The sequence below is a fragment of the Pinus tabuliformis genome, chromosome 3_2, assembly GCF_031772625.1.
Source record: "Pinus tabuliformis cultivar Carrire ecotype Pingquan chromosome 3_2, CPIR1, whole genome shotgun sequence".
Classification (NCBI taxonomy): Eukaryota; Viridiplantae; Streptophyta; class Pinopsida; order Pinales; family Pinaceae; genus Pinus; species Pinus tabuliformis.
In genome coordinates, this window is record NC_142302.1 from 429,727,739 (window position 1) to 430,304,454 (window position 576,716).

The 576,716-nt window shown below is 38.7% G+C and overlaps 3 protein-coding genes and 3 long non-coding RNA genes across 11 annotated transcripts; 3 read left to right on the forward strand and 3 right to left on the reverse strand.

Moving 5' to 3' along the window:
* Positions 1-93,377: 93,377 nt before the first annotated feature.
* LOC149181161 (uncharacterized) lies at positions 93,378-94,626 on the forward strand. 2 transcript variants are annotated; one of them, XR_016257526.1, is made up of 3 exons: positions 93,385-93,688; positions 93,797-94,388; positions 94,493-94,626. It is a non-coding gene; the product is annotated as an uncharacterized LOC149181161 (long non-coding RNA). The 2 variants fall into 2 exon arrangements; XR_016257525.1 differs by having other exon boundaries at positions 93,378-93,688; positions 93,797-94,626.
* A 12,401-nt stretch (positions 94,627-107,027) lies between these two features.
* LOC149181162 (Pseudouridine synthase family protein) lies at positions 107,028-401,490 on the reverse strand. 3 transcript variants are annotated; one of them, XM_089416472.1, is made up of 10 exons: positions 401,130-401,490; positions 329,308-329,364; positions 275,587-275,721; positions 270,301-270,354; positions 161,293-161,375; positions 160,920-161,019; positions 160,776-160,838; positions 159,384-159,725; positions 108,065-108,125; positions 107,028-107,674 (listed from the first exon to the last, which is right to left on the reverse strand). In XM_089416472.1, the coding sequence occupies exons 1-10, from the start codon at positions 401,376-401,378 to the stop codon at positions 107,541-107,543; spliced, it is 1,278 nt and encodes a 425-aa protein (XP_089272598.1). In that variant the 5' UTR covers positions 401,379-401,490; the 3' UTR covers positions 107,028-107,540. The 3 variants fall into 3 exon arrangements, with proteins under 3 accessions (XP_089272598.1, XP_089272599.1, XP_089272600.1); XM_089416473.1 differs by having other exon boundaries at positions 275,644-275,721; positions 401,130-401,485; XM_089416474.1 differs by lacking the exon at positions 275,587-275,721 and having other exon boundaries at positions 401,130-401,489.
* On the reverse strand, positions 151,946-153,392 carry LOC149181163 (uncharacterized). The gene is made up of 3 exons (XM_089418278.1): positions 152,833-153,392; positions 152,608-152,749; positions 151,946-152,503 (listed from the first exon to the last, which is right to left on the reverse strand). The coding sequence occupies exons 1-3, from the start codon at positions 153,386-153,388 to the stop codon at positions 152,020-152,022; spliced, it is 1,182 nt and encodes a 393-aa protein (XP_089274404.1). The 5' UTR covers positions 153,389-153,392; the 3' UTR covers positions 151,946-152,019.
* On the forward strand, positions 261,089-262,191 carry LOC149181164 (uncharacterized). Its single transcript, XM_089417966.1, has 3 exons — positions 261,089-261,206; positions 261,290-261,431; positions 261,536-262,191. The coding sequence occupies exons 1-3, from the start codon at positions 261,089-261,091 to the stop codon at positions 262,017-262,019; spliced, it is 744 nt and encodes a 247-aa protein (XP_089274092.1). The 3' UTR covers positions 262,020-262,191.
* Positions 401,491-418,971: 17,481 nt separating the features above from the next.
* On the reverse strand, positions 418,972-419,835 carry LOC149181165 (uncharacterized). Of its 3 annotated transcripts, none has more exons than XR_016257529.1 (3): positions 419,673-419,835; positions 419,383-419,541; positions 418,972-419,072 (listed from the first exon to the last, which is right to left on the reverse strand). It is a non-coding gene; the product is annotated as an uncharacterized LOC149181165 (long non-coding RNA). The 3 variants fall into 3 exon arrangements; XR_016257528.1 differs by lacking the exon at positions 418,972-419,072 and adding an exon at positions 419,095-419,302 and having other exon boundaries at positions 419,673-419,834; XR_016257527.1 differs by lacking the exon at positions 418,972-419,072 and adding an exon at positions 419,097-419,296 and having other exon boundaries at positions 419,673-419,833.
* Positions 419,836-420,362: 527 nt separating this feature from the next.
* On the forward strand, positions 420,363-420,696 carry LOC149181166 (uncharacterized). The gene is made up of 2 exons (XR_016257530.1): positions 420,363-420,462; positions 420,638-420,696. It is a non-coding gene; the product is annotated as an uncharacterized LOC149181166 (long non-coding RNA).
* The last annotated feature ends 156,020 nt before the right edge of the window (positions 420,697-576,716 follow it).

Below are 576,716 nucleotides of genomic sequence, written 5' to 3' on the forward strand. Positions count from 1 at the left end.
GGTGGCATCAACCTCTGATAGCCATGTTGACAGCACACCGTCAACTAGTGAAAGTGAAGCCACAGGACAGAGAGGGAAAGCTAGATTTCCCTGCAAACTGTGTGAAGGCGACCATGCCATCCACCGTTGTCCCTTCTTAGACGAGGCTAAAAGAGTTTTGGAAGATCGCCCGGTTTTACCAGTGCAACTTCCTCCTGGATATCAAAAACTCCTGCCAAGTCCTTCACCAGTTGAGAACCCGGCTGGCCCGCTCAGGTGGTCAGCCGAAGCACCTATCATTGAGGATGAACCGTCTGAATCCATACCTGACAAAAGTCAAAAGGTTGAGGTGGCAGTTGACCCGGTTTTGCCTTCAGAGGCTCTATCTTCGAATGATACCATCACAGAGGAGAATAAAGACGACACCGTCCAAATTCTCTTCATCAACACAGACTCCGACGAACAAGGGGGCAATTTGCCCATTCCTTTATCGCAGGAAGGAACTTCGTCAAAGTCATACCCGGATGTCTATTCGGTCCCCCACCACCAAGCAACCTAGTTGTATCCTTCGACTGGAACCAACTAGGCAGACCCCGATTGCCAGCAAGCATACCATTCAGAATTATCGTTCAAATATACAGAATGGTAATGGCTGGCACCATCATTGATGAGGGGGCATCTGTGAGTATCCTTTCCTCTATTGCTTGGAAAGTGCTTGGTTCGCCAGCGCTTTTGCCTGAAATGAGAAATCTGACAGGCTTCGATAAAGGAACCAGTCGACCTTTAGGGATTCTTCCCAATGTGCCAATCACATTGAAAGGGAAGACCGTTCAAATGAACGTGATGGTCGTTCAAGGACCCTTGGATTATAACCTACTCCTTGGATGAGACTATATATATTGCATGGGAGCCATCGTCTCCTCACTCTTTAGAGTAATGTGTTTTCCGCATGAAGGAAGAATGGTCAAGCTCGTGGACCAACTTTCATTCCCCGGATCACGCATCGCAAATAGTCATATACCATCCCTAAATGGTCTCTTCACTCAAGAAATGTCTCAACCCACGGTCCGTCCTCCTGATGAGCGCGAGTAATCCGGGAGGATATGACTGGAACCCAGGGGGCATGCGTCCTGGTCTGCTTCGGCAGGAAAACCTTGGGTATAGGGTAGGTTTCCGCGGGAGAATATGACTAGTCTGTACCCCGTCCGTCTAGGAAGAGGGGTTATTCTAGAATAAGATTCTCTTGTCAAAGCTACGTGTTTGGCACTGAGGTCATTCACCTTTGTCTATCTCGGTAGACACCGCCGAAGAAGTGTTTTGTTTGAAAGATTAATGGAACAATCTTTGGGTAGCCTGAAAGAGGTAGGCCTCTCTCGGTAAAACAATTGTTTTGGCGGAAGTGAAGTAGAGGTAACCTTGAAACTCTGTTTTATATCTGGGGGCATGCAAACCTTTTGGAGTGCAAGCAAGGGCGGCTATTTATTTTTTTAAATTTTTAGGTCCTCCCTTTAAACCTGTAGGTCTAACCCTTTAAACTCGTAGGATTAGTCGTTTCCGAACTTGCATAACGAAAGGATCCGGAGCAAAGATTTGTAAGATCTAAGCTCCATAAAAAATAGCATCTTCAATGAGACATTCTTATCATATGACTGGATTAATCGAGCAGTTTTAGCACACAGTTCATGCTCGTTAAAAAATAAACGCAAGATCCGAGCAGTTTTAGCACATAGTTCATGCTCGTTAAAAAATAAACATAAGATCGAGCAAATGTTTCCACCCGTATTTAAGCTCGTTAAAAAATGAACTATTCTGGTAAATAACCACCGTGAATTTAGTGACATCAGCCATTAAAGCCTTGGTCGTGTTTGCCCACCACCTCCACTTTTCCATTGGCCGATCATTCACCTCCATATTGATTGTTTACCCATTTTGAGGAACAGCTGCGAAGAGTGGTTTCACTAGCCATCCTTGTGACACTGCCGTGATTTGCAAATTCCAATCCTTCCCTGGAATCAGCTGCTACCCTTTTTATCACTCGTTCCTCAAAAGACGAGTCTTCTTTAAGCTCTTTTCATCTGACTCGTAAAATATGAAAAGATTGCCGAGTTTTGGCCTTCCAGCTCGTTAAAGTGACCGAAAGAGCTATCCCTCCTCTAGATTTTAATCTTTTTGGACCTGAGGGATTATTGCACAAAAAGATCGAGTGCTTGCTTTATTCGGCTCGTTAAAACTATCGAAAATTCATCCCTTCTATATTGTTTTATACTTTTTCGGACTTAAGGGATTAGATGACGAAAAAGGACTTTTGGAGTTAACTTTATGTACCTTTTTAGACTCTCTAAAAATGAAAAGGGCTGAGTTATCCTTGTCGTTAGACTCGTTAAATGCATTAAATAGCGGCAAACTTGTCTTTAGACGAGAACGAGTTTCCCTATCGCTAGGCTCGTTAAAACATAGCGATGGGCTTGCCCGAAGGGCAAGTTATAGAACAAGCATATGTTATCCTCCTCAAGCTTGACAAAAATAAAGAGGTACTGGTCAGCAATGACTGGGGAAAAATTGGGAGAAACTCAAGAAAACTTTGATGGTAGCAAGTCGCTCTTGAACATGACACTTTTCCTCCGTACCACAATCGGGTTGGGTTGTTTCATTCACCGGTCACATCACCATGGTCTCACCATACCATCCATACTTGGGGTAATGCTACCAATCCATCGCATCAGTGTCGCCATATGTTCGAGAGAAGTTGTTCAGAGAAGTCACCTGTGTCCCATCCACTACCATACATTATACTCTTTCATGACCGCCACCCTGAATCATATGTCATCATATCGTTTTCACCTCCATCAAAATCATTAGCTCCGTTCCGTGTCACTAATGTGGGATTCATTAAGGCCCTCCTTTGACGGATCGCTTCTTGTCGACATCAGCTCATTATCCAAGAAGTTGATCTAGGAACACCCCCTTCAGTACTTTGAAGCTTGCATGCCTCAATGGCAAGTTTCTCACTTCCGGTGACAGGTATACATCAATGACCTTCGACCGAAAGATTTTGCGTGGTGTTCGACGCCAAGTCCTCTATTCACACCACGTGAATTGTATTGCAATACCTTGAGGGTCATCATCATTATCGGTGATTCCTCTCGCGCTTGTTAACAGTTTACATCATTGACTGGTAATCAAGTGATGTCTTTCCATGTTCGACTTCAGAACAATTCTCACATGGATCGACTTGTACTTAGAGTGAAGATCGGACGAGATTGAAGACCCCGGATCTAGTTTCATCCATCCGGGCTGCGATATATATTCAGAAAATAAAGACATGGAAATGTACAGCTTTGCAGCACAGATAATCATCCTACCAAAAGGATGATGGCTCTTTCAAAATCATCAGTGTATCATCAGACGATTGTCTGTTATATGTACATGAAAATGAATTTATAAAGCTGAGCATGGGAATGCCCGCCTCGGCTAGATCATGAAAAAAGTATGAAAATAATGTATTGTATTGTATTGTATTACAGGTCTCCTCCCAGCAATGAAAGAACTTCGGATCCTCCTAATAAAGCATTTCACCCGATAAACGGCCTCATACTTTAGGGGGCAACTGTTATAGACATTTTTGTGCCTTACAGCTATAAGCATGAAATGTCCATAATCCAAGGGATCCAAAGTCCCTAAACATGTTGTTCCTACCCCTAGAGGAACAAGGCTAACAAACCACAGCAATTCATAGAAGTTCTCCACCAGAAACTGCTCAAAAACAAGTCAATTCAGGATCAATTCAGAAGCTCCACTAGCTGCCTGCGTTGAAATGCAGAGGCTACACTGGCTAGTTGCATTGCAACGCAGGTGGAAGCACTACCATGGTGCGCTGAGCGGGAAATGACAAATGTCAGGGTCTCTTGTGAGAGGTGTCAAGACTGTGGAAGCTTCCAGAATCTTCCTCCATGACACTTGCCTTGCTGAGTTCGACTAAGTGATGAGTAAGAGGCTCTTAGTCTCCAAGTGGAAGTAAGAACTGACAGAGAGAGAGGACACTAGTCAGATCACAAGCTGACTCATCCTCACTCCAAACATCTATATATGGATCTCTTCTCCATGAGATCTAGAGGCGAGAATTTTGTTATTGCAAAGAATTGCTGCTGGTTTGAGACTGAGATCATTGGGTGCTTAATGCTTTGAAGGGAGGTGAAGATAGGAATTTCATTTGCTAGGAGGTAGATGCTAGATTGGAACTCTCTTGGTTGTATCTCCTCCTGAACCTTGTTATTTCATCAATAAAGCTATCTTGGTTTCTCCTATATGCTGATGTGTCTTTGACGTATGATTGCATTAGTGTATTTGGTTTATTTCTAATCCTGAACTAGTTATGAATATGAATCTATGTCTTTGTGTAGTGTTCCCTTCTTGTGATATTGCAGGAACCTGTTGAAGCTGGGCGAGTGAGAAGGCAAGTAGCTGGGAACTCCCAAAGAGAAGAGAAACCGGATCGAGGGACAAACGAAAGACACTGGTTAGTCCATCTATCTCTCTTCATTCTCAATTCATAAAGGAAGAATACTAGAATAGCTGTTTCTGTTTGTTGCTAAGGCACTGTCACACCTTAGGTGGATAGGATCGTCCTGCATAGGCATTTTTCCCCACAACACTGCGTGAAGTGGAAAGGTTTACAGGAACAAAGGAAATAAGGGTCCAGAAAATAGCCCCTTGAATTCACCTCTACGAGGGGACAAGGAAGAGCTCGTGAAGGTCTCTCCACGAAGTGTTATTCATCTGATAAGACAAAGAATTCTACAAATCCCACCTCTGCCCACACCACCACCAACTTCACCGCCATCACCTCCATCTTCACTCGTACCACCCCCACCGCCACCGCGATTTACTATGGCAAACACAGTGAAGTTGGCTTTGTTCAAAGGCTTAGGAAACAAGGATTCAGACCAATTCTGGTTCGTAGTGAAGGTTGTATGGGAAGCTCAAGGTGTTACAGATGACCATATAAAGAAAGCAACACTAGTTAGCACCCTACAGGATCATGCACTGACATGGTATATTAAGTACTCCAATGATAACCCGAATATGAGAGTAGCGAACATCGAAGCAACACTAAATAGGGAATCTAGTAGGCCTAAATATGAAGTGCAGTCGATTATTGGATTCAAATAAATCATGATGCTACCAGGTGAGATGCCTTGGGAACTAGATCATAGGTTGAAATGTACGATTTATGAAGCAAACATGAATTTGACAAATGGAAAGTATCGCGAGTGGTTTGTAGCTTCGCTATTACCACACTTAAGGAGTGCATTGTCACAACAAAAAATAAAAACTCTAGCAGAAGCCTTGGAGATTGCCATGAGACTACATGAGACCCCGATGCAAGATCCTAATCTAGGAGTTCAATAGATCCACGTGCAACTGAAGAATTTGTGCCTTGAGATGCAAAGCTTGAAGTAGGATAGGACGGTTCAACCAGAAGCGTGTGAGGAAGTATGGTGCCTGAAATGCAAGAGTCAATGTCATGACAAAGACCACTGTCTGGTCTTTACAAATTACCTTGCAAGAGGGGGATCGATGCCTTTAAGCCCATAAGCTCAAGCAGGAACTAGTACGGCACCTACTTTGTGGTGCGCTATATTTCAAGTAGCTAGAAAGCATGCCACGGATAACTGCCACTTGTTACAGAAGTATACGCAAACTCCTCAATTGTTGTTCTACAAATTTTGTAGGTTGGTGGGATATGATGAGCATACTTGTAGGAGCTATGAATTGACGATGGATAGAACACCTGCCTACAAGGTTCAAGCTGAAATGTGGCCCCTTGATCAGAATGTGGGGATGGCACGGATAGTATTTCAGGGGTGTGGACGAGGCTAAGGCAGAGGAGGACCTAGTAGAGGTTAGGGATAGTTGATTTGCTACAATTGCGGAGGGCCAGAACACTATGACTGTGATTGCACTAATCCAATGTGCCTATCATGCAAGTATTGCAAGTTGTTTGATCATGAGATAGAAGATTGTCTTACGCTGATATCTAGGATACATGACAAAGGATTGCTACCACCTCCCCCAACTCAGAACCTGCAGATGATGAGGTCTGAGCCACGTGAGGAAGATCCAAACATAAACATTGTGCTCTGAAGTGGAATCATGACAGGAGATGACAAGGGAAAACAACCAAAATATAGTACCTGGGTTCGCAAAGCCCCGACGAAATAAGCTAAGTTTGATTTGGAGTGCGCTCAGAAACCTTCAAGGAAGCTAAGAAGAGATTCACTGAGGCCTCCACTTTAGGAAGCAAAGATAAGCCTGAGCTATAGATGGACCCCTCTATGCTCACAACATTTCTAGTAACCTGTATGAAGTTATTGTGCGATAGTAAGGCTGTAAAAGGGTTATAGGAACTCATCAACAGGTGCACTGGGACCATGCCAGGTGAATGTGTGTAGTCCGCAAGATCAGAAAGCATTAGACAAGGACGGGGTGTGAAATGAGACTAACCACGCAAATCGAAGAATACGAGATGGACCAAGTCATTCTCGATTTGGGATCATATGCGAATGTTTTACTAAAATAGACATGTGAGCGAATGGGGATACCTACGCTGCAATGGTCTCCAATTCAGCTGAGAATGGAAAACCAACAGAAAATCATACCCATTGGGCGATTGCAGGGAGTAACCATGGATATTGAGGGAGGGAGCATGCTAGCAGACTTTGAAGTAATAGATATTTTGATGACAACAATCCCTACCCCGCGCTCTTGGGAATTGACTGGGCCACTGATATGAACGAGGTAATCAATCCAAAGAAGCGGAAGATGATCTTTAAGAATAAATCACTGCGCTTAATAATACCCCTGGACCCTGCTGAAGGATTGAGCTATACGGAGTGGGTCCGCGATTATGAGAGTGATGATGATTTGGACTGCATCTACAAGATAACCACATGAGACCAAGACTGGGTGAATCCCACTGCGGATGGATGGATTACATGGGAGGGCGATATTTCCTGCACTTCGGATTCTGACAAAGATGTAGAATGATGGCAGAATTGGTTACACGAGGTAACTACGCTGAATTACAACATGATGACCTGGTCACTGCACTATGTGTTGACAAAAGTAAGAGATCTGCCTACTTATGATGGTCTAAATGAGGTAGATACCTTCTTGGATGCATTTGAAAGGGAGGTTTCGGAAAATCAACGCTTCCAGGCCTTGGACTGGGTGTTGCGTGCTACACCCGCAAGATGGTGGGGTATGCACAAAGGAAGCTTTGATGATTGGCGTGAATGTAGGAGAATGATGCGAACACAATTTGGAAAGCCTAAGGTATGATTGGCAGGCAAGTATGATGGAGAGGATGATCCGGGCATACTTCTTTCCAAGTGGACATAGGCCTATGGAGAAAAGCCCAAACCTAAGCAAATGCACATGTACTCCATGCTAAAATACCTGGTCAATAAGCATGTGTTGGGGGGGAGAATTTGCAGATGGCTCTTAATTTTAGGAGGACATTATGCAAGAAGAGAAACCATGTAGAAGATTCTACGTGCATGGTTGTGGTGGCCAACCCTTCATCACGATTCAACAGCATATTGCAAGGCATGTGATGTACGTCAAAAAATAGGCAAGCCATCGCGAAGGGATGAAATGCCTTTGAATCCACAAATGGAGTTGCAACCTTTCGAAAAATGGACAATAGATTTTATAGGACCCATTAAACCTCAAGGAAAGATAGGCGCGAGGTATATTATCACTGCAATGGAGTACTTGACTCGTTGGGCAGAAGCACAACCAGTGAAGGATTGCACGGGCGTGACTGCCACAAAGTTTATATTTGAACATGTACTAACGCGATTTGGATGTCTGAAGATCTTGATGAGCGATCATGGTACACACTTCCTGAACAAGACGATCAGTGCACTAACGAAGGAATTTCAGGTGTACCATCAAAAGAGCACACCTTATCACCCACATGCTAACGGGACAGTGGAGGCATTCAACTAATTGCTTGAAAATGCGCTGACCAAGGTATGCAATGCTCAACGAAGTGATTGGGACCTATGCATACCTGTAGGGTTATGGGCTTATCGAACAACATGCAAGAAACTGACGGGACAGAAACATTTTAGGCTTGTTTATGGAGTGGAAGCCATAATTCCTATGGAATACATCATACCTAGTCTACGCATAGCAGCGCTCATAGGTATGACAGATTGCGGAACCCTGGAAAAGAGGCTCGTGCAGTTGGATGAGCTGAAAGAAGAACGATTTTTTGCTAGATTTCACCAGTAAGTCCAAAAGCAGCGTCAAAAGGCATGGCACGATCGACATATTAAGCTGCACACCTTTAAGGTGAATGATTTGGTGTTGTTGTATGATAGTAAGTTTGATAAATTCCCTGGAAATTTCAGGATGCACTAGTTAGGGCCATATATTATTAAGGAGATTATCGCCGGAGACGTGGTACAACTGGTCAAGTTCAATGGAGAACCCTTCCTAGGAAAGGTGAATGACAGTCGCTTGAAGCCATACACCGGCGATCCAGCGATGTGACTATATGAAAGTGGCACAGTCTTAGTGCTCTAGATAGTTGAAAGGAGGTGCGGGACTATAAACTACTCTCCCTGGGAACTGCGTGATGTCAGGACTATGCACGGTAGCGAAGTGTGACAGGGTCTGCGACAGCGCTACCGGAAAGTGACTGTTAAAGTCACTATTCATGATTTAATGGTTGGTTTGAGGCCAAATGGAGTGGGCGACATGCATTTAAGGAAAACTTTATGGTCTAGATTCTTGAAAATCTGCTGCCAATCTAGCATTAATGGACCGAATGTGGGGGAACGGTCGAATTCAAATTCAAAAAGTGCTATAAATTACAAGTGGTTGTCCCACAAACAACACTTGGAAATTTGAGAACTGAGTTGTTGCGCGCTCAAGTATTCATGAATCGAGACTTATTCGAGACTCTGAAAGTGAATTCGTTATTTGAGCAACTACCAGAGACACTGAAAGAACTGTGGAGTAGTGCTATGTTAGCACCCAAAGAAGCCATGGACACAGGAGTAGTGATAGCCGAGGAAGCCGCACAGGAAATTATGGGAGTAGAAGCCCCAGAGAGCACCGCAATAATTGTTGAGGTCCCTAAATCGCCATGAACACCGAGACCTAAGAAGAATAAACAGGTCATGATATCGATGCGCGTCTCACCCCGAAATCCACTAAGGACCAAGCTCACATTGCAAGAAAATGGGAAGACCATTAATCTGGAGGCCGATGAGGAGGAAGAGTTTGAAGAAATCCTGGTGGAGGAGGAGGGTGAGGAAATGGAAGTTGAAACCCAGGGTGCAGACCCTATTACCCAGTTACCTGAATATGTTCCTCTATGAAAGGGTAAACCCAAGGTGCCAAAGGATATAAATGACACCAAGAGATCTCTGCAGCCTCCACTACTCCCAAATGATATTATTTTTGAGGCAGCACACTTGGGACGGGTTCCTGTGTTGAAATTTGAAGATTGGGACCTCGCAAACCACGAGAAGTTCCTACATTTAGCGACTGTGAAGCTAATGCACCAGAAGATAGATGCGTCGACTAGAATGATTGAATTGGAGTTGTGAAAATGGCTTAGAGGTGTCGAGAAAGCAAGGTTGCTAAACCTGCTCTGGGTGCCGCATTACCACCACGCCACAGTGACCATTTTCGTCATCAGCCAACTACTCTGCTTGGTGCATGATGGGTGCTTGTGGTTGGAGGAGCCCATCCCCATTAGAGACCATCTAATTCACTTAATTACACAGCTACCTTACTCAGGGGATGATCCATCAAACATTTCAGAGGGAAAAGGTGGCGAGTTGGCCCTCGTGGAGGAAATGAAGAAAAAGTTTAAGCTGGAGAAGAAGAAGCGAAGGTATGCCATCTCCAACATCAACAACATGCAGTCAAGGTTGTGACACAAATATTGGCAGGGAAGGTGATGCAAAAGTGCTGCATGGATGAGGTGCTTGCGCCAGTGGTTGCACTAGTGGCACAATGCGCAGAAGGGGTCCAGTTCAACTGGGTGAACTATCTATGTGGCGAGTTCCTTGCAAACTCCCGTGAGGCACAGGAGTAGGGTAAAACATTTCATTACACATGGCTCTTATTATCGATAGTACTGGTGGCATGGGAGTTTCCCAAAGATAACCAGTTCCCTTCAATCACATAAGACCTTCCAATGGTAGTGAAGTATGCTTCGCTGTGGGCGACCAGGGATGCACAGTGGATCAAAGAGACCAAGATATTTTGGGTGCTCATGGAGATGAATATCAGGATGGAGATCAATCCCAAGCCACTATAATCACCCACATTCTGAAAACGTTTGCAGAGCTTTGTGGAGTTCAAAGTAGATTTCCACCATGTCTTCATCAGGGCGCGAAATGACCCTATGAAGCTGTGGTATGATTTATTGTATTTGGCAACTGACAATGTGATATTCGCAGTCCTTGATTCTTGGTCGCTGGAGTGGCACGCTCCAGCTAGCTCCACGGTGGAGATAGAAAAGTCCTCCATGCAACGCAAGAAGGAAGAGACAAAACTTTAGATGGCTCAACTGGCGGAAAAGCGCAGGAAAGAAGAAGCAGCGGCTAAGGCCCAGGCAGCAGGTGACACTGCGAAGTTGGTAGAATAGTAGTAGAAAACAGGCGAAGAAGAACGCGAAGAACAAAAGTCACCTTCGCCCTAACTAGAGACATACACAGAACAGGGTGGCACAGACCCACAAATAACTTCCACCCAACTCAAGTGTCTGCGACCACGCAAGCAATAGTGTCGCGAAAGAAGTAAAAGGCATCAAAGACGTCGTTTGACCCAATCCCCCTCACTGAGGGGGATTTACATGATATTGGTGAAAAGGTGAGGTATGTCACCACAGAGGCTCTCCAGCAGTTTGAGGAACAACAATAGTTGGTATTGGGAGCTCTCTGGATAGAAATACAAGAGTTGCAAGTTTGCACTTCACAAGCTGGCGTAGTGTCCACCAGCCTCGCAGTCGGCACTTCAGCTGCTGAGGAAATGTTGCGCACCAGGGTGACCAACATGATAGTGCTACCAGATGGAGCACTCACTACATAAACAGAGGCTGATAGGGCCATGGTGAGTAGTTTGAAAGGGGTCGGATTAAATATGGCCGTGCTCCCTCGGGAGACACTCTATCTTTTACAGGATGGAGTCATTGCAGAACTGCGGGCCAAGGAGAGTCGTGCTATACAGGTGATGAGCGAGAAGTGCATCAACATTGAGCAGTTGAGCCTGCAGTGCAACGAGGCACTGAAGCAGAACAAACAAATCATGCAGGTTGTGGATGAAGCTTGCCAGATGGTCCCGGAGTTGGCCATTCAAGCAGAGGAACCAGTGGAGGCGTGCATCCTCAATTTAGCCTCAGGGGTGTGTGATGCAGAGATGGCTAGGGTTCAACTGGAGCTAAACCTGAAGATCACAGAACTGCAATTGAAGGCTCAGCCTTCAAATCCTCCAGAAATTAGGGAACAACGAACCACTGTTGTTACAGTAGCAACAGCGACAGTTGAAAGTGCAGTGGCAGACTACATGCAGTTGTTCGAGCAGTCATTCGAGGTCCTAACTACCATGCAGGAGGACCTAAATGTAGAGCGCCTAGAGACATAGGCATGCGAGATGCAACAGAAATACGATGAGGTAAAAGGGTCCGCGCAGACGGTTTCCCTTACACAGAGGCTTGCAAGGATGCAGCAATCAAAGGCGCTCAAGGAACAAGTGGATGTCGCTTGGCATAAGGAAGCAATCTTAAAAGCGGGCCTACAGTCATGGATCGATGAGGCTTATAAAATTACAACCTCCATTGAAGCAAAGCTCGTGCAATTACAAGCAACTCAGGAGAGGATTCAGGGCAGCAGTTCAACAGCAGTAGTCACCGAATAGCGTGTGGAAGAAGTCCAGCAGACGGTCGCTTAGTGCGCTCCCGAAGTTGCAGGGATCCAAACAGAGCTGGTAGGTCTTTGCGCTAAGATCTTCGCACCTGCAGAGTGACTCGAGGGTGAATCACAATGTTTGTGTTGGGGGACTGTTGGGCACGATATTCCCCAAGGGTATTTTTGGGGCTTAGAGCCTAGATTTTGGTCCAATTTTGTAATTCCAATGTAAAGACTCCGCATTTTGTGGGCGTGGAGCGTGTAGTTGTTAAAAGAGTCATAGGGTTTTCTACCCTTATTTTGATAATGTAATGTCGGTTGTAGAAGATCTACCCATGGTCCGCAGACCATGGGATTGTATAAATAGAGCGAAGCTCTAAGTAGATAGAGACATAAGATAGATCGAATAATGAAGATATGATGTATGTGAGATAGCTCTGAAGTGTAAGTCTAAGTTTTGGGTTGTAGCATAGGTAGAGGCTCTGCAGCTGAGTGCGCATAGACCTAGTAGTCCGCAGCTGAGTGTGTGGACCCCTGCAGCTGAGTGTGTAGGGTGAGTCAAGTCTGTAATCATCTGGAAGTATTAATAAAGAGAAGTTTCTATCATTTTTGTGTCTTTATTTCATGTTTATGCATTTGTTATATTGGGTATGAATTTCACTTCTAATGCTTATATGATGCGCGAATGTGTATAACTATATTGGTTAAGTGAACGCAAGTAAGAAAATTTGTTTATGCGAAGATAATTAAGATCTGTCAATAAGATAAGTAAGATACTTAGCCTAGTTTTGGAAATAGCATGGTTCGTTGGCCTAGCAGCATGAAAGGACTTCAGCCCCTGGTTAGAGTTGTGCAAAAGCCGATTGTAATAGATTGCGAAGGTACTGAAGGATAGACCAGAGCATGAAGCACCCTACACGAAGGCAGGTATAGTTCAAATAAATCGACATCACAACCATCTCAAGGGTACAGAAACTTGGTTCCAGCATCCCCCCATACTGCTTCGGGTGAGACTTCAATCCTCACTCTACAGGCTGATTCCCAAAGGGCCAGTAGTGTAGGGATTTCTTTGGCTAACTAACGATGAACCTGGGTCAAGCCCCCTCAAGCCAACACACATTATGACCTGCAACCCAACCATGACATTATCCCAACAAAGACTCCTATACCTCCCAATAATGCCTTTTTGACTCTATGAATATTGACTCTTTTACAATAATGACTCTTCCAATGATGACTCTTTTACAACTCTATAATGATGACTCTTGGCTTTGACACTTCTTCACAATATACCAATGGTTTTCATGTCTTCAAAGGATGTCCCACTACAATGCTTCCTTTGATTTGATACTTCTACTCTTGAATTCTTGCTTGAAGTTGTACTTGAACCTTCTTCTACCTGCATGTAAAATTTTCTCAGCGAAACCAATCCCAAAACAAAACAAAATACCCTCCAACTTACCTCTCCTGCAAAACACATGTCAGTGCATAATAATGAATAAATACAAATTGAAATTAGAATGCCTACCTAAAGTGTGTTGGTCACTTTTTTTGTTGACTTGTTGGAGTAGTAGATAAGACTCCCACTCTTGATATAAGCTTGGACTCTATGCAAGACTATATCCAAAACTGACCTAAAGATATATACAACAAAAACTATTGACAGATCCTAGCATTGTGATGGACCAAGTTCTAAGTACAAAAAATGAGACCATTCTATCGACTATGACATGACAAGTAACATGAACTTACAAAATCATATAGATTTATTAGACTTGGTGTAGCATCAAGAATATGTAGCATCAAATGTGTAGTATCAAGAATAGGACATCCGAAATGTGGTATCAAAACTAACTGTGACATATAGAGACATACATATATAACTGATACCTTGTATGTACTTACGTTATCCTGCAAAACCATATGTCAGAGATGACACTCATATTTCAAATGTAAAAACTAATCATACATACCTTTCTGTAGGAGACTTACCCTTGACTGTTGATGTGTGGTCCTTACTGTAGTGATCCTTGAATGCATGCTTTTTCTTTCCTTCTAGGAGCGCAATATTGAATCTAAAGGAATTTATGTAATTTAGGATCTCTAGAGTTTGAAATTATGTCCTGTTGTAACCCTCTAAGTCCTCTTTCCAACCCCATAGGTCTGATCAACATTGGATTCTCCGAGAAAGAGTTATGCCCAATCTCCCATGATGACCTGATTATAGACTGGTCCAGTAGAGCTAACTTGTATGAAGTTCCATGTGTCACTGTTGTTACATTCAGCTCTAAAAACTCTACTCAACAAACTACAATCCATCCTCGTTCTATTACTATTTACGAATTTTGAATCCAATTCTCAGAGAGAGAGTTATGACGATTTTCTCAGCATCACATGTTTGACATATTATTCGGGAGCCTGCAAAAACCATAAATTCCTTAGATCATATCTACGAACATATAGTGAACCAAGCTCTGAAATTTGGTCATCAGGTTCATCAAGATTTATTCTCAAATGGATTTTAAGTAAATATTCTAAAGCTTCACAAAAATAAAGTTATATCGAAAATTCCACGATGACCTATTTGAATCCACAAAATCCCTACTAAAGGAGGATATGAGGGTCATTATTTATATGAATGTCTTGAGTTGAGAGGGTCCTCAAAAAGTGAACGTTGGAGGGATTTTAGGAGAAAAATAAAAAATTATTAATTATTGACTATTTAATGACCACAACCAATTATGAGTGCTATGCCACAACCCCATAGGGTTTTAGCCCACTAACTAGGGTTACTAAATTCAAACATCAATCTCTCTCAAACCGTGAAGATTTACTTGGCATGCCATATATCAAAGGAAACATCTCGACAAGTAGAATCCATCTAGAAGATCCTTGACTCATATTAGACTAAGTTTTCAAGTCAAAATGCCCATGCAAGATCAGGGTAGCTCCTGATGCTACTTGGGTTGACATCAATGACAACCATTGATCAACAATCTCCCCCTTTGGCAATGATGGCAACACAAGTACTCCCCCTGCAATCATAAAACATCTTCCTACTACCTTCTCTCCCCCTTTGTCATCAATGGAAAATGGTAACTCCCCCTAATAAATAGCCATCCTGTGGACCTGTACACACTTCCACTCCCCCTTTCTACTCAAGTAGATAAGAGAAAGAGTCTATTGAAAACTTGGGAGAATCCCAAGATTTTAGTGAAGATACTCAAATGCTTCATGAAGTAATGGTTAGGTAAAGATGTCAGCAATTTGTTCCTTTGTGCCAACATATTCAATCTTGATATTCTTTCAACGACCTACTCTCTAATGAAATGACATTTAATCGGAATGTGCTTCATTTTGGAATGCATCACTAGATTATTGGAGATACTGATGGTGTTGGTGTTATCACAAAAGATAGGAATAGGCTCATTGAACTTGACTTGAAGATATTGCAAATTTTTCTTCATCCAAAGAACTTGAGTACAACAAGTTGCTGTCGTGACATATTCTCCTTCTGTTGTGGATAACGAGATTGAAGACTACTTTTTACTTAACCATGAAATAATACAACCACCTAGATAGAATGTTCCTCCATTGGTACTCTTATGATCATCAAAACTTCCTGCCCAATCTGCATCTGTATAAGCTTGGATCACCATATCATTTCCTTTGGGATACCATAGACCATATTCCATTGTTCCCTTCAGATACTGAAGAATTCTTTTGATGGCAATAATATGGGATTCTTTTGTTCCTACTTGGGAACTTGCTACTTGTCCAACTGCCTACATCACATTAGGTTGGGAGGCTATCACATATAAGAGACTACCAATCATGGATCTATACAACCTTTGGTCCACATCCTTTGACGAATTTTCTAAGCTTAACTTGCAACATGTTACCATGGGGGTAAGGACTGGCTTGCAATCTTCCATACAGAATTTCTTAAGCATTTCTTGGATGTACTTGGTTTGATATATGAATATTCCTTTATCTTGCTGACAAATCTAAAGCCCTAAAAGGTATGTCATTTCATCAATCATAGACATTTCAAACTCACTTTTCATTTTTGTGGAAAAGTCTTTACTTAATCTGTCATCACTGCTTCCAAATATTATGTCATACACATATACTTCAATAATTCTTAGGTTATCTCGATCCACTTTCACATAAAGATTGTTGTCAGCACTTCCTTTCTTAAATCCATATTAATGTAGATATCCATCAAGACGAGCATATCAAGACCTAGGAGCTTGCTTGAGACCATATAGAGCCTTCTTTAATCTACAAACGTATTCTTCTTTGTTAGAGAGGAGAAAACCTTTGGGTTCTTCAATGTAAACTTCTTCCTCCAATTCACCATTTAGAAAAGCTAATTTAACATCCATTTGGTAGACCTTGATTTTTCTCGAGCAAGCATAAGCGAGAAAAATTCTGATGGCTTCCATTCTGGCAATGGGAGCAAATGTTTCTTCAAAATCGATTCCTTCAACCTATGCATATCCTTTGCAGACTAATCTTGCTTTATTCCTAGTAACCTGTAATCCTTCAAATATTTTCCCCCCTTGAACCTATAATGAAACTACCATCTTGTTCAAACTACCTTCCTGTCAATTGTAGACTCGTGCCATATACTACTGCATAGACTCCTCCTCTACAAACATTAAGGAGTCAACAAGCCATATTGTTCAAAATAGTGAGTCACCTAATGAGCCATCTTGACTTGAGTCATTATCTTAAGCAACTGCTAATACCTCATGACCTTTTGCTTTTACAAATCTTGAAAGCATAATTTTTGAAACCTTGTTATCTGCTTTATCCTCCTGTACCTATTTCCTTTTCCAGGCCATCTTATTTCTGGAATCTCCAGTAATGTGCCCATAGTTATGACACTTTAAGCATTCAATGTTGTCCATAGGTGATTGCATCTGATAACTGCAACCACGCGCGCTATGGCCATAGTTATGTCATTTGAAACATTCAATGTTTAAACCGTCTAGCACGCATTCTCTTATGAAAAAATCATCGTGGAACCTATCTCGTGATCTTGCAAACATGCTTCTAGGGTTTTGCAGATAATGATTGTACCTGTCTAAAACTTCACAATCCGTAACCTATGTCCATAGTTAGGACATAAAAATAAATAACCACTAAATAAATGTGCGTACCTGAATGCTGCATTCAGATGTGATGGTCCTTGATAGTTGTACCTATCAATAACTTTACAATCCTTGGCCATATGTCCATAGTTAGTGCATGAAAAACAATAACCATTAAATAAATGAACATTCTTGGAAAATTTTCATTCTTATTTGGAGGCAATGTTGGCTTGAGGGGGCTTGACCCAAGTTCAGAGTTAATTAGCCAAACAAATCCCTACACTACTGGCCCTTTCGACAGCATCCCGCAGAGTGCAGACTGAGATCTCACCTGAAGTAGTATGGGGAGATGTTGGAACCAAGTTTCCGCACCCTTGAAATGACTGAGGGGTTAATTTAGTCCAACCGTGAATACCTTCACACAAGTTACTTCGCACACTACCCTGACCTATAAGGCCTTTACGATCTGTTATAATCACCTGCACCCTAACTAGGGGCTAAGGTGCTTTCGCGTTGCTAAGGTAGCGATCTCTGTTATTTTCCCACGTTACCCCATGGATCTTACTTATATTCTTATAACTATTAGTTAACTTCACGTAAACGGATATTTTATCTTATATTCACTTAATCAACACAACCATATAAGTTCGCGCATCATATAAACAGTAGAAATGTAATTTATACCCAATACATTCAATGCAGAAAACAGTAAATAAATACACAAGAATGGTATAAAACTTCTCTTTATTAATGCTTCAATTGGTTATAGACTCATCCTGCCCTGCGCACTCAACTGCAGGGGTCCACGCACTCAGCTGTAGACTACTAGGCCTCTATGCACTCAGCTGCAGAGCCTTCTACTCTACGACCCAAGACTCATCTCTACACTTAGATAAGACTTAATTCTCCATCTATTCCTTTTTTCCTTTACAAATTATAGCCTCGCTCTATTTATACAATCCCATGGTTCGCAAACCATGGGTAGATCTCTAAAGCTGACATTACATTACAAAAATGAGGGCGGACAACCCTACGACTCATTTACAAGCTCGCACTCCACACCCACAAAACGTGGAGTCTTTACATCGGATTTAGACAAAATCTGGGCTTTAAGCCCCAAAACTTCCCTTGGGGGATCCCGTGCCCAACAGGTCCCCAACACAAACATCGTGACTCACCCTCAAGTCACTATTTCAGTGCAACGATCTTCGCACGAAGACCTCCCAACTCTGCCCGGACTGCTACAAGATCAGTAATGCACTGAGCAACTGCCTACTGTACCTCCTACACGCGTTGTTAAGAGACCGTGGTATCTGAACTGCTTCCTTGCATCTGCTCTTGTGTTCCCTACATTTGTACGAGCTTGGATTCAATCGAGGTTGTAATGAAAAATTCCTCATCGATCCAAGGTTGTATGCACGCATTCAAAACCGCTTCCTTATGTCATGCCGCGTCTACCTACTCCTTAAGCACTTTTTCCTGTTGCATCCGCACGAGCCTCTGTGTAAGGGCCACCGTCTGCGTGGTCCCTTTTATATCATCATATCTTTGTTGTAGCTCATGCGCCTCTGTTTCTAAGCGTTGTATGTTCAGGTCCTTCTACAAAGTGGTGAGGACCTCGAACGACTCTTCCAAAAGTTTGGTGCAGTCCTTCACTACACTGTTGATCTCCTTTGTTCCCGTTGTGATGGTGCTAGCGCGTTGTTCCCTCACCTCTAGTGGAGTTGAAGGTTGTGCCTTCAATTACAACTCAACTATCGAAAGGTTTAGTTCCAGCTAAACCTTATCCATTTCTTCTCATGCCTCACGATCTGAAGCTTATCCATTTCTTCTCACGCCTCACGCACCCCTGCTGCTAACCTCTAGATGCACTCCTCTACTGGTGCCTCTGCTGGGATGGCTGTTGAGTTGTGTTATATTCTTTCCACAACTAGCCCACCTAGTTAACCGGGGGGTTAGAGGGGGGGTGGAGGCCCCCTTCGTTGCACCGATTGTGTAGCGGGGGGGGGGGGTCACAGGGGGTTTGAGGTGTACCCGTAACCGCACTTTATGGGGTCCGGGGCAGCACCCCGGGAAATTTTGGTTTTGGACCTTATGTTAGGTTGGCGGACCCACCTATGGTTTTGTGCATAATTTTCGCACATGTTTTTGGACGTGATGGATTTTTGGTCCATGGTTTTGGACGCGATGGTTTTTTAGTCCATGGCATTGGATGCTTCAGCATGTATAAATATGTATTATAACATTGAAAGGAACATAATGAAAAATCAAGTTGGTAGTCCCGATTTTGGGATCCAGGGGAAATCTCTATGTATATGTGTTTTATGTTTTATTCTTTCGCATTGTTTATTTTCTGTGTTTTAGAATTCGTATGCAGGTAATTTTTGTACGGGGTTACAACCTACATTTGGTATTAGAGTTGTTTTGTCTTTAAGGGGACACCTTTGTTGCTAAGGGGTTTCGCTCAGGCCTATGGTAGATCCTGTTCAGTGGGAGATCTATGAGATCGATTCTGGTGGTGAAAGAAGATGGCAAGCAGTGGAAAGATAGAGATCGAGAAATTTAATGGTCAGAGTTTTGAGTTGTGGAAACTCAAGATGGATGATCTGTTGGTGGATAAAGATCAGTGGATCACGATAGATCTGGGTACTAAACCAACGGGAGTGTCCGATGAAGAATGGAAGAAGTTGGATCGGAAGGCAAAGAGCACAATACGATTGTGTCTCATATTCAGTACCGCTGAATGTATCAGGGGAAGCTAAGGGGAAGGCTTTGTGGGACAAGTTAGGGACTTTGTACCAATCTAAGTCTCTGGTGAATAAACTGTTCCTACAGAAAAAGCTGTATACCCTGGGGATGAAAGATGGAGACTCAGTGACAGAGCATCTAAAAGCATTTAACACTGTGGTAAGTCAGTTAGCATCTGTTGATATTAAAATTTCAGATGAAGATAAGTGCATCAATTTTTTGTGTTCTCTACCAGATTCATGGGATAGTCTAGTTATTGCAATAGGTAGCAATGCAACAGCCTTGCAATTTGATGAAATAGTCTCATCCTTGCTGATAGAGGAGATGAGACGGAAAAATATGGAGAGCCAGAATGGTGATGCCTTTTCTATATGAGGACGGTCCCAGAACAGAAACAAAAATAAGTCATCGAGTGGGAAATCTAAATCTAGAGGTAGATCTAAATCTCCAGGAAAACCTATAAAGGTGGTGTGCTGGAAATGTGGAAAGGAAGGGCACTATAAAAGGGACTGTAAATCTAAAGCTCCTGATAAAGGAAAGGGATCTAATGATGCTCCTTCTGCAGAGGCGAAAACCACCTCAGATGAAGGTGGGGATGTGTACTTCGCTTCTTCAAGTACACATGTAGATCATGAGGCATGGTTGATTGACTCAGGTGCATCCTTTCACTTCACTCCCCATAGAGAGTGGTTCTGCGAGTATGAGAAATATGATGGTGGTGATTTATTCTTAGGGGATGATAGGAAGGCTAGAATCATTGGTCGCAGAAAGGTAAAGTTGAAGTTGCAAGGTGGAAGGGTTAGAACACTTCCGGGGGTTCTGCATATTCCTGCATTGGCCAGAAATCTGATTTTTGTAAGCAAGCTGGATGATGCAGGTGTAAAAACACTGTTCAAGAAGGATACCTGCAAAATGATTCAAGGAGCACTGGTATTGATGCAGGGAGTTTGAATTGGAACTCTATACAAGCTTCAAGGTAGCATTGTTATTGATGGGTGCAATAGTTCTATGGTTCCTGAAAGTGGAGCAAAAAATCTAGTGGTCTCTCTAGAGAGGACCATGTTGTGGCATCAAAGGCTTGGACATATTGGAGAGAAGGGTCTTCGAATATTTCATGTTAAAGGTATGGTAGAAGGTATGAGTAATAGCTCTCTAGATTTTGATTTCTATGAAAATTGTGTATATGGGAAGCAGAATCAGGTGAGTTTCCCCTCTGGTAGTAAGAGGGCAAAAAAAACATTAGAACTTGTGCACAATGATGTATTTAGACCTGTGAAGGTTCAGTCACTGGGTAAGTCTGTGTACTATGTATCATTTATAGATGAATTATCAAGGAATACATGGATATATTTCCTTAAGAATAAATTTGAAGCCTTTGATAGGTTTAAAGAATTTAAGGCTCTCGTGGAAAATCAGACAGAGAAGAAGATAAAGGTGCTGAGGATAGATAATGGTGGAGAGTTTTGCAGCAAGGATTTTGAAGAATTTTGTAAGAAGTGTGGTATAGCACGATAGAAGACTACTCCCATATACACTTTAGCAAAATGGAGTTGCAGAAAGAATGAACAAGACATTGATGGAAAGGGCAAGAAGCATGCTCAGTGGTGCCAGGTGAGGACAGGAATTCGGGGCAGAGGTGGTGGATACTGCATGTTACCTGGTCAATAGGTCACCTTCATTAGCGTTGGAGGATAAGACTCCACAAGAGGTATGCACTGGTAAGAAACCCTCTCTTTCACATCTAAGGGTATTTGGATGTGATGCATATGTACAAGTTCCAAAGGAGAAACGAACCAAGTTGGATAGTAAATCTAAAAAGTGCATCTTTATTGGGTATAAGGATGCTTTAAAGGGTTATAAGCTTTGGAACCCAGTCACACAGAAGGTTGTGTATAACTGACATGTGGTGTTCAAAGAGGTAAAAGATGTTATTAAACATGAAGTCCAACCAAAGGAGCCTGAGAAGATAGATTTTGAGCTAAAGGAGGAAGAATCAGACTCTACAACAGAGGAGGAATCAGAAGATGAAGAGCCACAAACTCCGGCTGTGAGAAGATCAGTTCGAAAAAGAAGGCAGCCAGAAAGGTATAGTCCATCTGCTTTCTGTTCAAATTTTTATTTATCTATTACTAACGATGATCCCAGAACTGTGAAGGAAGCAGTAGATTCATAGGATGACAAACTCTGGAAAGAGGCCATGGTTGATGAAATGGCATCCTTACACAAAAATGAGGCTTGGGATCTGGTGGAGTTGCCGGCTGGAAGGAAACCCATTGGCAGCAAATGGGTGTTCAAGAAGAAGACAAATGCAGAAGGAAATGTGGAGAAATACAAAGCTCAGTTGGTAGCAAAAGGTTATTCCCAGGTGTCAGGAATTGATTTTGGTGATATTTTTTCTCCTGTTGCCAAGGTAACTTCTATTAGATTACTTTTATCTGTTTCTGCTACTTTTGATTTTGAGGTAGAACAGATGGATGTGAAGACAGCATTTCTTCATGGGGATCTCGAAGAGGAAATCTACATGAAGCAACCTGAAGGCTTTGCGGTGAAGGCTAAGAAAGAACTAGTATGAAAGTTAAAGAAGTCTCTGTATGGGTTAAAACAATCACCAAGGATGTGGTATCAGAAATTTGATACATTTATACGGGGACTTGGCTTCACCAGAAGCAAAGTAGATCACTGTGTGTATTTTAAATTAATTGGTGACTGTGTTATTTATCTGGTCTTGTATGTGGATGATATGTTGCTGGTTGGAAATGACAAAGAAATTATCCAGGATTTGAAGACCCAATTGTCCTCCAAATTCGACATGAAAGATCTTGGTGCTGCAAACTATATTTTGGGCATGGAAATTAAAAGAGGCCAGGCAAAGAGGAAGCTCTAGTTAAACTAGAGGAAGTATGTTGAGACAATACTGCAAAGGTTTAATATGTAGGATAGTAAACCGATGAAGGTTCCTATTCCTGTAGGTGTGAGGTTATCTGTTGAATAGTTTCCCAAGACACAAGAAGAGGAAGAGGACATGTCCCGTGTTCCATATGCAAGTGCAGTCGGTAGCTTGATGTATGCAATGGTATGTACTAGACCAGACATTGCACATTCAATGGGAGTATTGAGCAGGTTTATGTCAAAACCAAGGAAGGATCACTGGACAGCAATGAAGCGGGTTTTTAGGTATTTGCGTGGCACTAGTGATTATGGTTTGTGCTACCAAGGAAGATTAGGATTGGACAGAAGGTTGGATATTCGTGGCTTTGTTGATGCAGACTGGGCTGGAGATCTGGATCAGAGAAGATCTACAAGTGGGTATGTGTTTAACCTATTTGGAGGTGTAGTCAGTTGGATGAGTAAGAAACAATCTATAGTGGCACTATCAACTACAGAGGCAGAATACATAGTAGCCACTCATGCAAGCAAGGAAGTAGTTTGGTTGCAAAGATTGTGTTCAAGTATGGGGTTGGTACAGGGAGCTATAAGTCAATTTTGTTAGCAAAGAACCCCGCATATCATTCAAAGACAAAGCACATTGATGTTCAGTATCACTTTGTGAGGGATATGATAGAAGACAAAAAGGTGTTGTTGGTAAAGGTGGACACTTTGAAGAATACTGCAGATGCATTGACAAAATCTGTGAGCTCTGAGAAGTTCTCTTGGTGTAGAGAGACAATGGGCATTTCAAGGCTGGAAAAATGACTAAGCTCTCTTGTGGCCCCCTGTGGAAAGAAAACAACAAGTGGGAGAATGTTGGGTTGTGTTATATTCTTTCCACGACTAGCCCACATAGTTAACCGGGGGGTTAGAGGGGGGCGGAGCCCCCCTTTGTTGCACTAATTGTGTAGCAGGGGGGTCATAGGGGGTTTGAGGCTAACTTGTAACAGCATTGCCCCAGAAAATTTTGGTTTTGGACCCTATTTTAGGTTGGGCAGACCCACCTATGGTTTTGTGCATAATTTTCACACATTCTTTTGGATGCAATGGTTTTTCAGTCCATGGTTTTGGACGCGATGGTTTTTCGGTCCATGGTTTTGGACGCAATGGTTTTTCGGTCCATGGTATTGGATGCTTTGGCATGTATAAATATGTATTATAATATTGAAAGGAACATAATGAAAAATCAAGATGGTAGTCCTGGTTTTAGGATCCAGGGGAAATCTCTGTGTATATGTGTTTTATGTGTTATGCTTTCGCATTATTTATTTTCTTTGTTTTAGAATTCGTATGCAGGTAATTTCTGTACAAGCTTAAAACATACAATGGCCAACTCAGGGACCATCTGGTAGGCCTCTTCAGCCACCTGCACTAGCTGCCTATTCTGTGTTACAACCTCATTGCGTTGTAGGCTCAGTTGTTCAATGTTAATTTGTTGTTCACTCATCACCTGGAGTGCGCCGCTCTCCCTAGCCCGCAGTTCTATAGTCACTTTGTCCTGTAGAAAATAGAGCGTCTCTTAAGGAAGCACAACCATGTTGATCCCCACTCCTTTTAGTGCACTAACCATAGGCCTGTTGGCCTCATTTTCTGTAACCAGTGCCCCCTCCGGAAGCACTATAGTATTGGTCATGCGGGCATGCAACATTTCCTCAAATTCGGTCATTCATATTGCGAGTCTGGTCGACAGAGTACCAGCCTAAGGAGTGCGCACTTGCAACTCCTGTATATGTGCCTGGAGGGGCACCAATGCCATCTGATTTTCCTCTGCGAACTACTAGAGGGCCTCCACAGTGACATTGCGCATCGTCTCCCTTATGTCATGCAGATCCCCCTCAGTGAGGGTGATCAGGTCAAAGAAGTCTTAGAGGCTTTTGACTTCTTTTGCAGCCCCACCTGCTCTCTCGGGCATTCGCGCTTCAACTGTGTAGACGTTGTGTTTGGGTCTAAGCCACCTTCCTCTGTCTCGGGCTCTTCCGATGGCAACTTATGGCCCTCACACTCCTTCTCTACTGCCTGTTGCTATTCTGCGGCTACCTTCTACTGTTTTGTTGCTGCCTTCGCAATGTCCCGCGCCTCTTACGCCTTTGCTGTTGCTGCCTTCGCAACGTCCCACGCCTCCTGCACCTTTGCTGCTACTGCCTATTTTCTTCTCTTCTCTGCTAACTACACCATCTATAGTTTTTCCTCTTCCTTCTTCCTCTGTGCAGCCGACTTCTCCATTTCCAACGCGAAGATGGTTGGAGTGCACCACTTCGGTGACCATGACTCAATTATGGTGAATATGACATTGTCCGTGGCCAGGTATGGGAGCTCCTTCTGCTTCTTCGTGGGGTCCTTGCGTGCCCTGATATACACGTGATGGAAGTCCGCCTTGAACTCCATGAAGCTTTGTACACTATTATAGATAGTGGGCGATAATTGCAGCTTGTGGTTAATCCCCATTCTGATGTTCATCTCCATGAACACCCAGAATATCTTACTGTATCAGATCCTCTGCACATATTTAGTGGCCCACAGCGAAGCATACTTCTCTACCTCCAAAAGATCCTGCTCAATTGTGGGGAACTGGCTGTCCTCAAGAAATTCCCAAGCCACCAACACTATGGATAGCAGAATCCATGCATAGTGGAAGGTCTTCCCCTAGTCATGTGCCTCATGGCAACTCTCCAAGAGCTACTTGCACAAGTATTTTGACGAGTTAAACTGGACCCCCTCCACGTACTATGCGGAAAGTGCTACCATCGGCATGGGCACCTCGTTCGCACACGGCACTTCCGCATAACCTTGCTAGCTAATATAGCTGGAAACTTTGAATACCTTATTATTGATACTATATATTGCATACCCTCTCTTCTTTTTCTCCAGCTTGAATTTTTCCTTCATGGCCTCCATGATGGCCAGATCATTACTTTTACCCTCCGAAATATCTACTAGGTCCTCCCCCATACAAGGGAGTTGGGTAATTCTATGAATCAGGTGGTCCGTGATGGGGATGGGCTCCTCTAGCCACAAGCACCCATCATGCACCAGGCAGAGTAGTTGCCTAATGACAAAGATAGTTACTGGGGCACAATGGTAATGCGGCACCCAGAGCAAGTTTAACAGCCCTGCTTTCTCTACTCCTCGCAACCACTTGCGCGGCTCCAACTCTATGACTCTCACCACTGTATTTTTCTTCAGCCGCATTAGTTGTGTGGTTTCTAAGTGTGGGAATTTCTCGTGGTCTGCGAGATCCAAATCTTCAAAATTTAGAGTCGACACCTATCCTAAGTGCGCTCCTTCAAAAATGATATCATCGGGGAGAAGTGAGTATGCAGAGAGCTTTTTCTCTCATCTAGGTCCTTGGGCACCCTTGCTTTCCCTTTCCGCAGAGGAACATACACGGGGAACCTAGTCAGAGGATCTGCACCCTGGCTTTCTTTCTCCATTTCTTCGTCCTCCTCCTCTTCCACCAGGATTTTCTCAAGGTCTTCGTCCTCCTCATCGGTTGCCACATTAACCACTTTCCCCTTTTCTTCCATAGTTAATTTAGTTCCCAGCAGGTTTCTAGGGGACATGCGCACCGGTACCATGGGATGCTTGTCTTTCTTGGGCCTCAGCGTGTGCGGTGATTTAGGGATTTTTGCAACTATCCTGGTGCTTTTTGGGGCATCTCCTATCGTCATGGCCTGCGCGGCCTCTTCAACAGTCATCTTGCCGATATCCATGGCTTCCTCTGGCATGGTCATATTGTTGTTCCACAAATCTCTCAACGGTTCAGGTAGGTGCTCAAATAATGCCTTCAAGTTCAAAGAATCGAATAAATCAAAGTTACTGAATCTCAGGACGTGCAATAGCTCAATTCTCAAATGGCCAAGTGTTGTTTTCTGGGTAGCCCTTTGCAATTTATAACGCCTTTTGAATTCGAATTCAACCATTCCCCCCAAATCCGGTCCATTAATGCTCCCTTAGCGGAAGATTTTCCCAAATCTAGCCCATAAATCCTACCTTAAATGCCTACCACCCACTCCATTTGGTCTCAAACCAAGCATCACATCATGAATAGTGACTATAACGGTCACTTTCCAACCAACCCACGCAGCAGTGCAGCTACCCTTGCGATGTCGTAGACCTTGTGACACTTCGCTCCTGCGTGCAACCCTAACATCACGTAGCTCTTGGGCAGAGTAGTTTATAGTCCTGCGCCTCCTTTCAACTTCTTGGAGCACTAAGACTGTGCTCCCTGTGGCTAGTCAGATGGGAAGAGTTCGCCATTTAACTTCGCTACCAGTTACTTTTCCTGGGAAGAGTCTACCATTTGACTTCACCAACTGCATCATGCCCCTATCCGAGGTCTCCTTAATAACATATGGTCCAATCCAAGGCATCAAGCTGATCAACTCTCGGTGGTAGTCCCCAAGTTCGTCAATGTAAACAAGCTCATTCTGTTCTATCACCATGGTCTTTTTATCAAGAAAGTCCTTCTTTATTCCGTCCTCCAGCTTCTTGACTTCTGCTTCTGCCATGGCACTTTTCTTCCTAAACCGAACGCTTTCATTCATGAGTTCTTGGAGCCTAAGATCACCCTGCTGGATCTCTTCATCAGGTCCCAAGCGTTCTTCTTCAAGCTCTTCCAACTGCACGATCCCTTCTTCCAAGGCTCCGCGATCCATCATATCCACGAGCATTGCTATGCGCGGACTAGGCATGATATACTCCATCAGCATTACAACATTTTCTCCATAGCTCAGCCTAGAAGGCGTCTGTTCCATCAGTTTCTTGTACGTTGTCCTATAAGCCCATAAAATCGCTAGTACACGCAGGTCCCAATCATTTCATTGCACACTACATACCTTGTTTAGTGCTTCACACACTTCGTTAAATGCTTTCGCGTGGATAACCTTCCATGCGATTGTTCTCTCCACACTCTATCATTGCAACTCAAGGGGATGTTTACGCATTTTCCCCCCAAATACATGCTTATTGACAGTATTCCCCAACGTGAAATTCATGTGCATCCACGCAGTTTGTTTTCCACCTGTCTGTACCCACCTAGACAGATGCGTGTGCGGACCATCCCGTCCATTGTATTTATCAGCCAATTGCACCCTAGGCTTTCCAAACCATGTGCACATCATCCTCCTACATTTGCACCAATCCTCAAAGCTCCCTTTGTGTGTACCCCACCACCTCACAGGTGCAGCGCGCAGTACCAATTCAAGGCCTGGAAACGTTACTTTTCTGGAACCTCCCTTTCAAACTTATCTAGGAAATTATCTACCTCACTTAACCCATCATCAATAGGAAAATCACTCACTTCTGTCGATACCTAGCATAGCGATCTTGTCATCATATTACAGTTCAGCTTGGTTACCTCATGTAACCAGTTTTTCCATCACTCTATCTCCTCATCAGAATCCGACGTACAAGAGCTTTCGTCCTCCCATGAGATCCGTTCATCTGTGGTGGGATTTACCCATTCTTGCTCTCATGCAGTTATCTTGTAGATGTAGTCCAAATCGTCATTGCTTTCATAGTCGCACACTGGCTCTGTGTAGCATGATCCCTCGGTAGGGTCTAAGGGTATAACTATGCGCAGAGAATTCTTCTCAAAAATTACCTTGCGCTTCTTCATATTAATCACCCCATTCATGTCAGTGGCCCAATCAATTCTTAAGAGCGTGGCATAGGGATTGTTGTCATCAACAATCTCTATCACTTCAAATTCTACTAGCGCTCTTTCTCCCTCAATAGCCACAGTGATTCCCTACAATCATCTCATGGGTATTATCTTCCGCTGGTTCGCCATTCGTAGCTGAATAGGAGACCATTTCAGTGTAGACCTCCCCATGCGCTCCCATGTTTTCTTCGGTAGAACATTTGCGTCTGATCCTAAATCTAGAATTGCTTGGTCCATTTCATATTCTCCAATCTGCGTGGTTAACTTCATTTCTCTTCCCGTCCTCATCGTATGCTTTTCAATCTTCTGGACTATGTGCAGTTCTCCTGGCATGGTCCCAGCGCATCTATTAATGAGTTCCTGCAATCCTTTTACAGCTTTACTGTCACGCAGTAGCTTCATGCATGTTTCCAGGAACGTCGTAAGCATAGATGGGTCCATTTCCGACTCCGGTCTATCTTTTCTTCCTAAAGTGGAGGCATTAGCGAAGATCTTCTTAGCTTCCATGAAGGTTTCCTTAGCATTTTCCAAATCAAACTCTGCTTCTTTCATCGGAGCCTTGCGAACCCAAGTACTATCTTCAGGTTGTTTACCTTTATCATCTCCCATCATGATTCCACTTTGGAGCACAATGTTCACATTTGGATCTTCCTCGCATAACTCAGACCTCATCATCTGCAGCTTCTGAGTCGGGGGAGACAGTAGCGTTCCCTTGTCGCGTATCCTAGCTATCAACGTAGGACAATCTTCTATCTCATGATCAAACAAGGTACAATACATACATGATGGATGCATTGGGTTCGTACAATCTTGGGAATAATGTCCTGGCCCTTTGCAATTGTAGCATATCAACTATTCGCGACCTCTTCCAGGTCCTCCTCCACCTCGGCATCATCCGCGCCCATAAAATCGGTTCATGCCACTCCTGCATTTGGGTCTAGGGGCCACGTTTCAGCCTGAACCCTGTAAGTGGGAGTTCTATCCATCATCGGCACATAGCTTCTACAATTGCACTTATTGTGTCCCACTGACCTACAAAAGTTACAAAACAATTGCTGTGAATTTTGAGTATACTTCTGTAACAAATTGCAGTTGTCCCTAACGTTTTTTCCTCCTATGTGACAAATCACGCACCACAAAGTAGGTGTTGTGCTAGGTCCTGCTTGTGCCTCCGGTCTTAACGGCATCGGTCCTCCTCCCATGAGGTAATTTGTGAACACTGGACAATGGTCCTTATCATGACCTTGACCCCTTCATTTTACGCACCATACCTCTTCGTGCACTTCTGGGTGAGTTGTCCTATCCTATTTCAGACTCTGCATCTCAAGGCATAAGTTTTTCAACTGCGCATGGATCTACTGAACTCCCAAGTTAGGATCCTGTATAGAGGTCTCATGCAACCTCATCGCAATATCTAAGGCCTCTGCCTGAGTCGTTGACTTCTGCTACGATAGTGCGCTCCTCAAATGTGGCGTTAGCGATGCTACAAACCATTCGCAATGTTTTCCATCCGTTAGATTAATATTAGCTTCGCAAACCATGCAATTCAACCTCTGATCCAACTCCCAAGGAGTATTGCCTGGTAGCATTGTGATCTCTTTGAATCTAATGATTGATTGTGCCTCTGACTTCGGCTTGCTAAATTTTTTGTTTAGCACTGCTTGGATATCTACGATTCCCGCATTCAGATTATCATTAGAATGCTTAATATACCAGGTCAACGCGTGATCCTGCAAAGCACTGATCAGTGTCACTTTCTTTATATTATCATCTGTAACTCCCTGCACTTCCCATACTGCCCTTATCACGAACCAAAACTGGTCCAGATATTCATTTCCTACTCCCTTGAACACTGGCAACTTTATCATGCTTTCCATATTGACTCGCAGTGGTGGCGGAGGTGGTACGGGCGAAGATGGAGGTGAAGTTGGTGAAGTTGGTGGAGGTGTGGGTGGGGGTGGTATGCGTGGAATCCTCTGCCTTATCAAATTGATCACACTTTGTGGCGAGACCTTCGCGAGCTCTTCCTTGTCCCCTCACGTAGGTGAAATAAAAGGGCTATACTATGGTTCCTTACTTCATTTTTGTAGGTTTTTCCGCTTCGCGTAGCTTCGGACATCAAGGTAATTACATAACCCTCTTTTCACACAATAGCATTTTAATCCAAGTATTCAAGACTTTACGTACTTACCTCGCAGTCCTTTGAGAAAGTGTCGCTCTGCCTCGCTATAGCTGACTGAAGTATCTATCGCGAACTCAGTAATGAATCCTCCTATAATCCAATCGATCCAATGATCGACAACACGTGTGATCTGATCCTTTGTTTCTTCCAATCTGCGCACCAGCTCTGGGGTCCACACAATAGGGCCGTCGAGTTTCCACCTTCCTTGGCTATCTGCTAGCTACGCGATCCACTCGTACAGTTCAGTAGGGAAATATGTGAAGAATATTTCATGGATCTCTTTGTATAGGTAGCAGTCTAACCACTTCTTCTTTTGTCAGTCGCGGAGTCCTGTTCTCCTGCACCGCGAACTCATGAATCCTCCTGTCCAACCACCTTTCAATTTCATTCTTAGTTGGATTCCAATGATACGACATTAGACATCTCTATACAGATTCTGGTCCGGGCAACGGAACCATTTATTAGCTTGAGGAGGCCTGACCCAGGTTTGGAGTTAATTAGCCAAACAAATCCCTACACTACTGGCCCTTTTAGCAACAACAAGCGGAGCGCGGACTGAGGTCTCACCCGAAGCAGTATGGGGGGATGCTAGAACCAAGTTTTTGTACCCTTGAGTTGTCTAAGGGATTTATTTAGTCCAACTATGGATCCCTTGTGCAAGTTACTTTGCGCACTACCCTAACCTGCAAGGCCTTCATTATCTATTATAATCACCCTCGCGCAACCCTAACCAGGGGCTAAGGTGCTTTCACGCTGCAAAGGCAACGATCTACACTACTTCCCCAAGTTACCCCACGTATCTTACTTATCTTCTTATAACTATTAGTTAACTTCATGTAAACAGATATTTTATCTTATATTCACTTAATCAACACAACCATATAATTTTGTTCATCATATAAATAGCAAAAATGTAATTTATACCCAATACATTCAATGCAAAAATAGTAAATAAATACACGGGAATGCTATAATACCTCTCTTTATTAATGCTTCAATCGATTACAGACTCAACCTGCCCTGTTCACTTAGCTGCAGGGATCCGCGCACTCAACTGTGGACTACAAGGCCTCTATGCACTCAGCTGGAGAGCCTTCTCCTACTCTACAACCCAAGACTCATCTCTACACTTAGATAAGACTCAATTCTCCATCTATTCCTTTTTTTCTTTAAACTTAAAGCCTCGCTCTATTTATACAATCCTATGGTCTGTGGACCATGGGTATATCTCTATAGCCGACATTACATTACAAAAATGAGGGAGACAACCCTATGGCTCATTTACAAGCTCACGCTCCATGCCCACAAAAAATGGAGTATTTACATCGAATTTAGTCAAAATCTAGGCTTTAAGCCCCAAAACTTCCCTTGGTGGATCCCACGCCCAACAGGCGGTGTTGTAGTTTGTTGTGGTCCTTTTTTCTTGATTTATTTGGTCTTGTTCTTTGGAGTTGCAACATCCTTCTTCAGATTTTAACTTTGAGCAACTTCCTTCTTAGAATCATCCTTCGAAGATGTAGAGCATTACCATCTTTAAGCTTTGAAAAGTTACTTCCAGCAATTAAGTTGTTACTAAAGGAACCAAGCTCTCATTCCAATTATTGGAAATACTGAGGGGGGGGTGAATTAGTATTGCTTAGCAATTATTACTTTTAAATATTTTCAGAGCATCAGTTAATCTTCAATTATTATTATTGTCTATGCAATAATAACAATAAATAAAAGAACACAGTAGACACAAGTATTTTAGGTGGAAAACCCCCTCCGGGTAAAAAACCACAAAACACTTTTCTAATAAATTATTTAATCTTCAGCCCCAACTAAAATGAAAGCAACAACTTCGTTGGATTCTAGAAAATAATTCTTCTCCATCTCCCACTGGAAGGACGCCCCAACACCCTAGTTTATTCAGTAGTCAACTGAATGGATGCCCCAACATCCTAGACCAACCTGCCACCCTGAAGTGTTCATAGGCTCCAACCTATAGGCGACTTCATGCACCACCCTAGCACCTCCCTACCACCCTATAATGACTTAAATGAGACAAGAGTGTGGATTCATGTACCAGGGAAAACGATCCAAGATACAATATGATTTACAATGATTTTTACCGAACACCCAATCACACTATGACATGCAACAAAACCATGACATCATCCCAACAAAAACTCCTATACCTCCCAATAATGCATTTTCCACTCTAGGCAGATTGACTCTTTTACAATAATGACTCTTCCAATGATGACACTTTTACAAATGACTCTTTTACAACTCTACAATGATGACTCTTGGCCTTAACACTTCTTCACAATATATGGATGGTTGTCATGTCTTCAAATGATGTCCCAGTGCAATGCTTCCTTTGATTTGATACTTCTTCTCTTGAATTCTTGCTTGAAGTTGTACTTGAGTCTTCTTCTACCTACAAGCAAAATTTTCCTGGTGAAACCAATCCCAAAACAGAACAAAATACCCTTCAACTTACCCCTACCTGCAAAACACATGTAAGTGCATAATAATGAATAAATACAAATTGAAATTACAATGCATACCTGAAGTGTGCTTGTCACTTTTGTTTTTGACTTGTGGCAGTAGTAGACAAAGACTCCCACTCTTTATATAGGCTTGGACTCTATGTAAGACTATATCCAAAACTGACCTAAATATATATACAATAAAAACTGATGACAAACCCTAGACTTGTGATGGACCAAGTTCTAAGTACAAAAAATTAGACCATTCTGTTGACTATGACATGACAACATTAACTTCCAACATCATATAGATTTAGCAGACTTGGTGTAGCACCAAGAATATATAGCATCAAATGTGTAGTATCAAGAATAGGACATCCGAAATGTGGTATCAAAACTAATTGTGACATATAGAGACATACAGATATAACCAAGACCCTACATGTACTTACATTGTCTTGCAAAAGCATATGTCAGAGATGATACTCATATTTCAAATGTAAACACTAATCATACATACCTTGTTGTAGGAGACTTACCCTTGACTGTTGATTTGTGGTCCTTACTGCAATGATCCTTCAATGCATGTTTTTTCTTGCCTTCTAGGAGCTCGATATTAAATCTATTCTATCTATGTAATTTTGGATCTCCAGGGCCTGAAATTACGTCCTATGGTATCCCTTTGAGTTCTATTTCCAACCCCACAATTCTGGTCAAGATTGGATTCTTCGCAAAAGTGTTATGCCCAATCTCCCACAATGACCTGATTATAGACTGGTTCCATAGAGCCAACGTGTATTAAGTGCCACGTGTCACTGTTGTGACCTTCATCCCTGAAAAATCTGCTCAACAAACTACAGTTTGGCCACTTTCTACGATGATTTACCAAATGTGAATCCAATTCTCCGAGAGAAATTTATGATGATTTTCCCACCGTTACCTGTTTGACATGGAATTTTGGATCCTAGACAAACCCTAACTTCCTCAAATCATCTCTCTGAAAATATAGCGAAACAAGATATGAAAGTGGTCACTAGGTTCATCCATATTTCTGCTAAAATGGGTTTTAATTTCAGCTTCTTAATATTCACAGAAAAAGAATTATAGCGAAAATTCCATGATGACGTGTTTGAAGCCACAAAATCCCTACTAGAGGAGGATATGAGGGTCATAATTTATATGAATGTCTTGAGTGGAGAGGTTCCTCAACAAGTGAATGTTGGAGGGATTTTAGGGAAAAAAAAAATATGAATTATTGATTATTCAATGACCACAACCAATTATGAGTGCCAGGCCACAACCTCATAGGGTTTTAGCCCACTAACTGGGGTTACTAACTTCAAACATGAATATCTCTCAAACCGCGAAGAATTACTTCGCATGCCATATATCAACGGAAACATCTCGACAAATAGAATCCATATAGAAGATCCTTGACTCAAAGTAGAGTAAGTTTTCAAGTCAAAAATTCCACGCAAGATCATAGTAGCCCCGGGTGTTTCTTAGGTTGACATCAATGACAACCACTGATCAACAATCTTCCCCTTTGGCATTGATGGCTACACAAGTACTCCCCCTGCGATCATGACACCTCTTCCTATTTCCTTCTCTCCCCCTTTGTCATCAATGGAAAAGGGTAACTCCCCCTAACAAACAGCCATCCTACGGACTTTTACACACCTCCACTCCCCCTTTCTTCTCAAGCAGATAAGAGAAAGTGTCTAATGAAAACTTGGGAGAATCCCAATCTTTTTGTGAAGATATGAAAATTCTTCACGAGGTAATGGTTAGGTGAAGATGTTAGAAATTTGTTCCTTTGTGTCAACATATTCAAGCTTGATATTCTTTTCAGCAACCTGCTCTCTAATGAAATGATATTTAATTGGAATGTGCTTTGTTTTGGAATGCATCACAAGATTCTTGGAGATACTGATGGCGTTGGTGTTATCGTAAAATATGGGAATAGGCTCATCAAACTTGACTTGAAGATCTTGAAAAATTTGCTTCATCCAAAGAACTTGAGTATAACAAGTTGTTGTCGCGGTATATTCTGCTTTTGTTGTGGATAACGAAATTGAATACTTCTTTTTACTTAACCATGAAACAAGACAACCACCTAGATATAATGTTGCTCCACTTGATACTCTTAAGACCATCAACACTTCCTGCCCAATCTGCATCTGTATAAGCTTGGATGACCATATCATTTCCTTTGGGATACCATAGACCATATTCCGTTGTGCCCTTAAGATACCGAAGAATTCTTTTGATGGAAATAATATGAGATTCTTTTGGTGCTACTTGGAATCTTGCTACTTGTCCAACTGCCTACATCACATTAGGCCGAGAGATTTTCAAATACTACCAATCATGGATCTATATAACCTTTGGTCCACATCCTTTGACGAATTTTCTGAGCTTAACTTGCAACATGTTACCATAGGGGTAAGGACTAGCTTGCAATCTTCCATATGGAATTTCTTGAGCATTTCTTTGATGTACATGGTTTGATATATGAATATTCCTTTATCCTACTGAGAAATCTAAAGCCCTAAAAAGTATGTTAGTTCACCAATCATAGACATTTCAAATTCACTTTGCATTTTTGTGGCAAATTATTTACTTAATCTGTAATCGTTGCTTCCAAATATTATGTCATCCACATATACTGATGTCAAGACAGGCATACCAAGCCCTAGGAGCTTGCTTGAGACCATATAGAGCCTTCTTTAATCTGCAGGAGTAGTCTTCTTTGTCAGAGAGTAGAAAACCTTTAGGCTACTCAATGTAAACTTCTTCCTCCAATTTACAAAAGCTAACTTAACATCCATTTGGTAGACCTTGACTTTTCTCGAGCAAGCATAAGCAAGAAAAATCCTGATAGCTTCCATTATGGCAACAGGAGAAAATGTTTCTTCAAAATTGATTCCTTCAACCTGTGCATATCCTTTGCAAACTAATCTTGCCTTGTTCCTGGTAACCTGTAATCCTTCAATTGCTTTTCTCCCCTTGAACCTGTAATGAAACTTCCATCTTGTTCAAACTAACTTCCCGTCAATCGTAGACTTGTGCCATATACTATTGTATAGACTCCTCCTCTACAAACATTAAGGAGTCAACAAGCCATATTGTTCAAAATAGTGAGTCACCTAACAAGCCATCTTGACTTGAGTCATTATCTGAAGAAACTGCTAATTCCTCATGACCTTTTGCTTTTACAAATCATGAAAGCATAACTGTTCAAACCTTGTTATCTGCTTTGTCTTCCTGTACCTGTTTCATTTTCTAGACCTTCTTATTTCTGCAATCTCGAGCCATGTTCCCATAGTTATGACACTTGAAGCATTCAATGTTGTCCATATGTGATTCCATCTGATATCTACAACCGCGATCGTTATGGCCATAGTTATGGCATTTGAAACATTCAATGTTTCGACCATCTAGCACGTATTCTCTTCTAACAAAATCATCATGGAACTTGTCTCGTGATCTTCCAAAGTTGCTTCTAGGGTTTTGCAAATAATGATTGTACCTCTCAAAAACTTCACAATCCCTAGCCATATGTCCATATTTAGCACATAAAAAGTAATAACCATTAAATAAATGTGCGTACCTAAATACTTCATTTGAATGTGATGGTCCTTGACAGCTGTACCTGTCAATAACTTTACAATCCTTGGCCATATGTCCATAGTTAGTGCATCAAAACCAATAACCACTAAATAAACAAACATACCTGGAAGATTTTTCATTCTTCTTTGGAGGCAGTGTTGTAGTTTTTTGTGGTCCTTTGTTCTTGATTCCTTTGTTCTTGTTCTTTGGAGTTGCAACATTCTCCTTTGGCTTTTCACTTTGATCAACTTCCTTCTTAGAATCGTCCTTCGAAGATCTAGAGCTTGTACCTTCATCAACTGGAGATTTACTATCTTTAAGCTCTGAAACTCACTTCCAGTGGTTAACCTCTTACTGAAGGAACCAAGATCTGATTCCAATTGTTGGAAATACTGAGAGGGGGGTGAATCAGTATTCCTTAGCAATTAGCACTTTTAAATCTTTTCAGAGCATTAATTAATCTTCAATTATTATTAATGTTTATGCAGTAATAATAGTAAATAAAAGAATACAACCGACACAAGAATTTTAGGTGGAAAACCTCCTCCAGGTCAAAAACCATCGAACGCGTTTCTAATAGATTCTTAAATCTTCAGCCCCAACTGAAATGAAAGCAACAACTTCCTATAATTCTAGAAAAGCATTCTTCTCCGGCTCCCACTGGAAGGACGCCCCAATGCCCTAGTTCCTTCAGTTGTCAACTGAATGGATGCCCCAACATCCTAGACCAACCTACCACCCTGAAGTGTTCATAGGCTCCAACCTATAGGCGACTCCATGCACCAACCTAGCACCTCCCTACCACTATAATGACTGAAATGAGACAATAGTGTGGATTCCTGTACCAGGGACAATGATCCCAAATACAATATGATTTATAATGATTTTGACCGAACACCCAATCACACTATGACCTACAACCCAACCATGACATCATCCCAACAGAGACTCCTATACCTCCCAATAATTCCTTTTAGACTCTAGGCAAATTGACTCTTTTACAATAATTACTCTTCCAATGATGACACTTTTACAAATGACTCTTTTACAACTCTACAATGATGAATCTTGGCCTTGAAAATTCTTCACCATATATCAATGGTTGTCATGGCTTCAAAGGATGTCCCGTTGTAATGCTTCCTTTGATTTGATATTTATTCTCTTGAATTCTTGCTTGAAGTTGTACTTGAATCTTCTTCTACCTGCATGTAAAATTTTCCCAACGAAACCAATCACAAAACAAAACAAAATACCCTTCAACTTACCTCTGCCTGCAAAATACAAATTGAAATTACAATGCATACCTGAAGTGTGGTTTTCAATTTTGTAGTTGATTTGTTGTAGTAGTAGACAAAGACTCCCACTCTTGATATAGGCCTGGACTCTATGCAAGACTATATCCAAAACTGACCTAAAGATATATACAATAAAAACTAATGACAGACCCTAGACTTGTGATGGACCAAGTTCTAAGTACAACAAAAGAGACCATTCTATCAACTATGACATGACAAGTAACATGAACTTACAACATCATATATATTCAGAAGACTTGGTGTAGCATTAAGAATATATAGCATCAAATGTGTAGTATTAAGAATAGGACATCTGAAATGTTGTATCAAAACTAATTGTGACATATAGAGACATACAGATATAATCAAGATGATATATTTACTTACATTGTCCTGAAAAAACATATGTCAAAGATGATACTCATATCTCAAATGTAAACACTAAACATACATACCTTGTTATAGGAGGCTTACCCTTGATTGTTTATGTGTGGTCCTTACTGCAGTGATCCTTGAATGCTTGCTTTTTCTTTCCTTCTAGGGGCTTGATATTGAATCTTTTGTATCTATGTAATTGAAGATATCCAGGGTCTGAGATTTTGATCTGTGGTAGCCCTATGAGTCCTCTTTCCAACCCCACGGGTCGTATCAAGATTGGATTCTTCAAGAAAGAGTAATGCCCAATCTCCCATGATGACCTAATTATAGACTAGTTCATCAGAGAAAACTTCTATGAAGTGTCGTGTGTCACTATTCTGACCTTCGGCCCTAAAAATGATACTCAACAAACTACAGTCTGTCCTATTTCTGGGACTATTTATAAATTTTGAATCCAATGCTCAAAGAGAAAGTTATAACGATTTTCCCAACGTCAGTTGTTTAACATGGAATTCGGGAGCCCGCAAAAACCTTAAATTCCTCAGATGATATCTCCGAAAATATAGTGAACCAAGATCTGAAATTCGGTCACGAGGTTCATCAAGATTTCGGCTCAAATGGGTTTTAAGTTCAGCTTCTGCAGCTTTTGAAGCCACAAAATCCCTACTAGAGGAGGATATGAGGGTCATTATTTATGTGAATGTCTTGAGTTGAGAGGGTCCTCAACGAGTGAATGTTGGAGGGATTTTAGGAGAAAAAAAATTAATAATTATTGACTATTCAATGACCAAAACCAAATATGAGTTCCATTCCAAAACCCCATAGGGTTTTAGCCCACTAACTAGGGTTACTAAATTCAAACATGAATATCTCTCAAACCATGAAGAATTACTTGGCGTCCCATATATCAACGAAACCATCTCGACATGTAGAATAATCTAGAAGATCCTTGACTCAGAGTAGAGTAAGTTGTCAAGTCAAAATTCCAATGCAAGATAAGGGTAGCCCTTGGTGCTACTTGGGTTAACATCAATAACAACTACTGATCAACAGGATTTGATTGGCAGAAAATATTGTATATTTCTAGGCCTTAGATATCTTCATGCATTGAGACAGTGCTATTGTATAAGACAAGCTTAGGATTGTGGTTTCTGCCTCCATGAGAGGAAAGATGAATAAGGTATCCTTTTATGACATGTATTTTTCTAGAACATAATATTTGATTTGATGTTTCATATGAATAAGAAAACAAAGGAATGATACTCAAAATATTTGCATAAAGTAGTATGATTGAACCCTTTTGTGAAATATTTGAGTCGGTACAAGATATGAGCACATTGATATGTTTATTATTTATAAATAGAAACATGGATTGTTGGATGTGAAACTCCTAGGAAAGGGTCTGTACTAATCAAGAACATTGAGCATAACTCTTCTCCCTTGGTTGAGATCCCCAAAGAGGGAATGGAGCATCGAGGGCTCCTGGGGTTGAGGGATATCTGGACAATAAGCTATCACCCATAGGGCGGAAGATGTATGTTTCCCTATCTCAGTTTATGTAGAGTATAACCCATTTGGCATCTGTCTTTCCCACTCATCTTGCCAATGGGTGTTGGCTTCTTGAGTTAGGTGTGATACTTACTATTTATGATATGTGGCATCCTGCTCAAGCTAGAGATGCAAGTGTTTTACCACATGAATCTTGAGGGTCATTGTTGGGAAGATCAATAGGAAATATGATGGATGAGATATTGTATCTCACCTATTGCTCGACATAGGGTTGAAGACATATAATACCCTATGAGGTGACTTGGAGTGAGAGTGTCCCATAGGACCTTCCCCACTATCATAGACATGAGGTGAGAGTGTCCCATAGGACCTTCCTTATTTTCAATGGATTTCAAGTTGAAATGATCTCACCGATGTGGTTCTAAGTTTAGTAGGACTCCCTGATTTCATTCCGGATTGAGATAAGCGCTCTGATGTTGTTGATTTGAATTGAGGGTTGTAGCTTAAGATCCCCTCTGATGTCAAATTCCTCTTATTTTAGATTGGAGATTGTTCATCATATGAGCAGAAGACAAGCAGAGATAAGAAGGGATGAGCATATATAAGCGGGGATGAGAATATATGAGCAAAGATGACATTTGATGATGTCAAGACAATTGTGATAAGACATATGTTGCAGTCAGTAATTTCTCCCTAGCTGAGAGGGAGCGTTAATTTGGTAGCTCAGGGATAAATTCCCTCCATTGGAAAACCTTCCTCATCAAAAAATACCCCTTCTAGCCCTTGGAAGAATGTAATTTGGTTAAGGAAAAATATATTTTCAATTTGGAAACCCACATGTGCACAAAAGTACATGTTGGCCCAAAAGAGAAATTTGACACCCTTAGATGGCTATAATACAATTGAAGTGACCCTCATTTGGAAGTCATCAATCATTATTCTTTCCTTGATTTTTCTTGCACAGGTCTGAATTTGGTTCGTGAGAAATTGGTTCACACATGTTCGAAATTGTAAGGTCCAAGATTACATATGTGAATTAGGGTTTTGGGTTTCCAGCGGCAGGGTTGAAACAGAAATTTTTCTGCTACAATCGCACACATACAAGGTTATTCGTGCAGCTGAAAATCTCCAATTGCATTCATGACTCTTCCTCCATGCGGCTGGGACCTAGGGTTTCATTTTGTTAGTTGACCATAGGTTTTTTCAATTGACCGCGGATGTTAACAATTAACTGCAAGCTTCTGAATTATGATTTTGTTTAGAATTATTGTTGGGTTAATATCTAGGATGTAGCTTGGTTAATTTTGTTGGATAGTGTTATGAATAAAGAAATTTATTATTTTACTCTCCCTTTGTTGAACATTTTATGACAATCTAATAAGAAGAAGAATTTGAAATGGTTTTCCCCCTTGTGGGGTTTTCCTGGTCTCCGACCAATCCCGGTGTCTATATGTGTGAATGTTCCACTGCATTGTTGATGATGTTGTTCTTTCTACATAATTGCATATGATGTAATGACATTATAATGTTGTGGGGTGAATTAAATGTGTAAATAATGAAATGCAATTATCTAAACCAAAGAACAATATATCCCTAAGAAAATTAACAGAGGATGAATTGCAGTCTGTCAAGTTGATGATTATGACTAAAAGAGGCTTCTTATTCAAAGGGAGTATATTTTCATGTAACAATCAAGTGAGATGCTATGAGATAAGGAATTTTTGAAAGAAACATTTCCTTCATGAAAGGACCATACTAGATGACAAAAATGAAATAGTGGCAGATGCTTCCATGATAGAAAGTTAAATAATGACAAGGAATATGCTCTCAAAAAAAGAGGACTATGATGAGATCCTAGCTCATGTTGTCATATGCATTATTATCATATCTGTGTGAAGTTGGCTTCCTCCATGATGTACTTAAGGAAGAATAATGCTTGGAACTACCTCAGGGATTTGAGGTACTTGAAAAAGAGACTTGCTATTACATATTGAATAAATACCAATATGGACTCTATCAAGTCCCCTAGGATTGTTAAGCATGGATTGATGGATATTTGATGCAGACCCCAAGATCTCTTCATAGTTGAATTTATGTATTTGATATTTTCTTTTATATGCTAATAAGTTATCTTTGATAGGATCAAATCATCTCATCATTCAGTACTAGGGGGAGTTGATCTTTGAGCCAAAGGTGACCCACTTCTTGAGACTATAAATGTAACAGTGAGATGATGAGGACATCCTTGTCAACGAATTATGTTGTCAGAGACTTTGCATGATGGATTACACTTAATCAATTGAGAGACTCCTCTTCAGATTCAAATTTGGTGGATCCCACAATGAGAAGGAAACTAGATGGATCCTTGCTTTGCAGTGTGCACCCTGAGCCAAATAGAGAATGGACATGTATATTGAGATGTTGCAAATTTGGTATTGAGATACCTAGATGATGCAGTCAATCATGGATTAAGACAGTGATGTGACTAGAGAGTTATGTTGATGGCAAGTGAATTAGGAGTGTTGTGATCAGGAAGAACACATTGAGGTGTTGCTTCAATATGGATTTTTCTTTTCTTCACTATGGAGTTCCATTCCACTTAGTATTGTAGTGGTCAATCATATAACGAGCAATGTGGCTTCAAACACTATCTGCAGGATTTTCATGGTGCCACTTATGGAGTGATGGAGTGATGAGGCTCTTGCATAGAGGGAGCAATGAGGCTTCGATAATGACTTGTTTTCGTATTGAATCAATGAGGCTTCAGTAGATGAGCAATTTCATACATTCATGTTGGCTTGAGGGGGCCTGACCCAAGTTCAGTGTTAGTTAGCCAAACAAATCCCTACACTACTAGCCCCTTCGGCATCAGCCCGCGAAGCGCGGACTGAAGTCTCACCTGAAGCAGTATGGGGGGATGCTGGAACTAAGTTTCCGCACCCTTGAGATGGTTGTGATGTTTTCAGAGAGCAGCAGAGTTTGCAGAGAGCTCTTTCTTTCATCTATATTCTTTGTCACCTTGGCTTTACCCTTTCACAGAGGAACATATTCAGGTAACTGGGTAAAAGGGTCTGCACCCTGGGTTTCAACTTCCATTTCCCCACCCTCATCCTCCACCAAGATTTCTTCAAACTCTTCCTCCTCGTCAGCCTCTAGATTAATGGCCTTCCCCTTTTATTGTAATGTGAGCTTGGTCCTCAGTGGCTTTCGGGTTGAGACATGCACCGATATTGTGGCCTGTTTATCCTTCTTAGGTCTCGGTGTACGTGGTGATTTAGGGACCTCAATGATTATTTCAGCACTCTCTAGGGCTTCCACTTCCACAATTTCCTGCGCGTCTTCCTCAGTTGTCACTACTCCTGTGTTCATGACTTCTTCAGGTGCTAACACAGTGCTACTCCACAGTTCTTTCAGTGTCTCTGGTAGTTGTTCAAACAACAAATTTTCTTTCAAAGTCTCAAATAAGTCTCAATTCATGAATACTTGAGCGCGCAACAACTTAGTTCTCAAATTTCCAAGTGTTGTTTGCTGGACAACCACTTGTAATTTATAGCACCTTTTGAATTTGAATTCGACCATTCCCCCCACATTCGGTCCATTAATGCTAGATTGGCAGCAAATTTTCAAGAATCTAGCCCATAAAGTTCACCTTAAATGCCTGCCGCCCACTCCATTTGGCCTCAAACCAAGCATCAAATCATGAATAGTGACTTTAACGGTCACTTTCTAGCAAACCTGTGTTCCAGCGTAGCTATCCTCGCGTTGTCGCAGACCCTGTGACACTTCGCTACTGCGCATATTCCTAACATTGCGTAGCTCTAGGGCAGTGTAGTTTATAGTCCTGCGCCTCCTTTCAGCTGCCTGGAGCGCTAAGACTATGCCACTTTCATATAGTCACATCGCTGGATCGCTGGTGTATGGCTTCAAGCAACTGCCATTCACCTTTCCTGGGAAGGGTTCTCCATTTAACTTGACCAGCTATAACACGCCTCCGTCAATGATATCCTTAATAATATACGGCCCTAACCAGTGCATCCTAAAATTTCCAGGGAATTTATCAAACTTACTATCATACAACAACACCAAATCATTCACCTTAAAGGTGCGCAGCTTAATATGTTGATCATGCCATGCCTTTTCACGCTGCTTTGGGACATGCTGGTGAAATCCAACCAAAAATTGTTCTTCTTCCAGCTTATCCAACTGCTGTTATACATCAAATTGACCCCCTCATCATCTCAGAGGGGAAAGACATGATAGCTGAAGCAAAGACCAAGATCACATGCCTTGTTTCCACACTAACGTTGGCTATGCACTAACAACCTGCTTTATAAAGCTTCTCTGCAAGCCTAAGGGTGCATTAGTGACCCTACTAACTCTAGTTGCTAGTTCAGGAACAACGTTAGTGGATCCTAATGAAGTTCTAAGGGTCAAAGGAGCGAATTGACTCATAAATATCTAGATATTTGCTCCTAAATCTACTCAAGAAAAGCAAGGAAACATCTCAAGTTTGACCTATTTGGGGGATTTCTAATCCTAATGAAGGAGGAAAATGGGAAAGAGCTGAAAAGCATGGAAAATTCATTGCTTTTACCCTAAGGAAATCATGGAGGAACATGGCAACCCTAATTCAGTTGCTACATAATCAAAGCTAAGGCTATGGTGATAGAGGTCAGATCATTTGAAAGGATAGCATACTTGACTGTTGAGCATTGTTTCAAACCACAAGAAGCTGGTAAGAAGGGAGAGAGAGAGCGAAGCTAGAGGGGTAAGGGAAGGTTGATGCAATAGATGGTTGTAATCACTCTTCTGGCATTAATATAGAACTGCAGTTGTACTGTCTACTCTGTGGTGTTGGTACTATCATTCATTAGCTTGTTTGTCCAATACCTTTTAGCATGAGCAGCTTAGTTATGTGTAAATAGATGTTCCTTTATGTATTCATGTATTAGTTATCAAGGTTGTATGCTATGATTATGCTTGTCTCTTCTATGTGCAGGACTTGATCTGGAGCCGGATCAGGGGACTTCCACCTAGCTACATTGTGCTCTCCAACAAATCTATATGGAGGCTTGAGGTAATCTATTTGTCCTACTTTGATAGTTAGTTATTATTTATGAACATGCATGTAACTTTGTGATAGTTGCAGATAATATTACAGTCTGCCAAAGGTGTTGGGAAGACCTTTGAGGGTATCTCCATTCTCCATACACCATGCATTTTATCCTATAACAACTACATGACCCTCTCTTCCAGGGCTCCGTGATCCATCATACTTGTGAGTGCTGCTATGCGCAAACTAGGAATGATGTATTCCATAGGCATTACAGCTTCCACTCCATAGACAAGCCTAAAAGGTTTATGTCCTATCAGTTTCTTGCATGTCGTTTGATAAGCCCATAAAACTGTAGGTATCTATAGGTCCCAATCACTTCATTGAGCATTGGATACCATGGTCAACATGTTTTCAAGCACTTTGTTGAATGCCTCCACTGTCCCGTTAGCCTGTGGGTGATAAGGTGTGCTCTTTTGATGATACACCTGAAATTCCTTTGTTAGTGCGTTGATCGTCTCATTTAGGAAGTGTGCGCTATGATCGCTCATCAAGATCTTCAGACATCCAAATCGTGTCAGTACATGTTCAAATAGAAACTTCGTGACAGTCGTGCCTATGCAATCCTTCATCGGCTGCGCTTCTACCCAATGAGTCAAATACTCTGTCGCAATGATAATATACCTTGTGCCTATCTTTCCTTGAGTTTTAATGGGTCCTACAAAATATATTTCCCAGTTTTTGAAAATTTGCAACGTCATTTGTTGATTCAAAGGAATTTCATCCCTTCATAATGGCCTTCCTGTTCTTTGACATACATCACATGCCCTGCAATATGCTTTTGAATCTTGATACCAAAACCTTGCGCATAGAATCTTCTACACAGTTTCTCTTCCTACATAATGTCCTCCCAACATAAGAGCCATCTGCAAATTCTCCCCCCCAACACATGCTTATTGACCAGGTATTTTAGCACAGAGTGCAAGTGCATCTGCTCAAGTTGGGGCTTTTCTCCATAAGCCTACGTCCACTTGGCCAAATGCGAGCATGGATCATCCTATCCATCATACTTGTATGTCAATCATACCTTAGGCTTCCCAAATCATGTTCACATCATTCTCCTACATTTGCACCAATCATAAAAGGTTCCTTTGTGCGTACCCCACCATCTTGCAGTTGTAACGCGCAACACCTAGTCCAAATCCTGGAAGCGTTTCTTTTCTGGCACCTCCCTTTCAAATGCATCCAAGAAGGTATCTACCTCATTTAGACCATCATAAGTAGGCAGATCTCGTACTTCTATCAACATGTAGCACAACGACTGGGTCATCATATTGTAATTCAACGTAATTACTTCATGTAACCGATTCTGTTAGCATTCTACTTCTTCATCGGAATCCGAAGTGCAGGAACTCTCGTGCTCCCATGTAATCTGTCCATCCGCAATGGGATTCACCCAGTCTTGGTCTCGTGCGGTTATCTTGTAGATGCAATCCAAATCATCATCATTCTCATAATCGCGGACCGCTCTGTATAGCGCGATCCTTCAGTAGGGTCCAGGGGTACGCGCAGTGATTTCTTCTCAAAGATCATCTTCTGCTTCTTCAGATTGATTACCCCATTCATATCAGTGGCGTAGTCAATTCCTAGGAGCGCGGGGTAGGGATTGATGTCATCAACAATCTCTATTACTTCAAAGTCTACCAGCGCGCTCGCTCCCTCAATATCCATGGTTTGTCCCTGCAATCGCCCCATGGGTACGATTTTCTGTTGGTTCACCATTCTCTTCTAAATAAGAGACCATTGCAACGTAGGTCTCCCCATTCGCTCCCATGTCTGTTTCGGTAAAACATTCGCGTCTGATCCCAAATCTAGAATGACTTGGTCCATCTCGTATTCTCTAATCTGCACGGTTAGTCTCATTTCATGCCCCATCCTTGTCTTATGATTTCCGATCTTGCGGACTACACGCAGTTCACCTGGCATAGTCCCAGCGCATCTGTTGATGAGTTCCTGTAACCCTTTTATAGCCTTACTGTCGCGTAGTAGCTTCATACAGGTTTCCAGGAATGTTGTGAGCATAGAGGGGTCCATCTCTAGCTTAGGCTTATCTTTTCTTCCTGAAGTGGAGGCCTCAATGAAGCTCTTCTTAGCTTCCATGAAGGTTTCCCGAGTGTGCTACAAATAAAACTCAGTTTCTTTCTCCAGGGCTTTATGAACCCAGGTACTATCTTCCGGTTGTTTTCCCTTGTCATCTCCTATCACGATTCCACTTCAAAGCACAATGCTTACGTTTGAATCTTCCTCACATGGCTCAGACCTCATAATCTGCAGGTTCTAAGTCGGGGGAGGTGGTAGCACTCCTTTGTCACGTATCCTAACTATCAGCGTAGGAAAATCTTTTGTCTCATGATCAAACAACGTACAATACTTGCACGATGGGTGCGTTGGATTAGTGCAATCACAAGCATAGTGTCCTGGACCTCCACAATTGTAGGAAATCAATTATCACCAACCTCTACCAGGTCCTCCTCCACCTCGGATTCGTTCGTGCCCCTGAAATCTTGTCCGCGCCATCCCTGCATTCTGATCAAGGGGTCACGTTTCGGCCTGAAACATATAGGCAGGAGTTCTATCCATCATCAATTCATAGCTCCTACAAGTACGCCCATCATGTCCCACTGACCTGCAAAATTTGCACAACAATTGTTGTGGAGTTTGCGTATATTTCTGTAACAAGTGGCAGTTATCCGTGGCATGCTCTCCGGCTACTTGACAGATAGCGCATCACAAAGCAGGCATCGCACTAGGTCCTGATTGAGCTTCTAGCCTTAAAGGCATCAATCCTCCTCCTACAAGGTAATTTGTAAAGACTGGACAGTGGTCTTTGTCATGACCCTGAATCTTGCATTTCAAGCACCATACTTCCTAGCGCACTTTTGGTCGAACATCCTATCCTGCTTCAAGCTTTTCATCTCAAGGCACAGATTCTTCAGCTGTGTGTGGATCTGCTGAACTCTTAGATTAGGATCTTGCATCGAGGTCTCATGCAGTCTCATGGAAAGCTCTAAGGCTTATGCCTGAGTTGTTATTTTCTGTTGCGACAGTGCACTCCTTAAGTGTGGTAGTAGCAAAGCTACAACCACTCACGATGCTGTCCATCTGTCAAATTCATGTTTGCTTCATGAATCATACATTTCAGCCTCTAATCCAATTCCCAAGGTGTCTCACCTGGCAGCATTATGATTTCTTTGAATCCAATAATCGACTACGCTTCAGCTTTAGGCCTACTAAATTCCTTATTCAGTCTGCTTCGATGTCCACTACTCTCAGATTTGGGTTATCGTTGGAGTACTTAATATACCCAGTCAGTGAGCAAACCTGGAGTGTACTAACTACTGTTTTTTTCTTTATATGGTCATTTGTAACACCTTGAGCTTCCCATACAGCCTTCACTACGAACCATAATTGGTCCGGGTCCTCATTTCCCAAGCCTTTGAACAAAGGCAACTTTACTGCGTTTGCCATACTGAATCATGGTGGTGGTGGGGGTGGTATGGGTGAAGATGGAGGTGATGGCGATGAAGCCAGTGGTGGTGTGGGTAGAGGTGGGATTCGCAGAATTCTTTGTTGTATCAGATGAATAGCACTTCGCGGAGAGACCTTCGCGAGCTCTTCATCATCCCCTCGCAAAGGTGAAATCAAGGGGCTATTTTCTGGACCCTTATTTCCTTCGTTCTTGTAAACCTTTCCACTTCACGTAGCCCCTAACATCAAGGTAACTGCATAACCTACTTTTCACACAACAGCATTTTAATCCAAATATTCCAAGACTTTACGTACTTACCTCGCGGTCCTTTGATAAAGCGTCGCTCTGCCTTGTTGTAGCTGACTGAGGTGTCAACCACAAACTCAGTAACAAATCCTCCTAAAGCCAATGACCGACGGCACACGTGATCTTATCCTCCGATGATTCCAACCTTCGTACTAGCTCTGGGGTCCACAGAATAGGACCATCAAGTTTCCACCTTCCTTGGCTATCTGCTAGCTTCACAATCCACTCATATAGCTCAATAGGGAAGGACGTGAAAAAGATTTCATGGATCTCCATATACAAGTAGCTATCTAACCACTGTTCTTTTGACAGTTGTGGGTTTCTGCTTTCCTGTGTTGCGAACTCGTGAATTCTTCTATCCAACCAGCCTTCGATTTCTTTCTTAGTTAGATTCCAATGATACGACATCGCACATCTCTTATGAAGATTCCAGTCCCAACAACAGAACCATTTGTTGGCTTGAGGGGGCCTGACCCATGTTCAACATTAGTTAGCCAAACAAATCCCTACACTACGGGCCCTTTCGGCATCAGCTCACGGAGCACGGACTGAAGTCTCATCCGAAGCAGTATGGGGGGATGTTGGAACCAAGTTTCTGCACCCTTGAGATGGTTGTGATGTCGATTTATTCCAACTATATCTGCCATTGCGTAGGGTGCTTCACGCTCTAGTCTATCCTTCAGTACCTTCGCTATCTGTTACAATTAGCTTTCGCATAGCTCTAACTAGGGGCTGAAGTCCTTTCGCACTACTAGGGCAGTGAACTACGCTATTTCCCAAAATAGGATAAGTATCTTACTTATATTATTGACATATCTTAATTATCTTCACGTAAACAAATGTTCTTACTTGCGTTCACTTAACCAATACAGTTATACACATTCACGCATCATATAAGCATTAGAAGTGAAATTCATACCCAATATAATAGATGCATAAACAGGAAATAAAGATGCAGAAATGATAGAAACTTCTCTTTATTAATACTTCCATATGATTACAAACTCGACTCGCCCTGCGCACTCAGTTGCAGGGGTCCGCGCACTCAGCTACAGACTACTAGGCCTCTGTGCACTCAACTGCAGAGCCTCTACCTACGTTACGACCCAAAACTTAGACTTACACTTCAGAGCTATCTCGCATACATGATATCTTCATTATTCGATCTATATTATGTCTCTATCTACTTAGATTTTTGCTCTATTTATAAAATCCCATGGTCCGCAGACCATGGGTAGATCTTTTACAGCTGACATTACATTGTCAAAATAAGGGCGGACAACCTTATGAATCTTTACAACTACGCGCTCCGTGCCCACAAAATGCGGAGTCTTTACATTGGAATTACAAAATTGGACCAAAATCTAGGCTCTAAGCCCCAAAACTACCCTTGGGGTATCCCGCGCCCAATAATTCCCACCAAGTTGTTAAAATCCATATCCTTCAGATAGAAGTTGGGAGTGCAGGAGAATGTATCCCTCCCTGAGATGGAACACTGCTAATAAATAACATTAAGAATATTCCTCCCCCTATCTTTATGAATAGAAATGGACCTAGTGAAGGGGCATGAGCATCAACTCCTAGGTGTGAGGGTACCCCTTGAATCCATGGACTTGGCTAAGTACATACCCTAGTATGCATCCTACCCTTAAGTCACCTTTGTTTCTTTATCGACCAAGGCCCACAGTGAGGTGGTTAAGCTTACCGAGATTGCCTCCCATATTAGACACACGAGAGAGGAGAATTAAGTGTGTGTGATATTTACCTAATGGTAGACATGCCTTACATAGACTTGGTTATGGTAATTAAGCTCCCTAAGTATTGTATGGAAGTGTATACCAATTGATTGATAAGGATCAAGTTGAGAGATGTTCAGTCAATGGACATAGGGTGTGTGTGGTCTATACCAAGGTCATTTATGATTTCCATAGACTTTGTGTGGTAGATTGATCTCCCCTATTATCATCGTGGATCATTCTCCTTATTCTATGGAATGATTCACCATTTTCCAATTGAGACGAGGTCATGGAGCTTAACTTGGAGACAATTAGGGTGTGTGTTATCTTTACCAAGGTCATTGCAGAATTTCCTATAGATTCACAAGCTCATGAATTTTACTAAAGCACGGGACAAGAATCTACTTCTAGTTTCAACTAGTGGAAGCCAATAGATCAATGAAAACAAAATGAACAAGAAGAAGATAAATCAATGGCACATAACTCAATAAGTATTATTGGGGAAAGCCACAACTCAAAACCTCGCCTATCTGTATTGCATTAAATTAGAAATATGAGTGAAGATACAAGCTTGTTATCACAAAAACAATTCCACACAAGTATACTCTACTCTCTACCTCACAAGCTCACTCTTAGCCAACACTTAGCTGATTTCCACTACCTTCTAAGCCCCAATTCCCTTGTGCAATTCCTAGGATGAATAGCCTGTATTTAAAGGGAAATAATGCTTCCAAAACTATGCAATCCAAACATAGGTCCTTCTCTGATTGCATGCATGATATTTACAACTCAGTAAATCATACAACTAATAGTACATTGTCCCTGTACTCTAGTCTCAACTGGGTATTTCTCTGAACTAACATGTATGAGTTTGTGGTGAGGGAATCTTCAGTTAACTCGAGTAACACTTGTGAATGCACCAGTGCACCAACTGACTGTTAGTCCTCTATTAGTTCCACAAATGGTTAGAACTAATTTAACTTACAATAACTCATTAAGTTGAGTTATCTAATTACAACTGAATTAAACTCATACTGGACCCCTAAAATTTAGGGAGAACATATACATGACTACAGAAATACTTCCAACTCAAAATTCCTAAGCTAATTAAGTTAAATAAACTTAATTAACTATTTACAAGTTGCTATGAGAATAGAATTTGATTTTAATTCTTATTTTAATTCAAGGACAAATTAAACTGGAATTTCTTGTTGTCATTTCTCAACAGTCATGTGTGACTGTCGTGGACTTGCTTGTGGTAAATCTATATCCCTTACCATTGGTTGTGGATTATTCCTCTTCGATGGGATGAGATGAGTTTCTCTTATGTCGAGACATGTACATCCAATATGAGACACATTTTGTAGCAAACAATTCCTCCCTATGAGAGGGAGACTTGAAATTTGGGGCAGCTTCAGGATGAATTTCTCGAAGAAAAATCCAATTACCCCAAAAATCATCCCAACTGCCCCAAGAAGAAAACGTATTTCCCCAAGGAAGAATTCAAATTAGTTAAATGAAAATATTATTATTGATGTGTTCTTGGCACTCCTCTTTGATGTGACAACTTTATTTGGGCAAGCAATCATTAAGGTGTTCAGTAAATATATTTAATATTATATAGGGAAAATTGAAATAGGTTTTTCCTCAAGTAGGCCTTGCAAATGAAGGGTCACATTGAGACCCCTTGACTACTCCGTCATTTAAGTATAAATTAAGAAATCTTGGATTCATTCTCTATCACAATCTAAATGCATCTTTGGAGAAACTTCTAAGGTAGCCACAAGCATTCAAAGCCCTCGCCAAAATGGAGAAGAGAATGTTTTGATGTCTATTTCTTGTGACTGATCTTGGAAAAGAAAAAAAAAATGGTAGGTTGAATTTGTAAGGAAACTTTCTAAACCTAGTTTGATGTCCTTCCTCTAAAGATGTAGTTGAATTATATTTTTGTTGTGGTAGGAGGGTCGATCCCTTGAATAGGATAAGACCTAAGGTTATTTCATATTGAATAATACCTTGAATATGTGTTTAGATTCCTTCTAAAGTAGTGCAAGGGTTAGAGGACTTGAAGGATGGATTTTGTGCAAGTTTTGAAGGTTATTTCTATGTGTTTTAAACATAGGATGGATCTATGTATTACATTGCAATGTAAGACTATTTTAGAACAACCATAAGGCCTAATAGGTTATTGATGCTAGGATGAATTTTTATCAAGGATAATGTAATGGTTTTTAGGAGATTGAACCCTAGAATTAGGGTTGTCTCAATACTTACAAGAAGCCCTAATCAGGGCGGAAAAATGTCAGGTATGTGTGCTCAAGGATAAAGTCTTTTGAGGGTATAAAATAAGTTGTTCAAGAAAAGGTATGCTATCTATCCATGTTAGAAGTCTTGCAATGCGGTATAGGTCTAGTTGGACAATTTTGAATGGAAACTTGATTGCAATGTAAAGGACTATTAGAAGTGGTTTTTGTGCCCTAAAGTATAAGCCTCTTGTGGTGGACTATAGAGGAAGATGGTTTGGAATGTAAGGTTGATGGTAATATGGAGAATATTTTGTACTTATAACAGCGATATGAGGTGATGATCTGATGTACTTATGACATTGAAATATAGCATTGACTCATGTGCATATGACAGTGAAGTATAGTAGTAACTCGTGTGCTTATGGTAGAGATATAAGACAATGATATCTTCAGTATAATGTACAGCACGTGATTAGTGTCCTTATTCATATATTTAGTGATATATATGGCAGTGATATGACACAAATGTATGGAATTCCTTATGACAGTAAGTATGGAAGTCAAACTTGCTCTTATGACAGTGATGCAAGACAATGATACTAACGATGATATGATCATGATAGAGATATATGCTACCTTTAGTAAATATGGAGGCAGCCCTATCATAGGTCTTGTGGAGAACTTATTAACATGTCTGCTACTATCTTAGGAGGATCATGTATGATCGAGGGTTGGCCCTAGGAGGCCTAATTTGTTTAATGTTGAAAGGCTTATGTCTTATTATTAATTGTACTTTGTATCTCAGCTGAAAATTTGATGAACATCTAAGAAGAAGAAGAATTGACTTTTGGGTTTACCCCTTTGTGGGGTTTCTCCCTGGTCTCTAACCAAAAATCCTAGTGTTTATTTTCTATATGCTTTTCTTCTATTGTTCCTTATTGTTGTGCTACGCTATTGACCTTATTTTTATCTTTATATAATTGCTTGTAATGATATGGGGTGGATGTAATGTGTAAATTATTGAATAATTTAAAAATGAAATTATATATAGCAAAGAACTATCTAGCCTTAAAATTAACATGGTATCAGTGTTGGAATGAAGAAAATTCATTGATATCACCCCTGTGTAGATGCCTATGATTGATTTCTTGATCAAGAAAATTGAAAGAGATGAATATGTTGGAGACCTAAAAGAATACTAGGGTTTGGAGGAAGCCCTAAGGAGCCTTTGTCCTTACAATGAAGGTTAGGGTTTGGAAGAAACATTAGGAGTGGCCTTGGATATGATTAAAGGAAATGGTTCTATAACATTGGAACCCTAGTATATTGATCTATTTAAGTGGTAAATTTAGCACTTATGACAGATTCAAAGTAACCCTAGTTGGGTTTGTCTCCCAATAGGAGAGGGTATGATTTAGATCTAGTGGTGATCATATGCATTGATAGTTGGCTTGGGATGTTGATGAAGAAGACTAAGGATTGTGAAATAAAGATACATGTAGTGCTTAAGGGAAAGTATTTCTTCTTTGCAAAGGCAGGATCAAGAGGGGGTTGATAGCTTCCTTCAATCCTCATTATAAATAAGTAATTTTGTGACACTAATTTTGTTTAGATTGATTTATCTTCTTATACTACTATTTATATTTATTGCATGAGTAATTGACTAGCCAAATTCTTCTTTCCCTCGGATTAGGTTATGATCAAGCAAATCAGATCCATCCTGAGGGTCATCAAGATGAAGAGTAATGTAGGAAGAGTTAGCTCCAAGAGGAAGGTGGTGCAAAATAATGGAGCCTGATGATGAAATAAATAAGCTAAAATGTAGAGTATTGTCCTAACAGCAAGATTGGACTATGTTGATTCCTGCCTCATCATCAGGTACACTTTCATTATGTTCAATTACTTTATTGATCTTTCTCTTGTTCTGGGGTCAACAATTACATCTCATGAATGTGAGGACCAAGTCCTCTATATCGATATTGACATGGATGTAGATCCACCCATGTTTAGAGTGGAAATAGACAAGAGCCTAGACCTAGGAGGATGAATTTGAAACTCCCAGGTTAAAGATTATGACTAAAAGAGGCTTCTTATTCGGAGGGAGTAGACTATCATGTAACGATCAAATGAGATGCTCTAAGAGAAGGAATCTCTAAGAGCAACATGTCCTTCATGAAAGGACCATACTAGATGACAAAAATGTTGAATGAAAAATTCTTCCATGATTAAAATTTTAACAACGACAAGGAATATTCTCTCAAAGAAAGAGGACTATGATGATATCCTAGCTCTTGTTTCCAGGCACATTATTATCAAATCTATGTGAAGTTGGATTCCTCCATGATGTTCTTAAGGAAAAAGCATACTTGGAGCTACTTTAGGGCTTTGAGGAAATTGATAAATAGACTCATGATTGTAGATTGAATAAAACCACATATGGGCTCTAGCAAGTCCCCTAGGCTTGGTATGCTTGGATTGATGGACATCTATTGCAGACTCCAACCTCTCTTCAAGGTTGAAGGTAGGTATTTGATATTTTTTTTTGTATGCTAATAATTTATTTTTGATATGATCATATCATCTCATTATTCAGTACTATAGGGAATTGACCTTTGAGCCCATTTTGATCCACTTCTTGAGACTAGAAATGTAAGAGTGAGATGATGAGGACTTCCTCGTCAAGGAAGTATGTTGTCAGAGACTTTTCATGATGGATTAAACTGAAGAATTTGAGAGACTCCTCTTCATATTCATATTTGGTAAATCCCATGATGAGCAGGAATCTAGATAGATCCTTTCTTTGCAGCATGTACCCTGAGCCAAATTGATCCTAGACATGTATATTGGGATGTTGCATAGTTAGTATTGAGATGCCTAGATTATGCACTCAATTAAGTATTGACATAATGTCGTGACTGAATATTTATGTCGATTCCAAGTGAATGTGGAGTTTTGCGATCAATAAAAATGCATTGAGGTGTTCCATTGGTATGGTTATTGCTTTGATTTCATAGATGAGTAGGTAGCAGACTTCCATTACACTCAGTCCTACAGTGGAAAATCATATTTCTAAAAGTGTGGCTTCAAAACCTATCCATAGGATTGTCATGGTACCACTGATGGAGTGATGAGGCTCTTTCACAGAGGGAGTATTGAGGCTCCGATGGTGACTTGTTACCATATTGAAGCATTTATGCTTTAGTAAATGAGCAGTTACAAACATTCCCACCTGGTCGTTAAACTTTATATTCTTCAAAGAGCAACTTGGAGTGTAGGAGAATGTATCCCTTCCTGAGAGGTAACATTTTTTTATCAAGAACACTGAGCATATGCCTTCCCCCTTCTTTATGACTATCCATGGATTTGGTGAAGGGGAATGAGCAGCAGCTCCTCGGTGTGAGTGTACTCCTTGAATTCATGGACTTGGCTGAGTACATGCCCCAGTATGCATCCTACCGGCAAGTCACCTTCGTGTCTTTATTGACCATGGGCCATGGTGAGGTCATTTAAGCCTATTGTGATTGATTCCCATCTTGGCCACATGGGAAAGGAGACTTAGGTGTGTGTGATATTTAACATGGACTGGGTGATGGTAAATTGATCCCCCTAAGTATTGGATGTAGGTGCTATACCACTTGATTGATGATCATCAACTTGGGATAGGGCCAGTCATTGGACATAGGGTGTCTGTGATCTCTACCAAGGTCATCTATGGATGCCATAAACTTGGTTTTTGGTATATTTATCTCCACTATTGTCAGTGTGGATCATTCTTCTTCTTTTGTGGATCAGTTCATCATTGTTCAACTTAGATGAGGTCATGGAGCTTCACCTGGAGACCAGTAGGGTGTCTGTGAGCTTTACTAAGGTCATTTATGATTTCCATGGACTTTATTATGGTAAATAGATCTCCCCTACAATTGGTTGTGGATTATTCTTCTTCTATGAGATGAGATGAGCTTTTCTTATGTCAAGGTACGTACATACAAGATGAGACACATGGTGGAAATTCCTCCCTAGCTGAGAGGAATTTTTGAAATTTGGGGCATTTTTGGATGAATTTCCCCAAGAGAAATCCAATTACCCCAAAAATAATTCCATGTACCCCAAGAAGAAATCATATTTCCCCAAGGAAGAATTCAAATCGGTTAAAGTAAAATATCATCATTGATGTGTTCTTGGAACTCCTCTTTGATGTGACAACTTTATTTGGGCAAGACATCATTATGGTATTTGGTAATATATTTAATATTCTCAAGGGAAAATTGAAAGAGGCTCTTCCTAAAGTCAGCCTCTCAAAAGAAGGGTCATGTTGAGACCCCTTGACTCCTCCATCATCTAGTATAAATTAAGAATTCTTGGAGCTCATTCTCCATCACAAGTTCAATACGTCTTTGGAGAATCTTCTGAGGTAGTCACGGGATTTTAGAGCCCTAGCCAAAACGTAGAAGAGAATTTTTTTATGTCTCTTTCTCCTGACTAATCTTGGAAGAGCAACACAGATGGTAGGCTAAATTTTTAAGGCAACTTTTCATGCCCAGTTTGACTTCCTTTCTAGAGAGATTTAGCTAAATTATATTTTTGTTTTGGTAGGAGGATTGATCCCTTGAATAGGAGAATACCTAAGGTTATTTAATCTTAAATATGTGTCGAGACTCCGTATGAAGCAACATAGGGGTTAGATGACTTGAAGGACATATTTTGTGCAAGTTTTCAAGGCTATTTCTCTGTATATTGGGCACAATATGGATCTGTGTATTATAGTACAATGAAAGTATTTTTAGGAGGGTAGTAAGGCCTAATAGGTTGTTTATTCTAGGCCAAATTTATCTCAAGGAAATTGTAGTGGTTATGAGAATATTGAGCCCCAAAATTAGGGTTGACTCGATACTTACAAGACTCCCTAATTAGGTTCAATAAATTTCAGGTATGTGTGCTCAGGGTTGAAATCTTTTGAGGGTAGAAAAGAAGTCGTTCAAGCAAAGGTATGTTTTCTATCTAGGTTAGAAGTCTTGGAATATGGTATAGATCTGGTTGGACAAATTTTGAATGGCGACTTGAGTACAATGTAGAGGGTTATTAGAAGTTGTTTTTTTTTCCCTAAAGTATAAGTTGCTTGTGATGGACTATAAAGGAAGATGGTCTATAATGTAAGGTTTATGGTAAGAGGAATCATCTCCTATACTTATAACAGTGATATGTAGGAGTGATATGATGTACTTATGACATTGAAATATAGCACTGACTCATGTTCCTACGACAGTGAAGTATAACAACGACTCTTATGTTTTTGACGGAGATATGTGACAATGATATCTTAATTATGATTTATGGAATGTCAGTAGTATCCTTATACATGTCTTTAGTGATGTATATGGCAGTGACATGACACAGATGTATGGCACTCCTTATGACAGTATGTATGGAAGTCAAACGTGCTCTTATGAAAGTGATGCAAGACAGTGATACTTATGTTTGTGATGAAAGTGATATGATCATGACAGAGATATATGCTACCTTTATTAAATATGTAGGAAACCCTATCAGAGGTCTTGTGGAGGACTTCTCGACTAATGTGCTACCATCTTATGAAGATCTTGTATAATCCAAGGTTGGCCTTAGGAGGCCTAATGTGTTTGAATTTAAAATACTTATGCATCATTATTAATTTTACTTTTTATCTTAGCTAAACATTTGACGAATATCTAAGAAGAAGAAGAATTTATTTTTTGGTTTTACCCGCTGTGGGATTTTTCCCTAGTCTTTGACCAAAATGATTGGTGTCCCTATTGTGTATTATTTTCTTCTATTTTTCCTTACTATTTTGTTGCGTTATTGATTTTATTGTTCTCTCTATATAATTTCTAATGATGATATGGGATGAATGTAATTTGTAATTGTTGAAAAGTTTACAAATGCAATTATATATAGCAGGTAATAATATACCCCTAAAATTAATACCTTCAAGTTTTCTACTTCAGCCTTGAATTTTTGGAGCTTGTTAAAAACTTCATCCTTCATCTTCATGAAGTAAATCCACATATTGCAAGAGAATTCATCAATAAATGTTACATGGTACAAGGATCCTCCAAGATATTCATTAGCATTAGACCACATACATTGAAATGTACCAGATCTAGGATTTCCTTAGATATACTTTCATTGCTTGTAAATGGCTTCTTAATGATCCTTCCAAGAAACACCCTTTACATACTTCATCATGTTCTACTTGCAACTTTGGAACACCTACAACCATCTACTCTAAGGTTGCAAGGATCTATAGTGAAGGTGAGCATATCTTCTATGCCAAAGCTCACATGGATTAATATTATTATGTACAAGTGTTTGGGTAGGTTGTTTCAAGAGACTATACAACCTACCTTCACAAACTCCAATGACTCTAATGGAATCTATACTAGATCCTTTAGGAAAAACAATAAATTTTACATTAACAAATGCTACTCTATCTCCTTTATCTTCCAAGCATGAAATAGAAACCAAATTCTTCTTCAAACTTGGTACATATGATATGTTGCTAAGATGAATATTATCACTTGATTCTAGCTCAAGGGATATCTTCCCAATGCCTTTGACTGCATAATTGATGTTATCTCTAAGTTCCACCTTTTGTGATAATCTTTTTTCCATCAAACTTGTGAGGTTGTCTCAATCTCTCGTCACGTGCCTTAAGGCACCACTATCTACTAGCCACAAATATTCACTATATGTAATAGAACTAGTAGGAGAACAAAATTAGAGGAATTATTTATTACCTAGATATTTATTCTTAGGATTCTTTGGAATTTCATCCAAGTTTGTTGTGGTAGCATGTTGGTTTCATTTCCTCTTTCTATCATTCAATATTTCAAGACAAACGCTTCTATAGTGACCAAACTTGTGATAATAATAACATTGAACTTTTGACATGCCACTATTTCCTTGAGGAATATATCTTCTTTCTTCTAGTATCCTTCCTTCATTTCTTCTTCCTCCAATTCTTCTTTGGAAGCTAGACTTCTTTCTTCCTCTACCTTTCTTGAAACGTGTTGCATAATGTTGAGAGTCACCTTCTTCGAATCTTTGAATCTTCCCTCTTGATATGAGCCTTAATTCTTCTTTAGTACAAGCGGTCCATTGTTCATCAAACTTTGGAACATATTTTCAGGCACATATTACTATTGCAAATGAATCCCATGATACAAGTAAACCATTAAGTGTTGTAGTTGCTAGTTCTTTTTTGGGAATGATTTCATCAATCAGTTGAAGTTGATCTCTCAATTAAGAAATCCTCATAAAATATGAGGATATAGTATCATTCCTTATCATTCTAACATCACAAAGCTCATTCTTAAAACTCATTGCTTGACCAATATCATTGCTAGTGTACAAACCAATTAGGGCATCATACATTTTATTTGAAGAGTCAAGATTTGTGATATATGGGATCAAATGGTCCGTGGCGGAATCTACAATGATACTTCTAGTTGTAATATCATATTTCTCAAATTTTAATTTCTCTTAATATTTTTCAGGTCCAATGTCCTTGCCCTTCACAATACCCAAGAGATCCTCTTTTGAAAAAATAAGATCAATCCTTGTTTTCCAAGCCCTAAAGTTTGTAGCTCCTTCTAATTTATTTTTTTCCTTCATATGACAACCCATAGTCCTAAACAAGAAAATAAATTGTAGAGATAGGGATTTATTCAAGAGTGGTCCCTTACCAAGCCTTCTTCAAGAGTGATCTCAACATCCTTTTCATCAACAAATCTCTAATAACATTTTGAGTTTTCAAGTGCAATAAATACAAGAACAATATTTCTGAAATATTGATAATTACTTCTAATTATATATATCTTATTTTGGCAATTCCAACTTATCACTAAGAAATCACACTCCATAAATTCAACAATATAACCACAAGGAAAGTATAGATCACAATGCACATAGAGAACACAATATTTACCCTAGGAAAACCTACTTAGCAAAATAACCAAGAAACCTTTTTCTCAGAGAAATTCTTCAATTCAACAAGAGACACATCTAATTTTGTTAGTAAACTATGAGGTCAAACTAACTAACAGATCTTATGGTCAAACTAGGTTCACGACCCTCAAGTCAAGCCTTCAAACTACCATGCAACTCCACCTTGCAATTCGGCACTGCAACTATCTAGAATTCACATGTGCGAGATAAGAGAGATGCAAACTAGATAGAGAGAAAGGTAATATTCATCCTTTTATTTCTCTTTCTTGTCCTTTGCTTGGAAGCCCATAAACTATATTTTTTTTTGTGTGAGGTCAAATGGTGCCTTTGTGGAGGATATCAAATGCCTTTATATAGCTTTTATCCTTATTGAATGGTTGTGTCTCGTCACTAGGCCGACCTAACTTGAGGGAGGGCCAAATTGACTATCTTGGAGCCAACAAATCAAAATTCAAATTTGGAAATTTTCTCTTCTAAATCCTACATGAGAACATGTTTTACCATAATTCCTTAAAGGTATTTATTATTTAAATGACATGAATAACATGACTGACAAATTCTTTATACATTACAAGGGATAAAATATAAATTATGAAGACTGAACATAGCTACAAAAATTAACCACATATAGGGAGAGAGAGAGAGAGAGAAATAGGAGCAAGACATACAAGGGGACGAGAGAGAGAGAGAGAGATACATAAGGGGGAGAGAAAGAGATGAGAAAGTAAGAGAGAGAAATAAAAAGAGAGGGGGCGAGGGGGAGAGATTAAGATAGAGATGGGGGGAGCAGGAGAGAGAGATGGGGAAAGGAGGAGGGAGATAGAAAGAGGGGAACAAGAGACAGACATGGAGAGAGAGAGAGGGACATAGAGAGGGAGTGGGGAGCATTAGGAAGAGAGGGAGAGAGTAAAATACAAAGGGGAGGATTATGGAAGTAAAGAAATAAAGGGATATAAGGGAAGACATAGAGGAGGGGGGGGAGAGAGAGAAAGTGATAAGAAGAGACAAAGAGGGAGAATGGGGAAGGGAGGAAGAGAGACAAGGGAGAGGGCATAGGGAAGGAAGGAAAGATAGGGGTTATTGACCATGTACATGTCAATAGTTCCAAAATACAATGTACACAACAATGGAAAAACAAAATTGAGTCATTATCATCATTGTAATCCCAAATTCTGCAAAATTACTGTAAAAATGATTCTAGTATAATTATTAATCCATGTAACAATGCCTAGGTAAGCCTTTGATTCTTAACAATGGGTTTTACTCAAGGGATTTTTTTTGACCTCCCTAAATTATTTGTGTTTCTAAACACAAATAACTAGCAGAGTTTTTCTCCAAAGCATCCCCAAAGCTAGAGTGAAATTTGTTGACAAGGTCTTAGGTGATTCCTAGTGTTATCAAGTTTATGTATTTTTCTCATACTAGATCATGTGTTTTGTGTCATGGAATTTGGTTGACTCTCAGAGGTTGTGTCTATTGTAAATTCCCCTTCTATGAGTGATTATTGTAATATCTTGATGTAAAAATATTTTGGTGAATGGTTACTCATAGTTAGACGCCATTTCTAAAAATATTTTACAGGGTGGAAAAAATATGTGTGATCCCTTCTTGAGTCTTTTTATTAATTTTTGGGAAAAAAAATTAAATAGCTAGAAATTGTCAAAAAATAAAATGAGAGAAAAAATTAATTTCTCTCCAAGTGGAAAAATTATCAAAATATTATTGAGGCTATTTTTCAAAGGGAAAAATTCAAGTCAAAATTAAAGAGCCTCATTTCCAAGGTAGAATGTCCCAGTTTAGAAATTGGTTGGACCAGGAAGACTATTTTCCTAGCGAAACAATTTTTTTGGACTAGGTGATTAATTATCTGGCACAAGTTACGAAAATTCTATTTTTGAAGATTCTCCAAAGGGCCAAATGCACCTAGAAGTTCAATTTTCTCAAGGGATCAATTTTTTTGGAGATTTTTGCAGCAATTATCAACGGATAAAATTATTTGGAAAGGATCAAGCTTGGCATCAAGTCATACTAGTTTTTTTTCCACTTAGAGGGTTCTAGAACTCTCACCTTTTCTATATAAGGAAGCCTAAGACTCCTCATAAAAATCACAATGAATTTCTTGGGTCTTGTAACAAAAAATATAAAGAAAGTTGTGAGTCAAGTTGTTGGATGTCAATTTATTTTGCACTAATAAAATCAAAGACTTTGGGGGTTTATGGTGTTCCTTTTTCACTTCTTGTGGTAATGTTGTTCTTAATCGTGCTCTAATTATCTACTGAATATAATTTCTTTAGTTATTATTTCATTTGATAGTGGTTGGATTATCTATTTGCATAAGTATCTTGCATTAGGTACTGGTTTTAGAAAAGTGTTTTATCTCACTCGATCTAACAAGTATCTCTAGATATTGAGGGTTTTAATGTGTATTTAGCCCCTTATGATCTAATAAAGTTATTTCAAGTGTGTAAAAATAATATGATATTTAGATATTGGGCATGAGGGGAAGTCTTCAGTTGGACCAGCCAACTCCTGAGACAAGAGGTTTAAAAGCCCATCGTATTAAATTTTCCAAGTCTTATCTAATAATTTGTGTGTGGCAACTTGGCCATGGCATAAAACCAAATATTATTTCTCCACTCAATTTTTATTCTAATCCAATTGTGCCAATAAAGCTAGATCTGCTTATTAAAGCATGTAATTCTTATTTCTAAATATTGTGATTAATTGTGTTTTATTTTTCTAGTGTAAATAATTAGTAGGGTTTTATTTTCAAATTTGAATTTTATTTATAAATAGTATAGGATAGCTAGCCTTTTGTGACTTTCCAGGTGTCCTATCATTAGATCAAGAGGCTAATTCAAATTTGTGGAAGAGGCAAGCTCTTACCTATCCTAGACAACTAGGGTTTGGGAAATTATTCAGCTTTAAGGGAGTTACCCAGCCTTTTGAAGGAATTCATTCAGTTTTTGAGGGTGGATTTAGCCAATAAAGGCCTTAATCTACAATACCCAAGTCTCTAATCTTCCATATCTAGCTCTTTTGTGGAGGCTACTAGCCGTAAAGGGCTAAATTCACTTCAAAATCAATTTTTTGGCAAAGATTTATTACTCAACAATTTTTCAAGTTATTACTTGAGGATATAATCATATTTTGTGGCTTAAATATAATGTTTTTTCTTATTTGAAGGTGGATGAAGAGATTTTTGAGCTCATTAGGCTTGGTCGCAGGCCTAATAGGCTCCTCTAGCCCTAGCTGTGAGGGTTTGAGGGTCTGATCACATTATTTCAGAGGTTAAATATGTGGTTGTAGGTGTTTGGAGAAGCTACATTTCATTTTTGGAACTTAAACGCCTTCCTTTGGTACCTTAACTTGGCACAGCAGTGATTGGAGGAAGGTTGCAAGGTCTTGTGGGTTTGTTTGATCCTCTCACCTATCCTTGGTTGACTGTCATAACATAATCATATCTTAAGATAAACTTACAGTGACATAATCGATCAAAAATACAATAATAATAAGACTTAAGACACCTTAAATACATCACATGGTAACTACAAATGCTTGAATCATTGTTCTAGCTCTTGTACTCTTGTATTTGTGACTAATTTTGGTTGTTGCAGAGGTTTGATATAAATTTCCAGAGGTCTGAACTAAAGATGCAACGATATTTTCATGACCTAACATAGTTTTATTAACATCTAGAGTGATTTTTTGCATTGTCTCTTCTGTATTTGCATTTGAAAGTTGCATTGATTATCTAAGTTGACAATCATCCACTTAAACTACAAAAATATAATCTTCTGTTGGTAGTAGCATGTTTGAAGGATTTGACAATCATAGTGTGTTTGCATTAGTATTTCCCTTAGCTTGAGGATAACTTTTCTCATCACCAACCCTTTATCTCATTGCATCTCATTTTGCATGATTAGAACTCATTTCGCATAAGTTTTTCTATCTTGCATATTTGAAGTCTTTTGTTGCATATCATTTACTAATATCACTACTAGTAATATCATCTTGTTTCTTGTAATTGTGCTCTTTATATCTTATAATTATCTTGGGATAAAAGTTAAAAATCTAATAAGAATTCCTAATAAGCATACATAAGTGATAAGAGGATATTGCTATCATTGTCATAATCATCTCATTGTGCTTATAAAATCTTGAAGTTTCTCTTGAAATTGCCACATTACAAGTAAGAAGAATTCTAATAAGAACATTAAGTCCATACTAATAGAATTAATTCATTGAATAACATTTAGGATATATCACTAATTGCATTTGGCATTTTTGTAATCTTGTGTTGAAGAGTGACATCTAACGATCTTGGTTACAAGTGATTTGAAACATTGAAGTGTAATTGTATCTCATTGAAGTAAGCTAATCTTGTCATCATTTGCATTCTCATCCTGGAGTATAATTTCAAATTTAAAACTTACCTCTAAGCTTAATCTTGGTTGATAGATATTTAGGACCACCTTCTCTCCCAATTTTTTATGCTTGACCCTTGCACTAAGGTTAAAATAGGTGACCTCATAGTTCTCTTGTGGGCAATCCCTTGTAGGAATAGAGGCATGGGTCATTAGAAATCCAGGGTATGCATCATTAATGAGGCCTTAGACTCCTTCCTATGGACTTCTTTCTACAACCCTATGTGAGACTTGCTTCAAAACAATTGAGGTGAAGGCTCTCACTTAGAATAGGCATCTAACTAAAAATAACTAGGATTTTGCATATCACATCTAGAGTAGGTCTTGCATTTCATTTAGGATAGATTTGACAGATCATTTTTGCGTCATTCAGATATTTTGTAACTTGGTGCATTTAATATTCATTGTGCAAGGATTTCCTAATTCTAAGGCATTGGCCTATCATTGAAATATCTTAAATAATTTGATTGTTTGTTCTTATCACTCTTACTTTCAATCTAATTTAATCAAGCTTCTAGGATATTCATTTGTATCTCCCTTGCTAGTTTCCAACAAGTTCCTCGTGATTTTTCCTTCAAGGACTACCCCCTTAGCCTACCTTAGGAGATAGCTTAAACAAACTGGGCAGGGATGAGAGTGACAGCCCCTACCCTGAACGTTGTTGCATTAGGTGTACAATTCAAGTGACAACATTTACTAGTGTCATTGTTAGGATAGATTTTTTTGTTCCTGGTTTTCACAACATGTTTTCTTTTCATCGTCGTCTCCTTTGACCCATCAAGCAGTACATTTTTAGCATTCTTTTCCTATTTCCATTTTCTTTTTCTAACTAGCATCTGGGTGGTCTAGGGTTAGTTTTTTGTTTGCGTGGTGACCCCACTTATTCGTCCTTTCACAAGAGTGTATACTACATGAAACCCAAGTAGCTTGGTTAATCCTGATTTGAATCCTAAAAATACCTTTAGAGCTTGATTAAACAAGCTACATTCTAATAAACATCTTGTTTTTCTTAGACAAGAATTTCTCTCTGACATCCATTTTTGAGCAAGACATCATGGACTTGTTTTCCCCTTGTAAATTTTCCAATATGCAGGGTTATCCTCATGATCTTCCAGAGAATGGTATGGACAAATTGCCCTCTTTCCAAGGAAATAATGCAATTAATGTCGCTGATCATCTCAAATATTTTTACAACTTTCTTGATTAGATTTTCTAGTAGAGCTTCCTACGAGCATGAAGATGTAAAGATGAAGCTCTTTGTTCTCTCCTTAGAAGAAGATGCATTAGATTGGTTCTTGGAAAAGCATGATAACTCATTTGATTCATTGCAAGGCCAATTAATGCTTTTAAAGATAAATATGGGGATAAGAGAGAAGGAAGGTATTTACTTAGAGCCAACAGTGATATAAAGAAGAAAGAGAATGAGACTGTAGGAGAATTCAATAAAAGGTTTAATGGTATTGTTAAAGAAATGCACCAAGATTATAAACCTACCAATAAGTCTCTTCTTGAATATTACCTCGATGCATTTAATGTTGACACTTCTTATGAGTTGAGGCATGCTAAGCCTGTTGATTTTAAGACTACTTAGACCTTAGTTGAGGAATTAGAAAAGGATAAGAAAGCATCTGGGAAATCTGAGATTCCAAGTTTTGATAGAGGTCCAAGTAAGTCTCGTGAACCTAAAGGAAAAGAAGTCAAAGAAGTTGACCATGATCCCATTAAATAATTAATTCAATTAATTAAAGATATGAAGATTGAACATGCAAGATAAATGAATGTCGTGTAGGTTAGGTTGATACAAATGGAAAGGTCACAAAATCAAAATTTTCAACCTAGAAATGATAACAAGAATAATATTACATGGAAAAAAAGGACCTCTCCAAATGAACAAAGACCACTGAATCCACTTGAGACTACAAATGTTGTTGATGATCTTCTTCCATATTGCAGACCTTGTAAAAGATTCCATGAAGAGAAATATTTTTCTATTTCAAAAAGTATCTTGGATGGTGGACAAGTTAGAACAACTGATAAAATTAATGTAATCAATCACTATCCTCACTTTCTTGTGGAAGAAGATATGGAAATTATCCCTTCATCTTATGCCATAAATAATTTCAGTCATGAAAAGAATCCAATTATATAATTATATGGAGAGAATCCATCTCAAGAACAAATCTTGGAGATTGCAAAAAGTAAGGGATACACTTATTGCAGGAAAAATAAAGATCAAAGCAAAGAGAAAACTGCTTCTAAGACTTATCAGTCAGGTTTGAAGTTTGACTGGGTCACATGGATAAATAATGAAAAAAATTATGTTCCCATTTTGAACTTTTGAATATTCCATCTCAAAAAGCATAATTTTTTAAAGCTATATATGTCAACAAGATAAGGTTAATGTGCACCATAAGGACGAAGAAATTAAGTTAAAGGATCTAAATTGTTACATGGTGAATGAGGACCATCAACCTTTCTTCACGGCTTTAATGGTTAATGATCGTCTATTACACAATTGTATGTTGGACCCAGGGGCTTTAACTAATGTTGTGACTAAGAAGGTCATGGAAAAATGAATTTAAGGATACCAAGGCCCTACAAGAACATATGTTCCATGGATTTGAAAAATATTGAAATTCTTGGCATGATCAAATATTTACAAGTCTGCTTAGTAGCATTCCCATACAGGATGATTAATATGGACATTTCTATTATAGGTGTACCTAACATATGGAGAATTCTCCTATCTCAAAAATTTGCAGCTAATCTTGGAGGTTGCATTCAGTTTAACTTATCTTATGCTACTATCCCTTCAACTAAAAGTGGTATGGTCAGACTGTATAGAGAATTTGAAAGGAGGTATCACATGGAGTATCCAAGGGAGCCCAACAAAGCATATGTTGGTGGATCACTCAAGGACTATAACGTGGTATTGACTGACCATTTTGAGTTTTTGATAGAGAAGTATTCAATGTCATCAATGACAAATAAGAAAAGGAAAAGAAAGAAATTTAAGGAATCTACAAAATGTAGGATTGGAATACTTCGTCAACCTAAGAGAACCAAGATTCAACAGGGTACATCAGAGAAGCAACCAATGGATATTCTTGTGAGCAGGCAATTTCTCCAAATTTAAATTCAAAGATGACATTTAATTCCATAGGGAATCCTTTTTATTATATATCTAACCTTATTCTCCTAGATTCAATTTCATTTTTTTCATTAGAATAGGTTTTATGTCAACATTTATGTTTCATGTTATTAGATTTAAATTTCATTGATAGAGTAGAAATTTATATTCCAAAGCTTGATATTATATGATGATTATGATTTGTATTTGAATAGATATCTACCTGATGTTACTTTCTTGTCTTGGATGAAAATCCCGGAATCTCACATTCCTTCACTAAAGCAACATGTCCCCAATTAGAGCCAAATTTTGACCATGTACATGTCAACAGTGCCAAGATGCAGTGTACACAGCAGTGGACGAGAATTTTATGAGTCATTATCATCATTATAATCCCAAATTCTGAAAATTTATTTTAAAAATGGTTCTAGTAGGACTATTGAGCCATGTAACAACACCTAGGTAAGTCTTTGACTCTTAACAAAGAGTTTCACTCTAGGGAGATTTTTAACCTCCCTAAATTATTTGTGTTTCTAAAAACGAATAATTAGCATAGTTTTACTCCCAAGCATCCCCAAAATCTAGAGTGGAATTCATTGATAAGGTCTTAGGTGAGTCCTAGTGTTATCTAGTTTGTGTATTTTTATTATACTAGATCATATATTTTTTTGTCATAAAATTTTGTCAAGTCTCAGAGGTTGTGTCTATTGTAAATTCCCCTTCTATGGGTGATAATTGTAATATCTTGATGTAAAAAATATTTTGGTGAATGGTTACTCATAGTTAGAAACCATTGTCAAAAATATTTTAGAGAGTGGAAAAATTATGTGTAATCCCCTCTTGGGTCCTTTTATTAATTTTCTGGCAAAAAAAAATTAATAGCCAGAAATTGTCAAAAAATAAAATGAGAGAAAAAAATAATTTCTCTCTAAGTGGAAAAATTATCAAAAAATTATTGAGGCTATTTTTCAAAGGGAAAAATTCAAGTCAAAATTAAAGAGCCTCATTTCCAAGGCAGAATGTCCCAGTTCAGAAATTTGTTGGACCAGGAAGACTATTTTCCCAGAAATTAAATTTTTTTACAAGTTACGACAATTCTATTTTTGAAGATTCTCCAAAGGACCAGATGCACCTAGAAGTTTGATTTTCTCAAGGGGTCAAAATTTTTGGAGATTTGTGCAATAGTTATCAATGGATAAAATTATTTTGGCAAGGATCAAGCCTGGGATCAAGTCAAACTAGTCGTTTTTCCACTTGGAGGGGTCTAGAACTCTCATTTTTTCTATATAAGGAAGCCTAAGGCTCCTCATAAAAATCATGATGAATTGTCTGGGTCTTGTAATGGAAAGTCTGAAGCAAGCTATGAGTCAAGCTGCTAGATGTGATTTTATTTTGCACTAATAAAATCAAAGACTTTGGGGGTTTATCTTGTGATGGTGTTCCTTTTTCGCTTCTAGTGGTAATGCTATTTTGAATCATGGTCTAATTCTATACCGAATATAATTGATTCGATTATATCATTTGTCAGTGGTTGGATTATATATTTGCACAAGTATCTTGCATTAGGTACTAGGTTTAGAAAAGCATTTTAGCTCACTCGACCTAATAGGTATCTCTAGATCTTAAGGGTTTTAATATGTATATATCCCCTTATGATATAATAACGTTACTTCAAGTGTGTAGATATAATTTTATATTCATATCTTGGGTATGAGGGGAAGTCTTCATTTGGACCAGCCAACCCCCAAGACAAGAGGTTTAAAAGCCCCTCGTGTTAGATTTTCCAAGTTTTATCCAACAAAGTGTGCATCGACTTGGCCATGCCATAAAACCAAATATTAATTCTCCACTCGAATTTTCTTCTAATCCATTGCGTGCCAATAAAGTTAGATCTACTTATTAGAGCTTGTAATTCTTATTTGTAAATATTGTGATGATTGTTTTTTAATTATTTTACTAGCCCTCGTGTTTTATTTTTTTAGCATAAATAATTAGAGGTGTTTTATTTTCAAATTTGAATTTTATTTATAAATATTAGAGGATGGATGAACTTTTGTGTTTGTAGGTGTTGTATCATCAGATCAAGAGGCTAATTCAAATTTTTGGAAGAAGCAACCCTTTTCCTAGCCTAGACGGCTAGGGTTTAGGGACCTATTTAGCTTCAAGGGAGTCGTCTAGCCATTTGGAGGAAGTCATTCATTTTTTAAGGGTGGATATAGCCTCTAGAGACCTTGATATACAATACCAAAGTCTCCAATATTCAACGTTTGGATCTTGTATGGAGGTAGCTAGTGTTAAAGAGCTAAATTCACTACAGAATCAACGTTTTCGAAAATATTTATCACTTTAGGGTTTTACAAGCTAGTACTTGAGGATGTAATTGTATTTTGTGGCTTAAATATAATTTGGTTTCTTGTTTGAAGGTAGCCACAAGGTTTTTTTATCTCAATAGGCTTGGTCACAGGCCTAAGAGGCCCCTATAGCCCTATTCATGAGAGTTTGAGCATCTAATCACATTATTTCATATGATAACTTCATGGTTGCAGGTGTTTGGAGAAGCTACATTGAATTTTTGGAACCTAAAATCTTTCCTTTGGTGCTTTAACTTAGCATAGTAGTGATTGGATGATCTAGAATTTTTCCAGGACAAAGAATTAAAGGTACTATAGACTCATGCGCATGGATGTGCCTATGCTATTTTATGCAACGGATCAATAAGATTGCGAAATACATGGACACTGAAGCAGTTTAGAGAAAACATAACATGCAAATATGTAAACACAACAAGTTTAATAAGGAGTTCACCCAATACTCCTAGGTTACGTCTCCCGGTCCAACCTTCAGTGGTGGCCTCTCTATTATGTTTTCAAAGCAGAGTTTCTTTACAACAGTGAGCTCAATTTGAGCCTCACTCAACAGATATGAACCAGTAGGATTTGAGTACATAGACTCTCCTTACGGGTACTTGACCTCTACCGGTCACAGTAGTATGAGCCCAAACTGAAACTCATACATGACAAGCCTATGCCGAGGAGCTCGCTTGAACCTCTCAAGCTTTCTCTGGAGTGCACAGATTCTCTGACTCTCTCTAGCTCTATCTGGCTCGATGTTGGCCTCTATTCAGCTCGGTTTCTTATCTTTGCTCTTAACTAACTCTCTTTCCTACTTTTTTCTTGCTCTATCTCTGTCAGTTCGTGGCTTTAAAGCCAATCTACTTTATGTCGGTTCGTTTCCACTTCCCGGCGCTCTGGTTCTCCTTCCTCTGTCCATTCGAACTCCCCTATTCTACATCATCATCATTGTGTAACGCTTCTCAGGGAGGTGGCCACCTGTTTCATAACGAACTGAGTGTCAGTTCTCTTGAAATTGTTTGAACGGTCATTATTTCCGTTTGCTCCAAGATTGCCCATGAAATACAAATCTTCTGCCAACTCATCGTCCACGTTGGACTTCAAATCCCATGTAATATTGCTTTACAACCTGTCAAATCCGGTCATTTATCAGGACGTGCCTTCGTCGTTGATCTGGGCCCCCCAGATCTTACGATCATCGTTCATATCGAGCAGGTAAGTAACTTGACGTTTACCTATCCGATGTGACCGGTTTTCTCTCTCCTCCGCTGGACGCATGTCACTCAGTGTGTGGTATTGGGAAGGACTCAGTCAAAATTGCTTACCACCTCAAGGCCTTTCGATATCCTACCGATTTCATGGAATCTGTGGAACCGAATTTGTTACCTTTCCGCATTACATAGCCATTTCGGGTCCAGGCACTTCGGGGCTTTCCTTCACTGAGGGGGATGCCCTGCGATATGTGATTAGTGCTTTAGTGTAATCGCATATCAGAAACTACCCCTGTTTCTTGAATTAGCCTCTAGTTTTGCCAATTTGCGCCAGCGCGCGTTACCATGGGCCAACGGTCTGCACGCTCGACCAAGGGTCCTCGTTGCTTCATGTTGATCACAATTGCAACTGTCATGAGGATTCCTTTTGATAGCTTGATCTTTCTAAGACTTGAATCTGTTTGGCATAATTTGAACGAGTTTATGAAAACTTAGAGAGTGTTTAGGATCCAATTTGGATCACGGCCTTCCCACTAAAAAAGCTTTTGGACCACCAAAAGTTTATTTTTAAGCATCAATCAAGTGAGGGTATTGATTCCTCGCTTGCCCAATTTCTATCCATTTCACACTGCTTGGATTTGAACCTTTGAGTCCAATCCTCAGGTACTCAACATCCCCTCTGCACATAGTTCTCACCTTCCTATCTGGAACTGTATCTTCCTAAAATTCATTAAGATAGTCATGTAACAGATCATCAATAAAGGCAACTGACTCTGCTCTTCGGGATCTTCAATCAATGAAGGTTCAATTATTCTCAAGCTGTCTGCATTAATAGCTAGGTAGATGTGCATGTAAGCCGGTAAATCAAGGCGAAAAGCATTCTCACCAATTTTCTCAAGTATCTTGAAAGTTCCATACCTTATTGGCTTTAGCTTCTGTTGTGGTCACCAAAAACCCCCCTTTCTTCATTTGACATTAGCAATAACGTCAAACGAAGAGGGGACCCTGAACGAAAATCCCAAAAAAATACTTTTTCTAAAGTTTTTGTATTTCTCTCCCTAAGGCTCAAATCGCATCGCAAAGAAAGGCCGAAGCATAACTCGAGCGCAAAAAACAAACACTGCGAAATTGCGATGCGAAGTTCATCGCATCGCATACTTCACACGCACCCCTTAAAAGAAAAATCTTTGAGCAATGCGATCGCCGATATGCGATATCGCAAATCGCAAGCATTACGCTATACGACGTAACCATTAAACAAGAACTTGCGATATTTGCGATTTTCGATTTGCGATCTGTGATGGCGGCGATCCGCGATCTGCGACCTGCGATCTGAAAAGACTTACCACACGATAGACCCATGCATTAATCGCGCGCCTTGAAAGAATTTAATGACCGCATGCTTAAGTATCTAGGAATGATTGCGTTACATTTATCGAAGAGTCAAGTGATGATGGATGTCAGAATTATGCGTTCATTAGAGATTAATGCTTTCACGTCAAGTCTTCTCATTTCACTTCTCCTTTGCGTAAACTACAAGACACGCAACTGATATAAGTTTATATGCAGGAAACATCTGAAGGAAAGAGGAAAGCGCCAATCAGCAAAGAGAGAATGCTTTCGCAAAATGGATGCCGCATGCAGCAGAACCGCGGATTCCAGGCTATCAGCCAACCAGCACTGATGAAATTAGACTATCCAGGACTCAGAGTCAAAGGCGCACAAAAGCAGCGTATTCAGAAAAGATCCTGAAGCTAAGACTTAGTGAAGCAGAGAAAGAAGCGCATGAGAAGGAGAACGCTTCAGGGAAACCTGGAACAACGAACAGAAGAAATTCTCGGCACAGGGAGTTGCCCATGCAGCACGACTCTTAACCCACTCAGTCATTCGCACGATCGGAAACCGAAAACGGCAACAGCAAAATCAGTTCGAGAAGAAACTGGGACACGCTAAGTATACACGCGGCGAATACACCCAGCTAGAGAAAGGTTTTCGAAAATATCTTCTGGTCTGCCGGAAGGAAGTGCCAGCTCCTGCTATTTCCACTTTTATCTCCCGAGCGAAACAAGAAGGCGGCTAGCTGACTCTTCCCAGGAAAGCATTACACTGTTGACAGCACTAAAGAGAATATACAGAAACGGTCAGAAATTAGATTTTAAGTTTAGAAATAAAGTTTCTTTTAGTAAAAGGGCGGTCATTTGAGGCCGATTCCCTAATTTCATGTAATTAAGATTGATTAGTTAGTAGTATTTAACCCTTCTCATGGTTTTTGGAGAAGGGTCCGGAAATCTTTCAAAAAACTTATCCTCAGAACATGCACTTCTGCACCCTCAGAGGAGGTTTTTGATGAATGGATGGATCGAGATTTATTTATGTTTGCATTTTAATATCTGTTACTGATGTTGCACTTCTGTACTCTTAGCAGATGTTAGAACAAGTAGAAATAAATCATTGTTACTTGAAGTTTATTAGTGAACTTAGTCATAAATGGTACTTTTATCTCTTGGCTAGATTCTGCTAGTATTCCTAAAGTGATATGTGGCTGAGTTCTTTGTATGTTATTGCATGAATGTCTGTATTACCATTTGGCACTTCTGTACGGTGGGGTCATTTATTTATGTTTAACATATAGAAAACTGATTATGCGATATGTTGTTCACAACTACTCTGCCTAACTTCTTATGCAGAATGGTTTATCTTTATTGATTTATATTCTGATATCAGTTGAATGATCTTTATTACCGGCTGCTGTTAGAAATCTTTCTAGATCGCATAACAAAAGAAAAACACCCCGGTTAGCGTAGATTAGATGTATTTTTCTTCATTAGATTACATTAGCATAGAGTTAATTTAGCAGTTAGAATTAAAACTAGATTAGAAGAATTCCCCCCCCCCCTTCCTTAGATTAATACCATTAGACTCTACGCACACACACACACACCCATCACATTGGGAAACTGGTCCCATTACCCCCAGTCGGACCCGCTACTCCAAACGGGCAAGGAACCGCCAACCAGGTTCTGGACCGGGTGGGTATCCCCCTTGTTGATGACCCGACCTCGGGGCCCTCAACAGCTTCTTACCTTCACCTTGCATTCTGTCTTTGTTGATATACAGCCAGACTTGATCACCAACTTGGAAATTATTCTCAATCCGATGCTTGTCATGCCTTGCCTTGTACTTGGCTTAGCTCTTTTCCAGTTGTTCCTGTACTGCCTGGTGAATCTCTTGGATTTGTTCGATGAACTTGGTTGCCTTGTCCACATCACTGTGTCCATCAACCACTATGTCTTTACCAAAGAAAAAATCCAAGGGAGACCTTGGTGTGAAACCAAAACAGGTCTCAAAAGGAGATCTTTGTGTAGAAGAATGTTTAGCTCGGTTGTAAGCATGCTGCACATAACATAAATGTTCATCCCAAATCTTGGGATGCTTGCTGCAATAGCCTCTGAGCAACTGGATCACTGTCCTGTTGACTACTTTTGTTTGGCCATCTGTTTGTGGATGAAAGGTTGTGCTCTTCTTCAGCCTGGTGTCCATCAATTCCCACAAACTTGACCAAAATTTCCCAACAAATCGGGTATCTCGATCAGATATAATGGAAGTGGGTAATCCAAAATGAACCCATACATGCTGAAAGAACAACTTTGCAGTTTGTTCAGCTGTAATCTGTTTGTTACAAGGTATTAAAATACACATTTTGCTGAACCTATCCACAACAACATATAAATAGTCATGACCTTTTCTAGATTTAGGCAGTCCTCCAACAAATTCCATGGAAACACTTTCCCAAGGATGAGAAGGGACTGGTAGTGGAGTGTACAAGCCTAGTTTTCTATTACTGGGCTTGCTTTTTTCACACATGGTACACCCTCTTACATATCTAGAAACTGTCTCATTCATTTTTGGCCAATAACAAAATCTTTGCAGCTGTGCAACTGTTTTACTTACACCAAAGTGACCTGATATTAGAGAAGTGTGTGCCTCTTGAATTATCTTTACTCTTTCTATTTGATGAATGCATAACTTTCCGAAATGATACAAGAGTTGTTCCTTAACATGATAATCCAATTCTTCTACTTGTTTGCCATGACTTAAAGTTGCATATACATGTTTAAAATCTATATCTTGAGCATATTGTTCAATGTAGATTTCATGAAATACTAAATTATGCTCAAGTATAGTGGATGCATTTATGATTGGTCTGGACAACATATCTGCAACTTTATTGTGTATGCCCTTTTTATATCTAATGACAAGATGAAACTGTTGTAGAAAGCTCATCCACCTATAGTGTCTTGATTGCTGCAACTTAGTTTGTCAGTGCAAATATTGAAGTGACTGATGGTCAGTATGTATAACTATCTCTTTACCCATTAAATAATGTTTCCACTTTTTCACACTCTGTACTAATGCATAAAATTCTTTATCATATGTGGGATAATTAACTACTGCATAATTAAATGTCTCAGAATGATAACATATGGGTTTACCATGTTGCATCAACACTGCTCCCATGGCATAGTCATTGGCATTCGTTTCAATCTCAAATGGTCTTTGAAGATCGGGCAGTGCTAGTACTGGTGTTGTACTAATATTTTCTTTTAAGGTGTCGAAGGCTTTCTACTGTTTGCCTCCCCACTGAAACACCTTGTTCAATCCTGTTAAAGCATGTAAGGGAGCTGCAATTAAGGAAAAGTTAGAAATAAACTTTCTCCAATATTGTGCTGCTCCTAAGAAGCTTATAACTTTTGTAGCAGATTTGGGTTTAGGCTAGTTTACAATGACTGCAACCTTAGAGGGATCTATCTTCAATTCACCACCCCTACAATATGACCCAAATAATTCAAATATGTTTTGCCAAATTCACATTTTGAGAGCTTAACATAAAGATTTTATTTCTTCAAAACATCTAGAGTCTGTTTGACATGCTTTAAATGTTCTTCCCATGTTTTACTAAATATAATAATTTCATCCAAATATGCAATGACAAAATCATCAATAAAAGGTCTGAGTACATCATTCATTATTCTCATGAAAGTAGCAGGAGCATTAGTTAAGCCAAAATGCATAACCAACCACTCATACAATCCCTGCTTTGTTTTGAAAGCAGTCTTCCATGCATCTTGCTCTGCAACTCTGACTTGATGATAGCCACTATGAAAGTCCAACTTGGAAAAATAAACAGCTTCCTTTAATTGATCCAATAGATCATCTATGCAAGGAAGGGGATAACGATTTTGATCATTATCTTATTCAGTGCTCGGTAATCAATGCACATTCTCCATGAGCCATCTTTCTTTCTCACCAAGACAATTGGAGACCCACATGGTGATGTGCTAGGTCTGATGAACCCCTTCTCGAGAAGCTCCTGTACCTGCTTCTTGATTTCTGCATTCTCTAAAGTGGACAACCTATACATTTTGATGTTAGGCAATGGAGCATCTTGCTGCAAATTAATATCATGTACTATTTCCTTTTTGGGTGGCAAACCTTTAGGTTCTTGAAATAGTATATCATATTCTGAAACAACTTTTTCTAAATTAGCTTGCTTTTTATTATCACAGCCCTCAAATACATTGGTTTTATCAGGTTTCTTTTCCTTTACAACCATCAATAAAAATTGTTTGCATGAATTTACAATTCTTTTCATCTGCCCTGAGTTTATGAGAGTATAATTATTCTTGAGTTTGTGAGCTCTTACAATATATTCAATTCCATCTTTAACAAGTTGATACTTGTTCTCAGCTCTATAGAAAATAGCTTTTATATCATACAAGTAAGGACTTCCTAAAACAATTCCACATATATCCAAAGGAACTATATCTAACTCAACCTCATCTACAAGTGTTGACCCAAAAGAAAACCTAAGTTTACATTGTCTAGTCACTTGTAGCTGTGCTTTATAACATAACCAACCTAATGGATATGGCTTTTTGTGAGGTGTGGTTAGTAATCCCAACTTCTTTACAACTACTTCAGAAATTAAATTTACTTGTGAGCCACTATCAAACAAAGTATCAATATTTTGATGCTTGTAAATAACTCGAATATGAAAAAGCTCATGTCTTTTCCTCTCATTTTCTTCATTATCAATAGATTGTGCAGAATTACTAGTAGATGCTTCAGAATTTTTAACTTTTATACCTGTGGCTGCAATTGTTGTTTCATCTCTTGAGTTTGACCCCAAATCCTTTTGAATAGTTGCAGCAGTCTTCTTCTTCTTGCCCTCGTACTTCTTGGGTTTCAGTTCTGGATGTAGAATCCAGTAGTGTTCATCATCATGCCCATCTTTTTTACAGTGATTGCATGAAGATTTGGTCTTTTGTACAGTATTGGCCTTCCTCTCTTTCCATTTTTGTTTTCTCTTTTCCTTGTTCTTACTTGTAGTGGGTTTGGATGATCCCCCAACTTCTGGGTTCACATTCTTTCCTCTAGCCTCTAGATGTGTAGCTTGAATAGATACCTCATCTATGCTAGTGGGATTAAACATGAGAATTGTGTGTCTTAAGTAGCTGTGTAGACCACCTATATACTTCAGCAGAGTTTCAGGTGAGTCTAAAGAAATTCCTAGAATCAGAGCTCTTTTCCTAAATTCTTGAGTGTAACTTTGTACACTTTTCCCTTTCAATTGGAAAAGAGTTTGCCAGCTCATCATGGCTTTCTGCATATAGGCTAGTGGATAGAATTGTTTTTTAATTGCAGAAAAAAAATTCACTCCAGACAGAAAGAATCTTACCATGCTTTTTCAAGTCAGATCGTGTCCTGCCTTCCCACCATACCAAGGTAGTGCTTCCAAGGCATACACTGGCCAACTGAATCTTACTACTGTCTGAATCAATGCTCTACACTCTGTAATAAACATCAATTTGTCTAATCCAATTATCCTGCTTCTCTTCATTCAACTCTCCATCATATATTGGTAAATCAAATTTAACATCTAATTTAATCAAATATGTCTTCTTTTTATTTTCAGGGCTACTAGGAGGTGTGGGAAGTTTTTCTTCTTTCCCTTTGCCTTTAGAGTGGTCATGGAGGAAAGATTCTTCTACTCCTTTATCTTGTTTGGATTTTGATGAATCTTCCTCTCTACCTTTCTTAAATTCTCTATACATTTCCAACTACCATGGCTCTAATGGTCATGAAACTATCCATGAACTAAGGGTCTAATTCCAAGGGAGTTTCTTCTGACATTTTCCTCTTAGGATAGACTCTTCCAATTTCAGGGTTAGTTTCAACCAACTCTTCTTCTCCTAGTTTAAGCTTTGATCTAGTTAGCATTCAACAACAAAATCTAGCACAAGCTTGTCTAACCTTAGTAAACTTGAGCTCTGATACCACTTGATCTGGAATTTATCCAGGACAAAGAATTAAAGGTATTACAGACTCATGTGCATGGATGTGCCTATGTTATTTTATGCAACGGATCAATAAGATTGCAAAATACACAGACACTGAAGCAGTTTAGAGAAAACATAACAGGCAAACATGTAAACACAACAAGTTTAATAAGGAGTTCACCCAATACTCCTGGGCTACATCTCCCGGTCCAACCTTCAGTGGTGGCCTCTCTATTATGTTTTCAAAGCATAGTTTCTTTACAACAGTGAGCTCAATTTTAGTCTCACTCAAAAGATATGAATCAGTAGGATTTGAGTACACAGATTCTCCTTACTAGTACTTGACCTCTACCGATCATAGTAGTATGAGCCCAATTTGAAACTCATACATGACAGGCCTATGCCGAGGAGCTCACTTGAACCTCTCAAGCTTTCTCTAGAGTGCACAAACTCTCTAACTCTCTCTGGCTCTGTCTGGCTCGATGTTGCCCTCTAGTCAACTTGGCTTCTTCTCTTGGCTCTTAACTAACTCCCTTTCCTACTTTTCTGCTTGCTTTATCTCTGTCAGTTCGTGGCTTTAAATCCAGTCTACTTTCTGTCGGTTCGTTTCTGCTTCCCTGTGCTCTGGTTCTCCTTCCTCTATCCATTCAAACTCCCCTATTCTGCGTCATCATCACTGTGTAACGCTTCTCAGGGAGGTGGCCACCTGTTTCATAACGAACTGAGTGTCAGTTCTCTTGAAATTGTTTGAACGGTCATTATTTCCGTTTGCTCCAAGATTGCCCACAAAATATGAATCTTCTGCCAACTCATTGTCCACGTCGGACTTCAAATCCCATGTAATCTTGCTTTACAACCTGTCAAATCCGATCATTTATCGAGACTTGCCTCCGTTGTTGATCTAGCCCCCCCAGATCTTATGGTAATCGTTCATATCGGGCACGTAAGTAGCTTGACATTTACCCGTCCGATGTGAGCGGTTTTCTCTCTCCTACACCGGACGCGTTTCACTCAGTGTGTGGCATCAGGCGGGACTCGGTCAAAACTGCTTACCGCCTCGAGGCCTTCTGATATCCTGCCAGTTTTGCGAAATCCACGGAACCAAATTTGTTAATTTTCCGCATTACATAGCCATTTCGGGTCCGGGCACTTCAGGGCCTTCCTTCACTGAGGGGGACACCCTGTGATATGCGATTAGCGCTTTATCACTAATCGCGTATCAGAAAATACCCCTGTTTCTTGAATTAGCCAATTTGCACCAGCATGCATTACCATGGACCAATGGTCTACATGCTCGACCGAGGGTCCTCGTTGCTCTGCGCTGATCACAATTACAACTATCACAAGGATTCCTTCTGATAGCTTGATCTTTCTAAGACTTGAATCTGTTTGGAATAATTTGAACAAGTTTATGAAAACTTAGAGAGTGTTTAGGATCCAATTCGAATCATTGGAGGAAGGTTGCAAGGCCTTGTGGTTTTGTTTGATCCACTCGCCTATCCTTGGTTGATTGTCATAACATAATCAATTATGAAGCTAAACATACAGTGACATAATCAATCCAAAATACAATAATAATAAGCCTAAAATTCCTTAAAGACATCACTTGTTAATTAAAAAGGATTAAATCATTTTTCTAGCTCTTGTACTCTTTTATTTGTGACTAATTTGGGTTGTTGCAGAGGTATGATATAAATTTCCAAAGGTTTGATCTAAATATGTAGTGATATTTCCATGACCTAACATAGTTTTCTTGGCATCTAGAGTGATCGTTGTGCATTGCCTCTTCTATATTTGCATTTGAGATTTGCATTGATTATCTAATTTGATCATTGATTATTTAAGCTACAACAATCTAATCTTTCATTGGTAGTGGCATGTTTGAGGGATTTTACAATCATAGTGTGTTTTCATTAGTCTTTGTATTAGCTTGAGGATAACTTGTCTCGTCACCAACCCTTTCTCTCATTGCATCTCATTTTGCATAAATGTTTCTATATTGCATATTTGAAGTCTTTTGTTTCATATCACTTACTAATATCATTGTTAGCCATCTCATCTTGTTGCTTGTAATTATGCTCTTTCTATATTATAATTATATTGTGATCAAAGTTACAAATCTAATCAAAATTCCTAATAAGCATATATAAGTGATAAGAGGATATTGCTATCATTTCCATAGTCATCACATTGTGCTTGTAAAATCTTGAAATCTCTCTTGTTCCTAATTGCTACATTATAAGTAGGAGGAATTCTAATAAGCACATTAAGACCATCCTAATAGCATTGTTTCATTGAATAATCTTGAGGGTGTGTCACTAATTGCATTCGGAATTCTTGTAATCTTGTGTTGAAGAGTATCATTTAACGATCTTGGTTATAAGTGGCTTGAAACATTGAGGTGTAATTGTATCTCATTGAAGTAATCTACTCTTGTAATCATTTGAACTCTCATCCCGGAGTAGAATTGAACATTTGAAACTTACCTCCAAGCATAAGCTTGGTTGATAGAGATTTAGGGCCACCTTCTCTCCCAATTTGTGACGCTTGACCCTTTCATTGAAGTTAAAACAGGTGACCTTGCAATTATCTTGCAGGAAATCCCTTGGAGGAACAGAGGCATCTAGGTCGTTAGAACTCTAGGGTAGGTATTGTTAATGAGGCCTTAGCCTCCTTCGCCTAGACTTCTTTCTACAACCTAGTGCGAGACTTGATTCAAAACAATTGAGGTGAAGGATATCACTTAGAATAGGCATCTAACTAAAAATAACTAGGGTTTTGCATTTCACATCTCGATAAGGTCTTGTATTTCATTTGGGAGATTTGGCATCTCATTTTTGTATCATTTGTCTATTTGGTAACATGGTGCATTTATTCCTCATTGTGCAAGTACTTCCTAATTCTAAGGAGCTGGTCTATCACTGAAATATCTTAAATAATCTGATTGTTTGCACTTATCAATTTTACTTGCCATCTAATTTAATGAATTTGCTAGGATATTCATGTGTATCTCCTAAAATTGTTGGTTTCCAACAAGTTCCTCATCATTTTTCCTTCAAGGACCACCCCCCTTAGCCTGCCTTAAGAGATATCTTAAACGAAGTGGGCAGGGATCAGAGCGACAGCCCCTTCCTTTAGCGTTTTTGCATTATGGGTACAATTTAGGCAACAACCGAGGCAAAGAACGGGAGATAGATGGGGAGAGAGAGAGAGAGGTATAAGAGGGATATAAGAGGGAGAGAGAGAGAGGAAGGAAGTGAAAGAGAGAATAATAGAGACAGAGATGGACGAGGAAATAGGGGAATGGGGAGAGAAATATAATTAGGGAGCCATAGGGAGAGAGAGGAGGGGTAGGGGAAAGAGAGAGATATATGGGGAAGGGAAGAGAGAGAGATGAGAGAATACAGAAAGGTAAAGAGAGATAGAAAGAGGGGTATTAATAAGGGAGAGATAGAAATGGGTTGAGAGAAGGGGGCGTTGAAATTTTTACTTAGCCTAAATCTTGATTTCAACCATCAATAAATCACTTAACATGGATTATTAAAAATAAACTAACTAGGATTAAAATTTTAAATTTATGAGCATAAAAACATTGAGCTAACAAATCTAAAAATGCACAGTGAAAATGAGCAGTAGACACAAATTTATTCTGCATATTTGACACATTAGATTTCTAGGAAAAGCCCCTAAAAAGCCCAAAGGGAAAACCAGTCAAGAGAGACATTTTGTTAATTATCTCATAGGAAAAATTCAAAGTTTACAACAACAAAAAACTAGTAATATATGCATTGTACATTCCGTATTTTCTATTCCCACAATTGATTTTCAAGTTTGACACTATGTAGAGCCTATACGGCCCTATACCTTGTTCTAGCAGCTCGAAAAACATGCCCAAAATTGTTATGTGGTATTGTGTGCTATTGTACAACCTTCAAACTATTGCACGACCTATGGAAAGCTCATTTTACAATTTGTCATTAATGTTATCCTCTCCTTCAACTCTCCAGACTCTCTTTTTATATCTCATTAAAACGGTTGTAACTAACCCAAATATCTCCAATGGTCAAGATTTCACTCTTGGTCCATGATATCAATGGACATGACTTAATCTCTCGTTGAGATCATCTGAATCACTTAAGTGACCTAACTTTATAATATATCGTCACTTGCACTTTATAATCATTAACTATAAAATGCACTTTATAAATTCATTAACATAAAAAACACTTTATAGAATAATTTTTAAAGTCACCATGTAAAGAGTGTCTCTCGGATACTCTACATGATAGGCACTGCCAATGCGGAAGTACCTATCTAAGCTACCCCAAAAATCTAACACTCCTTGTTAGTGAGGAAGGCATTTTGAGAAGAACTTCATCTTGAATTTGTCACTTCCTCTGTTGTTGTAGCTACTCCCATTCAACTGAAATATCCTCTTGCTACCTACACTCTACTCAAATATGGTAACCTATCCTCCTCATCCTGCAATATCATTTCATTCCAACTCATTCTGCTAATAAATATAGACGAAGTCTTTCGTCCACTACTCTTTGTCATTGAAACTAAATCCAATATATGCTTGACTCCATCCACAAGTTGTCCCAATGACTTGTAATATTTCCCTTATTTGATGTCAAGCACTAATGTTGCATCCAAGGTTGCACCCTTTAGACATAGAAGCATTTTTTGATCCTGGAATAAACAACATCACTGCCACCTCCAGAAACCCTCTTGATTCTAGCTAGAATCTCACACATCAAACCCCCTTTATTGCATGTGTGGTACTAGTCCCACAAGTCACACTGCAATTTGAGTCTCTCTTTGAAATAGTGTGGAACACTGACCTCATCCCATCATGTTACTGGAGGCTCCACTATCCACTAGCCATAACCGGCTATCCTTATACATAAAAGTACCATTTCCTGAAATGCAAGAAAAAAGAGAAATATCTTTCTCAAATATCTCAACAAAGTCATCAATCTCAATTGATGTTTTTATTGTCATCTAGTCTCTTTCTTCTTCTTCTTGTATGGACACTAGTGACTAGTCTTGTGACATGCAAAGCATTTCACTTTGATCATTTCCTTCTTAAAAGTAGATTTCCTACTTCCCTTAACCCAAAATTTTCCCTTAATAGTAAGAGCGACATTCTCCTCATCATCTCCATCATGTTGGCATGCAATTTTGGAACTTCTCCTTGTTTCTTCATGTATGAAATCGTCTCACAATATTTTCCAAATGGGAATATTTTCCCATGCAACAATCCCATCAACAAAGACATACCATTTCTTGGGAAAACCTCTCAAATCTAATCTCACCAAATCTGAACTTTGAATAGTTTCCCCCACTGCTACCAACTTTGAACTCTAAATAGCTTCCCCCGCTGCTACCAAATCATCTCTAATTTGCATGATCTTGGTGAAGTATGATGAAATTGTGCCAATTTCAAACATCTTGGTACTTCTTATTTTTTCCCATTATACCATCTTCCCATTTTCATTGGAACACTGGTATAACTTAGTGAAGGCTCCCCACGTATCAAATTCATTAGCCTTACCTATAACATGAGAAATGATGTTGTATTTAATGGAATCAAGAAGAATCCTCTTAGCTTTAAAAATCTTCTTCATGTATTCTATTAAAAGTAATGAGTTTGTGGGAACACCTATAGACTTCTCAACAATGTCCCACAACTCTTGTTCCTCCAGCAACAAATCTATCATCTCTTTCCAAGGACTAAAATTAGATATCCCATCCAACCTATCCTCAAATCTCAACCCAATAGACATAACCCGCCCAACTAACCAATATTATTCTTTCTTCACTTTCCAATTAGAACCCTTATAATATCCATGTACCAAAATTTTTCCATTGAACCTCATAGCCCTAGCTTTGATATAGTGTTGAAATCTCTACTTATCCCATATATTGATTTCAAACCTCAATAAATCACCTAACACATTAATGCAAGTAAACTAGCTAGCATTCAAATCTTAGATTTACGACTGGAAATACATTAAGCTAACAAATCTAAAAATGCATAATGGAAATGAACAATAGACATTCATTTATCATACATATTTGACACAATAGATTTATGGGCAAAGCCCTTAGAAAATCCCCCAAGGTAAAATGAATCAACAGAGAGAAATTTTACTAATGAGCTCATAGAAAAAATTATGGGTTTATAACAACAACAAAAAACCAACAATAAATGCACTATAGTTTCCTCGTTTTTCATTCCCACTAGTGATTTCCATGCTCAATGTTGTGTATAGCTTGTATAACCCTATACCTTGTTGTTTCAACACTTCAAAAAACATGCCCAAAATTGTTGTATGGTATTGTATAGCATTCAAAATTGTTGCACGACATGTGGAAAACTCGTACAATCTACCATTAATGTTGTCCCCTCCTTGGAATGTGTGTCCCTTCCTTGCCTTGGGAAATGCACCCTCCCTTTTGTTGCCCCTCTTCTCCTTCAGCTCTCCAAACTCTCCTTCTCTCAAAATGTTCCTCTTCACTCTCCAAAATCTCTTTTTATATCTCTGAAGCAATAATTTATAAGCTATTTTTTATATTATGTATTAGAATGAATAAGGATAATTTTTACAATGGGGTGGGAATGGGGGGGGGGGGGGGGGGGGGGGGGGGGGGGGGGGTGGGGGGGTTGGGCTTAAATACAGCCTCGGGTGCCTTTTCATGAAGGAGTGTGAACATTTTCTCGTGCCCATTATTCCTAAATTAAGCATTAAAACATATTTAATTTTATATGTAACATTGTCTTCCTCTCAAAAAATTCTTTGTCCTCAAAGAATAAGTAATGAAGGATGTTGTTGACGAAATTGTTTTTTCTCCTAAGAGGCTTTTTCTTCTAGTAGGTGCTTCCACTTGATAAGGTATTCTTTAATTACTCGTGATTGCGATTTCTTTTCCCTAGTGGTGATGATTCATTCTGGTTCTAAAACGATGTCCCCTTCATCATCTAATGTTGAAAGTATTGTTTGTGTTGCTTGGTGTTTTCCTAGTGTTATTTTAAGGCAAGATACATGAAAAATGTTGTGAACTCAGCTATTATCAGAAAGGCTTATGTTGTATGCTACCTGTCTAATCTATTTGTTAATCTGATATGGTTCGTAGAGCTTTGGAACAATTTATTTTTTTCCTTTCTTCTTTAAGGTTTACAAGAGATTTTTCGGCAAAGATCACATGAGATACCATTTTTCGACGCGTTTCGAACCAACCAGTGTGGTTCATCGTCAAGACAAGTTGAAGAAACAATACTAAAGGCTAAAATTTGACAAATACACATTCTCCAACCTCAAATTCTCTCTCTATTCTATTTTGGTTAGCTTGTTGCTTGATACGGTATTGTATAACATTCAAAATTGTTGCACGATGTGTGGAAAACTCATATAGTCTGCCATTAATGTTGTCCTCTCCTTGGAATGTGTGCCCCTTCCTTGCCTTGGGAAATGCACCCTCCCTTTTGATGCCCCTCTTATCCTTCAGCTCTCCAAACTCTCCTCTCAAAATGTGCCTCTTCACTCTCCAAAGTCTCTTTTTATATCTATGAAGCAAAAATTTATAAGATATTTTTTATATTATATATTAGAATGAATAAGGATAATTTTTAAAATGAGGGGGGTTGGCTTAAATACAGCCTTGGGTGCCTTTTCATGAAGGAGTGTGAACTTTTTCTGGTGCCCCTTAATCCTAAATTAAACATTAAAACATATTTAATTTTATATGTAACATTGTCTTCCTCTTGAAAAATGCTTTGTCGTCAAAGAATGAGTAGTGAAGGATGTTGTTGATGAAATTGTTTTTTCTCCTAAGAGGCTTTTTCTTCTAGTAGGTGCTTCCACTTGATAAGGTATTCCTTAATTACTCGTGATTGCGATTTCTTTTCCCTAGTGGTGATGATTCACTCTGGTTCTAAAATGATCTTCCCTTCATCATCTAATGTTGAAAGTATTGTTTGTGTTGCTTGGTGTTTTCCTAGTGTTTTTTTAAGGCAAGATACATGGAAAATGTTGTGAACTCGGCTATTATCAGGAAGGCTTAAGTTGTATGCTACTTGGTTAATCTATTTGTTAATCTGATATGGTTTATAGAACTTTGTAACAATTTGTTTTTTCCTTTCTTCTTTAAGGTTATTGCATATAAGGCTGAAGTTTGACAAATACCCATTCTCCAACCTCAAATTCTCTCTCTATTCTATTTTGGTTAGCTTGTTGCTTCATACGGTATTTTATAGCATTCAAAATTATTTCACGACGTGTGGAAAACTCATACAATCTGCCATTAATGTTGTCCTCTCCTTGGATAGTGTGCCCCTTCCTTTCCTTGGGAAATGCACCCTCCCTTTTGCTGCACCCTCTTCTCCTTCAGCTCTCCAAACTCTCCTTCTCTCAAAATGTGCCTCTTCACTCTCCAAAACTCTTTTTTTATCTCTGAAGCAACAATTTATAAGATACTTTTTATATTATATATTAGAATGAACAAGGATAAATTTTACAATGTGGGGGGGGGGGGGGGGGGGGGCTAGCTTAAATACAGCCTTGGGTGCCTTTTCATGAAGGAGTGTGAACTTTTTATCATGCCCCTTATTCCTAAATTAAACATTAAAACATATTTAATTTTATATGTAACATTGTCTTCCTCTCGAAAAATGCTTTGTCCTCAAAGAATAAGTAGTGAATGATGTTGTTTGACGAAATTGTTTTTCCTCCTAAGAAGATTTTTCTTCTAGTAGGTGCTTCCACTTGATAAGGTATTCTTTAATTACTCGTGATTGCAATTTATTTTCCCTAGTGGTGATGATTCATTCTAGTTCTAAAACGATCTTCCCTTCATCATCTAATGTTGAAAGTATTGTTTGTGTTGCTTGTGATTTCCTGGCCTTTTTTAAGGCAAGATAAATGGAAAATGTTGTGAACTCGGCTATTATCATAAAGTCTTAGGTTGTATGCTACTTGGCTAATCTATTTGTTAATCTGATATGGTTCGTAGAACTTTGGAACAATTTGCTTTTTTCCTTTCTTCTTTAAGGTTATTTCTTATAAGGCTAAATTTTAACAAATACCCATTCTCCAACCTCAAATTCTCTCTCTATTCTATTTTGGTTAGCTTGTTGCTTCATATGGTATTGTATAGCATTCAAAATTGTTGCACAACGTGTGGAAAATTCATACATTCTGCCATTAATTTTGTCCTCTCCTTCGCATGTGTGCCCCTTCCTTGCCTTGGGAAATGCACCCTCCCTTTTGTTTCCCCTCTTCTCCTTCATCTCTCCAAACTCTCTTTCTCTCAAAATGTACCTCTTAACTCTCCAAAATCTCTTTTTATATCTCTGAAGCAACAAATTTGATGAAGCAACAATTTATAAGATATTTATTTATAGTATATATTAGAATGAATAAGGATGATTTTTACAATGGGGGGGGTCTAGCTTAAACAAAACCTTGGGTGCCTTTTCATGAAGGAGCATGATCTTTTGCTTGTGCCCCTTATTCCTAAATTAAACATTAAAACATATTTAATTTTATATATAACATTGTCTTCCTGTCGAAAAATGCTTCGTCCTCAAAGAATAAGTAGTGAAGGGTGTTGTTGACGAAATTGTTTTTTCTCCTAAGAGGCTTTTTCTTCTAGTAGGTGCTTTCACTTAATAAGGTATTCTTTAATTACTCGTGATTGCAATTTTTTTTCCCTAGTGGTGATGATTCATTCTGGTTCTAAAACGATCTTCCCTTCAGCATCTAATGTTGAAAGTATTGTTTGTGTTGCTTGGTGTTTTCCTAGTGCTTTTTTAAGGCAAGATACATTGAAAATGTTGTGAACTCGGCTATTATCATAAAGGCTTAGGTTGTGTTAGTGTCGGAGAGCCTTCTCCTGCCCCGTAGGGCTAGCTACGAGGCTAAATGGTTTGATGTAGCCTTGAGGTTTACCTTTCTCAGCCTGAGGTGAAATTTCAAGCGCTAACAGGTTGTATGCTACTTGGCTAATCTATTTGTTAATCCGATATGGTTCGTAGAACTTTGGAACAATTTATTTTTTTCCTTTCTTCTTTAAGGTTATTGCATATAAGCCTGAAGTTTAACAAATACCCATTCTCCAACCTCAAATTATCTCTCTATTCTATTTTGGTCAGCTTGTTGATTCATACGGTTTCTTGCAATATTTAGATTTTATTTTAATGCTTGAAAGACTTTTTGGGTTTCTTCTAGATGATCTTTGACTACTAGAATTTTTGTATTGACAGTGGAAATTTTTTTCTATTTAGAAGGCACATAACCATAGAGAGCATGAAATGGGTTCATTTTTATTGAAGCGTGATAAGTGGAATTATACCACCATTCAGCAAAGTATAACCATTGAACCTACTTAGTTTGCTTGTTTGTTACATAAACACATAGGTAAGCTTCTAAACATTTATTAACAATTTACATTTGACCATCTGTTTGAGGATGGTAAGTTGAACTCATGTTGAGGTATGTTCCAATATTTTTGAAAAGAAAAAAAAAATCCAGAAATTCCCAATAATTTTGGCATCTCTATTTCTAATAATGAATTTGGGAAATCCATGTAATTTGTAGACATTTTTGTAAAATATCTCCACAATTTATTTTGTTGAGTCTGATTTCTCCATTCCTATGAAATGTGCGTACATGATGAGCCTTCTGACGAGTATGAGAATTTTGTCTTTTCCATCCAACACGGGTAGCCCTTCAATAAAGTCCATCAACATCTCTTCCCACTTTTGGTTTGGGATATTTAGGGGATGGAGTTATCCAAGGGTCATAATGTTCTCATTTTTATTTCTCTGGAATTGGTAACACTATGCTACATATTTTTAAATATCATTATTCATTCCCTTCCAAAAAAATGATTGGCGTTCATTATAGCAGGTTTTAAACAAACCTACATTCTTGTTGATAATTAATTATGGGATTATTTTAGAACTTTGGACCTAAGTTTGGAATTTGGGCTTAGATAAATTCTTCCTTTATGCCAAAAAATATCATTTTTCCCTTTGAATTTTCGATTCTGAGCAGGATTACTAATTATAACACATGTTTCTAGATCTTTTGAATACTCACTTTGAATTCCATTAGGCCTTTTTTGGACTACAATCGAAATTGCAAGTAATGACGACTATTCATATTCATATTTTCTAGATAGAGCATCTACTACTACATTGTCTTTCCCTTTTTTATGTATATCTCCACATCAAATGTGGCAATTTTTTCAATCCATTTTTGTTTTTTATGTAGAAATTGTTTTCTATTGGAGAAGGTGTTGAAGACTAATATGTTTGTACTAAAAATGTACTTCCCAAAAGATATTGTCTCCACTTCTATAATGCATGCATGATAGCGAGCATTTCCTTGTTATATGTAGATTTTAGGCATTCCCTTTTATTGAGCTTCCAGCTTTCAAATGTTATTGGATGGCCATCCTACATCAACACTACTCCTAATCCAAAACCTGAGGCATCACATTCAATTACAAAAGGCTTTGAGAAGTTTGGAGTTGATAATACAGGGGCTTTGGAAATAACTTCCTTTAAGGTTTCAAAACACTTTTCTGCCTTATCATCCCTTTGGAATGGTTTCTTTAAAAGGTTTGTCAAGGGTGTAGTTATATGAGCATAATTTCGAATAAACCTTCGATAGTATCCATTCAACCCTAAAATTACTCTTAATTTGGAGATGTTAACAAGTTTAGGCCATTCTTATATTTCCTTGATCTTGTTAGGGTCTAGCTTTACTCCTTTGGATATTATGTGTCCAAGGTACGCTACTTCTTCTCTTCCAAAAGTACATTTGGACATCTTCACATAAAATTATCTTATAATATAGTGAGGACTTGTTCTAGGTGTTGTAGATACTTCTTCCATGTTTTACTATAGACTAGAATGTCATCAAAGAAAACTAGTACAAATTTTCATAAGTATGATCGAAATACCTCATTCATGGTGGCCTAGAAGGTCGTTGGAGCATTAGTTAACCCAAAAGGCATTACCTAAAACTCATAACTACCTCATGAGTTCAAAAAGAAATCTTCACAATTTCCTCTACTCTTATTTTGATTTGGTAGTATCCGAATCTCAAGTCCAAGTTTGAAAAATATTTGGTTCCATGAAGTTCATCTAATATTTCATCTATGAAGGGGATAGGGAACATGTTCTTAATTGTTATTTTGTTCAATCCTATGTAATCTATGCATAATCTAAATGACACATCCTTCTTTCATACTAGAATCATTGGAGCAGCATAAGGGCTTCTACTTTTGTGATGATACCACATTTAAAGAGATATTAGGCTATTCTTTTGATTTCAGTCTTTTGATGATGTGGATATCTATATGGTTTGATGTTGACAAGGTTTGACCTTGACTTAACTTCGATTATGTGCTCAATTTCTCTTTTTATGGAAGATCTTGGAATATCTTACGGCGCTTTTGAATTAACACATGAATCTTAGGGTGTTCTTTAGTTAACTTTGAAGCCATGTAAAGACCCTATAATATTGACAATTTTTTGTATTTTTTTTTATATAAATAATTTCCATTTGATGGTTTAAATAACTAAATATGTTTCTATATCAACAGCTTCTTTAATTACATACATCGATAATTTAAGGTTAATTGTTAACACAATTTTTCAAGTCTCCATTCTTGTCATTTCTCAACCATTAATGAGTGCATTACTGTGGACTTTAAGTTGACACTTTTGTCCAAATGTTAATATTGTTTCTATAAGAATTCCTTGATTTACATTTCCTATCCTATGTATAGAGTCATAAGTTAGGTTCCTTATATAATTATTTATATTGTTTCTATAAAAATTCATTGATTTACATTTCCTATCCTATGTATAGAGTCATAAGTTAGGTTCCTTATACAATTATTCAATAAAAGGGTTATCATTTTTACCAATGTTCGCACTATAAATAATTGTGCAATTATATTATCAAGAATCATATGTTAGGTTCCTTATACAATTATCCATATTGTTTCTATAAGAATTCATTAATTTACATTTCCTATCCTATGTATAGAGTCATAAGTTAGGTTCGTTATACAATTATTCAATAAGTTAGGTTAGTTATACAATTATTCAATAAAAAGGTTATCATTTTTACCAACGTATACAATTATTCAATAAAAGGGTTATCATTTTTACCAACGTATGCAATTATTCAATAAAAGGGTTATCATTTTTACCAACGGTCGCACTATAAATAATTGTGCAATTATATTATTCATGTGTCTACTTTCCAAGGTTCTTTTTCGCTCTATAAATAATTGTGCAATTATATTATTCATGTGTCTACTTTCCAAGGTTCTTTTTCGCTCGTCTTAAAGGGTTATCATTTTTACCAACGGTCGCACTATAAATAATTGTGCAATTATATTATTCATGTGTCTACTTTCCAAGGTTCTTTTTCGCTCGACTTAAAGGGTTATCATTTTTACCAACAGTCGCACTACAAATAATTGCAATTATATTATTCATGTGTCTACTTTCCAATGCAATTATATTATTCATGTGTCTACTTTCCAAGGCTCTTTTTCGCTCTATAAATAATTGTGCAATTATATTATTCATGTGTCTACTTTCCAAGGTTCTTTTTCGCTCTATAAATTTCTTTTTCGCTCTATAAATAATTGTGCAATTATATTATTCATGTGTCTACTTTCCAAGCTTCTTTTTCGCTGTACAGTATATCTTCTTTTTCGCTCTATAAATAATTGTGCAATTATATTATTCATGTGTCTACTTTCCAAGCTTCTTTTTCACTGTACAGTATATCTTTTTCGCTCGACTTAAAATACTTTCCAAGCTTCTTTTTCGCTGTACAGTATATCTTCTTTTTCGTTCTATAAATAATTGTGCAATTATATTATTCATGTGTCTACTTTCCAAGCTTCTTTTTCGCTGTACAGTATATCTTTTTCGCTCGACTTAAAATATTGGACTCTATTCCAATGTACAGTATATATATTTATATTTATGCATTGATATTTTCATAAGCCAATTCTTGGCAACGTGCTCACCAAACTCCACCAACATGATATTTATAACTCTCTCATAATTTGTCAGTGCCACCGATATATTTCTATACCTTTCTCTAATTATGTGAGCAAAACCTTATATAAACAAGAACCTTTATTTTCCTGGTTTCGATATGGGATTAAGTAATTAAACTTCTGGATTGTTCTGAGGGGGAAGGTTTCTTGGTGGTTCCACGTATCCCTTTCCATATTGACCTCATTGACATCATACATTCTTTGTCGCCCAATTAATGGTATACCCTTAATCTAGGGTTACAAAGAGGTTTAATGACTTTCGGATTTTGTTCTCTCTGATTCATTATACTTCGTGAGTTTCTTGGTCATGCCACTCTCTTCCGCTAGATTTTTGTTAGGGTTTTCAATGGAACTTGTCATTCCTTTGAGGGAGTATTGATAGGTGTAATTTGAATTATTCGGCTAGACAAATAGCCTCCAGGTGTTTCAGAATGACAGTTGACTTTGCAACTTGTCGATAGGAAGGATTATTTGACTGTAATTTTTTTATTTAAATGGACCCACACTTGGTTTTGTTCTTTCAATTATCCTTTTTTATTTAGATGCTTGGTATATATACTAATATTTTAAATTTTCTTTTTACAGGTTTACGAAATGGCCATTTAGGTCGATTCAAAGGAGGGAAACTATTGTTACCAACGCTTCTGCAACTGGTCGGTAAGAAATGTATCCATACATATATCTCCATGACATTTACGAAATTTATTCTGAGTACAACAATACTCGTATTAGTTTTTTTATAGTTTGTTTCCACTCGGAGGACCCTCATATTTTCTGCATACTAGGGTTTGCATTTCCCTGTAGGGTTTTTAATAGAAACTCTATAATTTGTGTACCTATATCGGATTACTTATGTGGAAGTTCTTTGCCAGCAATAAATTATTTATACTTGGGTTCCTTTCTATTGGTATTCATATTTGGAAGGTTAGGTCGCCAGAAGTTTTTATCACTAAACCTTATAGGGTTACAAAGATGTTTTCCTTCTTTGTCAAACCCTAGGGTTTATAGTACCATTTTGGAGCTATTATTAATATAGAATTTTAGTCTTCGTAACAGACGTTTACATGTAACTCCATGGAGGTTGTTTGTAAATTTATTATAAATATTTTATTTACTCTACCCCCTTCTATCCTTTCTTTGCCAAATGAGGACCACAGCAACCCAAGGTGTACGCAAGGTAAATAATTTTTTTTAGTTCCTGAGCAAGATTATTACTTCGTCCATTTTCATGTTTTGTGGGTATTCACAATAATCATTGAATATCTTTGTGTTTTTTTTCAGGTACCTTCCCCATTAGTCTCGTTTTTGCTTCACAGCACTAAATAAATTCTGAGATTTTGTCCTGAAACTTCTTGGCGGATAACACATAAAATGTTTGTTTTCCTCACCAGGTTGGGTGCATCCCTGAATGCTTATGGAATACTCCTACACAAATCAGATTTTTTTTTTATGGAGACTCATTATTATTCTATGAATTCTTCTCTGGTTTTATTTACATCATGCACAAAGGAAATCACTATTTCCTGGGGACAATCTCTTCTGTTGGTCGTTATGTATTAATTCTCTTTGAGGATAAACATAAGTAATTTTTGTTTCCAGATCCATATGTAATTGGACTAATATATAGATATGTACATATGACTAATATATAGATATGTGTGTGCGTGTGTTTTTGTGTGTGAGAGAGATTATATATCTTATATTGTTTTCAGGATACTAAACATTTTTATGTGTACAAATTTTCAATGACATATACTCCGCATGCTATTTTGTTGTTTATATATATATATATATATATATATATATTTATATATTTCTTGCTTGTCTTTTATAGGATATACATATTTTCTTCATTCTCTTGTCACTAAAATAAATTTTAGTTCTCTTGTCACTAAAATAAATTTTAGTATTGTTCATTTCATAGGTTAATGTCCCTAATGATTTCGGATCACCGACCCAGATTATCTAATACATATTTCTGCTTTATCTATATATGAAAGAGTAATGAGTCTATTACAATAAACATAATAAAAATAAAAATAAAAATGCATCCCCTTTTATATTATGTATGATTCGTATCATACATATTTACATTTTTGTATGTGTATTTCCTTATCATGTCGCAATATAATTCTATATATTCATTCAAACTCTAATGTTGTTTTTTTTTCAACGTCTATAGATTATATCCAAGTACAACATAAATTACTCACTACTTTGCATTATATCTCTACTACCAGTACCTAAAATAAGAATCCATTCGCTATTCTACAAGAAGTAATTTCTCCTCTCCTTCTTTTAATTTTTCTTCAATAATAACAATCATACCGAAGTGCAGGAATAAAGTATAGAGAAAGATGTCTCATATTTTCCATATTCTACAATTAAATCAGTCGTTCCATTTTTTTGTTTAAAGAATAAAACTTAGGTTCAAAACATAATAGAATAAATAGTTCTATCTACACAAAGATAGAGTTAGAAACACCGCGTTAGAGACAATTGCAGTTTAAAATTACTGATGAAATTTTCACTTACATAATATGTAAACCAATCAAAATCCTTTAAATTTAAAAAAGGTACATGCAAATATTTTGGAGGAAAAATAAATTTTAAAAACTATTTTTTTTAAATGTATTTTGGTTTATCTTTGTAGATTTACTCAAATTTCAAGTGTAGACACTCGTTGGATACGGAATTAAATTCCATGTCCAACAAGAACTGTTTATGCATACTTCTGAGAAGACTCACATTGATAAAAGTTGAAGATACATTAAAAAAATGTGTTGAACATGCTTTTTAATGTATCTTCATTTTTTTATCAATGTGGGTCTTTTCAGACATATGCATAATGGATACTCGTTGGATGTGGAATTTAATTCCGAATCTAATAAGTGTCTACACTTGAAATTTAAGTAAGTGTATAAAGAGATAAACCAAAAATACAATTAAACAAAAAACAAATTTCTTCTTTTTCCTCCAAAACTCATAGCTCTTATTTTAATATTTTCCTATTATTTAATTATTTTTCCTTAGGAGGTCACTTTGAGACTGAAATTTCTTCTAATGACTTGAAAAATTTTCCTATGAAATTAAGAGTCAAGTACTTAGCTCTTTGCAACCTTGACATAGCTCTTACTAGCCCCCCGAGCAACTAAGTCTGCAATTTCTTTTCTCTTTTTTTCTTTTCTTCAATCTCTCTATCTTTTCTCCTTTCTAAGAATTCTGAGACAAAAGCCATAATTTACAAAGATGTTATCCATCTACCACTCTTTGAGTGGTTATTAACTGGCTCGACCTCATCAACAGATGGTAGGGAGTTAGTTGCTCATTAATGAGCTCTTGTTTCCCATTTTTGAGGACAACTCCCTATCTTCTAAGAAACATTAAATTGGTCAACATAATGAATTCAAAAATAAATCTAATCACCCAAATTATATACCTAAGGCTTGTTGATGGATAATCTATTTTCTAAAATAAATTGCAGTGTTTTTCCTCTTTCAATCATCTGTACTTCAACCATTAATTTCCCAGTTTTTTAATTCATAAAATAAAATATAAATACAGCTTTACAAACAACTATACATCCGTTATTATCAACAAAAATTATTGATAATTAAATATTTGTTTGTCTCTTAATGTAGAATGCTAAATCAAAACTAAACTTATACACATGTAATTACAATAAATTCTTTGAGCTGAAGGATATCACAAGCCATCATTTCCATATGTTGACAATTTACCATATATGTTAGAGCTCTTTTTTAAATCATTTTCACCATTTGATGGAATAACACAATCTGACCTTTGGGTGGTTGAAAACCATATAGCTTATACTTTTGTCATTCCCATTTAAACTTTATAAATTGTTTTTGATGGTTGGCAGAGTAAGTGCCTAGGATTTGTAGCCATTGCACACCTAGAACCACATCCGCTCCTCCCAGCGGTACAATGAAAAATGGTGATTCTAAATTGTAATCTTGAATTTGAAATTTAATCTTATGGCATTTACCCACTCCATTTTTTTTTCCATTTGCTACCATCACTTTCATGTTTAACATTAGATATGTGAAAATATTGGACCTTTTTGCAAGATGTGAATCCAAAAAATTGTTAGTGTTTCCTGTATCAATTAGAACCATTACATTGTTCTTTCTTATATGCCCTTTTAACTTCAAGTTTTGGGGTTGGGTTATTCCTGTCACGATTGATACAGATACTTGTGGAACATTTTCATTGTCGAATTTTGGGGAAAGTTGTTGAGAATCATCAACTTCTTTTGTATCTGATTCTTCACTATTTGAATCTTGAGTTGCTTCGCACTTGTATAATTTTTTGGTATCTTTTACCTTAAAACACTTGTGTCTTAGATCCCATTTTTCGCCACAATGTCTGTACTTACTCTCTTTTATTCTTTGCATCTTCATATTAGGTTTTCCTCCTCGCAGATGTGGTGGAACGTACTGTGTATTCTCCATGTCAAAAGTTTGAGGAAACCTTTGTCTTGAATATACTCTTTCAACTTTTGGCAATTATATTCTTTCGAATTTCTTTTCTGCAGCTTTTGCTTTCTGTCTTGCTACTTCTAAAGATGTAATGTCATGAAGCTTAAGTTTATCCTAGAGATATGGTTTAACTCCAATGAGGTATGATTAAATAAGGCCTTATTCTGATAATTCACGTACTCCAATGGTTAGTGTTTCCTATTCTCTAGTAAACTCGTCCACACTTCCTTTCCATTGTAGTCTAGTGAGTTCTGTGAAGAATTCTTCTTCCTTAATACCTTGGAACCGTTTAAAGAAAGCATCTTTGAATTTACTCCAACTGATAAAATATGCCGATTTTTTCCACCACATATACCAATTATACACTTCACATTCAAGTTGCATGGACGCATGCTTGATTTTTTCATCGTCATTGTCAATATTGTAAATCTCAAAATACTCCTCTACTTTATTGAACCATGTGACACTGTGTTTCTCATCGCTGTCAAATTTGGGCAACTCGAGTTTTTCTCTTTGTTGATATGTGGAAATCAATGGATTGAAGAAAGGACTTTGGGTTGAGATTTACATATTTTGAAAATTCGGTATACTGTTTAGTGGATTGGGTAGGAAGATGTGTGTGGAGATTCATAGATGTGATGTGAGTTTGACAGGTTTGATGTATTTGAAGAGTCTAGATGTTGAGTAGCTTCACTATTCTAATGTTGTAGAGTAGTTGTATTATTCATTCCTTGAAAGATCAAGTTCAACATCCCCATTACTTGAATGTGATCATTATCAACCCGATTTGAAAGGTCTGCATGGTATTTTTGAAGGCCATCATAATTTTGCTGGAGTTGACTCTCTATACTCTTTGTTGTATCCTGGAGCTTCTTAATGTTTGTGTTACTCTCAGTAAGTATTTTCTCGAAGTCATCCAATCTTTTACTAAATTCGTTGTCATTGTTCAAGTGTATGGTCGAGCTTATTCTCTATACTCTATTGTACCCTGGAGCTTCTTAATGTTTTTTTCACTCAGTAAGCCTTTTTTCACAGTCATCCAGTCTTTTACTAAATTCGCTTATTGTAATTGCGTAGGTGTATGGTGGTGCATGACATTCCAACTTGACTTCTTTCTTATTCTTCTTTTCCATACTCTTTGTTGTACCCTGGAGCTTCTTAATGTCCATATCACTCTTAGTAAGCCTTTCTCAAAACCATCTAGTGTTTTACTAAATTCGCTCATCGTCATTGCTCGAGTGTATGGTGGTATATGACGTTCCAGCTTGACTTTTTTCTTATTTCTTCTTTCTTCTTCCTCCTTCTTATTCATTTATTATTTACTAATTATATACTATAATTATTTATTAAATATGTATAATTAGTAATTGCTTAATAACTATATAATAATTGTAATTAATAGTTAGTTAATTAATTACTTATATTATTAATTTTATAATAATTAATAGTTAATTAATAACTATATAAAAATTATAAATAATGTCTAATATTTAATGATTAATTAACAATTATATAATTTAATAATTAATTATTCCAATTGTTATGAATCGGTGGGGAACATGATGATGTTAGCAAGGGAATAAGGTGATGTTGGGGGACAAGGGTGTTGGGAAGAATGTATTGCGGGCGGGGAATATGGAACAGGAGCAGATGGCAACTTGTCAGGAATAATAGTAGTGGGGATACTAGTCAGTACACAACGGTGGCAAGGATGAGGGAAAACACAATGCGGACAAGTCAAACAATGGTCTAATACAGCAACAGAAACAACGAACTAGGACATGGGCAGTTGAATGGTTGACTATGGCAGCAAATGTGGACAACAAGGTGCACGTGATAGAATCGAATGTGGCTTGGCTGGGAAATGTAACAGTGCTCAGAGGATGTGTGACACAACTTTGATACTAGATGAAGCAACAAATTTGATGAAGCGGCAACTTATAAGATATTTATTTATATTATATATTAGAATGAACAAGGATAATTTTTACAATGGGGGGTCCATGGCTTAAATACAACGTTGGGTTCCTTTTCATGAAGAGGCATTATCTTTTGATCATGCCCATTATTCCTAAATTAAAAATTAAAATATATTTAAATTTATACATAACAATCTCAATAAAACGGTTGTAACTAACCCTAAGATCTTCAATGGTCAAGATTCACTCTTCCACAAGATCGATAGACGTGACTTAATCTCTCATTGAGATCACTTAAATCACTTAGGTGACCCAACTTTATAATATAAGGTCACTTTCACTTTATAATCATTAATTATAAAAAATATTTTATAAAGTCATAAATATAAAAAGCACTTTATAAAATCATTTTATAAAGTCAACATATAGAGTGGCACTTAGACACTACCACATGTTAGGCATCGCCAATGCGGGAGAACCTGTTTGAGCTACCCCAAAAATATAACAGTGGGTGCTTAGGGGGAGAAAGAGAGAGACATGAAGGACACACACACACACACACACACATATATATATAGAGAGAGAGAGAGATGGGGGAATGGGGGAAAGAGAGGGGGAAAGGGAAAGAGAGAGGGAGAGAGATATGGAAAGAGAGAGAGAGAGAATGAGAGACGAGGAAATAGAGAAAGGGAGAGAGAGATAGAAATAATGAGTCATAGGTCCAAAGAAAGAGAAAGGAACGGGTAGGGAAAGGGCGAAGAGAGGAGGTAAACATGGGGAGAGCGGGAGGGAGAAAGGAATAGGGAAAAAGAGAGAGGGAGAGGGGGGCTTAGTAAAGGAGAGAGAGGGATATAGGAGGAAGACGTAAGCACAAAAGGAGACAAGGATCAAATGAAGAAGGGGGATGTGATGGAAAGTGGGTGAGGAGGGGGAGAAGAGAGAGTGAGAGAGGGAGGGAACAGGAAAATGGGGAGAGAACGGGGGAGGGGGAGGGGGCAGGGCGAGAGAGGGAGGGAGAGAGGGATATGGAAAGGGGGAGAGAGGGGAGGGTGTTGGAAAAAGGGATAGTGGCAGCTTATTAATCCTATTTTCCTTCACCTTAATATTTGCTTGTGAACTTATTAGATTTCATATGTTCTTTTAGTTAGATCTTTCATCAAACAAATATCAAGAACATAAACTGCAACAATAGAGGTCACGAATATTGGGCTCTCAGCCAAGGAAAAACCCCTCCAATGGGAAAACCTGAAAATTCTTCTATTCTTAAAAACTGCTTCAAGTGAAATACAAAGACCCAAACCCTAGACCAATCCTTCTCCTAGTACCAAGTCGGCCCTTCCTCAAGTCCTCCCTTGTTTTTGCACCAACCTGCTTCAATGTTGCAATTTTGATATGCCAGCTTCAATATTGTAACTCATCCTACAACTTTGACCTTGCAATTTTGGCCTTGCAGCTTCTTTGGAAACCCTAATCCAACATCCTCTTAAGACCTTCCTAGAATACAACTCTCCCAAGTCAACGAGATCTATAAAAGGTTTTCTCCCTTCCAACTACAATATTTTGCACTTCGTCCTACTGCAACTCGGACTTGCAACTTTGACCTCTTTTCTAGTAACGGAAACCCTTGATATTTTCACGTGTGAGAGAGATGGAGCCCAAAAACAATAGATTTCGCCCTTCCAACTTCTCCTTGACTTTTTCTCTTCTTCTTCTTGCTTCCCAGCTATAGATCAAACTTGTGAGTGAGTGTCTTCTAAATGAGATCGAATTGTTTCTTTATATAGCCTTCTCAAAGGGTCGAATTCCCTCCTTTAGGCCAACTTGATGATCCCAGGGCAGAGTTGTACTTTGGAGCTTCTAGGACTTTCCAGACAAAAATAATTCTTTTTACAAATATATTTTTGCCCAAAAGGGTCTTATAAACATAATGTTGACTCCTTTGACTCAATACAATAAATCCTAAGACCTAACAAACCCTAGAAGCACGAAGAGCGTGCTTTTACCTAGAAGACCATCAATAATGAGCATGAAACCCATGCCTTAATAATAATAATAATAACTTTTCTTTTATTTTCTTGTTTGTTACATAGGACACATATTGAAACGAGTACAACAATTATGAAAACTGAAACTAGTTACATTTCTCAATAGAAGGAAACAAAAGAGGAGAGAGAGAGAGAGAGAGGGATTGGAAGGAGACAAAAAGGGCATGGAGAGGTGAGGGAGAGAGAAAGAGGAGGTGAGGGGGCTTAGCAATGGGGAGAGTGAGCTCGATATATGAGGGAGACATAAGGATAGAGAGAAAAATGGATAAATAGTGTGAAAATAATGAAGAGGGAGGCAGAGTGAGAGGGGGGAGGGAGAGATAAAGTGAAAGAAATAAAGAGGAAGATGGAAAAGGAGCATGTGCATGTTATATGATGTTTGTGTATTTTATATTTCAAGAAATATTTGAAGGGAGCACATTTTTCAATTACATGATGGATGAGGTCACTACTTTGTTTTTAGGTTCAAATTGTTAAACCTTTTGGTCTAGTGTGTATATATATATATATCTTAAGAGCCTTATAGTGGGGTCTAATGGTCAACCTCATTAAACTCTCTCTCTCTCTCTCTCTCTCTCTCTCTCTCTCTCTCTCTGTATATATATATATATATATATAATGATGCATGACATCCGTTTACTATTTGCAATCATAAAATTTTGTTTCAAAATATTCCATCAGTTACATATCAAACCCGAGACTAACGCAAAAATATGCATTATGTTTTAGAAAAAAAAATATAACATATCAAATTTAAGTTACACCATTTTTCATAAATAAAAGTTATATATTCAAGAAAACAATTTGATTGTCTATGTTTCATTCTTTTACACGATGTCCTAAAAAGTTGTGCAAGTATCTCTAATCATTCTTTTTAGTACTCATATTTATGTTTTTCTAGATTTCCAATACAATAAATCCTAAGACCTAACAAACCCTAGAAGCACGAAGAGCGTGCTTTTACTTAGAAGACCATCAATAATGAGCATGAAACCCATGCTTTAATAATAATAACTTTTCTTTTATTTTCTTGTTTGTTACATAGGACACATATTGAAACGAGTACAACAATTATGAAAACTGAAACTAGTTACATTTCTCAATAGAAGGAAACAAAAGAGGAGAGAGAGAGAGAGAGAGAGGGGTTGGGAAGGAGACAAAAAGGGCATGGAGAGGTAAGGGAGAGAGAAAGAGGAGGTGAGGGGGCTTAGCAATGGGGAGAGTGAGCTCGATATATGAGGGAGACATAAGGATAGAGAGAAAAATGGATAAATAGTGTGAAAATAATGAAGAGGGAGGCAGAGTGAGAGGGGGGAGGGAGAGATAAAGTGAAAGAAATAAAGAGGAAGATGGAAAAGGAGCATGTGCACGTTCTATGATGTTTGTGTATTTTATATTTCAAGAAATATTTGAAGGGAGCACATTTTTCAATTACATGATGGATGAGGTCACTACTTTGTTTTTAGGTTCAAATTGTTAAACCTTTTGGTCTAGTGTATCTATATATATATATATATATATATATATATATATCTTAAGACCCTTATAGTGGGGTCTAATGGTCAACCTCATTAAAGTCTCTCTCTCTCTCTCTCTCTCTCTCTCTCTCTCTCTCTATATATATATATATATATATATATATATATAATGATGCACGACATCCGTTTGCTATTTGCAATATTCCATCAGTTACATATCAAACCCGAGACTAACGCAAAAATATGCATTATGTTTTAGAAAAAAAAAATATAACATGTCAAATTTAAGTTACACCATTTTTCATAAATAAAAGTTATATATTCAAGAAAACAATTTGATTGTCTATGTTTCATTCTTTTACACGATGTCCTAAAAAGTTGTGCAAGTATCTCTAATCATTCTTTTTAGTACTCATATTTATGTTTTTCTATATTTCCATTTCAACTTGTGCCATAATTGGGTAGCATTATCCAGTGTTGAAAATATCGGTATCAACAAAATATCGGCGAGGGTCCAGAAAACATCTTATCAGCAATATCGGCGAAAATATCGGCAAATATCGGCAAACATAAAAAGTGCATGATATATTCATTTTTTTCAGATATTTATAAACATATAAAGCAATAACAATATAAATTAAACACATTGGCACATAAATATGAAGAAAGAATTGATATATATGATGTAGCAGATGTAAAATAAAAATGATACATGAATGGCAATACCAAATCCTGTTGATTCCTGATAATTGTCCAATTAAAGACTCAAATGTGGAGAACCAATATAAAATAACATCACATATATAAAAGTATCTCATCATCATGAGTTATATGTAGGAAAACAAATAAAACTAGCAACTATATATCTAAGATCAGTGTCCTCTCCCTAGCAACTATCTCTCTGTCTTTTTCATCAATTGTTTCAAGAGCTTTTTGTATAAGCTTTGCACTAAAAATCGTATGAAGCATTACATCATGTCCAGGGAGTCTAGCCAGATGGTATTTTAATCATGTAATCTCTCCTACCATCTTGGTCCCACACAATTTGCATGATAGATATTCTCGGTTTGTCCCACCATCAAACTCCCCATACTCCCAAAATGGGTCCAAGGCTTTTGGCATATTTGTAGTGAACTAATTCAAACCTAGGGCACCAAAAAACAAAAAATTGGCATTAAACACCCCAACAACAACAACAAAAATAAGTAATAACCACCTCAGTTTAGAAAATGATTTTTTTACTACATTATTTGCAATGTGAATCAAAAATGGCAATAAGAGGGTGCATAAGAAAGTTTAAAAAAAAATGAAGTTTCTTGTCCGAATATGGAGAAAACCCTTGCATTGGCTCATGGGCATGAAAATCATAGCAAATGGAAAAAAACAAAGAAGAAAAATGTTGGTAGGGAAAGAGGCGAGCAAGCATAACCTTAAACCTATAAAAAAAATCATTAAAATAAGGGTTTTTAAGAACATACTTGTTAATGGAATGAATGAAGTTTGTATTACTGATCTTCAATCTTTGATCTACAAAAAAAAATTAGTTGGCGGTGATAATGGTTGTTTGATCCTCAATCCCTCCTTGAAAACCACCACAAAGCTCTTCCCCTTCCTTCCCCAAGACTAAGAAACCAAAATGAGCAAATAAAACTACCAAAATCGTTTTTCTAGCCGTGGCCCAACCTGCCAAGCGATATTTGATGTTGTAGCGTGATATTTTGCTGACATATCGATGATATTTTGCCGATATTTCGGAAATATTGCAATATTTTTAGGCAAGAAAATATCACGATATTTTATCGGCGATATTTCAGCTTGTCGAAAATATCACGATATTTCCGAATATCGCCAATATTTCGGCAATATTATCAACACTGGGGTTATCTTGCACAAGCCTAGGGGCAAGGTATTTCAGTTCTAATGGCATACTTTTTATATGTTATGTAGTAGAGGTGACAGGCTGAACAACAATGGCCTTGATCTGTTAAACGTGGGATACTGGGTTATTAAAGATTGGATAGGGGACTCTTCTCTATTTCTGCCTAGGGAATTTTGTCAGTTTATAATGGAAGTCAACAACATGCATAACAAGGAGGGAAAAGGAACTCATTGGATGCAGGGGGAAATTCTATAATTACAGCCGAGCTACAATCAACTTGCCTCAATTCAGACATCCACCATGGAAATCTTAATTGACCATCAGTCTCACGTGCAAAGGATGGAGGACAAAATGGAAAATCTGAGAAGGAAGATTAAAGAACTACAACAAGAGATAGCACTAGGTCAACAGGGATCCTTTCCCTCGGGAAAATTTGTGACTGAAGTTAATTTTGTGGTTCCTAATCTCAGTATAACAGTGAATATTGAACATGGGAAAGCTCTAAAGGGCAGTGACAGTCTTTAATCACTATAGTTTCTATGCAAGTTAAATATTGTTGGTATTTATGTTTTTTTAAATTTACACATATAGGCTCTGTAGTTTATTAGTGCCCGGTATAAAGTTTTAGTATGATTCCTGGCTCACGGAGCAGGAAATTTTTGTAATAAATGCTGATGATGTATCATTGTGTCCCCATGAGCAGATTTATAATATCAGAAAGAATTCTGTTAGTGTAAAACAAATATATCAAAAGAAATAATGTCCATTGTCTTTTAATACATGGGATAGTTAATCTGACTATTGCAAGGATATCACCGATTTCCTTGATCCTTAACTTTGTGAAACAATATTCCAATTATCACTTTTTCTAGTTTTATCAAGGGAAAAAAATACTTCATTGCCTAATCCTTCACAAATATAGACTAGAAAATAAAGTTTAAAAGAAACAGACTATTGCATGGATATCACCAATTTCCTCGATCATTAACATTGTGAAACAATATTCCAATTATCGAATTTACTATTTAGACGGTTGTATACATTATGCTTGGAATACCTACATTTTCCTAATATTGCTATATACTATATTCTCAATTTATTGTCTCCACTGTGCATGATGAGTTGTCATCTTATTAAAAGTACATATATGCAACATATAGTATCGTGAACTTGTTAACAACTTAGATACAGATATTTCACAAATGAGGTATTGTCAACTTTGTCTGTGTATACTCGCTTGATTCAATTGGACATGGCCTAGTATATATTAAGGAGAAATTTAAGCTAGAAATGGAGTAACAAACAGTTTTCAATTAGCATCAATAGTTTCTGACACTCAAAGCCTATTTGTTTGAAGGACGCTCAAAACCTGATCCATAATGAATGAGAATTAAAGCAATAAATACTGATTACACCAGTTACATATCTTAATCTAGACCATAGGTACCAAATACATGTATACATTGTATGTGACTACAATACATAGAAAAAATACGTATCTGATACAACCAAATAGGGTTGAAATACAGAAGCATACAACCTTAATATAGCCAGATACTGACAAAATATGGATGAAATACACTCAAGATATGCTCCAAGATTCATTGACTATATTTCCATATATACAACCAAGCATGGTCATGCTTGTAATCGGTTGCATATCTGTATATAAAGGCTAGATACATGGTAACTATGATCTAACAAGATTGCTTTGTGTTTTTATCATACCTAAAACCATTTCATAAAATAACTGCCAAAAACATCATCAGAAAATTAATCACAACACAAACCTTATTAGGCCTATAGGTATTTTGTTTCCATTGAACTATTTTGTCTATGGGTCTTCCAATCAATCTAAAAAGGGGAGAAATGCAAGGCTGTGAACATAATGCTATTTACCATGGTTGGTAAATAGCTTTTGTTCAATTTCACAATCGAGACACATGAAAACTTTGGTTCAAGGAAGACATAAAAGATGCTTTCACTAGTCGTATGATCCATCAAAGAATTGTGTTCTACAGCAACTTTGTGCTCTAATAATTTTGAAAATTTTCTCCACGTTATAAATTGTGACATCGAAAGTATTATAGTGCCTCTCATTCAACTCATAATATTTAGCTTCTTGTCTACACCATAAATCAGTCCCTCGTGTGCTTGGGACTACCAATCTATACAAAACCCAACTTCTAGCCCTATAGCACAAAGAGTCTACATGCATGAATTCTTAGGGTGTCATGCTAATTGCAAAGGCATAAACTGCATCAAGAAGCTTTCAACCTAGAAACTTCCATGAATTCAGAAGGCATCAATAGCAAAATCCTCATGAACCCTACAAGATGCATCCCTATATCGCTACTATTGAAGGTAAAGACCATGCTCTTAGTAGGGGCTCTCAATGACAATGACCCAAAATGAATCGGTCCATGAAGGCATCTAAATCATAGAATATTTTGCATAAATCCAATATGGAATGGGCACTGAACAAAAGAACAAAGGTTCATTTCTGTTACTCGCCATCATCCTCCATCTGGTTCACATCGTTATGACTGAAGTCATACTTAACTGCTGCAAGATACAGACCACAGGCAGGGGCCATAGGTGGTGCTACTGTTATTGTCCGTGCTTTAAGGATTCTTTCAACTGCATGCAATAAAAGCACAAGCTTGAGTTCTCGATAAGGGCATCAGGATTGACCAATTGGAGATGCAGACACTAAAACCCCCACAAACCAATTAAAGTAAGAGAAACTCATAGGACATATGCTTCATTTGTAAACGATGTACTGTAAGATTTACTAAGTTATCACATGTCCTCTTCCACATATTTTACAACGACTGGATGAATTGCCAAAGAATTCTAAATATTAGATGCATAATCAAAAGATAACTGTATATACTATATACTATAAATGCTATCCCAAGAGCTGTTTTTGACAATGATATACTAAAAGACAAACATCATCTACAAATGGTAGAAACTGCTTGCCCCTTGAACAATTAGACATACAGAGGAAGGAATGAGAATACAAACCATCATAAACAGACAGTTTTCCAGCTCCGACACCCTTCAAGGTACCAACAAGTAACCGCACCTGAGATACATTACAGGACTGTGTCAGCATGATATATAACAAGATACAATCTCTCAACGAGATATAGAGAATCACCTACACCGATGATCATCTTCTTCATTTTATTCTCTTCAATTTTTCTTTTACCACTTTGACCAAAATGCCACAATCGCATATGTAGTTTACTATCTCCGAGATTATCTTTGATAACACATCCGCTATGAATTAATATCACTTGAAATGAAATCTCTATATATGGCAGGACTACAAGGTTGTCCAAAGTAGCAAGTACATGAAAGCTTTTCTCCTAACTCCTGAATAATACTTAGAACTCGTTTTCACAACAATGACACGAACTTTTTAACAATTGAATGCATCTAGTTATGTGCATTACTTTCAAACCCTAAAATGAAGGCCCTTTAAATCAGGGGAAGGTTCTTAAACTTGATGCAAACTATACGAACTCCTTTTGACATGCCTATTGAATGGCAGCCATTATATAAAGATAAATTTAGTTACGCTCAATTCTAATATATTACAAATATATGCCTAGTTGCTACAGTACAATAAGCAATGTAGGATAGTTCTACATAGCACCAAATGGAATAGATTAGTATTGAAAATATCGGTATCGGCAAAATATCGGCAAGGGTTCAGAAAACATCTTATTGGCAATATCTGCGAAAATATCAGCAAAATATCGGCAAATATCGGCAAGCATAAAAAATATTTTTTTCAAAATTTTAAACATAGCCAATATTTTGCCGATATTTTGGAAATATCAAGATATTTTCAAAACAGAAAATATCGCGATATTTTCTCGGCGATATATCGTTTTGCCGAAAATATCGCGATATTTTCGAATATTGCCGATATATCAACAGTGGAATAGATATACAAGATCAAGAAAACTGAGATTCCATTTTGTGCCAAGTCATTCCAAAAGCGATCAAAATACCCATATGTCATGCAAAACTAAAAAGTCTAATGATTCTAGCATCATGAAAGTTGTCAAACATCAGTGTATGTATCACCTCATATACTGGTGCTCCCCATAGGTCATGCAAAACTATAAAGTCTAATGATTCTAGCATCATGAAAGTTGTCAAGCATCAGTCTATGTATCACCTCATACACTGGTGCTCTCATTTTGCCAGCAAGCCATATGTCAACTCCCTACCTCACTCTTCCATAAAAGAAAAGAGCGTATTCACAGCTTTGTGATTCCAACATTGTTAAAATTGGCAACTAGGGCCAACTTCCACTTTGGACAGCTCATTTGGATGGAGATAATTATAATATTATTGGATTGAATTCCTCTTTTCGAGAGGACCAAAATCAACCTAAAGATCATCAAATTTGGATAAGGAGAAATGTATTTTTGAATTTATGCCCTCTCATATGCAAATTGTCAAGGTCAGCCTCACATCCATGTAGGTTCATAAAGCCTAAACGACATGTCTCTTGACCCTCACTAATTTGTATATATAGACGTGTCCTCCAACCTCATTTGACACATCCAAAGTGCATCTTATCACAAGAAATCATTTCTGAACTTGTCCACAGGAGAGGAGCTACTCAACCAAGGGTTAGAAGAATTTTTTGGGTTCCCTTTAGGACTGTTGAGGGCCGCAGGCATCCAGCAGCAGGGCCGAGTAGGTGAAGGCTTGTTTGAGGGCTATTTGTGCATGGTTGGAGAGGGTTCTTCCTCATTTTATTGGGCTGCAAGTTCTGTTTTATTGTAGGGTCCAAATTTCATGTTTGAAGCAGCCTACAAGGAGCCGCAGGCCTGTCCAAGAGATTGCAGAGAGGTCCAAGCCCTAGTGCTTCAGATTGGAGGGAGCTGTGAGACCTCAACTTGGGTTAGGACTTAGAACAGCTGCATGTTGGATAGGAGGCTAAGGGAGGAAGGCCGCAGCCTTTCGGAGGACTGTTCTTCAGGATGGGCGGCAGATTTGTTCCAGCCTAGATATGTTAGGATATTCCGACACATAGGAAATAGTTAAGTTCAACTTGGTCTAGTATAGAGTTAGGTATAGAGTTAGGTAAAGTGTGTTTCTTTACCGTTGTACATTTTGTAACTTACAATCTGACGGTCACGATATGTAGTGATCTGACGGTTCACTCTCTCCTCGGTATTACCGACACTTGATCCGTGGCTTGACACCCGATTGGTCCGTGAGTTCTATTTAAAGCGCATGGAGGGTCATTGTTCGGGTAATCCGTGCATGAGAGAAGCTTATGTAAATTTTCATTCTTTGATTAATAAATTGCCTGTAGTAGCCACGTTGGCGCAGGCCGTGGACTGTTTCCCTCTTTGAGGGTTTTAACCACGTCAAAAATACTGGTGTATTGATCTGTGATCTGGTTGTGAGCGGTGTCCTTTTGGTGTTCTTTCTGAGGAACTTACCCTGTATTAAGAAGGCCAAAAAAGTGTTAAATACTTCGCTCTTGAGTTTTAAGAAGTATACCCAAGTGCGTCTGGAGAAATCATCAATGAAAGTTAAGAAATACTTGCAGCCAGAGAATGAAGCAACAGGAAGTGGACCACATAAATCACTGTGCACAAGTTGTAAAGGGGCTGAGGCGTGCCAAGAGGCACGTTTGTCAAAACTGTCCCGATGATGTTTTCCGAGTACACATCCGGAACAAACACCATCTCTGCAAGATACCATAGGAAGACCTGTCACCATATTTTCTTTACATAGATGCTGAAGGGAGCGATAGTTCAAGTGACCAAATCGCTCATGCCAAAGTTTGCTCACTTCATCATTATGAGCAACAAATACTGAGGGAAGATTTGATGACCCAAAGTTGTGAAACTTATACAACCTTGTGGAATCATCAGCAATACCAGTAGCTAGAATCTGTTTAGGATCTCTTAGATCCTTGATTACAACATCATGAGGTGAAAATTCAACAATTTTACCTTCACCTGAATGAGTTATCTGATATACAGATAGAAGGTTGCAGGATAAGGTTGGAACACATAATACATCATTAAACTGACCATTGTCTAGATGAACAGTTCCAGTCCCTACAACATTAAGAGATCTATCATCACCAACATATATATTTTTGGTGTTACAATCATTTAAAGAAGAAAACATGGCTTGGTTTTTGGCCATGTGATAAGAGGCTCCAGAATCAATGAGCCACTCATGAGAATGAGAAGAAGAAGATACATTTAATGCATAACCAGACTGAGATGATTGACAACGACATGCAAAAAGTGCCATTCCTGAAGTTGAAGTTGAAGTATGCTCCACATGGATGTTATGTTTCTTCATTGCGGCTTCCAAGGCTTCCATCTTCTTAAAGCATTTAGATTCTAAGTGGCCATCTCGATTACAAAAGTTACAATGTCTATCAGTCTTCTTCCATTTGTTTTTATTGGTCTTATCATTTTGCTGAAATGATCTTTCATTTTGAGGGTGAGTTTGCTTAAGACCCTTGTTTGGTTTAGGACCATTCTTTTTAGGATATGACTTCTTAGGATTCTTTGAATTTGGTTGCTGCTGGGCGGCTAACGCTTTCTTGGAAGAGTTTCCAAGATTAAGAAGACCAAGGTGTAAGAGTTTTTCTTGTTCTCTTATTAAAGAATCACAAAAAGAGTCAAAGGAAGGGGCCTTGTAGTCTTTTCATTGACAAATGAAAGCTTCCCTTGTAGAATGGAAGGTGGAAACAAATACAGAGTAGGCTGGTCCCAACTTAGTAAGGATGGAATAAATAAGGTTACTATCTTCTTTCTTAACCTTAACACCTTCCAAGAGATATCTAAGGGTCTTGAATTTGGACAAGAAATCTTCAATGCAAGAAAAATTATTAGGATCCAATGTAAGCAACTCATTTTCAAGTTGATGGGCTCTAATTTCATTTTTAATCCCAAAAACTTTAGTGATTTGTTCCAATGCTTCATGAGGAGTCTCAAGTTCTGCAATATGGAATCTAAGATCAGGAGAAATAGACATCCCTATCAAACCACGTGCTTGATCTTGTCTATTTTCCCATTTTGCAGCCTTGTCTTCATCTTTTGGTTTCTTCTCTTGGCCTGTGGCTATTCTGTAGAGACCTTTACTTCTAAGTAAATCTTCCATGTAGGCTATCCATTGGAAGTAGTTAGTGCTGTCAAGAATGACTTGGCATGGACTTTCCATTTTTTTAAAAAAACTAAAGCTGAAGATGCTGAAAGTAAGTGTTCCAATGGATAGATCTCGAAAAATTATGCTGTTTTAAAAAAACGGCTCTGAAAAAGGCTTCCGGATGAAGAAGTTATGGCTTTTTGAAAAAAAAATTGTTGAAGTTGCCGGCAAAGTGCGCGAATGTGCGGAAATGAAAAAGTCCGCCCCCACAAAATGGAAACTTGAACTCAAGACCTCTACTCTCTTAAAATAGCTTTGAACCAATTGATCTATAAAAAAAAATTGAGAGAGAGAGAGAGAGGGGGGGGGCCTTGGTTTGCGTGCTTGCCTTGAGAAAGCTCTTTTTCCCTACAAAACACAAAACACAAAACCCAACACGGACATGTAAAGAAAACGAACCTTATGGCTCGAAGTTAGCTTTAGCCAAAAAAACTAGATATTTTAAAAAATGAACCTTGCAGCTCAAAGTTAGCTTTAGCCGAAAAACTAAATATTTTTCCCAATGTTTCTGATTTTCCGAGATCACACTAAGGTGCAGGGAAAAGAGCATACGCATGAGAAAAATCCTTCCTTTCTGTTTCTGATTTGCCCAGATCGCACAGAGTCGCAGGGCAAAGAGCATACGCAGAAATGAAAGGTATAGATCCGGTTAAAAAAAAAGCTAAATAAACCGAAACCGAAATAAGCAGAGAGAAAATAACAGTAAACTACAAATAAAGACTGTATACCTCCAGATCTTAAAAATGACGCAGACTGGGCTACCGGAAACCTTTTCGCGTGAAACGAAAGGGGTTCCTCACTGGAACAGATGCTCCGAACACAACAGAGCAGTCCTCTCGGCCCGAAAGCAGTCAGAAACAGCAGATCTAGGAAACGGCAGTCGGATGCAGTTCTACCGGCTTCAGATTTGGATCACCAACAGACGCGGCCCTCAAATAGCTCCGATACCATGTAGGCTATCCATTGGAAGTAGCTATGAATGAAGAATATCATTCATTGTTGACAAATGATACATGGGATCTTGTTCCTCTACCAAAGGGACGCAAACTTGTTAGATGTAAATGGGTTTACAGAACCAAGTATGGACCAGATGGGAAAGTTGATAAACATAAAGCTCGTCTTGTTGCTAAGGGCTTTTCACAGGTTGAAGGCATTGACTACACTGAAACCTTCTCCTCTGTTGCCAAAATGAACTCTATCCGCCTTGTTCTTTCCCTTGCTGCCTCTTTAAAATGGGAAGTCCATCAGATGGATGTTAAATCTGCCTTCTTGCATGGGGACTTGCATGAAGAAATCTATATGGAACAACCCATTGGCTTCATCCAAACAGACTCCAGCCTTGTATGTCGACTTAAGAAATCCCTTTATGGTCTCAAGCAAGCTCCTCGGGCTTGGTATGCCAAAATGGATAGCTTTCTTTTAGAATCTGGCTTTTCTAGGTGTTATTCTGACAATACTGTCTACACCAAGAAAGTGGGCAACACTCTTATCATCCTTGTTCTTTATGTTGATGATCTTATTCTTACTGGTAGTGATCCCAACCTCATAAACCATGTGAAGTCCAGCCTTAAAAAGAAATTTGAAATGACAGACTTAGGACACTTACACTATTTTCTCGGTCTTCAAGTCTTGCAATCCAAGGAGGGTATTTCCCTTTCCCAGTCCAAGTATGCTTGTGATATTCTTCGTCATTTTCACATGGAAGACTGTAAGCCAGCCCCTTCTCCCTTTCAGTCTGGAGTCAAACTTTCAGTCTCTTGTACTTCTCCTGAAGTTGATGCTACCTTATACCGTCAACTTGTAGGAAAACTCTTGTATTTAACCCATACTCGTCCTGACCTTTCCTTTGTTGTTGGCCTTGTTGCTCGTTTTATGCAAAACCCCCGTGAAAGTCATTGGAAAGCAGCTAAAAGAATACTTCGTTATGTTCGAGGTACTGTACAGTTTGGGATTCATTACAATGCCAAAGCAGCTCCTTTATTAGTTGGTTTCACTGATTCTGATTGGGCTGGTGACCCTGATGATCGGAAGTCTACTGCCGGTTATGTCTTCACTCTTGGTTCAGGACCTATTACATGGGCATGTAAGAAACAGGTTGCCATTTCTCTTTCGTCAGCAGAAGCAGAGTATCGTGGTGCCGTGGAAGCTAGTAAGGAAGCCTTGTGGCTTCGTCAGAGCCTATCAGAGTTTGGCTTTGAGCAGCAGCATCCAACCACACTTTGGTGTGATAATCAAAGTGCCATTCAGCTATGCAAAGATCCAGTCCAGCATCAGCGCAGCAAACACATTGAACTACACATGCACTTCATCAGAAAGCTCATTCATGACCATGTTCTTGAAGTGCAATATTGTTCAACAGATGATCAGGTTGCAGACATCTTCACAAAGGCTCTCACAGAGGCGAATTTCACTAAACTTCGATATATGCTTGGAGTTCAGGAAGTTGTCACTAAGGGGGGATAGGCTCTAGTGCCTCCTTCCTTCTCCTATTGTGTCATATTTGTAAATCCTTCAATCCTATCCCAAGTTGTTCTTAAGGGGGGATGTTAGGATATTCCGACACATAGGAAATAGTTAAGTTCAACTTGGTCTAGTATAGAGTTAGGTATAGAGTTAGGTAAAGTGTGTTTCTTTACCGTTGTACATTTTGTAACTTACAATCCGACGGTCACGATATGTAGTGATCCGACGGTTCACTCTCTCCTCGGTATTACCGACACTTGATCCGTGGCTTGACACCCGATTGGTCCATGAGTTCTATTTAAAGCGCATGGAGGGTCATTGTTCGGGTAATCCGTGCATGAGAGAAGCTTATGTGAATTTTCATTCTTTGATTAATAAATTGCCTGTAGTAGCCACGTTGGCGCAGGCCGTGGACTGTTTCCCTCTTTGAGGGTTTTAACCACGTCAAAAATACTGGTGTATTGATCTGTGATCTAGTTGTGAGCATTGTCCTTTTGGTGTTCTTTCTGAGGAACTTACCCTGTAAATTCCTACAAGATAAAGTGAACGAGGGACCTAATTTGGTCATAGACCAGCTCTAAGGGCCAGCGAAGGGCAGCACCTTGTTTTCCTTGAAGAGCCGCAGTTGAAAGATGATGTTTTGGAGCTGTTAGGTGAGACAGCAGTGGACTGTAAGCAACCCTAACCTACAACAGGTTGACTCCAGCTGCAAATTAGTCTGCTTCAGAATTGCAATTTTGGGCCATCCATTTATCGTCAATTTGGCAAGTCAATCTTGACTTTATTGTACTCTCTCTGCTGAGCATTTGATATTAATAATAAGGAGAATTGATCAAGGGTTTTACCCATCTTGGGGTTTTTCCATGGCTTGAGCCTTGTGTTCTCTTGTCTTGGCTTGTCTTCTGCATTTATGTTTGATGTTCTTTCATCAGTTACTTTAATATGATTGCTAATGGAAATGAAATGGATCGATAATTGGGCTAATATGGATTAATGAAGTAATTGACCTAAGCAGAGAACATGTTAACTCAAAAATTACCAAACATCCAAGTCATCAACGTGTTCTCAAAATTCTAATTCAGATTACAAGCTTTCTACATGATATAAATTGTTCTACGATTGTATCCATAAAGAAACTGTGGAGGGAAAAGAAGATAAAAAGGAGGGTAATAGAACTCAACCTAGCCTAAAATCACAGAAAACATTTTTGAGACTGCAAAATAAAGATGAATTAAGTCAAATTTCTAGGCAGCTAACCTTGACAAAAGTCTTCCTAACACAAGTTGTACACGTGATAATCATTCCCTTCTCTTAGAAAATCCATGCAGCGCAAAAATGGCTCGCAAGCTATGAAACCGGATTCGTCCAAAACAGGCCACGTGTCCGAATCCCACGAATCCGACACGATTCGATGGGAATTCGAATCCTAAAATGGGACACCACGTGTCCTAACAAGACACCATCGAATCTCGGTCATGTCCTGTTAGGACACTTCGTGTCCCGATTTTGGGATTCGAATCCCAAAAAAGTGAGGGTTTATGAGGTTTATGAGGTTTATGAGGGTTTATGAGGTTTGTGAGGGTTTATGAGGTTTATGAAGTTTTTGAGGGTTTATGAGGTTTGTGAGGGTTTATGTAGATATTTGAATTTTGTATGTACTATGCATGCTATAATGTTACTAACTTACTTTGTAAATAGTAAAACTAACATCTAGATGAAGATCTATGTTTGAAATCAATGAATTTGTATCATTAATGAGAATCTGTGTAAGAAATATCTAATTTTTAATATATATATATATATATATATATAGATATAGATATATAGATATATATAACAAATCCTACGTGCCCTATTCCGGGGGTCAACGTGTCCGAATCTGACACTCGAATCCTTGTATCCTATGAATCCCGAATCCCCGTGTCAGGTGATTTAGCTGGCAAGATTTCATACAATACATAAAAGAAGCTATTATTATATCAGCAACCTTTTCAACAAGCCATATTTCAACTCCCTGCCTCGTTCTTCCATAAATGAGAAGAGCTTATTCACAGCTTTCTAATTCCAACGTCCAGGTGGCCCATGTGTTCTCAAAACTCTAAGTCAGATTCACAAGCTTTTTTCATAATATAAATTGTTCTACAATAATATAGCCCAAAATCACAATAGGAATTTTTGAGACTACAAAAATAGCAATAAATAAAGTCAAATTTCTAGGCAACAAACCTTGACAAAAGTCTTCCTAATACAGCTGTACAAGAGATGGTGGCAAGCTTCCATACAATAGTTTGTGTTGTTGCAGTGTGTGAGAATGCTGTGGAGCTATTCATGCAACTAAACTAATTAAATCTACTAAAAACAAATCACACTACTGAAAGTAAACCATATCATTCTAAAAAGGAAATTTATGCTACTGGAAACAAGAACCACATCTAAAGTCCACTTGACATAATCAATATAACAACTCTTTAGCCAACCAAATGATCATGGTATGTTGGCAAAAGAATCAAACAGTAAGTACAACTATGGAATGAACAACTGTAACTAAACAAGTGACTATTCCTCAACCACCCACATGATCGTAGAATGCCAGAAGAGGAATTGCAATATATGCAGCTAAGGAATGTAAATGGAAAACAAGAACACGGTGCATACAATTGAACTGTTCAAGTGAGCCTTGCTCGCAGAGGGCTAACAAATCATGGTAATAACCCTAATTCAAATCAGTGTTCATGCGTGCTTTCATTGATGGAAATGCTCTGACATTACAATAATACTCTGCAACTCACGATGTATAGCTAAGAAGAATCTAATCCCGAGAATAAGTTTTAAAGGAGAGTATTAACACTAGGGAGTTCTTGGATTCCTCAAAACAGGTATCAGGGTATTATAAGAAGTAGAACCACACCCATTTACCCCTACCCCCTCTCAAAACAAACTGATTTTTCCCTGCTACCCACAAAAAGTGGGTACCCCATAGGAAGAAAAATTATCCTTTGTGGGCAGCTAGCTAGCCAGCAGCGCTATTGATCAGCACATGAAATGACACCATAGATCGTCCACATATTGCTCTAGTCAGATTTCTTACTCCCATCCGACATTCCTTCTTGAAAGAAGGTGGACCATCTGTCAGCAAGTACTTTAACCATTTTGTAATCATGTGATTTTACTTAATGTTTTGGGTGTTGAGAAATGTAAGTAGTTTCGGGCTTCATAATTGTTGTGCTCATTTCAATATGTCCTATGTAACAAACAAGAAAAGAAGAAAGAAAACTATTATTATTAAAGCATGGGTTTCACGCTCATTATTGATGGTCTTCTAAGTAAAAGCATGTTCTTCATGCTTCTATGGTTTGTTAGGTCTCAGGATTTATCGTCACGAGTCAATAGAGCCAACATCATGTTTATAAGACCCTTCTGGGCAATTTGTAATTGTAAAAAAAAATATTTTTGAGTCTAGAAAGTCCTAGAATCTCCAAGAGTATAAGTCCACCTAAAGGAGGGAATTTGACCCCTTGAGAAGACAATATAAAGGAGCAGTTCGACTTCATTTGTGACACACTCACTCACAAGTACGATCTACAAGAAATAGTTCGATATGTAGTTGGGAAGGGCAGAAAAAGGAGTGTGAAGGTCCAGAGGAAGTTGGAAGGACGAAATTTCTTGTTTTTGGGCTCTATCTCTCTCACACGTGAAATTCTAGTGTTTATGGGTTTGCAAAACCAGGCCAAAGTTGCAGGTCTGAGTTGCAATGGGAAGAAGTGCAGAATCTAGTAGCTAGAAGAGGGAAAACTAGGATACCAGAAACGGCTGCCTGAAGGGCCAAAATGCCGTTTTACGTTTTGGATACGTATCCACCCCAGAAACGGCAAAAAAACGGCCAAAAAACGTTTTGGGTGATTTGGAAACGTTTTGTTTTTTTTCTAGCCGTTTTTCAGGCGTTTTCCTGAAAAAACCCTCCCGTTTTAAAAAAACCAATACGTTTCAGCAAATCGTGAACTGCTATGCAATAAAGGACAGGAATTGTTAAGGATGTGCTTTGGTCTTTTAGACGTGAAAATTGGAAAGTACTATGTAAAAACTTAAAAGGCACATGAATTATCGAGAATGAGCTTTGGTCTGTTAGACCCAGAAATTGGAAACGCTTGTAGTTTTAAAAATCTGTTATTAAGATAGGATACTGTACAGTACAAGAACATGATCTGAAAGTAGTTTATGAAATGGCCCTCTGAAGATTTTAATGGACTGGTCACTGAAATGGGAAGAAGAGCTATGAAAGCACCCCAGATATCTTAAAGGTTATTTCAAATTTTTAAATTTTGAGATCAGTGCAGCAATGCTCTGAAATGGCTCAAACATCCATGAAGAGGGAAATAGTTCATTTTGTTTTAATAATAAATACACAGGCAAACCTGGATTAACAATGCTGGAATCAAAGGATTCCATGGCTTCATTCCATTATATCATAAAAGGACAAAGAATCAGAGGTTTTGCCATTTGGCATTATCTTCATCTTGGAAGTTGGAACATAGTTGACATGATACAGGCAGACACAAGCAAGACTGCCTCCCTTGGCTTTTAAGTTTTTGTTGGAACTGTTTTGGTCTAGCACAAGATAGATTCAAAAGACGCAAGACTGATATCAAATATTACCCACAGTTCTTCCAAACAAATCCTCAGCCACCAATAACAGAGGTCTTGGGCAGCTTGAATGGCACAACAAGACGGGACTAAACCCCCTTTTTAGTAGCATCTTGAACTTCAAAAATAGACTGGAACTGGGTCCTCAAAAGGACAAAACTCAGCCCATTTAAAATGGCAGAACTCAGCCCACAAAGCAGCAAACTCGACTAGCAAGTAATAAGAGGTAAACTCGGCCCAGATAACAAGATATATTTAGGCAGCAAAAAAGGAACCCTTGGCTTGATATGAGAAGGTAATCTCTGCCTCTTTGGAGAGTGAACACTGAAAACGTTGCTTCAATATGGCATATGTTGAAACTTGAATTGATGATGATGAATCATGAATCATGATAGATCATAGATGATACAGATAATCTAGATTCTGAAATATGAATGGTAATATGAATTTTTTATTTTTAATATATATATATATATATATATATATATATATATATATATATATATATATATATATATATTATGTGTCGTTTCCTGCCGTATCGTATCCAGATTTTTTGAAAATTTGCCGTATCCGTTTCAAACCCCGTACCCGTATCCGTTCCCGTATCCGTTTTCTGGTAACTTAGAGGGAAAACCCTTATCTTGACCTCATTGACCTTGGGAGAGTTGTCTTGCTCTAAGTAGGTCTCAGAAGGAGGCTATATTAGGGTTTCCAAGAAGTTACAAGGACGAAGTTGTTGGGTCGAAGTTGCAGGTTGAGTAGCAGTGTTGTAGCTGGCAAGTCAAAGTTGCAGGGTGTAGCAGTTTGGTGCAGAATAAAGAAAGGACTTGAGAAAGGGCCAACTTGGTACTGGGAGAAGGACTTGGTCTAGGGATTGGGTCTTTGTATCTCATCTGAAGCAAATTCTACGAAGAGAAATTTTTTTGGATTTTCCCATTAGAGGGGTTTTGCCTAGCTAAGAGCCTATATCTATGTCCTCCTTTTGTTATTGTTATTGTTCTTGATATTGTTTGATGAAAGATCTAACTAAAGAAGAAGATAACTAAATATTCACAAGCACTATCAAGGTTAAGGAAAATAAGATATAATAGTTGTTGATTTACATTTTCTAACATGGTATCAGAGCTAAGGTGAACAAGGAAGGTAGCTAGAAGGACACTAGAAAGAATTGTTGATAAAAAGATAGGAAGCTCTAAAAGCCTGAAAGAAAAAGACTACAAGGAAAATTGTCTTGAAGGGATTTGGTAAAGACTCATTGGTTAAACACCCTTCTAATCTAGGGTTTCTACATTGAAGAAGATCAAGACTACATCAATCTCGCAAGGAGGGTGTTGATCTCGCAAAAAGGAAGTCTATTTGCAAGACATCAATCTTGGAAGTTGTTGGTGGAGGAATCCTAGGGAACATCTTTCAAGGACATCATCAAGAACTCTCCAAACATCTTAAGAGAATCAAGAAGGTTGGAGACATCATCAAGAAGAATCTTGGTTATCAAGTAAGTATTATATTATTACACTATGTCTGAATCTTCAAGTCATATGGGTTCTTTTTGCAAGGAGAGCAATAAGCTCATTGGGCCTGCGAACTATCTAGCATGGAAGAAAAGAATTGACTTGATACTCACAAAACAAGAAGTAATGGGATATGTTATTGGGGAAATTACTGAACCTGAGAAAGATAAGACACAAGAACTAGAAAAGTACAAGAAAGGGGAAGTAAGAGCTCAAAGGATCATAGTTGAATCAATTAAGGATTCTCTTGTTCCATTCGTTGCAAACTTGAAGACTTCCAAGGCTATGTATGATAAGCTAGTGAATTTATATTTGGTAAGTACAACAGGTCAAAAGATGTCGTTGAGGAAAAAGTTGTACAGAATGAAGAAATCAAAGGATGAGGATGTGGCATCCTTCCTCATGAGAGTCTCTCAACTAAGAGACCATCTGCAAGGACTTGGGGAACCAATCATTGATTTTGAAGTAACCATCTGTGTACTGAATGCATTGCCACTAGAATGGAGCAGCTTTGCAACAAGCATCTACTCCAAGAAGGATTCAACTCCCTTTGATGAGTTGTGGGCGCAGTGCATATTGGAAGAATCAAGAATGAAGGTCAAGGATGATATTGGATCAGATGAGCAATCTTGAGTCTTTTTACCTCGAGTCAAGAAGTTGAAGAAGAGAAAGTTTTGGCAAGTCGAAGAAGAAAGACATGTCCAAAGTGCAATGTTTTGGATGCAATGAATTTGGACACTTTAAGAGGGATTGTCCAAACAAGAAGAACAATAAGAGAAAGGAAAGGAGTGAAGCTCATGTAGCCAAAGTCGTGGGAGAACCTGAGAAGAAGGCAAAGAAGGAAGAAGTGAAGGATCTTTACTACTAAAGAAGGCTCATTGATTGTCAAGTTCTTTGAGAAGATTAATCTTTCTTTTAAAATAGCATGTTTTGCATTGCATCATAGAAAGAAGTATATGACAGTAGCATGTCTAGAATTTACATGATTAAGTTGTTGTGTCGAGATCATCTAGATAGATGGATAGATAGACCATTTGCATATTTATCATCCAGGCATTATCTAACATTATGTTAGAGACAGTCATCTTTCTTAGGTGGGTCATCGTGATCCTAGAAGAACCATCATTATGGAAGGTTCTTGGGAAAAGCACTATGACAAGGTTACTAATGCATTCCATGTAATGTGGAGTCAATAATAGTAAAGGGAAGTGTGATGTTCCTTTTTCTTGCATGGATAGGATGGACTTTCAGAGTTGGAGACAGATGGATCACAGGTGCAGGTTGACGTCCTCTGCGGGCCCAAGGGCTTTTGGAGGGGTTTTGAGGAGTTTCTATGAGGTTTGATGGCATTCACTTGGTATATTCCATCATCCGCACAGTTTGCCTTTCGTTCCGGCACATTTCGACAACTTTCAGAAAATTGAGTTATTATTGGGCCTGACTCAATTAATTACGCTTAAGGTGGCATTCCGGGAGGAATACTTGACATAACACCTTAGTGTAATAGCTCGTTGGAACCAGAATGAGAAGATATACATGATGGGATGGTTAGATGTGAGTTTCAGTGACCTGAGGAGACATGGTGGCCAATTTACCCTTTTCTTGCATTAAAAAGAATATTTTAATTAAAATAAAAGAGGGAAAAGTGCTCCATGATTAAAATAATAATAAAATAGGAGATTTTAGAGGGGTCCATCAGATCTATAAAAGAGGAGGAGGCCATTGGAGGACATCTTGGATTTGTGATTTCTTCTTGTGGAGAGGTTTGAGAACTCAGTTCTCTAATTCAGCAGTAGCCCAAGGACAGAAACCCTCAGGTGATTTTGGTGAGAGTGGACGAAAACCCACCTCATCTCCTTGGTGGATTCAGCCAAAATTCACAGGTGCAATAATTGATTTCAGTTCAGTTATTGGAGGGCCAGCACAGCGTGGGAGCAGATTCTTGAGGCCAGTTTCCCATCTCAACTATTCTATTATATCGGCATGTAAACCCCAATTATATTATAATAAAGCTAAGATTTTTTTTGTTTATTGTGTTATGGAATTGCATGCGTTCTATCTGTTATATTTTACATGGTAATCTTCTGTTAATTGAAAGGTTATTTTATGAAGAATTTTTGGTTAAGCTAGATTTCAGCAAAAATTAGCAAAACATCCCATTTGGAACATTACAGTTGTATCAAAGCTGGTGTTCCTGCCATCCTAAGGGTCTTAAGTGCAGATTGCTCGAGGGTTTAAATTGGAAGAGTCAAAGAAGACATATCTGCCAGGGTATTATAGATCGTTGTTGAAGATATCTCCAGGCCATGTTGATCCGAAATTGTAGCTAGGTTTATACTTCCATTATGAATTTGTTTCCAGCGTAATGGAGGTTTGATAAACTGCTTAACAATTTATTGGCCCATGACAAATTGTCTCATGAATAATGATTGTTCGACAATTTAAAAAGGGGAATTTCTTAAAGGCCATTATATTTTGAAGCGTTCCAAGTCTAAAGTTATACAAGGTTGTATTACCTTTAATTTACTGAGTGGATGTGAAAATCATTTTGGCGAGTTGTGGCAGTAAACCTCAAAGGCCATGATATAATGTGACGGAGTCCATTATTTTAATTGCCCTAAGTCGAATTTGTGGCAATATTCAAGGACAAATTTGCGGTAGATGTTGGGTCACATTAAACAGCCAAGTCACATGTCCAAGTGTCAGCATTCGATAATCGTGCGGTCCATGACAAATTTTCCTCCAACAGCTTTGGGCTGAATTACAATGTAGCTCGATTCATTTTAAGAGACAAATTTGTTGCAGGATATTTTTTGTGGGTTTCGTTTTGGAGGGGGTCGCAGTCGAATCCGAAAGGCTGCATTTTGAGTCCGAGCGTAAGGCTACAGTGGATGGTGCAGCTACGCTACAAACATCTCTGGCAGCAGTGGTCCATAGTGGGAAAGTTTGTATTGATAGCCATCAAAGTTTGATGCATGCCTATGCTTGAGACACAAGATGTAGGCACTATGCCAGGGCAAAACCCCCCTCGAGGGGAAAACCTAGTCAAGATAATTCTTCCTTTCAATAGTATTCTTTGAGACTCTTCACCTTAGACAAAGACCAGACCTTCCCTCCACACCAAGTCAACCTCCCAGATCTTCGACCCCTTTCCAGCAACTTCGACTAGGCAACAGCTTCCGGCATCAGGCAGCTTCCGGCAACAGTGAAACTTGGAAGACTTTGATCTCCCAATCTAGGGCATGAAACAGAGAGAGAGGCACCAAAAGTTCAATTTTCTTCTTCTCCTTAGACTTCCCCAAACTCGCACTTCCTTTGGCTTCCCGGCAACAAACTTCGCACTTCCCCAACTACTCTTGAGATATCGAACTAGCTTGAGTTGTGATACTCCAAATGACTTTGACTAGCTTGTATTTATAGGCTCCATGTGAGGTCGAATAAGTGTCCTTAGGCCGACTTGATCTCTTCTAGGCCGACTTGGTGTGGAGGATACATAAATCATATTTGACTCAATAATAAACCTTTTTACATGATTCAAAAGCCCAAGAAGGGTCTCTTTGAATGTACAATGACTCTATAAACTCAATATTAATCTTAAGAGTCCACAATGGAGACTTTGACTAATATAACGATGACCCAAGCATGAAACCCATGCTTTAGTAAGGCATTGTTACAATAATAAAAATTATTTTCTTTATTCTTTTGACAAGTACATTTCATGATGACTCAAATACATTAAATGAAGACCGAACCTAGTTACAATTTCCAACACTCCCTCTTAACTAGGGAGGTATTCATCATATACACATATACTAGAAGATCTCAAACTATATGAACAATGAAGAACTTTAGGCATCGCAATGCCATGGACTAGATTCTTGACCAGAGCAATCTATCCATTGGTCTATCAACAATTTAGGCACCGCAATGCCACGGACTAGATTCCTAACCAAGACAATCTATCCAAGTGGGAATAAGGTGGACTCAAGCTTTCAGCCCCTCTAGGTAACATCAGGCTTACTTGTTAACCACCAACCCAGGGACCTAGGTGTGTATGATGGTCAGAGCTCTACGACCCACGCTACCCTCCCTACTTTGGGACCTAGACATCAACACAAAGTGTCGGCCAGATGTTCTCCTAGGCAATGCTTCACTCGCAAAGCCTCAACAAATCTCTTCCATTTCCTTATCATCAATAGAATCAGCAATGTCTACCAAACCCAACAAGTTTCTCAAATACTCAAACTTCTTATTCGAAAGAGCCTTTGTTAGTATGTTTGCTACCTGTTCATCTATCAAGACATACTCCAACTTCACGATCCCATCCTGCACCAGGTTCCTAATAAAGTGGAGCTTATTATTTATATGCTTCATTCTCAAATGAAACACGGAATCTCCAAACATCTTGATACAACTTTGATTGTCACAATTAATCATAGTAGGACCCAGAGACTTCTCGAACAAATCTATTAGAAGCTTCCTTAACCAAACAACCTCCTTTCCTACTTCACACGCAGCCACATATTCTGCCTCAGCAGTACTTAATGCAACAGAATCTTGCTTCCTACATATCCCTGAGATCATAGCAACTCCCAAACTAAAACATCCTCCAATAGTGCTTCTTCCATCGATCTCACTGCCACCCCAATCAGACTCTGTGAAACCAATTAGCTTGACTTCCTTACTATCATACTTTAGGCATTGATATATAGTGCCACGAAGATACCTCAATATATGTTTATCAGCTATCCAGTGATCGTGACGGGGCTCCAACTGAAACTTACTAAGAATGTTTACTGCAAAACATATATTTGGCCTAGTATTTACTAAATACATTACGGAACCCACCAATTGTCAATAGGAGGTAGGATCCACGAGACTAGAGTCAAAGTCCCTCAACTTCTTGAGATTGGTGATCATAGGAGTAGTCATTGGCTTGGAATCCATCATCCCAAATTTCTACAACAACTTGATGATGTACTTTCCTTGCCCCAAATATATCTCCCCAGGTCTCTGCCATAATTCTAGACCTAGGTAATAGTGCATCAGTCCTAGATCCTTCATTTCAAATTCAACTGCCAACATCTTCTTGCATTCTTGAATTCTTCGCTCCACACCTGTGATGAATAGATCATCCACATATAGCAGAATAATGATAGGCTCATCATTCACAACCTTGATGTAGAGATTTGGATCAGCAGAACTCTTCACGAACCCAATTCTAAGTAGATATGCATCCATCCTTGCATACCATGCCCTAGGTGCTTGCTTCAAACCATATAGGGCCTTCTTAAGTCTGCAAACATGAGAGTCCCTGCTATTAACTTCAAAGCCTTCAGGTTGTTCAATGTACACTTCCTCATCAATGGTCCTGTTGTCGCACAAAGTGTCTAGGCAGCACGACAACGCTCAGAGTAAGGGTTGTCACTCTTAATCCTTACTCACTTCGTTTAGACTCTCCCCTAGGCAAGTCAAGGGGGGTAGTCCCTAAGTGAATAGATGAGGATAGCTTGTGAGAAACAGACTCTAGGAGATTTTAATGATGGATAACTTGATGAATTTAAATAATTAAATCAAATTGATAGATTAAACGCCAAAGTAAACAAGACATGACCACAAGATATAAACAATTTTGGACCAGTTCCTTCGATATTTGAATCAACCATCAATAAAACAAGCTATCCAGATCGATTTTCAATATGTGATGAAAAAGTGACAATAACACTACGACATGCAAAGAATTCCAGATCTAAAATGATTATTGTTAATGACCAACAATTAATCAGTCTTTTCCAAAAGCCAATATGATTTATCGCACTAGACTATAGAAGAATCGTGAGAATTTAAGATTTAGCATTTAACATTAGAAACACCAAGGAATTTAAAACTAATCAACGGGTCAAAAATTGAAATTTTACATTAAAATTTTTAAACGTTTAAGTGAAAAACCCCTTAATTTAAATCCTTAATCACAAAATTTAAAATTTTCAGAATTTTTAGAATTTTTTTAAAGATTTTTAAATGTTTTTAGATTTTTTAAAATTTAAATTATTTTTTTTTAAGGATTTTTTAAAGTTTTTTAATTTTTTTTTTTATTTTTTAACTTATAATATTTTTTTTTTTTTTATGATCTTTTAAATTTAAAATCAAAATCAAAATAAAACAAAGTGAAATAAAAAGGAAAAAGAAATAAGATAAAACCAATTTCTTTTTTATGTTTTTTATTAAAATGAACCCAAACCAATGACCAAAGAAAAAAAAAATTGAATTTGAAAAATGACTAAATTTAGTCGAAAGATCAAACTAAACAAAACTATGCATACACTAACCCTAACTTACCCGTACATGTTAAAAAAAAATAGCGAAATTTATGTTTATTGTGTGCAGGTGAGTCGACGGCAGCGAAGAAAGGAGGAGGACGGATAGGTAAGGAGAACGCAGGCTTGGCACGCAGTGGATAATGTGTGGATGGCGGAAAGGAGTAGCAATTGGATGAGGAGGACGAAGCAGCGAAGTGAGGAAGGAGATACGCCGAAAGGGCAGCGTGTTGGAAACTATGCGCAGGCAGAGGACACTAGATGGTAGCCGCAAAAGGAATGGCAATGGCAGTGTTGAAGGCTGCGTGGAGTTGGCAGCGGGTGCAAATCATAACGAGGGTCTGGAAGGGCTGCAGGCAGTGTGTATTTTGCAGTTGCAGGCTTTGACGCGGACAAGGCTGGAACGCGAGGTGGGAAAGGATAGCACACAGGTAGGGGCGCAGTATGACAAAGGAGGAGGGAATGAGGAGCTGGAAGGGAAGGGTTCAACGCAGCAGCGTGAAGGAGATGGACAATGATGAGGGATGGCAAAAGCAATGGGCAACAAGGAAGGGATGAGATGGGCAGCATGATGTATGGAAATGCAGATGGAAGAAAACGCAGGTACAGCGAGGAGTAGCGTTTGCGGCGGTGAGGATTTTGCTGTGGATGAAAAAAATTGAATCTGCACAACAAACCCTAAAACATGCAGCAAATAAATCTGCAAAAATGGTAGCCCAAAACCCGAGAATCTCACTTAAAATGTTGATTTTTTCTGCTTTAATAATGAAATCCTTAAAAACAATCTAGATTTAATTAAAATACCAAATCCATCTGCTTCAAATTTGACCCTAAAATCCTCACTGAAATTCCAGATCCGAAAACTAAATTAATTCCCTATAAAAATGATGTTGATGGACCCTCAGAGATCTAGATCTTACCCTCCGAGGCCTAGATCTGGACTCTGCACAACCTTTAGCTTCAGATCTGCAACCTGTACCTGAAAACATAAACAACCAAAACCCGAATATGCAAAAATAAATGAAACCCCAGAAACCCTAAGTCAGAAAAATAAAAAAAATTACAGATCTATGTACATAAATGGCAGATCTATCAGATCTAGGGAGTGTGAGTCCGACTCCGCTCCCAGATCTGATGATCTGCGGCTCCCAACAGCTAGATCTAACAATTTAGCACATAATTTTTTTTTTTAAAAATGAATTTTGGAAGAGGTACTAAGCTTGAAACCCTTCATGCATCACCCATAAAAATAATATCTTATGATAAGCCTGGGATCAAATTTCAAACTGGGCTTTTCAGAAAACACAGATCAGGAGTTGGCTGGTTCAACCAAGAACTTCCCCAAACGCCCGATGATCTAATAATCAAGGATTTTCCTGTAAAACTCAATTCAGTCGTCAACATAGAGCGAGAAAACGATAATAAAATTTAGATCTAATAGAGATACCTACTATTATATTCAAAACTTAAATTACCATTCAAACCCCAGCGACTGAGCAAGATACCTGTATTCAGATCGCTCTTAAGAAAGCTATATCAATGGCCAAAAAGAAATATATGCATGAAAATAATATATCTTACAACATTTCTATGAAGAGTAACACCGGCGGAAGTTAACCCCAAAGTCTTTCTTCATTGCTCATAAAAAAGATTACAAGAGAGAGCTTTTCGCTTAGTACACGATCAAAAGATCAAATGATCTCAACTGACCACTGACCCCCTATTTAAAGATAAATTTCCCAACGGCTAGTTCGAGTGATCCTTCTCAAAGTGATCTCGACCATTGGTGAGGATCAAAATTTCTTTTAATCTCATCCATCGAAATTTTAAATATTGAGGAAATTTCGAATTTTTCAATTAAATGTATTTTAATATATTCAAAAATTAAAATTTTGCATTTATTTCTTCAAAACTTTGACTTTGACTTAACCCTAGGGACCTAAGACATAAAATTTAGCAAAATAATCAACTAACCTTAGTCCTTGGACCAGTTAAGATTTAATCTTTTAAAGGACCCACAAATTTTACCTCTAGAAAGTTTAAATTTACCTAGGACCTAGGACCTATGAGGGGATAAATTATTTTTCTAACCCTCAAAAAATTTTACATCGTGATTTTTTACATCTCAAGGGGGAAAACCCATTTGAACAAGACCCTCACAGACTACCCATTTCTGCGACACAAATATAATCTAGCAGATCAAGCAATTTGTAATAAAATAACCTAACCAAATAGTTAGGATTATTCCCAAATCACTTTTACATAGACTCGATCTAGCACACTAGGACTCCTCTAACATTCTGGTGACAAAATCCATTCTTGCTTTGAGGTAACGCTGAAGGAAAACTCTGCCGACCATGGGTTGGTGAGACAAAAAACCTTCGGGAATGTAGATTGTCATCAAAAATTTAGGTTTACCTAGGAAATTACATACACAACACGGATCTGCTGAGATTATTTACAATTTACACATGCAAAAAGGGTTTACAATATAACATGATCAAGCTGATGATGATAGTCGAACGGCAAGGTTCATTTCAATAAAAAACATAAAAAAGAAATTGGCTTTATCTCATTTCTTTTTCCTGTTTATTTCACTTTGTTTTATTTTGATTTTGATTTTAAATTTAAAAGATCATAAAAATTAAAAATAAATAAATAAAAATAAAACTAAAAAATCTTAAAAGTTAAAAAATTAAAAAAAACTTTAAAAAATCCTAAAGAAAAAGATTAAAATTTTAAAAAATCAAAAAACATTTAAAAATCTTTAAAAAAAATTCTAAAAATTCTGAAAATTTTAAATTTTGTGATTAAGGATTTAAATTAAGGGGTTTTTCACTTAAACGTTTAAAAATTTTAATGTGGCCTATGGCCCATTAAAATTTCAATTTTTGACCCGTTGATTAGTTTTAAATTCCTTGGTGTTTCTGATGTTAAACGCTAAATCTTAAATTCTCATGATTCTTCTATATTCTAGTGCGATAAATCATATTGGCTTTTGAAAAAGATTGATTAATTCTTGATCATTAACGAAAATCATTTTAGATCTGGAATTCTTTGCATGCCGTAGTGTTACTGTCACTTTTTCATCACTTATTGAAAATCGATCTGGATAGCTTGTTTTATTGATGGTTGATTCAAATATCGAAGGCACTAGTCTAAAATTGTTTATATCTTGTGGTCATGTCTTGTTTACTTTGGCGTTTAATCTATCAATCTGATTTAATCATTTAAATTCACCAAGTTATCCATCATTAAAATCTCGTAGAGTCTGTTTCTCACAGGGTATCCTCATCTATATACCTAGGGACTACCTCCCTTGACTTGCCCAGGAGAGAGTCTAAACGGAGTGAGTAAGGATTAAGAGTGACAACCCTTACTTTGAGCATTGTCGCGTTGCCTAGACACTTTGTGCGACAACAGGTCCCATTCAAAAACGCGGTCTTCACATCCATTTGGTGGATATTCCACCCCATTGTAGCAGCTAATGAAACCAACAATCTAATGGTAGTGTACCTTGTTGTAGGTGCAAATATTTCTTCATAATCAATGCCTCCCTTTTGAGAGAAACCCTACCAACAAATCTTGCTTTATACTTGTCTATACTTCCATCAACTACATGTTAGATCTTATAGATCCATTTAGATGTGACAACCGATTTGTCACTGGGTCTAGGACCAATTTCCCGAACCCCATTCTTCATGATGTTAATCTAGGTTGTTATTGATTCAATTGTTGATATGGCAGTGACCGAGATGGCAAATATTCTTGAAGATGCCAAAGGATGACTACAACTCTTGTTTAAGTTGTCAAGACACAAATGAAGTGTCAATCATGTATCTTGATCATAATGAAAGAATACCATATCACTGTACTTGATGAAGGCCTAGAAGAAATACACATGATGACATGTCCTGCCTCCAATGATGTGAAGCTTGATGTCCTTACCTCCGGTGATCCTAATAATGAAGACTACATAATGATGGTGACCATATGTTGAAGAAGACAAGGTGATGAAGAAGGCAATCAAGAACATGATGATGGTGACTCTATGAAGAAGAAGGCAAGTACATGATTATGAAGACAATCAATGAAGAAGTCAAACCATGAAGAAGCCCAACACTCAAAGGCATTCTGCCCTACCTCCATTTCTGCACTAAATAACGACCAGTCACATTAAAAATTATTTTTCACCTCCTTAGAGGCAGAATCTCACCATGAGACCTACACCATCTTGAAGAGCATAATTTTCTCTTTCCAACGAGCTATTACTCAACCTAAAACTCCAAGCGATTTAAAAGTTATTGATTTTTTAAGTTAAGAATATAATTCTGGACTGTGAGCCGACCTACACTAGCCTACTCATGTCGGCCTATTTATAAGAGACATGAACACTATATATATGACGTTTAACCTTGTCATTTCTACCATTCAGCTCGGTCAAGATTTCAGAAGTGGAAGAAGAACAAGAATAACACCGAGGAAAACTTTGATTGGGCTATAATAATTCGAATCTGGTCTAAAACGAATTTGTGACTCTGTTTTACTTTAGAACTATTGAGAATTCTTCTCCTCGGGTTGTGATATCTCTTTTGTGCCTCGGATCCCTCAACAGCAGCAGAACTTGGTTAAGAAGACAAATTTTCAGTGCAATCCATAACAGGACCTCGACAACTTACCTGTGGAGAACAGTCCTATTTCTCAGTGCTGTAAGGACAATCATTACTGTCACCCTCGGATCATTTGCTGGAGATAAAAGCACAGTTTTTGTGTATAGGAAATAAAGAGGGCTCAATATATAAACACCAGACTGAAGCTCATTTAAAGCTTGGAACAGTGGACTGTACAGCTGGACAAGAACTCAGATTAGGCACAAACATCTCCTGTGGTTTCCTGAACTGCAATTTGTTGTGGTAGACTCAGACTGGAGCTCGGACTCAAGGATAGATCTCAAGAACTGTGCTAAAACAGTGGTTCAAGACCTTCTCTTGAAACAATGGTATAATTGACTATGGTGTCTCCTCTAACACAGTGGCATAGTTCAGTTGTAGCAGCTCGGATCCTTCATCTTGACTGTGATTACACCTACAGCAGCTCAGATAGAATGTGGATGCAAAAACCTTACAGTGTCTTGGAGCTCATCACATGACTGTGGAATAGCCCTCCTATGGTGAACTCCTGTGGTGATCTATGTGATTGGCAAGAAAGACAATTGGAGTACCTTGAAGTCACCCTTGAAGCAGATCATTGAACATCATTGAAGTGTATGGAGATTTGATAGTTGGAGCCCAGACTAAGTGAATTTGGAAGCTTGTACCAGTGCAGCAGCCTTGGAAGCCCTTAGACAATGAAGTATTAGGACCTTTGGAGCAATGATATACTTAAAACTCTTGAAGAGTGCTTGGAGCACATTGACGACACCTTGGAGCATCTTGTGAAGATATTTCTGGAGATCATGATGCATCACTGATGTCATCATGAGGTAACTTAAAGAAATTGATGGGGATGATGAAGAGCAATGGTGACACCTTCTATATGACAAGGTTGTCATTGATGATGTAGCGTGAAAATTACAGTGAAGCTAAAGATTGACAAGACTCGGTGAAAAAGACCTTGGGAGTCGTGAAGTACAACCAAACACTTGACAAAGTGAAGCTATAGGGTCAGAGCCCTTGGGGTCGGTGCCTCAGAATTGAAAGGGTTGGTGCCTTGGAAAGTCCAAGTTGGTGCTTGGCAAATATAAGATTGGTGTCCTTGGAGTTGGTGCTCATAAACTCAAGGTTGGTGCCTTGGATAAGATAGGGTTGGAGCCCTAGAGGATCGGAGTCCTCAAGAAACCAAATCGGACTCTGTACCAAATAAGGCTTGGTGCCCTAAGGGTTGGAGCCACTAAACACAAGGTCGGTGCCTTGAGAAGATAGGGTCGCTGCCCTAGAGGTTGGAGCCTCACAAAAGTCCAAGTTGGTGCTTGGCAACAGGTTGGAGCCTCGGAAATTGAAGATCGGTGCCTTCATCTAGGGTTGGAGCCCTATATACATTGTACTTGATTTATTGTGAAAAATAACATAATAAAAGAATTTATCCTTATTGTTCATTTTGTGTTCTAAATATAAATGATCTAACTCGTAAAAGTAACAATTGAAAAGAAATATTGATTCACCCCCCTCTCAGTATTTCCAACACATGATGGATTGATATTCGTCCTGCATTGCTTTCTTCCAAACCTCTTGATGTGCAACTTCCTTGAATGTAGATGGTTCGGCTTCAATCAATTTTGTCATATATGCAACATAACCAGAATATCTCTCTGGTCTCTTTCTTTCCCTGAAGGTTACTTTCGCAGCTTTATGTCCTTCAACATCTTTCAATGTAGCTTTCAACCAATTTGGCCTCTTCCATGTGGTTGGGATGACCACCAATTGAATAGGCTCACTTGGTCCTTCTTCGTCGAGATTTGTAGTAGAGTTTTCATGATGAACTTCTTCTTCTTCAAATATGGGAACTTCTTCGTCATCAGAAACAATAGGAATATCCTTTGATATCTTGTATGCTTGATTATCATCAAATATGACATCCTTGCTTAGTTCAATATATCTTCTTCCTTGATGTATATTCTATATGCTTTTGAAGAGAGACTATATCCAACGAATAATCCCTTGATACTTGTACAGTCCAACTTCTTTCGCTTGTCTTTCGAAACATGGATATATGTTGGACTTCCAAAGATTCGGAGGTGATCCACACTCAGCTTCTTTCCTGTGAATACTTCTTCGGGTGTTGTATTATCAAGACTCTTATGAGGACTTCTATTTTGAATGTATACGACTATCATCGTTGCTTCCCCCCATAAGAACTTCGGTAGATCTTGATCGAGGAGCATAGTTCGAATGCCTTCTTCAATTGACCTATTATTCCTTTCGGCCGATCCATTTTGTTCGGGATAATAGGGAACAATGAGCTCCCTCTTAACACCTGCTTCCTGACAATATGCAATCAATTCCTTAGAAGTGTATTCCCCACCATTGTCAGACCTCAGAGTTTTTATCTTTCTTTCAGTTACAGTTTCCACTTCAACCCTAAACTCCTTAAACTTATCAAATACTTCATCTTTTGTTTTGAGAAGGTAGATCCATGTCTTTCAAGCATGGTCATCAATAAATGTCACATAGTAGAGATGACCTCCAAGTGATTTGTTAGACATGGGCCTACACACATCGGAATTGATGAGGTCTAATATCTCTTTAGACCTAGTTTCACTATTATGAAATGGCTTTCTTGTATGTTTTCAAAAAGAGCATCCCTTCTACACACCTTCATGATCCAACTTCACATTACGAATACCATGAACCAGTTGACTAAGAGTAGGGATGACCTTATAATGTAGATGACCATACCTCTTATGCCATAGCTCAATGGGACTTATTTCCATATGAACCAAAGCTTCAAGAGATTGTGTAATGACTCTATAAAGACTTCCTTCATGGACTCCAATAACCCTAGCTTTATCAATGCTAGTGTTTTCCCCAAACCAATACTTTTCCATCAACAAAAGCAATTCTTTCCCCTTTATCTTCTAAACAAGAAATAGAAAGCAAATTCTTTTTCAAACCTGGAACATATAGAATGTTGTTGAGATGCAACGTCGATCCATTACCCAGCTTCAACGATGTTGATCCCAGGCCTCTAACAGCATAGCTTTTGTTGTCACCCAATTCCACTGCATGAGAAGATGGCTCCTTTGATAGTGTATGAAGGTGTCTACTTTCATCTGTCATGTGTCTCGATGCTCCACTATCAATGATCCATGCATTGTCATCATTAAGAGAACCTATAAGAGCAACCAAGAATCCTTGACTTTTGACCTTGTTGAATAAGTAATAGATGACCTTCTTAACCCAGCTTCCAGTAGTGTTGATACCCATTTTTATGTAGTTCATCAAAGAGACAGAATCCATGCCAACAAAGTGATCATCGACTCTTCCTGACCTTAGCTATGAAACCATGTTGGAAAATCAAAGTAGTTATATTAGGGTTTGATTCTCCTTTCTTGACAATTACTTGTGAGAGTGTTGCCTTCTTTTACTTCTTTATTATCTTATTTTTCATCAAGCAATTACCATATTATGTGTGTATGAAAATCACAAAACAAGAGACAAGATGTAGGCACTATGTCAAGGAAAAACCCCCCTCGAGGGGAAAACCCATTCAAGATAATTCTTCCTTTCAATAGTATTCTTTGAGACTCTTCACCCTAGACAAAGACCAGACCTTCCCTCTACACCAAGTCAGCCTCCCAGATCTTCGACCCCTTTCCAGTAACTTTGACTAATTCTTCCTTTCAATAGTATTCTTTGAGACTCTTCACCCTAGACAAAGACCAGACCTTCCCTCTACACCAAGTCAGCCTCCCAGATCTTCGACCCCTTTCCAGTAACTTTGACTAGGCAGTAGCTTCCGGCATCAGACAGCTTCGACAATAGTGAAACTTGGAAGACTTCGATCTCCCAATCTAAGGCACAAAATAGAGAGAGAGAGGCACCAAAAGTTCAATTTTCTTCTCCTTAGACTTCCCCAAACTCGCACTTTCTTTCGCTTCCTGGCAACAGAGTTTGCACTTCCTAAGCTACTCTTGAGATATTGAACGAGCTTGAGATGTGATACTCCAAATGACTTCGACTAGCTTGTATTTATAGGCTCCATATGAGGTCAAATAAGTGTCCTTAGGCCGACTTGGTGTGGAGGATACATAAATCATTCTTGACTCAATAATAAACCTTTTTACATGATTCAAAAGCCCAAGAAGCGTCTCTTTGAATGTACAATGACTCTATAAACTCAATATTAATCCTAGAATTCCACAATGGGGACTGACTAATATAATGATGACCCAAGCATGAAACCCATGCTTTAATAAGTCATTGTTACAATAATAAAAATTCTTTTCTTTATTCTTTTGACAAGTACATTTCATGATGACTCAAATACATTAAATGAAGATCAAGCCTAGTTACAATTTCCAACAGGTAGACTGGAGGAGCATGGAGTTTTCAGCGAGATGAGGGTGGATATTTTTGAGATGGTCGTGCATGCATCTTTGGGTCAACCCACTGATGAGGCGCTGGTACTTCCACAGGTAGCTGGCAGAGGTGCAGTTCTTTCAGGGAGCATCCCTCTCCAGGAATACATAGACAAGGCTTGTACAACATCTTGCCCACTTTTGCCTACTATAGAGCGAGGGTCAGGTTTCCTTAGACAGATCTTGTTGATTGACCAGATAGAGCATCCTAAGTTGAGCAAGGACCCATATCAGCCTAGTCGACTTGTTTCTTACACAGGTTCTCGTGCATTGGATTGGCAAGAGATCATGAGTTGGTACCCTATTGATGGAGTATCATTTTTAGTCAGGAGCATTGCACTGTAGGAGCCCTTAGATGTGAGGGATACTACATACTCCAATTAGCAGTAGGATGTAGGTTGGACACTCATCAGTGTTTCAATACAGCATTAGCAAGTTGAAATTGACCTTGGTCTATGCCAAGGGTTGGATTGGAGAGAGTTGATGAGTTGGTACGAAGTGGATGGAGCAAAACTCATGGTTGGAGTTATAGCACAACAGGAGCCATGGAACATTAATACTTGTTTTGGGTGGCATTGGGATCCAGGAGGATTGGTTGATGACAAGTTCAGTAAGAGATTGGTTTGGGATCTGAGCATTGGGGAGTCCATCCATGGTGGGTTGACACAAGGGCATACCATCACCCAGTGGTTTGTATGGGATCCGGGCATTGGGTCTCAGTTACATTGGGCCACCAAACGGGCCCACAGGTTTCGATTGCTTGAGAGAAAGCAATCTTGGGGCGAGAGGATTTGTGATGTTCCTTTTTCTGTCATGGATAAGATCAGTGAAGCAACCAGCATAAGACCCACGAGTACCTACGGGTCTGCACGGGTCTTATACTGGGTCGGGTCACCTGCATAGAACCCGCAGATAAGACCCAAACCCGGCGGGTTTAGCATAAAACCCGTCTACCCATATACAACCCGTGGGTAGCCTATTAGACCCTCATCGGACCCGTATAGGACCCGTCGAGCCTCAAAAGGCACAAACTCTTCAGAATTTTTATTTTTTTTCTATTTTTTTTTCTTTTTTGGAAATGAGGTGGAGGGAAAGGGAAATTGGAGGGAAAAAATGCTTTATAAGCACCTCTCTCCCTTCCATTTCTCATTCACTTGTCATTTGAGTGTTTGGCTAATTTGTATGAGTGTTGAGCAATGAAGCTAAAGGAGGCTGAAGGAGCTCTTGGAGGAGGCTAAAGGAGGCTTCATCAGATCAGACTCAGCTTCAGGTAGGTTTCATGAACCTTGTTTGAATGTTTTCCATGAATTCAATTTTATAATTTATTTTATTTTTTATTTTTTTTATATGTTTGCAAATTTTTTTTATGTTTGGGGTTCCCTGTGGGTAAGTTTCTCAGCCACACAGCGGCCCTGTGTGGCTGAGAAACTCAGCCACAAGGCCAAAAAAATTTGCAAATTAAAAAAAAATCAAAACCAAAAAAAAAATTCTTTCAAATTTTGTCACCATGCCACCAAAGGGTTCTAGACAGTCTCGTGATCCAGCATGGGCACATGGTCAACGAATCATTGTCGGTAATGACCACCATATCAAGTGCAATTATTGCAATGCCACAATGCATGCAGGCATAAACAGGCTGAAATACCACCTAGCCAGAATTCCTGGGAATGGTGTGGGATGTTGTCAAAGTTGCCCTGATGAAGTCACTACTGAAATGGCAGCTGCTTTGGAATCCATTAAAGAAGAAAGTTCTAAGAGGGCAAGAAGGAAGGATGAGATTGTTGGGATAGGTAGATCTTCATCTCAGAGTGAAACACAGTTTCAAAGTCCAGGTATTGGTAACTCCTCTTCAAGTGTTGTGGCAAACAGGAGTATAACCTCTTCTTTCTTCAGTCCTCATACAACTCCAGGATCTCAACCAACCTTGGAGAGTTTTAATGAAAAGAAGAGGAAGGAGGCAGATATGGCAGTGAGGAGGTTTTGGTACCATAACAGTCTTTCATTCAACTATGCAAAGTCTTATTTTTATCAGCCCATGGTGGATGCCATTGCAAGTGTTGGCCCTAGATACAAAGCCCCATCTTATAATGCACTTAGGGGGAAAGAGCTAGATGAGGAGCTTGAGTGTGTCAAGGAACAATTGGAAAGCATTAAAAGCTCATGGAAATTTACAGGTTGTACAATTATGTCTGATGGGTGGATAGATCAGAGGGGTAGAACAATAATAAATTTTGTTGTAGCTTGCCCTAAAGGAACCATGTTCCTAAAATCCATTGATGCATCTGCAAATGTAAAAGATGCACATTTGATTTTTTCATTGTTGGTTGATGTGGTGGAGGAAGTTGGGGTTGCAAATGTTGTCCAAGTAATCACAGACAATGCAACAAATTATGTGGCAGCTATAAGGTTGCTTTGCGCTGAATATCCCACCATTTTTTGGGCTCCATGCGCTGCCCATTGCATAGACTTGATGCTAGAGGACATTGGGAAGTTGGAGTTGGTGCAAGATGTTGTGCAAGAATGCAAGCAAATTACCAAGTATATTTATAATCATGCTTGGGTCTTGAACCTTATGAGGGAATTCACACAAGATGAACTTAGTCGCCCAACTGTCACATGGTTTGCTACAATCTTTCTTTCCCTCCAAAGCCTTTTATATGAGTACCAAGCTTTGAGAACAATGTTTTGTAGCCAGCAATGGGTATTTTGGAAAGATAGCACAAAACCAGAAGCATTGTTTGTGAAAGCATTTGTCGTTGGTGATAGTTTGTGGGACAAAGTCACTGAGATTGTCAGTGTCACTGAGCCCCTTGTGAAAGCCTTGAGATTGATGGATGGAGAGAAACCTGCAATGGGATATATTTATGAGGGCATGGACAGGGCCAAAGAGGCCATCAAGACTTTTTGTAAGGGAAATGAATCTAAATATCTACCTATATGGAAAATTATTGATTCTAGGTGGGACAGGCAACTACATTCACCATTGCATGCAACAAGAGCACATCTCAATCTGAGCTTATTCTATAATGAGGGTTCTAGCCTAGGTTGCACGAAACGGGGAAATGGGTACGAGTTTCCGAAACGGGAACCAATACGAAACGCAACCTCCCCAAATTTTGGAAACGGGGAAACGCGAATATATATATATATATATATATATATTAGGACATTTAAGAAATATGTGCAATCATAAAGCATATATGATACATTCTAATTTATTACATTATGATAAAATTGTCAATTGTCAATGCATAAACTATAAGTCTCTAAATTTACATCACATTTACTCATGAATGATCACATAATGAAAATAGAAATATCCAAAATCAGCCACAAGAAATTTCTAATTTCTTGTCTCGTGCTTGATTGGGAGTCTCCTCCTACATAGTCGAACGACCTTAGTGCTCTTGATAAAATACAAGTTTCATACCCTAGTACCCTACATGCTCTTCATTATTGGGAGTCTCCCCTGCATAGAGGGCTTGGTTCTCTTGATTAAATATAAGTTCCATACCCTAGTACATGATAAAATCCAATGGAAACATTGCAATCCCCCCAATCCTGAAATCCTGAATAACAGATAAGTCTGATGGATTTTGAGTGAGATCTAAAATTCTATTTTCTCCATATGAAATCCAATGAGGACGAAACCACTCTCAAACATCCTGAGCCATTTCATGGTAATGTTAAAAATTTAAGTAAAAGGATGAAAATGAAAAATAAAGGAGAATATCGCTTTTACTTTAAGAATTTAACATTATCATGAACTGCATATGCCTCAAACTTCCTGATGAACTCCATATCAACCCTAGGGCAAAAGTTCACTTTTATAATTTTAGACAGGCATCTAGAAGCAACTAGAAGTCACTAGGATAACCTAAAAATAAATTAGAAAACAAATTAAAAATAAAAAATAAAAAAAACACAAGTAAAAAGCTGAAACGTGAGTCGTATGGCCTTGAAACGTGTTTCAGACCGTACTAGCCATGTTTCAGTTTCATGAAACGTGGCAGTACGGCCTGAAACGCGTTTCAGGGCCGTACCACACGCGTTTCAGCATTTCGTACACATTTCCGTACGGAAACGCCTCCTTGCCCTACGTTTCCTGCAACATAGGTTCTTGCATTCAACGAGATCTCAAGGTGATGAGAAGTGTTATGATATGCATTGAGAAGATGTTCCCAGATCAAGATATTCAGGACAAAATCAATATATAACAAGATAGGTACAAGGAAGCATCTGGCATGTCTCGATTCAGCTCAAGCCAACGTCTCAAGGACAAGAAAATGCCTTGTAAGTGAAAATTGTTAGAACTTAGCTTGTAATTTTGCCAATTCTCTTTTATATGTTTGGAATTGCAAACTGATAATCTTTGTTGTTATTTTTTTACAGCTCATTGGTGGATAGATTGTGGCACTGAGGCACCACAATTACAAGAATTCACCATCAGAGTTCTGAGTCAACCTTGCAGTGCTTCTTCTTGTAAGCGGAGATGGTCAATGTTTGAGCACATCCACAGCAAAAAGAGAAACCAGTTGGAGCCTGAGAGGTTGGAAAAGTTGGTTTTCATCTACTACAACCTTCAAATGCTCACAAAACAAGTGCAACCAAAGAATATAGATCCAATTTTATTGGATATTATTGATTTAGAGTCTAATTGGGTTGTGGAGGAGGAGGCCCTTGATTTGAGTTGGCTTGATGAAAAGACCGAGGATCTCTCTAGTTTGCCATCTCAAATGGAAACTCCAAATACACCTGCCTCACAGTTGCTTTAGCCTTCCGATGTTACCACTAGCTCCACGAGGACTTATTGTAGGCGTGGGCGTCCATGAGTGATGAGACTCAAGATTGTTATGAGACAATCATTTATCATTTATGACATGTATTTGAATTTTGAAATTGTTGACATTTTTTATTTTAATTATAGAATCACGAGCCCTTTTCTTATTCAGTATCTAAATGTTTTGCTTATAAAAATCGAATATGTTATGTTGTACTTTTATAGATATCAGATGATGTTATGAATTATTGCATATATTGTGGTTTTTATGACTTATAAGGATTGGAATTGTCATTAATTTCTTTTTTGTGCTTAAAATTTACCATATTTTAGGATTTTTTTTGTATTTTGACGAGTCTTATACGAGTCTTATAAGGGTCGTTCCCAAGCCTTATATGAGTCGACGAGTCAATTTCATGACAAGTCTTATACAAGTACGAGTCATGCAACATTGGATAGGATGGACTTTCAGAGTTGGGGGCAGACAGATCACAGGAGAAGGTTGGCATCCTCTGCAAGCCCAGGGGATTTTGGAGGGGTTTTGAGGAGTTTCTCTCAAGTCCGATGGCATTCGCTTGGTATATTCCATCATCCACACAGTTTTCCTTCTGTTCCAACACATTCTGATAACTTTCAAAACACTAAGTTATTATTGGGTCTGACTCAATTCATTACACTTAAGGTGGCATTTCGGGATGAATACGTGACATAACACCTTAGTGTAATGATTCGTTGGAACCGGAACGAAAAGATATACATGATGGAATGGTTAGATGAGTTTTAGTGACTTGAGGAGACATGGTGGCCAATTTACCCTTTTCCCGCATTAAAAAAAAAAAAAAATTAAGTAAAATAAAAGAGGGAAAAGTGTTCCATGATTAAAATAATAATAAAATAGGAAGTTCTAGAGGGGTCCATCAGATCTATAAGGGAGGAGGAGGAGGCCATTGGAGGACATCTTGGATTTGTGATTTCTTCTTGTGGAGAGGTTTGAGAACTTGGTTCTCTACTTCAGCAGTAGCCCCAGGACAGAAACCCTCGGGTGATTTTGGTGAGAGTGGATGAAAACCCACCTCATCTCCTTGGTGGATTCAGCCAAAATTCACAGGTGTAGTGATTGATTTCAGTTCAGTTTTTGGAGCGCCAGCACAACATGGGAGCAAATTCTTGAGGTCAATTTCCCATATCAGCTATTCTATTATATCGGCATGTAAACCCCAGTTATATTATAATAAAGTTGAGATTATTTTTTGTTTATCATGTTATGGAATTGCATGCATTCTATCTGTTATATTTTACATGGCAATCTTCTATTAATTGAAAGGTTATTTTATAGAGAGTTTTTGTTTAACCTAGATTTTTGCAAAAATTAGCAAAAGATCCCATTTGTAACATTACAGGATGGAGTGCAATGGGTCAGGATGCAAGATCTTTGTGAGATATATGGCTAGTTAGATGATCGGATGAAAGCATAGGAATGCATGTTGAATATAAAACTTTGGATAAGATTCATGTGTATAGAATCTTGTGAAAGAAAGTTGGTCATAAAATATGCTTAAGTATATTGATATATGATGCTTAAGTTGTATAAAATAATTTAGGACTTTCTCTAGAATATGAAGTTAATGATGAACATCCAGTATAGTCTCCGGAAGAAAAAAGTTGTAACTTGGTAATCAAGTTCGATCCTTAGGCACTCTAATGCATGAAGATTCATATGAAGATGGACCATGAGGATGTTAATGGAATGAGAAGGTCATCATGATGAGAAGTCTAATTTTAATTATTATTGGTTATCTAGCTGAACTATTATTTTGCAACCTGGATGAATGTTGCGGGAATATATGATGGCAGTTGAGGCAAATTCAACTGTATGGATGAAGGATATTGAAGGAAGCTCGATATTTGGTACCTGGCAATTGTGAAGTCAAGATATGGACATCTTGGGATTAAAAGGTAGTGGTGCGAGAAGATAACCTGGAGGTCAAAGGAAAATCACTTTCAAGGAGAAGTTATGATCAACTTGAAGTTTGGGAAGGCTCAATGTAATGCCTTCATATCAAAGAAGAAAGTGATGAGCAAGAAGATTGGCCTGGAACCTGTCACAAGATCGAAGAGAGAAGGTGGCTCCATGATACCTTGAAAGAAAGAAAGCTCGATGATGTAGAGGAAAGAGGGAGTCGGACAGCTATGAAGAACTGGTAGTTGATACCCTTATGAAGACAAGTTGTAAGGCTTGTGATGGTGACTTCCCAAATAGAAAGGAAGTTTAGATCTCTAAATTTGAGAGGGAGTAAAGGAGTCTCCTTGTATAGGAGCAAGGTTCTATTCTCAAGATTAAAAGAGAATAGGGATATCCACTCTGGTTGAGAGGGAGTAAAGGAGTCTCCTTGTATAGGAGCAAGGTTCTATTCTCAAGATTAAAGGAGAATAGGGATATCCTCTCTGGTTGAGAGGGAGTGATGTTGGACATCACATGTGCATTCTCCTCTTCAAGTGATGAAGAGAGAATGGTGGAGGATTAGATAAGCATATGTGGTTTCCTTGAGGATATAGCATCCAAGAAAGGAAAGGGGCCGACACTCTTTGAGGATGTGATGGGTATCCAAGAGAAGAGTGGTCAAAGAGGACCGATATTCTTTAAGGACTCAGAATTGGAAATCCAAGATCAGAATAGTCCTAAAAGGACATACCTTGTAGATATCCGGATGGGGTATTTACCTTATAGAGTAGTGCAGTATCACATGTAAATCCTCACAACATAATGCTCTTGATTAAAGTAGAGCTTGTCCAGTTAGGCCTCAGGGACAATGTTGGTCATGATGATGATGCTTACAGTATGGCTTATCAATCCAACTCTTCTTGTGAGAACTCTTCAGTTTGAGATATGATGTTGTACTGGCTGTACAATTATGAATACCTCCCTATTTAAGAGGGAGTGTTGAGAAATGTAACTAGTTTCGGTCTTCATAATTGTTGTACTCATTTCCATATGTATACAATGTAACGAACAAGAAAAGAAGAAATAGAGTTATTATTACTAAATCATGGGTTTCATGCTCATTATTGATGGTCTTATATGTAAAAGCATGTTCTATGTGTTTCTAGGGTTTGTTATGTCTCAGGATTTATTGTCATGAGCCAATGGAGTCAACATCATGTTTATAAGACCCTTTCGGGCAATTTCTAATTGTAAAAAGAATTATTTTCGAGTCTAGAAAGTCCTGGAATCTCCAAAAGTACAAGTTGGCCCTAGGATCATTAAGTCGGCCTAAAGGAGGGAATTCGACCCCTTGAGAAGGCTATATAAAGGGACAGTTCAACTTCATTTGTGACACACTCACTCACAAGTTTGATCTACAAGAAAGAGTTCGATCTGTAGCTAGGAAGGGTAGAAAAAGGAGAGCGAAGGTCTAGAAGAAGCTGGAGGATGAAATTTCTTGTTTTTGGGCTCTATCTCTCTCACACATGCGAAATTCTATGGTTTCTGGGTTGTAGAAACTGGCCAAAGTTGCAGTAGGACGAAGTGCAAAATCTGGTAGCTGGAAGAGGGAAAACCCTTATCTTGACCTCGTTGACCTTGGGAGAGTTGTCTTGCTCTAAGTAGGTCTTAGGAGGAGGCTATATTAGGGTTTCCAAGAATCTGCAAGAATGAAGTCGTTGGGTCAAATTTGCAAGTCGAGTAGCAGAGTTGTAGCTGCCAGGTCGAAGTTGCAAGGTGTAGTAGTTTGGTGCAGAAGAAAGGAAGGACTTGAGAAAGGGTTGACTTGGTATTGGGAGGACTTGGTCTAGGGATTGGATCTTTGTATTTCATCTAACACAAATTCTAAGAAGGGAAGGATTTTTTGGTTTTCCCCTTGGAGGGGTTTTTCCCTGGCTGAGAGCCTATATCTGTGTCCTCTTTTTGTTATTGTTATTGTTCTTGATATTGTTTGATGAAAGATCTAACTAAAGAATTAAAGAAGATAACTAAAGATTCACAAGCACTATCAAGGTTAAGGAAAATAAGATATAATAGTTGTCGCTTTACATTTTCTAACATTGGGGCATACTAATATGAATCAAGGGGTGATTGGACCAATCTTGATTGTGTTCAAATTTCCCGAACCCAGCACTCGATATTCAATTCCCAGCAATTATTAACTGAACGAATACACAACTAAGTTCCTAACCAAAAATATTTAGCACAAGCAAATTGTGTTAAAATTTCCCGAACCCAGCACTCGATATTCAGTTCCCATCAATTATTAACTGAACGAATACACGACTAAGTTCCTAACAAAAATATTTAGCACAAGCAAAATTACTCTATCTAAATCACATACACATAAATAGATTTATGCCCAATCAACAGTTCTTCACTAATAAATTAATCACAGAACTTACTTGGGCTCCTGTCCTGGGATAATGGCCCAATTGAGAAAATACAGACTACAAAGCTAATCACCAGCCTCTCTGATCTCTCTCGAACCCAGCACACACTCACTGAGAAGTCTTGGCTTCAACACTTAGGATCAATTTATAACTTTCCTTAGCTAAGATTGACAACCAAAATTAGCCCATCAAATTAACTAAAGATAAGTGACTTTAGTTAACTATCATATATTTACCTTTCTTTACTTTAACTCAAGTACAAGTCATAAATTTAGCTTGCTTTACATGCACATCTCATGTATGCCACATGCAACACATTCGCATTCGTGCAACTCACTTGCACACTCTACATGTAGCATTCAAGCTCCTAAAGAGGCAAATCATGTTCCTTCTAGTCAAGACACATGACTAGAAGTACCTTCCAAGCTACAAAAATCAACACTCCCTAGAACCTCCTCCATTTGGATCTGTCTCCAACACCACCAGGGTATCTGTTGTTATAATTGCTCACTTTGAACTAGAAGAATTCCTTGCTACCTGCTTCAAAATTTGATTTGAAGACATGTTCCTTCCAACCATGCTCCTGAGCATCTAACAATGTCATATCATACCAGTTGAGGCTCTTGGAAGCACCCGAAGAATAACTCTTCCTCGCCACCTTCTCCCTCTCAACAACTGACACTAATCTTGTATCCAAGATCCCCTCAGATATACCCTCAAGTTGTCCCAACAACCTGTATGATTTCCCCTGCATGATGTCAAGCACTATAGATACATCCAAGGTCACTCCCTATGAATATAGAAGAACCTATCCATCCCGAAACAAAACTCTATATCCATCATCCTCCAAGGTTGATACTAAGAGCAAGTGTACCATCAACCCTAGAACAAACAACATCCCTATCACCTCCAGAAATCCTCCTGACTCTAGCTGGAATCTGACACATCCAACCCCCTTCACTACATGCATGATACTAGTCCCACTAAACATATCGCAGTTTGAGCCTGTCTCTGAAGTATTACGGAACACTAACCTCATTTTCGTCATGTGACTCGATGCTCTACTGTCCACTAACCATAACCCATTGTCCTCATACACAACAATACTACTGTCAGAAACACATGAAACTAGAGAAAAATATTTTTCGAATACCCTATAAAATCATCAATATCAGTTGATGCTAATGAAGCCACCTGATCCTCCTCTTTCTTCTTTCTGTTTTGGTTTGCACTCTAGTATAACTTGGTTAAGGATACCCACATCTCAAAGGCAAACTGCTTCCCTGTTACATGAGGTATAATATGGTCTTTAATGGAGTCCAGGATTATTCTTTTGGCCTTCACATTCTTCATATTAAACTCAGCTAACTAAGTAGGATCTATGGGAATTTGCACAGCCTTTTCGACGATGTCCCACAACTCCTACTCCTCAAATAACACATCCTATTGATTTTTCAAGTGCAATATATATAAGCACTAATTTCTGAAATACTGATAATTACTTCTAATGATGTAGATATTCTCTTAGCAATTCCAGTGTATCATTAAGCAATTACACTTCATAAATTCAACCATAAAAGCGTAAGGACAGTAGGGATCACAATGCACAAAGAGGACACAAGATTTGCCCTGGGAAAACCCACGAGGAAAAACCCAACAACCTTTTCCTCAGAGAAATTCTTCAGTTCAACAAGAGATACATCTAATACTGCTAGTCAACTATGTTGTTTTTCCATGATACTAGAGTCTAGGTTAGAATCTTACAATCACTGACACTACCAATCCAAGTATCACAACAAACTACTTTGCACAGTGAAACAATAAATAGCGGTAAATCAACACGTGCACAAATATAAACAACCTTTTACAAATTTTAACTGCCCAACTTTGTTATACTAACAAATTGATAATACAACTGTCTAGGGCTCACGTACCAGGGATAATGGCACTCATACATCCACTAATACAAGACTACAACTAGGACTTGGTGTATCCAACTATGACAACCAAATTGCCTGAATAAGATACACTGATCACCTGGCTGATGTAGCGTGCTCTCTTAGCTCCTCTCGGTCATACCCTGAACAAACTTGCCTGGTCGTTCGACTTCGATCTGTAACAACTCCAATTTGCCTCTATCAATGGACCAGCTCCATTAGGTCACTAAACACGCCTCCAATTGTACTCTAGTTGATCGTTAGTCCTTCAACACAGCAACACATTGAGACTCCTGTCAAGTTGTTCACAACTTCCTTTGTCAACTCTCAACTGCCCACTGTTGCTCCTCAATTCCTTTGGGACTTCTTGCCCAACTAGCTACTCCTTAGTCCTTCAAGGACTGAGGGACTTGCTTCCCACTAGTGTCTTTCTATGCTACCAGATGAACACACACTTAGGGCACGAAGCGTTGCCACCTATCACTGTCAAATGTCCTCCAACAATGAACTTCGGTTGATGTGATCTGCTCCCTTGACCTCCTTTCTTTGTCCTTCAAGAATCAATCCTAAGCTCACCTTCTTCTGCCACTTCTAGCAGACCCAAAGTCCTTGTTAAGTCTGCAATTAGGGCTTGGAGCAAGCCACTACAACCCTCCTAACTCCTGCTCTTTTGACTACTCCACTACTGTCCTAAACTAGGACCATTATTCACTTAGCAAGGAACAACTTGTAACACCATACTACATCTAAGATGCAACTCTGCTTTGTGTCCTAGAGTCTGAGTTTTTCAACCTGCTGGTTAGGGCTTCTTGACCCACTACAATGGCCCTTAACGCTGCCTCAAAACTCCTCCAAGTTTTGCACTATGTTGCCTTCCTTCAAGCCTTGCCTTCCTTTTGTACTAGACCCTCTTCAAGGTTGTCATGACTTGATTTGATTGTTGCTCCTTTGAGGTGTAACTCTTATGCTCCTTGCACTTGGACGATCTCCCAAATTTGGACCACCAAACCTAGCAATACATCATACATGAAGAACAAAACATACCTTTGTCAAACCTGCCTCAATGCTACCCCTGTCCAGCCTTTCTCTTGAGGTTCTCGGCCCTGGTTAGCGCACCCTGTAATCACTACATGTCTGCACCTTCAACCTGGTCGGAAAGTCCTTCAAACTAGTGTATCCTCCCTCTACAAGGTCTCCATGTCTGCGCTAATATCACAACAGCATGCAGCCTCTACAACAATTGTTGTAACCACAGTTAGCACCCAAACCAGGTCTCAGTTGCTCCTGAGATAGCACAGATGAATGTGGCCTTGTTCTTTGAAGATTTTCTCTACAAAAAGGTGCCCAGAGCCGCTCCTCATACTCTGCCCTTCCTCCTCTTTGTGAAAATTTCACTACTTAAATTTTTATTGCAGCAACTGGAATTAATTCTTCTAATTGTAAATAAATTATGCAATTTATTGTTGCGGCAACAACCAATTAATCACGTAACAATCTTCACAAATAAAATACAGCATAAGTGAAAATGCTAGCACACAAAGAATTTAACACCGTTAATTTTGGACATCTGTCCCCAGAAAAACCCAATGTGGGAAAATCGATGCAGCAGTAAGGGTTTTATTATTATGCAACAGTGGAATTTCTGAATACAATAAAATGTCGCCAAAAGGGCAATTCTACCCAAAAGAAATAGTGGAAAAAATATACTGAGGGATTTTACCCTCTCTGAACAATCCTGGCACCTGACTGCTTCTGAAAAGCAAGTTGTCCACCCAACTCTGCGTAGGCCCTGCATCACCCTAGCGCAAACCCTTTCATGCTCAGCCCAGAACTCCTGCAAATCAAGTCATCCTGCCTGCTGCTGACTGGGAAATTGTCTCTTCGGCACTATGGAAAATATTCTCGGCCTCTGGAACTGAAAACAAGCTTCTCTTCAGCTGAATCAAACTACTCAATTGAGGCTTTGCGCTTCCCCTGTGCAGCCTCTTGAAGGATATTTTTTCCTCCTCATTTTGACTCTCCGGAACTGGAATCTCCTCTGGAATACTGCTCTACTGCCCCTCTGTCACCTGCTACTCGATCTACTAGCTCGATTTCTCCTGCTAAATCACCTGCACTAGAAAATCGAACTGCCCAAATCACTGAGTATCTGCACTGGTGTATTCTCCATCTACCCATTGACCTCTTCTTATATTCTCTAGTTGGGACTCCAATGGCCACGATTAAAACTTAATCGATGGTTGAGATCATCTCCAACTCGATCCGTGAGAGTTTCTATATGATTCACACTTTTCTCAATTAATTCCTATTAATCAACCACTTTTCCTAAGTTAGACTTAGAAATTTTTAATTATGGTCAATTAATTTAATTGGGTCATCTCTATGTGGAATTTCCAGAAATGATTTTTGGGTTTTGGAGAACTCGTGTTTTAGCCTCTCCATAAAGTATCAAGACTACAGCACCATTTGATGCTACAAAAACTAACACTCTTGGTCATGCGCAAACCAAAACCACAGAAATATGCCCAACTATCTTCCTTCCTTGCTTGATTTGCCTCCTCCAAGCATGCGACTACCTCAGATTGTTTTCTCTAATTATGTATGCACTTGTCGTGCTGATAAATGAGGCTCCTCCTCACTTGCATATATACAAATCATTAGGGTGTGTAACAACTAGCCCTTGGGGCATCACTAGGTCTAGGCCGACTTGACTTTAGTTGCAAAAGCCCACACAAAACATTAACACTTATTTCTCCATTTATACTAACCCAATTTTGGTGTTCTTTGTGGCCCCTGGTCCCTTGTAGGGTCTACCACAATCTCCAAGGGTCAAACCATTGAAACTCCTCATGGATTTGGCCCCACACCCTTGGGTACAAAACCCCAACCTTGAGTTCTAAGCCCACAAACCATATTTGTGTGCCCATTCCTCCAAAACCCTCTAGCCTAGGGTTTAGAGTACCTCCCAAGCTACAAATCTCAACACTCCCTCTTAGCGAGGGAGGTACTTCCAACACTAGGAAGCCTCCACCAACATCATCACCTATGACACTAGCCCAACTGGCATCCATCACTGCAACATACTCTGTAGAATTAACCACACTATCTCGTTAGCGCCCCTACCTCATCTCATCTAAACTTGAAGACCTTAACACTTTCATAGGGTTGCTCCCTCTGAAGCTAGACTCCCTTTGAGTCCACACGATCTCCACTGTGCTACTGAACTCATGTACTACAAGGTCAGTTTCAGTTGTGGTCGAACACAAGCCATCATCACTGCAACCCCAGTCTGCAAGCATTCATCCTCCTGGATCAAACACAACTGGTGCACATCCCTCCAATCTTGGATATGCAGCATCACAACCAATGAAGAAACTAGCCTACCAATCTGCAGTGCATCACATGAAGCGATCTCAATCATACCAATCTCGTCCATGCCAAAGCAATCCTCGAGTTGTCCCAACAATCCATGGCAAGTCAAAGGAAGTCCATGATCAGCAACCTGCCCTACAAAAAACTATTGTTCACCAGGCTCACCACTAATCCACTAGAACTCCCAACCAATCTCGTTGCCAAGCCACTTAAGACCACATATCCATGTCTTCAACTAAATCCTCTCCTCCATGATCTAGACAATCTCACCTCCCTCTGAGTTGCTTCATTGTGCACACTCTGATTCACTGACCCTTCAAAGTAGCTCTGATACCATGTTGTTTATCCATGATACTAAAGTTTAGGTTAAAATCTTACAATCATTGATGTTATCAATCCAAGTATCACAACAAACTACTTTGCACAATTGAGCAATAAATAGCAGTAAATCAACACGTGCACAAATATAGACAAATTTTTACACATTTTAACTACCCAACTTTGTTATATTAACAAACTGATAATACAACTGTCTAGGGCTTTCGTACCAAGGATAATGGCCCTTATACATCCACTAATACAAGACTACAACTGGGACTTGGTGTCAAAAACTATGACAACCAAACTTCCCGAACAAGATACACTAACCACCTCGCTGATGTATAGCACTCCCTCAGCTCCTCTTAGTCATACCCTGAACACACTTGCCTGGTCCTTCGGCTTCGATCTGCAGCAACTCTAATCTACCTCTATCAATGAACCGGCTCCATTAGGTCACTGAAAACGATTCCAACTGCTCTCTAGCTAATCATTAGTCCATCAACACATTGAGACTCCTATCGAGCTGTTCACAACTTCGTTTGTGAACAACTCTCAACTGCCCATTCCTACTCCTCAGCTCCTTTGGGACTTCTTGCCAAACTAACCAATGTGGAAAAAGTCGTTGTCGGGATTAATTCGGCAAGGGTCCAAAAGTTGAAAAACTCGGCAAAGTCGGGAGTTTTTCGAAAAAGTCGGCAAAATTAAAAAAACACAAAATTATTCATTTTTTTTAATTTTTTTTAACATCTAGAGTATCCACAACATCAAATAAATGCATTTCCACATAAACATCTAAAGAAAGCTAATATATAATATGTATATGAAGTCTAGTGCTGCATCACATATCAAAATAGTGAATCCACTCCTGAATTTTGAGTCCTATCTGAGTTTCAACTCTCAAGAGTCAAAATATCAACAAAAAATATAATAAATGTACATCATGAGTCATCTAAAAGTCATCAAGTAATCACTAATCAGTCACTGAGATCCTCTTCCCCTTTTACGGGAATAGGGAATGGCTTTGCCTTTTCCTCTAGAGGAAGAAGACCCTGCCCCTGAGGATACAAAAGGAAATGGACTCAATCGTCCTCTAGAAGCTGATGGAAGAGGTGGCCTCTGTGCTACGCTGCCGCTGCTGCTGCCCACCCTAGATGGTGTCACCTCCTCCTCAGCATCCTCATCCAGCTCTGCTACTGCCTCCTGACCCTGATGTTGCTCCGCCTCCTCCTCCTCTATCTCTAGCTCTCCCTCCTCTGCAACTGCTACATCCTCTAGATCCACACCTAACCAATCCGGGATCGTGTCCAAGATTGGCCTCTCAGTCTCGACTCTCCATGCAGCGGTGGTATCAATATTGTCCAATGAGATGGCTTCCACATCAGTAGGTTTCTGAAGCTGTCTCACCCACAATCGAAGATTGTAGTAGACGTATACCATGTCATTGAGGCGTTTGGATTCCAATCTGTATTAGGGTCATAGATTGTAAATTAGTACTTAGAAAATTTAAATATTAAAATTAATCAAATGAATTCAAAAAATTTAATTTGAAATCTTTTTAGTTTTTACCTGTTGCGCTTTTTGGAGTGTATTTTGTCAAATACACTCCAGTTGCGCTCACACCCAGAGGAACTGCATGTTTGGCTGAGCACTCGAATGGCAAGCTTTTGGAGATGTGGTACTCTGGCACCATAGCTTGTCCACCAAGCATCTACAAGTTAAAAGAAAAATGAGAAACATAAAAAAAAACATTGAAATTCTAAACTTGAAAATTTGAAACAAACTGAAACTTACCTGGCATTTTGGTCGTCCTATTCTGAATAGCCATGTCAAAACAAAATGTGCCACCTCCCATCCTATAGACCTCCATTTCTTTAGAAATCTCCTCACGTTCTCGCCTAGATGACACCATCCTCTCGACACAAGTGAAGAATCCATCCATCACCTCGGCATCAAATCTGAAACCACAAGCATAAGAAAATGCAGGGTTGAGGTAGACACCTGCAGCATGAATGGGGCGATGGAGGGTATTGTTCCATCGCTGATCAATCACTCCCCATATGACCTGTTGTTTCTCCAACCCCTCGTCTCCCTTATCTGCATAATAAGCACGGATGGCTTCTTTGGCCCTATCCATGGCCTCATACAAGTAGCCCATTGCGGGCTTCTCTCCATCAACCAACCGAAGAACCATTACCAAAGGTTCTGAAATGGCACACACCTCCTCTACTCCTGCCCAAAAGCTCTGATCATATGAAACTAGTCTGCATATGCCCTCTCCCTCCGGTTTGCGGCTAATAGATAAAGAACGCCATTCCGCTGAGAGAAACATGCTCTTCACCTCCCACATAGAATTCAACAGAGACTGAAGAGATTTGAAAGAAGTGGCAAATCGTGTAATGGCAGGCCGCACCAACTCTTTTTTGTTGGTGAATTTTCTCATCAAGCTAAGCACAGATGAATGATTATAAATAAATTTTGTTATGCTCTTGGATGATTCAACAATATCCCTCATAGTAGGAATTTTACCTATATCCTCCAACATCAAGTCAATGCAATGAGCAGCGCAAGGTGTCCAAAACAAGTTAGGATACCTCTCCATAAGCATCTTGCCAGCTGCAACATAATTTGCAGCGTTGTCCGTTATGACTTGGACAACATTGCTTGGGCCTACTTCCTGAATGAAGAGGTCCAACAACTCACATAATAAACGTGCATCTTTAATGTGGTCAGATGCATCAACAGATTTCATAAACATTGTCCCCTTGGGACAACTAACCAAGAAGTTAAGAAGGGTCCTACCCTTCTGGTCAGTCCAACCATCTGACATGACTGTGCATCCAGTGTGCTCCCATGATGCCCTAAACTCTGCCAATCTAGCAGTGCACTCAGTCTTTTCATCTTGAAGAAGAGGCCCTCTCAACTCTGCAAAGGTGGGGGCTTTGTACCCCGGGCCAACGACAGCAACAGCATCAAACATAGGCTGGTAGAATGGGTTTGTCTTGGCAATGTTGAAGGGAACATCACTCCATAGAAGACACCTACTGACCAACTTGTCAGCTTCTGCCTTTCCTTTTTTTTCAATGATGATCTAATCCCAGGTTGTGAACCAGCTGCTGTTCTAGGAACAAAAAAAGATGAGATAGAAGGATGAGTACCACTACCCAATGTACCCATGGGTGAGGAAGGTGATGCTGCTGTAGAAACATTGCCACTCTCAATTCCCCCCACTCTTGAGCCCCCTGCAATTTGGTTTCTTAGTGTTGCCCTGGTGTCTTTTCCTTCCTCTTTATCCATCAATGATTGAATGGCCCGTCGGATGATTTCTGGAGTTGTCTCTTTGCAAAGTTCAATATTTTGGCCTGGAATTTGCCCCAAATGGAATTTTAATCTGTTGATGTCTCCTGACATATGCTTTCCACACAATTTGCAAGTCAAATACATTCTATTGACCGCCCCAGTTTCAAGTATAACATCAGGCTCACCAAACTCCCACATAGAATCCAAAACCCTCGGCATTTTGTTTTAAACTTTGAGCTGGAATTTAAAGTTTAAACCTGGGCACAAAAAGAATGGAAACAAATTCAAATCAGCAAATTATAATTAGTAATTTACTAATTTGTATTGCACTCAGAATTTAGAAACAAATTAGTAAATATTAAATAATAAATCATAAATGTATGTACAGTGAAATAATTTATTACAGTCATAATTTATTACAGTCATAATTTATTAAATAATTTATTACAGTCATAAATATTAAATAATAACAATAAAATAAATATAAATAAATGTAAATAAAAAATTAACAATTTAACATACATATTACAAATTTAAATTTTACATATTATAATTATATAACAGCCGCTGTTTTGAATTTGACTGTTGAACAGTTATATAAAATTTAAATAATAACAATGTAACTGTTAATTAATCTTTGTCACTGTTATTAGCATATACTTCTTTGTACTAATCTGTGTCATTGTTAGTAGCTTCAGTGATGATAACAGGAACTTGCCTGGGCATTATCTTATTTTCTCATTTGTCTCTACCCATCTGTATGAATTCAGGTATTTCAAAGGAAAATGTCAATTGCGGTAGCTGGTAACAGTGAACACAGCCACTAATTAAGTTGAAGTTTGGCATATTTATTATTGATCCTAGTAAATGAAAGAGAGTATAGGCGGCAGGAAAAAAAACTTCAGCACATCTAAGAGTTATTTTAAGTTTTTTAAATTGAATCAAAAGGAAATTTGTCTGGCACTGAAGACAGTGAGAGCTATTTTAATTTTTAACATGAAACAGCGGCAGTTTGTCTCGCACTCAAGACAATGCCTTGCATGTAAGGGGATTTTGTTTATCGGTATCCTTTGAATGTTTGGAGTCTGGACTTTGGTTTATTCCTATACAAATAATCAGTTATGAAACCCTTGCATTTCATTTAGCAAGTGTAAGAAAGCATAAATTTAAAGAACCGACGATGAACTAGTTATAAAAGAAATAATGTCTCCAGATTTGTATCTATGCGTGTATTTGGTGTGAATACACCCCGCTTTCGTTGTAACTGTCCATAATTGTCAGGCCGGAAAGCAATGTAATAAGTCTGTAACATTACATACAATTACATGTAACGTGTTACGTAACAGTTATAAACATTAAACTTACCTTGTCACCTTGACGGCGGACGCTTGCGGCTAGCAAATGCACACCCACAACTTCTTCGAACTGGAAACCCTCGTTTCTCCTCCACAGCGAACAAGCCAAGGCCCAAAACACAATTAAAAAATAAAACGACGAATTCTGGTTTTTATGCCCGCGGACGAAATTTTTTTAACTTAGCCGATTTTTTGCCATCGACTCCCGATTTAATCCGGAGTAATTCGATTTAATCCCGATTTTTTCGTTTTTTAAAAAGTCGGCCGATTTAATCCTTTTTTTGAAAAAATCGCGTTTTGGGGAATAAATCCCGATTTTATCGGGACTTTTTCCACACTGAAACTAACTGCTCCTTAGTCCATCAAGGAAACAACTCTTAGGGACTTGCTTCCCACTAGTGTCTTCCTGTGTTGCCCAATGAAGACACACTCAAGGCACGAAGATCTGCCACATATCACTGTCGAATGTCCTTCTCCAACAATGAACTTGCGCTGATGTGATCTGCTCCCTTGACCTCCTTTCTTTGTCCTTCTAGAATGAGTCTTGAGCTCAACTTCTTCTGCCACTTCTAGCAGACCCAAACTCCTTCTTAAGTCTGCACTTAGGGCTTTGAACAAGCCACTACAGCCCTCCTAACTCCTACTCTTTTGGTTGCTCCACTACCCAAGGGCGTTGTTCTAGGCCCGACCCAAGGCATGGACAAGGGGAAGGGCAGGATAACGCGTTGTGGACCTAATGGACAAATGCAAACCCAGATGGGGAAAATGTGAAATGGGCTTGTAATGAGCAGAGTGGAGTGAGACATATGGTATGGGGAAACAGGACCACGCAACAAAAATCAGAGGGTCCCATTTAATGCCACACCTAAAGCTAGTAGCTAATAAAGGAGATCCCACATGACTAGGATACAAGATTAACCCCCAAGTTGAGGTAAGGAAACAAGAGTACAGTCAAACCCTGTTCCTTCTGCCGAATCCCCCCACTAATCCATGCCCAAATGTGCTCAAGGAAAGCAAGCATAAGCACCCAATTACATAATGAAAAATCATACCTTTGGGGTTGGATGGCCCACCTTCAAACATACAATCATGACAGATGAGCGAAGACACACAATGGTTGGCTCGGGTGGCGAAGAATAGTAGCACATCAAGCTATCAGGTGGTTGTTGGCTACCGAGTGAAGACAAATCTAGGAGAAAAATTATCCTATAGGGGTCACCCACTGGTGGTGGGTAACATGTACCAAGGCCAAATAAATGCATTCAAACTCCATGACATGTGACCATATGGAAAAGACATAGTTGCACTCAAGACATTAACTAGATTGACTATATGTAGCATGAACACCCCTACAAAACCAATGGCTCCCCTAAGCCATGTGTTCAGGTAGGTCCATCCTAAGGCCTCCAATCATGTCTAGGACGAAAGGACTTCAATGTGGAGACTAAAAGGACCCCATAATACACAACCATCACATGGCCTATAAAGCTTTTGACCAATCTTGCAATGATGTTTCCAAAAAGAAAAATGGCTATGCATACACCTACTGAAATGAGGGGTAACAGGGTCTACATGTTCTGAATTCAAAATAACAATGTTAATCAAATAGGTTAAAGGATGATTAAATTCCAAATAAGTAGTGGAGTTTTAAGGCCTAGAAGGGCAGAGCACATCATGAAGCTCCATGCTCGTAATATCTCCTTGGACCTTGAGAGATTAAGTAGGTGATGGAAGTATTCTTTGTGATGTGCGAAGAATAGTAGCACATCAAGCTATCAGGTGGTTGTTGGCTGCTGACTGAAGACAAATCTAGGAGAAATATTATCCTATAGGGGTCACCCACTGGTGGTGGGTAACATGTACCAAGGCCAAATAAATGCATTCAAACTCCATGACACATGACCATATGGAAAAGGCATAGTTGCACTCAAGACATTAACTAGACTGACTATACATAGCATGAACACCCCTACAAAACCAATGGCTCACCTAAGCCATGTGTTCAAGTAGGTCCATCCTAAGGCCTCCAATCATGTCTAGGACGAAAGGACTTCAATGTGGAGACTAAAAGGATCAGGCATGGCTTACAAAGATATGCCTAGGATCCCATAATACATAACCATCACATGGCCTATAAAGCTTTTGACCAATCTTACAATGATGTTTCCAAAAAGAAAAATGGCTATACATACCCCTGCTGAAATGAGGGGTAACAGGGTCTACATGTTCTGAATTCAAAATAACATTGTTAATCAAGTAGGTTAAAGGATGATTAAATTCCAAATAAGTAGTGGAGTTTTAAGGCCTAGAAGGGCAGAGCACATCATGAAGCTCCACGCTCGTAATATCTCCTTGGACCTCGAGAGATTAAGCAGAAGATGGGAGTATTCTTTGTGATAAACAAATAGAAAGAGATTTTTCCAACTTTTGGTCAAACACACTGGAACTTAAAAAGTACTTTTTGGAAGTACTTTTTGGGTGATAATCCCTACACCAAGGTGTGGCTACCAAAGATAGCCTATCAAAACTGGGAATTCCGAATTTGCAATCTCAGATGCTTCATTTGTGACAGTGAAGAATACGTATTTCATCTCATCTTCTTTCGTCCATTAGCAAAGTCTGCCTGAACTTGGATTTCAACCTCAACCCAGGGCTTATTTTTACCCCTGAGTTGGAACCCTACAGTGTTTGGAAATGTGAAACAATGTTCTGTAAGATTCTTGTCTCCTTACTTTATGAAGCATGGTGTACATGTTGTCTATTACTTATACTGGAATTCAAGGCCAAAACACCCAACTAGAAATGATTGCTTATAGGAATTGTTAGTGCACTGGCAATCAATGCCCTGCACTATGAGAAATGACCCCCATGGAAAAGGAAGCCACCGCATCAATATATCAGTTAGAACCTCTCCATTTTTCCCAAAGCACATCCTTTCCTACAGTCTTTTTCTTCACAACTCCTATCTTGTTTGACAAAAGTTTCCCAATTTGGAAATTTACATCAAATCTCACTCTTGCAAAACTTAGTTTTCCAGAAGAGGTATTTCCACGGAGTGCATTCACAATACAAAACCATACTATTTCTTACAAATGTTATGTATTGATCACTTGAAATGATACATGAAAAATGAATACAGTATTGACAGTTATATTATGAGAAGATAAAGTAGCATTATTCTACTCCAAAGAAGCCCACCTATCATGATTATTGTAAGCAGATGCAGATTGGAAGAAAGAAATATGTTTTGCATGCACTTTTTCCCTACCTTAAATTGTCATTATATATAATGAATGATTGTTTTCGCCATTATCTCTCAACATGGGTCTGCTTTTCCAAACGCCCATGCTTGCTATTTATATATGGCAACCACCAAATTGGTAATTTCAATAAACGCAACAAAAATATAATAGCGATGTTGATATAAGACAGAAACATTAAATGGCCATGATCTGACTCTCCATCTTGTCCTGACGATGAACCACACTGGTTGGTTCGAAACACATTGACAAAACTTCTCCTATGTGATTATTGCCAAAAGTTTCTCAATAATACAAATAAAAGTTATTCAACATTCGCTTTCCTTGGTTTTTATTTCTACTTATTCCAATATCTGAATCAATTTCAAACGTGAATCATATATCGCTATTCCCTGGAAAGATGGAAAGATAATAAGAAAATAAAAACCACCTGGTGATACAAAAATGACTGTGCCCTTGCAACAACTACATAGCCACGATGCCCCCTTCTCTGACCAAATTCTAAAACTTCCTCCTGACCAAAATTTCCATTCTCTTTTTGACAAAGCATATCAGGCTGACTCTGATTCATAAATCTCTCATTAGAAAGAGACACCTGCCCTTCCATTTCAACCGGATTATTTAAACTCGTTTTTACTTCAGATCTCGCATGTTTACAACTTGTTGCTGAAATGTTTACTCGAGTATTCCTATCTATACTTGACGGAAAGGCAGACCATGCTGGCATTTCACAAACATGGAGTTCATCCAATGTTTTGACGGGGGATTTTGCCTGCAAAACATTGCAGCATATACAGCATATTAGTAGATATCTTTCACAATGCATACAACTAAAAAACATGGTAACGAAACAATCTAACCAATATCTACAAAGTTGAAGTGACAAAAAGTATGCGGGAAGGAAAAATATTCGAAAATTTATGGCCCACTGCCATAAAATTGATTCAGAGTTTCATAGAAGATAGTTTAAAGTTTCCAGAGAAAAGCCATCATGTTAAAAGATAGTTCCGAATTTCACTGGTGCATGCCACCCATCAATAAATGCAGCACTTAGACAACTATGAAATGATATTCCTGCACGAAAATATGTAACTGGAGAGTAAAGTTATAGAGGGATGAATTTTACAAACTCTGGTTTGAAAGGAATGGGTTGCACATATAATACAGAACAGGAAAGAAATTTCAGGTTCTTCATTGAGAAATTTCAGATTGCAGTTATGCTTAATAGATTTTCCCGTATAACAAGTTCTTCAGCAAGACATTCAGGAAATACAGAATGCATGACAACCAGGGAAAAATGTTGCAGACATCCTCACTCCCTTTTCTAAAGATACAAAGAAGACTGATAAGAGAGCAAAAGAAAGAAACAACAAATGATGAAACCCTCATAATCATTATCCATGACATATGAGCACACACAAGTCCCTCTGACTGACCAGTTATTCGGAGACATATATCAGTTGATTTTATCCTACAGCCATACAGTTTACTTCCAGAACCATAGTATTCCTGCGCCAGGCTCATAGGTCGAGGAATCTGGCCTCCAAACCCATTACTGAAGACTACATGGAAATCTTCACTTTATAAATTCAAATTACAAAAAACCTTCTCTAATAGGACAAGAGATGCCACATGTTTCTCTAACCCCCTGACTGCCTACTAGGACTAGCAACTATTTGCATATTTTTTGTCTACTTGGAAGAAGCCAGAGATATCATTGACCACCAGCTGAGGCTTCAGAGATTCCATGACTCCATTACGAATTTCTATTAGTTGAAATATTTAATAATTGATATTACATATGGAGAATGTAAATGGATACCTGACATCCTGCAGCTCGGAAGGAGCTAAAATCATGGTGTCCTACAAGGACTTGACATGCTTCCTGTCCAAAGAAATTCCATGTTACCGTTAGCAAAAACTACAGAAGCACAGCAACAACAACATGAGCTTGTGAAATTCGGACCTGCATACATGAGAGACACAAGTCTTCAGGAACATGCCATGCTCGATCCTTTTCAAAAGCAGGTAAAGGCTCTTTACCAGAAAGAATCCTGTAGTAGTAACTGCAGCACAGACGAGAAATATGTTCATTTAAAGAGAGAATGTCATATATAGACCATTTGCTCATTGTTTTTATTTTACCCTTTCCACAACCATTGTTTGTCTTCACATAAATAATACCTACACCATCTCAGTTCTAATCCTTGTACAAAAGGATAATGGACTTCAAAACAAAATCACAGAACAACATGTAATCGATTTGTTAAACAAACAGATATTATCACATGGAAAACCTTCCAAAACATGCAACAATATCTGTGATTTATTGTACCTACGTGCGCTCCTGAGCTCTAAAGCGAGCATGAAAAGTCATCGGCACAAATCGGACATCAATGACAGATATATCACCTGCATCTTTCTGGGTTCAATGCATTAACCAGCGCAGAAAAATATTAGAAATATATTAGATGAGGTTCATTTTCTGTGTGTATAAAATTAATAGAAATCAAAGCACTATTTTCTCAGGCACATCTTATTCTTACAACCTAGCAGTCATTCTAAAAGAGTATTTCTACGCTCAAGAGTACTGCACTATAATGCACCTTTGTCCAAAACAAATTGAAGTGCTGGTAGTAAGAGCTTAAGGTTTGTTTTTGTTGTTAAAAGTTAAAACTATCAATAGCTGTATGTAATTTGGAACAATGTTGATGATGATACAAGGATGCAATAAGCAGTAGAGACTATCAAAGAAATTATGCAACAAAAGCATAGTAAAGAAACATGGTTAAGGACTTTCCAATTGTTCTGGATCTATTATCTGCTTTGTTCTTCCCATCATTCTCACAAGAAAAAAATATATATAAACTATCCTTTTGAAATTATAAACTTTGAAACTCCAGGATTGAGTAGTTAGAGTGACCCATTGAACAAGATCCTAAGAATTGCCTCAAATGCACCCAACAGACCAGATTAAACTATTTTGATAATATAAAACAGTCTCACTACAAGAACACAATAATATTAAATCGGGATTAAACAACACCAACTAATATAATGTTACTTAAACTAAACCAATTTAGTAGTGTTGGGTGTGTGTTATGTTACTAAAACTTTTTTGGACCCTATATTAGGTGGGTGGACCAACCTATGGTTTTGTGCATGGGTTTCACACATGGTTTTGGGCATGATGGTTTTCTGCCTAAGGTATTTTGTAGATCCAGTCAAGGGAACTACATTTATGTTCTAATCCAGGGTTAATGGATTGGGGTTTATGAATGCTTCGACATGTATATATATGTATTGTAACATTGAAAGGAATATAATGAAAAATCAATATGGTAGTCCCGGTTTTGGGATCCAGGGAAAAATCTGTTAAGTCCCTATAATACTAGTGATTCCCCCATTACTATTGTCATTGTAGCCCTTATTGTTATTATTGTGCCCCTATTGTCCCCATATTGTTATTAGTGTGCCCCATAGAAGCCCACTATTGTTATTGTTGTGCCCTTATATTATTATTGTTATATTAGTTTTGATTATATTGTGACCCCTTAGACTCCTATATATAGAAAGGAGGTTTAGTCATTTGTATCATCCAAAAATTGTTCATTTGTGTAATGTAAAGGAGGTTTCCCCCTCGAAGAGGCTGATTTTGAAGTCGTTGATCTATCTTTTCTATCTTTTTGTGAGCTGATTCATAACATTTGGTATCAGAGCTTTGGATTCTAGGGTTTCGCTGCTCCAAACAAGTCATCGTGGCATTTTCGCTATAACTTTTTTTTTTGCAACATTTCAGAAGCTAAAAAAGAACCCATTTGAGCCGAAATCTTGATGATCCTTGGGTCCGAATTTCAGATCTTGTCTCGCTATATTTTCGGAGATATGATCTAAGAAAGTTAGGGTTTTTGTAGGCTCCCAAATTACATCCCAAACAGGTGACCTTGGGAAAATCGTCATAACTTTGTCTCTGAGTATTAGATTGAAATTTCGTAAGAAGTTACAAAAAGAGAATGGACTGTAGTTTTCTATGCATCGTTTTCAGGTCTAAAGGTTGAAATAGTGACACGTGGCACTTCGTACAAGTTCTCTCTACTGAAAAAGTGTATAATCAAGTCATCTTGGGAGATTGGGCATAACTCTTTCTTGGAGAATTCAATTTCGATCAGACTGGTGGTGTTGGAAAGAGGACTTAGAGGACTACCACAGTTCGCAATTTCAGACCTTGGAGATCCGAAATTTCAAAGATACATCAGATTCAATATTGAGCTCCTACAAAGTGAAAAAAGGTGTGTAGTTTTCTTAAAATTTTGCATAAGTTTGGTTTGAAAAATTAGTTTGAAGGAATTCAAAGGGCATAGTGAAGCATAATTATCATTAATTAATGCCCCCAAGAAAGAAAATGGAAACACCTAGTAAGCAACCTGACCAAGTGCAACAAAATTCACTCTCACAAAAAGTAACAGAAGCTAAGATGAATGGTTTAAAAAAAGGCGTGGAAGCTAAGATGGATGGTGTGGAAGATAAGATGGATGGTTTAAAGAAAGGCGTGGAAGCTGAGATGAATGACGTGGAAGCTAAGATGGATGGTTTAAAGAAAGGCATGGAAGCTGAGATGAATGACGTGGAAGCTAAGATGGAAGGAAAAATGGAAGATTGGAAGACTGAATGGTTTAAAGAAAGGCGTGGAAGCTAAGATGGATGGTGTGGAAGATAAGATGGATGGTTTAAAGAAAGGCGTGGAAGCTAAGATGAATGACGTGGAAGCTAAGATGGATGGTTTAAAGAAAGGCATGGAAGCTGAGATGAATGACGTGCAAGCTAAGATGGAAGGAAAAATGGAAGATTGGAAGACAGATTTGACAAAGTCGCTACAAGAAATGTTTACTAATCGTGAGAGGGTAGTAAAGAAAACTCATGATGAGAAAAAAAGAAATGTTAATCATGATTTCATAGACTTTAACATTGGATTGAAGACCCACCATGTTCCAAAGATCGATATGAGGAAGTTTGATGGCAAGAATCCTGTAACATGGATACTACAGATCGAGCAATATTTCGATCTCCATAATGTGCGAAACACACAAAAGGTATGCATTGCAACTTTATATTTGGAACCAAATTAGTTTGTATGGTATCGATGGCTTTGCTCTCATAAACAAATTGTCACTTGGGAAATTTTTAAGGAAGAAATGATAGCACATTATGAGGATACAAAAAGAAACACCTTTTTTAGCCAATTGATAAATCTCAAACAAAAGGGTTCGATGATGGAGCACAATGAGGACTTCCAAAAATTGAATATAAGGGTAAAAGATATTCCAGGGGAGCATAGGATTGATGTGTTCATGGGGACTTTAAAGGATAACATCCAACATGAAGTTTGCCTTTGGGAACCTGATTCATTAGAGAAGGCATTCAGGTTGGCAAGAAAAATGGAAAACAAAATTATGGCAACCAGGAAGCCTACCACTCACAACTATAAAGATGGAGGTGTTGTTTCTCCTGGCCTTCCACAACCTACAAGATTGACACCACAACAATTGGAAGAAAAAAGAGCAAAAGGGCTTTGTTACAGTTGTGATAGCAAATACACTAAAGGTCATAAGTGTGCTGAGAAGAAATTATTTTACATAGATTGTGAAGAGGAGGAAGAAAAGGAACAGAAAATGTCAAAAGAAGAGGATATACACTAGGAACAAACCCTAGAGAAAGAAGAAATGAATTTGACCATATCTTGTAATGCATTGGCTCGAATTACCACTCTTCAAACTATCAAGATAGAAGGACATATCAAGAAGAAAAAGCTAATAGTTTTGATTGATTCGGGCAGTACCCATAATTTTATTCATTGTAAGATAGCCAAGGAATTGAATTGCTTCCTATATCCAGCACCAGAGTGTGAAGTGAGGGTTGCAAGTGGAGGAACCATAAATTGCTCTGGAAAGTGCCATAATATCAAGATATCCATGGGAGAATATGTATTGAATGGCCCAATGCTTTCCATTCCAATGGGTGGTGTTGATGTTGGACTAGGAGTCCAATGACTATAATCCTTGGGTACAATAGTTTTTAATTTTCAAGAACTTTTTATGAAATTTTGTTCAAATGGAAAGGAAGTTGAATTAAGGGGTATTGCAGGGAAACTGGGAAAGATAATCAGCTCTAACGGAATGACAAAGCTTTTAAAGAAAGAACAACGAGGCTTAATTGCATAATTATGTTCGCTAGAGGTTCCCACATCGAAATCATCTATTTCTCCAGATGTCCAAGAAGTCTTGGACAATCATTCCAAGGTATTTGAGACTCCCAAAGGCCTCCTGCCTATTCGTGATCATGATCATGTTATTCATTTGATTCCAAGAAGTGTTCCTCTAAACATCAGGCCTTACAAATATCCCTATGCCCAAAAGAGTGCAATTGAACGTATGGTTGCAAAAATGCTAGAGGCTGGTATAATTCAACCTAGTCAAAGTTCTTTCTCTGCTCCAGTAGTATTGGTGCACAAGAAAGATGGATCATGGCGCATGTGTCCAAATTATAGGGAGCTCAACAAGCTCACTATTAAAGATAAATTTCCCATTCCTATCATTGATGAATTATTGGATGAATTGCATGGATCAATTTACTTCACCAAATTGGATCTTCGTTCAGGATATCATCAAATCAGAATGAAGACTGAAGACATTCCAAAAACAGCATTTAGAACTCATGAGGGTCATTATGAATTTTTTGTCATGCCTTTTGGCCTTACCAATGCACCTTCTACATTTCAAGGTTTGATGAATTCCATTTTCAAACCCTTCCTTAGAAAATTTGTGTTAGTAATTTTTGATGATATACTAATCTATAGCAAGTCTTGGAAGGATCATGTTGACAAGGTGCTCAAACTATTGGAGGAGAAACAATTATATGCAAAAAGCTCCAAATGTTTCTTTGTAGTACAAGAGGTAGAATATATGGGTCATACTATATCTCATGAAGGTGTTAAGGTAGACCCTAGCAAAATTAAAGCCATTAAGGAATGGAAAATCCCCACATCCATAAAGCATCCGCGAGGATTTCTTGGGTTGACAGGGTATTATCGTAAGTTTGTTAAGAATTATGGGAGAATAGCAGCACCTCTAACAACATTATTGAAGAAAGATGCATTTTCATGGACTCCAGAAGCAACAAAGGCCTTTGAACATCTTAAAGAGGCAATGTGCCAAGCATCGGTCTTAGCTACGCCGGACTTCACAAAAACCTTTATTGTGGAATGTGATGCCTCGGGAAATGGAATTGGTGATGTTTTAATGCAAGAAGAAAGACCCATTTCTTTCGAAAGTCGTTCAATCAAAGGAAAGTATTTACACAAAGCTATTTATGAGAAGGAAATGTTGGCAATACTACATGCACTTAAGAAATGGCGACCCTACCTAATGGGAAGACACTTCAAGGTAAAAACGGATCATGATAGTCTTAAATACTTTTTAGAACAAAGATTATCTTCAGAAGAGTAGCAAAAATGGGTCACAAAGATGTTGAGTTATGACTTTGAAATCATCTACAAAAAAGGGAAGCAAAATGTTGTGGCAAATGCACTCTCAAGAAAGGATGAGGATGTGGAAGCATTGCTTTGCGCCATTTCTATTATCCAACCAGATTAGATAAACGAAGCAAGGGATGAATGGAAGAATGACGAAGAAGTGTGGGCACTCATTCAAAAGTTACAACAAGATCCCAGTACATCTAATACATTTAGCTAGAAAAATGATTCGTTATGGTACAAAGATCTCTTATACCTATGTAAGAATTCCCAACTCAAACAAAAGATTCTTATGGAATTGCACTCAGGATTTTTAAAAACTTACCACGGGGTTAAGAAAGAATTTTTTTGGGATGGCCTTAAATCGGACATTCAAAAGTTTGTGGTGGAATGTTTGGTTTGCAATCAAAATAAAGTTGAAACAATTAAGACCCCAGGTATATTACAACCTTTATCCATTCCAAGCCAATGTTGGGCAGGGGTTTCAATGGATTTTATCACAGGTTTACCCAAGTCCGAAGGAAAGAGTGTCATCATGGTGGTAGTTGACAGACTTACCAAGTATGCACACTTTTGTGCATTATCTCATCCATTTAAAGCCAATACAGTTTCTACTGCATTTATGGAAACAATTCAAAAGCTACATGGAAAACCAAAGATTATTGTAAGTGACAGAGATCCCATTTTTGGATCAAACACCAAAAAGTAAAAGCAAGTCAAATGCTGGTCAAAGACAAAATTCAACCAAACCAAAAGAGGCTCTCTCTCCTCCTCGCACATGTGGAAAAAGACCTACAATTTTAGAAGTAGTCGAACCTCTAAAGAGAAGAAGAAGATGTGTGAGATGATGTCCAAATGAGGTTGCCTTTATGTGATATCCCTAAGGAAAATTTAACAGTAGATACCATAAATGAACTCGAACAGCAAAACAATAGAAAATAAACACGCAGCCAGTGAATTGATACACAGATAGATGACAATAAAAATCACTAAGTCATTTTATTAATCCATCGGAAAGAGTACATGAAAATGAGGAATAGTGGAACTTGAGCTTGTCAAGCAAGCGGAGCAAAACCCATAAAAGATCTCAGGCCCAAATGATTAATGACCTTGGCATTGATGTAGATGGCCCAGTGAGAAGGCTGTTGCAAACCTGCTACTACAAAACTACTCTCCTCAAAACTCCAATGAAGCACTGTGAGATTTATGAGTGAAATCTCCTCAAGAGCATTGGGTTTTCGTCCAACATCCACTAGCACACCCGAGAATAGAAAATAGCAATAATCCAAGATGATCCCCAATGGGCTCCTCCTATTTTTATAGATTTGATGGACCCCTCTAGAAGCTCCTATTTTATTATTATTATAATCATTGAGCACATTTCCCTCAATTAAAATATCTTTTTAATGTGGGAAAATGGTAAATTGACCACCATACTCTCTTCGACCACTGAAAGTCACTTCTCAGCATCCCATCCTGTAGATCTTCTCATTCTGGTTCCAACGAGCTATTACACTGAGGTGTTCCATCAATTAATCTTCCTGAATGCCACCTCGAGCATAATTAATTAAGTTAGGCCCCATAATAATGCAATTTTTTATAAGTTGTCAGAATGCAAAGGAATGAAAGGCAAATTGTGCGGGTGATGGAATATGCCAAGCAAATGCCATCGAATCCCATAAAAACTCCCTCGGAACCCTTGATGACATAAACCTACTCCCATGATCTGGCCATCTCATGCCTTGCAAATCCACCCTGGCTTTACTATAGAGGAAAATAAAAATGGGGATATGACAAATCCTCCTACCCCAAGATTGTTTTCCCCCAAGCAATCCACACCTGTCCGCTGTAGAGGCATCTGCAAACTGATACCAGAATCCCATATGAACCACTGGTCCACGTCATGCCTCCAAGCAATCCAAACATGATTAGATCCCTCAATACTTGGATCCCATGCCCATCTCTGCCTCAACCTGCTACCAGTAGATCCACCTGGATTCTAATGCCACCATGGCCAATCATCGCCCAAGTCCCATGGCTCGAACGGTGCTCTCTCTCCGGCTATAGTTGTTGCTCCATCAATCGAATACCAACTCATCACCTCTCTCCAATCCAACCTCTGGCATAGGTCGAGGTCAACCCCACTTTGTTCATGTTGGGATAGTGCTATTGAAATACTGATGAACTATCGGTCCACATCCCACTGCCCACTAAAACATGTAGTAACCCTCTCATCTAAGAGCTCATGTTGTATTGTTCCCCAAACTAAGGACGATACTCCATCAATAGGATACCAACTCATGATCTCCCGCCAATCCATCATGTGGGAAGGATTGGGTGCACCTGTATATGGTACAAGTCCACTGTGTTGCACCATGCTCAACTCATGCAGCTCTGCCCAACCAATCAACCAGATATGTCTAGGAATCCCTGCCTCTCTCCCTATAAGTGGGCAACCCATGCTGCATGCCCTGTCTATGTACTCCTGGAGAGGGTTGTTGCCTGGAAATATTGCAGCTTTGCTAGCTGCCATTGCATCCACCTGCACCTCGTCAATGGGTAGACCCAAAGATGGATGCACCACTGTCTCCAAAAGAGCCTCCCTCATCTGACCAAAAACTCCATGCTCCACCGATCCACTCGTCACTGGCAAAACTATCCTGTCAAGCTTCAACACCTCCTGATGACAAGTGTCTACACACACTACCACCCTGTTGGTTGTCTATACATTTGTCCACTCCTCACTCATGGATAGCCCAAAACACTGTTGCTCATCCTCCCCTAACATAGGCTCAGCGTGAGCCACTAGATGACCCTCCAAAAAATGTCTCATCACGCACACCAGGCATATCATCCTCCTCATCTAACCCACGCTCCTCTATGTGCTCTGCACCCTGAATCACTAGCCGCTCATCTCGCAAGTCTGCTCCCTGGACAATCTACTACTCAACATAATCCTCCTTCCCACATGGATGCATATATGGACTGTTGCCAACCAATCCACATGACTGCTCATTCTCCTCAGAGGTATTCTCATAAGAACCATGGACTCAACTAGAAAGGAAGAATCCTTATCTAGAAAGTCAAAAGAACCCTCCTGATCTACCTTTACAATCTCGTCAGTGTCACTCAAGCAGGAGTGGTCAAGTCCCGAAGGTTCCTTGCAAATGAAGCAAAAACCCTTTCTCCTCAGCTCATTCTTGTTGCACAATTGGTCACCACAAATCATTCGCAACTCCTCATGGGTTAGCTGCCTTCTAAAGAATCTCATGTTTTGCTCAACCACCCTTTTGGCTAGCTCATAGGCAGTTGGTGAGGCAACCTATATCTTCCTCCAAATGGCTAACACTTTTGTCTGTAGTTGTTTGCGAGTGATGTCACCTTCAACTAGTAATGAAGATAAGATATCATGCATGTTGGCTTTTACCTTCTCAGGGTGATGCTCTCTGATATTGGTGAAGAAAGATTGGCACATCTAAAGGATCAAATCATTCTACTCTAGGTCAAACATGACTACATAGGATCTAATTTTGGCCATGGTGTCTAGAATTACGAGCCTTCTCTCAAAGTTTGAGCTTTGGGTGTCATGCAGTCCTGAATAGCATTCTACAATCAATTGAAAGACCCTCTTCATGATATCATCATTATAGGGAGGAAAGGGTGCTACTATCCTCAAAATATTGTTGAAACAGGATGCAATGATAAGCTTGGCTTTTTCTCCCGGATGCTCCAAGAATTTGGCTTGTACCAATGCAAGCATAGCTGGTTCCAAAGCCCAATTCAAACTCCAATCAGATTGACCCACTTTGGAAAGATAGGATTCCAGCTCTTCTAATGTAAGGTCATCTCCTAATCTTCTAGCTTTTAAATCTCACCCAAGTACGAAAAGCCAATTCCACACTTCTTTTTCCTTTTGTAAGTCCCTCGGATGCCTTTGTTGGAGCTTATTATGCACTTCTCTGGTGAAAGGTCTTTTGTTCCACCTGGTTTTCTGGTCCATGTTTTAGCTTAACGATGACAAAAAAAACTATGATAATGAGGCCACTATTTTCAGAGTTTGTTGAATTTCTCAGTGGGGTGTTCTGACAAACAATTTCATGACAAACTGTTGTAGGTATATACTTTCATGGTTTAAGTACATACATACCCACTTGTCATGATAATGTTTTATAATGATATAAACTGATTTATAAGGTACCCAGAAACATAATTAAAGCTGCTATAAATTTGTGAACAATGAGAAAGTAGGGGAACCTGGTGTACAAGTGCTGACATAGACTTCTTATTTGAATATTGTTCCCACAGTGCAAGCAATTTGGCCAGTATGACACAGTCCCCTTGAAAATCAAAGTGTTGAAGCAGATACACCAGTGATTCAATCCTCCTCTTGAACTGATCAGTCTGTTCCAATGACAAGACTGCGATCCAATGGATATTAAACTCCCACTTTCCCAAACAACTGCAATTTTCTGAGTTCTTTCACTGACTTGTTCGGTTAGTCATTTTGACAAACATATATCATAGGCACATTGTTGTAGGTGTTTCTGAATATTTCCGGTTCTCCAACGGTGGTTTTTATGCAAACTGATATCTCTAGAGTTGGTCTTTGTCTTTAGTATAAGATAGCAGACCGACTTAACGAAAGTATAGAATGCACTCCTCTTATTTACATATCAGTCCATAACCCATAGAACGAAAGCAGGTCCATTTATGTTCAGCACTTTCATAGCCAAACATTTATCAGCATTACACCCATAAATTAAATGCACAGTGGGCCCAGGAAAGGAATGGTGGCTGGGTAGTCAACTGGGCAGTGTGTCAAAATTCAAGTCAGCTATGCAGCTCAAGGACAATTACCCAGCGAACGGATAGCACGCACAACAAGAGTATATCAGCAATACCTCTCCAGAATGGGCTCACTCATAAGTTATCAGTCCAGCGCTGGTTTTTCTTTAATGATTTCCCTCTGGAACCTGCGTACACAGTGATGGGGGTACAATGACTGCATCCAACAACCATAGAAGCCACGACCTTCACAGTGACCAATGTCCTCTACAAGACATGAGTCGTGCTCCTCTCTGCCAACAGAACGTTCCAGGAACAGTTCCTTGTGAAGTACAGACAGTTCAATGCTCAGAGCTTTTAATGGTGCCAACACACAGCAGAAACTCGCCCCTCGGTATCCGAAACTCATTCCAGTTATAAGGTGGTTTGCTTAGCAGCTAAGACGAGCATATTTGTTTCCCCTTTCACCAGGAAACTTGTCCATTTGAGGCAACACAACCAGCATTTCCACGAGAGACTCGTTCACTGCTTATACTAAGAAAATCGTCCTTAGAGAACGTGATTCTGCTATAATAATTCGGCCCAAAGCTATATCAGTCTTTCACAAGTCTGCAATTCGATTTCTTTGATGCCATGATTGCACACGGCCTCTCCGAGTGATTAATCGATTCCCTGGAAAATCAATATAATTCAGCTTAGAACATGTGAGAATTCAACACCAGTGTTTTTGGCCTCAATTCGTGATGGTCTTGGTTAATAAAGGAGGTTTGCAAATAAAGAGGCATTCCGTCTCAAAGTAACTCATCCAGGTGTTTCGAGCAATTCCATCCCCAATATGCAGCAACCTAAAACCAATTCAATTCAGAATAACCCCTTGGAAAAGAAGAAGAAAGAAAGAAATTATTTTATCGTCCACGAGGCTAAAGATAGCCTATGGGACAGATTGCTTCTTCATCTGCTTGATGTATTTGGCCCTTTTTTTTGTGAAGCTTCACAATAAATGCTCCCATCTTCTCGACAAACCCCTCGTTAAATAGATTATCCCAAGAGCTAGCTGCCAGCGTCTCTGCATAACTATCCCTGTTGTCTTTGAAGGCCTCACATTCTAAAATGAAATGTTTTTCTGTTTCCACTTTTCCGGAAGAACAAAAAATGCATACCCTTTCCTCCCACACTTCCTTTGGCCTTTTCCAGCGCCCTGTTTCACAACGGAGTTGATGAGAATTAGTCCTTAACTGAGCAATAAGAATTTTGGCTCTCCAAGAGATATTGGCCTCTATGTATGCTTTTGGTTGATGATTATGAGTGGGATTAAACACTTCAATATAGCAATTTTTCTTTCTTCCTAGCTCCTTCTTCCAAGTACATTTGTGGAACTTTTCCATAACAAAAGCTTTTATCTCTTTGCTGTTTATGGGACACGCGTTCAAGCAAATACCCCATTTACTAAACCATTTGTTATTTTGTTGCATCCAAGTTTTTTTGCTCTTGCACAATCTATCATTAAAGACAACCTTAGGCCATCTACCCTCTTCCATTTGCTCAATTTTTTTTAAATACCTTATGACTCGCACCATAGCAATTGCTTCAATAGGAGCAGTCCCTGTTTCACTTAACAAGATATCATAAGGAAATGCACTTTTAATCTTAAATTTGTTTGTTATCAAACGCTTCTGAATTTTCTCAATTTGTCTCCACTGCATGTCGGAGGTATTGCTAGCCCACAGTTCACAACCATATAGAATCACTAGAAGCCCAAAAAGAGTTTGAGTGGTCTTCCAGTCCCATAACTCTGCCTCTCTACACCTATTTTGAAAAGCATAAAATGCTTTCCAACCCCCAATGTTCTTTTCTTTCTACAACCATTCCAGCTTAGATTTTTGTTGAAGTCAATTCCGAGGTATTTGTAATCCGCAACTTCTTCCAGAATGTTGCCTTCAAAGTAGAACTTATGTTGGTTACGTTTTCTTTTCTTAGAGAAGACCACTACTTTTGTTTTGCTGATATTGACTTGCATCCCCACACTTCTACAAAAATGCTCAAGGGATAGTAAGTGCTCTTGCAAACCAAGAGCCGATTTAGCAATCAAGATAAGGTCATCTGCATACAAAAGAAGCCTTATAACAGACTTGCACAAATAGGTACCATCACCCCCTTGCGAATTTAACCACTCCTCAAGCTTGTCGATATATAAACCAAAAAGGGTAGGAGACAGTGGGCAACCTTGCTTGACCCCGATATCGCTTCTAAAACTTTTAGAAATGCCTGCTGAAGTTCTAATTTTGACTTTCACCTCTTCATACAACCTATGCACAGCTGCTCTCAAATGTTTAGGAACCCCAAGTTCCTCCATTCTTTGCCAAAGTTTATCCCTAGGAACCGAGTCAAACGCTTTTCTGAAATCAACAAAGCAACAAAAGAATTCTTCCTTTTTCTCCCAAACTTTTTCAATGATGTGCCTTAAAGTTATGCAATCATCAACTGTGGAATGCTTAGGTCTAAAACCTGCTTTCCCTTTAGCACGCTTATCACTTTCTTCTGCCCACTTGCTAATTTTGTTTTCTAGCATGCTTCCAAATAGCTTTGCAAACAAAGGGTTTATCATGATGGTCCTATAATTGGAGGGATTATTGACGTTGCCGCTCTTGAAAAGAGGTATTGCCAGACTAGTTGTCCAATCTGTGGGGAGCCCTTGTTGTATGATGTTGTTGAAGATTTTTGTAATGTGAGGTGCAAGAATCTTTGAGCCCCACTTTCGATATTCTACTTGGAGTTCAGCTAAGTCTTTTGCTTTTCCAACACCCAACTTCTTGATACCCATCTCTACCTCTTGTACCATGAAGAGTTTAGTATCAGTGTGTTGACCTCTACTGGTCAACCACCCATGCAGTGCACCCCGTTTTTCTTGACAGAAAGAAGCAGCTCCTGATCAGCATGTCCGTGCCATCCTGCCATCATCAGCAGCTTGATCTTTAATATGATTGTAAACCCAGTCTGCATGTATTAATTGTAAATAATCTTAGCAGACATGAGTCATGTATGTATTTTGCCTAGGTGGACCTAACTTTCTGATGATAATCTTCGTCCCGGAAGGTTTTTCGTCTCACCGATCCACAGATCGGCAGAGTTTTCCTTCAAACCTGACCCCAAAGCCGGGATTGATTTTGTCATCAGAACTTTAGGAGAATCCTAGTGTGTTGATCTGCTAGATTATCGTGGTGTCGCAGAGCTGGGTGATTTATGAGGGTCTGTATTAAGTGGGCTTGTCCCCTTGAGATGTAAATTGTACAAGTCATGATGTAATGTGTCCTGAGGGTCGAGAAATGTTTTAAATCCCCTCATGAGTCCTAAGTCCTAGGTCCTAGGTGATGTTTCCGAAAGCTTAGTTCAGCGATCCATGTTAAATGAATTAAAAAATTAAAAAATGAATAAAAATAATAAAATAATAAAAAATAATAAAAAATTAAAAAATGAAGCAAAAACCCTAACTAATAAAATAATAATATTTTAAGTTAATAAATCGACGGATGAGATCAAGAGATGTCTTGATCCTCATCAACGGTCGAGATCATTTCTACATGGATCACTCGAACTAGCCGTTAGGATCATTTCCTTTATATAGGGTCTTAGGGGGTCATTTCAATCATCTGATCTGTGAGTCGGTACTGAAAAGCTCTCTTGTAATCTGATTTTCTGTTTAATAAAAAGACTTTGGGGTTCAAATCGTGTTGGTGTTACTCTCTGGAATTGCTGTGAGATCTTTAAATTTCTGCCTATTTCAGTTTTCAGTCATTAAGTATAGCTTTTTTTTAAAGTAGTTGAGCACAGGTATCTTGTTCACCTGCTAGGGTTTCTGAAATAATGGCAGGTATCTCCATTATTTCCTGAGATCTAGCAGCATTCTCTCTCTCTGTGCTGATGGTTGCTTGAGATGTGCAGGAAAACCTTTCTGAAGGAAATTGTGGGCGTTTGGGGAAGTTCTAGGCTGAACCAGCCGACTCCCACAGGCTTTTCTTTGCAGAGCCCAGCTGATTTTGCCCTGGGTCAATCATTTAAAGTTTATTTCGTATTTTGCATGAGAGATTTTCCTGCTGTTCACAGCAGAATTCAAGTTTTTCTGATATTTCGAAAATATTACTGTTGTTATAGCTAAATCTGGCATTTCAGAGGCCACAATCTGTAAATAAATTCGCTGTCTTAGGGTTTCAATTTTTTCTGTTCTAGGGTTTTAAATGTTTTTTTTATGCAGCTTTCATTAGGGTTTGATTTCGGTTTTATGTACATGTTATTTTTGGGGTGATTTCATTTCAGGTTACAGGATTTCTCTTCAGGGGTTTATGAGCCGAAAGTTTTGAGATCAGGTTACCAGATTTCAATCATTATTACTCTCTTTTTCTGCCCTTTTCAGCTTTTCAACTTGCGAATCTGCCAGAGCTATATCCTCACAGTCATTAAGTCATTGATTGCATCTCAAATCAAACCTTAAGCCCTGCAAGAAGGCATTATCATGTTCAGAACGTCCTGCAAATGCAACCCTCAGAAATCGTTTTAAACATAGCCGTTTTTGTTTGCATTCGTTTGCCCTGCATCCATCAGACCCTTCTCTCCTATACCCATCCCTTTCCAGGCCATATTTTTTGACTCCTGCAGAGAAGTGCGTATTGGAAAAAGCGTTTCTCTGGCAATCATTCTCCTGTTGTCAATCGGAAATCAGCAACTCGCATTACAAATTCAAATATTCATTGCTGCATCCGAAAGCTCTTGCCACAAAGGGTTTTTACCCACACGTCCAGCCCTTTGCGTGATATTAAAGTCTGGAAAACGACGTGTTTCGAGGCAGCTTTGGACGTGACCGAGCAGGGGCGATTCAAGGCCGCCATCAATCACTGCATATCTGGTAATGTTTGCTGTGTGAAACGTCCAAACGCATGTGGATGACTGTCATTCTGTCTGCCGTCGAAGAGCTGGAAACCACGATCACGCTCAGTTCAGCGTATCATCACCTGCATATCGGTTTCCTTGGGTAAGCTATTGATTCATGCATTGTATCGAAATCTTCATTCACGCAGCGTCATCGACTTGTATCGACAGCAGGTAACTCGATTTTCATTACGCTCTTGTCACCCTGAAGATCCTTTTTTTTAGCTAGTCGTTTTTTCCAAGCTTGATTTTCTGCATTCAGCTTCGATGGAAATATGTATGGCGTAGGGTAAAACGTATTGCTGTCGGCTCATCCGTTTTATGTTCAGATAATCGTTCGTTTGCAGTTACGATTTAGTTTAGGGTTTATTTCGTTTGGTTTTTTTTTTTTTAATGTAGTTTTAAATTTTATATGAAAAACAAAAAAAAAACAAAAAAGGGGCTAGCGTAGTTCTTAATTAGATTTTAATTTATTGTTTTAGTTTAGTTTAAAGTTCTTTTTATTTTTTATATAGATTCGTTGTTTTAAAAAATCATAAAAAAAATTGTTTTGTATTTTAGTTTTTGTTTAGTTATTTTATTTCATGTGTTAGTTTTTAATGTTAGTTAGATGTTAGATTTTAGTTTTATAAAAAATACAAAAATAAAAAATCAGTTTATTTTTGGCTTAGTTTAAATTTTTTTATTTTTTTTGGTTTGGTTTAGTTTTAAAGTTAATTTAGTTTTAGAATTTTAATTTTTAGATTTTTTTTAAATTTCCATAACATTGAAAAATAAAAATTAAAAAAAAATAAATAAATAAATAAATAAAATTTGAAAAAATAAAAAATTTGTGGAAAATCATTTTGCCAGTTTCAGTTGCTTTCGCGATATATCTTTCATGCTGAGATCTGAAATTTTCAAGTCGAAACACGAAATTGATATCTGGTCAATGATTTAGGATTCTCGTGGTATTTTAAGGCATTTATCTCTTCAAAATTTTCAGTGGCCGGATATCGTTTTTGGTTATGTGGTTTTAACAGATATCTTGCTTTTAATGATAAACGATTGCTGTTCATGGTCCATATTCTTATATCATCTAACAAGTAATCATCTTTTAAGGCACTGGTCTGCTAAATTAACCAAATCCATCGAGCCTTTTTTATATCGTATCTCGTGTTTCCCAACCAACTGGTCGACAGTTGGCCTCATCATCTCACAGGGACTACCCCCCTTAGCCGCGGGAAACAGGCTTAAACGGAGGGATCGGGGATCAGAGTGACAGCCCCCGGTCCGAGCGTTGTCGTGTCAATCCGTGCGACAACATTTTTTGGCGCCGTTGCCGGGGACAGAGTTTTTCTGTTCTTGGGGTTTCATCGACATTCAGCTTCTCATCTTCTCATCTCTCATTTGAGCTGGCAGATTCAAATATTTAGGCATCTTTTCATCACATATCAGCAGCATCTCTTCGGTTTTGTTTCTTGTTTGGGTGGCGACTCCATTTTTTCTCATTTTTCCTAGACAAGAAGCTTTCCTCATATCTGCTTGTGTTTACTTTTTGGATCTTAGAATCAGAGTCATTGTTCAAGTGGCGACTCCACTTCTTTCATCTTTTGATTCTCTTGAGCAAAGAGCTAGTTCTATCATCCATCTGATCCCTTATTATTTATCATGGATTATTCATTTAAACAATGTCGTTTTATTCACCATCTCCATGATTTTCCAGAAGAGGCCATTTCTAAATTACCTATTTTTTTAGGTGGTGGTCCAATCGCTGTTAGAAGGCATCTAGGCTTGTTTGATCGCATCATGATCATATATTGCAGATCCCCTCAATTTAATCATGAAGATATCAAAATGCGTCTATTTGTCCTTTCTTTAGAAGATGATGCTTTGAATTGGTTTAACAGTTTTCCTAAGGAATCTTTCACTTCTTTAGAAGACATTATTGATGCTTTTAAAGATAAATATGGTTATCCAAACAGCTTGCCTTCTGCCTCTAAAATTGTGCAGCAGAATGAAAGTAATTTAATAAGAGGTCCAGCTGAAAGATCCCAAGACGATTCATCATGTCAGAATGTGTCATCCACCGGAAATATTGCAGTTCATGATAGTGAAAAATCAGGGACAAATAATAGTGAAAGGGAAGAACAAAAGCAAATTATACAAGATCTAATGATGCTGGTAAGAAACATGGAAAGCAATCAAACTAGTCTTATCAATGGTGTTAAAACTTTAGGCACCCACCTGGAAAAACGTAATAGGGAGTTGGAGGTTACGCAAAATCAGCATGCTAAGGAAATTGAGGCCATGAAAATTAAATATGAAACAGAAATTAGAAGCATGCAAAACAAGATGTCAGTCTTAGAGGAAAATATGGTGACCATGAAAGCTGATCATGATAGGGAAATTGACTCTATGACATTCAATCATAACAATCAGTTGGCTGACATGCAAGCGAATCATAAAGAAGAGATAAATTTCATGCAACATTGCTTGATGGACATAGAGGAAAAGAATGATAAGGTAATAAAACACATGCAAGAAAACCATGCCATGCAAATCAGCGCTATAAGGGATGAATGCTCTAGTCAGATGGATGCCATTAGAATACAAGTTCAAAAAATTCAACAATGGTCAGATGATAAGAGAAACCAGGAGCCTTCTCATTTGCCGCAACAAGTTCCATCTTACTATGAGGAGGTCATTAAGTGGATAATTGAAGGTGATCCAGATAAGCTTAAAAACGATAAAAATCAGATGCAAGACACAAAAAGACTTAGCATGCATAACTTACACACTTCATCTGATAGTTTCGAAACAGAAAGTTCCAGATCATCAGTAATTCATCCTGCCAGAAAGAAGAAGCGCAAGAGGAAGAAGATTAGACGAAGATTTGATACATCAGACGGCCGTGAGCAGCTTGATTTTCGGATAGGAAAGAGTCCTACCATATGCAAAATTGGACATGGCACATCCGACAAGCAGCCGACAGATTTGCCTGAAAGCAAGCAAATGCTCAGTATGCACTACATTGAACACATCTGATGCCGAAGGGCATCCCTTTGTATCGTATTTCTAACCCTACTCCTTGTTTTTTCCGCATTTTCATTTCTGTTTTAGATAGTTAATAAATGAAGAGTTTTTTCTTTTCTGGTGCTTAATGTATATGCTGATTTTTGGATGGACGCTACTTATTTTTGTGTTGTATGGATGCAGATTCTGGATTCTCACATTCCTGCAAGCAGCAACGTGTCCCCAAGTAGAGCCAGATGTTGACCTCTACTGGTCAACCACCCATGCAGTGCACCCCGTTTTTCTTGACAGAAAGAAGCAGCTCCTGATCAGCATGTCCGTGCCATCCTGCCATCATCAGCAGCTTGATCTTTAATATGATTGTAAACCCAGTCTGCATGTATTAATTGTAAATAATCTTAGCAGACATGAGTCATGTATGTATTTTGCCTAGGTGGACCTAACTTTCTGATGATAATCTTCGTCCCGGAAGGTTTTTCGTCTCACCGATCCACGGATCGACAGAGTTTTCCTTCAAACCTGACCCCAAAGCCGGGATTGATTTTGTCATCAGAACTTTAGGAGAATCCTAGTGTGTTGATCTGCTAGATTATCGTGGTGTCGCAGAGCTGGGTGATTTATGAGGGTCTGTATTAAGTGGGCTTGTCCCCTTGAGATGTAAATTGTACAAGTCATGATGTAATGTGTCCTGAGGGTCGAGAAATGTTTTAAATCCCCTCATGAGTCCTAAGTCCTAGGTCCTAGGTGATGTTTCCGAAAGCTTAGTTCAGTGATCCATGTTAAATGAATTAAAAAATTAAAAAATGAATAAAAATAATAAAATAATAAAAAATAATAAAAAATTAAAAAATGAAGCAAAAACCCTAACTAATAAAATAATAATATTTTAAGTTAATAAATCGACGGATGAGATCAAGAGATGTCTTGATCCTCATCAACGGTCGAGATCATTTCTACATGGATCACTCGAACTAGCCGTTAGGATCATTTCCTTTATATAGGGTCTTAGGGGGTCATTTCAATCATCTGATCTGTGAGTCGGTACTGAAAAGCTCTCTTGTAATCTGATTTTCTGTTTAATAAAAAGACTTTGGGGTTCAAATCGTGTTGGTGTTACTCTCTGGAATTGCTGTGAGATCTTTAAATTTCTGCATATTTCAGTTTTCAGTCATTAAGTATAGCTTTTTTTTAAAGTAGTTGAGCACAGGTATCTTGTTCACCTGCTAGGGTTTCTGAAATAATGGCAGGTATCTCCATTATTTCCTGAGATCTAGCAGCATTCTTTCTCTCTGTGCTGATGGTTGCTTGAGATGTGCAGGAAAACCTTTATGAAGGAAATTGTGGGCGTTTGGGGAAGTTCTAGGCTGAACCAGCCGACTCCCACAGGCTTTTCTTTGCAGAGCCCAGCTGATTTTGCCCTAGGTCAATCATTTAAAGTTTATTTCGTATTTTGCATGAGAGATTTTCCTGCTGATTCACAGCAGAATTCAAGTTTTTCTGATATTTCGAAAATATTACTGTTGTTATAGCTAAATCTGGCATTTCAGGGGCCACAATCTGTAAATAAATTAGCTGTCTTAGGGTTTCAATTTTTTCTGTTCTAGGGTTTTAAATGTTTGTTTTATGCAGCTTTCATTAGGGTTTGATTTCGGTTTTATGTACATGTTATTTTTGGGGTGATTTCATTTCAGGTTACAGGATTTCTCTTCAGGGGTTTATGAGCCGAAAGTTTTGAGATCAGGTTACCAGATTTCAGTCATTATTACTCTCTTTTTCTGCCTTTCGACTTGCGAATCTGCCAGAGCTATATCCTCGCAGTCATTAACTCATTGATTGCATCTCAAATCAAGCCTCAAGCCCTGCAAGAAGGCGCTATCATGTTCAGAACGTCCTGCAAATGCAACCCTCAGAAATCGTTTTCAAACATAGCCGTTTTTGTTTGCACTCGTTTGCCCTGCATCCAACAGACCCTTCTCTCCTATCTCCATCCCTTTCCAGGCCATATTTTGTGACTCCCGCAGAGAAGTGCGTATTAAAAAAAAAAAAACGTTTCTCTGGCAATCATTCTCCTGTTGTCAATCGGAAATCAGCAACTCGCATTACAAATTCAACTATTCATCGCTGCATCCGAAAGCTCTTGCCACAAAGGGTTTTTACCCACACGTCCAGCCCTTTGCGTGATATTAAAGTCTGGAAAACGACGTGTTTCGAGGCAGCTTTGGACGTGACCGAGCAGGGGCGATTCAAGGCCGCCATCGATCACTGCATATCTGGTAATGTTTGCTGCGTGAAACGTTCAAACGCCTGTGGATGACTGTCATTCTGTCTGCCGTCGAGAGCTGGAAACCACAATCACGCTCAGTTCAGCGCATCATCACCTGCATATCAGTTTCCTTGGGTAAGCTATTGATTCATGCATTGTATCAAAATCTTCATTCACGCAGCGTTATCGACATATATCGGCAGCAGGTAATTCGATTTTCATTACGCTCTTGTCACCCTGAAGATTTTTTTTAGCTAGTCGTTTTTTCCAGGCTTAAGTTCTGCATTCAACTTCGATGGAAATGTGTATGGCGTAGGGTAAAGCGTATTGCTGTCGGCTCATTCTTTTTATGTTCCGATAATCGTTTGCAGTTACGATTTAGTTTAGGGTTTATTTCGTTTGGTTTTTTTTTTTTTAATGTAGTTTTAAATTTTATATGAAAAACAAAAAAAAAAAAGAAAGGGGCTAGCGTAGTTCTTAATTAGATTTTAATTTATTGTTTTAGTTTAGTTTAAAGTTCTTTTTATTTTTTATATAGATTCGTTGTTTTAAAAAATCATAAAAAAAAATGTTTTGTATTTTAGTTTTTGTTTAGTTATTTTATTTCATGTGTTAGTTTTTAATGTTAGTTAGATGTTAGATTTTAGTTTTATAAAAAATACAAAAATAAAAAATCAGTTTATTTTTGGCTTAGTTTAAATTTTTTTATTTTTTTTGGTTTGGTTTAGTTTTAAAGTTAATTTAGTTTTAGAATTTTAATTTTTAGATTTTTTTTAAATTTCCATAACATTGAAAAAAAAAAATTTTAAAAAAAAAAAATAAAAAATAAAAAAAATATAATAATTGAAAAAATAAAAAATTTGTGGAAAATCATTTTGCCAGTTTCAATTGCTTTTGCGATATATCTTTCATGCTGAGATCTGAAATTTTCAAGTCGAAACACGAAATTGATATCTGGTCAATGATTTAGGATTCTCGTGGTATTTTAAGGCATTTATCTCTTCAAAATTTTCAGTGGCCGGATATCGTTTTTTGGTTATGTGGTTTTAACAGATATCTTGCTTTTAATGATAAACGATTGCTGTTCATGGTCCATATTCTTATATCATCTAACAAGTAATCATCTTTTAAGGCACTGGTCTGCTAAATTAACCAAATCCATCGAGCCTTTTTTATATCGTATCTCGTGTTTCCCAACCAACTGGTCGACAGTTGGCCTCATCATCTCACAGGGACTACCCCCCTTAGCCGCGGGAAACAGGCTTAAACGGAGGGATCGGGGATCAGAGTGACAGCCCCCGTCCGAGCGTTGTCGTGTCAATCCGTGCGACAACACAGTGTTGACCAAGGGGGGAGGGTCAACCTTGGGAACCTGCTCATAGAGTTGTCTTGCATAGTCAAACCATTTAGAAGCTGTAATATTATTTCCAATTTGTATCTTTTTCGGTTGGAGCTCCTTCCAAAATAATTTGAGATTATTTTTCCCAAGGAAGATTAGTTCTTCCCTCCTTGAAACCATGAAATCAGCGTTTTTCTTGCTTAATAAATGCTTGTAAGATTTGAGCTTTATGTTATCCTTTTTTGACTCTTTCCACATTCTCCTTGCCTTTTTGCATTCCTCGTCAAACCAAGCATTAACCGGAAAGCAATTTGTTTCAGACTTCTTAATTTTTGTTCTTTTGCACTTTGCAAGTGCGCATTGAATTAAATGTGTTAATTCATGACTATGACGGCTGTGAATTGTAATTTTATCCTTCTCAAAGAGCCTCTCTAGCGTCACTTTGAAGGTATTACAATTTTCTGGGGTCAAAAGAATTCTACCCTATGGGAGATTTTGTTGGACATGCTGAATTTTTTACTCTAATTGTTTCTTTCCAATCCAAGAGAAACATAAATAAATTGGCTTGTGATCTGATTTCAAATCCCACAGCTAATCTCCAACCAAAACTTCTTCCATTTTCTCACACAAACCATGCGAGCAAATTACATAATATACCACACTTGCTCCATTGTAAGTATTGCAAGTGAAATTACCGGAGTTTTCCCATCTAGTCAAGCCATTACAAATGACTAAATCAAAGGCCCCACATAGAGTAAGCAATTGTTCACCAAAGAGATTGCAGCCCTTGTCCTCTGAAATTCTTTCCCACTGATGATTGCTTTCTTCTGTAAGCCAAATAGGGTTACAATCATCTTTACAACAAAGAATACTAGCTTGCTCACTTGCAGTCCTAACATTGAAATCACCCACTATAAGGACTTCACCTAGCTGAGAATATGTTGCAATATCCGCTTTTAAAGCTGCAAATGGATCTTTGTGGTCAAGCCCTCTACCTTTGTAGATTTTTGAAACCTGTGGCACAAAATAGCATGCTGCAATTCTGATGTGGTTTCCATTTTCTGATATTTTAAACCAAATGAATTGCTTATTTGAGTCTTCTTTTTCTAACTGAATGAGACGACCTTCTTTCTCCCTTACTAAAACCATGATACCCCCGTGCCCTTTGCCATTCCCTGTTGCCTTGTTCCACACTGCCATCTTCCAATATCCTTCAAACAAAGGTGTCTTGCACCTTTCATGCTCATGTGTTTCTATGAGGCAAATTATGTCTCTATTTTCCGCAACAGGCCCTAACCCAGGGCCTCGTCTCTATGGGTAACCTCTGCAGTTCCAACAAACTAATCTTAAGGAAACCTGGGTATGACTTGATTGCTATTTATTTTGACATGCAAGACTCACATTTGAGTCTTTGTCCCTGTTTTCCCATACTGACCTTGCTTTCTGATTTCCCATTGAAGTGTTTGTTGCCTCTTCTTTATTACCATCTTGCTGCTCTGTTCTAAGGAGTTCCATATTGCGCTTGTTGTCGCACAGATTGGCACGACAACGCTCAGACCGGGGGCTGTCACTCTGATCCCCGATCTCTCCGTTTAAGCCTGTCTCCCGCGGCTAAGGGGGGTAGACCCTACAGAAAAATGGGTGACCAACTGTCAACCAGTTGTTTTGGGAGACACGAAGCACTAAAATGATTTTATTAATTTAGTGGACCAGTGCCTTAAGAGATTGATATTTAAACGATTACTTGTTAGATGATATAGAAATATAGACCATGAACAGCAATCATTTGTCATCAAATATCTTGAACGATGCTAAATATCCAGTAAAACCACAGAGTTCTTATGATGGCCAAAGCTTAATAACGATATCCAGCAATTGAAAATTTTGAAGAGATGAATGCTTTACACAACCACTCAAATCATGAATCATTAACCAGATATTACATTCGTATTCAGACTTGAAAATTTAAATCTCAGCATAAAAAATATAACATGATAATTTCCTGAGAAAAACAACTGAATCTGGCAAAAATTCCCACGATGCTTTTTATGCTTTTTCAAATATTGGCAAAAAATTTAAAGCTCTAAAAATAAAATCCAGTTCTACACTTTAAAAGAAAATTTTTATGATTTTAAATATTTTGAAATTTTTATGATTTTTTTTTTTTTTAAAGTAAATTTAAAACTAAAATCTAAACTTTAAAAATTAATAGAATTAAACTAACAAAAATTAAAATTTTAATCCTAAAAAAAAAAAAAAAAAACTTTTATTATTTCTTTTTCCACTTTTTATTTGATTTTATATTTAATAATAAAAAAATAAAAAATAAAACTATTTAAAATGAAACTAAAATCTAAAAAAACGATAAAGTTTAACCCTTAGCCTAAAACCTAAATGACAAAACTATATAAAAAAAAAAAAAAAAAAAAAAAACTTAATCTAATACTTAACTATGCTAATGTATATCATACGCTAAATTTCAAACAATCTAAATAAAGTGTTGAACATTTAAAAAGGGCGTAACCCTAGCTCAGCAGAAGACAGAAAGGGACTGAAAAAAATCGAATGATGGCACAGGTGACGGCGGTGAAAGGAGGAAACTGCCACCGAAATAAGAAGAACGCAGGCTCAGCTACGGGAGACGAGATGTCAAAAAAGGATATGCGATGAAAAACCTGAGGAAACAGGAACCCAGTTGAAATTTACGGAGTATTGCTGGCTGTAATGATTTAATTGAGATCCGAATTCTTACCTGAAGAGAAACGGTTCACGCCGGAAAGCTTTAAGAAATGCGTTTCTTACCTCATGTTAAACTCCCGATCAACGAAGTGCTGATCGTGCACATAAAATTCGACTAGTATCTGCGTCCTTGACAGTGCTCGATGCAGCGAGGATCAAGGATGGCAAGGTGTGAAGCTGAATGAAGTGTGCACGTTTCTGTTTGCAGTTCTTTTCTTTTGAGGGCGGACAGGTGCATGAAGCCACAGCGTGGAAGGACTCACGCAGATTTTGTAGGCAGCTTGATGCCCTTCACGTGGATAACAGGACGAGGATGCTGGAGGAAACAACTGAGTATCTTTGCAAAATACTGCTATTACCTCACGTCAAACAGCTGATCACCTCCCTGTCTCAGAGAGAATATCAACACGTATCTGTGCCCTTGCTGTCCTGTGCAAGCTTCAAATGGTGGAGAGTAATAATGATTGAAATCTGGTAACCTGATCACAAAACTTTCTGTCTTTCTCGCTCAGAAACCCCTGAAGAAAAACCCTGTTCCTGCAATTTCAAGGAAACAAAACCCTAATGAAAACTGCATAAAGCAAAAAAAATTGAAACCCCAGATCAGCTGAGTAATTTACAGATTTTGGCCCCCAAAATGCCAGATTTAGCAATAACAACAGTAATATTTTCAAAATTTAATTTAAATGTAAAATGCTTCAGAAAACCCTGCATGCATTCATAAAAAATATTTCGAATGATAAGCCCGGGATCAAGAACTGGCTGGGCTCTTTCAGAAAACACAACCCGGGAGTTGGTTGGTTCAGCCGAGAACTTCCCCTAACGCCCGGTAATCTGAAAAAAGGATTTCTTGCACAGCTTAAAATCAACCATCAATGTAGAAGGAGAAAACAATAGTGAAACCCCGATCAAATGGAGATACCTGCCAATATATTTCAGAATCTAAACTATCATTCAAACCCCAAAGATCAGACAAGATACCTATGCCTAGATCAATCTTCATTAAGCTATCATCAATGGCTGAAAATGAAATTATGCAGAAAAAATAGAACAATCTTACAGCATTTTCAGAAGAGTAACACCAACAAGATTTTTAACCCCAAAGTCTTCTTTATTGCACAAAAAGAAAATGAACTACAAGAGAGCTTCTTCAGCACAAGACTCACAGATCCAATCTAATCTCAAATGACCCCCTAGGACCCTATTTAAAGGAAAAAATCCCAACGGCTAGTTCGAGTGATCCATGTCGAAATGATCTCGACCGTCGATGAGGATCAAGACATCTCTTAATCTCATCCGTCGAATTTATTAATTCATTAAAATATTATTCTGCATTTATTTACTCAAAAATATTATTATTTTATTATTTTTTAGGGTTTTTGCTTTATTTTATAATTTTTTTATTATTTTTTATTTATTTTTTATTTATTATTTTATTTTTTTATTTTTTTATTTATTATTTTATTTTTCAGTTATTTATTTATTTATTTTTTTAATTTTTTAATTTTTAATTTATTTTTAAATGGATCCTCAAACTTAGCCTTTGGAAAAATCACCTAGGACCTAGGACTTAGGACTTATGAGGGGATTAAAACATTTTCTAACCCTCAAGACACTTTAGATCATGACTTTTACAAATTTACATCTCAAAGGGGGAAAACCCATTTGACATAGACCCTCATAAACCACCCAGTTCTGCGACACAACTATAATCTAGCAGATTAACACACTAGGATTCTCCTAAGATTCTAATGACAAAATCCATCCCGGCTTTGGGGTTAGGCTGAAGGAAAACTCTGCCGATCATGGATCGGTGAGACGAAAAACCTTCCGGGACGTAGATTATCACTTAGAAAATTAGGTCCACCTAGGCAATTTACAGACATGACTCATATCTGCTAAGATTATTTACAATTCATACATGCAGACTGGGTTTACAACATAAATCGATCAAGTTGTTGATGACTGCAGGATGGCACGGACATGTCGATCAAGCGTTACCCCTTTTTTGCAAAGAAGAGGGGGTGCACTACATGGGCAGTTGACCGGTAGTGGTCAACAGCACTATCACAGCTTTGCCTTTATAAATCCATGCTCTCTTTCCTTCATCTCTTGCTGCCCTAACCTTTAAAATTTCCTCTCTTCTTTCCTCTTGTTGTTTTACAGTTAAATCTTCTTCTAGGAAAAAATGAGAACCCCTCAAGAGATGCTTCTTGCTTAGAATAATATATTTATCACGCAAGCTAGGCATAATGACTTTTATGGGCCTGGCTCTCTCCCCGTTAAACTTACCCACCCTCCATGCTTGGCATATTTGTCCTTGCCATAGCAACTTGTCTTTCAAGAAGTCTCTTGCAAGGTCAAGAGTACATTCATTTTTTCCATAGTCTTTCACCCCTTTAATAATTATGTTTGCTGCCCTATTTTGTCTTTCCTTGCCTTCACTATCTTGCATGTTGTCAACCTGAATATTTGTTTCTCTTTCCTTATTAGCAGAATTGCTAATAACTTGAGCCCAAGTTTTGGAAACTTTGGCGGAATCTTCTTTCATTTCTTCTCTTGCGTTCTCTTCATGGTTGTTTATTTGGACAATCATTTTCCCTTTATCCTGGGATGATTTCACAGTCACCACCTCTGTACTTTCCACTACAGATTTCTTTATGTTTTGCACATCCGCCTTCAAGTGTTGCCATTTTGTCTTCCCTATCAAGAGAGCTTCCTGTAGCAATGCCACTTGTTGTTCTAAAATTTTATTGCTTTCTGCTAACGCCTTGTTCTCAGCCGTTATTATATGAATTTTATGATCTCTTTCCTGCCCTTTAGCTTCTAAAACCTCCAGCCTTTGTTTTTCATTTAACAATTCTTTCACATAAAGATCAGATGACCAGGTGAGACGTGTGGATGTGGGACTATAAAAGGCAGAATCATCAATGGTTTTTCCTTTGGACTTCTTGTTGCCACGTGCTTGTGGAGGAGATTTGTTTGAGTGCTTTTTGTGAAGGAGTTTCTTCCTTGTTTGCTCCCATTTTAGACGGGCTATTCTTCGTTTTAAAATGCCCTGATATTGTTTGGCATTGACGCAAACCCACTTCCCAGCTTTGGCGGATGAGGCAATTTTCACTTGTCCTAAATCATTTGTCTCCACATGTTCTGAAATTTCTGGTTCCTTTGTCATGTTTGAATGCATTTGTTGTTGCTTGCTCGCTGCTCAATACTTCCGCTGCATAAAAACTCCCTACTTTCACACTGCTCATTGTTCACTGCTCGCTGCTCTCGCTGCTGCCCACAGTGCTCTGCTTATATCGCTGACCACACTGCTCACCATGTTGCTCTGCTCATAAATGCCCTGAATATATGTTTGTTAGAGGTGACGCCAGTGTGAGTGCAGCCATTTTTCAGAAGTGAATGCCTTATGGAAACTAGGATAGCACGTCCCCTTGAGCAATAGGTAATTTCCTCAGGAAAAGTTCTGTTGGAGAAGGATTAGCTCAACCCCTGCTACTGTTCCTGGAAATGAATTTGACCTGTTAACAATAACTTCGATTTCAATAGGAGCACAGATTTGTCCTCAAACAGGAATGATACTCCTCACAATTTCGACTCTTATTTCTGAAGATACTTGGTCTCCTTGCAAGTGAAAGCTTTTGGGAAATAAGCACTGAAACCCCTCGCTCCTCTTAAAGAATATCATAGTCTAGAGCTGATAAAAATCGATCTCCACATTGATTGCAAATTTCGGCCTCAAAAGTGAATGCCTTATGGAAACTAGGATAGCACGTCCCCTTGAGCAATAGGTAATTTCCTCAGGAAAAGTTATGTTGGAGAAGGAATAGCTCAACCCCTGCTACTGTTCCTGGAAATGAATTTGACCTGTTAATGGCCAATGAGGTCTGTTGCGTTTGGTTTATTTGTCCAGTGCATCCTTACTCAGCTGGCCTACAAAACTCCCAGACCTCGGCTCTTTTGACGAGAGAGGCACCAAAAACCTGCGCTGAGCTTCACCCTGTGCTAAGCTTCATGCAACTGTTGAGACCACGAGCTGCCAAACAAATTTGATGACCTCCTCCGCACTTTGAAACTATTAGATGGCACTCAAGAAACGATAAAAATTTGACCTTTAGTTTAACTGTTCCCTTTCTGCTTCTATGAATAATCGGTCCCCTTTTTCTTTCTTTCTTCTTTTTTCCTTTTTTTTTTAATTATGAATTCCCTCTCGGCCCCTCTAAAAATTAACTTTGGCCTTTGGCCCTTTAAATAATTTAGCCAATTAATCTCCCTCAACGACAACTTAAAATTAATTTGGGACAATAATAATATTTGCCTATTGGGCCAAATAAACAATATAACCTTTGAATAAAATTTGTCTCCTCCTTAAAAGAAATATTTTCACAGCTCTCAGATTGTCGAATAATTATGCAACAATAGGACACTGCTTCTATAGAATATTTAATTCCAAAGCCAATTTGTTGAACCTTTATTAAAATCTGGTTATACCTTGGACTAAATCAACCCTCAAGCTGGCAGGGAAGCCAGCACTGATACCACTATAATGTCCCTAAGGAAAATTTAACAGTGGATACCAGAAATGAACTCGAACAGCAAAATAAATAGCAAATAAACATGTAGCCAACGAATTGATACACAAACAGATGCCAATAAAAATCACTGAGTCATTTTATTAATCCACCGGAAAGAGTCCATCAAAATGATGAATAGTGGAACTTGAGCTTGTCAAGCAAGCGGAGAAAACCCAGAAAAAGATCTCTGACCCAAATGACGAATGACCATGGCAATGATGTAGACGGCCCGGCGAGAAGATTGTTGCAAACTTGCTACTACAAAAATTGCTCTCCTCAAACTCCAATGAAGCACTGTGAGATTTCTGAGTGAAATCTCCTCAAGAGCGTTGGGTTTTTGTCCAACACCCACTAGCACACCCGAGGGTTTCTGTCCTGGGGCTTAGAAGTTGGGAACTAGGTTCTCCAAACCTCATCAATAGAAAATAGCAATAATCCAAGATGATCCCTAATGGCCTCCTCCTCTTTTTATAGATTTGATGGACCCCTCTAGAAGCTCCTATTTTATTATTATTTTAATCACTGAGCACATTTCCCTCAATTAAAATATCTTTTTAATGTGGGAAAATGGTAAATTGGCCACCATACTCTCTCTAACCACTAAAATCCACTTCTCAGCGTCCCATCTTGTAGATCTTCTCGTTCTGGTTCCAACGAGCTATTACACTGAGGTGTTCCATCAATTAATCTTCCTGGAATGCCACCTCGAGCATAATTAATTTAGGCCCCATAATAATGCATTTGTTTGAAAGTTGTCAGAATGCAACGAAACGAAAGGAAAATTGTTCTGGTGATTGAATATGCCAAGCAAACGCTATCGGATCTCATAAAAACTCCTTAAAACTCCTTCGAAACCCCTGATGACATAAACCTGCTCCCATGATTTGGGCATCCTGTGCCCTAGAAATCCACCCTGGTTGTACTATAGAGGAAAATAAAAATGGGGATATGACACTTGACTTGTATTTATATGATATTTTGGAGGTGGCTTTTCCTTGTCTAGGTTGACTTGTACTTTTGTGTCCTTGTGGGTTTTCCATCAAAAATTAAATTTTTCCTTGACTAAATTAAATTCTTCCAAGGACTAGGAGGGGGCTTTCTTGATGAGGAAGATTGTCCAAAGCTGCCAAATTAACACTCCCTCTCAGCTAGGGAGAAATTTCCAACTGCATTAGAAGTCTCGTCATCTCAAATCAGGTCAAATCTCGTCTTTGCTCATATGCTGAACACTCTCGAATCTAAAGAAGAAGAATTTGACATCATAGGGGAGCTCAAGCTACCACCCTCTATCCAATGACAATAGGCGAGATACAACTTACCAAACAAGGATCACAACCATCCTGTTGTCTAATGACAACAAGCGAGATACAACTTGCTATGAGAGGTAAGGATCACATCCATCCTATCGTCCAGTGACAATGGGCGAGATACAACTTACTAGGCAAGGATCACAACCATCTTGTTGTTAATGGAAACAGGCGAGACACTACTTGCCATAGAAGGTAAGGATCACATCCATCGCATCGTCTGTCGATCTTCCCACATTGACCCTCAAGAGTCAAGTGGTAGAACACCTACATCCTATCACTTGAGCGATATACCACTTACCATGCAAGGATCACAACCAAATCAGGTCATCTCCACCCATTGGCCAGATAGGGAGGAACAATCCCAACAAGCCAAGCTAGTGGGTAGGATGCATACTGGGGTATACTCTAACTTACCACAAGGGGCAAGGATCACAACCATCCTATTGTCCAGAGATCCCTCAACCCCAAGAGCTCTCCAACTCAATTCCTCTCCCTAGGATCTTAGACAAGGGGGAAGAGCATAGCTTAGTGTCCTTGATCAGCCGGACCCTTACCCGAGAGGGTCATATCCATCAGTCCAAGCTGCTCTCTGAAAACCAAGAACTTCCCTTTCAGCAAAGCCTTGGTGAGTATGTCTGTTATCTACTCATGAATCAAAATGAGATGGAGTCTCACTACTCTTTACACCATGACTCAAATATAGTGATACCTAATCTCAACATACTTGGACTTGTCATCAAACAAGGGATTCTCTGCTAATCGGATCCCACTCTTGTTGTCGCAATATATCACTGTCGTGTCTAAAACCTGCTCAAACAGCTCTCCAAAGAGCTTCCTCAACGATACAGCGTCACAAATCGCCATGCTGACAACAATATACTCAACCTCAACAGTACTAAGTCCAACAGACTTCTGCATCCTACTCATCCAAGATATCATGGCAGATCCAAGACCCATGTTTCTTGGGAGCGGGAGCGGGAGCGAAAACGGGAGTGGGAGCGACCATTTTCAGAAGCTCCCGGTTTGGGAGCAAATCCGGGAGCGATTTTTTAAAAATATATATATTATATTTTTTAATTTTTGATACATATATGTCAACAAAAACATGTAGAATGATGAATTAGACATAAAAAACATAGATTGATCATTGAACCATATCACATCAATCATCTAGAAATTATAATCGTCATCAACCATGTCAACAAGTTAGTAAAATACATATTACAACTGCAACATATTGAGTCTCATGAATCATGATTCATCAAATTCAATCTTAAAGTTTCAACTTCAAGCTTTCAAAATTGAAAATTCAATAACATTTATCATCATTGATCACCAAAGTTGTACTTGTAAGCTAAGTTTAACCATTACAAGAAGTAATATCTTAGATATTTCTAAGTCCTAACTTCTAACTGTTAACATGATATGAAATGTTATAAATTTATAAAATGAAACATGAATAATGAAATGAAATGAAACAACTTTAGTCTTTCATGAAGCATCATATTCATAATTCACAATCATTACCAATGAGTTATAATTGCCAAGGCCCAACTTCAAACTTCAAATTTTCATTGTCACAGTGATATATTGTTTACAAAAAATATCATTATGATATGAAAGAGTCAAGAGTCAAGGACTCAAAACTCAACAGTTATGAAAACTAAAGTCTAATAGAAACTAAAAAAGACAAGTAAACTGTAAATCTACATGTGGCCCTTGCCACGAGAGTCTCCAGGAGTATAAGCAGGTCATGGTGGTCTTCTAGGAGTCTCCCGCACAGAACGACAACCAGAACTAGAACCTCCACGTGAGGGTGTAGATGGAGGTGGCGACAGCAAAGGAACAAGACTCGGACCTCGAGCACTGCTACTGGATGGTGGAGGTGGAGGTGGAGGTGGCATGGCTGCTGCAGCTGCTTCATCTTCATCCCTTACAAGTTCCTCTTCCAGTTCTTCAATATGTACAATGCCATCCTCCAAATTGTCATCCTCTGGGTGATTGTCCCAAATTTTATATGTGGGATCCTCATAAGCCCGATCATAGTAATGACTCAACAACCTCAAGTTCTAGTGCACATAAACCAAGCTTTCTGCTCGGTTTTCATTGAGTCTGTTTCTTTTCACATTATGTATGTAGTTGTAGGTGCTCCAAAACCTCTCTGCAGAAGAAGTATTTACAACCTGTGAAAGAACTTTTTTTTGCCAATTTTGGCAAAAGTCCCTGGCCGCCATATGTTTCCCACCATGTGAGAGTATCAAATCTATCTCTGTCGTCCATTGCATGGAAGTTACCATACAAACCAGTGCCACTGAAGTATCTGCCTATTTCAAAGCGCACAGCTGCACATTCCTCCCTGTCAGGTACCAACTTTTCTAATGCTTCCAAATATCCTCTAGTTACCTCTGGATCTAAATGGGGTTTGGTCCTAACCCCACCCCCTGCTGCAGGTTGGCCCAACCAAGATGTAGAGTAGTATTTTGGCGTAAGGATATACGCCAAGCAATGTAGTGGAAGATTAAGTCTATTCCACCGTTCACACACACAATCGTGAATCAGTTTGTACAAGTCGGGATCTCTGTTATGAACAATATCTTTTATTTCCCCCAACATGGTATCCATCTGCTCATACACCTCGCCAATCACTGGTTTGTCTGTATCTGCAAACCGAATCATGTGATAAATGGGCTTGGTGAAATCCAATACTTGCCTCACACTTGTCCAAAACTGACCATCAAGAGCGGCCTCCTCCACCATTTCAAAACCTCCCCTGTCAGCTGCATTTGTAGCCCTTTCCTTTAATACCTGCCAATGTGGACTTGATACCATGCTAGCCAATGACTCTCTTACCTTCAAAAGGTGCCTGAAGGTGAGGTAATAGCTACCAAATCTGGTCTTCGCAATCTTCAACAACTCCAATCTCGAGTGACTGCGGAAAAGGCCATGGGTATTGCTATGATTTGTAATAAATTTTATCATTTGTTTGCCTTTCTTGTACAAATCACCAATCCATTGGTATTGTTCATTTTTGTTCTTGACAATATCATGCAACAGAAGGTTCAATGTGTGAACCAAACATCCAGACCAAAATATGTTGGGGTATTTATCCTCAATAATTGCTCCCACTGCCTTACAATTAGAAGCATTATCAGTGATGACTTGGATGACATTGTATGGCCCAATACACTCAATTGTTTCAAGTAACGCTTCTGCAATGTTGATGGCGGTCTTGAACTTGTCTGAGTAATCATGTGCAATTAGAAAGATGGGACCACTAACAGACACAGCAAGAACACTTATCAATGGCTTGCCTTTTACATTTGTCCATCCATCAGATACAATGGACACCCCATGGTCAGTCCAAGAACTTGTCATTCTATTCAAAGAATGTGATATTTTTGCTTTTTCATGATCAAGGCCAACGGTTCTTGCCTTGTCATACCCAGGGCTCTTGTATCCTTTAGGGGCATCATTTATGGCAGAAACCATTTCGTGCCAATAAGGTGAGCGAAGAACATTGAATGGTATCCCACATGCATAGAGAAACCTGTAAACCTTTGAATCCACATCATTCCTACACCCCTCATCAAGGAAATCTGATATGGTTCTAAGCCTTAAAGATGATGACCCTGTGCCTCCATATCCACTGCCTTGGGAGGATGCTGAAGGAGTTCTTTGTGATTGTGAGCTTGGTTCAAAGAAACCCCTTGATTTTTTTGATTTGTATTGGGCTTCCTCCTCTTCCCTTATGTATTTGGCTCTATCCGCTGCTGACACCGCTATACATGTTTTGATTCCTATTTGTTTGTCTCCATCCCATGGCCTTTTCCCACAGAGGTGTCTTCTAGCACGGGTGTATGAACCTGTGTAATCAGTGTTGCAATGGGGGCAATGAAATTTAGTGGTTCCACCCCCTCTCCCTGTTTCAGCCCTGTTAACATATTTCCACAATGGGGTTTGGTCTTCTTTAGTTTTTTGAGGGTCATGTTCACCCTCCTCCAGCTCCTCCTCACTGGGGTTTTCACCAATTCGACTTTCTCCAGCTTCTTCATCCCCCTCTTCAGTTTGGCCCCTCCGTTTCCTACTCTCCAGCACCATAATAACCATAAAAGGGACCAAGAAGAGGAAAATGCCAAGAAATATAGCCAGGTCCATGGTGTTTGATGCTTGTAGGGTTTTAATTCTTGAATTTACAAATTAATTTAATTTATTGGGATTAATTAATTTAATTTATTGATTCTGGCGGATTAATCGAACTGTTGATATTTACAATATTGATTCCTTAAAGGAGCCGGAGCAATGGAAGCCATCTGCGAGTCTAGGGTTTCAATCTACATTTGCGCCGTCGAGATCCAAAAATCTCTGCTCTGCAATGGATCGATTAAAGGCCGGGATGCGAGATGCTCAGAAATCGTGGCTTCATACCGGTTCTGGGCCAGAACTTTTGATGGGACGGATTCTTCGATCTGCATAAAGAGACTGGTGCGGTTCTCTTCCCTTTGGATGCAGATCAATAACCACAGGGCGGCAGTAGAAACCCTTTCTCTTCGCCTGGAGGTTCTTAATCAAAACCGGTTGGATCTTACCCTGGCACGCTTTGCACCACCCGTTGCCGTGAATATTGTGCACAGATCTGGTAGATCAGCCTGCGAATACGGCAAGAGACGGGTCAGCGAAAGTCAAAAGCCACATGCAGGCATTCTCAGGGGATGGCATAAGGCAGATCTGTGCCTTCATTCGATGGCAAGGCCCTACCTTCGCAGATCCAGCCGGGATCCGTTTGACAGGAACAGAGGTCACGCGTTTTTTGGCAAGGCCCTGAAGACGAATACTAGAAGATCAGCAGTTGTCGTCTCTTCACCGGACGCCGTCAGACCCCAGCCCGGCCCTGCCAATGCTGGAGTAGCGCTCCTCTGCAAAGGAATGCAGGTCCATCTGATCACTGATGAATCGCAGGTCCTCAGGCAGCCTTCGAAAGCCTCTTTTCAGATCCAGATCAAAACCATATCTGGCAAAACCCTGTTGCAATGGGTAAGAGCGACGGATCTAGTGCAAGACCTCAAGCAGGCTCTGGAAATCAAGTTGGGGATTCCCTCTGCAGCATATCGACTTCTCCACGCAGGTAAACAGCTTGAAGATCTCAACCCCCTGTCTTTTTACAACATCCAGAGAAATTCCTCCATAGAACTCATCCTGCGTCTAAGAGGAGGCGCAGCAGGACAGTCATCCTCAGCTAAGGCTTTTTCTTACAAGGATGCTGTCCATGCTAAGACTCCAAAGAAAACAGATCCACCTGCTCAAGCTCCCAAGCCTTTCCTGGTGGATAAACTGAAGGAAACCCCCTCCATAGAAATAATGCATCCATCGCTGGATGAGCAAACCCAGCATTTTCTGGATCATGGCATTATATGCAGGTTTAATGGGCTATGGCCCCGCACAGCAGACCTCTACCAATGGATCCATTCTGAATGGACCAACAACTGCAAGGTTCTGCTATGCTCAAAAGGATTTTTTATTGTAGTGTTTGCCTTTGAGACGGATTATCAAAAAGCCTTAACTGGTGGCCCATGGTTCTGGGGTGCTGCTGGCTTATTCCTCACTCCTTGGTTCCCAGAGTTCGATCCATCCACAGCAGTCATCACCAAACTTCCCATCTGGGTCAGACTTCCAAACCTCCCAGCGAATCTTTGGCATTTTGCGGTTCTTCAAGGGATTGGCAACACTCTAGGCAGCCTTTTAGACACTGACGTATATAGAGGGGAAAAGGGATTATACACTTATGCCAGGATCTGTGTAGAAATAGACATCAGCAAAGGTCTCCCGGACCAGATCAATCTCAAAATAGGAGATTTCCACTGGACTCAGACTTTGGACTATGAGAACACAGCCTTCCGATGTCGCTACTGCCATCTTACAGGCCACCTTCAGAGTTCTTGTCCCACGATGCCAGCCCAAAAGAAGAAAGCCAGCACTAAGCAGAAATCCAAAAGCTGGAAGCCTCATGATCCTCCTCCCATGGATGACTTTGATTTCAGCTCTGACGAAGAGGAAGAGAACAAGGAAGGTGAGGCAGCAGCGTCGGAACCAGATTCGTCCTTGGCAGGTCCAACGGTTGCGTCTGTCACACCAGCCTCTCAGAAAAGGAACCATGAAACCTCATCCTCGGACTCGGACAAGGAGACCTCTCCGTCGGCGCATCTCAGCTTGCAAATCACGCCAGCACAGCAAAACCCCCCTGAGTGGGTCAAAGTTGGCAAAAAGAAAGGGAAAAAAAGCAGAATAGTGGAATCCGCACATGATGGGTAGATTCCTCTGTTATGTTCCTGCTCCTCTGTTCCTTCTGTTTCTTCTTGTTCAGCATTGTTCTCTACTCTTTCTCTCTTAGGAGCCGAGGTGGACAACCAATCCTTTCCGGCTGCCTTTGTTCTTGTTTCTCCTGGTTGTAATCCCGCATTGTACCATAAGTTTTCTTAATAGATTTAGTTTTTTACCGAGAAAAAAAAAATTAATTTAATTTATTAATTTAATTTAAATTCATGATTTTTAAACTCAATAAACTAAATTAAATTAACTAAATTACTACCTAATTAAATTAAACTAACTAAACTAACTAAATTACTAAGTTACTTACCTCTGCAGGCTTGCTCCTCGCTCCTCGGCACTTGCTCCTCGCTTCTCCTTGCTCCTTTGCTCTTGCTCTCCAACAAACTCAACTCAATGAAGTGATAATGAAGTTTTTTTAGGCCCATTGGGCTTTTAAAACAATTTTTTTTTTAAATTTAATTTTTTTTGAGGTCCGCGGATTTTTTTTCCGCCGGATCGCTCCCGGCGCCGCTCGAAACGCTCCCGGAGCGATTTTTTAATGCCTGGGAGCGATCGGGAGCGATCGCTCCCCGATCGCTCCCGGGCTTAAAATTTCGCTCCGGGAGCGACGGAGTGACCGCTCCCTACAGTGCTCCCAAAAATCGCAGGGAGCGCAAATTTTTTTCAGGAGCGCGCTCCCGAGCCGGACGGGAGCGATTTTGGGAGCGCACTCCCGAGCCGCTCCCGCCCGGAGCGTGATTCGGGAGCGGGTTCGAGGGGGGGGTGCTCCCCCGCAACTATGTCCAAGACTAAAACAACATCCTAAAGTGCTTTTCAAGTCAATAACATTTCCAGCCTGTCGAAAATACTAAGAAGGGGAGTGAATCAAAATTTCTTCGCAATTAGCACTTTTAATCATTTTCAAAGCATTAGCTAATCTTCAGTTATTATTATTATTGTTCTCTTCAGATAGTCATCAACATATAACAACAATAGAAAAAACCATACAACAATGCAGCAGATAAAATAGTAGACAAATATTTTTTAAGTGGAAAACCTCCTCCATGTCAAAAACCACCAAACGCTTCTTAGAAATTGTCTTCTTCTCTCTTCAAAAGAAAAATTAATTACATCAATATTTCAACTACAACTAAAGGAGGCATCAATACCCTAATTCACAGGCTACAACCTGTAGGACACTACTACACCATAATACTTGCTACAACCAAAAGGATGCCCCAACACCCTGTGAGCCAGGCCACAACCTAACAAGTGCCCCAACACTTTGTTTACCAGTTGTTGTCAGAAGTATGCTTCGTTGCCCTGTAATTTATCAGCCACAACTGAAGGATACTTCAACGCCTGCTGCAAGCTACGACTTGCCCTAGCACCACCATGCAACCCTGAAGACTTCTCAGGCCACAACCTGAAGGTGTCTCCAACCACCTTCCTTGCACCACCCTACCACCCTGAAGAGTTTGTTGACCACGTTTCACAATTTTCAGACTGTATCCCCTGGGCTCTGAATCAATATAAGAATGATGTATAGAAGATTATGTTGTTCTGCTCAAATATGAATATCCTACCAAAACCCATTGTACAAAGCTAACCACTGCCAAATCAATCCACTGAACAAACACTGCACATCACTCACCACTGCCCATCACTAACAACTACACATCTCAACTGAACCACAGCGCTGCACAATCACTAGTCATTTCGTAAATTGATCATTGTAGAAACTGTATCAAATCAATCAATCGGCAGTGGTCATTGTTCCACACTACTCATGTAAGGATAAGCATCATATGCTCATGAAGTAGACAACCACATCACTTTGCTTCACTGTACCAAACTACTCATAATACTGCAACCATCTGGCACTGTTATCAAATGATGGCACAAACCAGGGTGCCTCAATTCATCCCTATGACCTACCTGCAAAGTTCTCAAACTTGGGCCAAGGAGGGCTACCAGCATATGTCTACTTATTGTTGCTAGAATAGTCAATGCCCTAGAGCCAACATCACCCACTTCAACCACTGTCCAAGAAGTCTGTCACAAACCCACTATAACATTGTTACATAAATGTTGTCACATCATATCAATTAGGAAAACTACAACATGCTTGTCAAGACAAGAATATTGGTCATCACAAGTACATTCCCAAAGACATAAGTCATTGTTTCACTGTTTTCAAGATCAAGATATCATATCAATGGCTAAGTGTCAACTTCTTGTCCTAAATGTGAGGTCAAAGTCAATACATCATGTCAATGTTAATCTATATCACTCTATGACATTTTATATTATTGTCAAGTCATATGTGAACTCACTGTCATAAACCATTGGTGAATTCAAGTCAACAGGCCAAAGGATTGATATAGTTAACATACTAAGGTTAATGCTCTTTGTTCATGTGCATAGGATCACTGTCATGTTGTAGGTGTCACTATAACATGTTAAGCGAAGATGTTCTGTCATAGTCGATGTCATTGTCTACTATTGCAGTCTGAGGAAACTCTTGCTACATACATAAGGTTAGTGTATCATTAGTTCTAGATATCAATCCCAAATCATATTGTAATGCATTGCTATCAAGTCAAATAATCTTATCAACGTACTGTACATGTATCAAGGTTACTACTATGCCAAGGTCAAGACATTAAAAGGTCTATGTCAAGTATAATGTCATTGTAAACAATAGGTCAGGTCTTGTCATTGTTTGCACTGTTATACAAGGACAGTTAACAAGTGTTTATTCTTCAAAGGTCATTGTTTTATTAGGGCAGTCAAGATTAAATGTCAATATACTAAAGTTATATCATGGTGTCACTGTACTTTCATTCAGAATTGCTATAAGAGGTTTATCAACAAGATGCACATCACTAGTTACTTCAACAAAATTCAAAGTCAATCATTGGCTTAGTGCATGATACTTATACTCAAACGATGAACCCCTTACAACCATTGTCTTATGGTGATAAACAATGTCATATAGTGACAATTATAGGAGAACAAACTTCCTTTCACTATACTTAAAACAAACCTAGACAAACCTACCAATTCTCATTAACACAGTCAAATTAATGTGTCAAATAAGATCATTGTATTAGTGTCAATGTCATATTACAAACTGTTCTAGGTGACTGAGGTTCCGACTTCTTTGAGATGTATACTTCAGAAATCAAATGAACTTGCAAGTACATTCATGCATGTAAGAGTCTTAGAGTTTCAATTTTGTTACATGTGACACTTGAAGGAGACCCAAGTCTTTTAATTTCATTATGCTGACAAGGAAAAAGGTCTCGTATTTAAGCCCTAACAGACCTTAGATTAGTCCCAAAACCAGATCTAAGACTAAGGCCTAAAATCTACTACCCAATTGTCTAACCAAACCCCTAAAGAGATTTTATGACCTTGTTACCCTTGTATAGTCCTATTAGCCCTTCGCCCCACCTTAACTTTAAGCATGGTCATAGAATAGGTTTTGTTGTCAATGAATTAAGCCCAGGTCCGAGCCCTTAAAGCCATTGCACAACCACAGATCCGAATATATTTCATAGGTTATTCAAGCCCAAAAATCGAGATCGCATCCTACAAGAACCCTGCAGCAATTATGTAAGAAAATTTCCAAAACAAATGGACAAAAACTTACCCTAGCAAGATAACTAGATTCCTCGTCTTGGAGCAGAATTAATCTCACAAAATACCACGCCATCCTAGAGCAGAATTCACCACCAGGCCTAAAGCTACACCCTTGACATCTCTTGATCTTGCATTAAAACCTCCAAAACCATAAGCAATCCTAACCCTAACCTATGCTTGGAGCTCGTTAGTTGCCTCAAAGATCCAAACTTTCTCTGCCTCGAAGATCACAACTAGGCTGAATATTTCGGAGCATATGTTGTGAAGATTTGATGTGATTTGGAATACGGTAATGTGTCTCCTTTTATATTTTTTTGGTTAGGCTAATTAGGGGCTTTCAAAGTTAGACGTTAGAATGAGTTAGAGAGTCAAACACCTTTTTATCTTTAATAATTATTATTATCCTATCACTTAGATAATTTCCTTTATTCCTAAAGCAAACCATTTAGATGTTATGTTTTTTAAGGCATTAGGTCTATTTTAATAGTGTTTTAGAGAAGGCATTATTAAGTGAATGTTGTTGGAGAATAGGGGCTTAAAACACTCTTCCTTTGTTTTATTAATGTTCTCTAACTTAATAATATACTTCAATTAATTACCTCTATTTCTAAGGAAATCCCTCTTACCCTTTCTAGTGAAGCAATAGTTCATATATATGTCCTATGGTTGTGCGATAACTTCTCTTAAGGTAAGTCTTCCATAAAAGATGACAAGGAGCCCTCATACCTAATTCGGATGCCCACAACCAATGAAAATAGGCCAAGTCACTATCTCTTGGGATTTTAGCCCAAACACTAGGGTCACAAATTTCAAATGTGAATATCTCTCAAACCAGGAGGCCACTTGGGGCGTACCACATACCACTGGAAACATCTTTCTAAGGAGAATCCAATGATGTGGATCTCCTACCCAAACTCAATGATTTGCCACTTCAAAAACACTTGACAAAGTTAGGATATATCCTTAGTCCAAGGAACCCAAACCCTCTGATTTTGGTTTTCAACCATCCAACAATGGAGCTACCAACTTGATGTAATCTGACAATTACTGAGAAGCGTTCATTGTTCATTTGACATCAATGGCTGGTGTTTTTAGTCAAATTCAAACCAATCAAACCCCAGGGTTGACATCAATGACAACACCATCCAACAATCTCCCCCTTTGTCATTGATGGTAACACACATACTCCTTTTGCAAGTAAAACTCCCCCTGACTTCATGATCCATCTCCTTCAATCTCCTTCTCAGGTTTTTCTCTCCCCCTTTGACATCGATGGCAAAGGGTGACTCCCCCTGAGAATTTTCCTACTTCATGTGGACCTATAACCTGCTTGTGCTCCCCCTTACAAGAAGCCTTCCTTTCTCTTCTTGCAATGTACTTGTTTACTTTGAAATGCCATTGACAGTATTTGTTGCACCGACATGTCTCCCCCTGTCATGTTGTGCTTCATATGGATGACCATTAGTAACCCTGTAGTGTTAACCTACTATCAATGTTGATGACTCTTTTAATGATTGATTATTGTGGACCTGTAATCCTTTATTTGTTTTTCTCTTGCTGAACCTACTATGGACTTGACACGCCTGACCTAAAGCTACTATTCTGCGCATAATGCTGCATATATGTCAACTATAGACCTGTGGCACATATTATTGCATGGACTCCCCTTCTTCAAAATTCAGGGAGTCAAGAAGCTGAGGTCTTCGAAATAATGTATCACCTAACTCTTCAGCTAGACCTTCTTGACTCATGTCATCATCCAATGTATCTAATGCTTCATTATGACCCTTTGCATTCACTAAACCAGAAAGCATGAGTTTTGTGACCCTTTTATCTGCTTGATCTTCTTGTACCTATTTTCTTCTCAAAACTCTCTCGTACTTGCAATTGCGAGCTATGTGTCCAAAATTATGACATTTGAAGCATCCAATGTCGTCCATGGAAGATTCCATCTGGTATTTTCTGCTGACAAAATCATCGTGGAACATGTCTCATGATCCTGCAAACTTGCTTCTAGGGTTAGGCAGATGATAAATGTACCTGTTAAAAGCTTCATAATCCCTAGCCATATGTCCATAGTACATAAAAAAACAATAACCATTAAATAAACAAGCGTACCTGAATGAGTTATCTTGTTTGGATTCATTATTCTTCAGAGGCGGTGGTCTTTGATAATTGTATTTATCAACTTCACAATCCCTAGCCATATGTCCATAGTTAGTACATGAAAAACAATAACCATTAAATGAACGAGCATACCTAGATGATTTTCTATACTCAATTTTCTTCGAAGGTGGTGTCGTGGTCTTTTGTTGTCCTTTGTCCTTCACTACTTTGGCATCATTCTTTAGAGTTGCAACATTCTTCTTTGGTTCATTACTTTGATCAATCTTACTTTGCAAAGATGTGGAGCTTGTGCCTTCATCAACTGGAGCCTTACCTGCTCTTTTTGCCAATTCTTTATTTGTCTTGTCCATAGTCTGCAACTATTCTTTTTGCAATTCCTTGAACTTGTTAACTTCATTAAGGGTTGCGTCAAGTTCTTCTTGCTTTTGAGCAAGGTCTTCTTGAAACCAACTTTTCAAGATTTGTCTTCTTCTTTTTGCTTCTTCTATTTGTAGCTTTAGAAGGGTAACCTTTTCCGCTTCTCTGTTGAGAACCTATATCTGGGCTTTCTGCTTTTCATTTTCTTTCCTTACTTTGTCTATTTCTGCAATAATTATATCCAGTTCTTTTTTCTTTTGATCAACTTCCGATACATACCTTTTACCAGATTCCTTTATTTGACTTGCCAAATCTTTCTCTTTATGCTCTGCTTCCTGCACTTGGAGTTTCAATAGAGCAACTTTTACTTTGAGTGTACAATTCTCTGACTCTTCGACATTCCTGGCTTCTTCTTCTAACTGGATTCTAAGACTACTAATAATTTCCTCGGATTCTTCATTCTTCTTATTAAGTCTTCTGACATGTCCTTTTGCTATCTTCAGTTCTTCCAAAAATTTAGCCCTTTCCTTTTCACTCATGAGTTCCTTTATAATTCTAACAACTTCATTTTGAAATTAGATTTCACTCATTTCTTCAACTTCTTCTTCAGGTGCATCTTTGTTTAATTCCTTAATATTAGGATCTGCATGATTATCAACATTTAAATCTTGTCCTAAATACTTCTTTGAGCAGAGACTATGGAGCCTTTCCCAAAAGAATTTTGGCTGTTGAGCATTAACCAACTTTTGCTTTTACAATATCTAGCAGAACATTAAAAATGACATTCATGGCTTTCGTATTGTAAATTTTAGCTTCGTCGGTAGATGTATCTATAGAAACCACAGATTGCCATACTTTATGAGCTTCCAAATGGACTACCATTCTAGATTCACATATCCAGTGATTATCTTCATCAAATTCGGGAGTTGGTATAAATTACTGATTTTCTTCAGATTTGGAGACTATTATACTACCTGGAACTTCCTTTGAACACTTGGAGGCTTTCTTCTTCAATTTTCCCATTTTTGTATTCTAAGATCTGCCTTCCAAGTGTTAAGTTGCTATTGAAGGAACTTGCTCTAATCAGTGTTTCTTAGCAATTAGCTCTTTTAATCCTTTTCAGAGCGTTAGTTAATCTTCAATTGTTATTATTATTGTTCTCTTCAGATAGTCATAAACATATAACAACAGTAGACAAGACCATACAACAATGCAAAAGATAAAACAGTAGACACAGAGATTTTTTAGGTGGAAAACCTCCAACAGGTCAAAAACCACTGAACACTTCTTAGTAATTGTCTTTCTCCCTTCAAAAGAAAGAACAATTACATCAAGATTTCAGCTACAACTAAGGGAGGCATCAACCCCCTAATTCACAAGCTACAACCTGTAGGACGCTACTACACCCTAATACCTTCTACAACCAGAAGGATGCCCCAACGCCCTGTGAGTTAGGCCACACCCTGACGAGTGCCCCAACACTCTGTTTACCAGTTGTTGTCAGAAGGATGCTTCGTTGCCCTATAATTTATTAGCCATAATTGAAAGAACGCTTCAACGCTCGCTGCAGGATACGACCTGCCCTAGAACCACCCTGCCACCCTTAAGAGTTCTCAGGCCACAACCTGAAGGTGTCTCCAACCACCTGCCTTGCACCACACTACCAATCTAAAGAGCTGGCGGACCACGTTTCGCAATTTTCAAAATGGATCCCCTTATGCTCTGAATCAATATAAGAATGTTGTATAGAAGATTATGTTGTTCTGCACAAATATGAATATCCTGCCAAAACCTATTGTACAAACCTGACCACTGCCAAATCAATCCAATGAACAAACACTGCACATCTCAACTGAACCACTGAACTGCACAATCACTGGTCACTACTTAAACTGATCATTGTAAAAATTGTACCAAATCAATCAATCTGCAGTGGTCACCGTTCCACACTACTCATGTAAGGATAAGCATCATATGCTCATGAAGTAGTCAACCACATCACTTCGCTTCATTGCAGCAAACTGTCATAATACTGTAACCATCTAGCATTGTTATCAGATGATGGCACAAAGCAAGATGCCTCAGGTCATCCCTATGACCTGCCTGCAAAGTTCTCAAACTTTGCCCAAGGAGGGCTACCAACATATGTCTAATTACTACTGCTTAGATAGTCAATGCCCTGGAGCCATCATCACCCACTTCAATCACTGTCCAAGAAGTCTGTCACAACCCCACGTTAACATTGTTACATAAATGTTATCACATCACATCAATTAGGTAATCTACAACATGCTTGTCAAGATAAGAATCTTGGTCATAACGAGTACATTCCCAAAAGACATAAGTCGTTGTTTCACTGTTGTCAAGGTCAAGATATCATATCAATGGCTAAGTGTCAACTTGTTGTCCTAAATGTCAGGTCAAAGTCAATACATCATGTCTATCAATCTATATCACTCTATGACAGTTGATATCACTGTCAAGTCATATGTCAACTCACTGTCAAAAAGTGAATTCAAGTCAAGAGACCAAAGGACTGCTATATTTAAAATACTAAGGTTAATGTTGTTTGTTCATGTGCATAGGATCACTGTAATGTCGTAGGTGTCACTGTAACATGTTAAGCCAAGATATTTTGTCATAGTCAATGTCATTGTCTACTATTGCAGTCTGAGGAAACTCTTGCTACATACATAAGGTTAGTGTATCATTAGTTCTAGATATCAATCCCAGATCATATTGTAATGCATTGCTGTCAAGTCAAATAATTTCATCAACGTACTGTACGTGTATCAAGGTTACTACTATGCAAGTCAAGATATTAATAGGTCTCTGTCAATTATAATGTAATTGTAAACAATAGGTCAGGTCTTGTCATTGTTTGCATTGTTATAACTTATACTAGGACAGTTAACAAGTGTTTATTCATCAAAGGTCACTGGTTTACTAGGACAGTCAAGATTAAATGTCAATATACTAAAGTCATATCATGGTGTCACTGTACTTTGGTTCAGAATTGCTATGAGAGGTTTATCAACAAGATGCACATCACTAGTTACTTCAACAAGATTTGAAGTCAATGATTGGCTTAGTGCATGATATTGATACTCAAACAATGAACCCCTTACAACCACAGTCTTATGGTGATAAACAATGTCATACAGTGACAACTGTAGAACAAACTTCCTTTCACTATACTTAAAACAAACCTAGACAAACCTACCAATTCTCATTAACACAGTCAAATTAATGTGTCAAATAATGTCATTGTATTAGTGTCAATGTCATATTACAAACTGCTATAGGTGACTGAGGTTCTGACCTCTTCTTTAAGATGTATACTTCAGAAATCAAGTGAACTTGCAAGGACATTCATGCATGTATGAGTCTTAGAGTTTCAATTTTTCTAGATGTGACACTTAAAGGAGACCCCAGTCTTTTAACTTCATTTTGCTGACAAGGAAAAAGGTCTTGTATTTAAGCCCTAACAGACCTTAGATTAGTCCCAAAACCAGACCTAAGACTGAGACCCAAATTCTAAACAGCCCTAAGACGCTACACAACTCTTAAACCAAACCCCTAAAGGGATTTTAAGACCTTCACTGCCCTTGTATAGTCCTGTTAGCCCTTCGCTCCACCTTAACTTTAAGCCCAGGTCATAGAATAGGTTTCGCTGTCATAGGATTAAGCCCAGGTGTGAGCCCTTAAAGCCATTGCACAACCACAGATCTAAATATATTTCATAGGTTATTTAAGCCCAAAAGTGGAGACGCATCCTACAGGAACCCTGCAACAATTATGTAAGCAAATTTCCAAAACAAATGGACAAAAACTTACCCTGGCGAGATAACTAGATTAGTTGTCCTGGAGCATAATTAATCTCAAAAAATACCAAGCCTTCCTGGAGCAGATTTCACCACCATACCCATCAAAGAGATATAGAACAGTCGGTGAGGGAGTGCACTGTTAAGACGCTCCATAAGCAAAGGTCACCAGTTCTAGTCTCGCCGATACCAAAAATCCAGCATGGTTTCCGCTGGTGCGGCTCAGGCCGGGTGCGATCCCCGGGTGACTTTGACGGCTTAGACGCCCCTGAGTCATGGCCTCTCAGCCACAGGGTAAGAGTGATTTTCAGGATTCACCCACTTATCAACCAAAAAAAAAGATTTCACCACCATACCTAAAGTTGCACCCTTCACATCTCTTGATCCTGCATTAAAACCTCCAAAACTATAAGCAAACCTAACCCTTACCTCTGACTGAAGTTTGATAGTTGCCTCAAAGATCTGAACTTTCTCTGCCTCAGAGATCACAACTAGGCCGAATATTTCAGAGCATATGTTGTGAACATTTGATGTGATATGGAATAAGGTAATGTGTCTCCTTTTATACCTTTTTTGGTTAGGCTAATTAGGGGCTTTAAAAGTTAGACATTAGAATAAGTTAGAGAGTCAAACACCTTTTATCTTTAATAATTATTATTATCTTATCAGTTAGATAATTGCCTTTATTCCTAAGGAAACCATTTGGATGTTAAGTATGTTTTTGTAGGCATTAGGTCTATTTTAATAGTGTTTTAGAGAAGGTTTTATTAAGTGAACGTTGGAGGAGAATAGGGACTTAAAACACTAGTCTTTTGTTTTATTAATGTTCTCTAACTTGATAAAATACTTTGATTAATTATCTTTATTTCTAAGGAGAGCCCTCTTACCCTTTATAGTGAAGCAATAGTTCATATATATGTCCTATGGTTGTGTGATCACTTCTCTCACGCTAAGTCTTCCACAAAAGATGACAAGGAGCCCTCATGCCTAATTTGGATGCCCACAACCAATGAAAATAGGCCAAGTCACCATCTCTTGGGGTTTTAGTCCAGAGACTGGGGTCACAAACTTCAAATGTGAATATCTCTCAAACTAGGAGGCCACTCGAGGTGTACCACATATCACTAGAAACATCTTCCTGAGGAGAATCCAATGATGTGGATCTCCTACCCAAACTCAATGATTTTCCACTTCAAAAACCCTTGACAAAGTCAAGGTACATCCTTAGTGTAGGGAACCCAAACCCTAGGACTTGGGTTTCAACCATCCAACAATGCAACCAACTTGTAATAATCCGACAATTATTAAGAAGCATTCATTGTTCATTTGACATCAATGACTAGTGTTTTTAGTCAAAGTCAAACCAGACAAACCCCAGGGTTGACATCAATGACAACACCATCCAACACAGCCTAGTCAGCAACAATATATCCATGTTTTCGTACATCTCCAGCAATATATCACAGACCGTCGCCCCATGCAAATATCTTAGCACATGCTTGGTAGCAACCCAGTGTAAATGAAGAGGCTCTGTCATAAATTGACTCAAAGTGTTAACTACAAAATATATGTCCAAATCGGTGTTCACAAGGAACATCAATGCCGCAATCAATTGTTGATACTCAAAAAGGATTCGCCAAATCAAGTCCTGCATCTCCACATAACTTCTTGGAGTTCATCTCCATTGGTATAGCAAGGGACTTGCATTCTACCATTCCAAATCTTTCCAACAATTTCACAACATATTTTCCTTGAGACAGGATGATCTCTCGGGGCTTTTGTCATACTTCTAATCGCAGGAAGTAATGCATCAAACCAAGGTCTTTCATTTCAAACTCAGACGGCATCTCCCTCTTACACTCGAGCATCAGAGGCTCGCTACCTATCAAGAATAGATCGTTGAAATATAAAGCCAAAATCAAAGGCATACCTTGGACCACTTTGCAGTAGAGATTCGGATCAGCATTGCTTCTTGTGAATCCAAGCTTCACCAGGTAACTATCAATGCAGGCACACCAGGCTCTGGGGGCTTGCTTCAAACCATATAGTGCTTTCTTCAACCTGAAAACATGAGTCTTTCTGTCTTTCACTTCACATCCTTGTGGTTTCTTAACATATACTTCTTCCTGTAGTATGCCATGAAGAAATGCAGTCTTCACAAACATCCGGTGAAGGGTCCATCCTTGACTAGCAGCAAGGGCAACAATAGATCATGGTGGTATAGCGGGCAACAAGTGCAAATATATCGTCATAATCTTCTCCCTCTTTCTGAGAGAATCCTCTAGCCATGAACCTTGCTCTGTATTTCTCAATACCTCCATCAACTCCATGCTTGATCTTGTATAGCCACTTCGAGATCACGAAAAGCTTTCCTTTAGGTCTCGGAACAACATCCCATACATCATTCTTCATAATAGACTCATACTCTTCGGCCATGGCATCCTTCCAAACCTGGTCTTTCGCTGCTTCTTCAAAAGTGGGAGGCATAGCCTAGATGATAGTGCTCATAGCTACAACGTATCCCTGGTACGTGTATAGCTTCTTGCTTTCTCTGAAGGTTCCTCCAGCAACGACATGTCTTTCAACATCCTGTAATGTGTCACAAAGCTAAAGGGGTCTTTTCTTGGCAGGGAGATCACATGGAGAAGGTCCATAGGCTCCATGGGATCATCAACAATATCCTTCTCAAATTCTGGCACAGAAGGACCTTCTACTAGGTGTTGATTTGGGGTAGCATCGGATGTGCTCTAGCCACAAAAATTGGTGGAGAGGCTAAAGCACATGAGATCTCCAATACACAGAAATGGTTTGGGCAAATTCTAAACAGTTTGGGAGATATTAACATAATTAATATTTTTAATGGAGTCCCTAAGTCTAAACTTAGGGAAAATAAAATATTAATGTGAATTAATATAAAACTGTGTTAAAAGGGTCCAAAAGTCATGGATCAAGCCAGAGTTAATCTTAGCCGTTGACTAGGGACTTAATCTCGATCGTTGAATTGTCAACGAGAAAAGTATAAGAGGAGGCTTGAGGATCACTTGGAGAACACACCGAGTTGATCAAGAATTCGATTTTCTGGGGCAGGGCTTGCTGAGGAAATCAAAGGAGTGATCAGAGTTGCAGCTGAGGGGCAGTGAATATAGAAGCAGAGAGGCAGAGAGGGTACCGGGAGCATCAGCGCAGACGCTGAGAGAGAAGGACGCAGAGCCAGTTAGGGCCCACACAGAGGCAGCCAGGAGCTGCGCAGTGCCAGAGAGAGCCAGTGTGGGTGACGCAAAGGCTCTAGAGGTTGACACAGTGCCTCTAGAGGCTGATGCAGGGCGAGTTGGGGTGATGTCGAGCTGCCGCTGGGTCAAAGAGGCTAACGCAGTCCCTAGAGGCAAACGCTGGAGATTTCGTGGGGCAGATTGGAGCTGAGAGTTGTGGGATTGTTCATCCGGGGTTTTAGCCGGAATATCTGTCTCTGACTGAGAGGTACTACTGCCGAGATCATTCTCTGTTGGGTGAGCCGGTTTGGCACCCAGATTGTATTCTGAAACTACTTAATAATAAAACCCTCAGATAGCTGCACCGATTTTCCCGCATTGGGTTTTTCCAGGGACATTGGTCCAAAAACAACGGTGTCACTTGTGTGCTTGTTTTTCCTTCAGTTGATGATCTGTAATGTGTTGAGCATGTACTTGTATTTATTTTCAGTATTTACATGGTAAATAACTTGTTAATTAAACAGAACAAGTAGGCAGACATAAATCAGAAAGTACATAAAGGATTACTAACAGTTAGACTTAGAAATTCCAACTTGGTATTAGAGCGTGGTTGCAGATCACAGGAGAACTAAGGCCATCAGCCAAGCAAAGCAACAGCAGCAGAAACAGTTGTCCCGAGTGACAGAAGTTGTTCCTAGTGGAGAAGCAGCAAGGAAGGGGTGACGCAGTGCCTGCGTCATCAAGTTTGAGCCGGGAGGAGGATCAACACAGTGGCAGAAGGGAGCAGACCTGACCTATGCAATGCCCGATCATCTTTCTCAGTCAGGAAGGATTGACGCCCATGGCCAGGAGGTGTGGATTTTGCTGGTGTCGGGATTGCGTAGAGCCTAGAAGCTCTAACCTTCAATTTTCTGAGGTATAGGAGGTTGTGGGTAAGTTGCGGAGTGAAGCTGGTGGGGTACTGTGATCAGAATAGTACCTAATAGGGCAAGACCAAGGAGGAGAGAGTTGCTGCCGAGGATTTCTAGCCAAGAAATCTGGATTAGTGGTGCAGCTGCACTAACGATCGAAGTGGGGCATCTCGACATTTCCAGAGGGGTTTCCAGGAGGGAAATCGAGGCTCAGAGGGAGTGACACCAAGAACTTCCAGAAGGGAAGTAGAGGAGCAACAAAATGGCAGTGAATGGGGTAAGAGACCAGGACAGACTGGACGGAGCCTCAAACTTCGTAGTCTGGAAGGCCAGAATCTTGTTGGTTCTAGACAAGAATCGTCTCAAGCACTTCGCCTTGAAGACGATAGCGATCCCAGTTGACCCAATTGAGAACGACAAGTACAAGGAGGCAATGGCGAGGGCCAAGAGCATCATCCTTAACAGGGTCAAGGACCATGTAGTACCACATATTGCCAAAAAAGAAACGGCAGATGCGATGTGGGAGGCCCTGACGAAATTGTATCAACATACTTTCGTGCAGAGGAAGATGCTACTAGAAAATCAGTTGTAGTCATACCAGATGCAGAAGGGAGAACAGATCGACACCTTCCTCGATCGATTGAAGGAGATTCGGGATCAGCTGACTTCCATAGGGGCCATGCTGGATCAAGAATTGATGGTGAGGACAGCCCTGAACACAGTCTCATAAGACTAGGAGGTGTTTGTTCAAAGCATACTGGGCAGGTCGACCCTTCCAAATTGGGAGGAACTGTCTGCGGCTCTTCACCAAGAAGAGATCAGAAGGCTGACCAAGGCGGGAAGCAGCGGCAAGGGGGTCAGAATCAAGGAGGAAGAGGAGGATGTTGCCCTAGCATCTAAGGGAAAGCAGGAGAAATGGAAGAAGAAGGACCTCTCCAAGGTCAAATGCTTCCACTGTGGGGAACTAGGTCACTATGCGAGCCAGTGTCCGAGGAAGAAGAGCAAGGGAGAGGATTCCAAGACCAAGGCTGTGCCAGCAAGGGCGGAGAAAGAAGTGGAGACAGATGATGATTGTGCCATGAGTGCTCACACACCACTTGAGAGGAAGTGGGGAGACATTGAGCTGTAGTCAAATGGACTACAGGCGATGAGGGGCAGGATCCTCGAGGTACCCAGCCTCTTGGATTATACCTTGCTACGAGAGCCCCGAAGAGGAGTAGCAGTACTAGCGGATGTCAGTAGAGATGGATGCGGATGGAGCGACAGAGGGAGCTACAGTGTAGGATTCCCAAGACAGCGTGAGGCAGCAGTGCGAGATGCATGGAGTTGTTGTAGCAGCGCAGAGGTCAGAGAAGGGGCACTTGTTAGCTACAGAGGGAGTTTCAGCATCGAGGGTGTCTCTAGCCTGACAGAGATGTCAGAGTTGGGAGATCAGTTACTTACTTCTCAGTAACTGAGTTGCAGTGCAGCAGTTAGCAGTGGCAGTGCTATGGGTAGCACGATGCAGCATGATGAGAGGGGTTGTCGTACAGATGCAGCAGTCACAGTGGTTGCGCCATGGGTAGCAGTACATGATGTAGTAGTGATGTTGGGCAGCAGGCCTAGCATCAACACCAGGACCGATGCTTGATGATCAGGGTGATGCTCAATGAAGAATATTACTAGAGCACGGCCCTCGCTAAGAGGGAGTGTTGATTTGGGGTAGCATCAGCAGTGTTCTAGCCACGAAAATTGGTGGAGAGGCTAAAGCACATGAGATCTCCAATACCCAAAAATGGTTTGAGCAGATTCTAAACAGTTTGGGAGATATTAAAATAATTATTATTTTTAATGGAGTCCCTAAGTCTAAACTTAGGGAAAATAAAATATGAATGTGAATTAAAATAAAACTGTGTTAGAAGGGTCCAAAATTCATGGATCAAACCAGATTTAATGTTAGCGGTTGATTAGGGACTTAATCTCGGCCATTGAATTGTCAACGAGAAAAGTATAAGAGGAGGCTTGAGGGTCACTTGGAGAACACACCGAGTTGATCAAGAATTCGATTTTCTAGGGCAGGGCTTGCTGAGGAAATCGAAGGAGTGATCAGAGTTGCAGCTAAGGGGCAGTGAATACAGAAGCAGAGAGGCAGAGAGGGTACCGGGAGCATCAGTGCAGAAGCCAGGAGAGAGGGACGCAAAGCCATCTAGAGGCCACGCAGAGCCAGTCAGGACCCACGCAGAGACAGCCAGGAGCTGCATAGTGCCAGAGAGAGCCAGCATGGGTGACGCACAGGCTCTAGAGGCTGACGCAGTGCCTCCAGAGGCTGACGCAAGGCGAATTGGGGTGACGCCGGGCCAGAGAGGCTGACACAGTCCCTAGAAGCAAACGCTGGAGATTTCGTGGGGCAGATTGGAGCTGAGAGCTCTGGGATTGTTCATTCGGGGGTTTAGCCAGAATATATGTCTCCGACTGGGAGGTACTATTGTCGAGATCATTCTCTATTAGGTGAGCCGGTTTGGCACCCAGATTGTATTCTGAAACTGCTTAATAATAAAACCTCAAATAGATGCAACGGTTTTCCTACATTGGGTTTTTCCGGGGACATTGGTCCAAAAACATCGGTGTTAGTTGTGTGCTTGTTTTTCTTTCAGTTGATGATCTGTAATGTGTTGAGCATGTACTTGTATTTATTTTCAGTGTTTACATGGTAAATAACTTGTTAATTAAACAGAACAAGTAGGCAGAAATAAATCAGAAAGTACATGAAGGATTTCTAACAATTAGACTTAGAAATTCCAACAGTAGGTCCATGTCATCATCCTTCTTCTCAACAAGAGGAGGTGGAGGAAGGTCCCTTGCTTTTCCAAGGGCAACATCTTCATTGAAAGTCACATCCAACAAACGTACCTTTCTTTCCAGTGGCTTCCAGCTTGTTCCTCTTGTCCTTCGGCACATGAAAGTACACGGATCAGCCAAATATCCTCAAATGTCCAACATCAAGCATCACATTCGTGAAAACTCTTCGGAAGTTTCTTCACCCAGGGCTTGATGAGGAAGCCTGTTTTGAAAATAGATTGTTGTATTAGTGGCTTCTCCCCAAAGAAACTTCAACAACTTTTGATCATGCAACATGGCTCAGGAATCTTCCACAATGGCCCTAGTTTTTCTTTTAGCCTCACCTAGTTTTTCTTTTAGCCTCACCATTATGTTCAAGACTATAGGGCACAATAGTTCCCTTCTTAATACCAGTCTCCTTGCAAAAGTTGACGAACTCATTTGAAGTATATTCTCCACCATTGTCAGACCTGAACAATGTTGAAAATATCAATATTGGCAAAATACTAGTGAGGGCCCTGAAAACATCTTTTCGGCAATATCAACAAAATATCAGAAAATATGGGCAAACATAAAAATGCATAATATATACATTTTTTTTAGATTTTTAAACATGTAAAGCAATATCAACATGAAATAAACACATTGGCACATAAATATGAAGAAAGCACTCATATATATGATGTAGTGGATGTAAAGTAAAAATGATACATCAAAGGTGATACCAAATCCTGTTGATCCTTGATAATTGTCCAATCAAGGACTCAAATATGGAGAACCAATACAAAATAGCATCACATATATAAAAGTATCTCATCATCATGAGTTATATGTAGCAAAACAAATAAAACTAGCAGCTAGCTATCTGAGATCAATGCCGTCTTCCCCTTTTACGGGAAAACATGACGGGTTGTTTGCCAGGCCTGCCCCTAGCAGTAGAAGGCCCTGACCCTACACCTAATGTCAAATAATGACTGCTGGGTATGGAGTTGTGCTCTCCTATATCTATAGCAGATGGTGTTGACACTACCGCTCCCAAAGTTTCTGCCTCCTCCTCCTCCTCCTACTCCTCCTCGTGCTGCTCCTCCCCTGAGTCCTCCTCCTCTTGCTGCCCATGTACTAATGGTTCCTCCTCTAACCATGTAGGTGACCCCTCCAAGATGGGCACCTCAGACTCCACTCTCCACTAAGACAATTCATCAATATTGTCTAAGGAAATGGCATCTAGATCCATTGGTTTCTCTATTTGCTTCACTCAAAGTCGAAGATTGTAAAGCACATACACTCAAAAAAACTAATGGGTCTTGACACTTGAGAGTCATAAATTAAAATTACGATAAATGTAACTGCTCAACTCAAGGTTGAAGCTCAAAGTTATACCTGTTGTGCTATTTTGAGTGTATTTTCTCAAATACACTCCAATTGTGTTCACACCCTGAAGAACTACAAGCTTGACTCAGGATTCTTATGGCCAATTTCTGTGAATTTGGTGCCCTTGCACCATAGCTTCGCCACCACATATCTACAACAAAATAAATAGAAAAAACTTAAAACATAATGAAACTTTCAAATAAAACATAATTGAATTTTAAAGATATAGAATTCTAAATAACAAAACTCTAAATTGAAAATTCTAACAAGTCATGACTTGTCACTTACATGGCATGAAGAGGGTCCTTTCCTGAATAGCATCATCAAAGCCAAATAGGCCAACACAATCCCAATAAAACTATATCTCGCAATTGATTTTCCTACAAAGCTCAAGATCAAGTACCATCCTATGAATATAGGAATGGAGCCCTTCCATGATTCCATCACCTCGCCAGCAAATCAAAGCCGCATTTGTATGAAAATACAGGGTTGAGGAAGATTGTTGTTGCATGAATGGGTCGATGAAGCATCCATGTCCACCGACTATCAATCGCATACAACAACAACATCTGTCTATTAAGCCCAGCAGAACCCTTGTCTGCATAATAAGCACAAATGGCCTCCTTGGCCCTATCCATGGCCTCATACAAATAAGCCATTGCAGGCTTCTCCCCATCTACCAATCTTGAAATCTTTACTATAGGTTCACCAACTGAGCACACTTCTTCCACTCCATGCCAAAATGTGTCAATGTACACCTTTTTTGCAATGGCTCTCCCATCCTGTTTCCTGTTGTATCTACAATCACGCCACTCATCAGAAACAAACATTTGCTTCAACTCAAACTGGCATCGAAGCAAAGACTAAAGACTAATAAAGTTGTTAGAAAAGCATGTGATTGCAAGACGCTGCAACTCCTTGTTTCTAGTGTATCTTCTCATGAGGCTAAGAACAAAAGCATGGTTATATATAAACTTGGGGATGCTCCTAGCCATATCAATCACCTCTTTGATGGAGAGTTTCCCTATATCCTCAAGCAACAAATCGATACAATGTGTTGCACATGGAGTGCAAAACAATGTGTGGTGCCTCTCCGTAAGCATCCTGCCGGCAACCACATAATTTGCTGCATTATTTGTTATTACTTGCACCACATTTTGCACACCAATCTCCCAGACGAACCCATCTAACTACTCATATATCAATGTTGCATCTTTATAAGTGTTGATGCATCCACTGATTTAATAAACATGGTACCTTTAGGACAATGTACCAAAAAATTTAGAAGGGCCCTACCCTTCCTATTTGTCCAACCATCAGACATCACTGTGCATATAGACACCTCCCATGTCTATTTCAAATCTGCCAATCTAGAGTTGATGTCCTACTTTTCTGCTTGAAGGATTGGCCCCCGCAACTCCTCATATGTAGCACTTTTGTACCCTCGGCCCACAATAGCAATAGCATCACACATTAGTTGCCAAAATGGATTTTTTTTATGATACTGAAAGGTAAGTCACTCCAGAAAAAACACCTCCCCATAACTCTATCTGCTTCTTGCTTCTCCTTTTTTTAACAACTGATTTTATGGAAAGTTGTCCTCCATGTCTAGTTCGTGGAACAAAAAAGGATGGCCTCCCACTCCTAGTAACATTACCACTAGCAGGTGATGTTGTGGAGACCCTCCCACTACCCTCAACCTCAAAATCAAAAGAAGATATCTCGAAAGATCTATCTGCACATTCAACCTTGCTTCTTTCTACCTCTTCTTTTTTGTCTTTTTCATCAATTGCTTCAAGAGTTTTTTGTATAAGCTCCGCACTAGATTCTGTACAAAGCCCAACATCATGTCTAGGAAGTCTAGCCAAATGGTATTTCAATCGCGTAACCCCTCCTGTCATCTTGTCCCCACACAATTTGCATGTTAGATAAGCCTAATTTTTTAATGTTCCAAACTTAAATAAACAGTGATATGCAAAGAAAAAATGATTTACAACACATAATTTTTAAACAATTAGCAAATGCTCATAAAAACTCCAAAAGTAGAACCAGCTGAGCCAAATTATTAATCAATGGAGAAAGTAAAATAGTATGGAGGAATGAACCTAGGCTTGCCTCAATGGCAAGCATGACAGAACCCAGGTGATAATACAATGATCTCAAATTATGGAAATGACTACTCCTCTAATGCTCTTCGTTGCCCAGAAAACACATTGTTATGCTGGCTGGAAAGGGACTACAAGAAACTCCATCTTTGATGCTCAAAAAATGCTACAAATTTAACCTCAAGCTCCTTGACCAAAACCCACAAAAACCCAGAAAGGGTTTGGCCTATCTCTGAGCCAAAGTTGAACCCACAAAATGGTGCAAATTCCCCAACTAACTAGCAATTCGCCCTATTATAAGAATTAGGATTTCAGGCCTGAATAGCATCCAGAAAATTCTGAAATTTTAACCACGAACTCCTCTTAGAAAACCCCGAAAAACCCACGAAGGAATTTCACTGGTTTAGACTTCTGAAATTCAACCCCCTTGGAGCCCAGCTTCAGTTGCAACTGCAAAACTCGACCTGCTGGAATCTGCCTGTAAATCCTCCTAAAAATGGACCCAAAGTGTTGGGCTAACCTCTACTATCAATCTCTTGACTTTCCGGATGGCTTCCGACCTATGGCACCTACTCCTTAGCTCCACGAAATTGTTGGACTAGCCCTCTGCGTTGTCCCCAAGCCTAGTAATTCGAACTGCTGGGATGTTGGCTTTGTTGGCTCCAAAACTCACAAGAAAGGTTGACCCTTTGTTGCTTTCCCAATCCTCTAACTCTCCCGGCAAATGCTTGATCACTGATAGCTCCAAACTCCCCCTGCATATTCTCCAGCTAGCCAGAAATACGCATTCCCTGTTGTGGCTGAATGGTAGTGCTATAACACACTCCCAAAACTCCTAAAATACTTATGGAACTGCCTCTCTAGGGCGGGCACGGATGGTCCCATGAAGTAGAGGAGTAGAGGTTGAATCTCCCGCTTGACAGATTCGTGGCTCAACAACCGGTTGACTCGGCTAAATAGCAGAGCGAACAGTCAAGTAATTTTGTTTGCAAGGTGTGAGAATACCTCCCAAAATGAGAGTTGCTCCCTCCTTATAACTCCTTGGGCCTCCCTAGCCTCATGTGGGCCCCTCCATCCACCTATTCGACTTTCCCTCCAAGCTATTCGAATGGGCCAACTCAAACTCCCATGTGGGTGGCCCCCACATTCCACTAGCAACCAAATAAAGTCGAATTGCCTCCTAAGTCCCTAAGTAAAAAATGATGGGTTCTCTTTCTTAGCCAAAATTGTGCAAAATTGTGTAACACACCCTGTTACAAATGCATTTGAGAAGGGACATGACAGATTTGTCCCACCAAGCTCCCCATACTCCCAAAATGGGTCGAAGGGCTTTGGCATATTTGTAGTGGATTAATTCAAACCTAGGGTACCAAAAAAGCAAGAAATTGGCATTAAACCCCCATACAAAAAAATAACAGCCACCTCATTTTAAAAAATAATTTTTTTACTACATTATTTGCAATGAAAAATGGCAATAAGAGGGTGCAAAAGAAAGTTTAAAAAAAAAAAAAAATGAAGCTTCTTGTCCAAATATGGAGAAAACCCTTGCATTGGCTCATGGGCATGAAAATCATAGCAAATGGAAAAAAAACAAAGCAAAATGTTGGTAGGCAAAGAGGCAAGCAAGCATAACCCTAAATCTATGAAAAAAACGTTAACATAGGATTTTTTAAGAACATTCATGTTAATGGAAGAAATGAAGTTTGTCTCGTTGTTCCTGAATCTTTGATCCACAAAAAAAAATTGGATGGTGATGATAATGGTTGTTTGATCCTCAATCCCTCCTTGAAAACCACCACAAAGCTCTCCCCTTCCTTCTCTAAGACTAACAAAGCAAAATGAGCACATAAAAGTCAAAATTTTGGTTTTGTAGCTGTGGCCTGGCATGCCCGGCGATATTTTTGGTCGTCGCACAATATTTTGTTGAGATATCGTCAATATTTCAAAAATATCACGATATTTTCAAAATGGAAAATATAGCAATAATTACTCGGCGATATCTCGTTTTGCCAAAAATATCACAATATTTACCAATATCAACGATATCTCGACGATATTATCAACGCTGGACCTGAAGACCTTGATCCTTGTCCCTGTTTGATTTTCTATCAATGCCTTGAAATCCTGGAACATATCAAATGCTTCATCCTTGTGCTTTAAATATAATATCCATGTTTTCCTGGAGAAGCCATCAACAAAGATTATATAATAAAGGTAGCCACCAAGGGAGTGCACAGGGATGGGTCCACATAAGTCAGAATGAATAAGTTGTAGGATATCACTGGTCCAGGTTTCGTTGGAGGGGAATGGTCCCCTAAACTTCTTTGCACTAGCACATCCTGGACATATTCTATCATGGCTAGATTGAACATCAGCAATTCTAGAAACCATCCTTCTAACTTTGGGCAGAGCTTCATAATGTAAATGAGCAAATCTTTGATGCCATAGCAATGATGATTGTTATTATGAACCATTGCTTGCATTGGTCTTCCATTGACTCTATAGAGTCCTTCAACTCTAGATCCCAATGTGAAAGCATCCCCCATGCAAGATTCCATAGGCTAGGTGAGTATCTTTCCTCTTATGAAGGCAACTCTCATCCCTTTATTTTCCAAGGCAAATATAGATATCAAGTTCTTCTTTAATCCCAGAACATACATAACATCATGAAGAAGGACGGATTCCCCAGAGCCCAAATGAAATTTAACATAACCAAAGCCCTTCACGGGATATGTGGAATTGTCTCCAAGGATGATCTCTAGATTGGTCTCCCTCTCAACTAGGTTATAGAGGACTTCTTTGTACCCAGAGAAGTGTCTAGAAGCCCCACTATCTACCAACCATCATACGAATCTAGAGGAGAAGAGCTAGAAAGAGCAAAAATAAGAATATATTCAGATTGAGTGGCAGCAACATTATTTCCACAACTAGATTTCCTTGATCTCTTTTGAGGACGATGGCCTTCTTCATGATCATCAGGAGCATCTCTTCTTCTCCCATCATCACCTCTTCTTCTATCATTGAACTTATTGTTGTAGTTGGACCTTCGAGCATTCCTCTTTTCCGGACAATCTTGAGCATAGTGACCATACCTGTGATAATTATAGCATTCAATCTTTGACATATCCTTGTCCCTTCTTGATCTTCTATTGGAGTCCATGGATGTTGGAGAAGGCTTTCTTGAATTAGATGGTTCTCCTCTTCCTTTCCTTTTCTTGTCTCGAGCAACAAATGCAAAGGTCTCTCCATCTTCATGTTTTTGAATCCTCCCTCTGGAGATCATCCTGGATTCTTCTTGAGTACATTTTCCAACCAACTCATCAAATGTCAGAAATTTGTCATTGTTGCTAGTAGTCGTAATGAAGGTTTCCCAAATAGGAGGGAGACCTTGAAGAGTGACCAACACCAATGCTCTATCAAATATAGGCTCACCAGCAGTCTACAATTGATCCCTTAGTTGGGATATCCTCATGACATAGGATTGCACAAATTCCCCTTTGTTCATCTTCATGTCCTTGAGTTGATTCTTCAAGGAGAGGATATGATTCAAATTGTTGACCTCATACATCCCAACCAACTTATCATAGATGTCCTTGGACTTCTTCAATTTTCCAACATAAGTAAGCAAATGATCTTTCAATGAATCAATAAGAATTTTCTTGGCTTTGAGCTCACCTTTCTTATATTTGGATTTGGTAGCAGCAGGAGCATTTTCCGGTGGCTCAAGTACTTTTCCTTCCACATATTCCAAGACATCATTGTCATCCAATATGACTTCTAACCTAATCTTCCAAACAGCGAAGTTAGATGAGTCACCCAGCTTCTCTGTGTCCCCCAAGGAATCAAGATACAAGAGCAATAATCTATGGAAGAAGCTAAAGGAGCCTATTTGATTTGGTCAAGATGCCTTAGCTCTGATACCATGTAAATTTTCCACTGTCCTATGCTTAGTACAATCACTTAGCCCAATCTTTTCTTCAATTAGCAATCAAATTTAATCTTCTAATGATAAATAGCAATTGTAGATAGAACAATAAATGCAATGTACAATAGAAGACAATCAAGAACAATAACAAGAGACACAAGATTTGGTCAAAGACCAGGGAAAAACCCCACAAGGGGGAAAACCCTTTCAAATTCTTCTTCTATTAGATTGTCATCAAATGTTCAGCAAAGAGATTACAATGTTCCAATTCATCAATCAAGAGTCAAATTCAAACCTTTGACTAACCAACAAAACCAACCAATCAATATCCAAAAGATGAGCCCAATAGTCAAATCTGGTCAAGTCAAATCTGCAATTCTAGTCAAAGTCAATGGTAGTAGCAACAGTCCCAAATGGTCAACGATCAACTTGCCTCCAAAAGAGCTCGGTCAACTATCCAAAAATGTGGCCTTGAATGCTCATCAAAATGCAGTCAAAATAGTCCTAAAACAGTCCTCCAAAATCTGTCAAAGTCTGTTGAAACCCTAGTTGCAGAACTGCAGTCAACCAAGGTCAAAGTGCCCAAAAATGTTGTCCCCCTCACAGAAAAATTTGGCCTCCAGAACAGATCCAAAATCCCAAGTCAAACCACTCCCAAACACCAAAAAGTCAACACCAGTCAAAGGTTGGTCAAAGACAAAATTCGACCCAATCAAAAGAGACTCTCTCGCCTCCTCGCACGTGTGGAAAAAGAACTGCAATTTCAGAAGTAGTCAAACCTTCAAAGAGAAGAAGAAGATGTGTGAGATGATGTCCAAATGAGGTTACCTTGACTTGTATTAATATGAGATTTTGGAGGTGGCTTTTCCTTGTCTAGGTCGACTTGTACTATTGTGTCCTTGTGGGTTTTCCATAAAAAATTAAATTTTTCCATGGCCAAATTAAATTCTTCCAAGGACTAGGAGGGGTCTTTCTTGATGAGGAAGGTTGTCCAAAGGAGGGAATTTGTCCCTGAGTTGCCAAATTAACAACTAAAGATTGAGTCCCTGCTATAGGTGGTGATGAACTCTCCTCAATCTTCGGAGCATGTCGCTCCTTGTCCTTTGTCATTGGGATGGGATCATGAGACTTCCTGAATTCCAAGCCCTCCTCAAACTTGACATCTCAATGCACCACAACCTTCTTTTGCAATGGAATGAAGACCCTATATGCCTTTGAGAGCTAACTATAGCCAACAAATATACCCTTCTCTCCTAAGGGCGTCAACTTTCTCCTCTTCTTTGTTGGTATATGGATATATACAAGACAATCAAAATTGCAAAACTGGCCAATCTTTGGCTTCATCCAAAGAAAGCCTCCTCTAGAGTCCTACCCCCAAGACCTTATGAGGACTCCTGTTTTGCACATATATCGACGTATTACATAACTCTGCCCAAAGGAACATGGGCAAATCCTAGTCATAAATCATTGCCTTACAGCTCCAACTATGGACCGATTCTTCCTCTCAACAACCCCATTCTACTATGGGTTGTAAGGCACCATCAACTCCTTGTTGATCCCTACCTCGTTGCATAAATCTTTGAAGTCATTGGACGTGTACTCACCCCCCTTATCCGACCTCAAGACTTTGATCTTCCTACCTGTTAGATTCTCCACAAGATCCTTAAACTCTCGGAAACAACTGCAGACCTCGTCCTTGGTCCTCATGAAGAAGATCTACGTCCACCTAGAGAAGTCATCAATGAAGATCACATAATAGTTGGAACCGCGCACTGATGCTACTGACTTCAGATCACACATGTATGTATGCACTAGATATAAAATCTCCTTGGATTTGTTCTCGTTGCTCGAAAAAGCATCCTTGGCATGTTTGCCAAGGGCACACCATTGGCACACTCCCTACTGTTGATTTCGGGTAGCATCGGATGTGCTCTAGCCATGAAACATGGTGGAGAGGCTAAGGCACGTGAGATCTCCAATACCCAGAAAGGGTTTGGGCAGATTCTAAACAATTTGGGAGATATTAAAATAATTAATATTTTTAATGTAATCCCTATGTCTAAACTTAGGGAAAATAAAATATTAATGTGAATTAATATGACACTATGTTAGAATGGTCCAAAAGTCATGGATCAAGCCAGATCTAAACTTAGCCGTTGATTAGGGACTTAATCTCGGCCGTTGATTTGACAACAAGAAAAGTATAAGAGGAGGCTTGAGGGTCACTTGGAGAACACACTGAGGGAGACCAGTCAGTTCAATTTCTGGAGCAGGGTTAGCTGAGAAATTGAACCAGTGGTCTGGTGAGCAGTCAGGAGGCAGCGAGTACAAAACAGAGAGACGGGAGATCAGCGCAGAGGCAGAAGAGGCAGACGCAGGGCCAGAGGGAGCCAAGCAGAGGCCCCAGACACTACGCAGAGCCAGCAGGGCCTGCGTCATCCACGCAGAGGCTGCAGGAGTGACGCAGAAAGCCAGAGAGGCTGCGCAAAGTCTCAACAGGCTGACGCATAGGGTTTTAGGCCACGCAGAGGTCAACAGGGCTGATGCTGGGATCAGAAGAAGTGCTAGAGAATTTGTCTATCTGTGGGTAAGCCAGTTTGGCACACTATTGTACTAGAAAATTGCTTAATAATAAAATCCTCCCTTGTTGCACCGGTTTTCCCACATTGGGTTTTTTCTAGGGACATTAGTCCAAAATATCTGTGTCAATGTGTTGATTCTTGTGCATATGTTTGTTTCTGTATTATGGTGTGATATCTGCAGCAGTATTTATTTTAATGTTTATTAAAGTGATTTCATGAATAACTTATGGTGGAATAAGTACGAAAAGTTAATCAGTGGTTGCAGTGATAGATTTTTCACATGGTATCAAAGGAAGTAATCAGAGACAGGAAGGGAAAATCAGTTATGGGTCGAGACCATGATGCAGAGGCATCCACCTCAAGGGACTCACGTAGATTTTCAAAAGATTGCACAAGAGAAAGAGATTTCGATTTCTCTATGTTGGCTTCTAGGCTGGAATAAGAAGTGACGTGCATGACTAGTGTTGCATCATCAAAAGTATGGTATATAGACAGTGGAGCCTCGTGGCATATGACGGGAATCAGGGAGTGTTTCTTAGAATATCGAAAAGAAAGATGAACTTTCAGATCACCATGGAGAACAAGGCAAAGTGTACTCCAGTAGGGAAGGGTACCATAGTTTTCCAGACATAATCGAGAGAGCGGTTCTGTGCCACAAATATGCTGCATGTACCAGGATTAGGAATGAACTTATTTTCCGTGTCACAACTACAAGGCAAGGGCTATGACGTCTACTTCATCAAGGAAAAGGTATACGTCAAACACCCGAAAAAGAAAGTGCAGATCGGGATCAAAAGTTATCGGTTGTATAGATTACAACTAGAATCACCAATGGCACTAATAAGCAGTCATGGGGACAAGGACTTGAACTAACTATGGCACAAAAGGATGGGCCACTTGCACCATGGAGCTCTGAGAATTCTCAGGAGCACTGTAATAGGAGTTTTGGATCTGAGTATGGAACGAGATGATGTATGCAAGGGATGTGCTCTAGGAAAGTATGCCAAGGTGGCATTTCCTAGGAGCAAACACAGGGCCAAGAGTGTACTAGGACTGATACACTCAGATATCTGTGTACCTATGTCTGTCAAAGCTCTCAGTGGTGCTGAGTATTTCCTTACCTTCATTGATGACCACTCGAGGAAAACTTGGATTTATTTTCTAAAAACCAAGGATGAGGTTTCCTGTTGATTCAAGGAGTTCAAGGCTCTGGTGGAGAATCTGACTTGGAAGATAATTTAAGTTTTGCGCTCAGATAATGGTGGAGAGTATGTCGATAAGGACTTCACTGATTATTGCGCTAAGGAGGGCATCAGAAGAGAGTGGAAAGCTCCCTACAATCCGGAGCAGAATGGGGTAGCAGAAAGAAAGAACAGGACTATTGTAGAAGCAGCTAGGGCCATGTTGTATGATGAGGATATGCCAAAATTCTTGTGGGCGGAAGCATGCAACACAGTTGTCTATGTTCAGAACAAGACTCCTCATCGGGCATTGGGCAAGATTACTCCAGAGAAAGTCTTCACTGGGAAGACGCTTGAAGTCAGTCATTTCAGGATATTTGGGAGTTTAGCATGCCGCATACCCAAAGAAAAGAGGAAGAAGCTGGATCAGACAGCAGAAAAGGGATATCTGGTGGGATACAACGAGAACGCTAAGGCATACAGAATCTATCTTCCAGGAAGCAAGAAGGTAGTAGTATGACAAGATGTAAATTTCATGGAGGACAGAGCTTTCAGAAGATCTCGTGAAATGCCTTCCGAGGAGCAGTCAGAGGATTCGTTGGTCATGCCTCTTCAACCAACAAAAGTGAAGAATTCTTCCTCAGGTCAGGAAGATTCTCAGGATGAGGAGGAGGAGCAAACAGAAGCACCTATAGGCAAAGGAAGAACTAGCAAGAAACTTCGTCAGATTTTGCATGATGCAGAAAACTTCATCAATGAGCCAAGGAACAGTAAGAGGGAGCGAAAACAGCTAGACAGATATCAAGCGTTAGTAGATCAAGATGGAGAGCCTGCCAGTTTCAAGGAGGCAGCTCAGCATCAGGTTTGGCTAGATGTGATGGTAGAGGAGTATAACTCCATAATGGTAAACGATGTCTGGGAGGTGGTGTCAAGGCCTCAAGACAAATCTGTGGTAGGTTCAAGATGGATCTACAAAATCAAATATGTTGCAGACGGCGGTGTTCAGAAATATAAGGCCAGGTTTGTGGCTAAGGGGTATGCTCAAAAGGAAGGGATTCACTATGAGCAAACCTTCGCCCTAGCAGCTAGGTATACATCTATTAGGACCGTGATATCTCTTGCAGCCCAGATGGGATGGGAGATCTATCAGATGGATGTCAAGATGGCATTTTTGACCAGGGTAATAGAAGAAGAGGTATACATTGAACAACCAGAAGGCTTTGAAACTCATGAGAAGAAGTCTCATGTATGCAGACTGAAGAAAGCCTTGTATGGGCTGAAGCAGGCACTGAGAGCATGGTATGGTCGAATAGATGGCTACTTGCAGAAGATGGGGTTTGTCAAGAGTGACGCGGATCTGAATCTCTACTATCTGGTCGTAGAGAACGAGTCGCTTATCTTAGTATTATATGTGGATGATCTCTTTCTGACAGGATCATCCAGACTCATTGAGGACTGCAAGAAGAATCTAGCCATAGAATTCAATATGAAGGTTCTGGGACAAATGCACTACTTCCTAGGGTTGGAAGTTTGGCAGCAGAAAGGAGAAATCTTCCTTGGGCAAGGGAGGTATGCTACAGAAATCCTAAAAAGATTCGAGATGGGAGATTGTAGACCTATGGCTACGCCAATGATCACCAACTAGAAGAAGATTGATGCATCCAAAGACAAGGATGTAGATCCCACCCTATACCGGTAGCTCATAGGGTCCCTGATGTATCTAGTCAACACCAGACCAGATATTTGCTACGCTATCAACACCCTCAGTCAGTTCATGGTGGAACCAAAGAGGGCACACTGGGCAGCAGCGAAACACGTTCTCAAGTATTTACAGGGACCAGTTGATTATGGGCTCTTGTACACCAAGGGGAAGGATATCAGGTTGAGTGGATTTACTGATGCAGATTGGGCAGGAAGTTCAGTGGATCGGAAAAGTACCTCTGGGTACTGTTTCAACATTGGATCGAGAATGACCTCTTGGTGTAGTAGGAAATAGAAGCCCGTGGCTTTGAGCTCATCTCAGGCAGAATATATGGCAGCAAGCACAGCTTCGTGTGAAGCCATATAGCTTAGAAAATTGTTGGTGAACCTATTCAGAAGACATATGGAGGCGACCAGGATCATGTGCGATAATCAAAGTTGCATCAAACTCTCTGAGAATCCAGTGTTTCATGATAGGTCGAATCATATTGATATCCGGTGTCATTTTGTCAAACACTGTGTCCAACGAGGAGTTGTACAGTTGAGCTACACTCCTACAGAAGAACAGGCAGCAGATATCCTCACCAAGGCCATTGGAAAGTCAAAATTTGACTACTTCAGGGAAAAGATGGGGATGGTAAAGAACCCCTTTCAGAGGTAGAAATGAGTATGCTAGCAGCACGAATAAAGAGGGAGTTGCAGTGCAAATGCATTGTTGGGAGAAAGGACCAACAGTAGCACAGATGCAGAGGGAGTTGTCGTACAAATGCAGCAATGGCAGATCCATGGGCAGCAGTACAGGATACAGCAGTGCAGAGGATGTTGGGAAGAAAGGCTTAGCATCAGCACAGGAATCAATGCCAGATGATCAGAGTGATGTTCAGTGAGGAGTATTGCCAGAGCACGGTCGTCACTAAGAGGGAGTGTTGATTTGGGGTAGCATCGGATGTGCTCTAGCCACGAAACTTGGTGGAGAGGCTAAGGCACATGAGATCTCCAATACCCAGAAAGGGTTTGGGCAGATTCTAAACAGTTTGGGAGATATTAAAATAATTAATATTTTTAATGTAATCCCTAAGTCTAAACTTAGGGAAAATAAAATATTAATGTGAATTAATATGAAACTGTGTTAAAATGGTCTGAAAGTCATGGATCAAACCAGATCTAATCGTAGCCATTGATTAGGGACTTAATCTCGGTCGTTGATTTGTCAACGAGAAAAGTATAAGAGGAGGCTTGAGGGTCACTTGGAGAACACGCTAAGGAAGACCAATCAATTCAATTTCTGGAGCGGGGTTAGCTGAGAAATTGAACCAGTGGTCAGGTGAGCAGTCAAGCAGCAAGTACGGAACAGAGAGATGGGAGATCAGCGCAGAGGCAGAAGAGGCAGACGCAGGGCCAGAGGGAGCCATGCAGAGGCAGCAGAGACTACGCAGAGCCAGCAGGGCCTGCGTCATCCACGCAGAGGCTGCAGGAGTGACGCAGAAGGCCAAAGAGGTTGCGCAGAGTCTCAACAGGCTGACACAGAGGGTTTCAGGCCACGCAGAGGTCAGCAGGGCTGACGCTGGGATCAGAAGAAGTGCTGGAGAATTTGTCTATCTATGGGTAAGCCAGTTTGGCACCTTATTGTACTAGAAAATTGCTTAATAATAAAATCCTCCCTTGTTGCACCGGTTTTCCCACATTGGGTTTTTCCGGGGACATTAGTCCAAAATATCTGTGTCAATGTGTTGATTCTTGTGCATATGTTTGTTTCTATATTACGGTGTGATATCTGCAGTAGTATTTATTTTAATGTTTATTGAAGTGATTTCATGAATAACTTATGGTGGAACAAGTAGGAAAAGTAAATCAGTTGCTGCAGTGATAGATTTTTCACACCTACTACTCCACACTAAACTCTGAAACACCAATGACAATCTCCCCCAACGTGGGCAATGCTCAGTGATGCAATTGACCCATCCTAGCAAGTAATTCCATATCACTTGTCCTCCATCGCTAAGACTGAGAAAATAACACATCCGTCACTTCCAGAATGCCTCCTAACTCCAACTAGAATAGGACAGTCCCAACTCCCTCTACATCATTCTTGGCATTGTTGCCAAGCTCCACATGTAGATCAAAATCTCTCTTTGATAGACTAGTGAACCACTCTTGTGTTTCCATCATGTGATGAGAAGCTCCACCATCTATGAACCAAGCACCATTGGAAATTATGCCAAATAGAGGAGAGACTTACGAGAACTCCTAGAATTTCGCAACAAACTCATTAACCAAATTATCTGCAGATGTTGCTACCTTCTCCTTCACCTTCTTTCATTCAGGACACTGTGACGCATAGTGCCCACTCTTATGGCATGTAAAGCATTTTATCTTGCTCAAATCCTTCTTCTGCCCTACCTCTGAAGTCGATTGTGCATGTTAGTTTTTGTATATTATGGTAGCATTGGACAGGTGTTCTAGTCTCTAAGGTGTCCGAGAGGCTAACGAAAATAAGCTCTCCAATACCTAGAAACAGTTTCGTGAGATATGGCTCTGAAACATCTTTATTAAATTAATTGACCAGATAATTAAAATTTCCCAAATCTAACTTAGGAAAACTGGTTAATCAAAGTGTATTGATTAGGAAAATCGATTTTTTCTCTAGGGACTTCTCAAAAGTAATTTGACGGAGTCTAAGATGATTTGAGTCATTGATCACGATTAGATCTTGGTTGTTGATGCTCCAGCGAGAGAATTATAAGAGAAAGTTGATGGGGCTTGGAGAAAAAACATCGAATGAGCAAAGGAGAAATGCAGTGCAAAGTATTCAACAACAGAAGAGTTCGAGCCAGCAGAACTTCAGTGAGAGGGTTCAACAAAAATTGGAGAGAGATTTCCAAGGGAGATTTTCCACAAATTTCCAAAGTCAGAGGGAAGGTCGATTTCTTCTGCAAGAAGGTCGTACCAATGGGTGTGAGTTCTCTAGTGCGCAGATCTGGGCAACAAATCGTATTTCCGATTTTCAAGAATCAATTCTGAAGGATAGAGCAAGTTGCCTAGTGCAAGTGCATGATCAGCAAAAGAGTGCAAGATCACCAGAACCTCCGTTTCCAACTAGTGCGTATTTCCCGCAGCAGCGTTTTTTGTGCACATTTACTGTTGGCATTATGATTCAAGTGTTGTCCTTGATGGCAACTCACTCAGAGGTTGGTACAGGTGATGGCAACTTAATCAGAAGACAGATCTTAGTACAGCATGCCAAGGAAGTTCATATACGCATGTTCGTTAAGCCCAAGTCGCGTGTACACGCTAGTTGGATTCAGAAAAAGCGCGTGTATGTGGAAAAGTACCTTTGGTCCATGGTGGTTAGTCCTTGGAAGTTGTGCCTATGATTTCGGACCATTGTGTCTCGACGGGCGTGTCGATCCCTAGTTTTGAAGTTGATGGTATTGTGTTACTATGGTTTTGGCTCTTGGTATTGAGCAAGGCCTAAGGCTATATAAGGAGAAGAAGATCATTAGGCAAAATCATCTTTCGACAAGGCTTGAATATCTAAGAGAGAAAGAGATCTGATATGCAGGTTCTGGGTTGTTTGATCTAAGCCAAGGAGAGATCACATCGGTTGATGGAAGACTAGATCTAAGGATAGATCGGGATCTAATGGTTTGAAATGCACTATCATGATATGGTTGATTATGCGTATTTCTAGATCTGCATATTGTCGCAATGTTATGTTCTGGGTCTAACTGATGTCTGGTACAGCTGCAAATTGAGAAAGTTTATTTTTAGATCTGTACGCAGGTTGGCTTCGGTAAAAGCGCGTGTATACGCGGGTTTTGCTCATTGAAGTAGCGTATATCTTTTGAAGCTTGATTTTGGGTTTACAGTGGGGTCTGACTGTTATTACAGAGTTCTGTAGACTGCTCTGTGTTCTGGTATCTGGTGATTGACAGGGTTCAGTGGTTCAGTGATTCAAAGTTTGATAATACTAGTATTGGTTGTTTTATGCTTCAATGATCTGTTGTGAAAGTTGAATGAATTGGGGTCTACAGATTGTAATGTTATGCTTCAGGAATATCCAGTCTGAAAATGTATGAAAGGTGGTACCTGAAGGAAAGAAGATTGTAGGTCAGCACCTACGTACTAGTATCTTGGCTAGTACAAGAGCAAAGGGGGTTGGAGCTCCCTTCCAAGGAAGTTTGGAGAACGAGAGAAGGTTGTAGCCTTCTGCAGGTTGTAGCCTGCGTACTGGTATAAGGCTGCACCAGTACAAAAGATTGTAAACTGAAGTTTCATATTAAAGAAAGATAGAGACAACTTGCAGCAGGTGGTTTTCACCCACATTGGGTTTCCACCTTACATCTTGGTGTTCATGTGTGTGGCTTTTGATCTGTTCTGTTATACTGCACATGTTTACTGTTAATGTGGTGAATAATGTCCTGATGAACTTAACTGAAGAATAAGCTAACTAAATTATGAGTTTTCTTCTTATACGCTGTTTTATTTAGTCACAGTAGCGTGTACACGCTGGTTCACCTAACTGAAGTAGCGTATATGTTTCTGAGCATTGAAAAAGTTTGATTGATCTGATAATACTGATTCACCCCCCCTCTCAGTATTATTTCCAACAATTGGTATCAGAGCAGGTCCTTCAGAGAAGCTTGATCGCTTGAAGGAAGATCATTCATCATGAGCAACTACGAGAAAGAAGCATCAATCAGGCCACCGATTTTTGATGGGACAAATTTCAATTATTGGAAGGTAAGAGTTACTGCATATCTTCAATCTCTTGGTACAGAAGTTTGGAACATTGTAGAAACAGGCTATGCTTTTCCTTCAGCTACTCCTACAGATCCAGCTGAGAAAAAGCAGTATGAAACAAATGCAAAAGCAGTCAGTACTCTATTAGGAAGCATATCCCAAACAGAATTCATGAAGATCATGCACTTCAAATCAGCAAAAGAGATATGGGACAAAATGATCACTAGCTATGAAGGAGATGAACAGGTAAAGCAAGCTAAACTTCAAACTCTCAGGATTCAATATGAGACTCTCAAGATGTATAATGATGAAAGTGTGGCTAATTATTTTCTTCGGGTAGATGAGATTGTTAATTGCATGAAAAATTTGGGTGAAGAAATAAAAGAGACTATAGTAGTTCAAAAGATTCTAAGATCATTATCCCCCAAGTTTGAATCTAAAGTATCTGCAATAGAAGAAAAAGAAAATCTCCGTGTTCTCACTATGTCTCAGCTACATGGAATTCTAACTGCTTATGAAATGAGAAAGGGAGGCCATCTGACAGAAGGGAAGCTGCTTTTAAGGCATCAGGAAAAGAAGATTACTATGAAGCAAGCCATGTTCCAGAAGAAGAGGAAGAAGAATCAAATTTTGTCAGAAATCTTCAAAGGGGTTCTGGAAGGTTCAGAGGTAAGCTACCTTTCAAATGCTTTGCTTGTGGAAGAGTAGGTCATTATGCTGCAAAATGTCCTTATAAGGATAAAGGAAAAGAACCTGCTAGATGGAACAAGAAACAAAGTGCAAATAAGAAAAGCTACTACACCCATGAAGATAGTGATGGCTTATCAAACAGTGATGAAGATGAACAAGGTAATAAATATAAGCTGTTAATGGCATTTGAAGATGATGATTATGAGGATGCTGTAGATGTGAATAATCTCTATAATGAAATTACTAGACTCAAGAGATGCATAGAAGAAAAAAGTGTGATCATTGATACTTTGCAATTTCAAATTGATGAAAAGGAAAAACATCTTGAAAAACTAGAAGGTGAAATTGTTGGTCTCAGAAAAGAAATTGAGAAAACAAAAGCTATTAATCTCAAGTTTGTCAAAGGATCTGAAACTTTGGATGAGATTATCAATGTGCAGCGGTCTCCTCTAAACAAGACAGGTTTGGGCTATAATGGAGAAACCTCTAAAGCATCCACCTCAAAAAGTTATCTTGATGCAGCAAGAAGAAATGAGCAGAAGAACAATGAAGATAATCAGGTAAAGCAGGGACGAATTACAAACAGAAACTATCAGGGACAATCCTTCTTAAGGGTGAACAAAAGCTACAACCAACCACAGGTAAAATCTTCTCAGTTTGGCTCAAGAATAGATGAAAATAGAAATTACAATCAGTTGGCTGGTAGATTCAATAACCGCAGAAGCTTCTTCAATGGACAATGCTTTTCTTGCCATAACTTTGGTCACAAAGCAGCTCAGTGTGTTGCATATAAAACAATCATGACTAGGGAAGCTCAAAAACAAAGAAGTATGACAGGGATTACAAAGAGGACCTATAACAACTTTTCGGTTCTTGAAAATGAAGTTGAATGTTCTATTTGCAATAATTTTGGTCATAAAGACTCTGAATGCAGGAGCAGGTTTCAGGAGAAAAAGGAACAAGCCACGAGCACCAAAAAATGGAGAATAAAGGAACCTCAAACAGAAAGATGTGGGATAGCTTTTTATGCAGAAGGACAGGAAAATCTATGGTACATTGACAGTGGATGTTCGAAACATATGACAGGTGATAAAGAAAAACTTGAATCTTATTCTACTTTAGAAAAGGGAAAGAAAGTTTCTTTTGGAAATGATACTCCTGCAACTATAAAAGGAAAAGGTATTGCTCCTTTGAAAGAAAAGGTCAAGGCTGGAAATGTTTTGTATGTTGATGGATTGAAGCATAATCTACTAAGTGTCAGCCAGATGTGTGATCAAAAAACCGAGGTTATTTTCAGATCGAATGGATGTCTTGTTCGTGATCTTGATACAGGTAAAACAGTTCTCAAAGGCAAAAGAACTCCAAATAATCTGTACATATTTGAAGAAGGACAACAACAATGCTATCTTAGCAAGGATGAAGAGCACTGGTTATGGCATCGAAGGTTGGGACATCTAAGCTTCTCACAAATAAGGAAAGCATGCAAATATCAGGCAGTTCGCGATCTTCCAGATATCAAAATTCCAGACAACACCATATGCAAATCTTGTCAGTTTGGAAAGCAAACCAGAACTAACTTTCCAGAGAAGGAAGGATCAGCTAGCTTGCCTCTTGAGCTAGTCCATACAGATGTATGTGGTCCATTTAGGAAAAGGACACCTCGAGGAGAAGAATATCTGATATTATTCATTGATGATTTCTCAAGGTTTGTTTGGTTAGGGCTTATGAAGCACAAAGATGAAGCATTCGAAAAATTCAAATCCTTCAAAGCATTGGCTGAAAATGAATCAGGACACAAAATTAAGTGCCTCAGATCTGACAGAGGTGGGGAGTTCACATCAAATGAATTTTTCGATTTCTGCGATGAACATGGGATAAGAAGAGAATTCTCTACAGCTAGAACTCCTCAGCAAAATGGGGTTGTGGAAAGAATGAACAGAACTATCCAACAAATGGCTCGTGCTATGCTCGATGAATCAGGTACTCCTGCAACCTTCTGGGGTGAAGCTGCACATGCTGCTGTTATTATTCTTAACAAAACAAATGTCCGAGTAAACAGCACTCAAACACCTCATGAGCTTTGGAGTGGTAAAACTCCTTCCGTGAAGCATTTCAAAATCTTTGGGAGCAAATGTTATATTAAGAATACTGATGAGCAACTTGGCAAACTTGAACCTAGAGCAGATGAGGGCATTCTTCTTGGTTATTCTCCACATAGCAAAGCATACAAGTGCTACAATAAAAGACTTGGCAGAATTGTTGACAGTATTGATATAGTGGTTGATGAGAAGGGATATATTCCTAGGCAAGTTCATCATGAAGACATTGAAGAAGATGAAGGTTACTCTCAAAGGCGAAATGATGAAGAAGAAGAACCTCAAGAAGAAGAAGAATCTCAAGAAGAACCAGAGGAGCAGACAAGAATAGAAGAGAAGACTCCATCCAGATATGTTCAAAAGAATCATCCAGAAACTCAGATTGTGGGGCAGAAAGAAGCAGGAGTACAAACAAGAAGGACACTTGCAGAAGCTTCAAGCTACTTGGCACTACTCTCCTCCACTGAACCACAAAATGTGAAAGAGGCATGCAAAGATGAATGTTGGATCAAAGCAATGGATGAAGAACTTGAGCAAATCGAAAAGAACAACACTTGGGAATTAGTTCCTAGACCAAAAGATAAGAATGTAATAGGAACAAAATGGGTCTTCAAGAATAAATTAAATGAAAATGGAGAAGTAATTAGAAACAAGGCCAGACTTGTTTGTAAAGGGTATGCACAGCAAGAAGGAATAGATTTTGAAGAGACCTTTGCTCCTGTGGCAAGACTTGAGGCCATCCGAATGTTCCTTGCTCTCTCAAGCTTTCAAAACTTCAAGGTATTTCAAATGGACGTGAAATCAGCCTTCCTGAATGGAGACTTAGAAGAAGAAGTATATATTGAGCAGCCAGATGGTTTCATTCTTGGGAATGATCCAAACCTTGTATGCAGATTGAAAAAGGCACTCTATGGACTCAAACAAGCTCCAAGGGCTTGGTACTATCGGTTGGACAAATATCTTCACCAACAAGGCTTTTCAAAAGGATCAGCAGATAGCAATCTCTATATAAAAGTTGAAAATAACAAATTGCTAATTCTTGTTGTTTATGTAGATGATATTATTTTTGGCAGCAATGAAGAGACTATGAGTCAAAACTTTGCCTTGGTTATGCAGAAAGAATTCGAAATGTCACTTCTTGGAGAATTGACATATTTTCTTGGATTGCAAATCCAACAAAATGAAGGAGGTATCTTCTTATCTCAAACCAAATACCTCAAGCAGATCTTGAAGAAGTATGGCATGGAAGAGTCAAAGCCAGTATGTACACCCATGGTTACAGGATGCAGCCTCAGTGCAAATGATGAATCAGCAGCAGTTCACCAACCCACTTATAGATCCATGATTGGGAGTTTGCTTTATTTGACAGGTACTCGACCAGATATTACACATGCAGTAGGAATGGTTGGAAGATTTCAAGCCAACCCAAAGGAAACTCATCTTCAGGCAGTCAAAAGAATCTTCAAATATCTTCAAGGGACCCAAAACTATGGCTTATGGTATCCTAGAAATACAGATCTCACTCTTCATGCTTACACAGATGCAGATTGGGCTGGAAGTGTGGATGATAGGAAAAGCACAAGTGGTGGTGCTTTCTTCATGGGTTCCAGATTAGTATCTTGGTTCAGCAAGAAACAGAGTTCGATTGCCTTATCTACAGCTGAAGCAGAATATGTGGCTGCAGCATCTTGTTGCACACAACTTCTTTGGATGATGCAGACCTTGCAGGACTTTCAAATCACTTGCACTCCACCCGTCTCTATCTTATGTGATAATACAAGTGCAATCAGCATTTCAAAGAATCCAGTCATGCACTCAAAGACCAAGCACATACCAATCAAGTACCATTTTCTTCGGGAACAAGTGCTTGAGCAGAAGGTCAAGTTGGAGTATGTTCCTTCTAAGGAACAAGTTGCTAATATTCTCACAAAACCACTGCCCAGGGAAACTTTTGAATATCTCAGACAAAAGCTGGGAGTAGTTGATGCTTCATCCTGCTGTTGAAGCTTGTCTGTTCTACAGAAAAGTTGGTATACGCAAGTTACGAAAGGTATATACGCGTATACACGCGGATTTATGGTGGGAAAGTCGCGTGTATGGTGTACGCTTGTTGCAGAGATTATATCCGCGTCCATACGCTGTTTCATGCAGGATAAATCGCGTATATGAAGTTCTGAACAGCAAGGGCAAACTCTGGAGTTCTGAACAGCAATGGGTATGTCAGAATTCTTCAGGCACGGTTTCAGGGGGTGCAGCAGGCACAGGTTCAGGGGGAGCAGCTTAAAAGTCTCATAAAGCATTGTTGGCATTCAGATGTTTTGGTTGTTGATTTCAAGAAAAGGAGCTCAGAAAGAAATCCTGGTTGCTGATCTAAAAAGATGTTTATCATATGCTGCTGATGACTTTCATAAGTCCTGGTCTAGATCTGTTGTCTCTATGTCATGTATCTCTCTTGTGATATCTCTTTTATGGTGTCAAGGTCATGTAACGGCCTATGTTGGTTTCCCCACTATGCCTGGGATGAATGCTGTAATATAATTGGTTGTTTCTGATATGTCCCCTCTTGGTAGGGAGTATGGATGTATGTATTGAGTCTTTTGGTGATAGGAAGGTCCCTTATGGTGTATAAGTCTTGGTTCTTGTTGAAGAACATCTTTTGCAGATCTGGCCTACTGTCAGGGGGAGCATGAGTCAGCACAGCCAAGCAGAGGTATCAGCATGTCCTCAGGGGGAGCACAGCCCTTTGCCCTTGATGTCAAAGGGGGAGAGTGACTTGGTGTGGTGGTTGCCATCAAGTCCAAAGGGGGAGATTGTTGGCATTATGATTCAAGTGTTGTCCTTGATGGCAACTCACTCAGAGGTTGGTACAGGTGCTCAGAGGTTGGTACAGGTGATGGCAACTTAATCAGAAGACAGATCTTAGTACAGCATGCCAAGGAAGTTCATATACGCATGTTCGTTAAGCCCAAGTCGCGTGTACACGCTAGTTGGATTCAGAAAAAGCGCGTGTATGTGGAAAAGTACCTTTGGTCCATGGTGGTTAGTCCTTGGAAGTTGTGCCTATGATTTCGGACCATTGTGTCTCGACGGGCGTGTCGATCCCTAGTTTTGAAGTTGATGGTATTGTGTTACTATGGTTTTGGCTCTTGGTATTGAGCAAGGCCTAAGGCTATATAAGGAGAAGAAGATCATTAGGCAAAATCATCTTTCGACAAGGCTTGAATATCTAAGAGAGAAAGAGATCTGATATGCAGGTTCTGGGTTGTTTGATCTAAGCCAAGGAGAGATCACATCGGTTGATGGAAGACTAGATCTAAGGATAGATCGGGATCTAATGGTTTGAAATGCACTATCATGATATGGTTGATTATGCGTATTTCTAGATCTGCATATTGTCGCAATGTTATGTTCTGGGTCTAACTGATGTCTGGTACAGCTGCAAATTGAGAAAGTTTATTTTTAGATCTGTACGCAGGTTGGCTTCGGTAAAAGCGCGTGTATACGCGGGTTTTGCTCATTGAAGTAGCGTATATCTTTTGAAGCTTGATTTTGGGTTTACAGTGGGGTCTGACTGTTATTACAGAGTTCTGTAGACTGCTCTGTGTTCTGGTATCTGGTGATTGACAGGGTTCAGTGGTTCAGTGATTCAAAGTTTGATAATACTAGTATTGGTTGTTTTATGCTTCAATGATCTGTTGTGAAAGTTGAATGAATTGGGGTCTACAGATTGTAATGTTATGCTTCAGGAATATCCAGTCTGAAAATGTATGAAAGGTGGTACCTGAAGGAAAGAAGATTGTAGGTCAGCACCTACGTACTAGTATCTTGGCTAGTACAAGAGCAAAGGGGGTTGGAGCTCCCTTCCAAAGAAGTTTGGAGAACGAGAGAAGGTTGTAGCCTTCTGCAGGTTGTAGCCTGCGTACTGGTATAAGGCTGCACCAGTACAAAAGATTGTAAACTGAAGTTTCATATTAAAGAAAGATAGAGACAACTTGCAGCAGGTGGTTTTCACCCACATTGGGTTTCCACCTTACATCTTGGTGTTCATGTGTGTGGCTTTTGATCTGTTCTGTTATACTGCACCTGTTTACTGTTAATGTGGTGAATAATGTCCTGATGAACTTAACTGAAGAATAAGCTAACTAAATTATGAGTTTTCTTCTTATACGCTGTTTTATTTAGTCACAGTAGCGTGTACACGCTGGTTCACCTAACTGAAGTAGCGTATATGTTTCTGAGCATTGAAAAAGTTTGATTGATCTGATAATACTGATTCACCCCCCCTCTCAGTATTATTTCCAACATTTACTGGAGGAGGCCGAGTTTGATTTTGCAAGGGAAATAGAGGTTTTCCAAGTCGATCTGCTAGTTGGAGTGGTGGAGAAAATTTTCCAGAGATTTTCCAGTGTTTGGCAAGCAGATCTATGTACTCTCTAATTTTTTGAAGATAATAAAATATAAACCCTCATCTGCTGCATCGGTTTTCCCTTTGGGGTTTTTCCGAGGACGTTAGTTTAAAACATTGGTGCTATTTTATTTTGTGTGTGCATCTATTTCTCTGTTCCTGAATTATTGCAGTAGTGAGTCATTCAGTATTTGTTGTTAATTAAATAACAAAAGACAAATAAACTGCATTAATTAGAAGAATAGTTTCCAGTTTATTGCAATCGTGGATTTTCACAGTGCACACATATTCTTCTTGACAGGACCCTTTCCTTTTCTCTCCCTTGCTTGAGTAGCAAGAACCAAATTCTCATCATCACCTTGCTATTGGCCAGCTAGAGATCCCTCCCAAATCTCCTCCTGGATGAAATCATTCCATAGCCTGTCAAACTTGGAAAGAGTCTCCCATGCAACAATGCCCTTGATGAATGAGGCCAATGCCTTGGTGAAACCATTCAGGATCATCCTCACAATCTCTTCATTTGTCACAACCTCCCCAACTGCTGCCAAGTGATCACAAATCTGAATGATCTTTGTGAGATAGCTAGTTCTTGTATCTAATCAGGGCATCTTGGTGTTTCCAAATTTTTCCCTCAACACCATCTTTCTGTATGTATTACTTCTTTGGAAAATATTCGCAATAGCTTCAAACATTTCCCTTGCTAACTTCTTCTCAGATAGCAGAGGAATCAAGTGATCCTTCACTATGTCTAATATGATCCTCCTAGCTTTCACATCCTTCTGTGTATGGATGGCGAACTTTGCTACATTTGTCAATAGGGTTATTGTGGTATTTGCAAAATCCAATAATCCATTTTCCATCAAGACTAATGTAACCCTTATCATCCAAGGGATGAAGTTAGATGAACCCTCCAACCTATACTCAAACATCAAAAGGTTTGTTTCCATCTCCCCATCGAAATTTTTATAGAAGAAAAACGTATTGCCTGAATTTTAGATTTGTTGTCAATGTAAAACCTATGAGAATTATGATTCCCTCTTCAAAGTTTATGGGTTTGATGCCATGTTAAACTTCTAATTCCAAATTTGATTTATTATTCCTAGTAAATTTATAACCTGGAAATTTAAATCTACACTTACTAAATAAAAAACACAGGAATTTTAACTCACAAATCTATTGTGGAAGCAAGCGCAGGAAAGAATTCTCACATAGAAATTAACCCTCCAACTGAACTTCACTTTTGTTCCTCAAAATAGTGAGGGTTCCCTAACTAGGAAAATGACCCTACTGAAAAATACAAACTACAACAATTACAGAGATTTTCTTGGTACTTGTACCTATTGTACAACCCACCAAATATCCTTTGAAACACCCCAGTGACCTGTTATTTGCTTCAGCCTACAACCTGCCCTTAATCATGGGGTCAATCTGGACTCCTGGGCACCTGGGAACTTGTACTAGCAGTACAAACCCTCCTCGCACGACATGTGTGAGATCACTAGCTAAATATAGCCTCACATGCATGGCTACTACTTGCTGATATGCCAAACTTCTTGTGCGGTCTTCCTGGGAATGATCTTTTGCTGTTGAAATCTCTCTTGATATTTTCCTCCCTTGGCCTTGACCTCTAGATGAAAGTCCTTCATTGTTTGCTAAGATCTCTCACTGAGAAAATGCTCTTTTCAAATTTGCATCTTTTTCCCTCCTTACGTTGTCTTCTATAATTCTTCATTGAGCTAAATCACTAACCCTAATCTTGAAAGTGATTGATGGTTGAGATTAGATCTCACTTCACTTGAGATCAATGGTTGACATTAAATTTAAGTCACTAATGTAATTAAATTACATTTCCTTAGATTTTCCTAGCTCAATAGCCAACATTAATTAATTAACTTAATTAATGTGTTTTTCCTAAGTTAGACTTAGGAAAATCATTAAAACAAAGCAAGTTTCCTAATCGAGACTTTGGACGACTCGTGCATTCTTGACACCTTACCTATGCAAAAGCACCTGCCTGTTGCTAAACTTCAACAATGATGCATGTTATTGGTGGATTGTTATGTATAAAATTTCAAGGAATTAGGTTGTCAGCCCCCGCCCCTCGAGGAGCTGACTTTGCAAACCTGTGAAAATGTAAAATGTGAATACAAGGTCCCATGTTCAAATCCCTAGTTGCTTACTTTTGCCCGCATGCTAGGGGACGGTGCAGTTCACCTAGGGATTATATTGCTAGTAGTCGGAATCGACCATGTGTCACACGAGTACGAGACCAACAGAGTTGTTGATTCTTCTAGACATATATATGTGTGCGCACCCCTGAGTGTGTGTTGATGTGTTTGTCCAAAACACAGTGAAACACTAGATATTTGCTCAATATACTTTCAATTAAAATATTAGAACTTGTGTGGAAACCCATATGTATGTTTGTCAAGAATAAAGGCTCTTGAAAACAAAATAGAGATGTATGAGATGTGCTAAACTTGCTTGGGCATCCTCTCCAAGATCTCATAATTCCGGATGGAACTTACTTTTTGTAAATAGTTGATAGTTTTGAAGAAAAATTAAAGTGATGCATTTATTGGTCACAGTTATTAAAACAAAGTATTCCAAAACTTAAAACACGGAGATTCATAAGAAATATTTTTGTGATACTTTGTTTACTCCCGAATTAATTATTTTTGTATAAGGGAAGTAAGACAAACAAATAAATGAGGCCTATGTCATCAATAATGTTACAAACCAATGTAGGCTATCCATTTTTAGCAACTACTCGACATCCCCAAAAAAATGGTACAGAAGTTGGTATACTCAGTGAATTGTCAAGTGGAATCCCATTTTATTCTATCTTCAAAGAAAAAATCTGATGCCAATATGATAGAGGTGAAAGATTGCCTCAAGAAGTTTGGTGAAATTTTTCCTTTAAAAAATAACGAAGATGGTAGTCTGATATAGGACCAAATCCAATGAAAAGACTCGAATATGGTGATGACAAGAAGTTGAAGATATATATGTGATGAGGTTACTATTAACCCCTCACATCTATTGAATTTATACAAGGCACAACTAGAACAACTTATTTTTACAAATCATTGCATCGAAACATTATTATCACTAGAATTCATACAATTTCTAGTATCATTAAACAATTAAAACATAAACTATTACACATGAAAGAGCAGTAAAGATAACAGTGCAACAATGAGATAAGAGACACAAAGAATTAGGCCTAAGGCTAGGGCAAAACCCACAAGGGGTAAACCCATAACTGCTTTCCTTATGAGAGAGAGAGTCCAATGTCCATCAGAATATCCATAAACAAACAGATAAACATAATAGCTAATCAGAACAAGATCCAGAAATAAGCCCCCCTTCTTTCCACAGTTTTTGTCCTTTTCTATCCTTCTCTAGCTCATAGAAACAGAGATAATAATGCAAAAAACAAATTGCTCAAATGAGTAACAATTCCTCACATATAAATAGTCATCAAAGGGGGTCGAATGGGTGCCCAAAAGGGGCCCAGCCAACCTGACAAATATTGGAGCCAACCAGTGAAATTTGGAGGCAAAATTAATTTTGAATTAATTGATTGATTTTCAAGATGAAAAGACCTACCATGGCTACCATAATTTGAATTTCCAACACTCCCTCTTAGCCAACAAGGTACTTTTCATTCTCTCTCTCTCGATCAATCTCAACATAAGGAAAGTTGATAGAATCAAACCAAACACCATTGTTGATGAGGCCATACTCATCACAGTCCATCTCTCACAAAGATGATTCATCCTTCCTGACCAGATCATAGGCCTCACAGAACATCCAAGAAAGGAATCAGACCATCAATCTCCCCAACCATACCACAGTTCTCACAAAGGGAGAGGTGAAAATAATACACCATCAATCTCCCAGACCATACCATAGATCTCACAAAGGGAAAGATGAAAATAGGACACCATCAGTCTCCCCGATCATACCACAGGTCTCACAAAGGGAAAGATGAATAATACACCATCAATCTCCCCGACCATACCATAGATCTCACAAAGAGAAAGATGAAAATAATACACCATCAATCTCCTCTCAAGGAGAGATGAATACGATACACCATCAATCTCTTCTCAGGGAAAGATGAAATTTGTACACTGTCAATCTCCTCTCAAGGAGAGATGAAAACAATAAACCATCAATCTCCTCTTAGGGAGAGATGAAAACAATGTACCATCAATCTCCTCTCAAGGAGAGATGAAAACGGTACCTCATGATTGCAAGCCTCATAACCAAACTCCCCGACCACATGGGTCTTACAGTGACCCCATGATGCTATCAAACCAAATGCTCCCTCTCAAAGGGATCCACAGCCATTCCAGGCTTCTTACATAATCATCAACCTGCTCAAAAGCAGAAAAGTAGCCATGGTGGATTCCAGCGCTTGATCAAATGCTCCGGTAGACATCCATCTAGTCATTCAACTTCAACCATAGCTTTTTAGATAAGAAAACATTAGCAACTTGGCAGTACTTTTTCTTCTCTCAATGGACCAAATCAACAAATCAGCAATGGAATCTCGCAGCTTCTTCATCAAGTAAGTATCCATGGACTCACAGTCCATCATCTCACATCCTTAGCAAGTATTTCATCAGGCTCATACAACACTTTCAATCAACTCCCTCTTACACTGAGGAGGTTCCCAGCCTTCGTCAGAAACATATCATCGACACATACCAGAGGAGTTCACGAACTCGTCTTTAGCATGTCAGCATCATCCTTCAAGACTTCAAGCCAACGTCATGGGTCAGAACATGCTTCAATTAGACTGACCTTGTCTACTCCCTCTAAGTCCAGGGCTCATCAAACACGAGTCTTCTTGTCACTTTGTTCTTCCATCCACCTTCAACATTTGCCACACCTTGGCAATCTTCATTATGTACCTGCAATCCTCATTAAGAGGCCATGGAAGAACAAATACAACCAAATAGGATATACAAGGACAAGAGACTCATAATGAAACAATAATAGAAACAAATAAGAAGGTACTTATCTCATGAGAGTGAGTCAACTCCCTCTTAATCTTAGTCTTCTTGTATTCAATCAAACTTGTCCATAAGGAATCACCATCAGCAAGATAGATTTATTTGCATTATCACGGAGTCAATCTTGTACAGATCATCAAAGAGTTGAACTTCAAGGAATCCAAATCACCATAAAGGAGTCCAATCACATCATCTAGGTCATCAATAAGTCATCAAGGAGTACTTATCATCATCAACAAGGAGTCATATGTCAATATCATCAGAAGAATCCACATCATCCATGACATAAAGGAGTCCAAACTAACAGCAACAAGGAGTTCACATTTTTAGCAACAAGGAATATGTCATCAAGAATTATACATCAAATTAAAGTGTTAGGGTTTCTTCTATCAATCGGACATAATGGTCCATATTATCACGGAGTTAAACTTGTCCAAGTCATCATTAAAGAGTCAACTTCATCAAGAAGGACAAATCATCAAGAGGTTCATATTATCCATATCATTATGGAGCACTCAATTTCATTAACAGGGAATTATGGTTAGGTCCACTAGACTTAGATTTTCTTCTCCAAACCCAACCTAGGGTTTTACAAATCATAAACAGTCCAGTGCCAGTATTAATTAAAACAACAAAAGAAATACAAGATACTTATCTTTTAAGATCAAGACAACACCCTCTTGGTCTCAAGTCCTTTTAGAATCCAACCTGCAAATCAACTTTGACATCAAGATGTCAGATCTTGTAGCAATCAATTCATAAGCCCAACATATTCTCAACCTTTTATATCGAGGTAGGGTTAACAACTATTGGCTAGGGTTCGCAATTTGAACAGCTAGGATTTTAACTTCAAACCCTAATCAATCTACCATTCCACTCATTTTTACAATCATTTTCCAACTTTGTCAACTTCATTTGGCATCCAGCTCGAATGACAACTTCACCCACATAATCATTCATAAACTAGGATTTCAAAGGAATAAGTGTCATCACTATCACTATCAAGGAACAGTCGAGAATCATTACTGTCAAATGTCATCCTCAAAGGTATATTGCCATACACCAAAGGTTACTAACATCATGAATTATAAACACGGTCACTGTAGCATTATTACAGCCAAACCAAATTGACCATCGTTCATCATGTCACAAGGTCACTGAATATCACAAGTATTAAAACAACTATCATAGAGGCATTGTCACTTCTCGTCGTCATATTGTCATACAATGTTATTGCCATCAATAGCATTGTCATTAAAGTCATTGGTATGATCACCATGTATCATTGTGTTAAAGGGGTTGTTGTTACCATAAGAGTAAGGTCCCTGTCATCATGTACTATAGCCATCTTCATATTGAACTTAATCAGCATCCTTGTATTCATCTTCATTATTACTGCTATCAATCTAGGGTTTTCAAGATCAAACCCTCACTAGGGTAAATCCAAAAACCAGGTCAACACTTTTTGGGTTTCCAAGCTCTTGATTTATATTTAGATGCCAAAATATCTTCATCTAAAACCCGTTTTTACAACACCAAATGAGAATTTGAAATATATAGGTATCGTCCTTGAGTCTATCAAATCAAAATGCCTTCAGTAAGATGAAACTCTTTCTTTGATATTCATGCTTCAGCTTCTCTTGGATGGTAACAAAGCTTAGACTTCCAATACATGGTTCCTACAACTTCCATTTGGAGACAAGAGGGATTACATATGATATGAAAGTGATTTTCGAATTATAAGGTAATACCTCTTTAAAAATACAGAATTCGGCTTGTACAACGATCTTCTTCCATGAATAGGATAGGATTAATATCATGGTAACGACAAAAAACAGAATTTCCATCATACTCTAGGTCTCGCATAGTGCCTTAGAAGGGTTTGCCTTACAACAAGACTGTGATTGATGGGCTTTTGATTGTTCAAAAAAATTTGAGAATATGATTCGAACTTCAATTTTAAGTTTGGCATACATAGATGGAGACACATGTCAAACCACCAATTTTATATTCAGACTAAGACTTGTCTCTTATCAGATAACTCCATTCTGTACGAGGATCGTGACTTTACAACACTAGACCAATGCTACAACAGAAGCTCAAATGCACAGAGGAATTCTCTTCAGTACTTGACCTCTTTGAATTTGAAACATTAAAGAGTTCACATAACTCCACAATAATAACTCAGAATCAAATGATACAGCGATAGCTTAGAAACCTCAAGCAGCTTGATGTCATTCGGAAGCCATATAGGATTTGTTTCTCCAAACAAAAAAAATTGGATTAGATTGTAGAGATAAAATGCCTCTTGGAAATATCGAGTATAATGACATAGAGAGGGCTCAGATAGCTTTACCACAGAGAGCCGTATATCAATTGATGTCACATAAGCGATACCTCAGATGGTTTGTATGAGATCCACAGGACCATAAGATTTCACAGAGATATACTTATGCTTTTACACCCCTTCCTCAAGGATATAGAGAACAAAAGAAGTGTAAAATATTCTTGATCTCCCACAGACATACGTTCGCAAAAAAAGTTGGAGGCACAAGTTTCAAATAGATAGATTTTGATATGCTGCAGAGAAGGCTCTATTATGTCATAGACTTCGGCTTAAATATAACACATATCATGAATGTACAAAGATGACTATCATGAAATGAATGAGAGGAGCAAAAAACGCTAATGTTAGAAACAAATCCGATCTTGTCAATATGAGAGAATTAGGACAGCTTTGTTCTAGGCACATTGCACCTGAATCTTTCGACCTATTTACACAATCCTTGGCAGCTCAGGCTTGTAATTATTCCCTTCACCAGTCTCTGATTCTACCTCGCTCTTCTGTACGTGAATTTGGCCTAGACTTAGCCTTCCTTTCCTGGCATTGGATGGGACTCAGCGCTCTTCTTGTTTCTGTAAATTTGTTTTGGCTTGGTCATAGATGTCTTTCAGAAACTTCGCACTGTGGAGCCTCAAAAATATTTCGGACCTCCAAACATATTCGGATGGTGCCTTCATGACTGCTTTTTAGTGCACCCCCAACTCTAATACCATGTTGAATTTATACACGGCACAGCTAGAACAATTTATTTTTCACAGATCATAGCTTCAAAGCATTATTAGCACTAGGTTTCATACAATTTTTGGCATCATTAAGCAGTTAAAACATAAACTATTACACATGAAAGAGCAGTAAAGATAACAATGTGACAATGAGACAAAAGACAAAGAATTAGGCCTAAGGCCAGGGCAAAAGCCACAAGGGGAAAACCCAAAACTGTTTTCCTTATGAGAGAGAGAGTCATGTTGACCACTACGTGTCAATGACCCATAGTAGTACACCCCCTTTTTTTCGCAAAAGGGATAGTGCCTGATCGATGTGTTTGTGTCGTCCAGCTATCATCATCAGCTTGATCATCATCTTATAATGTAAACCCAGTCTGCATGTGTATAATGTAAATAATCTCAACAGATCCGTGTCGTGTATGTAATTACCTAGGTAAACCTACTTTTCTGGTGACGATCTACATTCCGGGAGGTTTTTTGTCTCACTGATCCATTCTCGGATGGTCGGCAGAGTTTTCCTTCAACCTTACCCCAAAGCCGGAATGGATTTTGTCACTGGGATCTTAGGGGAGTCCTAGTGTTCTAGATCGAGTCTATGTAAAAGTGATTTGGGAATAATCCTAACTATTTGGTTAGGTTATTTTATTACAAATTGCTTGGTCTGCTAGATTATATTTGTGTCGCAGAATTGGGTAGTCTGTGAGGGTCTTTTGCAAAAGGGGTTTTCCCCCTTGAGATGTAAAAAATGTAAAAATCATGATGTAAAGTGTCTTGAGGGTTGGAAATATAATTTATCCCCTCATAGGTTAATTAATTCAATTTTCCGGCCAAAATTAATTAAAATCCTAAGCCAGAAATTTGATTAATTTAGGTCCTAGGTAAGTTTAAATTCTCCAAAGGCAAAATTCATTGGTCGTTAAAAAATTTAAGTTTAAGAGGTCTAAGGACTATGGTAAATTAATTATTTTGCTAAATTTTAAGCCTTTGGTCCCTGGGGTTAAGTCAAAGTCAAAATTTTGAAGAAATTAATTCAAAAAATTAATTTTTGAATTAATTAAAATGCATTTAATTGAAAATTTCGAATTTCCTCAATAATTTAAAATTTCGACGGATGAGATTAAAAGAAATTTTAATCCTCATCAACGATCGAGATTGCTTTGACGAGGATCACTCGAACTAGTCGTTGGAGGATTTATCTTTAAATAGGAGGTCATTTGTCAATCAGTTCATCCGATCTCTGGATTGTGTACTAAGCTCTCAAGCTCTCTTGTATACTTTTTTGAATTAATGCAAAAGTCTTTGGGGTTTCAACGTGCTGTAGTGTTCCTCTTCATGAATTTTTGGTATCATTGTTTTAATTTCTGTTTAATATTATGTGAAAACTATCAATCAATAGCTCTCTTAGAATAATCTTAATACAGGTACCTTATTCAGTCTGTTGGATCTAGGGTAACATTTTTAATTTTGATTGAAGTACCAGGTATTTCTATTTCTTCAGAATTTTATTGTTGTTCTATTTCTCTACTTGATTTGATGGTTGATCTAATGTTTGCAGAAGATCTCTCAGGTTCTCATTGAGCGTTTGGGAATAGTTTTCGGTTGGACCAGCGAATTCTCAACACATATTTTCAAAAGAGCCTACTTCATATAAGCCTCAGGATTTATCTAACGATAATCTTTTTTCTACAGGGTGTTTTTGCGCTAGTACCTCTCTAAAATTTCAAAATCTTTTAAATATTTTGTGGAAATTTTGATAGATCTGGTTATTAAGAGCCTTAGATTATGAGATCTAGGAACGGAGTTGGACTCATACTCCTCGGATCTGATAGATCTGTAAATTATATGTATAGATCTAATATTTACTTGTATAGATCTGAAATTTTGTAACATAATTTTGAATTTTAACACTTGGGTTTTTGGATTTTATCTATTTTTGTACATATTGGGTATTGGGTTTTTCTCTTTTCATTTGTGCAGGAATAGATCTGAGAAATCAACCAAGAAAATCTTCATATCTGAGCTAGATCTAGACTCTGAAGGGCAAGATCTGGGCTCAAAGATTGTTTGCAGGGATAGATCTGAGAAATCAGCCAAGAAAATCTTCAGATCTGAGCTAATTCTAGACCTTGGAGGGCAAGATTTAGGATCAAAGATTGTTTGCAGGAATAGATCTGGGAAATCAAGCAAGTAAATCTTCAGATCTGAGATTTTTTCAAGCAGATCTGAGGGTTTTGAGACAGATCTAGGCCCTAGAGGGCAATATCTTGTCCCAAGTATTTTTGCAAGGCCAGCCATTAAAGATTTTGCAATAAATATGAAGATCTGAAGCAAAATAATTTTTTCAGAACAAGGGTTTCAACTTTTGGGGCTCCTAAGCCCAGATCTGCCTTCTCCTAACCCAACGCTAGTTCTATTGGGCCTAGTCCTAACTCTCATTGGCCCTAGATTCCCCTTGCTCCATTTCTTATTTGAATATTGTGGAGGTTTGCCGTTACACCAAAACCCGCAGGTGTTGGTAAACATTACAAGCCAGTAACTAGGATCCCCAGGGTGGAAATTACGGATTCTATAGAGGTGCGGTGATTCTTCCAACACCCCCCCTCAAACGCAACTTGGGGGAATCGAACCTGGGTCCAAGCTCTGAGAATGTTGAATGAATTAATTAATCATGAGCAAGTTGAAGCTCAATAATAATACAGAGATATTTACAAAAATAGAAACATCAAGTTTCTGTGTAGAATATGGAAACAATCAGTTTCATCTAAGAAACTGCTAAAAGAATAAAAATAGCAACAGCTAAAAGAATGAGCATTAAATACTAAATAGGAATATTCTAATACCCTCCCTTAATGCTCAATCTATTTACAACACCAATAGACCCTCTGAATTTTACAAATTTATCAGGACCAAGAGGCTTGGTGAAAATGTCGGCGGGCTGCTCTGTTGTGGGAACATATTGCAACTGAACTGAGCCGTCTTCAACAAGCTGGCGAATGTAGTGGCAATGAGTTTCCACATGCTTTGTTCGTTCATGAAAGACTGGATTCTTGGCAAGTTTGAGCACTCCCTAATTATCACAAAACAAAGGAGTAGGCCCTGTCTGAGAAACATGCATATCTGCAAGCATACGTCGAAGCCAAACTCCCTCACAGGATGCCTTAACTGCTCCCCGATACTCTGCTTCTGTTGAGGAGAGAGCCACTGCCTGTTGCTTCTTACTAGTCCAAGTAACAGCACCGGATCCTAGACTAAACACATACCCAGCTGTAGATTTACGGTCATCAACCGAACCGGCCCAGTCAGAATCAGTGTAACCACTGAGTATAGGATTGGAACTTCGAGTGTATAGGAGGCCATAATCAGAAGTGCCACGCACATATCGTAGCACACGCTTTGCTGCTATCCAATGATCAGCTTTAGGAGCTGACATGAAGCGGGAAATATAGCTTACTGCAAAACTGATGTCAGGTCTGGTAGCAGTAAGATAGATGAGACTGCCCACTAATTGCCGGAATAAAGTTTCATCCACAAGGGGAGAGGATGACTGTGCTGAAAGTTTGAGCCCTGGTTCCATAGGAGTCGTGGCCGGTTTGCAATCCTGCATTCTGAACCTGTCCACAAGATTTTTGGCATACTTGGACTGAGAGAGAGATCTGATTTTCAGTCTGCCAAACTTCAACCCCCAGACAGTAATGAAGAAGTCCCAAGTCTGTCATCTCAAAAGTTCTGCATAAATCTTGTTTGATTCCATGGATCAAATGTACAGAGTTGCCAGTAATGATAAGGTCATCCACATAGACAACCACAAACAAGATATCATCACCAGTATGCTTGATATACAGATTTGCATCAGATGGGCTCCGCTGAAAACCCTGATCTGTCAGGTACTGGTCAATTTTCATGTACCAAGCCCGAGGAGCTTGTTTCAATCCATAGATTGCTTTAGCTAACCGACACACTTTCTGTTCTTGACCAGCAACCTTAAATCCTGGAGGCTGCGTCATGTAGACTTCTTCTTGGAGATCACCATTTAGGAAAGCACTCTTTACATCCATCTGATGAACTTTCCAATTGAACTGAGCTGCTAGGGCAAGCACAAGCCTTATGGTACTCATCTTGGCTGTAGGAGCGAAAGTCTCCTCATAGTCGATGCCTTCCTTCTGTGAGAACCCTCGAGCCACAAGACGAGCTTTATACTTGTCTATGGTTCCATCAGCTTTGTATTTCACTTTATACACCCATTTGCAGCCTATGGGTTTTTTCTCTGCAGGAAGATCAGAAAGTGTCCATGTATGATTCTTCTAAAGACTCTGGAATTCGGCTTCCATAGCCTGTTCCCACTCAGATGTACCCTTAACCTCTGAATAGGTTTGAGGCTCAAAAATACTGTGTAGGTTAGCCATAAGAGCAAAATTGACTGTAGACTGTTGTCTGTTCTTATGTCTAGAAGTTCTACCTTCAAGGAGCTCATCATCCCGGAGATCACCAATGGCTTTAGCCCACCATTTAGGCCGAAGAGTAGAAGAACCAATATCAGGAGTAGAGGAACCAATATCAGGAGGAGGTGGAGAAGACTCAAGAGCAATAGGGGCCGCAAGAGGAGGGTTATTTTCTGGAGGAAGCTCAGATAGAGTATTATCAAATACTGATGCTACATCATCCCTCCCATCAGGTGGACCGATCGGAAGAAGAACACTGTGAGGCTGATCCTCAGAACACTGCTTAGAAGAAGAAGACTGAAAGAATCCTCTGTCCTCATCAAAAACTACATCCCGACTGAAGCTAAGACGACCAGTGGCTATATCTATCAACCTATAGGCCTTGTGATGATCACTGTACCCTGTCATCATGAGTTTCTGGCTTTTGGAATCCAACTTAGAGCGCTTAGCAGCTGGAATCCAAACATATGCAACTGAGCCAAATACTTTGAGGTGACTGATCTTAGGCTTACGACCAGACCAAACCTCTTCAGGAGTCTTCCCTGTCACAGCCTGAGTGGGTGATCGGTTAAGAAGGTAAACAGCAGTAAATACTGCTTCAGCCCAGAATCTGTTTGGAACACTCCTGTGTTGTAACATGGAACGAGCCATTTCAACAACCGTGCGGTTGCGGCGCTCGACAACACTGTTCTGCTGAAGAGTGTAGGGTGTGGTTAACTGACGTTTGATGCCATGAATATCACAGAAATTGGCAAAAGCTGAAGAACAAAATTCCCCCCCATTGTCGGTCCTAAGAGTCATGATGTTACAGCCAGACTCTTTTTCAACTAAGGTTTTAAACTTCTGAAAGGTACTAAGTGCATCAGATTTATTTTTTAGAAAATACACCCACATCTTTCTACTGAAATCATCTACAATAAGTAAAAAATATTTGCAAGCAGTGATAGAAGCTGTATTCATAGGACCACAAATATCAGCATGAAGTAACTGGAGTACCTTAGATGCGCGCCAAGATTCTCCATTCTTGAATGAAGACCGATGTTGCTTTCCTGCTTGACAGGCGCCGCATACCCCCAACTGCTGAGTCTGAATATCAGGTAATCCTGACACAAGTCCCTCCCGGGAGAGCTGAGAGAGATACTACATATTTAGATGCCCATATCGCTGATGCCAAAGAGTACTGATGGGAGAGACACGTGCTGCTAGAGCCACTTCTGGAGAGTCACCGGTGTCAAGTAGCCTGTATAGACCATGGTCCTCTAGGCCAACAGCAACGGTTAGACTAGTCTCCCTGTCAATAATGGAGCACTTGTGTGCACTGAACACAACATCAAGCTGAGGAGAATTCCTCATAATCTAGCTGACAGATAGCAGATTAATTTCCATACCAGGAACATAGTATACATTCAGAAATATGAGTGTGCGCCCACCAGACTGAATTTGAACTGTACCTCTGCCAGCTACTGTGTACTTTTCACCTCCGCCAAATACCACGGAATCACTGAAAGGTGAGAAGTCAATAAACCAGTCACGCCTGTGAGAGAAATGGCGTGATGCACCAGAATCAATGTACCATGCAGAAGAAGGAACATGATCTGAAGACCTTTTAGCCATAAAGGCATAAAAGGCTTGATTTCCTTCTAACATCAGATTGGTGAGCGTGGCCATTTTCTCAAAGACAATACAAATTTTAATGTGGCTGCCTGCTTATCCTGGTGCAGATCAAAAACAGAATTTGTTCTCCACAAAAATAAGACAAAACTCCAATTGTCTTAATTCAGGCAACCAAAAAAAATAATATAATGATCAATACGTGAGCCGTCGTACTGAACTTTCTCACACAGCAGGAAAAAACGAGGTTAGGTAGCACATAAGCCCATGCTGTGTCGAATGACCACGATATATTGCCGCTGCTGTTCTTCGCACTTGCGTCGAATTACCACGATACACTGCCGCTGATATACTGCCACTGATATACTGCCGCAGATCTGGAATTCTGAAACCACCGGAGAAAGCAGATACAAGCACCACCGAGCACCGGACAAATTAGATACGAAACACCGCAGAGATATGTTATTTCCACGCCAATACAACAAATGCAAACCACCGCAGAGAATTCGATCGATCAAATTCGATCTATCAAAAATATATTCTACCGAGATACGAACCACAAATGATTGCCGAAGCTCTGCAGAAGATTCGTATTTTCCAAGCGGGATATACTGATGACCAAAGGAATTCAAAGATGCTATTATCAGAAATCTCGATATCCGGAGATTGGCCGACGAGTTCCCGAAAAAACTTTGTCGATAATTTTTGATAAATCGAGAGCCGACTGTGCCAGAGATTTCGGCCGGAAAAGCAGTCCCTCTAGAAAGACAGCTTGACAGCACCTGTAGGGTTTGTTCAAAGCCCGTGGATCGAAAAGAAGACCCGAATCAGCGAAGCGGGTGCCTCTGAGATCAGAAAATAAATAAGCCGATAGAAATTGAATGTTTAGATTCAGCGCATCAGAAAGTCGGGTTCTTTCAGCAATAAGAAAGCTCGGTCCCTTTCACCAACGACTTGGCCAACAAACACAAATGATAGTTTCTTCAATTTCTAATTCCTCAGAAATGATAATACAGGAGAAGAATCCATTTCTGTATCGAGATAGACGACTGTAAGCTTTTATCACAGTGAGCAAAGCCGAGGCTAAGACTCAGTGAAGGCTACCTGGCTTACAGAGGGCTCGACCTTAGAAAGAACTCAAGAGATTAGGATGCAGAGAGAAATCTCTTTTTCTGGCTCTGATACCATGTGGAGGTTTGCCGTTACACCAAAACCCGCAGGTGTTGGTAAACATTACAAGCCAGTAACTAGGATCCCCAGGGTGGAAATTACGGATTCTATAGAGGTGCGGTGATTCTTCCAACACCCCCCCTCAAACGCAACTTGGGGGAATCGAACCTGGGTCCAAGCTCTGATACCATAAAAGAATGTTGAATGAATTAATTAATCATGAGCAAGCTGAAGCTCAATAATAATACAGAGATATTTACAAAAATAGAAACATCAAGTTTCTATGTAGAATATGGAAACAATCAGTTTCATCTAAGAAACTGCTAAAAGAATAAAAATAGCAACAGCTAAAAGAATGAGCATTAAATACTAAATAGGAATATTCTAATAAATATTTGATTTTCTGAAGCTAATCATTGGTGGGTTTTGCAGAAAATTTGGTAAAAAATTGTGTTTTAGGTATTGAAATTTTTTTGGCAACTTGGGCAAATGATCTTCAAGGCCTAGGGCCTAAAGGTTTGATCTCTAAACCATCTTTTTCCTCACTGTTTGCTACAGCAGTCATATACCTTTCTAATAGTGGTGAAAAACACATCTAAGTGGTTTGAAATTAACTAAAAAAATTGCTAAATACATTAATAAGTCATTTATGTTTGATGTGTATCAAAAATTTGGCCTAGATCTACATTTTGGGTGACTGTTATCTCTGAATAATTCTGTTTCTGAAGTCTGAAATATAACAGTGGCAAAATTTCATGTGGGTTAGCCTAAAATCAGTTCCTAAGTTGTCTAATACATTAAGGAATTAATTTCTTGAGTTGGGCATTCATCATTAGGCTTATTTCATGTTTTAATTGTTATATCAGATATGATATAATTCTAAAAATCGCATTATAACAAGCTGAAATTTTTTGATAATTCATGTGAGCAAGTTTTGAAAAATTTTGGTAAATTTTTGGCATAAAGATATCATTGATAGCTTATTGTTTTCATTGTCATATTGCTGCTGTCATAAAGTTTTTCTTACTGCTGTCCTAAAAACTAATTTCTGAAAATTAAGTACTCTGTCATGGAATTGTGATAAAATGCATATCTTTTGTTTCATAAACTGAGTATTTTTTGAGCATCTGTTGACATTGATTGCAAAGAAGTTTTTGTTCTCTTTAAGCTATAATTGTAAAAAAAAAAAAAAAAATTGAAGTAAGCTTGTGGTCTAATTATGATATTGCTAAGAAGTTTATCTTTCAATCTTTGTCTAGTGAAGTGAACATTCATTTTGACAGTTAAGGGCTTTGATATATAACTTTGAATCAAATCGTAACATAAGCACTTTTCGTACATGAATCTAACTTCATCTCATCTTCTAATCATCTCGTGCATTTGCATATTTAGTTCTGCATAACTAAAATTTACTTCCAAGCATAAGCTTGGTCGATAGAGAGATAGTTATCCATCAATATTTGCTTGGGAAGCCTGATTTAATGGTACTTAAAACGGTGACCTTGCAGTCGTCAGAGCCACAGCTCTCTGTAGCGTCGGAGGCACCGAGTATGTTAGAATTTCAGGAGAGGTATCGTTAATCACACCTTAGTGTGCTTCTCCTTATCTTCTCTCTGCCAATTACTACGAAATCAAGCTCAACATAAAAAGGATTGAAGGATTCACATTTAAATAGGCATTTAACTAAAATTAACCAAGATTCTTGCATCTCACATTAGTTTTAGGGTCTGCATTTCATATAAGATAGTCATTCATCTAAGCAGCAGTTGCTAATCGATTACTTGGTCTTCATTTCCCTAGCAATATCGTTGACTCCATAAGGCACTGGTATCAATCATTTAAAATCTAATCAAATCCTATAAGTCTTGCTAAATCTTAATCAAGTACTTGATCGCTTCACTGTGTCTCCCGAACTGGTTGGTTCCCAACTAGTTCTTCTTCATTCCATTTTTCCATAGGGTCTACCCCCCTTAGCCTGCAATAGGGAGATAGCTTAATAGAGAGATTGGGGATCAGGGTGACAGCGCCCGATCTGAGTGTTGTCGCGCTGCCTAGACACTCTGTGCGACAAGTCCAATGTCCATCAGAATATCCATAACAAAAAGATAAATATAATCGCTGACTAGAAAAAGATCCAGAAACAAGCCTCCGTTCTTGCCATAGTTTTCGTCCTTCTATGTCCTTCTCTAGCTCGTAGAAACAGAGATAATAATGCAAAAAACGAATTGCTCAAATGAGGAACAATTCCTCACATATTAAAAGTCATCATAGGGAGTTGAATGGGTGCCTTAAAGGGGCCCAGACGACCTGACAAATATTGGAGCCGACCTGTAAAATTTGGTGGCAAAAGTAATTTTGAATTAACTGATTTTCTTTTCAAAATGAAAATACCGACCATGGCTACCATAACTTCCAACAACATCTAGGGGTAACTAGAGGAGATACATTCTCTTATGATTTTGATCACAGACAACAGTTCCATGGTTAACACCCATCAATTTCCACAGAAAATTTCTCAAAGATGCATCCCACACGATGCTTAACTCACTCATTTGATGATTTTAGTTTCTAACGCACATGAGGTACATTTTTTCATTGCTTCATATAAGTGTTAATGGCATATGTATTTGGCATAAAAGTAGTGACCATAGGTTGAAATTGGATAATGGATTATGAAACTTTGAAGTTGCACCTCTTACCTTGTTTCACCTTGGTGGTCACTAACATCTCCTCGTCAAGCATTGCCCCTCTTGGGTACAAGGGCACTACTTAGGGACATCGATAGGGGTAACATGTCCATGCCCCAATTCATACATAGCATGTTCCAGCCTTTTCATTTATGTTGTCCCCCCTTTTGGCTTGGTTTTTATATTTCACATATAGATTCATGCCCCATATTCCCAAGAAAAGAAGGGGTTTGAATGCTCGAGCTTGATGCAACTTTATAAAAAAGGAGGAAAGAGCAAGATATAAAATTCAAAATGCAAAGAAAATGAAGGGATAAGAATGATAAGTTAAAAGCCAAACCAAAGATTGAGTTCTATGCCCTCACTATGAAGCCATTGCTTCAAGTTTTATGCAATGAAATGATAGCTAAAAAGGACTAAGTGAATTATCCCAAAACCCCAAGTAATAGAATGATCTGCAAGAAAAGGGGACTCAATGAAATGGAGCAAAAAAAAAGGGAATACAAGAAAACAAGAAAAAGGCAAGGGGTTGTAAGACATAATGCCTAGGAAATAGTAACTCAATATAAAAGTGCTCCCTCAACAAAGGCACTCACGTGGATAAATCAGTGTGGAAAAAGTCCCGATAAAATCGGGATTTATTCCCCAAAACGCGATTTTTTCAAAAAAAGGATTAAATCGGCCGACTTTTTGCCGACTTTTTAAAAAACGAAAAAATCGGGATTAAATCGAATTACTCCCGATTAAATCGGGAGTCGATGGCAAAAAATCGGCTAAGTTAAAAAAAATTTGTCCGCGGGCATAAAAACCAGAATTCGTCGTTTTATTTTTTAATTGTGTTTTGGGCCTTGGCTTGTTCGCTGTGGAGGAGAAACGAGGGTTTCCAGTTCGAAGAAGTTGTGGGTGTGCATTTGCTAGCCGCAAGCGTCCGCCGTCAAGGTGACAAGGTAAGTTTAATGTTTATAACTGTTACGTTACATGTAATTGTATGTTACAGACTTATTACATTGCTTTCCCTGACAATTATGGACAGTTACAACGAAAGCGGGGTGTATTCACACCAAATACACGCATAGATACAAATCTGGAGACATTATTTCTTTTATAACTAGTTCATCGTCGGTTCTTTAAATTTATGCTTTCTTACACTTGCTAAATGAAATGCAAGGGTTTCATAACTGATTATTTGTATAGGAATAAACCAAATTCCAGACTCCAAACATTCAAAGGATACCGATAAACAAAATCCCCTTACATGCAAGGCATTGTCTTGAGTGCGAGACAAACTGCCGCTGTTTCATGTTAAAATAGCTCTCACTGTCTTCAGTGCCAGACAAATTTCCTTTTGATTCAAGTTAAAATAACTCTTAGATGTGCTGAAGTTTTTTTTCCTGCCGCCTATACTCTCTTTCATTTACTAGGATCAATATGCCAAACTTCAACTTAATTAGTGGCTGTGTTACCAGCTACCGCAATTGACATTTTCCTTTGAAATACCTGAATTCATACAGATGGGTAGAGACAAATGAGAAAATAAGATAATGCCCAGGCAAGTTCCTGTTATCATCACTGAAGCTACTAACAATGACACAGATTAGTACAAAGAAGTATATGCTAATAACAGTGACAAAGATTAATTAACAGTTACATTGTTATTATTTAAATTTTATAATTTAAATTTTATATAACTGTTCAACAGTCAAATTCAAGAATCAAAACAGCGGCTGTTATATAATTATAATATGTAAAATTTAAATTTGTAATATGTATGTTAAATTGTTAATTTTTTATTTACATTTATTTATATTTATTTTATTGTTATTATTTAATATTTATGACTGTAATAAATTATTTAATAAATTATGACTGTAATAAATTATTTCACTGTACATACATTTATGATTTATTATTTAATATTTACTAATTTGTTTCTAAATTCTGAGTGCAATACAAATTAGTAAATTACTAATTATAATTTGCTGATTTGAATTTGTTTCCATTCTTTTTGTGCCCAGGTTTAAACTTTAAATTCCAGCTCAAAGTTTAAAACAAAATGCCGAGGGTTTTGGATTCTATGTGGGAGTTTGGTGAGCCTGATGTTATACCTGAAACTGGGGCGGTCAATAGAATGTATTTGACTTGCAAATTGTGTGGAAAGCATATGTCAGGAGGCATCAACAGATTAAAATTCCATTTGGGGCAAATTCCAGGCCAAAATATTGAACTTTGCAAAGAGACAACTCCAGAAATCATCCGACGGGCCATTCAATCATTGATGGATAAAGAGGAAGGAAAAGACACCAGGGCAACACTAAGAAACCAAATTGCAGGGGGCTCAAGAGTGGGGGGAATTGAGAGTGGCAATGTTTCTACAGCAGCATCACCTTCCTCACCCATGGGTACATTGGGTAGTGGTACTCATCCTTCTATCTCATCTTTTTTTGTTCCTAGAACAGCAGCTGGTTCACAACCTGGGATTAGATCATCATTGAAAAAAAAGGAAAAGGCAGAAGCTGACAAGTTGGTCAGTAGGTGTCTTCTATGGAGTGATGTTCCCTTCAACATTGCCAAGACAAACCCATTCTACCAGCCTATGTTTGATGCTGTTGCTGTCGTTGGCCCGGGGTACAAAGCCCCCACCTTTGCAGAGTTGAGAGGGCCTCTTCTTCAAGATGAAAAGACTGAGTGCACTGCTAGATTGGCAGAGTTTAGGGCATCATGGGAGCACACTGGATGCATAGTCATGTCAGATGGTTGGATTGACCAGAAGGGTAGGACCCTTCTTAACTTCTTGGTTAGTTGTCCCAAGGGGACAATGTTTATGAAATCTGTTGATGCATCTGACCACATTAAAGATGCACGTTTATTATGTGAGTTGTTGGACCTCTTCATTCAGGAAGTAGGCCCAAGCAATGTTGTCCAAGTCATAACGGACAACGCTGCAAATTATGTTGCAGCTGGCAAGATGCTTATGGAGAGGTATCCTAACTTGTTTTGGACACCTTGCGCTGCTCATTGCATTGACTTGATGTTGGAGGATATAGGTAAAATTCCTATTGTGAGGGATATTGTTGAATCATCCAAGAGCATAACAAAATTTATTTATAATCATTCATCTGTGCTTAGCTTGATGAGAAAATTCACCAACAAAAAAGAGTTGGTGCGGCCTGCCATTACACGATTTGCCACTTCTTTCATATCTCTTCAGTCTCTGTTGAATTCTATGTGGGAGGTGAAGAGCATGATTCTCTCAGCGGAATGGCGTTCTTTATCTATTAGCCGCAAACCGGAGGGAGAGGGCATATGCAGACTAGTTTCATATGATCAGAGCTTTTGGGCAGGAGTAGAGGAGGTGTGTGCCATTTCAAAACCTTTGGTAAAGGTTCTTCGGTTGGTTGATGGAGAGAAGCCCGCAATGGGCTACTTGTATGAGGCCATGGATAGGGCCAAAGAAGCCATCCGTGCTTATTATGCAGATAAGGGAGACGAGGGGTTGGAGAAACAACAGGTCATATGGGGAGTGATTGATCAGCGATGGAACAATACCCTCCATCGCCCCATTCATGCTGCAGGTGTCTACCTCAACCCTGCATTTTCTTATGCTTGTGGTTTCAGATTTGATGCCGAGGTGATGGATGGATTCTTCACTTGTGTCGAGAGGATGGTGTCATCTAGGCGAGAACGTGAGGAGATTTCTAAAGAAATGGAGGTCTATAGGATGGGAGGTGGCACATTTTGTTTTGACATGGCTATTCAGAATAGGACGACCAAAATGCCAAGTAAGTTTCAGTTTGTTTCAAATTTTCAAGTTTAGAATTTCAATGTTTTTTTTTATGTTTCTCATTTTTCTTTTAACTTGTAGATGCTTGGTGGACAAGCTATGGTGCCAGAGTACCACATCTCCAAAAGCTTGCCATTCGAGTGCTCAGCCAAACATGCAGTTCCTCTGGGTGTGAGCGCAACTGGAGTGTATTTGACAAAATACACTCCAAAAAGCGCAACAGGTAAAAACTAAAAAGATTTCAAATTAAATTTTTTGAATTCATTTGATTAATTTTAATATTTAAATTTTCTAAGTACTAATTTACAATCTATGACCCTAATACAGATTGGAATCCAAACGCCTCAATGACATGGTATACGTCTACTACAATCTTCGATTGTGGGTGAGACAGCTTCAGAAACCTACTGATGTGGAAGCCATCTCATTGGACAATATTGATACCACCGCTGCATGGAGAGTCGAGACTGAGAGGCCAATCTTGGACACGATCCCGGATTGGTTAGGTGTGGATCTAGAGGATGTAGCAGTTGCAGAGGAGGGAGAGCTAGAGATAGAGGAGGAGGAGGCGGAGCAACATCAGGGTCAGGAGGCAGTAGCAGAGATGGATGAGGATGCTGAGGAGGAGGTGACACCATCTAGGGTGGGCAGCAGCAGCGGCAGCGTAGCACAGAGGCCACCTCTTCCATCAGCTTCTAGAGGACGATTGAGTCCATTTCCTTTTGTATCCTCAGGGGCAGGGTCTTCTTCCTCTAGAGGAAAAGGCAAAGCCATTCCCTATTCCCGTAAAAGGGGAAGAGGATCTCAGTGACTGATTAGTGATTACTTGATGACTTTTAGATGACTCATGATGTACATTTATTATATTTTTTGTTGATATTTTGACTCTTGAGAGTTGAAACTCAGACAGGACTCAAAATTCAGGAGTGGATTCACTATTTTGATATGTGATGCAGCACTAGACTTCATATACATATTATATATTAGCTTTCTTTACATGTTTATGTGGAAATGCATTTATTTGATGTTGTGGATACTCTAGATGTTAAAAAAAATTAAAAAAAAATGAATAATTTTGTGTTTTTTTAATTTTGCCGACTTTTTCGAAAAACTCCCGACTTTGCCGAGTTTTTCAACTTTTGGACCCTTGCCGAATTAATCCCGACAGCGACTTTTTCCACATTGGGATAAATATCTTACATAACCTCACATGACTATCTAACACCACACTCATGAAGTTAAACTTCCATCTATTGTCACATATACTCCTAGATAGGTTTCCTGGGAATTACTACTCTTCTTGGTTACTGGCACACCTAATCGAAGTTAATGATGATCCTCCCATACCTAAACTTAGCAAGTGGTACAAATTCTATAAGTTGTTGTGAAGTTTGAAGCAATTTTAGAAAGTTTAACTTGGGAATAAATCAGCAAGGGTCCAAAATTGAAAAAGTCGTAAAATTCAGGAGGAAATTGAAAAAATCAATAAAAACTCGTCAAAATTAAAAGTACAAAAATATTCATTTTCTTTTAACTTTTTAGCATCTAAAGTGTCCACAACATCAGATAAATGCATTGCCACATCAATATGAAAAGAAATCTAATATATAAGATGTATAAGAAATTCTAGTGATACATCACATATCAACAGTGAATCAAGTCTTGAATCCTAAATCCTAGCTCAGTCTCAAGAGTCAAAATATCAAAAAAAAATACAATAAATGTATATCATCATCATGAGTCATTTACATGTCATAAACTAATCAGCCACTGAGTTCCTTTGCCCCTTATATGGGAATAGGGAATGGCTTTTCCTTTTCCTCTAGACGAAAAAGGCCATGCCACTGGAATTACAAATGGACTCTATTGTCCTCTAGAAGAAAAAATAGGATGTTGCCTCTGTTCTTTGCTGCCACCCATGCCAGATGGTGTCATCTCCTCCTCTTCTTCTGCCTCTTGTTCCTACTCCTCATCTTCTTCCTCTACCTCTCTCTCCCCTGCAGCTGCTACCTCCTCCAGTGCCTCTAGATCAACCTCTAACCAATCAAGGACCGAGTCCATAATAGGCCTCTCAATCTCAACCCTCCATGCAACAATGGTGTCAATATGGTCCATTGAGATGGCTTCCATGTCAGGGGTTTTCTAAAGTTGTCTCACCCACAATTGGAAATTGTATTAGACATAGACCATGTCATTGAGGCGTTGAGACTCCAACCTGTATTCTAAGTCACCAGGTTCGAGTTCGAGTTCGAGTTCGAGGACCATGAAATTCGAATAAAGTTCGGCAACTCAAATTTTGTCGATAAAATTCGACATATAGAAATTCGAAAAAAAAAATGTATATTAAAGATAGATATATCATATGCATATGAGAAATGGTATGGAGTGAGTTTTATCATGATTATCCTTATAATCAGACTATTAAAAGTTGTAACACTTACAATCTAACATTAATCTTATAACATTATCTGAGTGGTTATTCTCTTAGTGGCCATAACATTATAACAATATAACATAATCTTATAATGTTTGTTCTCTTAGTGGCCATAATCTTGTAACATTCTTAAGCTTAATGTTTGTTCTGAAGATTCTTTTTGGGAAGTCGTAGTCATAGTTTTGTGATGACTGTGGTCATAAAATATATACGGGTTGTTCATGTTAAATCACCACCGCTGCAATTAATATGTTAACATATATAATTTTTTACATAATGAACTTTTTATAATGGTCAAATTTTAATGTTTTTCTTAAGATGTTTGTGGGAACGCATGGTTATTGTTAAAAAGCGTTTGTCTTAAAACTGTGTTCACTTTCTAAGATTGTTTTTGTGAGGTCTATGGTCATAAAATATTTATGGGTTGTTGATATTGAATCTCACCACCGTTGTACTTAATGTTCTAACATATATTTTTTATATAATGAAATTTTGAGAATGATCAAATTAAACTTTAAAATAAGTTAGATTAATAAATAAATAAGTATATTTTGCCGATCTCGTGATTCTTATCTTGCAGATATTCACACGGTGCTTTAGAAAATATTTTGCAGAGATTGACAGAGTGCTTGGGGGCCGATAAACGATGCACATGCAATGATAACATGCAAATCTGCGATACATGTGCCCAGCTATTGTGGGGTCAAAATCACCCTTCACACACTAATTAATTATGGAAAGTGATTGTTCAGTTATACGGGGGAGTTGGTACAGTCAATCAGCACGGCAATAGTTATACACCCGACAGAATTGTTGCGAATCGCGAGGCAGTTTGTGCCGTAGGATGAGGAATCGAATGTTATGCTGGGAATGTTGGGATAGATAAACGGAAACCGTAAACGATTATAAATTTATATGTAACGAATCCATATGTTACTAACGATTATGTAACGAATCCATATGTAACGAATCCATATGAAACCCAGGCCGTCCCAAACAGGAACAATAAAACCCGCGGGCGCGCGAAAAAAAAAAACGAATTTAATGAAATGTAGCCGAATTTAAACGATTTTAAACGAATTTCATTCGATTTTATTCGACAGACAATCAAATTCGGGTTGAAATTCGAGTTCGCCGAATTTAATGGCGAACTCGAACGAATATGTTCGTTTTCCCTTGAAAAACGCCGAATTTCGAATTTAATGCTTCAAATTCGGCGTATCTGGTGACTTAGCCTGTATTAGGGTCATAGAATATAAATTAGTACTTAGAAAATTTAAATGTTAAAATTAGTAAATTATAATTTATAATGAATTTGAAATTTTTTAACCTATTGTGCTTTTTGGTGTGTATTTTCAAATACACTCTAGTTGCGCTCGCATCCGAAGAAACTGCATGTTTGGTTAAGCACTCGAATGGCAAGCTTTTGGAGATGGGGTACTCTGCCACCATATAGCTTGTCCACCAAGCATCTACAAGTTAAAAGAAATAAGAGAAACATAATAAAAAACATTGAAATTCTAAACTTGAAGCAAATTATGAAGAGACAATGAATTATGAAATTTGAAACAAACCAAAGCTTACACGACATTCTGGTCTTCCTATCCTTAATAGCCATGGTAAAACCAAATGTGTCACCTGCCATCCTATACATCTCCATTTATTTAGAAATATATTCACGTTCTTGCTCAAATGACACCATCCTCTCAACAGAAGTGAAGAATTCATCCATCACCTCCGCATCAACCTGAAACCACAGGAGTAAGAAAATGCGAGGTTGAGATAGATCCCTGCAACATGGATAGGGTGATGGGTATTGTTCCATCACTCATCAATCACTCTCCATAGCGACTGTTGTTTCTCAAACCCCTTATCCGCCCCCATTTTCATAATAAGCATGAATGGCTTCTTCGGCCTTATCCATGGGCTCATACAAGTAGCCCATTGTGGGCTTGTCCCCGTCAACCAACCGAAGAACCCTTACCAAAGGTTCCGAAATAGCACACACCTCCTCCACTCCTGCCCAAAGGTTCTCATTATATGAAACTTGTTTGCATATGCCCTCTCCCTCTAGCTTGCAGCTAACAGATAAAGCATGCCACTCTTGTGAAAGAAACATGGTCTTCACATCCCACATAGAATTCAACAGAGACTGAAGAGATATGAAACTAGTGGCAAATCGTGTAATGGAAGGATGCACCAACTCTTTGTTGTTGGTGAATCTTCTCATCAAGCTAAGCACAGATGCATGATTATATATAAATTTTGTTATGCTCTTGGATGATTCAACAATATCCCTCACAAAAGGAATCTTCCCTATATCCTCCAGCATCAAGTCAATACAATGTGCAGCACAAGGTGTCCAAAACAAGTTAGGATACCTCTCCATAAGCAACCTGCCAGCAACAACATAATTTGCAGCATTGTTCGTTATGACTTGGACAACATTTTGTGGACCTACTTCCTGAATGAAGGTGTCCAACAACTCACATAATAAATGTGCATCTTTAATTTGTGCAGATGCATAAACAGATTTCATAAACATTGTCCCCTTGGGACAACTAACCAAGAAGTTAGGAAGGGTCCTACCCTTCTGGTTAGTCCAACCATCTGACATCATTGTGCATCCAGTGTGTTTCCATGATGCCCTAAACTCCAATCTAGTAGTGGAATCATCCTTTTCATTTTGAAGAAGAGGCCCTCTCAACTCCCAAAGGTAGAGGCATTATAACCCAGGCCAACAACAGCAATAGCATCAAACATAGTTTGGAAGAATGGATTGGTCTTGGAAATTTCGAAAGGAACATCACTCCATAGAAGACACTGACCGACTTGTCAACTTCCTCCTTTTCCTTTTTTTTAAGTGTTGATTTGATCCCAGGTTGTGCACCAGGTGTGGTTCTAGGTACAAAAAAAGATGAGATGGTTGAGGGGTTGGGCCATGTGGATGTGGAAAGTGATACTAAAGAAGCACTCTCACTTCCCCCCACTCCTCCCCTACAATTTTACATTTTACCATTTCCCTATTGCCTTTGGCATCATCTTTATCATGTAGTGATTTAATGGCCTTTCAGATGATTATTGGAGTTGCTTATGGGCAAAGTTCTGTATTTTGCCCTGGAATTTGTACCAGATGGAATTTTAATTGGTTGACACCCCCTGACATATGCTTGCCACACAACTTGCAAGTCAAATATTGTCTATTAACCCCCCCATGGATACAACATTAGGTTCACCATATTCCCACAAAGGGTCCAACCGCCTTGGCATTTTGTTTGAACTTGAATTTGAACCTAGGGCATCAAAAATTGAAAAAAATTAAAAAATGCCCACCACATAAGAATCAAGATATGTGCTAAAATATTAAAAAAAAATCAAATTGTGAATTTTACATTTTAAATGCCTCTTCTCACTCACTGAAGTTAACAGTGAGCACACACAAATTCACTAAACAAGGGCTTGAAAGTTTGAATTTTTTAAACATGTCAACAATCTACAGTAAAGAATGATAACTATAGTTTATAAGGACCACGTTGCCAACAGCCCCTCTCTAGTGAGAAGTGACAACAAATGAAGTCTGAAACATTTCGATTCAAAGTAGCAGCAAACTAAAAAAGGAATTGGTAAACGGATTTAAAGATAAACAATTCGCATATTTGGGGTCGCGGATTAGCATGACGGAGTTATTGTGACGGTTATTGGATATGTAACAACCACAAGGTTAATCTCGGTCAATCGTTCCCCATACATATTGCACAAATCAACAGCGTTGTGTACTAGGTTGCACGAAACGGGGAAACAGGTACGAGTTTTCGAAACAGGAACCGATATGAAACGCGACCTCCCCAAATTTTGGAAACGGGGAAACGTGAATATATATATATATATATATATATATATATATATATATTAGGACATTTAAGAAATATGTGCAATCATAAAGCATATATGATACATTCTAATTTATTACATTATGATAAAATTGTCAATTGTCAATGCATAAACTATAAGTCTCTAAATTTACATCACATTTACTCATGAATGATCACATAATGAAAATATAAATATCCAAATCAGCCACGAGAAATTTCTAATTTCTTGTCTCGTGCTTGATTGAGAGTCTCCTCCTACATAGTCGAACGACCTTAGTGCTCTTGATTAAATACAAGTTTCATACCCTAGTACCCTACATGCTCTTGATTATTGGGAGTCTCTCCTGCATAGAGGGCTTGGTTCTCTTGATTAAATACAAGTTCCATACCCTAGTACATGATAAAATCCAATGGAAACATTGCAACCCCCCAATCCTAAAATCCTGAAAAACAGATAAGTCTGTTGGATTTTGAGTGAGATCTAAAATTCTACTTTCTCCATATGAAATCCAATGAGGGCGAAACCACTCTCAAACATCCTGAGTCATTTCATGGTAATGTTAAAAATTTAAGTAAAAGGATGAAAATGAAAAATAAAGGAGAATATCACTTTTACTTTAAGAATTTAACATTACCATGAGGGATGAACTGCATATCAACACTAGGGCAAAAGTTCACTTTTATAACTTTAGACAGGCATCTAGAAGCAACTAGAAGTCACTAGGATAACCTAAAAATAAATTAGAAAACAAATTAAAAAAAACACAAGTAAAAAGCTGAAACGTGAGTCGTACAGCCCTGAAACGCGTTTCAGGCCGTACTGGCCATGTTTCAGTTTCGTGAAACGTGGCAGTACGGCCTGAAACGCATTTCAGGGCCGTACCACACGCGTTTCATACTCGTTTCCGTACAGAAACGCCCCCTTGCCCTACGTTTCCTGCAACTTAGGTTGTGTACCATTACAGAGACTTAGAGAGAATCCATACCTGCAAATCGGTGGTCGCTGTTTAGTGTCTCTCACGTTGAGCAGTGGACAAAATTTCAAATCCACGACACAAAACTAGTCAAATCTCCTCCTCTTGGGCAGTGACAAACTCTTCCTCTCTCCACAGGCTCGAATCGTAAAGGATTGAGTGCAAAATGAGTTAAAAAATCAGACTTTCCCCAAATTTTACGAGACCCAGAAAAGAGTCCCAATTTTTTGGATCGAATCGCGAGTTTATCGTGAGTTTTTCAAGTTTGAAAAACTCGGCCAATAACATCGGCGAGTTGAAAAACTCGCAATTTCCCAATGTTATCGGGAAGAGGTTTTAAGATGATACCTAATGAGATCTACCTAGTGGCGTTTACATATGACATGATTCACTTTCTTTATTGCATTGATTTGGGTACATGCCTCAAATTAATGGTCACATTTGGACACTTGGAGCCCCTCCTTGGACAATGTACTTTGCATGGATATGACATTGATATAAGCCTTGAATCCATCGAAGGACATTAAGGAGGCTTCTTAGACACTTGATTGAGGTTATTCCACTTCTTTTGGAGGATGTTGGGCATGATAATGACACAACAGCCTTGTTAAGACATCCTAGGACCTTATTGGAGATGATGTGGCACCTTCCAAAGGGATCTTGTACCTTTATGAGATGATATGACACATGGGTTTGAAATTTCGCACCTTTTGGACAGAACATTTCACTTCAAGAGCCCTTACACATGATTGTTGAGTGACACATCCACTCTAGGAGACCACACCTAGCATACATGCGATGAAGAGCATGAATTTATGATGGACATACTTGTGAGCAGATCTATTTCATTTGTGAATAATTGAGCTAAGCCTCTCAAATAAAATTTTATAGCCTACAAGAACTACATCACTGGCATTCTCTTGCGGTTGGCACATTTTCTCTTTTATATACAATTGTGTATCTCATGTATAGTGCACCCATTCTTGCACATATTTCTCCCTCTAGCACACTTTTGGTTCAGCTAGTGCACTTCTTTAGTGCTGGCTTTGCTCTCTTTACTCTTACTGCAGGTTTTGCAGCTGCCACTTTGGTTACATTCAATCCCCTCTTTCCACTTGTGATCTCAGTAGAATCTACTCAACTCAAATAAATAACAAGCCTAGTTTGTTTCCTTGGGAATAGAAGATTTGGTCAACATTGACTGAACTCTCCAACACTTGTAGAGTATGACCAAAGGTTGGTGAGTTTGACCAAACTTGGTGAGATTTGTCAAAATTTGCCATGTCCAACTCACTGACTCAACCGACAATACAAAAAATAATCTGACACGAAAAATATTTTCAGCCTATAACTTGTGTTCTATACAGGCAGAAAACTTCACATAAAACAATCCACATGCATATTGCAGCTGGATTTAGACTATTTTTGAGGTTTTCCGGTTGATGTGATGGGGTAAAACATTGATAAGATGAGCTTTGGAGTTATAAATCATCCAAGCCATGAAATTTCTGAATATTTGCAGCAAATGAAAAATAAAATTAAAAAATGACTACGCTATTCTTTTAGTACTTTTTTGAGTTTTTTCCCAAACATTTACCGAGTCCAAGTAATGCTCTTACACTTCTACAGGCTGTGTCATTCCCAAGTCCAAGAGATATGACTTTGGAAGCATTTGCAGCTTGTACAGTCTTTGTGAGCACGTATTTCATAAAACTGGCACAACTACTACAGCTGTACTAAAATTATATGTTATTCAAAGATAACAGAAAGATGATTACTATATTGATCCTAAAGCAACCAAAACAAGCATACCTGTAAAAAGTGATTCACAGCTCTTTTCACGACTTCAGGCTCATGTGGAGGTAACTGCATCGAGCACACATACTATATTGTCAAACCACATGAGAAAAGGATACCAGTAACTTTAGGCATGTACTAGTTGTTTACTCATTTCCAACAAAATGATAGTAAACATCAAGAAGTTTTGGCAGGATTACATTAATATACTCGCACACAAACTTACTAGCAGAAGAAGCTGCAAAATAAAACGCTGATAAAAGATAGTTCTAATTAACAAAAATCTTAGAAAATGAATTCAAAAAACCCATGATGTTCCAACAAGGCAGTATATAATGTATTCCAAGAAAAAAATGATTCTACAGATTAAGTTTTCCGGTTTCAATTGTCAATTTTCTACAGCTCCACCTTAGAAATCAATACAATAAATGAAAGATAGAGAAAGTCAACAAGGACTCTTAGATTCTAATAAAGATACTAGAATCCATAATTCAAATGACTAGTAATGGATCCAAAACCTAATTCAAATTCCATTTGTCATATTTCATGCATGCACCTTGCAATAAATGTTAGAATATTTACACACTTAGGAGTTAGTTAAGATCAGCTTGGTCTAATTTGACTTTAGGTAAAAGTGTCTTTGTTTAGTGTGTTTCTTTAGTATGCATTTGTAATTGTGTAATCCAATAGTCTTGATATGTTATAGAAATAAAGTGATCTGATGGTTCATATTCTCCTTCATTCTGACAGCAATATCAATCCATTGCTTATACACTGTTGGTCCACGATCTCTATCTAAAGAGCATGGAGAGTCATTTCCTTAAGAACAGTTGTCAGAAACTTTTATGAATAAAATTTTTCTTTTATACATAAAAATAATGTTAGCTAGGGTTGTTACCACTCAAATTAATAGTGTTAGCAAAGTTCAACCAAGACTGCTACACGGTAAGCACTATTAGGACTCAGGAGTATGCCCAATGTCACCTTAGCATATTCTTCTCGCTTTATGCCAACTCTCACTAACTGCCATGGGCAGTATCCCTACACACAACAACTCAACCAAGATAGGATAGACCAGTGCCTAAATGAAATATATAGAAGAGGGAGGAGTTGGTTAAATGACCAAATTCTGATCTGCTTTATGATGCAACAGCGAACTAATATTGCAGAGCAGCAGTGAGAAATTACTCAATATGCTAAGAAAATAAGCTTAAAACACCACAAATTGAGTATGCTAGCTTCTTACCACAATAGAAGACAAAATAGAGCTATTGTACCTGTTCTATATGGCTATAAATCAAAATACTTGTTCAAACCTATAACTTTAATATTTTTGAAGAGTGCAGCAAAACAACAAGCAAAAGGCCACTTTAGGGGCCTGAAAATAGCCTTTTGTGAACCCAGAAATAACCCCACAACCATGAGGGCTGAAAATTGACTTGACCAAAAACAATGATCAAACCTGCAAAAAATTTTGGACAGCCAATGTATGATCTAATAGAAATAATTAGTCAAAGATAAACCTCTTTAGATCAACTTCAATGGATACAGAAGATTTTATCTTCGTTTTCACGTATCCAAAGGCAAGGGTTAGCAACCAATCACTCCCAACCATTGTAAATTATTTCCACGACCTATAAGTAGCTTCAAAACACTTGGAAATATGATTAGTGCAGCAATATAGAGCTAATTGATGGGTGTACAGCCTTAGGGCCTAGGGCTTCCCCAAACACAAGTTTTGTGGTGATTTTACCAATGATATGATAAAAAAAGCAATCTAAACCACAATTGAGTGATTTTTGTGTTGGTATCACGATTGTCATTATACCAAAAACCGCAGGTGATAGTAAACGGACACGTCTCTAAAGTTAACGAATCGTCGAGAGGCGGTTAAGCACATGTCACAAAGCACACGAGGAGCGCTAGATTATCCAATTCCCAACAATCTCCCCCCAGTGCGAACCGAGAGTGTTTCGAACTCGAGACCTTTGGCTTTCATACCACTTGTTGGTATCACGATTGTCATTACACCAAAACTGGCAGGTCTTAGTAAATGGACGCATCCCCAAAGTTAACGGATCCTCAAGAGGCGGTTAAGCACATGTCACAAAACACACGGGAAGCAATGGATTATCCAATGCCCAACAATTGTTGAACCATGGTTGTCATTGATGTCAACCCAAGCAACAACCAAAAGTAGCACCGCTTTCGATGACAAAAATGACAAGGAAGATCAGGGTCTTTAGGGTCAGGATCCCCTTCATTCAATGATCCTCATCATGCCAATCTAACGATAGGTGGAACTCCTCATGACTCCTCATGAATGAAGCTATATGCTCAATCAAAGTTGGAGCCCCCTTCTTGTGGTCAAAGTCCCTAAAATTAGATGATGTGACAGCTCAACAATTGGCTAAATAATTGTTTAATTCATGGGGCCAAAAAGAACTTTTATTGAAGAGCTTAATAGGCATTCAATGTGATATCTCTGTGTCTATCTGCGGTTTTTTTAGTAGTCACACCAAGCTTGAAGAAAGGTCGAATTTGAGGAAGAATTTTAGGTGAAATATTTTCTATCTTTTGTTGTTGGGTCTTCGCTAGGTTTGAGCATCTTTTGAGGCCATTCAATGTGAGTCACCAAACTTCTGAGGCATTCAACGTGATATCTTTGTGTCCATTTGTGGCCTTTTGAGTAGTCACGCCAAGCTTGAAGAGGGTCAAATCTCAGGGAGAATTTTGGGTGAAATATTTTCTATCTTTTGCTGTTGGGTCTTCGCTAGGTTTGAGCATCTTCTAAGGCTATTCGGCTTCCTTCCTGACCTAATTTGAGGCAAATCAGCATACATTTCATGGCCAATTTTGAGGATGTTGCTGAAACAAATTTCTGAGGCCATTTGGCCCTCCAGGCAAACATATCTGAATCTCACATTTATGGGAGAAGCATTTATGGGAGGCCATTCGTTCTTATTATGCAGACAAGGGTTCTGTTGGCCTTGATAGGCAGATGATGTTATGGGATGTGATTAATAGTCGGTGGACAGGGATGCTTCATCGACCCATTCATGCAGCAGCACTCTTCCTCAACCCCGCATTTTCATACAAATGCGGCTTTGATTTTGATGGCGAGGTGATGGAAGGGCTCCATTCCTGTATTCAGAGGATGGTACCTGATCCTGAGCTTCGTAGCAAAATCAATCGCGAGATACAGTATTATCGGGATTGTGTTGGCCTATTTGGCTTTGATGATGCTATTAGGAAAAGGACCCTCTTCATGCCACGTAAGTGACAAGTCATCACTCATTAGAAATTAGAATTTTCAATTTAGAATTTCCTTACTTATAATTCTATTTTTTTTAAATTCAATTATGTAAATTTTATTTGAAAGTTTAATTATGTTTTAAGTTTTTGAATTTTTTATTTCATTATTTTGTTGTAGATATTTGGTGGCGAAGCTATGGTGCAAGGGCACCAAATTTGCAGAAATTGGCCATACGAATCTTGAGTCAAACATGTAGCTCTTCAGGGTGTGAGCGCAATTGGAGTGTATTTGAGAAAATACACGCAAAAAAGTGCAACAGGTATAACTTTGAGCTCCAGCCTTCAGTTGAGCAATTACACTTATTGTAATTTTTAATTTTTAATTTATGACCTTCAACTTTCAAGTGTCAAGACTCAAGAGTCAAGAGTCAAGACTCATTAGTTTTTTGACACTCTTACAGGTTGGAGTTCGCACGCCTCAATGATTTAGTATATGTGCATTACAACATCCGACTTCGAGTGAGGCAAATAGAATCACCAATGGATCCAGATGCCATTTCCTTAGACAATATTGATGTATTGTCTCAGTGGAGGGTGGAGTCTGAGGAGCCCATCTTGGAGGAGTCACCTTCATGGTTAGAGCCAGTGGCAGATGATCCATTAGAATAGGCGCAGCAAGAGGAGGAGGACACGGAGGAGCAGCAGCACTCGGAGGAGGAGCAAGAGGAGGAGGAGGAGGACACTGTGGGAGCATCAGCATCAACACCATCTGCTATAGATATAGGAGAACATAGCGCCATACCTAGCACTCATTATTTGACATTAGGTGCAGAGGCAGGGTCAGGGCCTTCTACTACTAGGGGCAGACCTGGCAAACAGCCCATCATGTTTTCCCATAAAAGGGGGAGAGGGCAGTGATTTCAGATAGATAGCTGCTAGTTTTATTTGTTATGCTACATATAACTCATGATGATGAGATACTTTATATATGTGATGTTATTTTGTATTGGTTCTCCACATTTGAATCCTTGAATGGACAATTATCAGGGATCAGCAGGATTTGGTATCGCCTTTGATGTATCATTTCTATTTGATATCATATATATCAGTGCTTTCTTCATATTTATGTGCCAATGTGTTTATTTCATGTTGTTATTGCTTTATATGTTTAAAAATCTGAAAAAAATGAATATATTATGCATTTTTTATGCTTGTCGATATTTGCCAATATTTTCGCCGATATTGCCAATAAGATATTTTCTGGACCCTCGCCAATATTTTGCCGATACCGATATTTTCAACACTGCGAGGGACCATAAGCCCTTCTCCATTCATGGCTTAAAAGCTGGTTGGATACATTATATTCCTTGGCCTGCTCACAACTTCAATTTTGGCAATTATGGACATTAATAAAATTAAAAATCAATCAATCTTGTGTAGAGAAGAAATATGTGATGACTACAGTACAAAATGATAATGGAATCCTGGTTTTAAAAGGGACCTTTGAAGATCTTGTTAAATATGGTATTTAAATGCTTGACTGCGATCTCAAGTGAATTTGAAAGAATCTTTTTCAATGGCTTGAATATAATTAGAGGGAAGTCAGTCACCTTTGTATACATGTAAGGGAAATTTCAAATTTGAGAAAACTGCAACCTTTAAAAAAAATGGTTATACAAGGTTTGAGAAGACCATTTTGAAAAAGACGCCATCTTGTACCCAAGCACTCGAGAGATAATGCACTATAACAGTGGCCTTGAAATTAAACATTAGAGAACTAAATAAATAATCAGCAACCAAATCAAGTTGCAGACAACATAGACCACTTTCTTTAATGACAGCAACCAACATCTTAAATAAGCTATGACAAAAAGACGAACAGACATGGTACTGAAATAACCACTTACCCCTAAAGTTTATGGATATTATTTCGTGAGATGCAATGAACATCCATTAATTTAATATGAACATTGCACACACCCTCAAAAGTGAAAAGCAATGCACAAAACATCCTCTAACAAAAAAGGATTTTGTATGCAAACACACTTGAACAAAGTAAAGAACGAGTATGTCATATATCCTAAGGACATTAGCTCTGGTTACCACTTCACCAGGCTTCCGCTTACTGATGCGCTCGACATCTACATGGCATACATTTGCCAATGCATGTACTCCCGCATCCTATGCAATAAGAAACAATAATAATTAGTTTAATAGATAAGAAGAAATTCAGATTGACCAATTTCATGCAGTCAATAAGTATGAAAGCCACAAGGAAAACTTAACAGCTAGCATGCAAAACAAGAAACTGCATTGCTTAACTTTAAGAATTAAACAAGGCTGCATTGGTTCAAAGGTCCAAGGTCGTGCAAAGGGAAGGCGGTCAAAAGAAGGCCACAATGTACCCTCTATAGCTCTCCAAAATGTGGGCATTCAAATATGAGAATGATGTGACTATTAGTAGCAGAATATCATTATAACAACTAAATGCTGATCACTGATGAACTAAATTGAGAAAGAGAAAAGAACAAAGCTAAAATCAAATAGAAGGAACCAAACAAGAACCAATTGTAATTTTTCCATGATACTGGAATCTAGGTTAGAATCTTACGATCACTGATGCTACCAATCCAAGTATCACAACAAACTACTTTGCACAGCGGAACAATAAATAGCAGTAAATCAACACATGCACAAATATAGACAAACTTGTACAATTTTTAACTGCCCAACTTTGTTATATTAACAAACTAATAATTCCACTGTTTAGGGCTCTCATATCCAGGGATAATGGCCCTCATACATCCACTGATACAAGACTACAACTAGGACTTGGTTTCAACAACTATGACAACCAAACTGCCTTAACAAGATACACTGACCAGCTGGCTTATGTAGCGTGCTCTCTCAGCTCCCCTCGGCCGTACCCCAATGTTACCAGACTCGGAATCAGCAATAATCGGCGAGGCAAAAGAGCGAAGAGTTTTAATCGGATCAGCAAAAAATCGGCAAAAAATCGCTGAATTCATTAAATAAAAATATACACATATATTGAATTTAAAAAAAAAAAAAACATTTTTCATTAATACTCGGTAAAGGCATGTCCAAACAATGCATAATATCAATAGATGTTCAAAATATCATGAATGAATAAGTATCTCATATATGTTATGAGTCCAAACATGATCCAAAGCACTGATTCTTGACTCCTGAGTCCTAAGTTCTAACCAGTGACTACATAGTACATAGAAACAGAACTTAGAAGCATATGCTTCTAAATGTTTACAAAAAACTGCATAATAATCAGAAAAAAATCAGCAACTAAGAGTCTAAGACTCTTAAGAGTGAGAACTAGAAGCGATTCCTTCCACTCCTTCGCTTGCTTGACTCTCAAAGTTCTCCAAGTCATGAAGACTTAAAAGAGGAGGCTCCTCTAATTGGACCCTGTCTGCCGCATTTGTAGTTTGCAAATCTATCTCTTCAAGGTCAATTGGTGAATGATCCATACCTGTCATTATCATGAGACATTGAAATGTGAATTAAAGTTTCACTTTGAAGTTTGAAGTTTGAACTTTAAAGTACGAACTAGATTATGAAACCTTCAAATTCAAGCTCTTGAGTCTCACCTAGTATTTGTTTGTTGCGAAGTCATAGATTTTAATGGACAAATACAAGGTCATTCAAGCATTTTTGTGTCAATCGGTTGCGCTTCTTAGAATGTATTTTCTCAAACATGCTCCAGTTGCATTCACAACCTGAATCACTACATGCTTGGTTTAAGATTTGAATGGCAAATCTCTTCAAATCTGGCGTATCACTACCAAAGTTTTGCCACCAAAGACCTAGCAAGTGGTAAGGGTTTGTGAGTAGAAGTACTAAATAGTAAAAACTTAAAAAGAAAATGAAATTTAATATAACATTTAACATACAAAATAAAGTTTAAACAAATTTAATGAATTGATGAAGCCTTCAAGCTGGGTACCTGGCAACATCTTAGACCTTTCTCTTATAGCACTGGTATAGGCAAACAATTTAGATGGCGCCCTATAATCTTGTAGTTGGGAAAAGACACGACTTTGATGTTCTGGATCAGGGAAGCACCTTTCCATGCATGTCATAAGTCCTCTGCCAACCTCCCCATCCTCATTAAATTTGCTCTTATCATAAAAATATTGTGGGTTTAAGAAGTACCCAGCAGCATGTAAGGGGGAATGCAATTGCCTATCCCAACGTGCATCTATAATGTCCCAAAGAGGCATATACTTTGTCTCATCATCCCCATATCTTCTTTTGATGGCCTCCTTTGCGAGATCCATCGCCTCATAAATGTAACCCATAGCAAGTTTGTCACCATCAACCATCCTGAAAGTTCAAGCATTCAAATTTAAAGAAACATGAAACATTGTAAATAAAAAGAAGCTTGAAATGAAATTTTAAAAATGAAAAAGTTAAAAGACTTGAAGTACCTGAGAACTCTAACAAGGGACTCCGTCACAGCAATAATCTCTTCGGCATCTTTCCAGAAACCATCATTAAACACAAGTGCAACAATTTCGATGCCTTCAAGGGTCTTGGAATGTTTAGATGCCATCCACTCAGGTCCCAAGAACATCCTCTTTAGATTTATCTTTTGCTCAACCACAGATTGCAAAGATATGAAATTTGTTGCAAATCTAGTCACTGCAGGTCGAACAATTTCTTTACCTTCAGTGTATTTTCTCATCGTGTTTAGGACAATAGTGTGGTTGTATAGGTATTTGGTTATGGATTTTGCCTTCTCCACAACCTCATGTATCCAATGAAGCTTACCAATGTCCTCAAGCATTAAATCTATGCAATGGGCAGCACAAGGGGTCCAAAAAATAGTGGGGTGCCTAATCTCAAAAAGTCTACCAGCGCCATATAATTCGCTGCATTATCGGTGACAATTTGTACAACATGTTCTTCTCCCACTTCTTGAACAACTTCCTCCATCATTTCACAGATAAGTTGGGCAGTCTTAACCTTGTCTGAAGCATCCACTGATTTGAGAAACATTGTGCCTACGGGACAAGATACAAGGAAACTTATTAAAGTTCTATTCCTCTGATTTGTCCATCCATCACTCATGATGGTGCACCCTGTTTCTACCCATGATGAACAAAACTCAGCTAGCACAAGCGTGACATCTTCAACACTCTCTAACAACATATATGTCCTAAGGCTCTCTGATGTAGGGGCTTTGAACCTTGTACCTGCAATAGCAATTGCATCAATCATAGCTTGCCAATAAGGACTTCTGGCACAGTGGAAAGATATGTCAGAATAGTACCAAAAGTTAGCAATGGCCTTCCTTGCCTGACTATGGATATTTTTTTCCCAACCAGTGGCATCCAAGGTAGGTTGGGAACCGAGTTTTGTGCGGGGAGCAAAAAAGGTGTTTATGTTTCCACCTCTAGTGTTGAAGGAAGGACTCATTTGGCCTTGAGTTTGTCTTGGCCTTGGAGGCATGTTTGGGAAACTTGGGAACGGCATTAAGAATTCAACAGAGTGAGGTGACAAGGGGCTAGTGGTAGAAAAACCATCAACTCCAAGAGTTCCTATTTCACTATTTTGCTTTGCTTTCTTGGCATTATGCTGACTCAACATATCAATGGCCAAGGTTGCTTGGTGTTTGACATTATCGTCAACCTTGTTGCAAAGACCTATATCATGGCCAAGTATTTGTGCAAGGTGGAACTTGAATCTATAAATGCCTCCACTACATTTCGCTTTGCAAAATTTACAAAGGAGCCTGGGGTCTCCGGGAATCTTGTCACAATAAGCCCAAGCAAAGTCCTTCTCCCTCGGCATTGTTGTTGTTTTGGACTTGTGTTTAATTTGTGGCTTCTGTTAAGATTTGGAGTCGTGGCTTCTATTTAATTTGTGGCTCCTATGAAAGACAATAAAAAATCAAATTTAAAAATGATCCAAAAATTTAAAATATGCTAGAAATCTAAAAAATTAAATGAAGACAGATGTCAGTAAACAACTAAACATATATATTATAGAGACTATGCAAAAGGCGAGTGAGGATCACTGTTATGGAGCAGTATTCTAATGTACTAGCCTACTAGGAGATAGATAGGTGTGAGGATCACTGTTATAAGTTATAACTTATGGAGCAGTATTGGGGATCACTGTTATTCTAAAAAAAATAGAAATGTCATCTTTCCACCAGACTATGGCAACAATGGAGCAACTCTGAAAAATGATGGGGTTGCTGCTAGATACAGCCTAGACTTGATGAAGATCTTCTTCATGTTGTACAAAACTTCTTGCAGGGATATGCTACAACATTTTCAATATCGTAACCCTTCAAAACCTTAACTGTTGAGAGCCTGCTTCAACTGAAACATATTGTAGAAGATTAGTTTGATTTTGTTGAAAAGCTAATAGTATTGCCTATGAATGTTCAACTGAAGTACTGACTGCCAGATCAATATTGGTGACTACCCTGCTATACCTTTTGTTCGACCAAACCCTTTCTTGGTTATGATAAGCAAGCGAAATAATACCGCAGTAACTTTTACTGAATAGTTCGCTGCCTAGGGCTTCAATATCTTATAACAACTCAAATTGCAAGATCTGGAACAATGTACAAGTGCCAAGATACTTCAGATGAGAAACATAGTGGCTTCAAATCTATGTGAGGGACGCAGTTTCTTGTAGAGGATACTTCAGGCTTGAGAGTATAGATTAGTGCTTTAGTGAATGATGCTTTATATTATAATTCGACATCTCCATTATCACGCTTTCTGTAGGAATCTGTCAAAAGCATCAGAGTTGTGAAAGACTGTGTTGTGGTCCGTGGAGTCGTGGACAATCGTTACCTGAAGCTTCGGTGTGTCTGCCCTTCGCAGGAAATTAACGAGGTAAGAATTCCTGTTCTGATTACAGCATCAATTGGAGGATTAATCTCTGCAATTCCCGTCGGCTTCTCTACGAGTCTGCGGCGTCGTGGACGGTGGAATGGCTCTGCGGCGTCGACGGTGGAATGGCTCTGCGGCATCGACGGTGGAATGGCTCTGCGGCGTCGACGGTGGTCCGATAAAGCGACAACCCGAAACCCGATAAACCCTAAACCCAGAACTGGCGGGACTCAGCAATATTGGGGAAATCGGAAAAATCGGCAGACTCACGAGTCAAACTCGCATTGACCACGAGTCAAACTCGGTCAACGCAATTTGACTCGCAGAGTTTCGGATCGGATCGTTTCATGGGTGATCAGATTGGGAATCGCGAGTACTCGCCGATTCCTGTTACATTGCCGTACCCTGAACACATTTGCCCGATTCTTTGGCTCCGATCTGCAGCAACTCCAATCTGCCTCTATCAATGAAACAGCTCCATTAGGTCACTGAACAAGGCTCCAACTGCTCTCTAGCTGATCGTTCATCCTTCAACGCATCAACACATCGAGACTCCTGTCAAGTTGTTCACAACTCTGTTTGTGAAGAACTCTCAACTGCTCATTGCTGCTCCTCAGCTCCTTTGGGACTTCTTGCCCTCTAGCTGCTCCTTAGTCCTTTAAGGACACAACTCTTAGGGACTTGCTTCCCACTTGTGCCTTCCTATGTTGCCCAATGAAGACACACTTAGGGCACGGAGTGCTGCCACCTATCACTGTCAAATGTTCTTCTCCAACAATGAACTTAGGCTCATGTGATCTGCTCCCTTGGACTCCTTTCTTCATCCTTCAAGAATTAGTCCTAAGCTCACTCAATTCTGCCTCTTCTAGCAGCTCATTTGTCCTTCAATGACCAGCACTTAGGGCATGGAGCAAGCCACTATAGCCCTCCTAACTCCTGCTCTTTTGGCTGCTCCAACACTGTCCTAAACTAGAACACCACATCCTCTAGTAAAACACCATCAACAAGAAGAAACAAACCATACCTTTTCTTCTCTCTGTCCTTGGCAACTATGCACATATCTCTGAGTTGAACAGTCCTAGTTAGGGCATACGTCAGCCCTAAAACACTGCTGCACACACTCCAACAAACCTGCATTCTCCTCTGAAATCACTGCGCTGACCCTTCTTCTATTGTGCCCTGGTATGAGGGCACCTCCTAGGCCTCTCAGCCCTCTCCAAAAAAGACACAACCTTATGCACTATTCTCAGATCCCTGCGGCCCTATTTCAGAGACAAATCAGCCCTTTTTGTGCTCCTCCAATCCCTATGCTTGGACTGTTGTGCATGCGACCTAGTATGTGGATACTCCTAGGCCTTTCGGCCCTCTCCAAGAGACACATAGACTCCTGCAATATACACAGACATCTATGGCTGTTAAACAGAGGAAGAACACACCAAATTTGTGCATAGAATCTGCCCAGATCTCCTCCAAATGCCTCGGCCTCCTGCCTATGGAACTCGGCCCTCCAAAACAATCTAGAAGAGATGCTACCTTGCTCCTCCTCACCTTCGCTTGGAGTCGTCTTCCTTCTGCGGCTAAATCAGAGATTTCCTTGATGTGTTTTCACTTGGATGAGTGAATGAGGTCTCACAAGGTCTCTTATTTATATGTTTCATGTGGGGATCGAACAGCCCTCCAAAGGAAACCTCTAACTCCAAGCTGACCTAACTTGTAGACAAATTAGCCCACCTAAACATATAAAAAATAATATTTTCACTTGTAGACCTCCGATCTCGATGATTTTCGTGGCTCCCAGTTCCTTTTAGGATTCTCCATCATCTCCATAGGTCAAATCATCAATTCTCCTCATGGTTTTGGCCCCACATCTTTGGGTACAAAACCCCAAGCTTGGGTTCTAAGCCCGCAAACCATATTTGTGTGCCCATTCCTCCAAAACCCACTAGCCTAGGGTTTGGAGTACCTCTCAAGCTACAAATCTCAACACCAACATGAGTCAACGAGACTACAAGATCATCTATTAAGGCTTCAGGACATGAGTTTCAAAATCTTATTGTCCAGTGGATGGCATCCTTGTCACAACAAACTTCCAAACAAAGGCCAAAAGTGAAAACTGAGGAAGGAGGCTAGTGTTAGATTGTGGATCCCATTATATTCTCCAAACAATTTGTTTCGTTTTGTTTCGTCTCTAACCTTTTAGCAATTCCCTAAACGTTAGGAGTCCCTACCTTTTTAAATTATGGTTAGATGGGTGACATAATAGAGAGATCTACTTGAGATCTTCTATGTATGTGTAAGAGATAGTACACCCCACCTAGTGAGATTTTCCGGGTCTACTCGAGAGCCCTTCATACATGTTAAATGAAGTTTTAGTATTCGTTCAACAGAGCACATCCAGAAGGGTTAATCTATATTACATCTCCATGAGTGCAGTTCGGTTGTTGCTAACAGTGCTAAAGATGTTTGATTTCTTGCGGGATTGAGATCCAATGAAGAGCAACATTAAAAAATGCAGTAGAAAATCTTCAAAACATGAGGTAAAACATGTCTTCACAGTAAAGCCAACATTTGCAAAGTATACTGAGGCTGATGAGATTTACCAAAGGGTAATTAAGTTAACCATTCCAGATGAAAAAAGGTGGGAGGAACTATGTGATTTATTGGATTAAAGGCAACTCGAACACAGTAAGAATATCAGTCAGCACATCAGCCAGTGCAGCACAGTTATAGGCTGATTCAGCAACCGAATCCACCAAAACAGAGCCACCTCTTCATGCAGTTGTCCACCTTGCCTATGATTCTGCAAAAGATCGATTTTATTGTTTAGGATAATGCTAATAATACACTGTCAGTTGAGACAGCGATTTTGTAATTATTTTTATAAATACTTCATTGTTTGAAGTATTACGGGTTGATTGTTGAATATAATTTTCCTCTGTGAATTGTAATTTCCAAGTTGTTGGAAGCATCAATAATACAAGGACATTCTTCACAGGATTCATGTGGTGTACGAAATGGTGATGTTTTTCTTCAGTTTATGTGTTTAATCATTGTTTCCTTTCTCTGTTATTTCTGAAAAGCTTAATTACATAACAGAAATTGTGATGAATAGGATATGTTATACAGAACACCCTATTCTGGCTGTTAGTAATTTATATGTTTTCTTCTGAAGTCAAATTAAGGAATTCTTCATTGCTCCTTAGTTTCTACTAAATCTTACATTTCTTTTGTTTCATAATCCATTTAAAATTCTGAAAGATCCAACTAGTGCAACCTAGCTTTCCCTGTGAAACTCCTTCAAAGTTTGATGTAGATCCAGTTAATCTTTAGACTCCATAGCCCAATGGAATTATAACAATTCAATCAACAAAGCAATCCAATAAAAAACAATCAGTATAGTCATAACTAGCCTAAAATTCACATCAAACATAGCTAAATTTAATAGAGAAATCCCTCACTGAAGCTCGCAGGGCTAAATCCCAGCTTCCAAAGTGGTTTTGATGTTGTCCTATGTGTTTACTCCCTCAACCTCAAAAATACAAAACGACAACACAACCCTAATCTCCAAAGCCATTGATGGTTGAGATTAGATCTCAGCATCACTTGAGATTAATGATTGAGATTCATCTAATTCATTGATTCAAATAAGCTTTGCATTTCATTAGATTAACTCACTTTATCTAATAAAATTAAATTGTTTAAATACTTAAAGTAATTGTTAAGGTTTAAGGGTCTATTAAATGACTTTGTTAAATTTTGTAGCATCGGATGTGTTCTAGCCACGAAATTTGGTGGAGAGGCTAGAATACATGAGATCTCCAAAACCCAGAAATCGTTTATGGAAATTCCACCTAGAAATGACTTAATTGGATTATTAACCAGTTTTTAAATATTTCCTAAGTCTAAACTTAGGGAATATGGTTAATTAATCAGTATTAATCAAGTCAAGGAGATAATCATCTAGAAACTTACACGGATCGATTCAGAGACGATCCTAGCCATCAATTATGTTTTAATCTTAGTTTTTGGTGCTCCAATAGAGGATTATAAGAGGAGATCGATGTGGTGATGGAGAATACACTCGAGAGGTTCGATTGCTGAGCAGATTGATTTCCAGACTAGCAGCAGTCAACTGTCGGAGAGAGAGCTAGAAATCGAAGCAGTGTGAGAGGGGCAGAGACACTGAGTCCGGAGGAAAAGATTTCCAAGTCTAGAGAGGAAGCTTAGAGGCTCTGGACAATAGCTTCAGCAAGGCAGATCGATTTGTTGGTGAGAAAAATCGTTCTCAGTTCTAAAGGCCGAGCAGAGGTTCCAGAGTGTCGGAGAGATGATTTTGTCAGCAACTGGAGGCAGAATGGCTTCATCAAAGGTAGTTTCGAGCCACACGTGTGGAAGACAACGCAGAGGTAGCGCAGAAGGGCTCACGCTAGGGTTTGGACGACCAGTTTGATGAAGGCAAGTCGTGCCAGAGATTCCCTATGGGAGAAGGGAAATTCCCTTCAGTATTTTGCTCAGATTTTCTTGTTGTGGATTGCCAGTTTCAGGCATCCCGATTGTACTCAATTTTTTCACGTTGCATAATATTAAAGCCCTCATATGCTGCACCAATTTTCCAAAGTTGGGTCTTTCCGGGAACTTTTGTCCAAAAACAATTGCGTTATTTTTATGTGTGTGCTAGCATTTCTTCCAACGTTTATTCTTCCGCAACTTTATTTGTATAGATTTCAGTGTGATTTATTCAGTGTTTGTCGTAGCAAACTACAAATAAATTGTTAAATAAAATTAACAATTAGGGGAATAATTTCCAGTTGCTGCAATAGGGTTCCAATTTCGGAATTTTCACATGGTATCAGAGCGCAGTTGATCATCCGAGAGCTTAGAGGCGAAAAGAGAAGAAATTTCGCTGCTCATCGTGGGCAGCAGATCGAAATTCCCAAGGGTAGAGCAGTCATTTTGCCAGGAGGCCAAGTTACTTGTGGAGGTTCGATGTTTCTAAGTGTGGGGCAGAAAAATTTGATCTTTCTAGATCGAGTGATTCCAGAGGTAGAGGGAACAACTTAGATTTTTCGTTGAGCAAATCTCTAAATGGACGCAAGGATTTTGCAACAGTACGCTAGAGCAGAGCCAGCGTTAGGTGGAAGAGAGAAGAGCACACACAGAGGGAAAATTTTCCTCAGGGAACTTCTAGTCTCAAGAAGTTCGATTTTTCCTTGCAGATCAGCAGTCGTTGTGAGCAGATCTTCTCACTCCAAAAGGGAGTGTGAATAGCAGAGCAGCAGCTGAGCAAAAGGAAAGAGGAAGTTTTCAACAGATCGTTGAAATGGTCGCTGCTAGGCTTTGTGATCAGGATAGGCTGGATGGAGCTTCCAACTACGTCATCTGGAAGGCAAGGATGTCCTTCCTTCTAGATGAATTTGGCCAGAAAACATATATTGATGCAGTGGTAGCAGTTCCCATGGATGCAAATCAGTTGTAAGAGTACAAGAAGGAGATGGCACAAGCAAAGTCGTTGATCCTAGAGAGTGTCTGGGATCATATTGTCTCACATATAGCTGGCAAAGATACTGCAAAAGAAATGTGGGAGACTCTCTCCATGTTATACCAAGGTACTTCCAAGCAGCGGAAGATGTACTTAGAGGAGAAGTTGAGATGCATCAGGATGCAGAAGGGGGAAGGCATAGACCCCTTCCTCACCAAGAATCAGGAGGTCCAGGACCAGTTGTGAGTTGTTGGGGCAGCGCCTCAACCCACGAAGCTAGTGTGATTGGCACTCAACAGTGTCTCAAAGTGGCAGGTATTCGTTCAAAGTATCTTGGGCAGAGATACCTTGCCAGGGCGGGATAGGATGTGAGTCGATTTGCAGCAGCAGGAGTTGAGACGAGCTCTATTGAAGAGCTCCATCAGTGGCAACAGCGATGGATCGAAGCAGGTGAAGGAGGAGGAGAATGTGGCCTTCGCATCTACGGGTTCCGGTCAGGAGGAAGAAGAAGAAGTACCTGTCAAAGGCCAAGTGATTCAGGTTTGGTGAGTTCGGTCACTACAGTACCCAGTGTCCTCTCAAGAAGAAGGACAAAGAGGAGAAGCAGGACCAGCAGGCAGCTTTAGCAGGGATCGAAAGGCTTTCCTCCAGGCTGGAGGAAGACCTCGCTATGTTCGTCGATATACCTCCAGGAATGAGGTGGGATGACTTGGTGCTATAGTCCCAGAGCACTACAGATGGGCAGGATCCTTCAGGAGTCCACCTCATGGATCAATACCTTGCTATGGGGGCCCACAAGTTTTCAGTAGCAGGATGGATCAGTGATAGTTGATGCGGTCAGATGCCAGAGTGATAGTTGCAGAGACTAGTACCAGTCAGATACTGGGGAGCGCAGTGCAGAGTTGGCAAAAGTGTAGTTGGCACAGTGAAGAGTCAGCAGCAACAGAGATTCTTCAGTGACAGTGCAGATACTAGCAACAGCAAGAGACTCGAGTGACAGATGCATTATACTGATCACACTTGATTCAGTGTTTTGGATGCTTTTCAGTTGTAGATGTTGTAGTTGCAACAGCGACAGATGAGAGGGAGTTGCATCGCAGATGCAGTGTTGGTAGTTGTTCAGCTGGGTCAGCAGCAACACAGATGCAGTGTATATCAGAGTTGTGCAATGGTTGGTGGGCAATATGGCCAGACATCAACAGTGTGACAGGAGATGATGCAGAGACAAGGTGCTACTACAGGGTGTGCAGTAGCACTAGAACACATTCCTCGCTAAGAAGGAGTGTTAGTTTTTGTAGCATCGGATGTGTTCTAGCCACGAAATTTGGTGGAGAGGCTAGAATACATGAGATCTCCAAAACCCAGAAATCGTTTCTGGAAATTCTACCTAGAAATGACTTAATTAGATTATTAACCAGTTTTTAAATATTTCCTAAGTCTAAACTTAGGGAATATGGTTAATTAATCAGTATTAATTAAGTCAAGGCGAGAATCATTTAGAAACTCACACGGATCGATCCAGAGATGATCCTAGCCATCGATTATGTTTTAATCTTGGTCATTGGTGCTCCAACAGAGGATTATAAGAGGAGGTTGATGTGGTGATGGAGAACACATTCGAGAGGTTTGATTTCTGAGCATATCGATTTCCAGAGTAGCAGTAGTCCATTGTCAAAGAGAGAGCTAGAGATAGAAGCAGTGTGAGAGGGGCAGAGACAATGAATAAGGAGGAAAAGGTTTCCAGATCTGGAGAGGCAGCAACAAGAGGGCCGAGTTATCCCAGAGAGGCAGCGCAAAGGCTGTGCGCAATAGCTTCAGCAAGGCATATCGATTTGCTAGTGAGAAAAATCGTTATTAGTTCCAGAGGCCGGGCAGAGGTTTCAGAGTGTCGGAGAGACGATTTCCTCAGTAGCTAGAGGCAGAACGACTTCATCTAAGGTAGTTTTGAGCCACACGTGTGGGAGACAGCGCAGAAGGGCTAACGCTGGGGTTTGGACAGCCAGTTTGTTGAAGGCAAGTCGTGCCATAGATTGCCTGTGGGAGAAGGAAAATTCCCTTCAATATTTTTCCCAAATTTCCTTGTTGTGGATTGCCAGTTTCAGGCATCCAAATTGTACTTAGTTTTTTCACTGCTTCATAATATTAAAACCCTCATCTGCTACACATATTTTCCTAAGTTGGGTTTTTCCAGGGACTTTTGTCCAAAAACAATTGTGTTATTTTTATGTGTGTTAGCATTTCTTCCAGCGTTTATTCTTCTGCAGTTTTATTTGTGTAGATTGCAGTGTGATTTATTCAGTATTTCTCGTAGCAAACTCCAAATAAATTGTTAAATAAAATTAACAATTAAGAGAATAATTTCCAGTTGCTGCAATAGGGTTCCAGTTTTGGAATTTTCACAGACTTTGCATGCCTACGCACATACGCATGCGCAAAGTACTTGCCCAAGCTACAAACATCAACAATCTAAGTGTAGTATTAACAATCCAATAATATTTAGGAGTAACTACTATTTGTATAATGGACACTTTATATGTGACATGCGACAAACATAACATTTAGAGGTTAAGGCTACGGGTTGTATGGTTACCACCTAAAGGTATTATAAAGTATAACAAAACATTTTGAAGATGTGCAAGAGGTGTATAGCTACAATTTTAATATAAAGTTTATTCCCTATTTTCTATCTCCACTAATTGGTTTACAAACATGTACCCTAAATTCCTACATGTTATTAAAGCATACACAACATGTGCTTAGTATTTGTTTCAAGCATGTGATCATAAATGAAGTTCTTGGAGATTATGTCTGACGAATTAGATCATGTAAGTCCAAAGGGGCAAGAGGATAAACAATTACGACAAAATATTAATTTAAAAAAGGTGCAAGTAGCTAAAAGATTGGAAGAGCAAAATAATTTATAAGTTTAGACTCTAGAATAATAATAAAAATTAATTGAGTTTTGAAGATGAAGGCCAAATTTCGAAGATGACTGCAAAGTACACCCAAATTTCCAAGGGTTAAGGACAAAAAATATGTTTGGAGAATTTTTAAGTATTAAAAAAAATTTAAATATATAAAAGCATAGTCTGCAACATAGGACTATGATACAACCAATGAAAGTAGCATTTCTTAATAATAGGTTTAAAAGAACTTCTCTATGTGGAAAATAACCCTCTTGCGTTATAGAAAAATAACCTCCCAAAAAAGACTAGATATAGGATACAAACCTACCAAACAAGGAAATCAAAAATTTTGTGATTATCCTACATTATAGAAACATTTTGCATAGTATTCTAGCATGCACTACATAGATAATATTTGTTCAAGTTTTGAATGTCAAACCCACAAGTGAGTATTTTCCTTATAGAATCAGTGTGTCGAGTTGTATATAGTAGGGTAAGATGTCCCCAAAACCCTCAAGCAAAATCTCCCAGACCTCCCCATTTTAGATGGAATGTCTAGCGAGCATAGGGTGAGTCTCCCATGCCTTTGGGGATATCCCCTTCTGAAAAGGGACTTCTCCTTGCCATGGGTGTTACGGGTGACAAATAACCATTTTTGTCATGCCAAAAATTATTGTAACAAAGAGGACAATTATTTTATACCCAAGGATAGGTCGCTTAATAGGCAAGTGTGGATTAGAAAAAAATAGACATGTGATCCATTCTACTATGACTATTTGGCAACACTATAGCAACCCATGGTTTCTCAAGCAAGCTTTTTAGTTACTACAACTATCATATGTCATTGCTTATATATCACTATCATGTAGCATCATCACACATAACACTGAAGATATCAATGCCATATATCATATTGTCATAAAGGCGCTTCTTAACATTACTGTCATGAGAACAATTTACCATACATTACTTCACTGTTACACATCACAATTGTGAGAGCATTTTGTCATACGTATCATTCACATGAGCATAGGAATTTATGTCTTATGTAACTGTCATATAGGCACCATCACATTGTCATAAAGGAATTGCCATGCAGCACTAAAGATACGACTGCATAGGTATCACTATCTCATGTCTAAGTCACTAACCATACATCATAATGCAAGCCATAGTGAATAGCAAGCCATAGAGAATATCAAGTCACAGATGTACGAACCACTATATAATGTCGAGCCTCATAGCAATGCGATGCCATTGTAATATGTAACTGAGTATGGTAATACAAACCAACAGAGATGTGATGCCACATATAGAGATGTGATGCCACTATGTTAATTGTCAAGCCGCGGTGATATAGAGTATAGCGATGATGCTGAGAATATAGTGAAGACATTGTGAGGTATGCGGACCACAGTGAAGGATATGCTGACCACAGAGATTAGTATGCGAGCTATTGCGAGCCATAGGAAAGAGCCACTGCAATGTGTTAACCATGAGCCACTGTAATGTGTTAACCAGGAGCCATTGTAAACCCTCAGAATAAAACGAGTCTCAAAAGATAATGTGAGCCTCAAAGAAGTTCGATTCATAGAGAATGCGAGCCTCAAATATGTAGTGCGAGCCACAAAACAAAGTGCAAGCCACAGATAATATGAATGTGAGTCTCAGAGATATGGTGCAGGCCACAAAGCGAACCACTGAAATATGCGAAGCATAAAAAGACATTGTGAGCCACAGAGACGCAAGCCAATCTACCTCAAAGAACACAAAATTGATGCCAAGATGATGGAGGATTATCCCAATATATAGTTGTTTCTATGTGCAAAAAGACATTTCCTTTGGGGCAGGATGACTTAACCATATATGAGGCCGACTTGATTTTTCATTATTTGCCCACTATAAGTTAACAAAATCCTTTTTAAATATATTTATAAAATTGCTTTGATGATTGTCACATAAAATAGAAGTGCCACATTAATAATATTTCTTTTATTCAATTTGACTTCTCCTTATAGGGCACGATGGGCTTCTTTGGGGATGCTGGGTTCCTATGGGGTAATTCGTCCCATAGTTTCCCCACCCTTCAACACTCCCTCTCAGCTAGGGAGGAATTTCCATTTGCATCATAAGTCTCATCTTGGATGTACATGTTTGTTGCATCATGTCTCATCTCATCTCGTCTCATAGAAGAAGAAGAATCCACAATCGATGGTAGGGGAGATCGATTTACCACAAGGGTAGAGATCCTCCAAAACCTACTGGACTGCAAGTCAAGTTTCATGACCTTCATCTCAGCTGAACAATGATGTCACGATCTAAAGAAGAAGAAGAATGATCCACTCGGTCAAGTCCCAAACTTGACAGTAGGGGAGATATCCAACTTGCTACAGGTGGCAAGGATCACACACGTCCTACAAGACAATAGGGGAGATACCCAACTTACCACAAAGGGTAAGGATCACACACACTTATTTCCCGTTGATCTTCCCATCTTGATCCTCAAGAATCAAGTGGTAGAACACTTGCATCCACTAATTTGGGGGAGATGTTAGAAAATCAGAAAGGCAGAAAGAATTTCTTAATCTTAATAATTACTTATGATGTTTCTTATTATTATGATTCTTTATATCTTCTTTCTTTTAGTTCATCAAGCAATTACCAAAGCAGCAACACATAAAACAATAGACCCCAAATGTAGGCACTATGCCAGCGCAAAAACCCCCTTGAGGGGAAAACCCAGTCAAGAAATTCTTCCTTTCAATAGTATTCTTTGAGACTCTTCACCCTAGACCAAGACCAGACCTTCCCTCCACACCAAGTCAGACTCCCAGAATTTCGACCCCTTTTCCAGCAACTTCGGCTAGGCAGCAGCTTCCGGCAACCGTGAAACTTGGAAGACTTCGATCTCCCAATCTAGGGCACGAAACAGAGAGAGAAAGGTACCAAAATTTTGATTTTCTTTTTCTCCTTAAGCTCCACCCAACTCGCACTTCCTTCGGCTTCCCTGCAACAGACTTTGCACTTTTCCCAGCGACAAGAGATATCGAACTTCTTGTGTGTAACTGTGTTCCAAACGAATTCGGTGTGCTTGTATTTATAGGCTCCATGTGAGGTCGAATAGGATCCTTAGGCTGACTTGGTGTGGAGGATACATAAATTATATTTAACTCAATACTTAATCTTTTTACATGATTCAAAAGGCCAAGAAAGGTCTCTTTAAAAGTACAATGACTATTGAATCAGAATAAATCCTAGAAGTCTTCAATGGGGACTTTGACCTAAAACATGGTGACCCAAGCATGAAACCCATACTTTAATAAGTCACAATAATAATAATAATAATTATTTTCTTTATTCTTTTGACAAGTAAATTACAAGATGACTCAAATACATTAATGAAGACCAAACCTAGTTACATTTTCCAACAAGAGATACCCAACTTACCAGTGGTAAGGATCACACACACTCAAGTCTCCTCACCCATTGGCAAGATGGGTGGCAATCCCAATAATCCCAGCTTGTGGGTAGGATGCATATTGGGGTATAATTTATCAAGTCCCGGACTTGATACTAGGGGGAGATACCCAACTTGCCATAAGTGACAAGGATCACACACACCCTACAATGGCAATAGGGGAGATACCCAACCTACCACAAAGGGTAGGGATCACACACACCTATTGTCCAAAGTTCCCTCAACCCCAGGAGCTCTCTGGCTCCATTCCCACCCTTGGAGCTCAAAGAGGGGGGAAGAGCATAGCTCAGTGTTCTCGATTAGCTGTGACCACTTCCCGAAAAGGTCACATCCATCAATCCAAGTGGCTATCTGAAGACCAAGAACTTCCCTTTCAGCAAAGGCTCAGTAAGTATATCAACAATATGCTAATCAGTCGAAATGTGATGGAGTCTTACAACTCCTATCTGCACCATATCACGGATATAGTAATATCTTATCTCAATGTGCATGGACCTGTCGTGGAACGCGAGATTCTCTAAAATTCGGATCCCACTCTTGTTGTCGCAGTATATCACAGTCGTATCCAGAACCTGCTCAAACAACTTTCCAAAGAGATTCCTCAACCATACCGCCTCACAGCTAGCCATGCTAGCAGCAACATACTCAGCCTCAGCCATGCTAAGGGCAACGGACTTATGTTTCCTACTCATCCAAGTTATCATGGCAGACCCTAGGCTAAAATAGCACCCTTATGTGCTCTTCCTGTCAACAACATTTCCAGCCTAATCAGCATCAGTGTATCCATGTAGTCTCACATCTCTGGCAATATATCTCAGTCCATGATTAATAGTTTCATGTAGATATCTCAGCTTGTGTTTAGCAACAACCCAATATACATGTCTAGGCTCTATCTGGCTCAGAGTACAATATGAAAAGCAAGGATCCATATGACTGTCCGCTCATCATAGGATCCATCAAATTTGAATCTGAAGAGGAATCTCTCTCAACTGCTTCAATAACATTTATCATGCCAAAGTCTTTGACAGCATACTTCCCTTGACAAGGAGGTCCTCATCATCTCTCTGTTACACTTCAAATCTCAAGTAGTTGATCATGGGGGCTTAGAGGTCAACTTCCTATGGCACTGATGTTAAAATTGGCAACTAGGGCCAAACTCCACATCGGTCATCTTATTTATGACAGCTGATATTTTTCTTGGATTTCTCTCTCCGAGAGGTGTAGGATTGATCTAAAGATCATCCGATTATGACATGTACAAATAAAGTTATGAATTTATTTTGATTATGGTCAAATTATCAAGGTCGGCCAGCAAACTTATCTAGGCTCAAAAGCCCAACAGTCACGTCTATTGATCCTCAACGTTGTATATAAATAGAAGGTGACTTAGCCTCATTTGGACACACTCATCTTCACACTTCTCTCTCTCTATCCTCATTGATTGGGTACGGATTTCTAGGCCTCTCTCTCTCCAAACGTCCAAAATTTCAGGAGGCCAAAATTTCAAAAGACCAAATTTCTGGACAGTTTGACTAAGCGTTGCCCAGCATGCGTTGACCTCCTTTGACTGCATTTTTGTGAGGGCTATCTCTATTTGGGCAAGCCGAAATTTTGGGCACAAAAATCGAGGCTAAACATTGATTGTTGACCAGCGTTGACTACAACTAGGGTTGACCGCAGGTGGGTTGTGTTAGAGTCGGTCTAGTAGCCCTCCATCAGCGATCAAAGCTCTTTGCATTTCATTAGTAGGTGTCTCATCAGTGTCATCTTATTGCATTCCATTAGGCATGCCATAACCCTGATGGAGGAGCTTGTGTCTTTATGTTCCCCTCTTGGCACTGCTGGTTCAAGTTGTTTCAGTCAATAAAATTCTTTACAGCGTCATTGGTCTTGTTTTTAAGTCAAGGTCCTAGGTCTAGGGTTTAGGTCCAATTTGTCTTTGAGGTCATGTCTTTAAAGGTCAATAAATGCCCAGCAGGCCAGAGGGATGTCTATCTAAGCATCACTTCAAAGGATTTCATATTGTACAGCTATTTTTTCTACCTTGAGTTCAAAAACCCTGTTTTTGAAGACAAGGTCATTTTCTCATGTTTTGTAAAAATTTGTAAAAATTCAAACTCTCCAGAAGTTGGCATGCAGCCCTGGTCTCCTTTGCCAAGACTCTTCAGAAGCTACCTCTGCAAAAATTTTCAAGAAAAAGCATCATTTCAACCAATTTCAGGACAAAAAGGAAACCATAAGTCAGCAGCATTTAAATTTTGAAAAGTGTCATTTTATAAACATTAGAAAGAGGGTTTGAGGGGAAATTAATTCAAATCAAGTTTATAAAAGCTCCCCTCCCTTCATTTTATCATTATTTGCTTCCAAGACTCCAAAAGCAAGAGCAAAAGGCGATTTAGTGTGAAAACTGTGCAAGTTGGTGGACAGAGCCCGCGCGCTACGCATCAGGACCTGCGCGCTACGCGTTGGGCAGGCGCTACGCGTCGGGGCGGTCAGCACAGTGGGAAAAAGACACAGGCGATACGAGTTGGGCGCGCGCTACGCGTCAGGACCCGCACGCTACGCGTTGGCGTATGACACAAAAAATTTGCCTACAAGCTTCAAACGACCCCAAATTTCTTCAAGGTTGCAGGTAGGCCTCTGATCATCAAAGTATTTTGCTTGATAAAGAAAAATGAGCATGGGAAATGTGTTTTAATGCCATCAATTTGAAATGAGAAGTTCATGTGTATTTGCTTAAAAATGTCAAAGTGCAAGTAAAGCTAGGGTTTTGTTTTGCTGCTCTCAAGGTCATCTCTTTCACTCCCATTTTTTCCCCACATCCCAGCCACCTCCCTTATCATTTTTACCTAATCTCCCTACCAAAAATATCAAAGGCCCAAAACCCTACCCCTATCCCTAAAATTCAATAACATAACCCTAAACCCTACTTCCCATAAAACCCTGGCAAATTATAATTGTATCATGTTGTATATGTCATGATTCCTTCCCTTAATTCCCTTTTTCATATATTTTCCCTCATTCCCCCTAAAAGTCTCCCTTCCCTAACATCTCCCTTGTGTTATTTGTCCCCTTGAAGCAGCATTTCGACAGTAAAAACAGCAGGTCATTTGAGCAGAAGCAACAGTACATTTCAGCCACTTTGCTCTTGAAACCATGTCAGAAACCGAAACCGACTATGAGCAAAGTGATGACCGTGAGTCAACACCAGAGGTTGAGGTACAAAGGAGGCCTCACAGGGGTGGTAAGGGTGGTCACCATGTGAGAGAGGAGCCCACCTCTTTGACCTATTTGCAGGCTTGTCCACTTGCAGTCACATGTTTCCGCCATCAGTCATGTTATGAATTTTGCGAGAGGATTTCTCAAATTCAGCACCATAGGGAATTGGTCCGCTTGTTTGTTTTGCATTTGCATGACGAGCATGTAAATCTTGCAGGGGTGGATTTTATATTGTCACCTGAGATTGTTGCTCAAGCAACAGGGATACCCAATGTTGGAGAAGAGTGGAACAAGCGCAAACTATTGGACAGATTTCAGTATGAGCCCTACATTAAACCTGTGTACATGAGGTACATGACTGGTGTATTTCCTTTCAGATTTTTGAGGGATGAGTATGCTCCCTTGATGAGGCTCATCATTCGCTATTTCACCTGTGAGGGCAGATTTTCACGTTTGTATTCGTACCATATCCGCTTGTTGATGCATTTCACACAGGTACAGATGATGAACATACCATTTTTCATGTGCCGGAATATTGAGAGGATGGTGCCCTTGGTGCAGAGAAAGAGCCCAGCACAGCAACACCGGAGCATCTTTCATTATGGTTTGATCAAGCTTGTGGTCATGCATCAGTTGGCTCAGCAGGGTATCCCATGGGAGGATTTCATCTCTCGAGATTTCTTCACAGCACCACCACTCCCTGAGGTTGTTCGTGAGGAGGGAGGACCATCACAGCAGTATGACATCCCTGAGCCCAGACATGTCAGCTCCCCTCCATTGGTCACATATCAGAGAGGCCACAGGGCCTTATTTGCATCAGCTCGGCGATTATTTTCTCCACATCAGGTGGAAGGGGTCTCGCCTTCTTCATCAGCACCGCGAGTGTTATCTCCACACCAGGTGGAAGGGGCCTCGTTTTCGACAGCAACACAGGTACAAGAGAGAGGCAAGCAGCCCAAAATTGATGAGGGGCCATCAGGTGATCCAGGCATAGATGTTGTTGACCTCGATATCAGTTCTCCTAGCTTAGAGCCAAAGGAGATCATCCAGCAACTGAGGGCTGAAAATGACTCGTTGCAACAAAGGTTGGAAATGGCAAATTGGACAATCACCTACTTAGAGCAGCGCAACAAGCAATTGGAAGATGAGCACACTCTTGATGAGTTGCGGAGGCTCCATGAAGACTGCAACTTGGCGCGCAAGAGACCCGGTGATTTGGTACCCGTTGAGCGAGAGGCTATGCTCCTCCAGGTCAATGCTCATTTGGAGAGGCTGCTGGCCAAGGCCAACAAAGATAAGGACCTGCTCCGGAACATGAAGAACCACTATTGGGCCCGAATGCACGTATGCAAGGCGAGAATGAAGGTGCTCAAAAGACGGTTGGCCAAGGCACTAAAACGAAGAAAAGGGCCCGATCCCCTCCACATCTTGGCTGAGGCTTCCTTGAAGGAGCATGGTGCTAAATGACTCAACTCCAGCACAAATTTCAGAAAATTTTGAGCATTTTTGGTCACTTGTGAATTTTTTGGGCTAAAAACAGGTTTTCTTCACCAACGCGTAGCGCGCCGCGCGCGACCCTTTAGATGGGTAACTCCATTTCAGGAAAACTCAGCATTTTTGGATTTGTCATGCAAAAATACACCTGCTCAGCAATTGCCAAGAAATTTCACCAAGTTTTGAGCCTCCAGAAGGTCAAAAAAACAAGCAAAAAATGACTTTCTGCCACTTTTTTGACACACAGGAAGCAGTCTTGGGAGATTGCAATTTTGGAGGGGCAAATGGACACCAAATTCAGAAATTCCACTTGGGCTGGAAAGTAGACATCTAGACCTTTCCAACAAGCCCACTTTTGCCTCATTTGGACACCTGGAAGTGCCTCAAAAGTTGCTCCAAAGGCGCGCTACGCGTTCAGAATCAGGGCGCTACGCGTTGGGCAATTTTCACAGAAATGCACCTACAGCTCAGCAAAATGCAGTTTTGACTGGATTTGAATTTTTGGAGTGGATTTTGATCCTCCTTGTTGTAAATGATGTAATTTTATGATATTTTGACACTCATTTATCTCTTCTAGAAGATTCATTCATGAGATAGGCAAAAATTTAATGAATGAATTGGTTTCCTAGCTTATAGAGGCAAGTTGTTTTGACTGCCTAGTTTTCAGTGCTCAGTTTAGAATTGGTTGAAACAGCTCCTAGGATAGTGAGCTCGACCCCTAGAGGCAAGGAAAGATGTTAGATTGCCTATATTATGTACTTTCTTGGTCATTTTCATGGTTGGACTCTTGAGGGAGAAGCTTCTATTGTATTACTCATTGTATCTCTACAATTTTGGCAAAGGAAGAAATACCAGGGTTTTGCAGTCCTTTTTGGGATTCCTGTGGTTACATGTATTGATGGTGTGTTTCTCTTTGTACTTGTAAGTTTGTTATGTGATTCATCTTCTTACTTTTCCTTCTGCAAATTAAGCAAATGAAGTGTTAAAGTAGAATTCATGATTGCCATGCTCTGCTTTTAAGTTTGCTTAATATCAATGTTTTCATCTGTTTAAGGAGAACTCAAGGTGTTTACTTGCTCTCCTTAGCTCCTCACCAGTCATTCTTGCCCATCTGACTCTTTCAAAGGCATCAATACAGTCTCCTACCTTGCCCCAAAGAACCCCCTGCAAAAACTGTGTCCAATCCCCGCACCCAAAATTGCCTTTCCCCGATTTTCCACCAAAATCCCAAAAATCTCAAATCAAACCTTTTATCAGTTTACTAGCCTAAAATCAGTGTTCTTTATTGGTTATCTCCGCCCTTTGAAGATCTTCGCTGAGATATACCGGAGAGAGCCCCCTCCTGCCCCGTAGGGCTAGCTACGAGGCTAAGTGGTTTGATGTTGCCTTGGAGTTTGCCTTTCTCAGCCTGAGGTGAAATTTCAAGCGCTAACATATTGGCGACCATACTGGGGAAAACAAACTTGTTTGTGGATTGATGTGTTTGTTTCATAAGTCTTAGACGGAGCGTGAAGTTATGCCAGGTAGCCTACGAAACGCTTTTGCTTTGCATAAGCGGAAGTAGATAAACGTTGCTTCAGTCCATCTCCGTGAGCTTGTGAATACAGCACTTCATTTGCATTTTACCCCAGTACATGTATCAAGTTCAGATCTGATTGTTGATAGTGGACAACGATCAGACACTGACAAGGCTGAAATCATTCACCTGGCGACTCTTTTCACTGAAGAATCCAGCCACCTGTGCTTCATGGTGACTTCACTGCAGAGAGATCAGTAGCTTTGAGCTTTTCAAGATGGATCGGATTGCAAAAAGATACGCTCCCCTGAGCCGAGATCACATCCCTGGTTTTCCAAATAAAATTCTGAAGGTAGATTGGTCAAGGAATTTGCCTACATTTAATGATGATGGTAAGAAGGATGCTGCTTTACATCTAGTTAGATTTCATATGCATATTCGCAAGTTGAAGGTTGATTTTCCTGAAGATTGCTTGATGAAGATATTCTTGGCCACTCTGGAAGGTAAAGCCCAATCATGGTATGAAAGTTTGCCGCCTGCTTGTATTTACTGTTTAAAGGATTTTCATGCCTTGTTTATTGAAAGATATCAAGCATCTTATCCATCATTAAATTTAGTTCATGACTGTTGCAAACATGCTTCAACTTTTATTGAAAGCCTTGAGAAATATTATGAAGATGATAATTTTATGGACGTTGAGATTATGGAGGCTCTGTATGAAAATCCATTTCAACATACTTGTCAAAATGATCAGGACATTTTGCAGCAGAATCAAGATCAGCAGGTTGAAGATAATATGGCTGAAAAGTTAAAATGATGAAAGGGAGAATGACATTTCTGATCTGCCCACAGAAGACAGCAGCATGCAAGTAAGTCCAGTGTTGATTGTAGATTGTGATAATGTCCAGTCAGCTACTCCAGGTTCTGTTGAAATCATTTGGAATGCAGAAGACACAGAGATTCATACTGTTAGTCCATCATTAGAACACAGCCTTCATGAAGAAGCAATCCAGTCAGTTCATGAACAGCAAGGAGAGATCTTTGTGCAAGTAAGTGATGAATCTCCTTTCAATAACTCAGTAATAAATGATAGTCTGAGTGCCCTGTCATATGAAGATAATTACTGTTTAAGCAGAAGAAAACAAAAGGCATTGTCTCCTTTGTCTGAAGAGGAGATAGATCAGCTCTTGAAAGGTCTTGTTACAGCCCAAGCTACAGCAGATTTGCAGTGCACACATAGTCAGGAAAGTGTTGGGAAAACTTCTTCCTCTGTTGAAAAAGATGATTGTCTTGTAGATCAGCAAATAGATAATGTTTTCCTTCACAAAGATGATAATCCGGCTGTCATATCATTTGAAGATGACCTACCATATTGTCAAACTACAGAAGATCAGAGCATACAGGATTACCTTTCAGATTCTTCATATGTTTCATGTGCTGAAATGTTTTTCCAAGAAGAAATCTACTCATCCATTTGTTCGGAGTTTTTTGAAGCTTATGAGCATACTTTTACTGAAGCACATGATGAAGGCAGATCAGAATTTGAAACAAAGGACACCTTGTTCTTTCAGCAGGAGGTGGCAGTGGCAAATCTTCATGTTTTTCACGATCCTCTAGCAAGTTTGTTGCAGCCAACAGTGAAAATGTTTATTACAGTGTTTTGTTGCAGTCATGGTCAGCTATGTTTTTGGATGCCCAGTTACCAGTATCTATTGTTGATCATGAGATCTGAGTGGGAGAATTAGTCAACAAGGCATCTGCTTGATTGGTTGCATTGCCATTTTGATATAGTTTGATGTATATTGTCTTGTAAGAAACACAGGTGGTTGTCATCATGATTTCAAATCTTGATGGACTGCTGCCCTTCAATAAGCTTTGTAAGTTCTTGTTTTAGTTAAGACAGTCATGAGTCATTTGTGAGTCAGTTTTCAGTCATGTAGGTTTCATAATTGAGTCGGTTTGAATCAAATTTCAGTCAATAAATGAGTCAAAGTCTTGTATTGTTTGTCAAATAATGACTCCATCGCCCAATGGATCAAGGCACTGTCTAGCTCTTACAGAGATCTGCGGTTCTTGGCACCTCCAAGGAGCTACCATCCCCATTGGAGCCAATGTTAGAGTCGGTCTAGTAGCCCTCCATCAGTGATCAAAGCTCTTTGCATTTCATTAGTAGGTGTCTCATCAGTGTCATCTTATTGCATTCCATTAGGCATGCCATAACCCTGATGGAGGAGCTTGTGTCTTTATGTTCCCCTCTTGGCACTGCTGGTTCAAGTTGTTTCAGTCAATAAAATTCTTTACAGGGTCATTGGTCTTGTTTTTAAGTCAAGGTTCTAGGTCTAGGGTTTAGGTCCAATTTGTCTTTGAGGTCATGTCTTTAAAGGTCAATAAATGCCCAGCAGGCCAAAGGGATGTCTATCTAAGCATCACTTCAAAGGATTTCATATTGTACAGCTATTTTTTCTACCTTGAGTTCAAAATCCCTGTTTTTGAAGACAAGGACATTTTCTCATGTTTTGTAAAAATTTGTAAAAATTCAAACTCTCCAGAAGTTGGCATGCAGCCCTGGTCTCCTTTGCCAAGACTCTTCAGAAGCTACCTCTGCAAAAATTTTCAAGAAAAAGCATCATTTCAACCAATTTCAGGACAAAAAGGAAACCATCAGTCATCAACATTTAAATTTTGAAAAGTGTCATTTTATAAACATTAGAAAGTGGGTTTGAGGGGAAATTAATTCAAATCAAGTTTATAAAAGCTCCCCTCCCTTCATTTTATCATTATTTGCTTCCAAGACTCCAAAAGCAAGAGCAAAAGGCGATTTAGTGTGAAAACTGTGCAAGTTGGTGGACAGAGCCCGCGCGCTACGCATCAGGACCTGCGCGCTACGCGTTGGGCAGGCGCTACGCGTCGGGGCGGTCAGCACAGTGGGAAAAAGACACGGGCGCTACGCGTCAGGACCCGCGCGCTACGCGTTGGGGTATAACACACAAAAAATTTGCCTACAAGCTTCAAACGACCCCAAATTTCTTCAAGGTTGCAGGTAGGCCTCTGATCATCAAAGTATTTTGCTTGATAAAGAAAAATGAGCATGGGAAATGTGTTTTAATGCCATCAATTTGAAATGAGAAGTTCATGTGTATTTGCTTAAAAATGTCAAAGTGCAAGTAAAGCTAGGGTTTTGTTTTGCTGCTCTCAAGGTCATCTCTTTCACTCCCATTTTTTCCCCACATCCCAGCCACCTCCCTTATCATTTTTACCTAATCTCCTTACAAAAAATATCAAAGGCCCAAAACCCTACCCCTATCCCTAAAATTCAATAACATAACCCTAAACCCTACTTCCCATAAAACCCTGGCAAATTATAATTGTATCATGTTGTATATGTCATGATTCCTTCCCTTAATTCCCTTTTTCATATATTTTCCCTAATTCCCCTTAAAAGTCTCCCTTCCCTAACATCTCCCTTGTGTTATTTGTCCCCTTGAAGCAGCATTTCAACAGTAAAAACAGCAGGTCATTTGAGCAGAAGCAGCAGTACATTTCAGCCACTTTGCTCTTGAAACCATGTCAGAAACCGAAACCAACTATGAACAAAGTGATGACCGTGAGTCAACACCAGAGGTTGAGGTACAAAGGAGGCCTCACAGGGGTGGTAAGGGTGGTCACCATGTGAGAGAGGAGCCCACCTCTTTGACCTATTTGTAGGCTTGTCCACTTGCAGTCACATGTTTCCGCCATCAGTCATGTTATGAATTTTGCGAGAGGATTTCTCAAATTCAGCACCATAGGGAATTGGTCCGCTTGTTTGTTTTGCATTTACATGACGGGCATGTAAATCTTGCAGGGGTGGATTTTATATTGTCACCTGAGATTGTTGCTCAAGCAACAGGGATACCCAATGTTGGAGAAGAGTGGAACAAGCGCAAACTATTGGACAGATTTCAATATGAGCCCTACATTAAACCTGTGTACATGAGATACATGACTGGTGTATTTCCTTTCAGATTTTTGAGGGATGAGTATGCTCCCTTGATGAGGTTCATCATTCGCTATTTCACCTGTGAGGGCAGATTTTCACGTTTGTATTCGTACCATATCCGCTTGTTGATGCATTTCACATGGGTACAAATGATGAACATACCATTTTTCATGTGCCGGAATATTGAGAGGATGGTGCCCTTGGTGCAGAGAAAGAGCCCAGCACAGCAACACCGGAGCATCTTTCATTATGGTTTGATCAAGCTTGTGGTCATGCATCAGTTGGCTCAGCAGGGTATCCCATGGGAGGATTTCATCTCTCGAGATTTCTTCACAGCAACACCACTCCCTGAGGTTGTTCATGAGGAGGGAAGACCATCACAGCAGTATGACATCCCTGAGCCCAGACATGTCAGCTCCCCTCCATTGGTCACATATCAGAGAGGCCACAGGGCCTTATTTGCATCAGCTCGGCGAGTATTTTCTCCACATCAGGTGGAAGGGGTCTCGCCTTCTTCATCAGCACCGCGAGTGTTATCTCCACACCAGGTGGAAGGGGCCTCGTTTTCGACAGCAGCACAGGTACAAGAGAGAGGCAAGCAGCCCAAAATTGATGAGGGGCCATCAGGTGATCCAGGCATAGATGTTGTTGACCTCGATATCAGTTCTCCTAGCTTAGAGCCAAAGGAGATCATCCAGCAACTGAGGGCTGAAAATGACTCGTTGCAAGAAAGGTTGGAAATGGCAAATTGGACAATCACCTACTTAGAGCAGCGCAACAAGCAATTGGAAGATGAGCACACTCTTGATGAGTTGCGGAGAATCCATGAAGACCGCAACTTGGCGCGCAAGAGACCCGGTGATTTGGTACCCATTGAGCGAGAGGCTATGCTCCTCCAGGTCAATGCTCATTTGGAGAGGCTGTTGGCCAAGGCCAACAAAGATAAGGACCTGCTCCGGAACATGAAGAACCACTATTGGGCCCGAATGCACGTATGCAAGGCGAGAATGAAGGTGCTCAAAAGACGGTTGGCCAAGGCACTAAAACAAAGAAAAGGGCCCGATCCCCTCCACATCTTGGCTCAGGCTTCCTTGAAGGAGCATGGTGCTAAATGACTCAACTCCAGCACAAATTTCAGAAAATTTTGAGCATTTTTGGTCACTTGTGAATTTTTTGGGCTAAAAACAGGTTTTCTTCACCAACGTGTAGCGCGCCGTGCGCGACCCTTTAGATGGGCAACTCCATTTCAGGAAAACTCAGCATTTTTGGATTTGTCATGCAAAAATACACCTGCTCAGCAATTGCCAAGAAATTTCACCAAGTTTTGAGCCTCCAAAAGGTCAAAAAAAAAAGCAAAAAATGACTTTCTGCCACTTTTTTGACACACAGGAAGCAGTCTTGGGAGATTGCAATTTTGGAGGGGCAAATGGACACCAAATTCAGAAATTCCACTTGGGCTGGAAAGTAGACATCTAGACCTTTCCAACACGCCCACTTTTGCCTCATTTGGACACCTAGAAGTGCCTCAAAAGTTGCTCCAAAGGCGCGCTACGCGTTCAGAATCAGGGCGCTACACGTTGGGCAATTTTCACGGAAATGCACCTACAGCTCAGCAAAACACAGTTTTGACTGGATTTGACTTTTTGGAGTGGATTTTGATCCTCCCTGTTGTAAATGATGTAATTTTATGATATTTTGACACTCATTTATCTCTTCTAGAAGATTCATTCATGAGATAGGCAAAAATTTAATGAATGAATTGGTTTCCTAGCTTATAGAGGCAAGTTGTTTTGACTGCCTAGTTTTCAGTGCTCAGTTTAGAATTGGTTGAAACAGCTCCTAGAATAGTGAGCTCGACCCCTAGAGGCAAGGAAAGATGTTAGATTGCCTATATTATGTACTTTCTTGGTCATTTTCATGGTTGGACTCTTGAGGGAGAAGCTTCTATTGTGTTACTCATTGTATCTCTACAATTTTGGCAAAGGAAGAAAGACCAGGGTTTTGTAGTCCTTTTTGGGATTCCTGTGGTTACATGTATTGATGGTGTGTTTCTCTTTGTACTTGTAAATTTGTTATGTGATTCATCTTCTTACTTTTCCTTCTGCAAATTAAGCAAATGAAGTGTTAAAGTAGAATTCATGATTGCCATGCTCTGCTTTTAAGTTTGCTTAATATCAATGTTTTCATCTGTTTAAGGAGAACTCAAGGTGTTTACTTGCTCTCCTTAGCTCCTCACCAGTCATTCTTGCCCATCTGACTCTTTCAAAGGCATCAATATCTCCTACCTTGCCCCAAAGAACCCCCTACAAAAACTGTGTCCAATCCCCGCACCCAAAATTGCCTTTCCCCGATTTTCCACCAAAATCCCAAAAATCTCAAATCAAACCTTTTATCAGTTTACTAGCCTAAAATCAGTGTTCTTTATTGGTTATCTCCGCCCTTTGAAGATCTTCGCTGAGATATACCGGAGAGAGCCCTCTCCTGCCCCGTAGGGCTAGCTACGAGGCTAAGTGATTTGATGTTGCCTTGGAGTTTGCCTTTCTCAGCCTGAGGTGAAATTTCAAGCGCTAACAGGTTGTTTGACCAGATTTTGACTGGGCTAATTTTGGATTGTTTTGAGGGCTGATTCATCTTGCTATTTGGAGGTCGAAGTTGACTGCAGTTGACCAAAATGTTGAGGATCAAATCTGCCTTGTTGACCAGCATTGACTTTTCTAGTTAGGACTCTTTTGCTGCTGTTATAAATTATCAGATTTGTAAATTGTACTATCTCTCTCTGCTTAACTATTGAAGACTAAAAGAAGATTTGATCAAGGGTTTCCCCACATTGGGGTTTGTCCCTGGCTGGTGCCACATCTTGTGTCCTCTTGTCTTGGCTTGTCTTCTACTATTTATTATGTTCTATCTGCATTTTACTATCATGTTGATGTGATTGCTAATCTAAATATTGATATTGGGCTAATAAAGAAATTGAAGTAAAATTGTTCTAAAGCATAGAACATACCATTGTTGCCTAAAATTAACATGGTATCAGAGTTGAGGTGAAGACAAAGCCCAAGCAAGATTGAAAGAGCAATCACCAAACACTGTTGGACAAGGACAAAAGGTTCAATGGGTTCCTCATCCTACTTCCTAGTTGAAGACAAGCTCCATGATAAATCTGACTATCATGGATGGAAGATGTCTCTTGATTTGACCTTGGAAGAAAAAGAAGTGATGGACTATGTGCAGGGTAAAATCCCTTAACCTCTTTCAAATGCACTGGCTGCTGCGAAGACCAAGTACAATAGGGCTGAAGTCAAAGCCAAGAAGATTATCAGGGATTCCATTGACAAGCATCTGGTGGCCTACATCTCCGAATTAAAGACCTCCAAGGAGATCTACAACAGGTTGGTCGACATGTTCAAGGTTATAATGCTAATCAAATTCTATTTCTCAAAAATAAGTTGAAGGAATATAAGAAGGGCAAGGACGAGGATATGCAAACCTATTTCTTGAGGATTACTGAGATCAAGAATGATCTACTCTCGATTGGAGAAGTCATTCTTGACAGGGAACTTACTCTCACCACCCTTGGAGCACTCCCACTTGAGTGGTATGTATTTAGAACCACCGTCCTCAACAATAATCGAATTTTAGGGTTTGAAGAATTGATGTCGAGATGCATTCAAGAAGAAACAAGAATGGTGAAGCAAGAAATGCCTTCTAATAGAAGCAACCCCACTGCATTCTCCGCTCATGCCAAAAGGAGACATAATGCAGGGTCTAAAGGTCATTTCCATGGAAAGCCTGGATCTAAGGGAGGAAGGAAGGGCGGGTGCTTTGTTTCCAATAAGTTTGGCCACTATGCAAGGGAGTGTCGAAATAGAAGGGACACATTGCATGATGATGATCACAATCATTCCAGGGGCAACTTCAAAAACAACGATCAAAGGAATGGCAAGTCCAATGGTAAAGGAAAAAGGAATGCAGGACATCAAAGAAATGGTCAACCCTCCAAGAAATCAAGGAACTCTAGGTATGAAGAATCAAATATTGTTAACAATAAGCAAAAAGAGTACTATCTTATATCGGCCCTCTCCACTGCCTCTCCTACGGACACTTTGGGAAATTGGCTAATTGATAGTGGTGCCTCAAGGCACTTCACCGGATAAAAGGAAGCCCTCTCTAATCTGATAGAAAAGGAGGCAAACTTGGAGATCATCCTTGGAGACGATACCACCTATCCCGTGAAGGGAGTAGGGAATGTTACCCTTCAATTGAATCAAGGTAACACTATCCATTTGCAAGAAGTACTATATGTACCTGATCTGAAGAAGAACCTGATGTCCATTTCAACCATGGAGGACAAAGGATTCAAGGTGGCATTCATCAATGGAAAGGTATGTGTTTGGAAAAGAAATTTTAAAGATGCTTTTAGTCTTGGGTTCAGGGTTGACACTTTGTATCAAGTTGGAGGAAGTCCATTGGGAGCCATGTCTTGCGACACATCTCTACAATCTGAACTATGGCACCGGAGGTTAGCCATCTTCATTATAAGGCCCTACCTAATGTGAGACAGATGGTGACAAGTATGCTCGAGTTCAAAGTAGAGCATGAAGGTATATGTCCGGAATGTGCCGAAGGAAATCTTACAAGGGGACCATTCCCCTCAAGTAATAGCAAGACCATAGATATATTGCAATTGATCCACTCCAACATATCTGGTATGATGCCCCTAAACTCTTTGGGACGGTACTTATATTATCTCACCTTTACGGATGATTATTCTCGCAAGACCTGGATCTACTTCTTGAAGAAGAAGGATGAAATGCTCACCTGGTTCCAACACTTCAAAGCCTTGATTGAAAACCAATCCGAGAAGAAAATCAAGATATTGAGGACTGATAATGGGACTGAGTACGAATCCAATGAATTCCAAGATTATTGCAGAGAAGATGGCATTAAGAAGAAGACTACAACGCCATACACTCCTGAGAAGAATGGTGTGGCTAAAAAGAAGAATCACTCTATTGTACAAGCAATTCGTCCCATGCTTCATGATCAAGGCCTTCCGAAGTTCCTATGGGCTGAAGCTGCAAATACAGTCGTGTATGTTCAAAACCAATGCCCCCATCAAGCATTCAACTCCAAGACTCCCGAAGAAATGTTGGCTGGTAAGAAACCCGATGTCTCTCATTTTAGAATTTTTGGAAGTCCTGTATATTTTCATGTGCCGAAAGAGAAAAGAAGAAAACTGGGTGCATCTGGGAAGAAATGAATCTTTGTGGGCTATAGTGAAAATTCTAAGGGATATAGAATTTATGTGGCTAGTCAAAAGGAATTTGAAATAAGTCATGATGTCACCTTCGACAAAGATATGGCCTTCAGGAAGATAAACAACCTTCCTATCCTAATGAAGGACAAAGAAGCAGACATCGGAAATTGGGGTGCAAAAGAAGACGAAACGATGCCTAATGTTGATGAACCTATGGATCCTATTGATCTTCCTCCTCATGAGCCCTCTTCCTCCAAAAGGAGACCCTCATGGCATAGGGAGACTCTCGAAGATGCCGAGACACACATTGCACCAAGGGGGACTTTTCGTGAAAGCAAGAAGCCGAACAAGTATTAAGGATATTTGACCGCCATGAGCACTATCATTCAAAATGAGCCTTCATCATTCGAAGAAGTCGTGAAGCATCAAGTATGGAAGGATGCTATGAATGAAGAATACGAGTCAATTATGAAGAATGATGTCTGGGATGTGGTCCCTAGACCCAAGCACAAATCGGTTGTCACCTCTAAGTGGCTCTACAAAATCAAGCACAGAGCAGATGGAAGTGTAAAAAAGTTCAAGGCTCACTTTGTTGCTGGAGGCTTCTCTCAAAAGGAAGGTGTAGATTACGATGAGATATTTGCACCTGTTACTCGATACACCACCATCCGCTCGATCATAGCCCTTGCTGCCTCGCAAAGACGGAACCTACATCAGATGGATGTCAAGACCGCTTTCTTGCATGGTTCAATCAAAGAGAAAGGAACTCTATGTGGAACAACCCAAGGGGTTTGAGATTCATGATTAGGGAATCTCATGTATGCAGGTTGAAGAAAGCTCTTTATGGATTGAAGCAAGCCCCTCGGGCTTGGTATGAGAGGATCGATAGCTATCTGATGAAGCTGGATTCACTAGAAGTGAAGCCGATCCGAACCTTTACTTTAAGGTTGAAAATGATAAACCTCTCAGTCTGGTACTTTATGTGGACGACCTCTTTCTAATAGGTGCAAACCCTCTGATTCACAAGTGTAAGAGGGAGTTGGCTTCTGAATTTGAGATGAAGGACCTAGTACCGATGCACTATTTCCTAGGGTTGGAGTTCTGGCAAAAGCTAGGTGAAATTTTCCTCTCTCAAGGAAAATATGTTGTGAAGATATTGGAAAGATTTAGGATGGTGGACTGCGAGCCTGTGACTACTCCGATGGAACTTAACTTTAAGAAGTTATGTGGTAGTGTTGTTGAACCTGAATTGGGAAATGCTTCTGAGTATCGTCAACTCATAAGAGCATTGATGTTCTTGGTGAACTCCCGTCCGAACATATGTGTTAAAATTGGCAACTAGGGCCAAACTCCATGTGGGTCATCTTATTTATGGCCGCTAATATTTTTCTTGGATCCCTCTCATCGAGAGGTGTAGGATTGATCTAAAGATCATCCGATTCCGATAAGTATTCATGGAGTTATGAATTTATTTGCGTTATAAGACAATTCGTCAAGGTCGGCGAGCAACCGAATAATCCCCACATGTGCTCAACGTTTAAGTATAAATAGAGATGGCCTTCAAGTCATTTCAACACACTTGGGATCTCTTCCTCTCTCTACTTGTCTTCAGGTTTTAGTAGGAGGAGAGATCCTAAGAAATAACGTTGCCCTGATCCAGAGGGCAAAATGTCGGAATTGCCAGAAAAGACGGAAATGCCAGAAAAGCCGGAACTGCGAGAAAAGTCGGAAAAGCCGGAACTGCCGGAAAAGCCAGAACTGTAGGAAAAGCCAGAAATGCCAAAAAAGCCGAAACTGCCAGAAAAGCTGGAAAAGCCGGAAAAGTCGGAACTGCCGAAAAAGCCAGAAAAGCCGCAAAAGTCGAAACTGCCGGAAAAGCCGAAACTGCCAGAAAAGCCGGAAATGCCGGAAAAGCCGGAAATGCCAGAAAATTCGGAACTGCTAGAAAAGCCAGAAAAGCCGCAACTGCCGGAAAAGCCGGAAATGACAGAAAAGCTGGAACTGCCGGAAAAGCCAGAACTGCCAGGAATAACCGGAACTGCCAGAACTGTCGGGAACTGCCGAAATAGCCGGAGCATCTGTCTCCGAAGGAGAGCAGCATGCAAGGGACAACTAACTAACATTGGGACAGTTGTATGGTACTTAGCAGCAAATACACCAAGCATGCAATGTTACAGCTAGCATGCAAGGGACAACTAGCATGCAACAACAAGCATGCTAAGGAGAACAAGCATGCTAGGGACAACAAGCAAGCAAGGGACAACAAGCAAGAAAGGTGCAGCCAACACATAGGTCAGGATGGCAACATGGTGCAGCAATGGCACATAATGCAGTACAGTGATGGGTACAATCATGATTAATGAAGCGTGATGAGATGCAGCATACTGATGATGGGTGCAGCATGGTGCAGCGCGGTCAGGTGCAGCATGATGACGAAATGCAGCACAACGATAGGTGAAGGAGTCACCTTGGAGAATTAGTTGAAGCAGCATGTCTTCAATTGATCTCATGTATCATCTTCTTACAGATGATCTATGCTCTTATCTAGATAAGTCAAAGTGTTGACTTCTATTGTAAACGTACTATCTCTCCCTCTCTCTGTTGAACTATTGAAGAACATATAAGAAGAATTGACCAAGGGTTTCCCCCAAGGTTACACGAAACGGGGAAACAGGTACGAGTTTCCGAAACGGGAAGCGATACGAAACGCGACCTCCCCAAATTTTGGAAACGGGGAAACGTGAATATATATATATATATATATATATATATATATATATATATTAGGACATTTAAGAAATATGTGCAATCATAAAGCATATATGATACATTCTAATTTATTACATTATGATAAAACTGTCAATTGTCAATGCATAAACTATAAGTATCTAAATTTGCATCACATTTACTCATGAATAATCACATAATGAAAATAGAAATATCCAAAATCAGCCACGAGAAATTTCTAATTTCTTGTCTCGTGCTTGATTGGGAGTCTCCTCCTACATAGTCGAACAACCTTAATGCTCTTGATTAAATACAAGTTTCATACCCTAGTACCCTACATTCTCTTGATTATTGGGAGTCTCCCCTGCATAGAGGGCTTGGTTCTCTTGATTAAATACAAGTTCCATACCCTAGTACATGATAAAATCCAATGGAAACATTGCAATCCCACCAATCCTGAAATCCTGAAAAACAGATAAGTCTGCTGGATTTTGAGTGAGATCTAAAATTCTACTTTCTCCATATGAAATCCAATGAGGGTGAAACCACTCTCAAACATCCTGAGTCATTTCATGGTAATGTTAAAAATTTAAGTAAAAGGATGAAAATGAAAAATAAAAGAGAATATCACTTTTACTTTAAGAATTTAACATTACCATGAACTGCATATCAACACTAGGGCAAAAGTTCACTTTTATAACTTTAGACAGGCATCTGGAAGCAACTAGAAGTCCCTAGGCTAACGTAAGAATAGATTAGAAGACATATAAAATAAAAAAATAAATTAAAAAAAACAAATAAATGCTGAAACGTGGGTCGTACGGCCCTGAAACGTGTTTCAGGCCGTATTGGCCACGTTTCAGTTTCGTGAAACGTGGCAGTACGGCCTGAAACGCGTTTCAGGGCCATACCAAACGCGTTTCAGCGTTTCGTACCCGTTTCCGTACGGAAACGCCCTTCTGCCCCACGTTTCCTGCAACATAGGTTTCCCCACATTGGGGTTTGTCCCTGGCTAGCACCACATCTTGTGTCCTCTTGTCTTGGCTTGTCTTCTGCGATTTATGTTTATGTTTTATCTGCAGTTTACTTTAATGCTAATGTGATTGCTAATCTGGAAAAGATATGGAGCTAACTGTGAAAATTGAAATAAATTGCTCTAAGCATAGAACATACCTAAAATTAACATGGTATCAGAGCTGAGGTGAAGACAATGCCCAAGCAAAAGTGAAAGAGAAATCACTGAAGACAGTTGGGAAAGGACAAAAGGATCAGTGGATTCCTCATCCCTCTTCAAATTCACCAAGGGTGAAGTCGAAGCAGAGAATATTATCAGAATGGCGCAGCGGAATATGGCCTACCTAAAGATCACTCCATTGGAAGACCGAATCTCAGGGTGGAAGGAAAGGTAGATAACTAGTTCGGCCATTATGCGAAGTGTCCGAACGGCAGGGAAACATCACTTGATGATGATAACAATCATTCCAGGGACATCTTCAATGATCAAAGAAATGACAGGTAATGCAGGTCATCAAGGAAATGGCCAACTCTTCATAGAAAGCAAGGAACCCCAGGTATGAAGAATCAAATGTTGTTGCTGATAAGATAAAGAAGCGTTATCTTGTATTGGCCCTCTCCTTCAGAGTCTTTGGGAATCTGGCTTATAGATTGTAGTGCTTCAAGGCACTTCATCGAACAGATGGGTGCACTCTCTAATTTGGTAGAGATGGAAACAATCGTGGGATTATACTTGGAGCTGATGCCACCTATCCTGGAAAGGGTGTACGGAATGTTAAATCTCAGTTGAATAAGGGTAACTCGATTCATTTACAGAATCTCTTTTATGTACCTAATCGCAAGAAGAACCTGGTGTCCATCTCGGAAATGGAAGTCAAAGGTTTCAGGGTGGCATTCATCGATGGAAAGGTACGTGTTAAAATATATAATTTTCAAAGATCCTTTTTCTCATGGGTTCAGGGTTGGCAATTTGTATCAAGTTGCAGGATGGTCCATTGGGGATCATGTCAATTGACATATTGCATCTATAACACCGGAGGTCTACCTATGGGGCCCTACCTAATGTGAGTCAAATGGTGATAGGAATGTCTGAATTCAAGTAGAGCATGAAGGTACACGTCTGAGATGTACCGAAGGAAAATCTTATAAGGGGACCATTCCCCTCATGCAGCAGGTCCACAGGTTTGGAACAACCCGAGGAGTTTGAGATTCATGATTGGGAATCTCATGTATACAGGTGGAAGAAAGCCCTCTATGGCTTGAAGCAAAACACCCCAGGCATAGTATGATAGGATTGATAGCTGTCTAATGAAGCTAAGATTCACTAGGAGTGAAATCAATCCAAACCATTACCCGAAGGTTGTGGATGATAGACCTCTCATACTGGCACCTTATGAGGATGAGGGAGTTGGATTCTGGATGTGGAATGATAAACTGCAAGCCTGTGACTACCTCGAGGATCTTAACTTTTAGAAGTTATATGGTAGTGATGTCGGACCAGATTTGGGAAATGCCTCTGAGTTTCATAAACTCATTCGCGTTGATGTTCTTGATGAACTTCCGTCCGGACATATGTTTTGCAATTAGCATGGTGAGCTCATATTTGGTTGAGCCTCACTGGATTGGTGCCAAGAATATTCTGAGATATCTTCGGGCACAATCTCTCATGGATTGAGATACACTGCCGGAAATATGAAACTGCATGATTATTCGAATGTTGACTGGGCAGGCAGTGTGGAGGATCACTAGAGCACTTCTCAATGCTGGTTCTCTTTGGATTCTGCTTCGATATCATGGATGAGTGGGAAGCAAAAGTTGGTTGCTATAAGCACCGTCGAGACTGAATACATAGCTACGAGTATGATCTCGTGTGACGCTGCATGGTTGCAGAAGCTCTTAAGTGAGCTATTTGTACACATGATGAATACCAATGTGATTCTCTGTGACAACCAGAGGGGGGATTTGATTATTGAGGAATCCCGTATTCGATGATTGCTCCAGTAGATAGACATCAGATACTGCCTTATCTGGTATATGGTAAGTCGATGAGTGAGGAGGCTCCATCGCATTGAGACTGATGTACAGGTCCCAGACATTTTATCAAAGCCCCGGGGAAAGGTCAAATCTATGACTTTCCCGAACAACTTGGATTCGTTGAGAGACCTTCTTATAAGGGTCTTGCATGTTGCATGCATTGAGCCCTGGGAGCTCTGGGGGGGCTTGGGTACTTATTGGAGCAACATACGACCACAGGGCGACTCACCCTCCCCTGGTGGTGCGCTATGAACAGGATGATTAGTTCTTCTGTGGGCCGGGATGATTAGTTCTCCCGTGGCAACTGTGGAACAGGATGATTAGTTCTCCTGTGGGCCAGGATGATTAGTTCTCCCGTGGCAACTGTGGAACAGGATGATTAGTTCTCCTGTGGGCCAGGATGATTTGTTCTCCGTGGCAACTATGGAACAGGATGATTAGTTCTCCTATGGGCCAGGATGATTTGTTCTCCATGGCGACTGTGGAACAGGATGATTAGTTCTCCTATGGGCCAGGATGATTAGTTCTCCATGGCATCCACTAACAGGATGATTCGTTCTCCTATGGATAGGATGATTAGTTCTCCTGTCGAGGCATCCTACCCATGCAGTCTAGGACTCATGGGAAGTACCTCTCATCTGATCAATGAGCAAGGAAATGAGGATAGGGACCATAGTAGTACTATCGATGGACGCATCGCTGTATCTACCGTACTCCCTATGCTAGGATGACCTCCATTGATCTGGGATCAGTATGAGTGGTTTGAGACACTCTCTTGTGACATTGATCTGGGATCAATGAAACTGATCTGGGATCAGTATGAGTGGTTTGAGACACTCTCTTGTGACATTGATCTGGGATCAATGAAACTGATCTGGGATCAATGAAACTGATCTGGGATCAGTATGAGTGGTTTGAGACACTCTCTTGTGATATTGATCTGGGATCAATAAAACTGACTTCGGGTCAGTAAGAGTGATGTGACACACTCTCTTCAGATGAAACTGACTTCAGGTCAGTAGAGAATGGTATGAGACATTCTCGATCAATTCTTCTTCTTCATGGTTCAACAGAGCAGAGCAGTGCAAGGCACTAATGGCAGAGATAGTACAGTCGGACATATGGATCAACGGATGGAGTTCTCCCTAGTTGAGAGGGAGTGTTAAAATTGGCAACTAGGGCCAAACTCCATGTGGGTCATCTTATTTATGGCAGCTGATATTTTTCTTAGATCCCTCTCATCGAGAGGTGTAGGATTGATCTAAAGATCATTCGATTCCGATAAGTATTCATGGAGTTATGAATTTATTTGCGTTATAAGACAATTCATCAAGGTCGGCCAGCAACCAAATAAACCCCACATGTGCTCAACGTTTTAGTATAAATAGAGGTGGCCTTCAAGTCATTTCAACACACTTGGGATCTCTTCCTCTCTCTACTTTTCTTTGGGTTTTAGTAGGAGGAGAGATCCCAAGGAATAACGTTGCCCTGATCCAGAGGGCAGAAAGCTGGAACTGCCGGAAAAGCCGAAAATGCTGGAAAACCGGAACTGCCAGAAAAGCCGGAACTGCCGGAAAAGCCAGAACTACCAGAAAAGCTAAAAATGCCAGAAAAGCTGGAGTTGTCGGAAAAGCCGGAGTTGTCGGAAAATCCAAAACAGCGAGAAAAGCCAGAATTGCCGGAAAAGCCGAAACTGCCAGAAAAAGCCAGAACTGCTAGAAAAGCCGGAACTGTTGGAAAAGCCGGAATTATTGGAAAAGCCGGAACTGCTGAAAAAGATGGAACTACTGAAAAAGCCGAAAAAGTCGGAACTGCCGGAAAAGTTGGAATTGCCAGAAAAGCCGAAAAGGCTGGAACTACCGGAAAAGTCAGAACTGCCAGAAAAGCTGGAACTGTCGGGACTACCGGAACTGCCAGGAATAACCAGAACTGTCGAAACAGCCAGAACTGCCGAAACAGTCGGAGCATCTGTCTCCGAAGGAGAGCAGCATGCAAGGGACAGCTAACTAACATTGGGACAGTTGTATGGTACTTAGCAACAAATACACCAAGCATGCAATGTTACAGCTAGCATGCAAGGGACAACTAGCATGCAACAACAAGCATGCTAAGGACAACAAGCAAGCAAGGTGCAGCCAACACATAGGTCAGGATGGCAACATGGTGCAGCAATGGCACATAATGCAGTACAGTGATGGGTACAGTCATGATTAATGAAGCGTGATGAGATGCAGCATAGTGATGATGGGTGCAGCATGGTGCAGCGCGGTGAGGTGCAGCATGATGACGAAATGCAACACAACGATAGGTGAAGGAGTCACCTTGGAGAATTAGTTGAAGCAGCATGTCTTCAACTGATCTCATGTATCATCTTCTTAGAGATGATCTATGCTCTTATCTAGATAAGTCAAAGTGTTGACTTCTGTTGTAAACGTACTATCTCTCTCTCTCTCTCTGCTGAACTATTGAAGAACATATAAGAAGAATTGATCAAGGGTTTCCCCACATTGGGGTTTGTCCCTGGCTAGCGCCACATCTTGTGTCCTCTTGTCTTGGCTTGTCTTCTGCAATTTATGTTTATGTTCTATCTGCAGTTTACTTTAATGTTGATGTGATTGCTAATCTAGAAAAGATATGGAGCTAACTATGAAAATTGAAATAAATTGCTCTAAGCATAGAACATACCTAAAATTAACAATATGTTTTGTAGTTAACACATTGAGCCTCATCATATACATTGGATTAGTGCCAAGAATCTTTTGAGATACCTTCGGGGCACAATCACTCATGGACTGAGATACACTACCAGAGATGTGAGGCTGCATGGTTATTCTGATGCTAATTGGGCTGGCAGTGTGGTGGATCGCAAGAGCACTTTTGGATGTTGTTTTTCTTTGGGTTCTGCTTCGATATCCTGGATGAGCAAGAAGCAGAAATCGGTTGCATTGAGCACCATCAAGGCCGAATACATAGCTGCTAGTATGGCCTCCTATGAAGCTGTCTGGTTGAGGAATCTCTTTAGTGAGCTGTTTGGACATGTGTTGGATACCACCATGATCCTCTGCGACAACCAGAGTGGGATCCGATTATCAGAGAATCCTGTGTTTCATGATCGCTCCAAGCATATAGATATCAGGTACCACTTTATTTGGGATATGGTACAACGAGGAGCAATAAGGCTCCATCACATTGGGACTGATGACCAAGTCGCCAATATTCTGACAAAGCCCTTAGGGAAGGTCAAGTTCTTGGCCTTCCGAGAACGACTTGGAGGCGTGTAGAGACCCTCTTATGAGGGTCCTATATGAGATGGACATTGAGCTCTGGGAGCTCCGGGGGGCTTGGGGTACTTCTTGGAGCGGTGAGCAACCATAGGGTGAGTGGTTCAGCCTTCTCCTAGTGGTCTGCTATGTACAGGGTGAGTGGTTCAGCCTTCCCCTGCAATACCCCTTGCAACATGTAGGCAGCATGAGTGGTTCATCCTTCTCCTGCTGAGACATCCTACCCATGCAGACTGGGAATCATGGGAAGTACCTCTCATCTAGCCAATGAGTAGGGAAATGAGGATAGGGACCATAGTACTACAGATGGACGCATTGTGTACTACCGTACTCTCTATGCCAGGATGACCGATATTGATCTAGGATCAATGGGAACTGACTTCAGGTCAGTAAGAGTGGTATGAGACACTCTCTTTTGATTGGAATTGACTTCGGGTCAGTAAGAGTGGTATGACACACTCCCCTTTGATTGGAACTAACTTCGGGTCAGTAACAGTGGTATGACACACTCTCCTTTGATTGGGACTGACTTCGGGTCAGTAGAGAATGGTATGATACATTCTCGATCACTTCTTCTTCATAGTTCAGTAGAGCAGAGTAGTGAAGAGTAGTGCATTGATGGCAGAGATAGTACAGATTGGCAGATGGATTAGCAGATGGAGTTCTCCCTAGTTGAGAGGGAGTGTTAAAATTGGCAACTAGGGCCAAACTCCACATGGGTCATCTTATTTATGAGAGCTGGTATTTTTGTTGGATTCCTCTCTCCGAGAGGCGTAGGATTGATCTAAAGATCATTTGATTCTGACATGTAAAAATGAAGTTATGAATGTATTTTGATTATGGTCAAATTGTCAAGGTCGACTAGCAAACTTATGTAGGCTTAGAAGCCCAACTGTCACGTCTATTCATCCTCAACGTTGCATATAAATACAAGGGGACTTAGCCTCATTTGGACACACTCATCTTCACACTTCTCTCTCTCTCTCCTCATTGATTGGGTACAGATTTCTGGGCCTTTCTCTCACGACAAGTCCGAAATTTCAGGAGAGCAAAACTTCAGGACACCGAAATTCCAGGAGAGCAAAATTTCAGGAGGCCGAAATTTCGAAAGACCGAATTTCTGCACAGTTCAACCAAGCGTTGACCTCCTTTGACTGCGTTTTTGTGAGGGCTATCTCTGTTTGGGAAGACCTCATTTTTGGGCACATAAATCGAGGCTAAATGTTGATTGTTGACCAGCGTTGACTACAACTAGGGCTGACCGCAGATGGGTTGTTTGACCAGATTTTGACTGGGCTGATTTTGGACTGTTTTGAGGGCCGATTCATCTTGCTATTTGGATGTCGAAGTTGACTGAAGTTGACCAAATTGTTGAGGGTCAAATCTGCCCTGTTGACCAGCGTTGACTTTTCTGGTTAGGGGTCTTTTGTTGCTGTTATAAATTATCAGATTTGTAAATTGTACTATCTCTCTCTGCTGAACTATTGAAGACTAAAAGAAAATTTGATCAAGGGTTTCCCCACATTGGGGTTTGTCCGTGGCTGGTGCCACATCCTATGTCCTCTTGTCTTGGCTTGTTTTCTACTGTTTATGTTTAGGTTCTATCTACATTTTATTGTCATGTTATTGTGATTGCTAATTTGAATAATGATATTGGGCTAATAAAGAAATTGAAGTAAAATTGCTCTAAAGCATAGAACATACCATCATTGCCTAAAATTAACAACTGAACACAGAGATGACCTGATCCTGTTAGAAATAAATTGCTAGCATATATAAAACCAAATATCAAAGGCATACCTTTAGTCATGAAGAGAGGTTGGAGTATGCATCAAATATCCATCATTCCAAACATGCTAAGTCCAGCGGAATTGCTTGAGTTCATATGGGATTTTCTACAATTTGTAATCATGAGTCTCGTCTCATGTGCCTCAAAGCTCTGAGGTAATGCTAAGTATGCTACATCATGGAGGAAGCCAATTTCACATACATCTGATAATAGTACATTTGGCAATAGTTGCTAGGATCTTATCATAGTCCTCTCCCTCTAAGACCATCTATATTATCACTATTGTACTTAATATCACGGAAGCATTTGGCATTGCAACATCTTTGTCATTTAGAATGGTCCTTGTAAGAAGGATATACAGCTCTCAACGTCTCCTTATCTTAGAATATCTCATTTGCGAGTTACATGACAGTGTACTCTCTCTAAATGGGAAGCCTCTTCAATCATAGATATCAACCTAAGAGATTAGGATTCTTCCTTCAAGGTCTAAGCTCTTGTCTACCTTCAAGTGCATTCTTAATCATGGGATGGCTCAGCATCCTCCTCAATTTCAATATAAAGGACTTCGTCCTCAAATTCATCAGATGTACCTATTGATCCCAGAACAAGAGCAAGAGCAATAGTAGCAAAGTAAATAAACATAATGAATGTGTACCTGATGATGAGGCAGGACTAGCTTTCTTCTCTAGATATGAGAGTGGCTCCTTCATTTTCCTGCAACAACTCCCCCTCCGAGCTAACTCTTCTTGCATTACTTTGCATCTTGATGATCCTCAAGATGGATCACATCCTCATCCAAGAAGTTAATGAAAGAAGCATTCAAATATTCATGCAAGAAGAATAAACAATAGTCTAAAATAATAAATCTAAACAAGAGCAGCATCACAAAGAAATAACATGAGCTTTGAAAGTACTTATCTTTGATGAACATTGTAGGAAGCTATTAGCTCCCTCTTGATCCTGCCTCCATGAGTCACCACTGTCCATCAATCCTATGTCAATGTCGTCTTTAAAAACCATCCTTTTGAGCACCACCTGTATTTTTCATTTCCAGATCCTTGATCTCCTTCATCAGCAGTCGAGTTCAACCATCAATGTATACGATGACCACTGAATCTACATCACACCCTCTCTTAGAGTTTCTCTGAATCTTTCCCAAATAACTTTTCACTGGTCATATTATATAGACAAATTTTTGAATCACACTAGGGTTCCAATGCTAGGCATTTTTTTCATATCTATGGCCACTCCTAAGGTTTCTCCCAAACCCTAGCTTCTATTTGCAAGAACAAAAGCTTCCTAGGCTTTCCTTTAGACCTTGGCATTCTTTTAGGTCTCTACCATCTTCATTCATTTCATTCTGCTTTGATCATGAACTGCATCATAGGTGTCTTCACGTGGTGATCTCAATGATTTTTCTTCAACCCTGCTCTAATACCATGTTAATTATTAGGGCTTGATTGTTCTCTCTTGTAGATAATTGTGATTTTAAACTTCCAATATTTTCTCATTACATTCACCCCATAACACCATATCATCATTAGCAATAATGTAGGAGAACAATAACATCAACAATGCAGCGGTACAGTAAAGAACAGGAGAAAAACATACACAATAGAGACACTAGGATTTAGGTCAGAGACCAAGGCAAAACCCCACAAGGTGGAAAACACAACCAGATTCTTCTTCTATTAGATATTCATCAAATGTTCAGCTGAGATACAATGTACAATAAGTATGAGACATATTTTACATCATCCAATACATTAGGCCTCCTAGGCCAAACTTGGCAGCAAACAAGTATACACAGATCTCCATATCACTGTCACAAGAGTATTGTAGACATATTGCTATCACTATCATCTAGACTACAATTGTCACTGTCATATCAAGGTCACTATCATGTTAAGGACATTGTCATATCAAGATCACCACCATGTGAAGGATATTGTCATATGAAGATCACTGCCATGTCAAGGATATTGTCAATACATCATATGTCACTGCTATAGGAACCAAACTCATTGCCCAAAACGTCATTGTCATACTGCTTATTAATACTTCCAACTATCATTGTTGTCAAGAAAACAAGAGATACTACCATATGTCATTGCTTATATACCACTATCATGTATCATCGTCACACATAATACTGAAGATATCAATACCATATATCTTATTGTCATAAAGACACTTCTTAACATTATTGTCGTGAGAACGCTTTACCATACATTACTTCACTGTTATACATCACAGTTGTGAGAGCATTTTGTCATACCTATCATTCACATGAGCATAGGAATTTATGTCTTATGTCATTGTCATATAGGCACCGTCACATTGTCATAAAGGAATTTCCATACAGCACTGAAGATACGACTGCATAGGTATCACTATCTCACGTCCAAGTCACTGACCATACATCATAATGCAAGCCACATCGAATAGCAAGCCATAGAGAATACAAAGTCATGGATGTACAAGCCACTGTATAATGTCAAACCTTATAGTAATGTCATGCCACTATAATATGCAAGTATAGTAATACAAACCATATAGAGATGCAATGCCACTGAGTATGGTAATACGAACTAATAGAGATGTGATGCCACTGTGCTAATTGTCAAGCCACAGTGATATAGAGTATAGTAATGATGCTGAGAATATAGCGAAGCCATTGTGAGGTATGTGAACCACAGAATTGAGCACAGAGATTAGTATGCGAGCTATTGCGAGCCATAGGAAAGAGCCATTGTAATGTGTTAACCACAAGCCACTGTAAATGCTCAAAACAATACGAGTCTCAGAAGATAATGCGAACCTCAAAGAAGTTCAATCCATAGAGAATGTGTGCCTCAAATATGTAGTGTGAGCCACGAAGCAGAGTGCAAGCCATAGATTATATGAATGCGAGTCTTTGAGATATTGTGCAGGCCATAGAGAGAACCAATGAAATATGCGAACCATAAAAAGACATTGTGAGCCACAGAGATGCAAGCTAATCTACCTCAGTGAACACAAAATCAATGCCAAGATGATAGAGGATTATGCCAAAATATAGTTGTTTCTACGTGCGAAAGGTTGCATCCTTTGGGGTAGGCCGACTTAACAACATATGAGGCCAACTTGATTTTTCATTATTTGCCCACTATAAGTTAATAAAAATCCTTTTTTAAATATATTTATAAAATCTTTTTGATGATTGTAAGCCCAAGTAATTTTGTCACATAAAATAGGAGTGCCACATTAATAATATTTCTTTTATTCAATTTGACTTCTCCTTATGGGGCACGATGGGCTTCTTTGGGAAAGTTGGGTTCTTATGGGGAAATTGGTCCCATAGCTGCCCCAATCTTCAACATTTTGAGCCTTGTGCTAAATTACCTAAGCTTGAAACACAATGCAAATAAGTCTTCGAGCCAACATAATTTGAAAAAACATGGCCTTATTCTTAGGTTTTCCCTTAATTGGACCCTTTCATTATATATATATATATATATAGTTGTTGGATTCTATATTTTTTTTTCTAGTAGAAACTCTACGTTTTTTATTCAAACAGCAATCTCTACACACAATTTTGCTATATGTTGAACAATTCGCAAGGTTTTCCACAAACTGCGTGAAATTGGGCCACCAACCCAAGAGTATTTTTCAGCCACCCAAAGAAAGAAATTTGGCCCTAGGCTAACATATCAAATTGCTTTGATACAACTTGTCAAAGACCCAAAATAGTTTTTGAGGAGCCATCATAAATAAAAGGACAAGTAGCCCATAACATGAAAAGACAAATAATTATTAATAAGGATCTCTGATACAATAGGTCATTGATAGGATGTCAAGAACATTGTCTTTATCTAGTACCTGAGAGACATGCATAGGCCCCATACTAAAGGACACAACCTTACACTAAAAATTAATTAAAGTTATTTATGTCAAAGTCACTAGAATGAGCTTGAAGAAGGACTTGACAAAGGCTAACGACTAAGAGTTGACTCGAGCTCATCATTTGAGTCAAGAAATTAAAATAATGTTAAAATTTAAAATATAGTAAATTTCAATGAAATTTCATTAAAATAAAAGTATGTAGTTTCCATATGATGTAAATTTTCAAAAATAACTCATTTCAAAGTACATTTGTAATACTGCTGAATTTTCTACATGATGCATGGCAGAAACCAATCTTCTGATTTGATAATTACTACCTAATGATCTTCAAACAATTTATCTCATGCCACTGATATCATTGGGTAATTATACACAGAAAATCTCAATAGTAAATGTAGCGGAAATAGTAAAGATCATAAAGAGACAACCATGCACAAAAGAGACAGTATTTTTACCCTAGGAAACCCAAACTTGGGATAAAACCCAACAACTTTTCTTAGGAGAAATTATTCTTCATCAAGGTTTACAAATCAATAATTTGTGTAGAAATTTGTGCCAATATGCAAGTCAAAATACCAAACAAATCTGGTCAAGCTCTAGCAAGTCAAGGTTGGTCAAACTACCCAAAATAATCAGAAGTCAAAGCTAGTGTAAATGCCCAAAATCTACAGTCAAACTAGCCCTAGTCAAACTCGAACTTGTAGTTAGCTCTGTCAAATTCAACCCTGCAGCTCCTACAGTCAATTGCAATTGACTACGATCAAATTCGACCTTGTGGCTCCTATGGTCAACTGCAGTTGGCTGCGGTCAAATACGTGTATGTTCTGCGGTCAATGCCCAGTCAAATAGTTTGGTCAAACATCAGATAAACTCAAGCAACAGAATAGTCAATGCTTGGTCAAACAACTCGATCAAAGATAGTCAAAAGCATCCTCCTTCTCCACACGTGTGGTTGTCCAAGAGAGAGAAATAGGCCTTAGAAAACAGATCACACCTACTTCTTCATTGGTAGAGAAAATGAGACATCATATATTCTATCTATACTTGTTGAAGTGGATGTGACACCCCTAGGGACACTTCCCTTTACTGTGCAGGCTGACTTGACTTTTCTGGGTCGACTTGCACTCAAAAATAAATTTTAATTTTAATTTCCTTAGGCTGACTAGGAGACCTCTTTGGCATGCAGGAATACCTCCCAATGCTACACAAAAATCAACACTCCCTCTTAGCGAGAGAGGTATTTTCCTTAGCTGTAACAGATTTTCCCTTAGCTAAAATTTCTCCTTCCACAGTAAAAGTTTATGAGCTTGCTATGCTGATGCATGTCTATAGATAATACCATCTTGGAGTAGGCAATGTAACTCCTCATATGCACATCTATAGATCACTCCATCCTGGAGTAGGCAATGTGACGCCTCACATGCACATCTATAGATCACTCCATCTTGGAGTAGGCAATGGAGTATCTTGGGCCATTTACCCCTGGCCAAATCAATATGGCCCAACCAAGTCCTTCTGGCTTCTGAGGTGAATTACATCTATCTTCTCTAGTCTAATCAGAATGACCCAGCCAAATCCTTCTTGAGAAGCCAGAAGGATTTGGTTGGGTCATGCTAATTAGATTAGAGAAGATAGATGTAATTCAGCTCAGAAGCCAGAAGGACTTGGTTGGGCCATGCTGATTTGGCCAGGGGTAAATGGCCCAAGATACTCACATTGCCTACTCCAAGATGGAGTGATCTATAGATGTGCATGTGAGGCGTCACATTGCCTACTCCAGGATGGAGTGATCTATAGATGTGCATATGAGGAGTTACATTGCCTACTCCTCACATGAGTAGCAGTGGATGCTTACTGCTACTCTTTGCACCATGTCTCCGATGGAGTGATCTATAGATGTGCATGTGAGGACTTACATTGCCTATGCCTCACATGCACATCTATAGATCACTCCATCTTGGAGTAGGCAATGTGAGTATCTTGGGCCATTTACCGTTGGCCAAATCATCATGGCCCAACCAAGTCCTTCTGGCTTCTGAGGTGAATTACATCTATCTTCTCTAGTCTAATCAGCATGACCCAGCCAAATCCTTCTTGAGAAGCCAGATCTAGTCTAATCCACTGCTACTCTTTGCGCCATGTCTCCGATGAAGTGATATTTGATCTCAATGTGCTTCGATCTAATCAAATAGCCTTGCAAGTAGCTTCCAAAACCACACTGCTTCCTGACTTGCAGCATTGGCTACAATATACTCCACCTTTGTTGTACTGAATGTGACAGAAGTCTACTTCATGCTAAACAAGGATATCATGGTTGATACCAAGTTGAAGCAACACCCTGAGGTGCTCTTTATGTCCTCTACATTCCCGGCCCAATTTGAATCTATGTACCCCTACAGCCTCACTTCACCATCTAAGACATATGTCAAACGATATCCAACTATACCACGGTGGCACTTCAACACGTGCTTTGTTGCAACCCAATGTATCCGCCTCGGCTCAACCATATACTGGCTCAATGTGTTCAATGTAAAGCAAATATTCAACCTAGTGTTAACCAAGAACATCAAGGATCCAATCAACTACATGTACATCATGGGATCCACCAAATCTGAATCTGATGTGGAATCGCTCAGCTTCTTCATATTAGTCACCATAGGTGTAGCCATGGACTTGCATTCCATCATACCGAATCTCTTCAAACTATGAATAATGTACATCCCTTGTCCAAGGAAGATCTCATCTAGTCTCTGCCACACCTCTAATCCCAAGAAATTGTGCATCAAGCCAAGATATTTCATCTCAAACTCCGAGGCCAACTCCTTTTGACACTGAGGCAGATTCTCCTGTGGTAATCTTGGTTGTGCCCTTTATCACAGAAGCAAATCCTCCTGCCACTGCTACTCTGTCACATAAGCAAGTCCTTTTTCCATTATTGCTCACTCTGTCACATAAGCAAGTCCTTTTGTTGTTTGACATGGTCCCCTCAAAGAAAGCATATTGCTCTTAGAGACCTTCTGTCTCTTAGCATCTTTAATAATCTCAACCCATGATAGCGTCTTGGAAGGATGCTCCTTCCACTCTTCTTGACTATCTGCTTCCTCAGAACTAGAAGCACTTCTGGTCATCCAGCCCATCATGGATGTCCTAACAATCTGTACAATTTGTCCCTCTCGAACACCAATCACTCTTGTTGAGTTTGTGCTTGAGCCCTTAGGTCGTACAAGAACCTAACCATCTCATGACTGGATCAAACGAATCCTTGTAGCCCACTCCCTCTTTTTGGGAGAACCCTCTTGCCACAAAACTTGCTTGTATGTTGCCATCTACTACATGAATCATCACCTTGGCAGCCTCCACAATGGGCTTGTTCTTCCTTTCTTCAAACCCCATTTAGGAGGCCATGAAAAGAAAGGAAAAGTCATAACCAAGCAAATCATTTTCTGATTTCTTAAAAAATACAAGGACAAGAGGCTGACCAAAAATGAAAGGAGAAGAAAAGAAAAAAAATATGATTGAAAGTACTTATCTCTTGATTAAGGAAGAAATTGCTGAGGGTTGTAGGGAATTGTCAACTCCCTCTTGATCCTTGCCTCCTTGCAGAAAAATCATTGAAGTCCTTGGAAGTATACTCTCCTCCATTATCTGACCTCAAAAGCTTGATCTTCTTCTTTGTCAATTTTTCTTAGACTGGTTCTACAACATGTCAACTCTCCATAACCAAACATGGATGAGTTTGAAACCTTATCAATCAGGGCACACCTTGTCTTGTCCCAAAAACCTACTTTGCACTATCTACAAGATGATCTCAAACTTGACTAAGGAAAGCCTTCCACAAATGCAATTTTATAACCTCTATCTTCCAATGTTGAGATAGATAACAAATTCTTCTTCAAATCTTGGTGCGAACAAAAACTTCTCTCATGTGTAGAGAGTCTCTTAACCCTAGCTGAAACGAAGTTGTTCCAACTCCTTTTACTGCATACTTGCCATTGTCTCCAAATTCCACATATAATGTTGAACCCCTTGTTGAAAATGTGGCGAGCAAGGTCTTCTAGCTTGTTCCTTAGCCAGTGAAGACCTCGAGTTGTCCTCATGAGTTAGAATTTAGTTAGGATGAGTTATTTCCAATTTACTGGAATAATCATCAAGTTAGCATACGTAAAGTTGGAGCTTTAGTTAAGTGGAGTCTTCATCAGTTTGACTACAGAACAAGGTGGCAGTTAGAAGTTCAGTTAGAGTGAGTCAGTCTTCAATCTTGACTGAAAGAAGAGTGAGTTTTGATTGGAGATAGAACGAGTTAACAACTCCAATGATGGTTGGAAGGAGAGCGAGTAATACTCTTAGTTAACTCGCAATCAAAACTCAAGTTCTAAATTTGAAATTGGGCCTCCTTGCATGTTCGAATCGGGCCTATAAAGGAAGGACAAAGGCACAAGGAATAATCATAAGTTTTTGTGCACAAGGTTGTGAGACAAAGCAGCTCACAAGTTTGTGAGAAGAGTCTTGTTTGTGGAAAACACAGAAAACTTGTTTCCTAAGAAATAGGAGTAACAAATGCACAAGTACTTGGGAGTTGGTTGTGCACAAGGAAGGAGGAGCAGAATTGAAGCAAGATAGCAGAGCTAGTCAAGGAGGCAGCAGAGGATTGGTTGAGAGCTAGAGGGCCAAGATCAAACAGTGATATAGGCCAGCCGAGATCAACCAGATCAGCTGAGATTTGTGAGTAAAGCAAAGTGCTTTCTCAAGAGAAACAAATTGCTTTGTAATAGATCCAAGTGCTCAAAAACAATCAATAAAATAGCCACATCAGGTAAGCAGGTTTTCCCTATTGGGTTTCCTGAGAAAAATAAGTGTGTCAATTTGTGCATGTGTTTTTATCTCCATGTTTTTATTTCGCAACTTATAAGTTGTTAAGAGATTCTGTATCTTGGTGAAAGTAAACTAGATTTCAGTTTTCAGTTATTCATCTAAGTAGTTACAGAGTTTTCATGGAAATTTGACATCCCTCTCTGTCAAATCTGTGAGAGCATCCCAAAAACTAGTCATGTGCCTAGAAGCACCACTGTCCATCAACCAGATATCACTACTATCGGTAACAGTGCTTGAAAGAGTGGAGACAAAAACTTTCTCCTCAACTCCCTCTGACTTTGGAATGGTTTCCTTCTGAAAATTGATAACATTCTTCAAACTATCTTCCATTCTGAGACTTCGCATCATTTGGCAAGAAATCAGAAAATCTAGTCAAACTGCTGAACTCTTGTCTCTTAGGCTGACTTTAATGGCTGCTATTTTAACAAAGTTTTGATACCATGGTGAATTTTCCACAAGATGCATAGTAGAAACCAATCTTCTGATCTGCAAATTACTACTTAATGTTCTTCAAACTATTTATCTCATGCCATTGATATCATTGAGCAATTATACACAGAAATTCTCAACAGTAAATGCAATGGAAACAGTAAAGATCATAAAGAGACAGCTATGCACAATAGAGACAGTGTTTTTACCCTAGGAAATCCAAACTTGGGAGAAAACCCATCAAGTTTTCTTAGGAGAAGTTATTCTTCAACAAGGTTTACTAATCAATAATTTGCCTAGAAATCTGTGCCAATACCCAAAATCAAAATACTAGACAAATATAGTCAAACTCCAGCAAGTCAAGGCTGGTCAAACTACCCAAAATAATCAAAAGTCAACACTGGTCTAAGTTCTAACTGCCCAAAATCTGTGGTCAAACCAGCTCGGTCAAACTCGGACCTGTGGTCAGCTCTGTGGTGAAATTCAGCCCTGCGGCTCCTGTGGTAAACTGCGGTTGACTGCAGTCAAATTCATGCCTGTTCTGCGGTCAACGCCCAGTTAAATAGTTCAGTCAAATAGCAGATAAACTCTATCAACAGAACAGTCAATGCTTGGTCAAACATCTTGATCAAAGATAGCCAAAAGCGTCCTCCTCCACACATGTGGTTGTCCAATAGAGAGAAATAAGCCTCAGAAAACAGATCAGACTTGCTTCTTCGTTGGTGGAGAAAAAGAAACATCATATCTTCCATTTATAATTGTCAAAACAGATGTGACACCCCAAGGGACATGTCCCTTCACTGGGCAAGCCGACTTGCACTCAAAAAGAAATTTTAATTTTAATTTTCTTAGGCCAACTAAGAGACCTCTTTGGCATGGGAGACTACCTCCCAATTCTACACAAAAATCAACAAATACTACATACAACAAGAAGCCATAGATGTTGTACAAGGGCGAGTCAACTTCTTGTCTACTTTGAATTTGGATACAAGCAAATTCAGTGCTGCTTTACATTCTGTGATGCTTTTGTAGACAAACAACCAAGTTTGACTTGTGATACACATGAGCCAAACTCGTCAAGACAATTTGAATCATAATTCAAACTCAGTGTGTAAATCTGACTCATGTTTGACATGCAAATCAAAACCAATGTATAAAGGTTAAGTGTAGCCAAAGGCATTTTAACTCAGACCCATAGTAAAATGAGATGATACATATGAATAATGACAAATCAATTAAATAAAAAGTCATCTCCTCTTATATATCCTCTCTCATTCTCTCTCTCTCGTGCCAACAAATAAACAAATCTAACCAAAATATAGGGGATATGTTTAAAGGAATTTTATCAAGAATACAAATATGTCAGATAATAAAGCTTAAGCAATAGCTTCCAAGTACAAAAGTTAAATACATACCATATGTGATACAGAAGTACATCAAAAGGCCATTTTTCTATAAATACAAGACATTTTTCTTTAAAAAAAAACAGGGTAAATCAAAAGGAAAACTGTAACTCACAGTTCTACTTGAGCTTGCACTAGAAACAGGCTGCCCAACAAATTTGTTAAAGGCATCCTGTATCACAAATGTGTACATAAATGGATATAAGTGAGAGAGCAATTGTTTTTGTGAGAAACAAAACACACAATCATCCTTGCCGTACATTCTATGTGATGCTAGAATCAAAATACTGTGTTGACGCAACCATTCGCAATGCTAAATAAGCCAATAGAAATGCATGGCAACCACCTGAAGATACCTTTTTTAACCAATTCCAGTCAATCAAATCATTGGAAAAAACAAATACACAAATCATACCTTAAAATGAAGAGAATCATACATGGTGTTGCCAATAGTATCCCATGATTGGCATAGTGCAGTGAGTTAAGAGGTAATTATTAACCATATACAAACCATTGAACTACAGGAAACCTTTAAACCATAGTTCAATTGGAATCATTTGGCAGAGTTTTTTGCCTTTGAAAATACGTCTTATATTCATATAGAAGTTTTTACAGACAGCAAATCAAATGGTGTGTTAGCATATACATCCTCTTCCGTAAGACTACTAATGCAGAAATAAAGTCTGAATAGGCTATTGAATCTAAAGATTAAGCATATTTTATCAATAAGACACCCTTGGCCAACAATCGGCAATATACCTCATCATGCTAAATGGCACAAAAAGCTGACAAAGAACTATCTTCTTGCTCAAAACAAACTTACACCTGAACTTACAAAGGGAAAATATAGCAGACTCTAAATTTTCAAACACTGCCAAATCCCAATGAAGGAGGAGCAAACCAAATAGCTACAATCTCTAAACAAAACAGCACACCAATGAATCTTGCCTTGAAGGAGAACTGAATACTGGTCCTGAATATGCTTCCAACAACTTTTAGCAAATTGGCATTCCCAAAAGATGTGCTTCAATATCTCGAAAGTTGAAACAGTGGCAAATAGTGTTAATTTTTTAAACTGTGGTCAAATTCCACCTTGGACAGCTCAAATGACTGAGATTATGATTGCATTAGATTCCTCTTTTCGAGAGGACCAAAATCGACCTAAAGACCACCCAATTTGGTCAAGCGGAAGTTGAGTTATGAATTATTTCATTCATACATGTATTACGAAATGGGTCAGCCCTAACCACGAGTAGCTGCTTGGGTCAGTCTTAACCCCAAGTGACCCCTCAAGAAAGACTATAAATAGAAGAGACCTCAAGATCATTTGGACACATCTTCTCTTCTCTTTTGTCTTGGTTCACAAAGGTTCGACGGAAGGAGTTCACGCAAGGGTCCAAAATCACAGGCGAAAGGTTCGCTCTGAGTTAGCCTTTTTGGATCTCGGACGCTGGCACAAAACAGGGAATTTGGGTCCCTGGACGCTGGCACACAAGCCTATGAGAGCGACCAGAGACCCTTGGATGTTGGCACAGAGGCTTATGGGAGCGACTAGGGCTTCAGAGGCAGATCTGGAAGTATTGGTCCCCGGTCGCTCACACAGAGTAGTCTTGAGACCAACCAAGCTGTCTTGGATGCATGCAAAGTAACTTCAAGGGAGCAACCAAGGGTTTTTGTGTAGATCTGATGAGTTGGTCCCCGGACACATGCACAAAATGGTATGGGAGCATCTTGGCTGCCACAGTCGTTGGCAGACAGTTCTCAGAGAGCGTCCAAGGTTGCTATAGTCGCTCACATAGTTCCTCCTCCCTGCGTCCGAGACTAAAAGATCAGATTCCAGTATTCCGAAGTTTCCGCTCAGTGACAACAGTGTTCGGCACAGTGACAGCAGTTGACTTCAATTTGTGACAGTGAAGCGAACAAAGTTCCTTCTATAGATTAATTACTCCAGAAGACTTGGAATATAAAGATATCCATGAGGATACAAATATTATATATTAAATGTGTGAAGAATGATTGATACAATGAGAGCGAGAGGCTTGCTTATATACCAAGAAGGTGTCTCTTCATGGAGAGTCATGTCTCATTTAGACATGACTCTTCAGCCTAATTACTATTTAACTAATAATTATTTATGGTTATTATCATTTACATTATTTTACATTATTTCCTATATATTTATTCATAACATTGCCTTCCTCCTCAAAGCTTGTTAATGAAAAAGGCTTGATCTCTTTTTCGGCTTCGAATGTCTTTCTGTCTCGAAACAGTCATCTTCGTTGATACAAGATGATATGATCTTCTAAGAGACAAACAAAACTGTCACACTGAGAAACGATCAGACCATCCTAGATTAATCTTCTGCGTAATTTTCTGATCGTTGTAATTTTGTAACGATTTGTCATCATAGGACTGGATTGATGTTACGTCATTATTCTCTAGAACATCAGTTTGTTGTTTCTGTTCTGAATGGTACATATACGTAGCTTGATTGAGTTGTCTACTCTCATGATTCAGATGCTGATATGGAACTTTTTTGGTTTGACTTTCCCTTATTGGGCGTGTGGCAATTTTTTGATTTTCTTCTGGTGAAGATGTTGTTGAGTTGGTTACAGAACATTCACTTGGGATGTTCATTGTTTGAACTGCAACATCTAAGTTTGTATTTTCTTCAACTTGCTTGTCTTCTTCCTGAGTTGTGATATTCACTGGATCGGTATCTGTTGTTTTTCGTCAACTTGAATTCCTACATTTGATGCTTCCTTCTCGATAAGTTGTTGTAGCTTGTTTTCTGATGACTTCTTATCCTTCTTAATTTTCTTAATTTGAGTGAGTAGACTTTGATTATGGTTTCTCAAACATAAAATTTCTTTGATTTATGATTTATCAATCCTATTTTCAATGTTTTGAATTTTAAGTTTTTCATCTTTTAAATCTCTGATTTGTTCTAACAAATTTTTATTAAGATTCTTTAAACACAAGGTTTCCTCTTCTTGTTCTGATAAGTGCTTCTTGAGTTCTTTCTTTGTGACCTTAGTCTTCTTCACTTGTCCCAGTAATTTTTCGACGTGGTCTTTGGGAAAAGAGATTTCTTCATCCTTTTCCATTACTTCTTTGTAATGCATATCCACAAGATTTTTATGTTCGTGTTCTAACGCTTTCTTGTTTTGTTGAACTTTGGTTGTTTTGCCATTCTCTTGATCTTTTAGCTGCACTTTCTCGGTACACTGGATTACATTGTTTTGTGGGAGTGGTGATGGACATTCAACTTGCAATCGGGATTCCCATTTCTTTCCCTCCTCATTAAAATCAGCATGTTGTCGCTCAAGTATTGTCAACAATTGTTCTATATCTCTTGCAAATGATTGTTCATTACTTAGAGATTCCATATTTATTTATTTTTTCTTCACTTCTTTTAACTTTTAACTTTTATCTTCTTCTTTTTTTTAAATACTTTTTTTTTATTAATTTTTTTTTCTTAGAATTTTTATAAAAGTAATTTTTTTAATTAAATAATATATATATATATATATAATAAGAATTAACTATATAATAAATTATATAGCTTTAACTCAATGTATATATATAATTAAATGTCCCCTTGAATATGAAACGACACAGTCATATGAAACATCCCTTTGAATATGAAACGACAGTGGAGGAACAAGGGTATACGTGGATAATTTGTCAGGCGCGGAAAGACTTTTAATTTTTATTAAACAATAATTTAATAAAAAGGTTGCCGGAAATCAACAATGATTGCGTACGATGGCTGGTCGGAGTGACGTGCAGAGTGATCAACTTGGGTGTGATCTCAGACGATTTGCCCAAAGGAATGAAGGAAGGTGCAATAGGGAGACAGGGAATGTGGTGGGGTTTTTCGGTGGCATGGTGAAGGTTAATGGCGTCCTATTGGCTGTGACGACGTCAAGCAATGGTTGTGCAGCGATTGGCAACAACAGCGGCAGCGGATAGTCAACAGGAGGGACGATAGTGATTGCAGCCTGTGGGAGGAACTCGGTGCAAACAGAAGCAAGTAATGGGTTACGAGGGGTGGCGGTGAGTTGGATGCAGTGGAGGTGGCAACAGTGAGTTAGATGTAGACAGCCAGAAGTATTGTTGCGACTATGGTGACGTTGTGGGCAACGACGATGGCGACAGGAAATCAAACGACCGACTGTCAGAAGTCCAGGCCAGTGCGACTTCCGCTTAAGCGTTGTTTTTTTTTATAACTTTCTGTTAATTTTTTTTCTAACTTTGGTTTTAATTTTATGTTAATTTTTTTTAGATGTGATTTTTTTTGTATTATTTCTTTTTTGTATTTCTTTTTTGTATTTTGTATATATTTTGAATTATATATATATATATATATATATATATATATATATGTATGTATATTGAGATATGGCCAAAGGCCTAGTAGCAACTGCAGAATGGAGAAGCTCCCGCTTCGTAGCGAAACGCTAGAGTCTTGATGGAAGATTGGTGGCCAAAGGCCTAGTGATTAGCCAAACGTGGCTCCAATACCAAATGAAACGAACAAAGTTCATTCTATAGATTAATTACTCCAGAAGACTTGGAATATAAAGATAACCATGAGGATACAAATATTATATATTAAATGTGTGAAGAATGATTGATACAATGAGAGCGACAGGCTTGCTTATATACCAAGCAAGTGTCTCTTCATGGAGAATCATGTCTCATTTAGATATGACTCTTCAACCTAATTACTATTTAACTAATAATTATTTATGGTTATTATCATATACATTATTTTACATTATTTCCTATATATTTATTCATAACAGACAGCACATTACAGCCATTAGTATAAGGGTTTTGATTTCTAGCATGATTAGATTTGTTTCATGGATATCATTATTGTTTTGCTGCATATATAAAGTTATGGATCATTGTACTCTCTTTTGCCACATCATTTGATGACGATCTAAGAAGAAGAAGATTTGCAAGGGTTTTCCCCATGGTAGGTTTTGCCCTGGTCTTAGACCAATCCTGGTGTCTCTATGTGCATAATTTCTTCTACTGTTCCTTTTATGTTCCGCTGCATTAATGATGATGATGATGTTGTTTCTTTCTATATAATTGCATATGTTGATGTATAATGGTGTAGATCTGAATAATGTAATGTTGATATGGGATGAACTTAATGTATTAATGATGAAATGCAATTATCAAAGTAAAGAACAATGTCGCCCTAAGAAAATTTAACATGGTATCAGAGCTGGGCTGAAGAAAAGTCATGGAGATCACCCCGATGATGACACCTTTGATGGAAGCAAGAAGTGGATGGTGTAGACCTAAAAGAATTCCAGGGTTTGAAGAAAACCCTAGGCATCTTGATGATTAGGTTTCGATGGATCCTATGATGGAAAGAAAACCCTGGTTTATGGAAAAGACTTGAAATTTGATGTATGAAACTCTAGCATGGTCTATGTGAAGCACTTGACAAAGATTCGATGAAGCCCGAGATGGGATAATCCCTAGCAGACCTAGTTGGATACTTGAAGGCAACATTGGTATATGGACCATGGACATTGATGGCTCTTGAAGATTGGTTCAAGAGGGAGAGGATCACCTCTCATTGAAGATAAGTATTTCTTGACTTATGATGCTTCTTACTTGTTAGACTTATAGATCTGATGATTATGTTTATTGCTTGCACTTCCTGCATATATATTTGAGTATATGGATGTTTCTAACCTCCTTGATGAGATGTGATGAGTAGATCCTTCTTGAGGATCACTTTGAGATGCAGATCTGGAAAGAGATAAAGAGGTACTTGATGAAAAGATGACAAAGTGCTTCAAGCGACCTATGTCTAATGAAAAGGTGCACAGGTAATACCACAAGGTATGATGAGAATGTCTCTTTCTTTGATGGCTCATACATGTATATGAAAGTGACTTGGATCTATGTCTCCTATAATGAAATGTTACTCCTAGTGTTGAACTTTTGACCTTCTTGAGTTCTATGAGGCTATCTAATGTTGATACATTGATACACTTGATGTTTGGCTAACATTTATGATCTATCTGTTGGATATCTTGATCCTAGAAAGAAGGCTAGCACCTTGACTCTAGTAAATGATACTCTTGATACTTGTCATGATGGATTTCATATAGAAGGATAGCTCATTGACTCCTATACTTGAGTCTGTTGATAATGCTTGTGATAAGCATGATGAAAGCATATGGAAAGAGAGAATTTGACACTCTTGTTGTTTTGATAAAGCTTTATTGAATGACCTTACTTGATCTTATTGATAATGAAGAGCATGATAATCTTGATGCTAGAGGTATAAGTGTAAGATTGATAAGTAGATCTCTTACTAACTATGGTCATGTCTTGACAACATATGGTTAAACAAGATGTCGTAACTTGATGAAGTGACTCGATAGAAAGTGCTATTGTGTTCATAATCTTTGAGATATGATGCTATATCTATCTGTTGCTTTGAGTCTAACCTTTGATGAAAGATTGATGTCATGATGTTGATAGCCATGATAGATATATGTTTATGATCTAACAAATTTGTTGTTGCATGACTCTAGTAGAGACAGGCCAATGATATGAATGAAGATGAATGAAGTAGATCCCCAGTGAGAGGGAGAATCTCTTTTCAAGACTCTTACTCATACTACTATTTGCATTTTGTGTTGCTGAAGTATGATTTATGTGCATCTGACAGTATTGATCTGCAGCAGGGTCTCAGATCTGAAGCCCATACAGAAATTAGGGTTTATGCTCCAGACGCAATCACTGATCTGGGAGATCTTGTCCCTGGACGCATGCATGCTAAGGCCTAGACAGCGTCCAAGTAGCTAAATTCGCTCTCATGCTAACCTGAAGGGAGCGACCAGAGGTTTGACTATAGTTGACCATCATCTGAAGCTTTCTGAAGTTGTTTGAACTCTGAATCAAGATGTTTCTGACATATCCTACCACTATAATTTGATTTCTGAAGTTGTTGGGTTAAATTGTTGATCACATAATGAAGTATTATGCATGAAACCAGATGGTCACCTAGAAGATGTCAGCTCCACAGATGTGTTGCAGATGGCTAGATCTGCAAGTAGGAAAAGGTTGAATGTTTGCCATAATATGAACATGTAGACTGAACTTGTGTTTGCAGGTGACCAGGACATACATATAGATATGTCACTATGTTTGTGCTATAAGGGGTTGGCATGATTTGGCTTACTGATATTTATGAACAATGTTTTGTCATGATTAGTGTTACTTGGGAGTGGGAGCGAAAGCAGGGAGCGGGAGCGAAAACGGGAGCGGGAGTGACATTTTCAAAAGCTCCCGGTTTGGGAGTGAATCCCGGAGCGATTTTTATATAATATATATATATATATGATTTTTTATATTTTGATACATATATGTCAACAAAAACATGTAGAATGATGAATTAGATATAAAAAAAAAACATAAAAAAAGCATACATTGATCATGGAACCATCAACCATATAACATCAATCATCTAGAAGTTATAATCTTCATCAACCACGTCCACAAGTTAGTAACATACAACATATTGAGTCTCGTGAATCATGATTCATCAATCTTAAAGTTTCAACTTCAAGCTTTCAAAATTGAAAATTCAATATATAACATTTATCATCATTGATCACCAAAGTTGTACTTGTAAGCTAAGTTTAACCATTACAAGAAATAATATCTAACATGAAATGAAATGTTATAAAATGAATTATGAAATGAAATGAAACAACTTTCACGAAGCATCATATTCATAATTTAGAATCATTACCAATGAGTTATAATTGCCAACTTCAAACTTCAAACTTAAATTGTCACAGTCATATATTGTTTACAAAAAATATCATTACGATATGAAAGAGTCAAGACTCAACAGTTATGAAAACTAATAGAAACTAGAAAAGACAAGTAAATTGTAAATGTATTATCTACTACTACATGTGGCCCTTGCCACGAGAAGTGTCTAATGTATAAGCAGGTCGTGGTGGTCTTCTAGGAGTCTCCCGCACAGACCGACGACCAGAACTAGAAGGCACATGCCCTCCACATGAGGGTGTAGATGGAGGCGGTGACAACAAAGGAACAAGACTCAGAACTCAAGCATTGCTACTGGATGGTGGAGGTGGCATGGTTGTTGCTTCATCTTCCTCTCTTATAAGTTCCACTTCCAGTTCTTCAAGATGTATAGTGCCATCCTCCAAATTATCATCCTCTGGGTGGTTGTCCCAAATTTTATATGTTGGATCCTCATAAGCTCGATCACAGTAATGACTCAACAACCTCACGTTGTAGTGCACATAAACCAAGATTTCTGCCCAGTTTTCATTAAGTCTGTTTCTTTTCACATTACGTATGAAGTTGTAGGTGCTCCAACACCTCTCTGCAGAATAAGTATTTACAACCTGTGAGAGAACTTTTTTTGCCAATTTTGGCAAAATTCCATGGTCGCCATATGATTCCCACCATGTGAGAGCATCAAATCTGTCTCTATCTTCCATTGCATGAAAGGTACCAAACAAACCAGTGCAACTGAAGTATCTGCCTATTTCAAGACGCACACTAGCACATTCCTCCCTGTCAGGTATCAACTTTTCTAATGCTTGCAAATATCCTGTAGATACCTCTTCATCTATATGGGGTTTGGCCCTAACCCCACCCCCTGGTGCAGGTTGGCCCAACCAAGATGTAGAGTAGTATTTTGGCGTAAGGATATACGCCAAGCAATGTAGTGGAACATTAAGTTTATCCCACCGTATACACACAATCATGAATCAGTTTGTACACGCTGGGATCATTGTTATGAACAATATCTTTTATTTGCCCCAACATGGTATCCATCTGCTCATACACCTCGCCAATCACTGGTTTATCTGTATCTGCAAACCGAATCATGTGATAAATGGGCTTGGTGAAATCCAATACTTGCCTCACACGTGCCCAAAACATACCATCAAGAGCGGCCTCCTCCACCTATTCAAAACCTTGCCTGTCAGCTGCATTTGTAGCCCTTTCCTTTAATACCTACCAGTGTGGATTTGAAACCATGCTAGCCAATGACTCTCTTACCTTCAAAAGGCGCCTGAAGGTGAGGTAATAGCTACCAAATCTAGTCCTCGCAATCTTCAACAACTCCAATCTTGAATGACTGCGGAAAAGACCATGGGTATTGCTATGATTTGTAATAAATTTTATCATTTGTTTGCCTTTCTTGTACAAATCACCAATCCATTTGTATTGTTCGTTTTTGTTCTTAACAATATCATGCATCAAAAGGTTCATTGTGTGAACCAAACACCCAGACCAAAATATGTTGGGGTATTTATCCTCAATAATTGCTCCCGCTACCTTACAATTAAGAGCATTATCAGTGATGACTTGGATGACATTGTATGGCCCAATACGGTCAATTGTTTCAAGTAATGGTTCTGCAATGTTGATGGCGGCCTTGAACTTGTCTAAGTAATCATATGCTGAAAGAAAGATGGCACCACTAACAGACACAACAAGAACATTTATCAATGGCTTGCCTTTTACATTTGTCCATCCATTAGATACAATGGACACCCCATGGTCAGTCCAAGAACTTGTCATTCTATTCAAAGAATGTGATATTTTTGCTTTTTCATGATCAAGTACAACGATTCTTGCCTTGTCATACCCAGGGCACTTGTATCCTTTAGGGGCATTATTTATGGCAGAAACCATTTCGTGCCAATAAGGTGAGCGAAAAACATTGAATGGTATCCCACATGCATAGAGAAACCTGTAAACTTTTGAATCCACATCATTCCTACACCCTTCATCAAGGAAATCTGATATGGTTCTACGCCTTAAACCTGGTGACCCTGTGCCTCCATATCCATTGCCTTGGGAGGATGTTGAAGGAGTTCTTTGTGCATGTGATTGTGAGCTTGGTTCAAAGAAACCCTTTGATTTTTTAGATTTGTATTGGGCTTCCTCCTCTTCCCTTATGTATTTGGCTCTATCTGCTGCTGACACACCTGTACAAGTTTTGATTCCTATTTGTTTATCTCCATCCCATGGCATTTTCCCGCAGAGGTGTTTTCTGGCACAGGTGTATGAACCTATGTAATTATTGTTGCAATGGGGGCAATGAAATTTAGTGGTTCCACCCCCTTTCCCTGCTTCAGGCCTGTTAACATATTTCCACAATGGGGTTTGGTCTTGTTTAATTTTTCAAGCTGACTCATGTTCACTCTCCTCCAGCTCCTCCTCACCGGGGTTTTCATCAAATCCACTATGTCCCCCTTCTTCATCCCCTTCTTCATTTTCAATTTCAACCCTCCTTTTTCTACTCTCTAGCACCATAATAACCAAAAAAGGAACCAAAAAGAAGAAAATGCCAAGAAATATAACCATGATGTTTGAAATTTGAAGTTTTGAATATGCAAAATTTTAAAAAATGGAATGGGAATGGGAAATAGAGAAAAAATTATTTATTTATTTAAGAATTAGGAATAAACATTAAAAAAAAAAATGCTAAACACTCTATTCAATGTTGTAGAGCCTACCTCTTTGGCATCCAATCTCCCCTTACAAGCTCTTCAATCTCCCCTTGCTCCTTGCTTTCTCTTGCTCACTCACTCTCTTGCTCCTTGCTCCTTGCTCTCTCTTGCTCTCTCCTTGCTCCTCACTCTCTCCTTGCTCTTTCTCACTCTCTCCTTGCTCCTCACTCTCACCCTCTCTCAATTTCCCTCTCTCAATCTCAATCTCACTCTCACTCTCACAATGATGAAATGAAACCCTCCCTCCCTCCCTCCCTCCCTCACTTTATTTCCAAAAAAAACCAATTTTTTCCCCCCAAATTTTTTTCCGTGCGGTCTGCTCCCGTCGGTCACTCTTGTCGCTCCGGGAGCGGTCGGGAGCGATTGCTCCCTGACCGCTCCCGGGTTATAAAAATCGCTCCTGGAGCGACGAGAGCGACGCTCCCTGCTTCGCTCCGGAAATAGGCAGGGAGCGCAAATTTTTTTCACGGGAACACGCTCCCGAGTCGCACCTGCCCGGAGTGCGAATTGGGAGCGGGATCGAGGGGGGGAGCACTCCCCCGCAACACTGGTCATGATGCTTGACAATAATTTTGAATTGATGATTGAGATGTGCTTTGCAATAGCGAATTTAGACTTGATTTGATGTCTAATGATCTGATATGACGATGGTTGATTTGCCCTGATGTCTATGCTATGTGGGCATAATGACTTATGTGAATATTCGGAAGCATGATTTCGAATTGGCCTCCTTATTCCTAGCACAATGGTTGAGGTAATGATAGTTGTGATTCAGCATGAAAATGGAACCTGCATGACTCATCCTTGATGTATGCATTTGCACCTAGTGACAGAAATGACTTATGTTATGATTATGAGAATGACTTGATAAAGTTCGGATTGATAATACATGGATGTAGAGATAATGCATGGTTGATGACAACTTGTTGGCATAATAAGAAATGAAGTCATGATTTGATATGAGCTCCACCTGTCTCCTGGTTGAAAGTATTGATACTGTGATAATGATGACTTTGATAATGGTCGTGATCGGACTTCTAAACTCTGATGAGATGACTTTGCTGATATGATACAACATTGATTTATGTAAGACTGATTATGTTGGCTTAGCAAGACATTATGCTTAGAGCATTGCATAAAGCAAGCTCCCCGATCCTGATATGTCTATATTTGACAGTTATCTAATGAAGTCAGGATGATGAGTTCCAAGGTATGGCTTTGATATTGATTATGGTTTTGGTTTTATATCCTGATGATCTATTTGTGACAAGTGATGAGCCTCTGATGATCTAAATCAGAGGGAGATGGCTTCTGAAGCCCGAAATGATGTATCATGGCATGATGAATCGATTTCTGGAATTTGGGAAAGAAATTCCATATTGCAAAGCTATGGAAAAATGTTTTTGAATAATGAAAATTTATATCCTTGGATACTCTGATTTGTAGTTCAAGATGTTGTTGAACTTGACATGGCACCCGACAGTTAATTGAAGCATTGATGCTCTGTTTTGAACATCCATCTGTATATGTACAATGTGCATAGAACCTGATTAAATTCATGATTGAATTGCTTCACTCACGTAGAGTTGCCACCGAGCATGCTTTGAAATATCTGCATGAGGTGTTATATTTTTTTGAATGATATATCTCTCTTTTGATATGTGTCTGCATAGATGTATTGTTGATATTTGAGATTATTGTTGATAAGCACATTTGGATGTTGCTTTAGTATGAGATCTGCCATGATATCTTGGATGAGAGGTCCATAGCATGACCGAGGATGATCATGATGCTGCTAGCATGGCTAACTGTGAGGCAGAATACAGAAGCTCCTTAGAGAGTTGGTTGAGCATGATCTGGATATGACATGGTTACATTACGATGACTGAGAATCCCATATATATAGTTGGGACTGAGATACTCTCGTATATTGAGACAGTGTAGTTCTTTGAAACAAGCTCAGGTTTGTGGTTGGCACCTCCTTGAGAGGGAGGATGATTATGGTATCCTTTTGTGATTTATATGATTATATATGATCTAACATGACATTTGATTTGATGTTCTGTATGAACAAGAAACAGCTGCTATTGAGACAAGCAGATACTAGATTCGAGTATGATGAGAGCAGCGTTGATCGAGGACACTGAGCCAACTCTTCCCCCTATTTGAGCTCCCAAGGTGAGGAATTGAGGGAGAAGGGCTCCTGGGGTTGAGGGAACTCTGGACAATAGGGCATTACCCCTATCTGTTACCCATAGGGTTGGAGAATGTTGCTCCCCTATCTTCATAGGGTCAGAGAATGTTGCTCCCCTGTTTGGTCTTTGTAGAGTATACCCCAGTTGGCATCATACCCACAAGCAGGCTAGCTTGTCGGGAATACCGCTCCTCGTTTGGCCAACGAGTTGAGAGTGTACTTGGGGTGCACAACCCAAGTCGACTATGATGTCAGTGTTCTACCACATGACTATTCTAGGTCATCAATGGGAAGATCAGTAGGCAATAGGATGGGTTGAGATAGCCCGATATGATTATAGGTTGAGGGTAAGCTCCCCAATGAAATTCCAGGGTCGAGGGTGTACTTCTCTGTGTGAGGAGTTATCATATTGCTCAGTATGGGTGGAAGCTATTGCTCCTTGATGTGGTTCCAGGTTGAGATGTACTCCTTGATAATATGCTCTCCAATGACGATTGATGATGATATTCTGGGTAGTAGCCCGTTGGCAGAGATTCCAGATAGTACCCTGATGGATAGAGGGTAGTAGCTTGAGCTCCCCTCCGGTAGCAAATTCTTCTTCTTCTAGATCCGAGAATGTTCAGCATATGAGCAAGAAAAATCAAGAGATAAGGAGGAATAAGCAAAGGATAGATCGAGATGTACAATGATGATTTGTGATGATGAGACACTTGAGATGGACATGGCACGATAACTACATGACAGAGATGATCCATGATGACACTTGAAGATTCCAGAATGGCATATTGATTGACGGACAGATATTGGCAGGTGGAATTCTCCCTAGTTGAGAGGGAGTGTTAATTTTTGCAATTGCGGTCAAATTCCACCTTGGATAGCTCAAATGTCCGAGATTATGATTGCATTAGATTCCTCTTTTCGAGAGGACCAAAATCAACCTAAATATCACCCAATTTGGTCAAGCGGAAGTTGAGTTATGAATTATTTTATTCATACATGTATTATAGATTGGGTCAGCGCTAACCACATGAGTAACTGCTTGGATTAGTCTTAAACCCAAATGACACCTCAAGAATGCCTATAAATAGAAGAGACCTCAAGATCATTTGGACACATCTTCTCTTCTCTTTTGTCTTGGTTTGCAGAGGTTCGACAGAAGGAGTTCACGCAATGGGTCTGAAATCACAGGCAAAAGGTTCACTCTAAGTTAGGCTTTTCTGGATATCGGACGATGGCACAGAACAAGGCATTTTGGTCCCTGGACGCTGGCACACAAGCCTATGAGAGCGACCAGAGACCCTTGGACACTGGCACAAAGGTTTATGGGAGCAACTAGGGCTTCAAAGGCAGATCTGGAAGTATCGGTCCCCGGTTGCTCACATAGAGTGGTCCTAAGTGCAACCAAGTCGTCCCAGACGCACGCACAGTAACTTCAAGGGAGCAACCAAGGGTTTTTGTGTAGATCTGATGAGTTGGTCCCTAGACGCATGCACAGAATGGTATGGGAGCATTCGGACTGCCACAGTCGCTGGCACACAGTTCTCAGAGAGCATCCAAAGTTGCTATAGTTGCTCACATAGTTCCTCCTCCTTGCGTCCGAGACTCAAAGATGAGATTTCAGTATTCTGAAGTTTCCGCTCAGTGACAGCAGTGTTTGGCACAGTGACAACAATATACAATAGTTGATATCAGTTTGTGACAGCACATTAGAGCCATCAGTATAAGGGTTTTGATTTCTAGCATGATTAGATCTATTTCATGGATATCATGCATAGATAAAGTTATGGATTTGTACTCTCTTTTGCTGCATCATTTGATGACGATCTAAGAAGAAGAAGATTTGCAAGGGTTTTCCCCATAGTGAATTTTGCCCTAGTCTCGAACCAATCCTGGTGTCTCTATGTGCATGCTTTCTTCTACTGTTCCTTTTATGTTCCGCTGCATTGATGATGATGATGATAATGTTTCTTTCTATATAATTGCATATGTTGATGTATAATGGTGTAGATCTGAATAATGTAATCATGATATGGGGTGAACTTAATGTCATGTCCCTTCCTAAATTAATTTGGAACAAGACTAATTATTGCATTTTGGGGCCAATTTTGGAGATAGTGGGGCCCATTCGATTTTTATTAGGAGATTAAACTTAGAAGAAGATATTTTTTTGTGGTTAAATTACACAGGGGAGCCACCCACACTAGGGAAATACACACTCCCTGGTTCGATTTATATGGAGGTGGTTAAGTTTTGCAGGAGGTGGTTAAGTGAGGGCCCATGATGGAGGTAAAATTGGAGGGAAAAGTGCTCCACGAAATCTATATAAGGAAGGCAGCTCTCCTCATTTCATTCATCTTTTGGCATATCGATTTCTCTTTGGTTGCTCAAGCTGCTTAGCCGAGTCACTTGTTGTTCAGCACGAGTTCTTCAAGCGAAGAGCTCACCCTTTCTTCGAGGGACTTCAAGTGCCACCCTAGGAAGGTTTTTCTTCATTCTTCCAAAGGAGGGATTTCGTTGTGATTTCCAGCAGTTGCATTCATCTTCTGGTGGTGCGTATTACTGGAGGACGTAGTGAAGAGGAGGTTGAGTTTGCTTGTGGTGGCTTGCCGTGGAGTTTGGTTGGGAGATTTTCCAGAGAGGAGGCCTAAGAGATTTGTTGTCATCTTGGAGAGTTTGGGAGCTGGAGGAGAGTGCTTCTTTGCAGTGTGATTTTCGCACTTCCTGGGCTAGCGCAAAGGCAGCACTTGGTGCACACATGGGAGGTAGAGTATCAGTCTTTGAGGCTGAACTTTGTCGGGGAAGTTAAGGGAAGCATTTGTGGAGGAGATTGCTTCATTTTCAGAGCTTGGGAGGAGGATTTCGTTGGTGTCCCTTGCAGGCCATATTCTTGAGCAGTTTGGAGGGCGTGGGGCATATTGGAGGTTGATTTTGGAAGGTCAAAATCCGGCCAAACAATTTCTGGGTTTTTCTGGGTTTTGTGAGAGTTTGTGGTTAAAATTTTAGAATTTTCCAGGTGATATTCGAGTATGAAATCCTCATTCTTATAACAGGCTGAATTGCTAGTAGTTGGCGAATTTGCACCAATTTATGGGTTCGACTTTGGCTTTCAGCGTTTCAACATTTCTTTAGCACCGGAGACGAGGTTTCTTGCAGTTCCTTTCCAGCCAGCAGTTTAGTTTCTAGGGATAGCGCAGAGCATTAGAGGAGCAGTCATTTCCAGCTTCGAGATTACTGTTTTATCACCTAGCTCCTATCAAGCTAGCCCTTGAGGCAAGCCCAGGTGCATTTCTCCATATTATTGTACTTGCTCCATTTCTTTAATAAAATGGCTCAGATGGTTCTCACTTTTGGAGTTTTAATGAGCATTTGCTGATTGCTTTTATTTCATGTGTCACAAATCGATTTTGTTTTGCATATCACTGTTTATTTAAGTTTGGAACATTACACTTAATGTATTAATGGTGAAATGCAATCATCAAATTAAAAAATAATATCGCCCTAAGAAAATTTAACAAATAGGGCAACAATAGAAAGTCCACTCTTTGCCAATCGAGCCTTAGAGGGGGTACCCTGGTAGATCACAATTCATGCATAGACATTCAACTTATTCCTCCACCCTTAATCCCTCTAAAATGGCCCTAGCATCACAAAGTTCATTTTGAACATGTGCAGCTAGGGGATGACCCCTACCAACTCCATGACCAATGCTCTATGCAGGGGAAGCAGACCATATTCATCAGCCAAAGTATGCCAGCCTTTCAAGTAACATGAAGTTGTATACTAGAGATTTTTGCAAAAGAAGATGCCTTTCATGCTCAAACAGCAAACCTGGAAGGATGGTAACCCTAGAATACAAGTACCATGTGACCTCCAACTATAGATAGGGCATCTCTCTGAATCCAAACATGCCTTGCTGCCCTCCAAATTCCACCTAAGAAGGCCCACAATTTCGATGCTAACTAAATACGCCTGAATATAACCAAGCTCGAGACCTAAAACATGTGGGGGGAAGAAATAATATCACATGAATCAAAAGCCCCCAGATAATGCCTACATGTTGCAATGTCATCTTCCAATGTTGAAAAAAACCCACCAAAGTGTAATCCCATCTAAGCACCTCACCACTAACTTGGCAGCAAAAAGGCTACCATGACTAGCAACATTAATCAACCCAAGCCCCCCTCCATCCTTGGTCTTAGCACACATGTCCCAAGGCAACACAGGAAGACCCCTTTCCCCACCATACTTTCACAGGAGCTACTCCAAACAATGACATTGAACACTACAAGCAAACCAAAAATATACATAACAGATGTGTGAGACTTGGAGACTTCATCAAACCACTATCAACTTTTCAACAAACAAAAAGTCATTATGATGCCAGCAATGAAGCTTCCTCTAAAGCCGCAAAGAACACCAATCTGACATAACCACTGATGATAACCCCACTCCAAATGAAATGCCTAGATATCTCACAATCACCTCGAGCAAAATATAAGTACAAGTTGTTAAAATGTAGTCAAGCGAAGAATCCGATTATACCAACCAAAAAACTATCTTGTGGTCACTAAACATAGCATTCAATGTTAAGCGAAAGAGATCCAAACAAACATGAGCACCATCAACTAAGCTTTGCTCAACATGCATTGAAAGGAGTCATCAACAAAATGATTATTGCCCATCTTTTACCCATCAAGAAACAAGATACCCCACACTATCTTGTGGTCACTAAACACAGCATTCAATGTTAAGCGAAAGAGATCCAAACAAACATGAGCACCATCAACTAAGCTTTGCTCAACATGCATAGAAAGGAGTCAACAACAAAATGATTATTGCCCATCTTTTACCCATCAAGAAACAAGATACCCCACACTAGCCCCTGAATATGAGCAACCACCAACAAGTTACTCAAGCCATCTACTATCAAAACACACAACTATGGGTCCTAGGGGCACCATTGCAAACAAGTCGATGCAACATAATCCATGGGGACAAGGCCGCAAAGCCTTGAAGAGCAAGGCTAAGGTGCCTCGAGGCTAAGAAAGAGGCCAATGAAGGAGGATAGAGGTTGCTTTTCATTGAAGAGTGGGTTGTTGAGTTGTTAATGGAGTTTGTTCATGAAAAGAAGTTTGAACAGCATGTTTAGAGGTTGATAAATATAGTAAACTGAAGGGAATTGTCCACTATGAGCAATTGGGTGTGCAGGGCAATCAAAGGAGCTATTTCCCTGTGAGTGAAGGAGGCAAAGAAATGCCAAGACAGAGGACTTAAGAGAGTTGATCTTCTATGGACAACAGGACTGAAAGGGCTTATTGAAAAGGGAGCTCAACGAGCAAGTAAGTTGTGTGTTTGTCTTTGATTTGTTGGGCAGATTGTGGATCTAACCAAGTAGACCTCAAGCCCTACTTGTATACTATGTATACTAGCATTGTATCAGGTTTCATAAAGGGCCATGATCTCTGGTATAGGAGCCCTATAATTGTTTATTGAAGGACTAATAATAAGTTTTGGGTCACATATATATCTGTGTACTTTATTGTTTGACTGTTGTTATATTTTCGTTGTGCAAAGTTGTTTAGGTTGAACACTGCTAGTGTGTTTGTGCGTGTTAAACACACAAGTGGAATGTGGACGATATATGAATGATAAGACATGAGTTGCATTTCTATTGACAAAGATATACAGTTATATACATTCTTATGACCGTTGGTTTCATATTCGAAGGTCTCTTGGACTCTAGTGATTGTTCAACTTCCACACCATAACCCTTAGCTAATTAGGTGTCCAACATTCCCCCCTTAATCCGAAGGGGTATATATGAGTCCAAGAAGAAAGTTGTAATACAAAAGTGGCAGCCAATGGCTGAATGTGCTCTCTCAAATGAAGATATATGGTGGGAGAACTCGAGGTCTCAATCAGCGGTGGTTTGACCACCAACACTGGAACACTTAGTGCAGTTCCCGGAACTCTTCCAAATCTGGCAAGAAATTGAAGTCTTCTGCTAGAGGAAGTGCTCCTATTGTTTTGAAAAGGGAGACCATTGGGGTCTCAACCTAGAACGCTTAGTGCAGTTCCCGGAACTCTTCCAAATCTGGCTACAAGCCGTAGTTTTTTGCTAGAGGAAGTGTCCCTAATGTTCTGAAGAGGGAGACCATCAACCTGGAAAAAGGAGGTCTCAACCTACGGAAAAAACGGAGAACCTCAACCTCAAAAGGGAGTTCTCAACCTGCGGTGGTTTAAGGAAGGCCACCAACCAGAGGCAAGCTTAGGGGCTTCTCTATCTCTGGCTACAACTCTAAATATAGGTATGGTTGTCTTTGGCTGTAGGCTCAGGCAACAGGTTTAGGTTGTGGCTTAGGCTCGCTTTATTTATCTTTGAAACTTGTAGATGACCATCAATTCCCCCTATCAGATACAAGGTGAGAAAATGAAGAAAACTCAACTGCAAGACTTTTCAAAACTCAAGAACAAATTTTGTGATATGAGCGAAATATCTTCTTGGTTGTTGAAGCCCATTGCCAAGAAGCGATCCATCCAAGGTGAATCTTCGTTCTTGTAGGAGGCTTGTTTCTAAAGCATTTGTTTGAATGATGAGTGTGCTGACCACAATGCTCACACGGATGACAATCAAAACCAATGTTGCAGGAAGCGTCCCCCACCCCCTGGTTCTAAGGCCCGAAGCGCATCTCGTACGGATTCGTACAGGAAGCACAACTCCAAAATTCGGAAGCGCGGTTCCGCCTGTTTTGAACGCTTCCTGGAAATTTCCGAAGCTTTCCTCCGAAGCGCGCTTCCGAATTACCAAAGCGCGCTTCCGAATTACCAAAGCGCACTTCCGAATTACCGAAGCGTGCTTCGAAGGGAAAAGCGTACACTTCCCATACAGTTCTGTACGATTCCGGAAAAGCGCCATGCGAAAGGAAGAAATGCGATTTTTTTTTTTTTTTTTTAGCTGACTTGGCATAAAGGGGGTGGGTCCACCTTGGGTTAGGGTGAGGAATGAAGGGAATAAAGCCCCATTCATTCCTCATTTGCTCACTTTGAGTTTACGAGAGTTGGAGAAGAGAAGAGAAGAGAAGAGAGGAAAGGAGAGGAGAAGAGATGAGAGCTTGGAGAAGTGAAGGAGGAAGAGCTAGGAGGAGGAGGAGCTTGGAGGACTTCATCTACAAGAGCTAAAGAGGTAAGTTCAAACCCCAAACTCCCTTATTTTTTTGACATTTTTTTTGTATTTTTCTCCTCCCTCTCCTACTCTTTCCCATTGTTTCTACTTGCTCCTTTACTTGCAAGTTGTCCACCACCTATATCCATATTCCAAGATGGTGTTCTTTTGGCTTCTATGTATCATTCCACTCTTGGTTTTAATGATGGCAAGGGGGAGTAGGAATAGAAGGGAAGAAGCACAAGAGGACAGTGGTCCCAATATGAGTGACCCAATGTATGATGAGGAGGAAGGGTTTGAAGAGGAAGGGGATGAACCTGAAGGGGAAACTGAAACACTAGAGGGGAAAGTTGCATTAACACCCTTGTGGAACTATGAGACCAAACTTGATGGGGGAAAGGGTGGTGGAACTTACAAATTTGCGTGCCCTCATGGTTGTCATGGAGAAAAACCATATTGTGGTTCATATGCCCATGTGAGGAGGCATCTTTGTGGGGTGCTGGACAGTGATGATAAAAAGGGTCTTGTGGAGATACAAATTTGCCCAAACATTTCATCTGAACAAAGAAAAAAATACATCCAAATAAAGGAGGTTGCACAACAAAAAAACAAGAAACAAAAAACTCATTCTGAATCAAGTGCAACCTCTAAATTTGGTAGCTCATCTCCTCATGGTACTTCTGCAAGCTCTGGAGGTAGAAGAACAATAGGGGATTTCCTTAATGTTGCTGGGAGGGATGATGTGGATGGAAAGATAGTCCGTTTTCTTTGTGCTTGCGGTGTACCATTCAATGTGCTTCGCTCTCCCTATTGGCTGAAATGGTAAAGGCCATCAATGAAGCCCCAAAAGAATACAAGGCCCCCAACTATGAGAAAGCTAGAACAGTGTTATTAGAAAGAGAAAAAGCTAAGGTTCAAAGAGCTTTGACACATTTTACAAATGAGTGGGTAGATTCTAGGGTATCCATTGTATCAGATGGGTGGACAAATATTAGAAACCAACATTTGATAAATGTTCTTGGTGTTTCTTCTAGTGGTGCAGTATTTATTACATGTCATGACTCCTCCATCAGTGCATCTGCACAAAACATTGCAGATCTCCTATTGCAATCAATCAAAGATGTTGGTCTGAATAATGTGGTTCAAGTGATCACAGATAATGCAGCAAATTGTAAGGCAGCAGGAAAAGTTATTGAGCGTACTCATCCACACATCTTTTGGTCTAGGTGCCTGGTTCACACATTGAACCTTTTGATGCATGATATTGTGAAGCACAAAGAATGTGGGTGGATTACTGAGCTTTACAGGAGAGGGAAGCAACTCATTAAATTCATCACAGGGCATAAAAGGGTAAACTACTTCTATGGCACTTACTCCAAGTTGTAGTTGCTTAAACTTGCAAAGACAAGATTTGCCAGTTATTACCTCACCTTTAGGCGGCTAATGAAGGTGAGACAAGCTTTAACTAATGTGGTGTGTGCTAAATCATGGGATGAAATTAACACTGACAGAGACGGTGCTAATGCAGTCAAGGACACTGTTCTTGACATTTACTTTTGGTCACAGGTTAAATATGTTTTGCAATTCACCAAACCAATTTATTACATGATCAAGTTTGGAGATTCAGATCGACCAGTAATTGGGGAGGTGTATGAGCAAATGGATAGCATGTTGGGGCAGATTAAAGACATTGTTGAGCCTAGAGATATCAACTTGTACAATTATATTCGTGCAGAGGTGGAAAACCGATGGGAAATGCTAAATGTTCCATTGCATGCATTAGCATATGTTTTGACACCTAAATACTATCATCCATCATGGCTTTCAACACCAGCACCTAGGGGGGAAGCAGGAGAAAACCACACCAAGATCAAGAGGTTCACAAAAAATATATGGCTGCATTGAGTAAATTAATCCCTGATGAGGAGGAGGCTGCATTGGTACAGAGACAGTTGAGCAACTATACGCTTAACACTGGTCCATTTGGGAGCATGCATGCAATTAGAGATCGAGAGACTTTTTCTTCTCTTGAGTGGTGGAACATGCATGGAGGGGCTACTCCACTTCTACAGACTTTGGCATTGCAGGTGCTATCACAGGTGGTAAACACTTCTTCTGCAGAGAGGTGTTGGAGCTCTTATTCTTTCATCCACAGTGTTAAAAGGAACAGGTTGAGTTTAGACCGGGCAGAGAGCTTGGTTTATGTTCATTACAACTTGCGATTGTTGTCCCATTACTGTGAAGATGCAAAGTCTAATAAAGACCTGTTGATTTGGGACAAGAATCCAGAGGAGCCCAATTTGGAGGATGGAGTGTTGCGATTAGAGCAATTAGAGGATGCTCTTATCCAGGTATGTCCATTGTGGTATGAATTTTCCTTATAAAGCATTTCTCTAATTCATGTTTTTAATTTTTTTGTTAACTAGTGTTTTTTTTTGCATGAATTTTTTGAGTGATTCCAGGATGATGATGATCGTGTTGATATGCCACCCCCACCCCCATCTGGTCCCTTGGTTCCTAGGTTCCATGGTTCAACACCAACAGCAGGGGGTTCTTCTTCATCAGTTACAGTGCCACTGCCACAACTTCCACAGGCACCATCTTCTTCATTGCCACCATGTGGAGGCCCGCCACCACATTCTCTTTGTGGTGGAAGGAGGAGAGATTAGTAGATATATTCACAATTTACTACTTTTGTCATAGGTTACTCATTAGACTTGTAGGCTTGTGAATTTGAATTTTGAACCTTTTTTGTCTTGGAAGTTGGCGGTGACCAAGTGACATATTTTGTAAACATTATTATTTGAATTTTGGACATGACAAATGTTGTCAGTTGCTCACTTGCTAGATAAATCATAATATGCTCTATGTTTTATGTTTTATAATATGCTTAAAAATTTGATGTATGTTTGTAATCGCTAGAATATAGATGGTTGATGTACATACTAGTAACTACAATGGAATCATGGATGCCATATCTATCTTGATTTATGCAAAAATATGCATGTTTTCATGTCTTCTACAACTAATTTGGTATTTGGGATGTTTGTTTTGAGTATAAATGCAAAAAAATATAAATATATATATATATAGAGCAGACGCTTCACTTCCTAGATTTTTGGAAAATGATGCTTCCGCGTCCCCGCTTCCAAAAAACATCCTCGCTTCGTCCCCGCTTAGTGCAACATTGATCAAAACAGTGATCTTTCACATGGCCAACTCTATCACAATGTTGGCATTTGACAATCTATGTGGTGGAATAGGAATAGGTGAAGATTTGTCCTGAAGAAATCGAGCACTCTAAAATTTTATGGGCTTGGAATAGTCTGGAATATGAAAGGACACATCCTTGTCATATCCAAGACTAGTTCTGTTTCTGTTGTTGACAATCTCTTCCCAAGGTCTGATAATGGGCTTGGGAAGTGCAGGCCAAATTTCTGCATTTGCATGCAAATTTGCTCCTTCACTGATTTGATTAGTTTTTGGCAGTAGATGGGAGTCTGTCCCAATCTCAAATAAAGGATTGTTTTGAACAAAAACAAGTCCAAAATGATGCTTATGCTGTTGTAACTCATCTCGTTGTAGCTATGATTCGAGCTGCAAAAAATTAATTTTCTCTTGTGCATTTTGCAAGCAAGTTTGAATGTCAAAAAGAGTTTCCTTGCTGATTTTTATTGTATCATGAACAGTAGAATGTATCAGAGTTTTCATGAACTCTAATACTTCACCAATTGGAGCCATTTTCTCCATTATCAAACTTACACTTTAAAAAAAAAAATCACAACTATGAACCAATGTGGAAAAAAGCAGCACCCACGAACAATACAATGTCACTACAATTGGATGTACACCTGCAACTTGATACTCGACTCTTAAATTAAAAAATAGTCAGTGACTATCACATATCGTTTTGTCAAAAGGTTTTCACCGCTCACATCCTTTCACGTAATATCCCAATTGATTAATAAATCACTCAAAATCAAGCCATTTGCAATGACTTTGTTCTTCTATATAATCATGGTAGGACTTCAACTGCTTTCAAAAAATGAAGAATTGATAACAATGCCAAGATACTAATACCATTAGAATGGACCTTTACAAGCGTTTTAGACTCCAAGGCTATTGCACCAAATTACAAGCCTTACAAAATATTTTCTTTATCGCTGGAAATTTGGAACTTTGAATAAGTCGACATTACCATCAACCAAGAAACTTACATCTTTGAAAAGTGCGCGACTTACAGTGAGACTGAAACATTTTGTCAAATAAAATCCACTCAGAGGTGATATCACGTATGTAGATCCGAGTTGTAGACGTAATATGTGAGGAGATTTGGTAACCACCAGTCCACCACGCACAGAGCTTGGTTGTGCATGCGTCCTGCTTATTGGAGTAAATGTTATAATGTTGAATATGGATTTACAAGTACACTGGCAGAGTGGCAATATGGCATGACCTTGAAGTTGGACATATAGAAATCGCATTTCTTGGCCTCAAACAAGCACTCGATTGCCGAACTACTGCAGTGAACCATCATGTCGTAGAAAATAGGCATGGCATGATGTCGAGTCTTCCAGTGCCCAACCTTGAAACAAACCCTTGCATCTAGACTTAAGATCATATCCACACTGATGAGGAACCATTTTTGAGATGTCAAAAAGAAGGCAGGGTGTCTTCCTAAAAGAATTTCACAACAGAAATTCTATTCGAACCCTGCTAAATTAATCTATCTTATAAAGTTTTAAACTCTATAATAAAACCAATTATGTGGAAATTTAAAAAAAAAAAAACTATAAGTATGATAAGTTTATATATATATAATTTAAATTTAAAACATATATAAGTTTAAACTTTATAATATATATAACTTAACCATGTAATATATATATATTAATATTACAAAACATGTAATTGAATTTTATAAAGTATGTATATATATATATCTAACTTTGTATAAAGTATAATTGTGATAAAGTATAAATAAAACTTTATATATAATGTTATAAAGTATAAATGAGACTTTATATAAAGGAATGTTATAAAGTATGTAAATTAAAACTTTGCAGATTATACGAAAGGTGTATATGCTAAGGTCCATAAAATGATTCATGATATTCTATGCAATAACCTACCTATGAGCCACCCCAGCCCATTAATAAAAGCGCGTCCGAACCAGCTGAGTATTGATTACAGAACGCAGAAGTCAGTGAAGAAATATCTGAGGGCCTTCAATGCATGGAAGGCGGTGGCTGCAAGTGGGGGGGGCGGCCACCGCCAGGCCAGGGAATAAATAGCGGAGGCCTGAACCTGGAGGAGGGGGCAGAAAAACCAGAGGGGTGTAAATTCGTCAACAGGAAACCAGGAGAAGAGACTTTCAGTGGAAGAGCTTTGAGTGATCTGAGTTCTGGGCACGGAGGGACAGAGAGCCTCTGTGGAGAGCTTTCTGGATTGAGCAACCAGGTTGCTCTGTCTGGTTGGGTGGTATTGGCCATCTCGAAATTGAATCAAATCAGTCAGCAGTTCAGGATCGCCAGTTCAGTAACAGAATCGGAAGTCCGCCAGCAGTTCAGGTAGGTGCAGCTTACAGTTTTATGCATTATTGTTTTCAAATTTTATGTGTATTTATATGGTTGCTGTAAATTCGAAATTAGGTCACTACATCGATTGTTGAATGTGAGCATGGGAACGTGTGGCTTGGAGAATTTCAATTTCAGGCTTGTAATTGGCAGCGATGAGATCCAAGGCGGTTCCGATGAAGTTCCCAACAAAAGGAAAAAGGTCTCTGCCAAACCTATTGAAACAGGTGCGACTTCATATGACAATTGAGGGTCATTGCCTATCAACAGGGCTCCAAGTCTCTAGATTTCGAATGCAAGAAAGCATAATAACTGTAGAGCAGTTGGACTTCATTGATTTGCTTAATGCTGAGACCAACAACTTTAATACTTTCTTTATGTAAAATGAAGAATATATCATCCGACAGAAAGAGTTGCAGGACAGCAAGGCTAAGGATTTGCAGTGTTGGACAAAGATTCTTCTAGTGCGCTAAAAGAGGGTTCAAACTTTCAGAGTGATACCACTGCATGGAATTGGATCTGCGCTACTTCAATGGGAATTTTTTAACCATAAGAACGAGTAATTGGATGATACAGCTTTGACAAAGAAAAGTTACAACCAAGACGAAGCACTAATGCATGGGTATTGGATGTGCAAACCCGCTAATAAAATAATGGGTGCAGTTATCACACTAAGAGAGATACGGAGACACAGGTGTGTCTACAACGCTAGGGAATCGACAGAGGTGTCAAGAAGAGCGGCAGCGGCAGAATGCCAAAAATGCCTTACAAGGAACGGAGGCTGATAGCAATAGGCTCAGTGATGGTCATGAGTAGGCCTTCAAGCATTAGAAAAGGTAGAAAATCATGGAAAAAATAGCACCCAATTATATCAACAGACTTTCATGAGCGCTAAGGCTGACAGGCCAAAATGTAGGAGTTATCAAATATGGCTGACGAGTAGAAATCCTGAGTGGATGGCAGATATTGTAGATGGTTAAAGTAAGGTCTCTAAATTGTGTTATGACAAGCTCAGGATGACAGAACTAAAATGCACAGAGAGGCCAAAAAACAAGTGGCTCAAATTGCAGTAGGCCCAGAATTCACCCGCTCTAATACCATGTTAAACACACATGGAATGTGGACAAGATATGAATGATAAGACATGAGTTGCATTTCTATTAACAAACATATACATTCTTATGACCGTTGGTTTCATATTCCAAGGTCTCTTGGACTCTAGTGACTGTTGAACTTCCACACCATAACCCTTAGCAGATTAGGTGTCCAACAGTGTGCTAAGTCTATCCATAGACTAGACCTAGGGTGTAGTGAAATTTCAGCATTGTATAAGAGCTACTTTGAAGGGGCAGTTGAATCAAAGTGTGCACAACAAGCAGCCTAAGAGGGAGTAGGTTGATTTGTTGTTGAAGGACTAACATCATGTCTAAGATGATTATTGGCTTGAGGTATGAGGACAGATTGGATGGGTCATCCAACTACAATCTATGGAAAGAAAGAATCAAGCTATTCTTGTTGGTGAACAAGATATGGGAGTTTGTTGACAAGGAGATTGCTAAGCCAACATATCCAAAGGAGTTGGATGTATTTGAAGAGTTGGATGCGAAAGCCAAGTTGATCATCTTAGATGGAGTAAAGGATCACACGATACCTCATCTAACCAAGAAGAACATTGCACATGATATGTGGAAGGCTCTATTGAAGTTTCTAAATTTACTTAGTTAGAAACCCTCCATGCACTTTATCTGATTTATTCCTACCTACTTGTTATTTTACTTAGCAAGTTATTTACAATGTAAATACTGAAAATAAACACTAGTGCATGCTCAACATATTACAGATCAACAACTAAAGGAAACAGAAACAATCACACCATATGACACCATTATTTTTGGACCAATGTCCCCGGAAAAACCCAATGTGGGAAAACCAATGCAGCTATCTGAGGGTTTTCTTATTAAGCAATATCAAAGTACAATCTGGGTGCCGAAACTAGCCTACCCAACAGAGAATTTCCTTGGCAGTAATACCTCTCAATTTCTGACAAATCTCCTGGCTGAAACCCCGGATAATCCTTTCGGTAGCTACTCAGCACCAATCTGCCCCAGAAACCCCAGCGTCAGCCTCTCTCTGGACTGTGTCAGCCCCTCTCTGCCCAGCATTGGCCCTGTGTCACCCCGGATGGGTCTGCGTCAGCCCTCTGGCCCTCTGCGTCAACAACGCTGGCCTCTCTGAGGCTCTACGCAGCTCCCGGCTGCCTTTGCGTGGCCTTGCGTGAGCCCTAGCTGGCTCTGCGTCACTCTCCCAACTACTGCGCTGCTCTCCCAGCACTATCTCTGCCTCTCTGTCTCTTTGTACTCAATGCCCCTCAACTGCAACTCCTGATCACTAATTCTATCTCTCTTAGCAAACCCCGCTTTAGAGAATAGAATGACTGATCACTCTGGTGTATTCTCCAAGTGACCCTCAAGCCTCCTCTTATACTTTTCTTGTTGACATATCAACGGCCGAGATTAAGTCCCTAATCAACAGCTAAGATTAGGTCTGGCTTGATCCATATTTTTTGGACCATTCTAACACAGTTTCATATTAATAAACATTAATATTTTATTACTCCATTAAAAATATTAATTATTTTAATATCTCCTGAACTGTTTAGAATCTGCCCAAACCCTTTTTAGGTATTGGAGATCTCATGTGCCCCAACCTCTCCACCAAATTTCGTGGCTAGAGCACATCCGATGCTACCCCAAATCAACAATCCCTCTTAGCGAGGACTATGCTCTAGCAATACTCGTCACTGAGTATTACTCTAATCATCCAACATCGGTACCTATGCTAATGCTAGGCCTTCCTGCCCAACATCCTCTACACTGCTACATCCTATACTGCTGCCCCATGATTCTGCCACTGCCACTACTGCATCCGTACGACAGCTCCCTTTGCATCCGTGTTGCTGCTAGTCCTTTCTCCCAACACTGCATCCGCACTGCTCCTCCTCTCATCATGCGACATCGTGCTGCCCACTGCTACACTGCAACTCAGTTACTGAGAAGTAACTAATCTCCCAATCTAACCTCCTTGTTGGGCTAGAGACACACGCTGATGCTGAAGCTCCCTCTGCCACTAACAAGTGCTCCCTCTCTGACCTCTGCGTTGCTGTAACAACTCCCTGCATCTCGCACCGTTGCACTCCTCTTTGTGCCATCCTACACTGGTGCAACACTCCTGTGCCTCTCGCGCTATTGCAGCCTGCTAGCCTCGTGCTGTCTCGGGACTCCTGCATTGTAGCTCTCTCTGTTGCTTCATCCGCATCCATCTCTACCCAGTCCTGCTACTCCTCTTTGGGGCTCCCGTAGCAAAGTCTAATCCAAGAGGCTGGGTACCTCGAGGATCCTGCCCCTCATCGCCTGTAGTCCGCCTGACTACAGCTCGATGTCTCCCCACTTCTCAAGTGGTGCATGTGCACTCATGGCACAGTCATCGTCTGTCAAAACTTTCTTCTCTGCCAGTGCTGGCATTGCCTTAGTCTCGGAAGACTCTCCCTTACTCTTCTTCCTTGGACACTGCGTCGTATAATGACCCAGCTCCCCACAGTGGAAGCACTTGATCTTGGAGAGATTTTTCTTCTTCCGCTTTTCCTGCTTTCCCACAGATGCTAGGGCAACATCCTCCTCCTACTTAACTTTGATCCCCTTGCTGCAGCTACCCATCTTCAACTGTCATCTGATCTCTTCCTGGCAAAGAGCTGCCCACATCTCGTCCCAAGGTGGGAGAGTCCCTCTGCCCAGTATACTTTGGACAAATACCTCCCAGTCTTCTGAGACAACATTCAGGGCTGTCCTCACCATCAACTACTAATCCGGTGTTGCTTCTATAGCAATCAACTTATCTTGGATCTCATTCAGTCCTCCGAGGAAGGTGTTAATCGATTCTCCCTTCTTCATCTGATACGACCTCAACTGTTTCTCAAGTAGCATTCTTCTCTGCACAGAAGTACGTTGGTACAATTTCTTGAGAGCCTCCCACATCTCAAATGTCGTTTCCTTCTCGGTTATGTGTGGTACTACATGATCCTTGACCCCATCAAGGATGATGCTCTTCGCCCTCGCCATTGCCTCCTCGTACTTGTCGTTATCATTGGGGTCGACTGGGATAGCTATTACCTTCAAGGCGAAGCTCTTGACACGATTTATGTCAAGTATGGATAAGATTCTAACCTTCCAGACTGCGAAGTTCGACGCTCCGTCCAGTCTATCCTGGTCTCTTACTCCATGTAGTGCCATAATGCTCCTCTACTTCCCTCCTGGAAGTTCTCTGTTCAACTCCTCTGAGTCTCTACTTCTCGTCTGGAAGTTCTCTTCTGGACTCTCTCTGAGTCTTGATTTCCCTCCTGGAAATCCTTTTGGCGCTGTCAAGATGCCCCCTACTCTAATCGTCTTGTGCAACCGCACCACTGATCCGAGTTCCTCGACTAGAAACCCTCGGTAGCAGCTCCTCTTGGCCTTGCTCTGTCAGGTACTGCTCTGACTACAGTACCTCACCAGCTCCACTCTGCAATATTTCCACAGCCTTCTAAACCCCAGCAACCTGAAGGTGAGAGCTCATAGGCTCTGCGCAATCCCAGCACGAGCAACCCGGCCTCCTCAGCCAACTGCATCAGCCCTCCCAACGACTGTGTGGCTCTGCGTGAGGCTCCATTTGCCTTCCTTAGCCTTTGCACTGCCTCTTCTCGGCTCACCCTTGATGACGCAGGCACTGCGTCACCCTTCCCTTGTTGTTGCTCTGCTAGAAACAACTTCTGTCACCTCAGGACAACTGTTTTCTGCTGCTATTGCTTTGCTCAGTTGATGTCCTTAGTCCTCATGTGATCTGCAATCACCCTCTGATATCATGTTGAAATTTCTAAGTTTACTTAGTTAGAAACCCTCCATGCACTTTATCTGATTTATTCCTACCTACTTGTTATTTTACTGAACAAGTTATTTACAATGTAAATACTTAAAATAAACACTAGTGCATGCTCAACATATTACAGATCAACAACTAAAGGAAACAGAAACGATCACACAATGTTTTTGGACCAATGTCCCCGAAAAAACCCAATGTGGGAAAACCGGTGCAGCTATCTGAGGGTTTTCTTATTAAGCAATATCAGAGTACAATCTGGGTGCCGAAACTAGCCTACCCAACAGAGAATTTCCTTGGCAGTAATACCTCTCAGTTTTGACAAATCTCCTGGCTAAAACCCCGGATAATCCTTCTGGCAGCTACTCAGCACCAATCTACCCCAGAAACCCCAGTGTCAACCTCTCTCTGGACTACGTCAGCCCCTCTCTACCCAGTTTTGGCCCTGCATCACCCCAATGGGTCTGCATCAGTTCTCTGGCCCTCTGCGTCAACAACGTTGGCCTCTCTGAGGCTATGCGCAACTCCCGGATGCCTCTGCGTGGCCCTGTGTGAGCCCTGGTTGGCTCTGCGTCACTCTCCGGCTACTGCGCTGCTCTCCCGGCACTATCTTTGCCTCTCTGTCTCTCTATACTCAATGCCCCTCAGCTGCAACTCCCGATCACTAATTCTATCTCTCTTAGCAAACCCCGCTCTAGAGAATAGAATCACTGATCACTCTGGTGTATTCTCCAAGTGACCCTCAAGCCTCCTCTTATACTTTTCCTGTTGACATATCAATGGCTGAGATTAAGTCCCTAATCAACGGCTAAGATTAGATCTGACTTGATCCATGTCTTTTGGACCATTCTAACACAGTTTCATATTAATACACATTAATATTTTATTTTTCTTAAGTTTGGACTTAGGGACTCCATTAAAAATATTAATTATTTTAATATCTCCTGAACTGTTTAGAATCTGCCCAAACCCTTTCTGGGTATTGGAGATCTCATGTGCCCCAACCTCTCCACCAAATTTCGTGGCTAGAGCACATCCGATGCTACCCCAAATCAACAGCCTCTTCAAGATTCGTTCCAGAATAAGAACGAGAACCGGTTGATGGTACTGGGAGAGAAGCTCAAAAGCACTAAGATGATGGATGGCGAGAACGTGTCTTGATATCTCATGAGGGTTTCTCAAGTTCGTGATGAGCTTGTTTCCATTGGTGATAACCTTCCAAAAGCTGAATTAGTGAGGACTGCCTTAAAGGGCTTCACCGAGGAGTGGAATCCATTTACCAAAGCAATAGTTGCTTGAGACAAGTTGCTAGATTGAAACAAATTATGGGATGATTTCATCCAAGAGGAACTTCGGGACAAGGATCTTCATTAGAAGAATTATGATGGAGAGAATGTGGCTCTCACTAGTAAGATGAAGGGAAAAGCGAAGTTACACAATTGCCAGAAGAAGGACTTGAGCAAAGTGAAGTGTTTCACATGCAGCGAGTTTGGTCATTATGCAAGTAAGTGTCTACGTAGAAAGTGTTGAGAAATCTAGGGGCAGCTAGATTAGGTGATGTCTCTTACTTTGATAACTACTTGTAATGTATTTTTACTTAACTTGATTAACTTCTTCTTCCTTGTCTTGTTATTAGTGTTCTTTATCATCAAACAGCTACCAAACAATAAAATCAATGAGACAATAGGACACAAGATGTAAGCGATCAGCTAAGGCCAAAACCTCTCCAACTGAGAGGAAAACCCACAAAAGTTCTTCTCTTCTTATAGAACTTCAATTGACGAATTCCAAGACCTATGACCCTTGACCAAGACCCTACAAGACCAATTCAAACCTTGCTTCCAGCAACTTCTGCATTTTCGACTTACCTAGCAAATTCTTCTGGAACTTCGACCTGCCCAGCAAATTCTTCTGCAACTTCGACTTGCCTAGCAAATTCTTCTGCAACTTCGACCTGCCCAACAAATTCTTTTGTCTAGCAAATTCCTCTGCCCAACAAATTCTTCTACCCATCAAATGTAGAAACCCCAACACGAGAGAGAGAGAGAGAGGCCCAAAACTTTGATCTAGTTCTTCTCCTTTTTTGTCCTTTTCCAGCTTCTATCTTGAGAAGGTCGAGCTGCTTGAGCGAGTCTCCAAATGAAGTCAAGTTCCTTCTTATTTATAGGCTTGTGAGGGGTACAAATTGTTATCTTTAGGCCGACTTGTCCCTTCATGTAGGCCGACTTGATCTTTGCACCATGACAAAGTCTTAGAGGATCTTTTGACTCTATTTGGACTCAAATAAATTTTCTTTACAATCTGTAACATGCCCAAATGAGTCTTCAATACATGACAATGACTCAATTGGCTTTATGATAAACCTAGAAGCACTCAATGGTTGCTTGACCTAAAAATAAATTTCCCTTGAGCATGAAACCCATGCCTCAAGAATAATAATAAATTTATTTTTCTCTATTCATTAAATATATAAAATCATGATTACATGTGTCATTATGAAGACCGAACCCAGTTACATATTTCAACAGAAAGGAAGGAGAAAATGAGAAGCCAGAAAGAGATGGTAATGGCTATTACATCTACAGTTGACCACGATGACTTCGCAAGAAGGTTCGAGGACTTTGCTCTAGTCTCTCATTTCTCTGAGGGCACCATTAGTGAAGGTGCATGGTTCATTGATAGTGGAGCGTCGAAGCATATGACTGGATCGCAAGAAATATTTGAGACTCTAACTAAATGGGACTCTAAATTGTCCGTGGAGGTTGGTGATAAGAGTCAAAAGACTATCAAAGGGTTAGGTATGGTGCCATTCAAGATGGAGTCAGGAGGGTTGCTATGAGTCCAAGACGTACTGTCGATACCGGAGCTCAAGTGCAACATGTTATTTGTCTCAGTGATTGAGGCTAAGGGGTTTGAAGTATCGTTCTAGGATGGAAAGGTGATGCTCAAGCCCAGAGGCTCTAAACCCACAAGAGCAATTATTGGATTTAGGGAGAGTGGTTTATACAAGTTGAAGGGCAAGCCTAAAGATCAAGGGAAAAAGAAGGTTTCTAAGACTCCAAGGGAGTCAAGTTCAAGTGAGAGTTTGGAGACTCATAGGGAGATTCTGCAACCCAAGAAGAGTGCATGGTCAGTGGGAAGAAAGGAGACTTCTACAGCTGGCAAGAAGGAACCTTGGAATCGCTTGAAGGCCTATCAAGAGAAGAAGAGGCGAGAGGCTTCTAATGATAGGGACACTTTCGAGGAGAGTGTTGTTCATACTATAGGTTATGCAGCAGTGATGGATGTCGTGAATGGAGATTGTGTTCCTAACGAGTTACTTTTGTGGAATGGAAGGACCTCCCTCGCTAAGAGGGAGTGTTGAAAACAGTGTCGCTTGGGAGGTACTCCCACAAATCATGGGTACTTGATTTGTGAAGAGGTGACCCACAAAATGAAGGATTTTGGGCAAAGTACCTAAGCTTGGCATTTTGGACCCAAAGTAGTGGCTTTAGAACTAGAAAAGATTTTTTATTAACAATATGTTTAGTGTTTGAGCATGTAGGCTCAGGTCAAATGGGAGCCAAGAGACATGACCTTGGGGTTAAAAGGTCACCTCTTGAACATTATATATTGGAGAACATGCAAGTAATTTCATCCATCATAGCAATCCATCTTGTGAGAACAACAAGACTACGTGAGGGAGCCGTAGATCAGGCAAGAGGAGGATGAGTTAAGTGGTTTGTTTTTGTTTTGGAAGAGGGATTCTGCGCTAGAGAAGGAGGTCGAGTCTGTTTCAAGAGGAGGTTGAGGTTCTACGTGTTGCATCTACAGATTAGGAGGTTGGATGTGAGGTTATGTGGACCCGAAATAAGGTCTTCCTAGGCCACAGAGGGCCGCAGGCAGACCTAAGGGGGTCCGAGAAGCCATAGAGCCTTGAAGAGCAAGGCCAAGGTGCCTCAAAGCTGAGAAAGAGTCCAGTGAAGGAGGTTAGAGGTTGTTGTTCATTGAAGAGTGGGTTATTGAGAAAGAGTCCAGCGAAGGACGTTTGAGGTTGTTGTTCATTGAAGAGTGGGTTATTGAGAAAGAGTCCAATGAAGGAGGTTAGAGGTTGTTGTTCATTGAAGAGTGGGTTATTGAGTTGTTAATGGAGTTGTTAATGGAGTTTGTTCATGAAAAGGGAGGTCTGAACAACATGTTTAGAGGTTGATAAATACAATGAACTGAAGGGAATTGTCCACTATGAGCAGCTAGGTGTGCAGGGCAATCAAAGGAGCTATTTCCTTGTGAGTGAAAGAGGCAAAGGATTGTCAGGACAGAGGACTAAAGGGAGTTGATCTTCTGTGGACAACAAGACAAAAAGGGTTGATTGAAAAGGGAGCTCAACCAACAAGTAAGTTGAGTGTTTGTCTTTGATTTGTTGGGTAAATTGAGGGTCTAACAGAGCAAACCTCAAGCCTTAGTCGTATACTTTGTATACTAGCATTGTATCAGGTTTCATAAAGGGCCATGATCCCTGGTACGGGAGCCCTATGATTGTTTATTGAATGACTAATATAGCAAGTTTTGGGCCACATATATATCTGTGTACTTTATTGTTTCACTGTTGTTATATTTCCGTTGTGCAAAGTTGTTTTGGTTGAACACTACTAGTGTGTTTGTGTGCTAAGTCTAGCCATAGACCAAACCTAAGGTGTAGTGAAATTTCAACACAGTAGATGACTCTCTTAATGTTGTAGCAAGAAAGCTCATATCCTTCTTTGAATTGCTAGTTTTTGAAAGACTCTTAACCCTGTCAGTGTATCTTAGTATGTTGAGGGTGTGTTTGCAAGGGTCCAAGTTTGGAGAAAGACATGATATCACAATGCCTAAGTCACCCACAACTGAATCTCGCAGTACTTTTGTTAGCTTGCTCCCTCTAAATGGAACGTGCACTTGATCATTATCTGGGGTAGCATTGGATGTGCTCTAGCCCTAAAAATTGGTGGAGAGGCTAAAACACATGAGATCTCCAAGACCCAGAAATGGTTTGGGCAGATTCTAACCGGTTTGGGAGATATTAAAATGATTAATATTTTTAATGGAGTTCCTAAGTCTAAACTTAGGAAAAATAAAATATCAATGGGTATTAATATAAAACTGGGTTAGAAGGTTCCAAAAGTCATGGATCAAGCCAAACCTAATCTTAGCCGTTGATTAGAGATTTAATCTCGGTTGTTGAAAGACCAACAGGAAAAGTATATGAAGAGGCTTGAGGGTCAGTTGGAGAATACACTGAGGGAGACCAATCAATTTGATTTCTGGAGCGGGGTTAGCTGAGAAATTCGAACTAGTGGTTTGGAGAGAAGCAAGAGGCAGCAAGTACGAAACAAAGAGTTGGGAACAACACCAGAAGACCAGCGCAGAGGTTGGAGAGGCAGAGGCAAAGCCTCTCAGGCAAACGCAGACGCGGCAGACTGCGCAGTGACTGGAGGGCCTGCGTGGGTGACGCAGAGAGGCCCAGTGCTAATGCAAAGAGGCAGGTGCTGACGCAGAGGATCTGGGAGCTACACAAAGGTCAGCTAGCCTGACACTGAAACTGGGAGAAGTGCTGGAGAATTTTCTCTCTGTTGGGTAAGCCAGTTTGGCACCCAGTTGTACTGAAGAATTGCTGAATAATAAAATCCTCCCTTGCTGCGCCGGTTTCCCACATTGGGTTTTTCCGGGGACTGTTGTCCAAAATATCTGTGTCGATGTGTTAATTCTTTTAGATATCATTTTTGGGATTCAACTGCGTTAAGTAATTCATTCACGTATGACCATTTCCATGAGAGGTAGTCGTAACTAACTAATCTCTCATGATTTTTGAATAGTTCACTTAGCACTCATTGCATCGGGTGATGCTCACAGGGGTGAAGAAGTGGGATTGAAACTAGTGAAATGAATCACATAGCATCAATCATCACTTCCAGGGCTTGCACCCGGTAACCAGGACTTCCCAGGAGGTCACCCATCCCAGATCTCCTCTGGCTCAAGCGCGCTTAACTGTGGAGTTTTTCCCCACAATCAAGCCCACTTAGCTTGCTACCCCATTTGCAAAACCTTAGCAAGTATTGTGCCTCATGAACCATTCAAGTAGAGATCCCTTGACTCTTTTTGAATTTAAGTATGGGGGTTTATGCAGTGCATTATATTAGATATCATTTTTGGGATTCAACTGCGTTAAGTAAGTCATTCACGTATGACCATTTCCATGAGAGGTAGTCGTAACTGACTAATTTCTCATGATTTTTGAATAGTTCACTTAGCACTCATTGCATCGGGTGATGCTCACAGGGGTGAAGAAGTGGGATTGAAACTGGTGAAATGAATCACATAGCATCAATCATCACTTCCGGGGCTTGCACCCGGTAACCAAGACTTCCCAGGAGGTCACCCATCCCAGATCTCCTCTGGCTCAAGCGCACTTAACTGTGGAGTTTTTCCCCACAATCAAGCCCACTTAGCTTGCTACCCCATTTGCAAAACCTTAGCAAGTATTGTGCCTCATGAACCATTCAAGTAGAGATCCCTTGACTCTTTTTGAATTTAAGTATGGGGGTTTATGCAGTGCATTATATTAGATATCATTTTTGGGATTCAACTGCGTTAAGTAAGTCATTCACGTATGACCATTTCCATGAGAGGTAGTCGTAACTGACTAATTTCTCATGATTTTTGAATAGTTCACTTAGCACTCATTGCATCGGGTGATGCTCACAGGGGTGAAGAAGTGGGATTGAAACTAGTGAAATGAATCAAATAGCATCAATCATCACTTCCGGGGCTTGCACCCGGTAACCAGGACTTCCCAGGAGGTCACCCATCCCAGATCTCCTCTGGCTCAAGCGCGCTTAACTGTGGAGTTTTTCCCCACAATCAAGCCCACTTAGCTTGCTACCCCATTTGCAAAACCTTAGCAAGTATTGTGCCTCATGAACCATTCAAGTAGAGATCCCTTGACTCTTTTTGAATTTAAGTATGGGGGTTTACGCAGTGCATTATATTAGATATCATTTTTGGGATTCAACTGCGTTAAGTAAGTCATTCACGTATGACCATTTCCATGAGAGGTAGTCGTAACTGACTAATTTCTCATGATTTTTGAATAGTTCACTTAGCACTCATTGCATCGGGTGATGCTCACAGGGGTGAAGAAGTGGGATTGAAACTAGTGAAATGAATCACATAGCATCAATCATCACTTCCGGGGCTTGCACCCGGTAACCAGGACTTCCCAGGAGGTCACCCATCCCAGATCTCCTCTGGCTCAAGCGCGCTTAACTGTGGAGTTTTTCCCCACAATCAAGCCCACTTAGCTTGCTACCCCATTTGCAAAACCTTAGCAAGTATTGTTTATTCTTGTGCATGTGTTTGTTTCTAGATTATGATGTGATATCTGCAGCAGAATTTATTTTAATGTTTAATGAAGGATTTTCATAAATAACTTATTGGGAAATAAGTAGGTAAAATAAATCATTTGTTGCAGTGATAGAATTTTCACACACTTGATCATTATCTAGAGTACTTATGCATTCTTTCAAAGCAAACAAGCTCTTATTAATCTCTGCTCCTTCCGTTCTTGTTTGGCAATCATCATTTGTGGTATCAGCACCACACTCAATGAGATCTATGAATGAGAGCTTCCCAACCAAACGAGCAGCCTTTGAATTACTGCCATCAACTGATCTATTGATGACAAGTTGAAGAATTGCATGAGGACGTGATGACTCCTCATTTGCTCCCGTTGTGCCAATCCTCCTAAAAGCATTTCCTTTTTCAATGGATTCCTTGATAGTCTCCACATCAAATACTTTGAACTCTTGTTGGCCCATGATACTGAAGTGTCCCAGGGTAATTTTGCCCGTAGGGTTTCTTAGAATTAGGGTTTCTGATCAAATTTATTTACTTATTCAATAACGAAATCAACAATCAATTCAATAGTTCTGATACATGAATAAATAATATCATCCTTAAATAGTCAATAATTAGACAATTCAATGACAATATGATCCTCCAACAGTAACACATTGTTCTAGGGCATCTAGCCCATCAGCAATTCAATAGTAGTACAGTAATATAGAATTCAAAGAAACTATTCCTAAGTACATACAGCCTAAATTTCCAACTTCAAGAACTTAACGCACTCTTCCTCAAGGTAATTGACCAATCTCTAGAAGCTTCCAAACTCTGCTACAGAGGTAGATTAAAACCCACCACTATGCTACATAAAATGACCAAACCCACTGAATTCCACCTCCTGGAAAGAGGGGGCCGAGCCACTTCAGGAGATGCCCCAACTCTGCTTCAGAACTGTTTTGGAAACCCTTCCGCCTACTGTCTCAGGACACCAAATTGTTTCAGAAATCCTTGGATTTGTCACAGGGTATATTCAAACAACCTTCAAAAAACCCCAAATGACCTCAAGAATGTTGAATTTGCCTCGGAGAAGGGACCTAATTCTACCTCAAGGAGACGTCCCTATGACTATTCTTCTGTCAAAATCGAGTCCTGAGGCCCTCAGCCCTGCGGCAACCTGATAAAAACATCCTTCGTTGTTTCAGATGTGAGGTCTTCTTAGTAGACCACAAAAGATTTTTCTTTTAGAAATGCCATGAAATTATCTCCAAGGGCCCCTCTGATCTCTGCCTCAGGGTCACTGAATTATGCCTCAGAAGATACCAAATAATCCACCAAAATTCTGCCTCAGATGATGTCCCCACAGCCTCGAGGAATATTTCAATTTCTTTGCATCAGATTGCTACCAATTTCACTGTCCTTGAGATATATAAATCCCACACTTTTCTAGATTCTTTAGATCAGAGTTGCTCCCATAACTTGTGCCGAAAATAGAACAAGAAGATAAAAAAAAAGAGTTTTACTAACTAGGGTGGAATCTTTCACCACTAAAATTAGTAGGGGAAAGGGGACTTAAAACCCTCAGAGCCTCAGTCTCAAGAAAAACAGAGACAACTCAATTCCAATTTCCATGATCCAATTTGATTTCAACTCTCCTCTATTTATAGATTTTTCCATGGGCTCCCAAATGTGAGGGGTTGTGACTGCAACCCCCAATTTTGGGTCTTTTTGCCCCAGCCAATCCAACTTTTGCACAGTGTTGCCCCAACACTAGAAAAATTGGGTTTTTACCCCTTTATTACGACTATAGCCTATGGGGTCGAATAGGCTATTTCGTCCTTCCATAGGCAATCAATTCATAGCGAACATTACAAATACATACTTATTGTTTGCCATCTTCTCTCATGCAAAATTTCCTCCTTTCTCTGTACACTTCATCGTTAGATGCTTGGTCATTTAACACTGCATCAGAAACAAATTCATGTTTCCCAACATATGCAGTCAAGTCCATCTTAAGCTTAGTCTCATGAACTGTAAGAGAAGTACGGTTTGGTTCAATGGTTATAATATCTTCTTCTTTCTTAGAAATCTCCCCTTTGTTGGGAGGCCTTTTATGGACAACAACTTTGATTTTGGCCCCTGCGTCAACTTTCTCTCTGTCACTAGGGAGTAGGGACACCTCTTTTCATTCTCAACTTACTAGCATGTAGGGAAGATGATTCTAGGCATTCTGTCCAAAGCCATTTTCTAAAATATTTGTACCTTTCTAGCACATACACTTTTTCAGCATTGTTTCCTCCAAGTTCCATTATAAATGAACCAGAAAGTTCTGAGGAATCCAAAGAATCATGATCAATGGCACTGAGATTCCCATCCTCCATTACATAGTCAAGACAGGATGGCTTGTCAGCAATTTCTGTTTTAACCCTTGGTCCATTAATAACATCAATGTGCTTTCTTAAAGCTGAACGTGTTTTCACTGCTTGTTTAAATGAGCTGTCTAATTTCTGCAAGACGGCATGTAAATGGGCCTCCTTAACACCATGTATATCTAAAGATGCAAGTCCTTCCATTTTATAAACAGACAGTGATGATTCACTAGGCATCTTAGCATTTGCATTCCTCTCATCCTTACCCCATTTTTGTTGTTTATCCATTTTTGGATCAGCATTGATTTCAGATACATCAGTGGCCTCAATCATTGGTTTGGATGACATTTTTACAGCTTCTATGGATACTTCCATATGATCTTCCTCTAAACGTGGGGATTGCTCATTGTCATCTATCCTGGGCATATTTCCCTTCATATATCAACAAAATTGGACTTGTCTTTCTCTTCAATCCCACTTTCTAGATGGGAGGGCTTAGAAGCAATGGTATCTGCTATCAATCGCTTCTTTTGTGGCCTCATTTTACTCCTTGGTTCACCAACTTTAAGCTTCCCAATTAGTTAAAAGAGCAGCATCTTCTCTTTCTCCAGTGATGTCGGGCTAGTGGAAAGATCATTGCACTCTTCTACTTGTTTGGAACATGAGCTCCCATTGCCATTCAAGCATAATTTATCATTCCTGCCTTGGATGCTAAATTCCATTGTTTAAATCACCAACAACCTGTTGACCAGGTTCAACAGTTTCAGCACAAGTAACGCTGACAGGAACATCACTTATATTGTTTAGCTTCTTTGCATCTAAAGAATATTAAAAACCTAATACCAGAGAGGTGGCCTGCTCCATTTCTTTTCCTTTTCTTCTTGCTTATCTCTTTGAAAATGTTCCTGTTCCAGGAAAAATTCTACCAAGAATTTGAAATTGTTCACATTTGTTTTGTCTGGGGCTTAAGTCCTTTGTTTTATTCACTAAAATTGATGGCATTAATGTTTCCATGACTGGCTGCCCCATCTCAGCAGATACTATTTTCTGGTCCTGAACATGACAATAAGTTTCAGTCATATTAATAATTCCCTCAGAGTGTCTAGGATTTAATAAACAGCGAGAGATTCCACTGTTTTCCTCCTCTGAATCTATGATTCCATATTTGTCATTATCTATCTCCATTGAAACAGTACAATGAATTCTCCCATTGTTAATTATACCATCTGTCACTATCCGGCAATCATCTTTCCTCTCTTTGTCAGTTAATTCATATGCAGTAGAACCCGTACAATAACCTGAATTCTCCACTGTGAGACCCTCTATGTGGTCCAGCATATTTTCCTTTTGTTTCTCCCTTGCTTGATTTTTGCGGGCACCCATTTGATTCTTGTTAGGAGGGCATAGCCATGTAAAACAACCTGGGTGTGCTCTCGCCCATGCTTCAACTCACTCTATCCTTCTTAGTAGATTCTTGTTATGTTCTTTGCACTTTCGCCAAAACTCTGCATACTCCTACCCCAAGGGGGAAACTAATTCCAGCTACCCCATTTTTCAAATAAACCCTCCAGGCTAGTAGGAGAGCCAGCTCTGATACCACTGTAGTATCCCTAGGGAATTTTTGCCTTCGGATTATTAAGAGCATAAGAGAATATTGCACCAATATCACAGTATCATTTTTCAACTCAAAACAAAAGACATTGAATGCACAACAATAAACAAGTGAACAAATATTTTAGCAATACCAACAGTACTGTAAGGTTCCTTTTTCTGGTATTCCTTATGACATGGTTAGGATGGACTTTCACAGTTGGGGGCAGACAGGTCACAGGTGCAGGTTGGTGTCATCAACGGACCCCAAGGCTTTTGGAGGGGTTTTGAGGAGTTTCTATGAAGTCCGATGGCATTTGCTTGGTATATTCCATTATCTGCACAGTTTGCCTTTCGTTCCGGTGCATTCCAACAACTTTCAAAAAACAGAGTTATTATTGGACCTAACTCAATTAATTACGCTTAAGGTGGCATTCCGGGAGAAATACTTGACAGAACGCCTTAGTGTAATAGCTCGTTGGCACCGGAACGAGAAGATCTACAGGATGGGATGGTTAGATGTGAGTTTCAGTGACCTTAGGAAACATGGTGGCCAATTTACCCTTTTCCCGCATTAAAAGTATATTTTTAATTGAAATAAAAGAGGGAAAAGTGCTCCACGTTTAAAATAATAATAAAATAGGGGTCCATCAGATCTATAAAAGAGGAGGAGGAGGCCATTGGAGGATATCTTGGATTTGTATTTTCTTCTTGTGGAGAGGTTTGAGAACCCGGTTCTCTACTTCAGCAGTAGCCCCAAGACGGAAACCCTCGGGTGATTTAGAGAGATTGGGCGAGCACCCATCTCCCCTTGGTGAATTCATCCAGAATTCACAGGACAGCTTAACAGTGGCTGTTTAGTTCAATTTTGGTGGAGTGCCACGGCAGCATTGGAGCAGATTCTTGAGGCCAGTTTTATCTCAGCCATATCATTGTTTTAACAAGTAAAACCCCAATTTATATATTATAAATAAAGCTGAGATTTCCTTCTGCGCATTATCATTATTTGCATGTTTTATGTTGTTAAATTTTACATGGCAATCCTCTGTTTATGAATGGAAATTTTATCTGAAGTATTTCTAAGTTAGAATTTGTTAGAATTGGCAACTAGGGCCAAACTCCACATGGGCCATCTTATTTATGACAGCTGATATTTTTCTTGGATTTCTCTCTGTTAAATTATGGTATGTTCTATGCTTAGAGCAGTTTACTTATTTTTCTTCTTATTAGCCACAGATTAGCAATCACATATACATTAAGTAAAGTGCAGATAGAACATTAAATGATCAACAGAAAACAAGCCAAGACAAGAGACACAAGATGTGGCGGCTAGCCAAGGACAAACCCAATGCGGGGAAACCGTTTGATCAAATCTTCTTTTATCTTCAATAGTTCAGCAGAGAGAAATAGTACAAAATCTGAATTCTGCAATTTTATATCAGCAACAGCAAACCCTATATCAGCAAAGTCAAACTTGGTCAAACTAGCTAAAATTGACTTCTAAAATACTTGGTCAATTTCCGATCAACTTGTCCTCGAACAACCTGAAGAAACAGCCCTTGAACAGCCCCAAAAGTTCAGTCAATTTGCAGATTTCTGAAGTCAACTTGCAGCCCTAAACTATGGCAGTCAACACCAGTGAAACCAGAGATCATCTCACCTCGATTTTCGTGCCAAAAATTGCGGCCTGCCTAGGAGAGGCAACCACATCCAATCCGCACTTCTGGAAGGTCAACGCTTAGTCAATGCTAGTCAAAGAGATGACCTGTTGCCCTAGCGTCCTTCTTTCTGCATCTTCCTTGCCCTAGGACGTCTTCCTTTCAGCCACACGTGTGAGAGAGAGAGGCTACTTTTATGCGTAGGAGAGAGAGAGAGAGAAGATGAGTGAATTGAATTGTCCAAATGAGGAAGAACGCTCCTTGTATTTATATGCAAACGTTGAAGTTGAATAGACATGACTGTTGGGCTTCTAAGCCTACATAAGTTTGCTGGCCGACCTTGACAATATGTCCATAATCAAAATAAATTCATATATCCATAAATACTTATCGGAATCAAATGATCTTTAGATCAATCCTACACCTCTCGATGAGAGGAATCTAGGAAAAATATCAGAAGCCATAAATAAGGTGATCCACATGGAGTTTGGCCCTAGTTTCCAATTTTAACACTCCCTCTCAACTAGGGAGAACTTCATCTACAATCCGTCAGACCGTCGCTGCTATCCATCCATCAAATGCACTATCTTGTACAGCTTGACCCCACTCTGCTCTGCTCTGCTCGAACTATGAAGAAGAAGAAATGATCGAGGATGTATCATACCATCCTCCATTAACCCGAAATCAGTCTCAGAGTGTGAACCACTCTCACTAATCCCAGATCAATATCATTGATCCCAGATCAATGGAGGTCATCCTAGCATAGGGAGTACGGTAGATACAACGATGCGTCCATCGATAGTACTACTATGGTCCCTATCCTCATTTCCCTGCTCATTGATCAGATGAGAGGTACTTCCCATGAGTCCCAGACTGCATGGGTAGGATGCCTCGACAGGAGAACTAATCATCCTGTCCACAGGAGAACGAATCATCCTGTCCAGTGGATGCCACGAAGAACTAATCATCCTGGCCTACATGAGAACTAATCATCCTATCCACAGTCACCACGGAGAACGAATCACCCTAGCCCACAGGAGAACTAATCATCCTGTTCCACAGTCACCACGGGGTGTCACAGGGGAAGGTTGAACCTTTACCCAGTACATAGTGCACCACCAGGGGATGGTGAGTCGCCTTGTGGTCACATGTCGCTCCAAGAAGTACCCCGCGCCCCTTGGAGCTCCCAGAGCTCAATACATCATACTCGACCCTCATAAGAGGGTCTCTGAATGACACCAAGCCGTTCTTGGAAAGTCAGGAATTTGACCTTTCCTAGGGGCTTTATCAAAATGTCAACGACCTGTTCATCTGTATCGATATGTTGGAGCCTTATAACTCCTCGCTACACCATATCTCGAATATAGTGGTACCTAATATCAATATGCTTGGAGCGATCATGAAATACGGGATTCTCTGATAAACGGATCCCGCTCTGGTTGTCACACAGAATCACGGTGGTATCCAATGTAAATCCAAACAGCTCACTGAAAAGCTTTCGCAACCAGACTGCCTCACAAGAGGCCATGCTAGCAGCAATGTACTCTGCCTCGACGGTGCTCAAAGCCACCGACTTCTACTTCCAGCTCACCCAAGATATCGAGGCAGATCCCAAAGAGAAACAGCACCTGGAAGTGCTATTTCGATCCACCACACTGCCTGCCCAATCAGCATCAATATACCCAAGTAGTCTCACATCTCTGGCAGTGTATCTCAACCCATGAGTGATTGTGCCACAAAGATATCTCAACAGATTCTTGGCACCAATCCAATGTGAGTGGTAAGGCTCAACCATATGTTGACTCAATGTGTTGACTGCAAGGCATATATTCAGATGGGAGTTCACCAAGAACATCAATGCTCCGACGAGTTGAGAATACTCGGTAGCATTTCGTAAAACACGTCCGGTAGCACTACCACTTAACTTCTTGAAGTCAAGCTCCATCGGGGTAGTTACGGGCTTGCAGTCCACCATGCCGAATCTCTCCAATATTTTCACCACGTATTTTCCTTGAGATAGGAAAATCTCCCCTGGTTTCTGCCAGACTTCCAGTCCTAGGAAATAGTGCATAAGTCCTAGTTCTTTCATCTTGAACTCAGAAGCCAACTCCCTCTTACATTTGTTAATGAGAGGGTCTGCACCTGTTAGAAAGAGGTCGTCAACATATAGCACTAGTATGAGAGGCTTGTCATCTACAACCTTAAAGTAAAGGTTAGGGTCGGCTTCACTCCTAGTGAATCCCAGCTTCATCAAGTAGCTATCGATCCTCTCATACCACGCTCGGGGTGCTTGCTTTAGCCCATAGAGGGCCTTCTTCAACCTGCGCACATGAGATTTTCGATCATAAATCTCAAATCCTTCGAGTTGCTCCACATAGACCTCCTCCTTGATCGAACCATGTAAGAATGCAGTCTTGACATCCATCTAATGTAGGTTCCATCCTTGCGAAGCAAAAAAGGCTATGATCGAGCGGATGGTGGTATATCGGGCAACAGGTGCAAATATCTCGTCATAGTCTATAGCTTTCTTCTGGGAGAAGCCACAAGCAACAAAACGAGCCTTATACTTTACTTTCTGCACTTCCATCAACTGCATGCTTTATCTTGTAAAGCCATTTTGAAGTGACAATTGCTTTGTCCTGGGGTCTGGGGACCACATCCCAAACATCGTTTTTCATGATGGACTCATATTCCTCGATCATAGCATCCTTCCATACTTGATGCTTGACAGCATCTGTGAATGACGAAGGCTCATTTTGGATGATCGTGCTCATGATGGTCAGGTATCCCTGATACCTGTTCGGCTTCTTACTTTCACGGAAGGTTCCTCTAGGTGCAATGTGTCCTTCAGCATCATCAAGTGTCCCCCTAAGCCATGAAGGTCTCTTCCTAGAAGAGGAAGGCTCTTGCGGAGGAGGATCAATAGGATCCATAGGTTCTTCCACATCGGGCATCATCTCATCTTCCTTTTCCTACAATTCCCCGATGTCAACTTCTTTAGATCCCCTTAAAGTAGGAAGATTGTCTACTTTGCTAAGAGCCATATCTTCGTCAAAGGTGACATCATGACTAATCTCGACTTCCCTTTGACCAGCTACATAGATTCTATAGCCCTTAGTATTTTCGCTATAGCCCACGAAGATTCCTTTCTTTCCAGATGCACCCAATTTATTCATTTTCTCCTTCGACACATGAAAATATACAGGGCTTCCAAAAATTCTAAAATGAGATATGTCAGGTTTCTTATCTCTTCGGGAATCTTGGAACCCAATGTTTGATGAGGGCATCTGTTTTGCACATATACAGCGGTATTTGCAGCTTCGGCCCATAGAAACTTCAGAAGTCTTTGATCATGGAGCATAGCACGGACAGCTTCCACAATTGTACGATTCTTCCTTTCCGCCACACCATTCTGCTCAGGAGTATATGGTGTAGTAGTCTCCCTCTTAATGCCAACCTCTTTGCAAAAGTTATGAAACTCATTGGATTCATATTCAGTCCCATTATCAGTCCTTAAGATCTTGATCTTTTTTTCGGTCTGATTCTCAATCAAGGCTTTGAAGTGTCGAAACCAGGAGAACACTTCATCCTTCTTTTTCAAGAAGTATATCCAAGTCTTGCGAAAATAATCATCTGTAAAAGTGAGGTAATATAAATATCCTCCCAAGGAGTTCACAGGCATCATACCTGATATGTCTGAGTGAACCAAATGCAATATATCGGAGGTCTTACTTTGGCTCGAGGGGAATGGTCCCCTTTTGAGCTTTCCTTCGGCACATCCTGGACATACACCTTCTTTCTCTAATCTGAACTCGGGCATCCCGGTCACCATTTTTCACACATCGGGTAGAGCTTTATAATGAAGGTGAGCAAACCTCCAATGCCATAGTTCGGACTAAAGAGATGTGTCACAAGACATGACAACCAACGGACTTCCTCCGACCTGATATAATGAATCAACTCGAAACCCAAGAGTGAAAGCATCTTTAAAGTTCTTTTTCCATACACGTACCTTGCCATCACTGAAGGCCACCTTGTAGCCTTTGTCTTCCATTGCCGAAATGGACACCAGATTCTTTTTAAGATCAGGTATATATTATACATCTTGTAAATGAATTGTATTCTCCTCATTCAATTGAAGAGTGACATTCCCTATGCCTTTTACGGGATATTTTGAATTGTCCCCAAGAACAATTTCCAGGTTGGTCTTCTTCTCTACTAGATTAGAGAGAGCTTCTTTATAACCAGTGAAGTGCCTTGAGGCACCACTATCAATAAGCCAATTTCCCAGCAAGTCCGAAGGAGCAGTAGTAAAGAGAGCCACTGGTAGATAATATTCATCTTGCTTATTGTTAATAGTGTTAGATTCATACCTGGAGTTTCTTGCCTTCTTGAAGGGTTGTCCTCTTCCTTGATTTTCGGCATTTCTTTTGCCTATGCCATTTGACCTGCCATTCCTTTGGTTGCCTTGAGAGTGATTTTGATCATCGTCTCGGTGTGAGTCCCTTTTATCAGGGTACTCCCTTGCATAATGACTTGTTTTATTGCAATTGTAACATCGTCCTTTTCTTCCACCTTTTGGTCCAGCCTTTCCTTTGAATTTAGCCCCAAAATTTGTTTCTTCTTTTAGCATGAGAAAAAAAAGCGGAGGGATGGCCTTTAAGTACGGGCATTTCTTGCTCTTCCATCCTCGTTTCTTCTTGAATGCATCTAGCCATCAATTCCTCAAATCCAGGAATTACATTATTGTTGAGAAGAGTAGTCCTGAATATATACCATTCAGATGGCAGTCCTCCAAGAGTTGTGAGTGTCATTTCCCTGTCAGGAATTACTTCCCCGATAGATAGGAGATCGTTCTTAATCTCGGTGATCCTTAAGAAATATGCTTGCATCCTCTCATCTTTTCCCTTCTTAATTTCCTTCAGCTTATTTCTAAGAAACAAGACTTGATTTGCATTATTAACTTTAAATAAACTCACCAGTCTATCATAGATTTCCTTGGAAGTGTTCACCTCGGAAACATAGGCCACCAAGCGCTTGTCGATAGAGTCCCGAATGATCTTCCTTGCTTTGACTTCTCCCTTGGTCCCTTTGTTCCTAGCAGCAACGGATGCATTTGATGGAGGCTCAACAATCCCGCCTCTCACATGGTCCAACACTTCCTGCCCTTCTAATGTTAGGTCGAGAGACATCTTCCATCTGTGATAGTCAGACTTCTCACGGAGTTTGTCTTCAGCAGGGAAGTGTGTTGAGGACCCCATGATTTCTTTTTAAGATAACCTTGTCAACCTTCTCTTCGATGATTGCTCTTGCTTGGGCTTTGTCTTCACCTCAACTCTGATACCATGTTAAATTATGGTATGTTCTATGCTTAGAGCAGTTTACTTATTTTTCTTCTTATTAGCCACAGATTAGCAATCACATATACATTAAGTAAAGTGCAGATAGAACATTAAATGATCAACAGAAAACAAGCCAAGACAAGAGACACAAGATGTGGCGGCTAGCCAGGGACAAACCCCAATGCGGGGAAACCCTTTGATCAAATCTTCTTTTATCTTCAATAGTTCAACAGAGAGAAATAGTACAAAATCTGAATTCTGTAATTTTATATCAGCAGCAGCAAACCCTAGATCAGCAAAGTCAAACTTGGTCAAACTAGCTGAAATTGACCTCTAAAATACTTGGTCAATTTCTGGTCAACTTGTCCTCGAACAGCGTGAAGAAACAGCCCTTGAACAGCCCCAAAAGTTCAGTCAACTATAGCCCTAAACTAGGGCAGTCAACACCAAACCAGAGGTCAAATCACCTCGATTTTCGTGCCAAAAATTGCGGCGTGCCTAGGAGAGACAACCACACCCAATCCGCACTTCTGGAAGGTCAACGCTTGGTCAATGCTAGTCAAAGAGATGACCTGCTGCCCTAGCGTCCTTCTTTCTGCGTCTTCCTTACCCTAGGACATCTTCCTTTTAGCCACACGTGTGAGAGAGAGAGGCTCCTTTTATGCGTAGGAGAGAGAGAGAGAAGATGAGTGAATTGAATTGTCCAAATGAGAAGAATGCTCCTTGTATTTATATGCAAACGTTGAGGTTGAATAGACATGACTGTTGGGCTTCTGAGTCTACATAAGTTTGTTGGCCGACCTTGACAATTTGTCCATAATCAAAATAAATTCATATCTCAATAAATACTTATCGGGATCGGATGATCTTTAGATCAATCCTATACCTCTCGATGAGAGGAATCTAGGAAAAATATCAGAAGCCATAAATAAGGTGATCAACTTGGAATTTGGCCCTAGTTGCCAATTTTAACACTCTCTCCGAGAGGTGTAGGATTGATTTAAAGGTCATCCGATTCTGACATGTACAAATGAAGTTATGAATTTATTTTGATTATGGACAAATTGTCAAAGTCGGCCAGCAAACTCATGTAGGCTCAGAAGCCCATTAGTCACGTCTATTCATCCTCAACGTTGCATATAAATACAAGGTGTCTCCTCCTCATTTTGGCATAAATAAGGTGATCCACATGGAATTTGGCCCTAGTTGCCAATTTTAACACTCTCTCCGATAGGTGTAGGATTGATCTAAAGGTCATCTGATTCTGACATGTACAAATGAAATTATGAATTTATTTTGATTATGGACAAATTGTCAAAGTCGGCCAGCAAACTCATGTAGGTTCAGAAGCCCATTAGTCACGTCTATTCATCCTCAACATTGCATATAAATACAAGGTGCCCCCTCCTCATTTTGGCATCACTCTCATTCATCCTTCTCTCTCTCATCTTGATTGGGTACAGATTTCTGGTCTTCTCTCTCTCTCCACACGTGCGAAGGAAGGTCTAATTTTCTAGCTGCTGTGTTGACTAGATTTAACCAAAATTTCAGGAGGCCGAAATTTCAGGAGGTTGACATTGACCAGCGTTGACTTTGGTCTTGTGAGGGAGACTTCTGTTTGGGCAAGCCGTAGTTCTGGGCACAAAAACCGAGGTAGTTTGACCCCTGCGTTGACCAACGTTGACTGCCCTAATTTAGGTTGTTGCGTTGACTTTTTGTTGACCAGATTTGACCAGTTATTTTCGCACAGTTTTGGGTTGCATTATCTTGTTGTTGGAGGCCGAGTTGACCAAGTTGTTTTGGAGGTCAATTTCAGCCCTTTGACCAATGTTGACTTTTTGGTTAGGGTTTTCTGTTTATGTTGTTTTAACGGATCAGTTTGGGCAAGTGAATATTGTAAATTGTACTCTCTCTGAGCTGAACTTTTGAAGAATTATAAGAAGAATTGATCAAGGGTTTCCCCACACTGGGGTTTGTCCCTGGCTAGTGCCATATCTTGTGTCCTCTTATGTTGGCTTGTCTTCTACTATTTATGTTTATGTTCTATCACCGTTTTACTTACATGTTTATGTGATTGCTAAACTAGATATGATATTGGGCTCATAAAGAAATTTAAGTAAAATTGCTCTAAAGCATAGAACATACCATTGTTGCCTAAAATTAACATGGTATCAGAGCTAAGGTGAAGACAAAGCCCAAGCAAGAGTGAAAGAGCAATCACCAAAGGCAGTTGGACAAGGACAAAAGACTCAATGGGTTCCTCATCCTACTTCGCGGCTGAAGACATGCTCCATGATAAATCTGACTATCATGGATGGAAGATGTCTCGTGATTTGACCTTGGAAGAGAAGGAAGTGATGGATTATGTGTAGGGTAAAATCCCTGAGCCTCCTTCAAATGCACTGGCTGCTGCGAAGACCAAGTACAATAAGGCTGAAGTCAAAGCGAAGAAGATTATCAGGGATTCCATTGACAAGCATCTGGTGGCCTATATCTCCGAATTGAAGACCTCCAAGGAGATATACGACAGGTTGGTTGGCATGTTCAAGGTTAGTAATGCTAATCAAATTCTCTTTCTCAAGAATAAGTTGAAGGATATTAAGAAGGGCAAGGACGAGGACATTCAATCCTATTTCTTGAGGATTACTGAGATCAAGAATGATCTACTCTCGATTGGAGAAGTCATTCCTGACAGAGAACTTACTCTCACCACCCTTGGAGGACTCCCACCTGAGTGGTATGTATTTAGAACCACTATACTCAACAATGATCGAATTCCAGGGTTTGAAGAATTGATGTCAAGATGCATTCAAGAAGAAACAAGAATGGTGGAGCAAGAAATGCCTTCTAATAGAAGCAACCCCACTGCATTCTCTGCTCATGCCAAAAGGAGGAATAATGCAGGGTCTAAAGGTCATTTCCATGGAAAGCCTGGATCTAAGGGAGGAAGGAAGGGCAGGTGCTTTGTTTGCAATAAGTTTGGCCACTATGCAAGGGAGTGTCCTAATAAAAGGGATACACCTCGAGATGATGACTATCATAACAACTCCAGGGGCAACTTCAACAACAACAACAACGATCAAAGGAATGGCAGGTCCAATGGCAAAGGAAAAAGGAATGTGGGACATCAAGGAAATGGTCGACCCTCCAAGAAATCAAGGAACTCCAGGTATGATGAATCCAATGTTGTTAACAATAAGCAAAAAGAGTACTATCTTATATCAGCCCTCTCCACTGCCTCTCCTCTAGACACTTTGGGAAATTGGCTAATTGATAGTGGTGCCTCAAGGCACTTCACCGTATACAAGGAAGCCCTCTCTAATCTAATAGAAAAGGAGACAAACTTGGAGATCATCCTTGGAGACAATGCCACCTATCCCGTGAAGGGAGTAGGGAATGTTACCCTTCAATTGAATCAAGGTAACACTATTCATTTGCAAGAAGTACTATATGTACCCGATCTCAAGAAGAACCTGGTGTCCATTTCAGTCATGGAAGATAAAGGATTCAATGTGGCTTTTATCGATGGAAAGGTACATGTTTGGAAAAGAAATTTCAATGATGTTTTTACTCTTGGGGTCAAGGTTGATAGTTTGTATCAAGTTGGAGGAAGTCCATTATGAACCATGTCTTGCGACACATCTCTACAATCTGAACTATGGCACCGGAGGTTCACCCATCTTCATTATAAAGCCCTACCCGATGTGAGACAGATGGTGACAGGTATGCCCGAGTTAGAATCCAATGAATTCCAAGATTATTGCAGAGAAGTTGGCATTAAGAGGGAGACTACAACGCCATACACTCCCGAGCAGAATGGTGTGGCTGAAAGGAAGAATCGCTCTATTGTAGAAGTTGTCTGTGCCATGCTTCATGATCAAGGCCTTTCGAAGTTTCTATGGGGTGAAGCTGCAAATACCGTCGTGTATGTTCAAAACCGATGCCCTCATCAAGCATTGGACTCCAAGACTCTCGAAGAAATGTTCACTAGTAAGAAACCCAATGTCTTTCATTTTAGAAATTTTGGAAGCCCTATATATTTTCATGTGCCGAAAGAGAAAAGAAGCAAATTGGGTGCATCTAGGAAGAAAGGAATCTTTGTGGGCTATAGTGAAAATTCTAAGGGATATAGAATTTATGTGGTTGTTCAAAAGGAAGTTGAGATAAGTCATGATGTCACCTTCGACAAAGATATGGCCCTCAGGAAGATCAACAACCTTCCTATTCTAAGGAAGGACCAAGAAGTTGTCACAGGAAATCAGGGTGAAAAAGAGGACAAAATGATGCCTGATGTTGATGAACCTATGAATCCTATTGATCCACTCCCTCATGAGCCTTCCTCCTCCAAGAGGAGACCTTCATGGCTTAGTGAGACTCTCGAAGATGCTGAGAGGCACATTGCACCAAGGAGGACTTTCCGTGAAAGCAAGAAGCTGAACAGGTGCCAAGGATATTTGACCGCCATGAGCACTATCATTCAAAATGAGCCTTCATCATTCGAAGAAGTCGTGAAGCAACAAGTATGGAAGGATGCTATGAATGAAGAATACGAGTCAATTATGAAGAATGATGTCTGGGATGTGATCCCTAGACCCCAGGACAAATCAGTTGTCATTTCTAAGTGGCTCTACAAAATCAAGCATGGAGTTGATCGAAGTACAGAAAAGTTCAAGGCTCTCTTTGTTGCTCAAGGCTTCTCTCAAAAGGAAGGCGTAGATTATGATGAGATATTTGCACCTGTTGCCCGATACTCCACTATCCGCTCGATCATAGCCCTTGCTGCCTCGCAAGGATGGAACCTACATCAGATGGATGTCAAGACCGCATTCTTGCATGGTTCAATCAAAGAGGAAGTCTATGTGGAACAACCTAAGGGGTTTGAAGTTCATGATCAAGAATCTCATGTATGCAGGTTGAAGAAAGCTCTCTATGGATTGAAGAAAGCACCCCGGGTTTGGTATGAGAGGATCGGTAGCTATTTGATGAAGTTGGGATTCACTAGAAGTGAAGCCAATCCGAAACTTTACTTTAAGGTTGAAAATGATAAACCTCTCATTCTGTTACTTTATGTGGACGACCTCTTTTTGACAGGTGCAGACCCTCTCATTCACAAATGTAAGAGGGAGTTGGCTTCTGGATTTGATATGAAGGACCTAGGACCGATGCACTATTTTTTAGGGTTGGAGATCTGGCAAAAGCTAGGTGAAATTTTCCTCTCTCAAGGAAAATATGTTGTGAAGATATTGGAAAGATTTGGGATGGTGGACTGCAATCCTGTGACTACTCCGATGGAACCTAACTTTAAGAAGTTATGTGGTAGTGTTGCTGGACTTGAATTGGGAAATGCTTCTGAGTATCGTCAACTCATAGGAGCATTGATTTTCTTGGTGAACTCCCGTCTGGATATATGTTTTGCAGTTAATTGAGCCAATATCATCCTATACATTGGATTGCCACCGAGAATCTTCTGAGATATCTTCGAGGCACAATCACTCATGGACTGAGATACACTGTCGGAAATGTGAGGCTGCATGGTTATTCTGATGTTGATTGAGATGGAAGTGTGGTGGATCGCAAGAGCACTTATGGATGCTGTTTTTCTTTGGGTTTTGCTTCGATGTCTTGGATGACCAGGAAGCAAAAATCAGTTGCCTTGAGCACCGTCGAGGCCGAATACATAGCTGCTAGTATGGCCTCTTGTGAAGTTGTCTGGTTGAGGAAGATCTTCAGTGAGCTGTTTGGACATGTGCTGGATACCATTGTGATCCTCTGCAACAACTAGAGTGGGATTTGATTATCAGAGAATCACGTGTTTCATGATCGCTCCAAGCATATAGATATCAGGTACCACTTTATCCGAGATATGGTACAATGAGGAGCAATAAGGTTCCATCACATTGGGACTGATGAGCAGGTCGCCGATATTCTGACAAAGCCTGTGGGGAAGGTCAAATTCTTGGCCTTCTGAGAACGACTTGGAGTCGTGGAGAGACCCTCTTATGAGGGTCCTGTATGAGATGGACATTGAGCTCTAGGAGCTCCGAGGGGCTTGGGGTACTTCTTGGAGTGATGAGCAACCATAGGGTGAGTGGTTCAGCCTTCCCCTAGTGGTTTGTTGTGTACAGGGTGAGTGGTTCATCCTTCCATTGTGATACCCCTTGGTGACATGTGAGCAGGATGAGTGGTTCATCCTTCTCCTGCCAAGACATTCTACCCATGCAGTTTGGGACTCATGGGAAGTACCTCTCATCTGGCCAATGAGTAGGGAAATGAGGATAGGGACCATAGTACTATCGATGGATGCATCGTGTACTACCGTACTCCCTATGCTAGGATGCTCGATATTGATCTGGGATCAATGGAAACTAACTTCAGGTTAGTAAGAGTGGTATGAGACATTCTCTTTTGATTGGAACTAACTTCGGGTCAGTGAGAGTGGTATGAGACACTCTCTTTTGATTGGAACTGACTTCGGGTTAGTAAGAGTGGTATGAGACACTCTTTTGATTGGGACTGACTTCGGGTCAGTAGAGAATGGTATGATACATTCTCGATCACTTCTTCTTCTTCATAGTTCAGCGGAGCAAAGCAGAGCAGAGTAGTGCATCGATGGCAGAGATAGTACATATTGGCAGATGGATTAACAGGTGGAGTTCTCCCTAATTGAGAGGGAGTCTTAAAATTGGCAGCTAGGGCCAAACTCCACATGGGTCATCTTATTTATGACAGCTGATTTTTTCTTGGATTCCTCTCTCCAAGAGGTGTAGGCTTGATCTAAAGATCATCTGATTCTGACATGTACAAATGAAGTTATGAATTTATTTTGATTATGGACAAATTGTCAAGGTCGGCCAGCAAACTCGTGTAGGCTCAAAAGCCCATTAGTCATGTCTATTCATCCTCAACATTGCATATAAATACAAGGTGCCTCCTCCTCATTTTGGCATCACTCTCATTCATCTTTCTCTCTCTCATCTTGATTGGGTACAGATTTCTGGGCTTCTCTCTCTCTCCACACGTGCGAAGGAAGGTCTAATATTCTAGCTGTTGTGTTGACCAAATTTGGCCGAAATTTCAGGAGGTTCACTGTGACCAACGTTGACTTTGGTTTTGTGAGGGAGACTTCTGTTTGAGCAGGCCGCAATTCTAGGCACAAAAACTGAGGCAATTTGACCCCTACGTTGATTGCCCTAATTCAAGTTGCTGCGTTGACCTTTTGTTGACCAAATTTGACTGGTTATTTTCGGACTGTTTTGGGCTACATTATCTTGCTGTTGGAGGCCGAGTTGACCAAGGTTGGCCGAGCTGTTTTGGAGGTCAATTTCAGCCTTGTTGACCAGTGTTGACTTTCTGGTTAGGGCTTTCTATTTCTGCTGTTTTGACGGATCAGTTTGGGCAAGTGAATATTGTAAATTGCACTCTCTCTCTGTGCTGAGCTTTTGAAGAATTATAAGAAGAATTGATCAAGGGTTTCCCCACATTGGGGTTTGTCCCTGGCTAGTGCCATATCTTGTGTCCTCTTGTGTTGGCTTGTCTTCTACTATTTATGTTTATGTTCTATCAGCATTTTACTTACATGTTTATGTGATTGCTAAACTGAATATGATATTGGGCTCATAAAGAAATTGAAGTAAAATTGCTCTAAAGCATAGAACATACCATTGTTGCCCAAAATTGACAGAACTTCAAGAAAAACCCCAAAATGTTCCATTTGGGACATTGTAGTGGTATCAGAGCTGGTTTTTCCTACAAGCCTGAGGGTTTTGAAGATTAATTCTAATGAGCCAGAAATCTTCAGGTCTTCCATTACTATCATTTGAGGTGTTTTGAAGCAAAATTTTATAGGAACGAAACACTTACCCCCAGGGTGTAATGATGGTAATCCAGTCGTAATCAAGTGAGTAAATGTGGTGTTGAAGGTGACTATCGATCTTGTGCAATAATAATGCTAGGCATTTGGGTACCAATGCATATTGCATAATTGTCGGAGTCTGTAATCACACTAGAATATTGTGCAATTCTCCTCGGCTAGTAGCAGTGCCCCGTTTGAGGAAGTGCGGGGCCTGTTCTTCTCGGCAGAGGGCCCGCTTGAGAATGTTAATCATGGTTGTTTGACTGTAGCGCAAGTGGGGGGAAACAGTTTAGTGGGGAATCCGAGCCAACAGCCAAATGTGGACAAGTCGAAGCTGGAGCATCAAACGTCTGTGCACAAGGCTATTGGAGCTGAAGCGAGCAGGATTGTTTGAAAGAATGTGCGCCCAAAGCTTGTGATTGGTGGTGAGGGCCCTATTAGGCCTGTCGGCTAAGTGGAGCAGCCGAAGCATCCATGCAACGTGATCCTTTTGTGTCAATTTAAAAAAGTGGATTTTGGATCAATCTAAATGGCTTTGTCTTGCATTGGAGATCAAATATGTGGTTAAGGCAGTGATCAATGATTGTTCATAGTCAAGCGAATGAGAAGTGACTACCATCACGTGGGCTAGTGCACTCACGCAAGATCTAATTGGGTGCTTCACGGGTGTCTGTACGCACAGAGGACGGGATTCGTCGATCACAACTGGTAAGGAGGGTTGAGCTGATAGATAATACGCATGGAGGAAATGTGTGCGATTGAAATGAACAACACCTGTGTGTTATACGTTGTTGGAAGGCCCATATTTCCATCACTGTGATCCAGAGGACGGGGTCTTCCCTTATGGTTGTTGTGTCCAAGATTATATTGTTGAAGAAAGAGACAGGTATCAATTTCAGATTTGGACAAAGGTTTCTCAGCTAAGTGAGGCGGAGAGTGAGGTGTGAACTCCTTGCTACATAAGGTTTGTATCTGAAGCGATAAACCTTCAGGCTTGAGTTATTTGCAACTAAGAGATCGAATTCATTGGTTTTCCAAGCCAACATTCGATTGATTATGAGGTCAATTGCATATCTCAGAGTTCTGAAGATTGCATTTGTTAATTTTGTGGCTAGACCTCATTTTATGAAGGGCTGAATTTGTATCCAGTGGCTAAGCTAACTAAGCCAGGTTTATAAAGGATGAATTCCCTATATGAAGGCTATGACATCTTCGCATCCTTAGTGGCCAAAATTATCGAGTCACTGAACAAGTTCTGAAGGATAAAATATTCTTAAAGGGGTTGTAGCTATTGCACCATTAGACCAAGTCATATTTATTCTGTAAAAAAAATTATTTTGAGGGGTTGTTTATCACTTAATAACAGAGGTGGAAACCCCTGTTACATGGTGAGCCAGAACCAATAACATTACTAAAGATGTGCATCGGTCAGAAGGGAGCGCAAATTGGTCCATTTGCTGAGGGTGTCCTGTGATAAGTCGTGGTTGTAGCAGACGTTAAAGAGTAGAGAATTGGAGGGGTCATTCTCCTATATTCCACGCTGTTGAAGTCAACTCCAAGTTGGAGCGTGGTTCAGAGCCACAACTAACTATCTCGAACCAGGTTCCTTTCTTGTGTTACTTGCAATGTATTTTCCATTATCAAGTTAACGTATGGTCTGTGCACTTTCCAGCTTGTTATAGAGACAGTCTCTAGAAATAATCTGTGTTATTCCTGAAGTGTGATCGTCTGGTTTTATATTGGTGTATTGTATATTTCCACTCAAGACAAAAATAAGCCAAAACAATACCTACACCAGTGTGCCTGTCATATGTTTAAAAAATTATCTTTGAAGAAATACATCAAACTCTATGGCAATTTTGGGGCATCTCTAGGTAGAAATTTTACAATTGTATATACATGAACAGTTCGACAAAAGTCCTCCCTGAAAAACACCTGAAAGCTTAGGAAAATTTCAGCGGTCACCATTGGGCACAACTATGGACAGGTTCATAGAACCCCTAAACAAATTAAAAAAATTAAATCAGCCCAGCAGTACCTCTTCAAACCAACCAAAGGTAAGAGAGAATAGCAGACCATTTTCCATAGAGGTCCATAATATGCTAAGGTAGAAGTAACAAAGGGATTTACAGAAGGAAAAAGAAGTGGGGAATTGGCTTTATGCACTTGGGATGGACTTAAAGACTGGAAGATCAGAAAATGACTTTCTCACATTGGAAAAACTGGAATCCTGTCTTTTCAAGTTGGAACAATTTGATTGGAGTTTTAATTGGGCTCTGGAGGCAGCTACGCTTGCATTGCTGCAAGCCAAATTCTTGGAGCATCTAGGTGAGAGAGTCAAGCCTATAATTGCGTCTTGTTTCAGTGATATTTTGAGGATAGTTGCACCCTTTCCCCCCTACAATGATGACATCATGAAGACGGTCTTTCTATTGACTGTAGAGTGTTATTCAGGGCTGCATGACACGCAGAACTCCAACTTTCATAGAAGGCGTGTAATCTTAGACGCCATGGCCAAAATCAGATCCTACATAGTCATGCTTGATCTAGAGCAGGATGATCTGATCCTTCAAATGTGCCAAATCTTCTTCACCAACATCAGAGAGCATCACCCTGAGGAGGTAAAAGCCAACATGAGAGATATCTTATCCTCACTGCTACTTGAAGGTGACACATTCGCAAACAGCTGCAGGCCAAATTGTTAGCAATTTGGAGAAAGACACAGGTTGTCTCACCAATTGCGTATGAGCTAGCCAAAGGGGTGGTTGAGCAAAAGATGAGATTCTTCAAAAGATAGCTAACCCAGGAGGAGTTACAGAGGATTTGTTGTGACCAACCATGCAGCAAGAATGACCTGAGCAAAAAGGGTCTTTGCTTGATCTGCAAAGAACCTTGGGGACCTGACCACTTCTGCATGAGTGACATCGAGGAGATGACGAGTATAGATCAGGAGGAGATTCCTTCTGACTTTCAAGATGAGGATTCTTCTTTTATAGTTGAGTCTGTGGGTTCTTACGAGGACACCTCTGAGGAACATGAGCAGTCCTGGGGAGTTGTTGAAAACAGCTCAGAGATGCAGCCATGTTTGGTAGAGGAGATTGATGAGCAACAGCTTGTTCCCATTCAGCATGAGTAGCACATAGTGGAGCGCAGTACGCATGATGGGCCATCTTTGGAGAGTCAACTACTGGCTTATGTTGAGCCCATGATGGAGGAGGATGAGTAGACATCCTTGGGGCCAACCATTGATGGGGAGCAGGCAAATGTACAGGTAGCCACTAGGGAGGTAGTATTTGCATATATTTGTCATCAGGAGACATTGGGACCTGACAAGACAGTTTTGCAAGTGACAAGTGGACCGGTGGAGCATGGAGTTTCCAATCAGAGGAGGGAGGAGTTGTTGGAGATGGTGGTGTATCCATCTTTGGGCCAACCCGTTGATAAGGTGCAGATAGGTGTAGTGGCAGCCAGCAGAGCTAGAGTGTTTCCGGGCAGCAGCCCTCTCCAGAATACATAGACAGGGTCTGCAGCTCATACCCATTGTAGGGAGAGAGACGGGGTTCTCTCAGTGAATATTGTCAATTGACGAGGTAAAGCAGCATGGGTTGAGCATGGAACAACATCAACATAGTATACTTGTTCCTTACATCGAAGTCCATGCCCTAGATTGGCGGGAGATCATGAGTTGGTATCCTATTGATGGTGTGATATCCTTAGTCAAGGGCATAGTAGAGCAGAAAACCCTAGACATGTCAGGGACTACATGCTACAGTTGGCAGTGGGATACAGGTCGACAACTCTTCAACATTCCATCCCGGCATTACGAGATCATGATTAGCATTGGATTGAGTCAAGGGTTGGACTGGAGAGAGGTGATGAATTGGCACACAGTTGGTGGGGCAGCATTCATAGCCAGAGCTATAGCACAGCAGGAGTCGTGGATCATTGATGCTCGTTCTTGGTGGCATTAGGATCCAAGAGGATTTGTTAATGATAGGTTCAGACAGAGATTGGTCTGGGATCCAGGCATTGAGGGATCCGTTCCTGGTGGGTTGACACAAAGGCCTAGCATCACCCAACGGTTTGTATGGGATCTGGGCATTTGGTCGCAGTTACATTGGGCCACCAGTTTGCTCCACAAGTTTGTATTGCTTGAGGGCAAGCAATCTTGGGGCAGGAGGATTTGTAATGCTCCTTTCTCTAGTATTCCTTATGACATGGTTAGGATGGACTTTCACAGTTGGGGGCAGACAGGTCACAAGTGCAGGTTGGTGTCATCAGCAAGCCCCAAGGCTTTTGGAGGGGTTTTGAGGAGTTTCTATGAGCTCCGATGGCATTCGCTTGGCATATTCCATCATCCACGCAGTTTGCCTTTTGTTTTGGTGCATTCCAACAACTTTCAAAAAACAAAGTTATTATTGGGCCTAACTCAATTAATTATGCTTAAGGTGGTATTCCGGGAAGAATACTTGACAAAACGCCTTAGTGTAATAGCTCGTTGGAACCAGAACGAGAAGATCTACAAGATGGGATGGTTAGATGTGAGTTTCAGTGCCCTGAGGAGACATGGTGGCCAATTTACCCTTTTCCCGCCTTAAAAGAATATTTTTAATTGAAATAAAAGAGGGAAAGGTACTCCGTGATTAAAATAATAATTATAGGAGTCCATCAGAACTATAAAAGAGAAGGAGGAGGCCATAGGAGGATATCTTGGATTTGTATTTTCTTTTTGTGGAGAGGTTTGAGAACCCGGTTCTCTACTTCAGCAGTAGCCCCAAGACAGAAACCCTCGGGGGCTTTAAAGAGATTGGGCGAGCACCCATCTCCCCATGGTGAATTCATCTAGAATTCAGATGACAGCTTAGCAGTGTCAGTTCAGTTCAGTTTTGGTGGAGGGCCAGGGCAGCATTGGAGCAGATTCTTGAGGCCAGTTCTATCTCAGCTATATCAGTTGTTTTGACATGTAAAACCCCAGTTTATATATTATAAATAAAGCTGAGATTTCCTTCTGCTCATTATCGTTATTTTCATGTTCTATGTTGTTAAATTTTACATGGCAATCTTCTGTTTATGAATGGAAATTTTATCTGAAGTATTTCTGAGTTAGAATTTCAAGAAAACCCCAAAATGTTCCATTTGGGACATTACAACTACACATCAGTTTACAATCTTCATAGATTCACTTCCTAGAGCTGTTACAGCACTTAGTAATTAATAACAGCAACACTCCTTATAGGGATTACAGTACTAGTTAACACAACTACCAGCTTACAATTTCTTCTTGTTACTGCTCTGTTTTCCTGTGCAATTCTGCTCACTTGTTGCCTATTATCATCAGAAAACCCTACAACTATTTTTCTGTCTGCTGCCTCAAATGTTGTTGCGATGAGAGGCCACTGTCACTAAAATCCTTCAGATGTGGCCTGCAATCTCCAGGTAGACTCCCACTGCCAGATTGACTTTAATTTGGCCTTGCTGCTACAGGAAGAACAGCATCAGAGGTCCTTGCTACCTCAAATAGGGGTCTGCTGCCAAACTTGCTCCTTACCTAACCTTGTTGTTACATGAGACCCTTCCTCAATTGAACCGCATGGATACTCAAGCTGATGCTACCACAGAATAGCCACTTGATATCAAGATGAGGGCTTCGCTACTCTAGTATTACCTCGCCAGAACATAACACCACGAAATGATCTATCCTCTAATCAGATGAGGGTTCGTTACCCTAGAATGGTCTCAGCCCATAAGTTAAAGATGCAGAATGGTTTATCCCCTGTTCAAATGAGGGCTCACTGCTCTAAAATGGCCTCAGCCAGGCTCTAGAAGGGTTCCACTAGCCTAGATAGAGTTCCAGTGCTCATTCGTTGCTCCACAATAACCCCTGACTGATTTGTTGCCCTAGGTTTAAACCTCAGACTGCCTTGCTGCCCTAGCTCTTAGCCACAGAATCGTCAAAATGGATGAAGATGTCACATAATGCCTCCTCAAGCCAAGTAATCCACAGAAATCTTCTATATTGCCAAAATCCAGATGAAAAGTGCCTCAAAAAATTATGCCAAATAGATTAGAGAAAGAAAGGGGATTAGCTAGGGTGGAATCTTTCACCACTAGGACCAATCAAAAGAAAAAGGGGTGTTAAAACCCTTTGAGCCTTAGCTCACAAAACAGAAATATCCAACAACCATGATGAGAATAATGATTCTCCTCTCTCTTATTTATAGACTCCCTTTGGGGTTCTTCTCCTAATTTTAATTTGAGGGGCTAACAAGTTTCCCTCCACTTAGCCCCAATTCTTGCTTCCTTCACAAGTTTTCCTCCCCAATTGACCGAATGTTGCCCCAAAAACATTGAATAATGGGTTTCCCCTTTATAATTGACTATAGCCTATAGGGTTGGATAGGCTACTTCGTCCTCCCTTGGGCAATTAATTAGTAGAGGACATTATAGGCCAAGCATTAACTTGAGACATGTGGCTCATGTCCTAGTCACGTTGAGTTCGGGTGCAGTGATGCCAACAATACCCACAAGTGCTTCTTCGTTCACACGGAGCAAGAAGAAGGAGTGTGATACTAAGATGACACAAGGAGACAACACCTAGGTCATTTTTTCAAAAAGAAGGACAGGATTTTTTAGTAGACATAGCTCTATGTCAATCTGGTTTTATGTCTGATAAAAACTTGCTGAGTGTGCTATTAACTGTTTCCCCTTGATATAAAAAGTGATACAAGTTTTTTCCATGGAAAGAAATAAATAATAAATATATATACATATATATATAGAGAGAGAGAGAGAATAATATTCACTTTTTGTATGTTTGCCTGAGTGTTTATTGTGAATGGCTATAAGATTATGCCGGTTATTCTGTTGGTTGTACTAGAGATTTGTGTGAGATCGCTGTTCTGTTTCTGATACTGCACTTGACTTACTGAAATCCGCCATAATCTCCTTATTGGGCCCAAAAAGCCCAACATTTTGAGGGGCAATTTTTGGTTCTCTTTGTATATTACACAAAATAGATCCCATGATTGATGTATAGTCCAATGTAATGTTTACAGGCTTAGGTTTGCATCTGGTTAATTTCCTTGGGTTCCAATTTCCAAGTGGTGAAAAGACCATAAGAGAGACGATGTCAGAGAAAACCTAAGTTCAAGGCTGAGGTTGTCCATTGCAGATAGTTACGTCCATGATTGGTTTTATAATGTCTTTCCTATCTATCCATTTGTTTATAACTCTTAAACATTGCTGCTAGAAAAGGGCTTGCACGACTTTCTGATTTCCTTCTACCATATTTGGCTGAAAAATAGAGAGACCAGGGTAAGATTAACAAAACTTGCTTCTTGCATGGGCAGCAGGTGTGAGGGGGGTCATTTATAATCTCAAAAAAATCAAGAATCAAGCTTTGACTGGGAATTAAAGGAAGCCACTGTTATGAAACCAGCTCACAAAAAGATAGAAAAGAGAGATCAACGCCTTAGAATTCAGCCTCTTCGAGGAGGCAACCTCCTTTACATTACACAAATGAACAATTCTTGAATGATTCAAATGATAAAACCTCCTTTCTATATATAGGAGTCTAAGGAGTCACAATATAACTCAGCCGACCTAACAATAATAATATAAAGCCACAAAAATAACAATAGAGGGATTCTATGGGGCACAGTAATAAAAATATGGGGACAATAGGGGCACAACAATATTAATAAGGGATACAACTACAATAGTAATGGGGTAATCACTAGTATTATAGGGACCTAACATGCCCCTCTCCTTCAAAAAATGTGTTGTCCTCAACGCTTGAGTAGTTCTGGATGCTTCTGTATAAAATTCTCATCCTCCCATGTGGAATCTTTAGCGGATAAGTTCTTCCACTTAATGAGATACTCTGAAATTGATCGATTTCGTAGCTGTCGAGTTCTTGTTTCTGTGACTGCTTCCGGGTCCAATATAATTTTTCCTTCCTCGTCAAGTTCTGCCAATATTGTTTGAACTGGGAGCTTGTCGCCTATAACCTTCTTTAAACATGAAACATGGAAAACTGGGTGCACTCGAGACGCTGCAGGAAGCTCCAATTTGTATGCCATAGTACCAATCTTTTGCAACACCTTGTACGGACCATAATACTTTGGTGATAATTTATTATCCTTCTTAGCTTGCTTGAGGGACATTTGTTTATATGGTTGTAGCCGTAGGAATACCCAATCACCTACATCAAAACTTCTTTCGCTGCGATGTTGATCTGCCTGTTGTTTCATTCTATTTTGTGCCAACACGAGGTTATCCTTTAAGAGTTGGAGGACTTCTTGTTGATGTTCGATGTGATGTTCCACTGCTTGAACCTTAGAATTTTCTCTTAAATATGATGTGATGGATGGTGGCTGATATCCATAAAGTGCCATAAATGGGGTCATTTTTGTTGCTGTATGGAAGGAAATGTTATACCACCATTCAGCCAGAGGCAACCATTTGACCCATTGTGTCTGTTTATTAGATACAAAGCAACGAAGATATCCTTCCAAACATTTGTTTACTATCTCAGTTTGCCCATCAAATTGAGGATGATAAGATGAGCTATGAGCTAATTGAGTACCAAGACAAGAAAATAATTCTGTCCAAAAATTTCCAATGAAAATGGGATCTCTGTCACTTACAATAATCTTTGGGTTTCCATGTAGCTTTTGAATTGTTTCCATAAATGCAGTAGAAACTGTACTGGCTTTAAATGGATGTGATAATGCACAAAAGTGTGCATACTTGGTAAGTCTGTCAACTACAACCATGATGACACTCTTTCCCTCAGACTTGGGTAAACCTGTGATAAAATCCATTGAAACTTCCTCCCCACGTTGGCTTGGAATGGATAAAGGTTGTAATAGACCCGGGGTCTTAATTGTTTCAACTTTATTTTGTTGGCAAACCAAACATTCCGCCACAAACTTTTGAATATCCGATTTAAGGCCATCCCAAAAAAATTCCTTCTTAACCCTGTGGTAAGTTTTTAAAAATCCTGAGTGCCCTCCTAAGGGAGAAGTGTGCAATTCCATAAGAATCTTTTGTTTGAGTTGCGAATTCTTACAGAGGTATAAGCGATCTTTGTACCATAACGAATCATTTTGCCAGCTAAATGTATCAAATGTACTGGAATCTTGTTGTAACTTTCGAATAAGTGTCCATACTTCTTCATCATTCTTCCATTCCTCCCTTGCTTCGTTTATCCAATCTGGTTGGATAATAAAAATGGCGCACAACAATGCTTCCACATCCTCATCCTTTTTTGAGAGTGCATCTGCCACCACATTTTGCTTCCCTTTTTTGTAGATGATTTCAAAGTCATAACCCAACATCTTTGTGACCCACTTTTGTTGCTCTTCAAAGGATAATCTTTGTTCTAAAAAGTATTTAAGGCTATCATGATCCGTTTTTACCTTGAAGTGTCTTCCCATTAGGTAGGGTCGTCATTTCTTAAGTGCATGTAGTATTGCCAACATTTCCTTCTCATAAATAGCTTTGTGTAAAAACTTTCCCTTGATTGGACGACTTTCAAAAGCAATGGGTCTTTCATCTTGCATTAAAACAGCACCAATTCCATTTCCTGAAGCATCACATTCCACAATAAAGGTTTTTGTGAAGTCCGGTGTAGCTAAGACTGGTGTTTGGCACATTGCCTCTTTAAGATGTTTGAAGGCCTTTGTTGCTTCTGGAGTCCATGAAAATGCATCTTTCTTCAATAATGTTGTTAGAGGTGCTGCTATTCTCCCATAATTCTTAACAAACTTGCGATAATACCCTGTCAACCCGAGAAATCCTCGTAGATGCTTTATGGATGTGGGGATTCTTCATTCCTTAATGGCTTTAATTTTGTTAGGGTCTACCTTAACTCCTTCATGAGATACAGTATGACCCAGATATTCCACCTCTTGTACTCCAAAGAAACATTTGGATCTTTTTGCATATAATTGTTTCTCCTCCAATAGTTGTAGCACCCTGTCAACATGTTCAACATGATCCTTCCAAGACTTGTTGTAGATTAGTATATCATCAAAAAATACTAACACAAATTTTCTAAGGAAGGGTTTGAAAATGGAATTCATCAAACCTTGAAATGTAGAAGGTGCATTGGTAAGGCCAAAAGGCATGACCAAAAATTCATAATGACCCTCATGAGTTCTAAATGCTGTTTTCGGAATGTCTTCAGTCTTCATTCTAATTTGATGATATCCTGAAAGAAGATCCAACTTGGTGAAGTAAATTGATCCATGCAATTCATCCAATAATTCATCAATGACAGGAATGGGAAACTTATCTTTAATAGTGAGCTTGTTGAGCTCCCTATAATCCGGACACATGCGCCATGATCCATCCTTCTTGTGCACCAATACTACTGGAGCAGAGAAAGAACTTTGACTAGGTTGAATTATACTAGCCTCTAGCATTTCTGCAACCATACGTTCAATTTCACTCTTTTGGGCATAGGGATATTTGTACGGCCTGATGTTTGAAGGAACACTTTCTGGAATCAGATGAATAGCATGATCATGATCACGAATAGGTGGGAGACCTTTGGGAGTCTCAAATACCTTGGAATGATTGTCCAAGACTTTTTGGAGATCTGGAGAAATAGATGATTCCGATGTGGAAACATCTAGCGAACATAATTGAGCAATTACACCTCTTTGTTCGTTTTTTAGAATCTTTGTCATACCGTTAGAGCTGATTATCTTTCCCAGTTTCCCTGCAATACCCCTTAATTCAACTTCCTTTCCTTCCGCAGAAAGTTTCATGAAAAGTTCTTGAAAATTAAAAGCTATTGTACCCAAGGATTGTAGCCATTGGACTCCTAGTACAACATCAGCACCTCCCATTGGAATGGAAAGCATTGGGCTAGTCAATACATATTCTCCCATGGATAGCTTGATATTATGGCACTTTCCAGAGCAATTTATCGTTCCTCCATTTGCAACCATCACTTGACACTCTGGTGCTGGATATAAGAAGCAATTCAATTCTTTTGCTACCTTACAATGAATAAAATTGTGGGTACTTCCTGAATCAATCAACACTATTACCTTTTTCTTCTTGATTTGTCCTTCTATCTTGATGGTTTGAGGAGTGGTAATTCCAGCCAATGCATTACAAGATATGGTCGGATTCATTTCTTCTTTTTCTAGGCTTTGTTCTTGGAGTATATCCTCTTCCTTTGACCTTTCTTGCTCCTTTTCTTCTTCCTCTTCACAATCTATGTAGAATAATTTCTTCTCAGCACACTTATGACCTTTAGTGTATTTGCTATCACAACTGTAACAAAGCCCTTTTGCTCTTTTTTCTTCCAATTGTTGTGGTGTCAACCTTATAGGTTGTGGAAGGCTAGGGGTAACAACACTTCCATCTTTATAGTTGTGACTGGTATGCTTCCTGGTTGCCATAATTTTGTTTTCCATTTTTCTTGCTAACCTGAATGCCTTCTCTAATGAATCAGGTTCCCAAAGGCGAACATCATGTTGGATAATATCCTTTAAAGTCCCTATGAACACATCAATCCTATGCTCCTCTGGAATATTTTTTACCCTTATGTTCAATTTTTGGAACTCCTCAATGTGCTCCATTATTGAACCCTTTTGTTTGAGACTTATCAATTGGCTAAAAAAAGTGTTGCTTTTTGTATCCTCATAATGTGCTATCAATTCTTCCGTAAAAATTGCCCAAGTGATAATTTGTTTACGAGAGCAAAGCCATTGATACCATACAAACTGATTTGGTTCCAAATATAAAGTTGCAATACGTACCTTTTGTGTGTTTTGCACATTATTGAGATTGAAAAATTGCTCCATCTGTAATATCCATGTTGCGGGATCCTTGCCATCAAACTTCCTCATATCGATTTTTGGAATATGGTGGGTCTTTGATCCAACATTAGAGTCTATGGAATCATGATTAACATTTCTTTTGTTCTCATCATGAGTTTCCTTTACTACCCTTTCACCATTAGTGACCATTTCTTGTAGCAACTTATTCATATTTATCTTCAATTCTTCCATCTTATCATCCATGCCATCCATTTTAGCGTCCATGCCATTCATCTTAGCTTCCATGCCATCCATCTTAGCTTCTACGCCTTTCTTTAAACAATCCATCTTAGCTTCTACACCTTTCTTTAAACCATCCATCTTAGCTTCTACATCTTTCATCTTAGATTCTATTATTTTTTGTGCAAGTGACACTTGTTGCACTTGGTCTCGTAATTTTGATATATCATGTTGCATTTCTTCCTCTTCTTCATGAGTCATGCTAGAGCTTTCAGGTTGCTTACTAGGTGTTTGCATTTTCTTTCCTCGGGGCATCAATTACCAATAATAATGCTTTACTATGCCCTTTGAATTCCTTCAAACTAATTTTTCAAACCAAGCTTATGCAAAAATTTAAAAAAAACTACACACCTTTTTTCACTTTGTAGGAGCTTGATATTGAATCTGATGTATCTCTATAATTTCGGATCATCCAGTTCTGAAATTGCGACCTGTAGTAGCCCTCTGCGTCCTCTTTCCAATGCCACCAGTCTAATCCAAATTGGATTCTCCAAGAAAGAGTTATGCACAATCTCCCAAGATGACCTGATTATAGACCTTTCCAGAAGAGCGAACTTGTATGAAGTGCCACGTGTCACTGTTTCAACCTTTGGCACTGAAAAATATATACAAGAAACTACAGTACGTTCTCTTTCTGTACCTTCTTACAAAATTTCAATCCGATTCTCAGAAAGAAAGTTATGACGATTTTCCCCAGGTCACCTGTTTGGAATGTAATTTAGGAGTCTGCAAAAAGACCAACTTCCTCAGATCATATCTCCGCAAATATAGCACGAAAAGCTCTGAAATTCGGACCCGAGGTTCAGTGCTATTTCGTCTCAAATGGGTTTTTTTCACTTCTAAAACGTCGCAGAACAAAAAATAAATAAATAAATAAATTATAGCGAAAATGCCACGATGACCTATTTGGAGCAGCGAAACCCTATAATCCAAAGCTCTGATACCAAATGTTATGAAACCAGCTTACAAAAAGATAGAAAAGAGAGATCAACGTCTTAGAATTTAGCCTCTTCGAGGGGGCAACCTCCTTTACATTACACAAATGAACAATTCTTGGATGATTCAAATGACAAAACCTCCTTTCTATATATAGGAGTCTAAGGAGTTACAATATAACCCAGCCAACCTAACAATAATAATATAAAGCCACAAAAATAACAATAGAGGGATTCTATGGGGCACAATAATAAAAATATGGAAACAATAGGGGCACAACAATATTAATAAGGGATACAACTACAATAGTAATGGGGTAATCACTAGTATTATAGGGACCTAACAGCCACCAACAATCAAGCAAAGGCACTAGCTTTTTACCAAGGAGGATTGAGGATTCTAGACTCAGGAAGAATCAGGAAACTTCTGGTTATTGGGGATTCAACCATATACATCACTTCCTCACCGAAGGACTGCTCTTTAGCAAGGCTTGTACTCATAATTAAAAAGGACATAACAAGGTTTGAATCACTAGATTTTTTTCCAAGTGCTTAGGTACCAAAATAGACTGGCTACTCAAACAAGGTGACTTATTGCTGGAATACTAAGAACAAAAGGGGGGTCTTTGTCAATTTCTCACATCCCCTAGCACATTTTATTGAGCCTAAGTCCATCGATAATCACCAAATTATTCCAATGGGTGTCAATCTAAACAAGTAGCAATATGAAATCAAAATGAAACAACGAGCATTAACACTCAACCATTTTTTGGTACTACCACACACTTCACCATCGACGGCAAAGCAGGGTTTTAAGGGTGGGGAAGGGTTAATGGAATTCACAGGTAGGATAATTTTGGTTCTCTCTCCAACAATTCATCCTTAGATCTTACTTGTCTCAAAGGAGCCCATGGAATCCATGCTTCAGACACCCAACACTAATCTATTACTCAGACCATAGAGGACTCTTCTGTGTTGGGGCTCCTGGAATGCTGTGAGTAGTGTTCCCTATGGGTTTGGGTCTCCAACATTTCTTTAGCCTATTTTAATTGGAGGTCTGGATCATGGAGGGGCACAACCCTCGATGCTCCTCTTGCCAATCTATGGAAATTAGACATATACTGTGACACCAAAAGTGTATCCAAGTTGATAATCACAAAACCATATTCAATCTGAACAGCAAGCTATCTAACCTGGAGAAAACCCAACCTCCGATGCTTCTCTTGCCAATCTATGGAAATTAGGCATATACTGTGACACCAAAAATGTATCCAAGTTGATAATCACAAAACCATATTCAATCTGAACAGCAAGCTATCTAACCTGGAGAAAACCCAGAAATCCAAGCTTGCAGAGATAATCGAGATAATGACACAACAGAGAAAGAAAATTGAGAAATTAGAGGCTCAATGTGGAATGTTGTATCAATTGATCCTGAGTTTAACTAGGAGCTTGTCTGTAATCACTCATCCAAAGCTGTCAATGGGGTCTCCAGCATTTATTTAACCTGTGTTAATTGGAGGTCTGGATCATGGAGGGGCACAACCCCAGAAGCTTTTCTTGCAAATCCTAGGAAATGTGGCATATACTGCAACACCAAGAGCATATCTAAGTTGATAATCAGATAGACATATACGCTCCGAAGTTTGAACAGCAAGCTATCTAACTTGGAGGAAGCCCAGCCCAGAAATCCAAGCTTGCAGATACAATGGAGATAGTGACACACCAGAAAAAGCAAATTGAAAAGTTAGAGACTCAATGTGGAATGTGTATCAATTGGTCCCGAGTTTAACTAGGAGCTCATCTGCAATCAATCATCCAAAGCTGTCAATTAGATCTACTTCAGCTATCCCGCAGTGGAGGAAAAAATCCTTCCGCTCAAACCCACGGGTTGGATATCTATTCTGCCAAAATCGCCAAGACTTATACCCGGCCCCTACAGCTTGAAATTGCCCACTGCGACAGACAAGAAGGCCCATGAAGGGTGAAGCATGTCTGTGGGAGATTTGAACCTTCGTGATGGAAATTTCACAACCCCTACTTAACCATCAAACCAGGACCCAGTTAACAGTGCAAGTGCTAGCGGCACAAGTAATACCACTTCAATGTGAATGAACCAGTATTGTTAGTTGACGGTGTAAGTGATATCAATTCAATGTGAATGAAGCTACTGGTTCTGACCTTGAGAGAAACCTTGATACGTTAACCAAAAATAGACTTGTTAACAAAGAATTAGATGAATCTCATATCCAGGAAATTATAACCGTTTACTCATCTACATTAGAATAAAAATACATGGGGAAATGGCCATTATCAGGTATATCAACTTCAAAATTTAAGTAACGTGTAGTATAAAAAGTACCTCAAGCACCCCTTGAACTGTTCTGAAATTCGGCTGTTTTTGCATGCCAAGGAAATTTGTGCCGATGTATTCCACTGCTACCAGATATCTCTGAACTCCTGGCCTTTGGCTCATCTCTTCGTTGCCCCTTTCTTCTTGCTCTGGTTTCCCGACTTTCAACACTTTTTGCGGATTCATGCTTTGAGTATCGTCGTCCAGAGCTCTCTTCCTGTTACCAATGGCGTTTAGCTCTATAATTTTCTCAGACATCAGTTGCAGTTTGTGATTATTTTACTTTATTCTCTGGTTAGTTTCCACCCTACTTCAAATCACAATATACTTTATTAATTTGAAAGGTAGCTTTCTCTTCCTTGAAAGCTTTTATAATTCTAAATGGGGATTAATTTTATGGGTTTGATTTTGGTTAGGTATATTGATTTACTTGGAAGTTTTTTTTGAGCTTTGTCACAAGGGGTTAAAGATGTCTTCATAGGATTTGAAATCAAATAGAGGAGATAACATCTCATTGTGTCATTCATTTGGTTTCATGGTGTTTCTTCATGGAACTTGATTCAATCTTTGTCAAGTATATTGATTACTTCTTGGTATCAATGATCATTGAAGTTGGGAAATATTATAATGGTTTTCATTACAGTTAAATTTTTAATTTGTTTCTAATTATTTTATGTTTTAGAGTTTTTTATTGAAATTTGACAAGTTCACTAATCAAATTTGTGATTTCAACAAATTCCTATTGGATTTTAGGTAAATTTAACCGAAAATATATACCAAAAAATAACCTCCAAAATGTAGAACAATTAAGGTTCCTCTTTGTTTATATATATATGTGTGTGTGTGTGTGTGTGTGTGTTTAATAAAGAGAAACCATAATATATATTTTAATATTCATTAACTCTTATATATATATATATATATATATATATCGAGTTGTCTTTAGTGAGACTTTTTGGAAGCTTTTCCAGTCTAATTTCTTTAAAATCCAGCAGAAATTTATTGAAATCACAAACTTGATGGGTAACCCCTGCACAATTGAAGTGCCCTAGCGGTTTTTTAGGGTGCTGAATTCATATATACAGTGAAAAACCAGTGTAATAACACAAATCAAGATTTCACCTCAAATTTTTCCGTCAGATTTCGACATTCGAAAGTCCAAAAAGTCGCACTAAAGACAACTCCTATATGTGTGTGTATCTGTGTGTGTATTTAATAAAGAGAAACCATAATATATATTTAAATATTCATTAACTCATTAATATATATTCTCATTTGTCAATTGGAGTTATCATGGGTGGTATCGAGCAGCAAGCAAGGAGCAGTGGTAACTTGAACAGCGGGGAGCAGTGCGAAGTAATCATGGCATTTTATAGACCTACATCTTTCTCGAACCAGGTTGGACAGCAAATGCATTCAAACATGACAGCGGGACAAGGAATTTCAAAACATATGGAGACAAATGGTTTAGGACAAGTGAAAATTGCCTCATCTGCCAAAGCTGGGAAGTGGGTTTGGGTCAATGCCAAACAATATTGGGGCATTTTAAAACGAAGACTAGCCTGTCTAAAATGAGAGCAGACATGGAAAAAACGGTCTAAAAAGGAAAGTACTCGAGCCCTTCGCAAGAAGCACTCAAACAAGTCCCCTCTACAAGCACGTGGCAACAAGAAATCCAGAGGAAAAGTCATTGATGATTCTGCCTTATATAGTCCCACATCCACACCTCTCACCTGATCATCTGATCTTTATGTGAAAGAATTGTTAAATGCAAAACGATGGTTGGAGGTTTTAGGAGCTAAAGAGCAGGAAAGAGATCATAAAATTCATATAATAACAGTTGAGAACAAGGCTTTAGCAGAAAGCAATAAAGTTTTAAAAGAACAAGTGGCATTGCTACAGGAAGCTCTCCTGATGGGGAAGACAGAATGGCAACGCATGAAGGCGAATGTGCAAAACATAAAGAAATCTGTAGTGGAAAGTACAGAGGTTGTGAATGTGAAATCATTCTAGGATAAAGGGAAAATGATTGCCCAAATAGACAACCATGAAGAAAAAGCAAGAGAAGAAAGGAAAGGAGATTCCACCAAAGTTTCGAAAACTTGGGTTCAAGTTATTAGCAATTTTGTTAATAAGGAAGAAGAAACAAACATTCAGGTTGATAACATGCAAGATAGAGAAGGCAAGGAAAGACAAAATAAGGCAACAAACATAATTATTAAAGGGGTGAAAGGCTATGGGAAAAATGAATGTACTCTTGACCTTGCAAGAGACTTCTTGAAAGACAAGTTGTTATGACAAGGACAAATATGCCAAACATGGAGGGTGGGTAAGTTTAACGGCGAGAAAGCTAGGCCCATAAAAGTCATCATGCCTAGCTTGTGTGATAAATATGTCATTCTAAGCAAGAAGCATCTTTTAAGGGGTTCTTGCTTTTTCTTAGAAGAAGATTTAACTGTAAAACAATAGGAGGAAAGAAGGGAGGAAATGTTAAAGGTTAGGGCAGCAAGATATGAAGGCAAGAGAGCATGAATTTATATAGGCAAAGTTGTGATAGCGCGATTTGGACCTCCTTCCAAAACAGAGCAGCAAGATGGTAATAAAGAAGAGGCAACAAACTCTTCAACGGGAAATCAGGAAGCAAGGTCAGTATCGGAAAGCAGGGACAAAGACTCAAATGTGAGTCTTGCATGTCAAAATAAATATCAATCAAGTCATATCTAGGTTTCCTTAAGATTAATTTGTTGGAACTGCATGGGTTACCCATGGAGACGAGGACCTGGGTTAGGACCTATTGCAGAAGATAGAGACATAATTTGCCTCATAGAAACACATGAGCATGAAGAGTGCAAGACACCTATATTTGAAGGATACTGGAAGATGGCAGTGTGGAACAATGTAGCAGGGAATGGAAAAGGGCACAGGGGTATCATGGTTTTAGTAAGGGAGAAAGAAGGCCGTCTCATTCAGTTAGAAAAAGAAGACTTAAATAAGCAATTCATTTGGTTTAAAATATCAGAATGGAAACCACATCAGAATTGCAGCATTCTATCTTGTGTCGCAAGTTTCAAAAATCTACAAAGGTAGAGGGCTTGACCACAAAAATCCATTTGTAGACCTAAAAGCGGATATTGCAACATATTCGCAGCTAGGTGAAGTCCTTATAGTGGGTGATTTCAATGCTAGGACTGCAAGTGAGCAAGCTAGCATTCTTTGTTGCAAAGATGATTACGACCCTATTTGGCTTACAGAAGAGAGTAATCATCAGTGGGAAAGAATTTCATAGGACAAGGGCTGCAATCTCATTGGTGAATAACTGCTTACTATATGTGGGGGCTTTGATTAAGTAATTTGTAATGGCTTGACTAGATGGGCAAATTCCGGTAATTTCACTTGCAATACTTACAATGGAGCAAGTGTAGTAGGTTATGTAATTTGCTTGCATGGTTTGTGTGAGAAAATAGAGGAAGTTTTGATTGGAGATCTGTTGTGGGACTTAAAATCAGATCACAAGCCAATTTATTTATGTTTCTCTTGGACTCGAAAGAAACAATTAGAGTCAAAAATCCAGCATGTCCAACAAAATCTCCCACGAGGCAGAATCCTTTTGACTCCAGAAAATTGTAATACCTTCAAAATGACGCTAGAGAGGCTCTTCGAGAAGGAGAAAATCACAATTCACAACCTTCATAGTCATGAATTAACACATTTAATTCAATGCACACTTGCGAAGTGGAAAAGAGCAAAAATTAAGAAGTTTGAAACAAATTGTTTTTCGGTTAATGCTTGGTTTGACGAGGAATGCAAAAAGGCAACGAGAATGTGGAAAGAGTCAAACAATGATACCATGAAGCTCAAAGCTTACAAGCAGTTATTAAGCAAGAAAAAGGTTGATTTCGAGGTTTCAAGGAGGGAAGAACTAATCTTCCTTGGGAAAAATAATCCCAAATTATTTTGGAAGGAGATCCAACCGAAAAAGATACAAACTAGAAATAGTATTACAACTTCTAAATGGCTTGACTATGCAAGACAACTCTATGAGCAAGATCCCAAGGTTGACCCTCCCCCCTTGGTCAACATTGATACTGAACTCTTCACGGTGCAAGAGGTAGAGATGGGTATCAAGAAGTTGGGTGTTGGAAAAGAAAAAGACTTAGCTAAACTCCAAGCAGAATATCTAAAGTGGGGCTCAAAGATCCTTGCACCTCACATTACAAAATTTTTCAACATCATCATACAATAGGGGCTCCCCACAGATTGGACAACTAGTCTGGCAATATCTCTTTTGAAGAGTGGTGACGTCAATAATCCCTCCAATTATAGGACCATCATGATAAACCCTTTGTTTGCAAAGCTATTTGGAAGCATGCTAGAAAATAAATTAGCAAGTGGGCAAAAGAAAGAGATAAGCATGCTAAAGGGAAAGCAGGTTTTAGACCTAAACATTTCACAGTTGATCATTGTATAACTTTAAGGCACATCATTGAAAAAGTTTGGGAGAAAATGGAATAAGTCTTTTGTTGCTTTGTTGATTCCAGAAAAGCGTTTGCTCAGTTCCTATGGATAAGCTTTGGCATAGAATGGAGGAACTTGGGGTTCCTAAACATTTGAGAGTAGTTGTGCATAGGTTGTATGAAGAAGTGAAATTCAAAATTAGAACTTCAGTAGGCATTTCTGAAACTTTTAGAAGCGATGTCGGGGTCAAGCAAGGTTGCCCACTGTCTCCTACCCTTTTTGGTTTATATATCGACAAGCTTGAGGAGTAGTTAAATTCACAAGGGGGTGATGGTATCTATTTGGGCAAGTTTGTTATAAGGATTTTTTTGTATGCAAATGACCTTATTCTGATTACTAAATCGGCTCTTGGTTTGCAAGAGCACTTACTATCCCTTGAGCATTTTTGTAGAAGTGTGGGGATGCAAGTCAATATCAGCAAAATGAAAGTAGTGGTTTTCTCTAAGAAAAGAAAACATAACCAACATAAGTTCTACTTTGAAGGCAACATTTTGGAAGAAGTTGCGGATTACAAATACCTCGGAATTGACTTCAACAAAAATCTAAGCTGGGATGGTTGTAGAAAGAAAAGAACTTTGGGGGGTTGGAAAGCATTTTATGCTTTTCAAAATAGGTGTAGAGAGGCAGAGTTATGGGATTGGAAAACCACTCAAACTCTTTTTGGGCTTCTAGTGATTCCGGTGATTCTCTATGGTTGTGAACTATGGGCCAACAGTACATCCGACATGCAATAGAGACAAATTGAGAAAATTCAGAAGCGTTTGATTACAAACAAATTCAAGATTAAAATTGTAATTCCTTATGTTATCTTGTTAAGTGAAACAGGGGTTGCTCCTATTGAAGCAATTGCTATGGTGCAAGTCATAAGGTATCTAAAAAAAGTTGAGCAAATGGAAGAGGGTAGATGGCCTAAGGTTGTCTTTAATGAAATATTAGCTAAAAAAATAAAAAAAATAAAAATAAAAATAAAAAAATGGATGCAACAAAATAACAAATGGTTTAGGAAATGGGGTATTTGCTTGAACACGTGTCCCATAAACAACAAAGAGATAAGGGCTTCTGTTATGGATAAGTTCCACAAGCGTACTTGGGATAAGGAGCTAGGAAGAAAAAAGAAGTACTATATTGAAGTGTTTAATCCCACTCATAGTCATCAACCAAAAGCATACATAGAGGCCAATATCTCTTGGAGAGCCAAAATTCTTATTGCTCAGTTAATGACTAATTCTCATCAACTTCGTTGTGAAATAGGGCGCTGGAAAAGGCCAAAAGAAGTGTGGGAGGAAAGAGTATGCATTTTTTGTTCTTCTGGAAAAGTGGAAACAGAAAAACATTTCATTTTAGAATGTGAGGCCTTCAAAGACAACAAGGAAAGTTATGCAGATATGCTGGTAGCTAGCTCTTGGCATAATCTATTTAGCGATGGGTTTATCAAGAAGTTGGGAGCATTTATTTTGAAGCTTCACAGAAAAGGGCCGAATACATCAAGAAAATGAAGAAGCAATCTGTCCCATAGGCTATCTTTAGCCTCGTGGATGTTAAAATAATTTCTTTCTTTCTTTCCTAAGTTTAAATTCATGTTATTGACATGATGAGTTATAATGCATTAATGATTATTGTTGTAATAGCTTTTGTACCTATGAATATTCTTGTTTTAGTGAACTCTTAAGTGAGTATATCTATGCATTGGCCTAGTACCATCAACTCACTCTAGCCCTTAGGTTTTAGTGATACAATTTTTGGCTAATTTATAATTTTAAAAAGTATACCTTGAAAAAGGCTAAAACATTTAATAACTAGCATAGTCATATAAATTAAATGATTGATATACTTCAATGACCATCAAAATACTTATGTGTCATTTATAAAATTGAAAACTTATATTAAAAAGACAAAAACAAAAATAAAAATCTAAAAAATAAAAATAATTTGAAAACCCTTCATTTCATAAATATTTTCATATTATTATATTTAAATTATTCCTAATTTTTGATATTTAAAAAAATAATAAAATTACATTGTTATTTATTATTTCCTTATCATAATAATATTTAATTTATTATTATTTATTTGAGATTACAAATCATTTTATTATAATAAAAAAATTCTTTTGGTAAGTTTTTGTTTTACGTTAATGTCTTTTGTTTTAGTTTTGTTTTGCATTAATGTCCTTTGTTTTAGTTAAGCAATTATCCTATATGCTTTTTCGAGAGTTATGTTTGTTATGACTTTGTATTATTAATTGATTTTTTTTAAATATCTTATGATAATAAGATAGTGTGAAATTATAAATATATTATATGTATTATGTAATAATAACAGATCGATGAGAATTTAAAAATTAGTATATTAAATTATGAATAGTATTAATATTGAAAAGGAAAAGAGATCAATGGTTATATTTTAAAGTTTGATCTTTTCTCTAAGAAATATTGATACTAAGTTATTTGGAGCATGGAAATTTAAAGGGGGTTTTAGGTTGTGTGTGTCTTCTGGCCCATTGTACAATGAGTAAAATAAACAGAAGCATGTGTTATGTGGTTTTAAAATGTTAAATTATGTTATGTGTATTTACTTTATCAAAAGAGTTCTTATTTAGGTTCTTCTTTATGTGTATTTGATTCATCACAAGAGCCTTTATTTAGGTTTTATTAAGGTTTTCTTACTTATTAATAGGTAGAATGAAATTATCACCAAAAAAAAATAATATAGATAGTAAACTTAAGGTTGTATATTTTTATTTTCTGTGGTTTCTTGTTCAATGTCTAAATCTATCAACTCAGTGATTTAATTCATTTTTTTGGAGTTTTGATTTTGCTTGAAAGGGTGTGAAGATACTCTTTAATATTTATCTTGTTTTTTTTTCTTACCTCAACTTTGTTGTTGGTAAATTCAAATTCTTCAATTGCATTAGAAAAGCTTAATCTCTTTACTTATCATTATGACTTGCAATGTTGTTTTTTTATAGAATTACAGATTGTCAAGTTCATTTAAATGTTCTTATTTCTTGATTTCCAAGAATAGCATAAAATCTCAAATGAAAATATTTCAAAGTTATGTATGCCTCAACCAATTAACATAGACGAATTTTTTTAACCATGGTGAATTGGTAATTTATTGGATTAATATGGGTGAAGTTTAGGATCAAACCTAACGGCTTCCACTGTAACACCAAGAGTATATTCAATTTATATAAGGGACATTAACATTCATGTGACGCTTATATGAAGGGTTTTTTTAAACCATAATTGGAGGGTTTTTTGTGAGCAAAGGTGCATCAAAGGATGCATTAAAAGTACATAAAAAGGTGTTTCTAATGAATAGTTCACAACCCAAAGAGCAATAGTAATCCAATAGGATGGCTAAAAAAGCTTCAGATATAACATGATATTGAAATATCTATGGGTATATATCCTACAAAAATTATTTAAAAGCCTTAAAACTTAAAAAATATATCTAATTATATGGTTAAAGGAAAATTAATTGATGGCTTCATTCTCTATTTACGTGGTTGAATCCTTCTTTGTTTTTACTAGTTCCACATGTTTCAATACTCGATAGATTGTGTCTTCATCTATTGATTTTCTATAGTTTAAATTTATTGAATAAATATAATGTAATTTTCATAATACATTTTTTTATAATTAAACAATTAAATGACACAACTCTCTTTTTTATGTGAAGTTAGTTACCTAAATACTTTGCATTATTATATTCAATTTCATAATTAACTTACAAATATATATATATATATATATTAGCATGACCCACTCTTACCTAATACTTCTGATTAATATTAACCAGTATAGATCGATCTTAAATATGGATCTACCATGAGCTAAGGGGATCTAATTTTTTCATGTGCAAATTTTTTTATGAACCTGACATTATTTAGATATTTTATATAGTTATTTATTTTTTATTTTTAGATCTTTTAAATTTTTTATTTTGGTCGATATGACTAAAATTTCAACTTTGACAACAGATGGACAACATTACACATCATACTCGGTTGTAGAATGAGCCTCTTGGCTTAAAACTCCTAAATAATTGTATGTTGTTTTCCATGGTCAAATTAAGATTTTTTGAAAATGAGAAATTATTCCATATAACCAAATGATAAAAATATTTACTTTGACATGAGAAGCTTCAAATATCTCCTTTGCTTTGACACGAGAAGCTCCAAATATCTCCTTCATGCTACAATAGTATTAAATTGAAATTTATGTCTTCTCATTATTCAATCAAAAATATTTAAACACATAGAAAAATTTAAAAACCAAGAGTTGCTTGGACGTAGATCCTTTTAAAGAATTGCTATAATTATAAAATATTTAATAAAATCATTGTTATAATTTTATATAGAGAGAGGTATAGTCTAATTTATAGATGAAATAATCCTTTTCACTGGAATTCATCAAATTCCGACAATACAATTTCAAGATTTTTTGTTATTTAAAATACATTTTTGAATGCATAAATGGATTCAACACCCTGAAAAACCTTGGGATACTCAAATTATGCAGATTAAACAATTTAAACTCAATTTTTTAAAAATCTCTATCGGGTTTTGATTAAAATTAACTAGACAAAATGTCATGAAAAAATCATTTAATCTATAATTAGACTACACCATATATATATATATATATATTATAAAATTAATAAATTAATATATATAATTATAAAATATTTTTATAAAATTAATGAATTTATATATATGTAATCGAGTAGTCTTTAAGTGTGATTTTTTGGAAAGTTTCTCGGTTTATTTTCTTATTTAATTTGTCTAGAATCTGGTCAAGATTTATTAAAATCACAAGTTTGACCAGTAAACTCTTTATAATTGAAGTGCTCCAAAAGATTTTTGAGGATGTTCAATCCATATATGAGGTTAAAAAAACCAATTTAAACAACACAAATAAAGATTTGGTTACACATTTATTGTTGAATTCTGGCAAAAAAATCCATTAAAAACTCCAAAAAAAAATCACACTTAAAAACTAATCTTATATCAAACTATATATATAAAAAATGAAACATTATAAATTATATATTTACTTTTTTTTAACTTATAATTAAGTATTTCAACTATATATTTGTTTCTTTTTAACGTATAATTAAATATTCCAAAAAAAATATTTATCATAACTTTTGAAGAATTTCAATTAATAATTTGCTTACTAAAAGAAAATATGTGACAAGTGTAACTTGAATCCAATGCTTGGGATATGGTTTTTACTCCGAACCATCGGAACTAAATCTAATTAATAACTACTACATTTGTATTCATCCATATAAAATAATATATAAACATGATGCATTTACTATGAAAATTAAATACTTTTAGAATGATTATTTAAAATTGTATCTAAGAAACTTATTATTTCATTTGAACAATAAAATGTAATTTAATACAATTAAGTATTTCAACTATATATTTGTTTCTTTTAAACGTATAATTAAATATTTCAGCTTAAAATTTTCAAAGGAAAGATATTTATCATAACTTTGGAAGAATTTCAATTAATAATTTGCTCATTGAAGATAATATGTGACAAGTGTAACTTGAATCCAAATGCTTGGGATATGGTTTTTACTCCCAACCATCTGAACTAAATCTAATTAATAACTACTACATTTGTATTCATCCATATAAATAATACACAAACAAATGTTATCATCCATATAAATAATATACAAACATGATGCATTTACTATAATTAAATATTTTTAGAATGATTATTTAAAATTTAAATAATAAAATATAATTTAATTTTACTATATGAGAATTATTATGGAATAATTGTTTTTATTTATCTAATTATTAAATAAATTATAAATAAATAAATTACTGTGTGTTATAATTATAAAAAAATATTAATTATTTTATGTATTTTATTAATATTAAAAGTAATGTACGTCATAAAAATTATGTATGTTATAAAAGGAAAAAGAAAAATAAGAATGATGATGATGATTAATGTATATTGAGAGCATAATTAGTTATGGAACCTTATAAAATGGTAAGAGATTAATAAGATTTCTTTAAAATCTTATTTCTATACTTTAAAAACATTAGAGAAGCATCTCAAAATCACCATAGTTTTGATGACTAAGGAGGTTAAGAAGATTGGTATGTTGACAGATATTTTGAAATTGAGATATAATATAGGTATACATATGACACTCTAGGAGAAAGTGTCTTTCATCTTAAGCCCTCTTAGTATCACAAAGATGACAGGTGCTTATATCCCATAGTTTTTTGGGGTTATCCAATGCCAGATTTCACTATGTAACTCATGGGAGTTGGTTCATATTTTAGTGATGTTGATTTTCTTCTTTGTTCTAATTAGAACTGAAAGACACTTTTGATCTTCTAGATTAGGGTTTACCACCTCATTGGACTATCTTATCTTCATTTTATCTTCTACTTCTTTATCATGACACATATTCTCTTTAAATTTATATATAATAATATTTTTAATATTATCAGTATCATGTAAAATGACATATTCATGTATTCCCTAGTGATTTAGCCAAGACTTCTCATCTTGATGCCATCCCTACTTGAGGTGTTGGTGGTTCAAGTTTGGAGTTCAAAGAAATTTTGGGGAGCCTCTTGTCATCCATGTCATTTAACTTGTTCTTGTACATTAAGTACCTAACCATGGAAAAGCACTCAATGAGGGAAAGGTTACTCCTATGAGGAGGATAGGATAGGGTGTATTGCCTTTAATATTAAGATTATAAGTTATAAAATTATTTTGGATCTACTCTATCCTTCTCTAGGATTCTTTAGAGATACTGCATACCCAAAATTCACATCCATATAAGATAACATGAGCAATCATTGTGTCAAAGAAGAGTTTCTTCCATAGAAAATTCAAGGGCAAAATTTCACCTATGGGTGAAATTAGGGATATTTTTATTTTGGTTTGGTGAATTTTTGCAAAGAGGGGATTGATTATGCATCACCATGTGTGTGTGTGTGCGTGTGTAAAACCATTAGCCCATGGGAATTTGAGGGGGAAAAGCTGGAAAATCCATTTCACTTACAAAATTCAAACTAGATACTCACATTCACTTTTTTATGGTAATGGTAATTATCGAGATATATTTCACCCTAATTTTATGGGAATGGCAATTATTTGGAGTTATTTAGCCTTGTGAAAATTATGTTCACTCTATTTGGGTTTTCCATTTGCCTAAATTATTTAGAATGTATTTTTTTAAGGTAACATTTAGCCCACAGTTTATGGAATCAATGTTTATAGGGGAGCGGTTCCATCCCTTTCTAAAGGACCATGACAATGGAGGTTGAGCCAAAAAATGCATCATTGTTTCAATTATTCTTACCTTATTTAACCTCTGGCAAACACAAGTTATAGCCACCATGGGCTCCTCAACCTTTTGTATTTTAATTTGGTAAGCACCCACATCACTATTATTTGAATCTTTAAATGATTCGGGCCATAATGGGTTCTATTGAGACATTTGATGAGCCTCATCATTGAGTAATTATATGGGCCTTAATTGGCCTTAATTCACCTCCTAGCTTAGTCAAACCAACTATTCTCACAACTTATTTCATACTTTTGATTATATTTTGTTTATGAAATGAGTTAGAGTTGGATATTTGGCTTTGTGGTCTAACATGCATGTAATGCAAGAATAAAGGATAAAAGCAAGGAAAAATGCAAGTATAAAGGATAAAAGCAAAGAACTATGGCAAAGACCTTAGGAAGACTCGAATGGGACAAGGGAGAATAACTATAGGAGGTAAATCCTCCTCATTTACTACCCTTCCATTCGAATATTCCACCATCAGCTCGGAGTGCACAAGCCATCACTTTGAAGACTAAAAGATAGCCAAGCAAGGGAAAGGGATAGAAACCAATTTTTCTTGAGTTATAGGCCAAGCCTCCCTAATGGGAAGAAAGTCATTAGAGACTTCAAATGTATAAATAGAGAGGCTTAAGACCTCAGTATGATTCAGAATTCTATTGTAAAACTTTGTTTTATTTATGAGCTGCAAGAGACTTGTGACAGTTTGTTCTGTAATCCATGGTTTTTATAATAAGAATGAGTTATGTTTAAGCCAGCTCTGAGTTAACTCCGAGGGTTGAAGCTCTTGGGTTAGGGCCCGACCCAAGCAGCCAAAGCTCCTCTTTACTGTACATGTATGCTAGCATAGAGTTATGTTATGTTTATTTGCTTAAGTAGTTTCATGGTTTTCTGTTCATTTGCTTAAGTAGCCTTATGGTTTTCACTGTTTATTTGCTTAAGTAGTTGCACTTTCATTACAAAAATATAGCGTAGATTATTCATGGTTTTCCTGTTCATTTGCTTCAGTAGTTGCATTTGCTGTAGTTTACTTCCATTTATGCCTTCTTTCAGTTCACAGGTTAGTTAGGAGAAAAATATCACTATCAGGTTGTGCGCAAGTGTCTCGGCCTCATCTCCTCCCTCTGGGACCATGACTTGAGGAAGGGACCCTTCAGCAGCCCCAAAAACACAGGTTTCTGGTTCTCGCATGAGCTAGGGAGTTCGTTGTTTGATGCAGTTATTTGTTCACCATCACTGGTTTTCTCTGTCATTTTCATTTGAAACCGCCTTAAGCACGTTCCTCATGCATCGCTTCCTCACCGTCTGATCACCAACAAACCTTCACAATCACCGTCTGATTCATTAGTTTTCTCCAACTGCTGCCTCGCGTGGAGTCCACCACTTACTTTATGAACTTTAAGTCCCCACCGTCGATATGCTTTGCTTGATCCACAGCTATCGCGTCACCCAATTACTTTAGGCGCTTTAAACCCCCACCATCGATCTGCCTCGCCTGATCTGACGGCTATCGCTTCACCCAATCGCCAATTAGCTTGGCTGATCTCCACCGTTGATCAACCCCGCCTTATCCAACGACTATCGCACAATCTCGTACGGATTAGTGCACGAACATTATCCGCCCGAGAGCATGCGAGAAAAGTGGTTTTCTCGTGCTACGTGTTGCACAGTAAGGCTAATCGCGTGAAATTTTAAAATACCGCTTACGGCCTTGAGGGCGTGCGAGAAACTACTTACCGCCTTAGAAACCTGCTCCATCATTTCCGCATGTTTCTTTTCCCCACGATATGATCTCCGCCGTCCATCTCTTGACTTCACCCGCGCGATAAGATCTCAGCCATTCATCGCTCCTGTTAGCCTCGTTCGTCCATCTCTTGACTTCACCCGCGCGATTAGATCTCGACCATTCATCTCCTATTAACCTCGTTCGTCCATCCACTCACTTAATCCCTCGCGATACGATCTCCACCGTTCATCCTGTTCATTAACCCCATTCATCCATTTATTCGCTTAAGCCTTCGCGATAAGATCTCCACTGTTCATCCTGTTAGTTAACCCTGTTCACCCATCTATCTACGTAACCTCCTGCGATCCAATCTCCGTCGTTCATTTGCCTTTCACCCGACTGATCCAATGGTTCTTATGCACTGTTGCTCCCTCACGTCCTCCTTTCACTGATTTCGTCCTCCGACTGCTCTTCCGCTTGAAAGTCGAGTTAGTTTAGTTCTTTGCTTACACCTTAGTCTAGTTTTGATGCTCTTTACTTCTGCAACTTAGATAATTAGCATTAGGTTAGTGTTGATTTAGAAATTCTGTTTAGGCATAGTTGTTTAACTGGTTAGCTAGGGTATGGTGTGATTTAGCATTACATGTTGATTTCTTCATTACTGCAGTAGAGTAGCTCTCCCTTAGGATAGATTTTCTCTTCTTCCATCAAAATCAAGCTTCTTCTGACCCTATAGAAGTCTGGCTTGGAACCCCTGGGGTCTCTTTCCAGATGAGCAGTGACAATAGGTAGTATCTTCACTTTTACTTGTGCATATAGCACTGTCACCTCCAAGTTTGTACAAACCCCAGGCTGATAAGTAAAGCTAGTAGCCCTGGGAGTTGCAGCATTATTGTTGCAATACCTAGACCATGACAATGGAGGTTGAGCCAAAAAAAGCATCATTGTTTCAATTATTCTTATCTTATTTAACCTCTAGCAAACACAGGTTATAGCCACGATGGGCTCCTCAACCTTCTGTATTTTAATTTGGTAAGCACCCACATCACTATTCTTTGAATCTTTAAATGATTTGGGCCATAATGGGTTCTATTGAGACATTTTGAGTGAAATTAGTTTATTTTGGAATAGTTTAATTTTGTAATTAGTTTCTTCTTTGAGAGTATTTATGAATATCTATTGAACTTGAATTTCATTCTTTAGGTACCAAAGCCATTATGATTTTTTCTTTTCTCTTAAATATACCACTTGATTCATAGTATTCTTTGAAATCTATATGAATGTATCTAGTTTAGCATATTCATGGGATATTGTTTGACTAGATTGTTGGTTAAACAATTAGAGATAATTTGGTTTACTTGATTGAAATGATATTTATTTAGTTGACCATATTTATGGGATATTGTTTAACCGGTTCTTTGTTTTCACATTTAGGGCTAATTTGGTTTACTTAATTGAAATGATGTTATAATATTCCTTTTTTTGTAGAAGTTGAATTGAACATGTAAATGTGTATTTAGGGATCAAAAATGTCAATTGGGGTTATCTTGGGTGGTTGGAAAAAATAGTTGTTATCTTCCCCACCCATGTTCAAATCCCTGCTAGTGGCATAGTGCGCTTTAATGCCTTGATGAATATTGTTGTAATGGTTTAGTGCCTATGAATATCGTTTAATTGGCTTCGAGCATTGTGAACTCTTAAGTGAGTACAACTATGCGTTGGCCTAGTAACAACAACCTCATTCTAGCCCTCAGGCTCAGAGGTAGACAAATTTCTTTCCTTTAAAAAAAAAAAGATATCAATGGCCAAAGTTCAAACAAACTCTATCCTTAAGTACTTCTTTTGTGAAGCCATAAGATTGTTTATGGGTTTTTGCAAGGTTGCACAACCACCCATCCTTTTATAAAGTTACCTCTTGGAAAATCCAATGGCATAATGTTTTCTTCTAGTTGACAATTTGACCAAGGTTATCACATATATACTAAAATGATCATAGAGGCATAAGCTTGATTAGCAAAACAATTCCAAGGAGATGTGTTAAGTGTAGTATTCATTTTTTATTTGTCCTAATACTAATTCAAACTACATGGCTAGAACACACAAATTAAAAGAGGTAGATATGGACATCACATTCATAACATAATTGAGACTTTTGTTTCACTAAATTAGATGTCCAAACTAAGCATGAGTTGCTCTGGATAGAATTTCATTAACCACTTAGGAGAATCAAAATTGCTTAGAAGTGCCAATTGTGTAATTAGCATCTTGGTTGCCTAAGTAGTATATCACCATTTAGTTAAGAATAAATTTTGTAATGCATTTTTATGGGAGGAAGATTATTGCCTCCAAAAAAACTCAATTAATGTCTCGTGTCAACTAGTTTTCAGTAGTTGAATCTAGAGACAACCTCTTGATAAAAAAAAATCACAAACAAGTTTCTAATTAAAGAAATTGTAATGCATAGTAGGACATAAATATGCTCAATTTTATAGGGGAAAATTGATCTGATTAAGAAAATTAGTTTTGTTGTGCTAAAATTCCTTTTCATAATATATTAAATATGCTCGAGGATTCATGAAATTGTTTGCAAGTTTAAACATGGGTTTTGGAGTGTTTTTATGTAATTTTTATGTGCAAAATTACATAAACAAATGACTAAACAACAACAAATAACATACATAAACATCACCATAAATAGTATCACAGTAGCACAAGATGAAGGAGTTCACCCCTCCTAGGCTACGTCTCCTTGGTCCAACTTCCAATGGCTTGACCCTCTCTATTATGCTAAAAGATGTGAATACATCAGTTTACAATGTTCTGAATGCTCTGAAACCTGTTCCAGTGGCTCCAGAATGCCCAATGGAAGGAATTTGGACATTTTCTCCTTGATCTTCTATCAAAGGAGGCTCATACAACCTTAAATTCTCAACATCAACAACAACATAAATTTGCATATATGAAGGAAAATCCAACCTGAAGGCATTGTTACCAATCTTTTCCAAAATTCAGAATGGACCATATCTAATTGGTTTCGGTTTTTTACCTTCTTCTTTGAGCCTCTCTTTGCTAATATGAAGCCAAACTTCATTACTGGCTTGGAACTTGCGATCTACACGATGCTTGTCGCGCCTTGCTTTGTACTTGCCTTGGCTCTTTTCAAGCTGCTCTTGATCTCGTTGGTGTACCAATTGGATTTGTTCAATGAACCTTCTTGCTTTGTCTATGTCACTATGACCATCAATGGCAACATCTTTCCCAAAAATAAAATCCAAAGGAGACTTAGGAAAGTATCCCAAACATGCCTCAAATGGTGATGTTTGAGTTGAAGAGTGCTTGGCTGTTATAGATCTGATATGAAAATATAAGACAATGCAAATAAACCCAAGAAATAACAAGATCTGAATATAGATATAAATGATTCACTTTATTGATCAAACCCTTAAGGTAGGGCAACACCATATATTCACTCCTTAAGGAAGGAGAACACTCCACAAGCCATATGCATGTTCATACAATAATCCTTCACATCCCTCAATGTGGAGTCTCTAGCCTCTTTATAGGCATCATACATATAATACCATGGGTCATTACCATGGTTCCCTCAATACCATCTATCTAATACCATGGGCCCATTACATTATTACTAACTATTTGTGGTCCCTTACATGATATGGGTTAACTACCTTATTTATTACTATGGCCTATCCCATTATTACATTATTCCCTTGGGTGCCTCCCTTTGTACCCCATGGTATCCCCCCTAGGTATATAACATTCCACCCCCCTTAACATGTTTCATCCCCGAAACATGAGAAGAACACAAATAATAAGATCTACTCAAAAGAGTAGTCCACTGGTACCATGCATGTGCATCTAGCCATCCAAGAGAAAGGTGAACCCTCGATCTCGCTGGTGTCTCGCTCGCTTGAGATGGAAGTTGACCGTGGCAGCTCTTCTGTGTTGATGTGTAGTAGGTGGATCTTCGCTCCTCTCTATCTGTCATGCGGGGGTTGTTGTCCTTGTGGCTAAATAGAGGACTTTTAGCAGCTGGCATGGAATGACCATGCCCTTGTAAGTTGTTATGACCATGCGTACCTCTCACTTACAGATTAATGTAAATGGCAACAACAGCCATAATAAACATATTTCAATGTTATTACCCAAGGATCATAGGCTTCGTGAACAACAAGATCCAGAGCGGCATCTGTAAACCCTAAAGCAACACCTCTCTCTGCAGGACGAATTGCTACATCTTTCATTTGTAGTCTAGCAACTTTCTTGAGCTCATCATGAGAAAGAGGATCAAATACAACTATCTCATCAAGTCTATTCAATAACTCTGGCCTGAAATGTCTTCTAACCTACAACAATATTCAAAGGCATGTCAAAGCACCGCAGCCAACTTCGTGATATAATTATATGAAAAAGATGCATACACAGAGTCCAGGAATGCGTGTACAGCCTTCAGCAATTTTCCCAAGGCAAAATTTCTCAAGCCGGTTCGCGAACCGAAGCTTCTTAAATTTCACAGAGTAAAAAGCGGTGCCAAATATTCTTTACAGTGCCTTCAAGAGACCGGAACCAGCTGTCGCTTCAAACACATACTGAACTTCAAAATCTCGAAAATGTTAACAGAAAACCTACCAAATTCTCAGCCATAAAGCAAATTACCTTTCAGACAAAGCCGAAATTTCTAGCTGTGAAAGAATTCAGCAAAGAAGACTTCAAAGGAAACGCCTTTCTGCACTTTATTTAAAGCTTCAATGTACCGGCAATTAAAGAAAGCAGTCCATCCTGCGGGAACCGCCCGCATTGAACCCCAGCCGCAACCTGCAAGAAACCCATCGACACGTTTAAATCTTTAACCATTATCGTTATCAATAAACAGACAAAATAATAACTAAAGCAGCTCCTGCGGTACGAAGAGCATTTGACCTCACAAATCAAAACGATAGCTCTACCTCAGAAATTAAACCGACAGCTCAACTTCCGATTGATCTTTTGCAGAATTTAGAAAAAGAAAATGCCAAACCGACAAAGAAACTTGCATTTTCTGCCGCCAAAGCCAAAGAATTGTACGAGGAGCAGACCTGACAGAAAATAAAACCAAAAATCAAGCCCTGCGAGCTGCAGAGCGACGACGGACTCAATTCCGCGGAATTCACCGGTAAATCCAGCGATTTATCCGCACACCGTAAAATGGAGGAGCAAAAACAGAGCCAGCTATACTGTAAGTCTGCACATTATCTCTTTGCCTCCGCTGAAGGTAGCCATCCAAATGGTTTATCAATTAATTCTGTAATGTTCCAGATGTGCCATATCCCTTTCCACTGTCCACCGCCGCCACTCCCAACGAAAACATCGGAAAAATTACGGGAATTCATGCTGCTTATGCGAACGAAGCCGTTGCAGAGGGAATTGAAACGATGGAGCGAGAAGAGGCGATCGACCAGGTGTCAGCGTGAGAATCAAGCGTGAACAAACACTAAGCAAATTGCCCAGTCCGCCAGGTGTCAGCGTGAGAGTCAAAAGGACGACGAAAGTCCCTTTCAAAGGAAGGCATTGGATTCAGGTAGTTATGTATACATTGTCAATCCAACCAGATCTCATTCAAAAGAAGTTCTCGATTGTTTTACTCTGTTACTAAATTTTTTTGAATGATGCTTGCAGTTCCAGTAAAATGCTCCCAAAATATCTTTTATGAGACCTCCAAATGGTATCCTTGGTCAAAAGATTCCATAACTACAACTGGTAAAATACACGTCTTGGTGCTATAAAATACTTAGTTTTACTTTCTGAGCTATATGGTACTTGGGAGCATGGATCTAAACAATACCTTTTCTTTATAATTAAATCAACGTTATGTTTGGATGTTATGTGTGGCTTATAAAAGAGGTTTTCTGCCAATGATGATAATTTGGTGCAGTTATAAAATTTGTAGAGCAGCCAAAAAACCCTCAGAAAAAGAAGAAGACGAAGGATAAATTCAAAATTGTGAGCTTTAACCTAAGAGAGGGCATTGAATTTACTCTGGAACTGGTATGTGGAGTTCTGTTTTAGAAATTCTTAGAACCACCGTCCACTGCTTCCAACCCTTTTGATTCAACACGAACATACTATTATTATACCTTTCAACCATAATTAGGCATTCTTCTCATGGCTAAGACATTCATTAAATTTCCTTCCAATTTTTTTCCCATACTGACTTAGTTTGCTTTATGTATTCTTCAATAGTAGGACCATTATCTTTTCCTGTAAAACATAGAACTGCCATGAAGAGGGTTTTGAAAAAAATTCACTTACTTGGCGAAAATATGAAATGGCCACAATTCCGTCAATATTGCTCAGAATCCCTATTATGACCTGTTTTTGGAAATGGAAGAACCATTCTGCATCTTTCCATGTGGTAGAAATCCTGATCTAGGTAATGGAATTGCCGATCCATGCTGCAACTGTCCCACCGTCACAAAAAATTGCTAAAAATAGCTGATTTTAAATCAGCGATATCTCCCTCATTCGGGCTCCGATTCGACTGATTTTTTTTTTTGCGATCGTGTATTTTTTCACAAAGAATTCAGATCTACAATTAGATTCTGTAGATTTTGCACCAGGACGTCCAGATCTGTGCCGCAAACTCGCTGCCCTGAAAAATTGTCTGCAAAACCACTGATTTTTAGATCAGCGATATCTCCTTCATCCGGACTCCGATTCAGCCCTTTTTTTTTTGAAATCGGGTATTTTTTCACAAAGAGTCTAGATCTGCAATTATATTTTGTAGATTTTGCACTAGAACATCCAGATCTACGTCGCAAACTCGCTGCCCCGAAAAATTGTCTGCAACACCACTGATTTTTAGATTAGCGATATCTCCCTCATCCGGACTCCGATTTGGCCGATTTTTTTTTTGAAATCGGGTATTTTTTCACAAAGAATCCAGATCTGCAATTAGATTTTACAGATTTTTCCCCAAAACATACAAATCTGATCTGAAAACTCGCCGCCCCAGAAAATTCCTGCAAAAAATTAAAAAAATTCTCCACTTTTTCCCAAGAAAGTGCTCTGATACCACTTGTTATAGATCTGATATGAAAATATAAGACAATGCAAATAAACCCAAGAAATAACAAGATCTGAATATAGATAGAAATGATTCACTTTATTGATCAAACCCTTAAGGTAGGGCAACACCATATATTCACTCCTTAAGGAAGGAGAACACTCCACAAGCCATATGCCTGTTCATACAATAATCCTTCTCATCCCTCAATGTGGAGTCTCTAGCCTCTTTATAGGCATCATACATACAATACCATGGTCATTACCATGGTTCCCTCAATACCATCTATCTAATACCATGGGCCCATTACATTATTACTAACTACTTGTGGTCCCTTACATGATATGGGTTAACTACCTTATTTATTACTATGGCCCATCCCATTATTACATTATTCCCTTGGGTACCTCCCTTTGTACCCCATGTTATCCCCCCTAGATATATAACATTGGCCCAGTTGTAAGCATGCAAAATATAGTGCAAATGTTCATCCCACAACTTAGGATTCTTGCTGCAATACCCACGAAGAAGATGTATCACTGTCATGTTCACCACCTATGTTTGACCATCTGTTTGCGGATGAAATGTTGTACTCTTTTTCAATTTGTGTCCATGAATCCCCACAAGCTTGACAAAAAATTCCCAACAAAGCGAGAATCTCGATCACTAACAATGGATGTGGGCAATCCAAAATGCACCCATACATTCTGAAAGAATAACTGAGCAGTTTGTTCAACTCTATCTTTCTTTTTATATGGCATCAAAATACACATTTTGCTTAACCTATCCACAACTACATACAAATAATCATGACCTCTTTCAGACAATGGAGGACCTCCTACAAAATCCATAGAAACACTTTCCCACAGTCGTGAAGGAACCAGAAGTGGTGTGTACAATCCTAACTTCCTATTGTTAGGCTTACTAACTGCACATAATGAACATCCTTTAATAAAACGTGACACACTTTCAAGCATACGAGGCCAATAACAATACCTTTGTAGATGTGCCACTGTTTTACTTACACCGAAATGACCTGCAATAAGAGAAGTATGTGCCTCTCTTATGATGTTGACTCTTTCTCCCTGTGGAATACAAATCTTGCCAAGGTGGTACAACAAGTTATCATGCAAATGATTATCCAATTCCTCTACTTGGTTACCTTGACTCAAGCTTTCATAAACATCTTGAAAGTCATTGTCTAATGCATATTGCTCAATAAAACTTTCATGCAAAACAAAATTATGCTTGAGTAAAGTAGTTGCACTAATAATAGGCGTAGAAAGCATATCAACAACTTTATTGTATATACCTTTCTTATACCTTATTACTAAGTGGAATTGTTGAAGAAAACCCATCCATTGGAAGTGGCTGGATCGCTACAAATTTGATTGAGATTGCAAGTATTGCAATGGTTGATGATCAATGTGAATGATTGTTTCCTTACCCATCAAGTAGTGTTTCCACTTTTTTCACACTTTGCACCAATGCATACAATTCCTTGTCATATGTAGGATAATTAATCATTGCACCATTGAAAGTTTTTGAATGAAAACAGATATGCTTACCATGTTGAATGAGGACTGCATCCATGGCGTAGTCACTAGCATTAGTCTGAATCTCAAAGGACTGTCTCAAGTCTGGAAGTGCAAGTACTAGAGTTGAATTGATCTTTTCCTTCAATGCATCAAAGGCCTTTTGTTGTTTGCCTCCCCACTGAAAAAACTTTTTCACATTTGTCAATGCATGCAAAGGAGTTGCTATAGAAGAAAAGTTAGTAATAAATTTCCTCCAATATTGGGATGCTCCCAAAAAACTTCTTACCTTAGTAACTGTCTTGGACCTTGACCAATTCAAAATGACATTAACCTTGGAGAGATCTATTTTCAACTCACCTCCTCCAACAATATGACCCAGGTAAACTAAAGAAGTTTTTCCAAACTCACACTTTGACATCTTTAGATACAACTGTTCTTTATTTAAGACATCAAGTACTTTTCTCACATGCATGACATGTTCATCACGAGATTTACTGAAAATTAATATGTCATCTAAGTAGACTATAACAAACTCATCAAGAAATGGCCTCAACACATCATTCATCACACACATGAAGGTAGCAGGAGCATTACATAAACCAAAAGGCATAACTAGCCATTCAAACAAACCTTGTTTTGTTTTGAATGTTGTCTTCCAAATGTCTCCTTCAACGATTATAATTTGATGGTAGCCACTCCTTAAGTCCAACTTAGTAAAATACTTTTCATCTTTCAATTGATCAAGTAAATCATATATTCTAGGTAGTGGGTAATGGTTCTTTACCGTAATCTTGTTCAATGCACGAAAGTCCACACACATGCGCCATGTTCCATCCTTCTTTGGCACCAAAACAATAGGTGAACCACATGGCGAAGAAGATGGCCTGATGATCCCTTTATCCAACAACTCTTGAATTTTCTTTTTAATTTCTGCACTTTCCATCACTGACATCCTGTACATGCCAATGTTAGGAAGAGGACTATCTTGCTGCAACTGTATCTCATGTTGGATTCCTCTCTTGGGAGGCAATCCTTTTGGTTCCTGAAACATCTCATCATATTGGTTAACAACATCAACCAATTCAGATTTCAATCTTGAATCACAACCTTGAAAAGCTTCATTATCAACATCATTCTTGGGTTTGATCATTAGAAGCACAAAATTCTTGCTTGAATTCACTAGTCTTTTCATCTGCCCCACATTAACAAGTGAAAGATTTAGTTTCTTGCTATGAGCTCTCACAATATATTCTACTCCATCTTTGAACAAATGGTATTTTTTTTCATGTCTATGGAAGATAGATTTTCTGTCATAGAGATACGGGCTGCCCAAAACTATACCACATATGTCTAATGGCACAACATCAAGCTCCACTTCATCTATGAAATTTGCAGTAATGGTGAATTTCAGTTTACACTTTCTAGTTACCTGCAATTGTGCATTGTCACACACCCATCCAAGTGGATATGGTTTATGATGTGGAATGGTTTCCAAGTTTAAACTTTTGACAATGTTTTCAGAGATAAGATTGGCTTGAGAGCCACTGTCGAAAAGAGTATCAATTTTGCTATGTTTTGAGATCACCCTTATGTGAAAAAGTTTTATCCTCTTCTTTTCATTTGGAGTTTCATTGTGTAAATTTGAATTACTAGTGATAATAGTTGATTCTTTTCCCTTCATACCCATGGCTGTAATTTTAGTTTCATCACCTGAATCGGATCCCAAATCTTGTTGAGTGGTTGCAGTCTGTTTTCCCTTGTTGTTGAATTTCTTTGGTTTCATTTTAGGATGAAGCTTCCAACAATGAGCTTCATCATGACCATCTTTGGAACAATGCTTGCATGTTAATTTCTCTCCTTCCTTCTTGATAGATGCATTTTTCTTTCCGTTCCCTTGGAAACCCTTTTCTTTTCCTTTACCCTTAAATGGATTTTTACTACCCTCTTCTGGAGTGTTTTTCCCTCTTGCCTCCAGATGAGTGGCTTGCACACACACCTCATTTAGATTATTGGTATTAAACATAAGGATAGTATACCTAAGGTAATTGTGTAAACCCCCTATGTAGCGTCTTGTGATTGCAAATCTACACTTAACATTAGAGACCTTTTCCTGAATTCTTGTGTGTAATCTTGCACATTTTGACCTTTAAGTTGTCTAAAGTTCTGCCAATTCATGATGGATTTTTGCATATACACTAGAGGGTAGAATTGTCTTTTAATTGCAGTAATGAAACCAGACCAAGAAATTTAGATCTTACAATGTTTTTTTATCTCTTCTTTTGTCTTTGATTCCCAACATACTAGTGTTGCACCCTCCATCCTCAAGGAAGCTAATTGAATCTTTATGTCATCTCCTTGAAGGTTTGAATTCTGCAATAGACCTCCAACTGATGAACCCAATTGTCAAGCTTCTCTGCATTCACTTCACCATTATACATGGCAGTTCAAATTTAACATCAAGTTTTGATAAGGGTGATTTACCAGTTCCTTTTGAGGTATGTTAATGAGTATGAGTAAGGGTTGTGCTAGTGGAAGAGGGTGAATATGCTTGTGAATAAGAAGATGGAGAACATGGTGGACAGGGTGGATGTTTACCTCCATTTCCACTACCTCCTCCTCTTGAAGAACCTTATCCTTTGGGAGGTTTGGAGCTTTCACTCTGCAGTCTGGTATTCCTCTCTTCATAGAGGATCTTCACCATCTCTGTCATATCAAAGAAAGCCTTCCCGGAGACCTTCTCATCCTCTGTCATTGTAAGCTCTCCTTCATGAGACATTCTCACTGGAGTCTCAACTGCAACTTGAGGAAGAACTGGTGATGGAGATTGTGGCAACCTTGACCTCTTTCCCCTTGACCCAACTTCAGGGCTTTCAACCAACTTCCCTTCTCCTCTCTTGAGTTTTAACCTTGTAAGCATGACAATCACTTGCAAACAGTTAAATCCTTCTTGCACAAATAAAACCAAGAGCTTTGATACCAAAACCTATATATCTCAAAATTCAAAGTTGTCAAAATGCTCTGAAACTTGTTCCAATGGCTCCAGAATGCCCAAAAATGCCTGTGTAGCTTCTTTTTTCTCCTGATTTGGTAAAAAATTGAAGAAGTTATGGCCTTCCCAATCTTCTGCTAATCCAACCGCAAATTCACCAAAATTCGGCACCATCCTACAATTTCAGCCCATAACACACTAACGAAGCGACAATTTCACCGAAAACTGGGCGAAATTGTCGGACACTTTAAATGTCCTCTAACGCCTATGTTCCGAAAATCACAGACATGCTTAGAAGTGCCAATTGTGTAATTAGAATCTTGGTTGCCTAAGTAGTATATCACCATTTAGTTAAGAATAAATTTTGTAATGCATTTTCATGAGAGGAAGATTATTGCCGCCAAAAAAACTTAATTAATGTCTTGTGTCAACTAGTTTTCAGTAGCTGAATCTAGAGACAACCTCTTGATAAAAAAAATCACAAACACGTTTCTAATTAGAGAAATTGTAGTGCATGGTAGGACATAAATATGCTCAATTTTATAGGGGAAAATATGCCTTGCACTTCTTTTGGAAGGGATGCCACATCCATGGGTCTTACTAATCACTACATGGGAAGGAATGAGGACATTCGCACTATGTTTAGCTAGGATTCTAGTTAAGTCTGAACACATCAGTCATGGACAATCCTAATGCAAAAACATTGTTGGTTGTAAGGAATTTTACTTTAACTCCTAGAAAACACAACGCAAAAGAATAACTTGTAGTAGATTTATGTGATGCTATCATTCATAGTATGCTACCTTGTTCTTCCTAAAATATTTCCCTAAATCAACACTTAGTTTCTTCTCACATAAAAGCCTATTATGATCATACAAGTTGTTAGGTTCCTTTTTCTACATTAGAAACCAAACAACAACCAAGATAATTCTATATACTCTACTATAACATTTGCATCAAATATTTGAGCAAAGCTCCCTTTGTGCCCCTCCACTTTGTCCCTCAAGGCAAGCGACCGACTTATACTTGCTTATCAATAAGTAAATGTGTGAAAAAAAAAATCAAAGCCACTTTAAGAATATTATCCCTCTCCTCAACCAAGCTGACCTGAAATTGTAGCAATTTTAGCATTTAAAATTGCAATCAAATATATTTATCCAATTAGAAGTTCCTATGCATTCTCGATGAAAACAAACCTTGCAATAGTTGCATTTAACATATTTCTTGACCAATATATCCATCCCACACTTGTTAGTATCTACATGAATAATAAATTCTTCATTTCTCTCTACCTTAAATAAAAGGACTAAAGATATGCTCTCCTTTCATCAATCTATTAAGATTTTTACATCTTGTTTAGAATCCCTTATTTGGACAATCCTTGCTTTTCTTCAAAGACCTTCAATAAATACATATATTTCCACAATAAGGGAATCTAAAATCCCCTCACTAATATTTGTTTCCACTTCCTCCATTTCTTCATTTTTTCTACAATACTTGAGAGTACATATGGGAATGTCTTTCTAGTTCCCAAAGTCTAATAAATACTTTAGTCTTGTCACCTTCATGTCTTTCCCACAAAAGATGCCATACCCCGAAAGAAATATCCTCTTTTTTCTATGGACTTACCATCATGACAATGGACTTCTATATATACAAGATCCATCTATTTAATATAAACCTCTCTCATGCCTTTAGACAATTGTGACTTGCTAGTCTAATATTGGCTTCAACACAAAGATTGCATACTAGTTCTAGTTTTTGAATATTTCATTGCCAACATACCAAATCCTAACTATTTCAAACATTTCCTAAGGTACATTATATGTAATTATATTGTTCTTACATATAATTCATTATGAAGTTTTTTTTTGGGGAATTATTTGCTTATTTATCAAGCCCAGCCAACATCTACAACATTGTATATATCTCTTTTATTTGTTGGCGTGAATCTATCTCCTACAAGGAATACATGTACCTTCCTCTTGTACCTATTTTTCTTTCATTACTTAAATTAATCATGACCCCCACAATTCCCAAAGGATGCATATATGTTCGAGTGCAAAAGATAATTTCAAACACGTGAAGATTTGATCTTTAAAACTTGTTCACTTGCCATTTTTTTTTGCCTATCTCAATGTTGGAATAAACTATACGTACACCAAAAAAAGATTCCCGCATAACATCTAATTCAATCTCATTTTGATAACATAATCATGGATTTTTTTATTTGTAGATTGGTTAAATGGCCCAGTGCATATAACACATTAACCATGGTAATTGCATTTGGTTTAATGTCTGTCATTGGATGGAAAACCATTAAATTCTTCATTGAAAAAATCGTTTTTTCTAAACCCATGGTCATTACTCCATGAAATCACAATTCCCTTACTCCCAAGTGTGTCAGATATCCATCCTCCAAATTTAGCACTTAGGTCCATAGTAAATCAATATCATATATAATATATTCCAGATTTTGTGAGGTTAAAATTTAAAAGTTGATTGTAGTATGTTGACATATGAAAAGAATGGTTTTTTCCTAATTATGGAAAAAAGGGAAAAATATCAATGCCCAAACCATGCCTTTGACCATAGTAATTTCCATGGAATGATTTTAATAGCTTATCTCAGTTCACGGTTCTTTAGAATGAACTCGTTCTCTTATAAATAAAATTCTAGGTCTTCAAGGGGTGAACAAGTGTATTCCATTGCTAAGTGGCATCACATATGATTCTAAGGGAGCCAAACTATAGAACACAGAATGCCAACTAAACTTGTGTAACAACAAAGGACATAAGGCTAACTTAGCAATAGAACCGAGGTACATCCCACTAACTAATGCTAATATTCTACTTCTCTCTTTCACATCGATCCACTTTTAGAGTATACTATTCATAATACCAAAGGTACACTCCACTAAATAATGCTAACAATCTACTTCTCTCTTTCACATGGATCCACTTTGAGAGTATATTATTCATAGTTGGCATACAAACACTCTCACCAATTCCCATAATGCATGCACCAAAATAAATAAAATCAATCAATTTCTTAGCTTTTGGCGTGAGAATAGTGAAAATTTACCATAAAATCGCTCCAAACTCCAATACACACTTGCGACCCACTGTATTTGTGCATATACCTTGAACAACTAGAGTAAATAAGGAACCCCATAAAAATGAAGGCTTCACCAAGCATTTGTTGTTGGGTTCCAATTGACATCTGTAGACATGGAAAGGATGGCAATACTCAATGAGTGACTATGCACCCATGTTGATGATACATATTGGTATTGAAAGAATACTCAAATATTAAATAAAATTATGTACACCCAAGTTTCAATTCTAGGTACCCAAATGGTAATATTATAAGACATTGAATATTATTTTAAAACACATGTGAGAAATATTCATAATTGTCCTCTTATAGAGAATTGTTTTAGATTGATCTCAAAATTTCAATTCACAATCTACAATGTGGATTTTTTCAAACATTGCGAATGGTTTATGACACATTTAAAAAATTCAGCATTCCACAATATATTAGATTGCTCTCAAAAATGCAATTCACTCTATTGGAAAATGAATAAGAGGTTGCCACTCTCCAGCCAACAATAGCCACAACTACATTTGAACTTTCTTACAACTAATGACCTTTGATTCAGATTCGATGTCTAAATAATGCTTCACTAAGGGTATTACACCAAAGCTCAAATCAAGGATAAAGAATGAAGGTCAATGTTTCATTGGCTATGAAACAGGGATTCCACCTCTCAAGCAATGAGTTTGGCCTAAATACACAACAAAATATGGCCACCAAGGGCCTATGCAGCATAAAGGGCAACCCTTTTGCTTCTCCCTATGATTCTCTCAGTGATCCTCCCTCTTTTGAGTGCTTCACATGCACAAATACAATCAAAAGGTTTGAGTCCTTCTTGGTTTCCCTAACTCAGGCAAAAGGCTTTCTCAATGGTTTCCTCTGCTATCACAATTCAAGCATGGACTCCATGGTCCAGTGTCTAAACATAGGTTTTTAGGGTTACAAGTTCATAAAGGGTCTGGGTGTATACATTTTAGGTCTTCGTCTCTAACAACTATAATACACTAACTCTACTTCAAAAACTCAAAAACTTGCTTCTTTCACCCCATAAGTGTTACTTTACACTTGATGGGTAAGGGGTCTCCTTCTTGGGTTGTGAATTCAACCATGAATCTATTGCAATGTTATGAACCATGTGCCTTAAAAATGATAAGAAACCAAAAATCACAATCCTCATCTAGGGGGGAACCTCCTTTTACAATGAATACAACATACAAGACAACTTTGATGATCATAATGACTAGGTTTCCTACGTGTGTGTGTGTGTGTGTGAAACAAAGGGTACGATTATAATAAAAGAGGCCCATTAGAGGGTTATAGCCTACGTAAAAATATAACAATAAAAATGTAATCACTCAACATCTAGGGTTTAATAATGGGTTTTAGGGTTAACATGGGGCTTATATACGACTTAACATGCCCCTCCCCTTCAAAGAAGTGTTGTCCTCAACACTTGACTATATGTCAGTGTTTTTGCATGTACAACTCATCTTCTCATGTCGCTTCGTCCACTAGTAGGTTTTTCCATTTGATGAGGTACTCAATAATTGATCGATTTCTCAGCTATGTAGTCCTTGTTTCCAAGATTACTTTTACTTCTAGTATTATTTTCCCTTCTTCATTAATCTTTGGTAGAATAATCTGGAATAGGATCTTGTCATCGATTACCTTATTTAAGCACAAAACATGGAAGATGTACACATCAATATGGAGGAAAATATAATCTGTAAGTTATACTTCCAATTCTCTGCAACACCTTATAGGGGCCATAATACCTTGGTGTTAATTTATTGCCCTCTTTTGTTGCTTGAGGGACATCTATATATATGGTTGTACTTTCACAAATAGCCAATCCACTACTTCAAATTCCCTTTCACTACGATGTTGATATGCTTATTGTTTCATCCTATTTTGTGCAATAACCAAGTTTTCCTTCAATAGTTTCAGAACCTAATCTTGGTGTTTTATGTGTTTCTCTACGGCTTGAGCCTCTATAGTCCCTTTGAAGGATGATTCGATGGATGGACGATGATGTCCATAAAGAGACATAAATGGTGACCTTTTTTATGCGGTATGGAAGGACGTGTTGTACCTCCATTCTGCCAAGGGCAACCATTTGTCCCATTGTGTTTGTATATCATATGCAACCAACGTAGATACCCTTCTAAAAATTTATTCATAATCTCAGTTTTCCTATCAAATTGAGGATGAGATGAGTTGTGAGCTAATTGAGTACTTGTTGTCGTTGCGACAAACACCCTCCAAATTTTTTCTTACACTTGAATTTTGGAGCAGATTGTGGATCTTATGATCAGTCATTTCGTAATCACTTCTTGGTCGGTTGATGTTTTGTTAACTTCTTAAGCTCCCTTTTGAATTGTAAGTGTCGAAGTCACTTGCTCACACATTCTTAGTTTGCAACAAGTTCATGAGCGCATTCTTTTATGCAAGCTTGAACAAGCATAACATGGTCCATCAAGACAATGCATGTGCAATAATCAACCTATGTCGACATTCAATGCACGCTTTCATTGACAGTCTTCCACTTTTGGCTGCATTTGTACTTCTATTTTGGTGAGTTTTTCAAACTATCACTTTTACACAACTTCACTTTCACGAGTATCGTTGTCCTGCTTTCGATTGTTTCTTTCACTTTCTTTCACTTTAATTAGTGTCATTTTCATGTTATCTTCGCTTTGGCATGTGTCATTTTCATTGTCGTTCGTGTATCGCAAGTGTCGTTCACACTTTTATCTTCATATAGTAAATGTCGTCTTTTAGCATGTGGAGTGTTGCACAATACATGAAAGCTAGTTTTGGTGGTTTCAAGGGGTAACCTTTGTGTAAATGAGTTGGTCTTACCATATAAACATGTATCACACTCATTTCCAAAGTTTCAAGCACTGTCACACAAGTGTCGTCATGGTAGTCGCAAAGTGTATATTCGGTGCCGCACTTGTTGCACGTCATCACAAAGTTGTTGCATTAAGGAAAGGATGTTGTTCTTGTGTTATAAGTGTTCCATGTTGTGTCGTCAAGTGATCTAAGATTTTGATCATGTTTAAAGTCATGCTTTTGCTTATATTCTTCTCACTAATCCGACACTTAGTCAAATTGGGAAAACTTTCCAACCAAACCACTAAACCTCCTTTAGCCAACCTGAACTATGCATTGCACAGTCTCAGCCTTCAAGCATCAACCTTGTGTCTTGGCACTACACAATGCGTAATTTCTGCCTTCCAAAACTGTGCACTGCGCAATTGCAGTACTCAGTCACAGCCCTTGAGCTCCACAACTACACAATATTTGCCTCCAACCAACTTTCTCTACGCACTGCGTAGTCTCGAGCATTAAGCCTCGACCTTGAACTCTTGAACTGCGCAATCACTTGGCCTCTGTCCTTCTTGAACTGTGCATTAGGAAACTTTAAGCCTCAAGCTTGAGCCCTTGAACCCCTTAACTGCACAACATCCCAGCCTGCTTTCCTGCCTGAACTGTGCATTGGGCAACTTCAAGCCTCATGCTTGACCTCCTGAGTCCCTCAACTGCACAGTCACTTAGCCTAGGCCTTCATAACTGCACATTGCACAGTCTTAAACCTCAAGCCTTTAGCTTGAGCTCTTGAGTCCCTCAACTGCGTAGTCCCTCAACTGCGCAGTTCCTTTGCCCAGGCTTCCAAAATTGCGTATTGCGTAGTCTCAAGCCTCAGTCCCAGACATTGACCTCTAGAACTGCACAATACTTAAGTCAGTCACTCAACCAGTCACCAATTCAAATCCCAACAAGTGATTTCATGAAGCAAGTTAGATTAGGGGTTTATCAGACTGATGTCATTTTGTCATGGGTGGATTGCAGTTGCAGGTATTCTTTCATGCTATGACATAATGATGATGAAGGAGAAGGAGAAGGATACCATGTTAAGAGACACCTATGGAGCTAAATAAACTGGATGATAATTAGGCGAGAAGACGAAGGAATACAAGATTACAATAGAATATAGAAGATCAAGACCACATTGAAGACTCCTTATCTTCAAGTCATGAGGAGGAGAAAGAAAATACCATGTTCTATCTGTCAAGAAGACACAAAGAAACTAGTAGAAAAGAGTGACTTGACACTGCCACATCATCATGTAGTCCATGTCATCAGTGTCATGTCATGTTGTGTCATGAGTCATCATGTGCCACATCATTTTGTGGATTATGTAAATTCTATAATGGAGAAATATAATGTAAAGTGGAAGTCCAAGAGTCATTCATGTAATGTGAAAAGTCATGTAGGAAGTCAAAATGTCATAGAGAAGTCGAACAGTCATGAGGGTAGTCCAAGAGTCACAAGGGAGGTGAAGGATCACTCCACTTGTTATATATACACCCTCATTGTACAAGAAAAGGAATTTTCACCTTGGCTTCTCCCATAAGGCATTAGAGAGACAAAGTCAATACTTTTGGGGAGCAAGTCATGGCTCCAATGCTCCACTATTGGAGCTAGTGATGTTTGTTGTATTCATGTATCTTAGGACTTTTACTTAATACTTGAAGCCTAATGGCCAACAAGTTTTCATGCTTGGATTGTGAATATCTGTAAGACTATTCTATGAATGGTTGTGATTCATATTTTCTTTCACCTATAGTAAAGTTTGGTTATTTTAGTGCTTATGTAATTGAAAATGTGTTGTAATGGTTGTAACAATCATTTCATCTATGTGGACTATTCTGCTTGATGTTAGGAAATTATCTTTTCACTTGTGTTCTCCTCTACTAGAGTGGTACTACTACCTCTCTCTTAGAGGTTCAACTTTCCTCCCTTTGCAACAGAAGAACCTTGATACACTTACAACTGAATATTCACGAGGCATACTTGCTTGCTTTTCGCAAAGGCACATACATGCTTATCTCTCTTGTTGAAAGCTAAAGCCAAGGAAAATCTGTAAGAATATATGGCAACTGGGGCGATACTCTAGATGGGGCTCCTATTCCAAATGGTGTGAGGTCTAATTGGGACTTCACATCGGGGAGACCCATTTGGTTGACGAATTTCCAGCACCGTCAAAAAATGGCGCTAGAAGGAGGGCCAAATGACAAGTTGTTCCCATTGAGTTTGTTTTGAATCTCTTATCTTAAATGGATCATCCTAAAATCATACTCCCAGGGTGTTTTTCTAACCTATCCCCTAGTAAAATTTCAATCCTCGATGAGCCTCTGTATCACTTGTCCCAATTGGAACGTCCATAATCGAGCACAATTCTGATTTTCTTAAATTTTGTGAATATTACGAAATTGATGATGAAGATTTTGCATGTGTGAATTTCTTCCTCACCCTTGAAGGTCGTGTTAATCGACAATGTCATACCTTACCATCTACTTCCATCCATTATTTTCATCATTTCCTTCATGATATTTATCAAGCCTTCAATAGGTATGATTACTAAGATGTTCTTAAAAGAATTAATCAGTTAAGAATGAAGCCTAATGAATCAGTTGAGGATTTCTCTGATCGATTCCTTCACCTTTGTTGTGAATTTCTTGAAGAAGATATGGATTGGGATTTCTTGAAATAAAAGTTTCAGCGTTTGGTTCATATCTCTTTGCATGGTGAATCTGAACCCCCTGATGTTTCTACTCTTGTAAATCATGAGACACCTCTAATTTTAGAGGAGGAATTTACTACTCCTTTTGTTCCTTGTCCTCCTCCTTTTCTAGTTCCAATGAGGGTGCCTTCGTGCGATGATAATAAAGTTGGGAAATCTACACATCAAATTCCTAATCCATCTTCTCATCCTCCTTCCACTTTTCATGATTCAAATTCAATAGAGGAAATCCTGGAATGGCTCATGAAGCCTATGGTGAAAACCAATTTTTCCATTCCTCAAGATGGTATTAACACTCATAACTCTAGTCTTGAATCTGATTTGGATTTCTATTATCCTCTATCATCTATGTGCCATGACTCTTTGTACCATGATCTGCTTGATCAATCTGCTCCACCAACTAGTTTTTCACACTCTCTTGATTTTCAAGTTGTTGGTCCAAATTGCGATCAAGTTCAAGGTAGTCACATTACACAGGTAGAGGAGTAGGAAGGTGAAGATTATTTTAATATTTCTTCTATTTTTCAAAATATGGCATGTGAAGATGGTGTTTCCTCATTCTTGGCTGATATTGAATATGGTAATCTTGATAGTCAATCAAATGCCAATTTGCATAATCAATCTCAAGTCTTGGGCAACAATCATTCTGATGAGGATGAATCCATCGATATATATGATGATGGGTTCCCAAGTGCATCAACTGATATTCTGGTTCCTCAAGAAGATTTTGATTTTGAATATTTAGATTTCAAATTTGATCCAGTCAAAGGAGATGTTCTTACCAAAACCTCCTCTTCATCTCACTATCCCTTGTGCCCTACTGTTTGCGATGCATCTACTTACGATGGAGACACCCCATGCTTTTCAAGTTCTTCATTTGATGAGTTAACTTATCAATTGGAACAAGGTGGTGAGGATATCCATGATGAAAGAGAAGACAATCAAATCATCAAGTATCCTTTCAATCCCTCATCATCTCTTGTTTTTCATAAAGACAATTCTTCAAATCATCTTGCTCAAGAAATTTCCACGATTCATTCGTCTTCGGATTTGCAATCAGAATAATCTTTTGACTTGAGTAATCTAGTTGTTGAAGTTGTAAAATCCGATCAAATTAGTGACAGAGATGGCTGCCATTTGGTTAGTAGTGGTCTTATTGAAATAAGTGGTAGTAGATATCCTCACACCATGCATGATCTGGTTCAACCTTCAAAATGCAATTTTACAATCCTTGAAAGTTCCAGGACTTATCAAGGAGTCTAGGCACTTCAACTTTTGCTGATGGCTATGTCAGGATCTCTCGACTCTAGTAAGGTCCCCGAACTAAGTCAAATCTAGTTTATCTTATGAAATATTTCTCTTTGCATGGTTTTAATGGATGTAAATTCCTTCCTGAAATAGGTTTGGTATTGTGGATGTAGTCTTTCGAGCTTTCAAGATTTTATTTCTGATCGAATTCATGAATCTTCTTCAGTTGATTCATCTTCATGCAAATCTCTTGTATTAAACTTGGGTTTGGAATGTATATCTCTCATAGAATCATGGAACTGTGAAGCTAATCATTTCAAAAATAATCTTTGGTCAAACCAATCATGTCTATCAAATTCATTTGAGAATAGTCAACTCCTGGTTTTTCTTGTGAATGTTATATGGTTAATCTGTTTCTTCATTGCACCTGAAATCCTTTGGAGTGCTAGTGAATGCGTGATTTGTTGCTCAAATCAAAATATTCTTCGTTCACTATGTCCTGACTGGTCTTATGTGTTTTTTGTGATGAAATTCCTTTTAAATTATTTTGATGATTATGATGCTTGTAGAGTTTGCCACTAGTTACATGAAAATGGTTTTCACATTCGGCATGTGAGGAAGTTTGTTCTATTGCTCAGAGCATTCGTGAAGCTATTCAAATTAATTTATCTCTGCTAACTACTAACTGGGAATCTGATGCTTTAATCAGCCCATCCAATCATGATGACTATCATTCAATTTACCATTTTCCCAACAACAAATCTGATGACAATTGTCCTACATTCTTTGATCCTTATGGTTTAACATCTCACTATTTAGGTACTTTTAAAGAAATTGAGGCACTTAAGCCTTCACTGATGGTTATGTCAGGTCCTCACTATTTTGACAAGTCATCTGAATATGATAAGATTCATTTCCCCTCGCAAGATTCTCATCTTGATACTATGCCTTTAATTGAAAATTCACCTCTTCAAGGATTTCAAGGTTTTCAAGAGGACTGTTTCGAATTTTACAATCTAATCATTGAATGGTTGGAGAAATCCTACTTGGTAGGCTTCTTTGCAAATAACAAGTTTCAATCTTTCTGTAACAACCCTGGTCAAAAATCCATGTAATAAAGTTAATAAAGGAAAATAATAACCAAGGTCATGGGACATGTATTCTAAGCTGAATGTTGGGAAAAAACATAGTGATGGGGTTCACTTGTGATTAATTAATGGATATGAAAATTGGTAAATGCTTTGGAAAGGCATGAGGCATTTATTGGCATTTTATTTATGAAAATAATGAAAAATAGGAGAAAAGGAAGGTGAAAGATCACAGGATAAATGTGAGGAGGAAATGGAAGAAAAAAAAATGGAAAATGAAGAAACTAGAGGCCTTAATGATAAAAAGGCTTCTGAGGATCATTTCACAACCTTTTGTCAATTTTATCTTGGAGCTCTCTCTTTTATTCTCTCTCTCATTCTCTTGGGCACTTAGAGTTTTCTTGGAGCACTCCTAGAGGAGTGTGGCATACTTGGTATTTGGAGCAAAAAAGTAAAGGAAAAGCGGGAAAGCGTAAGTGGACAATAGGATCAACAACTACAACGGGTTTTGTTTGTAGGTACCGAGTTGCATGTATGGTTTCCTCTCTAGTTTTGGCATGCCTCGCATATGCATGTCATTTTTTGGTTTTGATCTGTCATTGGCATGGAGGATTGTCTAGATTGACAGTGGTTTTCCCTAGCCTTGAAATTTCCAAGATAGCCATGGTGTTGTGGGTTCTACCTTTTGTTTTCTAGTTGGTGATCATGTTCCTTATGGTTGTGGGTTGAATTATTAGTTCCTGGAGCCTTGGTTGGACAGACGCTCTGGAAGCCCTGTAACAACTAGGGTTGAGTTACTAGTTCTAGAAGCCTTGGTTGGAAAAATGCTATGGAGCCCTTGGTGGTTTGAGTTACTAGCCCTGGAAGCCTTGGTTGGACAAACACTATGGAGCCCTTGGTAGGTTGAGTTACTAGTCCTGGAAGCCCTAGTTGGACAAACGCTCTGGAGCCCGAAAGAAGTTGTGGGTTGAGTTACTAGTGCTGGAAGCCTTGGTTGGAACAAACACTATAGAGCCCTAGACAACTTGGGTAGAGATCGATTTGGTGATAGTTAGTTATGTCAAACCATGAGATGGAATCACTGGTTGAGGTTTGAGGTGGTATGGCCTCTGGAAGCCTTAGTTTTATTCCATGAGATCCCACATTCATGCTTGGAATATGGCACGGGGGTGATTAGATGAAACAGAGATTTGGTTAAGCCAATCTATGGTTGGGTGGTAAGTGGAAGTACATGAATTGGTTGGTTGTATTTGCATATGTTAATAAGATCTCCTCTTCCTTTGGTATTTCATGAGTAAATGTGCTTATCATTATGTGGTTGTAATGGTTGTTTGATTATTGATATATCTCTGGTTATTTGTTGGTTATAAGCATGTTTTATGACAATGTTGATGTATGTCTCTCATCATGTTTTGATTAGTAGATGAAGTGTTAATGAATGTATGACCTAATATATGATCTTACAACTATTGGGAGGAGATATCAGTCCTCCTTGATGATTCTTAGATAAGTATTAGACTTGTATGTTCATATGTGTATTTATGACCTATACATTACATGTTTATGATATGTTTGAAGGAATGTATTTCATGGCTGATAGGGGTAAATTCAATTCCTTGTTCAAATGTTTGCATTAGTAGCCTTATTCCATTGTTATTTATCATTTATGGAGGGTTCATGAAGTTATGGGAAAAGGATTGAGTCCTATCCCTAAAAAAATGGCTTAGCATTCGAGATCGATGGCACATAATTGCATGAAGAAGACTGCAGTCTCATCGATGTCTTGTTGTGGGAGTGACTGGAGGGTCTCACTCGCATGGATGGATTGTCATGGGAGCGACTAGGGGTCTGGTTCAACAAAACATCAAGTTGTCTCAGGGGTTGGATGCGCGGAGCAGTTGGTTGGCTCCTTAAGGTTCTGTAGATTCTGAGCAAGGTCAAATTGGTCTTTTGTTGTTGGTTCCACTTCCTTAACTGTACATGGGAAGTTGAATCATATCATAGTAACTCTTCGTCACATTTTTACCTCGGTGGACTGGTTAGCTTGGGTAAATGTGGGAGGAGGGTGTTACACTTTCCTCGTGCTTGCTAAGAAATGCTGTGCGGATGAAGATACGTTCGCAAGAAGTTTATGAGGTTTGTCTAATTATGGTTTTCACCGAAAAGGTAATAACACAAGCTAGTTATAGGTAGTGGTTATGACATATCTTTCTGTTGACAGGAAATACCTTCCATTTGTTGTGCATAATATTCAAGCTCTTATCTTTTCTGTTGCACATTTTTTATTTCAGTTTTAATCGATCATATCTTTCTGATTGCAGGTCGGGAACAACTACGGTGGCTACATTAGAAATTTCATTATAAGTGACCCCAACCTTCTAGTTGGTCAGGTTAGGAGTAGGTCTAGTTTCATATTAGTTTACCTGCACATTCACCCTGCATTAATTTTTTGTAGTTTGTCTTGTGTTTTCTCATTTTGGTTTCGCATCATATTTTCGGTTAGCATCCTTTTGTTTTGTCTTCCTAGTTTTGTTTCCTTGTTGTGTTTTGTGTTTTTTGTTTTGTTTAATGAGACTTTGTATGAAGGTTTTCCTATTTGGGCTCGAAAGACAGTGTGGAAAAATAGAAAAGGACTTTGTGACACTGCAACATTTGGCTAACTCTTTGTCCTTCTTCCTTTTCTTGGTTACACCTTTTGGTCAATGATGTTCCAATGGAAAATATGATTCTTGCATAAGGAAATCCTTGTGCTGAACCATGATCTCCATGTCTATTTTGGAAACCTTATCCTACACTCAGGGCTTTATGTTTCGATTTTTTCAGGCTAATCCAATCAAGTAGAGAAGGACAAAGGGAAAATCTAAATGAGAAAATGAATATCAGAGGTATTATATATGCTTCTCTTAAGGGACAACCTCTTCTGCTCTCAATAAGTCATCATCCTTCTTCTGCCCATGAAATAAATAAGTGTCAATGCACAATTTTATATAAAATAAATAAATAAAGGCAAAAGAAGAGAAAGGCTTCCTGCGCAAAGAGGTGAAATAAGCAACTCTGTCGGGGTACTGTCCAGGTCTGCTGGCAGTAGAGCAATGTTTATGTCCCTCAAGTGACTTTTTCGAGGTACTTTACAGGCCTGCTAGAAGCGGAGCAACACCAGAGATGAAAAAATACACTCTAAAAATATAAAGCTCATGAAATTCATTACCCTTTCCTTATTCAAAACATTGTGTTATCGTTGACCTTATGTTTGTGTTTATTTGAGTAAAGGAATGAAGTAGATTATGTTTATGCACGGGATAAATGGGGAAGCCATGCTCCCTACTAGAATGATGAATCAATGCTCCCTAAAGAAATAGACCCTACACGAAAGAATGACCATGAAGAGAAGTTGGAATTCTACTAGTGTGTCACCAAGTGTTGTAGCTACGACAAATGCCCTCATAATTTTTGCTTACCCTTGAATTTTGGAGCCTACTATGTATCTTACGATTGGTTTTTCCATATTCAATTCATGGTCGGTTGATATTTTTTTAAGTTCTTGAGCTCCCTTTTGAATTATAAGTGTCAAAGTCACCTGCTCACACATGCTCAATCCGCAACAAGTTCATGAGTGAATTATTTTATGCAAGCTTGAACAACCACAACATGGTCCATAAAGACAATTCATGTGCAATAATAAACCTATGTCAATAGTTAGTGTGTTATTTAATTGACAACCTTCCACTTTTGGTTGCATTTTTACTTTTATTTTGGTGAGTTTTTCAAACTGTCACTTTTACGCACCTTCACTTTCATGAGTGTCATTTTCATGCTTTTGATTGTCGCTTTCACTTACTTTCACTTAATTAGTGTCATTTTCATGTTATCTTCACTCTGGCATGTGTCACTTTTACTGCCATTCATGTATCGCAAGTGTCATTCGCACTTTTCTCTTCATATAGTAAATGTCGTCTTTTAGCATGTGGAGTGTCGCATAATGCACGAAAGCTAGTTTTGGTGGTTTCAAGGGGTAAACTTTGTGTAAATGATTTTTTCTTACCATGTAAACATGTATCACACTCATTTCCAAAGTTTCAAGCACTATCGCACAAGTGATGTCACGATCGTTGCAAAGTGTATCTTTGGTGTCGCACTTGGTGTAGGTTGTCGCAAAGTTGTTGCATTAAGGAAAGGATGTTGTTCATGTGTTCTGAGTGTTCCATGTTGATCTAAGTGTGTGGTCATGTTCAGAGTCATGCTTTTGCTTATCTTCCTCTCACTGATCTGACACTTAGTCAAATTGGGAAAAATCTCCAACCGGACCACTTAGCCTCCTTTAGCTAGCCTAAACTGCACATTGCACAGTCTCAGCCCTCAAGCGGTAGCCTTGTCTCTTGGAACTACGCAATGCACCATTTCTTCCTTCTAGAACTATGCACTATGCAATCTTAGTGCTTAGTCCCAGCCCTTGAGCTCCAAAATTGCATAATCCTTGCCTCCAACCAACCTTCTTTGCACACTGCACAATCTCAAGCATCAAGCCTCAACCTTGATCTCTTGAACTGTGCAATTGCATAATCACTTGACCTATGTCCCTCTTGAACTATGCATTGGGAAACTTTAAGCCTCAATCTTGAGTCCTTGAACCCCTCAACTGCACAATCTCCTAGCCTTCTCTCCTGCCTAAACTCCACATTGGGTAACTTCAAGCCTCATGCTTGACCTCCTGAGTCTCTAACTGCACAGTCACTTAACCTAGGCGTTCATAATTGTGCACTATGTATTCTCAAGCCTCAAGCCTCCAACTTGAGCTCTTGAGTTCCTCAACTATGCAATCCCTCTACCCAGGCCTCCAAAACTACGCATTGTGCAGTCTCAAGCCTCAGTCCCGAACCTTGACCTCTGGAACTGTGCAATCCCTAAGTCAGTCACTCGACTAATCACCAGTTCTAGCCCCAACAAGTGATTTCATGAAGCATGTTAGATTAGGGGTTTATCGGACTGATGTCGTCTTGTCATGAGTGGATTGCAGTTGCAGGTATTCTTTCATGCTATGATAGGATGATGATGAAGGAGATGGAGAAGGAGACCATGCTAAGAGACACCTATGGAGCTAAAGAAACCGGATGATCATCAGGCGAGAAGACGAAGGAACAAAAGATTACAATAGAAGATAGAATATCAAGACCACATTGAATAATCCTTATCTTCAAGTCATGAGGAGGAGAAGAAAAGACCATGTTCTATCTATCGAGAAGACACAAAGAAACTAGCAACAAAGAATGACTTGACACTGCCACATCATCATGTAGTCCATGTCATCAGTGTCATGTCATGTTGTGTCATGAGTCATCATGTGCCACATCATTTTGTGGATTATGTAAATTCTATAATGGAGAAATATAATGTAAAGTGGAAGTCCAAGAGTCATTCATGTAATGTGAAAATTCATGTAGGAAGTCAAAAGGTCATAGAGAAGTCGAACAATCATGAGGGTAGTCCAAGAGTCACAAGGGAGGTGAAGGATCACTCCACTTGCTATATATACACCCTCATTGTACAAGAAAAGAACTTTTAACCTTGGCTTCTCCCATAAGGCATCAGAGAGACAGAGGTAGTACTTTTTAGGAGCAAGTCATGGCTCCAATGCTCCACTATTGGAGCTAGTGATATTCGTTGTATTCATGTATCTTAGGACTTTTACTTAATACTTGAAGCATGTTTTGTGAATTTTTAAGAATTCATGTTTGCTTTCACCTGTACTAAAGTAGTTGAACTATTTCGGTTATTTTAGTGCTTATCTAATTGAAAATGTGTTGTAATGTTTGTAACAATCGTCACATCTATGTGGATTGTTCTTCTTGATGTTAGGCGATTCTATTTTCGTTTGTGTGCACCTCTACTAAGGTCGTACTATTACCTCTCTCTTAGAGTCTCACCTTTCCTCCCTCTGCAGTAGAAGAACCTTGATACACCTGCAACCAAACATTCATTAGGCACACTTGCTTTTCGCAAAGGCATATGCATGCTTCTCTCTTTTGCTGACAGCTAACGCCAAGGCAAATCTATAAGAATATATGGCAATTGGGTCGATACTCTGGATGGGGATCCTATTCCAAACAATCTGAGGTCTAATTGGGAATTCACATTGGAGACCCCCTTGGTTGACAGATTTCCTGCACCACCAACACTATCCAAACAATAAAATAATTTAGTCCCAAATTTTCCAATGAAAATTAGATTTATGTCACTAACAATAATTTCTAGTATTCCATGTGGCTTTTGGATTGTTTCCATGAATTATTTTGTCATTATACTTGCTCTAAAATTATGAGAAAGAGAGCAAAAATGGACATACTTTGTCATTCGATCTACCACTACCATAATGACACTATTTCCTTCATAATTGTGTAAACCTATAATAAAATCCATGGAAAATTCTTCCCAACACTGACTTGGTATGGCTAATGGATGAAGGAGCCTTGGGGTCTTGATTGTATCTCCCTTATCTTTTTCACATACCACACATTCTGCCACAAAATTTTGCACATCTACTTTAAGAACTTCCCAAAAAATATATTCCTTGATCCTATGGTATGTCTTCAAGAACCATAAATTCCCTCCTACAGGAGAAGTGTGTAATTTTAAAAGGACCTTTTGTTGAGTTGAGAATTCTTACATAAGTATAAACTATATTGATACCATAACAAATCATTTTTCCACATAAATTTTTCTACTACATTGGTGTTCTCTTGTAGTTGTTGAATGTTCTTGCATATCTTCTCATCTTCCTCCTATTCTATCCTTGCTTCTTCCACCTAGTCAGATTGTGGAATGGAAATAACACATAGTAAACCATTTGTGCCTTCCTCTTTCCTTAAGAGTGTATCTACCACAATATTTTATTTTCCATTTTTGTAGATAATTTCAAAGTCATATATTAACATTCTTGTGACCCATTTTGTTGCTCTTCTAAAGATAGCCTTTGCTCCAATAAGTACTTTAGACTATGATGGTTCGTTTTTCTTTGAAGTGTATTCCTATTAGGTATGGACAAACTTTCTTAACTGCATGTAGTATGGCCAAAATTTCCTTTTCATGGATGGGTCTAAGTAATTTCTTTCATTTAAGTTCACTACTTTCAAAGGAAATGGGCCTTCCTTCTTGCATCAAAACTATACCAATGCCATGGCAGGAGGCATCACACTCCAAAATTGAGGATTTTGTGAAGTCAGGTGCTGCCAAGATGGGAGTTGTACACATGGCCTCTTTAAGCTTTTCAAAATCTTTGGTTGCATTTTTTAGTCCAAGAAAATTCTTCCTTCTTCAATAATTTTGTTAGAGGCGTTGTTATTTGACCATAATTCCTCATAGCTTTGATTTTGTTAGGATCCACCTTGACACCCTCATGTGATACAATATGACCCAAATATTCTACTTCTTGAACTTGAAAGACACACTTGGAAGGCTTTAAATATAGTTGTTGCTCTTCCAATAGTGTTAAGTCCTTGTCAACATGTTGTACATAATCTTCCCAAGATTTTTTTACAGACTAGTATGTCATCAACAAATACTAACACAAAATTTATAAGGGTTTGGAAATAGAATTCATCAAGACTTAAAATGTCAAAGGCACATTTGTATGCCCAATTGACATAACCAAAAACTCACAATAACCTTCATGTTTTCTAAAGGTTTTTTTGGGAATGTCTTCTTGTCTCATTATGATTTAATGATACGCAGAATGAAGATCCAACTTAGTGAAGAAAATTTCTCCATGTAATTCATCTAATAATTCATAAATGAGAGGAACAAGAAACTTATCTTTGATTATCATTTTGTTGAGTTGTCTATAATCTGGACACATATGACATGAACCATATTTTTTTATAAGCATCACCACTAGTGAAGAGAAAGTGATATGGCTATATTGAATGATTCATGCCTCTAATATTTTGTGAACCATATACTCTATATCACTCTTCTTTGCATATGGATACATGTAAGGCATAATATTAGGTGGTACACTTCCAAGTTGCAAATGAATAGCATGATCATCATCTCGAATAGGTGGAAGACCCTTAGGGATCTCTCTAAATACCTTAGAATGATTGTTGATAACTTTTTGGAGATCCACTGGAGCAAAGGATATAGATTTTTTAATATCTAATGAACACAATTGTGAAATTACACCTCAGTGTCCCTTTTTTATCAAATTTGTCATGTTATTAGAGCTTATCACTTTATTGGGTTTCCCTCTAACACTTATAAGCTCAATTCCCTTTCCTTTTGAGAAAAATCATATGATAATATCTTGAAAATTAAGGGCCATTGTTCCCAATGATTGCAACCATTGGACCCCTAATGCAACATCAATTCCACCAATTTGGATTGCAATCATGGGAATAACCAACAAATACTCCCTCGTATTCAGCTCAATACTATGGCACTTCCTTGAAAATTTTGTGATACCTCCATTTGCAATCATTACTTGAAATTATGGTGTTGGATAATCAAAGAAATTGAGAATTTTTGCCAATTTTTAATTGATGAAGTTATGGGTACTACTTGATCAATCAATATTACTACCTTTTTCTTTTTGATATATCCTTCTATCTTGAGGGTTTGTAGAGTATTGATGTTGGTCAATGCTTAACAATAGATTATTGGAGTAGCCTCTTCTAGCTCTACATCGAATGAAGTTTCCAATTCTTGATCTTCTTGATATTCACAGTCTATGTGGAATAATTTATTCTCGCTGAATTTATGCCCCTTACCATACTTGTTGTCTGTTGTAGCAACTACAACAACCCCATTTTTTTTTTTCAAGAACCCAATTTTGGAGTCCTCCCTTTATTCAAATTATAAACATCCATGTGGATAAACTCATAAAGCCTTTCCTCACACCCTAGTCCATAAGTGAAGGAAAATTTTGACTTGATCTCTTTGAAGAGTTGCATGTCGCATCACATTTTCTTAGTGTAGCACGGTGCATGTTGGCAGTATAGCGCAATGCATCTTACCATGTCATCACATCACATTCTCTCAGTGTTGTTGCATCTCTCCTTGCGACAAGGAATTTATTGCACTCACATGCATGGGATTTGTATAAAAAAACCCCACCCCAGTTCATTTGCACCATTGAGTTTTGTTGCATGAGCTCTATGCTTCCTTAGTGCATTGCAATGCGACAATGCTTCCTTGCTCTCTAGAGGTGTGCCACACTACCAACATGGGTAACACCTGCATGACATGCCAAGTAATTTATGTGCCCCTAACCTGTAATCATATTTTTGTTAGTTATTTGAAGTGTTACCTAATCTCATGTGCAACCCTTCAACTTCCTGACCTTTCCCCTTTTGACTTTGTATAAAATACTAATTTTCATTCCCATCCTAATGCTTAGTTGTTTTTTCCTTTTTATAGCCCTTTATCATCTTCCCCACTACCCATGTGATTTCTCTTTGCAACACACGTTCCCTCCACTCTTTGTCACGACACAACTCTCATTAGTAGTCTAGCCTACCTGTGTGTGCTACAACGCATTCCATATATGAGGATTGTGTTATGACTCTGCATTGCACCATACTCCAATGTTTTTCTACCTCTCTACTCTGTGGCACAAGCCAAACTTTACAGTCCATCTTTTGGCTTCGCACAACAACGCATGCTACCCACCTAATCTACACTTACTCTTTGTGACATGACATAATTATATATATACACATTTAACTATATCGTGGCACATTGCCTTCTTTTAGTATCATTCTTTCCCTTGTGCCACAACACTAGCCCATTTCATAGACTATACTCATCCTTTGCAATGTAATATACCTTACCACAACATATCATGTCTCACAATGCATCATCTATTCCTAGCCAAGATCCTCCCCTTGCGCCACAATGCATTACCTAATCCCATACTATATTGTCTTCTTGCGCTGCACATTAATTTATTTTTGTTTTCTAGTGTTATTGTCATGATGAATATTTTGGACATGTAAGGTTTAGTGGATCTACAATGTTTCAACATCTCATCATCATCAAGAGGAATGACTCCTCTAAAGAAGAGGCCTGGGAAATAAATTGTAGAAGAAGGACCAAAGTAGAGTTCCATTTCCCCAGCCCCCACATATACTAACACAACATGTTTTATTTATAAATATGTGATAATCACTTGGTAACAAATATATAATTTATTTTCCTTGAAGGAGATCCCTGATGAATAAGAAGACATTGAAGTATACTAGAATGTCAAAAGGTCTTCGTTGTACAAGGTTGCATCACATCCAACAATCTTCCCTGGTGGAAAGACTATCGAATGGATTATAAAATGCATTGATGTTTGAGATATAACATTAAGGACAACCATGGTGAACACATAGATGCATTCACATACCCCCACATCATTGAATACCACAAATTGCCCAAATATCAAGTAGCACTCACATCAAGATGGTATGACAATTTTGTCCTAAGTAACAAAGACATCCTAAAGAATAGGTGGCAAGAGCCCGACAAACTCTAAACTATGGTCGACGAGGTTTACAAGACTAAGTTATTGAGGAGAGCATATCAGTTAATCGTGGGTATGTGCTACAGATTCTAAGACAAACCTAATGCAAAGACGTTTGAAGAAATATAGGTGTCATTTATGTACACTTGCACCCAAGAAGGAAGAATATTCAACTGAGAAGAAATTATAGCACATTCTATTCAAGCCAAAGTAAGAGAAGTATATACTCTAGTAGTGGGAAAACAACCAAAGTTTTACATGGAATCGTTTTTCCTTGATGGTGTGTGCTCTAAGTTTGAATTTGAAGTATTGGGATGGAAATGGAATTTCTCTCTAGAGATTCAACCAATACACATCTACTACAAGGATTTGTGGGAAAACCATTACATACCATCTTACATAAGAGTAATTGAAGGTTTTATCTCATCGTTATTCTGCATCCTCTTCGACCGTGACTCACCTTGCGTATCAAATTGCGCCAAGATAGCGTTGAAAGATGTAGTGGATAGGTTCACACTACCTGATTCCACATACATTATAGTGTTCGGAGCGTGCAAACCCCCACATAAACTCCCATTATTTGTCACTAAAAAAATGATTCTACAAGAAGAGGCATATCAAGTGACCATGGGAGTTAGAGGCATGTTATCAGAAATGAAGAAAGTGGCATGGCCTGCCTACCCTTTCTATGTAGGCACATACTGCATAGAGGGCTATAAAGAATCGTTGGTCGAAACCATTAACATCGAATGCTTCAAATTCAAGGAACTCAATTTCCATAAGTACGATCCAAAAGGCATAGTTGCAGCTCATTACTCTTAGTTGAAATATAGGTGGCCATACACATCGTATACTAATGAGTATGAGGAGAAAATAAATAATTACTAGTGCTGCAGAGATCGTAGATGCTCATAGCCAATGGATCTCAACCTACGAATGGGGTTGAACCCACCACTGGAGAATCTTCAAAGGGGAAAGATACTAATGACAAAAGGGTTTCCCAAAGAAGGGAGAGGGAAAAGGAAGTATCCAAAAAATAAAAACAAAAGAAGTTTAAGGAAGATGAATGGTTAGAAAAAGAGAGGGAACAAAGGGAGAAAGTAGAGGCAGAGTAGATAGTGAAAGAAGAAAGAGAAAGAGCACAAAGGGAGGAAGAAGAGAGGTAGAATCATGAAGAAGAGAGGTATAAGATGGAAGAAGAGAGGAAGAATAAAGATGAAGAACAATTGGAAAAAGAGAGACCAGAGAAACAAGCTTAGGAATAAGCAAGACAGAAGGAGAAGTGAGAAAAATATACTCAATATGTAAACCATGGTATCTTTCCCAACATGGATGTGGTCCCATCAACTCCACTCACAAGAGGCCATCTATGAATTGGGGAGATGCACATCATAATTAGCAAAGAAAACCAAGTCACAAAACTAGCAATTTGATTTGACCGCAGCTCCAACAAGATTTTCTAGGAAAAATGCAGATATCTAACCTGAGAATCGACAAAATTGATCTCAAAAACCACTAAACATAACAGAGTTCCTAACACATTAGACAATCCACTAGTTGTTTCTTCAGCAGGAATGACTTTCTCTTTTTCCACAAAGAGAAACATTGAACACCTAATGGATAAAGTTAATGAGCTGGAAAGGATCCTAACAAAGGCACAATAGGAAAATTATAGGCTCCATAAATAAAATCAAGCCTTATTCTCTTCAAGCTCTTGTGATAAAGATTACTAGGATGTAGCACGGGAGGCAAACAAGTCATTAGGAGACAATATGGAACAGTTGTATCGAGAGCTTAAAACCTTCAAAAGGATGGTTGCTACACTTATGTCAGTCCAATATGCAGTTAAAGTAAAGGGAATTCAATTAAAGGCATCCTTGATGTCCATAGACGTATTGCATGATGGAGTAAAACATACCTGGATTCACCTAAAGAATTGTTGAGGAAAGATGAACCGGGTAGGGGATGCGATAAGATATAAGTTAAGATTTACATACAAGCCTAGGAGAAGGTTTAAAAGGAAGTAACAAGAGACTTGTGCATATATCAACAACACTATAATCTGATGGAGAGATTGACCAAATTCCACAAACTAGTACCCATCGGGGCACAAGGAGAAATGAGGCTAGAGAAAGTGATGGAACACAAAATATAGGAGATGATACAGGCACACAAATTGGAAATCATGCAAAAGGACACAAATCCAACAAAGTAAGCTTTAGAATTGCACCTAGTGGAACCCACTTACACACTATGCTTACATCCTTTTTCCATAGGGTACATGCCAATTTAAGATAGTAACACCCAATACCTATGAGTGTGAAACCCTCAAATGAAAGGTTGATTTCGAAGAATACTTTGTCCATTGCAACTGACTATAAGGCTTGGTACACCTATGTGAACCATGGGTTGCACGTTCAAACCTAAGCCTTATCCATTATGGAATTAATTCCATAAAACATGTTTATTTTTTATTGTTTTTTATTTTCATTGTAATTATATAAAGAAACTAGAATTAAAAAGAAAGTAAATTAAAATTAGACACGAGGGTAGTTGAAAATTCATGGAAGGTGAAGAGTCACCTCATTTTGTATAAACATATCCTCTAGGCTAGATATATCGAACTTTTAGCTTTTGGACTCTTGAAGCATCCTTTAAAGTTGAAAAGCTTGTAATTGCATTGAAGATCAAGCCTCAACTTCCACATTCCCATTATTTGGGCTTTTGGAGATATTGTGTGACTGTGCGTGGAATATTTCAGCATTAATACTCAAAAGCCTCTAAGGCCACGACAAGATTGTTCTTGCACGTGTTGTTGAATGTAGTAAGACTACTCTTTGTTGTTGTTTGATGGTCAGTGATTTTTCCTCACTTGTTAAAAGTTAATGAACCATTTCGTTGATTGAAAACTTATATTTACCTAGGAATTGCTTGTTGATTTTCTATATGCTTTTGTGTTGGTTATTTTTTTTTTGTAAGCTGCGGTGTTTCTATTATATACAACATTTTCTACAAATACAAAAACTTAGGGTCCTCAGGCTTCCCCGAAGGGGAACCAACGCTGAGGCCCCTAAACTTCCAATACTCAAAAACAAGAGCAAACTGGACTTCCAGGATCAGAAAAAAGGGAACGCTGCCCACCACGCAGGGCGGCAGAACCCCAAAACAAAAAGGGCAGCCGGAAAGGATACAAAATCCACCTCGGTTCCCAAGAGAAGAAGAAACGAAAGCAAAGCTAACCCAACCGAACTAGAAGAAGGGAGACCGAACCAAACCAAAGGAACTACCCACCAAGTGTGGGAACACTTGGTCGACTTTTTTTCCCTTTCTTTTTGCCGACTTTGACCCATCCACTTGGGCCAGGTTGATTGAGAACAATTTGGTGACTGTTTTGGGCTAGAGGCGGAAGCTCCTTATCTGAATCCGAGTGAGACGACTCATGAGATCGTTTCTGAGTGACGGGAGTGACAGTTGCTTCCGCGGGCCGCCCATCGGGAGATGCCTTTTCTGTCCTTTCTTCTACGACTGCCACATCTTCCTCCACATCCTCTTCATCCGAGCTGGAAGCAAATAAGTCGTCAAATGAGGGGGGTTCTTGCGGTGTCCATCTTTTATCTTTTGGTTTGGATTTGGCTTTCTTTTTTTTGAATGGCATTGATGGACACGAATTTTGAAGGTGCCCTGTGAGATGGCAGTATCGGCACCGGAATGCTGTATTCTCATAATCCAGAGGTTGAGACCAATGGAAATCACCTACTTTGATATTAATCTGATCAGGGAGGCCCTTGCTTATATCTATTTCTGCGCAGATTCTGGCATAGGTATACATTCCTTGTAGCCCTCTTGACTGATCTGTTTCAATGTGACGACCTAAGGAATTGCCAATGGCTTCAAATACAACAAAACTCCATAAGTGCGCCGGAAGGTTAGGGAGTCTAACCCAGATCGGGAGTTTTGAGATGACAGCAGTGGAAGGATCAAACTCTGGGAACCACGGAGTAAGGAACAGACCCGCAGAATTCCAAAACCAAGGGCCTTTAGTTAAGACTCTTTGGTAATCCTCGCTGTCATAAAATATTGTTATAAAGAAGCCTTTGGAGCATAAGAGAATCCTGTAATTGTCGGTCCAATTTGCATTAATCCATTGGTGCAGATCTGTTGTACTAGGCCATAGCCCATTGAACCTACAGATGATGCCATTCTCTGCCAGACCCTGATAATGCTGGTCTAAAATGGGATGAGCTACTTCAATGGACGGAATGTCCTCCGACTTGTCCACTAAGAAGGGTTTGGGAGCTGGAGCAGGGGGAGCTTTTTCCTTGGGCTTCTTTGAGTGGACTGCATCTTTATAGGAGAAGGCTGCCGCTGAAGCTGAAGCTGGCTGTCCTACAGCACCCCCTCGCAGACGCATGGACAGGGTAATGGTGACATTTCTTTGAACATTATACCAGGACAGGGGATAGGTATCTTCCAATTGTTTACCTTCATAAAGAAGACGCTGATGCATTGGTGGAATCCCCGTCCTTTTTTCCATGAGTAGTTTGAGCTCTTTCACCAGATCTGAAGATCTCACCCATTGCAGTATTGACTTGCCGGAGATGTGTGCGATCAGAATCTGGAATGGTTTTGACCTTTCTGGTTTCTGCTGGCTGCCATACTCCTTTTCCACGCTCTCTGATTGAGCTGAGACAGAGGACGATCCCCTGTTTGGGCTAACAACGCTCTGAGGCATTTTGTCAAACATGTCCTCTGCATCCTTTTTCTGTTTTCTTTCCCCGTACTTGTGAAGTAGGGTATCAGTCTCCATTTCAGGAGCAGATTCTTCCGGATCTATCTTGACCGCTGCTAGTCCCCGAATCAGATCTGCGATCTGGGGCCGTGATCCAGTGCGGAAGGGAGCCTTTGTGTGACCATGGCCCTGGGCAGATGCAGAACAGATATCTGCAGAAACCCTGGCCCTTCCCTTCGTGTACGCCCCATTCCTGCTACCCGCTCGGTCTATGTTTGTCAGGTCTCTCGGGTTGCCCTCCTTGCAAACCAGATCCATTTTTTCCAAATCATTCTTCTCTCCTTCGCCGTTGAGGTAGCGAGAAACCCGTCGCGCAAACCCTTCCTTCCCGTTTTCGCTGATCTGGTTCCGCTTCGTGGCCCGGGCTGGAAGCTTATGGATCCGATGGAACTCGGCTGCGGATGAAACAGCTGCAGGTGCGACGGCCATTTTCGACGAAGGTTTTTCTTCCCTTAAACTTGTTCAAGCGCTTTTGTGTTGGTTATTAGTTGCGAACTATTTTACAGTTAATATCTAGTATATGTTTGCATCCATTTATTTTGATTAAAGAATGCTCACATTCTTTTTTTGAGACTCATGTTCACTTATAAATATGATGTAATATTCTTTGTACTATTCACTTAAGATATTTTCATAAAACAATTTTTGTTTGTATCTCATCAAGGATTTTATTCGTGTTTCCCTTTCTCATCTCTTTGTCCAAAATATAATTTTCACACAACACGATATGGAAGTTAAGCCAACATTCCATATGGGACTCTCATTCCAAACCGTGTGAAGTCTAATTGGGAGATCATACCAGAGAGATCCTCTTTAGACTATAAGCAATGCATTTAGCCTCGTCAACACTGTCATAATTGAAACATAGTCCCTTTGCTCTTATTTCATTCATTTGCTGAGGAGTCAACTTGTTAGTTTAAAAGGGGAAGCATGATTTTTTTTTTTAACTGAAACCGGTATGTTTTATTTATGATTTGGTTGGGCCGGAGCCTAATCAACCTTGTTACACTGCAATATCTTACATCTTAATACATCTTGATGTACTATGTTTCTCAGGTTAAGGAACACTTGCTTGAATAGTACTGTTGTCATTGATGTTGAGTTCGCCCGATGCAAGAAGGCAGCCTTTGTTTGCCATTATATCGGCTTCACTATTCGAGCTTCTGAGAATGCGGAAGATTTGAAAGGATTCAAATTCCTTCAGTATGGTCATTAGCCTTTTCAGAGACTTGTTGAGTGTGGTGTTGTTCAACTGGTCCTGCATATTGATCTTCTTGATGAGGATTTCTGAGTCCAAATGCTTGACAATCTTTGATGCCTCTTTCCCGAACAATTTAGCAGGCTTTTGTGAGGCCAAGAAGTTCTGCCTGGTTATTTGTACGATGACCAAGCCCCCAACTGAAGCAATCTTTTAGTGCTGTCCGAGGAGTAGATGACTCCACCAGCGCCCGCTGCCCTAGGGTTTCCCTTGGAGGCTCCGTCAAAGAAAATTGTGGTTTTGAGTTGATTCCTCCACCATAGTTGGAAGTTGGCTTCTGGATCTCTTAATCCAGTGAGGGTTGGGAAGGGGAGGATCAGAGATTTTCCTTTGGGGAGAGGGATAAGATGATTCAACCAACTCTTTTCAGAAGGGAGGAGAGAAGAATCTGATTTTTGCGAATGCTGAAGAACATATTCTAGGAGAAGAGCTTTAGCTTTAGCAGCTATTTTTGCAGGGAAGCAAGGAGTATTATTGAATGTCAAGTCGTTCCGGGCGAGCCAGATTTCCCAACACACGAATTTAGGGATTGAAAGCCAAATGTGATACCACAGAGAGTTGCTGGGAATGGGACGAGGATAATTTTGGAACCATGTGGAGTAAAGATCAGCCACGATGCATTGCTGGGGCAGATTAACTTGCAGATCAAGGAGCGTTATTTTCCAGACTTCCTTGGCAAAAACGCAGTCTAGGAACAGATGAGGGGCTGTCTCTCTAGCATTTCTGCACATGATGCATCGATGAGGTCCAACAATGTTTCTTTTTAGCAGATTGTCACCTGTCAACTGTTTGTTATGCATGAGGATCCAGAAAAAAAAATTGACTTTCGGAAGTCCTGTAGAATGCCAAACCTGTTTCCAAATGCTAGGAGAACGTATTTTATCTTTTTTTGGCTGCAGAGTGATATAACCTGTTGTAGTGGTATAAGTGTTGGTGTCTCCCCAGCCCTAGCTATCTAGACTGTCACGATGGATGGGCGCAGCATTGGAGAGGAGCGATTTCAACGCTGCCAGCTGTGGGAGGAGATGCTCCGGTACGATTGGGAAGCTCCAATCCTGCCAATTCCCTTTGCGATCCCACTCTGTTATGTCAAATAGCTTGCGATACCCTGCATCTAGAAGCCAGCATCGGAGGTCATGAATTTCTTCATGGGATTTAAGGGATGCGCTACTCATTATACGGTCTTCCCACAAGTAAATTTTTTTTCCATTGCCTAGAATACAGTAGAGGTGAGACTTAAAGCAACTGATGTTGTTTCTACATAAATTCCAGGTTAACGTTCTAGGGGAGGTGTTGTCAATAGATAGTTGCCTGAGAGAGACCCCCTGCGCATATTTTTTCCTGAGCGTATCACTGACTGGATGAGTAGGGTCGAAATAGATTTTCCAGAGAAGCTTGCAGCTGAGAGCGAGATTGGAGAGTGCAGGGTATCTTATTTGGAGTCCTCCATTCACTATTGGGCATTTTACTAGATCCCAGTTTGCCAAGTGCATTTTTCTTTGATTGCCTTTGCCTCCTTGCCAAAGAAAGTTTCGCAGAAGGTAGGAGATTTGCTCCATGATGTGTTTAGGAGCAAGAAGAAAAGAGGCTTGGTAGATAGGAAGGGCAGAAAGCACATATTTTATTTAGATTGTTTTTCCTCCCTTTGTGAGCCAGAACCCTCCCCAAGAGGCGATCTTGGATTTGATCTTGCTGATAATACCTTGCCACAGAGTTTTGATATTAACCCCGGAGGTAAGTGGTAGGCCAAGATATTTGATGTTGTCCCAATGGGCGTAGCCCTCGAAGCCAAGGATCTGGGCTATACTGTTCAGATTTCCTCGATCCACATTCCATCCGTAGATTGAGCTCTTTCTGTCATTTATCATAGCTCCTAAGGCTCTGCAGTAGCTTTTTAGGACAGAGTCGAAAGATTTAGCTATTCTTGTAGAGGCACCACCAAGAAGGAGGGAGTCATCTGTAAAGAGGGCATGGTTTATAGGCTTTTGGGTATTGGAAGTGCGAATTCCGGGGAGGTCACCAGAGTTCATTTCTGCAGTAAGCTTCCTGCTGAGGGAGTCCGCCATTAGAATATATAAGAAAGGAGATAACGGGAAACCTTGCCTCAATCCACGCTGAGCTTGGAAGAAGGATGCTGGTCAGCTATTGACTAGAGGGGTAATCCAAGGATTATCAATATAGGCTTTGATGAGATTGATGAACTAAGCAGGGAAGTTGAAGAATTGGAGGACTTGGAAGAGGAAGCAGTGGTTGACCCTGTCGAAGGCGTTGGCCATGTCGAGCTTGATCAAAATCCCCTTCTCTTTTCTCAGTTTACTAGAGTGGACAACTTCCTAGACTTGAATGACATTATCCAAAATGTGTCTACCTTTAACAAATCCCCCTTGAGAGCTGGAGAATAATTTTTCAAGGAGGGGTTTGACTCTGTTTGCAAGGATTTTGGCCAATATTTTATAGGAAGTGTTACAAAGTGAAATGGGCCTAAATCTGCTAAAAGTTTCTGGATTGACCTCTTTTGGAATTAAGGCTAGGAAGGTTGAATTGATGCCTCCCCCAACCTTGGCTTTACTGAAGAAACCTTGTATCATTTTCAGCAGATCTATTTTGATGATGTTCCAGTAAACTTTGTAAAAGTGTATAGAGAAGCCATTTGGCCCAGGGGCCTTATCTGATTCCATTGCCCATATTACTTTGATAATTTCTTCTTCAGATAGTGGTTTCAAAAGAGCTTGATTGTCCTCTTGAATGATGAGGTGAGGGATATTAGAGAGAAGGTCTTCAATATCCTTTTTGCTGCCTTCATTCCCAGGCCCATAGAGGTTTTTGAAATGATTTTCAGTTGTTGATTTAATTTGGTCGAAATTTTTGTAGATCTGTCCTTCTTCATTTTTTATCTCAGTAATATGGTTGTGAGATAATTGGGCTTTGTACTGTCGGTGGAAGAACGAAGTGTTTCAGTCTCCGGCCTTGATCCATAGGCTACGAGATTTGAGCCTCCAAAACTCTTCTTCCCGTTTGAAAGAACGATGGATGTTGCTTTGGAGTGCAGCCTCTTTATTTAGAATTTCCGGAGTGATGTGAAGGTTTTCTATTTCCATTTGCAGATTTTCCAATGAGTGAACAACTTCATTTCTCTGTTGAGTGGGGTTTTTAGATGGGTTCCTTAGCCACTCTTTTAAATCTTTTTTTGTGGCTTTTAATTTTTGCTCCCACGCATAGCTGGGAGATCCGTTGATGGGAATATCCTAGGCTGATTGAACAGTGTCAAGAAAACCTTCTTTTTCAATCCAGAGAGGGCTGAATTTAAAGGGCATTGGGCCCAAGTCTTCCTCAGGAGCCATAAGGAGTTGAATTGGCTTGTGGTTCGAGGTGAGTTTGGGGAGGATTTTTGTGGAGATAAGAATATTTTCCAACAGAAAGGAGCTTTGAATCAGAAATCTATCCAACCGGGCAGAAATGTGATTAGTCCCAGTTCGATTATTGGTCCAAGTGTATGTGCCTTTTATAGGTGCAAAATCTAAAAGTTCCCTCTGCTGCATGAGTTCTTCAACCAAGGGCAGTAGTTGGTCTCTGATGTTGTTTCCCTCCCTTTTTTATTTTGGCTTCATAACAATATTGAGGTCTCCAGCCAGAATGATGTTGTTGGGGGAATGAAGGTCTAAAAAGTCAGAGAGAGAATTCCAACATTCTCTTTTTTCAGCATAAAAGACAGGAACATAGAGATTGAATAGGGCTATAGTTAACTTACTTTCAAGGTGCTTGAGCTCAGTGTAGATCCAGTGCTGGGTCTCATGCGAGTTAAGCAGATGGAAGTGATCGTTAGTCCAGAGTGTCGCAACTCCTCCTGAAGATCCCCTCGAGCTGACTACTTTGCCTGCATTCCTTTTCCATTTTGACTTGCTGATTTCCATGAGGGCTTGCCCTTCGATTTTGGTCTCTTGGAGCAAGAGGATATCTGTGGGTTCTATTTTCATCAGATCTTTGACTGCTTCGATTTTTGGTTGGGTCCCTAGACCTCTGCAATTCCAAGAGACTATACGCATTATTTACCTGGCGAGGGGTTTGAGAGGCCTCCCTTGGAAGGTCTTGCTCTTGTATTTCTCCCAATAGACATTTCTATTGTGGATTGGCTGCCTTGCATCTTTCGACGTTCTGCTTCTTCTTCCCTCACTACTTTGTGAGGCTTCTTGCCCGCCCTCTTTGAGGGTCTCTCATAGATCTCATCCTCAGAGGAGTCAGAGGTTCTGTTGCTTTTTTCTTTGTTATATCTAGATACGAGGGAATGGAGGGGCTACCCTGAGAGATACGAGGAGAGGCAGTTCCTTCTCCTTCTTTGTTTGTTTGAGGGATGTGAATCTGTGCCAGGGTAGTTAGATCTGGTTCATGAGGATCTGGGGGGGGGGGCTTCCATTAGGGTTTGGATTCTCATCAGGGGCATGGGGGTTCCTCTTTTCATTTCCTTGATCTTCAGTGTTGTTCTCCTTTGTAGGCCCTTTCCCTTGTGCTTTTGCATGACCAACGTTCTGGACTGTGGTCCACTGTTCTCCCTTCGACTTATCTCTTTGTTCTTCAGCCTTTTTCTTGTAGTATCTCGCAAAATGCCCATAGCCATGGCAGTGTCTACATTTGAAGGGTAGCTGCTCATAATCTAGTTCTTGGATGTGAGACCATCTGGCTACTGTGAGTTTTATTGCTTCTGGTAATCCTTCTTCAAGGTCTACTTCCACACATATTCGAGCACAGGAGTATTGATCTTTCCTCGCAGCCTGGTCGATATATTTTCCAAGGGAGTTGCCAATGATTTGGAGCGATTTCTGGGTCCAGCAATGCAGGGGTAGGTGGGGAAGTCGCACCCATACTGGGACGACAGTGGGCACATCTTGTGTCGGGTCGAAATCCGGCGACCATTTGTTTAGATATAAACCTTGTGGCCCCATGAAATAAGGCCCATTCCTGAAGATGAGACTCTGATCCTCAACAGATTCAAACACGAACATGAAGTAGCCTTTGCCAACAAAGTAAGATTTGATACCTTCCTTGATCAATGGGGACAAGTTTCTCTTAATCCAATCTTCTACCAATTTGGACGAGGGCTAGAGGCCTGTGAACTGCCCTATGAGTCCTTTGTCCACTAGGTTCAGAGAAGATCGACAAGTTTCTTCCTCAGGGAGGGCCACCGAGGGTATGCTATCCTTTTTCTTACAAATTTCTGTTGCTGTGCTATTGGGGGCCATTTGTAGCATGCAGCCACCATTTTCTGAAATTCACGAACTTCTAGAGGAAGGGGGAGGGGCTCCGAGCCCCCCTCTCGGGCCATGGAAGATTGAAGGGTAATAAGAATGCAGCTGCGGGCATGTGTAGTGCAAGAGCTCAGAAGAGCTAGGTCACACAGCCAGAGTAGCCTGTAGATCAAGTTGCCGGTAAGCTCCCTAGACATGCCCCAATAAACCACTTGATTTATTTATAGTTATTAGTCACTAATTTTCCAGTGACCATATTTTTACTTTCAAAATTTCTTGCCATACTGAAAGCATGGTCTAGAGATTTAGGTTCAATGAGATGCACCTCATGTTGGATTATTTCCTTTAAAGTTCCCATGAATAGGTCTACCAAATTACCATTTGAAATATTCTTTGCTTTGAGACTCAACATTTGGAATTGTTAAATGTGCTCTGTAGCTAGACCATTTTGTCGAAGATTTACCAATTGACTAAAGAATGTATTTCTCTTAGTATCCCTATAATGTGCTATCAATTTCTCTCTAAAAATGGACCAAGATATAACATGATTCTTTTTCCTTTCACAAAGCCATTAATACCATACGTGTTGGTCTAATTCTAAAAATAGGGATGCAATGTTTACCTTTTGTAAGGATGCTAATTGGTGTAGATCAAAGCATTGCCCCATCTAAAATTTTCCATGTTATAGGATCATTACCATCAAAATTTCTCATATTGATTTTTGGAATATAATAGTTCCTTGGTGCTACCTTGAAGCCCCAATGATGTGGATCTTGGATTCAAAATTCATGATGATGGGTTTGTAATTCAATATTTGTTCTCTCCAATTGTGATAGCATACGCCCAATATGATATTGATTCTCAACATCATACTTCTCCTTGTGATCTCGACATCCCTCTTAGGGAGATCTTTTAATAGAATGTTTTGTAATTACTTTATTTCTCCCCTGATGGATTTTTTCATTTCTTCCTTATTTTCATTCATCTTCTTTTCTATTTATCTTTTAAGTTATTCTTGAGAACCTAATAAATCCACTTTTTTCAACATACTACCATCCATTTCATTAACTTTCTTCTCTAATTGAGATATCCTAAATTGCAAGTCTTCGCTTTCTTCATGACTCATGGATGAAACTTCAATAGGTTTATTTGGTATAGTAGATTTCTTTGGAGGCATGTTGGAAAATAATAATAGTACTCCTCTTTATCATAATTTCCAGACACCAAAATATATGGGATCTTCTAACCAATAGTTAGGTCATTTGTAAGTTATGTGCTGTAATTTGGAAAATATATGAAAGAATTTTTTTTCTTGATATATCTCTAAGATTTAAGTTCTTTTGGATCTGAAAATTCAGCGTGTAATACTCTAATATGTATTTTCTGCAATTCCACAGGTGTGAATAGAACTTGATGTGCCACGTGAAAGTTATGGGAACTTTCCCAAAACTTGCTTCTTTTGGCCTTTTCCAATGAACAAAACTTGTATACCATTCCATATGTCCAATTATTCAAATGTAATTTTAAAATTTGTACCTTAGTTACTTTTGTATGTCTCCTGAAATTCCTAAAGGTTTGAAAGTCCAGAAAGTCTCAGAAAATAAGATATAGCAAAAATACCTAGTTGACCTATTTAAAATTTATTTCAAGATTGTTCACAAACCTCACTTCTATAAGGTATAACTCTCAAATTATAGTGAACCGAATTATGAAAATTGAATCAGATGTTCTCCTAGATTTCTTTTGAATATGATCCAAGTTTGATAGTGTAAAACCTCTGAGAAAAAAGTTAATGTGAAAATTACAAACCAACTATTTTGAAACTGATTTCAAGAGCATTTAGGAACCTATAATTCTTCAGAGCATATGTCTGAAATCATAATGAACCAAGATCTAGAATTTGAAATAGATGTTCACCAAGATTTTTCCTCGATGTGGTCCAAGTTTCATGGTCTGAAACTTCACAAAAAAAATATAGCAAAAATTTCAAATTGTCCCGATTTCAGGAACATTTGGGAAACCTAACTTCCTTGGAGTAGATCCCTGAAAATATATTGAACCAAGATTTGAAATTGGAACCAAATATTGGTGAAGATTTCTCCTCATATTCTCCAAGTTTGACCATTTATAACTTTCTAGAAAAAAGTTATAGAAAAAATGCCATGATGACTTGTTTGAAGCAGCAAAAACCTAATATCATGAGCTTTAATATCAAATGTTATGAACCTTACACCTTAAAAATGTTAAGAAACCAATAATTATAATCCTCTTCAAGGGGAAAACCTCCTAGCACAATGTATATTACAATATTTAATTATCCTAAGAGTGGGTATCATTAGTGTGTGTGTGTGTATTAGCCTACATAATAATATAACAATAAAAATGTAATCACTCAATATCTAGGGCTTAATAAGGGGTTGTAGGGTTAACAAGCGGCTTATATAGCGCTTAACATATAAGGTGCATAACCTATACAAGTGGCTCTAATACCCCACCCCCATCCTCTCATAACTACTTTTGGCAGTTGGTAGCTCAAAAATAACATCGAGGGCTAGACATTAAAATTAGAGGAGATTGTTGGAAATGTTGGCATTGATTTCATTAATCACATGAATGTTGAATTGGGGATAATTTATGCTTGAAGGCAAAAGTATGAAAGTGATGTGAAGTGCAAAGGCTATGCTAATCAATGTGAAGGCTAAACATTGTCAAGTGGGACATAAAATATTGAGACAAAAGCTGAATACATATATTTCTTTGAACAGAAAATGTAGATAATACAAATCTGATTTGTCTCTTGTAATTATTGCTGATTGAGCTATTAGTTCAGCTCTATTTTATATTACAAATAATTTTCAGAACTGAAAGTGAAGAGACAAGCTTGTGAGCAGTTTTTGGAAGTCCAAGAGACTATGCTTCATCTCATATTCCTGTAAAGAATACAAACAACCAAGATGTCTTGCTTATAAAATATACAATGTGGAAAAAAAAAAGAAAAAAAGAAAAAGAAAACAAACAAACAAACAAACAAACAAACAAATAAACAAAAAAAGAAACTTTTTTTGAGGGGAAGGAGTCTGCATCAGAGAGTTGATGAGCAGTAGCAGAAGAGAAAGAGTGAAAAGAAGAAGTAGTTCAACAGTAAACTTGACAACATAATTGTATATGAGGTAACCAACATTTGTGACTTGATGTTGTGATTGAGAAATTTATGTCCCCTTCTATGTTGCAGCTTCAAAAGGAACAAGTTGTAGCCTGTTGAGGTAGGAGCCTCCTGTGGGTTGTAGCCTGCAGAAAACTTGTGGGAGTTGGAGCTTCCTTTGAGGTAGGAGCCTCTTGTAGGTTGGAGCCTACAAAAATCTGATGTAATAAGGAGTAGAAACTTTCCTTCACATCACTTTCAGCCTAAAATTCGTGGTTTTCTCCCTTCGAGGTTTCCACTTATATCTGGTGTCTTCATGTGTTTATTCTTGCGTGTTGTGTGAATGTTTTGAATTCTTGATAAATAAATCTGCAAATTTCTCTCCTTGACACCTACAAAAGGAATTCAATAATAATTGAGCACAAACATAAACCATTAACTGCATAAGAAGAAGATTAAGTTGAGAAAAAATAAAGAATTTTGAATTACTAATTCACCTCCCCCCCTCTCAGTAATTCCCAATCATAAATATCAATTGGTATCAGAGCTTGGTTCCTTCAGTAGCAGTCTAACAATTGGAAGGAGGTCTTAAGTTAGTAAAATGGCTAGTCAAGAAGGATGCTCAACAAATAAGGCCCCTCTATTTACTGGTACAAACTATGCATTCTGGAAAGTAAGAATGAAGACATATTTAATGTCTCTAGGAATAGAAGTTTGTGCTACTGTGATGATGGAGTATGAAGAACCAAAGGAACAACTAGTGACAAAAATGCCAAACTAAATTTTATAGCTAATGCAAAAGCTATGAATGCACTTCTGAGTGGTCTATGTGAGTCTGAATTTATCAAAGTAATGCATTGTGAGAAAACTAAAGGTACCTGGTTTAAATTAGAAAATATTCATGAAGTAGATAAAAAGGTGAAGATGTTCAAATTACAAGTGTATAGGATGCAGTTTGAGACTTTAAAAATGAATGACGATGAAGATATAGCTAAATTCTTTTTAAGAGTTGATGAAGTTGTAAATATCATGTTGGGTCTAGGAAAAACAATCAACGAAAGTGTAATAGTTCAGAAAATTTTGAGGTCATTACCTTCTAAATTCAATCCTAAGGTTTCAGCTATAGAAGAAACAAAAAACTTTGAGACTTTGAACAAAAATCATTCTCCATTCCAAAAAAGGGTGCAGGGGGCGGGGGGGATTATTTTTGCTCATCAATCACATATCAAGCAACTATAGTCATTTGAAGAAAAAGAGGCTCTGTAATATCAAATACCCTAGGCAAAAATTCCTTCAAATAAACATATTGAAGAATTCAATTCAAAAATCAACATTCAAATATATTGTATTGCAGAATAAAAGGAAAATTGTGAAAATGTCTCTACAATTTGAAGGCCATGGGTGATTGAAACACCATGCCTCACTCAATTGCAGCACTTCAACTTCATTATTATGGCCATAAAGATTTAGATAATATTAATGCTACAAGATCAAAGTGAAACTATGGAGGAAATTCTACAAAGCATCATCATCTTAGTTGAGGAAGAACAAATTCCTACATCTGAAAGAGTAAATGAAGAGTCAGTAACCCTACAAAAGAAGAAATGGAATTATATAAAGAAAGCATTCTCCATATCTATACAAGATTCAGAAAATAAACCTCATACATCTCATAGCAAACAAATGAACATGCATTTAAATCCATTGTACTGTCAAACCTATTCTCTACAGTCATTGAGATGCAATTTCTGGGCATTCAACTCTAAGAAAATCTAGAGAACAATAAATTGTTGAATAAGAGGCTACCAATGCATGCCATTGAAAAGGGCATCACTAAGCATTGATCATTTTCCTACACTAAAATCTTCAAAGAGAAAAGAGAGACAAAGATACATAAAAGTTCAAGAAATTAGAGAAAGTAAGCATAAAAGAAGAAATTGGTATATAATGATAAGGTACGAATAGTGACAAGGAAAGTAATGCAAGCACAAAGAAGAGTAACATTTAATTTCAATTATGAAGGTCAAAATTTGACTGGAGTAGAGATGTCGAGGACAGACAGATAAGACCATACATGGTATTGACAACTAGTGGATTGGAGCAACGTTAAAATTCTCTGAGATATCATGAAATCTACTGAGACAATGGAATAATTATGTGCAGCAGAATAATTATGTGCAACAGAATAATAATGTACAGTGGAATAATTATATGCAGCGTTCATATATTCCATGGCAACGTTTTTATTGGAGAAGTTTTATTTGATTCCTTCAACATTAATTCCACTGCAGACAAGCTCTTATGTTTGGAATGATGTTATTATAAAATATTTATTAAATAACATCTTTGGGGAAGCGTTACCATAGCATTAAATTAATGACACACAACATTGATATTATTTGAAGACAATATTGAGATATTGATGACAACATTGATACATTAAAGACAACATTGATAGAATTGGAGACAACATTGATACATTTGAAGGTAGCCTTGGGATTATTTGATATTGTTGAATAAAGGCAGCATCTTATATTATTTGTGGTGGCATATTACTTTGATACCAACATTTTCTTTCTCCCAGAAACAATGCATTTTCTATGGACAAGCGATTTGTATTTACAAATGAAATGGTTTTTAGGGTTTTATGCCCTAATCTGGGCAATATTATGTATATTAAATGCTCAATGTTATCAATGGACAACGTTCTCATAGCTCCAGTTTTTTTAATGGTGCCATGATATTTTTCTCACAGCTACAGTTGTAACAACATATGAATTTATGCAGCGTTAGCCTTGTATGAATATTGGTACTATCCTCCTAGAAGCAACGTTCTCTATATTATTTCTCTGGAGCTTGTTCTCTATATTATTGCGGTCTATTATTGCCATGCTCATCTGAAGATTAGGTCGAGTTTCCAAACTCAACAATTGATCATTATGATATTTACTCTTCATTGGACAATTTTTTATTTTTTATTTTACTATTTTCTGAGGTATCTCTGAAGTGTATTCTTAGACATTTATGTCACCTGTTGACAACAAATTTGGACTATTATTGTGGGCTTTTTACACTTTTCCGCCATGCTTACTTTTATTTTGAAGGAATAAAGCATTGCTTATTTGTTAAAGGGTATACACACTAATTTATTTGTCCATGAAATCACCTCATCGAAAGACCCTCTCAAGACTATTTTGCAACATATCATGTCCATCTATGATTCCGTGCCGAAAAAGCAACCCAAAACGAAAAGTGTCAACAGAAATGAGCAAGAAGTTTATCTCTCAAGGACCCCAAGAGCGTTTTTTGATGGTGCTGCTCAGCAAAACTCTTGTGGCTGCGGGGTACACATCATTATGGACGAGAATCTTCAATATTTTATTTCATGGAATGGAGGAAAGGGCACAAATAGCATGGCTGAGGCGAGGGCTCTAGCGGGTCTTCTTGCTTTCTGCATTTTTTTTGATATACAGGCTATTTCAATTTTTGGTGACTCCAAAATCATGATCGATCATGTCAAGGGAAACTGCCATATTAGGAGCCCTCACCTCGCAGGTTGGATGGACAAGATTATGTTTTTTTGGGGTCTTGTGAAAGAATGCTCCATTCAACACATTTACCGAGCTCAGAACCAGCAAGCTAACAACCTGTCAAAGGAAGGTCTTCTACTAGAAACAGGTTCCTGGTCCATGAAGGTAATATATGGCGAGAAATCCTTTATCATTCAGGGCTTCTCAATCCCTGGCTCTTAACTCACCTTTGATTATCTCCAGGTCTACTCTTCTTCATCCTTTTTGTTTTATCATCGTATATGTATGATATATGGATGTCCAACAATCTCTGAAATCAAGGTTACATCTCAGAAATCCGCATGTGTTGCATAAAAAACTTGTATCTGTTTTTGATATGGAACATCGCAAATCATCTTTCCCTTTATGGAGGGACACATCCTTCCGTTTTTGTTTTTCAAGTTCAAGATCTTCTAGCTTCTAAAAGCTTGATAATGTACTATCTAGAACCTTTATATAGTCTCAATATAATACAATTATGATTTTTCGTTCTGAAAAAAAAAGAGATTAACAACTTATGATAATTGATCAATTTATATTAACGTTGCAATACGACATTATATGTGGATCCTCTATGTGCAAAACAATCCGACGGAAGCATTCTCTATATGTTATTCTTTAAAACGTTCTCGATATATTATTCTTTGCAACATTCTCTATATATTATTTTATATACTATTCTTTGCAACGTTCTCTATGTATTATTCTATATATTATTCTTTGCAGCGTTGATGCAATGCAATATTCCCAAGCAAACGTTGCATTGAATAACAACAGCGTTGCCATGATATGTAAAAGTTGCATTGAATAACAGTAGGGTTGCCATGAGATGTTAAAGCTGCGTTGAATAATAGTAGCGTTGCCATGAGATGTAAAAGCTGCATTGAATAAATTAGAGCTGTGTTAAATTTGGAATGGAACAACATTAATGGTGTGGCCAGAATAAGTTCATCTTATTAATGTATTGATGCTCTAGCATGTTAAGCTCCAACGTCCAATGCTCAGCGTATTATTCAACGTATTTGTTGCTCCAACGTCCAATGCTCAGCGTATTGTTTAACATATTTGTAGCTCAATGTATTTGGAATGATGTTGCTCAACATATTTGTTGCTCAACGTATTGTTCAGACGTCTTTGCAGTTTGAATGATGTTGCTCAATGTATTTGGACATGTTTCTCAGCGTATTGTTCAACGTATTTACAGCTCAACATCCAATGCTCAACGTATTTTCTCAACGTCCAATGCTCAACGAATTTGCAGCTCCAATGCTCCAATATATTTGTAGCTCAATGTATATTATTTGCTCCAATGTACTTGCCTCCAAATGTATTTGCCTCCAATATATTTGCTCCAAATGCCTCCAATGTTAATGTACTAATGCAATGTATTAAATGCTCAAATGTTTAATATGAAGTCTCCAGCATTAATATGGCTCCAACATTAATATGGAGCCTCTTTTCATGTCCATAACTTGCAGCATTTTGGTATTGCAAACAAAGTTGGATAGCAGCGTTGAGTTGATTTTGCTAAGAGCTTTGAGTTGATTTTGATAAGAGTGTTTAGTTGGAATCACAAGCAGCCTTGGATATAGGAGAAGCCTTGGTATTACAATATATTACAAGCAATATTAATACCAACGTTCAATATTATGGAGCAACCTATTATTTATTTATTATAGAGCAACCTATTTATTTGGAGCAATATATTATCTCTTTTGCCACAAGTTTATTTGGAGCAATTTATTATTTTTCTTAGTTATTATTTGCATCAATATTATCCACAGTGGCATCTTTTTTTTTTGCTAATGCAAGAGTCGTGCCTTCTATTCAAAATGTTCAAAGGGTAAAATTACATAAAATACAAACAACCACAGGCTAAACCTTTTAGCCCTAGGTAAAAGCCTTACCAAAATAAAAAACCCGCCAACTAGGTCCTAAAGACCCAAACAATAGACCCGAAGTAACTCAAATCCAAAATAAACAATACGTAAATGGCCAAAAGACCCAGACCCACCAATAAGCACGTTGTTCCCTGACCGTTGATTCTCCTTGCCTGATCCAACGGCAGAGGATCATATCGCGTGAACCAAAAGCACAGAGAATTACCGCGCGATCACCTTGTGACCCATCGCGTGATAAAAGACCTGGACCCACCAACATGCACGCTGTTCCTTGACCGTTGATTCTCCTCGCCTGATCCAATGGCAGAGGATCATATCGCATGAACCAAAAGCACAGAGAATTACCGCGCGATGAGGGCATTATTCTCTCCCCAATATTATTCACAGTGGCATCCTTATTGGAGAGCAACAATATTATTAACAGTGGCATCCCTATTGGAGAGCAGCAAGAAATATGGCAACATTTTCAATATATTGCATTTGAAGGGTCTACAATTTGGAGCAATGTCTACAATTTGGAGCAGCGTCCACATTCACAGTACATTAATACTTGGCACTAATATTGGATATGCTTTTATGGATTGAGTGCTATTATGAACTATCATTGTCAGTCTTAAAACCCCTGCCATTGATGTCAAAGGGGGAGGTAACAGAGGTATTTTGTGTTGCCATCAATGCCAAAGGGGGAGAATGTTGGAAATGTTGGCATTGATGTCATTAATCACATGAATGTTGAATGTTGAATTGGGGATAATTTATGCTTGAATGCAAAAGGTTGAAAGTGATGTGAAGTGCAAAGGCTATGCTAATCAATGTGAAGGCTAAACATTGTCAAGTGGGACATAAAATATTGAGACAAAAGCTGAATACATATATTTCTTTGAACAAAAAATGTAGATAATACAAATCTGATTTGTCTCTTGTAATTATTGCTAATTGAGTTATTAGTTCAGCTCTATTTTATATTACAAATAATTTTCAGAACTGAAAGTGAAGAGACAAGCTTGTGAGCAGCTTTTGGAAGTCCAAGAGACTATGCTTCATGAAATGAAAAAAAAAAACATTTTTTTTAAGGGGAAGGAGTTTACATGAGAGAGTTGATAAGCAGTAGTAGAAGAGAAATAGTGAAAAGAAAAAGTAGTTCAGCAGTAAACTTGACAACATAATTGTATATGAGGTAACCAACATTTGTGACTTGATGTTGTGATTGAGAAATTTTTGTTCCCTTCTATGTTGCAGCTTGAAAAGGAACAAGTTGTATCATGTTGAGGTAGGAGCCTCCTGTGGGTTGTAGCCTGCAGAAAACTTGTGGGAGTTGGAGCTTCCTTTGAGGTAGGAGTCTCTTGTAGGTTGGAGCCTGCAAAAATATGATGTAATAAGGAATACCAGCTTGCCTTCACATCATTTTCAGCTTTTAATTTGTGGTTTTCTCCCTTCAGGGTTTCCACTTATATCTGGTGTCTTCATGTGTTTATTCTTGCGTGTTGTGTGAATGTTTTGAAGTCTTGACAAATAAATTTGCAATTTTTTCTCATTGACACGTGCAAAAGGAATTCAATAATAATTGAGCACAAACATAAACCATTAATTACATAAGAAGAATATTAAATTGAGTAAAAATAAAGGATTTTGAATTACTGATTCACCGCCTGCACCCCCCATAAATATCAAAGATATGAAACTTCTCATTCTCCCTTATAAGCTTCCTAAGTAAGCTACCCTTCCAGAACATCGAGATCCATAAAGGCTTATCCTCATCTATAACTTTAGAAATTTATCATTAAATTAGGAAAATAATTACATCATATAGTTTTGCTAGATGTCTAGGTTGGCCCTCCAATATTATCATCTTTTAATTATATTACAAGATTGGGGACTAGAAAAAGGGATGTTACATCCTCATTGCATATGTGAAACTCATTAGAAAATAAGGAAGTTGAACACTAAACTGACAAAGGTGGTTGAGAAGCTTGCAGATTTGGAATGCACAGACTTGGAAGAGGATAAAAATCCACCTATAGCAATTCAGGTGGACTCACTTGCTAAATAGTCTCTACATGAATTTCATAGGCATACTACTTAGTGACTCTTTGAAAAAACAAGTCAACAAAACAAATCTATTTTCTGTTATCTCTGCACATAGTAGGCTACAAAGGCATTATCTATTTTGTTTCTACATTAGTTTTAGACTCTCTAAGTGGTTCAAAATAGTAATGTTATGTTATCGGTCTCGTTTCCCTTATGACATACTAGTAAACATAAAGAACTATTTCATGTTGCAATGTTTTTTTTTTTATATAATCTAATACAAAATCACCGCCTAACTTACACAAGAAAATATGAAATATTGAAATGAAGGACTTATACCAATTTACTGAATATTATTTTGGATTTAAAAAGAATCAATAAGATCTTTTGTGTTTTTAATTCATACAATGAATCCTTTTAATCTTAACAAAACTCATCAAAATATATATATATATATATATATATATATGTATAAAGGCAAAAACTTATAATGTTGCTTTATAGTGTTTATACTAGACTAATTCCTACCCTTATCATTGGATCAACAAACGTTAGAGTAAAGAGAAGCAATAAATGCTACTCTTGATGGTTAAATGTGCCATAAATAAAAAGTTAAACTATGCTATATCATAATTCAAATTGTTTGAAGATAAACCAAATCATTAATAAATGGAACAAATTGATATGCTTGAATTCCTAAACCATGTATACCCTTTTTTTTATGGTAATGAGAATATTTGTATTAATTGCAAAATTTGTGCCCAAATCATAGCTATACATTGAGAGTTACAATATGATTTTCTTCCATCTTCAGTACCATTTACATACTCTTGAACTAAAATTATCATTTGAAAATGAATACAATTGATAGTAAGCATATACAGGTCTTTGGAGGTGAATACCTTCCAATAGAGCCCCAAAATTAAACAAAACTTGCAGTACATATGGCCAACTTCAAAATATAATCCTTAATTACAACATATTTCCCTAAATCCACGTTGACTAGTAGGCCGCCCATTTTGTTTTTTATATTTTAATATAAGATTCATGCTTAATCCACTAAGGGATGGAGGATGGTCTTAATTGACCATTAACCATCAACTCTCCAAACTTTAAATTGCAACCTTGGTTGGCACATTGATTTGCTTCCTGGTTATTATCCCTTAGAATGTGCTTGAAACTCATCTTTGGGATATCTTTTGATACCTTCTTAATTTGATTTAGGAGATTACCCATAACTTTGTCTCTAGGGGAAGATCCTTTGACCAAATATTGAATTATTAAAAAGGAGTCACCCAACACAATGAGAGAAGAGACCTGAAATTCTTTGGCAAGAAGAATGCCTTGGAGTAAACCATATGCTTATGCCTAATTATTTGTCTTCTTCCCCAAGCCCCATAGGTACTATAAAAAAATGATTTCTCTAGGGCCATAAAGAACCCCTCCCTCTCTTACCACTCATAAACCATGTATAAATTGTTAGCCCTCCATAGATGAGATGCTTTTGGCCTGTTCATGATGGTAGTTGTGGAAGGCCTTTGACATTTGAGACTACATTTTATAATTGTAGTAAATAAGAGCTATAAAGCTATTGACCACAAAATAATAAATAATGCATATATGTGTGTGTGTGTGTATTTTATAATTGTACTAAATAAGAGCTATAAAGCTATTGACCACAAAATAATAAATAATGCATATATATGTGTGTGTGTGTGATTGCTTGATTCTAAGTGAGCGAAAAACCATAAACGATGAAGTTGAAAATACATCTTTTAAATCACATTTTGAATGTTTTCAAAACCAATATTTGAAAGGAGATTAGGTGGTGAAGCATAACTTGTGCCAAGTTCTTACCACAACTGACTTTTAACATATGAGGAGGGTTGTGACTTTGGAAATCCATTAAAATCTCAACCATGTAGACTTCAAGCTATATATGTAGGGGATATAAGGAATTTGTTGTTCATTATTCTCTCCATGTAGACCTTTTTCTTTTCTTTTTTCCTTTTTTTTAAGCACAATATTATAAATAGGGTTTTAGATTGAGGGTAAGTAAAAATAGAATTAAGAATCAATCCAATAATTGTATTGACAATTTTATATTATATATAGTGTATATACTTGCGTTTGAATTCTATTATCCATGTTCACATTAAAATGTTGATACATTAAATTGCAGAAGCCTATGTTTGCATTAAATTCTATATTGAATACGAATTGAGAATGTTGACAACGGTATGGAACTAATTTTTTTTGGCGTTGTCTACTAACACCATGAATTCGCTTGGACGAAAATTTTCTTACCAGAATCCGATAAAAGATTTCAAAATATAAGAATGCTTGAGTGTTTTAATGAATTTTTTGATGGTGGAAATGGATTCAACACCATCAAGGACCCCTGGGGCACCCAAAATCCTGAAGTTTGATAGCTTCAACCCAAATTTTCAAAAATTTATGTCGTATTTTGTCATAATATTGTCGAAATTTCCATTATTTTCGGAGCTAATTTGCGAGTTTTTTATACTACACTATTTGTTTTTTGTTTTCTTATAGAGTTTTGATTGTGAAATTGCTACGTTGACTTTGATATTGCTATGTGACTTTGAACAATTTATTTTTATCATAAGAGTGATTGCAATTAGCAATTGTATTTTCGATCTCCATTGGTCACAATTCCATATTAGTTGGAAAGAGAAATATGTTTAGTCCCTACCGCAGGCACGACTAGGACTATAGTAAGCGAAATGGTAGGCTTATCATTAGTTCAATGACTTACTGTTGAGAACGGTCACGAATAAACAAAGTTTTTAGGCCTGCATTGCATCAATCTCTTTCACCATCTTATTTGGCTCCTGAGGTAGGGAGAGGCAAAACCATGTGTTATATTTATCAAACCATATGTTATATTTATCAGTTTGCTTAGCATTTTGAAAATCATAAACTAATGCTAACATTAGTCGAAGGCATTAAATGTTAGCTAACAAACAACCACTAGTGGGGGTAGTGGGGGTATTAGTATCGGTGTTGTCGCATCAAGTTCATATGCTTGTTGAAGATGCCACCTGTGAATCATCATGCATAATGCATACTGAAATAAAGAATTATCGAACAACTGGTGGAGGGAAAATCACGATCTATTTGGAGGATAAAACAAATAATGAGAATAGGATTGAAAGGGTATGTGCATGAGAATAATGGTAGCTTTAGGTGATCAAATGAACCACAACAACGATGAATATGGGAGTCCGCTCAGAAGTACTAAATCGGGTAGTTGCGGGGTGATAAAATTGGCACAAATGTTGCTGGTGCTAGCTACGATGTGGGCTAGCAAGAAAGGTTGTCGTCGACCCTGGTAACTGGACCTTCTAATGGTTGGTAAATACTAGATGGGGTCTCTCTCTCATAGTAGCCGCTTATTCCCCTTCTTCAACTTCAGTGGTTTACTTGAAACAATTTCAGTATTGATCAATGAGGGCTGGGTCAAGAGAGGATATGCCTATAGATTACTATTGAGGATTGATATAGAGTATAGGCTGAGCAGATATTAAAACTTCCCTATATTGGGTAGACATTGAGGAATGAGATGCAACAATAGATGAACATAGCTCTTACTAGGAATGTTGTTGTTACTAATTCCTAAATCGTATCCTAGGCAACGCTCGACCAAGACAATAAAGATAGTGGTACCCAAGAGATGTATAAAGTAGGTAAACACACATAGCTTTGTAAAATTGACCCTATTCAAATTGCTATTGATTATGCCTGTATCATAATTACGGAAACATCATAGCTCTCACATACTTATTGTTTCAATATACAAATATCATTTCATTTATGTTTCTTTCAACCCTCTTGTAGCTCAGGTATGAGGCTTTGTAGTATGCATTCTCTTATCAGACTCTGTAAGTACAATATCATTGTTTTAGTAGATACAAGTTTGTTAAATTTATTTTCTAAAGGAATTATTATATTGTGGAGAAACATTCTTAATTATATTTGTTTCTATTACTTTTACATTGTTGTGAGATGCATCCCAATTCTGAAAAAATACCAACTAAGTTTAAAGATGCATGTAAGTTTCTTATAAATTCTAAATTTTATTCATTTCTACTAATTCAAGCAAGAAAATAATTGTTTCAGTTTATATTTACAGTGAAAATATAGTAATTTACAAACCCTATGTCTCATGAATTAGCGAGCTTCATGTAGATTATCAAAGCACTAAGTAGGAAACCCACCTGCAAGCACAGCGAAACAACAAAATTTCAGGGCCAAAGTAATCACAACAATTGCAAGACATTTTTATCTTTTGCTAGTCTATTCTTCCAATATCTGCCTTTTCGAAGGTTAGAGCATCATTGACACCGTCTCCTGTCATTCCACATATTTGCTTCTCTTTATATAGTCATCTAACTATGTCATATTTGTGTTATGTTCTATTTGCAGAGAAAAAAATTCAATGAAATGCAACCCACGTAAGAAGCAGAGTACACACAGGACCCAAATAAGCACATCTTCGACCAAGTACTTTCCCTCGGTAGGTCCGATGGCATAACATCACAAGTGCTGCCGTTTAGTGGAAGTTTGACAATTGGTATTGTTACCCTTGCTTTTGTTATTGTTACTTTTTCTTGGGGAAGTAAGGCAATTGGTTATGCGTATGCAATGAGAACTAGAACTATAAGGGGTGCTTCAACTGGATCCACTCGAACCAGATGTTCCAAAAAAATTAATCTCCATATGCTACAATTTGTTTTTGGGGGATGGCATAGATTATACACCTTAAAATGGCTTAAGGCATGCTAGCTAGGTGGTGGAGCAAACAATGTAACTTGGAACGCGGATTATGGATCATTGTTCCAATAATTTATGTTTATTAAGATAAGTAAGACATTCAAGGACGTGTTTTATGTTAATGAGAAAGCCAATGCATTGGGCGGAATCGAGCTGTGGGGGAACGTGTCTTGCATGCAAGGCCATCATGCGTCTTCACATGTTTATTCACTTTTCTTTCAATTATCACTTATTTCCTCATATATTAATTGTGTCATTTTTAAAACAAATAAAATTATAAAATTATGGCCGCCAAACTATAATAAATGTGGATGTGGTCTTTTTGGGTTGGGATATTTACCGGATGCACCAAGTGCTAATCCAAGAGCCACCTGCTAACATTTTGAATAAAATGCTATAGGTATTGAATTTCTATGAAAGATTTTGATAACATGCTATAGGTATTGAATTTCTATGAAAGATAATACCTCTACAGTCTTGAGTTGTTTGATCTTTGTGATTATCAAGCTCATTTAAGTCATGGTAGTTGCTCGTGAGATTGGGTAGTTGGTTCGTGATCATACCATAAAGCCAATATTGTTTTCGTGATTGTACGATAGGTAGTTAGGTTGATTCATGATCTGGGTTTTCCCTTCAAGGCGCATACCTTGGCTTAATAAGTTTTTAACCTTAGTTCAACCATCACCCCTTTATTTCTATCATCATCCAATTTCCACCAATTGTGGTAAGCTTTTTTATTGAATTGCTTGAAAGTAAAAGGTTGTAAAGAGCCATTCTCCCTCAAAGAAGAGCTAATTAACTTGGTATAACATCTGTGTAATCTTCTTTTGAATAAGATTGGCTTTCACTCAACTTTCATTCAAGTAGTGGAATTATGAATACTAGACTTTTCACAACCTGTTCATTCCCTAGTAATTAGCTGTAAATAATGCTTATTACTACCCAATTCATGATTCATATGACACTTGCAATTTTATCACCGAGTATGATAAATCATACAAAATATTATTGTTGTCTGGTGATTCATTTTTTCTTGGAATACTATTCGTCTGGCTAATGAACGGTGCCATTTTGCAGTTAAGCACAAAAGCTTGATTTCTGGTTATATTAGTAGTGTTTTGCGGAGGTTTTAAGTCTTCTTTGAATCCAGTAGCTTGTCAATTTAAATAGAGCGGTGGATGGCAATTAAAAATATCATTTTTCTGATTTTTCTATAGTTGTATAGGACATAGAGGAATTCTACTCCAATATAGGAGCATAGGTTGGTTTTCTTGTTCAATTTAGACTTCACATTGGATAGACAATATGCATCTGAATTCAATATGCTGTAAATGGATAGAAATATGTTGATTTTCTTGTCCAATTTAGATGTCACGTGTAAGTGATGACATGTATTTGAAATCTGAACCCTGTAAACAGAGAGAAATTGTTTAGAAGTTCAAGAGAGTAGCTATTGACTGAGATTGCAAGACTGATAAAAAAATTACAGAGGAGAGGAGCTCAACATAACCATAACTGGACACAGCATGGGCAATGCTATGTCTATGTTACATGCTTACGATATAGCCGAGCTAGACCTCAACCGTCTCGATTATGAATCTTGTTCAAGAATACTAATCACAGTATATTCATTTGGAGGCCCCAGAGTGGGAAATGTGGCCTTCAAAGATCGGTGCGAGGAGCTTGGTCTGAGGATTCTGCGAGTCGTGAATGTTCATGACGTTGTGAAAAGGATAGCAGGTGTAATCTTCAATGAGATTTTTCGGCTCTGGGAAAGCGTGATGGGCTTTGAGAATTTTCCATGGAATTATTCTTATGTGGGTGTGGAGCTCCCACTGGATCACAGGTTATACAGTCAGTTCTTCAAACCCAAAGCTCAACATCTCTCCTGCATTCACGATCTGGAAATGTATTTGCAGCTTTTGACAAGCAGAAGCATTCATGAACACCATTCATGCAGTCTCCACTCGTCAGAATCCTCCCATGATTCGTTTATAAGGAACCTGCGCGGTTTTTTTGAAAAGCATGTAGTATTTGATGGTTTCCATCTTATTTTGGGTTTAATTATTTATTCCTACTTCCTTGATGGTTTTGATCTACATCACAGTGTTGTGAAAATCGCCATAAAATGAAAAATTGCAATTTTTTCGTTGCGCAGAGAAAATTGCGATAATTAAACGAAAAAATCGTCGGATTTTTTTTTGCCGATTTTTATTGAAAAAATCGCGATTTTATGAAAAATTGCGATAAAAACGAAAAAATCGCGATAAAAACTAAAAAAATCGCCGGGGTTGCGACAGCATAGTTTTATAATGTTTTTTTTGGGTTTTTTCATGCAATTTTTTTGAAAGAAACAAATAATTTTTGAGTGGGGCCGCTTAATGATCAAGTCTAGGCCCTAGTATGCATACGCTATTCATGCTATTCATTTTCATCATTTTACTTAAATTTTTAACATTACCATGAAATGACTCAGGATGTTTGAGAGTGGTTCCAGCCTCATTGGATTTCATATGGAGAAAGTAGAATTTTAGATTTCATTTAAAATCCAGCAGAGTTATCAGTTTTTCAGGATTTCAGGATTGGGAGATTGTAATGTTTCCAGGTGACACCACCTGCCCAGGCTACCCCTGCCACCAGTAGAGAACGTGGTCTACCTCCTATAGCTCCTACTTCTAGTTCTTCAGCTTCTAAAGCACATCAGAATCCACTGCCATCTCCACCAGCACAGGCACCAACATCTACATCTAGAGGGAAAGGGAAAGCTGTGGCATTTTCTCGCAAGAGGGGCAGAGGAAATCAATGGGATTAGACTTTCATTTTATTGTATATGACATTATGACATGATGAGATACATTATCATATTTTTTGTTGATATTTTGAGGTTGAGTTGGGACTCAGGAGTCAGGACTTACTATTCAGGACATGATTCACTATTATGTGTGATTTTAGCGCTAGAAATGATATTAAACATCTTATATATTAGTTTTTTTTATCATATTTATGTGTCAATGTATTTATTTTATGTTGTAGATGGTTTAGATATTAACAAAATTGAAAAAAAATGAAAAAAAAAAAGAATATTTTTGTACCAAACGATTTTTTCCTGATTTTTTCCCGATAATTCCGATTTTTTCCTATTTGTTCCCTGCGTCGATTTAATCCCGATCACGATTTTCACAACATTGCTACATCAACGACCACTTTGATTATGGTTTATATATTCTTTCTTTCTTTATATCAAAACCAAGCAAGCTCATTGCACAAAAAGTTACAAAGATTTGATTTTTTACACTTTTAACATATAGGGAGATCTTATCAAGAGATGATACAACCAGAGAATAACACAAATCTCCCTCAGGCTCAAGAAAGATATTGGGATGCTGACCAGTGATGGCATGAGATGTCCGACACTTCATCTAACTTGCTTGTGTTGGTTTTAGATCGATGAACAAGTTACCTTCCCACTCTAGGCAGGGACTAATTGCCATGCAGCCTCCCTTATTAAAAGTAAAATGCCTTGTTAAAAGTAAAATAATACTTTATAGAACATATACTTTGACAAAAATATACAATATACCTTTAAAATTGTGAATAATTCAAATCGACTTTTCTCTCTTATATATGCTCAATTACTTTAGTAATTGAAGTCATGGAGTTTCTTTGATAGTGTTCATTTGTTTTTACTATCTAAAGCAATTGAATTTGTAATAAATTTAAGATATTAATTTTATGGAGGGAAAAAACACACTATTTTAACATATTAACTTTATGGAGGGAAAAAATTAACATACTATTTTATTAACAAAAATAGCATAGATATAGTGATCAAAATACTTCATACTCTATAATGGCATATCAAGGATAAAAAATAGTTTGTTGAAAAGAAAATGTTTAATTTTAAATTATTTATTTTTATATAAAAATTAAATAACATAGGAGATTTCAGAATTTTCATGATTTTTAATCTTTTTTTATGAAAAATATGAAAAATATAGAGATGAAACTGTTTTCATATATTTAAATAATTATTTTAATAAGAGTTTTTAAATTCTGAAAAAAAAGAAAAGTTTTTGCAGTAATTTAGAAGAATCGTTGATGTCTCCAATCACTAGCTAGGACAAGGAGTAGAATCTAAGAAAAGTGTAACCTAGTAATAAATACTAAAAAGAGACAAAAATGAAAGAGAGTAAACTAGATAAAAGGAGTAAAAGTTAATCTAATTCTAAAATTCTAAAAACTAAAAAATAAATTAAACAATAACTAAAATTAAAAAATAATATTATTATTCTCGTATCTCCAAGGAGGGTGCCCAGGAGCGTTCCCCTTCCGCCTTGATATGATGTCAACTCACCCGAAAAGGGGTTACAACTTCCACTATGCTTAGCACATTGCATGCATTGTTGTCACTTCATCAATCATGGAATAAAACCATCAGAAGGTTAAACATCATTTGAATATTGTAGGCGGGTAGGGAGGTACAGGGGGACTCAGTAGGAGAATTCTGTCAAATTGGCAAAGCTAGGGGAGAATATTGACAATATAGACTGCAAGGTGACCATTCTAGCCAGGAGATCAACCATCTCCTTCTCCTTGGATGATGGTAGTAACTAGTTAGCACATATGCGTATAGATTTTGCCTCATAGATGTTATGGCACATTAGTTTTTTTCTTCCAACACTAGTAGTATTTTTTGTCTTCTCGTGTCAATGTATGCGAGGGTTTTTCACAACTAACCTATTTTTATAAATTTCTATTTACAAGATGCTCTAATTAAACAAGGCCTTAGCAACCTCAAGACTTTGAAATTATGTTACTGGTCTGGTTTCTCTTCAAGTAGACCTGTAGCAGAATTTTTTTGGACTATGTAATCCTCATTTGACGTAGTAAAAAGTGGCTAATTCGAAAAAAAAAATATCGTAAATAAAAATATAAGTATATTGAAAATCATTAATATAATTATTGTTTTTAAAATAGTATTAATGCAATATATTATAATAATATTAAATTAAGATAATACATTATTACTATTAGTATTGTATGATAATATTTAGTATATACGTACTATCCTATAGTAATGAAACAATATCGTTATTGTATAATAGTAATACTATATTATATTCTTTAAAAAAATAATGATATTATTATCATAAATACAATTTAAGCATAATATGATATCATTAATATAATAGTATTATTATTAACAATATTAATGCAATATCACCCCTACAACCCTGCTTTTGTAGTATGTAGTTCTTTCTCGCGATGCTAGAGACCAGGGATTTTGGAATCTTTTTAAGAATGACCTAGAAAATTATCCTTTATCTCTATTGTTTATGCTTTCCCTACTCTCCATCCTTTCCTCACAACTCACCATACTCTTCACCGGGTTGTCCACGTCCTCGCCATTCTTGACCCCTACCATATGTTATGCCTATGTCATGGAATATTGGCGGAGGATGAGGTGGACTACACATCTAGCCCCATCAACCTCCCTGCTTTTGTGTCGCAACACATGTTCACATCACGACATTTCCTCACCTTGAACTTCTTTCCCATGACATCTATGCTGGTTTTCTTGCACCAGTGTTTTCCTTCCTCCTCTTTGTTGTATGGTGCCCCTACTCCTCCCTGTTCATTGTCTTGATTTGTATTTACCTGTAGCCCTCCTCTAACTCCTCCCTTTAAACACCATGTAATCCATCTTTTCTTCTAGTTGCCTCCGTCGTCCCTTCGTCACTATTTTCTCAAGGTTTCGCTGGTGGTTTAGGTAGGCAAAAAGGTAAGGGAATTCAGTGACAATATGGTGTGATAAGCATTGTTGTTGGTAAAGGTATCTCTTTCACAAGTTTTGGAATACACAAGAAAAATCCTAGTGGGGTGCTTCAGCGAAAGCCTCATAAAATATATGTTATTAGGGTTTAGTTCTCACAAAATTGGAAGACCATTCTTGGCTACTCACCTATCTTTCATCTAGTTCCTTGTGGGTGGTTAGTTTTCATTTTCCAGAATGAGGATGATAGCACGAGAATCATTGAGTGCCAATGGTCCTCGGGAAAGGCAGGTCTTTCCCTTCAGCCTCAGTCAGTTAATTTTAACCCATCCAAGGAGCTAGTGGACTACATCAAAGTGGGATATATTATGAAGTTTTCCCCTTACCTTATGGAAAGGAGAGATCCTCATGGCTATAGGAAATAATATTTGCTCCTTCGTTAGCTTAAAACCAGCATTGAACACAAAACTTGACCGTGGATGGGTTGGATTCAAGTTGATGTAAGTTTAAAGGAAGGTCTTCTTGCATATTTAGAGTTTGATGTGGAAGGCACAAATGGTTTCAGAATATAGAATATTGGAAGCTCCAATTTCTATGCATTCAATGTCATGAGGTGGGTCACCTATGAGAAGATGGTCAAAAATTAGGTTTGTTTTCTATTGCTCTCTTTAGGAAAAAAAAGTCGTTAACAAGGACTTTTCTCAATCTCTAGGCTCTCTTCCCTCTTGGCATCGCTCTCCGAAAGACTCAAAGGACCCTCCTCCATTTAGTAGTGGACCTGCTCCAACAACTTCTTTAGGCATCACTTCCTCCCTCATGTTTCCCTCAACTTTCTTGTGGTTCCTCTCCCTCCCCTACCTCGTCTTCCCCTTTGAATTCTCCCATTCCACCCCCCTCCCCTCCTCCCCTACCTATATTCCCAACCCCCTTATCCCTTCCCTCTCATGCTCTCTCCCTCTATTATCACCCCTCCTCCTATTTCTCCTCTCGAAGATAAAAAATGATATTCCCTCTACTCTCACTCCAAATTACAAGAGTTGACTCCTTCTAACTCCTAAATTCCCAACACAAAATTTGATTGGCCACAAATCAAATTTATATAAATCCTAGGAAAAGGATTTAATCAAAATTATGAAAGAGAAGAAATTTCCCATCTCCAGGCCCCTTTGAGATAACAAAGCCCCTTCCACCCTATCCAAACTATTTTTCTCTCCTTTAATGGCAGAGGGTTAGGTGGAAGTTGCAAAATATTAGCCCTCAAATGGCCAGTTACTAGCCACAAGCTAGATGTTATCCTCATCCAGGAAATGATATGCCCTGGGGAAAGAGATAAAAAGTCCTTAGAAGGTTTTTTGAAGGATTGGTCTTTTTGTAACTTAGACGTGGACAAACAATCAGGCTAATTTATCCCTGAATGGAGTCCTAATTGCTCTATTATTTCCTCTTCTTTTCTACCCTCCATTATTCTTCTAAAACTAAAAGTAAAGGATTTTTACTATGATATCTCAGTTCTTAATGTTTATGGTCCTTATAAGGATCAAATCTCTTTTAGGGAGGATTAGGTCTTAGTAGACACTCTCGTGGATACTAATACAATATTATGTGGTGACTTCACTATAAGGAAAATGCCGTCTAGCAGAGGTTATAATGAAGGTTTCTAGTGTTTTAAAATTGGCTAAAATTGTCAAAAAAACATCCGCTAAAACGCGTTTTTGTGAGAGTGGATGTTTTAGCAGAGATTATAACAGAAATTCATCACAACTAAAAAAACATGGGTGGCCAGAGATTTTAGTGGATGTTTTTTTTGCGGTGCGCTTCATGGAAAAAGTAGCACATATGCGCTACATATATCAAAAGCACTAGGGTTGCATACATAACTAAAATCATCGAGGTGTTGAATGCAAAGAACATCGGTGCTTGAAATGTACATTTCCTTGGTGCGTATATATAAAAAAAAAACCTAGGGCGTTCTTTTAAGGAACGACTCTAGGGCACACAAAAAAATATTGCAGACCCAGTGCTTTTATTTAAACTCACAGCGCTGATGCGTATTGTTTGTATAAATGCACCAGTGTGCTAAGGATATAAAATAACCAATGTTGTTAATTTTAATAATGCACTGATGTTCGAAATAATATTTTGTAGGACATGGGCGTTAGTTCTATGAAAGCATTGGTGCATTAAGAATTATAAGGCACCGAGGCGTTCATTGCAAACAATACTAGTGCTTGAAGAACTAAACGCCCTGGTGCTATCGTTTTCCTAAAAGGCACGATCATGAAAAAAAGATGTCGTCACGGTGCTTTTATATAACATAATGCACCGATGCATGTTTATGTTATGGACACATCGAATTTTTGTATGTGATTTTCACTTTTTTGGAAACATCGACCTGTGATAGTGTAATTATTGTAAATTTTTAAATCCGTTATTCATCAAAAAATCGACATATATCTTATAACAATATTCATATAAATTAAAATCCGAGTAGTGCATTTGTATATGATGTTTGGATTAATTTGTTATATTATCAGATTTCACATCTCTTCATTGTAATATTTAATCATCCATAAATTTAATCAGTGGTGTACCATTTCACAATGACATTGGATAACACAAGAAAATAATTTAAAATGTATTTTATTATATATCAATAAGAGGATATTTGACATACAAAATGAGATTGTTATTGGTAACCCCTTGTCTTTCAATTGGGACACTATGTCTATTACATTAAACAAAATGTCTGATTTTCACAGACAATATTTCAAAAACTACAACAAGTTGCATTGATATCCAAATAGATCATCATTCTTCATTGGAAGTGTTGTCAGTGCTCGAGCTACTTCCATGCCTTGGGTTATATGGATAGATGTTTTGTTGATTGCATCGATTGTTTTCGTCTTCTTGATCTTGTTCCATTTGCAAACATAAAAAAAAGTGTAATGAATGTATCTACCATGGTGAGAATAATGAAAATTGAAACAAATAATATACATCAATGTAAATCGAATAGCAATGTACCATAGCAAGAAGTGATTCATAAATCATACACATGGTTTCAAAACCAAGTATCATGCCTTGTTGCAACAAGTCTTTTGCTAGTGTAGTTCCATACTTTGTTTCCTGCATGTTTTAAACCCCACTATAAATCATAGATTTAATATAACGCGTTTTTTTGTTATATTAATTATAAACTCAAAGAAGTAAACAACATAGATACTTACAAATTCCACAATTAATTTTTGATATGCCAACAAGTACTCACAACCCATATTTAACCCAATGTTAATCAATTCTTCTGAGGTCTCTTCTTTTTATGTTAGCACCTATTTGAAGACATTCAAAGATGGTTGTTGTAAAACAACTTAAAATATACAAAAATGAAACCTTGAGTTGTTATAAGGAAATATTAACAATTACTCACAAACTTTGATATCAACCATTTTCTTCCTTATCATCTTGTTTTATGTGCTAAATAAGTTCCATTTTTTTTTTCCTGCAAGAAAATACTTGAAAATTAATATTTAATGCTAAATTATTTTTTATATGTACAAAGTCAATCATGATTACTTACATTTGAAGCATATTGTTGTTGAGATGCCTCTACCCGTGATGCAATTATGTCAATTTCTTTGATCATCTCCTTGTACACTTTTTTGGACATTCCTACTGGCATGTTTCGCATATCAGCTCGTTAATCATTTGAGATTTTCATAATCTTCCTGAAAAAAGTATAAACTATTTTTATATCGATATATGAAAACTAAATATAACAAAATTGATATTAATAAATGAATGGTTTGGAAAAGTATATACATATAATTATAGAAAAAACATTTTAATTAGGAATATTACCTTTTGAATGGTTCTTTTTTGTTGTTGCATGTTTTTTCTATTGCAAGTGTGACATGTCTGATTGACCACTACTTTGGAAATGCTTCCTATAGTTTAGATATAATTTGGTTTTTGGAATCATTAGAATGATTTTTGTATTGTAAGTGGAAAGTATGTCTTTATGTTTGTTCCACTAGATCCCTCATAGTTTTGTAAAAAAATTTCTCCTTTTAATTAACCTCCAACACCACTCTAGATGAGCTAAGGACCAATTCATAGTCATTTATATGTCCTATAATTATTCTTTTCTTAAAATAACATTGATATTTTCCTTCATTGTTGCTCCCAGTAGAACATTAAACATATATGAATTAATAGATTGTTTGAAACATGTTATATAATATTCTTAGGCATATTATTGATGAAATTTAAAAAAAAAATCATATTGAATAGTGTTTTTTCATTCACCTAATTTATCTTTCTTCAATTTTTCTATCAGGCTTTTACGCTCTTCTGCACTTAGATTAGAAATAATCGTATTGACCTTCATTTTGTGGCTCTGCATGACACACACTAATCAATACATATTAGTTAAACTTACATATAGGTCAAACATATTAATTTTGTAAAGAATTTACAAAGAACTCGCCTTCTCTGTTTTTTTCGATGTCCTACCATTGTGTCGATAAGTATTTTTGTTACTTGACACCTTATCAAACATTTTTTTATCAATATACAACCTGTACCATTCAATATAGAAGCCATTAAATATATTTTATAGATAAATCAAATAAATTTCAGCCAAAAAGAGCTTTGGCCCAACTAGTGCGTTTATTTGAATATACACACTAGTGCATTTATGCCATTAAACGCACCAACGCGTTTAGGCCATTAAATGCACCGAGTGTTTAATTTTTCAGCACTGTCAACGAAAATTAATTTTTTAAAATAATTTTAAATTATAACGGTGTGATTTGTAACAAAAAAAACACACCACAATGACTTAACGATTCTATTTGGCAGAGGCGTGTTAGTGCGTTATATTACACAGAGAGCACCGATGAACATACTGAACAAAACCGACAGTGTTATAATACACCGGTGCGTTGTATTACACAAGGCACATTGATGCATTATATGAGATTAGCACACCGTGAAACATACGTTGTTTAAAAACTAAATTGACAAGGCCTACAAGGTTTAGATTTAATTCAAATAAGTGAGCCCCCTACTTTATATGTCAAACACCCTATATATAGTAAGTACACAAACCCATTAAATCTAACATTCATAAAATAAAAAACCCTAATTGTGAAGTGGTAGAGGGAGTTAAACCCTAAGGCGAAAATTTGCAGTCACATAAGCAAGAAGAAGCAAGGGTTTAAGATATGTGTTGAATTTTTTTGTTATTTTTTTTTGAATTTTAATTAAATTTAAATATGAACAAAGATTGTAAAAAAATTACTAGTAAAATCAATAGTAAATTTTTTATTATACAGTTTTTTAATTAATTAATTAAATTAAATTAAATTTTAAATTTTTATTATTGTTATTATTTTGAATTCTGAATAAATCTAACAGAAATTGCAAAAAGTTTTAACAGTAAAATTTAAAATTTTTGCTAGGGTTTTGAGTGAATCACCATACATTTCAAATTATTATCTTTCTATGGTTCCAAAATATTTTCTTGCTCCATAGTGCTCCCAATATGTCTCTCTCACAAATGTTCTTTCTTTTAATTAAACCCTAATAGAACTTGTATTTTTTTTATTAGTAATATCAACAATAAAAATTAAAATATTTACTATGTAGGGTTTTGAGTGAATCACCATACCTTTCGGATTTTGATCTTCTGAATAGTTCTACTATTCCAAAGTATTATGTTGCTGCACAATGCTCCTGGTATGTCTCTCTTGCAAATCATTCCCTCGAAAATTTGGGAAAATTATTGAAATAGTGAATAACTTTTTACTATTTAAAGACTTTATGAAATTAGATTTAAAAATCAATTGCCGCTCATTTTCGAATTTAAAAAGGTAAAGAAAAAAAATCGCACTTTTATTTTTTTACTTAAACCGAATATCAGTGCATTCAATAGTAACGAGCATTGGTGCATTTACAAGTAAAGCGCACCGGGGCGCCAAATGTTTTCAACGCACCGACATGATACATTTTTTATTTTATTTTATTTTTTTTGAAATCCCGAAGCAATGTGATTAATATTTTAATGCAATAGTGTGGTTTCTATTTAAATGCATTGATGTTGTAATTGTTATATGAGCACTGACATGGTAGAATTCGTTTTTATTTTCAAAATCCTGGAAATAAGCGCGTACTAGTGTTGTTTTTATTTAAACGTATTGATGCGGTTTTGTATAAGAGCATCCATATGATAACATATTTTATATTTTTTGGAATGTCGGAAGTTGGTGCGGGTATTATTTGAACGCACCAATGTTGTTATGATTTAAATGCATTGATGCGATTTGTTCTGATAAGCGCACTAGTAGGGCTTAAAAGTTATTTGAAATTTTATTTTTACATAAAATGGCATATTAATCTCAAATTATCCTTTAGGACGCATCCACATGAATTACAATAGTTCATAGTATATAATTCATAGTATACATTTTCTGCTTAAAGTTGCCTTATTCTTGAAAAATGTTTTGAAAACAATATTGAATTTCAGATTGTGGTTATACGGTTATCGAAATTAATTTTAGATATGGACACAAAATTTTATTTATGATTTTTCTCAAATGCAGGGACAAAATATCAATAATATCAATGGCCAATTCTTCAAATTCCAGCTTGTTCAATATTACAAAAGGCATAGTTGTGGCAGCCTGGTTTGTAACAGAAGACGATGGATGGTCAACTACTACCTCATCATCTATTGAACTCTGAGGTAGAGGAGGAGGTGGCTGGTCTGTAGCAAAAGATGATGGATGATCAACTACTGCCCCAACAATTATCGAACTCTAAGGTGGAGGAGGAGGTGGCTGGTCTTCTCTCTCAAGAGAAACATGAGGCGCTTCCTCTAGCTATGGCATCTGATCATTAAGCATATGACGAGGAGGTGTACTACCCGAAGGATCACCGACACCATGACCATAATCCGATGGGGTAATACTACTAGAGGCATGATCACTACCCTCATCATCATGATCCAACTGGGTAGCACTGCGTGAAGGCTCATCTGACATGTCTGGCGATGCATGCCCTACATCACTCATTGCTACCAGTAGCATAATAGCTCTGACGATATAATGCATAAGAGTCATCATATCACGGAAACAGTCCGTCAAGAGATCCATGAACCTAGGATTTGCGCTGATGTCTCGAGGCCTCATAGGGCGAACTCCCTCCTCATCCAAAACTCTAAACAATCTGTTGCAGTAGTCCATCCTAAATATCATACTAGCCCTATGGGCTAGGATGCTCATGCCCCCCTGAGGATGTGCCCCACTGATCCAGACTTAAGCAAGAACGCAACAAATTACAGAGATAACCATATACACAAAGATGCAGTGGAAATAATACTTCATTTCATTAATGGAAAATACTGAAATATGCTTACAACCAGAAATGGAAATAAACCAGCTAGGGCGATGGTAGCTTATCTCTGAGAAGAGATGTGTGGCTACATGCCTTTGAACTGTGTTACAATGAGGCTCGAAGGCCTATTTATTGTTGAGAAACAATGGAAAACCCTTCACATTCCAAAACCTAATCCTAAAAGATGAAACACCAAATTGTGGGCCCCGTTTTTGGGTAAGTTGGTACATCAACTTCCCGGGGTCGCGAATCGGTCGTATTATCTCCGTTTGACGTGCATGATAGCCCGTTGGAAAGATCTCTCCGAGGACTACGACGGAAAAGATGATTTTTAGACAACAAAATTGCTAGCGGTAGGTTTCCCAAAAAACGTCGTTTAGGGCCTCAAAACGGCTCCAGAAGTTTAGGACTTGAAAAACTACTAAAAATAGTAAACTGTGCTATAATTAAGGAAACTGAAAAAACTAAAAGAAGCACTAGAGGGGATCCAAGTGGAATTAGCGGGTGGCCACCAATATCCACTTGGGTCATTCCTCCCCCCTTAGGAAGCAATGGTCCCCATTGCGTTGAGTTCCTCCATGAGATGAGGGAACTTCTGCTGCACTTGGTCCCTAGTGAGCCACTTGCCCTGGTGAAGGAGTTGTCCTGCTTTAACAACTCGATACAGTTGGATATTCTGCTGGCGAGTGTGCTTGATCTGTGTGTCCATGATCTGATCAGTTGCAGCTTATTCCATGCAAACTGGATTTAACTCTGTGGGTGTGAGTTGTTCTGCAATGTCGGACGTGTCTAGTAATGGTGGAAAGTATGGCCGAAGGCAGTCGACATTGAACACCGGGTGCAGGCCAAGGAATGGGGGAATGTTGAGCTCAAATGCATTGTCTCCCACAGCCTTGGTAATGGTGTAAGGGCCATATCAGAGTGGTCTGAGTTTCCGATAGGCTCCGGTAAGGCGTTCCTTTTGCAAATGCAACCAGACTTTGTCACCCACCTGAAACTTGTGTGGCACCTGATGTTGATCATGTCGTTGCTTGTACTTAGCATTTGATTTCTCCATAATGTCATGGACCTGCTGGCGAATATGTTGGATGTGCTCAATGAAGCTGTTTGCCTTATCTGTTTCGAACTGGACATGAGTAGAATCTACATGAGTAGCTGCAAATGGCATGGCCACATCGATGGGACATAGTGGCTGGAATCCCAAGCCCACTTGAAAAGGGCTGTGGCCAGTCGAGCTATGGAGAGCCCGGTTGTAGCTATGCTGAACATAGGGGAGGCTCTCGTCCCATGTGCGTGGATGCTTTGAGTTGTACATGCGCAGAATGTGTACGATCATCCTGTTGACAACCTCTGTCTGGCCATCAGTTTGAGGATGGAAGGCTGTGGACTTAGTGAGTTTGGTGTCCAGCATCGACCAGAGACTGGACCAAAATGTACCGAGGAACCTGCTGTCCCGATCTGAGATGATAGACTGTGGGATCCCAAAGTGTACCCACACTCGTTCAAAGAAGAGTTTAGCAGTGGCTTCTGCTGTGATATTCTTCTTGCAGGCCGCCATAATGGCCATCTTTGAGAACCTATCGACAACCACAAAAACACAGTCATTTCCATGCTTAGTGGAAGGAAGGCCTGACATGTAATCCATGGAGATGGATTCCCAAGGCCGACTAGGGGTAGGCAGCAGGGTATAGAGGCCTTGCTTCTTGATGGTCAGTTTGGCAATGGTGCAGGTAGTGCATGACCTGATGTACTTCCCGACATCCTGTCGAAGATTCGGCCAATATAAATACTTCTGCAGTACTGCTACTGTTTTTTCAACCCCAAAATGCCCAACAGCCCGACTGTAGTGTGCTTTCCAAATCATCTTGGCACGCTCGCTTGAAGGAACACAAAGGTGACCCAGGTGGCATAACAGGCCGTCCTAGAGGTGAAAATCTGGAACATGCTGACCCTCCAAGAGGTTCTAGTATGTGTGGCCGAATTCCGGGTCGCTTTTGTAGAGCAGTGGCCAATCAGAAGTCTCGTGCCCACAAGAGTTGAGCACGGTGGTTAACGCCATGATCGGTGGTCGACTGAGGCAATCTGCAACATTATTAGTGATGCCCTTCTTATACTTGATATTCAAATGGAACTGTTGCAGGTATGTGGACCACTTCTGATGGCGATCATTCTGCAATTTCCCTTGGGTCTGTATGAACTGCAGGGGTCGGTGGTCTGTGTGGATGACCGTTTCCTTCCCCAAAATGTAATGCTTCCATTGTCGACAGGCCTGCATAATGGAATACATCTCTTTATCATAAGTGGGATACTTCCGGACTGTTTTTGAAAGTGTTTCACTGTGATATGCCACTGGATGCCCGTGTTGAGTAAGGACTGCCCCAATAGCATAGTCAGAGGCATCTGTCTCGACCTCAAATGGTTGTTGTAAATCTGGTAACGCGAGCATTGGTGCCGTGCAGAGGCGATCTTTCAACTCTATGAATGCCTTCTGTTGAGATTCAGACCAAAAGAATTTTGCCTTCGCTCCTCCCTTGGTGACTTGACTCAAAGGCCAAGTGATATGAGAAAACCCCAACACGAACCTGCGATAGAAGTTGGCAAGACCTAGAAAGCTGCGGAGCTCTGTCAGAGTGGTTGGAGATGGCCAATCCCGAATGACTTTGATCTTGGCTAGATCCACATGCACCCCCTGTTCATCAATAATGTATCCCAGATACTGAACCTGGGTCATGCCAAAAGTGCATTTCTCCAAATTGGCACATAGCTTGTGTTGTCGCAGTGTTTGGAGAACCTTTCGGATGTGGTGGAGGTGCTCTTCCCAACTCTGGCTGAAGATCAGAATGTCATCCAAGTATACCACTACAAATGAGTTGGTGAATGGCCTAAAGATGTCATCCATAAGCCTCATGAAGGTTGCAGGAGCATTCGTCAACTCGAAAGGCATAACCAACCATTCGAAAAGGCCCTCCTTAGCTTTGAACGCAGTCTTCCACACATCAGAGGGTTCGATTGGTACCTGGTGATATCCTGACTTCAGATCAATCTTGCCGAAATATTTTGACCCCTTTAGTTAGTTCAGGTGGTCATCAATCCGCGGGATCGGGGGTACCTATTATGGACAGTGACCTTGTTCAACGCCTGATAGTCAATACAGAGTCTCCAAGTCCCATCCTTCTTCTGTACCAACACAATTGGGCTCCCGTAAGGCGATGAACTCGGATGGATGTGGCCTTTCTGCAACAGCTCCTATATCTACCTCTTGATTTCATCGTTCTCAAGAACGGAGAGCCGATAAATTGGTCAATTGGGTAGCGACGCACCTGGGGTCAGATCGATGGAGTGCTTGACCTGACAGTGCAGAGGAACCCCTACGGGGGAGGTGAAGATGTCCTCGTACTCCTCCACGACCTTGTCCATCTGTAGTTGTAGTGCAGAGGGGCCCTGTCTGGAGGTTGCAGCCACTGTCTTATTCTTTCCTTGAGGGCGTATCATCAGGAAAACAAATTTTCCATTTTTGGAAATGAGCTTACTGCATTGTTTTGCAGTAATCAAAGAGATGGCAGCAGGCAATGCTACCTCTGGTATCCCGTACAACTGATTTCCCAATGTAATAATAACAGCACGGGGCCTTGATTCATACACAGTTCCACAAGTATGGTTTTCCTAATAATACATCACAAACTTCAAGCGGAGAAATGTCACACAATACCTCATCTGTGAAGGGCTTGATGTTGTATGGAAGGCGACACTGTTGGCTCACGCGAAGATCCCGTCCTTGGTGTAGCCACCCGATGGTGTACGGTTGTGGATGTGCTGTGGTCGGTAAGCCCAACCGCTTCACGACCTCTGCCGAAATGAGTTTCTTTTGGCTCCCGCTATCGACAATGAACTGTAGCGTGGAGCCCCTTACCCACATCTGGGAGTGGAAGAGACGCTCCTCCTTCTCTGGATCTTCGGGTTCATTTTTCTGGATCTTGGCAGTAGCAACAGTGGCGTTGAGATCCTCATCAATGATCTGCTTCCCTTTGTCATTCCCCTTGTCGGGTTCTGACTCAGAGTCGGAACATGCATCTGATTCTGAAACCTTTAGCTCAGCCACCAGTGACTGCTTGGCCCGATACTCACTTGTGTTGTGAGTGGAGCTCTTGTGGAACTCACACCATTTTCCCGTGTCCTTTTTCGGCTTTGCGGCACTGTTCTTTGCTTGTAGCTTTGGTGGGTTGTCTTGGGCTGCCCTGCCTTGGATTTGTCCTTTGTTCTGTGGTTTAGGGGCACCTTTCCCTTGCTTTGGATTCGCAGATCCAAAGTCCCGCTTCTTTTGTTTAAACTTCTGCTCGATCTTGACGGCATATCGGTATGCTATGCCGAGCGATGAGATGTTCAGGAATTCAATTCTTCCTGGATGTACTTGTGCAGGCAGTCGCGGTATTTGAGTATCAAATGCCTTTCCGAATCCTTAATACCCAACTTCGTGCGAAGGGTGTGGAAAAGATTGGTGAACTCCGGCACATCTTGATCCCTTCCCTGCCGCAGCGTGGTCCACTTTATGTATTCTTCCTCATAGCTTCCAACAGGGTAGTATTGCTCCTTAATGGCATCCCGGAATGAATTCCAGGTGGGTGTGGCTGAAAATAGTGAGCTTGTAGTTTCATCCTTCTGCTCGCAGTAGGTTTCCCACTAGTCCTTGACGTGGGGGGATGCTTTGAGAAGAGCGAAAACAATCTTTTCCCGACTCAAAAATTCATGAATAGAAAAATAACCCTCTAGCAGATTTAACCATTTATCTACGACATCTGTGTCTATCTGACCCTCGAATATGGGGATTTCAAAATTAACTTGTACCTTAAAGGGCGTGGCGTTTCCAGAGTAGCTACTGGAAGCCGATGCGTCACTTTTGGGTAGCCGCTGAAGGATTTGGGCAAAGTTGTCCATCATCGCGTTCCGTTGTCGCTCGAGGGCTTCTTCGAGCAAGATTTTGATAGGATCTCCTGCTCCCTTGTCTTTCTTCTCATCCGCCATGGGAGGCCGTTGGGATTTGCGAGGCTAGACTTGTAAAGGTTCGACCAGCTCAGCCCTAACTCCTTATATCCGGACCTCGTTGGGGTCATGCAAAGAAAAACAGAGAAAAAGCAGACCACTCTAATACCACTGATCCAGACTTAAACAGGAATGCAACAAATTACACAGATAACCATATACACAAAGATGCAGTGGAAGTAATACTTCATTTCATTAATGGAAAATACTGAAATATGCTTACAACCAGAAATGGAAATAAACCAGCTAGGGCGATGGTAGCTCATCTCTGAGAAGAGATGTGTGGCTACATGCCTCTGAACTGTGTTACAATGAGGCTCGAAGGCCTATTTATTGTTGAGAAACAATGGAAAACCCTTCACATTCCAAAACCTAACCCTAGAAGATGAAACGCTAAATTGTGGGCCCCGTTTTTGGGTAAGTTTGTACATCAACTTCCCGGGGTCGCGAATTAGTCGTATTATCTCTGTTTGACGTGCATGATAGCCCGTTGGAAAGATCTCTCTGAGGAATACGACGGAAAAGACGATTTTTAGACAACAAAATCACTGGCGGTAGGTTTCCCAAAAAACGTCATTTAGGGCTTCAAAACGGCTCCGGAAGTTTAGGACCCGAAAAACTACTAAAAATAGTAAACTGTGCTATAATTAAGGAAACTGAAAAAAATAAAAGAAGCACTAGAGGGGATCCAAGTGAAATTAGCGGGTGGCCACCAATATCCACCTGGATCACCCACCCTCTTGGGTCTCGCCCATCTCCTCATCTTCTCCCTCCGGTTGGGGCGGAGGCACGTCCCTAAGGAATTTGTCGATGTCTACAAAATATATAGTACACAACAATAATTAGACAGTTTCATTAAACAATTTAATAAAATAGATTAAAGAATGTGCTAGAATAAATTTTATTCTAATTAAATAAGATAATAAAATGAAATTAGATTAATTTAAAGAAAACACTAATATTACCTCTATCATCTAAAGGCTCATTGTGTTTGAAGAGGATATTGGGACACTATCTCCAATCAAAACCCATGTACGAAAATGACAACAAGATAAACACATGGTCATCCTCACTAACTAGTAGCACTAGTGCTTGGGAAGAAATCCTAGTCGGATACTCTAACAGGCCCCTCTTTGCATCATCTGGCTCTTGTGCATACATACCTCAGTCATCAGCCTAGGAGGGCAACAGTAAAATGTAAGACTTGTTTATGGAAACCTCTCAAAAAATAAACAAAAAAGCTCTAAAGTGAAAGGGAAGCTCTTCCTCCCTTGTATCATTGCATGACATCTATCTAAAGCTATACAAAACCACCTCAAAAAAATTGTAGACCATCTGATACATCATGGCGCTTGAATCAAAGAATTGACATAACACAAAAGAGGGAAACTAATGCATTGTCCACCACTACTAAAGTGTGTAATGGTGGTCACTAATAATGAGGGAAACCTAACCTCTTGTGCAACAAAAGAAGAAATCCGTAGTTGTCCACCACGCACCTGAAAATCCGTTGGACAAACTGCATGAGGCCCAACATATCCCTGAAAGTAGGGAAGTTGACTCTCTGCTACAACCCCATGAGGGACATTAGGGAATTGGGGAAAATCCTCCCCTCTCTTGGATAGGCTAGTGATAAAATATATGTCCTCCTTAGAGTGCCTATACCACGCCTCAAAATCGACACAGAAACCCTACTCTTGGACACTCCATCGACGAATAAGATGTGCCAAAAAGGTAGAGTGCGCCTTCAGGGATGTAACCCCCTCATAATACTTGAGGAGGCCTACATTCCTCAAGAGCTCTCAGGTCACTGTGCTAATAGGGCAAGGGTATAAATCCCTCTCCCTCTCTTGGACCTCTCATGGTCAGACCCCATCGTATTGGTTTGCCATTCGCTCCTGCTCCTATTGCTGCTGCTCTCTCTGTTGACGTCTCTGCTACATGATTGACATATAAAATACATCAACTTCATACATAAAACACAATTTTTTTATAAATGAAAAATGTATTTATAAATATGGAAACATAATTTTCAATAAATAAAAAAATCACTAGTGCGCCCAAAAAACTGTAACACACCGGCTCCGATGCGCTGTCAAACACAACCGCACTAGACACAATGTGTACATATGTATGACGCACCGCTTTTGGTTCACATATTATAATTTTCATTGCGGTGCATCTTAAGCTTATACACCGGTACATAATGGTCGAGTTATCAAACACACTGAGATGTATTGTTTCATATTATTTTTATTGGGCCTAACCTAAAAATGTTTGCACCAATGTACAATTTATAACTTTTCCTGGTGCATTTTCATTTACGAAACGCATTGCAAAAACAACGATGCATTACGTTCATGCATTGAGCAAAGTTGCATCGTGTAAATTTACAGGGTGCACCACTAATGGTGCGAGCCAAAGTTGTCGAGCGCACCGTGTAGGATTTTTTTTTTCTTCAAAAAACAATGGATTTTTTGAGATATTTTGCAATTGTAATCCGCTAAAAAAAATAGAGAGAAACATAGACATTACCTATATATTTGCGCGCTGGGGAGGCATTGTTGACACATATTATGAGAAAAAAAATCACCACCGTTTGAGAAAATTGGAAAGCCACACACTGAGCATGGTACGAAAGGATGGTGAGCAAGAGAAGCACCAACATCACAACACTTGCATGAGGCAAGATTGGCATCGATGCTTCGGATCTCTGCAACACTATAGATGGTAAAAATGAAATCTATGGCCAAGACATTTTTGTTTTTTGTTTTTGTTTTTGTTTTTTTTGTTTTTTTTTTTTAACTCTCTTTCGGTGCGTTATTATAATTGCATCGATGCATCTGGTATCCAAGAGCACCTTTTTTTTTAATTAAAAAACCTATAGTAGTGCTTTTGTTAAAACACGTCAGGGTGTTCGAATACATGTACCAAACCGATGCTTTGTGGGACTATAGCGCCGCATTTATAAAAAATTAAAAACCATGTAGTGGTGCTCTTTAGAAGACGCATTGGGCCATTTTAATACATGAACAACACTGGTGATTTGTTGGAATATAACACTGCACTTTTTTTAAAATTAAAAACTATAGCGGTGTTCCTTCTAAATATGCACCGGGGCATTTTACTACAAGAAGGGTATCAGTGTTGCGGGTGTATATAGCACCGACAATTTTTAAAAATTTATCTTTTTTTAGGTGCTATAGATTATTCAAGCACTGGTGAGTGGTATACTATGCACACACTAGGTTGTTATAGTATTGGTTTAGCACCGAGTCGTCATCACAATATAGCACGAGATTGGACAAAATGAATTTTACGACTGTTTTTTTTTGTAAATTTAACCCTTTTTTGGTGTTATCGAGTAGTATAGCACCGATGCTATTTGTTATTTAGCGCACTATTTTTGCACCAGGTTTTATTCGGCACGAATGCTTATATAGATTGTAAAGCATCAATGCGTTTGTATATTGTAGACGCACCACAAAAAAAATACATCTACTAAAACATTTGTCCGCCCACCTTTGCTAGTGACCTCCGCTACAAACAAATTTTTAGGCTATTTTTATAGGGTATTCAACAAAAACCTCCGCTAGAAGGTATTTTCCTTGTAGTGGTTAAATTTTACGATTTTCCTAAGAGAAGTATGGGGTCCAAACCCTCGTCCACATCCTCAGAGTGCCTTTTTTCTTGATTTCCTAAGAAATCAACGTTTAATTGACATTGTGCTAATCAAGCTCTTTCCTACATGGAAAAATGGCCAATAAAACAAGAGTGAAGTTGCAAAGAGGCTCGATAGATTCCTCATGATTGAAGCCCTATGGAATTTTGTATGTGTTTTCAAATATTTTGTAGTGTCTGGGGGATTTTTTAATCACGTGCCTATTCTCATCCATATCAATCCTAGGGGAAATTCAATTTACTAGCCCTTTTTCTTCAATCATTCTTGCCTACAGAAGGAGGAATATTGCACTCTTATCCACTATACTTGGTCACACTTGGTTCCCGAGAGGATTATACATATATGGCCCAATTTATGGATAATATCCAAGCCATCAAGAGGGATTCTCACACTTGGGAAAATGCCCATCATACTAAATTGGACAAGATGGAACTATTGGAAGTAAAAAAGAAGCTTTTAGATATACATAGATCCTTAGATTTTGGGTTGGTTTCATTAGAGGCACTATAGGAATTGCACTCCCTTGAAGAAAGAAGGAATTCACTTCTACTTTTGGAAGAAGAGCTTCATTCTCTGAAAAGTTGTGTAGTTTGGCTTGAATTTGGAGATAACAATACAAAAAAATTCATCAGTATGAAAATTACATAAATCAAAATAACACTATATGGGAAATGAAAAGTGAATATGGAGTCTCTTTGGATTCCTTCGAGGAGAAAGTCGAGGAAGGAACTCATTTCTTCCAATCCCTTTTTTAGGTGGCTTTAGGTTCTCCCATCAAATAAATAATTCAGGTGGTGTCCATTCCCTAATTCAATCAATGATGAAATGAATGCTTTGTCATCTAAGTATGTTTCTGATTCAAAGATACTTGTAGCTCTAAGATCAATGCAAAAATCTAAAAGTTGAGGACAAAATGGCTTCTTGACAAAATTTTATTTGGGTTTTTATGACCTTCTAAAGGATGATTTACTAAAGGTAGTTCAGGGATCAAAGGAACAAGGATAATTTTGGCTCCATCAATGCTTCCTTCCTATTTCTAATTCCAAAGACATAGGAAGGTACCAGTAGAAATTATGGTGTAGATTTGCAATTTCTCATGAAGTTTTAATCAAAATCACAAGACACAAACGTACTCTACTTCTCTTAGGAATTCAATTTACGATTTAGAACATCAATCACAAACACACAATGAGAAATAACACACATGCACAATATTTTATTATTATTATTATTATTATTTTATTGTTTATTTTGTTTTGTTTTTGATTGTTTTTTTTTTTTTGGTGGGGGAAGCAATTTGCCAAAAACCCCAATGCCTGCTTGCATTAATATGATGAATAGAGATGTATTACAATTGCTTTGCTCAATTGAGCACAACTTTCAATTGAATAACCTATCTTTGTGCTCACTGAGAAGCTCTGATCCAGACTTAGTCAATTTATTTCTCTGCTTGAGCCCATATTTCCTTATGTAATTCCTTGACAAGTTAGGCCCCTATTATTTAGGAATTTCTCCAAAATGGATTGCGCAATTCCCAAGCTTTATCATATGACTGCATGCAACAACTGTACACTCAAGATTAGTCTATAAATGATGTTACATTGCCTTTGAATCTCCACCACAGATGGGGAACCCGAATTCTCTACATGCACTAGCTATTTTCAGCTGATTGATCAATTAACTAGATGATCATTGTGTTAGATTGAAGTCTCTTTGCACAACTGACCTTCCACTAGTTCCTCCAACGATTGGAACTAGTTTAACTGAAAAGAACTTGAGATAAGTGACTTTGATTGCTACAAATTAGCAATCACACATGCTTAACTGAACTCTAACTCATCTAACTCTAATTTATTGAGTAAACTGGGTGACACAAGCCATGTCACACAAGTTAATTGCATCCAAGTTGTCTACTAATGTGGAAATTCAAATTTTCTCAATTTAATCAAGGTAAAATCAAATTGAGAAATTCTTGTTGCCTTTTTCAACGCTCCCTATTAGTAAGAAAGGGATTATCAACCACCCCTATCTTGCAGCTGTGGAACTCGAGCTTCCCTCTTGACAAGACCTTTGTCAAAATGCCCACATCTTGTTCCTTTTTCAGAATGTATTGTAGGAACGTTATCTGCCTCTGCACACAGTCTCATAAATGGTGATACCAGATATCCATATGCTTGGATCAATCATGAAATATAGAATTCTCAGAGAGCTTGATGCAAATCTGATTATCACAGTAGATCACTATTGAATCCATCATCTGAACAAACAATCCAACAACTATCTTTGTCATCCAGATCGCTTCATATGTTGCTTGAATTGCAACCATGTATTATGCTTCTACTGAGTTGAGTGCCACAGATCTTTGCTTCCTGCTATACAACGAAACAATTATGGACCCAACACTAAAAATTCAACCTGATGTACGCTTTCAGTCTGATGGACTCCCAACCCAATCTGCATCTGTGAAGCTACACAACTTCACTCCCTTTATCCATCTATACCATAGTCCAAACTGGGTAGTGCCTATGAGGTATTTGAAAACATGCTTAGTTGCCTTCCAAAATAATTTTGTTGGCCTAACCATAACTTGGCTCATTTGGTTAACACATATCTAGTCGTGTGTTCACAAGATACATCAGTGAACCCACTAGTTGCCGATAAATGGTAGCAACCATTTCCTCACCTGAAGGGGTATGTCGGTTGTTAGAGGTGTCTCCATGGGTTTGCAACTCTCCATGCAAAACTTTTGCAGTATCTCATTTTCATACTTGTCTATAGAGACAAACAGTTCCCCATAGCCTTGCCATACGTCTAACCCGAGGAAGTAGTGCATGAGACCCATGTCCTTCATTTCAAATTCCCTTGCAAGATATGATTAGCTACACATCACCAGTTAAAATAAAATCATCAACATATAAGACAATAATAAGTAATTTACCTTATACCAAGATATGATAGAGGTTTGCATCTACTTCACTTTTGGTGAAGTCCAAATCAGCGAGATAACTATCGATCCTAGTGTACCAAGTACGGGGTGCTTGTTTGAGAACATACAATGCTCGCTTGAGTCCAAACTTTTGATCAAATGTCCCAAAACCTTTTGGTTTCTCATTGTACACCTCCTCTATAATAACTCCATTGAGAAATGATGTTTTTACATCCATATGGTGGATCTTCCACCCCATCTGCGCAACCAATGCAAGAATTGATCTAATGGATGAGTACCTTGCTACAAGAGAAAAGGTCTCCTCATAGTCAATTCCATCAACTTGATAGTATCCTGTGGCCAAAAACCTGGCCTTACACTTCTCTATGCCTTCGTCTTCTGCCTGCTTTACCTTGAAGATCCATCTCGAACCCACTACTAATTTATTTGTTGGTCTTGGGACCACTTCCCAAACACTATTCTTTACAATGGATTCATATTCCTCCACCATTGCATCAACCCATATATGTTTCTCTACTACTTCCTGGAAAGAGGATGGCTCAGTATCTACAAGCTCAGTCATTAGAGCAATGTATCTAGTGTATCGATCATGTGACCTTATCTACCTGCACAAATTTGAAGGAGCTCCTACATTCTCCCTTGCATCCTACACAAGTCTATCAGCTTCCCTGGTCCTTTCCCTATCTTCTTTTGATGGTTCTGCTTGAGTGGATGTCTCCATTATCTGCTCCTCTACTTGTGGTTTATTCACGAATTCCTGAGGCTCCTCCTTTGGAGCTAAAGGCTCCTCTTTGGTGGGATCTGAAGTTCCCTCTCAAGAGAGCACCACATGTCTTTCTCCTCATCAAATTTTACATCCCTTCGTACAACTATCATTTTAAGGGATGTCAAATACACATGGTAGTTGTGGGGAGTTTCTATGTAACCCATAAATACCCCCAATTATGTTATCGTCTCAAGATTCTTCCTTGATTCTTTGGAGACATGGTAGTAAACAAAGGCTCCAAAAATCCTGAAGTGTGACACATCCGACTTTCTCCCTGAGAAAGCATCCTCCGGTGTAATCATACCAAGAATCCAATGAGGACTTCAGTTCTATTAATAGATTATTGCATCGCATGCTTCAACCCACAAATTCATAGGTAGGCCTTATTCATGCAACATATCCCTCGTTGCTCCCACAATGCTATGGTTCTTTCTCTCAGCCACCCCATCCTGCTGTGGGTTGTAGGGTGCTGACAATTTTCGTTAAATGCATTCTTTCACACACAAATTTTTGAATTCATTCGACATGTACTCACCTCCATTATCACTCTTGAGAGCCTTCACCTTCTTGTCGGTTTATTTCTCAACCATTCCCTTTAATTCTACAAACTTAGAGAATGTCTCATCTTTCTTCTGCATGAAGAAGATCCAACACTTCCGTGAGAAGTCATCAATAAAAATGACAAAATATTTGTGTCTGGCAGTTGAGGTTGTCAAGAAAGTTCCACATACATCAGAGTTGATCCTTTCCAATACCGCATGTGTTTTGTTGTCCTGATCATGGAAAGTGGATTTTGTGTACTTCCCAAAGGTACATCATTTGCATACACCTTGATGCTCAAGTTCTCTTTTTGGGGAGGGCAGTTGTTATTTGTTGCATAATATTTAAGGTGCCATGATGCAAATGGCCAAGTTTTTTGTGCCAAAGTTCAACGACATCATGGCCCTGCACTTTATCTACCTTAGTGCTTAATGCAACACAGTCTTCCACATCTAGATTATACAGGTTCTTCACACGAACCCTTAATAGCTTCACCCATCCTATGACTATGTGTCTCAAGAATGATTTTCCTTTGCTGAAGATCACACAAAAACCATGGTCTTCCGAAAATGCAATAGAGATGATATTTTTCTTTAGGCCCATAATTAACATGACATCCTTGAGTCTGAGAGGGGATCCCAACTCTGTCTAAAAGGTGACTGTACCAACCCCAGTCATGTTGTACCTTCCGTCACCCCCTAGCTTGATGTGCATTTACAGATCTTCCTCCTCCAGGTCACTGAAAAAGTCTCTACACCCTGTCATGTCAAACGAGGCACCTGAGTCCAAGTACCACACGCTCCCCATTATTGTGTTAGCTATGCATGCGATAAGGGTAAATTCAAGCTCAAACTGTGAAGTGAAAGCTTCACCTGGTGATCCTCCTAAGGTCTTCTTGCTTGCCTTTTTGTGTGGAAAATTTGTGGCATAATGCCTAAATTCATGACAATGGAGGCATTTCATTTTGGACAAATATTTCTTCTTGCCCCCTTGCCTAGATTCTAGTTTGGTTTGAGATTTCTTCCCTTTTCCTTTCTTTCCCTTTCAACCCAATGCAAAGTTTCCTTCATCTTCGCCCTTGGATGAAGTCCCATCTTTGGTATTCCGCCTTATTTCCTCCTATAAAAAATCAGACCATAAGTGTTCCCAATTCAATAGTTTCTCCCTCCCGTTCACCGAATCTTGGTAGCTATGCCAACTCTTAGGAAGGCCTAGAAGGGCTAGGATTACCAAATCATCATCTAAAATAATAAAACCAACTCCTGCAAGCTCATCACAAACTTGTGTGAACTTACTCAGATACTGCTGAATAATGTCATTCTTCTGCATCTTGATATTTCGAAGTTTATCCTTGAGCACCAGTTTCCTATGGTCGCTATTATTCTGGAACAAATCTATCAATGCCTACCACATTGTGTAAGGAGTTTCTTTCCCATGTAGATTGGTGACAATGTGGTCCCGAACTCCCTCCAATATTATTCTCTTCACCTTGGCTATATATTTCTTCCACTGAGCAAGGTTCTAGACATTAGATTCCACTAGTTTTGCAACATATCTCTTGATGCATTCTAACAATGCATTATCATCCAATACTTCCTCATGTCATCCTTCCATGTGATGAAATTAGGGCTTCCTTCCAAGGCATACTCTAGCCTCAGCTCGTTGAAGTTCATCTTCTCAGCTTTTAAGAGATCCTGCTATGTTGAACTACAAATTCGAATCTCCTGAGAAACAACTTTGAAATTCCTAATCTAATGTGAATCCAACTCTGATACAACGTAGAAATTATGGTGTATATTTTCAAATTCTCATGAAGTTTTAATCAAAATCACAAGATAAAAACCTACTCTATTGCTCGATGGAATTCAATTCATAATTTAGAACATCAATCACAAACATCCAATGAGAAATAACACACATGCACACCGTAATTTATTTATTTATTTATTTTATTTTATTTTTATTTTTTATTTTTTATTTTATTTTTTTATTTTTATTTTTTATTTTTTATTTTTATTTTTATTTTTTTTATTTTTTTTCCGTGGAGATGTATTGCAATTTCTTTGCTCAACTGAGCACAAATTGCAAGTGAATAAGCTATCTCTGTGCTCACTGAGAAGCTCTGACCCAGACTTATTCAATTTCTGCCTTTGCTTGAGCCCCTATTTCCTTGCGCAATTCCTTGAGAAATTAGGCCCCTATTATTTAGGAATTTCTCCAGAATTGATTTCACAATTCCCAAGGTTGATCATTTGACTACACGCAACACCTGTACACTCAAGACGAGTCTAAAACTGATGTTACACTGCCTTGGAATCTCCACCAGAACTGGGGAACTCGAATTCTCTGCATACACTAGCTATTTTGGGTTGAGTGTTTAGTTAACTGGATGATTACTGAGTTATACTGAAGTCTCACTGCACAACTGACCTTCCAATAGTTCCTCCAACAGTTGGAACCAGTTTAACTGAAAACAACTTGAGATAATTGACTTTGATTGCTACAAATTAGCAATCACACATGCTTAATTGAAATCTAACTCCTCCAACTCAAATTTACTGGGTAAACTGGGTGACGAGGGCCATGTCACACAAGTTAACTGCATCCAATTTGTCTGTTGATGTGGAAATTCAAATTTTCTCAATTTAATCAAGGTAAAATCAAATTGAGAATTTCTTGCTGCACTTTTCAACAATACCTCTTTTGCATATTAATGTCTTATTTCATGTTGCAATGTCATTTACAAGCTCATTTCCAATATCATTTCCAGAAGGCTCAAACCTATATTGAGCTCATATATATGACAACAATAATTTGGGTTCCTCCAAAAAAATAATATATTGGATGTTTTTGTAGTAGCTTGGGAAGTAATGCATCACACAATTATCTCAAAATCAATGTAGTTTTTCGCAAATTGGATCTTTCAAAAGAATTTGACAGGGTGGAGTGGGCCTTCATCAAGCTTTTTCTAATTAGATGGATATGTCTCTTTCAACAATTAACTGAATTATGGGATGTATACAATCAATTTCATTTGTAGCCCTTATCAATGGTGCACCTTCCAAATTCTTCAATGCATCTAGAGTTCTTCACTAAGGCTTCCCTCTCTCTCCTTTGCTCTTTCTTTTAGTGGCTAAAGTTCCCAAGAAACTCATGGATATTCAGAGGTTTATAAGAGTTATAAAGGGTATTGTTTTTTCTGAAACTATTTAGGTCACTTATCTCCTTTTTTAGGAGGATGTCCTTATCTACCTACAAGGTACAAGAAGGAAAATTATGGGATGTATACAATCCATTTCATTTGTAGCCCTTATCAATGGTACACCTTCCAATTTTTCAATGCATCCAAAGGTCTTGTTGTAGCGGCTACAACCACCCACAGGGGCTTCACTGGGGAAGCAATACCATACCACGTGGGTTCATATTGGGGGATATATATTGAGGAAAAAGTGACATAATATATTGAGCATATAATAGGGGGTAAAGGGTTTTAATATTGGCAGGTATAAAAAATGAAGCTCAAACTTAATAAAAAATATGAAGGGGTATAAAAAATGGTAATGCAAAAACTGGAAACCTACAATATCTATTGAAAGTAGGGCTCTTTTAAATTACGAAGGTGTATTGGGTTCGTATTGGTAGGGGGTTAGATAATGTGATTTTTAGAGGTATTTTCAATTATGTTTTCAAATTAAGGGTATTGTTTAGTATGCCATGAACACACGTGCTATGTTAGAGGTTCATTGGGTGAAGCCCCTGTGCAACCACCCTCCAAAATTTTGCCTATGATTTGATTTCAGAGCCTTCCTTCTTATCCACAGGAGCTCATCTTACACTGTTTAAGGTATTCATGCTTCAATTGAGACTTATATTTTCATTTTTTCTTGTGCTTGCTTGTTGTCACACTTAGCCGATCTTTCTAACTCACAAGCTGATCTCCCAACTTGGTCTCACAACAGTTGTAGGCTTACCTCTAGAAATTGCGCAATCCTTGAGGGCAAGCAATCTTGGTGATGGGAATTGTGTAGTTCTGACTAGAATTCAGGCTTGAGCTAAGAAAAAACTCAATCATGGAAGGCAACCCAACACTGAGCCCAGAAAATGCACAATCCCTCATTGAGCTCAGAAACTCCGCAGTGCACTGAGCCGGAAAGTTGCCCAGTTCCAGTCTTTCCCAACAGTGTGCATGCCAAGTTTCCCTGTGAAAAAACAAAAAAGCTAAAAAGCTAAAAATAAAAAAGAATCCCTAAAAAATATGGATCTAATTTTAGTATATCGAAGGAGGCACTTTCGTTATTTTTAGAAACTTCCACCGAGTGTTATTTTTTTTCTTGATTTTAGGCATGCACGCCTTAAACCTTAATTTGCTCAAATCTATTTAATAGACACCTCTAGAGATCATTTGGACATTCAATCTTAGAGCTCTAGCATTCCCGAGGAGATCAAGGAACCTTCAGTGTGGTTGTCGCTGCTTTTCTAGGTGAGTTTCGCTTTTGTTATCTTTTGCCGTTTTTGTTGTTTCACTTGTGTGAGTGATTTTTTACTTATTTCTCTTTATAGTTGTTGGCATTTCAACTTGCTTTAACTTGTAGAAGTGTTGTTTTAAGTTTTCCTTTGCCTTTTACAAGTGTCACATTGGTTTTCCTATTTTTGCACCAATGGTCATCGTTGTGGCGACTCTCCTCACATACTTGATTTTCCTTCTATTTGATTAGTTGTTGCACTTGATCTAATTGGATTTACTCCTAATTAGTCACTTTTTCACTCAACCTCACATCATCACTCGCTTCTAATCATTTTTCACACTTCCATCGGGCAAATCCGCACTTGCTTTGGCCACATCTTGCCTTGCCCAGCTGTGCACTACGTAATCCTAAGGCTTAAGCCACAAGATTGGCCTCTAGAACTACGAAGTGCATAGTATAGGCTGGCTCAAACTGCACACTACGGAGTTCTAGGGGTCAGCCTGTCACCTTGGTCACTGAGACTGTGTAATGCGCAGTCTCTCCCAGTCTCTGGCCAGGCTGGGACTGCGCATTACACAGTCCCAAGCCTCAAGCTTCAACCCTGGTTGCTAGGACTACATAATGTGTAGTTCCCATAGGAAACCAATCCCTATTGTCAATGAAAATTGTGCAATCCTTCCCATCAAATGCCTGATTTGCTGCTTGATCATGCCTTGTAAGTAGATTTTCTTAAGACTGATATTTTCTTGCCATGAGTGTATTTTCAATCCCACAGGTACCACAGTTGTTGAGCACTTCTCTCCAACAATAACTGTTACCATGGCACCAAAGAGATATTCTTCAAAAGAGATCACTGAAATCAGTATTGGGGAAGAAGTTTATAAAACACCAGTCGACTTGCCAATGTATGCATACATTCAATTGTTCATAGAAAAGGGATAATCACTGACATGGAAACATGTTAAATATTCTTTTGAAAAGGAATCTGAGGTAGAATTAGAGGATCGAGTGGTTTGTCTCAACATCTGGCAGTCAGGACCACACAAGGTTGCATGCAGATATCCATTCTTCCTATGCGCAGATGTCATGAGTTGGATCGTCACACAAATTGATGAGAAGACCATGACATTGATCAGTGCCAGTGGAAAGAATGTTGCCACCTTCTGGGAAGAAGATTATCAGCGCATGTATCACTTTCCCAAGCTAGTGGAGCGCATGGACTCACTTTTCTATGCCACCCATAGCTATGTGAACACAAGAGATATTGTCAAAGGCTGGGTGAAAGAGCCATCAAGGTTTTGACAGACACCCATCCATTTATACAAGATAAAGTCCCCCAGGAAGGCCTACCAGCTCTTGGTTATCTTAGCTTGCAAGATCAATGGTCAGCAGAGCACGGAAAGATTTCCTGAAGGGTGGGAAGTCTTATTGGAACATGTTGTGAATGAGGGGAATCCATTCAACTGGTCAGATTTATTGGCTCAACAATTGAGGGCCCATGTAGCATAGGCCCAAAGTCCTCCCGATGGTGAGCAAGCAAAGTTTTATATGTTTTCATATTTAATAAATTCTATATGTGCACAACAACAGTTCCCTTGCATGAACTGGACATGGACACCACGAGAATTTGTCATGCATATCTATTTCAAGTTGCTTTCAGATTTTGGTCATCAAGGAGTAATGGCGGAACTAACTGACCACTTCATCATCCCACTTTACAAGCTCATCTTTGGAGAAGATCCACCTTGCATGTCATGAGGAGAAACGGAGGTAATAGTAGAAATCGCAGATTGGTATACCTAACACCTTCCTTACAATGTTCGACAGACCATCAAAGGAATAGTGGGTCATATCATCTCACCACAAGGTTGTCAACAACTTTGCACAGGAAGAGGAAAGCACCATGGCCCACTATTCCTTTGCAAAATCGATTTTGCAAAGGAATAGTGGGTCATATCATCTCACCACAAGGTTGTCAGCAGCTTTGCATAGGAAGAAGAAAGCACCATGGCCCACTATTCCTTTGCAAAATCGATTATACGAGTAAAGAACTTGAAAGTCGTGGATGCCGAGGAAAAGGAAATAGTCAGGTTTGCATTCAATACACGTGACTTTAATCTGTATGATCCTCATGGTATTTGTAAAGACCATTGTGCAAGAGTTTACTTTCTGTGGATCGGCAGGCCATTCCATTGGCCAGAGGAGGATCCATGGAGGAAATGCTACAATGCCTCTAGACTTCGTTAGCCGGTCAGTTTAGCAGGGACTTCATAGGATGCTCCACAGACGGTAGCAATTACGAAAGAAACAACAACAAAAGGCAGCAATCCCACGCAGGACAAGGGAAAGAGAAATATTTTTGACAGTCCAGAGGGAGAACAAATCTACAAGATGAAAGTAGATCATATTATCATGAAAGAAACTTTAGCAAAAAAATTAAAGAGGAAGAAAAGGATACATAGAGTAGAGTGGAGGAAGAGATAAAAGCAGAGATTGTAGGAAGTAGAACTGAAGTTGCAGGAGATAGAGCAGAAATTGAAGGAAAAATAGGAGTTGAGGAGGAGGGAAAAATAAGAGAAGCGGAAGCAGGAAGAAAAATAAAGGAAAGGCGTAGTGATAGAATAAACAACATCAATATAGGTTGAATGCAGGAACAAAACCAACCAATAGTTAAGGAGGAAGGTGAACAGATGCAGGATCGAGATCTTGCTTAGCAGATTGAACACTTGATTGAAGTAACAGACATGGAGACGGAACAAAATCCATAGAATGAATATGTTGATCTAAGGTCAAGCGCACCACTCAGTCTCCACCACCTCTAGAAGCAGAGCCATCCCCGAGCGAAGAAGGGGATGTTTTTCCCCTTGATGATGATCCATTAATGGATGTGTACAATTTGTGATTCGATGAGTTCCAAAAGAGGATTGTACAAGCATAGAGAAAGAATTTCTGGATGATCTCACATCACCTGCATTTGTTTGAGAAAGGGTGATAGTGGAGGACACTAGGAAGCATCCAAATGCCATTATCGAAGCTAACATGGCCTTTGCAGGAACAACTAGATCAAACATTTAGTATTTGACGACCGAGAATGAGAAATTAGCATAGAACTTGTAGGCTACCATGAAAGAGGTCGAACAACTCTGCGCAACACCACAAAGTGCAGTTTCCACATAGGTTTACTTGGAGGAGATGAGAGAAACGATACTTGCTTGAGTATCAACACTGGGAGAAACCATGCAGAAAATCTATGAGGGGATTGTGACCGTACATAAAGCAGTTGTCCATTTTCATGGTCCACACCAATAGAGCAAAGAGTTTGTTAAAAATCTCAAGAACATACAAGCTGCCATTACTTATGTGCAAGAGTGGACAATATGATACAAAGTGGCACCGCTTGACTTAGTGAATAAAATGAAGCCACAGGCAGAGCTGGAGAAAGGGAGAGTTTGGATGTTGATTCAAAACAACAAGCAACTCAAATAATTTATTGGTAGCATTCAGGCCTCATATGTACGGTTGTTTAATAGTTTGGTTGTCTTGGTGAAAACACACAAGGTACCATCAGTCAGTTCACTCACCAAATCCAAACCTAGGAACCAAGTCTAGCAGGAGATCAAATAGTAATTGGAGCAGTTGAGGCAGATTCTCACCAAGGAGGATTTAGAACTGAATAGACAGAACATGCAGAACTACATCGATGGTCCTGTCCAAATCAAAATAATTTTTCTTATGCTTCAGAACGAGGTTGAAATTGGTTCCAAGACATCATACCTAGATGCCATGGAGGCTAGAGTCCACTTCCAGCCAGACACCATCACGCAGTTTGGGGACATCATCACACAATATCGAGCTTGGTACCAATATGTGACCGAGAAGTAGCAAATGGAGGTTGTTGAGCTAGAGTTCTCCCAAACTCAAGCATCATAGTGTTGTGTCTTGTTAGGTTGTCAAGTTATCTCTACCCTATTTTGTCTTATATGGTTACAAGTGTAAAATTTAATATTATTTGTATTTATGTTGTAGGTGAAATTTCAAGTGTCAATATTGGAATATGAAGAGTCATGATGTAATGTAATGAGTCATTTGAAATAAGTTGAAGATTCATGAGGATAGTCTAAAGGTCACAAAGGGGATTTGGAGGGGCATTAACCCCCTTGTTATAAATATAACCTCATAACTCATGTAAGGGGATTTTTGGAACCAAGATTTTGGCTAGCTTAGGCTTAGAAGGATCTTGGGAGTATTGTCAAGAGCCTTGACTTCTCCGTAGCACAAAGCAGGTATACTTCTTTGGAGGAACATGTGTTCTTGACTTTAATGTTCCACTATTGGGGCTAGTGGTCCATCAATGGTGTATGTATGAATGGAACTTTCAATTATAATAAAATTAGAGCCAACATGCTTTCATGCATATGTTGTGGATATAATAGGATTATTCTTGTTGTATTTGCAATGTATGTTATTTAACTTATGCTTATGCTTGTGAAATATTTCATTTTCATTTCTATGAATCTTGTTGAATGCATGTTGTTGTGTTAATTCATCACTTTAACTTGTGGACTATTCTACATCTTAGCTTGTGATGTCATTACGCTCATGTGTTCCTTTCAAGCTGCATATATTACATGCTCCCAAGGGGCGCAATTCCTTTTCCCTTTGTGTGTTGGAACCTTCATGCATCGAACTTAACTCTTCGCAGGGTCAGACACTTGCTCTCACCCAAAGTTATCATACTTCACTCTGCGCATTTTCACAGTCAAGGCATAACATTACCACCTGCCCCTAGGAATCCTACTCCAAATGGTGTGAGGTCTAGTTGGGACTTCATATCGGGGAAATCCCCTGAATGTTGGTGGGTCCAACATCATCAACATTTTTGGTGCTAGAAGGAGGGCCAGATGACAAGCTGAGCCTTGAAATTTGTTTTGAATTTCTGCACTCATTTAATGACTTATTCCACAATCATAACCCTGACACGTTTTTCTAGAAATGAAAGATTTCAAGTGCCGACGAGTATCATAGATGAATTATCAACTCTAAAATTCGATGGTGAGGGTGAAACAAACTTATTTGAGCATACTGTTCTTTTTCTTAAATTATGCACCGAACACAACATCCATTGTGAGGATGCTATTTGTAGGTTTCTCATTCTCACGTTCAAAGGGCGAGTAATGGAATGGTGTCGCACATTGCCTGATACCTCCATACACTATTTCAAACATCTTTTCACAGAACTATTTCACTCTTTTGATATGTATTATCGTAAACGTTTATGCAAGAAAATTCTGCAATTGTGAAAATCACCTGATGAATCACTGCATCATTTTTACAAACGTTTCATGCATTTTTGTTTTGGATTTGGTAAATATGAATTTGATTAGCATTTCTTGTCAGGGAGATTTCAATATCTTGTTCACATTTTAGAAAATCCGCACGAACTTGAATCCTTCGAACCTCTCCCAACATACTTTGGTATTAGAGCCTATAAATTTGTGATAGATGAGGTTGTGGTTCCAAGTGACCCTCTATCCCCTTCTCATCAAACAAATCTAGCTCTACAATTTGAAGTGGGAGAAGTTGAGAATTCATCCGTTGATCTACCACCATATTTTCCCACCTCACATACTCATAATTTTAGTGTAGGTTTGGACCGTGAGTCTGATGGTAGTGATGAAGTGTCATCTCCTCGCCCTCCATCCTTTAGTCCCTCTGATCCTCTAGATTGTGATGTGTTGTGTTCACCTATTTTGAATCTCCCTTTTGATGTTCACAAGGATCAAGTTCTGGATGGAGTTGGCGTTGAACAACCAACATGTGGTATCATTTTCGATGAGTATGTGTGGGAGTTTGAACAAGAATCTGCGGTGAAGGATGACCTCTTTTTGTCTGCACCTCTGCATTATCCTGACATTTTCCATGATTTTGTCATTCCTATTGAATCTTATGAAAATTTAGTTTTTGTTGATGTTACTACTTTCAATCATTCTCAAAACATGTGGAATGCCAGTTTTTCATCTGAATGCGTATAGGGCAAATCTTTTCTGCCTGATCCTTCTAATCTCTCATCTTATCTTTCTATAAATATAGAGGGTGAAATTTCTCATTCTCCATCATCCCCTCTTTACGATTCATCAAATCATGAGGATGCCTCTGTTTGTAATCTTGAACTTTCTGATCGTGGTTGTCATGATCTTTTCATTGATTCATTTGATCATGATTCTGATTTTTCCACTATTGATCTTTCTAAGCCACCAATCTTTGATGATCCATATTCTGGTGAATTGGAACTTCCCCAAGCTGTCAAAGCACTTCAACACGAGCTGATGGTTATGTCAGGTTCTCATAGTATTGAGGCCAGTTCCACTTCCAATAAGAAATGTGTTGAATCTTTCCAGGCTCCTCATCTCGTACACATTGAAAATCAATCTGTTTTACAATTTTCACATCCTCCATCTGTATTACACGATCCTATCACTCAATCATTGGAGGAGTCTTACATGGCGAGCACAGTTGCAAAGCAAAATTTTTCTTCTTTCTTTATGTTCGCCCATTTTCACAGTTCGAAAGTTTGTGCTTGCATGTCTTCAGGTTGTAGTGTGTCTACACACCACCATGCACCTACATAATGTCTTCCATGCACTTTTCTTTCTTTCTTTTTCTGCACATTCTTTCAAACTTTGAATGTTTTGGTTTGCACTATCTTATTTTTTTGTTTGTTTTTATGCTTGTATATCTTTCTTGACATGCATTCCCTCATGTACATAGGCCAGCCATTGTGCCGGTGGCTGCATTAGAAGTATCATTTCACGTGAGCCTGACCTATTCATTGTTAGGTTAAGAGTAGGAGTAGTTGTTTGTTTTTCTTGTTTGTTTCTTTGAATTTCTTTCTTTCACTTTGCACTCTGCTTCTTTCCTTCTGTTTACTTTATTTTAAGTCATAGGGTATCTTCCATTGAAACCAGGTTTGGCTTCTCAGACAAGTAGGGTGAAGTCTAAGAGGAAGTTGTACTGCTATCAACACTTGGTTATTTTTCTATTCCATCTCTTTATGTGAATCTTGAATTTCTTTTAGTCAATGATACTCTGATGGAAAATACGTTCCTTTCGGAGAGAGTCACAGTGAAATCACGATGCTTGCACTTTTAACTAGTGCTACCTACTCTAACCAATCTTATATTTTCTGTTAATCCTTGTCAACCAAGTCGAGTAGAGCAAGGGGGGAGGAAAACCTTAACAAGTATGTTATAGGTGTATACAAATATCCTTCTCTGAATGGACAACCTCTTTTTCTCTCAGTAAATTGGGATCCCTCTTCTGCCCCATGAAATAAATAAGTGCTTATGAACAGTTCTTTGAACAAATAAAAATGAAAAAAAGAAAATGAAAAATGAAATAATGGATGAAAGAAGAGAAAGGCTTCATGCACAGAGAGGTGAAGCAAGCGACTTCGTCGACATACTATCCAGGTTCATTGGAAACGAAGCAATGCTTGTGTTCCTGAAGTGACTCCGCTAGGGTACTGTCCAGGCCTGTTGGCAGCAGAGAAACACTAGAGATGAAAAATAAGACTATGACAATCTCTTTTACTTGTGCATGTATATAATCCTCATCCCCAGTTGAAACAACTCAATCTGACTTGGCTTGGTATGTGTGTTGCCGATGAAGAGAATGATAGGGACTATATCTTCAACTCAAGATAAGTGAAGAAGTTGTGATAATCAATGGACTGAACAATACTTTAGGAAGAGTTATACCTATTTTGCATGAGACAATATCCATATAGAGAGTTGGAGTTCTACTGGTGTGTCGCTAGTGTTGCAGCGGCTACAACCACCCTCCAAAATTTTGCTTATGCTTCAATTTTGGAGCCTTCCTTATTATCCTCAGGAGCTCATCTTGCACTATTTCATGTATTCATGCTTTGATTGAGACTTATATTTTCATTTGTACTTGTGCTTGCTTGTTTTCACACTTAGTTGATCTTTCTAACTCATAAGTTGATCTCCCAACTTGGTCTCATAGCAGTTCTGGGCTTGCCTCCAGAAATTGCGCAATTCTTGAGGGCAAGTAGCCTTGATGATGGGAATTGTTCAGTTTTGATTGGCAGTTAGCCTTGAGCTCAGAAACTGCACAATCATGGAAGGCAACCGAACACTGAGCCTAGAAACTACGCAATCCCTCATTGAGGAAACTGCGCAGTGCACTGAGTCGAAAAGTTTCCTAGCCCTGGAACTGCACAGTCTTTCCCGACAGTGTGTATGGCAAGTTTCCCCCACAAAAAAAAGGCTAAAAAAGAAAAAAGAATCCCTAAAAATAGGGATCTAATTTTAGTATCTCGAAGGAGGCACTTTCACTATTTTTAGAAACTTCTCCCAAGTTTCGCTTTTTCCTTGATTTTTGGCATGCACATCATAAACCCTAATTCACTCAAATCTATTTAATCAACGCCTCTAGATATCATTTTCACATTCGATCTTGGAGCTCTAACATTTCCAAGGAGATCAAGGAATCTTCAGTGTTTTCGTTGTCACTTTTCAGGGTGAGTTTCGCTTTTGTCGTCTTTTGCCAATTTTTTCCGTCGCTTTTTGTCCTTTCGCCTGTGTGAGTGTTGTTTTACTTATTTCTCTTCATATTTTCTAGTGTTTCAACTTGTTTTAACTTGTAGAAGTGTTTTTTTAAGTTTTTGTTTGTCTTTCACAAGTGTCGCATTGGTTTTCCTATTTTTGCACTAATGGTCGTCGTTGTGACAACTCTCCTCACATACTTGATTTTCCTTCTGTTTGATTAGTTGTTGCACTTGATCTACATGGATTTACTCATACTTAGTCATTTTTTCACTCAACCTCACATAATCACTCACTTCTGCTCGTTTTTCACACTTCCATCGGGCATATTTGCACTTTCTTTGGCCAGATCTTGCATTTCACAGCTGGCCACTATGCAATACTAAGGCTCAAGTCACAAGCTTGGCCTCTAGAACTGCGTAGTGTGTAGTACAAGCTGGCTCCAACTATGTAATACGCAGTTCCAGGGGTCAAATTTTCACCTTCGCCACTGAGTCTGCGCAATGCGCAGTCTCTCCTAGTCTCTTCCCAGGATGGGACTGCACATTGCGCAGTCCCAAGCCTCAAGCTTCAACCCTAGTTCTTGCGCAGTTCCCATAGGCAACTAGTCCCTCTTGTCAATGAAAATTGTGCAATACTTCCCATCAGATGCCCGTTTTGCTGCTTGATCATGCCTTATAAGTAGATTTGATTAAGACTAATATTTGCTTGCCATGAGTGTCTTTTCTGTCCCATAGGTACCACAGTTGTTGTGAACTTCTCTCCAGAAGTCACTGTTACCATGGCACCAAAGAGATCTAGTTCAAAAGAGATCACTGAAATAAGTACTGGGGAAGCAATTGAGCAAACACCAGTAGACTTGCCAGTGTATGCAGACACTTAGTTTTTTTTTTTATAGAAAAGGGATCATCACTGACATGGAAGCAGGTTAAAGATTCTTTTGAAAAGGCCTTTGAGATAGACTTAGAGGACCGACATATTTATCTCAACATTTGGCAGTCAGGACTACACAAGGTTGCATGTAGATATCTAGTCTTACCGTGTGTAGATGTCATCAATTGGATTGTCTCACACATTGATGAGAAGACCATGACATTGAGAAGTGCCAGCAGACATAAGCTTGTCATCTTTCAAGTAGAATATTACCACCACATGTATCACTTTCCCAAGCCAGTGGAACACATGGAATCACTTTTCTATGCCACCCACAACTATGTGAACATAAGAGACATTGTCAAAGGCTGGGTGAAAGAGCCATCAAAGTTTTGACAGACACCCACCCATTTATACAAGACAAAGTCCCTTAGGAAGGCCTACCATCTCTTGGTTATCTTAGCTTGCAAGATCCATGGTTAGCAGAGCACATAAACCTTTCCTGAAGGGTGGGAATTCTTATTGGACCAGTTTATGAATGAGGGGAATCCGTTCAACTGGTCAAATCTGTTACCTCGATAGTTGAGGGCCCATGTAGCATAGGCCCTGAGTCCTCCCGATGGTGAGAAAGCAAAGTATTATATGTCTACATACTTACAGGATGCAGTCTGTGCACAACAACAATTCCCTAGAATGCAATGGACATGGACACCATGATAATCTGTCGTGCATATCTATTCCAAGTTACTTTCAGATTGTAGTCATCGAGGATTAATGGCACAACTAACTGACCACTTCATCATTTCGCTTTACGAGCTCATCTTTGAAGAAGATCCACCTTGCATGTCATGAGGACAAATTGAGGAAATAAAAGACATCACATATCAGTATGCCTCACCAGGTGGGACCTTCCTTAGCGTGTTCGACAGATATAAGCCTCTACATGTTTTACCAAGGTATGCAACTGACAAGCTTGTCATGCAAGAAGTGTCATATCATCTCACCATAGGGTTGTCAGAAACTTTGCACAAGAAGAAGAAAGCACCATGTCCCACTCTTCCTTTGCAAATTGGATTATACAAGATAAATAACTTGAAATTCACAGATGCCGAGGGAAAGGAAATAGTGAGGTTTGAATTCAATACTTGGGACTTTTATTCATATGATCCTTGTGGTATTTGTAAAGACCACTGTGTGAGAGTTTACTTTCTATGGATCAGTGGGGCATTCCATTGGCCAAAGGAGGATCCATGGAGGAATTGCTACAATGCCTCCAAACTCTGTGATCCGGCCAATTTACCAGGGACTTCACAAGCTTCTCCATAGATAATAGAAATTCCGGAAGAAACAACAGCAGAATGCAACAATCCCATGCAGGACAAGGGAAAGAGGAAGATTGTCGACAGTCCAAAGGGAGAACAAAGCTGCAAGATGAAAACATATCCTATTATCATGAAAGAAACTTTAGTAGCAGAAGCAAAGAGGAAGAAGAGGATATAGAGAGCAGAGTGGAGGAAAAGAGAAAAGCAGAGGTTGTAGGAAGAAAAATTGAAGCTGCAGAAGGCAGAGCAAAAACTAAAGGAAGAACAAGAGTTAAGGAGGAGGGAACAAGAAGAGAAGTGGAAGCAGGAAGAAGAAGAAAGGAAAGGCACAATGACAGAGGAAACAACATCAATACAGGTTGAAGAGTAGGAACAGAACCAACCAACAACTGAGGAGGAAGGTGAATAGATGCAGGATCAGGAGCTTGCTCAACAGATTGACCACTTGATTGAAGTAACATACATGGAGATGGAACAAATGTTGTAGAATGAAGATGTTGATCTAATGCTGAGCACACCACAGGTCACCACTCAGTCTCCACCACCTCCAACAGTAGATCTATCCCCGAGCGAAGAAGGGGATGTTGTTCCCCTTGAAGATGATCTGGTAATGGATGTGTACAATCTGTCATTCAATGAGTTACAAAAGAGGATTGTACAAGCACGGAGAAAGCATTTTCCGAATGATCTCGCATCACCTGCATTCATTAGAGAAAGGGTGATAGTGGAAGACACTAGGAAGCATCCAAATACCATTGCTGAATCCAATTTGGCCTTTGCAGGAGCAGCTAGATCAAACATTTAGTATTTGACGACCAAGAATGAGAAATTAGCACAAAACTTGTAGGCTGACAGGAAAGAGGTCGAACAACTCTGCGCAGCACCACAGAGTGCAGTTTATGCATAGGTCTACTTGGAGGAGATGAGAGCAACAATACTTGCTGAAGTATCAACACTGGGAGAAACCATGCAGAAGCTCTATGAGGGGATTGTGACCGTACATAAAGCAGTTGTTCGTTTTCATGGTCCACACCAATAGAGCAAAGAGTTTGTTAAAACTCTCAAGAACATACAAGCTACCATTACTTATGTGCAAGAGTGGACAATATGATACAAAGTGGCACTGCTTGACTTAGTGTAGAAAATGAAGCCATAGGCAGAGCTGGAGAAAGAAAGAGTTCAAATGTTGATTTATAACAATAAACAACGCACCTCATTTATTAGTAGCATTCAGGCCTCATATGTATGGTTTTTCAGTAGTTTGGATGTCATGGTCAAAACACACAAGATCCCATCAGTTGGTTCACTCACCAAATTCAAACCCAGGAACCAATTCCAATAGGAGACCGAAGAGTACTTGGAGAAGCTAAGACAAAATTGCCACTAAGGATGATTTAGAGTTGAATAGACAAAATATGTAGAACTACATCGGTAGTCCTGTCCAAATCAGTATAATGTTTATCATGCTTCAGAATGAACTTGAAATTGGTTCCAAGACATTGTACCTAGATGCCATGGAGGCTAGAGTCCGCTTCCAGCTAGACACCATCATGCAGTTTGGGGACATCATCACACAATACTGAGCTTGGCACCAATATGTGACTGAGAAGCAATAAGTGGAGGTTGTTGAGCTAGAGTTCTCCCAAACTCAAGCATCATAGTGTTGTACTTGTTTAGGTTGTCAAGTTGTCTCTACCGTATTTTGTCTTATATGGGTACAACTGTAAAACGTAATATTATTTGTAATTATGTTGTAAGCGAAATTCCAAGTGTCATTATTGGAATATGAAGAGTGATGATGTAATGTAATGAGTCATTTGAAATAAGTCGAAGAGTCATGAGGGTAGCCCAATGGTCACAAAGGGGAGTTGCACGGGCATCCACCCCCTTGTTATAAATAGAACCTCATAACTCATGTAAGGGGATTTTGGGAGCCAAGCTTTTGGCTAGGCTTAGGCTTAGAAGGAGCTTGGGAGTACTTTGAAGAGCCTTAGCTTCTCCATAGCATAGAGCGAGTATACTTCTTTGGAGGAGCAGGCGTTATTGGCTTTAACGTTCCACTATTGGGGCTAGTGGTCCATCAATGGTGTATGTATGAATGGAACTTTCACTTATAATAAAATCAGAGCTAGCACGCTTTCATGCATATGTTGTGGATATAGTAGGACTCTTCTTGTTGTATTTGCACTGTATGTTATTTAACTTACACTTATGCTTATGAACTATTTTGTTTGCATTTATATGAGCATTGTTGAATGTGTGTTGTTGTGTTAATTCATCACTTTAACTTGTGGACTATTCCGCATCTTAGCTTGTGATGTCATTATGCTTGTGTGTTCCTTTCAAGCTGCGTATTATTACATGCTTCCAAAGGGTGCACTTCCTTTTCCCTTCGTGTGTTGGAACCTTCATGCATCACACTTGACTCTCCGCAGGGTCACACACTTGCTCTCACCCAAAGTTATCATACTTCACTCTGCGCATTTTCGCAGTCAAGGCATAACATTACCACCCACTATTGGGACTCCTACTCCAAATGGTGTGAGGTCTAGTTGGGAATTCATATCGGGGAGATCCCCTGAATGTTGGCGGCTCCAACACCGCTAACAGGTCTCCACTAAGGTTTCCCTATCTCTCCATTGCCCTTTCTTTTAGTGGCTAAAACTCTCAACAAACTCATGGATCTTCACAAGTCTACAAGAGGTATAAAGGGTATTAATGTTTTTTCCAAAGTTATTCTGGTCACTCATCTCCTTTTTGTGATGGATGTCCTTATCTACCAAAAAGGTGAAAGAAGGAATATTATCTCCTTGAAAACTATTATGGATTCTTTTTGCAAGTCTACAGGAATGATTATCAATTTCCAAAAATTGGTTTTGATTTGCTATGAATTATTTGATACTGTTTATTTATTGACCACTAATACCTTCTCTTTCCCTACCAAGTGATGGGAGGATGGCTTCAAATATCTTAGTCTCTTCTTAAAACCCAAAAAATTAAAAAATGCAGATTGGATATGGCTCATCAAGAAGGTCGAAGCAAGGATCCCAGTTTGGACACACTGTCTACTATTTAGGGTTGGTCATATCATTATTTTGAAATCTATGTTAGAAATTATACCTGTATATCGGCTCTTCATAACCTACATTCCTAAGGTCATCCTAAATTTCATTTTTTTATTAAGCTTCCGCTTCCTATGGATCGTAGCTAAACCCAAACTAGGAATTACACTATTAAAATGGTTCAAGCTTGAAACTCCTAAGGAAATTGGTGGTTGGAGTCTCAAACAAATATTTTTATTTGCAAAGGCATTAGTTGGTAGGAACTTGTGGAGACACATATTTGGTGATTCACTATGAACAAAAGTTATAATCTATAAATACTTCTCTGGTCTCTCCATTATAGACTAGAATTGACTACCAAATAAATCATCCGAAGGTTCAAATGTATGGAAGGCGATGGTGGCATCCTTCCCACTGATTGGTAAATGCCTTGCTTGGAAAGTGGGTGATGGTTCTCTAATTCACATTGGTAGGGACCCATTGTTTAACATTGGAATGACTTGTTTTGTCTCCCCCATTGTTAAACAAACTTGAAGAATCTAATATATTTTGCTTATGAGAGGCCAAGGCATAGTATTCATAAGCCAAGAGCTTGGCTGGATGGAAATTAGCCCATTTGCTGGGACTAGAAGGCAAATAAGATACGAAATGGGAACACTATATTTAATTACTCATCGAAAACTTTATTATCCTTAAGCCTGATGTCTCTGACATGCATTTCTGGACCAAAAGTCCCAGAACATGGGAGTACACAACCAAGTTGGGCTATAATGTGTTGGTTGAGGAACACTTTGAAGGCCATAAGATATGGTGGTGGAAAGATATTTGGAAATCCAATGCCCCATTCAAATCTAAAATATCTACCTAGTTAGCAAAAACATGTATGATCCTTTTCCAATCTCCCTTGCATTCTAGTTGATAATATTTGGAGATCCTGCAATTTCATTCTAATCCTAAATAAAGAGATCCCTCCTATGTTGTGCACCACAAAAATCATATCCAATGCAAAAGAATATAGGACTGAATAGAAATTGAATCTGCAATGTCTTCCACACATGCCAGAGCTCGACTATGACATTTATGGGGCTTCTTCAATGGAGCAAGCCAAGGCATTTTCCTTGATGTGGTGTTGGAGTGGTTATATATTTCAATCAAACATAATTTCGTTATTGTTGTTATTTTCCTGGAAGAGGATTCAACAATAAGGCAAAATTCATCGGGCTATGGTTTCTCCTTGAAATAGCGAGGAAGAAAAATATCTCTAGACTCCAAGTATTTAGTGATTCTAGGTTTGTCATAAAATGGGCAAACAAAAGCGCCAAATTCCAAAATATTAGCTTTGATAGGTTGATATAGGACCATCTAGTAGGTGACTTTATCCTTTGAGTTGATTTCTTACAATCATATATTGTGGGGGGCACAACACCCCCCATAATTTTTCAACTTATTATGGGGACTCTTCATGTAAATTTTGGTTAAATCGCTTCTTTAATGCTTTAATTTTGTTGGTTTTGCGAGATTTTCATTTTTCTTGTATTTTAGTTTTGATTGTTTCATTGTGTGCGTTTTGTCACCAACTTTCCAATGGTTCAATTTTCATCTCATTCTAATTTACAATTTGGAAAATATCTTCCATCAAAGTTTGATCAAATTTTGTTGTCTCAGCATAAAATATGTATTTTAGTGTCTTTATAATTTATAAATAAAATTAATTTTAACTAATTAATTTAATTTATATTAATTACATTAATTGTAATTTAATTAATTTAATTTTTATTAAAACCTCCAAATATATGTATATAGGGGAGAGATTCCTAATGTTGTGCAGGGACCAGTAATTGATATAGTACTGGTCCCACCAAAATACCATAAATTGAGACTTTTGAGACCAATATTTAAACAAAATAAATAACATTAAGTATAAATAGGTATTAATTTATGTCCAAAATTTCCCCATACATTGACTGGGCCCACAATTTTCCATAAATAGTATTTTACTAGTTAAGACTACAAACCATATTGACCCAACTAGAAAACAGCTAAAACCATAAAGGCTTCCAAAATGGTCTATTCTAGAAGTAGAAAGCAGCAGTCACTTCAACCCCCACTCATCAGAACTGCAGCTTTGCATCCCAAATAAATATGCCTACCTGCACATAACAAAAGGGAATGTATGTCAGCCATAACTGCTGTGTTGTTCAACAACTAAACACCCTATGTTCAATAAATGACACCCAACCCAATAACATTTAAACCCACTTTGTGCAATAAATGATACCCAGACCCAATAACTGCAATTAATGACACCCAACTCACTCTATTTCTCATTAATACAGATCAAAGCACATGGATCAACAAATAACCAATTCCCAACCATTAGATCACATAAAATTAAATCCAGACCACACATTCAAAGAAGCCATTGCAATCCATGTGCATCCATGTCCACCAATTAAATTCAAGTGCCCAAAACTATAAAAGAATTCCACCCACTGTTGAAGTTGCATCTTATGCTTTCAAACCATTTAGCAAACTTGAAGACAACATCAAAACAGTTGCCAATATATCCAGGTTAGTTATATGAATTACAACTCATTCTTCTTACGGTTCTGTTTTCATTGTTTTCATTTATCAGATTTCTTACATGATCTGTCTGGCCATAACTGCTAGAAGGATACCTGGATGGTTTCACAAACAACCATTGAAAGTCATTGTTCTTACAGTTCTGTTTTCATTGTTTTCATTTATCAGAGTTCTTACATGATCTGTCTGGCCATACTAAATATTCAGAGTAACTAAATATTCCGAGGGAGGTTTTTCTTGGTTTTCTTGAAGATAATAGGGACGCGGTTCAAAAGAGTTCCATGCTACTGTAGCAAAAATAAATTCAAAATTTTATTTAATAACCATGCGGCAACAATGATGAGAACAAGAGCAAACAATCTTGATTATAATTTATCATAAACTAGAGACACATCAACAGGGCTCTTTAGTGCCTTCATTACATAGGTAAGCCTATGTTTTTGGTAGTCATTGCTTGATGCTGGAATACAATACAGTTTAGCGTCAAAAGGGACTTCACTAATTTGAATGAGTATGGTATCAAAAATCATTGTGGTATTGGCATGGACCATTATATTTGTTGTGTTTTATAGTGAGATATGGGCTCAAAGGAATCATGCTTTGAGATGGTCAAAGGAGGAAAACAAAACATTGATAAACTACTTGAGAGTTATCCTGGTTTTCATCACTTCTGAGATTTTGGCATTGCTTCTTTTTATTCTTCCTTGAGATTATTGCTTGCAAATTTCCTCTTCAACTACTATTTCCAAATCAAACCTATGGTCTCTCCAATGAACGCAAAATTGAAGATTAAAAATATTCCATGCAAGTGGCATGTTTTACTTAATCAAAGTAACAAAATTTTTGTGGTGTGATCATGGGTCCTGGTTATTCATGTATTTCATGGACACCTTGATATGGTATTCCATTCTCACATCCTTCATTTTTTGTGGGAATATTCTCCCATCTTGGTGAGATAAGGAATATTAGACATTTGAGGTTGTGAGTGCTATCCAAAACCTAGAGAAAATATTAAAATGTAAATCCATCAATGTGAAAACTAATTTTTGCAGGTGGCCCTAGGAGGTGAATTTTGACTGCTTATTTCAGGAAAACGAAGCAAAATTTTGAAAATCCACGAGAAGTTGCAGTACTGAGACATTTTTGGCAATGCTAAATAGCAAAAAAAATGGAAAATGATATTTGAAACAACTATCATAGAATCCTACTTGAATCCATATAAAAGTTGCTAAATTGATGAACTATGGATTTACTTGGAATGACATTTGCAAAATTTTGACACTGCCCTATGAAAGTTAAACATTTACTCATTATGAAAACAGATGAATACATGGAAAAATCCAGTGTGAATGAAAAAAATACTAAATATTCAGAGTAACTCCAAAATATTGGAATGCTCGATAAGTTCCCTGCGGAAAGAGGATTTACATTAAATCAAAGGCTAGAAAATGTGAATTCATATTAATGTGCAATATTAATATGATTTATCACTTCTAGTGCTCCCATATCCAAACTTCAACAGCTTGAGAAAGAGAATCTTTTGAAATTGGATGTAGAATTTCATAGTTGTGTGATTGGTCATATAAAAGTTGCTAAATTGATGAACAGGCAGGCAATTGAGAGACCACAAGGCTGATCACAGCTGCAAGTTGTTCCCAACATAGAATTTATGCCTGGAATGGTGGCCATGGATTGTAATGGAGAAGTTGCAGTACTGAGACATTTTTGGCAATGCCAAAAAGCAAAAAAAATGGAAAATGATATTTGAAACAACTATCATAGAATCCTACTTCAATCCATATAAAAGTTGCTAAACTGATGAACATGCAGGCAATTGAGAGACCACAACACTGATCACAGCTGCAAGTTGTTCCCGACATAGAATTTATTCCTGGAATGGTGGCCATGGACTGCAATGGAGAAGTTGCAGTACTGAGACATTTTTGGCAATGCCAAACAACAAAAAAAATGGAAAATGATATTTGAAACAACTATCATAGAATCCTACTTGAATCCATATTAAAGTTGCTAAACTGATGAATAGGCAGGCAATTGAGAGACTACGAAGTAATTTTCAATGAGAGACTACAAAGTAATGCAATTCGATTTCTTGTAACATACATGTTGATAATATCCTATAATAAAGGAAAAGTATTTTTGCAGAGGTAATAAAGCATAATTTACAAATATTCTAATGTCTAAATGCATGCAATAATTTTACAGGTTGTTGCATCTATGGCAAAAGGAAGTTACTCTGCTCGTACAAGGAGAAGTGGCAGGAGAGTGACAATGGGTGCGCAGCTGCGATGCACATCATCTGATGATGACAGGCCAACTGATGTCAATGCCAACAATGCACCAGGGAACATTGTTGAGGATGACCATGTGATAGCAGTTGATGTTAACACACCATCAACCATAGAACCACCATCAACAACAGTCCAAGGGGCAAGCTCAACTAAAAAGATCAGTTCTATAAGAGGATGGACAAAAGAACAAATGTTAGTTGCAATTGACGACATAGAGTTTCATGGATACTTAGTTCGGGCATCTGCAAAAAAGCATGGTATTCCTCCCTCATCAATACATTATTGGATAAATGGATTGACTCATACAAAACGTAGAGGGCCTCTTATAGTTATGAATGAGGAGGAGGAGGCCAAGGTGGTTGAATGGTGTAAAGAGATGGCCCAACTAGGACATGGGCTAGAGTTGATACAACTCAAATCAACAGTTGCTCAAATCTATCAAGGGAGGCCAAACCCATTCAAAGATGGGTTTCTTGGTAAATCATGGTGGTTTGGGTTTTAAAAAAGGCATCCAGAACTTGTATTGCGTACTGCTAAGGGCCTTAACAGAGACAGAGCATTAAATTTGCGCCCTGCAGTTGTGCAAAAGTTCTATGACACACTTTCTAGTGCTTATGATAAACATTCTTATGGAGCAGACCATATATGGAACTGTGATGAAACAGGTTTACAGGCAGGGAGGAATTGTGGCATGCGGGTAATTGCCAAGAGAGGGAGCCGAAATGTGCCAAAGATTTGCCCAAGAGCAGGGCGTGGATAACTATTTTATGTTGTGTCAATGCAATTGGTACTTCAATCCTAGGATTTTATCTATTCAAAGGTAAAAATCAACTGAAAAACTATATACAGAACTGTGAACCAGGTGCATGCATGGCTGCACATCCCCATGCATGGATGACTAAAGAACTGTTTCTAAGTTGGCATTTTCACTTTGCTGCATCAGTACCAGGTGGCATCTCGCCTAATAACAGACACCTTTTGATATTAGATGGCCATGGGAGCCACATCGCTGTACAAACAATTGAGGAAGCAAACAATTTAGGCATCGACCTATTGACATTGCCAGCTCATACCACTCGCAGACTACAACCCCTTGATGTTAGTGTGTTTGGCCCTTTCAAGAACTATTTCAGGTCGGAGCGCGCTGCATGGATGGCAAAGAATCTAGGGGTTGAGGTGAAAAGGTTTGAGCTAGCAGAGCTTTCAAGTAAAGCTTTTAAAAGGGCTTTGACACCATCAAATATCAAGGCTGGCTTTAGGAGGACAGGAATCTGGCCACTGAACTATGATGCTCTTATTCATGATACTGGTTGTAGCCAAGCGTTTCATGTGGATGGTCAGGAAGAAGGGAATACCCAAACAGGTGTTGAAGTGCAAGAAGTAGATGACCAAGATGATGTTGTTGCAGCTGGTAATATGATTTCCCTGTCTTAAAGACACTTATATGCTGAAGATGATGAAACTGTATGTGAAACACAATATAACAATCAACAAATTCGCAGTAACATGGAGATCGTTCCACCAACTCAAGAACATGAAATTCCTGTTGCTGATATTGTTAATGATATTGTTGAACATGTAGTTGACAATGACCAATTGACATTGCCAAGCCAAGTAACCCCACCTTCATGGCTAGCAGAAGCAATGATCAATATGAATGCACATAGTGTCTCAGCAACCAATGAAGAAAGCATGAACATGCCCTCACAACCAGCATAATTGAACAGTGAAATTGTTCATTTTTTTGTGGACAATAGATCAATGGAAGAAGTTGAAGGACATAATGAGGCATCAAATGAAGATAATGATATAGTTCAATAAGTTCCAACAGATAATGAAAGGGAAGTACCAAGCAATGACATGCAGGTGGGAGGGGTGGAGAAGACACTTGGACGGTTCCTAATGCTACCAGTAGAGAGAGTATCAATGAAAAAAAGCAAGGTGTACCGGGTAGTCTTCGTCTGGGCCGAAGCTCACAGTTACTCACCTCAGAGGACTATATAAACCTATTAGTTGAGTCTGAAAAAAAGAAATTTGAAATGCAAGAATTAAAACAGAAAAAGAAGGATATAGTTAAGGAGAAGAAGACAGCAAGGATTGTTGCAGCACAACGTCGAGTAGATGAAAGGATTGAAAGAGATAAGGCAAGGCAAGTTAAGGACCAACAAAGGCAAATGGCAAGACAGGAAAAGGAAAAATGAAAGGCACAACAAATGCTTGAAAAGGAACAAGGGATGATCAATATGGTTGACAATGATACAAGAATAGCTGATGAAACTAGAATTATTTCAAACTCATTAGACTCCATTGCATATAATACACCATTATTCCAAGATCTCATAAACATTCAAGTGCCTCACTATCAAACTGAGGGTTTACCCACTTGCCTTATTCCTACCAGAGTTGGTGTCAATTCTATGTATGCTCATTACACACCTCCACTTAATGCAGGGTTCAGTAGTGCAAATGTGAGGTATGGGTACTCAATACGTCCATGGTTGGAAGCTGCAAATTGGAGTCAATCATATGGCAGCAATCAACCATTTCCTAATCAATCCTTGACAAGTAGGCCAACCTACCTGGCTCAAGAAGGTAACTCGGGGAGTTTTGGCACTCAAGATTCTCAAGGCCATAAAGAATAGGGGTGTCATATGTTTTTGGTTGTAACCACATTATGATGTGGATTTTGGATGGATTGTATCTTTTTCTTGTCACAGAAACATTTTTGCTTACAACCTAGGTTGTTTTATTTCATAATGTGTGATACATTGTAGCCAAAATCCATTTTAGAAGGAACATCTATAGTCTATTATAATGTAGAAATCTTACAAGATTCTCAGGATCCTAAAGAATAGGGGTGTCATATGTTTTTGGTTGTAACTACATTATGATGTGGATTTTGGATGGATTGTGTCTTTTTCTTGTCACAAAAACATTCTAGCTTACAACCTAGGTTGTTTATTGCTTTGAAACGCTAACAACATTATGGTTCTATGCATTCACTACATTGAAAAGCCAACAACAGCTTGGTTGGTTGTAAAGCAGTTTTATCTGCGAGCTAAGCACAAATGTTTATAAAAAATTGATTATTAACATTAAAAGACTATTTATTACAGTGGAAGAAATGCTAGTACCTAGAAAGACAAAAAGAGAAACCAATGAAGTCTGCCACCCAATGGATGCAAACATAATAGTTAGACCTGAAACCAATGGCTCAAAAAATACACCAACCTATGAAATATTTAAGAGAGATGATATCAGTCCATAAAAGATGCTACAATGATAACTTAGATACTTATTCCCCTTTTCAAATTGTTATGTCAATTCATATTATGTCTTGGGGCTTCTTTTTCCACTGCAAAGATGAACAATATTTCACAAAATAAATCACTTAATAATTCACCATTAGCTTCAAAATGATGCTCCCAAGACTGAGAAGTGATTTCTTATGGATATTAAACCTTAGCAAATTGATTTCTTCCTATTGAAACAAGTACACCGGATCTCGAAAAGCATATTTCAGATATCAGAAAAAATATACCAGACCTTAGAAAAACACTTAGAAAGTCACCAACAGAAAAACATATGACTTTATTAGCCTCTTATGGTCAATGTGCAATGGTATTAGGCTTATTATTATTGTCTTATGGTATTTATTAAGTCACAGTAGCAATATGCTTCAGATCTAATTATTCATTGCAGTCAACAAGGATCATAGAAAGCAGGCCACTGTAAGCAGTTTTTCAACTTTGAAAGAATAACCTAGATCTAAGTAAGCTTACCTACAACATCTAGAGCTAAGAGAATGAGAGGGAGGATATGTCGATGTGATCCTTCATACACCTGTATAGTGGCATGGTCCATTGCAACAACATCAAGGGAAACTGAAAAGGAAGCTAGGGGTGACGATGCCTGAGAGTAGGACGATGCCTGAAATGCTTCGGATCTAGCAGTTCTTTTAGATGATGAGGAAGTAATCATCAACAAGAAGAAACCATCCAGTTAGGTTCCATGTCTCATATCCTGCTAGGTCCCTTACTATAATTTGACCTCTGCCCCGACAAAAGACAGATTAAAGAGGACAAATACCTACTGAACTGCTTGGGATCTATCAATTTTTTCAAATGATGAGGAAAGTTGAAGCAATCATCCACATCCACACAATCTCAAAATCATTAATCAACATGCTTACTAAGTTCATTCACATCCACAAGCCTATCTCCAAGACGATGGTGTGGAAGCAAAAGTAAATGTTAGCAACCCTCAACTGAAAGTAGATAATTTAGAAACTAAAAGCCATGCACAAAAGTCACCTTTATGTTAATTTTAGATCCGACTTCTATAAGATTCCTTCTCTACTTTAATAATGAAACAATTTTGTAAGGAACGATGATAAGTATAGGAAGGATATATTATGCAAGAGTTAATATTCCCGAAGAGTAGCTAGAACATGTTGTGTTATATGAAAAATACAAATCAGAATGTCAATGTAATGTTTTGCAATGAGATGAGATGCAAACATGCAATGCTCAAATAAGAAAGACAAAAAGAGAAACCAATGAAGTCTGCCACCCAATGGATGCAAACATAATAGTTAGACCTGAAACCAATGGCTCAAAAAATACACCAACCTCTGAAATATTTAAGAGAGATGATATCAGTCCACAAAAGATGCTACAATGATAACTTAGATACTTATTCCCCTTTTCAAATTGTTATGTCAATTCATATTATGTCTCGGGGCTTCTTTTTCCACTGCAAAGATGAACAATATTTCACAAAATAAATCACTTAATACTTCACCATTAGCTTCAAAATGACGCTCCCAAGACTGATAAGTGATTTCTTATGGATATTAAACCTTAGCAAATTGATTTCTTCTTACTGAAACAAGTACACCAGATCTCGAAAAGCATATTTCAGATATCAGAAAACATATACCAGACCTTAGAAAAACACTTCGAAAGTCACCAAAAGAAAAACATATGACTTTATTAGCCTCTTATGGTCAATGTGCAATGGTCTTAGGCTTATTATTACTGTCTTATGGTATTTATTAAGTCACAGTAGCAATATGCTTCAGATCTAATTATTCATTGCAGTCAACAAGGATCATAGAAAGCAGGCCATTGTAAGCAGTTTTTCAACTTTGAAAGAATAACCTAGATCTAAGTAAGCTTACCTACAAGCACATACTTCTGTAAAATATCTTAACTCTCAAACACATCCATCTTCTATTGAATACAGAAAGAAGTTAATACATAGCAATAGCTTAAAACCAAAACTCACTAACCAACACAGTGGCGCACCCTACATTTCCTTTCTCAGATAACAGAGTAATGTCTCTAAACATGTGCAATAAGAACTTGGTTTCACTATGTCAAACCCTAACCCTACTCAAAACACCTAGTACACCCTAGCTCCATGGATAACTACACATCAGACAAATCTGCTGGTGCCTCCTATAGAACTAAGCTCTCATCCAGAAATAGACAACTCCCATAAAAGCACCTTGGACAGCTTAAGGATGTACGCTATTTGAAAAACGGACCATGCATGCACCCTCAAAACTGAACTAAACTTAAAGCCAAACTGAACAGTAACAAAAGACAAACTGGAATTGCTAAATCTAAACAACTCGCAGAACGGAATTAACTAAAGGTGGAAACACAGGAAAGATACTAAGATTCACATATGCATGTTAACACAAGTATGCACCCTCTACACTCCTACATAATTGCACCTCCCTTACACTACAGATTAGTAATATGCCATCTCTATGCAAGGATTGTTGTACAAAACCCAAGACACACATTTAAAGCATCTCATTGCTATATGAATCTGCAACATTGCTATGCCATCCAGACAAGAATATTGTCTACGCAACAAATAAGAACCTATAAAAAGGAAACCAATTGCCCTTATCTCACAATGTTCAACCCAAAAATAACAGTAAGGAAATGGTTAAGAAACCAGTGCACTTTCCAACAATAAATTTCATCATTATGCTCAGTCCATTGTTGTGAGATGGCTATCAATCAATACGAACAGTCACAATACATGAAGAAATGGAAAAAGCAAGTAAATATTTTTGTCTGCAGTGTTTGTGAACTTAGTCAAAGTGTTAGAGTTGGCAATGTACTCAGCACTGTAGGTAAAAATAGAATTATTTGGAAACAATTAACATCTTCTATCTTTAACAAAAGGGAAGATTCAATAAACCAGCTCAAGGATATTAATTTTCAGACCACTATAAGTAGTTTTTCAACTTTGAAATAATAACCTAGATCTAAGTAAGCTTACCTACAAGCACATACTTCTGTAAAATATCTTAACTCTCAAACACATCCATCTTCTATTGAATACAGAAAGAAGTTAATACACAACAATAGCTTAAAACCAAAACTCACTAACCAACACAGTGGCAGACCCTACATTTCCTTTCTCAGATAACAGAATAAGGTAAAATAATGTCTCTAAACACGTGCAATAAGAACTTGGTTTCACTGTGTCAAACCCTGTTTCACTGTTTCACTGGTTTCTACGCAACAAATAAGAACTTTTAAGAAGGCAACCAATTGCCCTTATCTCACAATGTTCAACCCAAAAAGAACAGTAAGGAAATGGTTAATAAACCAGTGCACTTTATCCTTGCAAACAAAACCCTAAAACCCTAACCTGCAAAACCCTAAACCCTCAAAACAAAACCCAAAACCTGTCTGCAAATTTAACACAAATTCCAATAAACAAGGTGAGGTGTTGAAAAACACAAGGTGAGGTGTTGAAAAACACATCAGAAATGGCTAGTACCCTCAAAACAAAACCCTTAACCTACAAAACCCAAAACCTGTCTGCAAATTTAACAAAAATTCCACAAAACCCAAAACCTGTCTGCAAATTTAACAAAAATTCCAATAAACAAGGTGAGGTGTTGAAAAACACATCAAAAATGGTTGGTAGGATTAAAATCCTACCGGCTAGAAGCCATGTCCAAGTCCAGCGCTCGCCACACCTGCAACAAGTGGGAAATTAACAAATGGAGAAAAAAAAAAACCAAAAAATCCACACAAAAACCACCAAAACCTGCAATTACCTGTAAATGCCACCTTCGACCTCGAACTGGCTGAAATTGGTATTGGCTCCTCCCCAAACGACAAATAGCGCAAATTAAACAACCACCCAGGAAACCCTAAACCACCGGCGGTCCAGACTGAACAACAATTGCAGGCGGAAAATCACAAGAACAACAGAAACCCTGTTCCAACCATGGATTCGTGCAAGCAAACAATGGCAGACATCAGCTCAACCATGGCGGATGAAGCACGTAGGTAATGGAGCTGTCCCGCGCCATCGTCGGCAGAGGGCTTCAAACAAACACCGGACCCAAACAGAAAACCCACAGGCAAACCACACATCGCGGCAAATAGGCGGAAACGAGCGGGTGGAAGGTCGGCAAACGCAGTTTTATGGCCTGACACGCTGCACAACATGTGGCAGTCCACGCTGGACGCGTGTCGTACAACGTCATGTGGTGTCCACGTGCTCGTAGGCCAGGTGGAGGGGAGGGCGCACAGGTAATGGCGTCCCTCCCCTATATATATAACGTAATGTTTAAAAGATAAAAAATAAAATTAAAAGATAAATATAATTGTGACATCATCTTGGTTCCCCAACAGCTCTTGAGGGGCATTGCATTTCAATTTTTTTTGAATCCACCCAGATTGGCTAAGCCTCGGGCTTATGTCGAAGTGAGAGGAGTTGAAGAGTGAAGTACGTGGAAGTGAGAGGAGTTGAAGAGTGAAGTGAGAGGCTCTGAATTAATATAGTGAGAGGGCTTATTATAAAAGGAGTAAATCAAAATATCTTGGAGTAGGAGAGGGCCCACACTCCACTCGCCGGCCTTCACACACTCCTGCTCTTCATTAACTTCCCTTTTCCATGTTCCTTACTCTTAACTTTACGCGCCTCCACTTCATCATTATTAAAACCTTCTGCCATATATAAAGTGGCCTCATGTATTTAATTTTTATTTTATATTATTTGTTTTGTTTATTAAGATGTGGTTTGTCTATTATTGTTTTTATTTTAATTATTATTTAATTTAATTAAATGTTAGTTTATTATTTTTAAAACTTAGATTATGTAAATTGAAAAAGTTTAATTGAACAAAACTTTTATATATAACTTCCCATAACTGTGTATTTTTTTTTAGCAAATTTATATTTTTGAAACTCAAATTTTGAACATTGATATTTTGAGTTTTATTTAACAAATTGAGTAAATGAGAGCTTGTTGGAATACCTATTCTATGGATAAAAACCTGGAAGTAGTTGCATGACCAGATTTGGTCATTAAAGACTCCAAACAATTAGCAAAATTAACAGATCCGAATTTACAACAAAAAATTAGTTTCCTAAATATTTTGGAAATTCTCAATTGGCTTGAAGCTTCTTGTTATTTCAAATTCATTTTGTATTATCAAATTTTCCAGAGATTATCTCCACAGAAGCAATAGAAAACACAAATGTCATTTTATTCCATTTATTAATTTTAATTTTAAATTGATAATTCGTTGTGACAATTTTGGTATTTTGGTTTTATGTACAAATTTAATTGATTTTCATTTTCATTTTTGAATTCGTTTTTGGTAGAGAGTTTGTTGCAAGGAGATGAGGCCAAAGATTTGGAGCAATGAGATTGGATCAACAGATAAAGAAAAAGAAAATTTACAACTCCAAAATGGGAGATCAAATCTACCCTTCAACAACTCTCATTTTTTAGAGATTTTTTAAATTAAAAATAACAGTTTTGAGAATGAGAAAAGGGGGATTCCTCTTATAGACTCTTTCCACTTATGTGAGGAAGATTTTTGCTGTAAGTTGAGAGAAATACTCAGATATGAGTTTTCGGGGTTTTCTTTTCAAGATTCAATCTTTGTTAGACAAGCGAATCTTGCACTATTTTAGCTCTTTCTTTGCTAGCAAAGCTTAGAGTTTTGGGAGGATTGTTGAAGAGATCCATTGTAAAACTGAACAAGAGTTCTAGATTTAATGATTGTATTTTCAAATACTTTTATATATCAATAAATCTTATTCTTTTAATGACAGATCTATGTCAATAATTCCATGTTTTGCATTTCTGTTGGATATGAGAACTGTTGTTTATTTGATCAACTATTTGATCTTGTAGTTACATTTATTGTCTATTTCGTAATTTTTTCTTGCTTTTAATCAAATTTCTTGGTAACTATTTACTCGGAAATTTGCCACCATAAATTGATTTAAATTGTCATTGGAATTATGCGAACTATTTCCAAATTTTAATGATTTATCTTTTAACATTTTGATCTCTAAACAGAGTATGTATTGCACTTATAATACCAACTGTTATAACTAATTCAGTAGCTAGGTATTCATCATAGAAAACATGTTAAATCCCCATCATATTTAAATATTTTCACTTGGTATTTGGGAGCTATCTCCTAGGTATCGAGTTAGACTAGTTTCTTTTGTTTTTCCGCATTAGTAAGTAGGTTTGCATTTATATTTAGTTATCATTTTTAAAAATATCCTTAAGTAGGAGTATTCTCATTTGTGGCTTGGGTGAGCCCTCGCGCCAGCTTAAGTGTTGCTTTCTTGCATGTGCACTGCGAGAGGGTAAGTTTGATTGACTATTCTATTGATAAGTAATTAGGAACATCACAAGTTTTTTGGGAGTGTTAGCACTTTGTAAATTTTACTAGGCTGAAAAGAGAAATTCAGAGGTAACCACTGACCACTTTTAGGCTAGAATCCAGCCCTACTGGCCTTTGAGAGGGCTCTCTCACTGTGTTCTTCTCTCAATCAACTAAATGACTGAAAGTTTCTATATCGTAGGGTGGCTATGATGATAAAAGGGTAGTTTTAGGCTTAATGTATGAATAAGTGTAGGAAAGTAAAGCTACTCTAGATCAAATCATTGTTTTAAATCCAAGTGAATAAGGGATATGATGAAATTTGAACAAAGTAAAATTAGGAAAACTTATTGATATCAAATAAAATTTTGTTGCAGTGAATGGGTGACTAGAGCATGAGGAAAGAAGAAAAATTGAGCACCAAAACACTGATGAGTTCATATTTCCATAGAGGAAGAAGATAACACATATGATCAACTGATTTAAATAAGAGCACTAAGTGAATTCTGAAAATATTTCCTTTCAAACTAAGCATAAAGAATGTTTACACAATGGAAATATATATTAGAAACTAAACGCAAAGGAACACACATACCAATAAGCACTGAGACAAGAATCTCTGTCAAAACTGCACCTGCTTTCTTCTATTCACTTGGGAAAATGATACAAAAATTTTCAGAAAATGTAGAATAACTTCTTTTCCACACTAACCAACCCCTTTTCCATTACATGTACATCATAATATATTCTCAAAAGAGTCACTTCCCACCTCCAAGGGTTGAATTCCTCATTAGTAATGTTGTTCCTAACTTCTGCAAGGAAAATGGAGCTAATTGCTAAAAACTAGGGACTTGTTTAAACCAATTCTTTTCTAAGCATTTACGTTAATTCCTCAACCCCATATCGAGATTGTGAGTGTCCAAATGTTTTATTACAATTACTAACACCTAACAACAAATTACATCATGTTTTGACTAATATTTCTTGCTCAAAAAGATGATTGTCCAGTTTTGCAGCGCATTCACATTAAGTTTGCTACGAAACAGGGACTAAATTTATGGAAAAATAGGGGTAAAAAATTAGCTCATATCTCCTGAAAGCTAATAGTTGTTACAAAAAAAAATGATGTTTTTGTATATGAGAGTGTCCTTGAGAGAAACCTCTCTCAGTTTCCAAAAATTCTTCTCTAGCTCTTCACAATCTACACCTAAACATCATAACTAAAACAAGAAATGACAAAACCTGAAAACTAGGCTGTAAAGATGCATTTGAATCTTCCAATATATGATACTGTGTAGAAAATGAAGGATTTTTTTTGTTATTTGGTCCGTTCTTGACAAAAACCTCTTTTGGTTTTCCAAAATTCAGCTCCATTTGGTTGGAAACAACTTTTGAAAATGATGACAAAAACAGTCAGTTTCGCAGCAAATTCGTAGCAAGTCCAAGTAGCCCTCCATGCTCTATATGGTTTCACACCTCCTCTGGAAAAATGGATCAAATGGGTAGGCTTTAAATGTTTTTTTGATGGTGTATAAATCTTGAAGTAGTCTCTCCAATGCTTGCAAACCTCTTAGACAACAAGTCCAACATTTCGAGCTTATGATGGCCTTTCTGCTTCAAAATGGTTGAGGAGCACTCTTACCACATACAAACTCCTTATAACACCTTATCAATCTTTCAAAACTACAAAATTCCCACACTTCACCAAAATGAGGGACTATGCAACTTGCGCAACAAATGGGTAGCAAATGTGAATGCACATCCAAGGTTGGTATACTTCGGGTCTTCTGCAAACTCTGAGACTAGTTGGAGGGTGTTCAAAAAGATTCATGCAACATTTAAAATCAAACAGAAGAGAGAAAAACTCTTACTCAAAATCCTGAGGCCATTTCACCACTTATGCAGCAGTTGCGTAACAGGAAGTCACTTGCGCAACAGATTCACAACGACTACTTGAACTCGACCTGCAACCTCTCCTTCGACCTTCTCAATGTTGTCTTTCACCTTCAAATTTCTCTAGAGCTCAAACCAGACTTCAGATGAGAGAAAATGAGAGAAATTTCAAACAATTTTGAATTTTTATGCCACCCAAAACCTCTTTCTTGTCATGATGGTGGTTTTGAATGATGAAAGTGCGGTGACATGAGAGGGCACTTTTACACCATGGAACCCATCATTCGATCCCTCTATAGCAGTCATAACTTCAGCACCAGTTTGGGTGAGATTGCCAAGCCTACCTTTGCATCTTTGGAATCTCTCGTCGCTAAAAGCCATTGGAGATGCAATTGGGAAATTTTACTGCAGGTGCCCAGAAACAGAGGAATATGCAAGAACCACCTATGCACGCATCTGTGTGGAAATGGATTTCAGCGCCGGATTCCCAGCTGAAATAAACCTAACAAGTAAAGACTATGTGTGGAACCAGAAACTCGATTACGAAAGTGTCCTCTTCAGATGTCGATCCTGCTTTGAGACAGGGCATCTAGTCAAAAATTGCCCAAAAGCCTCCCAGAAAAACTCTGCTAGAAACAACCACCACAGATCTACATGGTGGGAAGGAGCACAAAAAAAACACTATACTGTCACCAAAGAAGAATACTCTGGAGAAAACTCTGAATCACAAGAAATCGAGCACGAAAGAAACAACTCTCAAGACAGGCAAGGAGAAAGCCCCGCCCAAAAAATCAACAATTATGAGGATTCTACTGCACAAAATAAGTCTTCATTTAACAGCAAAGCAGATCTCCTAGACCAAACTTCTTCTCCGACCATCTTCAAAAGGACAAACACAATAAATCGCGAAGCTAAGACACCAATGTCCCAGGAACCAGAAGAGATGAAGGGGATGCAAGATAAAGAAAGTTGGAAGACCGTAGAGAGAAAAAAGAAAGCTACAGCACCAATCTCGCCAAGAAAGACGAGGAGCCAGATAATCAAAAACTAAGAAAGTTATAGGTCCGATAGACCAATTTGGTCTCAGTGGACGTTAATCATCATCATCATCATCATCATCATCACAATCATGAGTAGGACATGATACTAACTAACTCAAATGACTGAAATGACCTCCACCACTGACTTATAATGAACAAATTCCTCATGACATGAGCCCTTTCACTTTGATAATACCCTTTTATGACATAAAAATTTACAATGACTTTGATCAATTTGACTCTTTTGTAAAAAGACCCCTTAGACTATGAGACTCATGAAAACATAAGTTAGATTTTAATCAGACCCCCAAATGAATAGTAAGACATAAAAAATTTGATCCCTATATTATAGGACCCTAACATTGGCTCCAATGGGGATGGAAACCTCCCTATGAGGTGCCAAGAACACCATAGACTAGTAGCCTGAACCATTGGGCAATGGAGCCTAATTGCAATTTTCAAACTGATGTTGAGACCAAAGCCACTATACATTCTGAAAATCACAACTGTGCAATGCTGGAAAAAGATGTTCAAACTAAAATATGAAAATACACATGCTGAAAGAGATGCTTGCCAAGCAATATTATTGCACATCATTTCCTACTTATCTTACTTTGTTGAGAATAGGTGTTGAATCAAGTGATCTCAAAATTCTAGTAAAGCCAATCAAGTAGTTGTTCACGTAATTTGATTGCTTGACTGTGCTTCAACAAGATAAAAATTGGAACATTAAATGGCAGAAGCAACTCAAACCTCAAACTGAATCCAATATTTTCAATGGTGAACAAAACAAGATCTACCTTGACTGATGATTCCAACAGGCTTGTAAAAGGATCCTCAAATGAATGAACACTGAAGTTCAACTCATCTGATAGATTACAATTTTTCTCTAGGTAATCTACATACCATGAATACAAACCTTTATATGCATCCTTGCTTTCATGCAATTTCATCTTATAGCTGTCATTATAGGGTTGCAAACCTTCATTTGACTTTTTTAATGGAACCCCTGCTGGAAAAAACAATGATGCTAGCTGTCAAACTAAGTCTTCATCACCCATGTTTTCAGGCTCATAGCTAGATAAAGGAGGAGAATTTTGACTGTAGAAACCATCCAAATAACTAGCTATTGGATCACTAGAAAACTGAGAAGGCTGCTGCAACTTATTTTGTATTGTTTCCAATGAGAATATATGATTTTTCATAGGCTCACCATCCTTTTCTTCAGTGATAGTTTTAATTTTTTTCTTGAGGAACTCAAAAGAAGCAAAACTAAATGGCACATAACTACCTTGAATTAATTCAAAATGCTCTTCATGTTTCAACCCTCCAACTGCAAATTAATTCTCATGGTTACTGAATGGTTGTGATTTTGAACTGAATAAGTCTTCCATATAACAAGTAAAAAGATCATCAAATACATAAGAAGGTTGTTGCCAATCTATGCTATTATTAGCTTGTTTTCCTACTTCATTAGTAATCTTATAATTTTCTTTCAATAGTTAAAATGAGGCAAACGATAAGGGTAGAGGGTTTCCATCAACGAACTCATTATTTTCCTCATGTTTGATTCAAGACTATGAGACTGCTGACTTATAACAGTATGAAAGTTATCCTCCAATAATTGAAATGAAGCAAAACATGAGGGAAAAGTTTCTTCACCTGATTTGGTATCTTCTTCATGTTCTTTATTGCTATCATAACTGACACAGGCAGGCTGACTACTTTCTATAAGCTGCTGAAATTGAACATCCTCTTGTTGAGAACATGTTGTTAGTTTCTCTTCATGACTGTCTTCAAGTGAATATATAAAACAATCAATTTCTAACTCATGGTGACATGAATCAACAACCTCTCCTTCTTCTGCAAAATTTTCTTGGAAAGGAAGTCTTCTTCGTTGCTCTCTTTGTCTTATTTGATTTTGCGGCATTCTAAAGTTCATATTCCTAATTTGTGGAGCAAGTTGTTGGTCCCTTACAACATAATTGTTGTCTAAGGTGAGTTTCTCCATCATTTTCTCCATAGTCTTCATCATAGCATCCAATCTGGTATCCAAAGATATGGTAGCTTCTTCCTTAACTACTGTCTTTTTTTCTATTTTCATTTTAGCTTTTTTAGTAAGAAAGTTAGCCTCTACTCCCACTACATCATTTTGCATATCTTCAAGAGTTGTTAGATTTATTTCTCTCAATTGATAGGCCATTTCAACATCAAATCCATCTGGGTAATAAAGCATAGCCAAACCTGGGAGAGGCTTTATGTCAGCAGGTATGGAATTGTAAATTTTATTAAATCTGGCTGAGAACTCTTGCACTGTCTCACTAGGCTGCCTCTTTAGATTCCTATACTCAGCCATAATCTAAAAAGGGTTCTTTTTAACCTCCCACTTATCAAGGAAAGTGTGCTCAAACTGTTGGACATTAGTAATACTTCCAGTTGTCAAACTTCTATACCACTTCCTAACCTCTCCTGAAAGGCTTTGAGCTAAAAGCCTCATCTTAACATCATCATGATCAACTTCTTCAAGATTTGCAAAGTCATTCATTTTGTCTATGTGTTGTTGTGTTGTAGTGGGTCCAGTGCCATCAAATTGAGGTAACCTTTCACCATAGTTCTGTGGTAAATCATGTAAAGGAGCTTGCATATTTAATGGAGCATATCAGGCAACAATCATGACGGTGGTTTTTTGAGATGGATTTGTACTAGCTTGACTATGATTATCATTTGGATCTTGTTCAGGATCACCAATACAATAAGGAGATGCATTTGCAACTTCAAAGTAATGATATACAATTTTAAAAGGGGAATCATGGGCAGATTTGCAGTCTTCATTTAGATATAATAGATGAAGGAAAATCCTTTTGACATGCTCAGAAAAGGACAAGAGATATCTGATGAAAAATAATAAGATTTCTTGCAAAAAATTCAAGCTTTGATACCTGGTCTTTCTGAAATGTCTTTCCATTCCTCTATCAACAAGTCTCGTTCTCCAGTGGAGTCTTTGAATTTGAATGTAACATTGATTGGAATCGCCAGGTGAATGGTACAACCTCCTTGTGTATGATTGTTGTCCACCATCAGAAATCATATCTAAAATTTTGATGATATTTCTTGGAGAAGATAAAAACTTTCATTCCCCGGCAACGACGCAAATATATTAGCCTTTGTAAATTTCTCTAGGCTGAAAAGAGAAATTCATAGGTAACCACTAACCACTTTTAGGCTAGAATCCAACCCTATTAGCCTTGGACAAGGCTCTCTCACAATGTTCTTCTCTCAATCAAATAAATGACTAAAAGTTTCTATATCTTAGGTTGTCTATGATGATCAAAGGGTATTTTTAGGATTGATGTCTAAAGTTAATTGTAGGAAAATAAAGATACTCTAGATTAGATCATTGTTTTAGATCCAAGTGAATAAGGGATATGATGAAATTTGAACAGAGGCAAGATAGGCAGACTTATTGATATCAAATCAAATTTTGTTGCAGTGAATGGGTGAGTGGAGCATGAGGAAAGAGGACAAATTGAGCATCAAAACACTAATGAGTTCATATTTCCATAGAGGAAAAAGATAACACATATGATCAGCTGATTTAAATTAGAGCACTCAGTGAATTCTGAAAATATTTCCTTTCAAACTAAGCATGAGGAATGTTTACACCATGGAAATATATATTAGAAACTAAACACAAAGGAACACACATACCAATAAGCACTGACACAAGAATCTCTGTCAAAACTACACCTACATTCTTCTATTCACTTGGGAAAATGATACAAAATTTTCAAAACTGTAGACTAGCTTCTTTTCCACACTAACCAACCCCTTTTCCATTACATGTACATCACAATATAGACTCAAAATAGTCATTTCCCACCTCCAAGGGTTGAATTCCTCATTAGGAATGTTGTTCCTAACTTCTGCAAGGAAAATAGAACTAACTGCTAAAAACTAGGGACTTGTTTAAACCAATTATTTTCTAAGCATTTACATTAATTCCTCAGCCCCAAATCAAGCTTGTGAGTGTAATTTTTTTTATTACAATTACTAGAACTTAAAAAATAAATTACATCATGCTTTGACTATGATAACTAGCTCAAAAAGATGACTGTCCAGTTTCGCAGCGCATTCGCAGCAAGTCTGCTACGAAACAGGGACTGAATTTATGGAAAAATAGGGGTAAAAAACTAGCTCATATCTCATGAATCATGATATATGTTACAAAAAAAAAGGAGTTTTTTGTATATGAGAGCATCCTTGAGAGAAACCTCTCTCGGTTCCCAAAAATTCTTCTCTAGCTCCTCATAATCTGCACCTAAATATCATAACTAAAATAGGAAATGACAAAACCTGAAAACTAGGTTGCAAATATGCATTTGAATATTCCAATATATGACACGTGTGTAGAAACTGAAGGAAGTTTTTTTATTTGGTCCGTTATTTAAAAAAACCTCTTTTTGTTTTCCAAAATTCATCTCCATTTGGTTGGAAACATCTTTTGAAAATGATGGCAAAAACAGTCAGTTTCACAACAAATTCGTAGCAAGTCTAAGTAGGCCTCCATGCTCTATATGGTTGCACACCTCCTATGGAAAAATGGATCAAATGGGTAGGGTTGAAATGTTTGTTTGATGGTGTATAACTCTTGAAGTAGTCTCTCCAAATCTTGCAAACCTCGTAGATGGCTAATTTCCACTTGCGCAGAAGATTCGCAGCAAGTCCAACATTTCGAGTTTATGATGTCCTTTCTGCTTCAAAATGGCTGAGGAGCACTCTTCACACATAAAAAATTCTTATAACACCTTATCAATCTTTAAAAACTACTCTCACACTTAACCAAAACGAGGGACTATGCAACTTGCGCAGCAAATGGGTAGCAAATGCGAATGCACATCCAAGGTTGGTATACTTCGGGTCTTCTGCAAACTCTGAGACTGGTTGGAGGGTGTTCAAAAAGCTTCATGCAACATTTAAAGCCTAACATAAAAGATAAAAACTCTTACTCAAAAGCCCGAGGTCGTTTTATCACTTATGCAACAGTTGCGTAGTAGCAGGTCACTTGCGCAACAGATTCACAATGATTGCTTGAACTCGACCTGCAACCTCTCCTTTGGCCTTCTCAATGATGTCTTTCACCTTCAACTTTCTCTAGAGCTCAAACCAGACTTCGGATGAGAGAAAATGAGATAATTTTCAAACAATTTTGAATTTTTATGCCAACCAAAACCTCTTTCTTGTCATGATGGTGGTTTTGAATGATGAAAGTGAGGTGATATGAGTGGGTACTTTTACAATCATGATTAGGACATGAAACTAACTGACTCATATGAATGACATGACCTCCACCACTGACTTATAATGAGAAAATTCCTCATGACATGACCCCTTTCACTCTCATCATAACCCTTTTATGACACAAATATTTACAATGACTTTGACCAATTTGCTTCTTTTGTAAAAAGACCCCTTAGACTATGAGACTCATGAAAACATACGTGAAATTTTGTAAAATACCCCCAAATGAATAGTAAGACAGAAAAACTATGATCCCTATATTATAGGACCCTAACAGGGAGAGTGAGGGTAATTGGACCCATTTGAACCAGTCAGAATCACCATTTCAAATGGATAAGGGCTTAGTTTGGGGCCCTGATCAGGTGATCTCCTTATTGTTGATTTCAGTCATTTTTGGCAATAAACAATTTTGGTGCTAGAAGGATGGACACTGACAAGTAGAGTCTTTTATTTTCAATTTTTATTTATTTGCAATGGCTCCTTCTAAAATTCCTGTTTGGAGTTGCTTCACTAGACTCACACCTACCACTACTCTAATAAAGGTAGTAAAGCTCTTGTCAAAAACAAAGTTTAATGGTAAGGAGAATGTTTATGCTTTTGATAATGTTCTTCAATTTATTATAAATTGTAATGATTATGATATTGATGAAGGTGTGATTTTTGGGATATTTACTCTTACCCTGACATGCTTAGCCAAATACTGGTGTTGATCATTGCTTGTTGCCTCTGTACATACTTGGGACGAGTTTACAAGAATTTTCATCCATGCTTTCTAAGACTACAATTATGATAAGGTATGTAATGAACTTGAAAGTCTTCATATATTTGAATAGGAATCTTTTGAAAATTTTCTTATCAGATTTAAATTAATTTGCTTAAAGTTTCAAGCGCAAGATTTACCTCATCTAATCGTATTGATCGAATGGTTTAGACATATTGTTACCCTTCCTTTTATTTCTCATAACTATAGTGAACCTAAATATATTATTTTTCTTAACACGTTTTCCACTATTGAGGAACCTCTCATTACTAATAACATGGCTAACTCAATTCAAGAATAAAATGCATAAATTGCTAATCATTCTTCTCAGGAAAGGATAAGTTCCTCCAACATAAATAACGTTGATCCCGAGAATGCTAAAAATCATGCTACTAAAAAATCAGCTACTGAAAATCAAAATGAAATTGTTGTTCATAACAAAGAAGAAAATTTGCAAGCAAAAAAATTAACAAACAATATTCAGCAAGCAAATCAACAACCAACAATGCAACTGAAAATTCCAACAATGTGCAATCTGCCGCAATTATTATTGATTTTTTTAATGCTAAAATTCATGATCAACCACAAAATTTGGGGTAGCCAAGCATTAATCTTCAAGAAAGTGTGGTCAGCCAAATACCTAATGAAGAATCTAAAATTTTCATCATGGAAAATGAGCAAGAATCTACAATTAGGGAATTTTTCAAGTTGATATCCTTAAATAGTCACTTATGTCTTTATCCTGATTTTTTTGTTGATTGTAATTCATTTTCTTATAATCCAACAATTCCTTGTTATAATTTTTATAAATAATGAATTGCCCATTAGTTTTGATAAGGGAAAAGGGTCATTTAATGATCACCTTTTCAATAGTGTTGAAAATTCATTTGATGATTCTTCTTGTTCTAATATGTCTTATGAAAAGGAAGGAAATGATAACGAAAATTGTCAAGTTATTTATGATGAAGATTCTAAGTTTGAGAATATTGAGTTATCTCATCAATCATTAAATTCTCTTGTTCTTGATACTTTAAGTCAATCCATGTTTCAAGTTGATGGATCTTCTTCTACTGATATCATTACAAATGATTCTCATCTTGAATGACCAAAATGTCATCATGACTCCAACTTTTTTGAAAGGAAATCCATTCCAATTCTTGATCTTGACATTTTTCAAGTTCCCATTCTTGGTCATAGTCTAGAGTCACATTTTCATTCACAAGTAGATGCCACTAATAGTTTTGATTGTAATACCTTGGATGACACTTGTGAGGAGGACAATTTTCCAAATAAATCCCAATTGTTTTGTAACACTACTTGTAACAATAGTGTAAATAGTGATGTAATTTTTTTGTTTATGCTTCATTTGCTATGGTTATTTTCAGATTTGTATATGTCTTTTATTTTTCAATTTTTGGATACATTATGTTGGCATGTTGAGTAGTTGAGTGGTGAACATTTACCCGGTGCTTTAGTGGAAGAATCTGTGAATGAATGTCAAATTCTAGGTCATGAGCATCAAGAACTTCTAAACTTTCAATTTCATTTGGTGTTCATGTCATATCAACTTATTATTTCTTCTCAAATGCATTTTCCATAAGAATCAACGCCTGAGAGTGTAATATCACAATTTGACCAACTATCTTATCTATCTAAAAAAAATTTGATAGATTTATCAAATTTCCACTCCCACTTTTATGATCCACTTGAAAGATGTTTAGACAGTTTAGCTACATAAAATATTTCTAATACTATTCGTATTGTACATAGTAATAAAGTGTTTCTACAAGCTCCAGTATTTAAAGGTACACCATTTGAGTATAGTCTATTTTTTTGTTGTCATTTGGATCTTCTCCAACCATTAGTAGATTTCCATCCTAGTTTCTACGATCTAATTGAAACAAAGTTCGACAATACATTTCAAGAAAGGTTCGTAGATAAGTTTCATTTACTGAACTTATTAGAAATTAATGTACATATGGGTTGACCTTTTCTTTTAATAGTTTAATAATAATTTCATTTCTATTACTAATTTTTGATATGCATTTTCTTTCATGACTTAAGCTAATGGAATGGATCCATTGGAAGTACGATTTTACTTAGTTTTTGTCTGTCTTGAAGATTAGGATTAGGAGTAAGATTCATTTAATTTAAATTGTTTTTGTTTTTTGTTTTTTGTTCATATGGTAGGTGTGAAATCAACGAGCCTTTTAATTTTTCTGGAAAAGAATGATTCAAAATTATTCCAATAAAATTTGTTGATGCACATGTTTGGGGAAGTATTCATCTACTGATCAAAATTTTTAATTCTTTGTGCTCTCTACATGTGTTTTGCTTTATATTCCCTTTGCTTTGCAAATTTACAAATTTACAAGATGAGTCCTAATCATGTTTTCTTGTTTTGTTGATTCAGCTAAATTTTTTAGCATCATTGGTGGAAAACTAATCACAAAGATAAAGCCTTCACTTATTGCACATTTTGTCAAACATTAAGGCATTTAATCGAGTTGTAAGTTACTTGGGCAGGCAAATAATGCGAGCAAAATTTGAAACAATGGAAAAAGCGAAGAATTCTTCGATCTATTAATGAGAAAATGATAACCCTACCCATTTCATCTTCATCTCATAATTATATCCCTGCGCCTTCTAAAATTCTCATTTGCTTAAGCTGGGGTGGGTCAAACCTTGTCACCGCAGTGCTTGTCTCATTCCGGAGGTAATCATCATGTACCTTTTCCTTTGGTTTCACTCTTTTATAAACTCTGGTACAGTTTGACAAGTACACATTTGCTTGTGAGTTCTTCTCCCTTGCACTTTTATTATTTCATTGGTCCTTAAGACTCCCTCTTTTGACATCATCCCATAGCTCATCATCCTGGAGCTTTTAGCATACATACCTTTCATTTCATCTGGGATCCCATCCTTGGGATGACTCGGTTTCTATACTCAAAATTTGTGCCCAGGCACAAGTGATCTTATTAAATCCTTACATTTTTCCTTTACACAATCCCAGATCTACTCACCCTGGCTCTTTCCTTGAGCTTGCCCTTTGTTTCTTTTGGGCTCCCATTGTTGGGATGACTCAACCATCCCATGTGGCATTTCAATTGACTTGTGGCATTTTTTCTTCGATCCTCATATGATTCTCCATTCCATGTCATCCCGACCCTCCTTCCTTGGAGGTTACATATGCTTGTTCATTCCAAAGAACCAGGACGACTTAGCCACGACAACTCATCATCAGACCTTAGCTTATAAGTCCCTATTATGCATTTCTTCTAGCATCTTATTAGGCACTTGTAGGCCCCACTTTCCATAATCCCATATAGCCTTCCCTAGAAGTTTAATGCACATTCTTCCTATTCTTTTTGGGATCCTGCTCCCGAGATGACTCAACTCGCCCACGTGACGTTCACATAGCCTCACATTGCTTTTCATTGGGACACATATCTTTCCCTTCCACATCATCTCAGATCTCCTCACCTCGGTCATATTCTTAGCACACACTCTTCATTCCTTCTTGGATTTAGCTCTCTGGCTTATGTAATTAGCCACAATGATGCCAACTCATAGCCATTTCAAATCACATCCCACCACTTGTCACCCCCGAGCAACTATCATATTTATGTGGAAGATTGGTAAGTGTGTCTTGAATTTTCTTTTCACAAGATTTTATCATTAGGATAGCATGGTTATTTGCTACAAATTTTATGTGGTTCTTTTCCATTCAGACATCACCACGTTATTTCACAGTCTCATATCCACTAGCATTGATGTAGTGGTAATATGGTTCAATGTCAATTTATATGGGATTTGTGGATTTTCTTGTTATTTGATTATATATGTTGCTCCACCCTAATGATCATTATGAAAAGGTACAATTCCTCTCTCTCTCTCTCTCTCTCTCTCTCTCTCTCTCTCTCTCTCTCTCTCTCTCTCTCTCTCTCTCTCTCTATATATATATATATATATATATATATATATATATATATAAACTGCTACATAGGTTGGGACTTTGGCCTAATTCCATGGGATTTTAAGAAAATTTTGGGGCTGATATAAAATTAAAATACTTTCATCAGAAGTAGCAAAGAGAATAATCATAGTTGTAATACAAAGTGAAGGACATTTTGATATATTTTTATTGTTTTCATTTTTATTTCTGATGATTTTTATTTATTCTTGATTCCTTGAACATGAACTATTTTTCTGTGACTTAATGCTCGCTCTAGTTTAAATTCAATAAATTCGATGATCATAGGCATATGCAATTTGATAGAGTTGCAACTTCTTTATGCTATTTGATTTTAATTATGAAAGGAAGTTTTCTCCTCAAAAATGGATTTGGAAGAAATCAATATCTCTAAGGTGAATCTTAATGATATTCTTTAAGGTCAATTTCATATGCTTATTTTGATCCTCTATTAGTTTTTTTATTTTAGTTTTAGCTTTGTTTTATTAATTTCTTATCTAAGTTCTATTTTCACGGGTCCTCACTGGTTACACTTAAGTTTTGATGCTACTAACTAATCCAAATTTCATCATTATATTATTTTTCATCCATCTCGATCCTTTCAAAGCAGAAAAAAATGGAGGAATCATCTCACATGACTGTTTTTACGAGCGAGACCCAATTTGGAAAATCAGGGTCTGAAACTTTTTGTCGTCTTTTTAAGGAATCAAATGATGTTTTTTTGGGGGTAAAACTTTGATTATTTAAAATAGCACCTTTTCTACCTATTCTACATATAGAGACGTTTCCAGCAATGCAATAATCATGTCAATCAGATTCCGTATACGAAAGTTATGCCACTTAGAAGTTGACCTTCCCATTTTTACCACTATAATTCGAGAGGATGCCACGCCAGCCTCCAACATACATGGAAAATGGACTAGCCACATGATTATGATGTAGAATGTGCTAGAAGAGTCAATACTGTAACTCTGGTTGAGTTGAGGTAGTTAAACCTAACCACTATTAGGCTATCGCACTATGTTACAATTGGGCCACTAGAAGGAAAAGGGATTCCATTCTTTTGAGTGCATTTGTTCCATAACTGAGCAAAAATAGCCAAGAGGGATAGGATTTTGAGCACACGGAGAGGATTTGTACATTGTAGCAGCCCACGAGCCATAATTATTTATACCCACAACCATATTTCCATACAGAGAAAGAGAGCGGAATGGCCTCATCCTCTAGTTGGGTTTTCCTCCCGGAAGGGTTTCCCAAAGCATATCTTATGTCAAATGTATGTGTGAGATTTCATTTGTTCGTTCTCTATTTATTGCATAATTTTTGTTCACATGCATACACTATTAACAATAAATCTACAGATCTAGAAATCTAATAGAACTGTAATAGTGTATAATTTCATTTTTTAAATACAATTTTATTAGATCTGTTGTGATCAATTGTCCAGTGGAATATCCACAACAGTTTACGGATCATATTGGTATCATAGTAGGATTATTTGGGTATTTTGTGGATATTTGTAGGGTATCTAGATTAGCTGGGAGAAAAGTAGAAAACCCTAATCATGGTTGACAAATATGTGAATAACTCTCTTGATCGTGCAGAGGAGAGGTTTTCACAACTGGAATAACTAATCAAAGATATAATTCATAATGTAAATCTTCTCATGGCAGAACTAAATAATAATGATATGGATTGAATATTTATATTTTTTTTCATCCATGTCGATGCATTTGGAGTGGAAAATTAGAGGAATCAGCTCAGGGGACCATTTTTACTAGTGGGACCCAGTTTGGCAAAACGAGGTCTGAAACCTTATGAGAGCGTTTTGAGGCATCAAACAAAGTTTTTTGGTGGTAAAATTTTTCTGATTTAGTGAAGATTCATTTATTGCTATTCTACACTCAGATATATTTCCAACGGCATAAGAAGCGCGTCAATCAGAGTCTGTATGCAAAAGTTAAGCCACTCAGAAGTTGACCTTCCTGTTTTCACACCTAAAGTTCGGGAGGATGTTGCGTCAACCCCCATTATTCATGTAAAATGGTCTAACCATGTGATTATGATGTAAAAGACTCTATAAGGGTCTATATTTTATACCTAGCTAAGAGTTGATGTAGTCAAAACTAACCACTAGTAGGCTATCGAGTTGTGTTATAATTGGGCCATTAGGAGGAAGAGGCATTCCATTCTTTCGAGAGCATTTTGTTCCATAGTTGAGAAAAAATATATAGGAGAGATAGGAGTTAGAGAACAAAGAGAGGATTTGTGCATTGTAATAGCCCATAGGCCACAACCATTACTTCTTTTTACCTGCAACCATATTTCCAGACAGAGAAAGAGAGTGAAGCAGCCTCACCTTCCAGCTAGGTTTTCTCCCGAAAGGGTTTCCCAAAGAGCATATCTTGTGTCTTATGTGTGTGTGAGAGTTTATTTTGTCTTTCTCTAATTTTTTTCATAATTTATATTCACATGCATGCACTAATTACAATTAATTTTACAGACCTTAAAGTTTAATAAAACTATATAGTGTAGAATTTTGATTTTTTAATATAATATTGTTAGATATGTTGTGACAAAATTTCTAGTGGAATATCCACAGAAGTTGACGAATAATTTGGTATCAAAGCAGGTTTCTTTGGGTTTTTGTGGATATTTGCAGTGGATTTAGGTCGGCGGGGTTGAAAATCGTAAAACCCTAATCATGGTTGATGAATTTGTAAACGAACCTTGTGATCCTGCAGAGGTGAGGATTTCGCAGCTCGAACAACAAGTCGTGAATATAAACTACAATGTAAACCTCCTTATGGCAGCCCTAAGCAATAAGCAGGAGATATTTGGAGAATATCGGGGTTCAAATGTAGAGGATAAATCAGAAGGGGGATCGGGAGATCAAGAAGACACAAAGAACCAACTGAAGAAAGAACCCTGAAAATATCAACCGAGTTTGAGTGTCGTGAATCAATCCCTGTTTAAAATGGAAGAAAAAGTCAATATCAAGTCGTACCATGATGATATCGATGCTCTAAAGCTGAACCACTGGTTGCAGCAACCAAGTTGAAAGCAACTCGGACATGGATGAGAAGATCATCTATAAATCATTGTAGAAGAAGGTGAATCTGAGTAGTCTTCAGCAACAGGAAGAGAAAGAAATGACCAAACTCTTCCATATAAAGATATATGTCAAGAAGACAAAGATTGATGCTCTATTTGACTCAGGATTGTAGGAAAATCTCATTGCAACATAACTGGTCAAGAAGTTAGGGCTGGAATTTTGTGATCATCCAAACCCGTATCCATTAGGATGGGTAAATAAGGATGCAAAGCTGAAGGTAACAAAACAATGTAAAATTAGATTTGATATTAATGATTATTTTATTGATGAATTAGATATAGGTGTGGTTCCCCTTGATGTATGTGGAGTCGGTTTTTGGAGTCCATACATGTACATGTGCGATGCAATATTCATGAGGAGATTCAATCAGTACCAGCTCGTTAAGGATGGAAAATAATTCATCATCAACGCGCACATAGGAAAGTCAAAAATATCACTGGTGAGTGCTAACCAGGCCAAGAAATTGATCAGTTCTAGGAAGAAGTATGTTTTAACGTTTTTAAGAGAAATTTAGTCTAAAGAGGAGTCAATAAGAGGCAAGGAATCCCTAGAAGGGTGTACTAAGAAACATAAACAACAGTTGAAGGAGTTTTTACAAGCATACAAGGATGTTTTCTAAGAGCCTAAAGGGTTACCACTAAGAGAGAATTAGAGCATGAGATCCAACTATTGCTAGACTCCCCATTGCCATATATTGGGTTGTACAGGCAGTCTATTATAGAAGCAAGTGAGCTGAAGAAACAGTTGCAACAATTATTGGAACAGGGTGTCATTCGACCGAGTACATCACCATGTGGGTCATCCATCATCATTGTACCGAAGAAAGATGGGACTTGGTGGATTTGTATAGATTACAGAGCGTTGAACAAAATCACACTCAAGAACACATACCCCCTACGTAGGATAAATGATTTGTTAGATCAGTTGCAATAAGAAAAGTACTTCACCAAATTGGACATGAAGTCTAGATATCACCAGGTTTGAGTTAAAGAGGAAGATACATAGGGGGTGGCCTTCAAAACCAGGCAAGGTTTGTGTGAGTGGTTAGTTATGCCATTTAGCCTATGTAATGTACCAACTACATTTACAAAATTAAATGAATGATGTGTTGCGCCCTTTTATAGATTCATTTGTTATTGTCTATTTGCATGATATATTGGTATATAGTGCTACATGGGAGGAGCATATGTCACATTTGACGTAGGTGTTGGAAACATTGAAGAAGCACCAGTCGCTAGAAAATGTCAAGAAGTGTGACTTTATGCAATAGTCTTTGGTATACCTGGGGTATGTGATCGGTGGATGAGAATTGAAGATAGATCCTTCCAAGATGGAGGCCATCATGAAATGGCCGGTGCCTACTAATGTTTTTGAGGTCAGGAGTTTCATTATGGAAGCATAATACCTGAGGAAGTTCATAGCCTCATTTTAAGTGGTATTAGCACCGCTCCATGCCATAACAGAAAGTGGCAAGATTTTCCAGTGGGGAAAAGGTTAGAAAAGGGCTTTCGAAGAGCTAAAGAAGAAGATCAACCAAGCAATAGTTTTGGCATCACCAAAATTTCAATGACCCTTTGAAGTGGAGACAGATGTGAGTGGGTATGTTATAGGAGCTATCTTGATTCAGGGAGGAAGGTCTGTATTCTACCATTCGAAAGTATTTCATGGGCCAATACTTAACTACCCTACCTACGATAAGGAGCTCTATGCCATGGTGCAAGATGTGAAGAAGTGGAAGAACTATCTGATGGGAAAGGAGACAGTTTTCCACACATATCATCAGTTGTTATAGTACTTGGAGGCCCAAATTAAGCTACAATAGACCAGGCATTACAAGTGGATGGGGTTTTTACAACAGTTTCATTTGGTGATTAAGTATAAGAATGGAAGCACAAACAAGTTGGTTGACATGATTTCAAGGCCACCCACATCAAATATTATGGGTTTGGGGACTCTTATGCACATGGATCCATTCACCCATGATGCATACAAAGAGGCATATTTAGAAGATCAAGACTTCAAGGAGGTGTATCAACAGTGGCAGAGTCAAAGTTATGTGAATAATGGAAATAGCACGATTGACTACCATCTCCAAGATGGGCTACTCTACAGGCTGTATAAGCTATGTGTTCCTAAAGGTGAGCGATTGCAACTGATTAGAGAGGCTGACACCGTTAAGGTTACAGGGTACTTTGGTGTAGGCAAGACCGTGGCTAACTTGTAGAGGTATGTGTATTGGCCCAAGATGCAAGAGCAGGTAGCTAGGTTCATAGGAGGATGCATGCTTTGTTGTACCTGAAAGCCTAGTGACAAGAAACAAGGTCTATATCATCCCTTACATGTACCTACTCATCCTTCGGAAAAAATTTCCATGGAATTTGTGGGAGCTTTACCCACAACCAGGAAGGGACATGAATAGCTATTCATGGTAGCTGATAGGTTCAACAAGATTTGTGTTCTGATGCCCTGTAAAAAGACCACCAATGGGAAAGAAGCAAAAAACTTGTTCTTTGGACAAGTCTTGGTGCACTTTGGGATACCAAGGAGCATCATTTTCGATAAGGATACAATATTTCTCTGTGCATTATATACTACATTGTGGGAGAAGATGGACACAAACTTTAAGAGATATACAACATTCCAAGGGAATACAACCAGAAGCATCCAAAGACCTAGGATGAAAATTTGGTTTATATACAACATTCTTACAACAGAGAAGTCCACACTTCTACAGGAAATTCCCCATTTAAGACTTGTTTTGGATATTTGCCACCTTCACCTTTGGATATTGCATATGGGCAACAAGGAGGAGTGAGGGAACATCTTACAAGACATGCTTTAAGGGCTGAACATTTTATAGAGAAGATCAGGAAAATCCATCTACAAGTACAAGAAACATTGCAGAAATCACAAGAGAAGTATAAGGTCAGGCATGATCAACATCGAATAGAGAAGTCATTCAAGGTGGGAGACAAAGTATGGTTACAGTTGAACAAAGAGAGGTTGCAAGGGCTTAGTAAGTAAATCAAGGCTCTAAGGTATGGTCCCTTTGAGATATTGCAAAAGGTGGGTGATAATGCCTATCAACTTAGTTTCCCACCATATATGTGCATTTACTCAGTTGTGAATGTAGAGAATTTGAAACTATATGAGCCTTCCATGCTAGATCAGGAAGAGGAACATGTCCTACCTTTTGTGGAGGATTTGGCACCAGATGCTCAAGCAAAGTTGAAAAAAGATATAGTTTTGCAGAAAAGGCCCAAAACTACAAGACAGGGGTAGCATGACCTTTGACAGATTGGGTTAAAGGGACAACTTCAAGGCAACGCTAAATGGTACACCAGAGAGAAGTTGGAGAAAAAATTTCTTGACCTCATTTAGTAGATGCTTTTGGGGACAAAAAGGCTCAAAAAATGGGGAGGTGTGATCCATATTGGATCATTATAATTTTTCTCATCCATCTCGATGCATTTGGAGTGGCAAAGTGGAGGAATCAGCTCAGGGGACCATTTTTACCAGCGGGATCCAGTTTGGCAAAACGGGGTTTGAAACCTTCTGGGAGCATTTTGTGGCATCAAATGATGTGTTTGGGGGGTAAAAAATTGTTGCTTTAGCATAGCACCATTTCATGTTATTTTACACACAAAGATCTTTCCAATGGTGCAAGAAGTGCGTAAATTGGAGTTCGTATGCAAAAGATATGCCACTCAAAAGTTGATCTTCCTGTTTTCACACCTAGATTTCGAGAGGATGCCATGTCAGCCCCCATTATTCATGGAAAAGGGGCTAACCACGTGATTATTATGTAAAATAATCTAGAAGAGTATATAAAAATTAACCACTAGTAGGCTATCGGGTTGTGTTATAACCAGGCCACTAGGAGGAAGAGACATTCCATTCTTTTGAGAGCATTTTGTTCCATAGCTGAGCAAAGATAGCCAGGAGAGATATGAAGTAGAGCACATAGAGACGATTTGTGCACGTAGCATCCCACGGGCCACAAACATTACTTCTTTGTACTTGCAACCATATTTCCAAATAAAGAAAGAGAGCGAAGCGGCCTCACCTTCCAGCTGAGTTTTCTCCCGAAAGGGTTTCCTAGAGAACATATCTTGTGTCTTATGTGTGTGTGTGAGCTTATTTTGTCATTCTCTACTTTTCTGCATAATTTCTATTCGCATGCATGCACTAATTATAGTTAAGTTTGCAGATCTTAAAGTTTAATAAAACTATAATAGTGTAGAATTTTGGATTTTTAATATAATATTGTCATGTCTATTGTGATGAACTGTCCTATGGAATATCCACAATAGTTTACAGATCATTTGGTATCAGAGCAGGTTTCTTTGTGTATTTATGGATATTTGCATGGGATCTAGGTTAGCGGGGTCGAAAATCGTAAAACCTAAATCATGGCTGACGGATTTGTAAACAAACCTTGTGATCCTACAGAGGTGAGGTGTTCACGGCTTGAACAACAAGTTGTGGATATAAACCGTAATATAAACATCCTCATGGTGTCCCTAAGCAATAAGTTGGGGATATTTCGAGAAGATGGGGTTCGAATGTAGAGGAAAAAATAGATGGGGGATTGGGAGATCAAGAAGACATGGAGAACCAGCTGAAGAAAGAACCTAAAAAAGATCAACCCAGTTCGAGGGTTGTGAATCAATCATAGCCCCTATTTAGAATGGAAGAAAATGCCAATAGCAAGTCATACGATGACGATATTGATGCTCTAAAGTTGAATCACTAGTTGATGTAACTAAAAGTGTATTTCAATGTCCACCCAATTGAGGAAGAGCATAAGATCTCATTTGCACGGCTAAAATTAGAGGGCCATGCCATAACTTAGTGGGAGAGTCACACAGAGACACTGATGTTGGAGGGAGAGCCTCTAATGACTGAGTGGGAGGACTTCAAAACCCTCATTAAGCCACAATTTTACCCTATTGGGGACATAGAGGACCAATGGATCTAGTGGCACTACTTTGGGAAAAAAGTTGGGCCAAAGCATGTAGGAGTACACCACAAAGTTTAGAGAGATGACCATAATGTTAGGTATGTCCCCAAAGAACCCATATGTACTCCTAAAGTATTTGGGTGGTCTACACCACCATCTGCATGAGAAAGTGATATTGTTCAAGCCTAAATCAATGGACAATGTTTGTGTACAAGCACAATACCTAGAGAGCATAGGCTTGAAGAGAGCAAAATCAAGTGGATCGAAGTAGATGGAGCAACAAGATGCTTCTAAGGAGGGGAAGAACAAGCAAATAGGAGAAAAAGATAAAAATATGACAACAACAACACATTACTGCAAAGATCCAAACAACCACTACAACATTGATGGCCATACAGAGGAGAAGTGTTAGAAGTTGCATCCAGAGCTAAACCTGAAGAACAAGAAGAAATATAATAAAAAGAAGAATCTCATGGCCATTGATTTGAGCACCAAGTTGAAAGTAACTTGGACGTGGATGAGAAGATCATATGTACATCAATGCAGAATGAGGTGAATTTGAGTAGCCTTCAGCAAAAGAAAGAGAAATAAATTACCAAACTCTTCCATATAGAGATACAGGTCAAGAATACTAAGATTGATGCTCTGTTTGACTCAGGATCACAAGAGAATCTCATTATGGTAGAGTTGGTCAAGAAGTCGGGGTTGGAAGTTGATGATCATCCAAACCCATATCTACTGGGTAAATAAAGAAGCAGATATGAAGGTAACAAAATAATGCAAAATTAGATTTGTTATCAGTGTTAATTTTATTGATGAAGTAGAACTAGATGTAGTTCCCCTTGATGTACGTGGAGTCGTGTTTGGGTGTGCCTACATGTAGATGTGAGATGCAATATTCATGCAAAGAGCCAACCAATATTGGCTTGTCAAGGATGGACAATTGTTCATCACCAACGAGCATAAAGGAAAGTAAAAAAATTCACTGGTATAATCCAGATATTGGGGGGAGGCCCCCAAGATCTAAAAAATTGAAATGCCAGAAGAAAAGAGGAGAACACACAGTAAACAAAAACACCAAGAAACTTTTTACTAAAATAGGGAATGAATTTAAAAGATACATTGTGGTGGACAATTTGTCCTTTTACAAAATGTGACTTGTTACATATAGCCTTTTTTAGTTACAATACCACAGGTAAATTACATGGGCAGGTAAATACCATGCGTAGATGTCACTTACAATACCATGGGTGGATAAATACCAGGGGTGGATGCCACTTACAATACCATGGGTAAATTCCATGTGTGGATGAATACCATGGGTGGATAAATACCATGGGTGAATGAATACCATGGATAGATGCCACTTACAATACCATGGGTGGATAAATACCATGGGTGGATGTCACTTTCCATTTGGATCATTGTAAGTGCCAACCAAGCCAAGAAGTTTATGTGGGAGCCTAGCTTATCCAATTCACTTCATTCATTAAATATTACTCTCCAACCCTAATTCAAGCCCATTTTTATATCTACTAGCGCCTTTGCTTCCTTATTCCTCCTTTTACTAGTACGTAGAATTTGTATATGTTCAAAATTAGGGAGTGTACCACAAAGCACCTCCATAGGTTTTCAACATTCTCTAAATTGATGATCTCTATAACATTGTCAGATCTTCATTAAAAATATTTATTTTTTCAACTCTCTCTTAATTAGAATATATTTGATGTGCATCCTTGGAATAACAATACCTCTACACAATGCCATTACTTATTGTTAAAATTATCGAGAGAAATTAACCGAGAGAGATAAATTTACCTACAACAAAAAAACACCCATAAACACAATGTTTATCCTTGAAAACCCCAATCCAGGGAAGAACATTCTATTAGTGTCCCTTGGTCAAACCTGACCAATTCAACCAAGTGAGCCTTCACTGCGCACACCTTTGGCATATTACAACTAATTATTCCTTTTAAAAAATCCATTACATGCAATCCATAGACACAAAACCATAGGCAACCAAAATCATGTGCCCAAGGCTGCCATTGTTTGACCAAGCAACTTTCACCGAGCCAAGTTTTAGATAACAATACCCCCTTAAACCTTGACTTGGGGTTGCCCTTAACCAAATCCATCCAAGTGAGCCAACACCACTCACCTCCAAGTCCTATTCCCCTCAAAGTTTATATCCATGGTATTTTGTAATTCAACATACCCCCTTATCACCTAGGTCTAACCCCATACTTTATTGGTAATTTTCTAGGGGTACACATGCCTTATCAAGTCTTACAATTGTATGCCCATTTCCATGCAAATAAAAAGGTTTTTTAACTCCTTTGTTTTTTTATTTTGTTTTTGTTATCTTGTCACTTATGCCACCATCCTCTTGACTTGGCATGCATGATGCTCTCCTCACCCATGTATAGTCACATTCTGTGAATCCATGATAAATCATCTCAATGAAGCATTCTATCAAGTAATTTGTGTGTATCCTTCGCATAAATTACCTAGCAATATGCTTCCTCGGGTGCCACTTGCTTAGCTAATAGTCATGGTATCATCCACTAAGGAGGGAAAATCCTCCAATTCGTGACCTCTTAAAAAATATTTTATCAGCCACTGCTACCACAAATTCACACAATTATTCTCATAGATTTAGGAGTCACATACACTTGATGCACCCATTGTGTAGGTGCATCTCCTCTTTATGAAATTTACCAACATTGCAATAGTTTTCAATGACTATCCTCAAGCCTAGCAAACTCGTCTTGACTCACTGCATTAAAACACTCTCCTTAGAAAGTCCAAGTTAACCTAGCTATAATACCACGTTAAGAATACCAAGAGAAATTAACTTAGAGAGGTGAATTTAGCAGCAACAAATAACACACATAAACACAATATTTATCCTAAAAAACCCCAATATGGGGAAAAACTAGCTAACAAAATACTTTACTATTGTCCCTTGTCCAAACCCAGCCAAGTCAGGAAAGTGAGCCTTTACCACTCACATCCTTAACACATTATAATAAAGTATTCGTAAGTCTTTTAAAGACTCCATTACATGAAATCCACGAGTACAAAATAATGGGTAACAAAACCCATGTGCCCAAAACCACCATTGTTTGACTAAGCAACTTTCACTCTTTTACCAAGTTAAGTTTCACCTAACGCTTATAATTGTTAGTAGTTTTACCAATATTTTGAGCATAAAAGGAATTTCGATAATGTTTCTTCTCTTGAATTTTTCCTCAAGTTTGAGCACATCTTATATCGTAATGAAGGTCATCATTTTGTATGAGGAAGCTATCCAATTCTCCTATGAAATTTCTTTAAAATGGATCATTGCACTCATTAGTTATTTTTCCAATGGAAAATTTTGTTATTTTTATATACTTGAGGTGAACTAAAAAGTCACATTTCAAAAGTGTCTTGTTTAATTAATTTATATATATAGTTTTCAATTTGGGCTTAACCTTTTGGAGTGCTTAACAAGTACTCTTTCTTTTATTTTTATTTTTAGGGATTAGGAAAACATTGTAAATAGGAAAATGAGAAGGATAAGAAACATTAGAATATGAATTCCAAGAATCTCTCCCAATGTATATATCAATAATATTTTTTAATGTAAATAAATCATTCCGGAAGTTACCAATACCTGCTTGACATGGTATTAGAGCTACAGGTCCTATTTAGTATTTTTGCTCGGTAACTCCTCTCTTCCTTGACAGAAAATCTGTCTTGATTCCCTGCATTGTCCTCTGCAATATTTTGAGCGTTAATTCTTTGTTGGTGTGTACGTTGGCTTATCTCTTCGGATTCTTTGTGCAATGAACCTTCTCCAGCATCCCTTTGCATTAATTCTTTGTTGAAAGTCGTTGTAGCAGTATTAAGAAATGTGCGAAATCGATTGTTGGTCATATTCTCTGGCCGTTGGATGGTTATGAATGCATTGAACAGTCTTGAGCAATGCGTTGAAGCAACGTATGGTAATAGTGATTTTATCCCTGGCCGTAATAGTGAGATTATATGTGGACTGGTTAAATGCCCCTTCTCTACATTGATTAAAGCATCGAGTTAGTGTAGTTACGTATGGTTGGTGCCTGACATCTTTGTGCTCTTTGCTACTCTGTGTTTAAGTCAGTGCTGCATTGGTTAAGGGTTGGTGTTATATGTGTGTTGATTAATACAGGTATGTGCACTGGCTTTTCATACTCATATGGTTCATGGCATGCGATAGTTTTGATGAGGAATTGACATGTGCGTTGAAGTTTTATATATGTGTTATATTGGTTGAAATTTAATTGAATGTTGTATCATTACATTGTATGCATTATATATTTATATGACAAGCTTCCATTGCTTATATATAGGAGTTGTTAGTGTTGGTATAATTTTGAACGTCATATCAATACATTGTATGCATTATATATTTATGGCAACGCCTAATCAGTCATCTATAGAGTATTTAATGCCCGGGGATATGCACGCAGCTTAACGCGATAACACGGGAGCGGGGAGTTTCGGCATTAAATAATATTTGGGCTTTCGCGTGTTATCGGGCTAAGCTGCGTGCATATCCCCGGGCATTAAATACTCTATAGATGGCTGGTTAGGCGTTGCCATATATTTATATGACAAGCTGCCATCGCTTATGTATATTGGAGTAGTTGGTGTTGGTCGAATTTTCATATCAAAATTAGACCAACACTAACGACTCCAATATATGTAAGAAATGGAAGCTTGTCACATAAATATATAATGCATACAATGTATTGATACGACGTTCAATTAAAGTTCGACCAATATAACATATAACTCGAAATCAAGAATGAACATTGTTTTTGATTATTTTTTGAAGACATGATGGGTCTCTATTAAGAGATTAATAGAGATTTTTTTATCAAAGTTTACTAGTGTAAGGATTTTGTCTAGCCTAAGGTTTTGTATATATGCATTCACTCATCTCCATAGTTAGAGTAGTTTTTTTTGGTAAATATAACTACCAATGAATGGTCCAGAAATGTAAATCATACCCTCATCTTCAATGAATTGTGGAAAGGAGTTTGTGAAGGAGAAGGTGCCAATCCTCCTGAAAAACTTGCTTCTGACAAAGAGCTCATCATATGGTAGAATAAGAACAACAAGGACTGTGCCTCGATTGTTGCATCAGTCAATGAAGAGGTGAGTCACCACATTGCACCATTTACAAATGCCTTTGAAGCTTTAAAGAAGCTAAACGACTTATATGACTCACATTTTAAGCTTGAATTAGTCCAATTAATGATCCAATTGTTCAATATTGAATTGAAAGATGATGATCCCCTTGCCCTAGCCTCTGAAATAAAAGCTATTATGCATGATATAGAAGCTACAGAGTTAAAATAGATGTTCCTCTCACAACTTTCGTCAAGGCACTGTATCCCACTTATTATCATTATCTTCAATTATTACAAGCTAGTGGAAAACTTAAGGAAATTTCCTTTGACTCTCTTGTGGAGAAGTTTGTGGAAAGAGAGAAAGATTTTGGGAAGAAGAGGGTAGCTGCTCAATCTTATGAAGAAAGTGTGTGCCTTGAACAAAAAAAGAAGAATAAGGCACAAGATTCTTCTAGAGGAAGAGGTGGCAGAAGAGGATGTGGAAAGAAGAATAACAAATGTAGGGGGCATACATTACCAAGGAGGAAGACTTGATCTTCGTTATGTACGATGCAACCGAAATGGACATGATTCTTCCACATGTAAGCTCTCTTGGGACATAATCAGACAAGAAAGGAATGAAGAGAAAGGAAAATCACCAGATCCAGGGAAAGGTAAAGCACCTGAATCTGCTCATTATATTATGGCACATTACAATATTGGAGTAATTGAAGACTTATTTAATGCTTCACTTGCTTCGTGGAAAGATGCATGGTTGCTTGATTCAAGAGAAACCTGCCACATGACCTTTCAAAGAGATTTATTTGAAGAATTCAGTGACAATGTAGATGGAGCAGTGTACTTTGTAGACAAATCAAAAATCAAGCCATCTAGACTTGGCACCATCAAGCTTAAACTGCTTAGTCTCCCTAACTTTCTTCTACATGATGTTCTCTACCTCCTAGAGTTGTGAAGAAACTTGTTGTCCTTGGTTCACATCCACCAACAAGAATACTCCTATTTGAGGCAAGGTTGAGGTGAGAAAAGCATTAGACAACTCACTTGTCATGACTGGGATATAAGAAGAAAGACTCTTGAAGTTGCAAGGAACCTCTGCTTGTGCACAGAACTTTGCATATAGTTCTTAGTATGATGAAGGTACACTACCGTCTAGTCTCTTATGGCATGCTATATTTGGACATATGATCTATGACAATCTTGATTTATTGAAGAGATATGGTGTTACCGGTTCGCCCACCATTGCTAGGAAAATTAAACAATGTGATACTTGTATCTTAGGAAAACACAACAAACAATGATTTCATTATTCTCATTCTAGGGTACATAGAAGGCTTGAATTGGTTCATTCTGACTTGTATGGCCCTATGCTTATTCCTTCTGCAAATGGAAATAAATACATGATGACTTTTATTGATGACTACATCAGAATGTGTTGGGTATATATGTTGAAGAATAAATCTGAAGCTTTTGAAACTTTCAAAAACTTTCATGCATGGATTGAAAACAATACACAATCTCATATTGGTTCTATTTGTACTGATAATGGAAAATAATATACTTCAAATTAATTTGAAAACTATCTTCACCAGCATGGGATCCAACATCAAAGAATTGTGCCTTATAATCCTCAATAGAACGGTGTAGTCGAAAGAATGAACATGACAATTTTAAATATGGTACGTTCAATGATATTTTTAAAAAATGTAGAGTTGATGTTCTCAACTGATGTAGTTCTATGTGCAGTTTTTATTAAAAAAAAATGTCCATCTCATGCTCTAAAAAACAAGACTCCCTATGAAATGTGGTATGACCACATTCCTTCGGTGAGGCATCTCAGGGTTTTTGGCTCCTCTTATTATGCCTTGATACGTAAGGAACAAAGAAAAAATTGGTGCACGGAGTTGAAAATGCGTCTTCTTTGGGTAATTGAATACTTCCAAAGCATATCATCTCCATGATGAAGCAAACAAGAAGTTTATATTGTCTAGAGATGTGATCTTTCTTGAATCTTCCAAGACTGAAAATGTTTTTGAGTGACAGCTTGATTGCTTGGACATATTCGGACATGCAAAATATTTTTAGGAATTTGATAATGAGATTCCACATCTTAAAGGGGGGATCCATATCTTGGATAAATTTGTGGAATCTCCTTCTAAAACACTCTCTCCTCCTCATGAATCTCCAACCACTAATCAAGAAGACATTTGGAGTAATGTGATTAAGAGAATTGGAAGGCTAAATATTGAGTCAATGCCATCTAAGTCATTTGAATAGATTGGGCCATCTCAGGAAGGTCCTCCAAAATGTCTGTCCAAGACACTTGAATGTGTTCATCCTGATGGAGTTGGAAAGACAAGAACAAGAAGCTCCGCTAGACATAATTAAGGTGATGTAGATAGTTCTCATTCACCTGTTGATATGGATGTTTCTTATGATTTTGAATTAAATTTGTCTACAGATTTTGAACCAACTTCCTTCAAATAAGTTGCTTCTCATGATGAATGGAAAGAAGCAATGAAGAAAGAATATGATGCTCTGATAAATAATGGAACCTGGAAGCTGGTGGACCCTCCATTGGGAACCAAACTGATTGGATTCTAGTAGGTCTCCAAGAACAAGTATAAAGCAGATGGCACACTTGACAAGCATAATGTTAGGCTCTTGGAAAAATGTTTTTCACAAAAGGAAGGGGTTGATTATGAGGAGAATTTTTCCCCCACAACAAAATGGGCTACCATCCAAACTCTCTTTTCCTTAGCAAGTTAGAATGGTTGGAAATTCCATCAAATGGATGTAAAAACTACTTTCTTGAATGGATATTTGAAAGATAATGTTTTTATGTCTCAACCATAAGGATTTGTTGTAAAGGGATAGGAGCACAAAGTATGCAAGCTTGTCAAATCCTTGTATGGCCTTAAACAAGCACCTAAGCCTAGTGTGAGAAATTGACTAAGTATATTTTGAAACTAAATTTCGAACATTATGATCTTGATGATGCAACTTTATTTGTCAAGAAAGTTGGAAAAAATATTGTATATCTTGTGGTGTATGTAGATGATCTATTGATGATAGGGAACAATGAAAATTACATTGCATCCATAAAGAAAGAATTGAGGAAAGGTTTTGAGATGATGGATTTGGGATATGTTCACTACTATCTAGGTATTGAAGTAACCCAACATCCAAAGTTTATATTTCTCTCTCAAAAAAATTACATTAGAGATTTGTTGAACAAATTTGGCATGGATGAGTGCAATCCTTTGACCACTCCAATGGAACAAAATTTAAAGCTCACATCCATAGAAGGAAATGAATTTGAGGATGCAACAAAGTACATACAACTCGTAGGAAGTCTTAACTACCTGACTACTACCAAACCAAATATTTCATTTGTTGTTGGAATCCTCTCTAGGTTTATGCAAAAGCCTTGTGAGGGCCATTGGTCTAATGCAAAAAGAGTTCTAAGGTAATTCAAAGGAACTCAAGACTTCGTACTCAAGTATACACAAGTGGATGAATTTAGCTTGATTGGATACTCAGATTCATAATTTGATGGTGATAAAGAAAATGGAGTATCTACTTTAGGTTATGTTATGGGTCTTGAATTAGGATTTTTTTCCTAGAGGTCACACAAACAGTCAGTTCCAAAAAATTCTACAACAAAGGTAGAATATGTGGCAGTTGCAGAAGAACCAAAGGAAATTGTGTGGCTCAAGAAAATTCTTGAATATTTGCAGGAGAAATAAGTGCATTCTACTCCTCTTTTGATTAACAATACTTTTGCAATAAAATTGGCCAAGAATACAAAGTTCCATGATCGAACCAAGCATATCAATAAAAAGTATCATTTGATTCGACATCATGTTGAGTCCAAGACTATTCACCTATGTCATTGTTCCACAAATGAGCATATTGCAGACATCTTCACCAAAGCGCTTGGAAGAGAAAAGTTTGAAAGATTCAGAATGATGCTTGGACTCACCAACATCCCTTCAGATTAAAGGGGGGAATGTTGAAACCTAATCTTTAGGGATTAGGAAAACATTGTAAATATTGTAAATAATAAAATGAGAAGGTGAAGATACATTGGAATATGAATTCCAAGAGTCTCTCTCTCAATGTATATATCAATAATAGTTATTAATGCAAATGCATCATTCATGGAGTTAACAATGCTTAGCCTAATAGTTGAAGCAATAATTTCATAAATATATAAAAAAAAACAATTATTGAAGTTCTTTCACAATTATATATTTTCTTTAGGAATTGATTATTCATTTCTAGCCAAGCAATCCAAACTATCATTCCTAAAATTAATTCCCACATTTTCCCGTTATATTTTATTCAAAGTTCCCCTTGCATCCTTGCTCCATAAATGAGCTAACATCTACACTATTTGGACAATTACTATGCATTCTAAGATGTTGCATCTCGTGCAATAACTATAGGCTATTGAGAAATCTAAATAAAGAGTATCAATGGAAATAAATACATTGAAACACGTAACACATTTAACAGGCCCACTAAAGACATGTTTACAACAGTTCTCCCAAGTTTAGTTTCTTTGCAATCTAAGAGCCATGAGAGGGATAATATTTTTGGTTGTACATATGGGTTTCATACTTTTTTCCACATATTTTCTTATCTTCCAACATTTCCATACTATTGTATTTATAATAGGCAATTCTAACTTAAAAACAATCGATCCATGATCACCCTATATGAGCTTATCATCTCCTTCCTTGAATAGGATAATCCTCTTTTGTAGTTCTTCCCATGATCTATTTTAGAACCTTCATAGTTTCAATACTTTCATCTTCTTGGTTATTTTTATCCCTATATTGTTTCACATTAACGAATTCATTGTTCCCCATGCCTTATTATGTTATGAAGTTCCTCTATTAAGCTAAGTGGTGAGAATTGATCCTAGTCATCTTCCTAAGAGAGTATTACCGCATATATTTAACTTTCCAAAAGTAATTTGTTTTGTCTTTTAAACAAATGGTGTGAGATTATATTAAATAAAAAATTGCAACCAAAATGAACAATTCAATGTTGCATAGCTATTCTCCTCTCATCAAAAAGCCGAAAGGGAGGAGTCCAACATATTTTTATATAGCAACTTGATTTTATTATTTCCTAAGTACAAGAGTAGATTCTAACAAATTGCTTGTATAGAAAGATGTCGAAACAAAAAATAATTATCACTTATGAAGAGTTCTCCCACCATTAAACAACATAGATCCCATAGTTAGTTGATAATCCAAGAGATATTTGATTCGGCTCCTGTCTATTCTCTCTCAAATTGATTTCCTTCCCCTTGTTAGTGGGCGAGAGGGACTTGATCCTTTCTTTATGTTTTCTTAAAAAAAAGTTGAATTAGAAGTTTCAAGTGAATGTAGAGCATAATGGTAATCTTTCAAATCCTTCTCTGCATCCTCTCCCTGAGCCATTGAATCATATTCTTCCTTTGTTTCTTGTTATACTTCCTCTTCTTCTATTCCTAATTCCTTTTCCAATAGTTTTTGCATTCTTTCCGTAGATGGAGTTCCTTCTTTGTTTTTCGATATTGTATTCTCTAGTTCCAACTTTGATCTCAAAGTATGTTCTTAATTTAGGATCTAAATGTGTTTTTAGTGGACCTTCCTCATTCCTTTCCTCTTTTGCTTCCTCTAGATCTTCAAGAATTTCAAATTTATTACTAGAAGGGATGGATGATCCAAACTTGGATATTTTTACATTATCTAGTCCCTTTGACTATTGCTTCTCACACCTTCTAGATGCTTATTTAAAAGTTTCTTGCTCCATTTCATTTGAAATATTTAGAGATTGCTTTAGAGGGGGTTGGATTTCTCGAATTCTTAAATATCTCTTTGCAAAGTGTCCAAACTAATGGCAGGTATTACATTTGAATGGGATTTTCTCTTAGTTAAGTTCTTAGAGATGCTTATAGCCCTCCAAATTTAGTTGTATAGGATTTGGAAATCCATTCTCCATATTGATTTCCACTCAAATTATAACACATAAATAGATATTTCCTTTTGGCTCAACTTGGTCAATATAATGGCCCAACATATTTCCAAGGTCATTAAGACTGGGTTCATCTTAGAAGATAATGCAAAGGTGCAACATCTCGACTCATATAAGGGAAACTAATATTTCCATTTCTAGATCAAAATTAAGGGTCCAATGGGAGATGAACATTCCCTTGGATCCCATGAAACAAGGAATTGATCTAAAGATTATATCTCTCTCATCCTTAATACCAAATAAAATTAGAAAAAAACTCTACCACAATCAAAACTAGATATTTTATCCTAAATGTTCCAATGTTTTGAAATCCATGGAAATATAGCTCAAGGACATTGGCCAAAGGAATTTAAAATTTCCAATTAAATATTACTCATGAAATAGAAGGGATTTTCTCCTTAGTTTTAAAGATGAATTGTCTAGCTTGGCAATTACTTCTTCCTTTTTGATGAACCTATTCTTCAATGGACACTTCTCACTAGCTAGTTAGAATATGATTAGAGAAATGAACACATCCTCCTAAGGATTTGAAGGTGCGTCCATACCAAAAATTTCATGGAGACCATGACCTTCGCTTCTTCAGTGTACTTTAGAAAAACACCCAAGCAAGCAAGATAGATCCACCAAGGTGACTGTTGTTATGTATCTAGATAAAAATAACATAAAAACATAAGAAAATATAGATCAACGACTTGTTAATAATCCATTTAGAGGGGGGAACCTCCCTTTACATCACATAAATGAACAATTCTAGGATGATTCAAATGACAATACCTCTTTGGTATATATAAGAGTCTAAGGGGTCAAAATATAATTAGGGCCTACATAATAATAATAATGTAAGGGCACGACAATAACAATAGTGGGCTTCTATGGGGCACAATAATAACAATATGGGGGCTACACTAGTATTATAGTAACTAACATGCCCCTCTCCTTCAAAAAAGTTTTTTCCTCAACGCTTGAGTAGTTTTGGATGCTTCTGAATAAAATACTCATCCTCCCATGTAGAGTCTTAAGCAGGAAGTTCTTCCACTTAATAAGATACTTTGAAATTGATCTATTTCGTAGTTGTCGAATTATTGTTTCTACAATTGCTTCAAGCTCCAATATGATTTTTCCTTCCTTTTCATGTTCTGTGGATATAGTTTGAACTGGGAGCTTGTCACGTATAACCTTCTTTAAGCATGAAATATGGAAAACTGGGTGTACTCACAATCATGCAAGTAGCTCCAATTTGTATGCCACAGTACCAATCTTTTGAAACAACTTGTAAGGGTCACAATAATTGGGTGAAAATTTATTATCCTTATTAGTTTGCTTGAGGGAAATTTATTTGTACGATTGTAGGCATAAAAAGACACAGTACCCCTCATCAAAAATTATTTCATTGCGATGCTAATTTTCCTGTTGTTCAATTTGATTATGCACTAGAGATATGATATCATTTAAGAGTTGGATAACTTGTTGTTTATGTTTGATGTGATCTTCCACTGCTTGAACTTTAGAATTATATCTTAAAGATGATATAATGGAGGGATGATATCCATAAAGCACCACAAATGGGGTCATTTTTGTTGCAGTATGGAAGGAAGTGTTATACCACCATTCTGCCAAAGGTAACCACTTGATCCATTGTGTTTGTTTATCATATACAAAGCAATGAAGATATCCTTCCAAACATTTGTTCACTATCTCAGTTTTCCCATTAGATTGAGGATGATAAGATGATATATGAACTAATTGAGTACCAATACAAGCAAATAATTATGTCCAAAAAATTCTAGCGAAAATGGGATCTCTATCACTTACAATAATCTTTGGGCTTCCATGTAGATTTTGAATTGTTTCCACAAATGTAGTAGCAATTGTACTGGCTTTGAAAAGATGAGATAATGCAAAAAAGTGTGCATACTTGGTAATTTTATCAACTACCACCAAGATGACATTATTTCCTTTGGAATTGGATAAACCATCTGATAAAATCCATTGAGACCTCCTCCCAACACTGACTTGGAATGGATAACGATTATAAAAGACGTGAGATCTTAATTGTGTCAACTTTATTTTCTTGGAAAACCAAATATTCTACCACAAACTTTTGAATATCATATTCAAGGCCATCCAAAAAAATAATCCTTCTTGACCTTGTGGTAATTTTTAAAAAACCTTTAGTGCCCTCCTATAAGAGAGGTGTGCAGGGAAAATTTTAAGAACCCCCCCAAATTTACATGTATAATAATTGGGCGAATCTCCATGGTATATAGGAAAAATGGAAGGCGATTTTATCAATAATATGATATGTATATATAATTTTTTGGCGAATCTCTCACCAGGTATGGCGAATATTTTACTCAATTATAAAATCTTGTGTTTATTGAATACACAAATGAAATCATTGCATTTCTTTAAAATATCTTTTGAAATCAAAATTACCGAAATTACATATCGATAACCTAGTGGGTGTAGGATAAAATTCACCCGTGCCATTCACAGAAAGCATGAGAAAAAACCTAATACTATATATAAAACCAAGAAAAATTCAAATTCATCACTTCTAGGGACCTCGTAACCACCCTGCCAATACACAAGTATGTTCCTGTTTGCAATTAGAAAAATTACCCAAATTGCAATCTGTTTACTCCACTTCTAGGGACCTTGTAACCACCCTGCCAATACACAAGTATGTTCCCGTTTGCAATTAGAAAAATTACCCAAATTCCTTTTAGCCCTGGATTTGTTTCAGTTTAAAACAGAAGTATACAAATATACTTGTCCAATGTCTATGCTTTAACCATTCACCTTAAGATGTTTTTACAATATAATTTCCTAAGTCTATTTAATATCTTCATTATCATAAAACCAACCTATATCCATCTTAACTCCACATCTACCACTCTTAGGGGGATGAAATCTATTTATCCCTCTGAGCACTTGGTAGACCCAGAATTAAGATGGATCTAAGATAGAATTTCCCCTTTAAATAGTCTATGCTCACATGAATACCATGGGTCAATACCATGGGTTATCATAAACCTGGAGCTTAAAAATTACTATTAGTAATTTCTAAAAATTAATAAAATTAATAGTTGATTTTTATTTTATTTTTTATTTTAACCAAGCTAAAATGTTTAACATACATTAAATTACAACATCCATTTTTACTCTTGATCGGATCAAATATTTTTTCACTCTATGCTAATTTGCATATCACGATATTTGATACCTCTCGGGGGTTAGTAGATCCAGAGTAAAGATGGATCTATGCTGGTTTAATTCCCCCATTTAAATAGGCTACATTCCAAGTGAATACCATGGCTCAATACCATGTGCCATTTTGGTGAATACCATGGGTCAATACCATGTGCCATTTTTATTTTTATTAATACTAATATTAGGGTTAATAATGTTTTTTTGCATGGTATTAATAACAATCTAGTCCATGGTATTTGTCCCATAGTATAAATATAAGGTGACTTATGGAGTAAATATAAAAAAATGTTTTATTTCTTTACCATACCTCTCGTTTATTTATATTTTTATTAATTTACCATACCATTCATAAATACAAGGTGACTTATGGAGTAAATATAAAAAAATGTTTTATTTGTTTACCACCTTATGGAGTAAATATAAAAAAATGTTTTATTTGTTTACCATACCTCTCGCTTATTTATATTTTTATTAATTTACCATACCTCTTTTACAAATATGGTATTTGGCCCATAGTATTCACTTAAATAAAACCTCTTTCTTGAGCCTTCATAAATAGAATGAGGGTTATGGACTAAATATAAAAAGAGGTTTTATTTATTTAACATGCGTCTAGTTTATTTATATTTTTATTTATTTACCATACCTTTTGAGTAAGTATAAAAAGACGTTTTATTTATTTACCATACCTCCACTTTACTTATATTTTTATTTGTTTACACCCTTGCATGTATATAAGGTGACTTATGCAGTAAATATAAAAAATGCTTTATTTATTTACCATACCTCTCATTTATTTATATTTTTATTAATTTACCATACCTCTTTTATAAATATGGTATTTGGGCATTTGGCCCATAGGATTCACTTAAATAAAATCTATTCTTGAAAATGGGCGAATGGATTCACTTAAATAAAACCTATTCTTGAAAATGGGCGAATGGATTCACTTAAATAAAACCTATTCTTGAAAATGGACGAATGGAAGGTTGTAACTCCTAATTTCAAGGGCTAAATTTACCTTTTTTACCCTCTCCCTTAAAATAAGGTGGGCTATTTGAGGTGATTTGTAAAAATGTACTATGATACAAAATATTCGCCCACTAAAAATTTAAAACCCCTTAATTTCGCCAAAGGGCGAACATTCGCCCCTAAAATCACCCCTAGAGGTGTGCAATTCCAAAAGAACCTTTTGTTTGAGTTAGAAGTTCTTACATAGATATAAGCGATCTGTGTATCACAATGAATCATTTTTCCAAATAAAGGTATCTGATGCACTGGGATCTTACTGTAACTTTTGAATGAGTGTCCTTACCTATTCATCATTTTTCCATTCATCCCTTGCTTCCGTTATCCAATCATGTTAGATAATAGAAATGGCATAAAGCAATGCCTCCACATCCTCATGCCTTATTGAGAGTGCATCTGCAACAACATTTTGCTTCCCTTTTCTATACATGATTTCAAAGTCATAACCAAACATCTTCGTGACCCATTTTTACTGCTCTTCTGAAGATAATATTTGTTCCAAGAAGTATTTAAGACTATCATGGCTTTTTTTTACGATGAAGTGCCTTCCCATTAGGTAAGGGAACCATTGCTTCAGTGCATGTAGTATTTCCAACATTTCATTCTCATAAATAAGTTTTTGTAAATACTTTCCCTTGATTGGATGACCTTCAAAAGCAATGGGTCTTCCTTCTTGCATTAAAACAACACCAATGCCATCTCCCAAGGAATCACATCCAAATAAAGGTTTTTGTGAAGTTTGGTGTAGCTAAGACTGGAGGTTGGCACATTGCCTCGTTAATATGTTCAAAGGCCTTAGTTGCTTCTGGAAACCAAAAAAATGCATCTTTCTTTAGAAATGTTGTTAGAGGTGCTATTATTTTCCCATAATTCTTAACAAACTTGTGATAATACCCTATCAATCCGAGAAATCCTTGAATATGCCTTAAGGTTGTGGGGATTTTCCATTCCTTGATGGATTTAATTTTTCTAGGGTCTACCTTAGCACCCTCATGATTTATAATATAACCAAAAATATTTCACTTCCTATACCCCAAAGAAACATTTGGAGAGTTTTTCATATAATTGTTTCTTGTCCAATATTTTGAGCACCCTGTCAACATGTTGAACATCATCTTTCCAAGACTTGTTATATATTAGTATATCATCAAAAAATACTAAAACAATTTTTCTAAGGGTTTGAAAGTGGAATTCATTAAACCTTTAAATTTGGAAGGTGAATTAGTAAGGCCAAAAGGCATGGCCAAAAGTTCATAATGACCTTCATCATTTCTAAATGTTGTTTTCAGAATGCCTCCTGTCTTCATTCTAATTTGATGATATCTTGAATGAAGATCCAACTTGGTGAATTAAATTGTTCCATGTATTTCATCCAAAAATCCATCAATGACAGGAATGGGAAACTTATCTTTAATGGTGAGATTATTGAGCTCTCTATAATCTAGACACATACACCATGATCCATCCTTCTTGTGCACCAATACTACTATAGAAGAGAAAGAAATTTTCCTAGGTTGAATTATACCTTCCTCTAGCATTTTTGCAACCATACGTCCAATTTCACTCTTTTGGGCATAGGGATATTTGTAATGTCAGATGTTTGGAGGAGCACTTCGTGGAATCAAGTGAATAACATGATCATGATCTTGAATAGGTGGGATACCGTTGAGAATCTCAAATGCCTTGGAATGATTGTCAAGGACTCTTTGAAGATCTTGAGAAATGGATGACTTAGGTGTTTGAACATATAGTGAAATTAATTGCATAATTACCCCTCGTTGTTCCTTCCTCATAATCTTTTTCGTGCGATTAGAGTTGATTATCTTCCTAGGTTTTCATGTGATACCCCTTAATTCAATTTCCTTTCCTTCCGAGAAAAATTTCCGGAAAATTTATTGAAAATGAAAAGCTATCATCCTCAAAGATTGTAACCATTGGACTCTCCATACAACATCCACACCACCCATTGGAATGACAAGCGTTGGAATATTCAATACATATTCGTGCATGGTTAGATTTATATTATGGCACTTCCCTAAGAAATTTATTGGCAACCATAATTTGACACTTTGGGGCTAGATATAGAAATAAATTCAAATCCTTCTCTATCTTACAATGAATAAAATTATGAGTACTACATGAATAAATCAACATTATTACCTTTTTCTTCTTGATATATACATTTATCTTGAGAGTTTGAGGAGTGGTAATTCCTGCCAATGCATTACATTACATGGTCAGAATCATTTCTTATTTTTCATCCCCTAGGGTTGGTTCATGGTGTATATCTTTTTCTTTTTATGCTTCTTGTTATTTTCTTCCTCATCTTCACAATCTATGTAAAATAATTTATTCTCGGCACAATTACGACCTTTAGCCTATTTTCTATCACAACTATAACAAATCCCTTTTTCTCTTTTTTCCTCCAGATGTTGTGGTGTCAGCCTTGTAAATTGTGGAAGGCTATGAGCAACAACACTTCCATCTTTATAGTTTTGAGTGGTAGACCTCCTTGTTGCCATAATTTTGCTTTCAACTTTTCTTTCCACCCTTAATGCATTCTCTAATGAATTAGGTTCCCAAAGGAAAACCTCATGTTGGATGTTATCCTTTAAGGTCCCTATGAATACAACAATTAGATGCTCCTTTGGAATATCAGTTATCTTAATATTCAATATTTGGAAGTCATCAATGTGCTCCCAAACTGAACCCATTTGTTTGAGATTTATCAATTGGCTAAAGAAGATATCACTCTTTGTATCCTCATAATGTGCTATCAATTCCTTCATAAAAAAATTTCAAGTAACAAGTGATTTACAAGAAAAAGATCATCTATATCACACAAACTTATTGGGTTCTAAATATAAAGATGCAATGCATACTTTTTGTGTGTGTTGCGCATCATGTAGATCAAAGAACCGCTCCATCTATAATATCTATGTTACCATATTTTTTGCCATCAAACTTCCTGATGAGCCTTGGTGTTTCATCAAGGATGTTGCAACTCCCAAGGCTCTCAACTTAAATTATCAACCCAAGGTTCATACAAACTTAGAGGTGACAGTGCTATATGCACAGTAGGTTAAGTTCTACTCATGTCACCCTCAGTCATTAGATCAGATCAAGGTATTCATAGATCACTCCTTCAACTAACTAAAAAGATAATTTCTTATGAAAGCATATCATGATTGCAAGGAAATGAACATGATTCTAACTACAGAAATGAAAATGTCATTCATTAAATGTAAAGGCTAATTGTAATTGCATGAAAGGAATAGACTAGTCTAGTTGCAGAAGTAAACCATGCCACCCTACTTGCATGCTAATCAAATCAATAATCTACTTGCATAAATCATTTATCTAATTGCAACTTGCTTGAAAAGGAGGAATTCATTATTCAACACAACTACGGGATTCAAAAATACTAAGACTAATTCTACTTGTTGTCTTGTGGTTGCAGTGAGGAAAAGATGGGGTTGGAGTGGTCTTAGAATCTTCCTTAATGATGAAATTAAATCCTGGGGGCCATTATTCAACTTCAAAATGCAAGAGTCAAGGTTTAGAGCAAATCTGGTGGGATTCTAGCAATGCTATAGGACTACTATAGGAGGCCCTATTTTGCTACAAGAGTGGGTCCGAGAGATTTCTGAGGGAAAGGATGGTGTCTTGAAGGTGGACGAAGGTGGATGGAGGTGAATGAAGGGTGTGAGATCCCTTTTTCCAATATTAGTACCCATCGGAGGCCTATCTTGCACACAAGTTCATGCCCACGGTGTCCTTCATTTGCCATGTAATGGTGATCTTGGTGGCAGAGTTTGAGAGTAGTATGAGGTGTCCAAGAGGAAGGTGGAATTGCCTAAGTGGATGTGGATGAATGTGCCAACCCTTTCAAGTCAACAACAATCCCTGTAGACTAATCAAGTACATGCATTAAATGATCAATATTGCAGCAACATGAATCAAAGTGGAAAGGATGAGTTGAATTTTATTTCTTTAAGATCTACTCTAACATATACCTACTCTAATTGCCAAATCAATGCTACTAACATATAAGTTGTAGAAACAGAGCATGCAAAAGAGTTTCAATCCAAAACTTAACAAATTTCCAAGAAATCATAAACACATGTTTTTGGCTTGTTGTTGTAGATCTTCCAGCCACCCTTCCCACAAGAGAGGTAGTGGTCACCTACAACTACATTTTTTGTAATATAATTCCTACTTAAACAAAGAAAGAAAGGCAATGACTTGAACAAGAACAAAGAAAGAATACAAGAGAAGGACTAAAGCCTTTGGGTTGGGCTGAAAACCCAAGGGTTTCAACCCTCCAAGGTTAACTCAGATGCAGGCTAATAGTAAATTTTTCATTGATAGAAAATGAGAGTCACATACATCATATGAAAGATGAAAATAATAGTATCAAGCACTAGGCTCTCAATAGCTACTCCTATCTCCAACAAAAGTTTGAATCCTAATGAGCCTTTAGGCTTGTTTATTTATACAAAAAGTAGTTGAGGGAAACTCCCTTGAAAGGAGGAGTGATTCCCTCCAAAATATTGAAATTGGTGGATCTGGTTCCCTTGGATCTTCACATGCACTTGAGTTCCTCGGCTGCTAGTGAATTCGAGTTGTTGGTGAGGAATCTTTGATCTCAAGTTGAGTTGGAGAGTTAATGTAGTGGACAAGCCCCCCTATATTCTCTCTAGATGTCTCCAATCAACCCTTGCATAGTAAATATCTCCAAAAAATCTGCTTTGCCAGCATATTAATTAGATTAGGCCATGAAATATGACAAGAACCCTTTAATATTCCTACTAAACATATTATGGTTAAAAATGAAAATTAATGTGAGAAAATGAGAGGTTTAAGGGATGGAGGATAGCACAATGGACCTCAAAATATACCTGTTTATGGGACCCATCATCACCCCCTTGTTGAAGGCGTTGCTCACCCTATGAGAAAGTCAGTCATTGATGCGAAGTTCATTCATGGCCCTGATGGCCTCTTTGACATCCCAAGACATCTCTGATGGTGTGCCTTCATGTGGATAGAAGCCTGCATTTGATTATATGTCTGTCCACTCTTTTTATTCTTCTGCCTGATCTCTTCTCTCCTATAGGCCCAATAGTAAGGGAGGACTGAGTTTGAGTCCTATCCACTTGATATTCAACCTTTGCATGATTCTTTTGTAGAGTGGGGTTCTCTCCAAGGCATTTCTTAGTCTTTCTGGAGAGTGATATTCTCTAATTTTCAAACTATGAGGCAGAGCATGCCATCTTCTTTGGAAAGCATGCAAACTTTCTATCCCAACATCCTAAAGGTGTCTTCAAAATGGAGGATAGTTTGTTCTTGGGTTTCCATATACCGAGGTGCCAATTCAGGATCAATGGAGATGAGGTTGTGGTTACTGATGATAGCCTTGGGGCTCACTAATTATGCTCTGATGTATAAAGGCTCCCTCTCTTATTTTGTCATCACCCTCCTTACTTCTTCAAATCTTGTATCTTCATGGGTCAAACAAGAGGTTAATGCCATTAGTTACATGTCCCCCATTCTTGAGTGTGGGTCCCAAGAGTTCATGTATGTGAGGATCATATTGTGCATGTAGAACTCAGGCAGTTTGGGTCTATCCTCAGTACTTTCATTTATGAAAAAGTTAATGAAATTTATGTAGTCTTGGAAAGGTAAAGATCCATACTGTGCTAATGTCTTTATCTAGAATTGAAACCACTGCTCCTTGAGGAATATGGCATAGGATTTGGATGGTTGCTTGCATTGTATGGCTTCCATGGATAAACTTTCCATAGTGGCAAGATGTACCTCTTTTTCTTACAGATGCTCTCTTAGCCTTATGTTTTTTGTCTGTAGTTGCTCCCTGATGACTGAATCCATTATCCTTAAGTTATTCAATTCCTGGATCATTTCATTCACTTTCACCTCCATGAGGCCAACATCTTCCACCCTCTTGGGTTTTGCAATTTTCATCCATCTATGAGTCCTGCCTCTTTCCTTTTCCAAATCAAAGAAGAGTGGTATTGCAAATTTCCCAGGTATAGTCCTACCTCCTTCAACAAATTTGTAGTAGGACTCAAGGTTAGGTTGTGGATCAGGATCCTGGAGTTATTGAAGACCGTATTCCCTTCCTTTTGATGTGGATGCCCCTTCCTGTAGCATCTCTTGCTGTTCCTATAGCAACCCCTATATAGTAGCCTTACTTTTGTCTGTAGCTCCTCTATTTTCTCTTGTAACAAGGAATATTGTGCTTTGAGCCTCTTAGACATGACTGCTCTGGTGGTCGACCTCCCTATTGGTGGTGAAGGTTGTTTACCCTTGGCTTTAGGGGAAGTAACCTTCTCAACTTTTCCTTCACCAGGTCCCACTTCTTCTCTTTTGTTGGTTAATTCATCAATGGTGATGGGGAATTTTGAAGGAGGCTAAGGCTTTTCATGCCTTATCCTAGTGCTCTTTCTTGTTTTAAAGTACAAGGGGCCTTGCCTAGGCTGCCTTCTCTTGGGCTTGATTGGTGTGCCAAGTGTGGAAAATGTAGCAGCCACCTCTTGTTATGTCTTTCCTGGTGAGAGGCTTATTTACTTCCCTTGTCCTTTTGTCCTCTAAGGTTTGGAAGGAATCTCAGGGTTCTCTTCCTCTTCTCTTTGTTTCTCTCCCTCTTTTTCCTCTGTTCTACTTCCTCCTTCCCTTCTTCCTT

What these genes read in the sequence shown, in the direction of transcription:
- LOC149181163 (XM_089418278.1), bottom strand. Translation starts at nt 153,388, where the DNA reads ATGTGGGAGGTGAAGAGCATGTTTCTCTCAGCGGAATGGCGTTCTTTA. An exon ending in TAGGACGACCAAAATGCCAG is followed by an intron (nt 152,750 to 152,832) that starts GTAAGTTTCAGT and finishes TTTAACTTGTAG; the next exon opens with ATGCTTGGTGGACAAGCTAT. An exon ending in CACTCCAAAAAGCGCAACAG is followed by an intron (nt 152,504 to 152,607) that starts GTAAAAACTAAA and finishes ACCCTAATACAG; the next exon opens with ATTGGAATCCAAACGCCTCA.
- LOC149181164 (XM_089417966.1), top strand. Translation starts at nt 261,089, where the DNA reads ATGGTGTCATCTAGGCGAGAACGTGAGGAGATTTCTAAAGAAATGGAG. An exon ending in TAGGACGACCAAAATGCCAA is followed by an intron (nt 261,207 to 261,289) that starts GTAAGTTTCAGT and finishes TTTAACTTGTAG; the next exon opens with ATGCTTGGTGGACAAGCTAT. An exon ending in CACTCCAAAAAGCGCAACAG is followed by an intron (nt 261,432 to 261,535) that starts GTAAAAACTAAA and finishes ACCCTAATACAG; the next exon opens with ATTGGAATCCAAACGCCTCA.
- LOC149181162 (XM_089416472.1), bottom strand. Translation starts at nt 401,378, where the DNA reads ATGTCTGAGAAAATTATAGAGCTAAACGCCATTGGTAACAGGAAGAGA. An exon ending in TCGTTCTTTACTTTGTTCAA is followed by an intron (nt 270,355 to 275,586) that starts GTGTGTTTGCAT and finishes TGCTCGATGCAG; the next exon opens with TTACCTCCACATGAGCCTGA. An exon ending in AAAACTGTCTGTTTATGATG is followed by an intron (nt 107,675 to 108,064) that starts GTTTGTATTCTC and finishes TATTGCATGCAG; the next exon opens with TTGAAAGAATCCTTAAAGCA.